The sequence below is a fragment of the Anabrus simplex genome, chromosome 1, assembly GCF_040414725.1.
Source record: "Anabrus simplex isolate iqAnaSimp1 chromosome 1, ASM4041472v1, whole genome shotgun sequence".
Classification (NCBI taxonomy): Eukaryota; Metazoa; Arthropoda; class Insecta; order Orthoptera; family Tettigoniidae; genus Anabrus; species Anabrus simplex.
Window position 1 is genome coordinate 1,271,164,691 of NC_090265.1, and position 576,716 is coordinate 1,271,741,406.

Below are 576,716 nucleotides of genomic sequence, written 5' to 3' on the forward strand. Positions count from 1 at the left end.
TTTTCCTTCGTTTTTGGTATTCCTTGGTTGAATAATGAATTTTATTTTTTTATTTTTTTACCATTAAGTTTGTTCAGAAGGATGGTTGCCAAGTAATTTTTCCTCCTAAAACAACAATCCCCTCTGCCACCACTACTCGTAATAACGTTCACCGCAGAGCTGCGAATCCCAACTGCCTCCACATCATTTTGGACTGCGGAAGATTTTTACCAGTATTGGTATCACTCACGTTGAAAGTGCCTGTAAACTACGCTTGAATTCTCATCTGAAGGATGTTCCTGTGTTGGTCCGTTATTGTTTGTACTTGCTTTGAGTTACTAGTGGCATGTGATGGTCATAATGACCCTTCAGCCACTTCCTGAGGCCAGAGGACAATATCCAGCATAGGAGACACTAAGCTGATACAGCACTCGAGGTCAAAATACACGCGAACCAGAGCACCGACATCGGGTTCTTGTTAGTGTTACTATAATGGTCTCAGAACTTTCATGAGTTACATGATAACACTCAATTAAAATATTTCAGAATTATCAGAACGTCAGAAGTTTTCTTATGAAGCGACAGGAAGAACTCGTTGTTAGTGCCATGTAAGCCCAGAGAATTATAATTTGAGCCAAGGCAAATCAAAACGTCACACATCGTTATGAGGAGAAATTTCTCCCTATAACAACATCGTCCAGTGAAGTATAATCTTTTCAATGAGACAATCTATGGACATTAAGAATGATTATCACTCATCAGACGGAAAATTAGTTGCACTAAAGCAGAGCTGTCCACATTTTGCGCGCCTGGCGCGTTATCTCGTCTGAACTACGGTCAAGTGGATTCCCTAGCACGCTGTTCCCTAACAAGCGACGGCTCATGTGGTGTCCCTCTTGTACGAGAGACAACATTCCAGCTTCTGTGGGTACTCTTTTTCCACGCAACCTTCATGTTCCCAGAATGGCAAACTTTTGAGAAAACTATGTTCGAACAAGTTAACACATTACCGGTTATGCTCCTGTGGGTGGGGGCGGTAGAATAACACCCATGGTATCCCCTGCCTATTGTAAGAAGCGACTCTTAGAGATCGTATGTTCTCTGAACTTTGGAACGTGGGTTGGCGACTACGAGGCCCTTAGCTGAGTCCTGGCATTGCTTCCACTTACTTGTGCCAGGCACCTTACTTTCATCTATCCTATCCGACCTCGCTCGGTCAACTATTGCTCTTTTACGACCCCGACGCTATTAGGTTTCCGAGGGCTAGGTAGTCCTTCATTCCCTTGTCTTTCTTTAGCCAATATATTCATTTTTCGAAGTGTCGGATCCCTTCCATATTTTCCCTTCTAATTAGTCTTATGCAGAGGATGGTTGCCTAGTTGTACTTCCTCTTTAAACAATAATCACGAACACCACCACCATTACCGATGACATGAATTTTGTGTGTCTAGAACAAGTACTTTCGACCCTGATATCCGAAGACAATGGCGCAGATTGTTGTCTCTCATATATCCCGGTAACCCGGATATTAAAATATTTAAGATCGAAAAGAATGTTTGACAAAAATATGCCGATCTGAGCACATATAACTGAGCAGCGTGTTTGTACAATTTTGAAAACGTCTGTTGAGGAAACTTGAAGCAACGTTCTTCCAAACTGTACGTTGAGCAGAACATATTGCTGAGCCTAGTTTTACCACATAGTTCAATTACCTCTGTTTACGAGGAACGTAGACAGTTTATAACTAAAACAGAACATGATTTGATAAACAAATTTAAGTTAGCATCGGGTCTGGCATGTCTAGGATCCGGTTCGAAAATTTAGCTAAAGACCTACTAATTGCGATACACTCTTTTAAGATTGCTGTTTCCTGAACTGATACAGGATATCAGAGATGAGTTGTATTTTCCCCTTTTCAATTGGCTTCCTCGCTGGTTCCGGTGCATTAACGGAGTGTAACCGCGTCGGCGTGCTCATTTGGGCAGCTCTGGACTAATGCGATGTAACCGATTACTATATCTGATAGCCTTGATTAATTATTCTATTCACTGTATAAGCAGGGGAGATGGTTGCCCAGTTTTATTTCCTCCTAATCACAAGCACTGCCACATTATAAATATTATTATAAGGAATCATTCGGTGAGTGTTCCTCGACCGTGGGTTAGTGGAAATGATAGTGGATACAGCGAACTCTGAAGGCAGCAACGGTAACAATTATTTCACATTTTCCAGAACCACACACACTGTGCCGAACTGAACTAAGTTCAGAGTGTATTTTTTATTAAATGGGTCAAACTGGGATTCATAGTTCAAGATTATACTTGTAAGAAACTAGAATATATTCAAGAGAAATACCATTGAGAAAGAGAAGATCGCTTAGAAGATTTTGTGCTTTGCTTTTCCTGGCTAGTGTTAAAGTTTTGTTCTTAAATCAGTCAACATATTTAGGAGTCACTATTAGTTTGGACAGGTGACAAAATTAAACAAAATGAATTCATTCGTGACACCAGACGAAACTGAAATATATAAACCTTATAACAACAAATATTAGAAAAATAAACAAAATCAGAAGAACGAAACTAACTGGAGAGGAAATGACTACTAATACTAGAACTGTTGATAAGTATCCGTAATAAGAAGCTATACTAGAATATGTACAGTTCAATCTTACGTTACAACAGACATCTGAAAATCAATGGAATGTATATTAATTCTTAAATAGTTTAAACTTCGTGCTGAAGTAAGGGCTCTGATTGGTAACCTCCTAGAAATAATGATAAAACAAGCTTTACGATTTTTACTATTATATTTTGCCTCACTGATAACGAAATCTGTCACACTTAAATGTATACAGCCTTAAATCGGTCTGAGAATTTATTGAAAATGCATGTAATAAATTTAGTCACATCCCTCATCCTTTTGCATTTTATCTCGGACTTCCTTCGTCTTCTTATCCGCCTCTTCACCTGTGTAAATTTTCATCTTATCGAAGTCAATCTTATGTGATAGCATATCTCCCACCTGTTCTTCAGCCTCCTCAGATAATTCTGTAGTTTCATTAGTTTGGATAAGCGGTACTTCAATAAACTTGAAGGTATCTGGACCTATATTGTCGATGACAGGAGGGCATTCTGTTTCATTATCAGAACTTGAAGAGGTGGTGGAATCAGGAGCATATGCTCCTATCTGAGGACCGATTCCCTTCTCACTATATTCAGCTCCGTGCTGTTCTTCGCTCTCTATGTTTTGTTTATTTGGTTCGGGAACAAATTCTTCCCTTCGTTTGGAATGACTGCTTGTGCACGACTGAGATTCGGCTGGGCGAGTGCCTTTGCAATTTGTAACCTCAGATATGACATCTTCTCCCTTTGGATCCGAATTTTCTTTGACGCAGTCCACTGTACGCTTCTGTTCTGAACCTGTACATGGGCCCCATGGACCAGCTCTCCACCTGCACAAGTATCAAAAGCATAATTAATTTACAACTGTATGAACATATATCTTATTTTATGTATGTAATGTAGACTACACAGGATGTAAGTGGATTTGCAATAGAGGAACAACGTTTCATGATTTAAAATGATGGCATAAGCATAAAGACCAATTCACAGTAAGCTACCGAGTAACCACTGATAATGTAAACTTCACGTTATCGTACAACCATAAAATATATCGACAAGCTAATATCTTCCAAGAGTCGCAACAAGGAAGTGCATTTCTATGAAAGTGGTGCACTAAAAATGGATGTTGTTATGGATTCCATAACTGACGATGAGCCGTGATTTTATATTTCTTAGAACTATATTAAGGTAATTTTGCACTTGAAGAGCCGGAAGTACCGACACGGACGGTAGTGGGTTCATTCCCTGAATCTGCGATTATATCAACAAGGTGGGGGACACGAGAGATACCTCCCAGTAGGGTGTATTTGCATGTGATATTGTTATACATCCGGGTGTCTCCCGGGCAACGGACTAGGACTCTTCCTAGACGGCTGATTCTCTCACACCAGAAGCAGAACTAATCAATTTTAAAATGTATTTTAAGAAACGGCTCTTTTCAGAGCCATCCATGACAATAATATCCATAAATATTTAATACTTGACAGATGCCAAAGAAGAACTCTTGCAAAAACTATGCCAAGATCAGAAATGTGACGCCTTGTGCATTCAGGAAACGCATAGGGATGAACACCAGAAACGTCCAAAGATTTCAGGAATGATTTTAGTTGCAGAAAGGCCACATGCGAAGTATGGCAGTGCTGTATTTGTTAAGCCAGACCTCCAGATCAGCAGTACTCATCATACTGAAGATAACGACATCGAAATAATCACCGTGGAGCTAAGCAACATGACAATTACATCTGTGTACAAGCCTCCAAATGAAAAGTTCTCTTTCTCACCACCTGCAAATTTTGGTAATCAAACAAAGTCAATAGTAATCGGTGACTTTAACAGCCGTAGTCACGTCTGGGGATATGCTCAAGTAGATGAGAATGGAGGTCGTTATTTCATGGGCTGAAACTCAGGAGCTTTCCCTTATTCATGGCAGTAAGCTTCCCTCCTCCTTCAACAATGGAAGATGACACCGAGGGTATAACCCAGATCTTCTCTTTGTGAGCAACTGCTTTGTGCAGCAATGTTCTAAAGAAATGGGTTCACCAATCCCAAGAACACAACACCGGCCACTATTATGTCACCTCTCTTCATCCATAAGACCACACCAAATACTTTAATATGATAATACCGGACAGCTTGCTGTTTTCAGTGAGAAAGTCGATAGTGCTGCTGCTACCTACATGGCTTGGTGTGACCAACTCTTCAATAACATATTGTCATCTGTATGATTCTTGGCGCACTGCCGTGTTGTTTATAATGTATCAGTGTTTGTCACTAAATAATCTTACATTGCAGTTATATTCCAAGAAAAGTGTTATGCGCTGAACAAATTACCCACAAGCTAATGGGCATGGGAACCGGTAAGGACAGCAAGTATTAAAAACGTTATGACCTCGCATCTGTGTTGAGGTTACATTCTATGACCCCTATATTAAGAAAATCAATCAAATACTCTACTGAAATGTTAGTGGGACGTAAAAACAATAATATTAACGTATATGGAACTCTAGTATACTCAAACTTGAGGGTCCACATTGTTAAACAGTACCATCAATTTCACAAATGAAAACTTGTGGGCCTGTAACGTAATGGTTATCGCGGTAGTCTTGAAATTGAAAATTGAAGGCCACGAGTTTCGAATCCAGTCATTTTTTACTGTAAAAATAAAATAATAATAATAATAATAATAATAATAATAATAATAATAATAATAATAATTTTCTTTAGTCCCACTAAGTACTTTTACGGTTTTCGGAGACGCCGAGGTGCCAGAATATAGCCCCCCAGGAATTCTTTATATGCCAGTAAATCTACCTACACGAGGCTAACGTATTTGAGCACCTTCAAATACCACCGGACTGAGCCAGGATCGAACCTTCTAAATTAGGATCAGAAGGCCATCGCATCAACCGTCTGAGCCACTCAGCTCGGCGTAAGAAAATTCTTCTTCTTCTTTATCTGTTTACCCTCCAGGGTCGGTTTTTCCCTCGGACTCAGCCATGGATCCCACCTCTACCACCTCAAGGGCAGTGTCCTGGAGCTTCAGAATCTGGGTCGGGGGATATAACTGGGGAGGATGGACAGTACCTCGCCCAGGCGGCCTCACCTGCTATGCTGAACAGGGGCCTTGCGGGGGCATAGGGAGATTGGAAGGGATAGACAAGGAAGAGGGAAGGAAACGGCCGTGGCCTTAAGTTAGGTACCATCCCGGCATTTGCCTGGAGAAGGATGGCCACTTCCAGGATGGCTGAGGTGGGAATCGAATCTACCACTATTCAGTTGACCTCCCGAGGCTGAGAGGACCCCGTTCCAGCCCTCGTACAACTTTTCATTTTCGTGGCAGAGCCTGGAATCGAACCCGGGCCTCCGGGGGTACTGTATTTGCTAATGACATGAACCACTACATCACAGAAGCGGGCAAGACAGTTATTTCAATGTATTACAGGCATAGGCTTGAGCACCAGTCCAACTAATTTAATACGTGTGCATGGTAATGCTTCATGCATAAATTTGTGAAAGAGACTTTAGGAAATTCTGAACACTTCTTCCTTGTCAAGAACATCCTAGTTCATTCACCGTAACCCCAATGTATTATACATATTATGTATTTCTGTCTTCAGAGGTAAAACAGAAAATTCAAAGTACAGCAAAAACGAGAGAACAGCGTGAGCTGAGTTCTCCTGTAGCATTCGGGAAGATCGGCCGTATCGAAGAAGAAGAAGAAGAAGAAGAAAAAGAAGAAGTCAAAATAATGGATCAGAACTCCTGTTCCTTAATTACAGCTTCTCTTTCCCAAAATTGTAATAAATCATGAATGTTGTTAAGTTATCTGCCCGCTCCGGCGCTTTGGCTGAATGGTTAGCGCTTCGTGCCCCTCGTTTTTATGATACCTTCATTCTTCGGAGTGTTGGATCTCTTCCATTTCCCTTCTGATTTGTGTTAATAGAGGATGGCTGGCCAGTTGTACTTCCTCTTAAAAAATAATCACCACCACGGGAAGGTCAGCGTACTGGCCTTCCGTTCAGAGGATCCTGGTACGATTCCCGACTGAGTCGGAGATTTTATTCGCGTCTGTTAATTCCTGTAGATCGGGGGCTACGGGTTTGTGTTCGTATTCATACGCATCTTCAAATATATACAACACATCACACGAGAAACAACCACAGAAACACGAGGTAGTGAATATATATCCCTCCACATACGATTGGTGGTAGGAAAGGCATTAGGCCGCAAAACTAGGCTAAGTCCATACAACGTCCTTCGCCAGGCTAGAAAAAACTGGAGAGGGTAGGTAATTGTTAAATATTTCCCCCAGAGGATGGTTGGATCCTCAAACAAATGCTGGTTTTAATTTTCAAGACATAGCGAAAGGCACGGCTAACCTCGTTTGGAGGTTTATGAAAGAGGCAGTTCATATTTTAAACTGTCATTCTTAATTATTATGATTATTCAATTTATTATTTTAACAGAAATATTTCCAATGAGTGTAGTGCATTCCTCTCAACTGTAGCATAGACGAGTATGCAGTTCACACCAACACGCTAGATGTCACAACCATCGCTGTTCGCACTCGACTCAATGCTGTTGAGATAGAGCTGTCCGGTATTGGTGTATTAAAGTATTTGACCACACGAAGTTCGGTTCAGACGGAGATATAACTTTCGAAAAAAAAAGGTGAAACGAGTATACGCTTACGCAAATACGGGGCGTGTTTACCAATGATTGTATAGTGAATAAGGCTCTCTCTGTTTCGTGCAATAAGTGGTTTCTGTATGTAAAGTGCGAGTTCTCAGTGGGATGTGCTAATGTTAGTAATTAGGAAAGCAAGAGATAATTTATAGAAAGAAACATAACCATCGTCCAATCCGTTAGCAGACGCCATATTGGCTGCAGAAAATTTCTCGTTATCGAATAATATCGCTGAATCTTTCAAAGAATAAATAATTCACTGGTTCTTGAAATCGAGCGTGACGATAGGAAACTTAGCAGAATAACTACACGGACACGTAGAATCGATCCTCGTTTAATACATATTCATTATTCCAGTCCAAGGAATAAAATATAGAATCAACCATGTCAGAGAAAAACAGTCAGCAGGCTCGGACAATTGGTGTGGCAGACACAAGGATTCATTTCTGCTCTGTATGCGACAAGAGGGTAGAAGAAAACGAAACAGCCATGACCTGCGATGGACCATGCCAAAGATGGTACCATCTATCATGTGCAGAATTACAACAAGGCCAATTTAACGCACTAAAATCAACTAGTAAGAAAAAATCAAAACTTCTATGGTTATGTTTCAACTGTGAACAGGACTTCACTCTATATAAAGCGGTGGTGGTGGTGGTGATTACTGTTTTAAGAGGAAGTACAACTAGGCAACCATCCTCTATATAACACTAACCAGAGGGAAAAATAGAAGGGATCCGACACTTCGAAAAATGAAGGTATCGGTCAAAGAAAGACAAGGGCCACGAAGGGCGTGAAAATGAAAGACTCCCTAGCCCTCGCAAACCTAATAGCGTCGGGATCTGAAAAGAACAAGAGTTGACCAAGTGAGGTCGGATAGGATAGATGAAAGTGAGAAGCCTGGCACAAGTAAGTGGAAGCAATGCCAGAACTCAGCTAAGGGCCCCGTGGTTGCCAACCCACGCTCCAAAGTTCAGAGCCCCTGGGGCCCCTTTTAGTCGCCTCTTACGACAGGCAGGGATACCGTGGGTGTTATTCTACCGCCCCACCCACAGGGGGATATATATAAAGCGGGAAGAAGCATGCAAAAAGAACTAGAAGAGATGCGTGCAGAAATGTGCTAGAAAATTGACGAAATGGCAAAAACTCTTTCTAAACTAAACTAACAAACCAACACCTTTCAAGGGACAATAGATCAGCGGACTCTACGAAACTGGAAGATAACCAACGAAAGAAAAACACATCCTCCGCAAAACAACCATGCGAAACGGCAACACAAGCAACTGTCGAAGACGCGGATGGTGCATGAGATCAGAATCTGAAATATATAAATCAAAGTTTGGAGTCTAACGACAAAGAAAGCATTGACATGCCGAAATATACAGAGGCAGTATATAAAAAATAACAAAGACGCTCTCAACAGGTAATCGTGGGAACTTCAACGTCAACGGACAACTTACTTCAAGCAGCAGAGAAAAACGCATGACTCTACATTGGTAAACTAGCCAAAGAAACCACAAGTGAAAATGTTATAAACTTCCTTAAAAAGAAGGGAATCAAAGACACTGTTGTTTGTGAGGATCTGAACACACAGGGAGCTCACAAATCATTCTAAGTAGGCTTCCCATTCAAACAACTAAAGGACACAGTAGATCCAAAGTTTTGGCCTAAATGAGTGGTAGTGAGACAATTTCGCTTTCCGAGACGTTTCACGGATAGCTCACCTCAAGGTATCAACCTGGAAGCATATCTATAAGGAAAGAACAACCACAGAAAACGTAATAGACACTCAAGAACCTTTAGGAATGAATGGTATTATGGAATAATGAAGGATTAAATAATGATCTTAGTTTAGTGCCAGAGAATGTGTTCCGAACTTACGACGCAGTAATATTAACCGAAACTTTCCACAAAAAAAAAAAAAAAAAAAAAAAAAAAAAAAAAAAAAAAAAAAAAAAAAAAATGGAGTTACGATGGATTTTACTGTATACATCTCTTTGCAACTCAATGTTTACGTGGAAGACCAAAAGGTGGCATCACGGTGCTCTTAAAAACAAGACTATACCCATTCACCGTCATACTAAAATCTGATACTACCCTAGTAGTAAGAACGAAGCTCTGTGTAATAACAGCGGTCTACTTTCAACCAGACTATATAGAAAATCATTGACGATCTGTCTGTATCTCTCAATGCAGTATCCCGCAAGAAATCATAATACTAGCAGGCGATCTAAACTGCAGGATTGCTATAAAACAGGACAGGTCAAAGACCGTAGTAAACTACTTGGAAAGGGAAGGCCTGAAACTTATAAATAAGAAAGACTCTCCAACATATGTGTGAAAGGCTGCAGCACAATCGACTTGGTGTTCAGCAATAGTCAATCATCACAACAAAAAGTACTAACAAACGTCGTAGCAAGGAAACACCTACCTGTGGACACCGCCATAAACCTACAATGCACACCAATAACTAAAAATGGAAGAGGAAATATACTTAAAGGAAGAAAATTGGACCTAGACATATTAAAGGACACAGATAGTGGAGATATTATAAGAGAAATACAAAAAATAGATATAGATAATGCAACAACCAATATAAAGACAATGGATTGCAACTGAATCAGAAGAAAACAGTGACAATGACTTTCAGGAAAGGTGGCAAGCCAGCAGCCAGTGATATAATATACTACAGACGAGAACCACTAACAGTTGTCTCACAGTTTAAGTATCTTGGATTAACAGTACAGACAAACGGAAACACGTTCAGCAACCACATCAAGGAAAAAGTGGCAATTGCCATATCTGCCATGAACAGCATTCAGAATATACAGAAAAGTTCATTGGAAACTGCGTTGAAAGTATTTAAGCGAAAGATCTCACCGATATTAACCTACAGCCCGATACTAATCTGGGAACAACTGCAAAAGAAAGACATCAAAGAAATTGAAAAGGTAAAAGCTAGATTTCTGAAAAAAGCTTTGTGAGTCTCTAATTTCACCCCATCACGCTTGGTCTACTTGCTTGCCAGAGAACCCTTCTATATTGAAGATCTAAGGCTTGAATTATAATTTCCCACGTCAGGAGCATACCAGAGCCTATTAAAGGAACTTCAGGACAAAAGGGAAGATTTATGGCTAGATTTCTTCTCCACAGACGCGATGATCAACAGGGAATGGATAACGGCTAACTATGAACTGAGGCACACCATGACTCGCTCTGCGGTCCATGGTTTCCGCGACAAAATCTGCAAGAGAGATACCTACCATGATCCAAGTTAACTGTGTCAGTGTAAACTCTGTGGCGACCAATGTGATAGATACCATGTGATAAAATGCAAAAGCAGACAAATCTCGCTGACAAAATTATCTAATAGTTAAGTGCTATATAAACTATAGAACTACACATTGACCACTATGGCTATAACTGTATTATTATATGGCCATTGGCTGCATTAAATATTATTATTAAAACTTTCGAAAGGCTGGCTGAAAGGCTGTTGGATGAGAGGATAGAAAATGTCTCTCCTATACTCCAAGATTATGACAAATTCAGTGATATCATGAAATTCTGTTCACGGACATCAATTCCCAGAGGCTGCAGGACACGCTACCTTCAAGGTATAACTCGTGAAACAACTGCTCTGCTGCACGATTACTGCACGAAGAAGACCCATTTAGTGAGCAAACGATTCAACCAGCACAAAGTGTTCTTTCCTCTATCACAGGCAAAGAAGGAGACGTGGATGTTGATGTCTGAAGTCAATATGGTAGGAGCAGTCAAGAAGCTTGGAGACTTTTAAAATGTCTCCAAGCTAACACACATGCCAATGTGAGTGCAGATCAAATAACACACCAACATTTGCTTAATGGAAAACCAAAAATTTCCGTGAAAGTAGGGAAGAATCCTACAGTCAGAGAACCAGACGAGAGCAATGAGTTATCTACGCATTTCAAACTAACTGAACTGGAATTAGCTCTCAGTAAGTGTAAGATTGGGAAGTCAGCAGGAGTCGATGACCTTCGAATAGAACAAATTAAGAACTTTGGTCCTACTGCGAAGTGCTGGTTGGTATAACTCATGAACAACTGCGTTCAGTCTTCCATGATACCTAAAATATGGAGGAAGGCTAGGGTCATAGCCATTCTAAAACCAGACAAAGATTAAAATGACCCTAGGAGTTACAGACCAATCTCCTTATTGTGCCATCTTTCTAAGATTCTGGAGAGACTAATCCTCAATAGGTTCACTGGTAAAATCGAGCCACTTCTGGTTTCACAGCAAGCTGGTTACAGGAGAGGGAAATGCTGCACATCGCAGGTGTTGAAATTAAGTCAACACATAGAAGATGGTTTTGAAAGCCGGAAAATCACAGGAGCTGCATTTATAGATCTCTCGGCAGCATATGATACTGTTAATCACCGAATTCTCCTAGGAAAGGTATATACCATGACAAAGGACTTTCATCTGACTTGTGCCATTAGAAACCTACTTCAAAATCGAAGTTTCTTCGTTGAGTTCCAGGGAAAAAGAAGCAAGTGGAGGATATAGAAGAACGGACTACCTCAGAGAAGTGTGTTGGCACCAATACTTTTCAATATTTACAATGATAAGCACCTTCCTGCCGGGACGAATATCTATGCTGATGATTGTGTCATCACTTCTCAGGGAGATAACTTCGAGGCGATTGAACAAACATTGTCCAAAGCTCTAGACACTCTTGCTGGCTATTACAAGAATAATCAACTAACACCAAACCCAACTAAGACGCAAAACTGTGTTTTCCATCTAAACAACAGAGAAGCTCCCGAACTCTGTAGGTCACTTGGCAAGGCATAGCATTACAACACAATCCTACCCCGAAGTACCTCGGAGTCACTCTGGATCGTGCCGTAACCTACAGAAAACATTGTTTGAACATCAAGCAGAAAGTGGCTGCTAGAAACAATATTGTGTGGAAGCTAACTGGAACATCTTGGGGAGCACAACCAGACACAGACATCCGCCCTTTCGCTCTCCTATTCCGCAGCTGAATACGCATGCCCGGTGTGGTACCAATCTTGCCATGCCAAAGCAGTTGATGTAGCACTCAACGAAACCTGCCGCATTATTATTGGATGTTTGAGACCTACACCTTTGGAAAAAGTGTACTGCCTTGCAGGGATAGCACCTCCCGATATCCGCCGTGAAGTGGCAGCCAAGAAAGAAAAGAGAAAGGTGTTGACATCGCAAGTCCAACCTTTGTTTGGATATGAGCCACCATGCCAGCGGCTTAAGTCTAGGAAAAGCTTCTTGAGAGTAACCGAAACACCTGCAGGAACAGCGCAGCAAGCAAAAATTAAAGAATGTTTTTTTTTTGCTAGTTGCTTTACGTCGCACCGACACAGATAGGTCTTACGGCGACGATGGGACAGGAAAGGGCTAGGAGTGAGAAGGAAGTGGCCGTGGCCTTAATTAAGGTATAGCCCCAGCATTTGCCTGGTGTGAAATTGGGAAACCACGGAAAACCATTTTCAGGGCTGCCGATAGTGGGGTTCGAACCTACTATCTCCCGAATACTGGATACTGGCCGCACTTAAGCGACTGCAGCTATCGAGCTCGGTTTAAAGAATGGTGCATCAGGAGTCAACATACGAGGATCAGTCAATGGATGACTCCAAAAGAGGAACTCAATCCTGGCCATGTCACAGATTGGGTGAATTGGAGAGCACTGAATAGACTGCGCTCCGGTGTTACGCGGTGCAGGGCAAACCAGAAGAAATGGGGTTTCGAAGTGGACAGTACCTTGTGTGTATGTGGAGAAGAGCAGACCACAGCCCATTTGCTGCAACGTAGTTCATGCCCATTCAGCTGCACAGAAGAAGACCTGGTTAAAGCGAAGCCAAATGCACTTGATGTTCCAAGGTTTTGGGCTCACATAGTTTAATGTGGCTCTTCGTTATTGAAGTATTTATATTATGTTTTATGTTTTTTCCTTATATATAATGTTAAACTTATGTATGGTTCTGGCAGGATATAAAGAAATAACAAGGTAATTCCCATAAGCTGCAAAACGAAATACGATCGAATGAACCACATCAATGTATGTAATACATTCGCATGAGTCCTGCTCTCTTTTCATTCATATTCAACATGGTTGCCCCATTCCTTGAAAAAGAGAAGTAACTGCCCGTGATGAGAGTATAGTCGGTTGGAAGCCCAGTACGGCTTAAAAAATTGTTCAACTGTAGAAATGTCGTAATAAAGGAATAGAATTAAGTAATTATATATACACATATATACACTAGATATTTTAAGTAGAACTAAATCATAGATGAGAAGTGATATTATGGCTATGGAAATGCTCTCACGAGAGATTTTATCGCAGAGACAGTATGGGAATGGTAGGGGGAAGGTTATTCATTCTGGTGAAGGAAGAATTTGTAAACTACGCAAAATTTAAGGATGAGAAACATGATCTTCTTTGTGTAAGGCTAATCTCAAAATATAACAGGCAACATGATGTTTTCAGGATGGAAAAATTTCGCTGATGCTGACGGGAATATAATCAGCTATGCGGTGAACGAGATACAAAAGAACATTATTGTAGCAGGTAACCTCAGTTTATCAAATTTTAACTGGGAAGGTAATACGAATGACAGAAAGCATGACCAACAAATGGTAAACAAGTTAATGTTGGAGGGACAGCTGAATCAGAAAGTTATGGACCAACTAGAGGGAAATTTTTAGACGTGGTGCTGATGAAACCTGATAATTTCTATAGAGAAACTGAAGTGATAGATGGTATAAGTGATCATGAAGCTGTTTTTGTCGTTGTTAAGTAAAGGCAATGGAAAGCAAGATTGTAAAAGGAGAATTATATAGAAATACCATATGTTTGAAAAGAGAGGCAGTGTGAGTTTTGATGATCAGTGGAGAATGGTGAATAAAACATATAAACAGGCTATGAGAGGGTTTTAAGGCAACTGTTGTGGAGTGTGAAAACAGATGTGTACCTTTAAAAGTGGTAAGGAATGGTAAAGACCAACCATATTAAATCAGAGAAATAAATAGATTAAGAAGGAGAAGCACGTTAGAATGAAAGAGAGTTGGGAATGTTGTGGAAGTAAAGAGAGATTAAAGGAACTTACTAGGAAAATGAGTTTAGCAGAAAAAATCAGGTAAGAATAACGTGAAGGCAAATGGATTTTACTCCACTTAAGGGTAACTAAAAAGGGGATGAAATTTTAAAATGAGCATTTCTACAGTATATCTCAAAAACTTAACATGTTACATAAGTGAAAAATGATATTTTTATTTCTGTTAAAATAAAGAAAGATGTATATTTTGCGGAAAAACCACTTGCGTGGGGAGGGGGTCAAATAGACTGTAAATGGGGTTGAATTCTTTTAATTAGGATACTGATATCTCAAAAACTGAAGATGTCCCAGACGTGTAATTTGGTGTTTCTTTAAAGATAAAGAAATGCGTATTTTTTGTTTTCGGAAATCCACTTAAGAGGGGGGAAAATTGAAAATGAGTTTAATTATTTGTATGAAGACACTATTATCTCAAAAACGAAAGATTTTGAAGACGTGAAAGATGGTATTTTGAATCTGTTTTAAAATTAAAGAAGCACGTACTCTCGGAAAATCCAATGAATGGTGGGGGGGGGGGGAGTGAATGAATTGTAGAATTAATTGAATTAATTGTATGAGGATACTTACATCCAGTAAAAACTAAAATTAGTTACATGCGTGAAAATTGGTATTTGGATCTACTTTAAAAACAAAGAAAAACGCGTTTTGGGGAAACATCTTTGGGGTGGGGGTGAAAAGGAGTTGAATTCCTTTTATGAGGACACACATACCAAAAACTCAAGATGTTAGAATCGTGATATATTTAGAAGATCCTTTACTATTAAATAAACAAGTATGCTTTGTTGGAAAATTCATTTAAGACGGGAAGGGGGGGGGTGAAAGGAACTGGAAAAAGTTCATTCCGTTTATGGGATACTTATATCTCAAAACCGAAGGTAACAGACGTGAACATTGGTATTTGGAATCTCCTTTAAAAATAAAGAAATACGCCTTCCTTTTTGAGGGGCGGGGGTAAATCAAATTTACGGCGGTGGTGTGAAAAAGGGGTTGAGACCAATTGATTTTACTCTTCATAATCCACTTCTTTTAATCATAAACCGATCATTTTTAATCTTTCCTGGGTTCGTTTTCAAGAGCCATCTTTTCCTTTGGAGAACCTAAAGTTAGACTACAGTAGATTCTCCTAGCATATAAATAAAAATTTAAACACATTAATAAAAGATAGGAATAAAGTTGACCGTGCAAGTGTTCACCTCTATAATAAGGTCAATAATGCACGGAAGTATATCATTCGTATCGCCAGAAATCCCTGCACTTGCCTACGCGCGAGAATATTGGTGGTCAAATTGTCAGCAATTACAATGGCATCAGATGTAATTAACCGCCAAGTAGCGGTCTTGCATCTTGATGTGGGGCCCAGAACATCAATAATAATAATAATAATAATAATAATAATAATAATAATAATAATAATAATAATAATAATAATATCCTTGACCGTCGTCGAAATGTGAGGACCGGGCTGGAAACCGGTCCTGGCCGGGTAATGATTAGGAATATAGTCCGGCCGCGGGTTCAGTACGGCCAAGGCACCCAAGACGACACCACACCGGATCTCCTCAAGGATTTGATCTATATTTAAAATGTTTATAGGAAAGGATGGCAAAGATTTAGGGACCTTACTGACCGGGTGGAATACGTGGAACTTGCCGGGCTGAGTGGCTCAGATGGCTGAGGCGCTGGCCTTCTGTCCCCAACTTGGCAGGTTCGATCCTAGCTCAATGCGGTGTTATTTGAAGGTGCTCAAATACGTCAGCCCCATGTCGGCAGATTTACTGGCACGTAAAAGAACTCCTGCGGGACAAAAATCAGGCACCTCGGCGCCTCCGAAAACTGAAAAAAGTAGTTAGTGGGATGTAAAGCCAATAACATTATTATTATTTAATACGTGGACCTAGCCTGGGAAGTACGAAATCGATTGCTGGAAAGAAAGTTTGAAAATGGGAGGAACTTTGCCGTAATCTCCCAGAAAACGAGTCAGACCGCGAATTTTGGCGGATTCTCTCCGAAAACGAGGCAGATCGCGAATTTCGGCGGATTATATGGAAAACGTTAAGCATTCAATTATAAATTTCAGTATAATACCGTAGCGAAGCACGGGTATCTTGCTAGTCTATATATATAAAATAACTTGCCCTGACTGACGGACTGATTCATCATCGTAGAGCCAAAACTACTGGACATAAAGAAATGAAACTTTGGGGACACATTAATATTAAGATGTAGGTGCTCGCCAAGAGACAATTTTTTGATATTCCGTCGCTAAGGGGGTGGAAAGGGGGGTGAAATTTTAAAATGAGTGTATCTATATCTCAAAATTTTAAAATTTTACAGATATAAAAATAAGGAAACGCGTATCTTTTTGTTTTCGTAAAATGCCAATAGGAGGAGTGAAATATGGTGAAAGAGGGATTGAATGCCTTTAATCAGGATACCGGTACTTATATCTCAGAAACTGAAGATATTACAGACCTGAAAATTGGTACTTTTGATCTCTTTTAAAAATAAACACGTATTTTATGTTTTTGGAAAATACAATTAAAGGGAGGGTCCTTTTATGTGGACACATATCTCAAAAACTGAAGATTTTAGAGTCGTGATAATTGTTATTTACTATTAAAGAAACATGTATTTTTAAGGGGAAATTCACTTAAGGGAGGGGGTGTGAAAGGAAATGAAAAAAGTGAATTCTTTTTATTAGGATACTTATATCTCAGAACTGAAGGTGACAGACGTGAGCATAGGTATTTGGAATCTCTTTTAACCCTTTATAAGGCGGTGGGAATTATTTTCCCACCTCGGTTTTTTGCCATTTCTGGGCGCTGGGAGTTTATTTCCCATGTATTGATGTGTGCTGCACTCTTGGGAATATCTGTGGAACTATTCTGATCTCCGCCTTGGAATCTTAATCCTTAACTTCTTTGGAAAACATCTGAAGAGCGATATTGTGCCAGCGCAACGCCTTATGTGAACAAGATTTATGAATTGAAAATAGGGTAAAAAATCAATATTTTATAAGTCTATATACTATTTACATGAATTTTCTTTGTTTATTGTGCATTTTTCTCATTTGGTCTGAGATTATTTACTTCCTTTTACCAACTGAAGAGTTCGGAGTTATAAGTTTCTTTCACACTGTATGTGGGAATATGCTTCCCATAACCCACATAGGTGTCCGAAATATTTTTGCTAAATAAAAAGTGAACTAACTGAACTGAAATTGTGTCCATAGGTGGGAAATATGTTCCCACTTCTAAATGGCAGACAGCAGGCGTGGGAAGTATGTTCCCATCTTATTACTGACCTTAGCACTGGATTGTTTTTTTTTCTGTCAAATTGTATTATTTAGCACTTATAGAGCCTGTAAATAAAGTTAGTTAGAAAGGAAAGTTTTATTGAGTACTGCCTTATAAAGGGTTAAACATAAGGAAACACGCCTTCTTTTGGGGGGGGAGAGGAGGGGTAAAACAACTTAATGGCAGTGGGGTGAAAAAGGAGTTGAGACCAATTGATGTTACTGTTCATAATGTACTTATTCTGTTCATAAACTGATCATTTTTTATCTTTCCTGGGTTCGTTTTCAAGAACAAATCAAATCAATCAATACTGATCTGCATTTAGGGCAGTCGCCCAGGTAGCAGATTCCCTATCTGTTGCTTTCCTAGCCTTTTCCGAAATGATTTCAAAGAAATTGGAAATTTATTGAACATCTCCCTTGGTAAGTTATTCCAATCCCTAACTCCCCTTCCTATAAATGAATATTTGCCCCAGTTTGTCCTCTTGAATTCCAACTTTATCTTCATATTGTGATCTTTCCTACTTTTATAGACGCCATTCAAACCTATTCGTCTACTAATGTCATTCCACGCCATCTCTCCGCTGACAGCTCGGAACATACCACTTAGTCGAGCAGCTCTTCTTCTTTCTCTCAATTCTTCCCAACCCAAACATTGCAACATTTTTGTAACGCTACTCTTTTGTCGGAAATCACCCAGAACAAATCGAGCTGCTTTTCTTGGGATTTTTTCCAGTTCTTGAATCAGGTAATCCTGGTGAGGGTTCCATACACTGGAACCATACTCTAGTTGGGGTCTTACCAGAGACTTATATGCACTCTCCTTTACATCCTTACTACAACCCTAAACACCCTCATAACCATGTGCAGAGATCGGTACCCTTTATTTACAATCCCATTTATGTGATTACCCCAGTGAAGATCTTTCCTTATATTAACACCTAGATACTTACAATGATCCCCAAAAGGAACTTTCACCCCATCAACGCAGTAATTAAAACTGAGAGGACTTTTCCTATTTGTAAAACTCACAACCTGACTTTTAGCCCCGTTTATCAACATACCATTGCCTGCTGTCCATCTCACAATATTTTCGAGGTCACGTTGCAGTTGCTCACAATCTTGTAACTTATTTATCACTCTATAGAGAATAACATCATCCGCAAAAAGCCTTACCTCAGATTCCACTCCTTTACTCATATCATTTATATATATATAAGAAAACATAAAGGTCCGATAACACTGCCCTGAGGAACTCCCCTCTCAACTATCTCAACCATCTTTTCCTTTGGAGTACATAAAGTTAGATTACAGTAGACTTTCTTGGCATACAAATAAAAATTTAAACACATTTGAAATTAACGATATGGATGATATTGACCGTACAATTGTTCACCTCTATAATAAGGTCAATAATTCACGGAAGTATATCATTCTTGTCGCCAGAAATCTCGCACACTTGCCTACTCACGACGATGGTGCTAGTCACATTGTCAGCAATGACAATGGTAGAGGATGTAATTTACCGCCAAGTAGCGGCCTTGCATCTTGCTGTGGGTTCCAAACCATTAATAATAATAATAATAATAATAATAATAATAATAATAATAAGTGTAATAACAATAATGTTCAGGACCGTCATCAAAATGTGCGGACCGCGCAGGAAACGGGTCCAGGCCGGGTAATGACTACGATTGCAGTGCAGCCGCGGGTTCAGTACCGCCAATGCTCCCAAGACGGCACCACGCCGGATCTCCTTAAGAATTTGATCCATATTAAAATGCTTATAGGAAAAGATGGCGAGAATTTAGGGACCCAACTGGCCGAGTGGAATACCGGGATCTAGCCAGGGAAGTACGGAATCAATTGCTGGAAAGAAAGATTGAAAAGTGGGAGGAACTTTGCCGATATCGCTCAGAAAACGTATCAGATCACGAATTTTGGCTGATTCTCTCAGAAAACGAGTTAGATAGCGAATTTCGGCGAATTATATATAAAACGTTAAGCATTCAATTATAAATGTCATTATAATACCGTATTGAAGCACGGGTATCTTGTTAGTCTTTATATATAAAATAACTTGACCTGACTGACGGACAGATTAATCATCGCCGAGCCAAAACTACTGGACATAAAGAAATGAAATTTTGGGGATACATTGATATTAAGATGTAGGTACTCGCTAAGAAAGGATTTTTGGATTGCTACGGGAGTGAAAACGGGGGTGAAATTTAAAATGAGTGTATCTATATCTCAAAACTTTAAAGGTTTACAGATGTAAAAATTGGTATTTGGAATCTTCTTTAAAAATAAGGAAACACGTATTTTTGTTGTCGGAAAATCCTAATAGGAGGGGTGATAGGGGTGAAAAGGTGATTGAATGCCTTTAATCAGGTTACCGGTACTTATAACTCACAAACTTAAGACATTACAGACCTGAAAATTGGTCATTTTGATCTATTTTAAAAATAAAGAAACACGTATTTTTTGTTTTCGGAAAATCCAATTAATGGGAGGGTGAATTTTTAAAATGAGTGTATCTATATCTCAAAACATTGAAAGTTTACATACGTAAAAATTGGTATTTAGAATCTTCATGGAAATAAATGCGCCCTGGTGGGGGTGTGATAAGCGTCATGCAATTGTAATTATTTATGGAGGAATATATATTTCATTTTCAGAAGCGAGAAGATCGTACTTTGTATATTATAAATACAGACCAGGTCGAGAGGGTGTTGTGAAACCTACACCAGACTATTGTTTCCACTGAGATTAACAAACACAATGAACGGCAGAATTAGAATTCTCAGAAATTGTGACGAAGGGGGAAAGAGAAAGGCACGAGTTGTTGACAAGTTTGTGGAAAGTTTTCATAGCCCCGGGCAGAATAGGTAGTGGCAACAGCGCAAAGAGCCGGGTGCAGATTTCGCAGAAATGATGGCAGGGTATCTCAGTGTACTAGCGGGAGTTGAACGCGGGGTTGGGACTGGAAGAAAAAATATGAGCCTTCCCGGTCCGGTGGTTTATGAGGACCAATAGAAAATGTCATCGACCAGTCGCAGGTACGCCAACTTCGTATTGTAACAAGCACTAGCGAGGCTAACTCCGCGGATTAAACTGATAGAAGGGAATGGGTTATCAATTCAGAATAAGGTGGAATTTAGGAGCCTTACTATATTATAAAACTTATAAAAAGTTAATAATTGCGGGAGATTGCATGGTGTAATTCTGAGAATTAATGAATGCTATCCGATGATTGGCTGGAGGCAAAGGACGCCACAATATAGCGCGAAATCCCGAGCCGGGATACGGCAGCTAAATTCGCAAATATATCCATTACCAGCGAACGATAATAGTTGAGAATTGGTATAGAGCATTTGAGAACATAACTACATCATTGGATCATATATTAAAGCCACGGGCCAAACCGAAAATTGTCGTACGAAGGGATCGGGACTGCGCGTCCCAAGATGACCTCCAGTGAACTCGGAAAAGAAGGGATACAAGTATAAATATGAGGTCGTGGACAAGGACTGACAACTACTTTTGACAAAGCGCTCGAGCGGATACCACGCCTGGGGTGCGTGACAACTTCTGATAATTTGTTCGAGCCGTGATTACGCCAGGGGTGCGTGTGTGTACTTACTCGTGGAATAGGGGTCGAAGTATTATATTGTTACATAGTACCGTGATTCATGACGTGATGTAGCTCATATTACAGTTTTGAGCAGTATACTAGTATGAAGTGTTTCAAATAGACAGGACTCAGTAAAGCATAACTTACGGAGTGTGAGATTCTACCAACAGATTAGGAAGTACGTTACGTGAGAACGGTCACGAGTGTTCGGTGTATTTCACCCTGTAATAGTCGATTATAAACTGATACCTGGTCAGCTGTGTGAACGGGTGACGGAAATTCAAGTGCGCGCACGGGCCGTTGTAAAGGGGATCCCGAGGTATCCCATGTTCCTAGTGTCCGGAAAAGGAATGAAGAATGTATATCTACATTATGTGGGCTAGATACAAGGCCGAGAGTGTAAAATTTGTGAGTAGAATTTAGGGTGGAAATTATTACAAAGTGCAACAGTTATTTTATTTGTTTTTATTCAAAATGTGTAAAGTTGAAAAGGGTCAAGGATTAATTCTTCAAGCTGGCATGAATACCAGTTGAATGCAGTGCTAAAAACCGGAGGGGCTAGGCTCCTTGTCCGGTTTTAGCAGAATACAACGGCAGAGATGAGTAACCTTTTGAGATATTTGTAGATTGCTATCGTTAGGGGGAGGAAATCATATTAATTTATCATGTAACTTAATTGTGAAACGAGCAGTTTCCGGCTCGTATAAATTCAAAGATAGATAGACAAAGGGACAAATTAATATGTACATAATTAGATCAAGCAGTCATCATAATTTTGATTATTAAATAGAGTAGAGTAGTGTTTATTTGTTCATTCAAGTGCTTGAGTTGTTTGATATGATATGGAGCACGTTTCACGGAAAGATAATGTTAATATTCATTTAGAAGTGCTTCCAAAAAGTTTTTCCGGTATCGGAAACTTTATAGATATTAAGGCATGTTGTTAAGATAATCCAGAGTTAGGGTTGCCAAGTGATTAAATTATTGTGGGACGGAATGAAGTCCATTGATTTGTTTGTAAATATATATCGAAGTTCGCCAGTGGACATAATAATAATAATAATAATAATAATAATAATAATAATAATAATAATAATAATAATAATAATCGGTAGAAGTGTCGGAGTAATAAATTAATATTGGGTAATGTGTAATGGCGTATTTAATAATAATCTTTGAGAATAAAGGCACGGGCCTAGTTGGATAGAATGATTGCAAATTAAAGTAATTTAAATGTGGAGATATTATGTGGCATGAATATTTTATTTTGGCAGCGAATCCGATTTTAACACTAATTGTTGATTTAACGTTTATGGACTCCATAATAATCATAAATAATTTTGGTAGAAACGAGATAGGCATTTTGATAATATGGTCACGCTATGTTTGAGGCCCAGAGTGATTTGAGCCAAAACTTGAGATTTGGAGTTTTGTGGGACAGAAATCCGGCCCGAAATGAAAGTGAATTGTACTGATGTTGATGAAGAAATAGATGGATCTTAAGGCCTACATAGTGGTTGTATTTCTATACCGGTGGTATGAGTGGCAGAAGAGAGTCCACACACCGAGGGTTAATTAATGAAAATGTTTTGAAGAGTTCCGATGGATAAATGGACTTCAAAATGGAAAAGGAAGGAATAATTTAACACTTGCAGAGAGTGGAGGTATTTGCCCAACTGCGAGGTGTTATGGGATTTGAGAATTGTCTTAGGAGCATATGGTCTCCATGAATTAACGACAGTACGAAAATAAGGTTGCGGGTTCGAACACTATTATGTCCCGACCGATGTGAATTCGGATCTTGGTGATTTCTGTTTGGGAGAGAACGTATGTGACTAAATTATAAAGATGGGGAATAAAAATAAAAATTCTCGAAAGCATAAGAATATTACTAATAATAATATTCCAAGTAAATCATGTCTGGATTGATTAGTGCCAAAATAAATCGGAATTGTAAAAAGGGGTTATGCGTTAAACATATTAAGAGTGGACTTCCGTGTAACAAGCGAAATTAATTATTAAAAATTAATAATAATAATAATAATAATAATAATAAAAATATTTGAAGGAGGAGAACAAGAAGAATTTCCTTTTTAAATTTTGGACATAATGCTGATGTTGGGAGTTGAAATGAAAAATTTGAGATTTTTAACTAATAATAATAATAATAATAATAATAATAATAATAATAATATTTTTTATTTTTTATTTTATTTTATTATTTCGTATGCTGATGATGAATGATACTAGGGAAGTCAGCTGGCGAATTAACGTAATAATGTCAAGTTGTTGTGAATAATGATTTAAGTTAATAGTTGTAAAATGAAGGCAAATCCCTACATCTGGACCATTAGGTTAGAGTCCCTTTGTCGTTTCCTTCAACTAACGATTAGCATATCTTGGTTAGGAACCTGGGGAGAGTTTGTAGTTTCCCGGGTTGGTCTCATCTCAATCAAAGTGGAGGCGATAACATAGTCCATGTGATCGCGCCCACTTAGCCAACAGGAATTGGTCCATGACCAATTATGGTCATGGTGTTAACGAAGGTAAATTTGATACCTTCAGATATCAACGGTTCCACCACCCAAATGGAAGGGTGGTCAAAAGTGATAAATATTATGTAATCATTTTTCAGGAATAATTTGCCAAATTACCGGCAAATCAAGGGTCAACAGATTTTGATTGTATGTAAAAATTATTTTGTTTACTTAAATAAAATGCTCCTTTAGCATTTGCAAGGAAACAGTTCCAGGTTCTTGTTCTTGTAGAATAGTAAACCCTTGGTGACCGTTTAAATATCCGTCCCCATTCCTAGGACGGTGCCTTCATAATTTCCCTTTGATCTGAATATATATATAATTTGTGTGTTTTATGATGAGCCTTAAAGTTAAAGATTAGAGTGTCCCGTTCAACCCTGTAGTACTGATTGGATGGCGCCCTTACATTTAGTGTGAGATCTTACATCTCAAAATATTTTTTTATTGTGTATTAGTTGCGATAGATTCGGACCGTAACACTCCCTGAGATAAATGCTGGTTGCGACTCAGGCTTAGAGCGGGTACATAAAGAAACACGTAATTATTTTGTTTTCGGAAAATCCCAACTGGAGGGGTGAAAAGGGGTGAAAAAGGGGTTGAATGCCTTTAATGATGATACTTATACCTCAGAAACAGAAGATATTACAGAACTGAAAATAGGTGTTTGGGGTATCCTTTAAAAATAAACATTTTGTTTTGTTTTTGGAAAATCCAATTAATGGGAGGTGAAAAGGGGGTGAATTTTTAAAATGAGTGTATCTATATATTTAAAAACGTTCGAAGTGTATAGATGTAAAAATTGGTATTTAGAGTCTCCTTCAAAAATAAAGAAACATGTATTTTTTTTGTTTTCAGAAAATCGCAATAGGAAGGGTGGAAAAGGGTGAAAAAGGAGTTGAATGCCTTTAATGAGGATACTTATATCTCAGAAACTGAAGATACACTGAGCAAATGTCATGGGATAGTCACCTAATAGCGTGTGGGGCCTCCTCTGGCACTGCGAACTGCAGGGAGACACCGTGGAAGTGAGTCGACAAGTCCCTAGTAGTCCTCTGGACGCAGCTGACACAAAATCGTTTGCAGAGCGGCCGCCAATGCTGGTGTGTTCGTGGGTGCATAATTCATGGCACGGAGCCTGCGTTCAAGGACATCCCAGATATTCTCGATAGGGTTCATATCGGGGCTCCTGGGTGGCCTTGGCAGTCGTTGGACCTCCACTGCATGTACCTGGAACCATTTCCGGGCGATATGGGCGCAATGTGGCGACGCGTTATAATCTTGAAACACCTCAGAACCGTCTAGGCGCTGGAAGGCCAAAAATGTGGAGATGGTCTCCGAGCAGCTCAACATACCGCGTATCATTCAAAGTCTTTTCCAGAACAACTAGGGGGCCCATCCCATACCAGGAAAATGCACCCCAGACACCAGCGCCCTGGACCACACCTTCGAGGCAGGTGGGATCCATCGCTCATGTGGTCTGCGCCATTACACAGTGCCTCCCATCGGCATGGTGCAGTTGAAATCGTGATTCGTCCGACCATATCACGTTACGCCATTGTTCCAGTGTTCAACCCTGGTGACTGGCGACAAATGCGCATCGTTGTGCCCGATAGCGTTGCGTTAACAGTGCAGCCGCGTTCGCCGGCTCTCATACCCCATAGAACCAATGTTCCTACGGATTGTCCATTCGGAGACGTGTCTAGCACAGCCTGTGTTGAATTGAGCCGTGATTTGTGGCACGGTCATCGATGGTGGCTGGACGGTCTGTCGTTCGTCTGTTGTTGACGGTGACACCCGCATTTAACCATTCACGATACACCCTGGACACGGTTGATCGTGTAAAGCCGAATTACCACACCACTTCTGAAATAGCACTTCCCATCCGTCGGGCACCGACCACCATACCCCATTCGAACGGTCTCAGCACACGACGACGTTCCATGTTACACCTGTCACATGCACAGCCACTGCTCACAAGGTCTACTATACAATTGCCGCTGGCACATGGGGCGTCTGGTGCGCTGACAACACACCTGCGCATCAGTGCTCCGCTCTCCCATGACTATTGCTCAGTCAGTGTATCACGGACCTGAAAATTGGTATTTTGGTTCTCCTTTGAAAATAAAGAAACATGTATTTTTTTTGTTTTTGGAAAATCTAATTAATTGGGGTTAAACTGGAGTAGCAAATTGGGGTGAATATTTAGACGGACTATATCTACAGTATATCTCAGACACGTAAAATGTTACAGACGTAAAAATTGGTATTTGGGCGTCTCCTTATAAAAATAAGTAAACCTATACTTTTTGGTTTTTGGAAAACCCTATTAATGGGCAGGGGAGGTTGGACAGGGGGGTGAACTTTTAAAATGAGTATATATATATCTCTTAAAGTGCACAGATGTAAAAATTGGTATTTAGAATCCCATTTAAAAAACACATATTTTTTGTTTTTGGAAAATCCCAATAGGAGGGGTAAAAAGGCAAGAAAAAGGGGTTGAATGCCTTAAATGAGGATACTTATATCTCAGAAACTGAAGATATTACACACCTGAAAATTGGTATTTGGGATCTCCTTTGAAAATAAACACCAATTTTTTTTGTTTTTGGAAAATCTAATCAATGGGGGTTAAATAGTAGTGGCAAATTAGGATGAATTTTTAGACAGACTGTATCTACAGCATATCTCAGAAACGTAAAATGTTACAGACGTAAAAATTTGTATTTGGAATCTCCTGTAAAAGTAAAGAAACGTATGTGATATTTTCTTGAAACTCCACTTAAAGGGAACCAGAAAGGGGGTTAAATTTTAAAATGAGCATTTTTACAGTATATCTCAAAACTTTACGTGTTACCGAAGTGAAAAACGGTATTTTTATCTCCATTGTAAATAAAGAAACATGTACTTTTTGTTTTCTGAAAAACCACTTGGGTGAAGGGGTAAAAGTGACTGAAAATGGGATTGAATTCTTTAAATTAGGGTACTGATATCTCAAAAGCTGAAGATTTTACAGACGTGAAATTTGGTATTTAGAAATTCCTTTAAAAATTAAGGAATACGTATATTTTTTCGGAAATCCACCTAACGGGAGGAGAGGAATTGGAATATTAGTTGAATTATTTGTAGGAGGATACTATTATCTCAAAAACGAAAGATTTTCCAGACGTGAAAATTGGTATTTGGAATCTTCTTTAAAATTAAACAAACGCGTATTCTAGGAAAATCCAATAAAAGGGGGGGAAAATTGAAAAATTAATTGAATTACTTGTCTGAGGATACTTACATCTAATGAAAACTAAAGTTGTTACAGACGTAAATATTGATATTTGGATCTTCTTTAAAAACAAGGAAAAAAGCGTTTTTGGGCGAGATCATTTTAGGGGGCGGGGATGGAAAGGAGTTGAATTCCTTTTATGTGGACACTTATCTCAAAACTGAAGATGTTAGAGTCGTGATAATTGGTATTTAGAAGATCTTTTATTATTAACGAGACAAGTGTTTTTAACGGAAAAATTCACTTAAGGGGGATGGGGGGAGTGTGAAAGAAAGTGAAAAAAGTGAATTCTTTTCATGGGGATACTTATATCTCAGAACTGAAGGTAACAGACGTGAACATTGGTATTTGGAATCTCCTTTAAATATAAGGAAACACGCCTTCTTTTTTTTGGTGGGGGGGGGGGATCAACTTAACGGCAGTGGGGTGAAAAAGGAGTTGAGACCAACTGATTTTACTGTTCATAATGTACTTATTCTGTTCATAAACTGATCATTTTTTATCTTTCCTGTGTTCGTTTTCAAGAACCATCTTTTCCTTTGGAGTACATAAAGTTAGATTACAGTAGATTCTCCTGGCATATAAATAAAAACTTAAACACATTTCAAATTAACGATATGAATGATATTGACCGTGTAATTGTTCACCTTTATAATAAGGTCAATAATTCATGGAAGTACATCATTCGTGTTGCCAGAAATCTCGCACACTTGCCTACGCACGACGATGGTGCTGGTAACATTTTCAGCAATGACAATGGCAGAGGATGTAATTTACCGCCAATTAGCGGTCTTGCATCTTGCTGTGGGTTCCAGAGCATCAATAATAATAATAATAATAATAATAATAATAATAATAATAATAATAATAATAATAATAATAATAATAATAATAATAATAATAATAATTGTACCGGGAGGTACACCTCTAAGCCGCACATTTAAATCTTGCGCCTAAAAGAACTCCTCTTCTGAAGAAATCGTGAACTTGAACCTAGACCTACTTCAACCTTCACTCAGAAGATGTCACTACAGAAATCTAATGTAATTCTGTTATTTTGAAGTTTCCTGTACTGTGTGAATTTCTACTTGTTTTGTTTGTCCTTCATCAAGAAGTTTGGACTTTTTCAACAGATGTCACTGCTAATAAACTATGATCATGCACCCTGGTGCGAAGTGGAAGAACTTTGGTTTGAAGAAGTTTTGTATTCATAAGTAATTTTTTTAAACTAAATTATGTTCATTAATTTTTGGGTTGGCAATGTTGATTTTTTCTTTCCGCCAGTTTTGAATTTGGCCAATCATGAATTTCTGTAATTAATTTTCCGCCTATCACAGGCTTCTTCCTCGATTCTGAGTGTCACTTTTAAATTTGACCAATAAAACCCTGTGGGTGTGCCTTGATTATTCATGAAAGCTCTCGAACCTTCCCCGAGGGTTTATAAACTGCGGATTTTCACGTCTGTTGGCCATTTGATCGTCATATAGCTAAGTGTGTGTGTGTCAAGCAAGAGGTGGGAGGCGCCTCTTTCATCAGGCAGCAGTTCTTCAGCAAGGTAATGGCCAATTAACATCTTTATTTCTTGCTAGCTCTGCAGTTTAAACCGAGGGTGGGGTCCGAAACTTTAACTATGTAACCTACGTTTCTGAAAATGTAATTTCTGTCAGCTTATGTAATAACTTCATAAAATCTTTAACTGTGAGTCGGGGATAGAGTGGTGTACCCTCTCGAGCTCCCCTTCATATTGGTTTGAGGTGACTACGTTTCGTAACTGGTTATCTTCCTTTCCGTAAAGTCTTAATTTATTCTTATACGAGTCACCTCCATAGTTTGGGAATAGCCCCTGTTTCATCGGACTAGTGCCCTTTAGGTTTTAAGGATGCATATTTAGGAGTGCAAGTACTCGCCTCCATTCAATTTATGTTTCGGGCCATTTACTTAACCTGTTTCTTTTCGCAACGGCCCAGTAGGTTGGGTACAAGATACCCCTGCTTCAAATTTGTAAATAGTGCCTTGTAAGGCCTGTAATTAGAAGATTCTCATGTAATGTTGCCTTGAGTAGACTTGGAAAATTGAGAACACGTCTGCTCTTTTCTAGTGTTGTAAAGTGCCCCTGGGAGGCTTGATATTGGGTGTTGGGAGCAAGCGCTCCATGTATTGAGGGATTTCTGCCCTGGTATAAAATTGTGCCTTGTGTAAACTTGGAGCTAGGAGCTCAGGAATTGTAAAGTGAGGGCTTGAAGGCCAAGATCTGTTTATACCACAAGTCTTGTCTTTCCGAAACTTGATTATTGCTACTGGTACCTGTTCCATTGTTATTTGTTGATTTTTGAAATTTTAAGGAAATATAACCTTTGTTAAAGTTTTTAATCAATTCGTGACATTGTAGTTAGACCCATTCACCCCGGCACCTTCTTTCCCCTCTGCTGGTCCACGGGTAACTCCGTAACAAGTGGTAGCAGATCGTGGTTGAATGGGTCTCAATTAAGCCCCTTTTGACGGCTAAACATAGGATTCGATTTGTACTCTAACAATTTTCTCATTCGCTGGAATTTTCTTTTCCTATTTTCTAAATTTGTAAACTTCTCTCATAATGCCCGGCCCTCGCGAAGTCCTCCATCCCGGCTACTAGCGCAAGGAGGAATTGATTTACGAATTATCTATTAGAAATATTCAATCTGTAGGCACGCTTGCGGCAGATACCACCAAGCTATGCCTAGAATTTCAAATCCTGCCCCCGTATTTTGTCTCCACCAATAGTTAACAATTCATTACACAATATTTGCCCATATACGCATACCTTCGCTCATCTTTCTCACTCCACTATTTGCAGTAAGCGTGGCATCCCATAAAGATTTTGGTAAATTTGCTTACGAATATATACAAATCTGCAATTCCATGATCTACTCCAAAAATTTCTTCCCCATACAATAACTTTGCTTTAACTAGTGCATTAAATACACTTTCTGCTCTTTGTACTCGATGTTTGGCATATTTATATCCATAGCTGAAGCACTTAGGCCTACTCCCTCTAGTTTCGTTTTTTAACTGTTCTCACAATCTGCCTTTACTGCTTATAATGTCCCTATGTACAGCTATTCAATTTCTTAAACAACGTCTAACTTTGCCCTACCTATCCACCACTGTTTACCCTTTGAAAGCTTTTCACCCGTCTACTAACCTAATCAAATCTTTCTATAAATCTATTGCTGCAATGTACATCTTGCCTCTTTTCTTCATGCGTTTGTCCATAACTACCATTGATTGATTGATTGATTGATTGATTGATTGATTGATCGATTGATCGATTGATGTGTATTGTCCTCATTCCCTTTCTGAATTCTGATTGGAGTCTCGACAGGATCGAGCTCAGTTCATTATTCGTTTTGCCAATATCCCTATATATATATATTCTGCTTAGTGAAACTAACTCGTGATGTTCCTTGGTCGAGTGCTTGGCTGAGAATTACCTACGGCTTTAACGTTATTCCTCTTAGCTAAAGCTGACGTGATTTTCACTAATCACTTATTTGCGCCAAGCTCCTACCTTTCATTCTTTTTATCCAAACTTTGTTAGTCAGTTCTTGTTTTCTTCCAATACAAATGGTGCGAGGTTTGTATGAAGGCCTTATTTTACGTCCTTTATGGCCTATATAAAGACTAAAATGGCAACGAGTAGGACACACATCTCGACAAGACTACAACAGGTGGACCTCTAGGATTATTCACTGGAGACCACGGGAACACAAGAGAGGCATTGGAAGACCCCACACCGAGCTCGATAGCTGCAGTCGCTTAAGTGCGGCCAGTATCCAGTAATCGGGAGATAGTGGGTTCGAGCCCCACTGTCGGCAGCCCTGAAGATGGTGTTCCGTGGTTTCCCATTTTCACACCAAGCAAATGCCGGGGCTGTACCTTAATTAAGGCCACGGTCGCTTCCTTCCACTTCCTAGGCCTCTCCTATCCCATTGTCGCCATAAGACCTATCTGTGTCGCGAAAAAAAAAAAAAAAAAAAAAAAAAAAAAAAAAAAAAGCAAAACGCCCCAGAAGACATGGCTCGATGACATAAAGCTGTTGGCTGGAACACGCTGGTTCCAAGTGGCTCAAGACCGAAGACGATGGAAGCATATGGAAGAGTCCTATATCCAGCAGTGGATTGAAATAGGCTAGAAAAGAATAATAATAATAATAAGAAGAAGAAGAAGAAGGAGAATAAGAAGAATGGCCTATACCTTTATTTTGCTGATAATTTCATTTTTTCGAATGAATCGAGCTCGGCTTATTCCTTTTGCGACTGGATTCAAGATTTCGTTATATTTACCCAAGAACACCACTGCTGAAAATTATACTGGTTAATAGTTGCTGCATAAATTTTGCAGTAACATGAACCGAGGAGGATTGTTATCCGCGAACATTTTGCTAGATGACAATTCTTGTTCATTTGCTAGTGTAGAATGCCAGACCGTTTACTCCGTGATGATCATTGTTTTTAAGGGAAATACAACGAGTCAGTCAGTCCATCTTTACATTAATCACAGGAGAGAGAGATTGAAGGTCCAAAATTTGAAGAGGTGTCGACAAGATGAAATAAAAGACCGTTAAGTTGCCTAGGTCTTCACAAACATACCCCCATCGGAATCGGAAGACAAGAAGAGTGTACAAAGAGACTTGCAATGAAAAATATGAATATGAGAAGTTCGACAGAAGCAAGAGGAAGCCATGCTAGTCTCAGCTATGTGCCCCATGTTCGTTATGTAAAGTTTCCAGACAATTTTTAAAACCTTTCCTTGGATAACTTAGTCTCCGTATGGGTACCGATCTGTAACGTATCGACAAGATCGTGAGGATATCACCAGTATACCAGAAGTAAGCAGTCAGTGATAGTTTTCTTCAAACACGGTATTTGATCGATTGTGATCCACTTCACCTCTTACGACCTTGCATAATAGGCTACTGCATCAGAAACAATGAAAATGAACTGCAAATGTTTTCGTGAGGACTGCATCATAAACATTTTATCAAGTTTCATTTCCTCAAGAAAACAATCACCATCACAACCACTATCACTGCTTGTGAGGACATTTTCATATCGTTCGGGTAATTCAACAAGCCTCTAAATATTCTACGTACGAGTCTAAGTTATATGTGCATACATATACGATATACAGCAACGTTTATTGTAACTTGAAAATCTCCAGATTGATTCATACTAGTTTGGTATATATATAGCCCTATAGAAATCCTTATATATATATTAAGATATCATTAGAGATTGTAATCACTAACAGAGCTGTCTTCAGACTTGGTATGAAAATGGGACATCGAACTGTGTCTATATGTAACTCTTTATTAGAAATATGTTAAATGTAAAGTGTATGAATGGTTAATAAATATTTGAGTTCTCAACCTGAAGTAAGTCATCAGTGAGGCCATTTGGAATATTTTTCTGAAGACTTTACGGTGGAGCGTTGCACTGTATAGAAACATGGACATTAAGTAGAACCATAAATAAAATAACGTTTGAAATATGGTATCACATATGAAGTTGAGAGGGGTACATCGGATCGCAAGTGATGAGATGTTGGTCAAGTCGTTGAGACCAGAATAGAATGATTAGTGTAAGAGGTAAAAATACAAAGACGATGCCATGATATAAATATGATAAACAGATTAGAGTAGGTGTAGGATGCAGTAAACACGTTGAAGTCAGTCGCAACTTGAAAAACCGTGAATGCCATTCAAGTGCAAAATGTTATATCCAGTCTAAACTGGTTTATAAGACAACATCTGTAGCAAAGATAATGGTCAAGAATTAATAGACTGGTACTCACTCATGTTCATCCGCAAAATGAATCACAGTGTGTTGAGGTTTCACACGACAACAATATAACATTGTTTCAGCGTTTTGCTGAAGAGGTTCATTTTTAATATAAATCATTGACAAAGCTTGATTGTGTGAAATTCCTAAGGGGCAAGAGTGTAGGACCTTGAAAATCTTCGGGATAGCAAGTAGGTATCAATCAACCCCAGCCTTTTCCTGCATCCATGGACAGCGCCTAATTTCATCAGCGTTTTACTGCTTTCAGTAACCTAATTACAAGCTCGATTGTGTAGTTTGTTCCATTTCAGATTACTTCAACCGTGGATAACTTGTAACGCCTTACCTCAAACTTCCTCCTAAGACTATGACGTAATACATATAGATTTTACGCCACATGTTCAGTTCAGTACGTGATTTCTAGAAAATATCACGAGCAACTTCCCTACATTTATATTCATGACGTACTGAAGAGATAATGAAAGAATTATACAGAATTTCTTCAAACGTATATTACACAGTATCCAAGGATACGTGAGTGCCAAACAGATAAAACGTACCGCTATTCTTAAGGGAAAATGAAAAGTAATGATCAGTTTCAAGAAATTAGCAGCCAGGATAATGGGGATTCACTGGAGGAATAAAGGAGAAAACAGATATGTAATGATCCCTTTTTAGGAAATAGCAGGTGGGCTAATGGGGATTCACTGGAGGAATAAAGGAGGAAACAGATATGTAATGATCACTTTTTAGAAAATAGCAGGCGGACTAATGTGGATGAGCAATAGGCTGATTTGAATTTATTGAGCTAGATTTAATTACATGATCAAGGAAGAAGTTCTAAAACGTTCGCCTGCATTTGGAGAGGTCATGTAGCAAAATTCATAGACCTCTGAAAACTAATGAAGGTGAGCTGAAGTTAGTCACATCATGCCATTTCGGAAGTTTAATGGAAAGAAACCAGCGTCCTGGGTTTCTAGCATCTTCCAGTAATTCGATCATTGCTCGTTATGTACAATATTTGAAAAAAATAAACCACGTAGCGATCGTTAGAGAACACGAATTGACAGAGGGAGGTTTACAATAAAATATGGAAAACAATAGCCTAGCACAGGTGTGCAGGCAATGCCAGTTTCGGCTGGGGTCCTGTAGTTACAAATCCTTGCTCTCAAATTGTAGGGTTCGTGATGTTTGACGTAAGCAATATTATATCTTACAGATAACCAGTATAAGCTCTTATTATACAATTAGAGACTCTATTGTAAATTATTGAGAATTTAGAATATATTCAATGGGATACTTACTTGAATTTGCATTCATGCATGTTACACTGTCTGGTCATAGGTTCAGGTTTAGTTTCATTATTACAGAAACTGTCGCTAACATGTCCATGTTGAGCCTCCACACAAGATGGTTTACTGGTCTGCAACAAGATAACGTTGGTCATAAAACTTTGACTATCAGCAAATTTTCATACATTTTATGTCCTTATCATGTTTATTTTAATGAACGTTAACCAGTTGCGTGCCTGAATGTGATGCACGTAGCTAATTTTCATAAGAATATGCTAACAGATATTTCACCTGGCCTTAGGCCTATGCATCAGCTGTGATGCAAAGACATTTAACTGTTGGGAGGATGGAATTAATCCGGTTCTTACGCAGACCATATTCGCCTCCACTTTTACTGTTACTCCCACTAGAATGTGAAACTATATATTATGGATCAGAATCACTGCACGATCCAGAAAACGAGTAACTGTTGCCAGAACTAGACTCCTCAAGCTGGTTGAGAAGTTCTTTTTCCATTTAAAACCATTATTTGCGTAAGAAAGAAATATCCACAGAAATATATGCGTGGCTCGCAGGCCTATTTTTAATAATAATATCACTTCTAAACAACAGGAACAACATTATCACTTGTAAATAACAGGTACAGTAAAACTAACCAAAATATCCACGGCTGCAGAGCAGGTGCACCCAAAGGAAGAAGACAAGGGTGACACGAATAGAGAGGGCTCGCGATTATAAGTGGCAAGGTTTAATGGATTGATTGTACTAGACTTTAGAAAATCCAATAAAAGGTTAAAAACATTCACTTACAATATTTAGCCTAATACTTCATAAAACGTCTCTTGTTCTGTATTTTATCTCTATGATTGTTTGTAATTTACCTGTAACAAGAAGTCTGCTGGATCAGATGTTTCTATTCAACCACTATTGTCTTGAGCTTTTATCATTCAGTTTCCCGAGGAAAAGTAATACGCGATTTTGTAAATGTCAACGCGATAAAATGAAGGATGCCGCCAGTTTTGAATATACAGGGTTATTCAGCTAAGAAATCTGCCTCAAATAACTCTATTACTACTAAAATGATTTAATTCCGTACCTTGATGGGGCAAGGCGGACCTTTTACTGTAGAGGGTGACGTCCTCTCTCAGAACAGATGTGTTGCGGTGATTTTGGGTCCGGAGAAGGTTACAGGGGAGCGGCCGTGACCCATAAAATGAACTGTCTCGGCATTTACCTTAGTGGAGAGAATGGAAAACCACAAGAAACCATTTTTAAGGGCAGCCGACGAAGGGCAAGCTCACCGCCTTCCGATTGGAGATCTGTAAAGCCACGGTAAAGCCACGGCCACTGTTAGCCGAAGCTACCCTGCTCAGTTCAAATAATTATTATGTTTAGCAAGCTTTCATTCCATACCCTCCAAGGGTACGGTAGTTCAACTCTCTTAGGAGCTAGGATATTTCTAGAGGTGAACGGAGGTGTTGAGGAAGTGAGGGTGTCGGAGCCGTGGGCTATACAAGGATTTGTTGTGGCATTTGCCTTAATGCAAGTTAATGTCAAACCACGGAAATCAGCATAAAACTGAAGATTCTTGTATCTCAGGGGCGTTAACGGCTCTTCGCCACTTGCTGTCGTGACTATCGGGTATCGGGTAGCTAATAATGAAGATGGTCATTATAAATTCAGCGCTGTGACAAGTAACAGCGATTCATAATGCAAAATGCGTAACATATATACGATATTTAGCTTAGTTTTAAGTGGTGTGTATATTTCTGAGGCTAAAATGAATACAATTTTGTTTATGTCGTTTTACTAACATGTCAGTTGGAACCTGTCCTCTGCTACTTGTCACTATTAAATATAGAAATACTTTGTTTAACATCGTATATTCTTTCTTCAAATTGAGGTCAGGAGCTTCACACTATTCCACAGTTTTCCATAATTCAGTTCCATGTGGCTGTTTGCCTGTATGTTGGTATAAGTTATTTGAAGTTATATTATTAGTTAAACGTTCCGTAAGTCCAACCCCTCGTCCACGTCATTGGAGATTAACAACTTCACGAAGCAAGGGATTATATGTAGGGGGAGGAGGGAGAAGCACAACGGGGACTTCAGGTGCCCGGAGACCACACTACGGTAGCAGTGAAGGCCTTGCAGGAAATCTGTGACGGTTAACGGAGATCTGGTTATATAATTGCTAGCCTATTGCAGCAGACCCTCCGCCGAGGCTGGGCGGCATCTGCTGTCTATGGGAAACTGCGCATAATTGTGGTGCTGTGCATTCTGTGTGGTGTATGAGTTGCAGGCATTTTTGGAATAGCACAAAAACCCAGTCCCCTTGCCGACAAAAGTAACCATTCAAGATTAAAACCCCTGTCCCAATCGGGAATCGAACCCAAGGCCCTCTGAATCGAATGCCTGACCATTCAGCCAAGGAGCCGGACGGGGCTCTGGCGAGGTCGCGTTAAGCGCAGCTGGCCAATGGAAGGGGCATTGTGTTTTCAAGATTAAAACCAGCTTTGGAATAGAGAATTAAAGACTACGATATCAGTTAGGTGCGAACAACGGCTTACCACCTAAAGTTACATTAACTCATAAAACCAAAACAAAGCCTTGCATCAGGATTGGGAATTTTAATATTCTAAAACTCAGAAACAAAACTGAAGGACAGTTTGGTCTAATGGAAAGAAGGAACATGCTCATTATGGGAATGAGTGAATCTAAACGAAATGAAAACTTGAATAACGGAGCTCCGATTATACCACAATGTATACTGGTCTGGAAATTAATTAGAACACAAAAACTGGATGGATTTCATACTCCATAAGTTATTAACGCCTGTTAGACTGAATTTGGGAGTGGCAGAATAATCAAATTATAAGCAATTTTTAATTGGAAGAAATAGTGTGCGATCCAAGTTTGTGCTCCACAAATAGGATGCTTGAAATAAGGAAAGGCATACATCCTCAGTAACTTAGTGAAACATCTTATCATAATGGGAACTTTAAGTGCACAGGTTGGATCACATAGGTTTCCTTATGAATCCGCATGAGGTCCTAATTTGTTTGGGTGACAGAAATCTAGGTAATCATCTAATAGACTACATCACCCCTCGGATTTCCACATCAGAAATACCCTGGTAGTAGGCAACACTTGGCTTAAGAAGAATGACTCTCGTACGATTACCAGATACAGTTGGGATGATAAAAGTTGAACATTAATTGAAAACATACTAACAAACCGGGAAGTGGGAGGAGTTGTCACTAAATTGACAGTCATTCCAAGAGAAAGCCTTATAGGCTGTTAGTTGCAGATCGTGTAGAAATAAAAAATAGCGAAGAAACAAAAACGTACTTCAAATAAATACCACACAAAAATCTGCTGAGAAAGATTCTGCAAAGTTGTTTTCTGAAGTTCTCGTATCTATCAACAGATTGTAATAATTTCACTACTCAGTTATTTTGTGTGTGTAATACATTATTATCACCAGCACCTATAATTTATTACAATTATTTACCTTACTCTTGCGAAAGCACAAATAGCTCAGTGCATTACTGTAAACGCCGTGAAACAAATTGGTCTAACAAACTATCTCCCGGCGCGTTGAAAGTGTACGTCATAAGACACTGACCAATCCTGGACACGTCCATTCCAACAATTCCTGCTCACTTTGAACTACAGAAAACATGTAACGAAATGAGATGTCGAATGAAAACATGAGTCTGTCTAGCTAAGAATTCCTCCACTACTGAATTATTTGGCACATCCACGCGCCTTTTACTAAGTTACGTTCTGTTACCCATCAGTAAACAACATTTTTCAAGGGATTGCCAATATTTCTTCATTAGCGCCTGATAAACACATACTATGAACATCAGTAATGCAATGCAGCTCGTAATTTTCAATTTCAGCTATGAGGAAGGCAGAAGACAAAAGAAAGCATGAAACAGCGGGGGAAATGGTTCAGGACAGAGCAAGGTGGGGGACGAATATGCGCATTAGCGACCCCACATAAGTGGGATTAATCATGCTGAAGAAAAAAAGAAGAAGAAGATGTTACGAGAATCATAATAATGGGAATAATGGAGTGAAGTCCGGGTATATCCCCGCTACAGACGAGAACTGAGATGAAGTCTACAGGGTAACGAGATGGCCATTAGTTCATTATGAGAGGGGAACCAAGACTCTTGTGCCTGACGGTAGACAGCGTATCCCTATTGAAATACCTGAATTAACTCGTCTAAAGTGTAGTTAAAATCTACATTTCTGAAGAATATACTCTTGCTTCTGTGCATATTGTAAGAAAAATATTTTAGTTAAATCTTCCTTCTTTTTTAAATACTTACTTGTGTTCCACCTGCACACTTGGCAGAACAAGGGCCCCATTCAATGAACTCCCACTCGTAGACTGGGTGGTAAGACGCATTGGCAGTGCGCTCAAAGAAGCTGTATTTAACACCAGGATTATTCGACCCAGTGAATAATGTCTGAAAGAGAGAAAATTACTTATGACTTTCCCTTCATAAACAAGAAAATTTATGTCTACGGAGAAAACACAAATATACATTGTGCACATGCTTTCATAATTAATCATTTATCAATTTACCAGTGATAAGTGAAGGGGTATTCAGTCACCACAATTAGATTTACCAGAAGATTGTAACGAAACGGCCTTTCATTCTGGGAGAAGCTGAGTCATGCAATTTAGATCATTTATAATACAGATTCAGTTAATGATTTTGTTTATTTTACTTTGTCGTTGTCATTCTTCCTCTATTTCAAAGCCAGTCGTAGATCAATCTGTTATCTAGTCATTGCTGGCCAATATTCTCAGCGAGGTTTTTGTATAATACAGATAAATTAATAGAAAGTGGAAACTGGTAATTTTTAACACCAGATAATGCCTTTCGTTCATTAAAGTCATCAAAGGTGATGGCACATCAGGGGTTATCGTTGGAGGACGTTACTTCTTCGTACTAGTAATGCCATTCTTATTTTTCTGATTTATTTGGGCCATGGACAAAACGGACTTTAAAGTATGTTGTTATAAATTTTGGATTTCAAGTAAGTACAATAAGTTTTGCAACAATATACATCTTATATATATAAAGCCACAAGGCTGACTGACTGACTGACTGACTGACTGACTGACTGACTGACTGACTGACATTAATATTTTCCCCTTTCCAGGTGAGCTAGGAACTTGAAATTCAGCATTCTGATAGCTATTAAGCTGCAACCCAAAGAAAAATTCCAAAAAGGTGAAATTTTTCATATTTAGCCCCCCTTCTGCCCAATCAAAATATCGGACTGAAATTTCGTGTTAGACCCTTCCAGATGTGTTACGAACTTGAAATTCGGCAGTCTGTCAGCTATTAGGCTGTAACCCAAGGAAAAATTCCAAAAAGTTCAAATTTTTCCTATTTAGCCCTCCACCGAATCAAAATATCGGAGTCAAATTTCGGGTTAGACCCTTCCGTTCCAGACAAGCTAGAAACTTGGAATTCGGCAATCCGATAGCTATTATTCTATAACCCAAGGAAAAATTCCAAAAAGTTCAATTTTTTTATATTAGCCCCCCCTCCCCACCGATTCAAAATATCGTACTCAAATTTCGTGTTACGCCCTTCTGCCCAATTAAATTATCGAACTCAAATTTCATAGACCCTTCCAGCCGGCAATCTGGTACCTATTAGGCTGTAACTCAAGGAAAAATTCAGGAAAGTTCAAGTTAGACCCTTCCAGCTGGCAGTCTGATACCTATTAGGCTGTATCCCAAGGAAATATTCCGGAAAGTACAAATTTTTCATAATTAGCCCTCCCCCGCTCAATCAAATTATCGGACTGAAATTTCGTGTTAGAACCTTCCAACCGGCAATCTGATACCTATTAGGATGTAACCCAAGGAAAAATTCCAAAAAGGTCACATTTTTCCTATTTAGCCCCCCTTCTGCCCAATCGGACTGAAATTTTGTGTTAGACCCTTTCAGATGAGCTAGGAACTTAACATTCAGCAATCTGATAGATATTGGGCTGTAACTCAAGGGAAAATTCCAAAAAGTTCAAAGTTTTCATTATATAGCCCCCCGTATCAAATTATCGGACTCAAATTTCGTGTTAGTCCCTTCCAGCCGGCAATCTGATACCTATTAGGCTGTAACCCAAGGGAAAATTAAAAAAAAAAAATCAAATTTTTCATATTTAGCCCCCCACCGAAACTGAATATCGGACTCAAATTTCGGGTTAGAACCTTCCGTTCCAGACGAGCTAGAAACTTGGAACTCGGCAATCTGATAGCTATTATTCTATAACCCAAGGAAAAATTCCAAGAGTTCAAATTTTTCATATTTAGCCCCCAACCGATCAAAATATCGGACTCAAATTTTGTGTTACACCCTTCCGCCCAATTAAATTATCGGACTCAAATTTTGTAGACTCTTTCAGCCGGCAATCTGATACCTATTAGGCTGTAACCCAAGGACAGACTCAGGAAAGTTCAAATTAGACCCTTCCAGCCGGCAATCTGATACCTATTAGGCTGTAACCCAAGGGAAAATTCCAAAAAAGTCAAATTTTTCTTATTTACAACCCCCACCGAATCAAAATATCGGACTGAAATTTCGTGTTAGACCCCCTTCCAGATGAGCTAGGAACTTGAAATTCGGCAATCTGATGTCTATTAGGTTGTAACACAAGGGAAAATTCCAAAAAGTTCAAATTTTTCATATTTAGCCCCTCACCGAATCAAAATATCGGACTCAAATTTCGTGTTACACCCTTCCACCCAATTAAATTATCGGACTCAAATTTCGTAGACCCTTCCAGCCGGCAATCTGATACCTATTAGGCTGTCACCCAAGGAAACATTCCCGGAAGTTCAAATTATTCAAATTTAGTCCCCCACGCTCTATCAAATTATCGGACTCAAATTTCGTGTTAGACCCTTCCAGCCGGCAATCCGATACCTATTAGGCTGTAACCCAAGGAAGAATTCTAAAAAGGTCAACTTTTTTCATATTTAGCCCCTCCCCCACCGAATCAAAATATCGGACACAAATTTCGGGTTAGACCCTTCCAGATGAGCTAGAAACTTGAATTTGGCAATATTATCGTAGGAGGACGTTACTTCTTCGTAAGAGTAATGCCATTCTTATTTTCCTGATTTATTTGGGCCATGGATAAAACGGACTTTAAAGTATGTTGTTATAAAACCGTTTGGTTCACTGGCTGACAAATGTTTACCCACTTCGGTATGACCTAGAAACTTGACAGTATGGTAGCTATTAGGCTGTATTGTGGAAAAGTTCAAAATGTTGATTTTTTTGTTATTTTTACTTCCCTTCCTTTAAACTAAATTTTGGACGATATGTTGCAGTGCGCCAGAAAATTAAAATTTTTCGCAGTTACAACTCTAGCCTGCAACCTACGGAGAAATTCGAAAAAGTCGTTTTTATCTCCAGAAAATATCGAAATCTGGAAGCAATTTTCATTATGGTGCTAACTAATGTTTCGGGGATTTTAATGGCTAAACTGTAAGTCGTACCGCCAAATGGACAAGACGTTCGGATCCCATCATGAAGAAATCTACAACTTCGGTCCCGGGAATTTTAGTCGTACCTTGCTCCCTTATGCCTTGGATAGAGCTGCATTTTTCATATTTAACGTCAATTTTTTATATTTTCCGTAATTAATTTTACTGTTTTACACACTTATAAGACGGATAGAGTCATGAAATTTGGCAGGCTCATTGCAACGTTCGTGGGTCACATGTGAGCAAAATGGATGATTCTAGCACCCTGTAAAAGTGGAAAAACCAAGGTAATATGTAAAGACTGTACTCCTAATCCAGGTTCTAAACCAATCCACGATGAATTCGATGCAGATACGAAATCAACATCAAATAACGGAAATATACAGTAGAGCGTTTCAGCCACGATAAACCTACCAAGTTTCAAGACTATAGCTCCCCGTTACGTTAGGAAAATAATTTCTTATCTTGTGAGAATCGTATGTAATTTTCTGCACGTCGAAACGTTTAACACGATCTTTTCTATAAATCGTGAATGTACGGTACGAAAAAATATCAGAGGACCAAATATGTACGCGAATATATGGGCCGTCTGGTGGAATCCGTTTTTCGTAGCGAAGTACTGGTTCGTCACAGTAATTTTCCATGTGACCACTTGTAGTGTAGAGGAATTGGGGGTTTGGGGGCGGAGCCCCCAACGAGCGAAAGAGAGTCTATGTATATAAAATAACTTGTCCTGACTGACTGACTGACTGACTGACTGACTGACTGACTGACTGACTGACTGACTGACTGACTGATTCATCATCGCCGAGCCAAAACTACTGGACATAAAGAAATGAAATTTTGGGGATACATTCATATTACAATGTAGGTGCTCACTAAGAGAGGATTTTTGGATATTCTGTCGCTAAGGGGGTGAAAATGGGGGTGACATTTTAAAATGAGTGTATCTATATCTAAAACTTTAAAAGTTTACAGATGTAAAAATTGGTATTTAGAAACTTCTTTAAAAATAAAGAAATACGTATTTTTTTCTTTTCGGAAAATCCCATTAAGGGGTGGGGGTGAAAATGGGGGAAAAGTGGTTGAACACCTTTTATGAGGAGACTTGTATCTCAAAAACTGAAAATGTTACACACATAAAAATTGCAATTTGGAATCTTCTTTGAAAATAAAGAAACACGTATTTTTTGAATTTAAAAAAGTCTATATCTGCAAATTATCTCACACACGTAACATATTACAGATTTGAAAACTGGTATTTGGAATTTCCTGTAAAATTAAAGAAACATAAATATATTTTTCGGAAAATCCACTTAAGGGGAACTGAAAAAGTGGCTGAATTTTTTAAAATTGGCGTATCTACACCATATCTCAAGAACTTAACCTGTTGCAGACGTGAAAATAGGTATTTGGAATCTCCTTTAAAAATAAGGAAACACGTATTCTTTGGTTTTCGGAAAAGACCCTTAACGGGAGGGGGGGGTAAAAGGATTGAAAAATTAGTTGAATTATTTATATGAGAATGTATATATACATACCAAAAATATAAAGATGTTTAAAACGTGAAAACTGGTATTTGGAATCTGCTTTAAAAATAAGGAAACACCGCATTTGCGGGGGGCAATCAAATTGGTAGAGGTGGGATGAAAACGGAGATGAGTTCCTTTTACGAGGTTACATATATCTCAAAAACTGAAGATGTTACAGAAGTGATAATTGGTATTTGGAAGCTCTTTTAAAGAAACGAGTACCGTTTGTTTTTTGAAAATTCACTTGAGTGGGGCGTGTGAAAGGAAATAAAAAAAATGAATACTTTTTCTGGAGAAACTTATATCTCAAAACAGAAGTTTACGGACGTGGAAATAGGAATTTGGAATCTCCTTTAAAAATAAAGAAACACGCATATCTTGGCTGGGGGAAAACCAACTTAACGGGAGGGGGTGGAGTCATAAAGGAGTTGAATTCTTTACATGAGGATACTTATATCTCAAAAACTGAAGATGTTACAAACGTGAAAATTTGCATTTGGAATTTTCTTTCAAACTAAAGAAACACGTAATCTTTTGTGTTTGAAATATTCACTTAAGGGAGGTGAATTAATTGAAAAAAATAGTTGAATATTTTGTATGAGGATACTTATATCTCAAAAACTAAATATGTTACAGGCGTGTTTAAAAATAAAGAAACACGCATTGGAGGGGGGGGAATCAACTTGGATCGGGGGTGGTGAAAAAGGAGTTTAATTCCTATTTATGAGGATACATATTCTTAAAACTGAAGATGTTAGATTCGTAATAATTATCATTTGGAAGCTCCTTTCTAAACAAAAAACAAGTTTTTAGTTTTTCGGAAAATTCACTTAAGGGGAAAGATGAAAGGAAGTGAAAAATTTAATTCTTTTTATGGAGAAACTTATATCTCAAAAACTTAAAGTTACACACGTGAACATTTTTACTTGGAATCACCTTAAAAAATAAAGTAACACGCATTTTTGGAGGGAGGAGGGGGGAATCAACTTAAAGGGCTGGGGTGAAAAAAAGTTGAATTCTTTTTATGAGGATACTTATATCTCAAAAACTGAACATTTGTATTTGGAATCTTCTTTCAAAGTATAGGATTACGTGTTCTTTACATATGGAAAATCCACTTAAGGGGTGAATGAATTGAAAAATTAGTTGAATTCTTTGTGTGAGGATACCTATATCTCAAAAAGTGAAAATTGTTGTCCGGCTCCATGGCTCCATGGTTAGCGTGCTGGTCGTTGGTCACAGGGGTCCCGGGTTCGATTCCCGTCAGGGTCGGCAGTTTTAACCATGGTAAAAGGAAATGAAAAATTACTTTTATGGGTATAATTATATCTCAGAAACTAAAGATGTTACAGACGTAAAAATTAGTATATGGAATCTCCCTTAAAAAAGAAATACGCCATTTTTTTTGTAAAATCGACGTAAGGGGTGTTGGGTTGAATATAAGTAAATAAAGAGTTGAAATACGTTTATGAGGATACTTTATCTCAAAAACTGAAGGCATACAGGCCTGAAAAATGGTATCAGGGGCTGAAAAGTATTGGAACAGTGGGTGAATTTTTAAAATGAGTACCGGTATATCTATATTATATGTCGTCCGGCTCCATGGATAAATGTTTAGCGTGCTGGCCTTTGGTCACAGGGATCCCGGGTTCGATTCCCTGCAGTGTCGGGAATTTTAACCGTCATTGGTTAATTTCCCTGGCACGGGGGCTGGGTGTATGTGTTGTCTTCATCATCAGGTCATCCTCATCACGACGCGCAGGTCGCCTACGGGTGCCAAATCAAAAGACCTGCACCTGGCAAGCCGAGCACGTCCTGGGATCTCCCGGCACTAAAAGCCATACTCCATTACATTTTACATTATTTGTCAAAAACTTAACATGCTAGAGACAAGAAACTCTTGTATTTGGAAAGTCCTTTAAAAATACAGGAACCTGTACCTTTTTGCTTTCGGAGAGTGCACTTAACAAGGGGTGAAAAGTAGTGAAAAATAGTTGAATTATTTTTTATGAGCATACTCATATATTAAAAACTAAAAATGTTACAGTCGTGAAAATTGATATTTGGAATCTCCTTTAAAAACAAGGAACATGTATTTCTGTGTTCGTAAAATACACTTAGATGGGGGTAGGGGGAGGACTGATCAGGGGGTTTGAATTCTTTCTATGGGGATACTAATGTATATCTCAAAAACTGAGTATGTTACAAATGTGGGAATAGGTATTTCGAATCTCCTTTAAAAATATGTGTTGTTGTCAGTCCATAGACTGGTTTGATGCAGCCCTCCATGCCACCCTATCCTGTGCTAACCTTTTCATTTCTACGTAACTATTGCATCCTACATCTGCTCTAATCTGTTTGTCATGTTCATACCTTGGTCTACCCCTACCGTTCTTGCCACCTACACTTCCTTCAAAAACCAACTGAACAAGTCCTGGGTGTCTTAAGATGTGTCCTATCATTCTATCTCTTCTTCTCGTCAAATGTAGCCAAATCGATCTCTTTTCACCAATTCGATTGAGTATCTCTTCATTTGTGATTCGATCTATCCATCTCACCTTCAGCATTCTTCTGTAACACCACATTTCAAAAGCTTCTATTCTCTTTCTTTCTGAGCTAGTTATCGTCCATGTTTCACTTCCATACAATGCCACGCTCCACACAAAAGTCTTCAAAAACATCTTTCTAATTCCGATATCAATGTTTGAAGTGAGCAAATTTCTTTTCTTAAGAAAGCTCTTCCTTGCTTGTGCTAGTCTGCATTTTATGTCCTCCTTACTTCTGCCATCGTTGGTTATTTTACTACCCAAGTAACAATATTCATCTACTTCCTTTAAGACTTCGTTTCCTAATCTAATATTTCCTACATCACCTGCCTTCGTTCGACTGCACTCCATTACTTTTGTTTTGGACTTATTTATTTTCATCTTGTACTCCTTACCTAAGAATTCATCCATACCATTCAGCAACTTCTCGAGATCTTCTGCAGTCTCAGATAAAATAACAATATCATCGGCAAATCTCAAGGTTTTGATTTCCTCTCCTTGGACTGTGATTCCCTTTCCAAATTTCTCTTTGATTTCCTTTACTGCCTGTTCTATGTAAACATTGAAAAGGAGAGGGGACAAACTGCAACCTTGCCTCACTCCTTTCTGAATTGCTGCTTCTTTTTCAAAGCCCTCGATTCTTATCACTGCAGACTGATTTTTATACAGGTTGTAGATAATTCTTCGTTCTCGGTATCTGATCCCTATCATCTTCAGAATCATAAATAGCCTGGTCCAATCAACATTATCGAATGCCTTTTCTAGATCTACGAATGCCATGCACGTGGGCTTGTCCTTCTTGATTCGATCCTCTAAGATCAGACGTAAAGTCAGGATTGCTTCGCGTGTTCCTACATTTCTTCTGAAGCCAAATTGATGTTCCCCCAACTCAGCTTCAACTTGTTTTTCCATTCTTCTGTAAATAATACGTGTTAAAATTTTGCAGGCATGAGATACTAAACTAATAGTGCGGTAGTTTTCACACCTGTCAGCACCGGCTTTCTTGGGAATAGGTATAACAACATTCTTCCGAAAATCGGATGGGACTTCTCCTGTCTCATACATCTTGCACACTAAATGAAATAACCTTACCATGCTGGTTTCTCCTAAGGCAGTCAGTAATTCAGAGGGAATATCATCAATTCCAGGTGCCTTGTCCCTATTTAGGTCACTCACAGCTCTGTCAAACTCTGACCTCCAAATTGGGTCTCCCATTTCATCAGCATCAACAACCTCTTCATGTTCCAGAACGAAATTATCTACATCTTTACCTTGATACAACTGTTGGATATGCTCCTGCCATCTTTCTGCTTTGTCTTCTTTCCCTAGAAGTGGCTTTCCATCTGAGCTCTTAATATTCATACACCTAGATTTCCTTTCTCCAAAGGTTTCCTTGATTTTCCTGTATGCAGCATCTACCTTTCCCAGGACCATACAGCCTTCGACATCCTTGCACTTCTCCTTCAGCCATTCTTCCTTAGCTACCTTGCACTTTCTATCCACTTGATTCCTTAATAGCCTGTATTCTTTTCTGCCCTCTTCATTTCTAGCATTCTTGTATTTTCGTCGTTCATCAATCAGGTCTAGTATCTCCTGAGTTATCCACTGATTCTTAGTTGATCTTTTCTTCCTTCCTAACATTTCTTCAGCAGCCCTACTGACTTCATTTTTCATGACTCTCCACTCTTCCTCTACTGTGTTTCCTTCGGCCTTTTCATTTAGTCCTTGTGCAACATGTTCCTTGAAACAATCCATCACACTCTTTTCTTTCAACTTGTCTAGATCCCATCTTTTTGCATTCTTTCCTTTCTTCAATTTCTTCAACTTCAGATGGCATTTCATGACCAACAAGTTGTGGTCAGAGTCCACGTCTGCTCCTGGGAAAGTTTTGCAATCCAACACCTGGTTTCTGAATCTCTGCCTAATCATAATGAAGTCTATTTGATACCTTCCAGTGTCTCCAGGTCTCGTCCACGTATACAGCCGTCGTTTGTGGTGTTTGACCCAAGTATTGGCGAGGACTAAATTATGGTCAGTGCAGAATTCAACCAGCCGACTTCCTCTTTCGTTCCTTTGTCCCAATCCAAATTCTCCTACTGTGCTACCTTCTCTTCCTTGGCCTACCACTGCGTTCCAGTCTCCCATCACAATTAGATTCTCGTCACCGAAACGTGTATTCATTTTTTGACTTGAGAGAAGACTGTTTCTCACATGTAGAGTTATATGTCGCATGGTCGTCTTAGCCCAAGTTCTGGGGTAAATGAAACTCAATTTTTGGGCGAGTTTTTATACTTTAGGAATTTTCAGATATTCTCTTAGCACAATGCCGAGGAGCGATTACTCTGATAAAATTACGAAATCCACATGAGCGAAGCAGCGGGTAATTGCTAGTAGTACATATATCTGGACTTGGTGTATGCGGAGACGGATTGCTGTATAGTAGACGTGACTTCAGGCCGGATGGACATTTGAACAGGCAAGGCTGCTTCGGATTACGAAATCTAAACGAGAGAGTCACAGAATCGTGCCGGCAATGATGAGAAAGGCTAGAGTGGGACGTGGGATTCCAACTGGAATTGACGATGAGCAATGAACATGTAAGGCAAGACCTTAAGACTATTACAGGTAAACTATCAAAGCGTGAAAAAGTGAAATTGAATTTTGGAATCTTATTGAATCATACTTAGTCAATATTGTCACTTGCATGGTGTCATGACTGAACGGGAATGTGAACAGTAAAGAAGTAAAGGAGAGACAGCGGAACCAGAGGTGGTGGAGTATTTATCTGTGTAAGACCATATGTTTAAACTGGGTCGATCAGGATCACGAAATACCGTGTGTGCAAATCATGGCAGCCTTAAAAATAGCAAATGATAGGGGTGGCTAGCCGCTGCTAGCCCTTTCCTGCGCGATCGTCAGTCTTCCTGGCAACATGTATAAGGATCTGGTCGGGTGCCCTGGCACAAGTTGTCAGGATTTGAATCGCGGTATCCATCATTGTGTCTGACTTGCGTGTAGGTCATGCGCATTTTTTTTGCTCAGATAACATGCCGCTTACGTTCGCCAGCCGAAGCAGAAACTCACAGTACTGCTTCCATTTGCTCTTACAACTTGGAGGAGACAACATGCGTACAAATAATTCATGATTTTTCATTCTCCCTTTTTTTAAACATGTAAGTATGTAGTATCTCGCGACATTCTTGTCCGTGTGTGTGTTTCGAGTAACATGTATCAGTGTTCTAGTCGTGTTGAAATTACTAAGCGAGTAAACGAGCGAGTTGGCTACGCAGTATGTTTTTTTACATAACGTATATTAGTGTTCTAGTGTATTTGCAATTACTAAGCATCTTAGCAGTGCGGTGAGCGAGTTAGCTACGCAGTATGTTTTTTATTTTCGCATTAGGCAAATCATTTGAAGTGTTGCTATATCGTTTACTGAGCAAGTTAGCTACGCAGTATGGTTTTTGATTTTCGCACAAGACAAGCGAAATCATTTTAAGTTTTGCTATATCGTTTACTGAGCGAGTTAGCTACGCAGTATGGTCTTTTTATTTTCGCACTAGGCAAATCATTTGAAGTGTTGCTATATCGTTCACTGAGCAAGTTAGCTACGCAGTATGGTTTTTTGATTTTCGCACTAGGTAAATCATTGAAGTGTTGCTATATCGTTTACTGAGCAAGTCAGATACGCAGTATGGTTTATTGATTTTCGCACTAGGCAAATCATTGAAGTGTTAATATACCGTTTACTGTTTTTTATTTTCGTACTAGGCAAATCATTGAAGTGTTGCTATATCGTTTACTAAGTGAGTTAGCTACGCAGTATGTGCACAGTGTGTTTTTTATTTTCCCACTAGGCAAATCATTGAAGTTATATATCGTTTACTGAGCGAGTTAAATACATGATATGCATAAGATCGCGTTGTATGTTCGATAAAGCTATGTCTTGACAGAGCAGGAAGAGGAAAATGAGGTTATAACAATCGCTATCTTACGCAAGCTGTTCAGAATTCTAGCCTTCTTTTTTTCTCTTAGAACAAAGACATACCCCAGACATGTTGTATCATGTTCTAAACACATCATTCGATGTTCTGTTCATATATTGTATCGAGTACAGTGTTCGATTCTAGTCTTGCTATGTTTCACTCTGATCATCTTAGAACAAAGGTATCCCCTGACATGTTCTAAACACATGTTGTATCGAGTACAGTTTTCGATTCTAGTCTTGATCACTTATTTAGTGTTTTGAACACATCAGTTAATGTTCAGATCACATGTTGAGGTTAACAACATGGAGTGCAGTGTTCGATTCTAGTCTTGTTACGTTTCAATCTGATTTAATGTCCTAATCACATGTTGAAGATTTTTTTGCTAGGGGCTTTACGTCGCACCGACACAGATAGGTCTTATGGCGACGATGGGATAGGAAAGGCCTAGGAGTTTGAAGGAAGCGGCCGTGGCCTTAATTAAGGTACAGCCCCAGCATTTGCCTAGTGTGAAAATGGGAAACCACGGAAAACCATCTTCAGGGCTGCCGATAGTGGGATTCGAACCTACTATCTCCCGGATGCAAGCTCACAGCCGCGCGCCTCTACGCGCACGGCCAACTCGCCGGTCATGTTGAAGTTAACGGCATCGATTCTCGTCTTGCTATGTTTCAATCTGATCTTAGAACAAAGGTATCCCCTGGCATGTTCTAAACACATGTTGTATCGAGTACCGTGTTCGATTCTAGTCTTGATCATTTGTTTAGTGATCTGAACACATCAATCAATGTTCTAATCACATGTTGTTAACGGCCTTGATTCTAGTCTTGTTATGTTTCATCTAATCTTCTTAGAGCAAATGTATCCCCTGACATGTTCTAAACACATGCTGTATCGAGTACTGTGTTCGATTCTAGTCTTGATCACTTATTTAGTGATCTGAACACATCAATCAATGTTCTGATCGCATGTTAAAGTTGGCGGCATCGATTCTAGTCTTGTTATGTTTTAATCTAATCTTCTTAGAACAAAGGTATCGCCTAACATGTTCTAAACACATTTTGTATCGAGTACCGTGTTCGATTCTAGTCTTGATCACTTGTTTAGTGATCTGAACACATCAATCAATGTTCTGATCACATGTTAAAGTTAACGGCATCGATTCTAGTCTTATTATGTTTTAATCTAATCTTCTTAGGACAAAGGTATCCCCTGGCATGTTCTAAACACACGTTGTATCGAGTACCGTGTTCGATTCTAGTCTTGATTACTTGTTTAGTGATCTGAACACATCAATCAATGTTCTGATCACATGTTGAAGTTAACAGCATCGATTCTAGTCTTGTTATGTTTTATTCTAATTTTCTTAGAACAAAGGTATCCCCTAACATGTTCTAAACACATGTTGTATCGAGTACCATGTCCGATTCTAGTTAGTGTTCTCAACACATCAATCAATGTTCTAATCACATGTTGAAGTTAACAACATCGAGTACCGAGTTCGATTTTAGTCTTGTTATGTTTCTTTTGTAATCCGCAAGTCTAATCTTGTACAATGATGTTATCACTGCACACTCACGCCTTGGCGATGCATGTTCGATAAAGCTATGCCTTGACAGAGGAGGAGGAGGCGGAGGAGGTAGGAGAGGAGGAGGTAGAGGTAGTAGGGGAGGTAGCCATAACATCCACCGTCATCTTCTGTAGTAACCTCTAAGTAGTAATTAGCGTCGGGAGGGGCATCTTGTTGTAAATTAAGAATAGACTCCTTCAAGATGGTAGATGAGAGGTTAGGTTCGCAAATGAATTAAAGTTGATGATAGCTAACGGGATTTTTTAAAAATTATCCGCCACCACAATTCAAAAGTACTAGTTAAAGATAGCACCACGGTACTCAGTAGATTAAATATGGCATCTAGATCGAATTTTAAATTGCCACCAGCACAATGTAGCTAAGGATAGCAGCACGGTGCTTTGTTAATTAAAGATGGCGGATGACAGCTGTTTAGAATTTTTCAAATTACCCGCTACTAAGTGCGTAAGGTAGTAACCGTAAAGATAGCAACACGGTGCTCTGTTGATTAAAGATGGCGGATGGCAGCTGACGGAATTTTTCAAATTATCCGCCACCACATTTCAAAGGTAAGTAGCTAAAGAGTACAGCACTGAGGTTTGCGATGCAAGATGGCGGATGACAGCTGACGTAATTTTTTAAATTATCCGCAGTGCCGCAAAGAGGGCAGCACTAAGGTAAGCGATGCAAGATGGCGGATGAGAGCTGTCACGTAAAAATTGCCCGCCACCACATTTCAAATGTAAGTAGCTAAAGAGGGCAGCACTAAGGTTAGCGATGCAAGATGGCGTATGACAGCTGTCAAAAAGCACGTGGATTTTAAATTACCCGCAGTACCGTAAAGATAGCAGCACTAAGGTTGTGTAATTTTTCAAATTGCCCGCCACCACATTTCAAAGGTATGTAGCTAAAGATTGCATCACGGTGCTCTGTTGATTAAAGATGGCAGCTTGTCAAATAGAATGTTTCAAATGGCGTTGTTGTCGATGATAGCTGTCAAATAGCACGTGGCTGTCAAAAAAGCACGTGGCTTTGTTTACCAATTCAAATCTCGCGCTAGTAAGGTTAAGTTGGCAGCACTGAGGTTTAGGCTCGTCAAGATGGTAGCAGTGAGGTTAGCGATGCGTTGTTTTCGATGACAACTGTCTAAAAAGCACGTGGCTTTGTTTACAAATTCAAATCTCGCGCCAAAATTCAAATTTCCCGCGAGAGGAGGAAGAGGCCCCTGGAAAGGCCCCCGGGAAGAGGAGGGGGCCCCTGGGAAGGCCCCCCGGGATGTGGTGGAGGAGGCGGAGCGAGCCCCTGAGAGCCGGAGGTTGAGGTGGCGCTAGAACTGTCCATTATATCTACTCCGGAAAAGTAATTCCAGGGTCGCTAAACGGGTAAGATATCTTCGAATCATACAACTAATCTTAAAATATTGAACAGGAAGGATAAGAGAGAAGATAAATGTAATTGGTGAAAACATAAATTTATTAAAATAAAAAGATAAACTCTTTGGCAAAGCAAAAAAATTAACTCCATATGCTCCTCTCAAAATCATCTTTCGTATAACTGAGCCCCCATTGGGTTATAATATCAATTATTCATTAGCATACAACGCTTCCAATACAAAACGTATATCACACGCTTCACATGTCCACTGGTTCAACTCTCACCAGGATTCATTGTAACTTATCGAGAAACAATTTACTTAATTTGCCGGCATTATATTCAAACATCTCGTTCCGTAATATCACTGGCTCGTTACCTTCTACTAGCGTTGAATGTTAAAGGTGCTATTCCAAGCTAAGCTTAACTAAATCACAAAATGAAGTATATAACAGAATATCTATTTCCTAAGAGCACATTCTCATTTACTTGACAGATATAGATTTCACTTATTGATGAAACAAACTCTAACTATCCACTGTAACGTCATAACTGGTCACTGGTTCATATCCGCTTCCTAGTATCAATGAACTCTCTCTTTCTCTCGACGATGAAGGTTATCCATGCACCATGCCACAAAGTATCACAACCATAACCCCAATAACTACAAGCACGTTCTGAATGCCATCTATTTAGTTAATATATTTGCACACACGAGCATCATTTTAGATCACACGTTCATATTTTTTCAAAGATCATAACTCAACACACGTTTCTTATTATTATAGAAGATCATATCTCAACACACGTTTCCAATTATACAAATACTCACTTCCCCCAGTGCATCAGTATTGAAATTAACTACCTGTATGTAGCTAACCCTTGCTACTTGAAAAGTAAAATATTGAACTTAACCATTTCATGCGAGAAAATTATTTTCAAATTTAACTGTAGCTGTTACATCCATATGTGAAATAATATAAATCAGGAGGTACTTATCGAAATCCGGCGCCACTCTATGGTCATCCATATAGCATTTGGGCCCTCAGGTCGTCCCCCATTATTTGGTTCACTCCATCATAACGGTAGCATTACCGTGTACCTATATGCCTTTCTTGATGTCCATTGTCTTGACTCATATTCTGTACGACATCGCACACGCTATCACTCACGCTTTTACACTAAAATACACAAAGAAATGTATACATAAATTATACACAATTACACATTACAATCCTGTCACAGTTTAGTAAATACTCTGTCTCTGCAAACTCCGCGATTTCCGACAAGTTGCACTGCAAAGCGTCCCGCAACTTCAGACCATTTTAGTTACTGCTCAGTTTATACACGTGATACTTTATATCTCAAACTTTTAGCAATTTACACTCCAAATTCTCTGATAATAATAAATCCAGCTGATTCAGTTATGCGTTAGCAATTTTGTAGGTATTAGGTTGAGAAAAGCCCAATCCACGTTCCGCGACGACGACCATGCCTCTACGTCCGAGCCGTTCCGAATCACATAGCAGAGTGCGTATCTCCTGGATCGCGTGGCTTCCTTCGTGCGCTTGCCTCATGGCGTAGATTCAGGAAATCCCCTGATCATTTGCATAACATTCTGCCTTTAATAGCTAAATTTTTAGATCACAATAATTTACCAGGATATTTCGTCTTAATTTATCCAACTACGTAGAGGTCTGTATCTTCTTCTACACTGTCTCCCTGCGGATTTCTACCAATGTAGTGGGTCTTTCATCTTGGTGTCCATTTTTTTCTTACTCAGCTTCTAGCGCGCTGTACTTTGATTCGCTGCTCAGAAGTCCTACCAACGTAATTTTTGAGTAGCTCTGTCGCAGACTTTCTAACGTGAAAGATTCCATTGCTTCTCTCTTGTGCAATATAATGACCCTGACACATGTACTATTGGACTACTAACTTCAGCAAGCGGGATTACAACATATATCCGGCTTCTAATGTAACTTTATTACATTATTCCCGTAACTTTATACGATTATTAACATAATATGCCAATGATATGGACCATTTGGATTCAATATATATTCACATCTTATACATTTATTGATCTACTTTCTTGGTTCTACCTTTATCAGAAATGATGGTATGGATTTTTAAAGTAAAGTTCTTAATTTAAAAAAATATATTTAAAAGATATTTGAGATCAAACTGTGTGTGGTATTTCTACCATTGAAGATACATAAAAACAATGCTGTTAATGAGAGGTAAACATTTCAGAGCTCTAGCTTAAGTAGTTTCTGAGAAAATGGGTAACATTTACAAATATACGTAGTTCTTCAGAACTCACACTTGAAAATGTATATGCCACTTTCAAAACATAGATGCTACCAGGTTGCTTACCACATATACACCAGATAGGAAGTGGTATCATAGCAGCCAATGTAGCCAAGTTGTGTAGCAGGATGTTTTCCATAAATCGAGATAAATTACTGCCTTCTAGAGAAAATAGTTCTCGAGATATATTGTCTTAACTGACCGAGTGCCCATGAAATCCCCAGAAACGGTTGGTGCAGTGTAATAGGTTTTTAAAATTTATAAATACTTGCAGTCATCCAAAATCAATGAAGCAATGAAGAAAATCCAAATAACAATTTCCAAAAATAATAATAATTTTTACCATCAACACTTTTTATACTCCCCTTAAGCGATCTATCGGCCTTCCATGGTTCCATCGACCAATACAATCATCAAGGCGTTCACGCTCTCGTCCTCGTGCTTTCATACATCTCCCTTCAATGAAATCAGTCTGTGAGTCTGCCGTTCTCTCGTTCTTTTGCACTCTACCATGGTTTCCAATTAAACATCGCGTCATTTCGTTAAGCTATTATCTCAAAAGAGGGAAGGCCTCCTGAGTGGGAAGTGCAATGATGTTTAACTGGCCTTTCTATGCAAATCTGTGTTCTATATTAACCGCTATTGAAGGAATTTTTCAGTTTTGGCACCATTATCAGTAATTTCGTGGAAAAGGTCAGGCAGCTTTAATCAATTAAAAAAAATGATTTAAACAATCGCTTGTAACGTTTGGATATCGCCCATTACCTCACTGATGTTACAAAATAAGAAGGTATATATTCAAACCTGAAGAATAAGCTCTTGCTTTGTAGGCCCTTTGATGATTAACTCTTCTTTCTGTGGCTCCACATGGGTATACACACCAATGACACCTTTCCCGAATGAGTACTGGCCATCAGGCTGTTCTTTCCTGAAACAGACGAAATTTTGACCGCAAAACGTTATATGACATTCAAGCATTTACTGAAATTATAACTTGAATTCTGTAATGCGATCAGTGGTGAGATGGGAATATCATTGGGTGCAAAGGCTATGGGAAAATGGTCCAGGTTTCTCCAGATTTTCTCCCAAGAAGAGCAGAGTGCGGAGTGTGAGGCACAAACCCCAGTCACCGACGTAAGTGTCGGTGGAAATGTAGCTTACTGGAATATATTCCTATTGAATTATCTGTATACAACTTAACATTTCACGAAGCTCAAATTATTCAAACGAAAGTAATTAGATTAGGAGCGGAATTCTACATAATAATATTATTGGCTTTACGTCACACTGACCAATTGTACGGTTTTCGGACACGCCGAGGTGCCGGAATTTAATCCCTCAGTAGTTCTTTGACGTGTCAATAAATCTACTGAAACGAGGCTGGCGTATTTGAGCACCTGCAAATATCACAGTAGATTTGCTGGCACGGAAAAACTCCTGTGAAGCAGAATTTCGGCACCTCGGCGTCTCAAAAAGTCGTCAAAGTAGTAACTGGAACATATAAAACATTATTATTATTATTTTTATTATTATTATTATTATTATTATTATTATTATTATTATTATTATTATCAGATACGGTTTAATTTTCCTTTCTTTATACGTTGAAAGAAAACTGACACTCTACAATGTACGGTCAATGAAGAAAAAACCGAATGCATGGTACTGGATGCTTTAACTCTTATAATATTTTATCAGACTTAATTTTAATTAGTATAGAAATATCATTCATCTCCCATGTAGATAAAATGCCTGTGGATATCTACAACTAATATTATATCTATAGTAGAAAAGTGTACCTGCGAGGAATTTATACAGCACCATGCGCTCTTTTCCTTTTTTTTCTTTCTTTTTTTCTTTTTCGTCTGTGCAGAGGTACAGGGTTGAACGGGCAAGTTACGAATTGCAACTTTTTGAATGGAAAGAGACAATTTCCACTAAGAAAATAAAAAAATCCTGTTATTCATTTGAGTAAAACGTAATGGAGAATTCAACAACTTTTATGGTTGATTTTGTACAGTGATGTATTATTTCAATTTTTATCTCAGCAACTGGAGTCAAAAATTCTACCGTACGGTGCCTGAGAGAAAGTACAGAAGGTAATTAGATAGCTGTCTTATAGTCAGAAATATCCGAAATTCTGACTGAGACAGCAAACTTTATTATATGTTACCACCGAAGTTTTATTAAAATAAAAATAAAAATAATAATAATAATAATAATCGTATGGCCTCAGCTACCGTGTGCAGACATTTTCAATTTGACGCCATCTGGCTGTCTGCTCGTCAATTTCGACGTTCCGTTTTACTCTAGGCCCCCACTAGATGGCAGACCGAGTAAACCGAAACTCTCTTGGGCGTCAATGGCTGAGATTTAATGAATTTTGTCGGGTAAACACCAAATGTGTCACCAGAGATCTTTAACATGCCGACATCGTAGGACATGGAGTGTCGAATGGACTTTCTTCCGCCCTTCAAAAATCCGACTACCTCTGCCGGGTTTGAACCCGCTATCTTGGGATTCGGAGGCCGACACTCTACCGCTGATAATAATAGTCATAATAATTTGAAGTCACCATCACAGGTGCTGAACACGTCAACATACTTCCCTGCTCTTTAAATTTATGCCTATGACATGAACGGGGATTAATGCCGCGTATTTGAGATCATATGTCCGACACTCTACCTCTGATACACTTGCTGAGACGGAATCCAACCTACGTTTCTCTAACTAGGTACTTACTTTCTGTCCTGCTAGGCATTCCAAGGTACCCATTATAAGTGTAATAAGCTAAACTACAGTTCAAAGGAAGACTTACTTGTCGCCATTAAGAAGGTGTTTTCCACTTGAATCGGTCACGGCGATGAGGTTACCTGACGCTTTAACCTCTAGGACATTTATCTTGGTACTTCCTTCTGGAATAGTGGCAATCTTCTGGTAACCTATGTAAAGAAAATTGCCTTATTATACATATCCATAAGTTTACAGTTCACTACAGAGAGATCGGAAGTGATGTCGTCACTTAATTGTTACCTTATGTAGAGAATGAGATAGTCGGTATCGAACTATATGGGTAAAGACACATACACAAGGAATGGTTAAAAGGCTTAGGTGACGATTGGTAATCCCGTGCACAACTGTTAAGGCAAGTGGACAAATACTTCAATAACCGCGATTTATTTTAGCGTTTTGTCATTATCCGTGCACACTCAACTGCACAAAAATTGATCTTCGCAGAAGAAGACTTTCTTTCAAGAACCTCTTGTTTGAAGCCGATATTTTAAAAGATGCTGGAAGTGGTGAAACTGTATTAATACTACGCAGTCGCGTAATTCCTTGCAATTATCCACTTCCAATTAACGCTACATCAGTTCCTCACAAGTGTCTCCTTTGGCACATCCATGAATAAGTCGCAAACGCTCACTATCACTGAGGTTGATTTCGGAAATTCAGGTTGTTTTTTACTGTTTTGCTATTTGTTTTATGTCACATCAACACAGATATCTTGTAGCGATGATACGGTAGGACGGAAGCGACTGCAGCCTTAACTGAAGTACTGCCCTAGCATAGGAGTCGTAGAACTGTTACTAAATTCTATGGCGCGCTCACTGAGACCAAAAAACACTGATTAAGAAACTAGGCAATTATGACACCGAAGATCTTCGATATTGGAGACGTAAGGATATTCTCTCTCAAATCACCCCTTTGAGGGGTGCAGGCTATATCCTGGTCAGTGCGATTTTGTAGTAACAGTCCACAAATTATCAACATCACTGCAATCTCTAGATATAAATATATTAAGCACTAGCACTCAAGGACCTAATTGTGTCGACAGGCCAAAAATTCCTCATATGTTACCGGGACCTCCCGGCACTGTTGAGAATCGTGGCTTGCATTTGCCTGCTGTGAAATGGGAAACCATAGAAAACCATGTTTTTTTACAGGGTCCATCGCACTTTGCTTACTTTCGAGTCCGGACATCTAATTCTCTTTTTATACTTACGCCAGGCGGTGAGACGTAATACAGTGTTTACCGTGGCTCTCCAGGAATACAACGAATATCTTGAAGTTACTCTGTAGTAGCCGTAACGTGTTTCACATCTTATGCACAAATGTCATTCTTATGCCCGAGTGCACCAACCTCGGTAAAGGGAATACCGCGGTAAACTTTATAATTTACAAGGATAAAGTCGTATTTCTGTTGCACCAAGCTCGGTTTCGAGTTTACCGACGTTTTATAGCGGTGTAATCTTTACCGTCCGTGAAGGAGCGGTTATCTAAGAAAACCGTGGTAAGGTTTTATTTATTTTTGTTCTGTGGTAAAGATTCCTAAATGGAGCTTAACAAGTACAGGTTATGTCTCCAGTATGTTAATCAGTGTGAAAGAGATGAAGGGAGAGTAAGAGAAGAGGCGGGATTTATTTGAAGAACTAAGCGATGGTTTGTTCCGGAGAATATTTCGATTATGAAAGAAAAGAGTGAGTTATATTTTAGATATAATTGGCGAAAAATTGGAATGCCCTACTAGGAGGATCTATCCGATATCGCCTAGAAATCGCCTTCTAATAGCACTGCGGTTCTATGCAACTGGAACATTTCAAGGAGTGATCGGTGACGCCTGTGATGTTAGCAGAACAACAGTATGCCGCATAATGCATAAGGTTTCCGATGTAGTTGCCTCATTATCGCCATAGTTCATTAAACTACAACTTACGCAACTGGGACAGAGAGAGGTTAAGGAAGGCTGTCAATCTTCTATTTAGCTCGTTGCCTTCCCAGAATAGCAGGGTTCCCTGGTGTATTGGGTGCGCTGGACAGTCTCCCGGAGGTAAAAATTCAGAGGTGTTTAGAAACAGGAAAGTTTATTCCTCTCTAAAGGAGCAAACTGTGAGCAATTCGAACCTCATGAGAGCACGATATTTCACGAATCTTGGCTGAGAGTGAGTCTCGAGGCGGGATAAATTGCTGATGTTTTCGTTTGGGTGATGGAGGTTTTCCATGTAAATCTCTCCTTTTCAAAATCCCACTTCCCCCAGCAGAACATTGTTACAGCAGAGCCAAGAAATGCAAAAGAGAGAAAAGTGACTGTTAAAACGATCACTGCCTTCTGGACGAACAAAAGACAAGTGGCTATCAAAATTATCTCTGCATTCTGAATACTACTTCCAATTTCTTCCTAGGAGAATAATAGTGATCAAATCAAGCGTCAAGAAACCGCGGTAACGAAACCAAGCGATAGTAATGGTGCACTGCTTTTACGACCATACCACGGTAAATGATTTACCACGGTTTCGTAACGGCTGAAAATTACCGAGCATGGTGCACTCAGGCATTAGGTTACAACTATTTACTTGCTAAGGAGCCTGTCTTTTAACAGACAGATCACCATATTCAAACTTTCATTGCGGCCACCTATATGGCCGAGCTATTGAAGACAGGTATGATCTTCTTCTCCTTGTATCATGTCCTCATTGGATGCCGGCTGTCATCAAGTTCTTGTTCTCAGCAAATCGGAAAAGACTGGAGGTACAGGACCTATACCACTCTCGTAGATTCACAGGTATGGTAGCAGGGATATAGGGAACAATTTTGCCTTATCCTGTCGTCTTTTGTTGGTGATTTAAACATCACCGATTTTTCTTCGAGGATGATGGTAATATTTATATTTTTAATGGTGGTGGTGATTACTTATTTTTCCTATTTGCTTTACGTCGCACTGACACAGATAGATCTTATGGCGACGATGGCATAGGAAAGGCCTAGGAATGGGAAGCAAGCGGCCGTGGCCTTCACTGAGGTAAGCCCCAGCATTTTCCAGGTGTGAAAATAGGAAACCACGGAAATCCATCATCAGGACTGCCGACAGTGGGGTTCGAACCTACTTTCTCCCGGATGCAAGCACACAGCTTGCCGCACGGCCAACTCGTCCGGTGTGATTACTGTTTTAAGAGGAAGTGCAGCTGGGTAACGATCCACTATTATCAATAATCAGAAGGAAACTGGAAGGGTCCGATACTTCGAAGAACGAAGGTATCAGAAAAATAAAGGGACGGGTCACCAAGGAGGTGAAGACTCCCTAGGACTCGCAAACGTAATACCATCGGGGTCGGAAAAGATCAAGTGTTGACAAACTAAGGGAGGCTGAATAGGAAGGATTAAGGCGAGTTGCGTTACACGACTAAGTGAAATGTGTGCCAGACTCAGCTAGAGGACCCATGGTTGCAACTCACGCTCCCAGGATGGAAAACCCTGGGTCCCCTTTTGGGCGGCTTTTACGACAGGCAGGTGTTATCGTGAACATATTCTACCGCCGACTCCCACAGGGAGAAGGAAGAACGGGGTGATGACGATGATGATGATGGAGATTGCTTTTAAACAAGTTCAAATGATGTTATCGACCTCTTCAGGGAAAAGAAGTTCGGTTAAGGTCAGAATAACTTTTCTCTGAAAACTGGAAAGAAAACGTGCATACTAAAACACAGAATCATACTTGCTCTACTCGTAACATTTTTCAATATACGATATGTGATCCCGTAACTTACCATCGCCCTTTGATTCAGTATATACACCCTCCACTAGCTTGCAGCCTGTTCCATCTCCTTTGCAGATACCGCACTCATCTTCTACTGCATCGGAGTCCAATATCCAGTCACATCCTACTTTCTGAAATGAGAAAGCCGTTCAATCAGTCAATCAATATTGATCTGCATTCAGGGCAGGTTTTCCTAGCCTTTTCTTAAATGATTTCAAAGGAATTGGAAATTTATTAAACATCACCCTTGGTAAGTAATTCCAGTCCCTAACTCCTTTCCTATAAATGAATATTTGCCTCAATTTGTTCTCTTGAATTCCAACTTTATCTTCATATTGTGATCCGTCCTACTCTTACAGACGCCACTCAAACTTACTCGTCTAATTATGCCATTCCACGCCATCTCTCCGCTGACAGCTCGGAAATACCACTTAGTCGAGCAGCTCGTCTTCTTTCTCCCAATTCTTCCTAGCCCAAACATTGCAACATTTTTGTAACGCTACTCTTTTGTCGGAAATCACCCAGAGCAAACCGAGCTGTTTTTCTTTGAATTTTTTTCGAGTTCTTGAATCAGGTAAACCTGGTGAGAATCGAGGATCCCATACACTGGAACCATACTCTAGTTGGGGTCTTACCAGAGACTTATATGCCCGCTCTTTACATCCTTACTATAACCCCTAAACACCCTCATAACCATGTGTAGAGATTTGTGTCCTTTATATATAATCCCATTTATGTGATTACCCCAATGAAGATCTTTCCTTATATTAACACCTAGATACTTACAATGATCCCCAAGAGGAACTTTCACCCCTATCAACGCAGTAATTAAAACTGAGAGGACTTTTCCTATTTGTGAAACTCACAACCTGACTTTTAACCCCGTTTATCAACATACCATTGCCTGCTGTCCATCTCACAACATTATCGAGGTCATTTTGCAGTTGCTCACAATCTTGTAACTGAATAACATCATCCGCAAAAAGCCTTACCTCTGATTCCACTTCTTTACTCATATCATTTTTATATATAAGAAAATATAAAGGTTCAATAACACTGCGTTGAGGAATTCCCCTCTTACTTATTACAGGGTCAGTTAAAGCTTCACCTACTCTAATTCTCTGAGATCTATTTTCTAGAAATATAGCAACCCATTCAGTCACTTATTTTGTCTATTATTTTGGAAAAATCGTGTACCAGAGTAAATGAAAAAATGTTGAGGCTATGCCACGTTATGGATGATAAAATCGTGCACCAGAGTTGAGAATGAACTCGAAAAAAATAGATGAACGCCCGATGAGTGAAGCTGGGAGATACCACTATGAGAATAATTTATCTACTGAATGAGAGGTATAATTTAAGTATATGTTAGATTGATTGCCCAAATTTTTGAATACTGGTTTGAGTGTTTTGACTGATCACTTTGATCGAGTGAACATTTAATTTCACATTTTATTAAATAATTGTTGAGATAATGTTGCATGACGAGTGTGATATGCTAGATAGGAGGATGTTGTGATGTTTATCGTCTGTATTCGTATTATACGTCGTGGAAGTCGTAGGCTCACTAATGACCCATCGTTTTCAGAATTGGCCCAAGGGCAGTTTCTACAAATATTTAAGGAATTATGTGAGAATAATAAATCTATCAACGATAACTTAGGTGAACATATTAGATCCATCAACGATAACTTAAGTGAGAGTATTAAATCTATCAGTGAAAATTTGGATAGTGCAGATGTAGAATTAAAATGCGTGAAGGAAGTCGTACAAAATGTTGACATTAAAGTACAGGACATGCAGGATAGTTGTAAGGAATATTAGGAAGGACAATCGTGACTTAAAAAATTAAATTAACCAGCAGTTCATAGAAACTCGCGAGCTACATCGTGTTCTTAGCGAGAATCAGGACATAATTAGGGGAGACCTCGATAGGCTCGTCAACGAAAGTAGGGAACTACATAAGCAGTTGATGTCAGATCAAGCTGAGCTTAGGGCCGATCTGAAGACAGAGGTAGAGAAGTTCAACATCCTGCGTAAAAACGACAAGTCAAAGGTCTTCACAGCGATGCATGAACATAATGATATGCTGTCCAAAGAGATAACCGTAGTTAATGCCTAAGTAGACTAGATAGCCGAAGACATCAAGGTGACGATAGACCAGCGCATTAAGGCATTTGACGAGGAATTACTCCTGAGAGCCCAGGAAGATATAGGGAAAATGCATAAATCTCAGAATCTACTGGCTGGAATGATCGAGGACGTCGAACTAGATATAAATGATCAGGCGAAGGAGATATTCGATATGAGTGAAGATTGGTCCTTCAAGTTTAAAGATACTCAAGAGAAAGTCGTTACTTTGAAGAATGAGATGACATCCGCTCATGAGGAGACCAACGAGAAGTTCGACTCACTTAACGGGGAAGTTAGTGCCCAGAAATTAGAACTGGATGGGTTACTGAGTAATCTCGTGGGAGTTCAAGCCAAGATAGAGGAGTTTGTTAGTAAAGCACGAAACACCTCCGACATGTCGTTCAGTTGTCCTAGTAATGCTAGTAGTCCCGTACATATTACTGGGAACGGACACACTGACAATTCTACCCATTCTCAGGGGCAAAACGTCACGAATGTCATAAATATGATCCGGCTTAAGGAAGATCAGCCTAAGAAATTCGATGACAGTGTTACCCAGACGCCAAAGGGTTTTCTTAGAAAGCTCAGAGAGTATATCCGAGACAATAGGATACCTGAAGGGAGGCAACTAAGGACTGTAGAACAACGGTACTTAGACGGAGTTGCGTTACGCTGGTTTCGGAGTTGCGTTACGCTGGTTTAAAGGGTTCCGATATAACTTAGAGAAATTTCAGACAGAATTTTGGGGAAAAGTTTGAAATTGTGAAATTCAACAAAACCTAAGCCTAGAGCTGTATTCTCGCAGGTATAATACTGCCGGACCTCCTAAATTTTCTCTCTACTTTACTGAACAATTGGTTAAGTTCAAGGACCTAGAATCAGCTTCGACTCAACAAGAACTGGTTCAGGCTATCCAGAAACAGTTCCCGCCCGATGTTCAGAGGGTATTAATTGCTGCGAAGGTCGAAACCCCTGTGCAGGCGGAATTGATATTGCGACAGTTGGACAATACTCATCCGCATCAATCAGCACCACGGATAGTCAGGCATTCGGAACATCAGGTGAACGTCGTGAGTCACAGCCAGGAGAATGCACTAGATAGGGAAGTTTCACAAGCACCTAGATACGAGAACGAAGGGCGACGATTTGAAACTAGACCAAACCGGGATAGAAAGATCTGGGAACAGCCTAGATACCATCACGAAGAGTGGTATAGACGCCGTGAACAGTGGAGAAGGAACCAGGGTCAATATCAGGGAAACTCTGATCAAGGACGCAGGTACCATCGCAGGAATGGAGGCAACAGAAGATGGAATAGTCATGAAAATTCCAGACGTTCTGACCGTTGGTACGGGCCTGAAGAGAGAAGAAGGGAAGGAGGTCAGTATCTGAGAGAGCTGAGATCAGGCACCGGACACAAGTGGAAGGACAGTATCCAACGAGGGGAAGCAAACACTGACTGTGTTGAAACGCAAGACATGTCCCATACTGGTGCTATACCAAGGACATACAAACAAGATAAAGATTTGGAACCTGAAGCATCGCATTTTGATGTGAATGCAAGTTCGTCAAGAAGTTGGAAGGACAAACCACCTAACTTCCAATAAGTCAACTACAATTCACTGGAGCTCGACCCCGTAACCGAGAACTCACCAAGTAACCAAGAACTACCAGGAAACTGAAGGCATCAGCCAACATACGTACACCAGGAGATGAGCAACTGTAGAAGAGATAAGAAAAGAATTAATGTTCAAAGGTCATGTTTCATCAGTAGTCGAAATTAGAAATTTCACCATCTGGATTGTTTAAATGGAATTCCTTGTCACTGCGCGAAAGGAACTCGTGTCTTGGGGGAAATATGAACCCATGACCTTTGTGCCCTAAGAATTTTAAGTATGAAAAGTTACTACATTTATGAATATTTCTTGACATTACGGGAGTGATACGTGACAAGAGGTAGCTACTTTCCGTCCCACGCTCTGAGATGTGACGTCATCCGCATGTGTCGGTAGTGGAAGGATACAGAAGAAAGTTTATGTTGAATAAATATAATTAAATGAAAGAATTAGTGGTGAATGCAATATAGTGATGGTCTTGTATTTATCTATACGACAATTGGTCTTTAGCCAGACAGATTTGAGACTGCAAAGCCATTTTGGTGGATTATTTCAGAAGGGCGTGCGTGTCTAGCGTCCCCACGTTAAGTCGACAGAAAATAGTGCCTATCAAATGAGGTCATTTAACCAGTTAAATTAATAAGCATAAATTTTAAATGTTCAGGACCACTACTCCTAGTGAGTTAACAAATATATGGTTGCATCCAAAACTCTTTTAAATACGGTTCATTTAAGTCGAAAATTGTACGCAAATTTTCTTGGCGGCAAAGGGAAAATGCCGGGAGAGAGGTGGTAATGGCTATAAATATAGAAGGGACACGATGTTGAAACCCCTGCATTGTGTTATTGAATCTTGAGCGAGTGAGTTGGACTGTTCTGTAAATCAAGCGACAAAAGTAGACTAAGTCCGACGAACAGATTTTGGCCGATGTGGCTGGTGGCTTAAATCCAAGTGGATTCATTTTGATAAAAAAAAAGGCGGTCAAGATACCGCAGAAGTATTAGAAAGTTGTAAAATATTTTTTGTGTTGTAAAAGTAATTCATGTGCGGGCAGTAACTACCATCAGTCGAATGCGATCAACGGAGACACGTGTGAAGGATATTTCTTTTCTTATGTTTTATTTCCAGGAAAAATAAATAAATAAATATTATGATGTACAGCCAGAAATGTAAAATGGCTAGATAAGCGACGGAAAGTCGCGGGTGAGCCAAAGGATGGAATCCGACGTAGATCTAAGCCTTGCCATCTTTACCACTTACTACATCTTGTTTTGTGATGACAAACTTATGTACATTTGAAATGGGTTTTTATGACGCAGTTGGTCACCCATATGTTTTTTGGCGAATGTCAGAAATATGATGAAAGGTCATAAGTTTTATTATCTGCTTGGATCATTTTTTAAAATATTGCGAGTGCCGTGTGGCATGTGAAAGTTATTAGTGAGGGTTTCGCATTGATATCACGTCCAGAGGAGATCGTCATTTCAGTGAATTTATTGCCTATACTTTTGTGATGTCAAATTAAGATAATTTCATCTGACGTAAAATTTCTCTGTTTGAATTTTGACGTAAATGATGTAAGAAATCCCTGGTTACCCATTTTCAATCGAGTGGAAGCGCGCTGTCTGGTTGATAAATGTAGAGCGGTGAATTTTGTCACGAAGCAAAACGTTATTCTACGTCCATTTAAACTGTGTCTGACTGATAATACAATATAGTAGAAATTTGACAGTCATTTTGTGAAAATCCAGGTTTGAAAATACCAGATCATTATGCGAAATGTTCAATAGTAATGTATTTGTGCGTATTATGCGTCGTAGATTCTAAGTATTTTTATTCCAGTTTTTTTTTTGTTCAGTGAGAGCCGTCGAGTTGAGGAAAGAGTTAGATTTGCCGGATGAGTTGAGATAGGATTTGTGAATCAGGTTATTGGAAGCCTGTAAATGGGCCGGGATATGTATAAGCCCGAGGGAGATTTTGTGTAATGTTTGGGATGGAATGTAGAACTAGAGAATCCACGCCGGTATTAATTAGCGACGTGTACAATTATTGTAGGGCATTTTGAAGTATATCTATGTGCATTTTGTTGGTCAGAAATATCGTATTTGTTTAATTATGTCGGCGAAGTTAAAGGTGTCATTCTTAGAAGCCAGTCAGGCAAGACGAAACAGAAGTTTCATATCACAGCGGAACGAGGGTCGTTTGTGTCTCGAGGCCGTCAGCTGATAGGAGTTCGCAGCTCGAGAATAACGGGATTTGGGTAGTGTGTTAGAATTGAGATCGCATTTCTTGGCAGTGGTTACATTTAACTGTTGGATCTAGTTGAAATTTTCATCCGGGAACAACGTCTAGGTTATTAGATACTGTAAATTTGTTTAATTGAGTTTGTAATATACATTTGAGACCATGAACTTAGAATATAATGAGTAAGGTTAGCCATTTTCAGAGTTGTGCAAAATATAGAGCGATGGTAATGATGGTTGTTTTGTTTGTGAGGGGTGCACAAAGCTTCACGGAAATGTTATGACAAGATATGACATCGTAATCGGTTTATATTGTACGGCGAGTTACTTTTGATTTTGTACTTAGTTATCAGGGTTATCCAAGTAGTAATAATGGTTATTAATAGATTAAATTAAAGTGTGATGTCACGAAACAAGATAATACTGGAGATAAATGATGTAAATTTTTCCAGCTACAGGAATAAACAACCGACGATATATATCCAACATGATTAAAAATGAATTACGCCAAGACTTGTGTAGGGACTTGTGAAAGAAACCATTCGTCCGCGGAGATAGAATTTATTGTTCATTAAGGTTTCATTAAATCATTTACATTTATTTCATTATTAAACCGTATTTTGAAATAACTTTAAATCAAGCGAATAACTTTAGATGCATTCTGGAAATCTTAGTTTATTTTTCTGGGAAATGTGTAAATGTTAACGTAACGATTAGGGACATATTCGAAGGTAATGCATTTTACTGCCACAAAGTATTGTGATCAGTGTTGTTGTTGCATTATTTGACCTTTGATTGATTGAGCAGTAAATGTGCTGGGGTTAGTAAAGTGAATACTTTGGTCATCAACCGATGTGGCTTAATTGTGTTTAGCCTTCAGCTTAGAAACTTGGATGGTCATGGGGTCATCAACCTCAGTGACTTAGAGTAGGGCCATATGCCACCGTAGCATCATTTTCCTTGCGTTCATCATCCACAATGACTTTAAAGTAACTTAGAAGTTTAGATGTCGGTCCATGACATAGACGCAGGTCACATCGATTCAATTAAAGGTGCATGCCGTATAACCACTGTGTGACACACACCGATTGGACTGCCTTAATTATACCCAGAGTCCAGAGTTCGTGTTACGAGGACTGGACCATAAAGAATCACTATGATGGTACATGTAGTCTCACATGGAAGCCGAATTTAAGGATTTCCAGACTTTCTTTTCTTTAATTAATAATTGAGACAATGGTTTCTAATAAGGATGCCCATCAGGCAGTTATGTCAAAGGCTCACACCAGTGTTCTGACCCTCTGTGTAAAATGATTGTGGTGTCCAGTGGACACTATTGGATCCCAATGATACCGGTGATAAATGATTAATTCTTCAGAGATTACTTGAATAAATTGGAATATTTTTTAAACAGACCTTTCATTTGAGTAGATAGATTAGAATTACTGAACCCTACCTTTAACTCAGCAAGTGACGAAGAACCCGATACCACCCAAGAGACAGATCTCATGATATTTTGCTGATAGGTAAGGAAGGTAGGTATCCTTCATAGTGGACCAAAGGGTTCAGTATGATATGTACAGTTCTCTTGTATTTCAGTCCTGGTTATACTGTGTCTTCACTCGTGATGAAACTTACTCGCCATTTAGGGAATATATAATATCATCGGACGTCTGATGATAAGTTTGAAATACTCTTTTCAAAAGCTCAATTAGCAGGGAAAGTCGCTTACCCAAACAACAGGGGGGGTAGAATCAAACTTACGGAGTTCCTTAATATTGTACATAAAGAAAAGTATAATAATAATAATAATAATAATAATAATCGTATGGCCTCAGCTACCGTTTGCAGACATTTCGATTTGACGCCATCTGGCTGTCTGCTCGTCAATTTCGACGTTCCGGTTTACTCTGTAACTATTTATAAGAAAAGTATCATGTAAAGGAACTGATGCCCCATGTCTGAGAGCATGTGGACGAATGACTGTATGGCAGATCGGTAGAGTGAAAAGAATAAGTGAATCAATGGCTGATTAGATAAATGTTGATGAAGAAAATGAATGGGCTTTGAGAAGATTTGCACAGTATTTTGTAAACCATGTAAATATAGGAAATAATATCTCATTTTGAGGAACATTTTAAATATACACGGAGTTAACATTGTTCACTAGATACTCCATATTTCTGTACAGAATTGCAGTAAACCTCGCACTTTGTACATTCTAACAGGAAAAGTGTAACGTGCCTGTTTTAATTGAGCTCACAATTGACAAGTACTTCCTCAGATGTGTTGCGGTGTGGTTACTGCAGTTACGTTCTACTTCTGGCCCTGTTAATCGGGATTCCGTTTCCTATGCAATAGGAGTGGGTATAGTCTGAACTATTACACTTCTTGCGCTCAGATGGTTAGGATTATACAACCCACCGATGGCTGATTCAGCAAACAGAACGCGTCTGAGTCAGTTTGGACTTAATGTTATTCGAGTAAGGGGAGGTAACGATGCAGAGACAATAGAATACAAAGTGTTCACAACAGGTGTTAAAAATTGAAATACAGACTGTGGGGTAGGACTATTCATCACGGATAATATTCAACGCAACGTAGTTTCTGTTAGGCACGTAAATGAGTGACGACGTAGGTAGACTTATCAGATGGAGGAATTACATCGAGACTTGGCTCAGTCTATTCACCATGTGAGGGTCCAAGTGAGGATCAAGTAATCAAGTCGTATGAAGAATTGAGTGAAAATGTAGTCAGAGTCAACAGTAAGGTTGAGATAGTGTAATGGGCGATTTTGATGCGAGAGTCGGAACTAGAACTGAAGAATTTGATAAGGTGCTGGACAAATGTGGGAGAGATACGGAAGTTAATAGGAATGGGGAGCGTTTACTGAACGTCTGCGATAGTACGGGATTAGCAATTGCGAATACTTTCTTCAAGTATAAGGCTATTTACGGTTACACATAGGAGGGTAGGGGAACCAGATCCGTGATACCTAACTGACTTTAAATTCATAAATTCTGTTAGAATGTACTGAGTATTCGGCAACTTTTTACTGTACAGACCACTATCAGATCTGCAGTAAATTAAGTACATCTAGGCGTAGGGTAGAGAAAGTGAAATCTGCCTGCAGACGAATAAGTGAAAATCCTCCTAGACGAGGAATCTAGATAGAAGTACATGTATGTAATTAGTCAAAAGATCCGAACACTAGACGGTAAGAAGGTTCAGAATATAGAAAATTGGTGGCATACAGGGATGCTGTCGTAGAAAAAGAAAAGGTATGCTTAGGAAGAACTCTGTGCAAAGATGGGGAAAAGCGAACATCTTGGCGGAATGATGAAGTGTGGACAACTTGTAAACATAAAAAGAAGGCGTATCAGAAATGGATCCAAACAAGGATTAATGCAGACAGGGAAATATACGTAGATGAAGGAAACAGAACGAAAGTAATAAACCAAGAAGTCATGGTAAGATTTCGGTAATAACCTGGGAAGGCTAATTCAAGCGGCAGGGAATCCTTTCTGGACAGTAATAAGGGAGGGGGAAAAGCAAATCTGTAATGCTTTGGGTAAATCGGTTGTAGTTATAGTACTTCCCAGGGAAGCACTGGGCGCGTGGTAGGAATATTTTGGAAATTTACCTAATTTAAAAGGAAACCTTTCTGGTGACGCCGTGGACAACCGAGCTCATAGGGAAGAGGGAAATAATGTTAGTGAAATTACGCTTAAGGAAACTGAAATGATGGTAATTAAATTCATTTGTCGTAAGAAAGCAGGAAGAGATGGATTTAGACCTGACATGGTGAAATATTGTGGGAAGGCAGGAATGAAATGGCTTCGTAGATTAGCATGGAATGTTATAAAGTTATCTGCTGATTGGACGATAGCAGTAATTGCACATACCTTGTAACCGTACAACAGGGTTACAGATTCCATTCAGTTTTTATTATTGTTATTGTTATTATTATTATTATTATTATTATTATTATTATTATTATTATTATTATTATTATTATTATTATTATGTCACGGATTTCGGATACATATTGTAGTGTACCTAGACACTTATCAAGTTACCTTTGAATCAAACTAATTAGCATGAATATTTCGACTCATCGAAACTGAACTGGAAGTATTTTATGCTGCGAGCTCATAATTGCACGGTCCGCCACTGTAGCGCTCGCATTCAGTAGGCATGCTGTCGAGATTGTACTGCCATCTAGCAGCATCGACGGAACTAAATACAACCTTTTCTCCATGCACGAACGACAATGGGTGACGGTTGTTGTTTTTTTTTTTGTGCGAGTCAGACTGGACAAAGCTACTTCTGCGATTGCTGATGGATTTTAACTTGAAATAAGGAAGAAAGAAGACAAAATGTGGATTGGTTTTGATTCTGGGTGATCATGTCGCCGAGGGCGATGACCTTATCGCCATAAAATTTCCTTTTTTCCAGTAATTTGAAAATAATCTGTGAGTAAGCATCCATTTCTTATTTACCCAGGAGATCTAACCGTGTGAGGAGCAAATCGGATAATTCCAGGTTACCGAGTGTATTATTTGAATTCGTCTGGCTTAGTTGAACTGCTTAAATCTATAATATTCTACTATCCAAATCATCTTCGTGCACGAGAGATTAAATTCATCTTTACCTGTAATAGACTGTAATCTTCGTCATTTAGAATTGTGAATTAACTACCATTTGTTGGGCCTTTTATGTAACTATTGGTAAAGTTATAGCGCGTGTTAAATCCTTGTAATCTGAAAATCCCTATCAGGGAAGTGATTAAGAGTCGAAAATTGCTTCTTATCACCTATTCTGCTGTGTATTTATCCTTTCTGGGTGGGTAGCTATTTTGTTGGAGTTGGACATGTGACCCCGTCGCTATGGCAGCAGTATTTACATGTGTGTGGGCGTTGCCGGTATTATTTTGGCATTTGCCGTCTCTGCCCTTTTGTTATGTGAGGACAGCTGACGTGCGCTGCGAGGGTGATTGTTCAATTTTTTGCTGTCGGGAAAAGATGTGATCCTGTTATGCATCTCCATTTCTCCGTATGCTTGGCGGTTGTGATCTACTGATACTTAATTCTGGATTATATTTGATTTGGCGACTAATTGTAATTGTTGGTCACTTTATATTTGATTGAACTTCTCTTTTCCTAGGATCGTTGGTATTGAACTTATGATCTGTGGGATTCACACGCAACTGCTCCCGTGCTGCAGTTGAAGTGGTTCTTAAGAAACATTTCTTACTCTCGAAAACGCTATTGTGTGAAAACCCGGTCTTAGGTTAAGTGTACATTAATTAAGCTGTTCTTTCTTTCATTTCGTAAGGTTGTTTTTCTAATTTATCCTCACTGAGGATTTCTCCAAGGATTTGGTTTGTGAGCACAGATTATTTTTTCTTTTCATTTTCTTTCACTGATTTTAATTTTTATGAACTTGAAATTTCTAAAATTAATTTAATACCTTTAATTTTGTGTAACTGAATTTGAACTTGATCTTTTAATTACAATTAATTTATTTAATTCCCTTAATTTTGCCTAATTGAATTTGCACTTGATCTTTTATTTACAATTAATTAATTTTTCTGTTATTAAAGTTATGTGTAACTTGAACATGAATTATTATTTTAGTCAGTAAGTATTATTTCTCGTTCAATCTACTCGACCTCTGTAAGCCTAGTAGTTTCCTTGCCTTGCTTCGATCTTCTCTTGGGAAAATCTTGGTAAGTGCTTTACTTTGTTATATTTCCCTGATTGTGCAACTGCTGTCTCGTAATACCTCTCTTGTAAGTTAGTGACAATTATTATTATTATTATTATTATTATTATTATTATTATTATTATTATTAACCCGATTCATTAAATTTTATATTCTGTTTCTCATCATTTAGACTGTAATAATTAGGTATCACGCATATTATTGTATTTAATCATAGGTTAAGTGAATTTTGTTTGTAATTATTCTGTATATTAATGGGATTTGTTGGTTTCAAATATTCATGCTGTGGCTTGTAACTCTGGCCAGATGAGCTGGCATAGTATTTTGCAATCGAGGCTATGTTTAACTGAGAATGTATTGAACAAGTAGGTTTTCCTCTCATACATGCAATATAGTCATCTGTAATCCGCTTGGGCACACTTAGACGACACATGACTGATGACATCAGTGCGTGGGCACGTGATTGCGACCAAGTGTCTGTATTCGCCAGCTACTGTATGTTGAGGTGGAAGGGATGACCCGAGAGTAGGGAGACGAGTGGTCATCACGAGGTTATAAAAGTCGATGCAACGGTGGTGAGAGGTATCATATCATATGTATCAAATGGATCAAATGGAAGAAGTGAAGGAAGAGTGATGGTCAGTGGCCTTAGAGTGGTGGTCATAGCTAATAGGTGTGTTTGAAGAGGTTTTGGAATCATCGAGGAGGTCTACAAGTGGTGGTTGTATCCGAGTAAAGACTGGTACTATGCTGATAGTGAAACATCATTTACTTTTGAGGATGGACTTCACAAGGTGTGTCAATAATATTTTCCAATTTCTTACGATCTATTGAGTGGCAGTAACTACATTGGAGCTTACTACACGCGTACATGGTATGTAGGTCAACTCCAGGTTACATAAGAAGATAACAGCAGACGGCTCCCGACTTCAGCTCATAGGTTTCTCCAGGAATTTCAAGTTCAACAGCGGTGTATGCAGACATCAGGTAATTAAAGCATCAGACATGTTATGCAGTAATAACATGAAGAAGAATGTAATCAGCGGCGATATCACATTTCACTTCAAGTTCATGCCAATAGCTTTTTTGTTTAGATTAAATTTTCTTTTTAAATGTTACAGCAAATCTCCTTTTATATATATTTTTATTAAATTAAACTACGTCAATGATTGTTCATTGTGACGTAAATTATAGTCATAAACTCAGTTTTATTTTAATTATAATAAGTGATTCTATTTCCAAGTACAATCCTCAATTGTGGAAATGCAACCGTAATCTACAATTCTCCTGATCCATATCCCTGTATATTGCCAGATGTGTGAGTTTATCACCTCTCGCCTTGAGATAATGGATATAAGAGGTATGCTCTACCGAGTTTTGTTGTATTTTCTTAAAAAGCAACTGGCGCTGAAACAAATGTTATGTATATTGTGTGAAAGAGATGAAGGTATAAGAAAAGTGGTAGGAGTAGCTACAACGTGTCACCTGCAACGTGGGACTCGAAAGGTTCAGAAAAAGTGATTCTGAATGGCAATATACATGGATCAGTTCTTTTAATGAGTACGCACATGTTAAATTCACCGAGTAATGTTAGGAAGATCATTTTGTTGAATTTTGCATTTAAGGGGTATTGTCAGAGGAAGTGCAAAGGGAAATAGCTTTGAGATCGCGAAAAATTAGTAGGAAACCGAAGATAGACAAGGATAGCAATATGCAGTTATGTGATGAGGCTGATGTTATTGTGTCCAAGGAAATCCAAAGTGGTAACATGAATAGGAAGTTGGTGACTAAGGTGGGACCTGCTGAAAGCCAGAAAATAGTAGAAACTGAGGAAAACGCTGTCACGCAAGATCAAAGTAAAGGGGATATTGACCTTGGTTTATTAATTTCCTGGTGTCCAAATTGACTGAGCAGAATAATGCCATTAGTGAGAAAATTGAATCTTAGAATAATATTATGAGTGAGAAAATTGAATCTCAGAATAATATCATTAGTGAGAAAATTGAATCTCAAAATAAGGTCATTAGTGAGATAATTGAATTTCAAAATGATGTCATGAGTGAGAAAATTGAAGCTCAGAGTAATGTCATAAATAGTATTAATGAGAAGATTGATGATGTTAGTAATAAGATAGATCATAAGATGTTAGATATAAGTAAGCAAATTAATAATTTAGAAAGTAAGGTAAATAGTTAGTGTAGTGACATCAGAGCTGAGATGGAATTGGGTCGGAGCAATCTCCATACGGAAATAGAGCAAATTAGTGAGACATGCATCAAACAGATTGATGCATTAGGCGCCAAGATCGAGTCTAATAAGGGGGAAATCAATGAGTTAGTGGAAGAAAGTTTTGAAAAGATAACCAATACAGTGGAGCAAGAAACTAGGAAATGTATTGGTAGGGAAGAACATGTGGAAAGGAAACTTGGAGAAGTAGGTGATCTAGGGAGTGAGCAAAAATCATTATCACAGAAGGTGAGAGAGTCGAAAAAAAGTTGGAGGAATTAAGAAAAATTCAAGAAAAGACTGAGGAAACAGTGGAAGAAAAATTTCTGAGTTGCCAGAGAGTACTCCAGAAAGAAGTGCGTGTTAGTAAGAATGTACGTGAGATAATTGTAAATAATGGTTTAATCACTAGAGGTCATGATATACCTAAGTTTTCTGGGAAAGAATTTAACCCGATGGAATTTATGAGAGTAGTAGAGAAGAAATTTGCTGTTCAATTATGGGACAATATTATTAGCTGGGAAACTGTATTGGAGATCTTATCTAATGCTTTCGTAGGAGAGACTAAGTCTTGGTTTCATGTATATAAAAGCTCGATGTCTTGTCTAACTGAATTTAAGGAAAAATTCATAGCTAAATTTTGGAGTGAAGGTGTTCAGAGTAGAGAGAGAGAGAGAGAGTAATGTTTGGCAGGTATAATTCTAACGAGGGTGTTAGAATGACAGAATACCTTTTGGCTCATGTTTTGGTGTGGAGAAATTTGGAATGTATTGGACCTGAGGCTGATATAGTTAGACTTATGGCTAAGCACTATCCCGATAAAATAAGAGAAGCTGTTTGTATGCAAAGAGTGGAGACTATTAAGGAAAAGGAAATTTTGTTGGAAAGTTTTGATGCTTTAAGTAATACCCTGAACAATAGTAGGACACAAAGTAGGAATGTTGAAGGAAGGGGTAACCAATCTAATAATCAGGACAGGCCTATGAATAATCGTAACTACAGAAGAGAATATCAGGAGGGACCTAATAATAATTTCCACAGGGAGAGAAGTTATCAAAATAGTTCGGAACATTTCAGGACTGGGAGGCGTGATTATGGAAATCAACCAGAAACTGGGAGGCGGGAGAATACAGGCCATAATAATAATAATAATAATAATAATAATAATAATAATAATAATAATAATAAAGCTAGAGGTAATAGACAACAGGGGAGGCCGACTGAGGTATGTAACCAACAAGTCGTAACCGAACCAAGTAATTTAAACGCGCAACGGGCTGTATAAACAGGTCACTGAGACAGTCCGTAAATGGTGAGTTCACGTATAAGGTAGATAAGTCAGTTAATGTCGACCAGCCTATAGTTGTAAGTGAACATGATTTTGACCTAAGTAGCAATAATTCAAATGCTTTATGTGACGCCTTAATCGTAGAAAATAAATTTTATAAGTGTAGTTTAAATTTAGATATAAGGCAAGATTTGTTAAGTGATCTAATATTATGTAATTAGGATAATTTAAGTAGTGTTACTGTTACACCGACGATTGAACTGCTGATATGAGGCAGGAAAGTTAAGATTTTGTTGGATTTTGGCAGTGAGAAGTCATGCGTAAATTGTAAGCTGTATGCGGAAGTTTTGAGAGAGAAGTATGATGTAGCGGAAATGCCAGTGAGGAATACGTTCATCGTAACAGCTGTTGGAAACAAGTCTCAAAGGGTGAATAAACAAATAGCTGTCCCCATTATATAAGTGGAGAATGTATTTTCCAACCATGCTTAGTTGTGCCTAATTTAGTTTATGCCGTTATTTTAGGTACAGACTGGTTAACGTGTCACAAGGCTAAATTAAATTTTGATCTGTGTAATGTCAATCTTATTTGGGGAAAGAGTAGCAGGGAAGTCAGGTTACCATATGATTTTTGTCAGAAATTAGTGCGAATAAAGTGTGTTCTAGTACGGAAGGGTCTTATGAAATTCCTAATATTAGGAGAAATATTGATGTCTGCCAAAAGAGAGATTCTAGAGATGAATTGTATGAGACAGTGGAGAAATGTAATTTAGCGGAAAGTCAGAAGGGCGAATTGTGGGAATTGTTGATATCACATTGTGATGTTTTTCGTAACCGGCCTGGTAGAACACATCTTTACGAACACAAATTTAATGTTCTTGATAACTCAACTCTTGTAGGACTATATTGGATGAATTTGAGCTTGGTGACAAGGTTTTACTCAGGGTGCCCCTGCCGTCATCAGCTGAAGCTGGTCAATTTTCTAAGTTTTTCTTGTCATATCAGGGATAATTCACCGTAGTGAAACGGATTGGGAAATGTGCTTATTCATTAAAAGACAAGGAAGGGAAGATCGTAGGCACATACAATATAAGAAATCTTCAGAAACATATCATGTGAGTTTGTTGATTAATTCTCATTACTATGTTAATTCACCATGTTTTATGAAGCTGGCATTGCGAACAGGTCTTCAGTGAAATTAGCGTGTGTTGTGATATTAAGTGAAGCACGGCAGTGCAATAAACTCCAGTGATTGAAGAAAGTGTATAGAATGAAATGTCTACGAGAATTACTTTCGGACACTACATGAACGTTTGAAACGACCGAAGTGAAAAAGAAATGCAATCTCTGTTTGTAAATAATACTGTATAATCAAAGTGAAAATGGTATTTGATCTATGTTTTATATGTGTACAATGAACATCCAGATGGATGATACTATGTATCCAATTTGTAAAGCGCATTTTTATACATGTATCTATAGTGTACTCGATTTCAGGTGATTATGTATATATTTCATGAATCAATCGATTCATTTAATCGATTATTTCATGAGGGGGGCGTTCTGTAACCGTACAACAGGGTTACAGATTCCAATCAGTATTTATTATTAATATTATTATTAATATTATTATTATTAATATTATAATTATTAACCCGATTCATTGAATTTTATATTCTGTTTCTCATCATTTAGACTGTAATAATTAGGTATAACGCATATCATTGTATTTAATAATATGTTAAGTGAATTTTGTTTGTAATTATTCTGTATATTAATGATTTGTTGGTTTCAAATAGTCATGCTGTGGCTTGTAACTCTGGCCAGATGAGCTGGCATAGTATTTTGCAATCGAGGCTATGTTTAAATTGAGCAAGTAGGTTTTCCTCTGACACATGCAATATAGTCATCTGTAATCCGCTTGGGCACGCTTAGACGACACATGACTGATGACATCAGTGCGTGGGCACGTGATTGCGACCAAGTGTCTGTATTCGCCAGCTACTGTATGTTGAGGTGGAAGGGATGACCCGAGAGTAGGGAGACGAGTGGTCATCACGAGGTTATAAAAGTCGATGCAACGGTGGTGAGAGGTATCATATCATATGTATCAAATGGATCAAATGGAAGAAGCGAAGAAAGAGTGATGGTCAGTGGCCTTAGAGTGGTGGTCAGAGCTAATAGGTGTGTTTGAAGAGGTTTTGGAATCATCGAGGAGGTCTACAAGTGGTGGTTGTATCCGAGTACAGACTGGTACTATGCTGATAGTGAAACATCATTTACTTGTGAGGATGGACTTCACAAGGTGCCCAATATATATTTTTTATTAAATTATAATACGTCAATGATTGTTCATTGTGACGTAAATTATAGTCAAAAACTCAGTTTCGACCGGGCGAGTTGGCCGTGCGCGTAGAGGCGCGCGGCTGTGAGCTTGCATCCGGGAGATAGTAGGTTCGAATCCCACTATCGGCAGCCCTGAAAATGGTTTTCCGTGGTTTCCCATTTTCACACCAGGCAAATGCTGGGGCTGTACCTTAATTAAGGCCACGGCCGCTTCCTTCCAACTCCTAGGCCTTTCCTATTCCATCGTCGCCATAAGACCTATCTGTGTCGGTGCGACGTAAAGCCGCTAGCAAAAAAAACCCTCAGTTTTATTTTAATTATAATGAGTGATTCTATTTCCAAGTACAATCCTCAATTGTGGAAATGCAACCGTAATCTAAAATTGTCCTGATCCATATCTCTGTATATTGCCAGATGTGTGAGTTTATCACCTCTCGCCTTGAGATAATTGATATAAGAGGTATGCTCTACCGAACTTTGTTGTTTTTCTTAAAAAGCAACTGGGGCTCAAACAAATGTTATGTATATTGTGTGAAAGAGATGAAGGTATAAGAAAAGTGGTAGGAGTAGCTACAACCTGTAAGCAAAGAAACAGGAAGGATTGCAACAACTATCGAGGTATATCATTGATCAGTATAGCAGGCGAGGTTTTTCATTATTATTTTGGAAGGGAGGGTGTTATCGGTTGTTGAGAGTAAGTTGGATGGAAATCAGTGTTCCTTCAGACCACGTAGGGCCTGTCAGGAGAAGATTTTCAGTATGTACGATGTGGTTGAAGAAAGAAAGTTATGCTTACGGTTCATAAATCTAGAGAAGCCATATCATAAGAGTACCGAGGGAAGCGCTGTCAGCCGTACTGAGGTATTATGGGATTAACATAAGATTATTAAAGGCAATTGAAGGCATATATGTTGACAATTGGGCTGCAGTGAGAATTGATGGTAGAATGAGTTCTAGGTACTTACAGGTGTTATACAAGGCTGTAAACCTTCTTCTTTGTTCTTCGTAATTTACGTTTCTTCTGAGTCTGTAGAAGATCTGACGAAAATACTTAATTTTATGGACACAGTCTTACAGAAAGATGAACATAATAGGCCCAATATATAATTGACCGAACGCAGTCGATCAAAGTTAAGTGATGCAGGAAATATTAGATTAGAAAATAAAGTCTTACAGGGTGTAAATGTATATTGTTACTTGGGTAGAAGGATAACTAACGATGGAAGATATCAAGTGGACTCAAAATGCAGATTATTACAATTAAGGAAGGAATGAAGGAAAATGAAATGACGTATGGCTTTTATTGCCGGGAGATCCCAGGACGGATTCGGCTCTCCAGGTGCAGGTTTTGAATTGACGCCGGTAGGCGACCTGCGCGTCGTGATGAGGATGAAATGATTATGAAGACAACACATACATCCAGCCCCCGTGCCAGGAAAATTAACCAATTATGGTTAAAATTCCCGACCCTGCTGGGAATCGAACCCAGGACACCTGAGGCCAAAGGCCAGCACGTTAACCATTTAGGCATGGAGCCCGACTGGAAGGAAGGAAGGAAGGAAGGCCTTTCTCAACAAAATACATTTCCTCACTTCTAACATTGATATACGAGGCGTGCTTTTAAGTAAGGGCCGTTTGAATATAACTACACAACGAAAGATCATTTTCATACACGATATTTATTTGCAAGTTCTACATACTTTACGCTTTTTTTCAACATAGCCGCCAAGTTTTCTTAAACACTTATCATACCTTACAGCTAAGTTTAGAATATCCTTTTCATAGACACTTATCGCCTGCTTCAATAACCAAGAAGTCTTGATCTTGATCATACGCTAGGACGGAGTCTGTTTGCCCTTCACCTTTACAGGCAAATGTGTGTGTCTCCACTCCATGCTCTGCTGCGTTGATTTGGGAATGATATGCGAAACCCATGTTTCGTCTCCCGTTAAGATCTGACTCAACATGTCGCCACCTTCTTCGGCACAACGAGTCAGAAACGTCATCGAGCACTCAATCCTTAGGAGACACACACATTCGCCTGTAAAGGTGAAGGCCACACAGACTCTGTCTCAGCGCAAGATCAAAATCAAGAACACTTGGTTATCGGAGCAGGCGGGAAGTATCTATAAAGAGGATATTCAAAACTTTATTGTGAGGTATGATAAGTGTTTAAAGAAACTTGGTGGCTATGTTGAAGAATAAAGTATGTAGAATCTGCTAATAAATGAGGTGTTTGAAAATCGTCTTTCGATGTGTAGTTATTTCCAAACGGTCCTTACTTAAAAACACGCCTCGTAGTAATTAGGAAGATGTTTTTGAAGACTTTCGCCTGGAGCGTGGAATGTATGGATGTGAATCATGGGCACTAGTTAACACAGAAAGAATGAGAATAGAAACTTTTGAAGTGTGTTACAGAAAATTCTGAAGGTGAGACGGGTAGATCGAATCACGGATGAAGGCATACAGAATTTAATCGGTGAGAGGAGAACGACTTTGTGAAATTTCACCAGAAGAATATATAGAATGATAGGACACGTCTTAAGACACCCAGGACTTTTTCAGTTGGTTTTTGGGGGAAGTATAGGTGATAAGGTCGTTTAGGGTAGACCAAGGCATGCTTAATATAGACGTATTAGAGTAGAAGTAGGCTGTGTAGTTACGTGGACATGAACAGATTAGCACAGGATAGAGTGGCTTGGAGGGCTGCATGGATAATCTACTAAAAGACACAGCATGGCATGGCGGGATTCAGGTAGGTGGAATATGTTGGCCTGTGACGACGACTTGGTCTTAAATTCAGACTGTACTGAAAGAATATCTTGGACATTGAAAATAGGTGTAATGAGCATAATATGAAAATTAGCCTTTTCCAACACTAAAGTGATGTCAGTGCGGAAAAACATAAGCGAACTCAATGACAGATCGGGAATACAAAATTGGAACAGGTAGATCATTTCGAGTATTTAGGATGTGTATTCTCCCAAGACGGTAGTGCACTATAGTAAGTGAGATTGTATCAAGGTGCAGTAAAGCTCTAATACAGTGAGCTATAATACAGTTCCGATCAATAATATTTTGTAAGAGAGAAGTCAGCTTCCGGACGAAACTCTCTCTTCAGAACAATTTTGATTTACGAGGGTGGAAGCTGGAAGGACTCAGGACATATTATTCATAAGTTAGAAGTAACGGTCATGAAAATAGTGAAAATGATTACTGTTACAAACAGGTGGGGACAATGATAGGAGGGTACTCGGATTGAGGAGGTAAAGGTTTAAGTTAGGAGTGAACTCGATTAATGAAGCTATACACATAGGCGGGCTTCAGCGGTAGAGTCATGTGAGGTGAATAACGGAGGACAGGTTACGTAGGGGAATAATGGATTCGGTCATGGAAGGTAAGAGAAATAGAGGGATACTAAGACGACAATTGTTTCTAATGGTTTCAAAATAAGTGGTATGGAACTATACGAGTTACATCACTAGTTACAAACAGAGTATTTTGGAGGTGTTCAGAAAATTCACGGAGGCTTGCGGACTGAATGCTAAAAGGCCCAATAATCTGTAATGAAGACGTACTTATGTACTTGTGCATGTCATTGTCTTAATTAAATTTAGATTAGAGACTTATATTCACACTCACAGACTAATGTAGAATGTTACAACTTAAAAGTAACTCTACGTCCATCTTCTCCGATTTCGTCCCAACACGCATCTTCAAACCACTGTCCATTTATTATGAGTCAGTTAATTACATGCAAATAAGGTTAGTTTGCCTTCACTAACTCAGTCAGTATTTCGTCCTTCATATAAGGAGATAAAGGGTAATTGAGACATAAAGATAACCACAGCACTCAAAGAAAAAACATTTCGTCCGTGAAACAAGAATATACGATAAGTTGTGAGATACGATAAGTTGCGAGTTAAAATAATGTTTTGGTACGGAACTCGGAGAAGCTCTGAACTTGACGTATAAAACCACAGTCAGAAGTGTTGGAACTCCACTACTTTGTTCATAAGCCAACGATATTTTATTTTCTCAGATGATGCAACTAATGCACGGAATCACTGTCAGTTCCGGAAATATGTGAATTGCAATGCCATGATACTGTTACCGAAATGTCAATGTGAAATTTACCACTGGCTCGCATATTCTTAAGATGAAATAATATTGTATTGGTAGGGATTGTTCTACTAAAAGACATAAGATATTTGTAGAAGATCCTTTGAAAGTTTAAAAAGGCGAGATAATATTAAAAATGAAGATTTCAGCTTAATTTCCAAGAAAGAAAGAAAGAAAGAAAGAAAGGAATGAATAAAATTCACATGTAAAAAGGACACTTATGTTACCTGGGTAAAGACCACCTTCAAATTTAGAGACTTTTAACCTCTCTCTTTCTTTCTCTTTCACTCTCTCTCTCCTAAAGTGACCAATGGACGTATAACTTATGCTTACGTTTAAGAGAGAGAGAGAGAGAGAGAGAGAGAGAGAGAGAATATTTTGTATCAAATAGTGGGTCATGGTATTCTCGGCTCCGAAGGTATAAACTGAGGAAGGAAGAACCCTTTCGTTTTTCCTTTAGAAGATACTAATAATTAGACCGTAAGTAACCTATATTTGATCTGTATAAATCACTATGGTGGTCATAAAGTGGTCTATCACACAACTTTTTTTCTCTTATCATGACTTCGGTGAGAGATCGATTAACTAGCCATTCTGTTTTCAGTATCATTAGGGTTACTCGGCCTCACATAAGTTAAGTTGATTTACCTAAAGGACAAATCTGGAATATAACGACACCATCCCCTCCGCAGACTCTTCCGTTAATTCGTTTCGCACCAATCCCATGATGCTTAGAAACCACAGTACTCCGTTAGGTTATTTCATGTTTATTCTGCACCAACGGATGTAGCGAGTGGTAAGGGTCGCTGCACACAAGAATGAGGAGTCCTTCATGCGTTTGTCCGAACCATAAAGCATTCAGACTAACTTTCGAAATGACGAATGCAATTTTCGATGAAACGTAGGGAGCATCAATTCTTACTGCATTAACTCACGGCATGCCCGGAAAACTTATATTATCAACGATATACTAGAAAAGAAATATTGAACTCTTATACTAATTAGAGATACGAACCCTACACACGCCTCCGACGCATGTGTGTCTAGTTCCTTTTTTGCACCTTGTTCCGTCCTTCACTCTCGGCTCCAGTGCCTCGGACTTCCCCTTCTCATTTACACACAGAAGCTTGCATGGATCATCTGGAAGTATGTTTAAATTCATGTTTCAGATCAAATTGACATTTGCAATAACAGAATTATTTTGTGAGAAAATGAAATATGAGACACAAACTATTCATATAGTCAAAATTGCAGGTGCATTGTTTCCTCCACTCATATAATTCCCAACGTGTACCACTACATCTTCAAGAATAGTTACTCCATACCAAAGAAGAGTCCGGTTGACAGCTAAGACGTTATTGAAGAAAAATGTTGCCAGTGATTGAATATGAAAATGATCGAGGAAATGAGAAAGAAGGGGGATGTCTGTTTTATGCTTAGATTCTGCCCACAGTTTCGCTTTATGAAAATTAATTTTGTGGCCATTTATATAACCTATGGCTATACAAAACTGTATGAAAATGCGTTTAATATATTTTTAGTAATTATGGTGCAAGTTGGATGACCAAAACAGCCTAAAGACTGAAAGAGCTCAAAAGTTTTAAGTTGGATGCTCTTGATGTTGGCAGAAGTTGAACATTTTCAGAAATAAGTAGAAATGAAGAGAAAAGATCAACCTACAGAAAGGTGGTGGTGGTGGTGATGATTTTTGTTTTAAGAGGAATGACAAGTGGGCTACCAGTCTGTCTTGACACTAATCAGAAGTGAAAAGAAAGAGAAGAATGAAGATATTGGTAAAAGAAAGGCGAGGGCGAGAGAATGGAAGTCACCGTAGACCTCGCAAGCCGAATATCGTCGTGGTCAGGAAAGAACAAGAGTTGACCAAGAGAGGTCATATAGGAAATATGAAAAGTGAGGAGACTGGCACAAGAGAACTGAAGCAACACTAGACTCAGCTGAAGGAGCCGTGGTTGCCATCCCACACTCCCTATTCGAGAGCCCTTCGTCTACCAGTTAGTAGCCTCCTACGATAAGCTGCAGGTACCGTAGAAGTATTCTACCGCACCCAAGCCTGAGAGAGTTGTAAGGGAATGAGAATAACATGTATTACATACACGTATTTTTCTTATCTACAAGACACACATGTTCTAAGAATAAATATATTAAACAGCGAAAAATTGAGGAAATAACTCTTTCATGTCAATTATTCGAAGCATACAAACATTTTTTTCTTTCAGAATTAACAAAAATAGTACTGGCTAGAATTTGCATCCTCCTAATGCCGTCGCCGCTGCACACACATACCTGGTGGCCTAATGTTATAAAGCCGCCCCAATACAGACTGTATGGGCCGGGTTCTTTTCCACAGGAATATACCTGATACATCGAATGACATATTTTTATTTATTTATTTATTTATTTATTTATTTATTTATTTATTTATCTATTTATATATTTATTTATTTATTGAAAATATGGATGTTGGACTTATGGTGACAGTAATATATAACAAAATATGTATGTTGGTATTAAAGTTGGCCCAAAATAATATGCCATGTAGAAGAGACAAACTTCCGAGTAACTCGACATCTGCGGAATACTTCCCCTGTGGTTGGGGCGGTAGAATAACACCCACGGTATCCCCTGCCTATCATAAGAGGATAATAATAGGGGCCCCAAGGGCTCTCAACTTGGGAGCGGGATTTGCCGACCAAGAGACTCTCAGTTGTATCCAGGCATTGCTTCCACTTGCTTGTGCCAAGATCCCCATTTTCAACTATCATATCGATTAGTTCCCTTTGTCTTTCTTTGGCTGATACCTTCATTTTTCGAAGTTTGGGATCTTTTTCATTTTTCTCTCTGATTAGTGATATATAAATGATAGTTACCTAGCTGTACTTCCTCTTATAACAACAATCACAACCATCACCACCAACACCACCTCAGAAGCGAATCACGACTGTAGGCTACTAATAAAGTAGAAAGTTCAGAATTCAATCGATCGTTGCTCCGTTGTTGAAATGATTAGCTCATAGGTCACCAGGGAGCTCACTTTTTCTTCTTATTCTCTTTCTTTCCCTTCCCTTTATAACCCGTTATCTCGGGTGGGCACTAATTAGGGTTAAGCCCAGTTTTATATGTCTTTCCGATGCCAATCCAATCTGAAGGGATGAATTCTCTATCGCGTCTTTCTATGGTGGTTGGTTGTGTGATGAATTGTATTTAAACGATGATGCATATTAAGAAGAATATATACACCCAGCTCCCGTGGTAGAGGAATTTACCAGGAATCCCCAGCCGGGCCGTGAATCGAACCCGCGGACCTCTCAACCGATGGCCACTACGTTGTCCATTCAGTCAAGGAGCCGCACACCAGGTAACTCACTATGTGTTATTACATTTCAGGATTTAGTTTACGTCGTCAATTTTTCATACGATTCGGATATATTCTCGGCTATGTGGAAGGAAATAGAAAGTGCGAGGGCAGATCAGAAAATAAGTTGCACTTCCCAATTATGGCCATTTATTACACCTCCTATACAACAGCAACACGATTATAACGACATACACTATAACGTCACATTTACACATAGTTTCCAAGAGACTCCAAACATTTCTGTGAACGCACAACCAACTTGTCGATGCCGGATGCATAGACATTTCCTCCAGCGTTCCGCAACCACTCGGAGACAGCAGCCTTCACTTCCTCATCGATCTGGAAACTTCGACAACCGAGCTCCGTTTTGAGCTTACCGAACAGATGACAGGCACATGGCGCTAGGTCGGCACTTTAGGGTGGATGTTGCCAGACCTCCCACTTGAAACGCTGCAGCAGTTGTCTCGTTTGCCGGGACTTGTGAGATGTTGCGTTATCGTGCAACAAAATCACACCGGCACTCAATTTCCCCCGGCGCTTCTCTTTAATCGCTTTACGCAACTGGTGCAACGTTTGACAATACGACGCCGCGTTGATCGTCGTTCATTTCGGCATGAATTCCACGTGCAGCAAACCCTCCATGTCAAAGAACACTGTCGCCATAACCTTACCGGCTGAAGGTTGAACCTTGGCCTTCTTTCGTTGTGGTGATGAGGGGTGCACCCATTCCATTGATGCTCGATTCGTTTCGGGGTGAAGTGGTGGACCCACGTTTCGTCGCCTGTGACGATTCGCCGCAGAAACCCGTTGCCGTCTGTGGCATAACGTTGCAAAAATGCCAAGGAGGACTGGAAACGTTGTCCCTTGTGCTCATCGGTGAGAAGACGTGGGACCCATGTTTGACACAGCTTAAGATATCCAAGGTCCACGTGAACAATGGCGAACACACTGCCATACGACATGTTTAGCTACGTCGTGAATTATCTCACTTTAATGCACCGGATCTGTCTAATGATCGCATTCACACTGTTGATCTTTGCACGGGTCCTGGACGTTGCGGGTCTGCCTTCGCGATGCTTAACCGTGATATCCGTGCGTCCGGCTTCGAATTGCTGAAACAACTTTATGATACCTTGATGGGAAATGGCCCGCTCCCCATACACAGCACTAATTTCACGATGAATGTCCGTGCAATTCTTCCTTTTGGCCCGTAGGAATCGGAACGTCGCACGCACCTCATATTTGGGGTGAACGTCCAGTTGACCCGCCATTGCATTTGGCCGCTATTCACACAATACTAAAACAGACACCACAGCGACCTGCCTAACCGACGTGTGGGCAGTGTCTGTCCCTTTCTCCGCTGTGCCCACGTTTGCGACACACAACGCGCTGTTGCGGCGCGTTAGTGCAACTAACCTTTTGATCCACCTGAGTAACAAGATATCTAATCTACGAAAAGAAGAGGGAAAGTTTCATGGACTTTTTTACAAAAACTTTGGGAATTTTAGCGACATATCTCAGTGAGTTTGTCCAGCCCTTGTCCTGTTTCTCTACGGAATTGGGTATTGTGCAATATAGACTAAAATACTCATCAAGTGAAGGCTGAGAATGTACCGGAAGTACGACAGTAACGAGAAATACCTACCTGCGTGGGTCGCTAAGTATAGGCACATCTTACCATATATTCCTGTCCTCTTCTGCCCCTGACTGCACGCCGGTGAGCGTGCGTGGTTGGTTCGGTGACAAATTAAATGAAGTTGAATCTTTAACCTCTATTAGGAAAAGACACGCTGTTGTGTGAGTGAACGAAGGATCACACACTATACTGTTCCCATACATATGGGAAATATACAGGGCTAAACGGCAGGACCGCAGGTTCCCTCCAAAAGTAAGAAAAAAAATTGAACAAACTGAAGTTAAATGATCACGCACAGATCAGATGTGAACTCGTGACCTTCCTTCGCACACATGCGACACCTCTACTGCGACCAAAAGCAAAGGACAAGTACAACAAGACATCAATCCACAACACACACTAAGTACATCTGCCTTCATCAGGACTTGAAATGTCCGGCTCCAAGGCTAAATGGTTAGCGTGCTGGCTTTTGATCACAGGGGTCCCGGGTTCGATTCCCGGCAGGGTCGGGAATTTTAACCATCATTGGTTAATTTCACTGGCACTGGGGCTGGGTGTATGTGTCGTCTTCATCATCATTTCATCCTCATCACGACGCGCAGGTCACCTACGGGTGTCAAATCGAAAGACCTGCACCTGGCGAGCCGAACCTGTCCTCGGACACTCCCGGCACTAAAAGCCATACGCCATTTCATTTCAGGACTTGAAATAAATGTACAAATAATCGTGGTCATCTTGCAGCTTTGGGGAGCAACCCTTCTCTTGGAGACTGGGAATTAGTTACGATTACGACCTTGCCGGGAGGGGAGGATGTCAAGGCCGTCTCACCCGCCAGGACAAACAAATATTACGTAATCGGAGCCCCCCTTTACAGTCAAGTTCTCAAGCATATGTCATCTGTCTGTCGCTGTAGCTATCCTCATCAGCTGAACGAAAATTTCTTTCATAAATACAGACAACTAACAGTCTCGTCCTCAGCCATTTCATATCAAAACATTATTTCACTTATTTCCTTACATTCTCGTGCTAACAATTGGGTTCCAATGCCGGTCCACGTATAAGGCCATTGAAATATAACGGAGTCATGCCTTATGAGTCTTATCTCTTGACTCTTCAGTCCAGAGTTCATGCAATACCTATGCCCAGGATAAAACTCGACGTAAATACATAGATGATCCCCAATACCACAACGCTGAGTACATCTGCCCCTATCAGAACTGCATCTGAAATCCATGTAATAAAAATAAAATACAAACATATACCTATGCCACCAATATTCCATTAAATGTCTCCCCTTCGATGTTATAGGGCCGTTCCGGTCTCTTCCTTGTAATTACTGCAAGCCACTACACTGATTCCCCGAGAAATGACATGATCTAGCAAACACTGACAAGTACCATGTCTAAACGTACTCCGGCATAACAAAAACAGAAAAAATCTAATGTAAAAATTACACCATTCCTAAAAATGCAAAGTCTAGAGTAAAAATTCATACTCGCCTTAAGCATTAATAACTACTATATACAAGCAAAAGCGAAGCTAATCCTGCCCCAATCCATGCAATAATACAGTCTGCCCAAACTTATCTTGTTACGTTGACCTCACCGATCCTCCATTGTGGACACCCTGGTGTGTTCAGCCAGCCATCACACCTCCATCATCACTAGCAAACAGTCCTTTGTCCTGCTTCTGGAGTCGTTGCATCGTTCTACTTCTGGACTCGTTCCATCGTTCTACTTCTGCTTGACGGTGTTGAGTCCGTAGATCTGCTTCTGCTGGCCGCACCTGTTGTCTTCACTGCCTATTAACCGCACCTGGATACGCAGTTAACATCTGCTTGCTTCCGTCGATAACTCCTATGCGGATATCGCACTAACTGTTAGGAGATAAATAATTAAACGTCTGTCCTCGTCTGTAACATTCTCTGCTCCCTTAAACACAGCGTTCGGGTTCCTAAACTTCCTAACAATGGAAAGTTATGTAGCAAAGTTGAATGCTCAACCGCACACGATCTCCTAGTGACCACCTATATACTGTTCTAGTCTTAGTTCAAATGAGCTATCCTCTTCGGTTATGCTTACAAATACATGTATTAACTACCAAACACAGTCCCAGCTATCGTCAAATTTCATAGCCCAGATTCGGCATGCTGATTCCTATCCTACACAAGATAGAATGACAAATGAGGGTTATTACTAGTACTGCTTTCTCCCTTAATGGACACAGTTCTTAGTAATCATGAAGTTCGCAATCTAGCTTCAACGCGATAGATTCTTCACAGCACGCGACTTCGACCAAATAGAGAATGAGTTTCATATATCAGACACTATTCTGTAGTACTAATCACTTCGCGCTGCAGCCTTTCCGTCGATGACGTGCGTCTCGCACCTTCAAAAGAGTAGAATGAATCTCGTATATCAAACACTTTTCTATAGTTACTGATCATTTTGCGCTCCAGCCTCTCTGTGGCTGACGTGCGTCTCGCACCTTCAAAAGAGTGGAATGCCTACTCTTCACTAGGTGCTCACTATTTATTAGGCCATCCAGCCAAGCCACGCCAAGAAAACCCCCGAGATACACACTTGAAGTCCAATTAACTACTTTGTGTGGAGCTGAGTTAGTTCCCACTGCCTTGCAGCGAATATTGTATTATTGAATGCAATGATAACTAGAGTTAAAAATCATATCACGACATTCAGAAATTTATGCTCGAATTTTCTATCGTTTTATATTTACTGAATTTTGTCTTTAGGCAAATTATTGTTCATGTTTGCTATCCGGTCAACTCTGCATTCTCCCGCCTTTCATTTTAGTGAATTTGTACAGGTGATTCCCTTGACAGCATCCGTATAGCTTCATCTCCCTTTGGATCCCCTGACTCTCTCTTACCGAGCGCCACGCCATGTCTGACGCTCCCAAACTCCCTCGCACGCCTTGACTACATTTGGCGCTTTTTTCCTATTGGCTCCCATATTTTATATTTGATGCATTAAATGTTGTGTTTCTCTGACCACGAACAGTACGGTTCATAGCCCTCATATGAAGTAAGAAAATAAAATGCGAATTGCATTTTTTTAAAGACCAACAAGGTTACTTAACGCTCTCTTTCTCATTTCTCGCTCTTCTCTTCACTGCTTTCAGATGTCCCCCTTTCAATAGCTCCTCTTTTTCTTTCCTCTGGTAGTAGTACACATCTAACAGAGCAAGGAATATACGCTGGTTCCCATGGCATTCGAAATAATCCTTCTCCTTTTTGCCTCCTTTGTCTTCTTTCATGACCTTGCCAGGAGTTAACATGTTTACAGATTCTTCATTGCCGTTTCCTTCTTCATTCTCAGCTCCCCTTTCGTTATCTATGAGAGGCTCTTTACTTGCACCATTCCTTCTTCTACTTCCACGTCATCATCACCTTCCACATCCATCGCTTTTTCTGAAGGGTTTCCTTCAGCTTAAAACTGACCTGGTGAGTGGTATGCTTTCAAGTTCGACGCGTTAAATGTCTTCTCTATCGTACAATCCAGGCTTTGTGCCTTGCATGAGTTGTTTGATCCCATTGTCGCAATGTTTCTTTCACCTCCACAGCGGTCTTATATTAGCAGCAATAAGCGTTCTTTGCACGTCGATGGGTAATTGTTTCATTATTGTCGTAATTACCTCATCCTCAGTGGACGGATGGTCCAGTTCCCTCAACTTGATTAATTGACCGGTAAAATACTCTGCTAATCTAGTAGGCAACTTCGTCGCATACCAGCGTGAATAGAGTTTCATTCTTAGATTCTACTGAGTTGATTGAACCCAGTATTTCTTTAAGAGTGCCCTCTTGAACTCTTCATATGTTTCAAATGTGTATCTGAATGCAGGCATGTAATATATATCTATAAGTTCCAATTTAACTCGTATTCGCTCCACCTCATTTTCTAACCCCATCATCTTAGTCTCCATTGTCTCCTGTGTCCGTTCTCTTTGATTCTCCAATCCGGTTATCTCGGCCTTCATTTCCTTCCGTGTCTGCTCGATACGAATTTCCATACCAGCATGCTTAACCTTGGTTTTCTCGCTTATTTCTTCCATCTTATCTGCCATGTCCTCAGAGATACTTCGTATCTTCAGTTCAATCTTCCATTCTAACGACTCCATGTCCTCGCTATTTCTTTCTATTTCTTGCATTACTCCTAGCAGCTCATTGTGAGGAGTCTCTAGCTTCTTGTCTGTATTCAGCTCGCTTGATTCCACTTTCTTCTCAAAAATGACCATTTCTTCCTTGAGCTCTACAATTTGGTTTTGAGTTCCCTTCTGAACTTCAGTTAACTCTTACTTGAGTTCGTCTGGGCTCGCGATACAATACATTCTCAGATTCTCTACATTTTGGTCTAATTCTAGGTGTGTTTTCTGTGTGGCCTGATTATCTACCACTAATTGATCTAATTGCGTGCTAGTATGCTCCCTCAATTCAGATAATTGTTCGGTCATACGCTTTTCACCACTGGATAAATGTTCGGTCATGCGCTGTTCACTACTGGTTAATTGTTCGGTCATACTACTGGATAATTGTTCAGTGATACGCTCTGTGCTATCTGCGTCTTTTCCCGTCACGCCTTACAACTCCTCTATCATACCCCCTAATTGTTGCTCTATATGCTCCATAAACTCCTCCATCGCCATCGGCATATTAATTAATTTATTGCATTACGTGTCCTCCTGGAGGAACATGTGGCCTGTGTTTATGAAATTCACGGCTCCGCTATGTAACAAGTGTTTATCAACCCTTGCACCTCCTATCACTTACTTTACTCCTAAGAAACAAAAAAACTCGGGCCTTAAATCGACCTTTCAATGCTGCATACATAGAAAAATATCTTCGTCTTTTTTTTCAACTCACACCAATAAGATACAACAACACGAACACGTTAATTTAGAAGATTGGAAATAATAATCCCTTGAATATCAATTAATGCAATTGAAAGGTCTCATTCTACTAATGGGCTAGAGTTTTACTGTAAAATGTCCAGTACCTGTCAAGTATTACACTCATTACTCTCTATCCGGGCCACCTGATCCGAGCAGCGTTCAGCCAGCCACGTATCGCGAATACTGGTTGTAATCCTAACCATTCACTGTTTATCGAGACTGAGGTTATCTCGATTTATCCGATAACTAATCTACACCCACGCAATTATCCATCATAGCTTCGTTCATGATTATAACTTCTGACGAAAGTATACTCACTACCTCATTAACAGGAAGACATTCCACTGTTCCTGACATCTATAGGATGCACTCAATAACTAAAAAAGCCTGATATCGCTAAAACGGAACAGATCCATTGCCAACTACTGCCTCCTCTATTCAAAGATACTCTTTCACACCGTAACACACAAAAATAGTCAAAGGATTGACTCACGTTCGTGGCGCATTTTTATACCTTTCAGAAAATATAATTTATGCTCAATAAAGTCACAACAGCCCCACAGCTAGGGTCTTCAATTATATGTGCCCTACTGACTCCAATACTCATCAAGAGAATGCTGAGAATGTATCGGAAGTACTGCAGTAACGAGAAATACCTACCTACGTGGGTCGCTATGTATAGGCACATCTTAAGAACTATTCCTGTCCTCTTCTGCCCCTGGCTGCACATCAGTGAGCGTGTGTGGTTGGTTCGGTGACAAATTAAATAAAGTTGAATCTTTAACCTGTAATGGACAGGACTCGCTGTTGTGTGAGAGAAAGAAGGATCTCGTGTTACAAAACATTTAATCACGAAAACATAAGGTTGGGCAATAAACAATCAAACCCTGAATCAAAAAGACGAATTAAAGAAATACAAATCATACAGGCATGAAGTGGCAATATCTATCTTAAGTGCGGAAGCCGCATGAGGTTCCAAATGCACTTGAGGTGGTAACTAAGTATGAGCAGGCTCGCTTCTAATCTTGTTAACTAAAATGTCCAACGGACGAATACATGAAATTAGGGAGGGAATACTTCGCACATAAAACTTACACTATACTGTTCCCATACATATGGGAAATAAATATACACTGGTACACTGCAGGACCTAGGTTTCCACCAAAAGAAAGAAAAAATAGAACAAACTGAAGTTAAATGATCACGCACAGATCAGATGTGAACTCATGACCTTCCTTCGCACACATGCGACACCTCTACTGCGACTAAAAGCGACTAAAAGGACAAGTACAACAATACATCAATCCACAACACACACTAAGTACATCTGCCGTCATCAGGACCTGAAATAAATGTACAAATAAACGTGGTCATCTTGCAGCTTTGGGGAGCAACCCTTCTCTTGGAGACTGAGAATTGGTTACGATTACGACCTTGCCGGAATGGGAGACTGTCAAGTCCGTCTCACCCACCACGACAAACAAACATTACATAATCAGAGCCCCCTTTACAGCCGAGATCTCAAGCATTTGGCATCTGTCACTCGCTCTAGCTCTCCTCATCAACTGAGCGAAACTTTCCTTCATAAATACAGACAACTAACAGTCTCGTCCTCGGCCATTTCAAATCACAAACAATATTTCACTTATTCCCTTACATTCTCGTGCTAACAATTGGCTCCAATGCCAGTCCACCTATAAGGCCATTGAAATATAACGGAGTCATGCCTTATGAGTCTTATCTCTTGACTCTTAAGCCCAGAGTTAATGCCATACCTAGTGTATGCCCAGGAGAAGATCGATGTAAATACATAGATGATCCTCAATACCACAACGCTGAAGACATCTGCCCCAATCAGAACTGCATCTGAAATCAACGCATTAAAAATAAAATGCAAGCCTATACCTATGCCCCCCACTCTTCCATTCGATGTGAAAGGGCCGTTACGGTCCCTTCCTTTGTAAGATCATATTACTTCAAGCTACTACACTGATTCCCCGAGAAATAACATGATCTAGGCAACACTGACAAATACCATGTCTAACCTTACTTCGGCATAACCATAAATAGAAAAAATCTAATGTAAAAATTATACCCTTCCTAAATATGCCAAGTCTTGAGTGAAAATTCATACTCGCTTTAAAGGTTAATAACTATTATATACAAACAAATGCGAAGCTTAACCCTGTCCCCAATCCATGCAATAATAAATTCTGTCCAAACTTATCTTGTTACGTTGACCTCACCGATCCTACATTGTGGACACCCTGGTGCGTTCAGCCAGGCATCACACCACCGTCGTCACTAGCAAACAGTCCTTTGTCCTGCTTCTGAACTCGTTCCATCGTTCTGCTTCTGCTTGACCTGTTGAGTCCGTAGATCGGCTGCTTCTGGCCGCACCTGTTGTCTTCTCGGCCTATTAATTGCACCTAGATACGCAGTTAACTTCTGATTGTTTCCGTCGATAACTCCTACGCGCATATCGCACTAACTGTTAGGAGATGCATAATTAAACGTCTGTCCTCGTCTGTAACTTTCTCTCCTCACACTTACACACAGCGTTAGGGTTCCTAAACTTCCTAACCATGGAGAGTTATGTAGCAAAGTTGAATGCTCAACCGCACACGATCTCCTAGTGACCACCTATATACTGTTCTAGCCTTAGTTCAAATGAGCTAATCTCTTCGGCTATGCTTACAAATACTTGTATTATCTACCAGTCACAATCCCAGCTATCGTCAAATTTCATAGCCCGGATTCGGCATGCTGATTCCTATCCTACACAAGATAGAATGACGAATGAGGGTTATTACTAGTATTGCTTTCTCCCTTAATGAACACAGTTGTTAATAATCATAAAGTTCTCGATCTAGTTTCAACGCGAATGATTTTTCACAGCACGCGACTTTTACCAAATAGAGAATGAGTTTCATATATCAAACACTCTTTTGTAATTACTGATCACTTCGCACTCCAGCTTCTCCACGGCTGACGTGCGTCCCGCACCTTCAAAAGAGTAGAATGCCTCCACTTCACTCGGAGCTCACTATTTATTAGGCCATCCAGCCAAGCCACGCCAAGGAAATCCCCGAGATACACACTTGAAATCCACTTGACTAATTTGCGTGGGGCAGAGTTAGTTCCAACTGCCTTGCCGCAAATATTGTGTTATTGAAGGCATTAATAACTAGAGTTGAAAATCGTATCACGATATTCAGAAATGTATGCTTGATTTTTCTATCATTTCATATTTACTGAATTTTGTCTGTAGGCGAAAATATGGTATATGTTTCCAATCCAGTCAACCCTGCGTTCTCTCGCCTCTCATTTCAGTGAACTGGTACAGGCGATTCCCCTGTCAGCATCCGAGTAGCTTCATCTCTCTTTGGATTTCTTGACTCTCTCTTACCCAGCACCACTCCATGTCTGAAGCTCTCAAACTCCCTCGCGCACTTTAACTACATTTGGCGCCTTTTTCCTATCGACTGCCGGATTTTATATTTTACGCAATAGGTGTTGTGTTTCTCTGACCATGAACGATACGGTACAGTAAGAAACGAGATGAATCTATGAAGCGAATTGTTAAGACCAGATGCTCTTCCTGACGTCAATATCATCACAGGAGTCAATGAGATAAAAGGAATGAGGCGAAATGGTAGGAAGGAGAGGATGAAACCCGGTGCCGAAACATAGCCTATTTCTTACAGTATCACGAAGGCTGAACGTCACCATCCGACGGACAAATCACCATCAACAGGGCATATTTGTTCACTTCATATGCAGAGTGCGGAGAGGTATCACCTACCTGCTGTAAGATATGACTAAAACAGGGATTTAGGGCTTTCACCTTGAAAGCATTGATTGGCGAACAGGGGGTCTTTAACTAAGTATGGCACTGCTTCGACTTACACCAGGGTTCTCACTTGCATCGTTCCTTTCTGGTCGGGCGAGTGGTTACGTGGTTTCGGTCACGTTGTTGCCAGCTTGAATTCGGGAGATAGTGGATTCGAACCCCACTGTCGGCAGGCTGAAGATGTTTTTCCGTGGTCTCCCATTTTCACACTAGGAATATGCTGGAGATATATCTTAATTATGGCCACGATCACGTCCTTCCTACTCCTAGCCCTTTCCCATCCCATTGTCGCTAAGATCTATCTGTGTCGGTGTGACGTAAAACAAACAGGAAAGGAAGAAATGTTTTCTGACTTCCTTGTTCATATCTTCCCTTTCGACGTGATGGTATAAATTTTGTGAAGCCTAGGGCCTTTTCAGTTCCCAATGTCGGACCTCTTACTTTTTCCCTTCTAATTAGGATTAAGAAAGAATGGTTGACTAATTGAAAGTTACCCCAGAATAACGATGTAACTAATACACCTTTGAAAATTTAGATATCCATAGAAATAGGGTTATCATCACGCCTCTGTATTGTGGTGCCATCTTACGTCTTACATATGAACTTCAAGCTGGTTTACAGCCAGCAGAACTTTTTCCTCCATGGTGTAAGGATGGAATATCAGTCATGATGATGGAGAGTGTTTGTGTTGATTCATTCAGGTGTAATAAATAGATCATTTAAAGGCCTCAGACGGAATCGCGTCTATATTTTGAAATATTTTCTTTAATTTTTTCTTGTTGTTATTTTTTATTACACTAACCTTCTTCTTCTTCTTTATTCTTCGCGAATGGGTCACTTAGGACCACGCGGAATCAGCATTTTTCGGCCTTTTTCTTGTTCAGTAATTCATCTTCAATGATTGTGAACGTCTTCGGTCCTCCATCCATGCCGATCGTGTGGGTTTCTTTTCTTGTTCCTCAAATCCCCGTGTTTGAATGATGTTTTGTATTTCCTGTTGATCTTGTAGATTTAGTGACCCTAATTCAGTGAGGTCTTTCTGTAATAATTTGTACCACTTTGGTCTAGTGGCCTTGTTTTGTAGAACTTTGTAAATTTGATGTGAAAATCGGTTAGAGTTCATTCGTTCCAAATGCCCTGCAAATAGGATTCATGGCATTTGAATTGTATCTGTAATTTTGGAAATGTGCTAAATATTATTTGCTATAATTTTTATTCCAGGGGCATGTTCTGTTATGTACAAATGTAATATATAATTGCAGATTATTTTATATTGTATCACTTCCAATTCATACATTAATTTCTGCTCGACGATGCCGAAATCTAAGTATTATATGCCAGAAAAATGTATCTTAATGAGGCTCATTATAGTTCAAGTTTCATTACGATACAGGTTCTCCACCAATCAGAGTTCATATTTTCATTATGACACAGGTTCTCTTCCAATCAAAGTTCATATTTTCATTATGATACAACTGTTTGACCATTTAGGTAAGGATAGCAAAATCAAATGTATCGAACACATATATTAACATCAATGCACATTCTACTTCCAATATTCCACAACCACACGGCAAATTCCCGCATATTCACTTCACCAACTGTACAATAAACAATTTGTAATTGAAATAAAGCTAGATTATGATAACCTTCTATCAAGGCTTTGAAAACATATGACACTGTCAAGGTCTCTGATTCACTCTCGCATGCGCTCTACTCTCTGTTCAGTAAACTCAACTGGCAAGCGACATCTCGACAGAAATTTATGAACAATCAGAAATAGAGTTATAATTATCGTCGAGCATTGACAGTCGTATGCAACTCGTCTATAACTGTAATTAAGACACTCGTACGGAAATTATAAAACTCGCTTCGCTCGTTTTATAAACATACCCGTGTCTTAATTATTGTCATTATAGGCTTGCTGCATGATGTACTATTTCATACTTTAAGTTATAATAATAAAATATTATTAATGGATGAACTCATTTGTACATTTGTATATGCATTTGGTTCAGCCAGTGAATACCAATTTTACTCTCTCCTGAAAATTATTGATTTGTTGGTTATGTCCTTATTCCGGGGAAGTGTTCAATTGTACTTTCTCTTAACACAAACACTACCACTAACCGGTAAGGGATAATCCCGTCTGGTGGCCATGATTATTAGAGGGTCAAGTCCATATGGTCTGACACCGTAGGTAACTGGTTCGAGCCCTATGGGCTGAAAAAGATCACAATCAGAATTTTGGTCAGCGGGGTAGGAGAGGTAGTGGTAAAGAATTTCTAAGCACTAGATTGCGTGCCAAAACCCTGACTTAAATTCTAAACCTCTCTGCAGTGATCATATGGAGCGAGAGCATAATGAAGCTGTTGATGATGATTCGTCCGTTGGATGGAGACGTAAAGAGCAGACCCCCGTGGTTCTAATAGACTGGAGTAGGTTATGTGCCGGCATCCTGTTTCAACCTCTCCGTTCATTCACGTCGTTTATTTCATCTGAAAAACTCATCTGATGAGGTTGACGCCAGGAAGAGCATCCGGTCGTAAAACTCTCTACGGAGATTCATCTCACTTCACACCCGACCCCGTAGAGAAAAGAGACAACTGTTGGACATATATACCTTTATAGTTACGAATAGAACAGTATAATAGGAAAGTATACCATTTAATCATATCTACCGGATATTCTTAGTAATCGCCGTCTCTTGATGGTAAAAACAATAAGTGCATACAACTGGCACGCGCCAATGTAAAAAAAAAATCAGAGTTATACATTTCGTGAACTGTAGCAAATAAGACTATGTCTTTTGAAGAGAAGTCTTCTTTTGCAGATGGTCAAGTAGGTATAATAGAGTTGCACTTCAAAAGAAAATGTACTTCAACCAAATGCAGCTGTAAGTGGTCATGCCACATAATTCGAAGTGCCATGAAAGCATGTCGTGTTCAAGTAAAGCTTAGATTTTTGCGAATATTTTAAGATATCATGTAAACTAAATGACAAAAGTGATTAAGTTTTAAATAATTTCTGCATATCCCAAATTATTGTTTGCTCTTTGAAGAATGATCCATGCATTTATATACACTGACTGACAGTGACAATGCAACACCAAGGAGGAGTGGTTCGAAAGGGATGAAAGTTGGGGAAAAAACAGAGACGGCACGGATGAATAATTGATGTTTATTTCAAACCGATATGCAGGTTACACAATGCGCAGGGCATCGACTCAGTAGGATGTAGGACCACCGCGAGCGGCGATGCACGCAGAAACACGTCGAGGTACGGAGTCAATAAGAGTGCGGATGGTGTCCTGAGGGATGGTTCTCCATTCTCTGTCAACCATTTGCCACAGTTGGTCGTCCGTACGAGGCTGGGGCAGAGTTTGCAAACGGCGTCCAATGAGATCCCACACGTGTTCGATTGGTGAGAGATCCGGAGAGTACGCTGGCCACGGAAGCATCTGTACACCTCGTAGAGCCTGTTGGGAGATGCGAGCAGTGTGTGGGCGGGCATTATCCTGCTGAAACAGAGCATTGGGCAGCCACTGAAGGTACGGGAGTGCCACCGGCCGCAGCACATGCTGTACGTAGCGGTGGGCATTTAACGTGCCTTGAATACGCACTAGAGGTGACGTGGAATCATACGCAATAGCGCCCCAAACCATGATGCCGCGTTGTCTAGCGGTAGGGTGCTCCACAGTTACTGCCGGATTTGACCTTTCTCCACGCCGACGCCACACTCGTCTGCGGTGACTATCACTGACAGAACAGAAGCGTGACTCATCGGAGAACACGACGTTCCGCCATTCCCTCATCCAAGTCGCTCTAGCCCGGCACCATGCCAGGCGTGCACGTCTATGCTGTGGAGTCAATGGTAGTCTTCTGAGCGGACACCGGGAGTGCAGGCCTCCTTCAACCAATCGACGGGAAATTGTTCTGGTCGATATTGGAACAGCCAGGGTGTCTTGCACATGCTGAAGAATGGCGGTTGACGTGGCGTGCGGGGCTGCCACCGCTTGGCGGCGGATGCGCCGATCCTCGCGTGCTGACGTCACTCGGGCTGCGCCTGGACCCCTCGCACGTGCCACATGTCCCTGCGCCAACCATCTTCGCCACAGGCGCTGCACCGTGGACACATCCCTATGGGTATCGGCTGCGATTTGACGAAGCGACCAACCTGCCCTTCTCAGCCCGATCACCATACCCCTCGTAAAGTCGTCTGTCTGCTGGAAATGCCTCCGTTGACGGCGGCCTGGCATTCTTAGCTATACACGTGTCCTGTGGCACACGACAACACGTTCTACAATGACTGTCGGCTGAGAAATCACGGTACGAAGTGGGCCATTCGCCAACGCCGTGTCCCATTTATCGTTCGCTACGTGCGCAGCACAGCGGCGCATTTCACATCATGAGCATACCTCAGTGACGTCAGTCTACCCTGCAATTGGCATAAAGTTCTGACCACTCCTTCTTGATGTTGCATTTGCTCTGTCAGTCAGTGTATTCCAAGTGTTCATTAAATTCGAGACTTAAAATTCAACGTTCGAACATACCGATACTCCTTGATATCTTAGATTTAAAGCCCTCATGGTCTGTTAAATTACCATGAAGGTTTTCCGGGTTGAATGTTGTCTTTATGTACCTTATTCTTCCACTTTGATAGAACAAGTATATTCCATTTGGTTCGACAGTTATATTTTTCACTTATTTTCTTCAAGTCCTGCAAAAGTGAAGCTTTAAAATAAAAACTTATATTCGAAATATTCAAAAAAATCGGAAGGTTAGATGTCTGTCACATATTTTAATGATCTCTGTAATGTAACTGTCCTTATTTTTCCCAATTCCGAAAAGCCATTTTTAAAATAAATAAATAAATACATGTTGAAGAAAGGGCATGTTACCTGGGAGAAGAATGGGAGTATGTTAATGCCATGATAAGAGAAGCAGAGAGAGACCAGAATGATGCTTGAGCTCGACGTTTAATAATTTCTGGCTAAGAGACTATGAGGGAATGAGATCGCATTACTATTTACAAAAATAGGTATTGTAAACTCATAACTCATTCACTGGCTCTGGCAAACTGAACAGCATAACAGAACATACTATGTGCGTCTCACAACAAGTCATGGCAGATTGTAGGTACGGCAGGTGTAACAGATGCAAACATTAGTCATGACAGACAATGGGAGTTCCGGCATATTCCTCATTAAACTGTTCGTTACGCAGTATTTATCTATTATAGAAAATGTGTAACTAAAGCACAATTGCACTACCACTTTGAAACTCCACAACAGCACCTCATTTCTCCAGAGTCATCGTGGACGCAACCGATGTTTATTGTCAGGCCTTGAGACTTGAGGTAGGCACATGCGCCGTAGCCATGCTTACCCCTCGCACCTCTTACCACGCATCCACGTGACATCCCGTCAGGCGACTATGGTAGTTGTAATGTGTGCATGTGCATAGGTCCATTCCCTCGGCTATTCAATGACGAACACAACACTTCTTTCAAAGTCGGTAACTTCATGTTAAAACGTTTCAGATAAGAGAAACAAGTGTAGAGGTATACCTAGGTATAATGGAGTATTTACCTTTCAAGATTAAGATGGATTACAATACAACTCGTTTACTCACCGTCTGCGTTAGGTGAGGGCTTCCATGTTTGTCCATCATTTTTACCGTTGAATTCTGAGCACTGGACCTCCCTGAACGACGGTACACCGAATTCACAAGGCTGCATATGAAAGAAAAACGTTAGTTAGCTCACATTGCTCACTAAATACAAGTTCATCTCAGCAAAACTTGCATTCAGGACCTTATTAAGATGTAACTAAAAAAAGTAATCACTATAATATCGGGTGAACCACCCACTCCTATATGTTCAGTCTTACCCCATCCGCAATTTATAACCTAACGTGAAAATGTCTGGTAATACGCTCTTGAGAACGTACACATATTCATGGTTGACAAATTGACAATTGAGAGGTAATATTGAATGATCACAGAATCACGCTACGCGAAAAAGAGGAGCGCTCCATGTACATCAGAAACTGCCACAATAAAGGACACCTATACTAGATTTCTCCGTAGCCGTGGGGGTTAATTTTAACGCTGAATTTTGTGTTCGGTGGTTTAAACCCGGCGTTGGTGGAAAATATTTGTATTAATTTATTTCAGTCCCATGTGAATTTTAGTAACATGGACCAATAATAATTACATTGGGGATAAAAACAAAAACTGGTCGGTGTCTGGAATTTTAAAGCTCATTCTAGGTATATTTGCGCTGGTGATTCCAAATTACAAAACTCCTATCCATTTTTTCTAGAAGTTCTAAAATTTTTAGATATTGTTAATTTTGTGATAATTTATCAATTTATTTCCCACCGACGTTCGTTTATTTTTGTACACATTATACGTCTGAATGTTTAAATTACATGTCTGTAATGTTTTATTTGTTTGTAGATATATAAATGGCTTAATTACGAAGAAAATTTATTAACAACCCTGATATTTTTGTTACATTCGTGCGGAGTAGTGTTCTTTCAGTGGAGACAAGTTATAACGGGTTTTGTGAAAAGAACATATTTTCCTCTTCAAACTGAAACTGGGGCAACAAGATAAATCATTGCCACCGCATTTCATGTATTAAATGTGTACACAGCACCTGCGACAGTGTACAAGTAAGCAAGTAAAGAGTATGAAATTTGGTATTCTGATGGTATGGCGCGAACACAGCAACCACACTAATAAATGTTAATTTTGGTTAATAAATATATAGGGCATCAACGGGAAAAACAGTAATCAGTTGTAGGCTTAATTTAATAACGTAATATGTCCTAAAATACTTAGTATATTAATGAAGTGCTGGTGTTTCTTTGTTGACGTTGCAGGCTTAATTTAATAACCTAATAGGTCCCCAAAAAACTTGTTATAAAATGAAGTACTGTTGTTTCTTCTACGTTGTAGGCTTAATTTACGTAAGCGAGTCAATAAGTATCTGCAATATCGCTCTAATTGTCTTTAGGATCCCACTATGGCGTTGTGTGCTAACCAGCCGTCAGATGGCACTATTGTTTACGTTTATGATAGGTTTTAGCGTTATCAGATCAGTACATCTTGCGCTGTTGCGACGTAAAAACGGCTGCGCCACTCTCTGTTTGCACCAAGGGAGAAAAGCGTTCAGTAATCTTTTTTTATTGTGGTCTAAGGGTGCACCGGGAGCTGAAATTCATTGAAGACTTTCAGCACAGTACGGGGAAAATATGTTTCCACAGCAAAGTGTTTACCAGTGGATGCTAATATTGAACAAGTGCGTGATTTGATCCTGAATAACAGACGGATTATCATTTGTTTGGTCCACTTAAATAAGCCTATGCTCTAAGAGGCCATCGATTCAGCTCCGATCAACAGGCGAAGGAAGCGGTGCATATGTGGCTTGCTGCGCAACCAAAAACATTTTTTTCAGAGGGTATCGGAAACCTTGTAAAACGGTGCACCATGGGCATTGAAAAGCAGGGTGATTACATTGAAAAATGATATAAATAAAAAGTGTGCACACTTTTTGTAATAACAAAAATTGATTGATGATACTTATTGACTTGCCCTCGTAATAACCTAGTATGCTATAACGTGAGAAGGAGAGCTGATTGCAAAAACGAATACCATTCTCAGAATCTATGACCGAAGAACACTCCAAGAAGGGACTAATATCTTGGACACTAAAAATCGTGTTCCTCTGTGTTATCATCAAATATAATGTCCGACTCGTTGGCTGAATGGAGAGCGTACTGGCCTTCAGTTCAGAGGGTCCCGGGTTCGATTCGGACCGGGGATTTTAACCTTCATTGGTTAATTCCATTTTCCCGGGGAATGGGTGTTTGTGCTCTCCCCAGCATCCCTGTAACTCACACACCACACATAACACTATCCTCCACGACAATAACACGCAGTTACCTACACATGGCAGATGCCGCCCACCCTCATCGGAGGGACTGCCTTACAAGGGCTGCACTCGGCTAGGAATAGCCACACGAAATTAAAAATCACATATGATATTCGACGCAATCGACTATATTTGCATGTTAGACAGCTATTTAAAGCGCTGTTTATAGTGGAACCAGTATAATAGTCGGAGGGACAATAGCATTGTGGATGAATATTCCAATCCCTTACTGAAAATGAGCGGATTAACAATCAAGTGGTGTTGTTACATTTTATGTATCTCAAATCGTGTTCTACCACTTTGATATTGCCACGAATCTTCAGCAAGTGAAAGGCCTACATTTTACAAAGAATTAAGTCGCTACACAGACAGATGCAAATGCACCTACATTTTTTCTTCTTGCACAATTAATAGGTAAGTAAACTCGTGAACTCATCCGCGGTGTTGCAACTCTTTTCAGACCCCCCCCCCCCCTCCCACCCATCTGGAGGTGAGTTGCATGTACCATTTTAACCACATACCAGCCCTCCAGTCATTCTTTAATTTCTGGCAGTACCGAGAACGATCCCTGCGAGGGGCGGCAGCTAATAGTGCTAACCGTTACGCTACGGAAGCGGACAAATTAGTAGACTACTTAGGTATGAATTATCTACTTATTACATGCCGAATTGAAATCACTTCAGAAATGTTACGAGAACAACAGTGAACCACATGAAATAAAATGCATCGAAGGATGTTCTTCACTATCAAAAGGTGGCGTAACTGTTAGCGCTATTTGTCGCCGTCCTCTGAGGTCCGGGCTCGATTCCCGGCACTGCCAGTGATATAACCGCATGAAAATCAAGAATGTCACTCCCGTTAACTCTCGTCGTTCTATCTCATGTGCTGTTAAACAACGTGTGTTGCCGTTCCGAAGTTGTGTAGCACTTTCCAGGTACACCTCCAATGGAGGTGAAGTGCTAATATTATTGAAAACAGATTATCATACACCGCAAAGAGTGTGGACCGTACAACACTTTAGCACATTTACCAAAACTTGAAACCCATTGTGAGTGGAGGTGCTAGATTTACATCCACTGTATCACCTACGTGTCGTAAGAGGCTATAAAAAGGGACCCAATGATGCTCTTAACCTGGGAAGGTGGTTTGGCTGTGACCTGGCATTGATTCCACCTACTTGTGCCAGTATACTCACATTGAACTGTTCTATCCAACCTCCCTTGGTCAAATCTTGTTCTTTTCGACCCTGACTATATTAAGTTTCGAATCTTTCATTTTAGCGCTCTTCGTAGCCCTTGTTTTCCTTTTGCCAACATATTCATTCTTCCAAACGTTGAAACTTTTCAATTTTCCCTTTGGATTTCGTTAATGGTGGATAGTTGTCCAGTTGTACTTCCTCTTGAAACAATAATTACCACACCACCACACTACAACCACCACTACCACTTTAATGATGCTCGCGTCTAGAATATCTCATTTGGAGATTTTTTCATGGCTCTTTCATATTACTCAGAAGATACTTGAGGCGAAGCAGTCGCTTCGAAAATTGCTGGAATTCTTCGTACTGAACTCATGACCTTCGAGACATAAGGAGCCATAGTCCTAAATTCCTTACATGAGGCACCATGTAATTCCAGCACGCCAGATAATGAAGAGCCCTAGCTGCATTTTTGTTTCCGACCAGAGGCGGCAAGCGGAGAACATTCTCAATCTCATTCTCACGCAACAGAAATTAAGTCACACACACACGTGTAGAGTATGCAGGGATACAAATTAATTTGGCACGGTACTATTTTAGATGATATTTCGTTTAAGGGAAAATTGGTGACGAAACCACAGTGGTAAATGTCAGGAGAGCGTAAAAAAGTGAAACAATTTGGTTGTCAGTGGTAAAGGCTTTGGGCCATTAAGTGCTCCAAAAACAAAATCTGCCGAAAAGACGCCCTGGTTTGTTTAAACTCTATTATATCGACCACAATATAGTACCTAGATTATGAGTCCATTTAAGGACACAAATTTGTTAGGAGAACTATGTAATTCTTATCATCACCACCGCTATTAAAGTAAACAATTATATGCTATGTTAGTATAAGCCCTGATTATATTTTCTGTGAGGTAAATCTGTGTCAATTAGCTTTTGTCGGTAGATGCAAACAGAATGGGAGTGGGATAAACATTTATAAAATAACGCCGCGCCGTTTGTGTTTGCCCGTTGTGTCCGGTGAATTTGAGGAGACTCCACGCATTTCAGAGTAACATTGCAAAAGATAGGTTATGCCGAAGGTGGCTGTGACATCATCACCAAGTTAAAAGATAAATTAACGGTATTCCAAAAGCGGAATTAGCATTCAAATACAGGGTCAGGCATTCTAATGCCGAAATCCTGCACTTGAGGTAGCAAATATAGTTGTTGAATTATAAAATATTGCGTGTGCGGGTCCTTGGTTCGACAAACGTGTTCGGTCCGTGCAAGGAAGAAACGTGTGAAGGGCGTTTATTTTCTGTATGTCGTTAATTTCAGATAAATTACATAAAATAAACAATCTTAAACATTAACCCAGGATAGGAATCCTGATGAAAGGAAAAGTGTGTTTTGTAAAGCCACTACTGGTGGAGATGGTTGAATAAAAGATTGAGAGAGGCTGGTGAACCTGTAACGATGCAAGGCCACGTACGACTTCCAGGTGTGTAAGCTAACCTTTGTAAAGTGCATTTGTTTATTTCATTATGTCACCATTACATTTGTGTATCTGTGACACACTTTGGTCACACTTCTTAATACGTAGTAATGTCAGAAGTGTGCTACGAAAGGTCATTTTATGTTTCTTGGATAATCGGTAGAGCCGCGAAACTAGCGCGTGAAATGTTGTACAATAGTGGATTTGATGGTAGTAAAACGAATGTAATCTGTAGAGTGGGGTATCATGCCGTACGTTCATTCCAATATTTGTTGTTTGCCCAAGTTCAGATATTAATTTATTACGAAATTTTGTTCAGTGTGAAGTTGGAGTTTACGTACGTGTAATCCGTGGTTTACCATTTAAAGCGATCCTGTAGTAATAATAGAACGCCAATTGTTGCGGTGTGAGCTGTGGAATTTTTCGAGGAATATACGAGGTGAAACTGGAGTGTGATTTGTGGAAGGGAAGTGTTATTCCAAATATCTCAGTACAACTTGAGCAACCGATCAGAGTGGATGTGTGGTAAGGTGAGTGCGGTATAACATGATTGGCATTGAGCAATATCGTGCGGCGATCGGTAGCTGGGGCGTGGAGATGAATCCAGGCCCTGACATGAGCTGGGAGGACTGGGAGAGAATCACGGGGGTGATAGGAGACGCTGTAAAAACATATACTGGAGATGCACTGGTAAAGGAAATGAGAAACGAAGAAGCCAAGGGATTTGAAGATATGAAGGCGTGGTTCAAGGAACAGTGGGGAGTAACGGAAAAAAGAATAAAGGAGGATGAGAGAGCAATGAGAGTGCTAAAAGAACAGGTAAATCTGGAAAAGGAAGTGGCGTCTCTGAAGAATGAGCTCGGTTTCCTCAGCCAAGAAAGGATGAAGAAATGTATATATACCTATGGATTACAGGAAGAGCAGAGTGAAGATAAAGTGAAGCTTATATATAAAGTGGTGGACCTCGTCAATAACAAGCTGAAACTTAACTTCAGTGAAGTGGATATGGACGATGTCGAAAGAGTAGGAAAAGTGAAATGTAGGAGACCAGTGAAAGTGAAGTTGATGTCAACCATAATGGCGGATTTAGTGTTAAAAACGCAAGGAACTTACAAGGTGAAAGGATTTGAATAAACAAAGACTAGGGAAGAGAAGGGATTGAGAATACGAAAATCTTACGAAAACATTTAGGCAGAGCCAGACACCAAGGCCTCAAAGTATATATTAAGGATCAAAGGTTGGTGGTAACAAATGGTATCTGGTGGCGTGTTTGGTCTGTAACAAAACTAAAAATTATGAAGGAAGAGCTGAAACAGGAAGAGAACGATCGAAGCGGCCAAGAGATAGACAGCAGTACGCCCAAGAGGAGGGAGGAAACGTGGTATCGATTTCTGAAGCCCCGAGACAAGGAAACAGTGCAGTGCAAGAATGTGTGAGGTAAATATCAAATGCGCAGGTTCAGGAAGTGTTAACAGATAATGTTCCGAATGTTAAAGAGGATACATTGATTGCCGAGCTAGGGGGACATGAAATAGAGATACCTTATGACCAAGGGGAGAAGCAGGAACCTGAAGGACCTGTGGAGGAAAAAATAAAGGTTCAGAAGATAAAGAGAGGAAGGATGAAAATAAAGCGTCAAAGAATGATGGAAGGGAGGTAGAAGCTGAGAGCGAGAGGGTGATGACAAGTAAGAATGAAGATGGTGTTTGTAAATTAGGGAAAAAAGCTGTGACTAGGCAGGAAGATAGGCTTTGTTAATATTGAAGGTGTATTGAGTAAAATAGGCAATATAAAAGTGAAAAATTTAAAAGAAAGTTTTGGTATTGTAGCGCTTTTGGAAACATGGCTAGAAGTAGGCAGGGAGATAACTTGGGGGATTCACGGTGCGGAACAATTCAAGGAAGAGATTAAGTAAAATCGGCCGCGCACCCGGAGGAATAGCGGTGCTAGTCAAAGAAGATTTGAACGAATGTATAGAGCATATAGAGAGAGACATTGAAGGGGTTATGTGGATAAGATTTAACATGGTGAGGGAGCCAGGGAGAGAGAAACATGCGTGATTGGCTTTTGCCTACTGTCACCCCAAGGAATTTCCATATGCAAATGATAAGTCCTTTGAGGAATTATTATTAGAAACTAGTATCATTAGAGGGAGGTATGAGGAGGACGGAATATTGTTACTTGGAGACTGGAATGCCAGAATAGACGAGCGAAGTCCGAGGTAAAGAAGAAAAGTTGATAGTGGGATCAGGAAGAAGTAGTAATGATAAGGTAATTAATAACTACGGTTGAAAACTTTCAGAATTATGCTAAGTCGGGAATTTCTGCATTCCGAACGGCTATTAGGAGGGGGATAGAGAAGGTAAAAGTACCTATATTACTGAACAAGTGGGGAGCGTTATTGATTTATTAATGAGTTCAGAGGACTTGCTAGATTACATCAAAAGCATAACGGTGGAGGACTGGACCGAATCACACCACGCTCCGATATGGGTTAGTTAGGAAAGGAGAGAGGAAAGCAAAGAGGGAAAGAGATAAAGTACGATAGAGTGGAGTAGTGGTTATTTTAAATATATTTGAACTAGGGAACTGGATGGGCAAGGAGGGACTAGGTGGGCTGTACCGGCGATGGGTAATATGAAGATCCCAGGCCTGATTTTCGCTGATGATATTCTGCTAATGACGCTGACTAGGGGTGGAGTGAAGAAAGTTTGGATTAATTACTGAAAATTAACTATAGGAAATCGGAGGTGATGATCGTAAGTAAGAGAAGGAGGGCAATAAGGGAATGGAGAGTACAGGGGGAAAGAATAGAGGAAGTAGATAGATTAGAATATCCAGGATTGATACTAAATAGAAAAGGAGGATGGGATGACCACATCAAGAGATGCAAACTGAGAGGGGTTGCAGCCCCCGCAGCAATAACATTTCTAGTCGTCAAGTACCCAGGTGTAAGCTAAAAATACTGAGGCTATTACTAAAAACTCTGGTCCTAAGCAGATCTTTATATGGGGTTGAATTGTGGGGATTAGAAAAGGAAAGTGCTAGCCTGAATCAAATAATATGTAAATTCAGTAAGGCTGTTATGAGACTACCGCAATGTACAGCCAATGTGCGGAGAGTTTATCGAATTAGACTGTGTTAAAAGGGTATTAAATTATTGGTCTATATTAAGACGGGGTGGCGGTGGTATTCTGCTGCAGGAAGTATATAGATATGAATTGGAAGGAATGTATGATGAGTGTTGGCTATTAAAACTCAAAAGTTATGTTGAGGATTTGGGTATGGGATATATTTGGCGGGAGGGATGGAAGGGGGATAACAGCAGAATGCAAAGGGCCCTGACAATGAGAATTAAGGATATCCAGATGCAGAATTGTTTGGAAGAATGTAGAGAAAGACCTTCGCTCAGCCTATTCTATAAGGTCTATCAGATCTCTAACTTAAGTATAAGATTCGGAGATGGAAGATTAAATGGTGGGTTAATATGGTGGCTGATGGGGATGCAAAGAAATAAAGGATGGATCAGGAGCAAAGAGAGCTCTCAATGCATACTATGTGAGGCTAAGTATGATGATCTACATTTACTTTGTGATTGTATAGGGACAGAGAAACTAAGGGCAAAATTTCTAAATGTTAAGCAGCAAAAATGCGTAGACAAAAAGATGAGCAAAAAATTACTGTATGGATAGCGAAACAGTGGAAAAGACAGCGTCCTGAATAAGTTCTTATTCGGAGTGGAAAACAATGTCTGAGAGAAGTGCGAGTTAGTATATGATGTAATAACCTGGAATGAAAATAGTGGAGTAGCCAGCATGAATAGGTCAGTAGGAGAATGGCACTTAGCATTTTAAATGTCAGCGTGTAGTACTAATTCCACGAGACATGCTGACAGGGTAGGATGCAGAAGTAGGTTTTACATGGTTGTTCCATCTAGCTCTTTTATTATCTTTCGTTCCAACTTTACTCTAACACTTATACGGATTGTTACGTAGCCTCAGCAGATTACGAGGATTATAACTTTATTATTATTCGTAGTAAGCTAGCAGCATGGTACTCAGTTCTATATATTTGGACATGTGCTGTTTTCTCACTATTTACGCATAGTTGGAGATGGTAAGGAGTGACGAGCAAGGTAGAGCAGGACATACCCATAAGAGGACGGGGTTGGACGGGCCTACCCCAAATATGTAATAAGGGAGACATGAGAGAGGAGGGATTCGAGAGTAGAGCGGCTCCAGCTTCACGTTGCCGGCCGCAATGGAATGGTGAGTTAACCGCACTGTCATCTGGTAAGGTTGCTGGGGTCTTCTTTAGGGCTCCACGGATAGGGCCGGTCGTGTCATCATCGGGAGTTAGGGTTTTTTCTCACCAGGGGTGATGACACGGCCGAACAGTAGCAGTAGATTGTTAACTCATCCTTCTTTGATAGTCATTATGATTTCTTGTTTTTATTTTATTTGCTTTTATTTTTCATTTTATTTTGTTTCTTAATTTTAAGTGGAGACGATCGACGTGGCCTATAGGGACTGAGGATGACTGCTGCGGTGACCCTTCCTTGGGAGTGTCACGTTTCCGGGCTATCGAATGGACCTCATAGCATGCCCAAGGAATCTCGTATTTCTCATCTTTTCTCTTGTTGTTAGTTGTTCATACATGGAAAGGGGCTTTGTGAGCATGTATCGGGGCTAACCACCTGTTATATTCAATAAATAAATACTAATACTAATATTCCAAATATATATTCAAACATGTGTGGAATTGGTGATGAGAAAATAACGGTAAAATTTAGTAAGTCTAGTTGTGAGTTTCGGTTTTGAAATATTTTGTTGTCAGACTCAGATATGCGAGGGGAGATGGTTAGTTTTTTTTAACAGATTGTTTTATGTAACAGCACATTGGATCGCATAAGGAGATATGAAGTATTATTGTTGTGTAGAGAGTTTGATATAGCAAGTGGTTCAAGTCTTGCATAGTTAGGAGGAAATGTGGTTTAGGTTATTTTATATCTTGTAGTGTTGAAGTGATGTTTGTGCCGGGATTTCCATGATAGGGAACCCGAGGATTTATTTGAGTATTTAATGGTATGGAAATAGCGTCATTCCATAGTTAGGATCCCACGTGAAACCGTACGACGTGGTGGCTAGGAACATTTCAAGTGACGTTTTAAATGAAATCTTTTCGCATATTCTGTATTGGTTAAGTAATGTATTTTGTATGCGAGTTGTCAACGAGACGGGATTTCATTTTGATAGAGTTAGAAAAGATAACGTGTTTACTTTCACAGAGATAACGAGAGGGGTCTTCCTTCCAGGTAGAGCGACCACCTGTTCAGCGAGCAGCCAGGTCATTTGTCCGGAAAGAATTGTAACTAAGATTGTTTCATTTATAATAAATGTTTGGAAATAGATTTCGTTACTTAATAAGAGAATCGTTTGGTAGAGAACTTTAGATTCATTATAGGTGCGACGGAAATGATACGATGTTGTTTTATGTTGTAAATAAGCATTTGTAGGGGTCTCAAATTTTGAGAATCTACAGTAATGTTGATTTGTGTTTGTTGAGGATTGTCCAAGGTCTTGAAATTATTTTATCTGAATGTCTCGATGGCTTGTCAATCCGTAGAGTTCGTGATGAATGAGGTGTTGTTGTTACTGGTTTCCAAGGCACAAGTGTAGGTTCGTATGGTATAATATTATGCCTGTGGAGCACATTGTGATGCAGTAGTCCATCCTCCCTACCGTTCGGGTGAGGTGTTTTTCGACGCTCGAGTTTCATTAGTATGGGATCACATCGAAAGGAGGTGCGGAAATTAGTCAAAAGATAAGCGTAGACGTTGTTTTATTTTACGTTTCGTGTAATTTATCTAAATTATAGGATTTAAGGTTAGGATTATCTACGCTAGTGTCTCAATAATAATTAGTGTCACAACGTAAACCTGTTGAGTAACATCATGAAATAAACAAATTGTACCGGTAGTTATGATAATGATTGCGTATCACAGTTGCGAAACAAGAAAGCTGTGAGAATGAAGAGATAAATATTTTCCTTTAAAGTAATGCTTCTGGTAAACATGTACAAGTGATAACGTAAATTAAATTGAGAAATTAGGGAATTTAAAGAAACCACTTCGTCCAGGATAGATAAATTTGTTGTTAATTAGGATTATTGGATTACTTCATTTATTAATAATTTATTAAATTTAGTGAGACCGTATTTTGAGAATTAGCTTAAAACCAAGCGACTAACTTGAAATTGTAGTCTGGAACTTTTAGTGTTATTTGCTGGGGAAGTTCAACAAGTGTTGCGAGCGTTTGCTGTGGTTTTATTTATTATTTTCATTTTTTGAGCACCAGATGTGCTGGGGATTAAATAACGTGGACACCTTGGTCATGAACTGCTTTAAATTAATCGTGTTTAGCCTTCAGCCTAGAAATTTGCATGGTCATGGGGCCATCAACCTCATTGACATAGATTGGGGCTATCTCTCATTATAGCGTCATTCTTCTTGCTGTCATCATCCACAATGGCTTTAACGTAAATCACAGGAGTTAGATGTCGGTCCATGACAGAGTTGCAGGTCACATCGTTTGATTTAAGGGCCTATGCCGTACATCCACTGTTTGACACATACCGATTGGACACCCTTAATTATACCAAGAGTCCAGAGCTCCTGTTAGGGGGGCTGCATTATTACAAATCATTATGGTGGTACATGCAGTCTAACATGAAAGCCGATCTTAGGGATCTCCAGGCTTTCTTTATTTTATTCTTAAATTATGACGGTGGTTTCTAGTAAGGATGCCCTTCAGGCAACTGATTTAAGGTATCAAAAGCCGGCGTCTCTCATCATCGTTTTTACAATTCGTTTGTTTCCAATGGACAGGTATGAGTTCGTTTGTCAGCTGTTGTGAAAAGTCCACTTAACTTTTAAGTTAAACAGTCGTCGAGTTTACTCATTGTAGACATTAGTTTTAAATTACTGAAACCCACCTCTTACAAAAGGAAGTGACGAAGAACACGTAAACGACCCAAGAGAAAGATGTCATGCCGATTGCTGATAGGTAAGGAGGGTAGGTATCCTTCGAAGGAATCAGTTTGCATTCTGGAGGTAGTGGGTTCGAACACCGTTGTCGGTAGGCCTGATGATGGTTTTTCGTGATTTCCCATTTTCACACCAGGCAAGTGCCGAGCATGTAGCTTAAATAATGCCACAGTCGCTTCCTTCCCACTCGTAGGCCTTTCCTATCACATGGTCGCCGTAAGACCTATCTGTGTCGGTGCGGCGTAAAGCTAATTATAATCATGCTTCTTCCTGGCATTTTGTCCTATTTATTCGGGTCGACACTTGGTGTGGATTTTGCGATGATTTACGGCCGGATTCCAATCCCTGACGTCGCCAATCCTATGTGAAGGAATGCATTCACAACTGTGTGTTCCTGCGGTGGTTGTTAGTGTGGTATATTATACGTAGATGAAGTTAATTTCATGAAGACTAACACAAACATCCAGTCCCGAAGTCAGAGGAATTAACCACACTCAGTTATAATCGTCGTCTGGCTGGGAAACGAACCAAGGGCCCTGTGACCGACGGCAAACACGCAGACCATTCTGCGTAGGAGCCGGTATGTTCCTTGTGAAGTGAGCACTACAAAATCTTGATGTGGGCATTGGCTGCCAAAATGAACCATCAGGAATGAAAATGCAAACATTCATACTAATACTAGTACCCTTTTAAAGTAAACCTTGAAATGTCCTCATATTTAAACCTTAACAAGTAGAGGGTAATAACGGAATCCTGTTCGACTCAACATTATAAAGAACACAAACATATATGGAACTGATTTTCTTTTAGACGTAACCATAAGCAAATGAACACAACAAAAATTGTTCTGATGGACTGCATATCCATATGTTGCTAGGAGGCTTGAACTTTCTTAAGGACCATAATGGATAGAAAGAGTATTGTGAGATACGAGGTATTGCTTCTTACGACGAAATATCCTATACATTAACCAATCACTATGAAATTAACTTTTCAGAATTAGTTTAAACATTTTTCTTGTTTTACAGTATATTTTGTCCTCAGGGGACAATCCCCAGTTGAGAAAAGTCGAAATTAATTAAATCCCCTGTCTACTTCTTCGTGGTTATTTGTTGTGGTCAGAACCTTGATCGAGAATTACTCTTTGAATTATGCAAACTGGCTGAATATGTTCACTTACTTCCACGTGGCACATCCGGTACCGCTTGCGTTCACCCAAACAGTAACGACCGCGATGTTGTGGCTTGGGATTGTCGCACTCGCGTTCTTGAACCTCAATTCCTCCTCCACACGTACGAGAGCATTCACCCCAGGATCCCCATGGACTCCACTGGCCATTTATTGCTTCGGGACGCTTTCCAGCATCAACACACTTTGCAGCGAAACACCACTAGAACATTCAATATTAGTAGTCCATTAATAATTATTTGTTACTATAGCTTTTGCTTTATTTGTGACTTAAAAATAGGTAAGAAGATTTAACAGTTCTTGTTGAAAATCGATTTTATATTAATTTATGCAACCTTACAATGACTGGTTATTTACCTGTTCTCTGGTTTTGAGAATCCTGTGAGGATTATCGTAGAAATACTAATTGTAGATGTAAAATAATTAATCTGCTTGAATATGAGTTTAAACTACACTGAAAGATAACTGAATTGCAACTGTCTTCCAAAATAGCTGAAAACCGTCCAACATCAACTGTACGAAGCGGTCGAGTTGATGATCTAGATCAGGGCCGCTCAGGGTGCATGCACCGTGAACGGTGCAAAAGACGACTTCGCTTGGTGACCAGAGTGCAGACCCCCACTCCTCGATTTGGAGCAATAGTGCTGTCTCTCTCTTTCCCCACGCCTGTCTCGCTCACTCCCCCTGTCTCCCTCTTCCTCACTTGCTCCGTAGCGCTCCAAATCTGAGCCGAATTGAGCCAAGTTGAGCCGAGCTTAGCCGAGTAGCCCAGAGATGAAGCGTTGGTCCGAGCCGAGCCGAGCGGGACCGATGCACAGTGCACGGAGCTCTTACGCCTCTATTTGCACGCGTGAGATTTTGGACGTTTGAGAGACCCTGATCTAGATGTTAAAACCCTCTGACTTAACAATGGAAATTTCACATAATAGATAAGGAAACTGAAAGATGAAAGTATTAATATGACTTATAGAAAGCGCTGAAGTATGGTGCTTCAATACCATGCTTGAGATCTTCCACGAGCCAAGATCAGTTCCGAAATGAGTAGATCATCGTCAGAAACGGAACAGAGCAGCGTAAGATCGATGTTATAAAACATCGAACCTGTAGATTAACAAATTGTGTTTAACACTTTTCAGTGATTACACAGTACATTCCGGACCAAGTACCTAGAAACCGAATGACTTCCATTTCCTCCATTTTCTGCTATATAGAAAAGAAGTCTAACTGATGTTAAGAGTACAAAATGTCTTTAATCTCAACATCATCCGCTACAGAAATTACATTTTGTGCTTTGCTCCAGAGGAGCGGCCTCATTATCACCTCACTGGATCACATCCAGAGTTGTAATTCGGGACCTAGTCCCACACAGGTGACACCTTGACAGTCAACCATGGAAGGTCTTTTAAGGAATACTCCACCGGCTGAACCAAGAGTTCAGAGAAGGCAGCATTCGGATACGGTGGGCTGCCACCTGAAAGATACCGTGAAGTCGGAGGCACGGAAATACCCCAGTACTACATACACGAATGAGACAAAATCAAGAATCAAACCAAAGCAGATAACATACTTCTCTACACACAACATAAACTCACTCATGCAAACCGGTAAACTAAAAGTGATCACCGACATAATGGACCAACACAAAATTCTTATCATGGGATTACAGGAAATTAGAAACACTGACCAGGATGCCTTGGAATCTCAAGGGTACAGACTTTATGAAGGTATACCCGGGAAGAGAGTGATGAAGAATGTCCCACAATTTGGAACAGGATTTTTGGTCAGCCTTAAAATAATAAACTCAGTTCAAGAATTCAGATCACAGTCTCCACGACTCTCAACGCTCACCTTAAAGGCATCTAATAAAATCTATACTATAATAAATGCCCATGCTCCCACTAATGATAAAAACAACTCCTCAAAAGACCAGGAGGAAACAGGAGAATTTTGGGACCTATTGGACCAGACCATAGATAACATCCCCAAACACCATATAAAATTATTAATAGGCGACTTCAACGCTCAACTAGGCAGAGAAAGAAAATACCGTGACATCATCGGAAAATGGCCAGCACACAAGAAAACAAATAAAAATGGAGAGAGACTAGTTGACCTGTGTAGAAACCATAATTTAATCTCAAAATCTACATGTTTTAAGAGGAAACCTCAAAAACTCAAAACATGGAAACACCCTGACTACACTAAAGGAGAATGGCAACTGGACCACGTCTGCATGGACAAATACCACCACAAAGAGATCTATAACGTCAAAGTCCTCCGAGGAATAGACACAGGTTCAGATCACTACGTAGTTAAAATTAAAATTAAACTCACTCCCCAGAGGAGACAACAAAAGCAAGCCCTTAAAACTAAAAGAAAAATAGATCCTACCCAGCTAATCAACAACAAAAATTACCAGAAAGCAACTGAAAAAATAAAAATCACAGACAAACTTGAAGACTTAGTACACAACCTTAAACAAATTGCAGAAGACCTAGCTCCAATTAAACCACGTAAAAAACACCAATGGTGGAACAGTGAATGTGATGAAACAGTGGAGAAAAGACATCAGGCATGGCTATTACATCAGTCCCAAAAGACAGAAATATCCTATCAAAAGCTAGTAAAACAGAGAAAAGAAACTACCCAAGTCTTAAGAAGAATAAAAAGACAACATCATAAGGACACCCTGCAGTTAATTGAAGAACAGTTCAGTAAAACTAAATCAAGGGACTACTACAAAACCTTCAGAAAGCAGCTCCAAAAATATGAACCCCCGACCCTACTGATGAAGGATGAAGATGGTAAGCTGGCCCATAACAATAAAGACAATGCAGAAATTTTGGCTAAACATTTCAACAAGCTTTTAAATTGTGAGGAACCTACAGAACTCCTTCATTTGGACACCAACACCCCGATAAAAACATCACCAGAAAACATCAATCCCCCCACAATAAAGGAAGTCTACCAAGCTCTGAATAAATTAAAAAACTACAAAGCGCCAGGAGAAGATCAGACCTTTGCGGAAATCTGGAAATATGCAGGAACCTCAGCAAAAGTTGCCCTCCATCAACAACTTGTCTCTATCTGGATTAAAGAAGAACTACCAGAACACTGGACAACAGCCCTCATTCATCCTCTGCACAAAAAAGGGGACAAAACCGACCCTAATAACTACAGGGGAATCTCTCTCCTAGACATAACATACAAAATATTCTCAATAATCATCCTTAATAGGATAAGTTTACAACTTGAGAAAGAACTAGGAGAATATCAAGGAGGTTTCAGACCCTGGAGGAGCTGTCCTGATCAGATCATGAGTCTTAAGTTGATAATGGACTATAACAGGAGAAGAAACAGAGATATGGTGATAACATTTGTAGATTTCAAGAAAGCTTATGATTGCATCCATAGAGAATCTCTGTTTAAAATTTTAAGGCACCTTGGACTACACCCCAAATTAATAAACATGATAAAATTGACTCTCACCAATACCAAGTCAAAAGTGAAGTTTAGGGGGGAAACATCAGAGACATTTGAAATTAAAACTGGACTACGGCAGGGAGATGGGCTCTCACCACTATTATTTAACTGTGCTCTAGAAATGGTAATGAGGGAATGGTTTAGAAAATGTCCCCCCAAAATAAAGATTGGCCGAAAAATCAAAACAAATTGCCTGAGTTTTGCTGACGATTTAGCATTATTAGCAGTGGACATAAAAGAAGCAAAAACCCAGATATCAGAACTTCAAAACATTGCAAATAAAATTGGCCTCAAAATATCATTTGAAAAAACAGAAATTATGCCCCAAAAACCAACACAGCTAAAAGAAGTCACCATAAATGGCAATAAAATCAAAATAGTAACTCAGTTTAAATATCTTGGAGAAGTAATAACACATAACTTAAATGAAAAAATCTCAATCCAAGTAAGAACAAATAGATTAGCTAAAGCACAAAAATTAACATGGGATATCTACAAAAAGAAATGTCTATCAATAAATACAAAAATAAAACACTACAACACAGTTATAAAACCGGAAGCTACATATGCAGCAGAAACACTCTTTTACCTGAATAAACAATCAAAGACTGACAGACTTCAGAAAATTGAAAGGAGGATTGGAAGAACCTGTATCAACAAAAAATATCAGAAAGATGGACAGTGGCGGTTAATACCTAACAAAGTCGTGTACAAAGAGCTAGAACCCATTGCAGATACTATGCGTAAGAGGAGACTGGGATTCTTTGGACATATCATGAGGATGCAGGACTCGAGACTTCTGAAACAACTAGTACAACACAATCTCGTCTCAAAAAATACCACAACAGGATGTAAATGGATCAGAGAAGTAAGAGAGGATCTGAAGGAAATAGGCCTTACAACAGAAGACACCAAAAATAAGATAAAATTGAATACAAAACTCAAGAATACAAACCTCCGCTTTACCCTTACACAAAACAAACCAACAACACGCACACTTTCAACTGAGGAAAGGGCACGAAGATCGGAGCGTCTGAAGAAGTACTGGGAGGACCGCAAAGCCCGAACAATCCCTTCAAAGAGACCTGAACGACGGACTGACTAAAGTGATCCTATGTGGTCATAAAAGAAGAAGAAGAAGAAGAAGAAGAAGAAGAAGAAGAAGAAGAAGTTAATTGGAAAGAACGCCAGAAATTACAGCACTGTATGTCGCAAAATAAAACACAGTTTATACTCGCTTTAAATATTCGAGGATGTTTATTACAGTGTCCAATTCTCTTATATAAACAAAGTTATCAACATTTGGCAGTAAAGGTTTATCGTCTCTCTTGATAGGATTCAAGAAGTGTTAAAACGTTCTCCTGCAGAATTATTTCAGAAATGAAGCACAGGAAGTTTTGTTTCTTGAATTGTTCTTTGAAGGGTAATCAATAATTATGAAGAGTATGGAAATTATAAGCCTAGGAACTGTACTTGAACCGTCTCTAAACTTCACGGTAAGACTCATTTGACATCGGTATTTCTAACAAAAAATTCCCTCCTCACAATGTTAGATGTGTTTTACGAAACCCATTTAATATCTGAAATAGTGTCTTCAGTTCCCTCGTTTCCTCTCACTGCACATGTCTTATTTTTAATCTCTGTGCCTATTTCCATAATGGTTATGAAGTCGAAAATTCTGTTCACATGTTAGTCTTAAATTATATCTATAATTAACAGTTTAATCGAGAGTCTCTATTAGATATTTATTACGTTATTTTTCTATCGGACCTCAGACACTCGTCTGAACAAACATTTAGTTTAACATAAAAAGGCGTCCCTACACGAAAACAATTATATGTTCAACTAACAAATGTACCCGTTCTTCGCTACGGTATTCTACATTGTATACATATATCGAAGTAAATTGATGATGATGATGATGATGACGATGATGATGATGATGATGATGATGATGATGATGATGATGCTTGTTGTTTAAAGAGGCCTAACATCGTGGGTCATCGGCCCTCGAAGTAAATTACTGTATATGCAGTGATAAGATTTTTTTTTAAATTGCATGTCTCTTAGCGTTAATCAGAAACATCAGCGGGAGGTCCCCATACGTTATTTCCAATGTAAAGTGCGAGCTGTGATGATAACAGCAGTCTCACTTGCCTACTGCCATTCGCAAGAGAGTACGGACGGTTTCATTATAATGGTAGGCCCAATTACCTACTGTGTGGTCACAATACATTTGGGGAGTTTTCATTTCAATGGCAGGCCCCCTTTCTTACTTCCAGACAGATTACAATTGAGGAGCTGTTATTAAAATGGCAGGCACCTTTCCTACTGCCAGTTTTGCTGTTGTCATTATAATGACAGGCCCCTTTTCTTAATGTCAGTCACACCGAGCTGGCGAGTTTCCATTATAATAGTAGGCCGCTATGCCTAATGCCAGTCATATTTTAGATGGGTACATTTGTTCATAACGGCGGGCACACTTGCCTATTTCCAAACACAATCGGTTAGAGGAGTTTGAACAAAATTGGATGCTTCTTGATTTCTGCCAGTCAAATCGAGAAGGGAATTATGCATTAACTGGTACTTCCACCTTACTAATGCCAGTTACACAGGAGTTGGAGAAGTATCCCATTCCTACTGCCAGTCAAAGTCGTTGTGGAGATTAATGATTAGGCCTACAATAGCAGACGCCCTCCTGCTGAGAGTCACTGTCGATTTGTAAAATATTAATTATAACGGCAGACACGCTCTTTCTACATTGCTACAAATCGACTTCAATAAATATATATATCGACATACAACGTATATTCATTTTTTAAATATTTCAAACTTTCATTTACAGTTTAACTGCTGCTAAACGATACGTCATATCGACAAACGGATTGTAACATAACACGCCTCATTTAGCGGTCTAAATGGCTAGTCTTATGATACTTTATCCTAACCTAACCCCATCGCACTACACCCCTGAAGGACCTTGGCCTACCAAGCGACCGCTGCTCAGTCCGAAGGCCTGCAGATTACGAGGTGTCGTGTGGTCAGCACGACGAATCCTCTCGAACTTGACTTTCTAGATCAGGAGTACTTTCTCCTAAATCAAATAGTTATGGGGAAGATTGAGTTAGGGTGAAATTTGACTAAGGTTTCGGATACTTATCTGACAGCTACTATCATAGAATTTGGCTTACATATGGATGCTGGGTTAGCCAATGTTCGTGTAGAATTAGATGATTCTATCTTTCGTATAAGTGATTCAAAGTATGAATTATACGTGTACAAAGAGCAAACTGAGCGTACAATCGAGAAATAGAGACAAATCTAACGTGTAAACGGCAACACGTCATAGGACCGAAGTTGTACATCACGTATGGATACTGGTTGGCCCAATGTTCGTGTAGAATTGAACGGTGATTGGGCCATCCGTTTTATGATACAACTTACGGTTTAGGCACGAAATACCTCGAAACGAAATTCTGCACCGACATACCGTTACCTCAATATTTCGATATTTTTGGGGGATATAAAGTGAAATATTCAAAGATTTTGCAAGCTTTACATCGGTTACAGGCTAAGGCATATAATTTTGCCAAATTTCAATATTCTAGCTCGTTTGGCAGATTGTGCCGCAATCTTGCTTTGCGGGTAGGGGGGGAGGATGAGGACTTTCAGGGAACTAAAGCTAACATATATGCAAATGGTCATTATTACACCTGAAAGGGATTACGAAAATTTCGGCAAAATGCTCAATGTACAGACACACGGTCGTTACGATTTTTTTATATAGGTAAGGAATCTGCTCTACGTACAACACCTCTTTGGGAAATATCCGCAGGACAACCTGATAATGGACCATTATTAATCCTCCTAACGAAAAAAGGCACTTGAGGAAAAATTTTAGAAATGGTTTTCCATTCAGGTAGGTCGATTTTCAGTCAGGTTAGTCTTGTATATATTGGGAGAGGGTAAAATTACTGTTTCGGTTCCCTATAAACCCCCAGTCCATTCCGGGAATTTGACATGGCATGGATCTGAAACCTCCCCTTGGACGGGGGATGCTAAATATGGATTTTGGTTGAAATATCTCCAGTAGTTTTCAAGTTACAGGAAATATGCTTTACACGCATCCGCTCTAGAGTTAAGTCCAGTGGGACTTGTACAGAAAAACTGAAAAACGGTCCGTTAATGATATCTCCCTTATTAATCCACATATCGAAATGATGCACATGCGGAAATAGGTTAAGAAATTGATTTTCATTAAGACAAGTAGATGTATATTAAGTTTGGTTGTGTATATTTTGCGGGAGTGCAAAATCACGGTTTCGTTTTCGTATACACCCTCAGCCAGTTCAGGAATTTAGAAATAATATTGGCCCTAAAACCTACACAAGGACAGGTGGATTCTAAACATAAAGTTTGGTAGAAATATATCCCGTAGATTTCAAGTTATAAGAACTAAGACAGACACCAAATCTACAAAATATGCAGATGATCAGTATTACACCGGAAACGGATAACTGAATGAAAATTTCGTCAAAATAGTGAACGTACAGGCACACGGTCATTACGATGTTATTTATATAGATTTATCAGCATATCGAGGGCCCATTTTTTAAACAACACTTGCAGTAATGGCAGGTGTTGATTGAATGCAGTGTTGACTGATGCTTTTCTTCGATAATCTTAGAACACTTCACTGAAGTATGCTTCATCTACTACTACTACCACTAAACGTTTTCATTCCTCCCTTGAAGGGGGAGGCGGGCCTCCTACGCGGTGACGTCGTCTCTCAGGCCAGGAGATTTGTATCGGAGAACGAGATGTGCGGAGGAGGTGAGTGGGTTAGCGGCCGTGGCCTATTCTAGGAGCTGTCCTGGCATTCACCTTGGTACAGGAGAATGAAAAACCACGGACAGCCGACGCTGGGGACCAGCGCCTCTCCGTCTACCGAATACAGAAGCGTAGAGCCACGGTAGAGCCGTAGCCACCCATCTTCTGCTCGGGTGGCCGGTGGAGTACGGAGCTGTCGGACCACGGACCAGCCAGGCCACTTGTGGCCCGAGACCCACTCTGCATTCGCCGACGATGCTTCACCAGTGATTTGAAAGAAAATAATTTACTATTGCCTACAGTGAAGGGATATACATATAGATTGAGAAATCTCTACGTAGAATTAATGAGGAGGCAGTAAAAATTTTTATTATCCGATTTATAATATCCGTGCAGTTGTTTGGAGGACCACATCAGAATTTCGATATTTTCTAAACTTACCATATCTGCTCCGCATTTAGTGCCGTCTGCTGGTGCATTCCCGGTACTAAGGCAACGGTCTCCCACCTTGCAATATAGCGACCTGCACATTCTGTCCTGGAACATTAACATATATTTTATTAATACTGATTGGCAGAATTATATTAAAGGAGTACTTCTTTCACAGTCATGATGAAGCCCATTAATAAATACAGTATAACCTCTTCCAGCCTCATTACAACAGTCATGTACCCCTGATCATTTACTGCGTCGGAGTAGTCATGGACTCTTCTCACACCATTTCCCCAAATCACTATTCGATGAACAACCAGTATTGTGTCCATTCTTGTAGATTCGTCAGTTCCCTGTGCTGTCCCTCATCACACCATCCTTGACAATTACAGACAATAAAAATGGACATTTTAATAGCTTCAAAACAATGTAATTCGTAGACTATAGCTTTCAGTATTGATTTAAAGTGAGAAATTAATTTGTTTACACGTACATTATAGATTAAATTAAATTACACCGTCATTGACCTTGCCATTTACAACCATATGATGTTTAACGTCGATAAAATTGGATATCTTCATTAAAGTAGAAAAGTGCAATGTGCCAAATTGAAACATTATTTGAGATAACGTAAAAAAAAATTCTGACATAATTTTTTCACACCGACTGAGTTCATTCTTATGTGTTACTGTTATACAACAGCACCTGTACACGAGTTATACATTAATAACACAGATCTGTCGAGTTCCCCTTTTTTTGTACCATTTATGCGACACGATTTTTAAAAAGAAAGTCACGGGGAGTCACCAGTTGTGCTTCTCTTTCTAAAGATTTCATCTCCTGCGAACCAGATGACCTTGCCGCGGTGGGAAAGCTTGTGTTCCAATGAAGCAGACAGCCAAGCCGCAGGTGCAACTATATTGGATGGGTATCTGTCGAGAGACCAGACTAACGAATGTTTCATCAAAAGGAGACTTTCGGACTTAGCAAGGGCGGCAATCTAGATTATTTACTCATATGGCCAACATGGCTTAGCTGTGTTGATACTGCTACACGGCTGAAAGCAACAGGAAACTACAGCCGTAACTAAATCCCGAGAAAATGCAGCTCTCTCTGTATGAATGATGTACTGACGATGGCTTCCTCCCGGCTAAAATATTCCGGAGGTAAAATAGTCTCCCATTAGGATCTCCGGGTAGGGACAACACGACAGGGGAAATCATCAGGAAGATGGATAATGACATTCTGCGACTAGGAGCGTGGAATGTCAGAAGTTTGAATCGCTGTGGTAGGTTACAGAATCTGAAAGGGGAAATGGAAAGATTAAAGTTAGATGTTGTTGGTATAAGTGAAGTAGGTTGACAGGAAGAGCAGGATTTTTGGTCAGGCGACTACAGAATTATCAACTTCAAATCAAACAGGGGAAATGCAGGAGCTGGTTTAATAATGAATAAGAAAATAGGGCAGCGGGTCAGTTACTACGACCAGCATAATGAAAGGATTATTGTCGTCAAGTTAGACACCAAACCAATGCCCACCTCAATAGTGCAGGTCTACTGTATATGCCTACTAGAGCAGTTGATGAAGAAATCGAAAGAATAAATGAAGAGATAAAAATGTAATACATTATGTAAAAGATGACGAGAATTTAATTATGGTGGGTGACTGGAACGCAGTGGAAGACCAAGGAAGCGAAGGGAGTACAGTAGAAGAATTCGGACAAGGACAAAGGAATGAAAGAAGAAGTCCGCTGGTTGAATAAGGAACATGCATGTTCCGGGGTTGTATTTTGAAATGTGCTAATCTGATTCAAAATTTCATGCAGAATTCAAAAATGTTCTCAGAATATAGACGTAACTCCAAACATGATAAAAGTACAAATTAAAGTACGAAAATGTCACGTGTCGCATGTACGCGATCTCATTGGTCTGACGTCATTGTCCACATTGACTGTATTAGCAGACGAAATAACACGTAGTGTGCTCTGAGAAACACAATACAATACACGTACTTCTCCTTTATGTTAATGTCTGGTAAAGTTGGGTACAATTTTTATATTGTGTAATAATCTGAGTGTCATTTTTTGGACTTAAAATGTATCTTGCGCAGACAGTGAGGCAGAAAATAGTTACAAATGGTGTATAGTTCCGTTGTGCACAAATACACCGCATACCACTGAAAAAAATTATTAATGAGCCAAAGGACCGTAAAAGTACGAGGAAATGGATTTTCGCGAGCCGGAGAAATGCCAGTTATATATCGAAAAGTCTACAGTTTATTGCTGTGAAGATCAATTTCATGACAGTAGAATTCGCTTGAACTTTTAATCACTTTTCCATGCCTGCTATTCTGGTGGTAAAACTTCAATTATGGATCTATGATGCTTTAAATAAATGCTTCAATTACATCTTGGAATATGAAAGTAATAAGCGGTGAGTAAGTTAATGCTGATTATTAAAGAATTCTCCAAACTTAACGCAAGTTTTGGGTGACTCATATCAAATTAATAAACCAAAGTGTTTACGAACCAAACTGATTATTCTAATTATACGAATTTACTTATCCTGGCATGTGACATTTATTTATATATTTATTTACGTATTTATTTATTTATTTATTTATCTATTTATTTAATTTATTTGTTTATTTAGGATATCATATTCATAAGTTAGAAGTAACAGACATGAAAATAGCAAGAATGATGGCTGGAACAACCAGATGGGAACAATGGCAGGAGGGTACTCGGAATGAGGAGATGAAGGCTAATTTAGGAATGAACTCGATGGATGAAGCTGTACGCATAAATCGGCTTCGGTGGTGGGGTCATGTGAGGAGGATGGATTACTTAGGAGAATAATGGACTCTGCTATGGAGGGTAAGAGAAGTAGAGGTAGAACAAGACGACGATGGTTAGACTCAGTTTCTAACGATTGAAAGATAAGAGGTATAGTACTAAATGAGGCCACAACACTAGTTGCAAATCGAGGATTGTGGCGACGTTTAGTAAATTCACAGAGGCTTGCAGACTGAACGCTGAAAGGCATAACAGTCTATAATGATAATGCATGTATGTATGTATGCTATTTATTTATTTATTTATTTTCTGGTCCCGTGGTGTACGAGTAGCGTGACTGCACTTACCCGGAGGCCCAGGGTTCGATTTCCGGCGGGGTCAGGGACTTTTACTTGGATCTGAGGGGTGATTCGAGTTCCACTTAGTCTACGTGGGTACAATTAAGGAGCTATCTGACGCTGGAATAGCGGCCCTGGTCTAGAAAGCCAAGAATAACGACCGAGAGAATTCGTCGTGCTGACCACGGGACTCCTCGTATTCTGCAGGCCTTCGGCCTGAGCAGCAGTCGCTAGGTAGTCTAAGGTCTTCGGGGCTGTTGCGGCATGGGGTTTGGTTTATTTATTTATTTATTTATTTATTTATTTATTTATTTATTTATTTATTTATTTATTTATTTATTTATTTATTTATTTATTTATTTATTTATTTATTTATTTATTTATTTATTTATTTATTTATTTATTTATTTATTTATTTATTTATTTATTTATTTATTTGATATGGAGGGTAAGAAGAGTAGAAGACCAAGATGACGATGGTTAGACTCAGTTTCTAACGACTGAAGATACGAGAACTAAGCAAGGCCACAGAACTGGTTACAAATAGAGGATTGTGGCGGCGATTGGTAAATTCACAGAGGTTTTCAGATTGAATGCAAAAAGGTATAACAGTCTAGAATGAAGATGAATTTATTTATTTATTTATTTATTTATTTATCCCCATTTTCACACCAGGCAATTGCTGGGGCTGTACCTCAATGAAGGCCACGGACTCATCCTTCCCACTCCTAGCCCTGTCGTATCCCATCGTGGCCATAAGACCTAACTGTGTCTGCGCGACTTAATGCAAATAATAATAATAATGAAAAATAACACCATTGCGCACGCTGGAGTCAAAATACATTACTACAAATAATAGTGACGTTGGTGTTTAAAATATTATCCAAATTTAGCCTACTTCTTATATTATACATGCCAAATAAATAAACCAAAGGAAAAGTCATAGCACCCAAATATATATTTCTGTATTTATTGAACAAAATGTCACCAAAACCCTGTTCCTGCTTGATACGCTCAACTTGTGAAAAATTAGAGAAAATGAACTTCTTCTTCTATGTGCCCTGCCCAGTCTCCCAGACGTTGGCGATCAATGCGGAGAGTGTTTTTCTGCCTTCAGCAACACGGTACAGTTATTCAGTACTTTTTATGCCTGTCAAGTCTTTAATATTCTTAAGGCATGTTGTTCTCCTTCCGCCTACTCCTCGGCGCCCTTCAATTTTGTATATTTTTCCCTTGCTTTACCCCTTCCGTTCGTTGGTCGTGAGAGGTGCAGCAGCTAACATCCACCGTGACTGCCAGCCTGGAGTAGTCTCCACAGTCACGTCACCGGGTCATCAGAGTATGCCTGAGACTCGTCTAGATGTGACATACAGGCAGAGGAAAGCCCTTCCTAACTCAACTCCCAAGAAGAGACTCCGGTCTCACGACAAGTCTACACCGGTGACACCAGTACGCCAGCAGACTCGTTGCACCCAGAGTACAGACAGCACCGACAAGATTACTACCACTTGGAGCAGATACGCTCAGAAGAAGACATGTCACAGGCATATATTAATGTTCTCACAACAGCCAGCCAAGCTCTCACTGATCGCTTCAAGGGAGTGGAAACTGAAGTGGATTCTTTTTAGAAGAAGACCAGTCAGAATACGACGGCGGTACGGGCGAGCAGGACCACGTGGACGAACGCGCCAATAAACGTATTCTGTGGCGCAGTCTACAGTCGCCCTCATACGACAAAGGGCTTCCTCTATCATTCGAGCAGAAAGTCTTCTAGATCAGCCTAGTGCTCAAGGATCTTCTGGCAGTGACACCAGTGGGGCGCGACCACCACGACGCCGCAACAACACTATCGGCCCTCAGCGCTTGGCCCCACCTGGACCCGGCGCAACGCAAATACTTCTTCAACAGAGAGAATTTGCTCAACCTTGCCATGTGTAGCAGTCTTGCCGGAAGGCTTCCAATATTAAATTAAATTAAACAATAAAGCACGGAGGGGGTGGCACCCTTCTGGGTGAGAGGTGCTGCACCTCTCACGACCAACTGACCCGGAGCTGCCTCATCCACCCGCTTTTATAGCCAAGCGGGCTTATGCGAGTAGATGAAACAGCACGGGCATGCGCCACGAGAGGCCAGCGAGAGGGGCCCGGAAGGGTGCCACCCCCTCCGTTACTTATTATTTAATACATTTTATAGACCTAATGTGCCAAATTCTGGGCAAAAAACAATACAAAACTATTCCTTGCAACCGAAGATACGAACATAAACGAGAGTAACAAACTGTACAGTCAAATACAAAACAAGGAAATCTGACATCTTACACATCCAACGGCGGCAGTCCCGTCAAGGTACGCTGGACTGTAGAAAGAGTTGTCTACCTCTAGAGCTGATGGGGAGAGGTCCTCCGATGTCCGGAGGCAGGAGAACGCATTATGTCTTGTCCTGTTTGCGCCTCGCCCCGCGTGTTCCGCGTCATCTACTCGGCCGGACGGAGTGTATTGGAAGCCTTCCGGCAAGACTGCTACTAGGTCGCCGGTGACTCGTTCTACCTGGACCGCGACGTCTCAACCATGGCAAGGTAGAGCAAGTTCGCTCTATTGAAGAAGTATTTGCATTGTGCCGGGTCCAGGTGGGGCCAAGCGCTGAGGGCCGATAGTGTTGTTGCGGCGTCGTGGTGGTCGCGCCCCGCTGGTGTCACTGCCAGATGATCCTTGAGGGCTAGGCTGATCTAGTAGACTTTCTGGTCGGATGATAGAAGAAGCCCTTCGTCGTATGAGGGCGACTGTAGACTGCGCCACAGAATACGGTTGTTGGCGCGTTCGTCCACGTGGTCCTGCTCGCCCTACCGCCGTCGTATGCTCACTGGTCTTCATCTAAAGAGGAATCCACCTTGGTTTCCACTCCCTTGAAGCGATCAGCGAGAGCTTGGCTGGCTACTGTGAGAACATCAATATTGGCCTGCGACATGTCTTCTTCTGAGCGTATCTGCTCCAAGATGGTAGTAATAGTGTCGGTGCTGTCTGTACTCTGGGTGCTACGAGTCTGCTCGAGTACTGGTGTCACGGGTGTGGACTTGTCGTGAGACTGAACATCTTCTTGGGAGTTGAGTTAGGAAGAGCTTTTTTCTGCCGGTATGTCAGATCTAGACGAGTCTGAGGCATACTCTGATGACCCGGTAATGTGGCTGTGGAGACTACTCCAGACTAGTAGTCATGGTATGAATATGACAAGCAGATTAGTGCGGATGTAGAATGCAGCAGTTACATAGGAATGAAAAGTTTAGCACAGGATAGGCTTGCATGGAGGGCTGCATAAATCCAGTCAATGGACTGATGACTCAAAGAACAACAACAACAACTCATAGATCTGCACATAGAACTGCCTGGGCTCATTATTTAGTAGGAAAGGAGTCAGTGTCAGTAGATCCCTCGTATTTTCTGTACTGATCTCTGTATGTGTGTTTGAGCTTCCAACAAAGCAGATCACACATCATTCATTGTTCGATCAATCTTCAGCACCATAATGATATTCCCTACTTCACTTTATACGCGTGTTTCTCAGTAACACTGCCTACATTTATTAATACCATAGTGAATGCAAGGTTTTAATGATACGGAAATCAGTCAGTCGGCAACTTCTTGTATGTTAAAGAAACGTGATGCATTCATTGAAACTACGGTACCTTGAATGGCTTCCAGATGTTGGCTTCATCTACGATGTTAAACAGATCACTGGGAATGAAAGCTTTTGACGCCTGTTTCCCTTCCTCGATCACAACTACCAACTGGAATAGCTCGTGTTTCGCGCATTTAATAGAGCCGTTCTTACATCGTTCTCCTAGGCACCACCTACAGCAACTTTCCATGTAAAAACAGAGTGAATTTGGCACTTTGTACTTTTTTTACTTTAAGTATTCCATCTAATCTATTCTAATTATCATTCAGTATATCATTGTTAATCATTAGATATGCGTGACTTTTCTTAAATCATACTTACGCCAGTGACCGGGCAAACTTCAGTATGTTTCCCGAATCTTTCTTCACACTGGAACTTCGCATCGTACAAGGCTCCTGGTGGCATATCCGGTATCTTAATGTTCGATTCCACTGGTTCATTCAACAAACAGTCTCCTAGGCCGGTGCTAGAAATGGCATGTTAAAGTTTTAGACAAAGATCGAATTAGACAAAAATTCGGTGAAATATTTGCAGCATTCACAGATCGAACTAAACATAAATTCAGTGAATTATTTGCAGTAAAAGTTTCCTAAATTTGGTGCATTACTTGTAAGAGACATTTCCTTTCCGAATTCATGTGGGGGTTTTGCTCATGTGTCCCAGTACGAAATAAGTTTTATGTTTTAGGAATATTATAAAGCAACATTAGATACAGATCCAGATCCATTTATGGTTAGACTTAGTTGGACAGTACACTCTGTATTCGGGTATGCTATAGACTGGAATAAATTTGTTACTTTTACCGACTTGTCTCACTGTCAGTCTTTTCCTTGGCTTTGACAATGTGGGGAGTGAATGAGGTATGAGCATTCCTCAAGCAGCCAGACACAGTAATAAATAGTGTAAAAGTGTTGTCCGTGGGATTAGTTGGTATGTGGATTTTAGTCGACTTGGTAGTCTAATGTGAAATAGTTGCTCAGTGAGGAAAGCAACGGGAAACTACATTGCACTTAATTACACGAGTATGCCTCTTTAATGCCTACGACAACCGATGGTAGAACTGTTGGGGTTTCATCCAACCTTCTGACTGACGACTCAGCATACAAGTATACAGTAAAAATAATTCACAGGAGATGATATACTACTAAAAATATTATTGTTATCGTTGATTCTATGGTTTTTCTGACGTTCTAATACAGCTTCAGTCGAGCATTCATACCTGAATAATCCTCACAGCCTCTTAAATTCTCGGCCGTGTAGGTTAGTACCGGTGGAAATTAAGCTTTGTGAAAGGTTTCCTTGAAATAATGTGGATATGTCTCCTTTCCATGCCATACCTTTGGGTCTTTGGTAAAGATCGCTTGCTTCTTCTGTTCTCCAACATATTTTCTTTTGATCGAGGTGAGCGGATGCAGAGTAGGTCTCGGCCCACAAGCGGCCACGGCTGGTCGGTGGTACGACAGCTCTGCACTCTGACCGACCAACCAACCAGCGAGGAGGAATGGCCACGCATCTACCGTGGCTCTACGCCTCTGTATTCGGGAGACGGAGAGGGGTTGGTTCACACCGTCGGCTGTCGCGAAAATGGTTTTACGTAGTTTTCCATTATCCTGCACTAACGCGAATGCCGGGACAGTTCCTAGCATAGGTTACGGCCGCCAAGCCTCTCACATTCTCCTCACATCTTCTCCGATACAAATATCCTGGCCTGAGACACGGCATCATTGTCTAAGGGGCCCGCCTCCCCCTTTAGGGGAGGAATGAAAACATTTTAGTACCGTAATAGTTTTTATTGTACCTTCATTCATTACTTCTCAAAGGTAGTTTTTATTGTACCTTAATTCATTACTTCTCAAAGGTAGTTGTTATTGAACCTTAATTCATTACTTCTCAAAGGTAGTTTTTATTGTACCTTAATTCATTACTTCTCTAAGGTAGTTGTTATTGTACCTTCATTCATTACTTCTCTAAAGTAGCATTAGTTTAACATTCGGAAGTACATATCGTGGCTTATGTTAAATTGATGTTTATATTCATTACTAAAAACTTGACCTTCACAAGATCCTGGAGCGTATTTAATATGTGCATGCAATTTCACCTACAAATTTGCTGAGGCGTGTTGGGCGTGCAATCACTCTCAGTCGCATGATCAAATACGTAAAACACGTAAATAAAGCTAAGTTTTCCTGAAATTCATTAGAGTTGATACGATTAAAGAATAGAGCCCACCAAGTTTACTTAGAATTCATGTTTCTACAAAAAATCTCATGCATTTTCGAACAGTTCGGTTTGTCAGGGAGTGTTTAAAGTTTAAACTTGCCCTTCTTCTATGGCAGATTCAGCGCGCTTGCGTTCTGCTAAACAGAGAAAGTAGATTTCACCATTCTAATTGCGTGATTAGGGAGGTAACGAATGGGGGAGGCAATCCATCATATACGGTCTGGTCTTCTCTCAGGTGTATGCTCGATGAACTGTCAGGCTTCTCATTTCTGCCACCTACACTTGCCCCACCGCCGATTCAATCCTACATATTGTACCAGTACAAGATAGTCCATACTAACTTGTTACTTGAAAAAAGCATGGATTAAAGTTCTCAAGGCGGTTCCTATGCAAAAGCAGCTACGGCTTGGCACAGGAGGATAGGTTCTATCTACAATAAGTGAAAATGTACTTCGAACTCTTGGTTTATTCAAAATTTTGGCAAGTTTGGAATTCATATCATTTTGGTACACTGAACCACCATCTCCCGAAGCGTCTTCTGGAACGGTTCTCCAGGCAACTCGTACTACAGGATCCTCTCGTCACCATGGAATTGGACTCGTGCTCGCAAGTCCACTCGCCACTATGGAATCGAACCCGTACCTCATACCTTAAGGTCTCAAATTTATCGGAGGTCTACGGCGATCATGATGCGGGGTAATCACTCGCGGATTAGCTTTATACGAGCGTCCACAGTCGTACAACCCCCGACATGTTCACAATCACTTGTCACCAAAAAGCATTTACATAGACAGCAAACACGTTGTTTGGAATATGCCAATAAACTTCACTTGGCACTTTCAGATAGAAATTAATGAATGTAACTTCAAAACGTTAAAGTTGAAAATGCGGATCGCATTGATTTAAGATTCGAAAATATTACGATAGAGAATAAAATAATGACGGAACCCATTTTATGGTTATTTACCACTGAAGAACGAACGATGGAACTAAATACAGTTCACTTGCTATACACTGTCTGTGGCTACTTGCCACAACGTAAAAATAATACTGTAGCACTTGACGCATATAAAACAGCTATTAAAAAGTTTATGTGCACGACACTGCTAATGACGATGAAATATATAATAATTAGTCACTCTTACCACAGTGAGTCTCATAAAATAACAAAGTCACTGAAGAATATTTAGAAACAATTATATACTATTATGTGCAGAAATTAATTCGAATCCAGTTAAGATTATCACCTTAATGGATTATCAGTTTAAGTTTAAGATTCACTGCAGAGGAATGTAACAGATAATCTCACAGATAAGCCACTCAGCGAACCTATTACTTTGGCCTAGAAAAAGAGGACTCAACTACGCAGTATCTCCTAATAGGATACCGGTAGAAGAAATGATTAGCAAAGTTCAAATTGCAATCCGACACCTCCCTACCGAATCTGCAGAAGAGATCAGACAGGATATATCAAGTCTACAGAAAACTGCAAAGCCGGCGCCATCCAATTTGACCAAGGAAGAAATCCATACCCTAAAAACACTACGTCAAGATACGAAAACAATAATCCTACCCGCAAATAAAGGCAACGCTACGGTGACAATCACACGCGACGACTACAAACTGAAAATAGAACAATTACTCAACGATTCACATACAGGAAAATAAGAACCCCTACCAACCGCATTAAGAACAAACAAGCTAGTGAAAATTCCAGTATTCCAGTCTAAATACGTAAGAAACAGATTTCCTCAGACGTGATACCTCCTAAATTGTATGGGCTCCCAAAAATCCATAAAGGAGGCATACCACTGCGACTTATCGTGAGTGCTATAGGATCTCCGACGCACGATATCGCCCGTTACCTAGCAGGACTACTTAAGCCACATACAGGACAGGACACACTGAAACGAAAAGGAAAGGGTAGCGCTGACACGGATTCAGAATTATTTGATAAGATGATCAGCTATGTGGGAAGCGACAATGAAAGGAATATCATTGTAGCGGAAGATCTGAATTTACCAAATGTCAATTGGGGAGGATTTGCGAACGACAGGAAGCATGACGAACAAATGACAAATAAGATAATATGGGAAGGACAGCTAATTAAAAAAGTGATGGAACCAACGAGACGGAAAAATATCCTGGATGGGGTGCTGGTAAAACCAGATGAGCTCTATAGAGAAACTGAAGTAATAGATGGTATTAGTGATCATGAAGCTGTTTTTGTCATAGTTAAAAATAAATGTGATAGAAAAAAGATCTTTAAAGTAGGTGGGACTATTAGGCAGTACCATATATCTGATAAAGCAGGCACGAGGCAGTTTCTAAAAAGTAACTATGATCGGTGGAAAACGGTAAATGAAAATGTTAACAGACTCTGGGATAGGTTTAAAGAAATTGTTGAGGAATGTGAAAACAGGTTTGTACCTTAAAAGGTGGTAAGGAATGGTAAAGGCCCACCTTATTATAATAGAGAAATTAAGAGGCTAGGAAGGAGGTGCAGACTGGAAAGAAATAGTTAGAAATGGCTGTGGAAGTAAGGGGAAATTGAAGGAACTTACTAGGAAATTGAATCTAGCAAAGAAGGCAACTAAGGATAACATGATAGCAAGCATAATTGGCATTCATACAAATTTTAGATAACAATGGAAGGGTATGTATAGGTATTTTAAGGCAGTAACAGGTTCCAAGAAGGACATTCCAGGAATAATTAATGAACAAGGGGAGTGTGTATGTGAGGATTTTCAAAAGGCATAAGTATTCAGTCAGCAGTATGTAAAGATTGTTGGTTACAAGGATAATGTCCAAATAGAGGAGGAGACTAATGCTAAAGAAGTATTAAAATTTACATATGATAACAATGATATTTACAATAAGATACAAACGTTGCAAACTAGAAAAGCGGCTGGAATTGATAAGATTTCTGGGGATATACTAAAGACAATGGGCTGGAATATAGTACCATATCTGAAGTACTTATTTGATTATTGTTTGGTCGAAGGAGCTATACCAGATGAATGGAGAGTTGCTGTAGTAGCCGAAGCAAAGGGTGACATGAAGACATGAATCTGAAAATTACAGGCCAGTAAGTTTGACATGCATTGTATGTAAGCTTTGGAAAAGCATTCTTTCTGATTTTATTAGACATGTTTGTGAAATTAATAACTGGTTCGATAGAAGGCAGTTCGGTTTTAGGAAAGGTTATTCCACTGAAGCTTAACTTGTAAGATTCCAGCAAGATATGGCAGATATCTTGGATTCAGGAGGTCAAATGGACTGTATCGCGATTGACCTGTCTAAAGCATTTGATAGGGTGGATCATGGGAGACTACTGGCAAAAATGAGTGCAATTGGACTAGAATAAAGAGTGATTGAATAGATTGCTATATTTCTAGAAAATAGATCTCAGAGAATTAGAGTAGGCGAAGCTTTATCTGACCCTGTAATAATTAAGAGGGGAATTCCTCAAAGCAGTATTATTGGACATTTATGTTGTCTTATATATATAAATGATATGAGTAAACAAGTGGAATCACAGGTAAGGCTTTTTGCGGATAATGTTACTCTTTTACAAGATTGTGAGCAACTGCAAAATGACCTTGATAATGTTGTGACATGGACAGCAGGCAATGGTATGATAATAAACGGGGTTGAAAGTCAGGTTGTGGGTTTCACAAATATGAAAAGTCCCGTCAGTTTTAAGTACTGCGTTGAGGGGGTTAAAGTTCCTTTTGGGGATTATTGTTAAGTATCTAGGTGTTAATATAAGGAAAGATCCCCATTGGGGTAATCACATAAATGGGATTGTAAATAAAGGGTGCAGATCTCTGCACATGGTTATGAGGGTGTTTAGGGGTTGTAGTAAGGATGTAAAGGAGAGGGCATATAAATCTCTTGTAAGACCCCAACTAGAGTATGGTTCCAATGTATGGGACCCTCACCCGGATTTCCTGATTCATGAACTAGAAAAATCCAAAGAAAAGCAGCTCGATTTGTTCTGGGTGATTTTCGACAAAAGAGTAGCGTTAAAGATGTTGCAAAGTTGGGCTGGAAAGAATTGGGAGAAAGAATACGAGCTGCTCGAGTAAGTGGTATGTTCCGAGCTGTCAGCGGAGAGACGGTATGGAATGACATTAGTAGACGAATAAGTTTGAGTGGCGTTTATAAAAAAAAGGGAAGATCACCATATGAAGTTAAAGTTGGAATTCAAGAGGACAAACTGGGGCAAATATTCATTTATAGGAAGGGGAGTTAGGGATTGGAATAACTTACCAATAGAGATGTTCAATAAATTTCCAATTTCCTCGAAATAATTTTCTAAAAGGCTAGGAAAACAACAGATAGGGAGTCTAGCACCTGGGCGACTGCCCTAAATGCAGATCAGTATTGACTGATTGATTGATTGAAACCTATGTGAAGAACTCCCGACATTTCATCCAGCTTCTTAAGGGCCAATCAATCGAAAGTACGGACTTATTCGTAAGTTTTGACGTCAAGTTCCTTTTCATCAAAGTACCGCTTAAATAAGTATCTCCGCTATTAGACCAGAAACTTCCAGAAAACCTGTCAACAATAACTAAAGGGTGCCTTAACGCCACCTTTTCATTCTTCAACGTGGATTTCTACGGACAGACAGAAGTGGCCGCGATGGGGTCGCCACTCTCTCCAATAATAGCAAACATGTATATGGAACACTTCGAACAGAAAGCCTTATCCACATCTACCCTGAAACCGAAATGTACACTCCGTTATATGGATGATACGTTAGTGATCTGGCCTCACGGGAGCAATAACCCGCAGCTATTTCTCAACCACCTCAACTCTACTCACGTAAATATTCAGTTCGGCATGGAAATAGAAGTAAACGGAACCGTTCTTGGATGTCCTAGTAAGACGCAACGTCAATGGGACTCTGTGTCACGCATTATACAGGAAATCCACCCACTCTTGACAGGTACCTACATGCCTCGTCTCATCATCACCCATCACAAAAGCAGGCTGTCCTAACATCACTGGTGAACAGGGCCATAGCGATATCAAACGCAGAACACCTTGAAGAACAAAAAGAACGCCTCACGTGAACCCTCAGGAGAAATGGCTACTCACTCAATAACATGCGAAAAGTCTTTAGAAAATCAGAAGAAAACAAAGAAAAGCCCGCCGTGGAAGAAAACAACAACGAAGAAGAACTGATCCGCCCGAAAAGAGCGATACTTCCATACATTAGAAACACTACAGACAGGATCGGCAAGCTACTGGATAAATACGACATCAATACCATCTATAAACCACACCCGAATTTAGCTCGTTATCTACCACCAGTAAAAGACACAGTAGAACTACATGCTCCTGCAGTATACCACATTGAGTGTACTCGAGTTAAGTTTCTGTAGTTTGGATTACTACACGGTCATAAGTTCGACGGTCGGTGCGCAGTACTGACTGGTAGAGAAAGAAGTTACAAGTTTTGACAATGTTTTATTCTACTAATCTAATGTTGTGAGCCCCGATACATTTGTGGAGCTTGCTTTTATACCATGATATATTTTACTTATCATTAATCGGAAACAACAAGTATGACAAAATATCACATGAGCGGATGTTGGTCAGCAGTATCGCTGGCGATAAGAGATAAACAGTCAATAAGAAGAAGTTGCCACCAGCGATTAGTTGGTGGCAGCTTCCTTTGCAAACATGATAACAATGAGTAACTATGTACAATCTTAGAATTGGGACAAACACATTATCACATTCGTTAGCGACAGCCTTCTTTGGGTCTTGGGACATGATAACATAAATCAGCTATTTACAGTCTTAGGTCAGAACAAACACATTCCTAGTGTTTTGTGACACTATAGTATTAATCATCTATTTCCGTTTAAAATTGATATCTGGTTTCCTCGAGGGGTCTTGGGTGAATATGACTTCCCGTCTCGGAAACTGCAGGCAGGGAACATAACTACTCCCCACTTAGATTATCGTTACTGTCCTCAGTAACTTGTAACTTTCCTGTTTTACTTTTTACATACAATTTTTCACATATTTGATGCAATCTTTTTCTACATACTAATATTATAATACCCAGTATAATACAAATAATTATTCCATTAATTGGAGTAAATTCCTTTACATCATCATATTTTGGAGTAATTGGCTTTCAATCTAGTTTTAGTTCATTTGCATCGAGATGCGAATATATGTTTACTTCATGTTTTATATAGACTTCTTTTTGTACATACAAAAGAGGAAATTGCTTAAAGTAATTCGTTGGTTTTGGTTCTAAAGTAATTCCCATAGTGGAAATTGAACATGAGTCATTTGAATACACAACATTTGGTCCTGTAACTCGTACAGATTTTTGGTTACTAGCACACGTTTGTAACAGTGTCTCTTCTTTAGCACTAAAGAAAAGGAGGCGCTCATTATTTAGCGCTTGAAATATTTGTACATTCTTTTTAACACTAGCAAATTCACATCCAGTAGTTTTAGTTAAATTACAAGGTGTTACTCTTATTGTATAATGGATACACACATAAGTTTGTGTTCCTTTAATACACGGTATGGTGGACCATTTTGATGTTGGTCCCTGTAAATAATATTTTTTCAGAGGGAATAAGTACAATATTGTCAATAGTAGGTACAGGGTAAATCTGATACAACTGATCATTATTTTCATCCGTAATAGGTACAGAAAGGATTGCAATTAACTCTGTATCCAACATTATTGTTTGGGTTTTGGTGAATTTTAAATTTTCATACAGGTGGTAAGGATCAGCATGTATTAGGGATTTTGAAGGATGAATACAAATGTTTTACAATATTTCGTACAGCTTCTTGAGAAAACAGTTCTACATTGGTTATGTCATTGAAGGAAAGGCTGATGGTGTCTTCCATAGTCTTGATGATTCTTCTTAATTTGTTCACACTAATTAACACGGAATGATGATGTTCCAATGTGCTTATTTTGAAATCTGCCTTCTCTAACTTATCTTTAATTATACCCAGATTGAGGATGACATGGTTCATTTCTTTATAAAATTTATTAGCACTAGAGTTACCAAAGGATACAAGGCTATTAACGTGTTGCATTTCTTTAATATTGCCTTGTCTTAGTGATTTAATTTGTTTTGAAAATTGTCTAAATCATCTTGATTTAAGTTACCTGAAATAAATTTAATTACCTTACCTAGGCAGTTAATGAGTCCACGTTTACTTCTGTGTTTTATAGGTAGAAGTTTATTTATCTCATCCTGCGAATCTTTTAGTGTGTTAATTAGTTCTTGAGATAGATATGAGAAAGTATTATTAGAATACGTTATAAGAGATGAAACTGAATTTTGAGTATTGATGTAAGATTGGCATAAATTAGTTAGGTTGAAATGATACATGAATTTGTGATAGTTGTTGATTATTACCGCAGGTTCAAGTGAATCTGCGTAGAATCCCTGGTTTTTTTCTGATGTTAATCGAACCATATCCTGAGCGGAATCTGGAAGAGAATAGATTTTCTTCTCAGGTTTTATGTCTCTAAAATTTCTGACATGCACTTTGCCAATTTTCATTGTACAGTGTACTTTATTATCTTCTATTTTCCTTATGATACCTTCACTCTACAAATTCTTTGACTTTTTATTTCTGGTCAATGGATTTGCTACGTAAACAGTTTCTACGATCTTGTAGGAGTGTTTAAAAGTGGGATTGTTTGGTCTAGGATTCTTTCCATTTAGGATTCGAAATTGGTCACTTTGTCTCTGAATGTATTCATTAATTTTTGGCGTGGGAGAGAAAACGTGATCTAATACGTCATAGTAGGGTCCATAGATTATATTAAAAGGTGTTTTTTTTGGTAGTCGAGTGTACTGTAGAGTTGTAATTTATGATGATATTGACTAAGAGCTGGAGTATAGGAGAGAACTTGTCATTGTCTCTTGAGCTGCGTAGTTTTTCGTGCAGTGTAGAATTGAACCTCTCTACGGGAGAGTTAGATGAAGAGTTCAGTGGAGTGGTTACGTGATACTTGATGTTTGAGGCTTTACAATATTCTTTCATAATGTTGTTTTCAAATTCTCCGCCTTGATCGTGTGTGATCTTTTTGGGTAGGCCATGGTGTGAGACGTAAAGTTGTGGCTTATTTAATACGGCAACGGCTGTGCCATCTGACAATATGTAGTCTTGTCCGTATTTGGAGAATACATCTAGTATTGCCAAAATCCGCATTTGCTCAAAATGAAATGTATCTGTGTGGACCTGAGCGAAAGGGTGGGCTGCTGTTATCGGACCTTGGTTCTCAACCCGGTTGGGATGTCTTTCATACTTATTTCGCTGACATAGATTGCACTGATTAAACAAGTTTCGAACTTCTTCTCTTAAGTGAGGCCAATAGTACTTGGTTTGCAAGTGTTCTATGGTCTCTGATGTTCTATTATGATTAATTGAATGGTACTGCAAGATTAAATGCTTTTGTCTTTCGGAGTTTTCGACATCATCCAATAGTTTTGATGCTCTGAGTTCAGAAGTGAACAGTTTCTGGCAAGTTCTAATGAAGGGAATTTCTAAGGTTGTGTCGTCAAAGAAAACAGCATATTTGTTTGAAGTTATTATTACCTTTAGTAGGAGATCTTTCAAGTCTTGGTAAAGGTTTGTTTTTGTGACTATCATGAAGTGTCGTGTGTTTTTTCTGAATAGTATCTGTTTAATTAATTTGGGAGTGTTTCCAAATTTTACAATAATTTGATTGCGGTTTGATTTAAATTCCTTTCAGAATCTTTAAAATGAAAATGGGGCCTTCCTGGTTAGAGTGGATAGTTTGGTTATCAATGTCGTCCTGATATCCGTCATTCTCAGCTATGGCTACGTTAGAGTCCGTTTCTTCGTTTGCGTTTATCTCAATGCGAGACAAGGCATCCGCGACATAGTTTGTTTTTCCTTTCACATAATTGATATCGAAATAAAATACTTCTAGTTTAATTTTCCAGCGATACAGTCTCGAACTCGGGTCTTTGAAAGTGAAGAGCCACTGTAGGGTCTGTGATCAATTTCTACTTGGATATAAGTAGGGCTTGATATGTTTGCAACTATCTACTATGGCGAGTAGTTCTCTTTCGGTAGTTGAATATTTTCGTTCGGTTGGCTTTAGTGTCCGTGAATAGTAAGCAACAGGATGCCCCTTTTGTGAGAGAACACTTCCAATTGCGAAGTCTGAACTATAAGTTGTCAGAGTGAAAGATTCGTTAAAGCTGGGTAGCTTATGACAGGGGCGTTTATTAGAAGTGTCTTGAGTGTTTCAAATGCATTTTTATATTCAGAGTTCTCTTTATCAATCTTGGCTCCCTTCATTAAAAAGCGTGTGATTGGTTGTGCAATTTTCGCAAAGTTCTGAATAAATCTCCTATATAAACCGGCCAATCCGAGAAATTGCTTAATCTCTTTTGTGGTTTTTGGGATGGGATATTCTTTGACTGCTTTAATATTGTCTGTATTCGGTTTAATTCCAGTTTATGTCACAACGTGACCCAAAAAAAGGCAACATCCTTGTGAATTATTTCCTTCAAATGGGATGAATATCGATAGTTTCTTTGGTATACTGGTTCTTCGTCATTAGTCCGTATGTAATGTTTTGCTACATTGGTAAACGATAAATTGCAATAAAATATATCAGATTATTCTGAACAAAGACTGTGAATAGCGTCTCTTTCTAGATCATTTATGTGTTGTGTTATGAGGTATTCCTTTAAGTCTCTATCTGTTATGGAATTGATTTCTAGTGGTTGAATGTCCATGTTTTCAATTGGTTCGACCAATATAGGCTCTTTGAAACTCAGCTTTACGTGTGTTTTACTTGGGTAAAGTACTTGATAATCCTTCGCATTCAGGACTGCGTCAGGAAAGTGAAATCCATCATGCTCAAACTGGGGAATATATACATCTCCCTGCTTGATATTAACTGGAACTGAGATGAAGTGCGGGTCTTCTGCAGGCTGTGTGAGTTTCTGCTTGGTAAGCGAGTGTAAATGGAGTGGTATTTCTTGTCCTGATAGAGTAAATTTTTAGTGCTATAGTCTATCTTTGCGCCTAGTCTGGCGAAATCTGCGGTACCAATTAAAGCATCGAAATATTTATGCCATTTCATTACTCTAAATTTCACAGGAAAGTCAATATTGTATTCAGAAAACATTGGAAATCTTACATTATCATTGCCTACTGTTTGGGCATCAACTGACTGAATACAAAATGGTTCTTTAAATAAATGATCAACAAAGCATGTGTATGCTACGTTTGGATTCATTATAGAATTACACGCTCCACCATCAACTAATATTTTGATTCCGTACAGACTAATGAATGGTAGTTGAGGTGCATTATAGATATTGTTTACGTCTTCGATCGTGACGGCTGGACCAAGCGAAAACCCTGATTCTGTGTTTCAGTCTCTGATTTGAATTGTTCTACTGGCTCTAAATACGAGTCGTAGCAGTATTGGAAATCTTGTTCCAATTCTTCGGCATATGGGATTTCAGGCTGACAGTTTTCGAATTCTGTGTGCTGATAAGGTTCTCTGTTAATTCCGCGTGAGAATTTAAGTTACCTCTGATTGTTGAGACACCTGACATCTGTCTTGGAAGGTTTCGATCTGACGGAGCGAAACGTCTCCCGATATTATTCGGAGTAGGTAAGGGCGATTTGTCGGCTGTGGTGGTCTCATGGGTATTGTGTTTCTTTGTTGTGAATTTTGTGGTTGTGTATTGGACCATCCTTATCTATTCTTATTGTTGGGTTGATTTTGTGTGTTCTATGGTAGAGGGTTATGCGCATTATGCGTGAATTGTGGAACTGACCTCGGTAAGAAACTCTGAGGTGTGAATGGATTGTGGTTCGTGTTATTGAAGTTGTTAGGCAAGTGTTTAGGAATAGGTTTGTGGAAAAATTGCTTATGTCCTCCTCTTAATTGATCCGTATTGCTCTCATATACTTTATCATTATCGTAAGATCTGCAAATTCTAAGTGCATGACTTAAATCTGGGACATGAGCGTAACGTAAGTATGCTCTGTATGGTTCTAATATTCCGGGTTTAAATGTGCTCGGACCTAATTCTTCTATTTCTCTCAATTTTAAGTCTAGAACCTGATCTCTGTAAATGAGCTTACAAAGGCTCTTATATCTGAGAATTAACGCTTCTAAACGCTCGTGGTAGTTGGTATAAGATTCATTATGCTTTGGGAAACAGAAATTTCTTGGAGCGTAAGTCGCTTGTTTCTATCATCTCCGTATTTTGTGACAAGCTTATCCTTGAATCTGCCATAGTTAGTGTTAGCGTCTAAGTCTAGTATACTTCGCGCTTCTCTTTTTAGTTTTGATTTCACCACAATGAATAGGAAATCGTTAATTAAGTCCGCATGAGGGACTGTTGCTACTCTTCTGAAATTATTCAGAAATGAGTCGCACCTAGCAATAAAATAATCTAAGCTACAAGAAGATTTGCCATCAAATTCTGGCAAAAATTGTATGTGGGCATATTCAAATTTAGAGAGTAATTCTCCTTCCATTTCTAAAAAAATGTTGTTTTGCCATAAATACAATAATTTAATTAATTACCTAATGTAACTGATGGTGAAAAGTAACGTATCTGTTCGATCCTACTAATTCACATTCAGTTAAAAATACACTAACAAGTTAGTAATTCATTGGTTTAATTCGATTGACTTTGAAAAGTAACGAATCTATTCGATCTTAGTAGTTCACGTTCAATTGAAAGGAAAATATGCTTATTTATTATGTTACTGGGGTTGAATTCAATTGATATTTGAAAAAGCAACGCATCTATTCGATCTCACTAATTCTCATTTCAATTGAAAGGAAACATGCTTATTTATTCTTTATAGTAAAGTTTAATTCAATATGATATTTAAAAAACGACGCATCTATTCGATCCCACTAATTCTCCATCTAACTGAAGAGAAAATATGCATATTTAGTGGTTAGTTAAGTATTAATTCAATTTGATATTGAAAAGCGACGCATCTATTCGATGCCACTAATTCGCAATCTAATTGAAGGGAAAATATGCTTATTCAGTGATTAGTAACGTTAAATTCACATTCGATTGAATAATTGTATTATTCTTATTACTTAATTGAATTTAATTTAATTTTAAAATGAACTTAAAAATGAACCAGGCTATTCTGAACTTGGGTTCACAGAATAATATTTATAAAATGTGAAGGCGGCAGTTTACCGTTGGCACGTATTTAGAAATAGCACATTGTAAAACTTGTTGATATTCACTTACAGATTTGAAAAGATGAACAGCAATTTCAGCATCCTCGGTCTGCAGTGGATAGTTGGGTGGTTTCCCCTCTGATTGTCAGTTGCGGCGGTTTGGACGGATAGGCAGCTAGAGGATCGGCAGGCGGGCAGCAGCAAGTCCAACTAGTGTGGTCTCAGCCGATAGCTCCTTGTAGAAGTTGTCGCTCACCTCCAATCTACTCTGTAGTCGATCTGGCTAGGATAGACGGCTTGTCTATATCGGACGGGCCCCCAGTAAAGTTTTTGTAGTTTGGATTACTACACGGTCACAAGTTCGACCGTCGGTGCGCAGTAATGACTGGTAGAGAAAGAAGTCACAAGTTTGGACAATGTTTTATTCTCAAGACAGATATGACCTGGTGGTCCACACACTAAGACTTAATCTAATGTTGTGAGCCCCGATACATTTGTGGAGCTTCTTTTATAGCATGATATCTTTTACTTATCATTAATGGGAGAACAACAAGTACGAGGTTTGTCCGGAAAATACGTATAAAAGTTGAATAATAACTTTATTTGACAATTATTCAGGTATTACAACATGGTCTCCTTCAATGTACTCTTCCTGAGACAAGATGCACTTCTGCCAACGCCGTTTCCACTGTTGATAACATTAAAATCACAGCAATAGGACGATGTTGATAACATTGTTTAAAGTCTTCAGTTGTGATGCTGTTCAGTTGCCGTGTCGTTTCTCCCTTGATGGCTTCCACATCGCCCAAGTGCCGCCCCCGAAGCACCATTTTGCATTTCGGGAACAGGAAGAAGTCACAAGGGGCTAAATCGGGTGAATAAGGCGGGTGGTCTGTCACGGTGATAGAGCTTCGGGCCAAAAACTCACGCACAACGAACGACGTGTGAGCGGGCGCATTGTCTCCGAAAACTTGTTGCAAACACTCAAAAAGCTCACAGCATTTCTTACCTAGCTTGGCAAGAAACTTGATGTTGATGCGCTGTTCCTCAATCAGAGAGAGCTCCATACCGACGGCAGGTGAAAACGGGTAACTTTCAACAAGCAGCTGCACACTGCTACTGACACGCAGAGCTCTCCGACTCGAACTGAGCGTTGAGAAGATTGGCGACAACAGCAGTGCCACCTGGCGGCGCCTCCACGATACGTGATACGTCACCCCGACGGATTTATACATATTTTCCGGACAAACCTCGTATGACAAAATATCACATGAGCGGATGTTGGACGGCAGTGCCGCTGGCGATAAGAAATAAACAGTCAATAAGAGGAAGTTGCCTCAAGCGATTAGTTGGCGGCAGCTTCCCTTGGAAACATGATAACAATGAGTAACTATTTACAATCTTAGAATTGGCACAAACACAGTATCACATTAGTTGGCGACAGCCTTCTTTGGGTCTTGGGACATGATAACATAAATCAGCTATTTACAGTCTTAAGGTCGGAACAAACACATTCCTTGTGTCTTGTGAAACGATAGTATTAATCATCTATTTCCGTTTAAAATTGATATCTGGTTTCCTCGAGGGGTCTTGAGTGAATATGCCTTCCCATATCGGAAACTGTAGGTAGGCAACATAACTCTCGTAGCTGCGGAACGTACTATGTTGGTGAAACAAAACGTCTGATCTTTACCCGCCTAAAAGAACACATCCGTCCCACCATGAACAAAGAAACAGATATTTCAGCTGTAGCCAAGCATCCCTACGAAACAAGACACGGAATATAATTTGGCAAGACCAAAATCCTAGCAGCTATCCCTTGGAATCTGGAAAGGAATATTCGTAAGGCTATCGAAATCATGAAATACCCGAACAATATGAATTTAAAAGAATGGTATAAAATCAGAAATTCTTGGTTGCCTATCATACATAGATTAAGACATTCAGAGCACAACATAAACATGCAGGACGAACCTCCAGTTACATAACAGCGTGGGCAAGCCCCACTACCTGGCTGTGACACATACGTTTCAGAATTCTCACTAGAAAGCAGCCATTCACCATCACCACCATTTGGTACATTCATACCCTCAGCCAAGCGTTCATAGCGAACACATCAAGGAGAGACGCGGCACCGAGCTAGCTACCTGTCAACCGCCAGCTCGCCAGCATCGCCCGTTGTCGTAGGACAGCTATCCTAATCATGATAAAACCTTCAATAATCATATTTTGTATAATAGAAAAATATTATCACCGAACGTATATGAGTAGGTCCAGTGGAAAAGATTTGCTCTGAAGACTTGTAACATAGCAACAGACACTCAGACGTCCGATATAGCGGCGAAAACATCACCATTAGGTCTCTGATGTGAAACATGTATATTTTCTTTGTAGATTGTTTTGAGAGGAGTGATTGTTTTTTAGGTTTTCTGACAGGAATAAACAAGTGGGAAGAGTGTTTTTGTTTAAAAAGGAGAATTTGACGAGACTAGGATAAGTTTCGTAGTGATAATAAAGTTGTTTAGAAATACGTAAACGTGTTCTCGTGTGATATTTTTCCTCCGTAAAATAAAAATCGCATATAGAGAACGATACCCTCAAGCATCCTGCGTACCCGCTGCCAGCCCTTGAGCCAGCACTATATAGACTACCTGCCAAGCATCTCCAGGCCAGCCAGCCTGCCATTGTGCGGGCACACTACGGAGACTAAGGAAGAAGAAAGAAATTTGTCTAGCGCTCAGTGCGTATCTGCTCGTGTCTTGTCTCGGCGCGACCCGATAAATCTACACATGACACGACTGGTACCCACTGAGTGCGCCTTTTCAGACGCTGGTCCTCCTCGGAGTTTGACCTTTTCTAGCGCTCCCGTACCCTACCAAGCACCCTCATCTTCCCACCCCCCCCCCCCACACTGCAATACGGATAACCCTGGTGGACTGAGTAGCTGGGGCCCATATTGAAATTTCAACCTCCCTCTAACAATCACCTTCAGTCAACACAGCCCCCTCCATGACGAAAACTTTATACTTGTTTATAACCCAACCCCAAAACCCAATCTTCTCTACGTCACCTCCGACATAGAATTGTCACAACCCTCCAACCAGTAACTCACCTTATCCACAAGATAGTAGAAGATCCCGACAACCTTGCATACATCTTCCCCAATGACCCCTCCGACTGTTTCACATTGTCAGATCTCCTCTCTAACAATGATATCCCTGTCTCCCCATACACCAAAATACAAGAAGAAGAAGAAGAACAAGAAGAAGAAGAAGAAAATGAGAAACTGAAGAAACCGAAGAAGAACATTCCTTCGAGCAGCCTTATCACTACACCAGCAAAGACACTCCATTCCCTATCGCCTCAAAGTGTAACTTCCTCATCATTCCTCTTACCAACCCAGGACCCATCCCTGTCACCCGCCAAACCGTCATTCAAGCCATAGAGCCAATCATAACTAAACACATAGCCGTCATCAAGGAGACTCACAATAACCACCTCCTGATCACTCCCATCCGCAACAAGTCATTAACCGCCATCCTCAGCAAACTTGAACATTCCGGTGTCCCAACCCCAATTACTGTCAATCCCGTTAATAACTCCGTAATCGAAAGCAATCCCTCCCTCACACACCCAACCACCTGCACCAGCAATCGAACCAGGTCCTCTGGAACTCCAACCAAAATCATCAACACTCGCCATTCCGAAGCTCAAACTAATCCGCTCCCCCCCTCCGCCACCCTCACCGCTCACAGCACCACCCACCCACACTAACGAAGTTCAAACCAACCCCACACCTACACTAACATATACTGATTCTGGGCCTGAACACCCAGTTCCCAGCTCACATAACACCACCACACAGACCAAGGGCAGACGTAAACAACCTGCTCCTAAGTCTACTCCACTCGCCAACACTGTTTCTCGCCCCCGTCCACCCACACAACCACACTCCTCACTAGTCACTATGTGCTATAATTGCCTAAAACTAAACCACACCAATGCTACCTGCACGGAAGCTACCCGCTGCAATAGGTGTGGTGGTCCTCACCGCCACACAGATTGCAAGGTACCAAGGGACCAGACGAAGTGTGCCAACAGCCAAGGCAGTCATGCCGCTTCGGTTCCCTGGCTGCCCGTTTACCAAGCGGGCAATTAGAGCACACTATAAACTCACCTACACACCAACAAGAAACCTCCCTCACTCCTAAGCCTCAAAATCCCGCCCCACAACTCGCCCCGCTCACCATCCCTCCCAACCCCCAGCCCCGCCAAGACAATGCCACCCTCCTCCTATCACTGCTAAACCTTCTATCTCCTCACCTCGCACTCCATGTACCCGCCATGCCTATCAATCAAATCATCCTGCATTAACCTGCCTGCCAAGAAACACAACTCCTCATCTCACAGTAAGCCCTAATCAGATCCCCCATCCCAGCATTTGCACTGACAACTCCCCCTCATCGACCTTTACCTACCTCGCCCTGTGCACCGTAATAACACTAAGCGTCAAGATAGTTAAGCAATATCGGGCGTGGTCACTATCTGGATGGATGACCAACAATAATCCTCCCTCACTCCTAAGCCTCAAAATCCCGCCCCCCAACTGGCCCCGCTCACCATCCCATCACTCTTCACCCCACATCAAGATGACGTTGGACTCTGACTTCGGAGATTCAACGATATTTTCTCAACCGCCCCGCAATGGGCGCAGGTCATATCCTGACCAGTGAAGAGAGAACAACAGCAAAACTATCCAGCACCAAAAAAGTTATGCTGCAGAAGAAGACCATCATCATAAAATAGCACTTAAGGCCCTAAAGGGGTCGATGGGCTAATACTCATGATAAAGGCCCTGCCTGCGCCAATGAGAAGGCTGCTACTACTAGAAAGCCAGAGGGCTTACGTCAACCACGAAGGCTAGGATATATAAGACCAAGGTCAGGAATCACTCTTGTAGTGTGATTGCTGTCTGGGAGCCTGATTACCTCGGATCGGGTATGGGTATTTCAGTCGCCTTGACAAAGAATACTGCAATGTATTCGAAACGCGTCAAACTGTACACAATGTACAGAAAGCAACAACACGGTTCAACCCGAAAAAAGAACTAAATATTTCTACATGCCGTGGAAGCTTCAATTCCAAGAGAGGAGCGCCACCTTGTTGTAGGTAAAACCTTTTAGTTCCAAACACCTCTCTGATGGTAGGCAAAATCGATGTTAGCAGCATATGAAGATACACCTCATCATTTACGGTACCTTCAAAGAAGAATGGTCCAATCAAATTGCGCGATAACGGACCACACCATACATTAACACCGGGCACATTAGCGTGTTTGTCCACGTGAACGTGAAGATTTTCAGGAGATCAGTACACGCAGTTGTGGCGATTTACAGTACCATTCAGTTTGAGTTTGCTCCTCGTCAGACCAGAAAACCATCCAGCAAACCGTTCATGCTTGCGAAGCAGGATCAAATTACTCGGAGTACTCTATCCTTCGATCCGGGTCGTCCTTGTTTGTAGCGTGCAGCGATCTTGGAATGTACACTTTCCACTTTGCAGGTTTCAGAAATCGTCTTGCGGTTGATCGGCTTATCCCGCTTTCACGTGCACCCTGATTCACAGGTTTTTGAGGTGACCTAGTCAAATGTTGCAACACAGCAGCTCTGGAAGCTAGAGTTATTGATGTTTTTGGTCGGACAGATCTTTTCTTAGGCACATCCTAAACAGTACCGTCAGATTCAAATTTATCCCCAATACGATAAATTGTTGTACGTGTTGGTGGCTGAGTTCCGTACACATTACGCCATTGCCGTTGTAACTCCATCATGTTTTCGCATTTCGAATACCACTTTAATACGGCCATGCGTTGTTCAAACGACAATTTTTATTTCATTCATTGCTGCACACTCATCTGCTGGAAAAGGCACACCACGATTGTCGCACCATTCACGTGACATTTATCATCTGTTGGGAACACAATGTACTACGCTACCGCGTAAGAATTGCAACGATATGTCATGTTGTTCCAAAGATATTAACTATCAAATATTGCGTACGTTTTTCTGCGCCCCTCTGTATAATACGAATGAATTTGTAAATGTTTTGCCAAGCGCAATACTCGAGAACAGCTGGAACAATTCGGCTAATTACATTACTCAAATATTTTCCTCGTTCAAACTGTTCCTAGCTGCCAATTCAAACATTTAATTCATCGGGAATGTTTATAGTTGAAGACCTTTACTATTCCTAATTGTTAAAAACCTGTGTTTTCCATATACAGATACAAGTCGAAATATATAACCGAACAGGTTCAAAACAAACTGTGTGATCGAGGATCTAATGTGCACTAATAGGAGAATTTATACTAGAATGGGTGGGCCAACATGCAAGACGTTTCAAGCACCAACATTTGATGAAGTTGCCATTGTTATAGTTGTAGACCTTTGCCCAACCTGATTGTTTTTAAATCTTCGCTTCTCAACTGACAAACAAGGTTGTGTGTTCGGATCCCACTGGTGTCTGGTTGGCCATTTTTGTTCTGTACTTAATATCTCTTCAACACGTACTAAATGTACGTAGCACGCCCTACTAGGTTGAGAGTCAGTTTCGATTACAATGCGGTCGTGAAAATTCAATATTCCTTGATATATGTTTGGTTAATTGGTTTATGTTGTGTGTGTTTCCATATGTACTCATTTCAAGACTCATGCTTCCTACAAGACGCAGGCGGAGCAATTTCGCCCGAAGAACTCTAAATGCTACAAACCAAGCTAATTTTCAATCTAATAGGACTGCAGAGCAATGTCAAGTGCGAAATGGAACTAAAAGGATTCGGATATCACAAAACCATGCAGCGCGTCATTCAGCTAATCATCTTCCAAGTGTGAATCGATCTGCTTTAAGTTACGATGTTTCAATTTACTACAGTGGATCTATGGACTCAGTTTGCACACATTGTAAGGCACTGAAATCAAAACTAAAGCTGCTCATTTGTGTCGCGCAAATGGCAAAGTGAAAATAGTGCCATTGGTTTCACCACCAGATCCAATGGTTTCAGGAACAGGAACGTGTTTCACACATTTCCTCACAAATATCCAAATATATAACAACTGCTTAAAAATGACTTCATTTGGGGTAACAAATTGATCAACATCTTTACATATCGACGATTATTTCATCAATATGCTGTCGGCATGTATGTCAAAATTAAAACAGAGCGATTGACATTCATCACATTGAACCAGAGCAAACTCCGTTCTGAAGAGTATATTCACCTTGGATATGCGATTAATACTAATTGAAATGCATAGTTCGGGACAATTCCATGTCGACTTTTAAGGTAACATATAACAAACAGACATATCCCCCATATTGCTTTGTTTATTTAATAGTTTTTAGACCAGTAATAAACCTACCTTTTTAATTTTCAGATAAAAGACCAAATATATCATCGAGCAGAATCACTGTTGTCGGTGTGAGATGGCGATTACAAATACCTGCAAATTTATTTCATGGGAAATTCTACACAAGAAACTGATCTGCGTTGTGCACATAACAGTTCAGTGAAGAGGTATATTGTAGAACAATTACAAACTATCTTTCATCAACACAATCGGCTGTTTACATTGTTGAAAACTGCACTGGATCTCATGCCATCTGATAATTACAAAATTGTAATCAGAGCTGATAAAACTGTCGATCAACATGCAAGACGTTTCAATGCACCTATAATTGATGAAGTTGTCATTGTTATAGTTGGAGAAAATTTGGAAACCCGTGATATTATTTTACATTGCTGGAATGATCAGTTACAGCGTGTGTATGAAACACGCCGCTTATATGATGCACTGCAATATCGCATCAAATTTTGGCAAAGTGAAGAGGGTTATCACTTCTCGATCATCATGAAAAATCCCGTTATTGGTACTTAAAAAATTGCTTTAGTAATGGAGATTTTGTATCAGCTCCTATATGTATTATATGCAAGTTCAATCAATGTCAATTAAACAATAATTTATTTACAGGTTCCGAAAACAACAGAAAGTCAGTTCATTGAAGCATTATTCATACCTCCTTATGGTCCCTGAAAATGAAAACAATCACATTTTCACACATCGACGATTATTTCATCAATATGCTGTCGGCATGTATGTCGAAATTAAAACAGAGCGATTAACATTCATCACATTGAACCAGAGCAAACTCCGTTCTGAAGAGTATATTCACCTTGGATATGCGATTAATACTAATTGTAATGCAACGAATTTCGGACGGATGACAATTCTTAAAGCAACATACATCGGAAGTCCTAGACATATGCACCGATATGCTCATGGCATCTCAGTAGATTTATTTAGCACATCAGATAAGACCACATGAAGGTGATGACATGATTTCAGCTGAAATTCCTGATGTACAAGTAGATCCAGGCTTGCATGAGGTAGTTATTAGAAACATGATTCATGGTCCCTGTGAAACACTTAATCAATGTTCACCGTGTATGCTGGATACGAAATGTTCGATGCTTTATCCACGCGCATTTGTGCTAAAAAACAGTTAATGAAAATTATGGTTATCCACTGTATCTCCACCGATCGACTGCAGACAGCGGAAGATCAACAATTTTCAAAGTGAATCAACAAGATATTGAAACTGGTAATCGCTGGATTGTTCCATGTTTACCGATCCTATCAACGATTTACAAGGCGCACATCAATGTTGAGTCTTGCCATTCCGTTCAATCTAACAAATAGATTTGTAAATATGAAACGAAAGGAAGTGACATGGCTGTGATTGGAGTTAGTGCTGATAATTCCAATGATTAAGGTACCCAATAACAAATGGGCCTCTATGTTAGCAGTAATGAAGCAATTTCGCGCATTTTTTCTTTTCCCATTCATGAAAGGCACCTCACTGTTGTTCACTTAGCCATACACTTGTAAAATTGTCAAAGAATATATTTTATGACTCAAAACGCATTACAACGAGCGTTGAACCACCATACAATTTTGACCACTTTTTTAATGTGTCCGAATGATGATTTCACCCGAATACTGCTATTCTCCGAAATGTAAAAGTAATATACTTGGAACCAATCCTCAAAGATATTTGAACGACGGAAACAAAGAAAACCAGTTCCAGGTTACCCAAATGTATATTCCACCGATGCAATAGGTCGAATTTATTCAGTCCATCCAAGCAACGATGAGTGTGTTTTTGTTTTTGAGATTGCTATTAGTGAATGTTCGAGGCCCAACATCATTCTAAAATTTACGAACTGTTATAGTGAATTGTGTGGCTCTTACAGAGATGTCTGTCTACGTTTGCAGTTGTTAGAAAATGACGCTTATTGGGATCAAACTCTCAATGATGCTGTGATTTCTTCACAAGCTCACGAAATAGAAATAATATTGCTTTGTATAATTATATCAAAATGCTGCCCATCACAACCAATTGCTTTATAGATCAAACACAAAGATCATATGTGTAACGATATCTTGCATAAAATGCGCATTGCAACACGAAATTAAAATTTACACATCAGTGAGGAAATGTACAACGAGGCCTTGATATCAATTGAGAACAAGTGCTTGATGATGTCAAACAAAGAATTCTGTCAATTATGCATGGCCGCGCCCAATCGTCCAATGCACAACGCTTTTAATCAAGAGTTGCAACGCGAAAAAATGTACGATTTCGATGCTTTAAGAGAATCAGTACAAATAACTCTTCCGCTGTTGAGCCAACTACAAAAGTACAGTATGTATTTGATACTGCTATGAAAGTTTAAATGATGTATCTGGAGGGATTTACTTCTTTGACGGCCCCGGGGGTCAAGGTTAATTTAATTGATGTTTGCAATAATTCGCACACACAGTGAAATTGTTTCATCAGGCATTGCAGCTATATATCAATCAATCAACCAATACTGATCTGCATTTAGGGCAGTCGCCCAGGTGGCAGATTTCCTATCTGTTGTTTTCCTAGCCTTTTCCTAAATTATTTTAAAGAAATTGGAAATTTATTAAACGTCTCCCTTGGTAAGTTATTCCAATCCCTAACTCCCCTTCCTATAAATGAATATTTGCCCCAGTTTGTCCTCTAGAATTCCAACTTTATCTTCATATTGTGATCGTTCCTACTTTTATAAACGCCACTCAAACTTATTCGTCTACTAATGTCATTCCACGCCATGTCTCCGCTGACAGCTCGGAACAGATAGGTAGTGAAATCAAGTTAGAAGAGATACCTGAAGTGAATAACTTGTCACTAAATAACCTATTAAATCACATTGACGGCTTAAAATGGGCTACCCATAAGACACAGGAAGTAGAAGATATGGTGAAAAAAGGAAGAAGAAATGCAAAGACAAATGATTTATGAACATATTAATGTGTACAAATATATTGTGTGGATATTTATTGGTATCGTAAGTTTAATTTTAGGATGTCATTGTTGTAATTGTTGCTGTCCGAAACTAGGGTTTCCAGCAAAGAAAAGGTTCGAAGATGCACGGGCTCATTGCCCTAGTCTATGTATAAAGCAAACAGTTATTACGAAGGATGATAAGGTTAAGACTTCAGATGGAGATTTAACTATATTCCAACATCCCAGGCTGATCCGGCGACGCTCGGAGATGTCTGAGGAGATCATGGAATTACACTCCAGGCCTGCTGGGGTTGCATCCATTTCTTCCCTAAAGGGGGAGATGTCGTGTACCGACCTCCCCATGGACTCGAACCGGCGGACTTCCAGATGGACTGCAGCCGGGTTTCGCAGCCGAGACTCGATCTCAAGGTGTCAAGGGAAACAAACTAGTATTGGAATAATAATCATCGATATGAGACACCTTGTAGTATCACAGTAATTGTATAATAATTATAGTCAGAATTAACATTTAGAAGGAAGAAGTAACTTTTCAAGAAGTTACATGTATTGGAGAGCAGTTTGTGAAACGCGCTTACGAAAGCTCGTTGACTAGTGTGGAAGCTTGTTTATTTGATGTGGACAAACAGAGTTGGTATGTGAGCCGGGCGGCCGACGTCCGACAAAGGGACAAGGCAGAGAATGTGGCCAGACAAGGCCAGTACAGTTGCACTTTAGAGAGAGACAAGGAAGGATGAGTGCAAAGTGAGACAGAGACAGAAGTGCCTTAGTGGCAGCACGTACTGTAATAATTATTGGAGAATGACTGATTGAGGGCGCCACCGACTAGGTGAGTAGCTTAGCAACGCCCATCAAATCCAACCCCTAAGGTAGCGGGAAGGGATCGACCTTTGAGTCCAGGAGTAGAGATATAACCCTAAACCATGATGGCGCGGGGCTCTCTCCCAACCAGTAATTCGTACTTTCAGAACGAGGCTCTTTCGAGCAGTTGTTCGTGTAAGGGAGTTATACGTGCCGCAGGGCAAAATACAGATGTACGCGTAGTCTTAGAGTAGGCACGTGGAGCAAGCTCTCTTCTTTTTCAGAACGACATATCCAACTTGTAGATAGTTGTATATAGTAGACTTAGTCGTCTTAGGAAATAAAAGACAGTGGAGATTATCAATTCTTTCATTTCGTGAGATGCGGGACAGAGTCACACCTACAATTACCTCCCTACTTTCCGCTTGGCAGGACAGGTAATACTTCAACATCCTACTGCCTGGTGACCAACCTACAAGAACGTCTCTCAGGACAGCTAGGTCACGACAGTGTTACAGACGTAGAAATTGGTATTAATAGTCTCCTTAATAAAAGATATAAACATATTTTATCGACTTGAGAGAGAGCTGTTTCTCACATGGACAGTTCTGTGTCGCATGCTCCTGAGCTCTGCCAATAGCCTGAATACGTTGGCCCCAAAAGGCAAGACCACATCCGTGGTTTTCTAAGAGGTACAGGGATAAATGGAAATCATTTTTCGGTGAGTTTTTATACCTTTCGAATTTTCGGAAAATGATTTAGTGCTGCTGCGATGAACGATTACTTTTATCAAATTACGAAATCCACGCGAGCAAAGCCGCGGTTAACAGCCGGTAACATATATATACAAATATACATATATATCTATACAAACATACATCTTCACATATCTTCTACAGACTATTCACATAATTCATATAATTTACAAAATTATCACGTTCCACCCTCAGAAGAGCTTTCCGTATTGCAATGCAAAGGTGATGAAAAATGTCGAGTGACCCTTCTGATTTATGTTCTTAAGGGCTTGCATGAACCAAGAATTTTCGTGTGCAACCACCCTTCATTTGGACAGGTGAATTGTGCATTTCTGCTTTGTTTGCCTGCTTGGAACATGTATAGCCTGACTGTCCACTTTACTCTTCAAGCATTTTGTTGCTAACATTATTGCGTTCGCACATTTTCGGCGCGTTGCCAGCGTATTAATTCTAAGATATTTCACACATTTTTCATACATGTTTGAAGAGAGTGGCATAAAGATTTAAAGCTGAATGTGGCTCTCCAGCTAACAGAGATGATTGCAACAGTGGTTGTTGATGAAATGGCTATTAACCCTCTACTGCCCAATGTGACTTTGAAGTCACACATCATTCTGTACACATTTTCTACTGTTAGAATGCAATTGAGCCACTACTTCCCAGTGTAACATTCAAGTTACAGTATGGCTGTGTGATTTTCAACTGTTTATAGTTTAATAGTTATATGCATAAGCCACCAGGAAGCGCCAAATGTATGGTTGGGAGCATTTCCCAGGCACATGGCGGATAGCTAGTTTTACAATTACGTTTTGTGTTATTACTAACAAATTATATGCATAAAAAATATAGAAACCAAAGGTAAGCATCTTGAATATTTTATGAGACTGTTATTTTATAAATTAGTCAATTTTCACATATCAGAACATTACTGCCCAGTGTGACATGGAAGTCACAAACCTAATTTTTGAAAATCAAAAATGAAAATTCAATAAAAACTGCATTTATGTGTAGTTTACAACATATTTACTTAGTATATGGCAGAGAAACTTTTTTAAAACACAACAAAATAATTTGGGCAGTAGAGGGTTAAGGAATGATTCCTTTACGACTGAACTAGTGACAAGTTCTTAGGCGTGATCAGTGGTGAAGGTGTATACGGCACAGATATTGAAAAATCTCCTGCCTTCGCGAATACACGTCAATTTTGTGCGATCCAATTCCTCATAACTCAGCCTCATTTAAACATATTATTAAAAAATATGTCAGTTTTTAAAACTGTAGACCTACTACAATGTGTTGAAACTTTAATTTATTGTGTTTAATAGTTTTAGAAAAAATGAACACAATTCAGAGAAAACAGGATTTAAAAGCTGTTGCGTATATTTAGCACATCTCTGCACCATAAAACTGTTCGAATTCCCCCTCCAAGTATTTTCTGGCCCTCTTCAGATTCTTAGACTTTTTCCTATCCACCTTCGAGAAATTCTGTTTTTCTGGGCCAGCCTTCAACACTCCAAATTCGTCCATTTGGGTACAATCTGTATATTATTTTTTTATTTTTATTTTTTTAATGAGAACTGAAATCAGTCCATCCAGCCATTCTATCCGGTCGATGTCCTTCATTGTTTTAAAATGAAAGGTATTCATGCAAAGATTTGTCATCAAGAATTACAAATCACTTAACTTCCGCCTTCCTTATATTATTTGATTTTTCAACATTTTTTTCTCATTGAAGCAATTATGTCTTTGGTTCTAATTGGGGTACGCAGTTCGTTTTAGTCTACGAACACTCAGATCTTTATAACCTATTTGGTATTATTAAAAAAATGAACTGCCGCCATTGGATATTCAAAGAGCAAACAGCTCAACGCATGGCCTTGTTCCAATGAACGTTTACTCAGCCGCCTTGGATAGTGCGAAAGTTTGTTGTTACAGGGAGCTCCTTATCAGCCATCTCCAGCGAACATGGTTTTTGCATTGTAACTTGCAGATTCTTGTATTTCGTCAACACTCAACGCCTTTTCTTACGTAATGCTAGTTTTTCTTCACACCTACTTGCTCACTGCATTTACGGAACTAGAAGATATGCTTTGTTCTACGAAAGTTTCTGATAAGACACGGTTTTGCTTGAAGACGTACACATTCGATTTTGGCAAGTAGATTCACTTCTTTTAATTATTGTTGGTGGTGGCAAGACAAAGAAAGCCGAGGTATGAAAAACGGAAGTTGGAAAATACAGAGTCCAATTTGATGACGTGTGGTCATTCTTCAACAACAAAACAGATGACTCCTCGAGCATGATAAATTTTCAGTGACGTGACGTGACAATTTTGAAGTGATTCTTATTATTGGTGATGGAAATTCTTTATTCCGCGCAATTTCTTATTGTTTATATGGTACTGAAAATAGACATACTGATATACGCTCATTGTCTTTGACAATATTACGAAAAGTGGCTTGCATATCTCAGTTATTATTGGTGACGAGTCCTATGCACAAACTATCAGTAAGGTTACTGATTATAAATGTGTAATGCTTGGTAATGGACAGAAAGGTGGACATGCTGAACTTGACAGTGCGGATGCGTTCTTTTCCGAGCTGCTCTTCAGAGTTCACAGGGAAAAATAGTGATTTAATAACGGATTAAGTTTTTGGTCACATGAATCATCACTTATTATTTATGGGAATTTGTACAATGGAGATTAAAATATATTGAAAAAAATAACTATTTCTTCAGTAGGCGGCAGAGAACACCAACCCATCAATACAGTTTTTACTTCTCAAGTTCAGGTTCCTAAACTTAAAGTCACTTTAACAGGTCTTCGTGAGTCAACTGCTAGGACTGTAAGACAGCGTAATCACAAAAACGACGGTCAGAAATTTAAGATTGCTTAAAAGTGTGCTATTTTGGATGTTATTCCAAATGTGGGACCTTTTTCTGTTGGTGATTTTCAAGAGGTTTGTCAATATTGCTCTGCGCTGTATTTTAAACCTGAAAAGAATACAGCAGGATGCTTCATTTTCTGTTATTATGATGGAAAAATAAAACTCCCACCTTTTACAATTCTTGACAAACCGGAACAGCTGTTCGCTGGTGGTGATGGGAAATACAAAAATTTTAGACAGAATATTCGGCAGAACAATAATTCAATGGCATTTGTTTCGTTTGGTGCTAAAGTTGACTTACACTTGCACTTTCAGAATAAAGTGTGTGGTTCATTAACGAATTTCAAAATTATACCCTAAAGACAGGCAAAGTGCTTCATATGGCCAGTTATATATTCTTGACTTCGCCAAAGCTAATGATATAGGAATATCCCATGATGCTAACCTACATTTGACCAAAGGGACACTTACAGATTTGAATGATTTGTTTAATAAATTTAATCCTTATGTTCGTTCATTCAAGAACATGAATTAAAAGGTCGAGGAGAAAGAAGTTCTTGCTAAAAAAAATCGTCTTTGACACAGTTTTTTTATGCGGTTCTACCATGAACCTTCTGCAGATAAGCGACGTTTTAGTGATCCAAAAAAATTTGAAATAGCTGCTGAGTGTGAAACAGATAGATATTCCTATCGAGGGTGTGCGTCAGGCAAAAATAAGGAAGAATGCGGGATTATATTTTGTACAGCATTTCAGTGAGAGGAGGTGGTCCTGCTGGTGCCTTAGAACCTGTGATAAATTTTGGAAAACTTACTCAACACCTTTTTGGGGATTATTACTGTCGTATTGGAGGGGATAGACTAAAGTACATTCCGAGGGAAAAAAATTGCGTGTAGATGCATATGTAGGTTAGCAGATGCTGTACGTGTGGGAGCTGAACAATAAAATTTGACAGTAGGTAGGATGGTAGTTCTGCCTTCATTGTTCACTGGAAGGCCAAGGAATACGATGCAGAATTACCAGGACGGTATGACAGTAGTCAGAAAATTTGGGAAACTCGATCTATTTATCACATTCACCTGTAACCCTGCATAGCCCGAAATAATAAATAGTTTTCATCCTTGGGAGACAACAAATAATCGACCGGACATTGTGGTACGGGTTTTCCATGCAAAGGTGCAAGAATACGACTCATTTAAGAAGTGGAAATCTTTGCAATAGTTAAAGCGTTTTTGTACACTGTGGAATTTCAAAAAACGTGGGCTGCCTCACATTCATATCACTAACCTAAGAAGATACTTCGAAATTTAGGAAAACAGAGGACATAGGTCAAGTTGTATCGGCTGAAATTCCCGATCTTTGTAGTGAAGAACTCTATTAAACGTTGACATCTCATATGGTACATGGACCATGTGGTCATCTTAATCCTTTCTGTGTATGTATGCAAGAGGTAAATGTTAAAAGGACTTTTCTAAAGCGTTGAATGAGGAAACAAAAGAAAATATCAATGCCTATCCAATTTACCGACGGACAGATAATGGTAGAATCAAGAACTAAACGTATTCATGGAGAGTTTGTTGAAGCAACGAATCATTTCATTCTTCTACACAATCCCTTCCTTTTGTGTAATAGCGTGCTCATTTCAATGTAGAGATCTTTTCAAGTGGGCGTTCGATCAAATATGTGCATAAGTATGTCTATAAAGGTCATGATTGCTGTAATAAAAAAGTAGTGTCGAAGATGGTACCCTCGCTCATGATGCTCGATATGTTGGACCAAGTGAAGCTATTTGGTGAATATTTGCATAGCATATGCACGATCAGTCGAATACTGTAGTTCGGTTGCCAGTTAATTTGCCCGAATCTCAGAATGTTTACTTGAAGCATGATGCTCCTGAGGAAGCATTGATCCAGACTGACTTACGTACTGCACATTGTTGCATGGTTCAAACTGAACTGCAATCCTACGGCAAGAAGTCCTTAAATTTACTCTGAAACTCCAGTTCACTATGTATGGAGTAGCAATGAATGGCATAAACTTAAAATGCATACTAAAGGTATAGGCCGACTGTACAATGTTTCACCTTCTGATTCGGACCGATATCATTTAAGTCTATTATTGCCAAATGTGGTAGGAGCCACCTGTTTTTAAGATTTGAGGACTTATAGAACCGTAATGTACCATACTTTCAAAGCAGCCACCCGAGACACACGTCGTAACCTGCTTGCCTTGTTTTCATATTCTTCATTTACCGTATTTTATGCGATGTCTTATGTCAGTTTCTCGTGGCTGCTTGGCATCGTATATGCCGTGCCCGATGTGTAATTTATCTCCATTTAGACAGATCTCAGTTCATGCTATGAAGATCGTTAAAACATTTCTTTATAATCTGCATGTTGTGTGATCTTTGGCAGTCGGACAGTGAGAAAGAAATATAAGATGGAGACGATGTTTTTTGATGTGGCTTTCGTATCTTACAGAAGGTATTATAAACGTTTTAAAACGTTATCCTATACGATTCTCAGAGCTTGGAGACAGAGCTATGACTACTTCTTCCCGGGGTAAAGTTTGTTCATTTTATTCGCGGTTTGAAATGTTTGTTCCTATCATTCCCGGTTAGCCGTTGGTAGTAAGCCTGTTTATAAAGAGGTCGCTCGTTTTGTGTGTTATTTCCTTTATATCTCGTTGCAGACTCATTTTCCGTTTCCTCCCTTATTTACATGTCAGCCTATGTGTACTCATTTTGGCCTAGAGCGAAAGGTGGTATCAGTCCGATTGTTCATGTGCGTGGTGGGTTTGCTTACTGTGTTTGATGGGAGACATTTAATCTTTCTTTATCGAGATCGTGTTCTACATTATGTTTTGTCGCTGATACTCTATGTTCATGTTCGTCTTTCTGCACGATATGAATACGTGTCATGCAGCGATAAGTTGCTTACGTTGTGTGTTTGGACTGGTTGTGCCATGCCCGTGTTGCGGCAATCCAGGTTTCTGATCTGTACTTTCAGATCGAACTCATGAGCCGTTGACCGAAGCATTATATGCTGCACGATTTTTGTCGTTTTGTGTCGTGCCATTGTACTGTAGTACTTTATATTTCGTACGTTGGTCTCTGAGTGTGGGCGAGAGTGGAGTGTGATTACCGGGCCCATGCTAATTTTCAGTATCTAGTTATTATTTATTATTATCATTGTTCCCATTTTCTCTTATTTTCATTTCTGGCCTTCTAACCAATTTATGTTTGGTATTTCCACCTAATTTTTACACCTTTCTGCTGCGTGTTTATTTATTTCTTGTTGCTATGGCAACCCTTTAATTTACTCTTTCATGTTCCGTGATTGTTATTTTCAACCGGTCCTGATTTCGCTGGCATCCTTGATTTTATTGAGGATTTAATCTCCGTGGGTATTGTAATATAAAAAAGAGAGTATAGATTCTGATGGTATATATCGGGATGATTATTTTTCCTATTTCTAGAAATTAATACTTTGGAATATTATCTTAAGCACTGTGCTCACTGTGTGGTGAGATAAATATTATTTGACAAAACAGATTCCTCTACTGTGCTCTCTAGAGGTATACGAAAGAATTTATGCCATTGTGTAACACTCCCTTTGGATGGACCGTTGTTGAACGTCATGTATGTAACTAACTGACTTACCATATCGCTATGTATTTGTTCCTTTATGCCAGTCTTGGACTGATTTCTCCTCTGTTTGTGATAATAAATGTGTTTCATTTAAATAAACCCTAGATTTGCGTTGTTTTATTATTATTTTGGGGACGTGCCTCTTTCACTCTGTAAGTCTGAGGCTCGGATTCAGCTCCAGGCGATTTTCTTAGCCAGTTTTGACCAATCCAGTGAAATAAGCAGTAGTAAGTTTGTTGACACCGCAATACGAGGGTTAATTTTGAAGATAATGAATGGCAATGTGGCCAAAAGGATGTAACGGCCTCTCACCTAATTACGGCTGCTGTCATCACGAACTCCACTTGTCTTGCTCTACTCGCCGCTATCAACACTCATGTAATCGGCCTTGTAGATTCGCTGCGGTCTCGCCTTGCGCCCGTCCTGCTGAACAGCTCACTGCATAATGACCCACCAATGGATTACGTCATCCGCTGCGTTACTGTCTGATGTTTCTCGATGTTGTATGTGTTTCCTTCACGAACTTTCTGTGGTGGTATAAATTCGTCCCCCAATCACTCGGTCTTCAGTCCAGCGCTGATACCGAGTGAGATAGGAGTGCCATCCAAGGGGCTACCAGTATTTTGCTGGGAAACTCCGTTTATTTTCTACTGCATTGGGTGAGCAACAGAGTGCTTTGTTTATTAGTATCATCATTCTTTATCTAATGGATTTTGGCAGCCAGGGCCTAAAATTACCTTCGTTTTTATGACCGTTTTTTTAGTTTTACATGAGTGTTTTTTTTCCAACAAAGTATAACCTCCAATTAATCAATAGACTCATTTTGGAATGATTGAACACGAGGCTTGGACTCAACAACCTTTAATATGAACTGATTTGTACTCTGCATCTCAAAGTGTTTAGCCGACTGCCACTGTTGTGATCCCGTACTCGTTCCTTCCTACTGCCTTCTCTTTTGGTTCATGTTGGAAACTGTATTCATTTATTCTATTACGCCGAAGCTTGCAGTTTGCTGTCCTTTTGAATTGCCTTATTTAAAACGTTTTGTAAATTGTCTAGGGATTTCCTGTAAATACATTATTCAGAGTGATTGTTTCATTAATGTATCATGTTATGGAATGCTAAGTTGTGATTTGGGTTATCTTTCACGTAGAAAGGATACATAGTCTTGATTACACTTTGTTATTCTTCTTATCCCTTCCAATGACCTCCCATTGGTCCAAGCTTTTTTCTCTTTGGATAACCTGTCAATGAACCTTTATTAATTACTACGTCATATGAATTGCTGTTTTTCATGAAATGCCGCACATTAAAACATGTTTGAATCCATCTACACACCAAGACGTAACAAGGAAGCCTCTCCCTTTTAAATGCCATATCAGCTTCGGCAGTTATATGCCTGCATATATATATATTTCAGTCACCGCCAAATGCTTCGAATTTATGGAATGTCTTGAAAGAGGCTATGCCTGTAGATTTCCTTCATTCACATACTCCCGAAATAGTTTACCAATTAGCTGTGCAAGACATTTCCAGTACTCTAAAATTACATGTTTTTTCTCTTTGATCTTTCCTTTTACTTATCAATGAGTGTCCCCCTCAAACTTGGGAGGAAATCCAGGTCGGGGTACTAATACACTTGAGTTCTACAGCTAATAAAGAACAAGAGGTTGTTATTGTCGAAATTATACGGTTACTCCTGAATAATTATGCGTCTACAAGTGACTGCATGGCAAACTTTTGGGGTGGACCAGGCGGTGCTGGAAAAACTTTTGTGTATCGGTGTTTAATCCAAAGTTGCATTAATTTAGGAATAAAAGTCATTTCTGTAGCGTGGACCGCAATTGCTGCTATGTTGCTTCCTCATGGTCGTACATGTCATATTTAAATTGCCTCTAAATTTGCATGAACATTCTGTATCAGGTTTTAATGTGAACGGTAAAGAGGCTTATATTATTCGTTCTGCTAAGTTCGTCCTTTGGTATGAAGCACCCATGGCAAATAAACATTCCTTAATGTGTATACCGGTTACTGAAAAATATAATGGGTAATGAGTCAAGATGGGGATTTGCCTACTTTATTCCTGTGTTCAGAAACGTAGGCTTTTGAGATAAAATTACATTTTAGGGTATTCTTAGCTAGATTTAGTTGGTTTATTTGTTCCCATAAATGACATCAGGGGTTTGTGCCTATTTGGGGTATAATTGCCTATTTGATGCCTTTTGACTATGTTTTAAAGAAGCCAGTGTTCTTCCAATGCATTGTATTGTAGCTGTTGCTGGTGTGCTCGACAGTATTATCTTCTCCATTCTCAGTATCCCTTTACCCCACGTACAAAAACAGAAATTCTCGGAAGTCACCCGAAATAGTGCTTGGGAAATTTCCATCAGGAGAAACAATGAACAATTTGAGCTCTAAGCATTTAACACCACGTACCACCTACTGTATGTGATAACCAATCAACGGCGAACTATTTTGCACAACCTATATCCCCCAACTCCCTCTCGATGCGAACTGTTGTACTCGTAGGCTACATCTTCAGAACGTGTTGTGATTTATTTGAAGAAGAAGAAAATGAAGAAGAAGAAGTGTGTCTCTGCATCAACGCCCAAAGAAAAATCGTCGAACTCCTACTGGCTGAAGCAGTGGATCACATGGGATCCCTATTTTACTAAGGATGAAAGGTTAGTCTTATGCCAAGCTTGCTGTAAGGAGGTAAGTTCGTTTGCTCCTTTTATCTCCTTTCCGTGATTGAGAACTATGATCGCATTTCACTGTAGCATATATAGACCTACTAATTTATGTATTGTGGCAAGTTGTTTTGTTGCAATGCTGTATGAGTCGTGAACTTTCAAAATGTTCGTTGTTAAAATGTAAATGATAATTGAATTACTGGAACGCTGGTGGTCTCTTGTCACAGAGTGGATGAAAATGAAAAATTGGTATTTTGAAGTGTGATTCATTTCCTGTTAAAATCGAGATTTACAACTAAAATGTAATTTTTAAAACTCTTTTTTTTTTAAATCGTGACTTTCACCAGACTTATTTGTAGACTCTATTGAAATATATTACGCTTCCGCTAAGCCTCCGCGAAAAATAGGTTGTAGGTCCAATGTGGTGCAGCTAGGATGATGTCTCAGAGGCTAGAGATACAACATGGCACGGCTCGGACCATGTCACAGCGTGTTTTACAAGGCTGCCAAGACTATCATTACAAGACCAGGCCAGTGAAAAAAATTGTGGTTCCGTTTAGTTACCGTTATGCTGGGAGCAAGCAAAGCGAGTCTGGGAGGCATAAGCTCCCAGGTTAAGGCCACGAAGCGGCCAACAAGCTTCAATCATCCCCTAGAGTCTTACTAAATTGTGACAAAGAATAAAGTAATGGGCGCATGCCATGACAATTTGAAATTACGTGGTATTCTAATTTTCTACGATGGTGACAGACTTGTGGGCACAGATGATGCAGGATCTATTGCAGGCAAGAGGAAATAGTCTTCATGGCAGCTCAACCGGCTGACAAAAAACGGCGAATAGCAACAAATAAAACGTTTTCAAATGTGAGATTTAGAGTGCCTCCCCTTTAATTCCTTTACATGAGTAGTAATACGGCTATGGGCATTTTGGTGGGACCCTGACAAGCATAAAGGAAGGATCTATCCTCTTCGCTACTCAAGTATCGCATCACGTCATTTTTGTTATTAGTTTTTCACCCGGTGAACTCGACACGACACTACCTAATTATAACTAAAAAATCTTCGAGGACATATTTCCATGTAAATTACGAATTCCCTTGTTTCTACTAAGTATTATTTCCAATTAGCCCAAGTGTAATTTAAGACAACTGTGTTACTTTTCGGATAAAATGTGAACATCAAGATCAACATAAAAACACTGCGATGAATTTGACAGGAGTACAGAAAGCTGTATCAACGCAGCCTTTGTACCAGTCCACTGTGAACAGTGCCCAACAAGAATTTGCTTCAGCCTTTTTCACTGCACTGGTAGGAACTAATAACCCCTTCCATTAACTGGAACATCCAACATTCAAAGAATTTTAAAGAAAATACACAGATTCAACCTATGTTTCAATTTTCCCTGTGAATGAGGAGTGGGTACACTACTACTGTTCAAATTTTGAGGATTTTATTTCACTGCCCTCACAGTTGCCCAGTGCCTGGAGCTCATTCAGGCATAGGAGAAGCTAAGAAAAGCTTGTTCTGCTATTGGATTTCATCCGTTTTGGCATTCCTGACTGCAAACTTCAACAAGCTGTCAGGAGGAATCACCGAGTTGGAGAAGAGTGGCATGCCCCTGATGGAGTCATTTTGGATTGTGGAAGAAGTCAGGGGAAGTTTTGACTGAATCTCTGGGAAGGCAGCCACTGTCAGCGAAAAGTTAGATAGGGTTCTGCAGCGGAATCCAGGATGGAAAGCGATGGTAAAAGTAGCCAGGGTCATACGAGGTGAGGTAGATGAAACAATGAAACTAAGACCAGATAAAGTGGCTTCATTGGAGTTTTGTCCCTTTACTTCATGTGATATTGGGAGATCTTTCTTTCAGTACAAAAAACATTCTTCATGACAGGAGAACAAGACTGTTGCCGGAAAACACTGAAAAGTTGCTTGTTGCAAATTTCTTTTATAGTTATTGAGTGTAAAACTTACTAGTGATTAACTAATCGAATGAGAACAATTTACCTGTTAAATATATTTATGATCCATGGGAATATGTGAGTAATCCTAATTACTTAAATTTTTCATGCCTATTTTGTAGCTGAATACTTGTTCGGATAAGTAGGGTAGACTACACACTTTTTCAAGTGTTTGTCCCTGCGCTTTATTAACGTTCTTATAGAAGGCTAATCGACTTGATACCTTACCGTGCGTGCGTGCGTAGATTGTTTTTCCTCTTAGCAGCATGTAAGTTATTAGGGACGTTCTGCCATCTGTTGAGTATATATTAACAATCTGGGGAAGGTCAGAGAATCAAAGAGTATCTAGCAGAGAATAGTATTCTTCTATCAACAGAAGAGGTGTATACTCTCTGGCTTCTTAGTAAACAAACATGGCTGCATACAATGACATTACTAAGGATGAAAATCACTATATCAGAATATGAATGAAAGTGTTAGTCGCGTAGCAACCTGCTAAGTACAGAATGTATTGCGGGCTAGGGTAACCCATCGCCTTCAATTATTGGAGTAAGCATTTAATGATTTGATTTTATGATTACTCAAAGTTGGCTAAACTGAGAGACCTATACATGTCTTATGATTCACCGGAAGGTAATTCCGGAGGGAATAAAACAGAAATGAAGCAAATCGTTACAGTAGAACGGAAGGACGGATTTTCCAAAGATGTTTTTAGTAAACTCTTTAATATATAGGTATTAGAACAATTCAATCAAATTTAATTTTCGGAAGTATAGAAATTTCAGTTTTCTTTATTAATGAATGTGACCTTTTCGGTTAATCATTAAGAGTTTCTACGCCTGTAGAATTAATATTTGTGTGAATAATCCTATTTAGTTATGAAAAATAGTATGAGGTCAGAATAGCTTGATTCATTGTACGTTCGTTGACAAATAGATTAAAGGATGCAGCTCAAACTACAACGTCTTTCGAGCTACAGAGCAGTGTTGTGTTCATATGCCACTCCCACTATCCTGACCGGTGCTTGTTTTTTCAATAAAATGTAAATACCTAATGAGAGCACTGGAGATTTTTACATGAAAATTGGTTCAGTGGCGAAGAGAAATTTAATCTATCAGATGACCTTAATGCCACTATTGCTTTTAAGTCATACGTGTCGGGAAACTGCGTTTGACGTGGGATCCAAACTACTTGGATCTGACTGAACATTTCGGAATCCTCACTTGCAGTGAACAGGATTCGAACCATGGCCGCTTTTGTGAGAAGCTAGTAATGAAATCACCCAGCTTTCACATCCACTCATTAATAAGTTCAGTTGCTACGTAAAAATATTTGTAACAGAGTGTAAAACTTACTAGTGACTAACTAATCGAATGGGAACAATTTACCTGTTAAATATATTTATAATCCATGGGAATATGTGAGTAATCCTAACTGCCAGCGAATGCTAGAATCGAAGCGTGGAAGCTACTTACTCGAAGAAGGTAGTCATGTACTTCCTACTGCACTCAGACCAACTGTTGATGTTCATCATTGTGGACGGAGACATCACGGTGAAAGATTTATCTTTTAACTGAGGCTGGCAACCAGTTTTCTCTGGGATGTCATGAGTGCAGCCCAGACTGGAATGAAGCAAAATAAATACATGGGTTATGGTGTGCGTATAAGGATATTATTTTCTTAAGATTTGTTCTGTATTTACCAAAATTCTCGCAGATAAATTTCTCTTCAGAGCGTTTAGCAGAGGCCATTACTGCACATATGGAACTGATCCTTCTCATTAATACAATCAACAACAATGTATTGTACTAGTACTGGTTGTCAAATCTGGACATTAGTATATAATGGAGTATTTGTTGCTTACCGTTATACCAGTCGTTCTTATGTATATTTTATGTGTACTTGTCAACCCATACGTCGATAATAGTTGTAAGAGAATAATAATAATAATAATAATAATAATAATAATAATAATAATAATAATAATAATAATTTGAAAATGGACTTGGGTTATGTCTAGAAACTTACACTATAGGTACTGCACAACATAAACTACATCAAAACGATAGCATACTGCCGAAACAGAGTCTGCAGATAATCACCCTTCACCCTCACGGACATATCCCAATGCTGAGCAAGTATCTCAGTATGTTCTACAATGAAGGACGTTGCTTTAAAAACTGTTCAACATCATCAGGAATGGTTTGATCGGTGGTGAAACGCATCCTCTTGAGGACATTCATTAGGAGATCGAAGACGTGTCTGTCACAAGGGGTGCGATCTCGGCTATAACGCTGGCAGTCCATAAGACCCCAGCGAAAACAGCGCCGGCTCTCCAATGTTGAGTTGGCAGAGTGTTGACGCGTGTTACCGTGGTGGTGGTGGTGGTGGTGATTATTGTTTTAAGAGGCGTGTTACCGTGGAGCACAAGCACATTTTATGAGAGTTTTCCGGTCAAGGAATATGTATGGTACAAAATTTAAAATCATGCCACGTTATATTCTTTGAACGTAACCATTAGACATGAATGTTGCTTCAGTTGTCTTCCTCTACTTGGAGTACGCGTATCTCAGACTGACCACGTTGTGAGCTGTTACTACAATCACCAAACCATGCAGTACTGCCACCTCTTGGCTGTCCAGTCAGTCATTTTCAGTGTTGTAATCTCTGTCTGTTGAACAAATTTTTCCTGAACGTTCTTTCAGTCAACCTGAAAGTAATCCTCGTTCATGGACAAGAAATGATTGTTATCATGTGATGGAGGAAGGAAGGGGGGGGGTGAGGAAGGAATTGATTATCCGTTAAAGAATCAAAATCACTCGGGATTATCTACTTATTTGAAAGATGTGTTAATTTAACACGGATAGGATGTTAATAGTGGTAACTACATTATTACGTGGAAGACAAAGTTAGTAAATTTCTCCAAATAACGATGGAATTACAAATAAATACAGCAAGCAGTGGAGTGAGAATGATGGAAGAAGCTATGAATATACGAGCAGGTATTGCTAAACGAATAGTTACGTATTGGTTGAAACTAAAACAAACATCATTATGAGGGCAATTGGGTGGAAGGTGACATAGGAAATATATACAGCTGGAAGGGAAATTAATCGAGGGATGAAAGGAGATTTTTTAAGAAGGTGATCCAAAGAGTGAAAGACACCGAAAGAGAGGTGTGCCGTATCTTTTCATTGTATGAAACGTATTTTTTCAAATTGTTCGTAATTCAAAAGACATGCCATATGAGATATGGCAATTTGGTGTGAAATCTCTCTAAATGTTTTGGAAAATCGGAAATGTGTACAATGTGCACTATAAAAATTAAATTTTTCTCTGTGTAAATATCATATAAGGGCTTACAGTAAAATGTTGCCATTACCTTATCATCTACTTACCAGTGTCCCAGTTCATGTGTTACGGTATTCCCCAATAACAGCCCAGTGTCTTCGTTGATACAACAGGCTCGATTCTTTCGGCAAGCGTTAGCAGTAGGAGCTAAGCCTATGACACTGCATTTCTTCATTGCATTGGTGCAAATATCATATCTGTAAGGAACCACATCAGATATTATATACATAATTTGCAAAACAAATTCCAGTGATGTGAGATGGGATAAAACAGCTGACCAGATTTCAAGCTGGCCTGCCATTTTAAGCCTACAATCTGAAGGTGTTTTAGTACATAATTTTCTTATATTCTTCAAGTTGTTCCATACTTCGCAAACACGTAATTTACCCTGCGAGTCCGTTATCCACGTTTTTCTTATACTGTAATACCCGTATACCTGCTTAAAAAATTTACAGTGATAAGAAAGGACATTGATCTTAAAAACGTCATAAGATTGTATAGGGTAAAATTAGTACTTAGAGAAAAGTAATAATAATAATTTTAAGTGGATTATACTGTAGGATTGCGTAAATATTTCATGCAAATGTATACTCCTACAGCATGGTAGAATAAGGCTCATTTTCCTAAACTAAATGGCAGGGGAAAGTGAACGCAGCAGACGTTGTTCTGATGTACGGCATATCCATGTGTGGCTGGAAGGCGTGACGAGTCCTAAGGAAAATAATGGATAGGAAGAACTGTGCCCCACTTAGTGTCTTAATATTTTATTCTTCAAATGGTCTTCCCTGATATCGATTTCATATGTCTATTATTTGAATATGGTAAATGTTCTCTGACTTGATATCTACTTCCTTCCGGTTATGACAGATGGTGCCTCATGCTATTATGAATTTCCAAAGCATTTCTTTCTATCCAAGTTTTGCTTTGTATGATGTCTATGGAAATAGAATGGAACCCTTGGTTAAAAAGATGGAGAGGCAGAGCTATGAAATGTGTTTCGTATCGTTTAAATGGTAGTTTAAACGTACAGGATCTGTTAATATGTGCGGATTCTTATTCCAGCTATTAATTTTTTTACTACTTCCCTTTGCTTGCCACAGCTAGGCTAGGCTAGTGTTGCTTGTGATTCCGTTTATATTCTTTGTTTTTCATTTTGATTGTGTCGGATTAATTTTCACTTTTCCCTTTACTTTACAATTTATTGATATATATACGTTCCTACGTAGGGATCCGTTTTGATAGAGGTGTGTGTGAAGTTGTTTAATTATGGAGGTTTTTCATTTGAGACCTGTTTTTTTTAACCTACTGCGAAGTATTACTTGAATTCATGTTGTAATGTGTATTTAAAACGCTAATTCCGTAAAATTTATGTTCGCTACCAGGAGTGATATGAATATGTTCCATAGCGCAATTGTGGTTTGATTATTGTAATGACTAGGTGAGCCTTGCCCTGTATTGCGGCCACCCTGATTATTTGATCTGTATTCTCAGATCGAGCTCATGAGTTTTGACACACATTTCTCATGTTACTGCGGTTTTTTCGCGGTGTGTCTTGATTCTGAATTTTATGTTGCCTTGCGCATCTGGTCTCTACGTATGCATGTGTGGATGTGTTGTATGAATGTCGGGTCTGTGTTATTTATTTTTTGGTGCCTTATAGATGTAACCTTCAGTTTTTCTGTTAAGGTTGTCTATTTGATTACCACATTTCATCTCCTGGCTGATTTAGCCGTTCTATTTTTATATTTCGGGATCTTATTCTATGTTTTTCATATCATCTTTGACTATGTGTATTTCATTTCTGTAGCTATGGCAACGCCCCTTTTTCTTTCGTCTTCCCTATAACCTCTTTCTGTGATGATTATTCTGTTTGGCTGAAATGCTTCCATATTTCGTTTAAATTCTGTGCGAGGCTACTCTTCGGAGATTGTTGATGTCTTGAGGATTGAAGTTTGTCCTCGTTTTGTTCTGGAGTTGTTACAATTACTTTTCAGGTTTAAATGCCGATATATATTATTAATCATATATTTTTGATTGAGGTTCCATATTCACGAAAGAAATGTTTGTGACAAATTATGAGTACCATTGTTTGGTATTGTCTGAATCTATTGATATTATCCTTGCCTATGTACCTATAAAAATGAAATAAGCAAAGAAGTTGATGAGATTATTCCTGAGGAAGTAAAAGACTCCTATGCATTTTAACAGAAAATAGCCTCCAAGATATGTATGTGGATAACATTTCTCCTTGTGTATCCTTTTGTTTGTTACGTGCCCATCTCATATCTGCTTCAGCCATTTTTATGATAATAAACCGTAATCTATTTTAACCTATTTCTTTCTTGGGTTCTTGCCTTTTGTGCTTTATTCATTGGTGTAAGAAGCCTGGGTTCATTTCCTGGCTGTCTTTTGCCAGTTTCGACCAGTCTACAATTAATATCCTCGTTAGCAAAGGGTAGACTATTGGGTGGAGTTGGTAAGCAGAGCGTGGCTTGGTCGAAATGTTTCACCAAATGGTCGAATTTTGGTGAAGCATAGCTGGATTCATTGTAACCCAGACTCTTCTCCTTTTGTATTTGCGCATCGTCGCCTGAAATTCTAATATTTTCTACGTATATAGTTTCTTTGTGAGTATTTTATACGTCCTGCACGTAATCTTCGCAACTTTACTTTTAAGTTCCTTTATGATTGTGCCATACATCCTGTGTGTTACCACACTCATTCGAACTGTAAATCATGGAGAAAGTGAAATACTCCCCCAGAGTTGAATTACACGAGAGTAATGCTATGTCCAACGAATGAACTTCTCCTCAATCCTGTACAAACCGCAGTGATGATGATAGTAGGATTACCTATGAAGGTAAACGCTCTCGTCCCTAATCCAGATAATAAGGTATTGGACCAGATTTCCCATTCGGTGGCGGCTAGTTCGTCTCATTTGAGTTATCCCCTTGACTTTGTTCGTAAGTGGAATTTGAAATTATCTGGCGAAGAAAAAGGTCTTTCTGTCATTGAGTTTCTAGGAAAAGTAGATGATGTTGCTGCATGCACGTTGTTGCCTTTGAATTTGTTTGTACGTTTTATTCCCAGAATGCTGGAAGGTTGTGCCAGTAAGTGTATTGGATTGTGCAAACATAACATTCAGTGTTGGTCTGATTTTTCCAAGGAACTTAAAGTAAGGTTCGGCTTGTCCCAAATGGACTTTATACTCAAGCAGAAAACTCTTAGAAGGACTCAAGGCAGAGGAGAGTCTATCGATGAATATGCCATGGGTATAATAACCTTGTTCAATCGCCTCCATATCATAGAACATGGGTCCCAAATTTTTGACACATTCTATCGGAATCTAGCCCCTCAATAAAAATTATCTATCAACAGTTCTGAAATAAACTGTGCTGATGACATTATAAGTCTCGGCTGTGAATTTGAATCAACATCACAATTAAACAATTTGTACCAATACCCATCTCCTCCCAATGAATATTCCTTTCACGATGCGGTTTGTCGCTTTTGTCCCAAAGCTGTCTCTTTCCCTAGATCGCCCAGTCGTGGCCAGTATCCTAGAAAACCAGTTGACTATTTAGAATCACCCCATTCCTCTGATCGTGTAGCCGGCAAAGTCATGATGTGTCTCGTCATAAGGCAACGACTTCTGTAAAGTGTTGGAATCGTGGAAAAGAGGGACATGTTCTAGAAATCGTAGATCTAGGTCTTCTGTAATTAGTTTTTAGTGTGGTCTAAAAGGTGTGCACCGTATCTGTCCAAGATGTAACGAAAATCGGGGAAACTAGTTTCGCACCAACATGGTGGGCCGTCGTTAGTGCCTGCCTATAACTCCAATCGCAAAATTTGCGGACTCCCTTCGTCTTCACTCTGTCCCAAATGTTCTTTTGTTCGCGCGTCATGTACGCCCTTTTAGATATCGGATCATGTAGCTCTTTTGTCGACCAGTCTTTTGTTGAGGGGATGGAATTAAAAGATCTCCGCAATTATTCTTGCCCTGAAACTTATATGTCTGCCAATGGTCACCGTGTACTTCCGGTAACACGTACCGGAACTCATTTAAAGATTTACAATTTCTCTTGGGACTGGAAATTTGATGTTGTTCCAGGCTTAACCGTTCCACTCATCTTCGGCTCCGATTTCACGTTAGCCACTGGGTTGCCTATTGACTTCATTAGTCGATCCTTCGATTTCCGTTTCAAATCCAATGAAAATTTCCCTTTTGAGTATTCGTTCAAAAATGCCATTGTGTGTCATATTATAGTGCAGCTCCCTTGTCATTCAATGTGATTTGTCTGAAATTCAAGCTCTCATACTGAATAATCTTGTTGAAGAATTTCTTGAGGTACTTACGGCAAATCTTGGGTGCACTAAAGAATTCTCCTATTGTATTGAACTGAAATATCACACGCCTGTCAGACACCCTCCCTTCAGTTGCTCTGCTCCCAACTCACCGCCATGAGTAAGTATGATAACGAATTGTTAGAAAAGGGTGTGATTAGTCTATCTAAATCATCTTTTAGCATCCCCGGATTTCTAATTCCCAAAAAGACGGTCAATTTCGTCTTGTGGTTGATTACAGATCTCAGAAGGCCATTTTATATTTGACAGTTTCCCTCACCCCAATATTGAGTCCGCCCTGCAGTCCTTTGTAAAGGCAAAAAATGATTCAGTTTTCGATTTTAACTCTGCTTATGTTCAAATTCCCCTTGATCATTGTTGCCGGGAATTCACTGCTGTTGCTACCCATTTTTGCCTACCTATATCATTTTAGTAAGGTTCCCATGGGACTACTGGTGGTCCGGCACTAAGTCGCATCCTTGATTCGGTCTTTGGGGTTCTTAAGTTCACATAGCTGTTTTCGTACCTAGACGACGTCGTTTTGTTCTCTGACACCTTCGAAGAACACGTAGCCAATCTTCGCAAGTTCCTCTCTAAACTAAGGAAACATGGGTTCACGGTCAACCCCGACAAAGTGTACCTGTGTGCCAGGCGAATCAAATTCTTTGGGCATGTCGTCTCCAGCTCTGGCATCTCAGTAAATCAGAGAGAGTAATGCGTATCTTGAGTTTCCCAGACATAAGAATCTCCGTGATGTCCACAGGTTCCTTGGCATGGTTGGGTTTTATAACAGATTCATCCACAATATATCTGATATTTCAGCTCTGTTGAATTCTTTAAAAAAGAAAAATACTCGTTTGCATTGGGGTGAGACTCAAGAACAGGCCTTTTGCAAACTTAAAGCCGATCTTTGCCAAGTTCCGTGCTACAAAGTCCTGATTTCAATCGCGATTTTGTTCTTCAGTTCGATGCCAGCGACATTGCTGTTTCAGTGGTGCTGAACCAGATATTAGAGAATGACACTTTGGCTCATAATGCATATTTTAGCAAGATTTTTCCCGGATCTGAAATCAACTACTTAACTTATGAGAAGGAATGTCTAGCCATTGTCCTTGGCGTTGAGGAATGTCATTCTTACCTCGAACACCGTAATTTCTGGGTACACACTGACAATCAAGCGGTATCCTGGATGAACGCAAATGTGAAGAAGTTAGGAAGAACAGCTCGTTATATTCTTGGTCCGTCTTCTTATAAATTTACTATTGTACATGTAAGGGGAAAAGACAGTTTCGTGGCTGACTGTCTGTCGCGTATGTTTGAGAGTATGGAGAAACCCGACCCTAGTCCTGAGTGTAGTCTTCCAGTTAACGTTCCTCAAAAGTACCCTCTAAGCTTTTCCGATCTAACGGAATTTCAAAACAACGACCGTGAATGTGTCCAGATAATTGATGGAGTTGCCAAAAATGATCAAAAAATGGATATCCTAAAAGATAAAAAAGTTCTTTTGTGTTACAAGTTCCTACGGATTAAGTCTTCTAAGATATTTGATCCCCGTGGTTTGGTCCGGCTCCATGGTTAAATGTTTAGCGCGCTGGACTTTGGTCACAGGGGTCTCCGGGTTCGATTCCCGACAGGGTCGGGAATTTTAACCATCATTGGTTAATTTCCCTGGCACGGGGGCTGGGTGTGTGTGTTGTCTTCATCATCATTTCATCCTCATCACGACGCGCAGGTCGCCTACAGGTGTCAAATCGAAAGACCTGCACCTGGCGAGCCGAACATGTTCTCGGACACTCCCGGCACTAAAAGCCATACGCCATTTCATTTCATTTTTTTCCCGTGGTTTGAGAGCCATGATCTTAAATTGTTATCATGATTCGTGTCCAAGTGCACACCTTGGGCAACTGAAAACCTTCCACAAGATTTCTCGAAACTATTACTGGCATAACCTTAAAAGGGATGTCTTCGAGTATGTTGGAAGTTGTGACGTATGCGAAAAATGCAAACCTGTCCAAAACAACCAAGTTGGATTCCACTACGCTGACATTTCGAACTCTCCTGGGGAGAAATTATTCGTTGATTTCTTCGGTCCTCTTGTAAAATCCAAAAATGGAACATTCCATCTGTCACTGACGGTTTTTCTAAGTTTGTCTGGCTGTTCCCTGTTCGTAAAATTAATTCTACTGTCGCGGTAAAATTTCTATCGAATCTTTGCTACTTTGGCCCTCGCATGGCCTTGGTGTCGGACAATTTCTCTGTTTTTACCTGTGCCCATTTTCAGAACATGTGTTTCTCGTGAGGTGTGAAAGATGTCCGCCTTAGTCCACACCACCCTAAGCTGTCTCATATCGGGAGATTCCACCTTAATCTTAAGACGTGTCTATCTGCCTTTCAGCATAACAACCAAACTCCTTGGGATTCCTGCTTAGCCTTTTTAGCTCAGGTTTCAACACTGCCGTCCATGAATCCTCCCGTTTTACTTCTGCCGAACTATATTTGAGCAGATGATCCGCTTATGTTACAATGGAATATATAATATTTATCTGCTCCTTCTGACCACATGACTGTCCAGAAAATGGAAAATTGCTCCTGAACATCTAATCAAGGCAAAAAACAAGGTGGCCCAGAGATACAACAAGGGAAGATCGTTCCTTTACGAGTTGGAGACCCTATTTTGGTTAAAAGATTACCTGTCAGTTCTGCGGTTGACCACGTCAGCGGGAAACAGTCTCAAAAGTGGTCAGAACCAAAGGCGATTACCGAATTTTTGGGACCAGTGACCGTTATGCTGGAAGCCGTCACTAATCACGTAATATCTAAGACTCTTTTTTCACTATTTTAAAAAACACTATCCAACAAGCCGGTGTTTTTCATCAAATTTTTAATGTAGTATTTTCTCTTTTTCCTATTCCTACTTATAAACCAGCAATTAGAGGACCGTATTCTCAATATATTTTTGTTTCAGGATAAAAAGAAAGGAGTCCTTTTTCAAAGAAGGGGTCTGTTAAAACGACACTGGATCTAAAGTGTATCCTAAAATCCGTAAAGAAAGATGGTAAAGAGGACAAGAAAACTGGAATAAGACAAGACTTGACGCATTCAAATTTCATGATTTACTAAATCACCATACTGTGTTTAACTGAAGACACAACCAAACTTTAAGTCTGTATGTGAGCCTATGTGGGTGGATACTTGTACCTACATATCCCTCTCTAGCACAAGTGCATTTTTAATTACTTTAAAGTATCCATATTCCTACATGTCTAGGTTATCCTCTATTATAAGACTAGTGACAGTTACGCGCGCGCTTTTAGTCCTAAGTTATAAGTCTAAACGAAAATGAGTCATCCTCGCTTGATCACCGAGAATAGGACTCATTTTCCAAAGGGTGGTGAGAATATTTGTGCCACACCTAGTGGTCTTAATATTTTATTCCTCAAATGGTCTTGTTACTCTATTCCCTGATATCGATATCCTATGTCTGTTATTTCAATATGGTGACTGTTCTCTGACTTGACATCTACTACCTCCCCGTTATGACAGATGGCGCCTCATGGCATTATGAATTTCCAAAGCTTTTCTTTCTACACAAACCTTGCTTTGTATGATCTCTACGGAAAAGAATGGAAGCCTTGGTTAAAAAGATGGAGAGGCAGAGCTATGAAATGTGTTTCGTATCATTTAAATGGTACTTTAAAAAGATTTATACATTTCCATACGTGGCTCTCTGTTTTGAGTCAACTCACAGGATCTCTGTTAATATGTGAGGATTCATATTCCAGGTATTTAATTTTGTTACTACTTCCCTTGGCTTGCCACAGCTATGCTAGGCTAGTATAGCTTGTGATTCCGTTCATGTTCTTTGTTCTTCATTTATATTTTGGCGGATTAATTTTCACTTTTCCCTTTACTTTATAATTTTTGATATACATAGTGGTGTGACTAGCAGTGATTTTACACTCATAGGTCAAACTGTGATTGCTATTTTGAAGTAGCAGTGATTTTTAACTGTGATTCAGCCAACGCCAACTAGGTTACAAGGCCGCTACACTCGAAATATGACATCATCACTCTGCGGCCTACAGGAGTACCGAGGAGTACGATGTGTTGTAGCATTCAGGACACGGGCGAAATCGTGCTAACAGTGAAAACAAATACTCATTTTTAAAATTATATTTTTAAATGTTATATACATTACCTTTTCTCAAATACATCACGAGTCACAACATTCAACACGCTACCGTACGAGTCAACAAGGACTATTTTATCATAATTACAAGTTGATGCACACGTGCTTCGCTACGGGATTCTCAGAAAGACAGACTTTGTGTTTTTCCTTACAGAAGTCAACATAGGACATTACAAAAACGTCAGTAGGAATGTCGCGATTAACAGAAAATTTATCATATAAAATACTCGATCAAATTAAAAACTATACATTTTCTCACTTTTAACGAACAGTACTACGGTGCCGATCTAACAATCCAAAGTTCCAGAGCTGGAATGATCAGGCCGCAGACAGCCGTGAACACTCGTCTGCCATTATTCCGTTAAATATACAAACTGCTCATTCCAATCAGTGCCTTAGAGTAGGGATTGAATAGCTCGAATGCTATGATGAACCAGTGTGTTTTGTACCAGCAGCATCAGAAAAATTATGAACCAGCGGAATAGCATGCTAACGAGGAAAGTTATCAAACTCCCCGACAACTTCCCGCCAATATTCGGGCAGGCAGTTACACTCGGTGCGACCGGGCCAGTTGGCCGTGTGGGTAGGGGTGCACAACTGTAAGCTTGCATCCCGGAGATAGTGGATTCGAACCTCACTGTCGGTAGCGCTGAAGATGGTATTCCGTGCTTTCCCATTTTCACACCAGACAAATGATGGGGCGGTACCATAATTAAGGCCAAGGCCGCTTCCATCACACTCCTAGCCTTTTCATATCCCATCGTCGCCATAAGACTTATCTGTTTCGGTGCGACGTGAAGCAAATTTGCTGAAGAATACTCGGTACACAGCAGTAATCCTATCTATCGGAGATGGAAGGCAACAGAAGGCACGAAGCTCATCACAACAAACAATGGTCAATGTAATGTTATTGTTGATCACTTTTATGAGCTTTCTATATTGTAGCCATTCACATTTAGTTTTCTTTCGGCTCTGCTATATTAGGGCCTATTATAAAATTATTTATACCGTAGACTATAGTTCGTTATTCTCCGACTTTACATACCGATTTTTATTAAATTCTTTTACCTATTTTCTCTTGACTCGGCGCTGATATTGACTTAGTAATAAAAATCCAAATTCATGAATATATCTGTGATCATAGCCGGTACGGTAACAATATATAAGACAAAAATGATCGGAAATTTAACACTATATAACTTTAGTTATGTAGTATTTATCGATATGACCACTGCTAACATAAACATTTTAGAATTAAATTGTAGGCTTTCCCCTAAACTACCATTTCACTCAGCGTGAATAAAATTATTTATGGCCTAGATTATAGCGACTTACAGTATTCCCCGATATCACATACCGATTTTAATTAAGATAGGACCACTAATAACAAATATTTGAGAACTGATTTTTAGGCCTTCCACTAAACTGCCATTTTTCTCAGCGTGAATACATTTATTTATATCCTAGATTGAAGCGACTTATTCTCTGAATTTTCTTACCGATTACCATTAAGACACGACCACTAATAACATAAATATTTGAGAATTAACTCTTAGGCCTTCCCTTAAACTACCATTTCACTCATACATAAATACATACACATACATTATCATTATGGACTGTTATGCCTTTCAGCGTTCAGTCTGCAAGCCTCTGTGAATTTACTAAACGTCGCCACAATCCTCGATTTGCAACTAGTGTTGTGGCCTCAGTTAGTTCTATACCTCTTATCTTTAAATCGTTAGAAACCGAGTCTAACCATCGTCGTCTTGGTCTACCTCTACTTCTCTTACCCTCCATAGCAGAGTCCATTATTCTCCTAGGTAACCTATCCTCCTCCATTCGCCTCACATGACCCCAACACCCAAGCCGGTTTATGCGTACAGCTTCATCCATCGAGTTCATTCCTAAATTAGCCTTTATCTCCTCATTCCGAGTACCTTCCTGCCATTGTTCCCACCTGTTTGTACCGGCAATCATTCTTGCTACTTTCATGTCTGTTACTTCTAACTTATGAATAAGATATCCTGAGTCCACCCAGCTTTCGCTCCCGTAAACCAAAGTTGGTCTGAAAACAGACCAATGTAAAGATTTCACTCAGCGTGAATAAAATCATTTATGGCCTATGTAGATTGTAGCGACTTATTCCTCGACTTTGCATACGATTTTCATTTAATTCTCTTCAGCTGTTTTCTCGTGAGATGTGTACATACATACATACTTACATACATACATACAGACAGACAGACAGACAGACAGACATTACGGAAAATTAAAAAGTGCTTTTCCTTGATACTATGGACACGACTGATACAGAAATGCCATCCTTTTAAAATTCTGAACAATGTAGAAACCAAACTCTTACTTTATATATACATAGATTTGAGGGTTAACCAGTGGTCATTTTATCAAAATCATTGGTATAATTATATTGGAATTATAGAGCTGCTCATTAAGGAAGAAATAGAATCAGGGAGTGAGAAGAAGGAAATGACTATTCTGATAAAATGTGTAAATAAAGTCCAAAACTCATTCCGAGTTCGCTTGCTGCCACTTCTCTTGTTAGCAATTTTAGTACAGACAACTTATACTACCGTACAATAGTGTAAACACAAAAACAGTGGGCTAAATATTATGCCTACAATGTCACAAATCACTGATTAAAATACTTAATCAACTCAACTGCTACCATCACCCTTTTCATTTTTAGACCACAACCCAATAAAGAGAATGAGATAGTGAGAAGACTGAAATAAATCACAGGTTAGGAGGTTATAAATCCCACAACACGACAATAGCTCCTTTCAAAAATGGGAAAAATGGCTTTCACGGCCGCAGATTCTATTCCCTTTCCATTCCTGTGATTGTACGACAATAGCTGTTTACAATCACAGCGCAGCCGCAACTGCGACTGTGGTGTGGGTCACAGACTTGTTAGCGTGATGCTGTGATTACTGATCAGATTAGCTGCTACTGCTTTCTTAACTGCTAGTTACTACTGGCTGCTACTATTGGCCGTGCTGCGCGTTCCACGCTGGTTAATCACGTTAGTTTAACGATTTCCCGCAGCGCAGCGCTGCCGCCTGCAAACATCACAATCGCAGTTAAGACCTTCTAGTCTGGCCAACCCGCTAGAAGTTTGAGTTTCACACTAGCATTGATTTATTAGCAGCTTTGCAAATCGCTTCCCATCACTTGATATATATATATATATTTGTTCCTATGTAGGGACGAAAAAAGTTAACACTGACCCGTTTTGACACAGGTGTGTGTGATGTTATTTGATTATGAAGATTTTTCATTTGAAACCTGTTTCTTTCTCTCGTACTGCGACGTCGTACTTGAGCTCATCTTGTGATGTTTATTTAAAACGCTAATTCCGTACACTTCATGTTCGTTACCAGGAGTGATATGAATATGTTCCATAGCGTATTTGTAGTTTGATTATTGTAATGACTAGGCGAGCCTTGCCCTGTATTGCGGCCACCCTGATTATTTGATCTGGACTCTCAGTTCGAGCTCATGAGTCTTTGATACACTTTTCTCATGCTACTGCGGTTTTTATCGCGATCTGTCTTGATTCTGCATTTTATGTCGCCTTGCGCATCTGGTCTCTACGTGGTCATAAGTGGATGTGTTGTGTGAATGTCGGGTTTGTGTTATTTATTTTTTGGTACCTTACGGATGTAATCTTCTGTTTTATGTTAAGGTTGTTTATTTGATTACCCCGTTTCATCTCCTGGCTGGTTTAGCCGTTTCATTTTTTATATTTCGGGAACTTATTCTATGTTTTACATATCATCTTGACTACGTAAATTTCATTTCTATAGCTATGGCAACGCCCATTTTTCTCCCTCCCTATAACCTCTTTGTGTTCTGTGATGATCATTCTTTTTGGCTGAAGTGCTTCTATTTCATACCAAATTCTGAGAGAGGCTACCCTTTGGAGATTGCTGATGTCTTGGGGTATTGACGTTTGGCCTCGTTTTATTCTTAAGAAGTTTCAATTACTTTTCTGTTTTAAATGCCGATAAATATATTATTAATCATATATTCTTTGATTGAGGTTCTACATTCACGAAGGAAATGTTTTTGACAAATTCAGAGTACCATTGTTTGGTATTGTCTGAATTTATTGATATTACCCTTCCCTACGTACTGTACATATAAAAATGAGATAAGCGAAGAAATTTGATGAGATTATTCCTGAGGAAGTAAACGATTCCTATACATTTTAAAAGAAAACAGCTTCCAAGATTATGCATGTGACTAACATTTTCCCTTGTGTATCCTTATGTGTGTTTCGTGCCCATCTCATACCTGCTTCAGCCAATTTTATGATAATAAACCGTTATCTATTTTAACCTACTTCCGACTTGGGTTCTCGCCTTTTATGCTTTATTCATTGCTATAAGAAGCCCGAGATCTGTGCCTGGCAGTCTTTCGCCAGTTTTGACCAGTCCACAATTAATGTCCTCGTTAGCAAAGGGTAGTGGGTGGAGAACATTGTGGGTTTCGATGTATTGCTCGCGCACCTCTGATATAAGAACGTTTTTCACCATCACCCATTCAGACTCTAATTTAGTGTTTGCTTGAAGTACGTTTAGGTTACTAAACGAAACATTTTATTGCATTCTTCCTAATAAATAAGGCTTTCCTTGATGCTCGACTTCATAAATGTTCTTTCTAGTCGCTCTCCGCGGTTCTTACAATCTTCCCTTGAAGTTGAGTCTTGACCCATGCTTACATGGCATGTTCACGAATGTGATGTTTCTCATATGCAAATGGCTTCCTACGGCCTCTATTCCAATAACTTACGTATTTCTGGTAATGTACTAGAGATGGCAGCACCCTGGGTTGTAGACCCAGAAGATCGTTCATTTTACGAGAGGAGTTGTATTATCTCTTTGGAGGGATTCTTTGCCTTGTTTATGTGAGAGGTAATAACAATGAAGGCCGCGGAGACTGGAGTAGCCTTTCTATGTTTCAAATGGGTTTTCAAGGTATTCAAACTCAGCCCATTCATCCATGTTTCCTTTTGTTTTGACCATTTATATTACAGGTATGTTGATCTTTGTTTTCATTTTTGGTATTGTGATGATTCATAACTTTCCATTCATATCAGATTGACATGCATCTTTTCTGCTCCGCTGCATAGAACTGCCGTGTGTGCGTGGTTGTTATTGTGATCATGAAATGTTGGTAACTGGGTCTCAGATTGATTCTATTTGTGTGCATTGTGTTCTATGGTACTTCACCATCAGATATGTTTATGCCCTCCGTCTCGACTTAGAGTTACATTCTTGTCGTACGAAGCGCGAGACCTGCTGGATTAGAGCACGGGTGACTTTCAATCCCGTTGTACAATTGTTTGCGTGGTGCACGCTGCTGCTTGGTATATGCGAGACCTGTTGTGTGTGGCCATGTGAGTCACACTATGTAAATTTATTTTGACATTAGTAACTGGAACGGCCGTTCATATTGCTTCCGATACCTACATATGTGTGAATGCTTGGATGTGTGTTGCTGAGCGAGGGGAGAGTAAAGATGGTATGTCGATCGGTCCAATTTGCATTTTTAATCTGGTGTCTGTACCATATGTTTGTTCTCGGTACAGTTTGGTTTATTCTTGCCATGTCTCTGTATTGGGCGTTTGCTAGCCCGGGAGGCCGCCATGTTTTCTTTCATATATTTAGGCTATGGGCATGCCTGTGATACTCTTTGATTTTGTTAGTGTTCGCTTGGTGCTGAGATGTTTCTCTCTGTCCCATCCCGATTTTTGCTTTTCATTTTTAACTCCTCGTTTTTATTCCCTGTGACGCGTGGGTCTTTGATTAGCTATGGGTATTTTTGAGTGGATAACGGAGTTAGAAGAGTCGTGTTAGGAATGAGACGTATCTCGTAAAAAGGACGACGTAAATTGGGCCGTGATAATGATAATAAAATTGGCACATGATGTAAGGATGGTATTTCTGGGACTGTGAGCTTGTAATCTTATATCTATTTCAGACTTGAAATAATAGTAATGCTGCGCTCACGCGTCGATGTGATGACATTCATTCGGGACGGTACGTTTAAGTAAATATCCACTTGGTATTTTTCTGAATAATTGGCTTTCCTTTTTCTTGTTTAATGTTTTTTAAAATGTTATCTTATCAATAAACCCTGATTTAATTTATTCTGCATTTCATTGATAGAAGTATTTGATTCATATCCTTGTTCATCAATAATGAGGGTCATTTCCAGCTCAAGGCTGTGTTCTCTTGGCCTTTCCTAGTCGCGGTCCACGCCTCATTTCTCCCTTTGTGTGTGTTAGGTTGGTGTTTATATTTATATACATTATCTCCGAGGGAGTCAGGGTTCGGTTCAGGCTCTTAAAATGATATGAGGGATATCCAGGCAGCAGTGTTTTATGTACAGCACTTTGGCCTACGACAGTATGAATTCTGCCATTATCATAGTTATTCAACTATAATAAGGTATACAGTAGAATACATAACCCGCCTTTCGTGAGCTGAGGTTTGCCTATGATTGCTGTCTCATCCTATGGTCATTTAATGCACTTATATATTAACAACAGGGAGTAAAACAATTCAAATAACATTCAGGAAATTAAATTGAAAAGCTTTAACTCACCACAGATTGCTTAGAAGGCACAGATTCAACCTGGAGGATTCATTCATTCCATTCTTGCCCGGGTCGAAGGGCTGGAAACATGCTGTGGATTTTCATTTCCATGTGCTCTTTTATGTGAGGGACTTTAAGAAATGTGGGGCCTTCTTAATCGTTAGACACAGCGAAGCCAGGGTGGGCATAGTAATACATTAGTTAATACCTATTGAAATTTAGTTAGATTTGCGTGTATGTGATGCATTAAGTGAAATCATTATTGGTGATTAAGTGTTTATTGGTAGGAATCGAGATTAGTGATATTTATTTAAATTTTACATCGCGAAGCTCCGCTGGTGTTGTGTTGATGAAGTGTTGGTACGTAGGTTAGGTTTAGCCTACTTGGTTTCGATTTTGGGTTGAGGAAAATATTTTCATTTTTATTTAAATATATGTACAGTAGGTTTCTGGTATAATACTTTTAAAGGCAGATCATTATACGGATTTGTACGTACCTTCCGCAGCTGTTACATTCGTGTAAGCAATAGAAACGGTATTTCATATCATTCCAAGATCTGTTCTAACTACCGCGAAGGTAATTGTTCCTTTAAATAAAAAACATGGTACCCTTTTAACTTTCTTGTAGAGAAAGAAGTTAGAAATTATACGATATTTCACTGGCGAATTAGTTCAAAACTACAGGTAATTTAATGAAATAAATCATATATATCAGAGGAAATACACTGTAAACAATACAAAAGATTTCACGATGATGAAGTAAGCATAATTATAATAAAATAATTACACTACAAATCTAGTATAGAAATGTGTAGTTACACTAAATCAATTTATTACATAGATTATTATTATTATTAGCTGATGTACCCGTGCTTCGCTACGGAATTCTACATTGTATACAGAATTATAGGTTATGCAGTGTACACGTTGTAAGATTATAATGAGCTGCATAGCTCCATCTGTCTTTTTACATCCTCGGAAAGACTGCCTTAGTGGTTTTCCCAACTGAAATCAGCATAGGTCAATTCAATGACGCCAGTAAGAATTTCGTGATTAAAGGCAAATGCTATCATACGAAATACTCGATTAAATGAAAAATCACGCATTTTCCCACCTTAAACATTACCCTAGAAACGCGACGGGGAAGTCACCAAACGTTCTTTTTTAAATGTCAAGATTGAGTTAGGGAATTTTCATTGTAATGGAAGGCCTCCTTGCCTACGATCAGTCACAATCAAGTTGGGGAATTTTCGTCATAAAGGCAGACTCTCCCTCTCCACCCGCCATTCTGCATGCTCAAAAAGACTGCCTTAGTGGTTTTCCCAACTGAAATCAACATAGGACATTACAAAGACGCCAGTAGGAATGTCGCAATTAAAATCCAATGCTATCATATGCAATACTCGATGAAATAAAAAACAACACATTTTCTCATTTTCAACGAACAGTAGTACGCTGCCGATCTAACGTTCCAAAGTTCCACAGCTGGAAAGACCAGGCCGCAGAGAGCCGTGAGCCGTGAGCACTCTTTTATTTTCGTGGTGGGGGAGGGGAGTGAAGAGTGGAGAGTCCCATGGTGAAAACTATGCCCTTTTGCTCTCTGTTTCCTAGGATTACCCGATGAGTTGGGAAATCTCAATTCACTACACTGGCGGGGGAAAATCTATCTGATTTGGAGGCAAATTGTTCCTCCAAGCCATACTAGAAACTCACTCTTGGCTGCTAATTTGGAATAAAATGAATGTAGAATTTAATACAAGGGAACAGGATGCATTCAGGGTTCAATCTTTGAGTTATTAAGTGAATTGTAGTGCTACAATTTGGAATAGGCCAAAATGGTAATTTAAGACCTGATCATAAGTGAGCCTCTGCCACTATTACGTTAATTGTGTACACCGATCAATCCAATCAGCGCATCAGAGTAGGGATCGAATAGCTGGAATACTATGATGAAGCAGCGTGTTACGTACCAGCAGTATCAGAAAATGTATGAACCAGAGGAATGGTATGCTAGAGACGAAAGTTATCTAACTCCCCTGTTGTTTCCCGCCAGTATTCAGGCATACTATTATACTCGGTACGCGGCAGAAATCCCATCTATAAGAGATGAGTGGCAGCATAAGAGACAAAGAACATCGCAACAAACATTGGTCAACGTAATGTTATTGTTGATCAATGTTATTAGCTTTAGATATTGTAGGCCTTCACATTTGCTTTTCTTAAAACTGTATAAAACATGAATGATCGGAAATTGTATTCTCTACAAAATCTCTTACGTGGTACTTTTCAATAGAACCAATAATAATAATTTCGTGTGGCTATTCGTAGCCGAGTGCAGCCCTTGTAAGGCAGACGCTCCGATGAGGGTGGGCGGCATCTGCCTTTTGTAGGTAACTGCGTGTTATTGTGGTGGAGGATAGTGTTATGTGTGGTGTGTGAGTTGCAGGGATTTTGGGGACAGCACAAACACCCAGCCCCCGGGCCATTGGAATTAACCAATGAAAGTTAAAATCCCCGACCCGGCCGGGAATCGAACCCGGGACCCTCTGAACCGAAGGCCAGTACGCTGACCATTCAGCCAACGAGTCGGACAATAGAACCAATAACATAGGTATATAAGAATTAAATTTTAGGCGTCTTCCCCTTAACTACCATTTTTTTATCGAGGGTGAATAATTATAGCTTAGGCTAGTAGTATAATAAGCGGGTTCGGCGGCCACCTCCACCTCGGGCTCTCGGAAGAGGCCTCCACCTCCCGCGGGAAATTTGAATTTTGGCGGGAAATTTGAATTTTGGCGGGAGATTTGAATTTGTAAACAAAGCCACGTGCTTTTTGACAGCTGTCATCGACAACAACGCAACGCTAACCTCACTGCTGCCATCTTGACGGGCCTAAACCTCACTAGTGCCAACTTAACCTAACTAGCGTGAGGTAAACAAACCCACGTGTTTTTGACAGCCACGTGCTTTTTGACGGACAACAACGCATCGCTAACCTCAGTACTGCCATCTTGACGGGCCTAAACCTTAATAGTACCAACTTAACCTAACTAGCATGAGGTAAACAAAGCCACGTGCTTTTTGACAGCCACATGCTTTTCAACAGATTTGTAAACAAAGCCACGTGCTTTTTGACAGACAACAACGCATCGCTAACCTCAGTACTGCCATCTTGACGGACCTAAACCTTAGTGGTACCAACTTAACCTAACTAGCGCGAGGTAAACAAAGCCACGTGCTTTTTGACAGCCACGTGTTTTTTGACAGCCACGTGCTTTTTTGACAGCTGTCATCCGCCATCTTAGAGCACGGTGCTGCCCTCTTTCGTCACCTATCATCGGCAGTGCTGCCATCTTGACGGGTCTAAACCTTAGTGCTACCAACTTAACCTCACTAGCGTGAGATAAACAAAGCCACGTGCAGCTGTCATCCGCCATCTTTGAGCATCGTGCTGCCCTCTTTAGCTACTTACCTTTGAAATGTGGTACGTTATCCGCCATCTTGCATCCGAAACCTCAGTGCTGCGCTCTATGTAGTGGCGGCAAATTCCATGTGCTCTTGTTTGGAAACAAAGCCATGTGCAGCTGTCATCCACCATCTTTAATCACCGTGCTGCCCTCTTTAGCTACTTACCTTTGACAGTTGTCATCCGCCATCTTGCATCGCCAACCTCAGTGCCGCACTCTATGTAGTGGCGGCAAATTCCACGTGCTCTTGTTTGGAAACAAATTCACGTGCTATTTTTCTGACAGCTGTAATCCGCCATCTTTGAGCACCGTGCTGCCCTCTTTAGCTACTTACCTTTGAAATGTGGTACGTCACAGCTGTCATCCGCCATCTTTAATCCAGAGAGAACAGTGCTGCAATCTATGTGGTGGCGGCAAATTCCACGTGCTTTACAAATCAACATGCTTTTTTGACAGCTGTCAACCGCCATCTTTAATCACCGTGCTGCCATCTATGTGGTGGCGGTAAATTCCACATGCTTTACAAACCTATATGCTTTTCTGACAGCTGTCATCCGCCATCTTTAATCCAGAGAGAACAGTGCTGCCCTCTATGTGGTGGCGGCAAATTCCACGTGCTCTTGTTTGGAAACAAAGCCATGTGCAGCTGTCATCCGCCATCTTTGAGCACCGTGCTGCGAGCAATTTCGTCAGTTGTCATCCGCCATCTTTAATCTACAGAACACCGTGCTGCCCTCTTTATGGCTACTACCTTAAGCACGTAGTAGCGGGCAATTTGAAAAGTTCTGTTAGCTATCATCCGCCATCTTTAATCACCGTGCTGCCATCTTTAGCTAGATACCTTTGAAATGTGGCGGCGGATAATTTGAAAAATGCTTTTTGACAGCAGCTATCTTTGAGCACCGTGCTACCCTCTATGTGGTGGCGGCAAATTCTACATACTTTACAAACCCACGCGCTTTTTTTTTTGACAGCCATCTTTAAGCAACAGAGTACAGTGCTGCCCTCTTTGTTGTGGCGGCAAATTCCACGTGCTCTTGTTTGGAAACAAAGCCAGATGCTCTTTTGACAGCTGTCACCCGCCATCTTTAACCAATGACTACTACCTTAAGCACGTAGTAGCGGGCAATTTCGTTAGCTGTCATCCGCTATCTTTGAGCACCGTGCTGCTCTCTGTAGTAGCAGGTAATTTGAAAAGTTCTGTTAGCTGTCATCCGCCATCTTTGAGCACCGTGCTGCCATCTATGTGGTGGCGGCAAATTCCACATGCTTTACAAACTCACGCGCAGCTGTCATCCACCATCTTACATCGCAAACCTCAGTGCTACACTCTATGTGGTAGCGGATAATTTTAAAAAGAAAAATTCTACAGCAGCCATCTCTCGACGCTAATTGCACAAGATGGTAGCTATACATGACTCCTTAAAGGTGCTCATGCAAGATGATCGCTATACATAGACGCCCTTGGGATGCTTGCGCAAGATGGCGGTTATACAAGGCTCCTTATGAGGGATGCTTGCGCGAGATGGTGGTTGCTCTTATGAGGCGGCTCAAGGATCCATGGCTAGAGACGCCCTAAGGATGCTTGCGCAAGATGGCGGATGCAAGATGGCGGCTATACATAGCTCCTTATGAGACAGCCAGTACAACATGTGATCAGAACATTGATTGATGTGTTCAGAACACAAAATAAGTAGAATCGAACACTGTACTCGATACAACATGTGATTAAAACATTGTGTGGTGTGTTCAGAACACTAATCGAACGCTGTATTAGGGGATACCTTTGTTTAGATTGAAACATAACAAGACTAGAATTGAACACTGCACATTGATTGATGTGTTCAGAACACAAAATAAGTAGAATCGAACACTGTACTCGATGTCGTTAACTTCAACATGTGATTAAAACATTGGCTGGTGTGTTCAGAACACTACATAAGTAGAATCGAACGCTGTATTAGGGGATACCTTTGTTTAGATTGAAACATAACAAGACTAGAATTGAACACTGCACTCGATGTCGGAAGATCAGATTGAAACATAACAAGACTAGAATTGAACACTGTACATTGATTGATGTGTTCAGAACACAAAATAAGTAGAATCGAACACTGTACTCGATGTCGTTAACTTCAACATGTGATTAAAACATTGTCTGGTGTGTTCAGAACACTACATAAGTAGAATCGAACGCTGTATTAGGGGATACCTTTGTTCTAAGAAGATCAGATTGAAACATAACAAGACTAGAATTGAACACTGCACTCGATGTCGTTACATGTGATCAGAACAATGATTGATGTGTTCAGATCACTAAACAAGTAGAACCGAACACTGTACAACATGTTAGGGGGATACCTTTGTTTAGATTGAAACATAACAAGACTAGAATTGAACACTGCACTCGATGTCGTTACATGTGATCAGAACAATGATTGATGTGTTCAGATCACGAAACAAGTAGAACCGAACACTGTACAACATGTTAGGGGATACCTTTGTTTAGATTGAAACTAACAAGACTAGAATCGAACACTGCACTCGATGTCGTTACATGTGACCCGATACAACATGTTAGGGGATACCTTTATCCTAAGAACCGAACACTGTACAACATGTTAGGGGATACCTTTGTTTAGATTGAAACTAACAAGACTAGAATCGAACACTGCACTCGATGTCGTTACATGTGATCCGATACAACATGTTAGGGGATACCTTTGTTTAGATTGAAACATAGCAAGCCTAGAATCGAACATTGTTTGATGTGTTCAGTACAACTTCAATGATTAACATACACACTGTGCACATATCGCATAGCTAAAAACACACTGTGCACATATCGCATACCTAACACTTCAAATGATTTCCTTAGTACGAAAATAAAAATAAAAAATCTATACCGCGTAGCTAACTCGTTCATCACACTGCTAAGACGCTTAGTAATTGTGAATACACTCATACGAAAATCAAGAAAGCACACTGCGTAGCCAACTCGCTCGGCTCACTCGCTTAGTAATTGCAACACACACGGATAAGAATGTTCCGAGATACTTACATGTTTTTTAAGGGGGGTGAAAGATCATAAATTATATGTACACACATGTTGTCTCCTCCAAGTTGTAAGATGAAATAGACGCAGTACTGCGAGTTTCCACTCTAGCTGGCGAACGGAAGTAGCATGATATCTCAGCAAAAAATAAAAATACGCGTGAGCTTGCAAGTCAGACACAATGATGGATACCGCGATTCAAATCCTGGCAACTTATGCCGTCGGGAAGGGTATCCGGTGAGCATCTAGCTGTAAATCCCCGATTCTGGACAGATTCTTAATCCCAGTTCTTTGACGTCAGGAAGGGCAACCGGTCGAATACAATAGTGTATGAAGTAAGAGGTTAGATACTACCAGCTTTGTGTCAGGAAGGACAACTAGTCTTAAAACAAAACAGATTCTTAATCCGAGTTCTTTGACGTCAGGAAGGGCAACCGGACGAAAACTATAGTGTAAGAGGCTAGATACTGTCAGTTTTGCGTCAGGAAGGGCAACTCAACAAATTCTTGCGATTTAAATCTTAGTCAGGAAGGGCATCCGGCTGTAGTGATACTGCGATTTAAAATCTAGCTGTAAATCCCCCGATTCTCGACAGATTCTTAATCCGAGTTCTTTGACGTCAGGAAGGGCAATCGGTTGAAAACAATAGTGTAAGAGGCTAGATACTGCCAGTTTTATGTCAGGAAGGGCAACTCAACAAATTCTTGCGATTTAAAACCTTAGTCAGGAAGGGCATCCAGCAGTAAAACAATACTTCGTGATTTAAAATCTAAGAAGTGCATCTAGCTGTAAATCCCCCGATTCTCGACAGATTCTTAATCCGAGTTCTTTGACGTCAGGAAGGGCAACCGGTTGAAAACAATTATCGAACACGCATCGCGAAGGCAAGAGTGTGCAGCGATATGCTTGTTTAGACTTGCAGATTACGAAAGAAACATAACAAGACTTGAGTCATAAAACAAATTCTTGCGATTTAAAATCTTAGTCAGGAAGGGCATCTGGTAGTAAAACAATAGTTCGTGATACCGCGATTTAAAATCTAGCTGTATATCCCCCGATTCTCGACAGATTCTTAATCCGAGTTCTTTGACGTCAGGAAGGGCAACTAGTTGAAAACAATTATCGAACACGCATCGTGAAGGCAAGAGTGTGCAGCGATATGCTTGTTTAGACTTGCAGATTACGAAAGAAACATAACAAGACTTGAGTCTTAAAACAAATTCTTGCGATTTAAAATCTTAGTCAGGAAGGGCATCCAGCAGTAAAACAATAGTTCGTGATTTAAAATCTAAGAAGTGCATCTAGCTGAAAATCCCCCGATTCTCGACAGATTCTTAATCCCAGTTCTTTGACGTCAGGAAGGGCAACCGGTTGAAAACAATTATCGAACACGCATCGCGAAGGCAAGAGTGTGCAGCGATATGCTTGTTTAGACTTGCAGATTACGAAAGAAACATAACAAGACTTGAGTCTTAAAACAAATTCTTGCGATTTAAAATCTTAGTCAGGAAGGGCATCTAGTAGTAAAACAATAGTTCGTGATACCGCGATTTAAAATCTAGCTGTATATCCCCCGATTCTCGACAGATTCTTAATCCGAGTTCTTTGACGTCAGGAAGGGCAGCTGGTTGAAAACAATTATCGAGCACGCACCGTGAAGGCAAGAGTGTGCAGCGATATGCTTGTTTAGACTTGCAGATTACGAAAGAAACATAACAAGACTTGAGTCTTAAAACAAATTCTTGCGATTTAAAATCTTAGTCAGGAAGGGCATCCAGCAGTAAAACAATAGTTCGTGATTTAAAATCTAAGAAGTGCATCTAGCTGAAAATCCCCTGATTCTCGACAGATTCTTAATCCGAGTTCTTTGGCGTCAGGAAGGGCAACCGGTCGAAAACAATTATCGAACACGCATCGCTAAGGCAAGAGTGTGCAGCGATATGCTTGTTTAGACTTGCAGATTACGAAAGAAACATAACAAGACTTGAGTCTTAAAACAAATTCTTGCGATTTAAAATCTTAGTCAGGAAGGGCATCCAGCAGTAAAACAATAGTTCGTGATACTGCGATTTAACATCTAGCTGTAGAACCCCCGATTCTCGACAGATTCTAAATCCGAGTTGTCAGGAAGGGCAACCGGCCGAAAACCATAGCGTATGATGTAAGAGCTTAGATACTGCCAATTTTGCATCAGGAAGGACAACTAGTCTTAAAACAAAACAGATTCTTAATCCGAGTTGTCAGGAAGGGCAACCGGTCGTAAAACTATGGTGTATGAGGTTAGATACTGCTAGTTTTGCATCAGGAAGGACAACTCAACACATTAATGTGATTTAAACACATTTTTATCCCCAAGAGAATCGAACCCGAGACTACCGGGTGAGAGGCATGCATACTGTAGGCTATAGGTTTGTTCTACTGTCCATGAAGTCGTATCAGCGCAGAGCGAGCAGCGGAATGCGTGTGTTACCTGAAATTGTACACGTATCTTCCGGCTCGGCCTTGAACGAGGACACTACATGCTGATAAGCGGCTTGTAACTCGCGAAGGTCTTCTTAGCTGAATACCATTCAAGCTCTTAAAACACAGTACCAATTAAGGTTGTAAAATATTCTGAAATAGTCCTCCTCTGTGGTGTAGTAGTTAGTGTGATTAGCCGCTACCCTCGGAGGTCCGAGTTCGATTCCCGGCTCTGCCACGGAATGTGTAGCATTTAGCCTATGTAAGTTCCTAACGTAAACTATCATGATTGTACGGAGAGGTTAAAACACACACAGTGCCTACTCCTATCGAAAGAACCTGCACGGTACCGGCATGTAGGCTTCTCCTGGTGAAGGAGCTTGCACATGGTTTAACGCCTCCTATCAACAGCCCTTACTTAATGCTGGCTTTTTTGCACACCCCGCCTCACACCATAGTTTTATACGACCGGCTGCCCTTCCTGACTAGGATTTTAAATCGCAGTATACGCGATAAATTTGTTGTAGCGGGTTTTATAACTAGATATCCCGGTACCGATACATAGCCTACTCCACTGAAGAAGCCTGCACAAGGCTTATTGCCTCCATCCGACAAATGAATCAGCATCAACACTCTTGTACTCAAAAAATAATTTTCGACCGAGTTCGATTCCCGGCTCTGCCACGGAATGTGTAGCATTTAGCCTGGGTAAGTTCCTAACGTAAACTATCATGATTGTACGGAGAGGTTAAAACACACACAGTGCCTACTCCTATCGAAAGAACCTGCACGGTACCGGCATGTAGGCTTCTCCTGGTGAAGGAGCTTGCACATGGTTTAACGCCTCCTATCAACAGCCCTTACTTAATGCTGGCTTTTTTGCACACCCCGCCTCACACCATAGTTTTATACGACCGGCTGCCCTTCCTGACTAGGATTTCAAAATCGCAGTATACGCGATACATTTGTTGTAGCGGGTTTTATAACTAGATATCCCGGTACCGATACATAGCCTACTCCACTGAAGAAGCCTGCACAAGGCTTATTGCCTCCATCCGACAAATGAATCAGCATCAACACACTTGTACTCAAAAAATAATTTTCGAAGGAGTCTGCACAAGGTTTAACGTCCCCATCAACAGCCCTTACTTATTGCTAGCTTTTTTGCACACCCCGCCTCACACCATAGTTTTACGACCGGCTGCCCTTCCTGACTAGGATTTTAAATCGATATCCCGACATAGCCTACTCCTACCGAAGAAGGCAGCTTAACGCCTCCATCCAACAAATGAATCACACTAAAACACTCTTCAATCATTCTCGCTACTTCGGATGATAGCGGGTTCGAACTGGAAGCTGTAAATGCTAGGCGTGGGACCTGTGCGATCATCATTACATGATCTAGCCGGATGCCCTTCCCGACGGCATAAGTTACCAGGATTTGAATCGCGGTATCCATCATTGTGTCTGACTTGCAAGCTCACGCGTATTTTTATTTTTTGCTGAGATATCATGCTACTTCCGTTCGCCAGCTAGAGTGGAAACTCGCAGTACTGCGTCTATTTCATCTTACAACTTGGAGGAGACAACATGTGTGTACATATAATTTATGATCTTTCACCCCCCTTAAAAAACATGTAAGTATCTCGGAACATTCTTATCCGTGTGTGTTGCAATTACTAAGCGAGTGAGCCGAGCGAGTTGGCTACGCAGTGTGCTTTCTTGATTTTCGTATGAGTGTATTCACAATTACTAAGCGTCTTAGCAGTGTGATGAACGAGTTAGCTACGCGGTATAGATTTTTTATTTTTATTTTCGTACTAAGCAAATCATTTGAAGTGTTAGGTATGCGATATGTGCACAGTGTGTTTTTAGCTATGCGATATGTGCACAGTGTGTATGTTAATCATTGAAGTTGTACTGAACACATCAAACAATGTTCGATTCTAGGCTTGCTATGTTTCAATCTAAACAAAGGTATCCCCTAACATGTTGTATCGGATCATATGTAACGACATCGAGTGCAGTGTTCGATTCTAGTCTTGTTAGTTTCAATCTAAACAAAGGTATCCCCTAACATGTTGTACAGTGTTCGGTTCTTAGGATAAAGGTATCCCCTAACATGTTGTATCGGGTCACATGTAACGACATCGAGTGCAGTGTTCGATTCTAGTCTTGTTAGTTTCAATCTAAACAAAGGTATCCCCTAACATGTTGTACAGTGTTCGGTTCTACTTGTTTCGTGATCTGAACACATCAATCATTGTTCTGATCACATGTAACGACATCGAGTGCAGTGTTCAATTCTAGTCTTGTTATGTTTCAATCTAAACAAAGGTATCCCCCTAACATGTTGTACAGTGTTCGGTTCTACTTGTTTAGTGATCTGAACACATCAATCATTGTTCTGATCACATGTAACGACATCGAGTGCAGTGTTCAATTCTAGTCTTGTTATGTTTCAATCTGATCTTCTTAGAACAAAGGTATCCCCTAATACAGCGTTCGATTCTACTTATGTAGTGTTCTGAACACACCAGACAATGTTTTAATCACATGTTGAAGTTAACGACATCGAGTACAGTGTTCGATTCTACTTATTTTGTGTTCTGAACACATCAATCAATGTACAGTGTTCAATTCTAGTCTTGTTATGTTTCAATCTGATCTTCCGACATCGACTGCAGTGTTCAATTCTAGTCTTGTTATGTTTCAATCTAAACAAAGGTATCCCCTAATACAGCGTTCGATTCTACTTATGTAGTGTTCTGAACACACCAGCCAATGTTTTAATCACATGTTGAAGTTAACGACATCGAGTACAGTGTTCGATTCTACTTATTTTGTGTTCTGAACACATCAATCAATGTGCAGTGTTCAATTCTAGTCTTGTTATGTTTCAATCTAAACAAAGGTATCCCCTAATACAGCGTTCGATTAGTGTTCTGAACACACCACACAATGTTTTAATCACATGTTGTATCGAGTACAGTGTTCGATTCTACTTATTTTGTGTTCTGAACACATCAATCAATGTTCTGATCACATGTTGTACTGGCTGTCTCATAAGGAGCTATGTATAGCCGCCATCTTGCATCCGCCATCTTGCGCAAGCATCCTTAGGGCGTCTCTAGCCATGGATCCTTGAGCCGCCTCATAAGAGCAACCACCATCTCGCGCAAGCATCCCTCATAAGGAGCCTTGTATAACCGCCATCTTGCGCAAGCAAGGGTGTCTATGTATAGCGATCATCTTGCATGAGCACCTTTAAGGAGTCATGTATAGCTACCATCTTGTGCAATTAGCGTCGAGAGATGGCTGCTGTAGAATTTTTCTTTTTAAAATTATCCGCTACCACATAGAGTGTAGCACTGAGGTTTGCGATGTAAGATGGTGGATGACAGCTGCGCGTGAGTTTGTAAAGCATGTGGAATTTGCCGCCACCACATAGATGGCAGCACGGTGCTCAAAGATGGCGGATGACAGCTAACAGAACTTTTCAAATTACCCGCTACTACAGAGAGCAGCACGGTGCTCAAAGATAGCGGATGACAGCTAACGAAATTGCCCGCTACTACGTGCTTAAGGTAGTAGTCATTGGTTAAAGATGGCGGGTGACAGCTGTCAAAAGAGCATCTGGCTTTGTTTCCAAACAAGAGCACGTGGAATTTGCCGCCACAACAAAGAGGGCAGCACTGTACTCTGTTGCTTAAAGATGGCTGTCAAAAAAAAAAGCGCGTGGGTTTGTAAAGTATGTAGAATTTGCCGCCACCACATAGAGGGTAGCACGGTGCTCAAAGATAGCTGCTGTCAAAAAGCATTTTTCAAATTATCCGCCGCCACATTTCAAAGGTATCTAGCTAAAGATGGCAGCACGGTGATTAAAGATGGCGGATGATAGCTAACAGAACTTTTCAAATTGCCCGCTACTACGTGCTTAAGGTAGTAGCCATAAAGAGGGCAGCACGGTGTTCTGTAGATTAAAGATGGCGGATGACAACTGACGAAATTGCTCGCAGCACGGTGCTCAAAGATGGCGGATGACAGCTGCACATGGCTTTGTTTCCAAACAAGAGCACGTGGAATTTGCCGCCACCACATAGAGGGCAGCACTGTTCTCTCTGGATTAAAGATGGCGGATGACAGCTGTCAGAAAAGCATATAGGTTTGTAAAGCATGTGGAATTTACCGCCACCACATAGATGGCAGCACGGTGATTAAAGATGGCGGTTGACAGCTGTCAAAAAAGCATGTTGATTTGTAAAGCACGTGGAATTTGCCGCCACCACATAGATTGCAGCACTGTTCTCTCTGGATTAAAGATGGCGGATGACAGCTGTGACGTACCACATTTCAAAGGTAAGTAGCTAAAGAGGGCAGCACGGTGCTCAAAGATGGCGGATTACAGCTGTCAGAAAAATAGCACGTGAATTTGTTTCCAAACAAGAGCACGTGGAATTTGCCGCCACTACATAGAGTGCGGCACTGAGGTTGGCGATGCAAGATGGCGGATGACAACTGTCAAAGGTAAGTAGCTAAAGAGGGCAGCACGGTGATTAAAGATGGTGGATGACAGCTGCACATGGCTTTGTTTCCAAACAAGAGCACATGGAATTTGCCGCCACTACATAGAGCGCAGCACTGAGGTTTCGGATGCAAGATGGCGGATAACGTACCACATTTCAAAGGTAAGTAGCTAAAGAGGGCAGCACGATGCTCAAAGATGGCGGATGACAGCTGCACGTGGCTTTGTTTATCTCACGCTAGTGAGGTTAAGTTGGTAGCACTAAGGTTTAGACCCGTCAAGATGGCAGCACTGCCGATGATAGGTGACGAAAGACGGCAGCACCGTGCTCAAAGATGGCGGATGACAGCTGTCAAAAAAGCACGTGACTGTCAAAAAACACGTGGCTGTCAAAAAGCACGTGGCTTTGTTTACCTCGCGCTAGTTAGGTTAAGTTGGTACCACTAAGGTTTAGGTCCGTCAAGATGGCAGTACTGAGGTTAGCGATGCGTTGTTGTCTGTCAAAAAGCACGTGGCTTTGTTTACAAATCTGTTGAAAAGCATGTGGCTGTCAAAAAGCACGTGGCTTTGTTTACCTCATGCTAGTTAGGTTAAGTTGGTACTATTAAGGTTTAGGCCCGTCAAGATGGCAGTACTGAGGTTAGCGATGCGTTGTTGTCCGTCAAAAAGCACGTGGCTGTCAAAAAACACGTGGGTTTGTTTACCTCACGCTAGTTAGGTTAAGTTGGCACTAGTGAGGTTTAGGCCCGTCAAGATGGCAGCAGTGAGGTTAGCGTTGCGTTGTTGTCGATGACAGCTGTCAAAAAGCACGTGGCTTTGTTTACAAATTCAAATCTCCCGCCAAAATTCAAATTTCCCGCCAAAATTCAAATTTCCCGCGGGAGGTGGAGGCCTCTTCCGAGAGCCCGAGGTGGAGGTGGCCGCCGAACCCGCTTATTATACTACTTAGGCTGTAGTTTCTTATTCCCGGACTCGGTATACTGATTATAATTAAATTCTGTTCACCCATTTTCTCGTGGCTCAGGGTGATGGGGAGGGCCCACGTAAAATAAACGGTGGTTGGTTCGCGTGGATGTTGAATTGAATTGAATTGAATTGAATTTATTGATCATGATTTACATGCCACTGAGACTGAAAAGTCCCTTTATGCAGCGTCTTCTTATAATACAATGCAGATTTATGAAAACAGTAACTACATTTTTATAATATTAAAGTATTAAACTAAACAAGAAACTTAAAAAAAATGAAAATACAGATACCAAAACCAGTAGGGTTAAGACATATATTAAATAATAAGTAAGAAAGTAAATCATTAAGCCCTTCTGTTATTTTGGACTACATGGGTTTAAAGAATATAAAGCTAAAGCAGAGAAACAATTCTCTTCGAAATATACATATTCCTGATTGTTCGACACAAGAATGCCTGATCTCAGCCTCTTGCGTACTCCTCCAGAAAGATAGATGTTAAGAACTGCTTTAGTTGGGTACAGTTAGTGTTGCTTGCGAAACGGTGAATATTAAAGACGTTAAAGACGTTAAAGATACGGGGTGGAAGGTGTACCTTTGGTTGTAGGGCTGTTTTGTCTTATGTTATGTAAAAAAAAAACAAGGCATCACTGGGATATGTGTTTAATTGATTGTACAGTTGAAGGTGTGCCGTAAAACTACCTCTGTCTACAATATTTATCCATTTATACAGGTGAAAAGTTATTTGTTGCCTTAGGGCAACAGTATGCAGTAGAGGGTTAATTAAGCAAACAAGATACTGTCTGAAATAAAACAACCACACTACAACACGAAACTGCACTAAACTTATCCTACGTACAAGAATTTAACTGAAACTGTAGAAATGTTGTTAGAACTAAATTCCTAGAGAGATTATTTCCCTTCTCCACAAGGATTAACTGATAATAATGGAAGCAAAATAGTATCTAATAAAATAACTACACTACAAATTTAATCTCTGCTTGGGCATGTTCTAATTACAATCCGTTAACTGAAACAAGGGAAATGTAGTCGAAGCTAAATACATAAAATAAACTTTTAATGATTCTTATTCTTAAAGCTAACGGAAATTAAAACTGCCCTTAAATACTGACAGATCCGAAGTAAAAAGTACAAAGTATGCCACGAACTTGAACCATGCAGAACTGCAAATATCGGAACAGACGAGTAAGTGATTAATTTGAGGTTGATCTTCAATCCATCACTAGTCAAATTGTCTACCAGTTTAATGAATATTCAATTTTCACGACCGCATTGTAATCGAAACCGACTTTCAACCTATTAGGTCGTGTTACGTACATTTAGTACGTGTTGAAGAGATGTTAAATACAGAACAAAAATAGCCAACCAGATACCAGTGGGATCCGAACCCACAACCTCAAACCCACAAACATGAATGATCGGAAATTGTATTCTCTACAAAATCTCTTACGTGGTACTTTTCAATAGAACCAATAACATAGGTATTTAAGAATTAAATTTTAGGCGCCTTCCCCTTAACAACCATTTTATCGAGGGTGAATAATTATAGCTTAGGCCACTGGCGTAGCCAAGGGGGGGGGCAGTGGGGCCGCCCCCCCCCCAAAAAAAAATATTTCCTGAAACTAGAGTGAGGATCAGCCGTTGTTTTACGTACGATACGAACAAATTAAAACTTACGCCGAAATGGCGAATTAACGTAGCGACAAAGAATCTACTAGCAGGGCTCAATACGGCCATTCATAATTCTCCATATTTGTACTGCTTGAATGAAAGGAAGACACTTAGGATTGTGACGCGCGGGAATATTTCACTGTAGAGGCCTCAGTATTGGGAATGTGTTGACAAATGCCAAAAGATGAGGAAAGGGGCAATTAGCCAGGGATTACTCAGTAGGGGACCGAAACGTGACCACCGAGATAACGGAGTCCACAGCCAGAAACAGTTGAACAACATCGTGTCAGCTTTTGCAAATCAGTTCCGGGAAACTGGGGTTGTACCATGGTTGAAAGATGTGCTGTGTTTAAGTTGCAGCGTTCGGAAGACTGTGACAGGATTGTGAGCTGCACGTTAGTTTCTCATTTTGTGCCATATAATAACTTTATTTGTCACTAAGGGCAAAATAATGTACATCCTCGGTAAGTTACGATTTTTTTTAAATTCTAATAGCAAGACAGATCGCAGATGCGTACCTTAGTTCTATAGGTAGGTCTATATATTTTGTCAAATGCCCGGGGACTGATTGGAACTTCAAATGGCACCATCAAAGGTGCATGTAACTATCTTGTAATTAGCGGACGTGATAACTCAGTTCCAGTGGTTCTATCTTCTCATCAAGACGGCCGAGGCTTGAGTCGCAGTCGATGCATGAAACATTTTTAAAATGGGAAGTCACGTTCTATTGATACAGATTCTACTTAAAACACTAGGTCGCGTGCCTTACCTTTCTTTAGTACTTTTGAATAATAACCGCATCATTTATGATGGTGTATTTTGAGTATCAACCATTCTTCGGGCTTACCTTGTACCTTAAATGGTGAGAGGATGCAGTGGCGTACCCACGAAATAATTTCAGTGGCCAAGTCTAGGCCAGTAGCGTGGATATAACTTTTCCATGGAAGGGGTTGTGAAAAGATGTTTTATTTTGTATTTAGAATTTGCTTTACGTCGCACCGTAGGTCTTATGGCAACGATGGGAAAGTAAAGGGTTAGGAGTGGGAAGGAAGTGGCCGTAGCCTTAATTGTATGTTGTATGTTCAGTCTTCAGCCCTAACGCTGGTTGGATCCGCAACAGCTCCGCCAGCAGCTGTCATTAAGGTGTGAAAATGGGAAACCACGGAAAACCATCTTTAGGACTGCCGACAGTGGGGTTCGAAGCGGATGCAAGCACACAGCTGTGCGCCCTTAACCGCACGTCCAACTCGCCCGGTGGATATGAAAAGAAAGCCGGTCCTACCGAGTGCGGTGACGGATCTTCTGTAGATATTGATGGTTTTGATTGTTGCCATATAATTATATCCAACAATCGAAATCATAGCTTCTGTACTCTAAACCGGCTGCATTATTGAAACTGTTCGTTAAATTGATATCGTTCTTCGTTTGTGAGGAAGTAGAATCTTCATTTAATTTTTTTTTCTAAAAAAAAAGAACCACTTTGGTACGACGCCCCGTGAAGGTGACTACCTGCCAGGTCGCAGATATTTCGATCACGGGAGACTCATGGCCAACTCTATTGCACCCACAAACAAGGCTGTATCTTCCCGATCCCATGCCTTTCTTAACTCTGTCAGTGGCGGGGATCGAATGCAGGATGCCTTAAGTCTAATTCTAAAATAAGGTGACCTGAAAGTAACAAGCCGACCCCGCGGTGTAGGGGTAGCTTGCCTGCCTCTTACCGCAGGCCCTGGGTTCGATTCCCGGCCAGGTCAGGGTTTTTACCTGGATCTGTGGACTGGTTCGAGGTACACTCAGCCCACGAGCTTATAATTGAGGAGCTATCTGACGGTGAGATATCGGCCCCGGTCTAGAAAGCCTAGAATAACGGCGGAGAGGATTCGTCGTGCTGACCACAGGACACCTCATAATTTACAGGACTTCGGGCTGAACAGCGGTCGCTTGGTTGGCGATGGCCCTTCGGGGCCATTACGCCATGGAGTTTGGTTTGAAAAAGTGTACAGGGAAGGAAGCGACACCCCTGCAAGGCTCTTTAGCTTCCAGCTAGTTCTTCCGTCCGGTCTCGTGCATTTAGGACAGTTGGAAAACGTACGCCTTAATAAATGCTCTTCATAAAACCTGTGTAAACATACTAACTGAATCTATTTATAACAATAATCACAAACGCCTCCTTTTCATGTGGTTCAGTTGGTTGAGTCGCTGTCCTTCTGAGTCCGAGTTCGCAGGTTCAAATCCCGACTTTGGTCGGTGGCTCTCAAAACGGTGTTCAAATTGCAACAGCTCCATGTCGTTGGTTTCTGGCACGTTAATAAAAATTATACGTACGAATATTAGCGTCATAAAACTGTAACTTAATGCTACTATATTTTGCACCCCAGGCTTGCGAGGGAAACGAATTAACAATTTGCTTTACGTCGCAACGACACTGATAGGCCTTACGGTGACGGTGGGATAGGAAAAGGCGTAGGAGTGGGATGGAAGCGGCCGTTCCCTTAATTAAGGTACTGGCCCAGCATTTGCCTGGTGTGAAAATGGGAAACCACGAGAAACCATTTTCAGGGCTGCCGAGAGAAGGGTTCGAATCCACTGGCTCCCGGATGCAAGCTCACAACTGCGCTAGGGAAACTAATAGGACAAGGTAAACACTCCCTAGCATATGTTGTGACATATATTTTTCTCTACCAACTAACAAAATATCTATACTCATACCCCTTACATTCTATATTTACTTATTTATTTATTAGTGCCTTTTTTACAGTGGCGAAGTTAGGGCTCGATACCCTCTCGTATACTTAACCACATACTAATCAAAATCTTAAATAAAATACTGAGATACGTAAAACAGTTAAAACTACATAAATTAATAGTTTTAAAAATAAATTTAAATACATTACTAACTAAATTAATATTAAAACTAATTAATATTGAAAAGTGCGGCTGCATGGCTAAATGGTTAGCGAGTTGGCCTTTGGTCACAGGGGTCCTGGATTCGATTCCCAGCAGGGTCGGGAATTTTAACCATCATTGGTTAATTTCGCTGGCACGGGGGCTGGCTGTATGTGTCGTCTTCATCATCATTGCATTCTCATCCCGACGCGCAGGTCACCTACAGGTGTCAAATAAAAATACCTGCACCTGGCGAGCCTAACATGTCCTCGGACACTCCTGGCACTAAAAGCCATACGCCATTTCATTTCAATATTAAAAACTCTTAAAAATGACATCCTCAGGCACGCACACATTCACACTTCAACCATTCAGTCAGCTGTCCTCAGCAGGTAGTCTCGGCAGGTTTAATTTAATTTCGTGTGGCTATTTCTAGCCGAGTGCAGCCCTTGTAAGGCAGACCCTCCGATGAGGGTGGGCGGCATCTGCCATGTGTAGGTAACTGCGTGTTATTGTGGTGGAGGATAGTGTTATGTGTGGTGTGCGAGTTGCAGGGATGTGAGGGACAGCACAAACACCCAGCCCCCGGGCCACTGGAATTAACCAATGAAGGTTAAAATCCCAGACCCGGCCGGGAATCGAACCCGGGACCCTCTGAACCGAAGGCCAGTACGCTGACCATTCAGACAACGAGTCGGACGTCTCGGCAGGTGACCTTAAATCTTAATAAAGAACTAGTTACTCTGACCTGAGCTGACAGGGAATTCCATAATGTGAAGCTGATCACCACAAATAATCTATTAATTGTATTTATGCGGTGCAGTGGAATAGAAAGATAGGATCTAGAACGTGTATTTAAGTTGTGAAATGATGATAAAAAAGTGACTTTAGAAATATACAGTGGCTGACTTTCAGCTAACACTCCTAAACACCATCGTTAAAGTGTGTAGCTGCCGACGTTTATCAGGCTTCAGCCATGAGTCAGCCTGATAGTATGGGGTGGTATGAACATCGTACCCGATGTTGTAAATAAATCTCAGGCAGGAATTCAGTGCTCGTTGAAGTTTAAGTGTTTCTTCTCTCGTCATATCAACTAATACAACGTAACAGTAATCAAGAATAGGGGGAATGAGTGTCTGTATTAGTTTTGCCTTTAGCTCAAATGAAAATATATCCCTCTGCCGTTTAAGAGGGTGAAGCACTCCAAAAGTCTTTCTTTACGCATTTCTTTCGTGTGACCAGAACAATCAAGTGTTTCATTCATAATTAAGCCAAGATTTTTAACCCGTTTACTGTGGGGAATAATGTTCCCATTCAGTAGGATAGGCGGGATTGCGACATTGTTTGAACAGCTCAGTAATTTTCGTGGTCCAATTATGATTGCCTGAGATTTTGTGGAGTTTAGTATAAGATAATTTCGTTGTGCATATATACTGAGTCATCAGAGGTCATTGTTATATCTTGTCTTGCGGTGTCGATATGTTATTTCCTGTTACGGATGGTATGTGATTGATATAAATACAGAAAAGTAAGGGCCCTGGAATACTGCCCTGCGGGGCACCACTAAGTTTCATTTTCCATTTAGAGGCCTTGTCGTTTACTGTTACACGCTGTTGATGGTTACTCAAATAATAACTAAGAAACTTAAGCGCAGCCAGGTCGAAATTTAGCAGTTCCATTTACTTTATCATAGTCGGAATTTCTGTAGTGTCAAAGGTGCTACTGAAGTCAAGAATGATAAGTTTAGTGAGCAGTCGTTTGTCTATAGCGTTTCTTCTTACCTTCAAAAGTGCTGTCGCGGTACTGTGACCCTTCTTAAATCCAGATTGCAAAGGGTCCAAAGGAGCATTTTTATTTAGGTATTCCAGAACTTGCTCATATACTAAACGTTCAAAGGCTTTAGAAAGCGCAGGGAGTATGAACACAGGACGAATGTCAGAGAGAGATTGTGGGTCTAAACTCTTAGGTACCAGTATAATATTCAATATTGTCTGTTTTCCAGACAGTAGGGAAAATTCCGTTTAGTAAACAGTAGTTCAGTATGTGCGACAGTATAGGCAGGACAGCACCAATAATGTTATGTATAAAAGTAATAGGATTATCATCTACACGCGTGGCCTTTGATTTAATCGAGTACAAAGCCTTTTTAATCTGATTTTCTGTGACACTGTGAAATGTGAATGGTGGATTGGCTGGAGGGGAGGGCGGTGATTCGGTGCAGTTAATTGGGGTAGGTTGAATATTTATTCTACTAGAGTAATCGTTCAGTTCGTCAAGTAGAATGTCAGGAGTTGTCTGGCTCTGTTGATGTTTTCCTATTCCCAGAGCTCTAAATTGGTCCCATGCGCGATTGGAATTAAAGTTGTTAGCTAAATTCCGGAAATATGCACATTTTTTAAAATTTCTGATTAACTGCTTTGTGCGATTTCTTAAGATGCGGTAAGATTCGAAGTCTGTGTCATCTAAGGTTTGTTTTTAATGTCGAAATAACGAGTCACGGTGGGCCATCATTCTCTTGGTTTCTAGCCATGGAGAAGGGCGAGAAACCTTTATTCGACGTGTATGTGTGTGTTTCTTTGCCGCATTAATCGTATAAATGTCACTTCTTTATACCTTATCACATGACCATTATTATAATAAAATTACCGTATTTATATTCTGGCTTGGGGACTTGGTATTTGTCCCAACATTTTCCTCTTCATATTCAGACAACATACTACACTACCAGGCACCAAAGAAACACACAACAGTGATTACATCCCTCCATATAGGGTTGCATCGGGAAGAGCATCCGGCCGTGAAACAGGACCAAATTCACATGTGCTACACAGTTCGCACCCGTGACCCCACAGATGTAGGAAAAACGGAAGAAGAAGAAGAAGAAGAAGAAGAAGATGATGATGATGATGATGATGATGATGATGATGATGATGATGATGATGATGATTATGATGATGATGATTACTATTAGCTTCCAGAATCCGCACGAATCCACCACTCTTACTTGGATTCAAGGGTACTAATTTCCTTTTTAGGTATTCTATACCACCTAAACTCTGGAAGTTTGGTCATCTATCAAAATAAATGCCCCCCCCCCCCAAACTGAAATCCTGGCTACGCTACTGGCTTAGGCTGTAGTTTCTTATTCCCGGACTCGGTACACCGATTATAATTAAATTCTGTTCACCCATTTTCTCGTGGCTCAGGGTTGATATGGACTTGGCAACAAAGGTACGAATTCATAAATATCTCTGTTATCACGGTAAAAATGTATAAGACATAAATGATAGGAAATTTAATTCTGTATAACTTTGGTTATGCAGGATTTATGGATAGGACCACTAATAACATACATATTTGAGAATTAAATTTTAGGCCTTCCCCTAAACTACGATTTTTTTCAGCGTGAATAAAATGATTTATAGCATAGGTTGTAGCGGTTTATTTCCCGACTTTACACACCGATTTTTATTACATTCACTTCAGCCGTTTTCTCATGATGCGTGTACATATATACAAACATGCATACAGACAGACAGGCAGACAGACAGATATTATGGAAAAGTAAAAAGTGCATTTCCTTGTTACGGTGGACACGCCAGATACAGAAATACCATTATCTTTAAATTCTGAGCCATGTACAGACAAAACCCTTATTTTATATATAGATTATTATTATTATTATTATTATTATTATTATTATTATTATTATTATTATTATTATTATTATTATTATTATTTATATTACGCTTAGACAAATGAAAAGTACCGTGTTAAACGTCGAATTATTAGAAGGATTTTACAATGTTAATTAAGCAAACAAGATACTGTCTGAAATAAAACAACCACACTACAACACAAAACTGCACTAAACTTATCCTACGTACAAGTATTTAACTGAAACTGTAGAAATGTTGTTAGAACTAAATTCCTAGAGAGATTATTTCCCTTCTCCACAAGGATTAACTGATAATAATGGAAGCAAAATAGTATCTAATAAAATAACTACACTACAAATTTAATCTCTGCTTGGGCATGTTCTAATTACAATCCGTTAACTGAAACAAGGGAAATGTAGTCGAAGCTAAATACTTAAAATAAACGTTTAATGATTCTTATTCTTAAAGCTAACGGAAATTAAAACTGCCCTTAAATACTGACAGATCCGAAGTAAAAAGTACAAAGTATGCCACGAACGTGAACCATGCAGAACTGCAAATATCGGAACAGACGAGTAAGTGATTAATTTGAGGTTGATCTTCAATCCATCACTAGTCAAATTGTCTACCAGTTTAATGAATATTCAATTTTCACGACCGCATTGTAATCGAAACCGACTTTCAACCTATTAGGTCGTGTTACGTACATTTAGTACGTGTTGAAGAGATGTTAAATACAGAACAAAAATAGCCAACCAGACACCAGTGGGATCCGAACCCACAACCTCCCGATTTCGCGTCGGTTGCTCTACCAATTGAGCTATGGTGGCCTAGGCCATCTTCGTTCTGTTGGAAAGGATCTAAGCTACAGGTCTGGTACTACTACCATCACATTGTAGAATGCGTTTAAGTTGCCCGTTGAGGGCCAAGTCGGGAGATTGTGGGTTCGGATTCCACTGGTGTCTGGTTGGCCATTTTTGTTCTGTACTTAACATCTCTTCAACACGTACTAAATGTACGTAACACGACCTTATAGGTTGAAAGTCGGTTTCGATTACAATGCGGTCGTGAAAATTGAATATTCATTGACTTGGCCCTCAACGGGCAACTTAAACGCACTCTGCAGTGTGATGGTAGTAGTACCAGAACTGTAGCTTAGATCCTTTCCAACAGAGCAAGGATGGCCTAGGCCACCATATCTCAATTGGTAGAGCAACCGACGCGAAATCGGGAGGTTGTGGGTTCGGATCCCACTGGTGTCTGGTTGGCCATTTTTGTTGTGTATTTAACATCTCTTCAACACGTACTAAATGTATGTGACACGACCCAGTAGGTTTAAAGTCGGTTTCGATTACAATGCTGTCGTAAAAATTGAATACTCATTGACTTGGCTCTAAACGGGCAACTACCGAGCTCGATAGCTGCAGTCGCTTAAGTGCGGCCAGTATCCAGTATTCGGGAGATAGTAGGTTCAAACCCCACTGTCGGCAGCCCTGAAAATGGTTTTCCGTGGTTTCCCATTTTCACACCAGGCAAATGCTGGGGCTGTACCTTAATTAAGGCCACGGCCGATTCCTTCCCACTCCTAGCCCTTTCCTGTCCCATCGTCGCCATAAGACCTATCTGTGTCGGTGCGACGTAAAGCAAGTAGCATACATACAAACGGGCAACTTAAACGCACTCTACAGTGTGATGGTAGTAGTACCAGACCCGTAGCTTAGATCCTTTCCAACAGAACAAAGATGACCTAGGCCACCATAGCTCAATTGGTAGAGCAACTGATGCGAAATCGAAAGGTTGTGGGTTCAGATCCCACTGGTATCTGGTTGCCCATTTTTGTTCTGTACTTAACATCTCTTCAACACGTACTAAATGTACGTAACACGACCTAATATGTTGAAAGTCGTTTTCGATCTCTACCAGTTTATCTAATTTCATCAAATGTTCTTCAAAAGCTTCGGAAGCTATGGCCAGAATATCAACAAATCTTGTGAAACTTTTCACTTTCTGAGTCAGACATCTGTCAAGAGTTCTTATCAAACCGCCCCTGTATTCCTAATTCCAAACGGCAAAATTACAAGAATGTGTGCTGACCATAAAATAATCCGATGAATAACCGGGATTTTTCTCTAGAACAATGGGGTAATAGGAGGAAGGTACATCTCTTATAGTTAGGTATTTCATGCCAGTAAATTTTCTTATCAAGTCTTTAATATTGGGCCCTTGATCAAATTCTAGGATAAGCTTTCCGTTAATTACCCTTGCATCCAAACAAATTCTCAACGAACCATTAGGCTTTGTAATTACGACTAAAGAATGGTTGTAAGATGTCCTGGCCTTCAATTATTCCATATTTCTCCATTTCTTTATGACGTTTCCTATTGTGTGTACCGTTTCCTAGTAAGGTAGCCAGTCGCTCGTAAGCAGAGTGTACTTGATGTCGGGGATTACACCAGGCTTATCATCGAATACCATCTTATACTTCATTAGTAGGTTTTACACCTCTTATTTTTATACTTTGGAACCAACAATTTCCTGTGCCTTCTACTTAATTAGTTTAAAAGAATGAATTTCCCCGTATTGGCCTCGCAGTATATAGTTCACATCCTGCAATATTGGTTCCATTCAATATCGTCTTCTTCATCCCACGATGACAATTGGGCAGAACCAAGTTTTGTTTTCCAACCTTACCTTCAGTATCAAAATATGTTGCCTCAGAATAATCTGGTCGTCTTCTAATTTAATTACAGCTTGATAGTAGCTTAGAAAATAAACTCCCAGACTTATGTTATAAATAATAAATCATAAAAATATGGCGAAATTCTGATTCACCAAGTTGAAAATCAAGGAATGTCAGCCTTTTTTCTTAATTTGATAGATTTCTATGGGATGATCCCTTTAATTTTAGTGACATACAGGATTATTGGAATATCTCCCGTCTCTCTTAACTCCTCCAGTAATTTATTGGAGATTATGACGATGCTGGCTCCCGTATAAATTCAGAAAGTCACAAAAGAAATTCGGGCTCTTATAACATGTAATTTAATGTTCCCATGAACAATGAGTTGATCCTTTCCTTCAAGTAATTCTTGGTGTTGGATCATCCAAGAATCTGCATGAATTACCTCAAATTCATTCACCAATGTACATTTCCGCTTTTTATCAGTCTCATTTGCAGTTAATAATTTGACGGGATTTTATCGCCCTCATTGTATTATCTCTGTTGTTCATACGGGCATTTTATCCTCTGTGACGTCCTTTTTCTTGCTGTTACTGCAAAGTCTCAGCTCCAGTCATGTCAGTATCGGTGATTTGTCCCAACATTGCTCATTCCATTTCTCTTCTTCCCCCATTTTCTTCTTGAGATAATCCAAGAATTTTTGATTTTTCTCCTTCGCCTTACCTTTCGTTTCCCTAGGCTGACTAGGTCGATAGTTACCTACCCAGCTTTCGCTTCGGAATCTATATCATGCCTTCCTGGAACTATTTCCTTCATAAAGCAAATTCCTTCTTCTTGCTCTCTTACAGTACGGCTCAAACCCTCACAAATTCCTCCGGGTACTGCGTCTTTCTTCTTCCTCTTCTGAAGTTCCCAAGCTGTATATATGAGTTTGAACTCTCTTTTCCTTCACTGTGGAATTTGCCTTTGATATCTCAGCCTGCATCGCATGGATTTCGTTGTCGAAAGCTCCAGAACTGCGGGGTTGTTCCTTGGATCTGATGTCCAAACGTATCAACAAATTTTCGAACTCAGTCGCAGTTTCTGTATGGGCCGCCACTGGTATCCTCTGGATGTCCGGTGGTAACTGGCGTATTATTACTCCATCCAGTTTCTGTTCTGAGGGTAGAGAATAAAATTTCCACATTTTGCAAAGCTGATTGGTAAAAAATCCGAATACTTCGTTGGTAACGACGAAGCACATTTCCGGGCATACAGTTCGGTTTTTAGATTCGCCTGGTCATCCGTGTTCCTTGATACTAGGACAAAGAGATGAGTTATTTATGAGGTTCAACCTATTCAATACTAATTACGTGTTGTATAGATGTCATTTACAACATTTATTTAACATGGGACCGGTTTCGACATTTAAATGTAATCATCAGCCATAAACAAATGAGCAAGGACATAATAATTAATACTGGTGTAGTGACACATTAAAATACGTACATTCTAAGATTAAGAGAAGGCCTTGAAATGTTATCAAATCACAAAAGTCCCCATGCGCCCATTCATACCTTATACTTACACGAGGTCAGTGAATCATTGAGACATGTACACGGTCCTCTTACTAATCAAAGGCTATTACAAGGTTCCGACATAATATCAGAGTACAAAAGTCTTTACACACCTATTCACACCATGTGTCAAACAAACCGTCAAAACAAATGAACAACGGCATAATGATTAAAATTGGCGCAATGACACATTGAAGTATGTACATAGCCACTCACTATTCAAAGGTTAAAAGAAGGTTCCTTGATGTGTTATCAAAGCACAAAAGTCTTTATACGCCCATTCACATCCTATGTTAATAAAACAAAAATAATCATAACCGGCGTACTGACACGCTGTGATATGTACATGGTCCTCACACCAGTCTAAGTCAACAGAAGGCTCCGACACATTTCCAAAGTTAAAGGTCGTTAAAACCCCCAAACACACCATTTGTCAAACAAAACGTCAAGAACTTATTGGAATCACTTGGTATACAGCTCTGACTGGTCCGTCCATGTGCCAATGCACGACTAGACATATTAACGTTGTATTTGCATCTCTGAACAACAATCTAGCAGTCCGCTAAGACACTGTTGATTCGAATGCTGTCAAAGTGCGAATGTAAATTAGTAGACACACTTTCATCATGTAATGCACTTGTAAACTTTTCAATACACATTGATTCTAAAGGCTTAATTCTTACCTGTTAAAATTTACACTGATGTGTTTTGATACAACACATTAAGGAACCTTCTTTTAACCTTTGAATAGTGAGTGGCTATGTACATACTTCAGTGTGCCACTGCACCAGTTTTAATTATTATGCCGTTGCTCATTTGTTTTGACGGTTTCTTTGACACATGGTGTGAATGGGCGTGTAAAGACTTTTGTACTCTGATATTATGTCGGAACCTTGTAATAGTCTTTGATTAGTAACAGGACCGTGTACATGTCTCAATGTGTCACTGGACCAGTGTTAACATAAGGTATAAAATGGAGCTTGGACACTTTCGTGATTTGATAACATTTCAAAGCATTCTCAAATCTTAGAATGTACATATTTCAATGTGTCACTACACCAGTTTTAATTATTATGTTCTTGTTCATTTGTTTGTGATTTGTTTATGGCTGAAGATGACATTTAAATGTCGAAACCGGTCCCATGTTAAATAAATGTTATAAATGACATCTATACAACACGTAATTAGTATTGAATAGGTTGAACCTTATAAATAACTCATCTCTGTGATTTCAGTTCAATACATAAACAACAATGAAACTCATATCTTTGAACTAGGACAAAGTATACTTCATTTTCCTATATAAAATTTATCATCACTGCTTAACAGGTTACAAAGATTACTATCTAATAAATCATATTAGTATGGAATATGAAAACATCTTTCGCATAAATTACAAAAAGGGAACTAAGGAGCGAGTAGTGCGCAACACACGATACTATTGGCTGTATAAATGATTTATCACAATATTGGACCGCGGATTGCAGCTACCGCTATGTTTTTCAATAGATATATTTTATGCCAAACGAAGTCAGAATTTGGGATAAAAATTGAGAAATATTCCATGGGCTCTCACCATTAACCCTCTTAATTATATATTTTTCATTCCAAATATTTCTCTATAACATGGAACTGTACGTTCACAAATGCTAAAGTGCACTTGTTCCGGTCGACCAGAGTAGTATTCAAATCGCACGGTTCGGTCAAATTAACATTCCGTTCTTGCTTTCCGGTTCTTGCTTCCATTTAACGCCAGTCTATAGACTGTAACCTCGTTCTTTAAGGACACCAGCCATCACGTGTCGAATCTTGAAGTGGCGATTATTTCTTAAAACTTCCCCGAACGAACCAGCACCCTGGACATGGGCAAATGTTTCGTGTTCTCCGTGGTAAATCTGACAGATGGGGCTGTGCTTGGTCCTCCCCGGTAAGGAGCGATGGAACTGCATCTGAAATATCAATAACACTGTTTTATGTACAGCACTTTGACCTACGATAATACATATTCTTGTATTATCATAGTTATTTAACTATAACCACGTATACTGTAGAATATATAACCCACCTTTCTTGAGTCGATGTTTTTCTAGGAATGCTGTTAATAACCTTCTATTCTTAAGCCCATGCATTTAAGTACTGTAGTTCTTTCGAATACAAGTGACCAGGAAATATAATTCCCAGACCTGAAAAGCAGGGAAAATTTCTATATTATGCGCATAATATTTGCAAAATATCATATTAAAAAATCAAGTAACTTAAGATAATACATCTTATAATAACCTATTTATAACTTTAAATCGGTGAGGTTAGGAACTGTACTTAGTTCTATATCTCATCCTATGGCCACGTCATGTATGACAGCAGGGAGTAGAACAGTTCAAATAACACTCAGAAAATTAAAATATAAAATCTTTAACTCACCACGGATTGTTCGGAAGACCAATTTCATGCCGGGGGCTTCATTAATTTCATTTATGCCCTGGTCGAATGACTGGAAACAGGCTGTGGATTTTAATTTTCATGTGCTGTTTTAAAAGGTGAGGGACTTGAAAAATTTGGAGCCTTTTTAATTGATAGACCGAGAGAAGCCGGAACGGGCAGCTATTCATATTAATAAAGTAGTTAATACCTATTGGAATTTCGTTAGATTTGTTCGTATGTGATCGATTTAATACAATAATAATTGGTGATGAATTGTTTACTCGTAGTGATAAAAATTAGTGATGTTTATTTACATTTTACATTGCGAAGTTCCGTTGGTGTTCTGTAGATTGGGCCTACGTGTTTTGGCGTATCGGTCGGTAGTTGAAGGATCTCGTTCAGGGTGATTTTTATTATGTTATCTGTATTGGATACAAACCTTTGTGGAAGTTTGTGTACAAGTTTTGCCTGGAATGGATATATGAATGATTGGGTGACTGAGCACTTTAGAATTTAGACCCATATTCTTATAAACCAGAACACCTTGAAAGACTAGAAATAGAAATACCACATTCACAGGGCATGTACATTAGCGTGTTCTGCAGAAATGGTTAACATTTGAACCACGTCAGCCCTCAGGTTCAAGGCCCACATAGATATCTCGGCGCATCACCACCGACTGGTAAAATGTGCCTGCGGTTCTCGTTGTTGCTATAAGTCCGAAGGTAATGGATCAGTGTGACGTAAGCAGACGTGCAGGATGCCTCGCAGCGTATGCAAGAACCTTGCCATCAAATGAGTGAGTTTGAATGAGCGCGCATTATTGTCAGGAGAGAACGTGATACATCCATCCGGGAAACTGCTGTTCGTGTGGGACGAAGTGTGTCGTCAGTAAAACTGTGTGTACAGAATGGTTCACAGAAGGCCGTAGAACACGACGAGATAGGTCTGGTCGCACAACCAGACCAACCCCCGAGGAGATCGACACCTCAACCGAATGGTATTGCAGGACAAATCTGCACCCTCAGTGGAAGAGTGTAACTCATCGTACACTATCAGGAGTGACAGCCCGACGACGTTTATTACGGCCTGGGTTACCAGCGCGTCGTCCACTTCACCGCCTACCTTTGACTAATGTGCATAAACATGCTAGACTGCAATGGTGTATGGAACAACGTCACTGTGGGCAGGAATGGCAGCAGATACTGTTTTCGGACGAATCAAGGTTCTGTTTGTTTGAAAATGATGGCCGTATTTTGGTTCGCCAAAGACAGGTGGAGAGGCATCACATTGACTGCATTCGCACAAGACATACGGCGCCAAATCAAGGCCTTATGGTGTGGGGTACTTTTGGGTACAACCACAATCACAACTGGTGCGTGTCTAGGGCACTGTGAGCAGTATGGCCTAGGTGAATGGCATCCTGCGACCCTTAGCCATACCATTTCTGCACGACACACCATACGCCATATTTCAGCAGGACATTGCGCGATCACATGTTGCTGCACGAACACGTGCTTTCTTGTTGCCACAGGATGCCAGACTGTTGCTCTGGTCCTCCCGATCACCGGGCTTGTCGCCAATCGAAAATGTGTGGAATATGTTGAAACGATGGGTGCGGCGCTGTGACCCAATGCCAACCACCAAAGGCGAACTGTTGAAACAGGTGAATGCAGCGTGGATTGCTAAACGCCAGGACACCAATCGTGCCTTATACGAGTCGATGCCATCACTCATGGAACAAATTATCAGTGCTCACGGAGTACCCAGTGCCTACTAGGCAACAGGACAGTTGCTGCATCTAGATGACTGATATGCCAACCATTTCTGGAGAACATACCGATGCACATGTCGTGTGAATATGAACTTCCTACCTCTTAGCTTTCAAGGTGTTCTGTTTTTGTGAATATGATTGTAGAATTTCTGGTATGCTTCCAGCAAAGGTGAGTTAACAAGAATTTCTATAGAGCATTCCAGCATTCCAACCTTAAAGTGCAGTACAGCAGTAATGGGATAAATCCTTCTCTATCCGTCTCTCATGTTTTGCGGCTAGCGCTGTCCTAATCTAATGCAGCGGATTTGCCAAATATCCGTAAATCAGTATGTTATCGGTTAAAATGGGCGAGTATCGTGTTATGTACAGAATTTCAAGGCGCATTTGATGCTGTTATCAAAAATGTAAATAAATAATTTAGTGTAAAAATTGTAATATAATGTAAAGTTACGCCAAATGAAAAATCTTCACTGCATAGAACTTATAATATCATAACTCCTATGTTACACCTAATTTTTTCACTGCTGGTAAAGAAACATTTCAGCTCGATGTAGATAAGTTCATTTTTAAATTTAAATGATAACAAAATGCAGTATATGCCTTAATTTTCAGTCATGTTCAGGGATTTTCATGTGCAGACACGAAAAAGCCAGTCATGGGCCAGCGTCTTTTCTATTGAATTTGCATGGGGGTTCAAAGCAAGGCAAATGGACTTCCGATATGGAAGTTATTAAAACAATCCCGAAGTGCTTATCTTACTTAGCTTTTAATTTGTGACAGGAAAAATTTCTCCTTCAATTTTGGTTTCGCGCGTGACTCGGCTGGCTGGCTGGCTGGCTCGCAGAAGTACCGGTGTGTGCAGTGGTGTTCATTTAATCTGTATTATAAGATTGATTAAATACAGATCAGTGATAAATGTATAGTTCTTGAGGACAAGTGGATTGTGTTTGTTGTGTGTATGTAGTCTGTGTAGTTGTGAGTTCATGCTCGTGCTCCTGCGGGGGGTTCTTAGTTCGAAGAAAAAGTGCAGAGGGATGTACTATGGATCGACAAATTAAAAAGAAACGTTCCGTAGGTTAACTCAGGGGAAAAGAACACAATATGACGATTGTCCTGGATTATTTTTTGAAGATTCTGAATGTGAGTAGAGCAGTCAATGAAACAGATAAAGCTACAGGTTGTTCCGAAAGAACAACCTATGCTATAAGGAAGGAACACACATGGTCCTTTGCGAACTCCCGCTAAAAAACCAAAAAGAGAAGGACGGCAGAAACATGCAAGGAAAGTTAAATATGTTGAAATGGTTCAAAGTGGAGTGCGTCGAGTGGTTCCCTCTCTTTGATTTGCTAACATACCACCGATATTGAACGCGATTTTGAGTCGGATAAATGGAGAAGATTCTTTGCCACGATTTTCCAAAACTGCGTTGTATCGCTTCTTATATGATACAGGACTCTGTTATTTAAAACGGGGTAATAAAATAGCTTTCACTGAAACCGATGAAATGATTAAGTGGAGGCACAGATATCTCAAGGAGATAAAACGTTGGAGGGCACAAAATACAGCTTTAATTTACACAGATTAATCGTGAGTAAATATTGGGCAGACAGTGACAAAAGAACGGAAGGATACGACAGTGAAAATTGCACGGATGGCCGCCATTGAAGGGCTGAATTCGGGACTTAGGCCACCGAAAGGCCGAGGTCCGCGATTCGCCTTAGCCCACGCAGATAATAAACATGGGTTTGTTCCAAATGCTGAATTAACACTTTTATGCCATATAAACACGGTGGACTGCCACGAGGAAATGACTGGTGAAATTTATGAGACGTGGTTTTCGGAACAACTGTTGCTGAACACTTCCGAAGGTGCCGTGATCGTGCTGGATAATGCAGCTTATCATTCCCGTAAGTTGTAACCTTTGCCGGTGGCGTCTTGGCGAAAAGATGACATCGTACAGTGGTTACGTAAAAAACAAATATCTTTTGAGGACGGGATGCTCAATCGAGAATTGTTGCACATCGCTTCACAATATAGTGCCTTGTATGATAAGCAGAGAATAGATTAAATTTCAAAACCGGCAGGTCGGCAGATTTTACGTCTCCTGCCTTATCACTGCGAGTTAAACCCTATTGAGATGGTGTGGTCAAAGTGAAAAACTATATCCCGTATCATAACGTATCATTCAAGAAAAATAATGTGGAAAATGTAATAACCGCTGCGTATAAGAACATTACGGTGGACAATTGGGCAAATTACGTGAAGGAAGTAATGAAACATGAAAGAGATTTGTCGAAAGCAGACGAATTATACGACGATGTCGACGTTGAAAAACTTTTAATAAGACTTTCTTCATCGTCCGGATCATCCTTAAGTTCATCTCCCAATCCCGGTTCATCCAAAGCAGGAACATCATCCCAGAGTCCTTCAGAGAGGCCCAGCCCATGAGCTGCTTCGGCAGTAGACTGCAATGGGCTCTGAAAGGCTCGATAATACGAAGCCGGTGACGTCATCGCACGGGCCGGTCTGGGCATCCCTCTGTCATTCGTACGCGGTGAGCCAAGGACTGCGCTGTGGTAGTTCTATGGGCTGAGTGCTTCAATGTGTACAGTGTACTGCGTGTCAGCGGAGTGCGTTGCATTACGGTCGAATGCAGCCGATCAAATTTGCTGTGGTTTTCAGTTTGACTTCTCCGTCTATCCTGAATTCGGAAACGAATGTGGACTATAGTTCCAAAAGAGAAGAAACAGTGGCAAAAATTGTGAAGTAAAAAAAGAAGCAACAAATGAATTAAAAACCACACAATACAAGACTTCTGAACCGGATCCTGAACTTCAAAGTCGTATTTGGTTGATATTCAAGCCTTACCCTATTATTTTTATATTGCTCCGTCGCCCCCATCTCGAATTGTTTTGAAAATAAAATACAGTCCATGTCCCTCAGGGATAATGTATATTTACATTAGTAAAGGAATTTTGAGAATCGGTCTAGTAGTTCCTGAAATTACACTCCAGATATACACAAACTAACAAAATTCGCGCTCTCTCTTTATTATGTTAGTATAGATTAAAGGAGTTGGATGGATTTTGTCTTTTTATGATTAGATAAAAATCTTACGATGAACGAGGTATGCTTGAATGAAGAGCATTGTAATGTTTCCGTGTCATCAGACTCCACGACTATGCCACACCCTGCCAAAGTAATGAAGTTTTCTTCGTGGATTGACGTTCATGATGCTCCTATTCCAAGAGATGAGATGGAAACATATTTAAAGCAAAATCGTGGAATGGAAGAAGATAGATACAGCGTCCTATTGGAGAACAAATGGACAAAACTATCCAAAATTTCACCTGATCGCTAAGAAAATAATATGTATGCAAGCATCAAGTTCAGCTTCAGAGAGAAATTTCAGTTCAGCGGGCTTCATTCTCAACGTACGACGGTCTATTCTACAACCAGACAATGCTGATGCTCTTCTTTTCATTCACAGTAATTCCATTCCACCACATTAACAATGACCAATAAACTGCGCACACTAAGTAAAAGCTATGTTAAGGGTTGTTTTTGTTGTTGGCATATTACACGTCATTTCTGTTTGTATTTTATTTTGAGGCAAACTCGAATGAAGTCCCATGAATATGCTCCGTGTTATTTGGATTCATTTTCAGTTAACTTGATGTCAGTTGCAAACGAATATTAGTTTACAATAAAGTTTCTGTTTCTTTTCAACTATTATTATTATAACAGTGCAGGAGAAATCTCTACCGTTTAATTTCAAAATGCGATTAGCCTACTTTAAAATATGTTATTAGCGTACGGGAATTCGTGGAGTGAATGATCCGAATAGTAGTGTGACGTGCATATTTCGTTGTGCACGCCGCACATGTTATTGTGGAGAAGTACTCAAGGTTATTCTACTGAGCCCGCCCAGTGCGGTGGACTGCGCTGGACTCTATGAGACCAGTGCTGTGGGCCAGTACACTGCCGCATCAGAAGGGAACGGCACTGCACGGCTGGGTTGCCGGGGCCCGTGGGTTTGAAGAGCTGCGCGGTGGGCCTGGCTGCAGGACTCTGCATCAGGTCTTGCAAAAGTGATAGAATGTCACGTCCAATGACTAAGAACAACGACAGTGATTAAGTTAATTTGTATTTATTTTACCATCCTACAAATATCAATTTATGAATGAACTCAAAATTACAAAATTACGAAACATATGGAACTGTGACGTCCCGTTTGAGTCGACGAGCGTGATCTTCACGAGTCAATTTCGCAACAGCGCGCTCCATCTACGCTGTACTGCAATTTAAGGTCGGAACGCTCTTATATACAGTGTCGTAGTAACTTAAGGGCGGTTTGAGGATCAAATATAGTTTCATCGGAGACGTTTATGCCTAGGTAACTTGTTGATTCACCACGGGCTTGTGTTCTTATTTCTTATTGATTTATACTGTGGCTTTCATCTTTCCCTTCTGACACGCATAGCTACAGATTTAGAAACACTGATGTCGAAGCCTAGTTCAGGAAAACTTTGTAGGGAAATTTTTGTCACTTCAGCATCTGTCCAAACTGTTACCCATGATTACCTTGCCATCTGCGAAACTCATAATTGTCAGTCTCCTTTGGAACAGTACTGGCTATGGATTATTCAAATAACATAGATGTTGATTTTCATAGGGAATCTGAAATATTTGTCCTGAATGAGTTAATTTATATTGGTATTATAAATTTATATTGGTATTATAAATTTACTCATTCAGGACAAATATTTCAGATTCCCTATGGAAATCAACATCTATGTCATCTGATGGCCAAGCAGGCATCAATTTTTGATAATGAGACAAAGTCTCTTAGTGCATTGGCACTGCCGGTGGCTCCAGTTAGCCTACGCAGTGGCCTCCACGGTATGCACTAGCCAGCGTATTGGTAGGTGTGCTAGGTACCAACTGATGAGCCCACCCTAGCACACGAGGGCGAAACGCTGGCAACCAAGAATGAGTTAGCTGGAAAATTTATAATGTCCAATTCTGCAAGAATGTACTCTGTTGCTAAATTTTACGCAGTGGAAGATAGTGGAGAACATTGCAATACACCTCGTTTAAATTAGGCGGGATCATTATTCTGGTTTCGTGTTTCGGTTGTAAAGTCATAATGAGATTCGTCTGTTTATCGGGAATGCTTGTTGATTCGAGATTCTTCCTTATATAGAGCTGCCCCACATTGTCAAAAGGTTTTCTCTGATACCTAAGAGCACCACGCAAGCGTCATGTTTGCTCACTTTTGCCGAACGCAGAACCACCACTGATATAGACGTCTTTAGATGTGTACCTGGGGATTTATTGAATCCCCTCTGGTTCCGATTAAAACTATTGTCATATACTGACGAATCCTTTGGTCGAGCACTCTTTCAATTACCCTCCGAATTTCGTTACAGATGGTTTTTAGACACCAGTTACCCGGACAATTAGTGTCCTCTGCTTTGTGAATGGGAACTGCCCCGGTCCTTTTCAGAGTGAATTGTTCAAAGCCGGTTTGGAGCATTCAAAGTAATAATTCCATAGGCAGTTCCGTTCGTAATTGTCCGTATCATGATGTGATCGGGAACGCTGGCCCTGGCTACTGAAATTCTCTTCATTGCAGCATTTATTTCTTCTTTATAAATAACGTCATTATAAATGTTGTTTTGCTCAATAAGTTAAGTTTCGTTAACTTTCGAAGGGTATTCTAGTTTCACGTTGTCACTCTGCTTTGAAATGAGATTGCCTGGCGCCCCGGATTAGATCATCATCAGATGCTTTGATTAAGTCGTTTCTAAAGCTCACTCCTTTACAGGAGTTCAGGGGCTTATGCTTTTTCACCTAAACAGGCACTGGTCCGAAAATCGTAGCAGCCAGTCACCTCCTTTGTCCGACCGTAGTGGTCTTGATAAGTACGGATCCGTCATGGAGCTTCCATATATCATCAACCTCATCGCCAAGAATATCCTTTACGGCATTACCAATTAGAAATGGACGTTCCGTAAGGAAGCTCAGTCCATTGATCCTGGAGGCAAAGTACACTCACCCGCTTCTTGAGCAGAGGGATCAACAGCACGGTTGAAACGTTCACGTTTATTAGGACCACCTTTAAAAGGCGCCGTTTGAAGGCCGGCAGCCTTAGTTGAAATAAAATTAAAATTGCCTGGTTGCTTTTTGGTCCTATGAGTAGCTAATGAAATATTCAGTTAAACCTCAACAGAGCCTGCATGTAGGAATAAGGCGTTATAGGCTACTCCAGAGGTCGCCCGATTATCTGAAGGTGGACCGCTAGTGACTACTCTCCCAGTGGCCACACATCACCCCGCCACGACGCGAAAATTGTGATTAGGGGAGGATGACCCCCCTCCCCTACACATACACACACATACACACACATACACACACACGTACGCACTCTGAAGACAAACATTGTAGCCAAGGCTGGAAGGCTGGCAAGAGTCAGAGAAATGAAAATTAAGAAGGTTGGACCAGGAATCCTATTATTATTATTATTATTATTATTATTATTATTATTATTATTATTATTATTATTATTATTACTATTAGTAATTTAGATGTTTTCGGCCATTAGAAACTACAATAAGCAACATTTACAGATTTTAGAAGCTTTGTTTCCAGCCCAGTACCGTTACATTCTCTCTCTCTGGCAGCCTGTCTCTTTTCTGCTGTCCACCCGCTGTTCTGCTGTTATTCACGAAAAGCCCTTGAAGTTATTGATCTGGTGTCGGTAAGGCCTTCACGATTTAGTCCATTTTTTTAAGATCCTTCCTAACCTCCCCGAACCAGATTATCACATGCGTTCGGTCTACTATCGTGTATAGTAAAAATCTTCTTAGTCAATGGCTTGCCATCCATTCTAAATAGGTGGTCATAGAACTTGAGTCATCTCATCTTGATGGATTCCATCAGTCCTTCGATTTTCTGATATAGTTCCCTTCGTCCTCGCCACCTGTATTGTCCAGCCACAATCTTTGGGCCCATTACCTTTCGGAGGAACTTTCACTCAAACTTCTCTTAAACCAAACTTATTATTATTATTATTATTATTATTTATGTTGGACGACCTCTTCACAGGCTTGCTCGGGGCCGAACATTTATTCGGAAAATGGCCGGTTAAAATAAAGGCCCTGTCTAGGACTGTTGGACTATCCTTTCATTCATATTTCGCAATGTCTTGAACAATACTTCGAAATATATTAGACTTTAAAAAAGTGTCTCATTACAAGAAATATGAAAAAGTAATGTAAGAGCTTAGTACATAGATACCAACCTGATTGGCTGCCATGATACGAAATTTTAGATACGGCTCCTGGTCCATCAGCTGTAATTTTCACTTGACAACCAAATCAGATATACGCTAAAGTAAACATCTGATATATTTAGATTCTATCAATTTATTAAAAGTGTAATGACATGAACTTAACACATGAAATTGAATCTGTAGAGGCTACTTGCCTAATTGTGGAAGAGGAACTGCAACTAGCAAGCAACAGCCAGACTACCAGTATATAACAGCTCAATCAAATCAAAAATCAAATCAAAATCAAATCAGTCTCTACTGATCAGCATTTAGGGCAGTCGCCCAGGTGGCAGATTCCCTATATGTCGTTTTCCAAGCCTTTTCCCTATAGAGCTCATCTTGTTTTACTAGCACCACATCCGGAATATTCTTCCTTTTATTTGGTTCTATCACGTTCTGAATAAGCTGTCCTTTCCACATTAACATATTTGCCATTTGTTGATCATGTTTCCTGACATTCGAATTACCTCACCAATTGACATTTCCTAAATGGGATCACCAGCCACAATCACGTTCCTTTCCTTATCGTTTCCCATATAGCTGATTATCTTATCAAGAAATTCTGAAGCAGCGTCTGCGCTACCCTTTCTCGGTCCGTACACTCCAAAAACATCAAGTTGCCTATTATCTTTCGAGATGAGCCTTACACATAGAATTGCATGTTTGTCATCTTTAACTTTTTCGTAGCTTACAAAATTTTCCTTCACCAGAATGAATACTCCCTCTCCTAGCATTCCTATCCCATCACTACGGTACACACTCTAGTTCCGTGAAAAAAATTATGTAACCATTATATCGTTTCTCAGCCATGATTCAACCCCTATTACATTATCTGGTGAGTATATCTATTCCTTTCTTTACAATACTTCTACAGTTGAGCACTAACATTTTTATGTCATCGCTACTTGATTTGCAGTTCCTTGTTCCCTTATCACCGCTCCCTTGGCAACGCCGTTTCCCTGAATGTACCTCCCTATAAACCTTCTAAACAAATATCCAAACTTATATTGCACCCGACAGGGGCATGATCCAAGGACCTTTGGTTAAGACTGGTCATTTAAATTGCAGACGCAATTCTATTTGAGGAAAAAAGCTCGAAATTAATTAATGTCAATATCATTGATACAGATGAAATAAGTCTTTAAAATTTATTCCATAAATTTCATTATTTGCGATCTATTGCGCAATCGTTTTCCTTTGTCCAGCCGTGAGCCCGCAGAAGAGTGAAGCCCGTGAAGTTATGGGTGGGGCTGCAATCGGTGGTTCACCGTGACGTAACTTGAGAAAAGTTACCCCTACCTCACGTTCAAGAAAGCGGGGGGAGGCAAGCTTTTTCGAAGCGACATTGGGAGCCATCTTTAAATCACCTTGACCAACTTGATTGTCTAGGATGTGAAAATTAATAAAATCTGAATTCTGGTGTCGCGTTTTGATTTAGAAGAGATAATTATAATTGGGGCATTCATTTAGAGTGTATAATGTCCTCTTGGTTGATAACTTACGGATGGAGAAAGAATACTTCGTTATATCTGCGTGTAAAATTATCAGGGGCCATCTGGTTAGTGTGAAGACACCTCATTGATGCGGCAGTTTACCCCAGAGTAAAGGGCGTAACAGGAAAATCTTTAATTAATTACAGGAGATCCTACGAAAAATAATCGCACGGATGTGTCTCATTCACATCAGGTGAATACTGGTCACCTACTGGTCGCACTATTTGACCTTAAGTGGGCCGTGGATAGGCCATATGCATATATTAACTGCCTTCTTGTAAAAAGCACTGCCAAGGGTGCAGCTTCTCATTCGCGACTCTCAGCTCACGGAGGGCGAGGCTATATTTAGCTGAGCTGGTAGTAATTCTTTCTTTAGTGATTTGAAACCTAAAATTTAAACGCAGGAGACTAATTCGTGTGAACACTACATACAGTTGACGTACGTGACGATATTAATTAAACATTTAAACCGCGTCGAGTCGCGAACGCTTTGTTCGACTCGTAAAATTATCATTATTATTACTACACCATGACCGGTTCGGGTAGTAATAAGCGAATAGTGGTTGAGAGGTACAAGATAATTCGATATTGAACCGCGGACTATAAGATACTAAACCGAAATCGTGGCCGGACACACGCGCTGAACGCAATCGAACGTATTGTGGAAATAAAATAGTGACGTGTGCTGTGCTTAGGAAAGTGCAAGTGACATCATCAATCGAGTACCATGGATTTCCGTCTTGATGGTGAAATGGAGCTACCAGTGATCGCTTTGGTGCAATGGATTAGTACTAAAACCCGACATGGACAACCCCATCTGACCAAGGTGTCAGCAGAGGATAGAGGATCAGTACCTTTCAAACTAAATGGCATGGCTAGAAGGGACGGGAATTCTTTGTCATAAACTGTGGCTATAACGTTAGGGATGTAACCTTATTTGTATGTGGAAGTGCCAAAGATGAGCACGTAGTATTATTTTTCTTCTTTTTCTTTATTAATAACAGGTCTGAGAGATTTTAATTGTAAATAGGGGAAATATTTATTCTGAGAGATTTGTATGCGGGAGAAGGTTAATTTATTTTCTTCATTTGGGAAACTCGTAGTTAGTTAACGTGTCATAAGACCAGTAGTTTAGTAGTTTCAGGGATTGATAATTTAAGTCAGGTTTAGTTAATCCAGTATTGATAATTGCATGAGTTGTAAGTATTTTAAGTTAAACTACGTGAGATGTTCCAGAATTCCGAGAGATATCCACAGGACTGATACCCCAACACCTCCATTGAAATATTTAGTTAGGGAGTGTTTCAATTTAAGTTGGGTCGTTTTGATGAGTTTAATTATAAATTAATTACAATTTAATCATGAGTTGATTACCGTGTGACAACTGAATTATGGTTTAATTATGAGTTAATTACCGTGTGAATATTTAATCATGAGTTGATTACCGTGTGACATTTGAATTATGGTTTAACTATGAGGTGATTACTGTGTGAATATTTAATTATGAGTTGATTACCGTGTGACAATTGAATTATGGTTTAAGTATGAGTTGATTACCGTGTGACAATCTAACTAAAATTAGTTGAGTTAATTATGGTGTGAATACTTTATTACGTTGTAATTATGAGGAATTTACCGTGTGATGGTTTGATATCATTTAATTACCAGGTAAATCACGTAAGAAATTCAGTGGACAGCTGAAACCAATAATAATAATAATAATAATAATAATAATAATAATAATAATAATAATAATAATAATAATAATAATAATAATCATGGTTTCGGCCATGATAAAATTACGTGTTGAATTTAAGTTCCTTTATTTACGGAACGAGGTGTCTTTAACGAGATGGTTTGCTTGTCCGTGCAAGGCGAAGCTAATGACCGACCGTAGAAAGGGTAGGGGGAATGCCCGACCTTGCGAAAGATGTGTTTTTGTGCGTGTTCGCCTCTAAAGGTAGGGAATTCTGGGCTGTGAAGTAAAGCCTGACTAAATATCGCTACTAGTTGGAAATATTCAACACGGCAGAATAATATATTTGCTAATAAGCGACACGGTAATGGGTACTGATATTTGTCATATTATTATTATTATTATTATTATTATTCATTTGTGTATAAATTACCTAGGGTTTTCAATGCCACATGTTCATCTCTGGGGTCATCAGATCAGTCCTGGACTTGGGCATTGGTATTCCACAATGGTGGGATGATGGATGTATGCCACACGTGATTCTTGTACATAATATGTGACTATTTATGATGCTTCGTGTAATATGTAACGAATGTAATTAGCGTCGGCGGTGGCTTTATCCCATCGGCACGGCGAATTATGTATTCCAGTGAGGGTTCGGTTCAAACCTGGGTGTTCGACCCATGTCAGTATTCTGTTGGGGAAATAACTCGTGTGCTTTTGAAGTAGGCATCACTCAGACTTGCTGTGTGAGTGTCAATGTCATTTGTCCAATAATATGGGATAGATTCAGTGTTTATGATAAATGTTTCCATTCACGTTACGTCAAGGCATCTCGCATCACGATAGATAGTACTCGAACCTATCACACAAGACTAAAAGTCAATAAATAATCCACAACAGATGTAAAATCGATTATGTACTTTATTTGTGTATATATGTTTCATTTCCATATAATCATCAGGATTTTAATAAACCGAATGAATTAATAGAAACTGCATAGGAATGTTTTCTCATTATGGTTAAGTATGCCCCGTTTCTCATACCTTGTATGCCGCTAAGATAATTTAAGTTGAGCGCTTATTCGTTTTTTATGCTTTAACGCCCTGTATATTTCTCGCCGGAGCAATTTAGGGTTGGGGCGGGTACAATATGTACCACTGCGGTTAAAGTGAAGGCCATCTGAGCGCAGATCCCTATCTCCTATCCACCCATTAGGATTTAGAAATTTCACACACAGTTTCCCACGTGGCCACTCCATAGTCTAATTTAAATCCCCAATCACCTTCCAGCTCGCACCAATTCACGGACCTAAACACAGATCAAAAACATTTCACATCGAAAACAGAAATAAATATCTAAACATAAAAGTGGAATTAGAAGTACACACCCTAATGACAAGCAACCATACCAACCTTTACGACCACATACATCTGGAAAGTATTCCCCCTCTTCGCGCAACTAAATTAATTCAAATATTGAAATAACATTTCCGGCGCTAAATACCAATACGTCTAGAATGTGGGTCAGGTTACTATTATCTGTACTAAATTCTGTGAATTTAGGCAGCGACTCGAGGAACAACACCGTTAAGTAGGTTGTTATTAATTACTGAAGAGAAATTCATACAGGTAACTCTTTAATTCATAGCTACACATGTATTACTCACAAAGTCTTTAAATGTATTGTAATATTTCAATGTATGCTAATACAAATAAACCACAGCCAATTAGCATTCTCCCTGTCTTAACTGAGCAAAGAGGTACCCATTTACCCTCACCCGTTCCCCTCTCCCACAGACAAGTAAACAGACTCAGTCCGACAGATGGCGCGGCAGGTGCTGGTTAAGGTAAATGCATACAGACAACTTTCTTTAAGTTACAAAAGTGCCAATTATAAATTAAAATTACAAATTACAATTATTAATTGTCTCACTTGCTTCAATATCACCATTTCACAATCACTGACAAGTTTATACAATATAAATTTATTTGTACATAGTATATGTGGATCGAATAAAGGGGATCTGATAGAATCTGAAGGTGATCTTCTAGAATGAAATTCATATAAATGTTATTGTTTACAGCTATAGTACACTGTACTAAGTATTTCAATTCCTGCATAAAAATATTTTGTCAGCGATAATAAAATCTGTAGCAAAGAATAAATGCTTAGAAAAAGATAGGATGGCACGGAGCAGTGGTCGTGGTGGTGGTGATTGTTGTTTTAAGAGGAATTACAACAAGGTAATCTTCCTCTATGAAAAAATTAGTGGAAAAGAAACTTACAATCAAAGAAGATTATAAATTCAACAAAGAAATTTGGAAACGCAGTACAAAATAAAACAAAAATTATTGAATTAGGCCTAAAAATTACTATACAAGCAAAAGGGAACGTGCGTTCCCTCAGTAGCAGTACACTTGTAATTTGCACACCCTTGATTGATCCACTGTCGCACGTAAAGCTGATGACGAAATCAGCAATAGTCGCGTCATCGGCTAGTATTCGTTCAAGTATTTCTTGCAGGCCAAGGCTCCGTGTTAGGCCAGAGAGATCGGCGCACTCTGTGAGGATGTGGGCCACGGTGAAGTCGGCGCCACAAGAACACAATGGGGTGTCTTCAGTCTTTTGAAGATGAGTGCGTGACCTATCCTCAGCCTACACAATACCATGGCCTCCCTCCGTGAAGGCCGGAAAGAGGACCGCCACACGTTAGTTGTCTTCCTAACTGCTCTCAGCTTCATGGGAGTTCGGATAGGTAGCCACTCCGATTCCCAGGACGCGCAGAGAGTTCGACGTAGCTGAGAACAAATATCTTTAGCAGGTACATTTATAGGTCTTGGAGATAAAAGTACCGCTTCCTTTGCAGATTCATACACAAGTTCGTTTCGCTCAATCCCAACGTGGCTTGGAAGCCACGCGAAAGTAATTCTAGTGCCAGCATCACTTAACCTGCCTAGAAGGTCATGAATCTGCAGGACCAGTGGTTGCTGCGAAAAACAGGTTTCAGTGGACTGCGGAGAACTTAACGAGTTAGTGCATATAAGAAAGTGGTTTCTTCCGTCAACCAGTGCAAACTGCAGAGCTTGTAAGGTGGCGTACAGCTCCGCAGTATACACGCTACATACACTAGAAAGCGTGATCCTCGTGCTCACATCCTATTTTAAACAGTGAAGGTACGTTTTGCGGCCGGATATTTGTGAACGAAGTCCTTGAAATACTTCCGATAAACGGAGAAATACGTGTTCACCTTGAGTCCACGAAGATCTAGACATATATCCGGTCGTGGAACTACCTCGGTGGTATTGGGTACCAAATATGCATTAATAGCTTGGATATACGGCATTTCACGAATTTTGGTAGTATACATGAGGAGTAACTGCTGCCTCCTTATTCGTAAAGATGGAACTCCCGCTTCAGCGAGCAGGCTGGGAATGGGGTTATTACGGAAACCTCGCGTTGCCAGCCTAACTCCACAATGGTGAATACTGTCTAAAAGACACAGCTTAGATTTTGATGCTGAGCCATAAGCCGCACTTCCATAGTCAACTCGGGAGAGGACCGTTGCTGTGTAAAAACATAGCAGCACCGCATGGTCAGTCTCCCCCCACCCCCACCCGAAGTTCAGCTGAGAAACTTAATCATGTTAAGTCTCTTCATGCAAGCAAACTTTAACTGAGGGATGTGAGGCTGCCACGTCTCTTATCAACCTGGAGACCCAGGAATCTGTAGGTGTCTATCACTAATAAAACACTTTTTCTCAAGTGGAGCTCTGGCTCAGGATGCACAATCCGACGTCGACAGAAGTGTACAACTGAGGTTTTCACCGCTGAAAATCGAAAACCATGTTGCAAGACTTATGTCGACTCGGATAATAGCTTGCTGTAGCTGTCTCTCTGCAAATGCCACCCTTCCGGATCTGTGTGTAGAGCTAAATCGTCTACATACAGCAATTGAACGATTACGGGCAACTATGCCGTTGATGGCGATTGCGAACAGCGTGACACTCAGACCGATCCCTGAGGGACTCCATTTTCCTGTATGTAATATTGAGATAAAGCAATCCCTACTCGGAATCGAATGAGCCGGAGGGACATGAAGTTCTCAATAATCGTTGGCAAATTTCCCCGAAATCCCCACTGGTGTAGTGTGGAGAGAATTCCATATCACCAGGTAGTATCGTAAGCTTTCTCCAGGTCGAAAAACACGGCGACTAGGTGTTCATTCCGGAGAAAGGCCTTCTGAATGACACTTTCCAGTCTGACCAGATGGTCAGTGGCAGACCGATGAGAGCAGAAACCACTCTGATGGTTACACAAGAAACCTTCCTTTTCCATGGCCCACACAAGACGTCGATTAACCATCCTTTCAAATATCTTACAAAGGCCATTTGTAAGCCGTATTGGCCTATAACTATCCTGTAGTTTTGGATCCTTACATGGCTTGGGAATTGGTATCAAAATTCCCTCACGCCATTGAGATGAAAATGCTCCCTCACTCCATATTCTGTTGAATAGGGTGAGTATATATTTGAGACATCTGCCACTCAAACGCTTAAGCATTTGATTGTGGATATTTTCTGGTCCAGGGGCAGTGTCTCTGCATAGCGCGCTCCGAAACTCCCACTCCTTGAAAAGCACGTTGTAGGGATGCGAAGCTCTAGAGGCAAAAGAGAAGTGGTATGCCTCTGCTTCGCGCAAAATTTGTAGAAATGTAGGGTCGTGTCTCCCAGAGCTGGACATATCTGCGAAATGTGACACGATGTGGTCGTCAATGACTATATCTCCATTAAAGGAGATGCCGGGGACTGAGGGCACATTCTGTACTCCGACAATACGGCGGAGTTTTGTCCACATTTTTGATGACGGAATATGTGCAGTCATGGAAGACACATATTTTGCCCATGTAGCTTTCTTACTTTCCCGAATCAAAGATACTCGCGCAGTCGCTGAAATTTGATGATTGGCCAAAAAGCATGTAAACTGGACTCAGTCCGACAGTTGGCGCGGCAGGACCCGGTTAAGGTAATTACATACAAAAAACTTTCTTTAAGTTACAAAAGTACCAACAATGGGCTTACAATTATAAATTTTCTCACTTACTTCAATATCACCATTTCAAAATCATTGGGAAGTTTATACAATGTAAACTTATTTTTAAATAGTATATTTGGATCGATTAGAGGGGATTTGATAGAATCTGAAGGTGTTCTTCTAGAACGAAATTCATATAGCTGTCATTGTGTAGAGCTATTGTACTTTGTACTAAGTATTTCAATTCCTACTGTATATAAAAAAATATATTTTATTGGCGATGGTAAAAATTGTAGCAGAGATGAAAATCTTAGCTGAGGATAGGATGGCACGGAGCACTGCAAACTTTATTTACATTAAAAATTACTTACGGTACATTAATAAACATGGAGTTCACAATACATTTTTGAATCTTTCTTACGGGTAGTGAAATGAGTTATTTGTTCGTTTCCGTGACATTTCGGTCTGTGTTTTATTTGTAGTATATGTATTTTGTTGTTGTTACTTCATATATGTCGTTTGGGACACCCTAAAATGCTTGCAGGACTTGGATGATTTCTGACAGCGGGTATGTTTGTTGTGTTAATAGAAGAAACGAGACTACAAACTGGACAAAGATGGCGTGAAGTCTCATATTTAAATTTTCCGTCCCGGAATTACTAGATGCTTTTGCAGATAACATATTTCAATAGTATATGAAGTTGATGGAGTACGTGTATGGAGAAGATGTAATCTCTCCTTGTTGTCGATTACCATGTAGCTCGCACAAGAAGCAAGAATAAGAACCTATTATATATTACTGGATAAGACATTGGACTCAACAGAGGCTCCTTTATTTGCCGAAAACGAATATAGTGGCAATTGTATATTTGTGTACCGTCCGAAGAAATTATTTTTAATGACAAAAACTGCTGAATGAAACATAAATATTCAAAGATTATTAAGCTATGAAGAAGATGGCATTCGTGTTCTTACCTTGTTAAAAGAACACCAATATCAAAATGGTGTGGATGCTTTTCTTCTTTTGGTTTTATCTTCTCACACCATTCGCAGAAAGTAGAAAGCGTTTTCGGTGCATCACCGCTGATCTGCAAATCTAACTGAAATATTAAAATTTCAGGTTTAATTACTATTCATCACCACAATCATAAACAGTACATCTAATTGGGATGAGAAACATACGGTTATTCTCCATTTAAGAGCTACCGTATAGTTTATGAACGCTAAACACCAGGAGAATCCGATTTTATTATTATTATTCAGTCATTAATAATAATAATAACAATAATAATAATAATAAAAATAATAAACATATTAATGGAAACTGCATTTAGATTATGTCAGAATACCTACAAATCTAAGTGACTCTCCTACTAGGCCAAATTCAAGCACTACAGCACGATAGTCAAATCTGAATGTTTATATGCAGCTGAGACAATAGTCACGAAGGGACTCTCAGATTTGGAAAAGATAGGAGGTTCCTTAGAAAGATTCTTGGACCCAGAAATTCATCAGACAAGTTTACGTTTCGCATGAGACCAAACCGAGAACTATACCCACAATTTGAAAACATCACCATCACAGTGAAAAAGAGGAGATTGACGTTCTACGGACATATTAGATGGATGAGATCAGAAAGATTCGCCAACAGGATCCTCACCTTTCAGGAGAACAGCAAGACACAAGTCCCATGGTAAAAGAAGTCCACCGAGATTTAGAAAAATGTGGGATCACTGCAGAAGTTATAACAAACAGAAAAATCTTCAGGCAGAGAATTGCGAAGGTGAAGGACCTAGCTGACGAGAAAACGAGGAAGAATAGAGTATTCTTGGCAGAAGAACGAGCACGAGCACGCCAACGGATGAAGGCATACTGGCGAAAAAGGAAGGAGAAAGAACTTGAGGTAGCAATGGAAGTTGCGTAATCGCAGCCCATAGATAACTGAAACGATTACGTGAGAAAAACGCTAGAGAGAAGAAAACTAGTAATAACAATATCGCCGAGATCATCATCCATATTTTCCTCAGAGCCACTTTTACTCCATCATATTTCAGGCTTGGATCCGTTATATTCGCTGTCCTTAACTATGATCACCGCAGTCTAGATCTTCCTACTTGCATTCCACTCTTTCTTCATCGTTTGCTTTCTCCTTTCATTTCTAAGATTCTCTAGTCTGTCCAAACACTAAATATAACAGAACATATGTACATATCTGTTAAATAAACCTGTTATTAATCAAATGAAATGTTTCGTTCTACAAAGACACCCTCAGATTCTATTAAATCACTTTTAACGCTGCGTGCATATGTACAATAGTTTATGTTGAGTAAAGTTGTCAATGATTGTAAATTGGTGAAATTATGAACATCTTTGACAAATTATTATGAATACAGAAGTCCGTTATTTGATAGAATCCTAAGGATCCTAAGTTAATCACATAGAAGGAGAGGTTGAATATGAATTAAACTACATATGCTGAAAGACCATGCACCTTTATTGAACTGTTTGCAATATGGGTTGAAAGAGACAATGCAATTACAATTTACAGGGGGAATTTTGGCGCCAGGTTAGCAGGGTATCGGACTCCCATGGCAGCAGTGCATGCCCTTATGCGGCTCGGAATGGTGTCAAACACCCTTTGGATCCTCTTCTGAGGCATGTTCGTCCACACTTGTTGCAGCTGTCCCTCCAGATCCCGCAGGTTGGTACTGAGACGGAGTCCCCTTCCAGTGTCATCCCACACGTGTTCACTGGAGTACCTCAACATTCTCTAGGCAATCCATAGACACATGTACTTTGTGTGGACGTGTATTATCTTTGGAACACTGCCCCAGAGTGCTGTGCCATAAGGAGTAAGACGTGAAGGCGCAAAGTGTCTTTGACGTATCGCTGTTTCGTCAAAGTCTCCCCAAGCAATATTAGAGGTGACCTGAACGCATATCCTATAACTCCCCACACCATGATGCCAGGAATTTCACCTGTGTGTCATTCCATCATACGGGTAGGATCTTCCCTCTGCCCTCGACGCCGTCAAACCCGCACACTATGGTCATCGGAGATTGTGGAGAAGCGGGACTCATCACTGAACATGATGCGACGCTAGTCGTCCTTTGTCCATGCCTTCCGAGCAAGGCACCATTCCAAACGCAGGCGTTGGTATTCTGGTGTCAATGGCAAGCGACGCATGGGGCGGTAGGACCCCAATCCGATGGATGCGAGTCGTCGAGACACTGTGGGGGGAACTCACAGGATGTTGTAGAATCTTCAGTACATGTTCGTGAATGGCGGGTGGCGAAGTTAATTGATCCTTCAAAGCTTGGAGCACCATACGATGGTTCTCCCTCGGGGTGGTGTTTCTTGGTCGACTTGAACCGGCGCGACGTGATTGTGTGTCTTTATGTACCCAGTGAGTCCAACATCGGACCACTGTGACATCTAAATGGCCCACATGCCACGCAATTGCACGATACGACTAACCAGCCTCATGCAGTCCCTCAACGCGGCCTCTGGCACATGCCCTCAGTTGGTGAATAGACTGTCCATGTGCCTGCGAGGCATCTCAGGTGCTTCGTACTGTACGTAGTCCTCTCTGCACGTCTTGCTTAACTGTCTGACTCACAGCAGTTGACTGGTAACCACTTATCAACAACAGGACGGTGCCATCACGAATGCACCCTGGTGGGCGTTCTACACATTACAGATAGTTGTAAATCTAATAATTTACCCACACATCAATGGTATACATGTATACCTAAGTGGGATAATATTGGGCCACTCCTTCTGGGTGCTTAATATTTTCTGCCAGGCAGTGTAAATTCTCTGTTATTTTCTCTAATTTTAGTGTTCAGGATTAGTGTAATGAGTGTTATCAGTGAGTGATGCAATGATAGTTCTGGTGTACAAAGGAAAAGGTGACAAGAAAGCGGATAATTACAGGTCAGTCAGATTCACGCTTCGAGTGAAGTTGAACTTACAGAAATTCAGCAAGATGTAGCGGATATTGTAGATTAAGGAGGTAAAATGGACTATATTGGTATTGACCAATCTAAGGCTTTTGATAGGGTAGATCGTGGGAGAATACTGACGAAAATTGTGGCTATTAGACTAGACTAAAAAAATGATTCAATGGGTGGCTAAATTTCAAAAAACAGAACTCACAGAATAAGAGAAGTTGAAAAATTACTTCAGTACGCTCTCCTGACCAATCTTCCACTCATTAAGGTTATTTGTCAAAACCTGTTACATATTTCTGTGCTATATATTCATCCTTTCTGTACTTAGCATCTTCAAACCTGCGTATAACAACTCCATTAATCTCTATGTAGTTGGGTATCCTTTGTCTGCATTTGACTCTTACCAGGTAATGATCACTATCTCCATCCGCGCCTCAACAACTATCCACTTCCAGGACACCTGAAGCATGCCGTCTATCTATAAGCACATGATCAATTTGGTTTTGCATAGGCATATACCATTATCATTCGAAACCTCATTCAAAATCTCCTTACCAGGTGTTTTCCTGTAAGCAATTTTTCTTCCTACTTGGGCGTCGAAGTCCTCATCCCATAACCACTTTAACATCATGCTTTGCCAATAGTGCTAATTCTTGTTCCAGTTGTTAATAATGTTAAGGTTTTATCCGTGGTAGTCCGAGGTGAAAGAAGGTGCGGGCTTGAATAGGTCTCAACTACAAAATTAAAGTTAATTTAAAACCTTAACAAAGGTTATATTTTCTTTTCAAAATCAACAAATAACATATAACAACATTTAACAATTTCCACTAGGTGAAATAACAACGAAAGGCAGGTACCAAATAATTTTACCCGTTCAGGGATTTTTACAAGGTTTTGGGCTTCGAGCCCCACAGTCACAATCCTTGAGCTATTAGCCCAACTTTACCAAGTTACAAAATTGAACAAAGGGTTAGAAAACCCCGTCATGCCAAGGAGCACTTGCTCCTAATTACAGTATTAAGCCTCCTAGAGGCACACAGAGATCAAATTTAGGAAAGAGCACACCTGCTCTCAATAGTTCAAGCCTATCAGGAGGCCATAAGCAGACCTTACACTCAACTGCACTTAAGGCATACTTATAAACAGGGGCAACTTGTACCCATTCTACTGGGCTTAAAAGGAAAAAAATAATAGATTGATTTAAACGGCCCTAAATACAAGGGGAATGGAGGCGAGAACTTGCACTCCAAAATACACTTATTAAAACCTAAGAGGCACTAGGCCGATAATACAGGGGCTAATCCCAATCTATGGAGGTGACTCGTATGATGAAACTTAACACATTAAGGAAGCGTAGAAACGGTTATGAAAACGTAGTCACCTCAATTTCAAGATGAAGGGGAGCTCGAGAGGGTAAAGCACTCTCTATCCCCGCTTTACAGTAAAAGAGATTTCTAGTTTTTACATAGACTGAAAAAGAATTTACATTTTAAAGTGGTAGGTTACATATTAAAGGTTTCGAACTCTCCTCGAGAGTTAAACTGCTGAGCTAGCACGAAATAAAGATGTTAAAAGGCCATTACCTTGTTGAAGATCTGCTGTCTGAAGAACGAGGCGCTTCCCGCCCCCTGCTACATATTCACACACTGAGTTAGATGTTATACTAGTGGCCCTGAGACAAGAAAATCAGCAGTTTTTATACCCTCGTGGAAAATTCGAGACCTTTGCAGAATGAGTAGACACACCCCCTCAACTTTATTGGATAGCTTAGGGCTGTACCTCCGTATCCTCTGTTTCCACAGCCATAGAACAAGTTGTGTGCCCCAGTTTCAAGTATTACACGTCCATTCGATTTTACCTCTTGTATTGCTACCACCATATCGAAGAAGATATACATGATTGGCTGAGAATTAATTAAAGAAATTCGGGATTGGCTAAGTTCAAACCTGGTGGAAGGAAGAATTAATATTGCCAACCCGAGAATCAAAGAACAAAATTTAATAAAGACAACCACTTTTGAATACAAAATTTCTTCAAGAATTTTCATTCCTTTGAACCAGAGTGCATGATCATAGTATTTTGTAGAGACATCTGTTAGAGAATGTCCACACTTCTTGATTAATGAAACAAAAGCAAATGGAAAACACACAGAGACTTCTTCTAATAAACAGTAGAGTTAGTTCGGTTTTTAAAGTTCAGGGTTTCTCCTGTAGATTAAATTGGCGCAAGATTTGAACTTGCGTCGTAGAGGTGTACCGCCCGGTACAAATAAAATAAATTTCTTCCTTCTATTCTGGATCTTTGGTGGTGCATATGCACATATGAAAGATAGATTGAAGATGCGGGATTTTTCTCGTAGAATATAAATTGTGTCATTAACGGGCTTAAAGTTCAGTACGGCATTATTATATGCTTTATCAAGAGCCCTGTACCTCCGTATCCTCTGTTTCCACAGCCATAGAACAAGTTGTGTGCCCCAGTTTCAAGTATTACACGTCCATTCGATTTTACCTCTTGTATTGCTACCACCATCACATTATGTTTCTTCATTTCGTTCTTCAGAATCAGTAATCCTCCAGGTTTACCCACTGTTCCTACATTCCGTGTCACGAAATACCGATTCATGTCCCGTTTACGTTGCCAGGGTCATTTATCCGTTACGTCCGTCCGATTTCCTTTATCCTTTGGTTCCTAACAAGTGCTTTTTCCGGGTTAGAGGTGTTGACCCCTACGTTCAACCCCCAACCTGGAGGACTACACAACTCTTGGTTTCGTCATAAAATCCTTGTAATCGTGCTATGATGTCATCAGGCAACAACCATGTCTCAGAAATTCTCATACATGCCTGCGTGGTACATGATTATACTCCAGAAGAATAAGGATAGAAAATCTCCAGAATGAGTAAATTAGACGTAAGTACATGGATATGATTAATGGAAAGTTCCAAACACTACACAATAAAAAGGTTCAGGAAATATAAAGAGAATGGGTGTCATGTAGGTATGCTGTACTAGAAACATCAAGGGAATGCCTTGGGCACAATTGGGTGTAAAGATGGGGGGAAAGTGAACACCTTGGTTGAATGATGAAGCTTGTAAACGTAAAAGGAGGGCGTATCACAAATGGATCTACAGAAGAACTATTCCGGACAGGGAGTTGTATGTAGATGAAAGAAAAGGAGCCAAAAATATACCTGTTGACAGTAACGAGGAATCTGAGAAATAGTGGGTAAAAGGGAATGGATAGTGTTTTGGGTATACCAGGCGAACCAATAATAGACCCAGGGAATGGCTGGACAGGAGGAAGAATATTTATACGTTCTTCTCAATGTAAAATGAAATAATTGTTGACGTCGCGAACAACAACCGAGATCGTGGGGAGGACAATGATGTTAGGGAAATAATTACGCTTGGGAAATGTAAATGATGGTAAATAAACTCCATTGTCATAAAGCAGCGGGGATAGATTAAATTAGGGCTGTAATGGTGAAATATAGTGGGAAGGCAGGGGTGAAATTACTTCATGGAATAATGAGATTAGCATGGAATGTTAGTAAGGTACCTTCTGATTGGACAAAAATAGTAATTGCACCTATCTATAAGCAAGAAAACAGCAAGGATTACAACAAATATCGGGGTATTTCTTCGACTAGTGTACCAGGCAAGGTCTTCACTGGCAGTTTGGAAGTAATAGTGCGATCTGTGGTTGAGAATACGTAGGAAGAAATCCAGTGTGTTTTCAGACCACAGAAGGGTTGTCGGGATCAGATTTTCAGTATGCGCCAGGTAATTGAAAAATGTTACGAGCGGAATATACAGTAATGTTTTATGTTTCGTAGATCTAGAGAAGTCATATGCCAGAGCAGCGAGGGACTATGGGATTAAGGACAGATTATTAAAATCAGTCAAAGACATACAGTTGAGTTGTGGTGCGAACTGATGCTTGAATGAGCTCTTGGTCATGGTACTTCCAAGGGTAAGACAAGGCTGTAATATTTCAAAGTTGTTGTTCATAGTTTACTCGCATTACATACTGAAAGATAAAAAATGGCAAGGTGGGATTCAGTTAGGTGGAAATGTAGTAAGCAGTTCGACGTACAAAGATGACTTGGTTTTAATGACATATTATGCTGAAAGGCTGCTCCAAAGAAAGACTGTTGCACACAGGGAGTTGTACCTATATAAAAGAAAAAAAGAGCGAAATGAAACCAAAAAGTCTGGGAAGATCGGCATGGAAAACGTTCTGGACAGTTGAAAACTCTGAGAAAAAGAGGCGAAAAAGGAAATTAATAGTGTTTCGTGCATATCAGGTGGACTTAGTGTGGTATTGAAAATAGGTGTAATGAGTATGAGATGAAAATTAGCCTTTCCAAGACTAAAGTGATATCAGTAGGTAAGAAAACTAAGAGAATTGAATGTCAGGTTAGGAATAAAAATCTAGAAGAGGTAAGTTATTTCAAGTATTTAGGATTTGTGTTCTCTCCGGCTAGTAGTACAGTGATATTGAATCAAGGTGCAGTAAAGCTAAGGCAGTATTCTGTAAGGTGGAAGTCAGCTCCCGTACGAAACTACTTTTATACCGGTCAGTTTTTAGACCAACTTTGATTTATGGGAGTGAAATCTGGGTGTACTCAGAATATCTTGTTCATAAATTAGAAATAACAGACATTAAATTAGCGAGAATGATTGCTGGTACAAACAGGTGGGAACAATTGGAAGAGGATACACTGAATGAGCAGTTAAAGGCTGAATTGAGATTCCAGTTGTCAAAACTCAGCTTGTACAGTGCAATAGCTTATTGAAAGGAGGTTTGTTATTTTTCAAATTCATAATTATAACTTAATAGTAAATGTTAAAGATGCTAAATTGGCTATTAAAGCAGACTATAAATTAATACAACCCAAATAATGCGTTGAGAGAATTAAGCAGTATAGCGAAACTTTCTCATTGCCAGTAACCTCCTTTCTCGGGAGCTTCATGTACTGAGGCAAGAATCTGTCGATGGCAACTGAGACATCATATACAATTCAGCTGAACGTGGTCTAAATCCGTAAAAATCTGCATTTTCTTATTGGATATTTTATATTCCGTAATAAATCAGGGCAATGACAATTTTGTTCTCTGCAGATATTGGCAACCATATATTAGAACCATGCTCGTGTAGGTTAGGATGCACAAGTAGTTCTAATAGTTCTCATGTAGCATGTATGAATGCGGTATGAATTCTTGAAATTAATATCGCCGTAATTCAAAAAGGTAATCGGTCTTTTTTCATACTTTCTATATATCTTCTCATCTCTCGTATTTTGCCTACTAATACAACATCATCCACGTTTTCTATGTTAATGAAGATAGCCCTCAGCTAAACGACCTCTAGAGCGGGGCTAAATTTAGTCCGGCTCATACTCGAACTAATTCAAAAAGCCGGTGGTAGTGGTGGTGGCGATTTTTGTTTTAAGAGGAAGTACAACTAGGTAATCATCCTCACTGAACAAATTAGTGGAAAAGGAAAAAATATTCAACGAAGGACCATCTGTGAATAAGAAAGGCGTTCATTTGCTCTTGGTACATAGTTGATACCACCTTTGCTCGACTGTCCACAACTATAAATGTCATACCTAGGAACTAGCCCCAGAACATTCACTAGTAAGTCCTTCTTCTTCTTCTTCTTCCTCTTCTCAAAAGTTCCGTACCAGGTCGCTGTGATGTTGGAAATCAGTCTGTTCTGCTGTTAGAATTTACTGTCCAGCGTTAACTCTTATTATCACTTCATTTGTCCTTTTAGCCTTCCGTAGAATAAAAGTAATTATCTTGTAATCACATTCCTAATGTTTCCATAATGGCCTGGTGCTGGTGTTTCGAGTTGACACCTTATATGCGACATACTATGACCGTTCATCACATCACTGGAAGCATATTAGGACATTGTACAGTTCAAACATGCCTTTTCCGCGCTCTTATGCTTTAATTAGTGCCCAAGTTAGCGCACGTTCACCCTTCCCGGGATACGAGTCGCGCGCTGTCCGTTCCATGGGCCAGACTCTATTTACGCGCACTTGCTCTAACGAGTCATTCTTTCGCCTGCGGGAAAAGCGCTCTCAGGCAGGCGTGACAGAGGAGAGAATACCCACGCTGCTAAGTAGGTCACAAACATTGCTTTCAACCCTGGAAAATGTCACTTCTTCGCTCTTTCTCCCGCGAAAACACCACTACCAATCCACAAGACATCAACTGTTTCAAAAGGATTAATTGCAGAAATCAGGTAATACTTGACGGATTTCCAAGAATAAAGGCTCGTAATAACCGGCTAGATTAATGCAGATTCATCACGCCAAGAAGTGTTGTATATAATGGAAATGTAACCAAGTACGCAGTAAACAAGCATCCTAACCGGTGTTTGTCAGATGGTGAAAAGACATTGCGGGAGCAAAATCAGAAGCTCCGCAAGTTCAGCCCCTCCCACACGAAGCCACCAAAGGGGAGATTACGTCAAAATGCACGACGCGACGGTAATGAGAATCGATCAGTGGAAACTGGAGTGAAAGGGCTTCAATTTGATATCTCAACCAATGATGTAAATTGCCGATTAGTGGAGTGAATTTTCATAAGGTATAACACGGTTTCCCTATTTAAGAAGACCGATTCAGAACAGTAAGGCACTTCAATATTTCCAGTCGCAGTGTGAAGTTGCGTAAGTCGTGAGTGATTCTTCAACAAGTCTTTGCTATAAAATGTTTGATAATTCAGCAGAGATTCGTTGGTGTCTACAAGTTTTGTAATAATAATAATAATAATAATAATAATAATAATAATAGTAACAATGATACAATTTTACGTAAATGTGTGGAGGTATTCGTATCCTCTGAGGACGTGACGATGAATATTTATGTAAGGTGTGAAACCATAGAATAAAATTATACGGGAGCAATTCGAGTGTGACTTAAACGCTAGTAGGCGACGCCTCAGTAGAAATCTGTATCTTCTTCTTCTTCTTCTTCTTCTTCATAGTACCGTATCAGGTCCCCCTGACGTTGGCGATCACTGTGGCGAATGCAGAACGATCTCTTGCTAGGTGGAAAAGTCTTTCAGCACTGTGAATTCCAGTCCATTCTTTGATGTTTCCAAGCCATGATGTTCGCCTCCTCCCGACACCTCTTCGACCCTGTATTTTGCCTTGTACAATCCGCTGTAAGATGAGGTAACTGTCATTCCTAAGGATGTGGCCAAGGTAAGAGATCTTCCGGAATTTTACTGTTTGAACGAGTTCCCGACTTGCTCTTACCCTTCTGAGTACTTCTTGGTTCGTTAGTCGTGCAACCCACGAAATCCTCAGCATCCTACGGTGGATCCACATTTCAAAGGCTTCCAAGCGTTTCACTGATATGTTCTTGAGAGTCCATGTTTCCACACCATATAGCAAGGCTGACCATATATAGCATTTGACCATCCTCTGTCTAAGTTTTAAATTTAAGTAGTCATTGCAAAAGAAAGATTTAATTTTTGTAAATATTTTTCGTGCTATTGTTATCCTCTGTTTCACTTCTTTCTCGGGATCAAGTTGTTCAGTGACAATGGCACCCAGAAATTTAAAAGTGGTTACTCTCTCAATCTGTCGGTTGTTTAGTTGTAAGATTGCCTCAGCATTGGCACGTCTGCTGAAGATCATGAACTTGGTCTTGTTTACATTTATTTTTAGTCCCATGCCCTCACTTACTGCACTGATATTATTGAGCAGGAGTTGGAGACCTTCAAAATTGTCACACAGGATGACTGTATCATCCGCATATCTTATGTTGTTAATTATGCCGCCATTTACTTTTATTCCATATTGTTGATTTTCTAAAGCTGTTTTGAAAATTTTATCCGAGTAAAGGTTGAATAACAATGGAGACAAAACACAACCTTGTCTAACTCCTCTTTGGATGGCTATCTCGTTTGTAGTTTGATTTCCGATTCGGACAACGGCCTTTTGTCTCCATTAAAGGTTTTAAATAATGCGGATATCTTTGCTGTCAACTCCTATATCTTTTAGGAGTTCTACAAGTTTTGGATGTTGAACTCTGTCAAATGCCTTTTCAAAATCAATGAAACAAGCAAACACTTCTTGCTGTTGATCTAGACTGTTCTGAATTAGGATATTTAGCGCAAACAATGCTTCCCTTGTACCAAACGAATTTCTGAACCCAAACTGTGTTTCGTCGAGATCTTGTTCACACTTAGTCTTGATTCTGTTATGTATTACACGAAGGAATACTTTAAGTGTGCGGCTCACGAGGCTTATTAGCCTATAATCATTACACTTACATGCCTTTTGCTTCTTTGGCAACGTGATGAATGTAGATAACAGCCATTCAGATGGGATGTCTCCAGTATTATATATAGTATTGAACAACTTTACCAAGAATTGGATATTGTCTTCGTCAATCATTTTAAGAAGTTCTGCAGGGATGTTATCTGGACCTGGTGATTTCTTGCTTTTTGAAACTTTCACAGCATATAACACTTCTGATTTAAGAATGTCAGGGCCTTCACAATTAGCTCGTTGGTTAGTTTCCTCACCCCTCTGATCACAGAAAATTTCCATCAGATAATTTTCCCAAGTATTTAAAACTTCTTCATTAATAATAGGCCTGTTTGTAGCATCAACCAGTACAGAAAGGTTACGTTTTCTGCACATACCAGCTATTTCCTTTAATTTTCGATGTATATTGAACAGATCATGATTAGACTGAAAGATTTCCATTTCCACACATTGTTCTTTCATCCAGTTCTCTTTCGCAGCACGTATTTCTTTCCTTATGTGGCGTTGTAATTTTTTGTATTCCTCTGCTTCATTTTTTACTAATCTTCGTTGTTCCTTTAGTTCAAGAATATCATCTGTCATCCATTTCTTTTTCTTCATTGGATGTATCTTTTGATCTTTGTTTTGAAGAAGTATCTCTACCCGACTTTTAAACTGATTCCATAAATCATTTGCTGTTTCACAGTTATTGGTATTGATGCCTATTCAAATCCTGAGCAATTTTCTGCCGAGCTTCACAATTTTGCAGATTAGGTGTATTTAGTACCTTTCTTCTAGGCTTATTCTTCATGATTTTCGGACGAACTCTTACGTTAGCTATCAATGGATTATGATCCGAGGAAATATCTGCACCTGGATATGCTGCGACTCTTTTGATGGAATTTCTGAAACGCTTATTTATCAGAATGTAATCAATTTGGTTCCTTGTTGAGTCAGGATTCTGAGGATCATCTTTAGGAGCTTTCCATGTGTATAAACGACGTTTTGGAAGTTTGAACCATGTATTGGTGAGAACCATTTGATGTTCTACACAAAATTCGTACAGCTTTTCTCCCCGGTCATTGCATTTACCAAGCCCAAATTCGCCTACCAAGTCGGAACGACGCCCTTGACCAATTTTTGCGTTGAAATCACCCATTATGACAGTTATTTCATCCTTCTTCAAGTCTTTAAGAACAGTTCCAAGTTGTTCATAGAATGTTTCTACTTCGTCATCGTACTTTTTGTCCGCTGTTGGTGCATATATCTGCAAGATGTTTACGTTAAAAGGTGAGCATGAAAGCTGTAATAACATGATTCGATCAGAGACTGGTACAAAGTTGTTGACATACTTCGTAAGTTCAGAATTTATAAAGATTCCGACTCCATTTCTATGATCTTTATCATTATCTTCGCTACCAGAGTAATAGAATGTACCATCATCACGATGACATTTACCTGCACCCGGCCAGCGAACTTCACTAATTCCCATTAATGGTGTTCTTAATCTAACCATTTCCTTGATAAGATTGTCAAGCTTGCCAGCTGCATAGAGACTTCTGACGTTCCAAGTCCCCATTCTTATTGCGGAATTCACTAATTTGAGCCGGGAGATACTTAGCACCCCTCGCCCATTTAAGGGCTGCCCGGGACTAGGGGCCGTTTCTTTCTGATTCCTCGCCATAGTGATTTCCTGGGAATTTATACCAGTGTGGTTTCCCCTTGCCTTCACTGGTGTAGACTCAGCCGCCCCTAACATGGAGAACAGACGCTGTTGGTAGCCGCTCCTAACATGAAGTACAGACGCTACCTGATGGATTCTAGTGGCATTTCCTCCACTAAGGGACCATCACCCTCCTAAGGGAGCTCCTCCGCCATAAGCCGTTGGCTCCTTTAGGGTGTCAGGTTATTTCCCGCCGCCCAACACTCGGCGTTGAGTCGCTGGCTGTACGGTCTACTCCATACCGTAGCAGGATAACCTGGCCAGACAGGAAGAAATCAGTATACGAGTGTAATAATGTCGATGAAATCGTGGAGGAGCTTTGTTAGCTGTTGTAATATTAAATGATAAACTGGGAGACGAACAAGCGGCTCACTGGTAGTGAATTTGGAAAGGGCGGTATCAGCTAAGAAAACCCTAGTGCAGTAATTAACTCTGTATTCCATAGAGACTTGTGTAAAATAGGCCGAGTTGAAATCGTACTTGTCAGGACATTATCAAGGAGCCAGTGAAGTGAAAGTCAGAACGTCTGTAACTTGGGCCTAATTGCTGATAGTGAATTCGAAAGACGAATGAGGGAGAGTGATGGGCGACATGAACAATACCATTGGTTGATCAGTGAACTTGAGTCTATGAGATTCTCTGATCGTAAGGTAGCATAATGTGTCACAAATTAACACAGTTTCACTAAGTAAAATCCCCTCATTTGTGTTGTGTACCAGCGACGACGTCATCCTTGGGAGCAGATCGACGTGCACGAGGTGTGCACATATTCGCCGCATCGCGGAACTTCAAGACCTTCTCAACACGAACGTGAATCGAGTCATCATGGGAGCAGCCTATATGCGATCGAACTTCGGACTCGATGCTGTTGACGCAGCCGTGATGCTCAGCTAAGGACCCCATGGAATGCCTGCCGAGGGAGAGATGTTGGAGTGAACCAGACAAGTGATGAGTACTATTTTTGAAGTATTAGAGAGTCGCAGTTTCTATTAAAATGTAAAATGTTAATTGCATGCAAATGATGTAGACTGTAGATTAGGATTTTGCAATTTGAAAGGGATTAAATAGTTACTTATTAGGAGTATATTTATATTCTTCACGGTCGTATCGCCGTATTTTATTTCATTTTCACGGGATAGACTGCATGTTATGTTTAAGGCCCCTCATTTAAATAAAATGTGAAGCACGGTCATTATGTAAAGGAATTTAAGATTCATGTAAACTCACTCCAGTTTACCATCAATTATATTCAGTATGAGTCTTCAGAAACATTCTGAAATTTCTATTTTCGCTTCACATCAGTGTTCGATACCCCACCTATGTAAATTAAGGGGAATGATGAACATCAAGATGACGAGATGACAGTGGGTGTGATTATAAATGTGTTATGCTTAAATCAAGAGTATCGGTGTGTATTTTGTTCCCAATCGATAGAACAAGTTCTTCTGTAGCTTGCACGTATGGCTGAGTCGAGAGAGAAAGGGGCAAAGCTCTGAGTAGATGATTGTAATAAGTCTGTGGTTTAAGAAAATGTGAATATTCCCCAGTGGTTTGAATAGTATACGCGAGGGGTAATTCCGCGTGGTGAATATAAAGAGGGCTAGATTATAACCGATTCGCGTTAATGATATTAGTGGCACATTGGAAGGAGAATGGGAATGAATGAGGCAGCGAAGTTATTAATCGCAAGACGGACCTGAATGTCCTGTTAAATACAAAATGAAAGTGCATTGTAGCAGGCAGGTCAATGGCCTTCAGAGAAAGAGAAAGAAATAAAACACTGCCGCCGCATTTAGAGAAGTCGTTTCAATGATCGCATTCTTTCTCAGAGACAGCTCTTACTCGCAATAACTTGTAGAATAACATCGTTCGGTAGATCTGCAGCTATCATAGATGAGGGAATGCCCACCACTCCTTTGAATAAATCTTACCGTTCAGGGATTCCAGATGAGATGTTACACACCCACACGGTCAAAGGAACCTGGATCACTTCCAGGTAATGGGGCTAGCAGTGAAAGTCGTACCCGCTGCTACCGACTGCGGATGGATGATATTGTCCATCAGCTGTTATATGAATGTGAAGTGTTTTATTTACTTGTCGTTTATTTTTCAGGAGTAACATTTATCATTCAATATAAGGGTCTTTGGTTCATCAATATGCATCATTACAGGGAAAAACGTCGTGTGGATGTCAATTGTACAGGAGTGTTAAGTAACATCCCGATGGAATTTGCGTCATGTAAATATGTATTCACTCATGAGATAGCTGAATAGGGTTTTAAAAATGAATGGTACGAAGCGATTTTCGTATACTTTAAAATGTACTCACAAGTAACTAGACAAAACCTCACTTAACTTGACAGCGTAACGATATGATTTGTCATTTGATCATGTAAATTAATAGCTTGAACTACGCAAAATACACGTGATATGCCACCGTTTAATTATTTGTGTATATAGGGATTCGTGTGAAGTGATAAGGGATTAAATGATTAGTTAGTCCGAGAAGGGACGCCTTCTCAATTTCTGGCATATTTTCTGAGATAATGCGATTATGCGATTATAGTAATAAGACTATATAGACACCCTAAGAAATATTATTGTTTGTTATGTATGTGTTTATGTTGTGGCATATCTGTGAAAAAGATTTAAAGATGTGCTTTATTAGTAATTAAATTGGCATTGTAAAAAAAATCATTCATTCTTCTTATTGCTTAGTTTGACAGTATTCCTCTCATTATTAAGATTCTCCTACTATAGATTATTAGATCATTGCCCAGTATGTTCTATCGACTTAGCTAGCGCCATATTATACTAGTAGAGGAGGTGAGTCTTCGGGCTTTGTCGGAGGTCTCACAAGGGGTGTTCCATTTTAATGTCATGTTACAGGACTATTCTAACCTATTGATGTACTGATACCACGAAAAGTGTACACTTCGTGTCCGTGAGGACAGCACCCTACCTACAATGAATTCTAGCAGTGCGCGTAGAGGCGCGCGGCTTTGAGCTTGCAACCGGGAGATAGTAGGTTCGAATCCCACTATCGGCAGCCCTGAAGATGTTTTCCGTGGTTTCCCATTTTCACACCAGGCAAATGCTGGGGCTGTACCTTAATTCAGGCCACGGCCGCTTCCTTCCAACTTCTAGGCCTTTCCTAGCCCGTCGTCGCCATAAGACCTATCTGTGTCGGTGCGACGTAAAGCCCCTAACAAAAAATGAATTCTAACACTGAATACGACACACACACACAGCCCCCAATCCATCGGAATTAATCAATGAAGGTTATAAATCCGACTCGGCCGAGAATCGAAACCAGGACCTCTTGGACCAAAAGGCAGCACTCTAACCATTTAGCCATGGATCCGGACTTCAATTATTCCTTTGAAATGCAGAGATAAACTGCTCTTAATACACTGAACTTCGTGTGTCCTGGAGCAAAGAAAATGAACATTTTACGGAGCTCAGGAAAGCTTTACACTTCTTTTTCTATTAGCTTGCGTCCTTCTCCTCTAAATAATAATTATTGGTCCTCATGTAGTTATCTGCATTATGTCATGCTATCGCATATACAAAGAAAATTAACATTTCACCATACCTCTTCTTCTTCTTTATCCAGGTACATAATACGCATCAGTATTACGTCAATGGTATTCCCAACCGTGTAGTCATGGTACAAAGAAGCCACCTGCAAAGTAAAATACTTAAATTTAGTTTACTGATCTTTAATTCTTAATTCCTTAACGTGTAGGATTTGTTAAGAAACATGAAGTTATTTCTTGTCCCAAAACACTATGTATTGACATGATATAGGCTGTTTGGGTTTATACCGTGTCAAGAAAATAAGGTGAAATTCTTACGACTACTTGACACGGCATAAGCCCAAAAAACCAATGTCATGTCTATAGGATTGCATTGTTGAATGCGCTTGTGAATGGTCGGCTGTTGAGAGTGCCCTCGCATTATCGTAGTGCTAAAGTACATAAAACCTTTTGAAATTATTTAATTTTGTGTGTGTGTGATCCGTTCAGTGCTACTTATATATTGGTGTTTAGTGTTTCTTGGTAAAAATTGGGAGTAGTGATATTTACTTGAATTTTAAAATAAGTAGTTCAAATGGTTTTCAGTGTATTACGTTTTCTAGGTTAAGTAGGCTAGCTAGGTGTACTTTGTTTCGAATTTAAGTTCAGAAAATAATTAACTTTTTAAATTAGTTTTAAATATCTGTAGATTCGTTGGTATAATACTTACAAAGGCAGATTATCATAAGGAGTTGTATTTTCCGCGGCTTCTTCCAGTATTTTATATAGATATCCGTTCAAACTTTCACGGTGGTGGTGGTGGTGTTTAACATTTTAAGAGGAAGTATAACTAGGCAACCATCCTCTATATAACACTAATCAGAGAGGAAAAATGGAAGGGGTCCGACACTTCGAAAAATGAAGGTATCGGCCAAAGAAGACAAGGGAATGAAAATGAAAGACTCCCTAGCCTTCGCAAACCTAATAGCGTCGGGGTCGGAAAAGAACAAGAGTTGACCAAGGGAGATCGGATAGGATAGATGAAGGTGAGGAGCCTGGCACAAGTAAGTGGAAGCAATGCTAGGACTTAGCTGAGGGCCCCGTGGTCGCCAACCCACGCTCCAAAGTTCAGAGTCCTTGGGGCCCCTTTTAGTCGCCACTTACGACAGGCAGGGAATACCATGGGTGTTATTCTACCGCCCCCACCCACAGGAGGTAATAATTTATTCAATTAAATAACACGGTACGCCTGTAAACTTCGATTTAAAAGTTGGAGAGAATAGACAGTATTTCACTGGATAATTATTCAACTGTCTTTGGATTGTTGACGATTCTTTGCTGTATGCCGACGAGATCAAAGAGTATATGGAACTTGAGTAAACAAGTACAAGAATCAGTTGATTACTGTATTCCGACAATTTGTAGTTCCCGGCATACTTTGTACTTTGCACCTTCATTTACTCAACGAGTAAAAGTTCATAATCAAATTCATATATCCCAATAATATTACAGTTGAAGCCCCCGGCGTAGTTTTGATAGAAATTATTGTGGACAATCTCTTTTTTCAGCATTTAAAGACACGTTTATCCTCCGTCCCGCGTAGTGGGAAAAATAACAATAATCCACCAGCCGTAAAAATCATATAACCACATTTCATTTGAGAATTGTAGTGTAGGTACGGTATATTTTTTGTCTGCTATATTCGAGTGTATCTTTCGTGTGTATCTATTAGGGCATAGCAGGATAAAACAGTACTAATAATAATCTGTCTACGCATTTAGCTTTGTTGGTTACCTTTGAGTAGTTCGTGCGAATTTCAAACTTCCAATTTTAACTTCTGTTTGTGCTTAGTAGTAACATATTGTAATTAGGATACGTCTGAACGGAGTATAAAATTATTGTAGTGAACAGGATTGTAGTATCTTATTATAAATTAGGTTGCTTAATCTGTTATTGCAAAATATTTGTGTAGTGGGTCTATAGCAGAATTATCTGTAGGAACTCTCTTACTACACTTCTGTTGTTAAACCGCAGTTTAGAATTGTGTAATTCTTGTGTATTACTTTCGGTATTCAGTAACTAACAGCACTTTTTATCCTGTTAGGGTGTTGTAAGAAAAAAAATTTGTACTAATTACAAGTATTGTAGTGTAGCAGTATATTACTTATTTTATATTCGTGTGATCCTTGTGTACTATCCTAGAAAATATTTCTTTCCTTTAATTTTCTGCACATGTAATAAGTTATTTTATATTTCTTTCAGTTTTCAGTAAAGAATGGCTAAGGAGTGTAGGAACAGTGGGTGTGACAAGGCATTAAGGAGTATGAGGGAGATAAATACGATTCTCTCAGGAGACAGGAAAGGAAGATAAGCCTCCCTCAAACAATGTACAGGATACAGTAGGTGTAAAAGAGGGATGGAAAGGAAAGGGGAGTATTGTAGAAGACAGGAGGTCTAACGTTCTAAGGAGAAGAAGAATGCAGGCTAAGGGCTATGTTCAGTATCAGAATTCACGACAGGTGCCCGTAAGAAATATGTACGAGTCACTGCAGGTAGAACAAACGAGGGAAGATGAGGAACAGGGAACTCTTGCTGAAGTGTGGAAATAGGAGGAAGGGAAATGTAGAGTAGAGGAGAGGAAAAGGCAGGTAGAAGGGGGTCATGGTAGGGGGGAGAAAAGTGGGAAGGAAGTAACTTCTGCAGCTGTCAAGAAAGATAGGGCTGACCAGTAGGGGAGGGCATCAAATGAGGTGGGTAGTGTTAAGGCTCTGGCCATGCGGGGTTCCATTCTTAGACATGTGGGGAAAGTGTGTGAAGGAAAAGGAAGCAGGTTAGAGTGTTTATCCAGGAATTAGGTCGAGGCAGATGTTGAGGAAAGTAGAGGAGAATGAGGAGAGAAAGTAGAAGTAGGTAGTGTTTCACGTTGGCAGCAACAATGTAAGGCAAGCAGGTACAAGTACCAACATAGTTGGGGATGTGTGGGATATGGTAAATGCAGCACGGGTGTAGTTTAAGGAAGCGGAGATCGTTATCAGCGGGGTACAGTGTAGGAGGGATACTGACTGGAAGGTGTTTGGGGACTGAAATGAGGCTATGAAGTGGTTATGTGGGAAACTGGGAGTGAGATTTCTATATCCTACTGGGTGGGAAGGAGATAGGGATCTGCGCTCAGGTGGCCTTCACTTAAACCGCAGTAGTTCATATAAGTTAGGAAATTTGTTTAGAAGGGTCGCAGGCAGGTACAATCAGAGAAACGAGGTGGTCTAGGAAGCGTTGATAAGGGTACAGGGATCTGGAAGTCAAGTAGGGATGACATAAAAATGTTAGGGATAGAATTAAGTAATTTAATAGATATACTCTTAAAGTCGACAAACATGACCATATCGGTCCTTAATTGGTCCGTATTGACTCGCAATAACAGTAATGTACAACGGGTGATTGTTTGGTCCGCCCTGTCAATATATTATTAATATTTGAATAATTTATACGTACATGTTTCGGGAGCCTTAACTCCCTTCGTCGGCGTATTTACATCAAAATCTACCTTATCCAAGTCTCGAGATACAACATCTTATCATATTAACATTAAGCATTTTCCTGTATAACCTCAACTCTAGACCACTGTATGTTACACTTTGCTTTTTGTATAATAATGCCTGTTGTAACCTAACACGTAAGACATGGACCATTTTGAAAAACACTCTTGAATAGTCCACTCATGCCTCCTATCCTTTACACTCTAACAACGTGTATCATCACCCTGGATGGATCCATCAGCTGAGTCAGCCACTGATAAAATATTACTTGCCATTGGTTGTATTGTTGCTGCCACTAGGAATCTACCATCTTAACGTCCAATTTGACATCCTTTGAAGTTAATATCCTTATAGGTTGCATTGATATGTTCATCGTTGTATACATATTAAAAATCAGGGCAGATGACGTTTGCTCGATTGTTGCAGGACAGGACTTTTTAAATCAGAGCAGAACAAACCTCCCGTTATGTTTCTGCAAATGCTCCTCTAGTACTATAAAAAAGAATAACGAAAGAAAATCTATTTTACCTAGCTAAAATGTATATTAAAATACTTTATGATATGAAATATTAGGACTTACATAAATTAATCAAGCGGAGGAAACAAAGAGGATCACACTAACTAAAGATAACTCCATTCATAGCTTTGACATTATAGATATGCATTCCAACATACCAATAATGGAAACAATTAATATCATAAGAAAGAATGCATTTCAACACAGTAGGTTAAATAAAGTAGAAATCGAAGAATTTATACGAATTCTAACCTTTACATTGGAGAGTAACTTTTTCTAATTTGAGGCGCCTAGTTCCAAAAGTCGACATCTGACATTTTTTTACGAAAAATAGATTTTGCCGAGTTCTTATCCCTGTTCGAGAAACGCATCAAATGAATGGCGTAAGACGTTCCAGAACTCGACATTTGTGGTTAAAATTCGGTATTGATATTTGAATTTATTTCCAAAACTCGACATCTGCTTCGTCAAGTTATTTCCATAATCCGACATTTGCAATTCGTTCCGAAATCCGACATTTTCTATAAGGAAGTTCATGTAACTTCCAAAATGTGTTCCAAAACTCGAAATGTATGATGCTTTATTTATATAGTGTATTCCCGCGCACTTTTGACGATTGTAGAAATTAACAATGTTCGCGTTAATTAACTTCATTCTAAGTGTTCCCGCCAAGCTTGTTCTAATGTGACAACGCGCTGCTTTTACGAAGTATTCGTTATCTCGATAGTTGAGTCGCCTGCTGACCTCTGATTTATTCATTGCTGCTCTCGAAGACAATGGAAAATTCATTAAGAGTATCACCTGCTGTACCTGGTCGTGGGAGGAAACATTCCCGTGACCCCGAAAACTTGACAAAGAACAAGAAAAAAAGGGAAAGTTGAGAATCTTCTTATTTGTTTAGCAATAATTCGTACATAATCGTTACAGTAAAATGTGTTCGTGGAGGAAAATATAGAGAGATGTTCCCTTTTCAGATACGCTGCTTCACAGCCCCCAAAAGTACCAGTATGCAGTCACAAGAAGAGGGCATTTCAGTGCCAGACACTGACAACAAGGGACATTAAACATTTTTATATCATATTTTACAGCACGCCGAAGACGCTTATCCAGGACGCATTTATGATCAAGTATACAGCAGCAGCACTTCCAAGGAGAACTGTGAGTAATGGCACTAATAAGAATAAGAACATTTCAAAAAAGTATTTTGTGAAGAGGGCAACAAAACAACCCGGTAAGCAACCTGCTGTACCTGTCTGCAGGGCGACTTTTCTAGGAAACTGGCAGATATCAAAATACAGGGTAGACTTGGCTTGTAAGCGTCACTTTGAAACCGGTCTTCCACCTATAGACAAACGAGGAGGGATACTCGTAGCAAACACAGTGAAAATAAAAGGCTAGCAATGAAAATGTTCATTCAGAAATTAACTGTTGTTAGTGAATTACATTATTGTAGAGGACAAGTGAAAGGTCGTCAGTCTTGTCAAGTGAGCTGAACATTAGAAAATTGTGGAGAAGTTACAACCAGTCAGTATCAGCCGAGCTACGAGTTAAGACAACTTTCTTTAGACATTATTTCTGTCGGACATATAATATTGGATTTGGCACTCCAGCCAGTGATGCTTGCTCGAAAAGCTTGTTGCTGAAGGCTAAGATTACTAACTGTAACTTTCCTCATGAAAAGAATAATATCATAACCGAGTTAAGAGTACATAAATTAAGGGCACAAGCATATTATGATGTTCTGCGTAATCAAAGAAATAATGAACTGATACTAAGTTTTGACTGCCAAAAAAATTGAACTTTACCAAAATTACCAGAACAAGCCACATATTATTCCATACAATTGTATATGTACAATCTTACAATCTGTGTAGGAACATCGCATGAGCGTCAAACTATACAAAACACTTTTATATACCAGTGGCTGGGACCATGTCGTCCGAAAGGATCTAACGAAATAGCTTCCTGTGTTTATGACACACTTAATCATCTTGATCTTACAGATATCACAAAAGTTTATCTGGATTCTGATGGCTGCGGAGGTCAAAATAAAAATAGTATCATGATAGGAATGGTTTCCTATTGGCTTTTTAACGATTTCCCCGCACAAGTTAAAGAAGTGGAAATAGTATTTCCCGTTGTAGGCCACTCCTTCATACCGCCAGACAGAATCTTTGGGAGAATTGAAAAGGAGATTAGAATGAGGGACACTATTGTACAACCAGAGACCTACACTGATATCTTCATGCAGTTTGGCACGGTGAAAACGTTAGGTGTTGATTGTCTGGTGTATGAGTGGAAAAGCAGCGTGCAATCATCCTTTAAAGCACCAGGGTCATGGCATTTTAAAATTCAATCTTGCAAGAGATTTGTATTTAGGAGAGGAAAATCCTCTACTCTTCTTCGTGGAGAGCAAAATTATAGGAGTGACTTAACTGACTTCAAAGGGATTACTAGAAAGGGAAAGACAGTAAATTTCGATAAAATTTAGTTGCCTTTTGGTGTAGCCGCCAAAGAAGAAAATATGAATGACGTGAACAAATTGCTGACACTTCACTACGAAGAAGGGTGGAAAAACAATGCAGAACTTCAATATTACAAGGAGTGCATGGATCAAGAAAACGTGGTGGAAGGTGACGTGACAGACGACCTCGTTTGTGAACCCAGGGAAGTGGATAATGACTTAGGAATCTAATCCATATGACGAACTGCTGATTGTATTTCATTATGTTACAGCATACTATTTCTCATGTAATTTGCTAGAAATTGTGTTCACTGTAAATTTTGTGTGTTTATTAAATTACAAGTGTTTAAAAACATTATGTGGCTAAAATAATCCTTATTTAGCAAAGTCCAGTGTTTTGTTCCAAAACTCGACGTATGCAAGAAGTTCGTTCCAAAATATGACTTTCCATTTCTGTACTTCCAAAAGTCGACATTTGCAATTTTTAATGCTAAATATCTCCTAAACAAATAGCTGAACTGACCTTCGGCCCTATTTTATGTTTATATAAAAGTTTGTAACAAACATCAGATAAAATATATTTAATTTTTATGTTACGATGAGCTTTAACAGTTTTTCGTTTTTACCAAAAACTTGAAAAATGCAGATGTCGACTTTCGGAACTAGGCGCCTCATTTGATAATAAAATTTACAAACAGGAAAAGGGAGTAGCAATGTGCTCACCAGCGTCAGGTATTTTAGCAAACATTTATTTGGATCACCTGGAGGCCAATAAGATAATAGATAAAATACAAGGGTTGGAGCTGTGGCTGAGAAGTGTAGACGATGTTTTGGTGATTATTAATGAATAAATACTAAAACCAGAGAAACTATTTGACATTTTTAATAACATGGACAAGCATATTAAATTCACAATAGAACCAGAATAGAAGAAATCCTTGAATTGGATATAACATTCTCTAGGCAAAATAACCATTTTGAATACCAAATATGTAGAAAGCCAACACATACCAATACTATAATTAGAAACGATTCCAATCATCCAAGACAGCACAAAAAGGACACATTCTATAGCTTAATCAACAGGGCGATAAATACATCACTTTCAGAAATAGAACGTAAAAAAGAAATGATCTTAATTTATGATATAGCAAAAAGCAATGGTTACACAAGAAACTATGTCAATAAAATAAAGAATAGTGCCAGCAACAAACTAAAAACACATCTCGAAACACAGAAAGAAAAGGAAAAACCTGTAGTATTCACGTATAGGAACAGGCATTTGTACGATCTGGCTAACACATTTAAGAAATGCAATATTCAAGTAGCATACCGTACTACTACTAATAATAAGATGTTCGCAAATTCAAGCAAGATTAACACAGACAAACAATTTGATAAATCAGGGATATACACACTGACATGTCAAAACTGTAACCAAAAATACACCGAACAATCAGGAAGAAATATAGCCATTAGATATAAAGAACATATAAAAGTCAAAAAGTAAGGAAAATATTCAGCTATGCCCGAACACATGCACGAAAATAATCATTCATTCACCCACATTGAACAAGACATGAAAATGCATTCAATAAACAAAGGGAAATATACGGACGTCCTGGAGAAATTAGAAATTTACATAGATCAGGAACAAAATACTGACAAAAATTTAAATGAATTCATTAAGGAAGGAAAATCCGTTATTTAAGTTGGCTAACCAATATGTGAAGAGAAAGAAAAAGGACAAGAGATAGCATCAATTATAACTGTCCGGTCCACTCCAAACCTCTACCCCTCCCCTTCCCGCCTCTTAAATGGTCAGGTTACATGGGTAGAATACTCTCCCTTAGTGGCTGGCCGGCGAGCGGATAGGTTTCCCCCGCTTTTTCAATTTGTGTAAGTCCTAATATTTTATATCATAAAGTATTTCAAAATACATTTTGACTAGGTTAAATAGCTCTTCTTCTCTATCCTTTTTTATAGTACTAGAGGAGCATTTGCAGAAACATAACGAGAGGTTTGTTCCGCTCTGATTTAAAAAGTCCCGTCCTACAACAATCAAGCAAACGTCATCTGCCCTGACGGCACACACATAGCTATTTTTTTTATATGTATACAACGGTGAACACATCAGTTCGACCTATTGTGCCCTACAGCACCCTTCGGTTCCGGCCAGGCGAATGCCGGTCTCGAGCCAAGAACATTGTAGTGACAAACTCCCGCAAGCGCGAGCTCCTGCACATAGTCTTACCTGCGTACATACCCTCGCACAGCAACACTCAAATAAAGCATGTCTCAGGGTTAAGTGGGAAAAAAACATAGGGCAACACACCATAAGACAACAGGATATGTGAACTAGCAGGTAAGAATAATCAACAATAAAATAAAAAATGGGGAAAACGCTGCATTCACAGTGAATAGGACATAATTTATTACAATAAAAAGACCAAATCTCTCACATAAATTACAAGGAATTAACATCGCATTTAATTGTCACGCGATATTCGTCGTTGATTTCCTGGTCTCAATTCATTCGCACAGCCAAGCTGGAACAGTCACGGAATCACGGAATAAGTCAAAGTAAAGAGTGAGACAAACAAACTGTGCACAACAACTCAAAGGAGCCATCTCCTATGCGTGAAAAGTGTGGTGTCACAGAACCTCGAACCCATGATCTACTTACAACAAACCTACTCTGTACAAGGTCTGGACTGGATGAAAGCTCACAGTCCAGCGTAACTAAGATACATAAACTCATAAATAACACCATCAAAATTACAGTTCCAACATTTGGTTACAAAAGAACAAGTGGCAAATCTATGAAGAACATGGCCATACAAACAGAATGCGGTCTTAGCAGGCAGCCATTCACACGGCTAAGGCCAGGGCGACTCCCCCTTCAGACCACTTAAGAAAAAAAACGCAGACACAGCGAGATACAAAATTCTTGCCTGTGACGTCAAACTTGACGTCCTTGACACACATAAATCACCTAGGAGAGTGTTAGCCATGCCACCCTACCTGATGCACACAGCTGTTCGACTACAGGGAATTCCTGCCCCGTACATCAAGTATCCGTCTACTCTTACGTACATGTCACATCCATAGTGCCGAAATTACATAATCATCATCTCATATCTGCCTTCATATGGCTAAGACGTAAATATCATTCACTCAGATCTGCCTCCACAGGGCTTCTCCATCATTACATAAGGGTACACTCCTCTGGCACTACAATTTCCTGGCTACAATGAGGCGTAATGAACATACCTTAATTATACATCATTCAACAGCGCGAAGTCACATAATGTCAATGCGTGCAATAAGCTATATATTTGGCGCATCTACATCTCCAGAGCGATGGCTCACACACCCAGCCACGCTAACCCATGCAAGTCAAGGAGTAAGTCTCCAGTTTGTAAAAATTACGTACGACCACCAATGAAAATCTACACTGCTGTCGAAACGGCCGTAACTGACTAAGAGATCTAGCTAATATGACCAAGACGTAAAAGATGCCACTAAAAAGGAACAGAAATTTATACAAGTGGGAAAATATACAATCTACTACCTATCCTACTGCCCTGAGTTCGAGGTCTGTGCATATGTACATTATACAAATTATTATATACATTGGAGAGCTACTGTCGTGGCTGACGGCCATATTGAGTTCTAATTTTGATCTATCCCATGCTTAGAGTAAATTGGATCTGTCTGACCAGGAAGTACCGAAGACATTGCGAGGCAGCTCTCTATGGACCCCTGGAGTTTATTTCATGTTGACGGTTGTCACTGCTAGCCGCAAAGTTAGACGGATTACTGGAGTCATGCTGGCTGGTAAAGGCTTCTTCGGCAGCTTCCGTGAAGGTTGTCAGGTGTCTTCTTCGGTGTCGTGGTGAGCTTGCCTTCCTGATGTCCCCGCGTCGATGCTCGATGTCTTGACGGCTGCTCCGTTTCTACAGCTTGCCGTCCTCCTTTCTCGTTCTCTGCGACGTTGCTCTCGCTGGATCGGTGGAGGGGAATTTCATTCCCCAATAGATTGTGCTGGATGATAGCTGCGCGCTGCTCAGCTCTTAATCTCGATGTCCGCCAGGAGTTGTATCACGCCGTCGCAACAGCTCGACAGTCAGAGAGTGGATCTCCAGGGCTCTTCAGCCGCCTATTTATAATACGGCTCGCGTACCCAAGCTAATGATTTACCCGCGAGCTTTTACCGCCCGCGGTTGATATGCATAGCGCGCGCCTATTACATATCTCCAATATGCACTTGTAACTAGGCTCATGTCGCGTATCAAAATTTTGTGCCAATTATGGAGGCTGCAAATTTCTTCTCAGATTAAATGCATCTATTCCGTACTCTAAAATATAAATTAATTTCCTTTTCGCTCCAAATCCTTTGTTGGCACGCCATCTTTGTGAAGTGTGTAGCGTCCTGTGTCTAAATTAAAGCGCTTGGCTGGGGTAATAACTTTATCTTATGAGTTTCCAGAAATTTCCTAATTATTCAGCTGCTCCTTTCCCACGAGAACTGCACACACTCAACCTCTCCCAGGCAATAAATTAGTAAACAAGTATCTTCCAGGTGGTCTTGAATGTACTCAATCTCTCCGGCTAAAATCATGACTCTTGGACAATGACCAATATGGTTCATTTGCCCTCCATGACACCAAAATAAAATTTCGTAAGGAATTTTATTTTCCTTATATGAAAGACCACCTGCTCGCTCAAGTCATCCAGGCTGCAAGTCCTCCATTTTTCCAGGATTATACTAGATTTTGTCCGCGGTCACTACGGCATCCCTTTCTTTCCTGACTTGATAGTACGCATCTAGCAAAGCTAGAAATTTCCTCTGGTTGCTGCCACAGTCTGGGCAATCCTTATCTTCTCGCTGCGCAGATGGTTGTAACTGGCTGTCTTCAGAGATAATCACGTTCATTCCTTCTTCTTCTTCTTCTTCTTCTTCTTCTTCTCCTTCTTCCGGGCCCTCAGGTTGTATACCGTCGTCATCCTGGCCATTCCCTTCTGCCATGATAACTCCATCTCCAGCCCTTTCCTCGTCTTCCTCTTCTCCAAGTTCTTCTTCTTCTTCATTCTCCCCTTCTTCTCCGTTGTTTAACTGGTACTGGCCTGGGGCTAAATAAGATTGGCGGAATTAAAAACCTTCGTCACGGTGCCATCCAAGCTACTTACTTTGGGAGTTATTCTCGTAGCTACGGATGACTCGATATGGTCCCGTGTATAATTCTGCAAATTTATGATAGTATCTCTCAGTAGGGCAAGATACCGTCGGTGTCTTAATTAAGACCAACTCTCCCACTTGTAGCGGCCTGTGGAACCTCTTATTCCGGGTTCTACGCAGTCGTTTTTCAGCTTGCGTTTTCAAGTATTCTGCCACATTTCTAATGCAAATCTCCCTAGCCAGTTGAGGGTCTTTAGGGCAGGGAATTACATTCTCCCAAGGACGTTTGAGCAGCACATTGTTGTGAAGCCATGACGGAACCATACCGGTGGATTCATGTCTGGTTGAGTTAATACACTCAGTTATTATGGGCTCTACAGCATTCCACTTATAATGCTCTCTAGGGCAGTATATCCTAAAGTATTTGGATATCTCCCTCATGACACGCTCACTCGGGTTAGCTTGAGGGTGTCTGATACTGGATAAGACATGCTTAATTCCTAATCTGTCTAACTCACGCTTAAACCCTGCAGCAGTGAATTGGCTCCCATGATCACTTAAGATGCTCTCTGGCTTGCCCATAATGGGTATTATCTTCTTCTTGATCTGCGAGAGTGCCGAGCGAGTATTGGCCTTCTGAATAGGGCATAATGTTACAAATTTACTAAACACGTCCATACAGACAAGGATGTACTTTAGGCCCCTTGTAGCAGAGGGTAACGGGCCAAAAAAGTCTATTGCGTATAGCTTTCGTGGTTCAGTTGGTATTAGTGGTCTGGGTGGCTGCTTCAGAAGGTAAGGATTTGGTTTTACCCTCTGACAGATGTCACAGGTACGCAGTATTTTCTGTACCATAGTTCGCATTTTAGGCCATACGAATGTTTCCTGTAATACCGCCACCACTTTATCAATACCAGAATGTCCAGTGGAGTGATGCGCTACCCACACGAGGTCGATCTGTAATCGAGGGGGTACAACAATCCTAAATTTCGTGTGGTTCTCATCCACGAATTTGTGTAAGATATTATTGAAGTAGTGATAGTTTGCCGCTTTGCTCTCGGCCTCAGCGTACTGTGGAGTCCCGGGTTGTAGTTCCTTACGAAAATACTGGATCAGCCGTCCGGTTTCTGGGTAATTTGACTGTTCCTCTTGAATGTTCCGAAGTCTCTCCAGTATATTCTGATCTTCTTGGTTAAACATGGTTAAGTGTATTGTGAGCTCCACCGGATTTGGATTCCTGCTTAATGCATCGGTAAGTACATTTAATTTCCCTGGACAATGTTCCACCGTAAGGTCGAACTGCTGGACGTAAAGTGCCCATCTACTAACCCGTGCATTAGCCATGTCAGTTTTGAGAATAAAAGTGAGAGCTTTGTGATCTGTTCTAATCACCACTGGAAATCCGTACACATATTTTCTCCAGTGAGCCAATGCAGTGACTATAGCTAGCATTTTCAATTCAGTAGTGGTGTACTTCAGCTCGTGTACGCGCAATTTTCTACTCATGAAAGCCAAATGTGAGATCTTGTGCTCCCTCTCGGGTGTATCCTGGTACACTACCGCTCCTACTCCTACTGCAGAAGCATCAGTCTGAATTATGAATTTTCTGTCGAAACTAGGGTACCCTAATTTTACCGAATTTTCTAGCAGTACTTTAGTGTTTACAAAGGCTTTTTCTTGTTCTTCTCCCCATATTCCATATTCCATTTTGGAACTTTGGTCCAAATATTTTCCTAAGTATTTGCAATTCCATTTTCTCGATGCCATTGATATTGATGGTCAGTGTTGATGTTTCAATCGCGTAGAGTGCTTCAGGAAGGACTTCTGTATGGTAGTGACGCAGCTTGCCTTGGATGGAAAGGGATTTCTTATTGTAGATATTCCAGGTGACTGTGAAGGCTTTACGTAATTTTTCGGCACGAGTTTTGTTGGCTATCCTGTCGTTACCAGTGCTTCCAATAATTTCACCTAAGTACTTGAAATGTTTAACTCGTGTGATATTGCCATATTTGGTCCCAAGTAATTCAACACTGGTGTTCTTGGAGTCCATGTATTGTGTTTTCTCATATGATATTTGGAGGCCAGTCTTAATAGCAATCTCATGCAGATTCTCAAGAGCGGTTCTGGCTTCCTCGGGAGTGCGGGTGATTATTGCTAGGTCGTCAGCAAAGGCAAGACACTTAATATTGATTCGCTTATCTCTCGTTCCCATATTTATCCCGTGTACTTCTTTCTCCCATGTTCTAACGATCTTATCTAGTACAAGATTGAACAGCAGTGGAGATAATCCATCACCCTGCCTCACGCCTGTTCTTATCTCAAATGATTCGGAGATTTCGCCCATGAATTTCACTTTAGAAGTTGTGTTAGTTAAAGTCTGTTGGATTAACTTCGTTGTTTTGTTGTCAACACCATGTTCATGAAGTACATCTAATAGGGTGGCACGGTCAATCAAGTCGTAAGCTTTTTTAAAGTCAACAAAAGTGACCACTGTTCGAATTGATTGGCGATGTTGGAGAATCATCTTGAGGTTCCAGATCTGTTCTGCACACGATCGGTGAGGTCTGAATCCCGCCTGGTATTCTCCAATCTTCCATTTTATCTGTTGTTCTAATCTGGTACGGAGAGCACGAGAGAATACTTTGTAAGCAATTGAGAGGAGAGAGATACCTCAGTAATTGTTCGGATCTGTCTTGTCACCCTTTTTGTGTAGAGGATGAATCAAAGCAGCTGTCCACTCCGCAGGTATGATTTCGCTCTCCCATATATCCGCAATGATGGCTTGTAATCGGTCAATAATGACCTCACCTCCGATCCTGAGCATCTCGGCAGTTACACCATCTTCCCCTGGTGCTTTGTTGTTTTTCAGATTTAATACAATATTCTGTATCTCGTCATGTGTTGGTGGAAGTGAGTCATGGTTTGTGGTGGATATGCTGAATTGCAGTTTTTCGGCAGGAGGTTCACAGTTACGTAAAGCCTCAAAGTACTGCTTTAAGATGTCACAGTTGGCTTTTGTATTCGGCTCAAGTGTTCCATCGATGCGACGAAAACAAACACTAGGGAGTTTGTAGTTAGTCAGTTCTTCTCTAAAAGTTCTATAGAAATTTCGAGTGTTGCTCCTTTTGAAATCGTAATCGATTTCCGACAATCTATTGAGGTAGTAGGTACGTTTAACTTGTCTAATAGTTTTGGCTGTTCGCTTCTGTATTTCTATGAAGTTACTCCAATTTTCTGGTGTTTGGTGACTAAGCCAATTCTTCCAGGCTTGCATGCGGGATTCCAGAGCTCTATCGCAATCGGCAGTCCACCACCTGTGTTTACGTTTTCGTGGAGGTTGGCCACGTTTCTTCGCTGAGTCTTGAATGGTTGCAAGAAGGGTGTCCCATGTTTCTGTGTTAGTCTGCATTGATTCCATGAATTCCTGTGCGTGATCTTTTAAGTATTCTGGATCAATGCGTGGTATTTTAGGTTTCTGATAACTTTTCCGGTTAGGTCTGAAGCGGACTTTGATTTGTGAAAGATGGTGGTCGGACTCTACGTAACCCTTGCGAACTCGCACATTCATGACTTCAGGAGAGTTTTTTCTTGTGATGGCTACGTGATCAATCTGGTATTCACCTATGTAATTGATTTGTGATTTCCAAATGGTCATTTTCCACGGAGGTTTCTTAAAGTGTGTGGACATTACTTGGAGGTTAGCCATTCTACATATGTTGATTAGGCGATGTCCATTGGCATTAGTCTTCTTGTGTGCTGAAAAGCACCTAATGATGCTTCTGTATTCTCGTTCCCTGCCGATTTGTGCATTGAAGTCCCCAAGGAGAATTTTAACGTGATGCTGAGGTATCTTGGCGAGTGCTCATTCGAGTTGCAACCAGAACTTCTCAATTTTGCTTTTGTCAGTTTCACTGTTCACCGGAGCGTGTGCATTAACCAGTGTGGAGGCTTTGTTAGCACATTTAACCGTGAGTAGAGAGAGACGTTCCGAAGGTGATGTAAAATTTATCACCGAGTTCTGTATGCTGTTATGTACTAGGAATACAGTGCCCAAAATATGTAAATTACTATTTGCGAGTTTAGTTGCAGGCCTCCCCTTATATATTCAATATACACCTGAATCAAAGTGTTCGTAATCACGAAATCGCGTTTCTTGAACTGCAAGAAAAAGAATTCTAAACTTGTCACAGGTATCAGTCACAATCTTAAGTTTGCCTGTTTTAGCCAGAGTCTGTACGTTGAGTGTGCCAATGAACTGCATTCTCTTGGGTTTCAGAAGTTTTGGGAAGCTCCGACTCTTCCCTGCGTGATGTCCTGGTCCCCCAGAATCCGAATGACCAGGTTCGCCTTTACTGTTAGCAGTGCAGGCCTGAGGTAGTTGCTCTGTCACTTGTGTTTCCATCATGCTAAGTTCGTGGTTGATGTTAGCTGGTGGGCGTGAGCCCGGGACGGATGAATCATTCATTTTGATTCACCCTCATCGTAAGTGTTATTAGTCCATACGGGTAGCTGATGTTCTGCTAAGATGTTTATTATTATATTATCACAGACCACCAAGATGGCTCCCAGCAGTAGGCTAAGATCTGTTGCCTTAGAAACGTCTCAATGGAAGAGTGGAATTATATATCTAGTTGGTAGTATCTATGGAGACCAAGAAAATTTAGCGAGTGGGTGGTTGTTAGGGCAAGGTTAGTAACCAACATACACTCTTGGTAAGTTATCTATGAAGCAATTGTAGTTAAATCCAACATGGAGGCATTTAGGGCAATAAAATGAAACAAAACTATGCCCTCAAATCAATCAAAACAAGCTCCAGACTCCCAAGACAACACGTTCACATAACCACCACACCAATCAAATGCTCAAATACTCCCTGATACCCACCGACACTACACAGAACGCGAGAAAAGATGTCAAGATCGCGGAGCTCCACTTCATTACTCCAGCTTGGCGGCCATGTTGATTATTATTATTATTATTATTATTATTATTATTATTATTATTATTATTGTTAAAATTATTTTTTGTGCTACGATCCTTACTAATGATACGAACTTTGCTTCATTCTGTCATTGTGTGTTATGTTGAATAAGCCACGAGAATAATTGGTTATGGTCGTGGTTAAGGCTTGTTTCATTGAATTAATATTATTTGGACACTGAAATGAACCAATAATTACAGGAAATAAATTGTGTTAACCTGAGGTAATACAATATTTTTCTTGGTAGAATTTATGGTGGATATCGATGTTTAAAGTACATTTTGTATATAATTAATGCTAGTTTACGTGTTAGGCTATTACCTTTGGCTGTGTCTTTCGTTTGGTGTAAATAGTATGATAATTTAGGAGCTATTTTCTAAAGTGGGAGAGTATATTCTCCTTGGTGTAATGTAGAATAAGATAGGGTAAGACTCGCGCAAAATATAAAGAAACGTTTTAGATTCTGTTGCAACAACAACAACACCCACAAATTTAATACGTTACTGAATTAGATGATTTGAATCAACATTCATGTATTTTAAAAAGGAGTATGTTATGGAACACGAATTATACTTGGAAAGTTCAGTAACTATTTGATAATTAAATTATTATTATTATTATTATTATTATTATTATTATTATTATTATTATTATTATTATTATTATTATTTTGGAAAAACATGTTTTAGGCGGTTGATGTCTTTTTTTCTTTACATAGTGAGCAAGTTTATTTCTTTTGAGTTGTAACATGTCCTCGAAAATATGTTTTTAAACAAAGAAATTCAATAAATTGTATAAATGAGAGTAAGAGTAATCACCAGTGGTGCGATTTATTGGAAAGTGAGTGTTCTGAGTTATAAATTACATGTACACAGTGGTAACTAATTATGGTGGACACCAGTGGCTAATTTTGTTAGGATGACAATGATTATTATTATTATTATTATTATTATTGTTATTTTAATATGTCATCACTAGGCCTTCCCAAAATAATATGTAAACCTGATATAATGAGGAGGCATGTTATCAATCTTTCAAAGCAATTAATTATGCATTTTAAAATTAATTATAATTTAGTTAATTAGAATAGTAAAATATTTATTTATTTATTTATTTATTTATGTAACTTCTGAAATATTTTATTATAGTCTTTTATTGAGTTTGGTGGATGATTATTAGTATTTTTGATGATTGATTTTGGTTAGCCACTGTAACTTCATTTACATAAAATTATTATTATTATTATTATTATTATTACTGTTATTATTATTATTATTATTATTATTATTATTATTATTATTATTATTATTATTATTACATTTTTACATGATCACTATTACCCTGTTGGTGTGTACATTTACACAGGTATTTTTGGTTTTTTAAGGAACAAATCTGGTAATTAATTATACATAAATTTGTTAATTAACAAATTAATTATTCCAAAAATTAATCAATGATGTGGTAACACATTTTATTTTGATAAATAACACTTTTGAACATTGTAATAATGTAACACCATTGGTATCAGTTTAAAATTTACATTACATTCATTAATATTTAATTGATTACATTCTTCATTTTTCTAATTTTGAGTAATAAAATATTTATACACAATTTTTTAAAAAAGATCAGTCTGTGTCATGATTTATGTAGTTAGACTATCCTTAGTTAACTATCCCTATGCATCCCTATTCGACGACGGGGACTGATCGCGCCTGAGAGAGATCTCACATCTTCGGTAAGTATATTCTTTTCAGGGGCAGCCGTGGCAATACTGGACATCTAGTCAACACCGAAGAAGCTCAAGAAGGGTGCAGTGTGTTCTAGTAAGACGGTAGAGCAAGAACAATGAAAACTTATAACAGTCGCTGACTACTGAAACATTTTAACTTTTGTATGCAACCCTATTGTTTTAGCAGTTTAGAACCACAGAATTACATGAAATATCCGTATTCATGCGAGTCTGATCATGATCAGTATTCGAATGGGGCGAAGTGCTGTTTGCTATTCTACACCGACAAAAATTGTTTACAAAAGCAGTTTTGTCCAGGCCGTCTGTCCGTTCTACTGGACGGATTTGCTTCAGTTTTGTTTTATCCTCTCTCGAATCAACCTGCTGGTGAATCATCAGGCATTGATAGGTCTCTTAATATCAGTTAACATTGATTAATCCTAAAATCAAATAGTAAATGACCACTCCAATTATAGCAGGCTAAGCTTACCTTAAAGCGCAATACACTGTGTACTTAGAGGGTTGCACACAGTTAAGGACCAATATCTTCGCGTAATGATATCGGTGAAATTAAACGATTAAAAATGACTAAGACTAAATGCGAACAAGCTAACTTGGTACAAAATATGACTTAAAGCTGGAGAAAAGTACTGTCAGAGTAAGACAAGCCTAGCACCCATAGGGATGGACTGGGGAGAGAGCGATATGTAAAGATAATCGAAAACGACCTATATGAGTGTTGTATACATAGTTGTATGGGTGGATAAATTGAACAGTGGCATTGCGGATGACATTTAACCCTTAAATGCGCAATTTACTATTTCTTTAAAGTATGATGGATTTTTTATTCTAAAAGTAATACATTATTATCAGAAAAATATTTCAAAAATTTATTTGTGAAAATTAATAAGTTTATTTATTTGGATCGGACAAAATGTTAAGATTTTTTTAATGTTTTACCTACCCGTATATGCAAACTTGTACGATTACTGTCGCTACTGCCACACTTCATTCTTAGGGATGTTCTTGCTCACGAATTCTTTGAGATAAACAACATTTTATTTGTTTCACCTTAACTGTTTACACTTCACTCAAGATGATTAGCGAGAAATATCGTAAAACAAAGAATTATTAATTTTTAATACACTAGTCACCCCTAGCGAGTTCGTTGCAAAGTGGAAGTAAATGCAGACTTGCAAAATTTTAAACCAGATATAACAAGCTAAAAAATTCAGCTTTGCATATACGCAATGCTGTGCATTTAGGGGTTAAGTCCGTGTTCAACCACCATCGTCATGGGGGTGGGGTGTGGAGGGGGTGAAAAATAAAATGCTCAAAATAATCGAGTTCATGTATGTATGCATGTATTGAACCTATGGCCTTTGTGCCCTAAGAATTTTAAGTATTCAAGTTACTACATTCGGCCCCATGTCAGTTGTGATGAGGAGCTTGAACTTTTCTTGACATCACGGAAGCGACACGTGGCAAGGAGGTGGCTACCTTCATTCCCACGCTATGAGATGTGACGTCATCCGCACGTGTCGAAAGTGGAAGGATACAGAAGAAAGTTTAGGTTGAATAAGTATATTTAAATGAAAGAATTAGTGGTGAACGCAGTATAATAAGGGCATGTATTTATCTATAAGACAACTGGTCTTTAGTAAGACAGATTTGAGACTGCTGTGGATATTTCAATGAGGGACGCGCGTGTCTATTTTACCCACGCTAACTCGACAGAAAATAGTGCCTATCAAATGAGGCCATCTAACCGGTTAATTTAATACGAATAAATGTTAAATGTTCATGAACACTACCGCTAGCAAGTTAACAAGTACGCGGTTACAGCAATAACTCTTTTTAATATAGTTCTACTAAGTCGGAAAAGTTGCGCAAATGTCCTTGGCGGCAAACGGAAAATGCCTGGAGAGAGGGGGTAGCACCTATGAAATAAGAAGGGACGCCATGTTGAATCCCCTGCATTTGTATCATTGAGGCTTGAGAGAGAGAGGACCGAACTGTTCTGTAAATCGGTGGACAAGAAGTAGACTAAGTCCAACAAACAGATTTTGGCCGATGGGGCTGGAGTCTTGAATAGATGTGGAGCATGGATCATAAGTGATTTGATAAAAATGAAGGTTAAGATACCGAAGAACTATTTATAAAGTTGAAAAAATTTTGTGTTGTAAAGAAAGTAATTCGTGTGCGGGAAATAAATACCATCAGTCGAGTGCGATCAACGAAGACGCCGAGTGAAGGGCATTTCTTTTGTTTATGCTTTATTTCCAGGAAACATGAAGAAAATCCTATGTACAGCCAGAAATGTAAAAATGGCTAAATAAATGACAGAGGGTCATAGGTGAGCCCAAAGATGGAAGCTGGCTTAAAAATAAGGTAATGGGTATTTATGACGCAGTTGGTCACCCATATGTTTTTGGTGAATATCAGAAACTTTTAAACTGGTTCTATGTGACTATAAATAACAGTAAAATTTCAGTCATTCTTGTGAAATCCAAGTTTTAAAATACGAGATCATTTTATGCGAAGTTGTTCATTATTAAAGTATTGGTGCGTGATTATGCGTCGTAGATTCTAAGGATTTTTATTCCAGTTGTTTTTTCAGTGAGAGTCGTCGAGTTTGAGACAAGAGGTTAGATTTGTTGTGTGAGTTGTGATAGGATTTATGAATCAGGTGATTGAAAGCCCGTAGTGAACCCGAGACTTTTATGCGAGCCCGAGGAATATTTTGTATAATGTTTGGGATGGAAAGGAGCGAGAAAATCCACGCCGGTATTAATTGGTGACGTTTTCAATTACAGTAGGACATTTAAAAGTAAAATCTATGTGCATATTGTTTGGTCAGGAATATCGCATTGTAATTATATTTGCGAAGTCGAACATTTCATTCTTGTGGAACCAGTTAAGCGTGAAAGACAGATATTTCATATCGAAGCTGAGCGAGGGACGTTCGTGTCCCATGCCACCAGCTGATCGGAGTTCGCAGCTCGAAGATAACGGAGGTTGTGCGCTTGCTACATGTTAAAAATGAAACTGCATTCTTTGGAACAGATACCATTATTTGAGAGATTTAGTTGAATTTTCATCCGGGAATAACGTGTAGGTTATTAGATACCGTGAATTTGTTTAATTGAGATTGTAATGCATATCTGAAACCATAAAGTTAGAGTATAATGAGTGAGGTTAGCCAATTTCAGGGTTGTCCAAAATATAAAGATGGTAGTGGTGATTGATTTATTTTTTAGGGATGCACAAAGCTTCACGGAAATGTTATGATGAGATATGACATCGTAATCGGCTTACATTGTATGGTGAGTTACTTATGCAGATTTTTGTTTGTGCTTAAATATTAGGGTTATCCAAGTATTAATAATGGCTAGTATTAGATTAGATTTAAAGGGTGATGTCATGAAACAAAATATAATAATGTAGATAAATGATGTAAATTTTTTCCAGCTGCACGATTACAACAGATGATAAACATCAAACGAATTAAAATTAATAACGTCAGAATTTGAGTAAGGACTTGTGAAAGAAACCATTCGTCCGCGCAGATAGAATTTATTGTGTATTAGGATTTATTAAATCTTAATTTTTAAAATCTGTGGAAACCGTATTTGTGAAATAACTTTAAACCATGTGAATAACTTGAAGATGCATTCTGGAAATCTTAGTTTATTTTCTCGGAATATTCAAATGTTAACGTAACGATTAAGGGGACATATCCGAAGATAATGGATTTTATTGCCACAAAGTATTGTGAGCGTTGTTGTTATTGTATTATTTGACTTTGATTGATTGAGCATTAAATGTGCTGAGGTTAGTAAAGTGGAAACTTTAGTCATCAACCGATGTAACTTAATTGTGTTTAGCCTTCAGGTTAGAAATTATGATGGTCATGAGGTCATCAAGCTCAGTGACTTAGATTAGGGCCATATGCCACTGTAGCATCATTTCCTTGCGGTCATCATCCACAATGACTCTAAAGTAACTTAGAAGTTTAGATGTCGGTCCATGACATAGTCGCAGGTCACATCGATTCAATTAAGGGTCCATGCCGTACAACCACTGATTGGACTGCCTTAATTATACCCAGAGTCCAGAGTTCGTGTTACGAGAGCTGGACCATCAAGAATCATTACGATGGTGCAAGCAGTCTTACATGGAAGCCGGATTTAAGGATCTCCAGACATTCTTTCATGTATTTAATAATTAAGACAATGGTTTCTAGTAAGGAAGCCCATGAGGCAGTTAAGTCAAAGGCTCAAACGAGCGTTCTGCTCATCTGTGTTTAATGATTGTGGTGTCAAGTGGACAAGATTGAGTCCAAATTATATTGTTTATAAATTATTATTCCTTCAGAAACTACATGAATAAATAGGAATATTATTAAACAGACCTTTCATTTGAGTCGATAGATTAGAATTACTGAATCCTACCTTTTACCTCAGCAAGTGACGAAGAACCCGAAATTATTCAAAAGACAGATCCCATGAAATTTCCTGATAGGTAAGAAAGGTAGGTATACTACCTAGTGCCCAAGGGCTATGTATGTATGTATGTATGTATGTATGTTCTGGCTTAGCTCCCAACCAAACTTGATGAAAAATGAAAATCCACAACCTATTTCCAATCATTCGATGGCGTCTGGAATGGAATTAATGAAGGCACCATCCAGTGGCGAGGATAGGAATTGTGACGGCTGCCGAAGATGAAATGATAAAATATTGGAGAGTCAGTCTTGAATAAGCAAGTGAACGGAACGGATGTGCTGAGTGAGTGCTTCAGAATGGGGAACACCGTGCAACAATATAGAGCTACGATAGGAAGTTGGCAGAGCAGATGGAAGAATAATGACACTAAAGGATAAGAAGGCGAAGGATACGAAAGAGGGACTAATGGCAGATGTGCTAGTAGCAGTGGTGGTGGCAGTGTTGCTAATGATAGGGTGTGCAGAGATGAACCCAGGGCCAGGTCCAGGCAATGTGGGCACTCTTGGATGGGAAGAAATTGAGGCAATAAAGGAGTTGGTGAAGCAGGCGTGTCAGGAAGACCAAGTACGGGACCTGATAATGAACCAGGCGGAGGATATCAAACAATGTATCAAGGAGGAGTTGAAAGATATAAACGGGAAGGTGGAGAGGAGAACAACAGATAAGAGGTAGAAATACTGCGGAAGAAGATCAAAAACTTGGAGGAGGAGCTGGTAAAGTGGAAAGACTGAATGGGAATCAAGAAAGAAGGAAAAATATTTTTATTATGGTACTCAAGAAGGGTCCAGACAGAATAAAGTGGACTTGGTGTATAAGGTGGTGGATGTGGTACAAAACAAAAATGAAGATCAACTTGAGTGAGGTTGACATTGATGATGTTTACAGAGTGGGGAGAAGGAAGGACAATAGGCCCATGAAAGTGTCGCTATTACCCACTCTGATAGCGGATACTATGCTAAGGAACGCAGGAAATTTAAAAGGGGAGGAAGTAAGGTTGAAAAGTGATATGGGCAGTGAAGCAATTAAAGAGCTGAGAATTCTGAGGAAACATCTTTGGGTATCGAGAAAACAAGGTTTGAAAGCACATACTAGAGATCGACAGTTGGTAGTTGGAAACAGCCGGTGGTCACGCGTGTGGGGAGTAAGCAGGATCGAGGAAATGGACGACAGACATCAGCAGGTTAGCGAACAAGTGGCGGGTGAAGATGAAGGGAAAGTCGAAGCAAGTGCCGAGTGTGCTGACGCAGTAGTGAATAACAGTGACGAAGTGACCGAAGCCCAGTGCCCAGAGGAGGAAGGAGCATCGGGTAGATCACCGAGTGAAGAGGGGTTGGTGCTGTCACACGCAAGTGGAGCTGTGGAAGGAGAAGAAAGAAGACGCCGAGAATGTTTGGCTAGGGGAAGGAGTCTAAGATTAAAAGACTTGTGGGGTGAGAAAAACAAAGTGGAGGATGACAAGGCTAGTGAGGAGAGTGCCAAAATTAATAAAAAGGGAGAAGGGGTAGATCAAAGAGAAGGAACGAGGGTAACGAGAAATAGAGTGGCCAATGCAACAGAAGGAAATAAATTTAAGGGAGGAAGGATAGAAGATTGAGAGGGGAATAAATAGCTATATTGAAAAATAGGTTTTGTAAATATTGAGGGGTACTACGAAAACTGGGCAACGCGGGAGTGATAAAAGTAGTGGAGTGCTTTGACATTCTGGCCCTTTTGGATACATGGTTAGGAGAAGGAAGGAGTTTGACCTGGAAAAACGGGGAAGGAGGGGAAGAAATCCAGGTGGAATAGCATTACTAATAAAGGAAGAAATATGCGACATGATCGAAGTTTTTGAAAATCAGATGGAAGGGGTGATTGGGTGAGGGTTAACCTAGGTGGGGCGAGCCGAAAGAGGTATGACTGAACTTTTTATACAACCACGCCAGTGGTTCTGTATATGCAAATGATAGTTTCTTTGAAGAGCTGATAGTAGAAATTAGTGGGATAAAGGAGAAGTACGAAGAAGCGGGGATGTTATTGATGGGTGACTTGAAGGCGAGAATAGCGAACTTAAGCTCCTGATACAATAAAGAGGCGAAAGGAATCAGGGGGAGTGAAAGAAGGAGTAAAGATAATGGAATAAATCGGTATGGGCAGAAACTGCTTGAATTATGTTCTGCAGGTAATTTATACATTCTGAATGGATGGCGGCCTGGAGCGGGAGCTGACATATATTACAAAACAAGGAGGGAGTGTTAAAGACCTGGTAATCAGCTCGAAGGATATGTTGGCGAGCATATATAAAATGGAAGTGATTGACTAGGTGAATCTCATCATGCGTCGATATCTATAAAACTGTGGAGAGGGGAATACGGGGATAGGTTTGGAAAAGGAACGAGTGATAGAGAAAAGGGCAAGACTCTCATGAAATATGAATGGACAGAGGAAACTACAACGAGACTTGATGAGTATTTAGAATATGAATTCCAAATTATTAATGTAGGGTGAGAAGTAGCACTGAGGTGTAATAATGTGGATAGGGCGTTAGAACTAGTACAATACCCCATTAAGAGGGTAGTAGAGGTGATACGTCATAGGGGGAAAAGTGTAGAAGAGACAGAGGGGTGGTTCGACAGTGAGTGCATAGGATGATGAGAGTAGTTCTAAAGGCGCTGAAAGACTTCAGGAAGCACGGAGGGTGAGAAGAGAGGGAAAGGTCTTTTAGACTGAGGAGGGAATACAAGGGCAAGATAATAGAAAGGAAAAAGTTATGGAAAAAAGGAACAAGTGGAAGCGATCAATAGGGATTGCAAACGGTGAAAAGGTATGGGAGAGAATTAACAAAATTAATAGGGGACAGAGGAGGGATAGTAAACATAAAATTGACTGCGAAATATGGATGGAATATTTCCGTAAACTGTTAGGAGGGAAGGATAGATTGAAGGGGGATAGAGGGATGGAGGCGGTTGGGAGGAGGATGGCAGTAGGGAATTATGAGTTGGTCAAAGAAATATCAGGGACGAGGTAATGGAAATGATAGGCAAAGCCTAAAATAGGACAGATCGGGGTGGGAACGGAATAACAAATGCTTTTTGGAAAGAAGCGATAAAGAATAATATGAAGAGGGAGTGTATAGTTAAGTTATTTAATAAGTTGTCCGAAGGTACCAATTTCCCGAAAGAATGGCAAAAATGTATCATATGCACTACCAATAAAAAGGGAGCGAGGAGCAACCCCAGTAATTATAGGGGCATAATTCTATTAGATGCATTGAGTAACGTGTACAAGGGTGTATTAGCGAATAGGTTGAAAAAATTGGTGGAAGAGTGTTCTATTTTATCGATCTACCAGAGTGGGTTCAGGAAGGGACGTAGAACAATGGATAACGTGGCGATAGTGAAGACCATAACTGATAAGTATGCGAGGAAGGAAGGAAGCAAGGTGTATATAGCAGCGGTTGATTTTGAAAAGGCCTTCGACACAGTGAGTAGGAAGGCACTGCTTGAGAGACTGGGTAGGGTGGGAACTTCCAAAAAGATGAGACGTGCTAGAGAGGCTATAATGAGGAAGTGTACTGTAGTATAAGATTAGATGAATGGGTTGTAAGTCGTCTAATCGAATCAAATGTAGGTCTAAAACAGGGCTGCAAATTATCTCCCATTCTTTTTTTCTTTTTATCAATGATATATTAGAAGGGCATGGGAAGGAGTGGGCGAGCCCTGTATTAGGTTATATAGAGATCCATGGTCAGATATTTGCAGACGATGTATTATTGATGACGCTGACAGGGGGAGAATTACAGAGAAGTTTAAATAAGGTTTCAGAGTACGCCAGCAAGTGGTCGTTGAGAGTAAATAGTACTAAGACAAAGGTTATGGTATGTACGAAGAGCAGGAATTGGAAGACGAAGAAGCATTGGGTAATAAATGGGGAGGTAATAGAGGAGACAAATAAGCTAGAGTATCTGGGCGTTTTTATAAGTAGGAATGGTAAATGGTCCGAACAAATTAATCTAGCCAAGTGGAAGGGACTAGCAGCACTTTCAGTCATAAGAATATTGGAAAATAAATTCCCAGGGGTCGATTACAAAATTCAGAAAATGGTATTTAAAACAGTGGTTCTAAGTAGGGTCTTATATGGAGCAGAAATTTGGGGGGTTGAAAAGGATTGTATTATATTAAATCAGATTGTTAGTAGATTTGGCAAAATTGTAATGGACTTCCAAATTGTACGGCTAACGCAGCGGTCAGAGTTAAGTGTGATGTGTGCTTAGAGGTTGATATCATGAAGAGAGTGTTGGGGTACTGGAGAAGATTAATAACGGGAGGGGGCGGCCTACTCCTACAAACGGCCTACCAGCACCAAATGAAGAGCTCTTTTGGAGACTATTGGATTGAAAAGGTGAAAAATATAATTGAGAGGTTGGGTTTAGAAATTGCTGGGGGAGGGATTGGGAAAGAAGAAATGCAGTTTGTTGGAGGAACACGTTAAAAAGGATTATATTCACTTACAGGAGCTGGAGGCTGAGTGCGGGAAGAGGGCGTCCCTAAACATGTTTATTAGAATCAAACAAATAGTAAGTGTAAGAATAGATAATGTGAATACATTAGAGAGAAGAGCAATAATTTGGTGGATGATGGGTAATCACAGAAATAAAGGGTGGACAAGAATAAATAACAACTCATTTATTGTGTGGAGAGACAAGGGAGGAGTTCCACTTGCTAATAGCATGTAAGGGAACTCGTGCGGAGAGAAATTCATGAGTCAGGGACACTTGGAAGCCATGAAATCGTCGTACAATGACTGGAAGGTTATTAACTGGATAGCGAGAGAATGGAAAGAACCTGGGGACTTGAACAAGTTTTTAGAGACTATCAAAAAACCCTGCATTAGGAGGCTAAAAGAAGCTTAAGTTAGAAGAGTTGAGTGAGGTAGATGTATATATTATTCCTCCTGTCGTAGCGAGTGTGTTGCTGAGGAGATAGGTTAGCAGGGAGTGATGAGAGAGACAGCAGAGAATTAAGATCCTCACACTGCTGGTGAGCAGAGTGGAGGGAGATAACGGGTGTACATGAGCGGCTTCCAGGTCACGGCTCAGCTGCCTGACTCTGCTGGAAGACTCGGACAGCTGACCAAGGGTACACCCGCTCGGGCACACGCCTATTGTAGTGGACTGCTATTGGAGAGTGTTGCTGGAATGAAATAAGACAGGGAAAACCGAAGTACCTCCGCTATTTCCAGCACAGATCTCACAGGTAGTGACAGGGATTTGAACAACGGAACCCAGTGGTGAGAGGCCGGTGCGCTGCCGCCTGGGCCACGGAGGCTCTTCAACCAAACTTGATACACATTTAAATTACTATCTGGCGAAAGATACTTTGGAAGTAAGCCAGCTCAAGGTTGGGGTTTTGGAGGGAGTGACATGAAGAAATAATCGAGAAAGACCAATATTAGTAACGAATTCATAGTTTTCGGGGTTGCTGAAATGAACAGTGACACTCCGCATGACATTCAATTAAAAGTATAGGGTTAGAAGGAGTGAAAAAAATTATCCCAAATTATTGAGAGTAGTATAAGTTTGGGGGTTCGGCGGCCTCCATCTCCACACCCTTCGCAGAGGCCTTCTCCTCACTGACTGCGCTTCGGACGCCTCCGCTTCCACGCGCTCTCGGGAGGGGCCTCCTCCACATTGACTAAGCTGGCTAAGACTGCATGCTTAACTTCACAGACACTATCTTGGATGGGCTTAACCTTACTTTTACGCGCAAGACAGCAAGCCTAACGTCAGAGCCGCTATCTTGAAGGGACCAAATCTCAGTTTTACGTCCGGATGCACTTCCCGACGCCATCTTGTGTAGTAGGGCATTGGGTATTCTCGAAACGTGATTTTGAGTAGTAGGGCAATGGAGATTAGCATAAGAGAGCACACCTAACCGCATGGAGGAGCCTAATCTCAGTTTTACGGCCAGATGCCCTTCTCGAAGCCAATTGCAAAAGAAGACACACAGGTCCTTGTGAGACGGCTTAAGAGCGCTTGCGCAAGATGACTGCTGCGCTTAGGAGATGGTCTAGGGGCACTTGCACAAGATGGCTGCTATACATAGGCTCTTCTGAGACCCCCTAGGGATGCTTGCGCAAGATGGCGGCTATCTAATTCTACAAGATTGGGCTGTACCCAGCTCCTTATGAGACGACTTAAGGGCACTGGCGCAAGATGGTGGCTATCTAATTGCGCAAGATGGCTGCTATACATACGCTCTTATGAGACTCCCTAGCGACGCTTGCTCAAGATGGCAGCTATCTAATTCTACAAGATGGGGGCTATACACAGCTCCTTATGAGACAGCTTAAGGGCGCTTGCGCAAGATGGCGGCTATCTAATTGCACAAGATGGCTGCTATACATAGGCTCAGGGCATCATGCCGCCATCTTTACAACACTAAACCTCACGGCTACTACCTTTGGCATGTGGTGGCACGCAATTTGAAATTCCACGTGTTCTTCTTTGTACACAAAGCCACATGCTTTTTGAAAGCTGACAAGCTGACAGCAGCCATCTTTAATCAACAGAGCACCGTGCTGCCATCTTTAGAAAACTAAACCTCACGGCTACTACCCATGACATGTGGTGGCTGGCAATTTGAAATTTCCACGTGTTCTTGTTTGTAAACAAAATCGCATGCTTTTTGACAGCTGACAAGCTGACAGCGGCCATCTTTAATCAACAGAAGCACCGTGCTGCCATCTTTAAAACATTAAACCTGACGCTACTACTGAGCCCAATTGGCTCATAGCATTGTCTTTAGAATATTATAAATTTAAATATGGCATCTAAGGGAATGAATACAGTTACATTATAGGCCGGATGTGTGGCGCCATTTCGCTTGCCCTGGTTCAAAGATAAGTTCCACGTGTCAGGGTCATTTGATGATGAAATGGGAAGTACTGGAAGATTCCGTGAGATGTGTGATCAAGGTCACCAATTTTAAGTTGGCAACACTTTCAGGCAGCGAATAGCAGCACAGCAAGTTTTGGAATGATGGGGGTAAATTAAAGATGGGTGCCGTACAAATGACCTCCAAAAATAATTAAATCCGCCAAGGGATACTGTAAAAACAATATTAGACTATTTTGAGAACAATAAATAAAGACGGCATATTTGCAACAATTTATTGGAACAAATAATCGCGGGCATATGTGACGGGATGTTACATCATCGTCGATGGGGTTCCCCGAGCTCCCTATCCAGGATCTGGCGTGCATGGAGAGGACGCGTGCCGCTCAGAAGAGTCACTCTGCTACGGAAATTTGAACGGGCCGGACGTAACGTGTGTGTGGTTCACGAGGAACCATAATCTGGAGCATTTCCTAGTCCACTAACTAGTTGTCGATAGCATCATACGGGTCCGATAGACTATGTATTCAATTCAATAACGACCAACATCTGGTTAATCTCAAGAAGGCAATTTTTACAATATTAACTGAAAATAGGATCGGAGCGAGATCGATGCAAGGACGCTTTGCAGTGCCACGTGCTAAACTCGCGGAATAGAGCAGAGACAAAGTGTTTACTATCATTGTGAATAAGTGTTTATGTGCTAGAATAATTTAATTATATCTGTGTTTTATATGTGTTTTTAGTGTATTAAGAAGTGAAGTCGTGTGAATTCATTAAAGCCACAAGAATGAAGACCATGGGTATGAAGAATGGTTTTGGTTCAGGTCCTGAGGCCGCCAGTATGATGGCTTAAGTACATCATGGGGCCGACCTGAAACCATGAGGCCGTGGAGCTGAGTATGGAGCGTCGCCGAATCGATAAGTACCCTGATTCATTATATCTGGCATGTGCATGATTAGCTGTTAACTTGTAAATAAATTAATGCATGATTATTCGTTTATTTTTCCTTTTTAGTACTGTAGCAAGGATAGTTAGATTTTTAGGTAATTTTATACTGATGCCTAGGGGGAGTAGATATTGTGATATTATAGCGTGTGTTAAAAATGGTCTTCGCGAACGAGGAAATAATGTGTGTAAATAATGATCTTCTATTACGTGTGTGAAATATGGGTTTCTTTAGTGCGCGATCTTCTAATAAGTACTAGCGTGTGTGTGTGTGTAAATATTTAATGTGATTTAGGAGGCATCAGTAAGGTATTAGTCAGAGGGAGTAGATAGATTGGCATGTCGCATGAAAAGTTCGTCAAGAAAATTTTCACTGACCAGAGATTCGAACCTTGGTCTTTCCGGCACATTACAGTGGGATTTGGATATATATGTCATCAGTAAGTAACGTGTATTGTTAACCAATGAATAGAAATTGTGCTGTAGGGAATAAGTGTCATCCTAAAATTTATCCGAGATATAGTTAACTAGTGTTGAAGTAGGGGCCTCTAAGACACAAATGCCAACCGCAGGGGTCGAACCAATGAGATTGTGTAGCGCCATATATGTATAAATACCGGCATAGTGATATATGTGTTCCTGATAAATGATGAGTGAGAAATGTAAAATGATATACGTGAAATATGGAACAAATAAAGATGCATTGAGAGTGTTATATATAATTAGTTACTGTTCGCACAGAAAGCAAGAATACGCATGGTATTGTGGAGGAACATATGGCTTCATTTAGAGCGGAGAGCGAGAATATTAATTGGGTGCGGACAAGTTAAAATGCCGTGTTAATGAAATGAGTCGGGGCGTGAGATAAGGCTGCAGACCGGGTCGGCGCGTTGTGTATTAGAGAAGCCATAGCAGCCGTGGTAGGGTCTTATAAGTAACAAAATATTGCAGTCATTCGTAAGATAATTCTGTTTTGTGGAATTTAGGACAGCACAATTAAATCAAATAATAATAGGTAGACTTCGTGACAGATCATTGTGGCGAGTGTAATGATAGGTCACTGTAATGATGCCATGCTGAGGGTCGGAGTTCGATGTCCGGCCGAGTCAGTGAGTAATGATTTTCCCTGTGACTATATGATTGAATTATGTTGTGTTTGTTCATGTTACATGTTCTTCAGTGTGTGAGCAATGCAAATTCTGTTTTGCAGTTGCAATATTTCTTGCGATGTTGAATTCAGTTCACGTTGGTTGTATGTACTTGTGACAATGAGGTTTTATCCCATTGTTGGTAGAATCAGTGTAGGTTAAGGTGCATTCATCATTGTAGTGTAGGGTTCTTGCTACAGGGTAGGCAATGTTTTGTGTATGATAAACAGCTAATTAAGCATATGCGGGGTATTTATAATTTTGTATGAATCGGTGAAATTAATTTAAGTTATTTATGTCAGGGCTACTATCGATTTCGTGCGTGCGTTGCATATTATCGGCATTTATATGAGTGGAGGATGGTATTGAGAAAGAATAAGTAAAATAGTTTTCGGACTCAAATAATAATAGGGATTATTTTATATAAATTTTTTTGAGATGAATAATTTAATGATATATCAAAATTTTGGTTAAATTACCAGATCTTACCAAACGTAACTGGATAAATTTATGATCTTAGAGGTAACAATTATAATACATGATAACCACGAATTTAGTGAATTAGGATTAAATTAATGAATTTTATTAATTAAAATGATGAGTTCATGAATTACACGGCGGATGTTGTGCTTAATGAATTTACATAGCCTCATACATTTCATAGGGAAGGTTGTAATCAAGTAAATAATTTGATAATTAGTAATTGCAATTACAAGGTTTATAATAATGATGATGTGTTGCAGGTCTAGAGAGTAAATACGAATTTTTTTTATTCAAAGAATGAATGGAAGAAGTTTGGTTGTATATTAACATTTCAAAGGTCACTCTCACGAATTAACGAAAGGTATGATGGTAAATTATTATAATATTTTTTTTATTATGGAAATTTTGAAATATGGTGATAACCAAATATGAGCTGAATGGAATTGAGTTAAATTTGGAGGTATTGGAGTAGAGTTGGTAAATGAGATGAAAGGAAATAGAAATCAAAATTTGAATAATTTCTTGGAAGAAGATTTGAATTTATGAGTCATGATGTTGGTATTATTAGTCGGAGTTGACAAAGGTTATAAACAATATTTGGTCCGAAGAGTTTATTGATTGTACAGAAATATTTGCTTTGCCAAAGTTTAGTTTTTCAATAAATTTGTATTCGTAAAGGTTCTCATTCAGATTTTATTTAATTATTTTATTTTCTTCTCTTTTATCCTTCCTGTATAATTAATATAAGGTTAGTTTATAATATTCGAAGATGTCTCTGTGGGTAGTACCCAGTCAGCGACCCTGTGATGTCTCAAGCCGGTGCCACATTTCAAAGGCAGGAAGGGTAGAGGGTTGACTACCTTAGGCACGTGGTGGCGGGCAATTTGAAATTCCACGTGCTCTTGTTTGTAAACAAAGCCACGGGCTTTTTCGCATGTGACAAGATGACAGCGGCCATCTTTAATCAAGAGAGCACCGTGCTGCTATCTTTGACGGCACTAACCGTCACGGCCAATACCTTAGGCACGTGGTGGCGGGCAATTTGAAATTCCACGTGCTTTTATTTGTAAGCTGTCAGCGACCATCTTTAAACAACAAAACTTCAGTGCTGGTAGGCGTTAAATCCATATGCCTGCAACCTTAGGCGTGTAGTGAAAAATTCCACGTGCATTTTGACAGCTGTCAGGCGCTATCTTTAACTACATGCACATGGATTACTGCTATCTTGACGGAAGTAAACTCTATAGCGCGGAATTTTAAATTGATCTTAACGGGAATTAGCCACGCCACAAGCTTAAACAAGAGAGCATCGTGCTGCCATCATGACGGGGCTAAATTCTGATGGATGCCACCTTAGGCACGTGGTGGCGGGCAATTTGAAATTCCACAAGGTCTTTAAAGCCACGTGCTTACGAAGAAAGCAAGCTTAGAGGCTACTGTACAAGGTGGCGGTTAGACATAGGCTGTTATGACCTCCTCCTCCTTTTCCTCCACCTCCTCTGTCAAGGCATAGCTTCATGTCTCTATTGAACAAGTTTAAACATGCATTCTACTGCGCAAGATGGCAGCTATACACAGGCTCTTATGAAGAAAGCTATCTTAGAGGCTACTGCACATGATGGCGGCTATACGTAGGCTGTTAAGGCCTCCTCATCCTCCTCCCAGGAAAAGGTCAAAAAGAAAACCTTCTCATCTGTAGGGCAAAAGGGCTACTCTTCCTGGCAAAAGGGCAAAAGGGATCCTCCTCCTAGCAAAAGGGCAAATGGGCTGCTCCTCCTCCCGGCAAAAGGACTTCTCCTTACAGTTACTGAGGTCAGCCCTATCCTTCCTCTTACAGACATATGCTTTCCTCAATTAAACGTTACATTACAAACAAATATACTTACGTTATGTAGCGTTATCCTTGTCGCATAAGTTTTTCGATTGAAGAGAAAGCGGTAGGAGGAGGAGGTGGTAGGGAGAAGGTAGCACTTTTTCCAGCATGCAAAAATATTGTAGGAGAAGCAAATGCTGTATATGACAAGACAAAACAGGTTCAATCTAGTTACAGAATGCAACTGTAAAAATAGAGAATTGACATGCTGTATGTCTTTGTCCGACAAGACAGAACATGTTGACTATTGAACAGAGAACTTTTATAGCTACTGTGCTTCGTCAAGACAAGTTATAATTAGCACGCACTAGAATTGATTGTAGAACAAGACGAAAGATGTTGGCTATCGGTGTTCAGAACAGAGAAACTTATAACGCAAAACATTACAAGATTATTCTCTCTGTTGATACAATCGCACTCTTATGCAATCAGCGCGCACACGTAGAATTGCATAAGTTGTATATCACCATCCGACATACTTCTTCTTAATCGCTGCAGATAAAATTATTTTACTACTTTGCAGAGGATATCTTTGTCCTAAGGAGATAAATTTTGCGGGATTCGAACACATGCAACAGAAAAAGATCTGTATAGATTTCGAACTCTGATTTAGTTACAATAGAAAAAACATAGATTCAAACCCTGTTCTGTTATCGCAAACACGGAAAGTAAAATTTAAAAAACGCCTAGTGCTATAAGAAATACATTGGTTACATTTAAGCCCCTAGCAGTCGAACAAATTATAGGATAAACATGTAACTTGAAATATCAGTTCGAAAACATATTATTTCAATCTGTTGTCATGGGTTACAAGCATGCAGCTTGTGCAGGAGAGACCTACTATGCAAGATGATTGTACAATGCTGAACCGAAAAAATAATTGTGCTACACACATGATAGGAAATGGAACCCAGGCGTCACGTCTTATCAGAAGGGCAAAAGGTTGAAAGGAATCTTTCTCCTCCTCCTCCTCCTCCTAAGGCTAAAGGGCTGATGGCCTAATGGTCTCCTCCTCTTCTTACCACACCCTCTTCCTCCTCCTCCTCCTAAAGCTTTTTTTGTTTGCTATTTGCTTTACGTCGCACCGACACAGATATGTGTTATGACGACGATGGGATAAGAAAGACCTAGGAATGGGAAGGAAGCGGCCGTGGCCTTAATTAAGGTACAGCCCAGCATTTGCCTGGTGTGAAAATGGGAAACCACGGAAAACCATCCTCAGGGCTGCCGACAGTGGGGCTCGAACCCACGATCTTCCGATTACTGGATACTGGCCGCACTTAAGCGACTACAGCTATCGAGCTCGGTCCTCCTAAAGCTAAGTAGCTAAAGGGCTAATGGGCTAAAGGGCTAATGACCTAAAGTGCTCCTCCTCCTCCTCCTCTACCTTTCCGCGACCTCCTCCTCCCAGAAGGAGTTAGGTGAAGTTTTTACATTTTTTGACAGCAGCAACACGCTCATCGATTGTTATCTGCAAGAACGCTTTTACTTTGTTAGATGTTGAAAATTAATCTCTATTGGTAAATGGTTTATCTCTTCTAACTTCATACTGGCGACGGTGTGTAACTTCTATTGTTCATGATCAATTTCTGTTTACAATGTATCTTACAGTAATATATCTATTCGTGTTGTGTATATCTGTGGTTATTCTTCAATAAACAACTGCATTGAATGATCTACCTGACTTATGGTTTTGTTATAGTCCTTTTACTATGAGTAGTTACAACCTAAACTGCTTAACATTTGTATTAATCTTACTACAAGTACACGGAAAAAACTGATAACTGCCTCATACTAAAACGAAAATGTTACCGTGCTAATGATTATGATTTAAAACTTTGTGTTCAGAACCGAACAAATTCATGCTACACATAACAGGGAATGGAACCCACGGGTCACGTCTTATTAGAATTACATAATAAAGAATAAAATCCCCGACCTATTAGTGGTGCACTGAGTTGCGCTTTTCTAACAGAAATCAGTATCTGCATGATAGTTTTTTAGTGTTTAGAACACTGAAATTTTCAAGATGGCCGCAGTGAGGTTAGCGATGTTCTGTTGTTGGATTTTAAATTCCGCGCCACGACGTGTATATGAGGTTTAGCGCCGTGAAGATGGCAGCAGTGAGGTTAGCGATGCTCTATTGTCCTTAAAAGTGAGGTTAGGGTCTGTCAAGATGACAGCTATCAAAAGAGCACGTGGCTTTATTTACAAACAAGAGCACGTGGTTGTAACGTCACGGTTACGTGGTATACTGCGTCAGCACCCGTAGTTCAAAATCCGCGCCCACGTGGTTAGAACTCATCAAAAAACACGTAGACTTTAAATTTCGCGCCTACGTCGTTAAAAGCAGCATTTAGGCAATAGAAGCTTTCCGTAGGGAAGGCTTTCCCGCTTCTGTTGCTAGGCGATGGACAAAGCTTTATTAGGAACATGCCCGAGAACAAAGACGTATTCTACAGGCAGCCGACCTATATCTGTCGGAGAGAAAGATAAAACCCTCCTGGCAGCACTAGAGAATTTTTCTTTTTACAAGCTGCTGTCCGTTGCACAGACACAGATAGGTCTCATGGCGACGATGGGATAGGAAAGGGCTAAGAGTTGGAAGGAATCGGGCGTGGCCTAATGAAGGTACAGCGCCAAAATTTGCAAGTGTGAAAATGGGAAACCACGGAAAACCACCTTCATGGCTGCCGACAGGGGGGTTCGAACCCACTATCTCCCGGATGCAATGATACGGCTGTGTGCCCTTAACCGCATGGCCAACTCACCCGGTACACTAGAGAACAACCCTCTCGGCTGTTTCACTGAGGACTGTTTTCTTTTCTGTGCGATACAGAACGCGCGTAACCTAATTGGGAATAAAGGACTCCGAAATTATGTCGCAACTAGGAAGGTCCGTTAGACCGTGTATGAAGTAATAATTGGTCACCTCGTACAGGATGCGGTAATGCTGAATTTCGCGTGGAAAGTTTTCAGCGATAAGTTTCGGGGAAGAGATCGGCGTATATCATGAGCCCAGTACCAGGTATGATGGTAAATACGTTGCCATCTCTGTCGTTTTAGACTTTATTGCTGAAGGCTGTTTACATCACACTGTGCCGGGATACTATTGAGGATTCCAGGAACACTCAACGGTGAGATTTACGAACAGATTTTGAGTCCCACATTGACTTCAGAATTGGATATAATTTATTCCGAAGGACAGCGTGTTACCTTCCAGCGGGAAATCTTCCCACTTCGTACCTCAAAGGCAGTTAGTTCAGCGATGGTTTGATTCACAGGGATCAACCTTTTTTTTTCCTATGTGCTTTACGTCGCACCCACACAGATAGGTCTTATGGCGACGATGGGATAGGAAAGGACTAGGAGTGAGAAGGCAGTGGTCGTGGCCTTCATAACGGTACAGCCCCAGCATTTGCCTGGTGTGAAAATGAGAAACCACGGAAAACCATCTTCAGGGCTGCCGACAGTGGGATTCGAACCCACTATCTCCCGGATGCAAGCTCACAGCTGCGCGAAACTAACCGCACGGCCAACTCGCCCGGTAGGGATCTATCGAGGTAGTACCTTGACGTTCGAGCCTGGGGTCTAGTAACGAGGACTCTGCGGGTACACCATCGTCGCCCGAGCTCAAAGGAAAAATTGTGAACCCAAGTTTCGGAAATAACTGCCCTTTAAGGAGGGATTCTTTCAGCGCTTCGCTGCTTCTCTGTCCAATCGATTTCAAGTGATATAGTGCTCGAAGGCCGGCAGACCCGACACTGATTTGTATTTGTTTCTGGTATAATTTATTCGTAGAGTCTCTTGAGCGAAATGACGAAACTACGGGGAATGAGCAAGAAAATACCAAACCAAACCCCACCGGCACTTAACGCCCTTGAAAGGGCCTTGGCCTGCCCAGGGACCGCTGCTCAGTCCGAGATCCTACAGATTACGAGGGCTCGTGTGGTCAGCATGGCGCATCCTCTCGGCCGTTATTCTGGGCTTTCGAGACCGGGGCCGCCATCTCACCGACAGTTAGCTCCTCAATTCTAATCACGTAGGCTGAGTGGACCAGCCCTTAGGTCGAAAGAAAAATCCCTGACCTGGCCGGGAATCGACCCCGAGAGGCAGGCACGCTACCCCTACACCACGGGGCCGGCTGAGTAAGAAAATACTCGTAATAATTATGGTACTTGTGCAGCAAAATAACTAATGATGGCAGAAGTAAGAAAGACATAAAATGCAGACTAGCACAAGCAAGGAAGGCCTTTCTTAAGAAATTTGTTCACCTCGAACAATGATATAAGTATTAGAAAGATGTTTTTGAAGGCTTTCTTCCGGAGCGTGGCATTGTATGGAAGTGAAACATGGACGATAACTAGCTCAAAAAGGAAGAGAATAGAAGCTTTTGTAATGTGGTGTTACAGAAGAATGCTGAAGGTGAGATGGATAGATAGAATCACGAATGAAGAGATCTTTGATCGAATTGGTGAGAGGAGATCAATATGGCTAAATTTGACCAGAAGAAGAGTTGGTTTTGCCAGGCTGAGTGGCTCAGACGGTTGAGGCGCTGGCCTTCTGACCCCAACGTGGCAGGTTCGATCCTGGCTCAGTCTGGTGGCATTTGAAGGTGCTCAAATACGCCAGCCTCGTGTCAATCAATCAATCAATACTGATCTGCATTTAGGGCAGTCGCCCAGGTGGCAGATTCCCTATCTGTTGCTTTCCTAGGCTTTTCCTAAATGATTTCAAAGAAATTGGAAATTTATTGAACGTCTCCCTTGGTAAGTTATTCCAATCCCTAACTCCCCTTCCTATAAATGAATATTTGCCCCAGTTTGTCCTCTTGAATTCCAACGGATTTACTGGCACATAAGAGAACTCCTGCGGGACTAAATTCCGGCACCTCGGCGTCTTCGAAAACCGTAAAAGAGTAGTTAGTGGGACGTAAAACAAACATTATTATTATTATTATTATTATTATTATTATTATTATTATTATTATTATTATTACAGTTGGTTTTGATTGAATTGTAGGTGGTAAGAACGGTAGGGGTAGACCAAGGTACGAATATGACATGCAGATTAGAGCAGATATAGGATGTAGTAGCTATGTACAAATGAAAAGGTTAGCACATGATAGGGTGGCATGGAGACTTGTATCAAACCGGTCTATGGACTGATGACTCAAATAATAACAACAACAACAACAACAACAACAGCATCCGTGTATGGTAGCGTCTACATCAATCCTAGCAACAAGGAATCAGTATAATAGGAAACATGCATAATTTTCAAAAATATTTCTTTTTTGAGAAGTACACCAATGAAATAGTATGTAAAAGTATTACAATGTGGTAAGTTGCCTTGTTTTCTACCATTAAAAAAAATGTTCACCGAGCTCGATAGCTGCAGTCGCGTAAGTACGGCCAGTATCCAGTAATCGGGAGAAAGTGGGTTCGAGCCCCACTGTCGGCAGCCCTGAAGATGGTTTTCCGTGATTTCCCATTTTCACACCAGGCAAATGCCGGGGCTGTACCTTAATTAAGGCCACGGCCGTTTCCTTCCACTTCCTAGGCCTTTCCTATCCCATCGTCGCCAAAAGACCTATCTGTGTTGGTGCGACGTAAAAGTAAATAGAAAAAAAAAGTTCAAAAGTGCCTTTCCGCAAGGCGAGTGAAACGGCCTCTGACGTAAGCGGCGCGCTGTGAAGCTGCAAAAGAAGCGGTACTTTTCCTCCAAGACCTGTCAATGTAACTGCTAAAGAAATTTGTTCTCGGCTACGTCGAACCATCTTGGCGCCTTGGGAATCGGAGTGGCTAGCTAACCGAACCCCCAACAAGCCGAGAGCAATTAAGAAGACAACTACCGTGTGTCGGTCCTATTTGGCGGCCTTCACGGAGAGAGGCCATGGTATTGTGTAGGCTGAGGAAAGGTCACTTACGATCCACGCACTCTTATCTCCTAAAGATGGAATAGCCCCCAGTGTACTTGTGGGGCCGACTTCACCGAGGCCCACATCCTCACAAAATGCGTCGGTCTCACTGGCCTAAGATAGAACCTCGTCCCACTGGAAACACTCTAGTAAGACGATAAAGTAAAAGCAATGAAAACTTATAACAGTCACCGACTACTGAAGCATTTTAACGTCCGTATGCAACTGTATTGTTTTAGCAGTTCGGAAGCACTGAATTACATGAAATATCCGAATTCATGCGAGCCTGCTCATGATCAGTATTAGAATGGGTGAGGTGCTGTATGCTATTCTGTATTGCCGAAAATACATTACACGTCCATAAGTTATTCATAGGGGAAAACATGCTAAGTAGGCCAGTCTTTTCCTTTCTTTTGTTTTCACGAACTGCCATGTGGTATAAAAATATCCTTTCTTATTATTATCATCATTTGTTTCTACCTTTATAAAGCCCTTAAATTTTAAATAACTGCTGAGTTAATTTCCCAAAGAATGTATTATTATTAGTATTATGATTATTAATAATCATAAAAAGCAATAATATCATCTTTTATCCTCAACAACCAAAGTAAAAATAACCTGACATTAAATAATTATGATCATCAGAAACGTAAGAGTGAGAAAACGTTCCCAGGAGTTACTGTCAGCGCTGATCAAACGCTTAAATGCCATACGTATTGGGGCGGTATTACATCGTGCACATTCCTTCACAATTGAATTACAGTTAATTAATTTATTGTTTTCTTTGATTAGGAAATGCCAGTATAGCCAGAAAGTTTAACCATAGATAACTCTTAAACAGTTCCCGAGAAAATAGTTTTGGGAGTGACCGTTGAGTGCGTAACATGACAGGCTACACCTCCTGGAAGACGAACACATGTGACGTTACCTCGCTTACTTCCCCGTCATCCTCAGGTTTGGCCGAAATCTTCATCTAAACGTTACCTGTTTTCCTTTCTACCCGGAATTCTTGTGATCACAAGTGTAAACAAGGCAACCATCCCTGATGAACAATGCCTTAGGCGTGAGGGTACATACATGCTGTATTAAAGCAAACAGATACGTTTAGAATGTACGCGTGCCTCGCTACGGCATTCTACATTGTATACAGAATTCTAGGCCAGGTAGTGTACACCTTGTCAGTAAAATTGTACGTGTATTAAATGGCATAGCTCTTAACGTTACCTTAGAAACGCGAAGGGAAAGTCACGAAACGTCTCTCGCATGTGAAGACTGGGTTAGTGAATTTTCATTGTAACGGTAGGCCTTCCTGTTTAACGTACCCGCTCTTGCACCTCAGATGGACAACAATATGTGACGTGCCGTGTCACGTTAATTTTAATATAAATAAATACTTATTTCCCTCCCTATAAACAATATCCCTTGGGCGCCAGCCTTCAAACTTATAGCATGAAGACAATAATTGATAATAATAATACGTAATGAAACTCTAAATACTATCAGAGGTGGGGTGACAGGACACTAACCATTAGGTACACACTAACTAGGAAACAAAGGATCATTAATAAGTATGAAAGTACCAATTAAAATAATTTATTAATATGATAAACGTGATGGCATATTTACAAACACTGAACTTACGGAAACAAAAGATAATTGAATGAAATAAAATGTAAGAAAATGAACTGTTACGCGGAGACTTTCAATAATTTATACCATTAGCTCACCATTTGTAGATTCAGGTATCTGGACACGTTCGATGATGTAGGAGCTGTTGGATGATGCTCTGTTTCTGATGTTGTCATCTCTCGTAGTAAGTGCCAATCCGATTTCCTATTCGTGTATTGCCCACTAATTGGAAAACGAATTTCCTGACTTTAACACTTCCTATAATACTCATTACATAATATGGTAATGAGCCCTAATTTCAATATCAAAACCACCTGAGGTTACTTTCATGGAGATAATACGCTTGTAATCTTTCCTATTACAGAACTGTAGAGTAACTAATTACATAACAAAAATATCTCCTGTTCTAGACAAGTCAAAATCTGTCTTTCATTAACTTTGTCTCTCATCATTGAGATAACCAATTCCCAGTGAGAGTAACTTTGAGCAGTGCTCTACTCAGATGCGATGTGAACTTGTGAAATAAAAGGAGAACCTCTTCTTGTTATCTGCCATGTCTTCTCTCATATTAGGACCTGCCGACGTAAAGACGCTATCGATGTTAAGATATTAAAACACTAAGACCTTAAGCCGTTAAGACGTTCAGACCTCATCCCATGTAAAATATTCTCGAGCTCACCAAAATCTCCCTCAATCTACCATATCACATGGTCTAGTAAGATCTGATGTTATATCACTTCTCCTATCCATCGCTGTATATCCATCATCTTGCTTCGTAACGTTCATTCACATAGGTTGACATTTCGTGGACTATCAAAGCGTCATGTAACAAAATACGAAAAGTAGGAGTTAACAAGTTCTGTCTCTTCAGAATATGGAGGGGCTGAGCAATCTTGTAATCTCGATGATGTCCTTTTCCTGGTAAAGGGCTAAAATTAGCATGGCGTGTCAGGTCGCCTGACCTCGGACTACTGAAAATTTATTGCAAGCTATTAATATGGGTGATGTTGTAATACCTTACTCAAGAATCAGCTCGTTCAGAATTCGTTATTGCCGTAATACAAAGAAAAGAGGTGGTAATGTGATATGGATGACTAAAAATCTTATAGATAACAATAATATTTTAGAATGACCTACCACAAATTAAATATATACATCTTTTCAAATACTTCCACAGTTTGATAATTTTATGTACATGCTGTGATGTTCAAAATGTCACATAAACACCACCATTCACAATCAAGTTCGCGAGTTTTCACTATAGCAGACATTCATTCTCCACCTGCCTTTTGTATCCTCGGAAAGACTGTCTTAGTGGTTTTTAAAACTGAAATCAATATAGTTCATTACAATGACACCAGTGGGAATGTCGCGATTAAAAGCAATGCTATATGAAATACTCGATCAAATAAAAACACATTTTGTTACTTTTAACGAACAGTACTACGCTGCCGATCTATCAGTCCTAAGTTCCAGAGCTGGAAACACTCTTTAAATACGGGAACGGTGGCATGGGGCGAAGAGCGTAAGAGTCCCCGGGCAAAAACTATCCCTTTTTACCCATCTGTATAATAGGAGTACCCCATGAGTCGGAAAATCTCAATTCACTACATTGGTGGGGGGAGGAGGGTTATCTGAATTGGAGGCAATTTTTTCCTCTAAGCCGGAGGAGAAACCACATCTTCGCTAACAATTTGGAATAAAATTAATGTATATTTTATTAGAAGTGAAGAGGAAGAAGCTTTTCTTAAACACGGCTCCTTTCAGGGTTGAATTTTGAGTTCTTTAGTGAATTGCGGTGCTATATTTTGGAATAGACCAAGTCATAAGTGAGCCTCTGCCATTACCGGTATTCCGTTAAGTGTGCACACTGATTATTTCAATCAGAGCGTCAGAGTAAGGATAGAATAGCTGGAATACTGTACTATGATGAACCAGTGTGTTACATACCAGCAGTATCAGAAAATGTATGAACGAGAGAAACTGGATGCTAGAGAAGAACGTTATCTATCTCTGCAACTATTCACGCCAATATGCAGGTAGGCTGTTATACTTGGCACGCAGCAGTAATCCCATATATCGGAGATGCTTACACAAGTTGCTTTACGTCGCTCCGACACAGACAGGTCTTATGGCGACGATGGGACAGGAAAGGTCTAGGAGTGGGAAGGAATTGTCCGTGGCCTTAATTAAGGTACAGCCCCAGCATTCGCCTGGCGTGAAAATAGGAAACCACGGAAAACCATCTTCAGGGCTGCCGACAGTGGGATTCGAACCCACTATCTCCCGAATAGTGGATATTGGCCGCACTTACGCGACTGCAGCTATCGAGCTCGGTATTGCAGATGAGTGGCAGCATAAGAGACAAAGAATATCACAAAAACAATGGTCAATTGCATGTTATTGTTGATCAATTTTATGAGCTTTCGATATTGTAGGCCTTCAAATTTAGTTTTCTTCCAACTCTGAGTTGTCACCCTTACCATAGACGGTACGGTAAAACTGAATATTCATAAATGTTCGGTCGGAGATTGTACTCTCTCTAACTTTGGTTATGTAGTACCTTTCGATAGGACCAATAGCATAGGTATTTAAAAATTAAATTTTAGGCGCCATCCCTTAAACTACCATTTCATCCATAGTGAATAAAATTGTTTATAGCTTACACTAATTTCTTATTCCCCGACTCTATATAGAGATTTTCATTAAATTCGGTTTACCCATTTTCTCGTGGCACGGCGTTGAAATGGACTGAAGAACAAAAATACAAATACATGAATATCTCCTGTTATCATAGCCGGTACAATAAAAATGTATAATACACAAATGATCGGAAATATAATGGTATATAACTTAAGTTACATAGTATTTATCGATAGGACCACTAATAACATAAATACATGAGAAATACATTATAGCCCTTCCCCTATACTACCATTTCACTCAGAATGAATAAAATGATTTATCGCCTAGGTTATAGTTGCTCATTCTCCGACTTCACATACCGATTTTCGTTAAATTGTCTTCAGCCGTTTTCCCGTGATCCGCGTACGTACATGCAGACAGATAGACAGACATAAATTACGGAAAAGTAAAACGTGCATTTCCTTGTTACTGTGGACATGACTGATCCAAAAATACCATTCTTTTTTAAATTCTGAGCAATGTACAGACAAAACTGTTATTATATATATATTGATATCCTGTGGTTCACGGTGTGGGTTACTCTAGTCACGTCCTAGTTCGTGAACCATGGGCAACGGCTGAGTGGCCTAGTAGGGTGGTCTTGAGTGTCGGGATGCCAGTTGCTACGGAATGGGAGTGGGAATCTGGGACATATTCTGAGTCGTGGCCCTCCTTGTGCTCAGGCGGCGAGAACTATACAATCCACCAGTGGTCCCCAACCCGTTAGGGGAAAGATACTCACTTGGACTACGTGCAAGCAGTTTAGCATCCTGCTTCATGTATTTACCGAGCTCAGAACATTTTAAGCAAGCCTCGGACTTATGGAAGTAATGGGGTCCCGCTCTCATTTGACAGACGAGGGCCTCCTTGGTAACAACTTGGCGAACCAAATGGAATTCGATGGGGAGCTATCAATATTCATGAGGCTTATGGAAGAAAAAAAGTAGAACTAGCAGTGCCAGCAAAGAGGATGCATCTGGATGTACTAGGAACAAGTGATATTCGGATAAGAGGAGATAACAAAGAAGAGGTAGGAGATTATAAAGTGTACTTGACGGGTGTTAGAAAGGGAATGGCAGAGTATGGGGTGGGAATATTTATCAGGAATACTATTGCACGCAAAATAGTTTCTGTTAGACACATAAATGAGCGAATGATGTGGATAGATTTGGCAGTTGGAGGAATTAGGACGAGAATTGTTTCAGTGTAATCACATTGTGAGGGTGCACATGAGGATGAATTTGACAAGTTTTATAATGCTTTGCGTGACATCGTAGTCAGGGTTAACAGCAAGGATGGGATAGTGCTAATGGGCGATTTCAATGCGAGAGTTGGAAATAGAACTGAAGGATACGACAGGGTGATTGGTAAATGTGGGGAAGACCTGGAAGCTAATGGGAATATGGTAAGCGTATACTGGACTTCTGTGCTAGTATGGGTTTAGGACTTACGAATACATTCTTCAAGCATAAGGCTATTCACCACTACACATGGGAGGCTAGGGGTTCTAGATCTGTAATAGACTAAATCTTAAATGACTTCCGATTCAGGAAATCTGTTACGGATGTGCGGGTTTATCGGAGATTTTTGGATGAAACAGACCACTATCTGATCTGTGGTGAACTAAGTATCTCTAGGCCTCGTGCAGAGAAAGTGAAATGTGTCTAAAAGTGAATAAGTGTAGAGAATCTCCAGGACGAGGACATTAGAGAGAAGTGCATGAATATGATTAGTGAGTAGTTTCGAACAGTGGACAGTAAGCAGGTTTAGGATTTAGAGAGAGAATGGGTGGCATACAAGGATGCTGTAGTAGAAACAGCAAGGGAATGCCTAGGAACGAATGTGTGTAAAGAAGGGAAAAGGCGAACATCTTGGTGGAATGATGAAGTGAGAGCAGCTTGTAAACGTAAAAACTAGGCTTATCAGAAATTGCTCCAAAACAAGGGCGTAGAGGAAACAAACAGAGCGAAACAAATATTTGTTGAATCCAAAAATAAGTCATGGAAAGGTTAGGTCAAGCAGTAGGGAAACCTTTCTGGACAGTAAAAAAAACCTTAGGAAGGGAGGGGAAAAAGGAAATGAACAGTGTTTCGAGTAATTCAGGTGAACTCGTATAGGATCCATGGGAATCACTGGACAAGTGGAGGGATTACTTTGAAAATCTTCTCAATGTAAAAGAAAATCTCCCTGGTGTTGTCGCGAACAACCAAACTCATGGGAAGGAAGAAAATGATGTTGGTGAAATTACGCTTGAGAAAGTGGAAAGGATGGTAAATAACATCCATTGTCATAAAGCAGTAGGAATAGACGTAATTAGACCTGAAATGGTGAAGTATACTGGGAAGGCAGGGATGAAACGGCTTCATAGAGTATTAAGATTAACAGGGAGTGTGTCAAGGCAGTATTATTGGACCTTTATGTTTTCTTATATATATATCAATGATATGTGGAGAGATGTGGAATCAGAGATAAGGCTTTTCGCAGATGATGTTATTCTGTACAGAGATATAAATAAGTTACAAGATTGTGAGCAACTGCAAAATGACCTCGATAATGTTGTGAGATGGACAGTAGGCAATGGTATGATGATTAATGGGGATAAAAGTCAGGTTGTGAGTTTCACAAATAGGAAAAGTCCTCTCACTTTTAATTACTGCGTTCATGGGGTGAAGGTTCCGTTTGGGGATCATTGTAAATACCTAGGTATAAATATAAGGAAATATCTTCATTGGGGTAATCACATAAATATGATTGTAAATGAAGCGTACAGATCTCTGCACATGGTTATGAGAGTATTTAGGGATTGTAGTAAGGATGTAAAGGAGAGAGCATATTTGTCTCTGGTGAGACCTCAACTTGAGTATGGTTCCAGTGTATGGGACCCTTACCAGGATTACTTGATTCAGGAACTGGAAAAAATCTAAAGAAAAGCAGCTCGATTTGTTCTGGGCGATTTCCGACAAAAGAGTAGCGTTACAAAAATGTTGCAAAGTTTTGGCTGGGAAGACTTGGTAGAAAGGAGACGAACTTCTCGACTAAGTGGTATATTCCGAGCTGTCAGTGGAGAGATGGCGTGGGAGGACATCAGTAGACGAATAAGTTTGGATGGTGTCCTTAAAAGTAGGAGAGATCACAATAGGAAGATAAAGTTGGAATTCAAGAGGACAAATTGGGGAAAATATTCGTTTATAGGAAGGGGAGTTAGGGATTGGAATAACTTACCAAGGGAGATGTTCAATAAAGTTCCAATTTCTTTGCAATAATTTAAGACAAGGCTAGGAAAACAACACATAGGGAATCTGCCACCTGGGCGACTGCCCTAAATGCAGATCAGTAGTGACTGATTAATTGGTCAGGTACCTTCAGATTGGACAAAAACAGTAATTCTACCTATCTATAAGCAAGGGAATAGGAAGTATTGCAACAATTGGGAACATGCATCATTTTCAAAAATGTTTATTTTGTAAAGTACACCAATGAAATAGTATGTAAACGTATTACATTGTGGTATGTTGCCTTGTTTTCTACCATTAAAAAATATATTTAATAGTGCCTTTCCGCAAGGTGAATGAAACGGCCTCTGACGTAAGCGGCGCGGTGTGACGTCACAATCCAGTACCGCATGGAGCTCTACCAGCCGTTGTGCATCAGCCGTTGCTAAAAGCCGACTGTTTATTATTCATGATCGCGAATAACTTCAAAATGACAGAAGAAAGGTTCAAAACAGCACAATCAGACAATCTATCATGTGTAAATGTCATCATTCTTGAAAAATAGTGACTTTTGTGGCCGCAGAAATTCGCGGATAACAAGCAAGTTTGTAAGTGGCGTCTTTTACATACGTGCAATGTACTGTAACCCATAGTATTAGGATAACAACGAACCTGGATAGATATCACATCACTTTCAACATTTCCTTCTAGACTGATTCCCCTATTAAAGAATAACATTACATTTTCGGGCTTTCAGCATTAGTAAAGTAAGAAATCAGATTTCAGCACTAACATAAACATATAGGTAGCATTATAGTACTAGTCCGCTTCTGTGGTGTAGTGGTTAATGCGTGCCACTCCCGGAAGCCCGGTTTCGATTCCCGGCTCGGCCATGAAAGTCGAAAATAAATAGTACGAGGGCTGGAACGGGGTCTACTCAGCCTCGGGAGGTCAACTGAGTAGAAGGGTTTCGAATCCCACCTCAGCCATCCTTGAAGTGGTTTTTCGTATTTTCCTACTTCTCCTCCAGGCACCTAAGGCCACGGCCGTCTCCTTCCCTCTTCCTTGTCTATCCCTTCCGATCCTCCCATCCTCCAACAAGGCCCCTGTTGAGCATAACAGGTGAGGCCGCCTGGGAGAGGTAATGGCCCTCCTCACCAGTTGCATCACCATACTCAAAGTCTCACGTTCCAGGACACTGTCCTTGAAGTGGTAGAGGTGAAATCCCTCGCTGAGTCCGAGAGAAAACCAACCCTGAAGGATAAACTGATTAAGAAAGAAAGAAAGAAAGAAAGAAAGAAGGAAAGAAAGAAAGATCATAGTACTATAGGGCTATAATCTATCATTCCCCAAAAAATATATATTTATGGTTGGGACAACTGGCCTACCCACTTCCGGGGCCCATGAAAGAGAATTAAATATCTTTGTGGAGAGAAAAAGTTAAACATGATAAAGATAAATATGACTACATCTAGTTTTCACAAGTCGGGCTGAGTGGTTCAGACTGTTGAGGTGCTGGCCTTCTGACCCCAACTTGGCAGGTTCGATCCTGGTTCAGTCCGGTGGTAGTTGAAGGTGCTCAAATACGTCAGCCTCGCGTCGATAGATTTACTGGCACGTAAAATAACTCCTGCAGGACTAAATTCCTGCACATCGGCGTCTCCGAAAATCGTAGAAGTAGTTAGCGGGGCGTGAAGCCTATAACATTAATTACATTTGGCTTTTAACAAGCTGAGCATATCAGGAAAGAAAAGTGTCCTGGTGACATTTTAGTCGCTCAATACAGGAATGTCTTTGGGTGCTGTGACTTTTACTATTTTTATTTATTATTTTTTCTGTTTGCTTTACGTCACACCGTCACATATAGGTCTTATGGCGACGATGGGACAGGAAAGGCCTAGGAATGGGAACAAAACGGCCGTGGCCTTAGGTACAGCCTCAGCATTTGCCTGGTGTGAAAATGGGAAACCACGGAAAACCATCTTCAGGGCTGCCGGCAGTGGGGTTCAAAACCCACTATCTCCCGGATGCGAACTCACAGCTGCGCGCTCCTCACCGCACGGCCAACTCGCGCGGTATTTTCACCCTTCGGTTTATTGACTTGGCTTGTATAACCTAAAACTTAGGCTAAGTTGGATAATTTTTTTAATTTTTTTTTGCTAGGGGCTTTACGTCGCACCGACACAGATAGGTCTTATGGCGACTATGGGATAGGTAAGGCCTAGGAGTTAGAAGGAAGCGGCCGTGGCCTTAATTAAGGTGCAGCCCCAGCATTTGCCTGGTGTGAAAATGGGAAACCACGGAAAACCATTTTCAGGGCTGCCGATAGTGGGATTCGAACCTACTATCTCCCGGATGCAAGCTCACAGACGCGCGCCTCTACACGCACGGCCAACTCGCCCGGTGGATAATATTTTAAACACCTACATCACTATTTTCACCTTGTGCAATTATGTTATTTATTTCATTAATATTATGATAATTATTATAATTGAGCATTGTTAACTTATAAGACCCCAACAGACAAGCATTGGTTTTGTGTAGAGTTATACATTTGTTAAATTCACGTTGTTTCCTTTCATGATGTACACGCCTATTCTTTGTTACATTATAGAGTATTTAGATATAGCCTAAATTTCTTTACCAATTAAGCTCTTCAATAAAGACATACATAACTGTCCCATGCCAAGATATATTGGTAGAATTAGAGCTGTCAAAATGGTTCATAACCCCTTTGATTTATTATCTTGACATGGATCACCCAAAACATAGGTTAGGTTTGGAGAATACTTTAATAATCAGCATTATTTAATGCACTGTTTATTACTTTCATATTCCAAGATGTAATTGAAGCATTTAAATAAAGCATCATACATTAAAATTTAAAGTTTTACCACTAGAACAGCTGACATGGAAAAGTGATTTGAAAATTCAAACAAATTCATCTTGCGCTAAAATCTTCAAAAAAAATAAACTGTAGACTTTTCCGATATATCACCAGCATTTCTCCAGCTCGCCAAAATCCATTTCTCCCAAGTTTTAGCGTCTTTGGAACGTTTATAAACAATTTGTTTGGTATGGTATGCGATGTGCTACACCATTTATAAGTTTTCTGCCTCACTGTCTGCGCAGGATTCATTTTAAGTCTAAAATATACCACTCAGATTATTATCCAATGTATAGACCTCGAATTTAACCATACTAGACACTAACGTAAAGTAGAAATACGCGAAGTGTATCCTGCTTCTCACAGCACACTATATGTTATTTCGTCTGCTAATTCACTCAACCTGTACGATGACGTCAGGCCAATGAGATCGCGTACTTGCGTGACGTGATATTTTCGTAGATTTTTATCATGTTTGGAGTTATTATTTGTACTTTCTGATCACATTTTTGAATTCTGCATGCAATTTTGAATCAGATTAGCATATTTTTAATTAAAACCCCGGATCATGCATGTTGCCTATTATCGAGGTACCTCATGGATTAATATACCAGGCAAAGTATTCACTGGCATCTTGGAAGGAAGGGTACTATGACCTTTCAATGACCTGTAGCAATATGTCGGCCGGTCATTGAAAGTCATAAGTGAAATGAAATGTGTATCAATGACTTGGAAAAAGGTGTAACGTGTCAATGTGCGGCTTACGCGCATATTTATAAAAGAACCGATACAACTCGTAAGTGTAGAATAGACATAATGGGTGAGAGCCGGTGGATCGAACTCAAGACCCCGTGGTATATGTCGAATTACGTCAAGATCAGCTTTATCTACAAGCAAGAGCTCAGTACAATGTCAGCATCAGCTGAGAAGAATGTGGCTAGACATGATATCTAGTTTGAAGTTGTAAAGGGGGCCATGGATTAGCATGAAACTTCATATGGCAAATCATCTAATGGGCCCGTGCTGACGTGTTTCATAGTAAGAAGAAGAACAATAGTGTGTGTTTTCCTTTAGCAACTTCTATGATGAAGGTTAGAGTTGTTATTCAGTTCCTCAAATGTCAAAAACACATGTATAGCTAGCATAGGATTTCTCTGCTTATGGAAAGCAACTTATTATTATTGTAAATAATAACGGAAGGAGTTCGTGTTTTACTTACTTATTACTGTATGAAGGAAGATAATTGAAGCAAGCTTAAAGATCTGGTTCTGTAATTGATTAACATAAAGAATAAGCCCAGATATAAGTTATATAATAGCCAAAATCATTTGCAAACCTCGAATTATATGTTTCCTCAGGCCAGTATCAAACTGGAATAGTGAAGATACAATTAGTGTGAAATTGTATTCCTAATTATATTGTACAAGTTTCAGGTGGCGGCCGGAGATGTTAAATCACTATCTGACCAGGGAATGTAAATGAACAACATGAAGTGCTAAACCAATATAGTGCCCTGGCGGACTCAGGCCTCTGCCGGAATGGACGGAATTACAAAAATGATGATTAAACCGCTGCGGAATTACCATGAAGAAGCCAGATAAGTTATTTTACTTGTCTATCTTTTGCTTTCCTAGAATGCTTTAGTAGCGTTAGTCCTTTTGTCAATGTCACGTAGGTGACAAGGGGGTGTTAACTTGAACGATCTAACAGATTTTCGGTTGTATTTGTCGGGTTGCGATTGATCATACGTGGGTAAATATTGTATGCCGTCAATTACCGTGGATGAGACGTTTTACTGCGTTGTGTCCGTATTATTTATCGCTGTGAAACAAAAATAATATCATTTACTACAGGTAAGTTGCAGTGTGACAGTGTGTGTGAAATATTGGTGCGTGATCTTGGTATAATTCCATGATGTGATATGGATGTTCATTAAGGTGTATTAGGTAATGTTCATGTATAATGTTAATAAGACTCTTCCTTAATATTGCTTGTGCAGTTAGGATGTGATGATTTTGTGCGGTATACAATGAGATGACGAGCGTAGGGTCGTCATAAAGCGTGGCGGACACGAGATAATTTAGGTTGATTTTTATGGTTTGCGTGTCGAATTATATTGAGTTTCGAGACGTGTTAAGTTGTTAATGGTGTTGTTAATAGAATTTCCGCCGCATATTTTGTGAGATGATTGACAAGCTAGTCCAGCGTTAGGCATTGGTATTGAAGAGAGTCATCAAGTACATGAATTAATAAATTAAGATTCGTAGTTGCAAGTAATGAAATGTTGGAATATGCGCACGATTAGGGTCTTAAAATGCAATTCAGTGATAGTTATGTTTAAGATCAGAGTCACCTATTGCGATCGATGTACATGTAGTAGATGCTTATAGTAGATTCATGCTGTAGTAGCATTTCAGCTGATGGTGAAGGCAGACCTCGACGCAGTCCAGACGGCACCAACTTATATTTTCATGCCAGTAGATAAAGATTCATTTCAGGTGCAGCCCAGCAGCTCGATGGGTGGAAACGACGTGCATTTTACTCATTTATGTGTATTGTGTTGCCATGTGTGATCATTTATAAATGCTGAAATCTGTTGGGGGGTTCAAGTTAACCGATATTTAGTTAGTCAGATAGGAACAATTATAACTATGAAAGGCAAGGCGGAGTAGACAGGTACAATTAACATTTGCGACGGCGAGTGAATGATATAATATGACCCGATAGACTTTGGTATATCCATAAGATTTTACATTTCTGTGAATTTGTGTTAAATAATTATTTCCGGTTTATGATGGACAATGCAAGATGGACTCGGTCCTTATTTAATGTTAATGAATGCATATGATTTATTTTACGTTGTTCATTTCAGTTGTTCATATTCAATCAATTGATTTTTTTTTATTAAAATGTGATCCTTCCAATTTCTGTTGCGATTTATTTGAAAACTTTGCCTTAGTGTAGAATTTACATTTTATGATTGGCAGTATCTATAGCTCAGTCGTCGTTATCTGAATGTGACCGAATACTCTTCGAAGGGCCATGCCCTGAGTGGAGTATCATGCGAACCTTCTGAATACTAGTCGGCAAATAATTTGATAGTTCATGGTTATCTACAAACCACGGCGTCCACGAACGGTCACATAATGAATTAGTGTTTTTGGTCGCCCACCGTTGGGCTGAGTATTGACGAGTGAGCAGGTTAATATATTATATTTTGATTGTCAATCGCGAGGCATTGAACGAAAATAATGATGTATTTTGTCCGCTCGATGATGATGCGTATAGTAGGCAACGGAGCGATGATGGTAAAGACTTAGTTTGGCAATGGGAAGTTGGAAGGATAAATTAATCAGGGTCAGATTATTCGTTCATTCATGTGAGTATGGTAATTATTCGGTCATTTCGGTATGAGCTTGGGTTCGTCAGGGCTTAATCAGTGAATTTTGTGGCTGCTAAAGCAATAGTGATAGGTTAGGTGATATTTGAGGAACGTAGGATAAAGACATTTACTGCTTGAATATCAGTGTTATTAGTAATGGCGTCATTAGCGCAAGTAAAGTTACTGCTAGAAGAGTTAGCGGGTAGATTGACGAAAGTGCAGGAATCCCAGGAAACGACCGTTAATGAAATGCGGAAAGAAATTAGAGAGTCGCAGGGAGTCGCATTAAAAGAAATTAGAGAATCGCAGGAAATGTCGGCGAGCGAAATGCGAAAAGAAATTAGAGAGTCATAGGAAATTGCAGCTATTGAAATGCGAAAGGAGGTTAGAGAGTCACAGGAAGCAGTGGCAAATGAGATGCGAAGAGAAATACGAGAAAGGCAGGAGGAGACCAGTAGAGAGATTAAAGAGAATCAGCGTGTTGTTTCAGAATTAGTCATGCAGAACTCAAGGGTGATGCAGGAAGAAATATCAGCACTAGGGTCGCGAATAGCCGAAATACAGGCGGACATACAGGAGGACATGAAAAGCTTGAGAAGTGAGGTGACAGTAGCAATAAATGAGAATAGAAAAGAGATTAACGAGAGGTTCACCGAACTTCAAGCTGAATTGAAGGTCAACGTGAACGATATTCAAACACAAGTTGACCGTGATATTAATGAATTAAAAGAAGAAGTAATTATTATGCAAGGGAAAATTATCGAATCGGATACTAGTTGGGACGATAAGTTTAGGAAAGTGACTGAAAATATTGAAGAAATCAATAGAGGAGTTCATGAGGAGATGGATACGGCGAAAGAACACATTAATAGTAAATTTCAGTCCATTATTGATGAGACAGATAGAAACAGGACCCAAACGGATCAGCAGATAAAGAAATTAAGTGACGAGTTGGAAAATGTACAGAAGAACATCCAGAATATGAGGATTGATTCTGAAACAACCAAGAAACTTGTGTTGACGACTTTGGAGAAACAGTCATCGGTCGATAATGAAAGGAAAACTGAGCTAGACTATCAGTTTGAAATACCGGTATATAACACTGACAGTAGTGAGAATAGTGTTGCGCATACGGCGAACGGAACCCAAATAATAAATATAATACGCACAAACGAAGATAGACCAAAAAAGTTCACCGGAAATATAAAGTCGGGGATGACTCCTCGAGGGTTCATTCGAGAAATCGAAGAGTATTTCCGCGAGGCAAAAATAATGCCGGAGAGGCAATTAAAGGCAGTGGAACGACATTTGGACGGAGCACCACTGATATGGTACAAAGCGTTCAGGTACATTTTTGAAGACTACGCCGGATTTAAGAGCGCGTTCTTAGAACGTTTTTGGGGAATTGACGTTCAACAAAATGTCAGATTGGAGCTGTATTCAAAAAAATATTCTCTCAGCGGACCGAGTTGTTTCTCGGACTATTTTACCATGCAGTTTCACCGTTTGAAAGAGCTTGACTCACCCCCAACGGAACTCGAAATGGTGCGAGCCATAATTAAACAGTTTCCATCTGATGTTCAACGGTTGATGACAACAGCGAACGTACAGTCCGCGGTGCAAGCAGAGGCAATTTTGAGGCAGCTTGACAGCACAAACACGCAAGTCGGAAATAGAATAATAAGGCATGTAGATCCAGTGGTAAACGTCGCAACAACAGTGGAACAGGAAAATGAATGTCGGGGGAATAATCAATGCTACTGCATGAGGAGAGAGAAGCAGGAGAGACATGATAATTCAGAAGACAACCAACGCGACCGGAGATGGACATCATGTCAGAATGGTAATGGAAGATATCCACGGTTTAGAAGAGGAACACGTTGGGGTTACCAACGAGATAGATGGCCGTACCGGAGGAATAGAAGTCAAGGAAGGATAGGATATAGAAGTGAAAATCGAGAAGGAGACGTTGACCAAGAAAAGAAGAAATATGTAGAAGAATTAAAACGCCAACAAGAGACTAAACGTTGGGAAGAAGCGATAAGGAGTCAAGAGATGAACGCAGATTGCATTGGTGCGTCGAGTCTCGAGTATCAGCGGCAACAAAGAAAGGATGCTGCAGACCGGATGCTCAATCCTAATGCAACCTCATTTGATGATAACTCCCACGAGAGGAATGGGGTGAAAAAAAACGCCAAATTAGAATTTAAGGAGAATAAGATAGATTTCAAGCAGCAACTGAATGAGCAACGTAAAGGGGTGATTGGAAACATAGAATCTTGGGAATTTGAACCCGAAGAGTTGTTGGAAGACCGCCAATTGGGCGAATCTGAAATTAAAAGAGGACTTCCGGTCATATGGGTCACAATATTAGGTATTAAAATTTACTCGTTGTTGGATACAGGCGCCAGTATTAGTATTATTTCAAAGGTATTATTAACAGAACTCCAACGCAGAGCACGAGTCCCCATAATGCCAGTAGCCAACATAAAGATAAGAGGGATTATTCCAGATAAGGTTGCCAATTGTAAGATGCAGACGTTCCTTCCAGTTGAGATTGGCAAAGTTACATTCGAACATCCATTTTTGGTAATGGATAGGATTCAACATAATGTAATAATTGGATCAGATTTCATTAGGGAAAATAATATTATTATTGATTTAAATAGAGAAGAAATCCGTATCAGATCTAACGATGGAGAACAAGTACATGTTTCTTCTAGAATCGAGAATAAGAGTGTAGGTGAACTGCACAAAACTATGAACGTCTCGGTAGAGGAAGCCATGCGGATAGCAGATGAAATTATGGAGAAGTACGACCCGGAGGATCTGCAAGAATCGACCTTAGATGATGGAATTGGAGGCACAGCTGAACAGAAGAAAATGATTGTTGATCTGTTGAGGAAGTACGATAGGGCTTTCAAGAAGCAACCTGGAGTAATTAAGAATTTCGAATACAAGATTCTGGTGAACAATTGGGAACCTTTTAAGATGAAACCATATCCAGTACCTGATAAATACATGCCGGAAGCAAGGAAGGTCATCCAGGAAATGGTTGAAAACGGAATCATCTCTAAGACACACTCTCCTTATTGTAGCCCATTAGTGGTGGTAAGAAAAAGCAACGGATCGATACGTTTGTGCTTGGACGCGCGACAATTGAACCTGAGGGTAGTCCCTGAATATGATAAGGCTCCGTTGATTAAGGAAATTATCAAGAAATTTAAAGGAATGAGGTATTTTACAATATTAGACCTGACATCTTCGTATTACCACATTGTTCTGGAGGCGAAATCAAAATTGTTTACCGGTTTCTTATTCGACAATCAGGCTTATGTGTTCGAAAGGCTTCCATTCGGTGTCCGGAATTCAGGGGCCGCTTTGATCAGAGCTCTAGACAGGAATTTGGACCCTGCAATTAAAGAATTTATTACTATGTATGTAGATGACATCGTTCTTGCAACCGCAACCTTTAAGGAGCATGTCTGGAAGTTAGAACGGTTATTGGTTAACCTGAATAAGGCAGGCTTCAAAATCAACAGGAATAAATCAAAATTTTGTCAGCCGGAGATCCTATTCGTAGGACACGTGATCGATGGGACTGGTGTAAAACCGAATCCAGTGAAAATTCAAACCATCCGTGACTTTCCTATGCCAAGAAGGATCAAACATGTCAGGCAGTTCCTAGGAATGACAAATTTCTTCGCCAATCATTGCCCAGGGTATACAGATATCGTAGCACCGCTTCAGGACTTGTTAAAGATCAATAATCGGTGGCACTGGGGCGAACGACACAATGACGCGTTTATTAAAACGAAAGAATTGATGATTAACAGCATCAAACTTGGGTATCCTAATTTCAATTTAAAATTTATCATCCAGTCGGATGCATCGCTTGTTGGTGTAGGAGCAGCTTTATTCCAGGAGGATGAAGGCGAGAATGGTGCAAAAACATACTTGGCATTTGTGAGTCGGAAGCTGCGCTCCCACGAAACGAAGTACACAACGACAGAGTTGGAGATGTTGGCAATTATTTATGCTTTACAGACCTGGAAAAAGATCATTTATGGGTACCCTATAGTTGTTAGAACTGACCATAAGGCTTTAACATTTGTGTTGAAATCGTCGTTATCCAGCGAAAGGGTCTCTAGATGGGCATTATACGCTCAACAGTTTGATATGCAAATGGAGTATTGTCCGGGGAAATCAAACATTTTAGCTGACAGTTTGAGTAGAAATCCTCCGGAAGACGCACGAGAAGTGAACGCGATAGAGATGACAACTGAGGACGAAGAGTGCCTGCAAGAATTGAAACACCTATCTGAACTGCAGATGGATGACAGATGTTTAAGATTATTGATCGAACAGTGTCAAAGGGTCGACAACACGCCAGACAATCAGGGAGCAAATACACCAATGGATGAGTATGTTTATGCTGATAACTTGCTGTATAAATTTATAGATAAAGAAAAGAAGAAGTTAAGAGTGGTCGTTCCACGGAAATTAAGATGCAAGTTAATATGGTATATCCACCGCATGATTGCCCATGGAGGAGTCGATAAATTAACAGCAACAATTAGTGAGACGTTCACGTGGGTTGGTTTGAGAAGATCGGTTAGAAAGATCATTAAAACATGCGACATTTGTCAACGCGTGAAACATAGTTCGACCTTGCTCTACCAACAGCCAATTCCCATAATACCTGAAAGTCCCCGGGAAATTTTCGCAATGGATTTGTATGGAATGTTACCTGTTAGTATGCGAGGAAATCGGTTCATTTTGGTAACTTTAGATCTGATGTCAAAGTTCGTATCGTTGCAACCAATTAGGAAGGCTAATTCGAAGACTATCATCAGGGCTTTAGAAAGGCAGATTATACCCGATATGGGAAAACCAAGGTGCATAATTACTGATCACGGAACCCAATTTACTTCAAAGGAGTTTTCCGAAGCCATTGAAAGATTGAATATACAGCACAGATTTAGCTCAATCAGGCATCCGGAATCGAATGCCGCCGAGAGGATTATGCGCGAGATTGCAAAGTACTGCCGAATTTTCTGTCCGGAACGTCATTGGGCATGGGCGACGTTTCTACCAACAATCGCGGAATGTATTAATGACACTTGGCATGAATCGATTGATAATATCCCCAGCGTTTTGCATCTGAACCGTTATCCTCAACGTCCTTGGAATGAGATTATTAAGAGACCCATGGATGAATTACCCCAGGCTGGAGAAAATGTTCGACGAGCGCGGCTATGCATGGTGAAACAGGCGGAGAAGAGAACGAAGAAAATGAGATACAGAAACTTCCGGAAACCGCTAGAAGTTGGGACTTATGTGTTGATTAAGAAACCTGTTTCTTCTGACCCTAAAGCAAGGTTCTTTTCAAAGTTCGCTCCATTGTATATTGGTCCGTTTAAGGTTATAGAGGATCTGGGCAATAATGCTTATAAGATTCAGAGCTTGAATTCTAGAAATATGTCAATATTCAATTCAGCAAATTTAAGACAATATTATTTCCCTGTTACTGATGATGATGAAGAAGCCAATCTCGTTTTTGAGGACGATATAACAGACGATACCTTGAGTGGAAACGATCTCACGAGCGAGGAAGTAGATGTTCATAAAGCTGATACCAATGCATACTTCTGAAGATGAATGATGAGACGTAGCAAATAAATACACGGGTTTTGATCTGAGTGATAAGCACGAGTTGTTCGGAAATGAGGCTTGGAAGTATTGATATTTTAAGAAAGGAAGGATTTAGCCAGTCAAAGACTGATATAATAAGAAATTTCTCCCCATGTTCGAAATTTCTTCTCCAAGTAGAGGGGGAATATGACCTTTCAATGACCTGTAGCAATATGTCGGCCGGTCATTGAAAGTCATAAGTGAAATGAAATGTGTATCAATGACTTGGAAAAAGGTGTAACGTGTCAATGTGCGGCTTACGCGCATATTTATAAAAGAACCGATACAACTCGTAAGTGTAGAATAGACATAATGGATGAGAGCCGGTGGATCGAACTCAAGACCCCGTGGTATATGTCGAATTACGTCAAGATCAGCTTTATCTACAAGCAAGAGCTCAGTACAATGTCAGCATCAGCTGAGAAGAATGTGGCTAGACATGATATCTAGTTTGAAGTTGTAAAGGGGGCCATGGATTAGCATGAAACTTCATATGGCAAATCATCTAATGGGCCCGTGCTGACGTGTTTCATAGTAAGAAGAAGAACAATAGTGTGTGTTTTCCTTTAGCAACTTCTATGATGAAGGTTAGAGTTGTTATTCAGTTCCTCAAATGTCAAAAACACATGTATAGCTAGCATAGGATTTCTCTGCTTATGGAAAGCAACTTATTATTATTGTAAATAATAATGGAAGGAGTTCGTGTTTTACTTACTTATTACTGTATGAAGGAAGATAATTGAAGCAAGCTTAAAGATCTGGTTCTGTAATTGATAAACATAAAGAATAAGCCCAGATATAAGTTATATAATAGCCAAAATCATTTGCAAACCTCGAATTATATGTTTCCTCAGGCCAGTATCAAACTGGAATAGTGAAGATACAATTAGTGTGAAATTGTATTCCTAATTATATTGTACAAGTTTCAGGTGGCGGCCGGAGATGTTAAATCACTATCTGACCAGGGAATGTAAATGAACAACATGAAGTGCTAAACCAATATAGTGCCCTGGCGGACTCAGGCCTCTGCCGGAATGGACGGAATTACAAAAATGATGATTAAACCGCTGCGGAATTACCATGAAGAAGCCAGATAAGTTATTGTACTTGTCTATCTTTTGCTTTCCTAGAATGCTTTAGTAGCGTTAGTCCTTTTGTCAATGTCACGTAGGTGACAAGGGGGTGTTAACTTGAACGATCTAACAGATTTTCGGTTGTATTTGTCGGGTTGCGATTGATCATACGTGGGTACATATTGTATGCCGTCAATTACCGTGGATGAGACGTTTTACTGCGTTGTGTCCGTATTATTTATCGCTGTGAAACAAAAATAATATCATTTACTACAGGTAAGTTGCAGTGTGACAGTGTGTGTGAAATATTGGTGCGTGATCTTGGTATAATTCCATGATGTGATATGGATGTTCATTAAGGTGTATTAGGTAATGTTCATGTATAATGTTAATAAGACTCTTCCTTAATATTGCTTGTGCAGTTAGGATGTGATGATTTTGTGCGGTATACAATGAGATGACGAGCGTAGGGTCGTCATAAAGCGTGGCGGACACGAGATAATTTAGGTTGATTTTTATGGTTTGCGTGTCGAATTATATTGAGTTTCGAGACGTGTTAAGTTGTTAATGGTGTTGTTAATAGAATTTCCGCCGCATATTTTGTGAGATGATTGACAAGCTAGTCCAGCGTTAGGCATTGGTATTGAAGAGAGTCATCAAGTACATGAATTAATAAATTAAGATTCGTAGTTGCAAGTAATGAAATGTTGGAATATGCGCACGATTAGGGTCTTAAAATGCAATTCAGTGATAGTTATGTTTAAGATCAGAGTCACCTATTGCGATCGATGTACATGTAGTAGATGCTTATAGTAGATTCATGCTGTAGTAGCATTTCAGCTGATGGTGAAGGCAGACCTCGACGCAGTCCAGACGGCACCAACTTATATTTTCATGCCAGTAGATAAAGATTCATTTCAGGTGCAGCCCAGCAGCTCGATGGGTGGAAACGACGTGCATTTTACTCATTTATGTGTATTGTGTTGCCATGTGTGATCATTTATAAATGCTGAAATCTGTTGGGGGGTTCAAGTTAACCGATATTTAGTTAGTCAGATAGGAACAATTATAACTATGAAAGGCAAGGCGGAGTAGACGGGTACAATTAACATTTGCGACGGCGAGTGAATGATATAATATGACCCGATAGACTTTGGTATATCCATAAGATTTTACATTTCTGTGAATTTGTGTTAAATAATTATTTCCGGTTTATGATGGACAATGCAAGATGGACTCGGTCCTTATTTAATGTTAATGAATGCATATGATTTATTTTACGTTGTTCATTTCAGTTGTTCATATACAATCAATTGATTTTTTTTTATTAAAATGTGATCCTTCCAATTTCTGTTGCGATTTATTTGAAAACTTTGCCTTAGTGTAGAATTTACATTTTATGATTGGCAGTATCTATAGCTCAGTCGTCGTTATCTGAATGTGACCGAATACTCTTCGAAGGGCCATGCCCTGAGTGGAGTATCATGCGAACCTTCTGAATACTAGTCGGCAAATAATTTGATAGTTCATGGTTATCTACAAACCACGGCGTCCACGAACGGTCACAGTACGATCAGTAGTTGAGAGGAAGTTGGATGAAAACCAGTGTGGTTTCAGACCAGTATGCGCCAGGTAATTGAAAAATGCTACGATAGGAATAGACAGTTGTGTTTATGTTTCGTAGATCTAGAAAAATGTATGACAGGGTACGGGAGGACTATGCAATTAAGGGTAGATTATTAAAATCAATCAAAGGCATTTACATTGACAATTGGGCTGCAGTGAGAATTGATGGTAGAATGAGTTCTTGGTTCAGGGTACTTACAGTGGTTAGACAAGGCTGTAATCTTTCACCTCTGTTGTTCGTAGTTTACATGGACCATCTGATGAAAGATATAAAGTGGCAGGGGTGGATTCAGTTAGGTGGAAATGTAGTAAGCAGTCTGGACTATGGTGACGACCTCAGTCTAACTCAAACTACCCAACGAAGCGGTTATGCTGAGTGGAGTGTGCAGAACAATGGTTGGTGTGGAGCAATACCGAGCAGCGGTAGGAAAGAGGTTACGGAGAATGAAATGGAAAAAACTGAGAAGAGAGTGCATAACAGTGACTTATGGAAGATAGGACAGATGGTGCTGGTGGCTGTGGTGGTTACAACGCTGTTAGTTATTGGGGGCGTGGAACTTAATGCCGGCCCGAATGCTAACGGCAATATGATTTGGGACGATATGGAGGTAATCAAAGGAATAGTCAGAGAAGAGGTGAAGGATATCTGTACAACAGAACAACTAAAGCAGATGTTCCAGAACCAGTCAAGTAAATTCGAAGAGCTGGAGAGATGTATAAAGGACAAAACTGAAGAGGTAGCTGTAAAGACGGGAAATAATGAAGAAATCAGGAAACTGAAGGAAAAATCAAAAACATGGAAGAAGTAACGAAATTGAAGAAAGTAGAGGCGAATAGTGGACAGGAACGAGTAAGGAAATGTATTTTTATATACGGAGTGAAGGAAGAGGTAAAAGAAGCTAAAGTTGAACTCATATGCAAAGTGGTCGATGTAATTCAGACTAAGATGAAGATCAGCGAAGTGGATATTGACGATGTGGAAAGGGTTGGAAAAGTGAGGAGGAGCAGGACTATCAGAGTGAAATTGATATCAAATATCATGGCCGAAATTATCGTAAAAAATGCGAACAATCTTCAAGGCGAGAAATTATGGGTAAGAATTGACATGGGAAGTGAAGGCAGTAAGTGCTTAAATACTTTAATAGCCCATCTATTTAGAGCAAGAAGTCAAGAGCTCAGAGCACATATCAGGGGACAGCAGTTGATACACTTAAGAAAATGGAAATTGCAACACCATGAAGGCACTGGTCGTTTGTGTTGGTTTTCAAGATACAGAACGATGCCATGTAGGTATGTAAACGATCAAAGATTCAGACCCATTGGATTGTTGCTACAGGTCTCCCCACGTGATTGGTCGCGGAGGAAGCAACTCCAGTATACGGGCTCTGGTGTAGTGTAGTTGACTTGCAGTCTGTGCAGTGAAGTGTTCCCCGTCAAACATGCTTAGACGACAGAGAAGAGCACGCTATCAACAACTGTCGCCGTTTGAGAGGGCTCGGATAATTGGGCTGTGTGAGGCTGGATTATCGCTAAGGACTGTCGCTGCACGTGTTGGCCGACAGGCATCTACGGTACAACGTGTATGGCAGCAGTGGTCAAATGAAGGTACCCACACTCATAGACCTGGCACAGGCCCAGCGCGACAGACAACTGAGAGAGAGGATCGCCGCATCATTCGGATGGCCCGGATGAAACCCCATGCAACAGCAGCGCAAATTCGTGCAACTGTGACATCCCACGTTACACAACAAACAGTTGGTAATCGCCTGCGTGCAGCTGGCTTACGAGCCCGTGTCCCTGCAGAAGGTGTCCCATTGACCCCACAACAGCGCCGTGTAAGGCTGGCTTGGTGTCGAGAAAGATTGACGTGGGTCGACGAATGGCACCGGGTCGTCTTTAGTGATGAATCGTTCTTCTGTCTTGCCCGCAGTGATCGCCGGAATCGTGTGCTCCGACGTAACGGGGAGAGGGGCCACCCAGATCTTATTGTCGAGAGGCACACAGGGCCAACACCAAGCATTATGGTCTGGGGAGCAATTGGCTTTAATGTGAAATCACAAATAGTGCTTGTTGAGGGCTCTATGGCTGTTCGTCAGTACGTTGATAGGGTACTCAGTCCAGTGGATGTCTCTATGATGGCGAACATTGCTAATGGGATGTTTCAGCAGGACAATGCCCGGTTTCACACTGCACGCATCTCCAGAGAAGCTCTCCACGACATCACAACCTTACAATGGCCCGCCAGATCCCCGGACCTCAGTCCTATTGATCTTGTGTGGGACATAACGTGTCGACAGCTGGCCAACCGTCCTCAGCCACCCACAACTCTGGAACAAGTGACCCGTGCAGTGCAGCAAGCATGGTCCACAATTCCTCAGGAAGCGATCCAGGGCCTTATTGACTCCATGCCTCGACGAATTCACCAGTGTATTGCAGCTCGTGGTGGGCACATCCTGTATGGATTGTTGTCCAAACTTGCGTTCAGAGGGACCTGAAAGTGTAATCATCGAATCACAACCGAACACTCGTCCTGCATGTTCAATTGCAGCAATGTAGCGCCACTCCTTCTGGTTGTTGCAATTTCCATTTTCTTCAGTGTAGTTTCAAACGGAAAGTGCGTAAGGCGATGGACGGTGGAGAAGCTGCAGATGACTGACGAAAACCTAAAACGAGAAGAAAACAGGCTAGCATACAGGAAGGCAGAAGAGGAAACAGCGCGGGACAGCGAAGCAAGTAAGGAACGCACGTCAGGGGTCAGTGTACCGAGCAGTCCAGTAAGCAGTGCGGAAGCCGAAACGGGGAGTCAGCAAGCGGTGGCAGAAGTTGACTCGCAAGATCCAGGTAGTTTAATGTAAGTAGTTAAGTGTCCAATAAAGAACAAGGAGCACGCGAGGAATCAAAAGGTCGAGATGCCCTGAATAATGGGAGAGGTTTAAGTCTAAAAGACTTATGGGGTAAGAAAAGTAGGCTTGCGGAAGAAAAGGATGACAGACTGCGCTTCAAAGGGCAAAAGAAAGGTGAAATGGGAATAGAAGAGGAAAGGGCCATATTTAACAAGAAGCAAAAATAAGGGGGATAACCGGGAGACGGGAGGGAAAGTCATAGCTAGACTGGAGGATAAAGTTTATACATATTGAAGGGCTACTAAATAAAGTAGGCAGTTATTAAAACTATAGAAAGCTCTGACATTGTGGCACTACTAGAGACTTGGCTTGAATTTGGGAAAGAGATAAAATGGAAAGGGTATGATTAAAGTATAAATCTAGGAGAAAAAAGAGCGGAAAAGGGATAGTTCCAGGAGGAATAGCGCTATTGATAAAAGAAGAGATTAGTGAGCTAGTAGAAGTGATTGACAACCGGATGGAAGAAGTAATTTGGGCCAGGTTAAGTAGGGGGAGGTAAAAAGGGAGGGAAAGGAAGATATATTTGGCCTTTACTTATTGCCACCCACAGAACTCTGTCTACGCGAACAAAAATTTCTATGAGGAATTAGTTACAGAAGCGAGTACCATAAGAGGGAAATTTGATGAAGATGGATTGTTGTTATTCGGGGAATGGAATGCCAGAATAGGAGAATTGTGCCCTGTTTACAGTAAAGAAGACGAGATGACGATGAGGGTAAGAAGGCGAAGTGCAGATAAAAAAGGAATGGGTATGGATCAAAACTGTTGGAGCTATGTGCTACAGGCCAATTTCATATTTTGAATGGATGGTGGGGAGGAGATACGGGGGTAAGCTAACTTTCATTACGGAACAGAGGGGGAGTGTGATTGATTTAATATTGTGTACAGAGGATGTGCTAGAGCATATCAAAAAGATGCAGGTTGGAGACTGGGCTCAGTCCCATCATGCACCGGTATGGGTAATGTTAGAAAGAAGCGAGCGGAAAATAGAGGGGATGGAGGTAAAAGGATGCATGGGGAAGGGCACTAGTTACACTAAGTACAGATGGACTGGAAAGACATCACAGGAGCTAAATGCCCTTTTAGAGAAGAAGCTGGATGTAATTAGGTGTGGATGGTAAGAGGCCTTGAGAGAAGGTAAGACTGATAGAGCATTGAGTTAATCGAATACCCAATTAAAAGGGTGGCAAAGGCTAATAGAGTCCCTACCAGGTCGAAGAAGAATGAAGAGTGCTGGTACAACAATGAATGTAAAGAAAACAGAGAATTAGTGATGGTGGCGCTAAAAGAGTTTAGGAAGAAGGGAGGGTGCCAAGAAATAATAGCGCTCTGTAACCTAAGAAAAGAATACAAATTAAAAATCGCAGACAGAAAGAGAATATGGATGAAAGAGCAAACAAAGCTAATAAACAAGGAGTGCAAAATGGAACAAGTGGATAGAGTATGGGACAGAATTAACAAAAATTAATAAGGGAGGGAAAAGGGTTGGCAAACCGAATATAGCGGACGATCATTTGTTTGATTATTTTCGGGAGCTCTTAGGAAGTGAAGACAAATGGAAAAAGGTGGAAATGACAGGAGGTAAAAATTTAGAGGTTCACATTCAGGAACTGAATAAAGAGATCTCGTGGGATGAAGTGATGAGGATGCTGAGCAATCTTAAGAGTAAATCCGCGGGAGGATGTAATGGTATATGTACGTTTTTGGAATGAAATGGGTAAACACGATCAGATAGTAGAAGGTATAGTTATTTTCAACAGGATTTTCGAAGGAGGAAACTACCCAAAAGAATGGAAAGTTGGTGTAGTATGTCCTATTTACAAAACCAAAGGCCACAGAAATCTACCAAAGAATTATAGAGGAATAACACTGCTAAACTCGCTGAGTAAGGTTTACACAGGGGTTCTGGAGAACAGGCTAGGTGACTGGGCTGAGAGACAGTCGATATGGTCAGTCTATCAAGGGGGGTTCAGGAGACGACGCAGAACAACAGATAGCATAATGACCGTCAAAAAATATCTGGATAGGAAAGGGTGTAAAGTGTGCCTAGCTGCAATAGAGTTTGAGAAAGCATTTGACACGGTTAGTAGAAGAGCTTTATTAGAAAAATTAGGGAAAGTGGGGGTATCTAGGAAAATGATCAAAGCGATTGAAGCTATGTATAGGAAGTGATAGGGTTAGAATGTAGGATAATCGGATGAGCGGCCAAATAGAATGTAATGTAGGTCTGAAACAGGGCTGTAAGTGATCGCCCATATTATTTCTCCTGTTCATTGATGACATCCCCCAGGGCTACGGTAGAGATAGGTGGGCGGTGCCAGCGGTAAATGCGTTAGAGGTACCAGGCTTAATACTTGCCGATGATGCGATCCTACTAGCCCTGACAGGAGGATGTTTAAAAGTCGAAGGTGATGGTAGTAAGTAAAACTAAGAGAAGGAAGAATGAAAGGATATGGGTGGTACAGGGAGTGAAGACTGAAGAGGTGAGCAAACTAGAAAATCTAGGGGTAATTATAAACAGGAGAGGACACTGGAATGACCAAGTGAGGACAGCAAAATGGCAGGGGGCCGCAGCACTTTCGGTGGTCAACATCCTAGAATCAAAATTCCCTGGTAGAAATTACAGTCTGCAGAAACTGGTTTTTAAAACGCTGGTGCTAGGCAGAGTACTGTACGGAGCGGAACTATGGGGTTTAGAGTACAAAAAAGACATGTTGAAACAAATTATATCCAGATTCAGTAAAATAATAATGCAATTAACACAATGCACGGCTAATGCCGGGGCATTGCTAATGTGTGGGGAGTGTATCGAAGCTGATTGTGTCAAAAGAGTACTAAAATATTGGATGAGACTTAAAATCAAAGAAGGGGGTGTTGCTTTGCAAGCAGCGTATCTCCAACAGTCGAAGCTTATGCATAAAGGGTGTTGGCTTACGAAAGTTAAAAGAGTATTTGAATAGGATTGTATGGGGTATATCTGGAAGACAGTGTGGTACGGGAAAGAGAGCTGTAGACTGAGAGAGACAGTAGGGAGAGTTAAAGACATTCAAAGGCAGCGTCTGATAGAGGAAGGTAGGGAGAAGTGTTCCCTTAGCCTGTATAATGAAATCACCAAAGAAGCAAAAATAAGCATTACCAATGTAAACAGAGCAGAGAGAAGAGGTATGTTATGGGGGTTAATGGGGATGCATAAAAATAAGGGATGGACCAGAAGGGCTGATAAGTCACGGTGTTTATTATGCGAGAAAGTGTCCAATGACCTGCACTTGGTGAAAGAATGTGTTACTTTAGAAAAAGTGAGAAATAAATTGTTGAATCCAGAGGAGCAAGCCTTACTTAAGCATGGGGATGAACGGAAAATTACTAAATGGGTAGTGAATGAATGGACCAGGACTGGTAACTTAAATAAATACTTATGTGCTGCAAAAAAATGTGTGGGCAAAATAGAAGAAGGAATTGGTCAAATATCCTAAAAAAACAATGTTAAAAAACAAAGACTTGGTGAGTGTGATTTAAATGCTGCTATTAAATAATGAGTCAGGGTTTAGGAGACTTCGAGTTGGAAGTAGTTAGTGTATAACTCAACAGACTATAGAAGTTATGTGTGTGCAGCGAAATGGAACAACAGAGGATGTCTAAGAGCAAGCAGACAGGTCCAATTATATTGAACAGGGTTCAAGGACAGTGCCTGCTTGCTAAGATGTATGAGTGTGAGGAGGAAGTGAATGGACAAGTGTTGCTGACACTAAGGATGGGGGCAGGTCATGTACCCCCTAGAGTGCCGATATGTTTTATATATTTTAATGTTTTTCTCCTTTTATCGCCGAAAGGCTTTATTATTTTTTTATATGTTCGATGTTACCGTTCTGCCAATGTCTCCGATAAGGAGCGAATCATTTCTGTTTTATCAGTTCTATATACTTTATATTAGGTTAGATGTAAATTAGTAATCACATTTAGTCGGAGGTGGTAAGAGGAATAGTATATTTGTTTTTTTTGTATGGGTATGGTGAACATGTATCTGGGCGAAAGCCTGCTATGTTCTAAGGTCAATCTATATATATAAAATAAGAGTTTTGTCTGTACATTGCTCAGAATTTGAAAATAATGGTATTTCTGTATCGGTCATGTCCATAGTAACAAGAAAATGCACTTTTTACTTTTCCGTAATTTCTGTCTGTCTTTCTGTCTGTCTGTCTGTCTGTCTGTCTGTATGTATATATGTATGTATGTATGTATACGCATCACGAGAAAACGGTTGAAGAGAATTTAATGAAAATCGGTATGTGAAGTCGGGGGATGAGCCTCTACCATCTAGGCTATAAATCATTTTGCTCACGCTGAGTGAAATGGTAGTTTAGGGGAAGGCCTAAAATTGAATTCTCAACTATTTATGTTATTAGTGGTCTAATGAAAATCGGTATGTGAAGTCGGGGGATGAGCCTCTACAATCTAGGCTATAAATCATTTTACTCACGCTGAGTGAATGGTAGTTTAGGGGAAGGCCTAAAATGTAATTCTGAAATATTTGTTATTAGAGGTGTAATCGATGAATGCTACATAACTAAGGTTATATAGTATCAAATTTCCTATTATTCATGTCTTATACATTGTTACCGTACTGGCTATGATCACAAAGATATTCATGAATTTGAATTTTTGTTACTAAGTCCACATCAGCGCCGACTAACGAGAAAATGGGTAAATAGCATTTAATGAAAATCGGTATGTAAAGTCGGAGAATAAGAAACTACAATTTATGGTTTACAAATCACAGAGTCGAAAGAAAACTAAATGTGAAGGCCTACAATATAGAAAGCTCATAACATTGATCAACAATAACATTACATTGACCATTGTTTGTCGTTATGTGCTTTGTGTCTTCTGTTGCCCCTCACCTCCGGTAGATAGGATTACTGCGGCGTACAGAGTATTTTTATTTGATTTACGTTACACCGACATAGATAGGTTTTATGGCGACGATGGGATAGGAAAGGGCTAGCAGTGTCTTAGGCCTTAATTAAGGTACAGGCCCAGCATTTGACTGGTGTGAAAGTGGGAAACTACGGAATACCATCTTCAGCGCTGCCGACAATGGGGTTCGAATCCACTATCTCTCGGATGCAAGCTCACAGCTGCGCACCGCTAACCACACGGTCAACTCGCCCAGTCGTACAGAGTGTAACAGCCTGTCTGAATATTGATGGGAAGTAGCTGGGGAGTTAGATAACTTTCTTCTTTAGCATGCCATTCCCCTGGTTTATAAATTTTCTGATACAACTGGTACGTAACACACTGGATCATCATAGCATTCGGGCTATTCAATCCCTACTCTGAGGCACTGATTGGAATGAACAGTGTGCATATTTAGCGGAATAATGGCAGATGAGTGTTCATGGCAATCTGCGGCCTGGTCATCCCAGCTCTGGAACTTTGGACTATTAGATTGGCACCGCAATCTAACCGCAGCTCTGTTCGTTAAAAGTGATCAAACGTGCGGCTTTCCATTTGATCGAGTATTTTATATGATAGCATTCATACTACATTCATACTTACGTTTTTGTAATGACCTATGTTGATTTCAGGTTAGGAAAACCACAAAGTCAGTCTTTCTGAGAATCCCGTAGCGAAGCACGGGTACATCAGCTAGTAAATAAATAAATATGGTGACGACTTGTTCTTAATGGCAGATTGTGCCGAAAGCCTACAGTCTAATATATTGGAACACGAAAATAGGTGTAATGAGTATGGTATGAAAATTAGACTCTGGAAAACTAAATTGATGTCAGTAGGTAAGAAATTCAACAGAACTGAATGTCATATTGGTGATACAAGACTGAAACAGGTAGAACACGTAGGTTGTGTGTCATACCAGGATGGTAACATAGTTATTGAGATTGAATCAAGGCGTAGAAACGCTAATGTAGTGAGCTCGCAGTTGCGATCAACATTGTTCTGTAAAGGCCCTCTCACACTTACCGGAAGGAAGACGCGGAGAGAGGAACTTCCGAGAAGAATTTCTCTTGTGTGCTCTCATACCTATCGGAAGCGCGGACAGCTGATCGTCAAGACTTGTCTCGCAGTTGTGTTAGGAATTTTGGTCCAGCCGAACGCAACTAATGAATCACGTGTTAGCTCTTAGCTCTCTCTGTAATGAAATGGCGTATGTCTTTTAGTGCCGGGATGTGGCAGAAGGCTTCGGCTCGCCAAGAGCAGGTCTTTTGATATTACTCCCGTAGGTGACTTGCACGTCGTGATGAGGATGAAATGATGATGAGGACAACACATACACCCAGCCCCTGTGCCAGCGAAATTAACCAATGATGGTTAAAATTCAAGACACTGCCGGGAATCGAACCCTGGACCCATGTGACCAAAGGCCAACACGCTAACCATTTAGCCATGGAGCCGAACACTCTCTTAGTTGAAGACGCTGAAAGGGAATAACAAAGGACGGCATTAATTTATCTAGAAATTGAAATGGTGAATTGTCTAATTTGTTTCAACCGTTGTTACGCTCTCAAGATAAATTCAAAGTGTATTTTCGAATGAGCATAGTGACATTTCAACTGCAAATTCAATGGTATTGCTATATAACTTATGACATTTGTCATGTAGAAAAGTGTACTTTTCAAATAAATGAATATCATCTCCGCAGACCATTTTCAACACAGCCCATGGGAAGCAAACACTATGTACGGTATCGAATCAACGCGATTGCGAAACACCCGAATACTGTACGAACGTTACCGAAATGAAATTCCGGCAAGAGAAGCGGAAGAAATATTCTCGCTAAGCAACTTCCTCGTCTTCGGCGCGGCGCGTTTCTCTCCAGTAGGTGTAAGTGTGAGCCATAACATCTATTACGCAGCGAAATAATATTATTTGCTTTACGGGAGCGAAAGCTGGTCCCCCTGTGGGGGGGGGAGCAGTAGAATAACACCCACGGTATCTTCTGCCTGTCGTAAGAGGCGACTAAAAGGGGCCTCAGGGGCTCTGAACTTTGGAGCGTAGGTTGGCGACCACGGGACCCTTAGCTGCGTCCTGGCATTGCTTCCACTTACTTGTGCCAGGCTCCTCACTTTCATCTATTTTACCTGACCTCCCTTGGTCAACTCTTGTCCTTTTCCTACCCCGACGCTATTAGGTTTGCGAGGGCTAGGGAGTCTTTCATTTTCACGCCCTTCGTGGCCCTTGTCTTTCTTTGGCCGATGCCTTCATTTTTCGAAGTGTCGGACCCCTTCCATTTTTTCTCTCTGATTAGTGTTACATAGAGGATGGTTGCCTAGTTGTACTTCCTCTTAAAACAATAATCACCACCACCACCAGCGAAAGCTGGGTGGACTCAGGATACCTTATTCATAAGTTAGAAGTAACAAACGTTAAAGTAGCAAGAATGATTGCTGGTACACACAGGTGGAAACAGTGGCAGGAGGGTACTCGGTTCGAGGAAAGGTAAGGGTGTATTCTGCCCGAAGACAGGTCCGAACCCCCGCAGAGGTGCGCTTGAGCCGGAGTTTACGTGCGGTAGGGTGGCCAGTTCCTTTCCGCTCCTCCATTCCCTTATCCCCCACAAATAGCGCGTGGCAACTCATCCAAATATTGACCACGCCCAATGTAGCTTAATTTCGGAGATCTCACAGGATCCGGTGTTTCAATACGGCTACGGCCGTTGGCCGGTTCGAGGAGGTAAAGGTTAAATTAGGAATGTACAAGATGGATTAAGCTGTACACATAAACCGGCTTCGGGGGTGGGGTCATGTGAGACGAATGGAGGAGTATAGGTTACCTAGGAGGATAATGGACTCTATTATGGAGGGAAAGAGGAGTAGAGGGAGACCAAGACGACGATGGTTAGACTCAGTTTCTAAAGATTTAAAGATATGAGGTATAGAACTATGAGGCCACAGCACTATTTGTAAGTAGAGGGTTATGGCGACGTTTAGTAAATTCACAGAGGCGTGCAGACTGAACGCTGAAAGGCATAACGGTCTATAATTATGATGCATGTACGTATGTAGATAGATATCGTGATGTTCATATCATGTTTGCAATTTCAGTTTTGTTTGTTTTCCCCAATACAGTACATACCTGAAAAAAGTAAAGTCAGCAGTTGAAGCACAATGAGGATCGAACGTGTCATACTGCACAAAGAAAAGTTCCCCAAATATTTTCAGGATTATTAAGGTAATGGACACGGAAGTTTAATACTCAAATTACTTTTTCATTCATTGATTCTGTCATTCATAAGCAGTGACAAGTGGAGTTATAAATCTATTTGACATTAGATCAATTCCGTAGAGTAAAAATCCACAATGCAAACAATGTTTAAAATCACATACAAATAAGTAATTTCACCGGTTATGCAGATTTTCTTATGGAACCAAATAGGTGATTCAATTATTAATAAAATATTTTATTTTCATCTCAGGTATATACTAGAGCTTTGTAAATTTGTAAATTCGTATCCTGTGTTGGACAGACTGAAAACCTCACAGGCTATTTTTACATCAGAATCAGGGATAAGCTCCCAAGAAAACGAGGACGAGAATCTATAGGGAATATCCACTGATATAATGGTAATAATTTCTTGGTCATTTCTTAATTAATGATTTTCATCTCAGATGAATACGTACGTACTACTTACATCACGAAAGAACATTTTTCCTGTGCAACAGGACCCAGATAATCGTGAATTATCCCACAAACAAAGTCAGATATAGGAAATCGGAAGAGTGGAGACTGGAAGTCATAAAGAGCCACAAAAGCAAAAATACTCTTCTTCGCATTGTTTGTCAGGGTAACAATCGTTCGATTTAATAACCTACCAGCCATTTTGAACAAGTAAATAATATTTTACGAACATACAGTAGAAACACACTATATTTATATTCGTATTTATATTCGTGATGATAGTGCGGAAAAATATCAAGATATAACGAAGTACATTAACAGAGGCTAGAAGTGAAGTGGAGTAAAGGAAATATTTGTACCTCAAAGTTACTTTTTTGTTCAGCAAGAGCCGATTTTGCTTTCTGAAATCTACGCATAGTCACTCAAAGAAGAATGAGTGCATGGAATTGTATGTTCCTCGCATTTAATATTTTATCAGGCTTATATTCAGGTATTATCAAAATGTAATTCGTCTACCGTGTAGAAGCAAACCCTGCGGATACACACAGAAACAATTTATCTATAGGTTTAATTGTTTCTGAGAAATGTCTACCTGCGGGGAGCGTATGCAATACCATGTTCTCATTTTTTTTTTATTTTTTTTTTTTTAGCTACTGTACACACGTACACCCTCCTCGACAAAATCAGAAGTTAGGAACCCAGTGTCAGCCCAAGGGATTTTTTTCTCGGAGGCCAGGAAATAAACCATGTAAACCATGTACACAAAATTTATGCCTGTTTAAAGAAGGTTTAGATTAAGTTTGACCTTAGTTTTGCTTACCATATTGAAGAGCGTGAGAATATAGTTTTCAATATCTCGCTCTTTGTGATACGTAATAAACTTCTTGTCGGCAACCACGCATGTTTCAACGAAGCGGTGTTTACTTTCGCTTCTTCTGTGTACCGAATGTGTGAAGAAATCTGGATCGTTGTGAACTTCCCATTGTAAGCGTTCTCTCCAGTCCTTTTCCCAATCATCTGTTTTTTAAGAAAACAAAAGAAAAAATTAATTATATTGCTGAAGTGATGAAGTCAGTCTCTTATAATATAAAATACTAGATGAAGATCGGATTACATTCCTTTCGTATTCAATAGTCGACTATTTATTCCTATGCCTATGTCCGTCCCTACCAGCAATGACTGTCTTAATCTTTAGTGAAATATAGGCCCTGGAATATTTACACAAAAGTCACGGTTCATTTGTTGAAAAACTTCAGGCTTATCTAAATATACTAATACGACAGGAAAACAGGCACTGAGTTCGTGTTGAACCATATCGTTTCATGGTGACAGAGATGTTTTTTAACGCATTAAGAACGTGATACCGGGAGTCGAAACTGGAAAGGCGCGGAAAGTAGCTTGGGGCTCGAAGGTGGGCAAGGCTAGCTAAACTGGGCGTGGCAAGATGTGTGAGAGAGGGAAGAAGCCAGGGAAAAGGATAGAACGACCCGAATACTGTCTGGGGATACAGATACCACACTTATAAGAAGAAACGCGGCCTGAAGCAGGCCTGGCAATTTATGAAAAATTACGATAATTACTCCTGTGGACAAATTTCGGCAAAGTTAAATCAGTAGGATATTTTGTACTAATTTACTGTGTGATTCGAGCTGATCCGAAGTTCTAAGTGTAATTGCCTTTCTTAGAATGATTTGAGCGGGATGAACGTCGGAACCAAACTTAAGTTTGCGCAAAGGAGAAGCGTTTGTATCATAGGGTTTCCCCGTGTGTGGTTTCTCTGCCACGAACATATAAAGGAGCATTGAGAGAAGATGGCATTCACTGGAAAACAGACGAGGAGTCAGGGTGCGTCGTGAGCTTGTAGCAATCACATAAAGCTATTGTTAGAAAATTTAGTGTTGGTCGCTTTTTATCATTCGTAGCCTGGAGAAGAAGCAATTACACGGAGCTAGGAAGTAATATTTTAATAAATTTTCATCCAGAAATCAGTGCCACAATTTTTTAGGAATACTTTCTACTGACGATTAGTAGCTCTCCGGAACGAACTATAAGCCCGGATGAGTGACATGTTCCATAGTTTATTCAGTCCTAACCCATGATATGCTGAACTAAAAGTGACGGAAGTAAGCAAACAGGTATCTTAATTGTGTGCGTAAAGTTGGAGTTATTGGCGGTGGGGAATCTACCACAAGAGCTGATTAAGCATAAGACCTTCCTACAATCCAGCGCTCAAGCAAACGACAGCACGATGGACCATACCATGGAACTGAACCGAGGACCAGCATTCCAAGACGACGCTAGTGAAATGTTGGGCTAAATCCATACACAGTCCATCATGGAGGAGCCGTGAGGTCGCAATGTAACAGATAAGTTTGAACAAAGTTTTCTCTTAGCATGGGAGAGGGACAATGCAGCTTCGCATATTTCTCCTTGTAAATACAGTAAATGTTCATTATGCCTTAATGGCGATCATTTAAATATGTTTGGGACTAATGCATGTGTTCTCTGTGTTATCATTTGTGTACGGTTACGAGGTCGTTAGGATTAAATTAGTTGTGTTCTACAGTCATGTAAAGTAGTGTTCTTCTTATTGGGGATTAATTTATGGAAGCTGGTGGAGATGGGATCTTTGAAAATTAAAGGACGGAGGTACCTTATAAGAAGTATCGAATGGGGAGACTCTTACTGGAGTGCCAGGTGGTGGTGATTATTGTTTTAAGAGGAAGTACAACTAGGCAACCATCCTCTATTTAACACTAATCAGAGGGAAAAAATGGAAGGGATCCGACACTTCGAAAAATGAAGATATCGGCCAGAGGAAGACAAGGGCCACGAAGGGCATGAAAATGAAAGACTCCCTAGCCCTCGCAAACCTAATAGCGCCGGGGTCGGAAAAGAACAAGAGTTGACCAAGGGAGGTCGGATAGGATAGATGAAAGTGAGGAGCCTGGCACAAGTAAGTGGAAGCAATGGCAGGACTCAGCTCAGGGCCCCATGGTCGCCAACCCACGCTCCAAAGTTCAGAGCCCCTGGGGCCCCTTTTAGTCGCCTCTTACGACAGGCAGGGGATACCGTGGGTGTTATTCTACCGCCCCCACCCACAGGGGGATGGAGTGCCAGGCGACCCAAGGAATAAGATTTGGATGCTATGTTAATGTGCGTGAGTTTTAATAGATATGAAGAAAAAGCCGAGGACAGCAAATCCCAACGTTGCACTTGTAAGGTTTTTCGAAAAATAATCCAGCAAAGTAACACATGGTAGTGCACGTGGCATGAACCAGGGTCCGTTGCATGAAGAAAAGAGATTTACTGAGTATATTCCGGATATTCTGAATGGCCTGAAACGAGGTCAAGCATGTAGGCCTGTGAGTTACGAGTCTGAGGAAAATGTTTCCAGACCAGAGAGATGTGCTATTATGTTTTAGTGAGAGGCCATATGAGCACGCAATCTGTCCCTAGTGAAGGGATGAGATTTGCCTCAGCTGAGTGCTGTCTTGTACTGTCGGACGGGAAGGGAACTCATTATCCATGTGACCATAAGCAGATGTGAAAGAGGTTTTGCCGTGTAGCTATGTGCATATGCAGACAGATGAATGTTATTGTTTGAAAGAGTGAGGGGAGATGGCCTTGCCATTCCCGCAGTAAAGGTAAGGTCAATTAACGTCGCTCCAGAAGATGACCCAGAGATGAGATTACATCACCAATCACTCAAGACCAGTGTGTATTTTTTGTTTCAGATTCAGTGGAATATTTGTGATTAGTTTTTGTTGTGGTTTTTGTGTCTTAAAATTCGTGTTTGTCATTTTATTGTCAATTGCTAAAGGGGAAAGCTCGTATACATTTGGCTCATATTATCTTCAGTGTGTTTTTGGGGTGTCAGAATATCCTAAACGAAGCAGTCTTGTGGATTACGTATTCCAAATTAAATAGGAATAATTTTAATCTTAGTTTTCTTCTATATGCGAAGTTTTCTGTTGCTTAACTCAAGACGTTTAAGTACCACGCAGATAGTCGAGTCTCTTCAAACTGATCTAAATATACAATGTAATGTAACGGTCACAGGGATTCTAAGATTAATGATTTTAAACTTGTTTAGACAGGCACGGTCCTGATGCCACTTGATGGCAACAACACTAATGTATCAGAAATTATAATTAATTTAAGGGAATTTATTTTACTATCCAATTTTTATGCCTTAGTGTAATAAACTGTTTCATACAAATTTTATTTCACTGGAGTCCTCATTCAGTCACACAAATGCAATTCCTGTCCTACTTACATCTTTAAAAGATCTTATTGGTGGTTCTTAGAGACCAAATTACGGATGTTCAGCGTGCGATGTCATTGAACTAGCCAGGTCAAAAAAGGACAGGAAATATGGTAAACTGTGGCTTTTGAAGTGTAGTATTACAGAAGAATGTTGAAGGTGAGATGGAGAGATCGAATCACAAATGAAGAGATACTGAATCGAATTGGCGAGAGGAGATCGATTTGACTAAATTTGACGAGAAGAAGAGATAGAATGATAGGACACGTCTTAAGACACCCAGAATTTATTCAGTTGGTTTTTGAAGGATGTGTAGGTGGTAAGAACGGTCGGGGTAGACCAAGGTATGAATATGAGAAGCAGATTAGAGCAGATGTAGGATGCAGTAGTTACGTAGAAATGAAAAGGTTAGCACAGGATAGGGTGGCTTGGAAAGCTGCATCAAACCAGTCTATGGACTGATGACTCAAACAACGACAACGTGGCTTATTACGTGATGACCCACTTTTTTAGTGATTTATTTGTTTATAGACCCAGTACGGCACAGTATATACGGAATGGGTTATCTCAGAAACTACCGGACAGATTTTATTTCTTTCACCATTTAAAAGATAATTCGGGGTCCCATAGCTACGTATAATCCAAGAATAAGAGTTCCCATGGGTACCGTGATGTGGGCCCTTTGGCACTTTGGGATAGGCTAAAGCAGGCGAAATATCGAATTTGTCGTACAAGGATAAGACAAAGCTCATTTTAATTCTCACATCGCTAAGAACACAACCAGGAAACCAAGTTGTATGGCCCTAAAACTATTTTCTAGATATTGACACCACATTTCCCCACTGTAGCAATCAAATGAAGAAATGATGGGTCGAACCCTAGCAAGGGTTCTAGAATACAGGCCTGGTGTTCGAAGAAAGCACGTGCGTGATTGTAGCTAAGGCTAAGGAGAGATCCTGTGTAAACATTTTAAACTCATAGCTAGCGTTGATCTGCGAGATACTTATTGTTTCTGGGTCCTCATCTCCATACTTTTTATTAGCATAATAATGGTCAATACACTACCAAGTGCTGTCGCTATTTACAAGGTCGATTTATACCTAGCGTTACTCTGTCGAGATATTTATGTGTACAGGAGAAATATTTCCATACTCTTATCAACATAAGGAATTTGAATAGCGCCAAAGTGTTGTTTCACTAATTATAAAAGATTCTGCCTAAATATTTTTAAACTCATAGACAAACCTAATCTTCCGAAGTATTGTTATGGTTACTGGATCCACATTTCCATATTCTTACCACGATAACGATTGTGAATAACACCAAAGTGTTGCGTTAGCTATTTGCAGGACCAAGAAAAAGAAGGAATATCCTCCACAGAACCTGGCCACAGTCAAGACCATGGCCATCTTCATGTAATATCAAATAGCACGGTATATCAAACATCATCAGGTGCAAAAAACTTAAGTAACATTTATAAATTCCTTCTGTAGAAGTAAATGCACATTAAGTTAATGTAGACGTGATATAGGCTTTTGTGCTTATGCCGTGTCAAGTATTTCACATTCTATAAGTACGGGCCGTGAAAGCATCAATTGCTACATTAATGTATCTATCTATTATATAAAGCAAGATGTCCTGACTGACCGATAATCAACGCACAGCAAAACCTACTGGAGATAATTGCATGAAAATTTGAGGACATGTTCATACCGTAGCTTAAATGCGCACTAAGAAAGGATTTTTTTAAATTTCTATTTTAAAGGGGTGAAATGTGACTTTACATTTTTGTTTTAAATTCTTCGTTTCTGAGAAAAATATTGTTCTTATATTCATTCAGATATTTATTTTTATATATCATAAATACTATTTTAAAAGAAATTTTCTGATTTTAAATGGGTGAAAGAGGGTGATATGTGGTTTTACATTTGTATTCAATATCTCCGTTATTTGAACAATAGTGTACATATATATTCATTCAGTCTTCCAAATAATCTCAATAGTAAAGCAAAAATCTTGCATTTCTTGAAAAGTCAACGGAAATATATTTATTTTCTAGATTTTTCAGATGAAATACTTCCCTTGCGCGCATGAATCTTTGGCTTTTGCCAATTAAAATGGCCGCGGCATTTTCCAACATATAAGTGTACGCGCCAATTCACTCCGCTTCCGTGTATGTTAGGACGGTAATAAATCAAATCCTTAAAAAAAGAAAATACAATTAACAGTATATTGGCTTACATGTAGGAATGTTTGTGAGTGAATTCATGAGAAGTTGTTTTACGCTGCACTGATAGCGCAAAGGTTAATTCAACGGACTGCAAGAATGCAGGTTCGAATTTGCCTGTTGGCGGCCTTTTTTAACACAGGAATATTGTTGTATCAAGGAGATTTATTACAGTTTTATATTTTGTTAGTGAGTTATGCAGCCGCTTGCAGTTTAAATGAATTGTTTAATCCGTACAACTGGTAAAACAAGCCTGGCGAAAGCTGTACCAGTTCGGCGGCGCATGCGTCTATTGTCGAAGATATGTCACTCATGTTGACGAAGGAGGCAACTTGCATAATACTGTCGACCAGTAATGAAGTGAGTGTAATAGAACTCTTGAGCAATAAGGGTTTGAACCTTGGCAATCCTTGCTAACAACTACTTCTCCACAGAAGAGTACAAACATTTCATATCAGAAGATTCAACGTACTGGTGTGTGATATTTCAAGGAGACAGCTAAATAACAAGACTGCAGCGCGATAACTTCTTTTTCACGCACACAGCATAATGGCAGTAACTTATCTAAACATTAATGGTGAAGTGTTGCCACATTAACATTGTTTCTATTGTAGGTGACGGTGCGTGTCTATTTAGATCTCTTTCTTACATTTTATATTCTACTCAGTTACGGCATAAATAAGTTCATGAAGCTATTGTTTCGTAAGTTGTCTCCATTTTGTCCGAAAATCATCTTGGTAATAACTATTCCTCCTCAGAAGAGTGCCGACTTTTCGTGTCAGAAGATTCAACTTACGGTGGAACATGTGAGTTGATGGCAGCAGGCAAAATATGCCCATTCACCTTTGAAGTTTATCGTGATCAAAAGTTATACTGGACATTTAGTGCTGAAGCTAATGCCTTAAAATGATTGCGATTTACTGGTAATCTCTCTAACGGACATTTTGAAGTACTGTATATGAACGTCTGTGCGAAGAAACAAGTGCTTCATTCGTTGTTACAGAAGTTTCTGAAAAACGTCGTACTCGATACTCAAATGCTACGAGACAAATACAATTTTAAAAAGCAGCAGCCACATTTTTACAGAATAATCCTTCCGCACATACCATTGCTGCAAGTAAATACCAAAAGAAAAATCCCCAAGTCCACAGAGCAGCAGCGGACACGTACCAGAAGAAGAATCTCAAGGTTCATAGAGCAGCGGCAGTCACGAACCAGAAGAATAACCCCAAGGTTCATAGAGCAGCGGCACTGACATACCAGAAAAATAATCACGAGGTTCATAGAGCAGCGGCAGCTACACACCAGCAAAATAATCGCAAATATCACAGGACAATTCAAAGGCGATATGACCAACATCACCCTGGGGTCCGAAAATAAAGGCGATTGCGTTCAGGTAAAATTAAGTTTCGTTCCGGGATGTCTTACGATCTTGAAATGAATTAGGAAGATAACAGCTTGATAACCATTGGTACAATGATCCATAAATGCCAATTCTGCAATGCTCTTAAGTGGAGAGATGAAACACCAGGCATGTGTTGCGATTCTGGCAAGGTTCAGCTGCCACCACTCTAATCTCCACCTGAACCATTGTACAATTACTAATGGGCGCCCATCCAGATCACGGTAATTTTTTGATCGAATTAGAAAATATAGCAGCTGTTTTCAAATATCATCTTTAGGTGCTAAGCAAGTCATCCAACCCGGCTTTATGTCAACTTTCAAAGTACAAGGTCAAATTTAGCATTCCATAAGCAGACTGTTGCCAAATGCTCATCAAGATCCTTGATTTTTCCAGATTTACTTCAATGAGACGGCTAATGTAATAAATGAAGCATTGCTTACATATTTTGATCCAGAAGAAATAGATTATAAATCGGTCGACACGGTATTACAAACGGACGATGCTGTCAATTATCCAGTAGAATTCCTATATACTCTTAATCTCCAGGATTCCCATCTCACTAACTTCGTTTGAAAGTAGGATCACCTGTAATGTTGTTATGTAACCTCAAACCACCTAAGTTGTGCAATGGCACTAGATTACGTGTGAGGGGGTTAAAGAAATAATAGAAGCTACTGTTAATGCAGGGTGTTCTCCAGGAGAATTTAATTTAACAGCGAACTAGGAATACACGTGAAACTTTTCAATTCCGGCCGAAGCCGAGACGGGAAAACACATCATTTACGTTCATTTCTTACATTTCTTACCAAAGTCGATGAACGCATAAGGTTGGTTCGGTCGACTTCAAAAGAAAATGGGAAATAAAATAATATAATGGGACATAACTATGACGGGAGCGAAGCCGCGGGCAAAGCGCTCTAGTACATATATAAAATAACTTGTCCTGACTGACTGACTGACTGACTGACTGATTCATGATCGCCCAGCCAAAACTATTGGACATAAAGAAATGTTGGGAATACATTCATATTATAATGTAAGTTCTCGCTAATGGAGGATTCTTGGATATTCCGTCACTAAGGGGATGAAAAGGGGGGGGTGAAGTTTTAAAATGAGTGTATCTATATCTCGAAAACTGAACAGTCAAAAGACATGAGCATTGGTATTTGGAATTCCCTTTAAAAATAAAGATGTATTTTGTATCGGAAAATTCTGTTAACTTGGGTGAAAAAAAGGTGAAACAGGGGTGAATACCTTTCATCTGGATACTTATATCTCAAAAACTGAATATGTTACAGTCATGAAAATTGGTATTTGGAATCTCCTTCAAAAACAAAGTAACATGCATTTTTTGTTTTTTGGAAAATCTACTTATGGGGTGGTGAACAGGAGTGACAAACGGGGTGAATTCTTAAACCGATTGTATCTCAAAAACATAACATGTTAGAGACGTGAAAATTGATATTTGGAATCTCCTGTAAAAGTAAAGGAACACACATAATTTGTTTCCTGAAAATCCACTTAAGGGGAAGCGTAAAAGGAGGAAAATTTTTAAAATTACCATATATCCATACTAATATTATAAAGAGGAAAAATGTGTATGTTTGTTTGTAACAGACTCAAAAACTACTGAACCTATTTTAGAAATTACTCCACCTACAGAAGGCTACATTGCCAGTAACATGGGCTATATTTTATTTTCAAAATAATTCTAGGGGGGGGGGGCGATGGGGTGTGATATAATAATATAAAAATAATAGGCTAATATAGGCGAAATCGAATTTGTCATACAAAGACGAGACAAAGCTCATTTTAAGCCCCTTGACACAAAGAATAAAACTCGGTAAGCTCTACGGGACTGAAACCCATGTTATAAGGCCCTAAAACCAACCATTTAGGAGATACTGGCACCACACTACCCCTGCTCTAAGAATCGGATGAAGAAATGAACTGCCGTAACTATGGCAACGTCAGCTTCATTATTCTTACAGCAGCGAGATTATCTACACTATATAACAAAAACCTAACATGTTACAGACATGAAAATTGGTATTTGGAGTTTCTTTCAAAAATGAAACAACATAAATGTTTAGTTTCCAGAAAATCCACTTAAGTGGTGAGGAGTAGGGGACGGTCTGAAAGAAGTGAGGAAGGAGTGAATTCTTTATGTGAGGATACATACAGTGTATCTCAGAAACTGAAGATGTTACAGACGTTAAAACTGGCACTTGGTATTCCTTTAAAAATAAATGAACACACTTTTTTTGAAAATCCACTTAAGGGGGTGATAATATTTTTTTTAAAGCTGTGAATTATTAGAATGGGTATCTTCTTGTTCTACCGCTTTGCCCACACCTGTCGGGTTGCGGGTGCGAACTGTGTCGCACATGTGGATTGGGCTCTGTTTTACGGTTGATGCCCTTCCTGACGCAACCCTATGTGTATTGATGTAATTACTATTTTGTGTTCCTGTTGTGGTTGGTAATTTGGTGTTGAGTGAATATGAAAAGGAGAGTTTTGGGACAAATAAAAACATCCTGCTCCCAAGCCAGAAGAATTAATCACACGCGATTAAAATCCCCGAACCAGCCCGGAATCGAACCCGGAACTCTGTGAACCGAAGGCCTCAACACTGATCACCCAGTCAAGGAGTGAGGCAGTTTTTAAAATGAGTCTATCTACAGTATCTCTCATAAACGTAACATGTTACAGGCGTAAAATTGTTATTCGTAATTCCCTTTAAAAATAACGAAACACGTACTTTTTGTTTTCGGTAAATCAACTTAAGCTAGAGATCTAAAAATAAGTGAAGAAGGAGCTGAATTACCTTTATGAGGATACTTATATCTCAAGAACTAAGATGTTACAGATATGAAAATTCGTATTTAGAATCTCCTTTAGAAAACTTTTTTTCTCGACTTAAAAGACGACTGTTTTTCACATGTAGAGTTCCATGTCGCATGCTCCGGATTTAGCTCTGCCAGTAGCCTGGTCATCTTAGCCCCAAAAGGCAATGCTACAAACGTGGTTTACAAAGAGATTCTGGAGTAAATAAAATGCAATTTTTCGATGAGTTTTTATACTTTAGGGATTTTTAGATAATGTCTTATTGCGGTACCGAGGGACAATTAATTTTTATCAAATTACGAAATCCTAACGAGTGAAGCCGTGGGTAATAGCTAGTACAATATACATATCCAAAACTTAACTTGTTACAGATGTGAAAATTGGTATTCTTAATCTCTTGTATTTGTTTGTTTCCGGAAAAGACAATTCAGCGGGGGGGGTATAAAAAGGACTGAAAAAGGGGTGAATTCTTCCTCGGCTCTACGCCTCTGCATTCGGGAGACGGTACAGGGCTGGACTTCATGGCTATCCTCAACCATCGGTTGTCCTGAGAATGATTTTCCGCAGATTTCCATTCTTCTGCACTAAGGCGAATGCCGGAACAATTCCTAGTATAGGCCATGGCTGCCAACCCCCTCACCTTCTCCGAGCATGTCATTCACCGTAACGAATCTCCAGCCTGCGAGACAGACTCACCCTTCAGGAGAGGAATGAAACCATTTTAGTAGTAGAGAAAGCGAATGACGGGATATCTAATATGAAGCAAACACATGCAGAATGGACGGTACTTGTTTACTCACCTACATGCTACAAATGAAGGGAGGAACCATACGGGCTAGTATGCAAAATTCTTCTATTTCATTATAATTCTTTTTTACAGAGGCTAGTTGAAATGTTAGCGCACTTGACCATGACCTTATTGTCAAATGGCATCGCGCCCGATCATTGTAAGAAGGGATGACCCCTATTTTCGTCAATATAGACCCTATTAAATAACTATACATTAATACATTGAAAGCACTGTCAAAAAAAGAAGCGATATATTTTGCACTAATATATGCAGGAATATCAAATTTGGACGCAAGAAATTCACTAAGAACTTAGTAAGACAATTCGCGTTTCATTTAAAGACATATCTTTTACTGAAATATTATACCATTCTTTTTCTTAATATAACTATGGAAATGGGAGAGATATTAAATGGGATATGAGACAGAGATAATGCTTACGTATAAAATACTTGTAAGTGAAGATTATTCTTCACAATCAAAAAAATGTAATGGTGGTGAGTTGTAATGAATAAAAATCATAATATCATATTAAAATGAAATAAATAAAGGAGTGCATTTTGTAAGAAAACAGTGAACAAATAAAATGAACGTTTCCAGCACACGAAAATAATTGTAATTGTATAAACTGAAAAGTATGCAGTAATCTTAAACAATGCACTAGTTTTACACAAAAATAAGAATTTTGTAGCCATTCAAATAATTGGAGGAATCTAATCAAGGAAAAACAGAAACTGAATAGTTCTTCATTACTGTTAATAGGAAGGGATTTTCATTTCTGGCTTCTCAAATAGCTGTCTGGCCTCCTAGTTGCCTTCTTAGGCTGCCCTGATTTTCTGCGAGTTTTAATTCCCTCCGTGCCCTCTTCCTAAACTCTTATCTAAAACCAAATTGTGTCTTCTGAGTGATCGACCGCTGCAGGAATATTTGATATCGGACGACCACATACCCACCTTGGTCACCTCTGATGTATGAGGCATGGCGGATGACGTGTGGGAATCGGTAGGTGTAACGCATTTTTTACTCCATCCACTTGAAGGAGTAGGGAGCGTTATTTCAAACTTCCATTCACTGCGGAGTTATGACTTGTTCATGCACGTTCCATACGGTCGATTGAGTCCGAGTCTTCAAACACTCCCCAGCGCACAGACTGTGAAGAAAGATGGCAGTAAGACGGTAGAGTAGAAACAGTGGAAACTTGTAACAGTCACCGACTACCGAATCATTTTAACGTCTGTATGCAACTCCGTTCTTTTGGCTTTTTGGAAACACTGAATTACATCAGATATCCGTATTGGTGCGAGACTGATCATGATTACTATTCGAATGGGTCGAGGTGCTGCGTGTTATTCTATATTGCCAAAAATACACCACAGGCCAGATGTCATTCACAGGGGAAAATGTGCTAGGTAGGTCAGTCTTTTCTTACCTGACTGCTTACCATATGAACTTCGATATGTGACTCCCATAGATAAGAAATTGGTTTTCGTCTATTACAGATCGAAACTGAAACCTGGTTCTATTTCAAAAAATTTCGATGGATGCCTTTCCATCTTCGGAATAAATTGCCATTAAAAGGAAATAACCAGATGATCGAGTACTAAAAACTTAAGAAAAGTTAAAAACTGCTGAGGTAGTAGTATTGGAAATGGCTGTTTTGAACAACGTCGAAAAATTTGAAGAACGTGTGTGTGAAATTGGTGGTATTTTGACGGATATTCAAACTGAAAATATGGCACTTCATTTTAAATTTTTCGATGAAAATGTAGTATTCTCTGTTGTATAATGTTCATTTTTATGTAAATATAAATAGACATATGAAAAAATGAAATGGCGTATGGATTTTAGTTCCGGGAGTGCCCGAGGACGTGTTTGGCTCGCCAGGTGCAGGTCTTTTGACTTGATACCCGTAGGAGACCTGCGCGTCATTATGAAGATGGTGATGGTGGTGATTTTTGTTTTAAGAGGAAGTACAACGAGGTAATCATCCTCTCATGATGAAGATGAAATGATGAAGACGACATATACACCTATCCCCCGAGCCAGCGAAATTTACCGATTTACCGATTCTCGACCCTGCCGGAAATCGAGCCCGGGGCTAATCATTTAGCCATGGAGTCAGTGAGAAACATGAAAGTTTCTTATCATTTAACTAGCTGATGTACCCGTGCTTCGCTATGGAATTCTACATTGTATACAGAATTCTAGGAGGCTGGTTGGCCGAGGCGGTAAAGGCAAGCTCAGTTCGCCCGGAAGGCCGTGGGTTCGAATCCCCGTCAGGAAGTCGTAAAATTTAAGAAATGAGATTTCCACTTCACTCAGCCTACACCAAAAATGAGTACCAAGTTAATTCATGGGGGCAAAGGCAGCTGGGCGTAGAGCTAACCACTCTACCCCATCAAGTGCCGAGGTTACGGATAGTAGAAACCTTTACCTTCCACCCCTCCAAGGGTCTTCATGGCCTGTACGGAGAAGACTGCTTTAAACATAATTCTAGGTTAGGTAGTGTACACGTTGTGAGCAAGAATGTATTAAATTGAAAAGCTCTTAATGTTACTCTAGAAACGCGACGGCGATATCACCAAACATCTTTTCTCATATGAAGACCGAGTTAGGGAATTTTCACTGTAATGCATACCGCTTGCATACCATCAGTCACAATCAGGTTGGGAAGCTTTCATTTTAATGGTAGACACTCACTCTCCACCTGCCTTTTAACATCCTCAGAAAGAGTGTCTTACTGGTTTTCCCAACTGAAATAAACAAACATTACAATGACGTCAGTAGGAATGGCGCAGTTAAAAGCAATGCTTTCATATGAAATACTCGATCAAATCACAAACCACACATTTTCTCACTTTTAACGAACAGGTCTAAGCTCCAGATATTACAGTCCAAAGTTCCAGAGCTGGGATGACCGAGCCGCAGACAGCCATGATCCGTGAACACACTTCGTCTTTTTTTCGGCGGGGAAGAGGTCGAATAGTAGAGACTCCCAGGGCAAAAACCATGCCCTTTTACTGATCTGTTTCCTAGGACTACACGATGAGTCGGTAAATATCAATTTAATGCACTGTCGGCGAAAAAATCTATCTGACTTGGAGGCAAATTTCTCCTTCAAGCCAGAGGAGAAACCTCTTCACTGCTAATTTGGAATAAAATGAATGTAGAATTTAATAAAAGTCAAGAGGAAGAAGCTTAAGGAACGGCTCTTTTCAGGGTTGAATTTTGAGTCATTTAGTGAATTGTGGTGCTATAATTTGAAATAGGCCTAAATTGTTTTTCTAGACCAGGCCATACTACTACTACTACTACTACTACTACTACTATTACTAAAGTGAACCTCTGCCGTAAGTATGCACACTACTCATTCAAAAACAGCGCGTCAGAGTGGGGATCGAACAGCTGGAATACTATGATGAACCGGTGTGTTACGTACCAGCTGTATCAGAAAATGTATGAACCAGAGGAATGGCATGCTAAAGAAGAAAGTTTTCGAACTCCCCGGCTCTTTTCCGCCAGTAATCAGTCAGGCTATTATACTCGGTACGCAGCAGTAATCCCATCTGTCGGAGTTGAGAGGCAGCATAAGAGACAAAGAACACCGCCACAAACAATGGTCAATGTAATGTTATTGCTCGCCAATGTTATGCGGTTTCGATATTGTAGGCCTTCACATTTACTTTTCTTCCGACTCTGAAATACCACTCGTATCATAGTCGGTACGGTAAAACTGAATAAAATATACATGATCGGAAACTGTATTCTCTGTAACTTTGATTATGTAGTACTTTTCGATAGCACCAATAACACAGGTATTTAAGAATTAAATTTTAGGCGCTTTCCCCTTAACTACATTTTAATCCAGTTTGAATAAAATTGTTTATAGCTTAGACTGTAGTTTCTAATTCCCCATCTCTATATAACGATTTTCAATAAATTCTGTTAATCCATTTTCTCGTGGCTCGGAGTTGATATGGACTTAGCTACAAAAGTACAAATTCATGAACATCTGTGTTGTCAAATCCGGTACGGTAAAAATGTATAAGACGTAATTAGTCGGAAACTTATTTCTATATAACTTTTTATGTAGTATTTTTCGATACGACCACTAATAATATAAATATTTGAGAATTAAATTTTAGGCCTTCCCCAAACTACCATTTCACTGAGCGTGAATAAAATTTTGTATAGCCTAGATTTTAGTGGCTCATTGTGCGACTTTGCATACAAATTTTCAATGAGATTTGACCATTAATAACGTGAATATTTAAGAATTAAATTTTTGGCCTTCCCTAAACTACTATTTTACTCAGCGTGAACAAAATTATTCATAGCCTAGATTGTAGCGACTTATTACGCAACTTTGCATACTAATTTTCATTAAGATAGAACCACTAAGAACATAAATATTTGAAAATTAAATATTAGACCTTCCCCTAAACTACCATTTCAATCAGCGTGAATAAAATTATTTATGACCTAGATTGTAGCTACTTATTTCCCGACTTTGCATACCGATTTTTATTAAATTATCTTCAGCCGTTTTCTAGTGATGCGTGTACATACATACATACAGACAGACAGACAGACAGACAGACAGACAGACAGACAGACAGACAGACAGACAGACAGACAGACAGACAGACAGAAATTAAGGAAAAGTAAAAATTGCATTTCCTTGTTACTGTGGACATGACCGATAAAGAAATAACATTCTTTTCAAATTCTGAGCAATGCACAGACAAAACTCTTATTTTATATATAGAGATAGATGAAAACGAGATGAGATATCCATAGCTAAGCGAAACTTTAGGGCCACAGATATTGTTGCATAATAATTCAGTTGTGTTGAAAATCGCAGTCCTCCGACTGTAAATATGTATATTATTAAAAACAGTGAAATGTAACCTTCAAAACCTAAAATACGGTTTTTGAAACAATAACAGTGAAATTCAAGTTGACTTCTTATCAAAATACTTTTCCTAAATTTTCACTTCTAAAAAATGATATCCCCCAAGAATGATTTTGAGATTGTTCATTATTTATCTACACTGTCAAAAAAATTTAGTGCCAAGAAAATATCATACTACCACACCCCACATCAAAAATGTCACAAACAACCAAGAAAGTGACCTATTCTCAGCCTACATAAAACTACGGCCTCATTCCGTAAAGTTCTTTACATAATTATTTCACCAAGTCAGAAGAATGAACATGTCCATTTCTGAAAACTGTCGGTAAAATATTACGTGGCATAGAAAGGCGGGTTATTGTGCAATTGTATGAAATATATGTGAGAAAATGATTAGAATGCAGACGTTGAAAAATTACAGGTTTGGCAGAAACGCACGATCAATTTGTAGAGACAAAAGCTTTCTTGTTTATCTAATATCCTTAGCATTTTCTTCATTCAAACATATAGTGCTCTTTGCATCCCCTAAAGACGATCCTAAAGGTCACAAATAACCAAGAAAGTGACTTATCCTCAGTCTACAAAAGACTACTGCCCCATTCCGTGAAGGGCGGAAGGAGGACACGGCAGCTGTCTTTTTAACTGTTCTCACGAAGGGAACCCACCAAGTGTAACAATAAAATTTTCCAGAAAATTCGCTCAGTGGAACAGGGGACGAAATAAGCGAACACATATTTTAACTTATCCGTAGACAATTCGATCGTTTCCATGAAAATGACGGTCGAAGTTTCCAACGTGCTGTATGTGCCTTTTAGCGCGTAAGAAGTTCAATTACAATAATGTGGTAGCGCAGCGGCTGTTACTGCTGCTTCACACTTTTGCGCCCCGTGTTCATATCCCATTTCAGTATCCAGTAATCGGGATGTAGTGGGTTCGAACCCCACTGTCGGCAGCCCTAAAGATAGTTTTCCGTGGTTTCTCATTTCACACCAGAAAAATACTGGGGCTGTACCTTAATTAACTCAACGGCCGCTTCTTTTCCATTCCTAGGCCTTTTCTATCTCATCGTCGCCATAAGACCTAAAGTGGTTTCTATGGTGGTTGACTCACAAAAACATGACTATTGGTTCTGCTCCTTTCCCATACACTTTCATCACCACCGTCTTGGTCTTGCTGATGTTTAAACCATATTTCTTAAACTCCTCATTCCAGCTTTGTATTCTCTCTCCCAATTCCTCTTCTGAGTCACTCCAGATCGCAACATCATCTGCAAATGTGAAGGCTTTGATATCTCCATGTTCTTTCCTTTTAATAGATTTCATTACTACATCCATTACAATAATAAATATAAGTGGTGACAATGAGCTGCCCTGCTGCACTCCTCTCTTTGTTTCAAACCAGTCCGACAAACCACATCCTACTTGAATACAGCTTCTGTTCCCACTACACAACATTTTCACTTTGTCTATGAGGCTGTCTCGCACTCGAAGTTCTTTCATGCATTGCCAAATTCTTTCCCTTGGTACACTATCGTATGCTTTCTCAATGTCCAAAAATATTAGAAATAAAGGCTCGTTCTTCTCCCAGTATTTTTCCATTAGCATCCTAACTGCAAATATAAGGTCTGTAGTTTACCTTCCTGGTCTGAAACTACCTAGGACATAAAAATAGACCCTTCTCATAAAATTACACCAATGTACGTCAAACGGTTTTGGAGGAATGAATAATTTCCTATTTCACACCTAGGATTTAAAATATATACCTCTACTTGGAATTTTCTCTTCGTACGTTAAACCGTTTCGGAGGAAGGAAGGAATATATTTTTATCAGATCTTAACCGCCATTTAACTCTCTGAGCGGTTAAATTTGTTTCAAACCTTCTGCTATTTATTACGTAGGATATCATTTGAAATTTTAACTTCATAATTCAAACGGTTTCATCATCACCATCATCCTAAACCATCTCCCGTTTGTCGGGTGTAGTATATGAGCCTCTCCATCTCATCCTGTCCTTGTACCATTCTTCCTCCACCAACTTGTCCCAATCATGACCTCTCAGCATTACATCGCTCTTAACTAAATCTATCCATTTCCTTCGTGGCCTTCCCACGGGTCGTTTTCCTTCTACCTTTCTGTAAAATTCCTTCCTTGCAGTTCTGTTTACTGGCATCCTCTTCATGTGACCAAACCACTTCAGTCTTGATATCTGAATCTTATTGAGGAGAGAATCATCTCTTCCTACTTCTTCTCTAATTTTCTCATTCCTAATCTTGTCTTTCCTGGTTTTCTGGATCATAGTGCGTAGGAATTTCATTTCAGCTGCCTGAAGTTTGGAATTATCTCTATTGGTCAGTGTTGTGGTTTCGAGACTGTATGTAAGAATTGGTGTATAATAGGACTTGTACAATGTCATTTTTGTTTTCATGGGCATTTGCTCATCCCACAGCAGGTGTCTTACCTGGTGGTAAAATTGTGTTGCCTTATTGATTCGATTGTTCACCTCATGTTTTGCTAGGTTGTCATTTGATATAACGCTACCCAAGTATTTGAAACCTGGAACGCTGTCCAGTTGAGCTTCATTTAACATGGCGATTGGTTCTGCTCCTTCCCCATACACTTTCATCACCACCGTCTTGGTCTTGCTGGTGTTTAAACCATATTTCTTAAACTCCTCATTCCAGCTTTGTATTCTCTCTTCCAATTCCTCTTCTGAGTCACTCCAGATCGCAACATCATCTGCAAATGTGAAGGCTTTGATATCTCCATGTTCTTTCCTTTTAATAGATTTCATTACTACATCCATTACAATAATAAATATAAGTGATGACAATGAGCTGCCCTGCTGCACTCCTCTCTTTGTTTCAAACCAGTCCGACAAACCACATCCTACTTGTATACAGCTTTTGTTCCCACTATACAACATTTTCAATTTGTCAATGAGGCTGTCTCGCACTTGAAGTTTTTTCATGCATTGCCAAATTCTTTCCCTTGGTACACTATCGTATTAGAAATAAAGGCTTGTTCTTCTCCCAGTATTTTTCCATTAGCATCCTAATTGCAAATATAAGGTCTGTAGTTGACCTTCCTGGTCTGAAACCATACTGCTCTTCTTCCAAAATTGGTTCAAGAATATCTCTGATTCTGGTCTCTATTATTTTGTCCAATATTTTCAGGACATGAGACAGTAGTGTGATACCACGGTAATTAGTACATTTTCGTCGGCTTCCTTTCTTGAACAGAGGTACAATAATGCCCATTTTCCAGTCCTCAGGAATAGTATTTTCCTCCCATATCTTGTTGAACAGTCTGTAGAGCCATTGGATTCCTGGAATTCCCGCTGCTTTCAGCATATCTGTACTTAGTTCATCTATGCCCACTGCCTATCCTTTCTTCATGCTCTTGAGCGCATTTTCAACCTCAAGCCATGTAATTGGTGGTTCAGTTGTGGTTCCTCGACTTGGCTCTCCTCTATCCGTTGTTATGTTTTCTGTATCTCCATTCAGCAGCTTTTCGAAATAGATCTTGAGTTCTTGTTTAATTTCTCTCTCTTCTTGTGCCAGAGTTCCATCATCACGTTCTATTGCTTTTATGGTCTCTTGATCCCTTCGCTTGTTTTTCACTACTCTGTATAGCAATTTCACATTTCCTCTACTGTCCTCTTCCAGTTTGTCTGCAAACTCATTCCATTTCTTCTCTTTTTCTTACCTTACAATGTTCTTTGCAGCAAGTTTCTTGTTCTTGTATACTCCTTGAAGTCTTTGTATTTCTTGTTCATTTCGTTCTTGTCCCTGTTTTTGTTTTTCCTTGTCCAGTGCCTTCTTTATTTGGTTTCTTTCTTTCACCGCTGTTTTCACTCTATCATTCCACCATGGTGTCTCCTTTTTTCTTTTGATAGAACTTGTAACTCCACATAGGTTTTTGGCTTCTCCCATAAAGGTGTCTTTGAAGGCCTTCCATTCTTCATTAACGCTGGTTACTTCACACTTCGGCAAACTCTGTTGAATCCTTAGTTTGTATTCTTCCTTTATTTGGACTTCTTGCAACTTCCAAGTTTTAACCCTTGGTTTTTTCGTAATAAGTTTCTGCGTTTCATTTGCCTTATGTTTGAAGTCTACTACCAACAATCTGTGGTCACTGTCCATGCTTTCACTAGGGATGACTTTTACATCTGTGATGTACCTGCCAACATCTTTATTTGTGATTACGTAGTCAATCAATGTTCTATACTGGCCATCCCAACTGTACCTTGTTATTCTGTGACTGTTTCTTTTTTTGAAGAATGTATTTTTGATTATAAGATCATTTCTTCTGCACAGATCTAATAGTTGTTCTCCTTCTGGGTTCCTTTGTCCAAATCCATGTGGACCAATGATGTTCTCGTACCCAAGTCTGTCTACCCCAACTTGCGCATTTAGATCTACAATAATAATAACAACATTTTCCTCATTAACTGTATCTTCCAGGTCTTGCCGAAATTTCTCTTTGTCTTCCTCACTGCAGCCTGTCTGTGGGGCATACACTTGTATGATGGTGTACTTAGTGTTCTCCAGTTTCATGAACATTTTAATGATTCTATCACTTTTGCAGATAACTTCAGCTGTAGCATCAGTCCTTTCTTTAATTAAGAATCCAACACCATTTTTCGCTACATTCTCCTGTCCTCTCCAGTATAATTTATAACCTCCACGAAGTGTCTTACTTCCAATCCCTTTCCATTTGGTCTCACTTAATCCCAATATTGATATTTTTCTTCTATCCATCATGTCTAGGAGTTCTTCTAACTTTCCAGTTAATGATAGAATATTCATAGTTCCAATTCGGTATTTGGGTCTCTTTTTTATTTGGGGTTTCCTTTCGGAACATTGTATATCATCAGCCTTGCGGTCATCATACTTTACAATTGTCTGAGAGGACGTGTCAGTCCGGTCTATAATATTTTTTCCGAGGCTCTTTTTCTTATTGAAAGCAACTGTACTCAATACTCTCCTGCTGACTTGCTAGGCCTAACGCATAAGAGGATTTTCTTTCAGGGTTTACTCCCTTAGCCTTTGAGGATGCCTTCCTCGTCCTGCAAGGCAGTAGGTTCCATCTGTACACCCCAGAAGTATGGGTTGCCTCTTCCACCATCTCCACCGTACCGAAGTCCATCTTCTCCGCCGTAGATGCCGTTGAGGTCTTCACCCTTAACCCAGGGCAAGGGCCCTCCATATTTATGACCCCTGGAGAGAGGGTGTCCCAGTATTTTAAAACCCCCAGGAATTGGGCTACCTGTTGGTCCGCGGGTTGTACTGGTTATTTCAACCAGCCCTACATACTCTAGGGGCCCCCTATCCGCCACCTGGGGACGCGCTCTGTAGGGGTCAGGTTCCCCTGGTTACTTATTGGAAGTTAACCCCATCCCCCAGTCCAAATCACCTTACAGGTGTATTGGTTTAATCCACTTCTTATTTGTATCCTCATAAAGAGAATTCAACTCCTTTTACTCCACCCTTAAGTTGATTTCATCCCCCCCCCCTCCCACAAAATACGCGTGTCTTTATTTTTAAAGGAGATTCCAAATACCAATTTTCTCATCCGTAACATCCTCCGTTTTCGAGACAAAAGTACCCTCAAACAAAGAATTCAACTCATTTTTCAATTAATTAACCCCCTTTAATTAGATTTTCTGAAAACAAAAGAATACGTGTTTCATTATGTGTAAGTATCCTCATAAAATCCTTTCTACAACATACCCCTTCAGTTTTCCGAAACAGAAATGCGTGCTACTTTATTTTTTTAAAGATTAAAATACTCATTTTCACGTTTTTTATACGTTAAGTTTTGGAGATATACTGTAGATATGCTAATTTTAAAAATTCACCCCCTTGAAGACTTCCCCCTAATATGATTTTCAGAAAAAATATGCGTATTCTTTTACTTTTACAGAATATTCCAAATACTAATTTTCATATCTGTAACATCTTCGGTTTTTATATATAAGTATCCTCATAAGAAGAATTCAACCACTTTTTCAGTCCTTTTTACAACCCCACTAAAGTGAATTTTCCGAAAATAAAACAAAAGTGTTCTTTATGTTTAAAGGAATTTCCAAATACCAATTCTCACGTCTGTAATATCTTCAGTTTTTGAGACACCAGTCTCCTAATTAAAATAATTAAACCCCCTTTTCCAGTCACTTTTATCCCATGTTAAGTTTCTCCGAACACAAAAAATACGTGTTTCCAAATACAAATTTTAAAAATTTCATGTCTGTACATCTCCAGTTTTTGAGATATAAGTATCCTCATAAAAAGAATTCAACTCCTTTTTCAGTCATTTTTACAATAACAATTCTCACGTCTGTAATATGTTAACACTTCCCCCTTAAGAGGGTTTTCAGAAAATAAATTATGCCCGTTCCTGTTCATTTGCACGAGATTCCAAATACCAATTCTCACGTCCGTAAACTGTTAAGTGTTTGAGATACAGGTACACCCATTTTAAAAATTCACTTCCTTTTTCAACCTCTTAGCGAAGAAATATCCAAAAATCCTCCGTTAGCGAGCACCTACATGTACTATAAATATATCCTCAAAATTTTATTTCTTTATGTCCAGTAGTTTAGGCTCCGCGATGATGAATCTGTCAGCCAGTCAGTCAGGACATTTTATTTTATATATATACTCGCAAGATAACCCGTGCCTCGCTACGGCTTTAAAATGAAAGTTATCATTCAAAGTTGTATTTTTGGAGAGTCCACGGTCAGCTGAGCCTGTAAAATACGTCCGCAGTTCATACGTCAAACGCTTTTGGGAGAACGATTATTTATTTTATAATCTACCACTCACTTGAACCCCGTATGGGAGAATTTGATTGTTTTAAACCATATCTTAATTAACATCTAGGACGTAAAAGCGACCAACCTATGAAATTTTGATTTTGTACTTCGAACAGTAATGGAGGAATGATTTTTTTAGGGGCAAATGTTTTGAAATATTTATTAACATCTAGGATATAGAAGACCACCCTTCTTGAAGAACGTTATATTCGTGCCCGTAACGATTTCGCAAGAATGGATATTGTGTCTTTGAGAGTCAACTACCATCAAAATCCCTTAAGGGATAAATGTTTTGAAGTATACGGTATTTTATACCAAGGACATAAAACACTACAAGTTACAACTTTGTACAATACGCCAAACGGATTTTTTGGGATGAATAATTTAGTTTAGGGAGCTAACCTCATTTAATACTTTAGCGGTGGAACGTTCAAAAATATTTCCTATTTCACACCTAGGATTTGAAATAAAGTATATACCACTATTTGAAATTTTGCCTTCGTACGTTAAACCGTTTCGGAGGAAGGAATTCATATATTTGTTTTCGGATCTTAACCCCCATTTAACTATCTGAGCGGTTAGATTTGTTTCAAACCTTCTGTTATTTAACACCTAGGATATCATTTGACATTTTAATTTCGTAATCGTAAGTATTCTCGAAGAAAATATTCCAAAACCCATTTTCAGTCCTTTTTACACCTCATTAAAGGGATTTTATGAAAACAAAACAATACGTGTTTCTTTCAAGGAGATTCCAAATACCAATTTTCACGTCTGTAACATATTCAGTATTCGATGCATAAGAATCCTCATAAAAAGAATTTAACTCTCTGATGGGTTAGATTTGTTTCAAACCTTCTATTATTTAACACCTAGGATACCATTTGACATTCTAACTTCATAATCCAAACGGTTTCATATAAACGTATATTTCTGTCATAATTCCTCATCCCCCAGTCATAACTCCTTAGGGGTGTATTGTTTTAAGTTCAATTCTTACTTGTATCTTCATACAAATAATTCAATTCCTCTTACATCCCGCTTAAGTAGATTCCCTCTCCCACCAAAAAAATCCCGTTTACCTTTCTTGAAAGAAGATTTCAAATACCTGTTTTGACGTCCTTAACATCCTTCGTTTTTGAGATATAAGTATCCTGATACAAAGAATTCAACTCATTTTTCAATTCATTTATCCACCTTAATCGGATTTTCCAAAAACAAAAGTATACGTGTTTCTTGATTTTTAAGAATTTACAAATACAAATTTTCATGTCTGTAACATCTTCAGTTTTTGAGATATTATCGAAAAAATATTTCAACCCCATTTCAGTCCTTTTTACACCCCATTAAATGGATTTTACGAAAACAATACGTTTTTATTTATTTTTATACCAATTCCCCCGTTTGTAACATCTCCAGATTTTGATATACCAGTATCCTAATAAAAATAATTCAACCCCTTATGGAGGCAGTTTTACCCACCACCTTAAGTTATTTTTCCTAAAACAAAAAGTATGTGTTACTTTATTTTTAAAAGAGATTAAGAATACAATTTTTCACTTCTGTAACATAATACGTTTTTGAGATATACTCTAGATATACTCAGTTTAAAAATTCATCCCCTTTGTCAGGCCTGTTCACCCCCCCTTTTAACTAGGTATTCAAAAACAAAAGAATACGTGTTTCTTTATTTTTAAAAGGAGATTCCAAATACCAATTTTCGCGTCTGTAACATCTTCAGTATTTGATGCATAAGTATCCTCATAAAAAGAATTCAACTATTTCTTCATCTCTCTCCACCCACCCCACTCCCTTAAGTGAATATTTCGAAAACAACAAATATGTGTTTCTTTATTAAGATTCCAAATACAAATGTTCATGTCTGTAACATCTTCAGCTTTTGAGATACAAATATTCACATAAAATGAATTGAACCTCTCTGTTAGTCCTTTTTACACCCCCCCCCCCTGAAGTGCTTCTTTTTCGAAAAAACTAACACGTGTTAACTTCATTTTAAAAATAGATTAAAAATTCCAATTTACACGTCTGAATGATGTTACATTTTTTATATATTCTGTATTATGCCCATTTTAAAATTTAACCCCAGTTTAACACTTCACCTTAAGATGAATTTCAGAAAACAAATTATGCATGTTCCTTTACTTTTACGAAAGATGCCAAATACCAGTTTTCACGTCTGTAACATGTTACGTTTTTGAGATATACTGTAGGTATTCTCCATTTTTAATTCACCCTTGTTTTCACACCTATTCACCATCCCATAAGTAGAATTTCGAAAAACAAAAAATACGTGTTTCCTTGTTTTTAAAGGCGATTCCAAATGTCAATTTTCATGATTATAACATCATCACATTTTGAGATATAAGTATCCACGTGAAAGGTATTCAACCACGTTTTCACTTTTTTCACCCCCTTTAACAGGATTTCCGAAAACAAAAAAATTCGGGTTTCATTATTTTTGAAGGAGATTCCAAATACCAATTTTCACTTCTTTAAACATCAGTTTTCGAGATATAGATACACTTGTTTTAAAAAATCATCCCCCTTTCCACCGCCTTTGCGACGGAATATGCAAAAATATTCCCTTAGTGAGCACCTACATTGTAAAATGAATGTATCCCCAAAATATGATTTCTTTATGTCCAGTAGTTTTGGCTCGGCGATGATGAATCAGCCAGTCAGTCAGGACAATATTGCACCCGACAGGGGCGTGATCCAAGTACTTTTGGGCAAGACTGGTCATCTAAATTGCAGGCATAGTGCTATTTTGAGAAGAAAAATTTTGAAATCAATAAATATCAACATCATTGCAAGAGATAAAACAAACCTTTAAATGTTATTCTGATATCTTTCTGCATTTACGATACGCTGCGCAACCTTTTCTTTGTCTAGCGGTAAGTCAGCAGAAGATTGAAGCTTGTGACGTCACGGGTGGGGCTGAGACGGTGAACCACCAGGATGAAAGTTAGGGGAAGTCATCCCCACCTCATGCTTAAACTAAACGGGAGAGTTAAACTTTCTCGAATCGAAATATGGGAGCCATCTTTAAATCAGCATTCCAACTTGATTATCTACGCCGAGAGAATTAATAAAATGTATATTCCGGCATTGCATTTTGATCCAGAAGAGCTGGTTATAGGTGGAGCATTTATTTAGATTGCGTGGTGTCCTTTCTGTTAATAACTTACTGATAGAGAAAGATTACTTGGTTATATAACCACGGAAAAATACCAGTAGCCATCTGGTTTGTGCCTCCACACCTCATTGACACGGGGATTCACCCCAAGGAGGGGAGAGATCGAGGAGAGACAGTTATTAATTACGAGAGATACCACGATCGCTTTTCGCACGGATGTGTCTCATTTACATCAGGTGGATACTGGTCACCTAATTATCGCACTATTTACCTCTATTGGGCCGTGGATAGGTCATATGCGTATATTGAGTGGGGTAAGCCTCTTAGTTGTTAACATACTGCAGAAGCGGCACCCTTTTCATTCGAATCTTCCTGCTCCCGGAGGGCGAACCTATGTCAGTCGTGCTCCCAGTGTTCCTTTGTTGAGTGAACTGTGATGTAAAAATCGCAAAGATATTAAGTAGAGTGAATTATGCATTGTATTAACGCATGCGACTTTATTAGTTGAATGATTAAACTATGTTGACTTCGAAACACTTGGTTTAACTCGTAAACTTACTATTATTATTACACAAAGATTTCGACGGGTAGTGATAAATGAACTATTGCAGTAAGATACAATGTTGATTGTGTTGATTCACGGATTCTAGTGTGCGCCCATATCGTAATGCCCAGTACCAATACTCTTTCATTCGGGACTTAATAATCAAGATCGCGACGGATTGTGCGCGGTGGAGCTGACGAACGAAAGTGGATATAAATTGCATATTCTGAGCCCAGGTAACTGGAGAGTCGTCAGCAACCACGGACCATGGAGTTTCAACTCAGCAGTGAACAGGTGCTATGAGCGATCGTCTCAGTGCTGATGGGTCAGCACTAAACCTCAACATGGACTACCAAAGCTGACGAAGGTGTATCAAAGGAATGAGGCTAAGTACAATCAAATCTTATTATGCATTTAGCGGACGGAAATTATTTTTCTTAAAATTGTAGCTATAATTTTAGGGATTTAAACCTTATTTAAATGTAGATGTGCCAAAGCTGAGCACAATGTTTTTCCTTTGTAACAAGTCTGACTGGCTTTATTTGTAAATATGGGAAATTTATTTGTGGGAAAGAAATTTTATTTTCCATGTAACTTGGAGAGTTCACCGTTTATTATTGTTTTGTGAGACCAGTAGTTTGATAGATTCAAGGGTTGATAATGTAGGATAAGCTGGAATTGGTCCGGCGTAGTTAGTTATCCATGCGTAGTGATATTACTGCAGTATAACTTACGTGAGGAGTGACGGAACTACAAAAGACGCCCAGAGGACTGAATCCCCAGCCCGCCAATGATATACTTAGCTAGGGACTGTTCCAATTTAATTTGTGTCGCTTTAATCGGTGCGTGTGTTGCTTTATTAACACGTGTGATGGTTTAATTACCGTGTGATGATCGAATTATGGTGTGATGATTTAATTACCGTGTGATGATTTAATTGCTGTGCATGTCGCTTTATTATTGTGTGCGTGAGAGGTAAATTACGCAAGCAAGTCAGCAAGTCAGAGGGCATGTAGACCCATTGTATAGGATCAATAATAATAATAATGAAAATTGAGATCAATAATAATAATAATAATAATAATAATGACAATTGAGAACATTAATAATATTAATGACAGCTGAGATCATTAATAATAATAATAATAGTAACGATAATAAGGATCATTAATAACGGCAATAATAATAAAAAGAAAAATATTAATATTAGAAGCCGGTGTCTTGATGTTTAGAGGAATGCGTGACATTAACCGAAATTACGTGCAGAAATGAGGGTTTTTTGAAGTCGGAATGATTCGGAGTTTGAACTCACGGTGTGAGATATTGTAATTGCCCATGTAGAGAGTTATGAATGAGGAAATGACCTCATTATTATAGTGTGTGCTGCGGTAATGTGAAGTATAGTTTAAAGGAACGATTTGTTCTGCCTTTAACGACTAGTCAAGGTTATAGACCAGCCTGCTGCATGGGGTTGTCCGGGCTTGATCCAGATATTTTGTGAAATCTTTGTGTGTGGGGACTTCGCGCCAACGAGTTTTTTTGCCTGACTGTATGTTTGTTCGCGTGAAGCACGTTGATGAATTGATTGGCGCAGCTGTTTAATTTTATTCCGGTAATAAGCGACCCGGTAACTTATATCTAATATTTTGTTTTATTATTGTTTCTTGAAATTAAATGGAAGTAGGTCTTTCAGAGTCACCGGCGACATTGGGGTCATTAGATCATTCCTGGGCGCGTATACAGTTATTCCACAGTGGTGGGATAAACGATGTGTATCTCACCTGATTCATGTATATAAAATGTGTGATTATCTTGTGATATTTTTGTGTACCATGTATTGATTGTATTTAGCGTCGACAATGGTCCTGATCATTGGTGCGGCGAATCGTGTGTTCAAGTGAGGGTTCTGTTCGAACCCAAGTTGTTTGATCCTTGTACAGATTGTATAATATTATGCTCAGTTATTCCGTTGGGAAACAAATTTTGTTCTGTAGTAGGCATCACTCAGACTTGTCGCATTGAGTGTAGAATTGATTTGCCCAGTAATATGGGGATAGCTTCAGTGATTTATGATAAATGTTTAACGTACAAGTTAAGTCATGGCATACTGCATTGCGATGGGTTAGTACTCGGCCTTATCACTCAACACCAGATTATTTAAAATAATTCCCAGCAAATGTAGAATCGATTTATGTACATCATTTGTATATATGTTTCATTCATTAAATAAACTCATTCGACTTAATTTAAAATTATATGAATGTGTTATCATTCAAGCTAAGTCTCTTTCCTACCCTTATGCCACTAAGTTATTTCATGCTTTACGCCCACTTGATTATAACCCGTTAGTGACCCTGTAGACCTTTCGCCGGAGCCCATAAGGTAGGGGTCGGGTGCAATATATAGTATATATATACTGTATATGTGTGTGTGTGTATGTGTGTGTGTGTGTTTACAGGGATTACAATGTGTTGTAATTTCATTTTTATATTGATTGTTCAGGGAGATACAGTGTATTCCCTCGGATGACACCGATCGGAGAAACATTCAAAACATAGAAATTTCGTACAACACGAGCATTGCACGGTGGCTGGATTACCACAGCAATATGTCTGCCTGGGAATATCATTCGGGAAAGAAACGTTGTTAATATTACTGAAGATTTCACCTGTTGGCAATATATTTGCGACAAAGCACACATAACGGATCATTTTTCCAAAAACAATTTCAAATAAGTTGTTTCATTCATTTATTCTTTCTTCTTTCTTTCTAATCCGTTTACTGTTCAGGTTTGGTTTTTCCCTCAGATTCAGCGAGGGATCCTGCCTCTTCCACCTCAAGGGCAGTGTCCTGAAGCGTGAGACTTAGGGTCGGGGGTTACAACTGGGGAGGAGGACCAGTACCACGCCCAGGTGGCCTCGCCTACTATGTTGAACAGGAGCCTTGTGGGGAACCACGGAAAAACCACTTCAAGGATGTCTCAGGTGGGAATCTCTCCCCCCACTGAGTCAACCTCCCGAGGCTTAATAGACCACGTTCCAGCCCTCGTACCACTTTTCAAATGTCGTGGCAGAACCAAGAATTGAACGCGGGCCTCCGGGGGTGGTAACTAATCACACCCACCACTACACCACAGATGAGGGCCTCATTCATTTCTTGATGTTCTAACATTCATTTACCAGACAGAACATAGGCGAATAAGGACAACGATATTTAATACACTGAACAAAACCATTCGTGTAGTAATCGTCAAAGGTAAAAAGTAAATTAATGAAACAGAAATATCATCGGGATTTGAACACGGGGCGCAAAATTGCGAAGCCGCGGCGAAAGTCACTGCACCACCGCGTCTGTTGAACTTACAATGCGCTGGCACCTAAAGTGCGTCGGAAACTTCGGCGGTCATTTCCCCGGAAACGGGCGAGTGTCCGCGGATAAGCCGAAACATGCGTTCGCTTATTTCGACCCCTCTTTCGCTGACCAAAAGGTTACAGTACACAAGCCGACCATCGTCAGCTCACTTGTAGGGGCCGTCAAATGTTATTAGATTATTCAATAGGGTACAGGAAAGGAGTAGAGGTGCGAAAGTACTGGGTTTTTATACTATTACCTGACATATACAACATTGAAGAGTACACTATAGGCTATAATACTAGGAGAGCACATGGCGGCCATGTTTACTTGGTGACTGAGGGGTGATTACGTCATACCTGACGTTACAGGGTGTTAGAGAGAGACGGGCAATTCATATCCAAAAATTAAGTCCGAACTATCGCTACTGCGCATGGGCGACAGATTCAACTATTTAACATTTCACCGTGGACAGGAAAAATGATCGTGACGTCGTAATTATGACGGCACATTATCCCTTTTCCTTCTATAGACAGCACATGAGGTGCACCAGCGAGAATGTGACGTAAGCCAGAGCTGCCAACCCTTCCTCACAGAAGGAAGGAGGCGTAACACCCGCGTTCCCTATATGGAAATGGGTTATTCTAAATATGCACATATCCGCTGCAAGTAATTTATTATCAAATGTGCATACCATGACGTATAAAAGTAGTGTAATCAAGTATTTAATATGATCTATTTTCTACGTCACTGGATAGTAAGTAGTTTTGCTAGGGGTTGACAGGAGGTGATTTCTGAGCAGTACCCTAAATAAGGTGAATAAGCTGCTTTACATTGAATGATTTTGTTGTGTTCTGCTTCCATGCTATTGAAACAGGCCGCCGTTCCACAATCCGTGACTCTACGTCCCCTAGACCCAAGTGGTAACCATATTCAAGGTTGTTACTGCTGAAGAAAGTCTCGAGCGCATGCGTAGGTCGAGGAAGGAGGAGTGGTTCGCCATTTCCATGTGCTCGTGATCGCGCTACCATCACTGTCAACTCAAGATTCGATATTTATTTTGTTAATGGCTCGTGTATGCACATTGTGCTGTTTTGTGTATTTAACTAATTAACAAATGATTCGTACATATTCCAAGTGAATTTATGTACATGCAAGCACAGAAATGGTGCCCCGACGTAAACAATCAACACTGCCCCACTCCAGTACTGGAAAGGAGGAGAGTGAGTGAAGGGGTAGTATTGAAGGCCACTTCAGTACCGAAAAGAAGGGGGTGCTGAAGGCACAGTGTCTGTATTGCTATACATCCTCCACAGTGCCCATTTCAATCACAACAGCCTTGTAGCGGGCTGTCTCCCTGTAGCAATCCGTTAAGCGAGGAGGTGGGGGGGGATATCATGCTTTATTCATATCGGGACAACATTTCTGTGCGCGCATGTACATCGTGTTAAGTGGAGTTCAATTGCGTATGACAGTGCGATGAAACTAACACCGCGAGTGATCTGAAATTCAAGTATTCTGGCCCTGCAGACGTTTTTGGCAGGACGTGCAGTGGATATCATACTAACCTTCTATAAATCAGTGAGTACCATTTGAACACACTAATAACTAATCTTGCTACCGTGTGAATTTGCAATGTAATGTCTTCGTTTCAATTTGCCTGTAGAAGTAATAAAATTTCTTGCTGTGGGTCGGTAGGTCCTTAGCAGGCATAAAGGAAGGATCTCTTCTCATTGCTGCTTCACGTATCGTTTCATAGCGTTCGTACATGTTTTTCGCATTCCTAAACATTCATCGGGTTTCCGTTCGTAAATTGCTCCACAATGATCGGGAGCTCAAGTGGTCTCGAAGCGATCTCTCATATTTTCTTGCTTTGTGGTTAATTTCCAGTATTTTAACGGTTCATTGTAATTTCTATGGTGAATTTATACCATCAGTATGCGCGATGTTGCGTAAAATTATCATTTTCTACTGAAAGCCATGGTGTGCTTAGTGTGAGTTTTTATGGAAATTTAAATGTCAGCTGTTGGCTCGTGACATCATAGTTTCATAATAGTTGATATTCAAAAAGATGAAGGGATGTACTGACTCTAAACTATGACGTCATAAACATGGCTACCATGGCAAAAGAGTCGTAGCGCTTGGTAAATTTTCTCATTTAATAGTTTTCGCCTCTAAGATCTTTTTTTTTTTTTTGACACGGAAGAATTTGCCTTTTATGTTAAAACAATTCTAAGGTCCGAATTGGCGATGGTCGGCTTGTGTACCGAACCCGAAACATTTCCGCTTATAACAGAGTACACTGTGCCCTATGGCATGATTTTGAAAGGAGCGATGAAAATAGAAGCTAGAGAAATATAGAATGAAGACCTCAAGTAAGTAGAAAGGGGCTCTATAATGTGACATCAATTATGTCGATAAAGTTGATGAGAATTGCTGTTTCTTAATGGGACAGACATCATGTTCATCAGCCAGCAAGGTTCTCATTTATTAAAATACCCATCCGAGGTGTCAGAATTAGACTATAAGGACAGTGATGACCAGCTGCGCCATGAATTAATTCATCAACATCATCAGTTTTCCACTCCAGTTGCCCGGGTGTGGTTTACGAGCTCTCTCCACTTCTGCCTGTCCATGTACCACTCTTCTCTCAAGACGACATCCCAGCTGACTCCTCTTGTTCCTATGTCATCTTTCACTTGGTCCAGCCATCTCTTCCTAGGTCTTCCTACTGGTCGTTTTCCGGCCACGACTGTGTGTAGCCATTGTTTTGCTGTCCTTCCATCGTCCAAACCATTTCAAACGGGCTCTTGTCACTTTTTCATTCAGGGATGGGTATTCACCAGCTTCCTCCCTTATTATTTCATTCCTTACCCTGTCCCTTTTTGTCTTCTGTACCATAGTTCGTAGGAACTTCATTTCTGCGGCTTGTAGTTTGCTAACCACTTGTTGGGTTGTTGTGCAGGTGAAGTATGATTGTAATAGAATCCGCTTTGAACTTAAGGGAACTTGTTCGTTCCAGAGGAGGTTCCGAACTTGATGGTAAAACTGAGCTGATTTTTGAATGCGGTTGTTAATCTCATGCTGTATTCTATTATCACTTGAAATGATGCACCCAAGATATTTATATTGGTCTACTGTTTCCAGCTGTGTGCCTTCCAGAATTATTTTTTCTGTCTTCTTCTGCCTGCTGACAGACATAGTAACAGTTTTTGATTTATTTATTGTTAATCCGTGTGCTTTCAAATGTTCATTCCAGCTGTTCAGCCTCTCTTGAACTTCCTTCTTTGTATTTTCCCAAATGACTACATCATCTGCAAATGCAAATGCATTGATGTCCATATTGATCTGCTTAATTTCTTTCATGACTTCATCCACGACAGTGATAAAAAGTAAGGGTGAAAGGGTACTGCCTTGTTGCACTCCATTAGTGGTTTGGAACCGATCAGAATTACCGTTTCCTATCTGTACGCAACTGCAGCAGTTTTCGTAAAGCATTTTAACTAATTATTATTTATAATTATAGCTGTTTTCATTGATAATTGAATGACCCACAGACATCGTTGGTCATCAAACTCTTAAACTTATGGTTGAAAACACTGTAATTACTTCCGTGGACGGAATCTTTGATAAATAACAAAGGAGCGTATTCAACCACCCATCTAAGAACATTCCTGCACACTTAAAGGTTCATGTTTGTTACTCTTTCTATGGAATATGAAAAATCTAAGAGTGAGCTATTATTAAATAATGTTGAAGTTCAAATTTTATGATTAGAGTTACGGTACTTTGTTGTAATGAATAACTATAACGGTTCAAATCCCGTTACAAGGTGATATCTGTATTTTTATTTTTATTATTATTATTATTACTATTATTATTATTATTACTATTATTATTATTATTATATCCATACTATTATTATTTTATCTGTGAGATTACTATTATTGTATTATAATTATTATTCAATTCAATTCAATGCTTGTCGCTTGCGTAATTGTAGTTATATGTATGCATATATACGTGTGTGTAGATTAACACTAATGACATGTACAGTGGGAGTTGCTATATATCAGATGTGGATGTGACATTGTTACATTGTGCAATACTGCTGGCGTTACTACCATGTCATTGCTACGTCATCGTGAGCATTTAGCGATGAGCTCACTTTCTTTGAGTAACCCAGGGAGCCCCGGGCGATTTCGCCATAGTGTGTAATATTTGTCGCGAGGTGAGAGTGTATCATAGTTATTTTTGTAGATTACGTAGGTGCGTCAACCAACCTATATAAAGTGGCTCCATATTATAGCGTCAGTCATTATTCAATTGGAAGCAGAGGCCACAGTTGGTCGGAGTGTGAACGAGATGGAGAGGCTTCAGTTGGTCACTTAGTTGAAGATACGGAAGGTGAAGAGAAAAGAAGTAAAGTGGGTGGTGAACAGTGATGGAGTCATAGAAGGATACACTTGCAATGAAGTCATACCGTGCAGACTTACCAAGAAGTCACATGATATGGAGAAGAAGCAGTCACATGGATACATCACCAAATTAGGCGTGACACATCTACAGTAAACACCAGATCTAAGGAATACGTCGTAATTACACTCAAAGTGTTGAAGGTACAGTCAAGTGAAACAGTGAGGGGTTAATGTAAAATTGTTAAATGTCCGGTCAAGAAGAATTCAAATTCATGCCTAGTTTCTTTCAGTTGCAATGTCATAATTTCATATTCTCATCTGTTTTAATCGCAGCAGTTCTCACTATTTTTACTGAAATTTTTTCAAGAATATATTTTGTTCTATCAAATTAATTTAGCGTTTCATTTCCAGAATAGAATAACATAACCTCAAATTTAATGGGAAACCGAATGCCAATCTCCTTTTCCCAGAATGTATATGGTATGTTGTCAAAAGTAAGCTTATTACCGCACACCCTAGAGATAGTCAAGATTCTCCTTCTATTATTGCTGCACTGATTGGTAGCTGGCGCCCATCAACTAACAAATGTGTAAGTAAGCAGGTAAGAACTAAGTGTGAGTACAAGGTCCGAGGATTGTGTATTTTATTTAATGAATATTAATTTGCATATTTTTCAATGTAAATGCAGATTCATACTGTTAAAGCAAGTAAGAGAGTTAGGAACTCATTCTCATAACAGATTCATGAAATTTTCATTATGATATTTTTAATATGAAGTCCATACGTGTAAGATCCTTTCTCGTCAGTCTTAAACTCACAATTCCTTCCTTTATAGATAATTAATGCAATTATTATGAAATGATCACCCTTTTCGTGCAAATCTCTGTTCGTCCTGAAATATATCAATTTTATTGATAAACTAGATATTATAATGGGCGTAACTATCACTCAACATGTGCACGATTACATTTCTGTCGACCCCTCATGTTTTGGCTGAGATTCTGAGGGAGGGAGGTGAACAGCTAATCTCTTTCAGCAGCTTGTCGTGACGTACTCGTTTCCCAGATCTCTCGCCCTGTGCAGTTTCATTAATTTCATTTATATTGGGTCTATTCCTTCTGGTACAAAATACAAGTATCAGTTTAATATTTGAAAGGTATAGAGAGATGTACAAAACATTTAAATGTTGCCGACATGATCTCCAAAGCACCTCTCCATAGAGTTAGCTATCGGCTCTTCGACTTAAACTTTCAGCCAACCACTATTAATGTTTGTCATTTTCCATTCTATTCAGAAGTTAGAACAAAAAGTTTCGTAAGTAATATTCTAAATAAATTTTATCGTAAACAATTTTCTTGTAAAAACATCCGTAAGAGAGATACATAAGTTTTATGTTTAAGGCCCCCACCTCTGGTTCTGATGTTCTTTGAACAATTTGTAGCTAATATCTCACTCGCCCTCATCCTAAAGTTAAATACCAATTGTCATGAAAATACTTGAATCCGTTTCCCGTGGTAATACAACACACATACAGACAGACAGACAAATAGATAACTATTATATCGAAACCATTCGAGATCAGAACAAGGTTACACGAGAGAGATGGACTCTCTCCTTACAGTTTAACGACACTCTAGAAATTCTGATGAGAGAAAGGTTTAATAAATGCCCCCATAAATAAATATATGCAGGAAAATCAAAACCAACTGCATTGGTTCGCCGGCGATTTAGCATTACTAGCAACTGGCTTTGACGAAGTTAAAAACACATATATCAGAACTTCGCAATATTGCCACTAAAACTGGCCTTAAAATATCGTTAGAAAAGACAGATATTATGTTCCAATAAACCAACACCATTAAAAGATATAAGTATGAATGGTAATAAAGTCAAAATTGTCACCCAGTTCAAATACCTAGGGGAAGTAATAACAAACAACCTAAACGAAAAATCTTGATCCAGATAAGAACAAACAAGCTCGTTAAAGCACAAATATCTACAAAAAGAAGTTACTATCCATAAACAAAGAACAAAAACACTACAACACAGTTATAAAACTGGATGCAACATACGCAGCAGAGACACTGTTTCACCTGAACAATCAAAGACCGGTAGATTCCAGAAAATCGGAAGAAAGTTGGAAGAATCTGCATCAAAAAGAATACTAGAAAAATGGACAACAATGTCGTGTACAAAGAGTTGGAAATCATTACTGATACTATGCGTAAGAGGAGACTGGGATTCTTTGGACACATAATGAGAATGCAGAATTTGAGACTTCTGAAACAACTGGTACAGTGTAATCTCGACTAAGAAGGTACCACAACAGGCTCCACGTAGGTCAGAGAAGTAAGAAGTGATCTGAAGGCAATTGACCTTACATCAGAAGACACCACAAATAATATAAAATTAAACAAAAAATACAGGACACAAACATAGCTTCATAGTCACAAGAAAGAAACTCAACACACGAATATTTCCACCACCAGAAAGGGCACGAAGTTCGGAATGCATGAATAAATACTAAATGTGTTTCGACATACTGAATAGTCTCACAGTACTTAAAAATATATAATTTTCGAGTATCGTGTGAAAAGTACTTTTGTGAAACTCGGGATATATTTGATGCTAGGGCAATTGGCATTACGGATATTCAAGGGAGGAATGGGGCTAACAGGTGGGCTGAAATTTCTCTCTGAGGGTGCGGGTGATAAAATAACATCCACGGTATGGCCTGCCTATGGAAAGAGGCGGTTAAAAAGGGCCCCAGGTGCTTTAACTTGGAAGCGTGCGTAGACCACCACGGGGCCCTTAGCTGAAACCTGCACTGCTTTCACATACTTGTGCCAGGCTCTTCACTTTCATCTATCTTGGTCAACTCTTGTTCTTTTCAGACAACGACGGTGTTAGGGAGTCCTTAATTTTCAAGCCCTTGTCCTTCTTTGGCCGACACTTTAATTTTTAGAAGTGTCGGATCTCTTCAATTTTTCCTCTCGATTAGTGTTGATAGAGGATGGTTGCCTAGTTGTAGTTCCCCTTAAAACAATGCTCGCCGGGCTGAGTGGCTCAGACGGTTGAGGCGCTGGCTTTCTGACACCAACTTGGCAGGTTCTATCCTGGCTCAGTCCGGTGGTATTTGAAGGTGCTCAATTACGTCAGCCTCGTGTCGGAAGATTTACTGGCACTCAAAAGAACTCCTGCGGGACTAAATTCCGGCACCTCGACTTGTCCGAAAACCGTAAAAGTAGTTAGTAGGACATAAAGCCAATAACATTATTATTATTATTATTATTATTATTATTATTATTATTATTATTATTATTATTATTATTAAAACAGTGTTAGTGAAAAATTTACACATTATCTACTTTCCTGTGCATTTTTTTAAATATTTTAGGTGATCGGCTGATGATGACCCGGAACAGTGGTTGAAACCGGTACCAATTATAATCAACTAGTAATGTAACATTAAATCTCTAATTTTTCACAATGCTCGCCGGGCTGAGTGGCTCAGACGGTTGAGGCGCTGGTCTTCTGACCCCAACTTGGCAGGTTCTATCCTGGCTCAGTCCCGTGGTATTTGAAGGTGCTCAAATGCGTCAGCTTCGTGTCGGTAGATTTACTAGCACGTAAAAAAACTCCTGCGGGACTAAATTCCGGCACCTCGACTTCTCCGAAAACCGTAAAAGTAGTTATTGGGACATTAAGCCAATAACATTATTATTATTATTATTATTATTATTATTATTATTATTATTATTATTATTATTAAAACAGTGCTCACCACCACCACCACCATCACCACCTCCACCACCGCCACCACCACCAGGTGGTTGAAATGGTCTCTCACTAATAGGCCTATTTTAAAATGGTCCCCTTCATTTTAAACTGTTCCAAAAACATACATATAGCCTACTGTGGATATTATTGTTCGAGTATCATGTGAAATCAGCAGGGCGTACTTTTATGAAACGTGGCATATACAGTAGTTTACAATTGTGTTAGCTCCCATAAGTATGATCCTTTTTCGCTCATTCCTCGAACGTTCATTCTTTCACGTGTTTTCTCTCATTCCTGGTCCCGCTCCATGGCTAAACGGTTAGCGTGCTGGCCTTTGGTCACAGGGGTCCCGGGTTCGATTCCCGTCAGGGTCGGGAATTTTAACCTTAAGTGGTTAATTTCGTTAGCACGGGGACTGGGTGCATGTGTCGTCTTCATCATCATTTCATCCTCATCACGACGCGCAGGTCGCCTCCGGGAGTCAAATCAAAAAGCCTGCATCTGGCGAGCCGAACTTGTCCTCGGACACTCCCGGCACTAAAACCCATACGAAATTTCATTTTTTTTTTTCCTCATACCTGTATTTTTTACTATTACTTTCTTTTTATTTCGTACTGGAAGGACTTATGGCGACGATGAGATAGGACTGGGAAGTAAGCGGCCGTGGTCCTAACTGAGATACAGCCCCAACATCTGCTTGGTGTGAGAATTTTAAACCAAAGGAATCCATCTTCTAGGCTGTCGATGATGGGGTTTGAGCTCACCATCTCTGGAAAGAAGCAATTACGTGACCCAAACAGTGCAGCCAAGTCGTCCCTTCACTGTATACAAACTTATTAGTATTGCCAAATGAGAATGCTAAAAGTTATAATTTTGAATGCTCTTCCAGCTCTACGAATTTTGCAATTTACAGCAACTAACAAAGCTAAAGTTGTAAAGTGTATAAATCTTTGCTGGCTTACAAATTCTTATAATTATGATGAGACTGCATAGAAGACCTGCTTTTCAGTGTTAAATTGTTAACAGTGAGAGAGTGGAAAAGAAATCCATTCAGTACAACAAAAAGCCGAAGAAAAGTACGTTATTTTTTTCTCTACATAATATTGCACAAAGGTTTTTATTTAGGATTCCTACAATTAAAATATATTGCGTTATTTTCTTCCGAGTCTGAATTTTTTCTAGAAGATTTAACATCATGTGAATACTAAGCTTTATATTCTCATCCAATACCAGAAGTAAGCAATCACTACTCTAGGTAGGCTTACAGATGTAAGGTTGTGCGGAGTGATGTTAAGAACAGAACAGAAATAGCCAAACGGACACTCTTGGAGCCGTTTGATTTTTGCTCCCGATGCTCTACCTGTTCAGCTACGGTGACTTAGGAATTTCTGCTCAGTCGGCTAAGATCTTAAGTACAAGTCTGACATTACAGCCAACATAGCTGCAGAACGCGCCAGTCACACAACGCGGGCTTTATTGCTTGAATATTTAGCTTTGACTACCGCATTATACTACAGATAGGCGTATATACAATCTTGAAAGTTAAATATCAGAAGTAATCGGATATCTGAGGTTTGGGAAACCCATTTGCTCTCCATAGTGTGCCCGTGGCTATACACTTCAATAGTAAGGATTTTACTGGTTCCTTTAACATAGGTACATGGGTCTTACCATCAGATTGAAACAACAGTATCTAAGAAATGCCGAACTGAATTTTCCCTTACGTAGCTCTTTAAAAATAAGATTATACGACAGTGACACTTACCTCCCGTACCACAGTTGCTCGATCTAGCTGTAGGGTGTGAGGTATGTGAATCATGGTCGGTGGCACGATACACGAGATGCATATGCTGCCCATCTTCTGCAGGCTTCGAAGTCTTCGTTGGTTCTATGTAGTACATATTTCTCCGCACTCGAACATATCCAGCCTGATGAACAGGATTAAGAGAAACATTTCATATACTCGACAACGAATCCAATACCTCACTAAAGGCAATGGGTTGGGATAGAGTTTCATACCTGAAATATTTATTTGATTACTTTTTGCGTGAAAGAGCTATACCAAATGAATGAAGAGTTGCAATTATAGCCCCAGTATACAAAGGAAAGTGTGTTAGATATAAAGCGGCTAAAGGCCAGTCAGGTTGACGTGTATTATATGTATGCTTCGGAAAAGCATTCCTTGTGATTATATTAGACACGTTTGCTGGTTTGATAGAACGCAATTCGGGTTTCCTGTTAGGCTCAACTTGTAGAATGTCAGCAATATATAGCAGATATTTTAGATTCAGGAGGTCAAATTGATTGTATCGCTATTGACTTATCCAAGCCCTTTGACGGGGTATATAAGGGAAGATTATTTTTTTAATGAGGATTATTGGAATAGACAAAGATGTGAATGGGTGGCTAAATTTCTTGAAAATAGAACTCAGAGAATTAGAGAAGGTGAAGTGTTATCTGATCCTCTAATTATTAAAACGGGAGTCCCGCAGGGCATTTTTATTGTACCTCTGTGATTTCTTACATATATAAAAGATATGAGTACGTAACTGACGTCTTCAAGGGTGATATTATACTCTATGGAGTAATAAATATGTTGCAGGATTGTGAGCAAATTAAAAAAAAAAAAAAGATCTCGACGGAGTTGGGAGCTGGGTGGCAGGGAATGATATGATAGTTAAGGGGGTGAAAAGTCAGGTTGTAAGTTTCACAAAGGGGATAAATCCTCTCAGTTTTAATTACTGTATTGATGGGATGAAAGTAACTCATGGGGATCACTCCAAGTACCTAGATGTTAAAGTAGGAAAAGATCTTCATTGACTAATCACAAAAATGGATTGCATACAAGGGTTACAGGTATCCTCATATGGTAATGAAGGTATTTAGTAGATGTAGTAAGGATGTAAAGGAAGAGAATGATTGTCGCCGTAAGACCTATCTGTGTCGGCGTGACGTAAAACAAATAGCAAATCAAAAGGAAGAGGATGTATAACTCACTGGTAACATCCCAATTAGCGTATGGCTCTAGCACATGGGGACCCTCACCAGGATTACTTGATACAAGCACCGAAAAAGATTCAAAGGAAAGCGGCACGATTTGTTCTGGATGGTTTCAGACAAAAGAGTAGAGTTCGGGCTCGAAACGTTCCGCTTAAACTAGCAGCTCGTCTCGTTACTTCCAAGTCTTCCCAGTCCAACGTTTGTAACATTTACATAACGCCTGGGTAACAGCACTAAATGCAAATCATTGGTGACTGATTGATACCACGATGAAGTCTCTAAATTACTCTTCAGAACATCTGAACACAAACAAGATCCTACTACTGGATATTTATACCATGAGGCACAATAATGAAGACTGATCGCACTACAGCAGAGGTATTCATTCTTTTTGGGCTTGATAATAATAATGTTATTTGTTTTACGTCCCACTAACTACTTTTTAAGGTCTTCGGAGACGCCGAGGTGCCGGAATTTAGTCCCGCAGGAGTTCTTTTACGTGCCAGTAAATCTACCGACACGGGGCTGTCGTATTTGAGCACCTTCAAATACCACCGGACTGAGCCAGGATCGAACCTGCCAAGTTGGGATTAGAAGGCCAGCGCCTTAACCGTCTGAGCCACTCAGCCCGGCCTTTTTGGGCTTGCTTGTATTTACTCTTTATATTTGTGATCCCACAGTCTTCTAGGTGATAGGGGTGGTGGTGATAATTGTTCTAAGAGGAATTACAACTGAGCAACCCTCCTCACTAATCAGGGGGGAAATTAGAAGAGGTACAAGTACAACACTTCGAATAATTGAGATATCGGCAAAAGAAAGCCAAGGGCCACGAAGGATTTAAAAAATGTAACACTTCTTAGGCCTCGAAAACCTAATATCCTTGGGTTCGCAGAAAAACAGTAGTTGAACAAGGAAGATCTGATAGGAAAGATGAAGGCGACGAGCCTGGCATAAATAAGTGGAAGCAGTGCCAGACTCAGTTATGGGAACCGTGGTCGCCAAACCATGCTGCGAAGTTCATATCATCTGGTCCATTTCATTCGCCTCTTACGACGGGCAGGAGATACCGTGGATGCTATTCTACCGACCCCACCCACAGAAGGTCTTTCTTCGATGCATAATATAACTTCAGCTGGTATGCAAATACCAACTTGTCAATCTAATCCGGATTTTCAATAATGACAAGAAACGGGGTTCAGCTTTTTGAGCCCTGCAACAAACTGTAGCATTCTCGTCTTAGTGAAAACGTGCATTTTATAACACTGAATCAAATCGTAAGTCACTTCGTTTATTAAAATATTACTTTTAATAACAGACATGTTCTGATTTGATTGAGTGGTTTGTACATGTTGGCTTTTCCTTGCCTCCAATCTGGATACGCTTGGGATTGCTTGAATTAAATAAAGAAGACAAATAACGTGTTTATAGTAATTAATTTAACGGAAAAAACAGAACATTTCTCAAAACAACACATGTGTAGAAAATGCCAACAATCAATTTGCAGCAAAACATACGGTGTTACACTGAAAAGTAATTAACATAATATTCATCTTGTCATTGTCCGACACCATGGATAAATGATTAGCGTGCAGTTCTTTAGCCCAGGGGTTCTCGGGTTCATTTCCCGGCTGGGTTGGGGATTTTAACCTTTGTGATTAATTTCAACGGCTCGGGGGTGGCTGTGTGTATGTGTGCCGTCTTCAGCATTAGAATTCATCATAGGCAGGGCCCCATCCTCACAGACGCTCACGTCGACTATATGGCGTCATCTCGAAAGACCTGCACCAAGCTTCTTTGGAGGCCACACGCTATCATCATCATCATCGTCGTCGTCGTCGTCGTCGTCGTCGTCGTCGTCGTCGTATCGTGTTTTGTCCTTTTCCGAAATTTCGAAGATGTAAGCAATCACCTTCCAGGCAGTCACAGTCCTCTCCTGCTATGCCCTAGTTATTAACTGTTACTAAATCAGTAGGGTTTTAATTAATTTCACTATACCACTGTAGTGTGTTCTCTCCAATGTGCATCAGCGATGGTACGAAGTAGCCCAGGGACGTCCTCCTTCATAGCCTCTGGTATGGGAGGTAGCCTTACTGCCCACTAAACTCCAGGTGAAGCACTGGTCATGGAACGAGGCTCGGTGCAACGCAAATGCCGACTAATAATGCTGAGGTTTTTTTTCTTTTCAAATTAATATCTGAACGCTCTCATTAAATTTTATACCCAACAGTTTACTAAAATGTTAGCTTCTGTGAACAGTTCAGATAAGCTCCCATTACCCAACAAAGGTAAATTTCGGGCGTGGTCAGTACTTAAATGGGTAACCATGCCAACACTACCACATATCTGAAACACTAAATTCTGTGTGAGCCATCCACTCAAGCGAACTGTTGGACTTGTTCCATTTATCTGCATTTATCAATACTTTTGAATTAATAATAAAAATTCACTTATCAACAGTTAAGCAACATTGGGCGTGGTCACCCACTGGATGGGTGACAAATGTCCGCACTTTCACTGATCACAAATCTTACAAATCCATTAATAACTATCACAACTAATCTGAAATAACACACTATTCTGTTATACTTTTCCAACCAAATACAAATTTTCACTAAACGGCTGGATGAGGAGCATTAAATTGCACCGGTACCAGCAACTGTAACCAAACCCCTCTTCCCGCGGGAGAGGGCTTTTGATTTTCTAATGGACATGGTATGGGATGTCGTAATTCCGCGTCTAGTAGTTCAGAGATATTTTTCTCAAGTCCATCCAATTTTCAACAGTATGATGTGCTTTTCAGCTGGCCCCGTGGTGTAAGGGTAGCCTGCCTGCCTCTTCCCCGGAGGCCCCGGGTTCGATTCCCGGCCATGTCAGGGATTTTACCTGGACCTGCGGGCTGGACGTGATTGGAATTGAGGAGCTATCTGACAGTGAGATAGCGGCCCCGGTCGAGAAAGCCAAGGTTAACGGCCGAGAGGATTCGTCGTGCTGACCACATGACACCTCATAATCTGCAGGCTTTCGGGCTGAGTACCGGTCGCTTGGCAGGCCAAGGCCCTTCAAGGGCTGTAGTGCCATGGGGTTTGGTTTGGTTTTTTATGATGTGCTTTTCATCTCCATGTTCAAAAACTTAGTACACAGTAGGCCTACTTTTCACTCGAACATTCGTCTGAACTAAAACAGTCCATTTTTTCACGTATATTATCTTTATCACTAATGTGTTCTACATTCCGTACTCACTCAGATAAAGATTTTGTATTCTTTAAAGTCCAGTGTATTCCAAGATTCCTGAGTTGGGTAACTTGATCGTAAATCTCGTAATACATTCCTTTTGTAGAAATCGATAGGTCTTTCCACAGTAATCATTCCACCCTGCCAAAAACTCTATCTGCATGCAGAGAACTATGATCCCAAAGAGGAACGGTATTAACAATTTCCTTAATGGTGCCTTCATATCTTAAAAGAAAGTGGATTATTTGTGAAACATAATGCCATTTTTATTCTACCAACCACACCCATCACAAAAAAGTCTCAACACCATTTCTCCATGTTAGTTGGTATTTTCTAAGAATTGTAGTAAGCTGATGAAACTTCTGTCGACACACGGCCATCTCTTTCTTCACTCCAAGTGTACAATATAGGACTTTTTCACTTCACATTAGTAATGTATACATAGTAAAAACTGATGTGACTTGCGTAGAATGTTTCTTGGATGGGGCTTTTCGGTAACGATTGGACTTGCTGCACATCAAAGCAGAAAGTTGGTCATTCTTCACACTTCGCGTTTTGTAAGTTCATGAAGCGTATTGGCACGTTTCTTGTGAATTATATTCTATAACATAAAATTTACCCGAACATGTCCAACAATTTTCTTTAAATGATTTTTAATGTTCTTACAGAAGCTGCAAATATCCGATGGTGAACTTATAAGGGCACTGTCGTAATCTTCTCTTAATAATCATTGAAACATTGAAGAAGACACTTTCAGACTACCGGTATTATGCCGAACAATTGTTTCATTGTAGAGTTTGTGGAGTTTTAAAATTGTTATATCACTTTATAAGCACAGTCTTTTCGGTTTCCCTCGAGTATTATGGCTATTAGCTGCCTGAAGATTACCTATAAACATTCTAGCAGAATTTATCTTCGCAGCAGATTTCTAGCTTGCGTGGTCTCCTCCTCTGTATTCCTCATGTAATTTCTTAGTAATATTATTCAGATGTGTATGCTTGACTAAGGGTACTGAACCATTCTGTTCATTCATTAATAAGCGATATTTAACGCAGATGAAATATTGCTCAATATGACATCAAATATAAGGGCGTGATGCCGTATAGAACACGGGAACATGGAGGTGGTTCCCTAGGCAGAGTGTGACCATGCATGAATGAAACGGAAGATATGTGAAAGAAGGAAAGAGAGATAAGAATTCTTTTTGGGAAGTACCATGCCATCCTAACAATATTTTAAGCGGGATTAGTCAGGTTTACCATGTCACGAGAATTGAGTGATATCTCCTCTACCTAAGGGTTTACCAGGATAATAAAATGATGGAAATTATCTCCAGAGTTTTAGGAAGCTAATGGCATGTTTAACATCATTAATAAATAAAGGGATTGATAATTTTGCATTAATCCGACAACCGTGGGAAGCTGTTTAGTGGCTGCATACCAAACTCAAGAGTGTTTGAAGGGAGTTTCCCTGGCGTGCTCCCTGTAAGAGATGAGACATGTGGAGGGAGGCTGTTCTTTCGACGGTAAGACTGCTGCTAGTGCGTGTCGCGCGTCTGTCTATATTTTGCGCCATAAACCTTTGACTGAACAAAGACTGTAATTACTTCAGTGCGGTCACGCTAATTTTATTCATCGGAGAAGTGATTTTTAAGTCTGTTCAATAACTATTTTAACATGTGACTATATTAAGATTCTTCCTTTTATTCTTCCTTTGTGCGGTCGCAAATTTGCGAGCATTCAACTAGATACATTGCCATATGTATAGACTTCTTCGCAGAAGTGGCAAGGGCGAACATAGCAATAGACGATCTTCGGCAATAGGATCAGAGCCGCTAATTAAAATTATCCAGATTTTGTGTACGGGACACACATGTGTGGTGAAGTTGAGCTAATTGAAATGACTTAAGTGCGGCCAGTATCCAGTATTCGGGACTGTCGGCAGCCCTGAAAATGGTTTTCCGTGGTTTCCCATTTTCACACCAGGCAAATGCTGGGGCTGTACCTTAACTAAGGCCACGGCCGCTTTCTTCCCACTCCTAGCCCTTCCCTGTCCCATCGTCGCCATAAGACCTATCTGTGTCGGTGCAACGTAAAGCAACTAACAAAAAACAAAAAAAACAATTGAAATTACAATATACTTCAGCGGATAAGGCTACTAGTTTTGCATTTCAGTAAAGTAGGCCTATACACCTGTTAAGACGTAATTTCGTCTATTGACAGGATAATAATGTTAACGTCATGATATACCAGTCATTTGTCTTACACCCATGAAATTCAGTAGGAGCTAAACATCTCCTTCCAGTAAGTGCCGTAACGAGTTCAAGACCGAACGTACGAAGTCTTCAAGCTGGTCTTCGGGAGGAAAACTCCAGAATGGAGCCACCTACGCGGCTGGGAACAAGAGGATCGACCTAGGACCACATCGTTACTATGATGGGCTACGAAGGCAGAGCTAAGCCCGGAAGGAATGATGAGAGGGTCACCAAATACGAGATAAGTGAACCAACCTTTTAAGCAAGTGGTAGGATTAGCGACAGTTACGCAGAAATTTAGTAATTAAGTATGTAAATATTAGTAGCCGATCCCTTTTGGCAATTGGAATACGACTCGATCATAGCCCAACAGGCTATTTACCATGATGGCTTTAAAATCATTAATGTTTTAATGTACAGATTTTCTTATGTAGGAAACATAAATATTATTTTATTGGGGGATGAGAACTAGAAGTTACTTAAGGTTGTTTATTTTAAGAGAAGATCAGAATATTCCTTAGTGTTTCGTCGCCAGGTTAAAATTTTGTTGTGTGTAAGGATAATTTCAGTAAGCTTATTACTCTCTCTTATTTGGTAGGGTGGAAAGATATGCGTAACATAGCATTTGCACGTTGCTTGGGCATGGGTATTTGCATGTTTTCATTTGATTAAATTCTGCTTAGATATAAAACCTACGTTGTAAGCAGTGTTATCTAAATCACTGACTAAGTTTCACACCGCCAAAGGTATGGACTCGAACCATGGGTCTGGAGGATGTTAGATCACGCCATATGTACAGAGTGTCGTGATTTTATGAGAAATAGTACGGTAAAGTACTGTGAAGGAAATGAATTAGGCCCGAGGTGGTCTGTTATTAGAGCCAGATATATAATGAGAATTGGCTCCTTACGTGTTATAAGAAGTTATGTTATGGCTTATAGGTTTGTCAAGAGAAGAGGAAACTGAAAGCCCTCTTGTGATGTTCAGGCCAGAACGCAGTAAAACCAGGTCAATGTCAGCCTTGTTTACAATGTTTTGTGCGATATGGGAAACTTTACTGGCTTGATAACCAGGTCAATGGCCCAACACTGCACTCCAGGAAGTCGCGGCCATTTTTAAAAGCCGAGGGTTCTAAGGGATTCTTTCTTTCAGGCCGAGAGTTATTTGTGACTACGATCTTCTTTTGTTTTCTCTTTTTTTTCCATTTACTGGTCCATATTGGAGTATATTTGTATATATGATATCTGTGTGTACTCGAGGATACGGTCGTAATTATTAGATTATCTAGCAAGTATGTAATTCACCCAGAGGATATGAGTTCACATCCCTGTGATTTTTATGAGAAGGCGGGCAACAAGTAGCTTCTGGGTTTGGTTTTATTTTAGTTGTCTTTTATAGTGTTTTTGTTGCTGTTTATATGTAAATATTTCCCGAATGTGAGGGAACCTTAGTAGTAAATATATTTCTACGAAGCGTCCCTAATCCTAGCACCATGCTTTATCTTGTAGGTCCAATGGTGTTGTTCACCAAAAGACGTCATATTTGGTTCATTCATCCGCCAGGCAGCATACTATCGTCTCATTTCATCTTTGGAAATTATAAATGTAAGCCTGTATGGCATTTATCTTTGCACTACGAGTGCGATCTATTATTAAAAAGTTTTTGTGACAACAGAAATTTATGCTTTGTCAATTAAGTAGTTAAATATAACAAATGAGTTTCTCATTTCCGCTTAAAATTAAGAGTCTAATATCTCTGTCCAATTATATTCTCGTCACAAGAACCCAATCGCCCATCTGACGGCTGCAGCTAGGCTGGTGCAGTTTATTATGGACAGGTAAGCAGGTAAGTCATGTAACCCACTACTGTTTCATGAACTTTGCACGTTCTATAGACTGGTATATTTTTACCGGTATCTAGTTCCACAAAGTAAGAGACCTGAAACTGCTTCTGTTAATGTGTTTCCACTCTCGGACGAGATCTTCTGCGTTTGATATCCTTCAATATCATGAAACAGGAAATCATTCATTCTTCTGCAGGCTTTTCTGGAATGCTGTGTATGAGTTCTATGAGTTTTAATGCACCTCGGGGATGGGTTGAATTACATTACAATGATTGTGTGTTATGAAGACACGGCCCGAACATTCTTGCATTTTTTATTTACAATAAAACTCCTTGTATTAGTATTTCGCTTGATGTCAATACTTTTAAGTCTCTTCTAACTTCCTCTATTGCCATCTTTCTCTAACTTGCTTTCACTAACTGCATCCATTTGTAGCACAACTTGCAGTTTAGGACTGACGGTCATAAAAATCAAACTAGTTTAGGCACATAAAAATAATCTACAATCGTTCAAAAGTAGCGAGGCACTCAAAAAATGACAATGTATATTTTTTTCACTCCAGCTGAAACACAACGATTACTCATTTATAATGTTAATATAGCCTCTATTCAGCAGTGAGTTAACGAAAATAACTCTCCTACGAACTGGTTTTCTGGTTACTGGGTCAGCATAATGTAAACAAATGTGATTATGTGACAGACATTGTTTGCTCCCATTGTTCAGTTGGACAGGTTTTCATTTGCTTGCCACAGGCTTGTGGACCTGTTCTTATTTGTTTGAAACTGTTACCTTCAAATAAAAAACACGATGAGGTATATTTAAGTTTGCTTGAAATTAATTGTTTAATTCAATGCAGATGAACTTGCCTGTTCAATATTAGTACAAACTTCCATTTTTTGTGGTGGACAAGCTCGCGTTTTCATGCCAGCTCCTCACTTTTCTTTCTATATCTAAAATTCTTTGATTTCCGTTTACAACAACAATACAGTTGTTCTAAATCCTGAAAGAAGTTCACTCACAGTAGTTTGAAATGACGGAAGAATAACGTTGGACATTAAATATATGCAAAACCAGAGTTTGAAGATGCAAATCAATGGACAGCTGCACGATGATAAAATTAGAAAATGAGTAAGGTTGTTCCCTATCACCATATTTCTTTACCCTCGTTGAAAAACAATTAAAATATCCGACTCAGAATTACATGGAAGCAATTTAAATTCAATTGACATCCATTATAAATGTGATATGCTGACTATATTACACTAATGCATGACGGTGAAGAAACTACTACAAATAAATTCTCATTAAAAAAACCTTTGAGTCAAACATCAGTATCAGTTAAATTAAAATATTAGCATATCACAACAAAAACAAAACAGAACACCCAACAAAGAAAGGAAGGAATACAAGTTGAGAAATTTGTTATTTAGGAAGCTTAGTAACAAAATACAATGTATGTTGTATGGAAGAACAAAAGCTAAAATACTGAAACGTGCCTCAGACGGAGGTAGCAAATAACTCCCAGTATGGAAAGAATGAAACAATCTGTGAAGACATTTTAAAGTACTGTTATATGGCCATGGTGTGATAATCATCGAAGAGAGAAGCAAGACTATGGGGATATCAAGAGAAGCAACTACAAAAAAGGCATTGCGAAAATCGGTGATCAAAACATGGAACAGTTTCAAATACCTAGTGAGTGAATTAGTGCAGAATACAAGGCTGGATATGGAGGTTAGCAAAAAGGTACTCTACCAGAGTGTAAGAAACCTTGTCTGGAATAAGGAAGTACCAAGGAATTGTAAAGAGATAATATACAGAATGTATTATGCACCCATATTGACTTATGCGGCTGAGACCTGAACAGTGACAAGTAGAGAAGAGAGTGGAATTCAAGCCAGCGAAATGAAATGCCTAAGAAGTATGGTAGGAAAGACGGAATCAGAAACGAAGATATGAGAAAGGAAGACTGAATATTAGAAAAATGAGAGAATTGATAGGAATGAGGATTATTTGGACATGTAAATAAGATGGAGGAGAAAAGAATAGAAGATGGAGATTACGTTCGAGGGAATGAGATCGAGAAGGACACCTAGAACAAGGTGGATCGAGTCAATACAGAGGAGAGCTAGAAGAAGAAACCTGGACTGGAATAAAATGATCGAATGCAAACTTTGCGCCGGGAAGACTTGGGAGTAAGGCGACGAGATGTTCGACTATGTGGTATGTTTAGAGCTGTCAGTGGGGGAGATGGCGTGGAATGAAATTAGTAGACGAATACGCTCGAGCTGAGCTTTTAAAAATAGGAAAGATAATAGCATGAAGATAAAATTTGAAAGCAAGATGACAAATTGGGGCAAATATGCATTTATAAGACGATTAAAGGACTGGAATGTATTATCAGAGGAAATATTCAATACATTTCCAATTTCATTGAAAACGTTTAACGAAAAGCTAGGTAAACAATTGATAGGGAATCTGCCCCCTCGGAGACAGTCCTAAATGCAGATCATTGATGATTGTTTAATGGTGAAAGGAAACATGTCAAAAATGCTCCGACTCGGCAGGAGCTGGGTAAGGGGTAAGGAAGATGATATATATGTTTTAGGTTAGGGATGTCCTCAGTATCACCGCTGGATACCATGGTTCAAATCACAGTCACTCCATGTGAGATTTTTGCTGGACAAAGCGGAGGCAGGACAGTTTTCTCTCCGGATACTCCGGATTTTCCTGCCATCTTTGATTCCTGCAACATTCTCCATTAACACTTCATCTGTCAGCCATTAATCATTGCTTCAGAGGAGTGCAACAGGCTTCGGCAGCTGGCACATTTCCTACACTCGCCGCTAGATGGGGCTTCATTCATTCCATTCCTGACCCGGTCGAATGACTGAAAACCGGCTGTGGATTTTCATATTCATTTTCATGTCCTCAGTAAATGAGAGTAATCCAATAGTAAGGCAGATGGAAGTATCTCGTCCTTACAAGATACAGTAAATATTAGGAGAGAAATTTGTGTTCATTTTGTGTAGTGTAAGTGTTTATAACGTGAATGCATTGATATGTTATGTTGTTGTGAGATGAAGCACGGTAGGAGAAGGTTTATTCGTATACTTGTTGTGTTCTTGCTACAAGGTGGTTGGTAAAGGGGATCTGTACTGCTCAGTAAATTCTATAGTTTAAATTATGACAACTTTTATTGGTAGAATTAAAACCTGGCATGCTACCCAGATTCATCATCAGGATTTAAATAGCGCCAGGCAAGTTCATCTGCAAATTTGGAGACTCGACAGTACATGATATTCACTGTACCGGGCGGTACACCTCCACGCCGCTAATTTAAAATTTGCGCCAGTTGAAACTCCTCTGCTGGAGGAAGTCTGAACTTTATCTACGCTATTAATTCTCTACTTTCTCAGAAGATGTCACCACGTGGAAAATTTTGAGTTTTTGAACTGTGTCATTTTTGATGTGTTTTTGTTTCGCTTGAAGTAAGAAGTGTGAACTTTCTCTTCTAGAGGACACTACTGAAGATCAACAATAGTGCACCCTAGTGCGAAGTCAAAGAACTATTTTGTTGGAGAAATTTTTATTTCAAATGTTTGTTCTTTGCTAAAAAAAATTTCAGTCATTGGTTAAGTTGGCAATATTAACCCCTTCTTTCCCCTTGTTTTAAATCTAGCCTATCCCGAATTTCTTAAATTAATTTTCCACCAATTATGTGTTTCTTCTTAGTATTGTGTAGGGGGTTTATTGATGAACCAATAAAATCCTCGTGGGAGGGTGTTCTCATTCCTAACGCCTAGAACCTTCCGCGAGAGTATTTAAACTGCTGATTTCAGGGTCTCCGGGCCACTTCTGTTCCATCTTTCAGTGTATTAAGTACATAGCAGGAGGCGGGAAGCGCCTCTTTCCTCGGCAGCGGTCAACAACAAGGTAATGGCCAATTAATAACTTCTTTCTTGGCTAGCTCAGCAGTTTAACTCTCGGGGCGGGTTCTAAGCGTTCCACCATGTAACCTTTTCCTAAATGTAACTACTCTTTTCATATATTCTCTTTTAAAGCTACATACTGGGATAGAGAGTGCTAACCCTCTCGAGCTCCCACTCATATTGTTTTGAGGTGAACTTATTTTTCTCAACCTATTTAACGTAAAACAAATTGTTCTCTTCTTAAGTCACCTCTTTAGTATGGGATTAGCCCTTGTATTAACGGCCTAGTGCCAAGTAGGTCTTAATCAAAGTGTATTAGGAGTGCAAGTTCGCCTCCTCTCAAATTGTTATTTTAGAGGTCATTTAATTAACCTCCTTTTCATTTAATAGACCTCAGTAGATTGGGTATTTTACCCCTGTGTTTACGTCCGTTGAGGACAACTTGAAGGTGGAGTTTGGTGTGGCCTGGGAGAGGCTTAAATTTGAGAGCGAGTGGCTCTTTTGAAAATTGAGTGTTGTACGCCTCGTGGAGGCTTTTCAGTGTAATTTGGAGCAAGGGCTCCTAGGCATGAATGGGGTTTTCTGCCCCTCTGTTAAAACTTGTGTTTGGGGGTAAAACTGAGCTGATTGCCCTAGCATTGTGAAATCAGGGCTCGAAGCCCAAAACCTGTAAATATTGTAACTACCCTTTGGACTTGCTACTTTGTACCTGCCATGCTTGTTATTTCTTTATTTTGAAAAGAAAATATAACCTTGTTAAAATTTAAATTAACTTTACTTTAGTAGCTTGAGACCCGTTCACCACCCCGCACCTTCTTTCACGCATAACTACCACAAAAACTCGGTAACAAGTGGTAGCAGAGCGTGGTTGAATGGGTCTCAATTTAGCCCCTTTTGACGGCTAAATATTGTTTTGTTCCGAACTCTAACTATTTTCCCAGTTGCTGGAATTTTTTTTGAGTTTTTCAAAATTGTTCTGTCACCATGCCCGGCCCCCGCGATGTTCTCCATCTTAACTATTTGCGCAAGGAGGAGTTGATCTATGAATTGACTATTAGAAATGTAGAATCTGGAGGCACGGTTGCAGTAGACACAAACAAGCTTAGAGAGTCCCTAGATTTGCCCATTTCCATCCCCAATTTGGGAGAGAAAGAAATTGACGACTCTCTTCCCACGATCACGGAGAATATTACTGGACTAGCTTCTGTAGTTAGTTTTTCTGATGAAAATGATCCTTCTCCTAATCAAATTAAGCGTGTGCAAGCTAGGCTGTTTCATTTTTCAAATAGAGTTAACGATCTGTTGTCTCTAAAGTTGAATGACGTTCAGAAGAAGGAAGCTAGTACGCTGCTTGAAAATATGTCTGAATTATCTAGCAAGGTCACTCAATTGTTAACAGGGGAGGTTCCTCCCAAAAGCGATCTACCCACCACAGTGAATGTAGGTAGCGAGGAAGAGCCTCATAAGGGAGAAGTCAATAGGATAACCGTTGCTGCTCAAACTATCTCTGCCCCATTGGACAACGAATCTGAACGCCGTGCATCGTTGAGTAACATCCGTTCGGAATTAACTTCCTTGCCATTGAAACCTTTACCTACTATGTTACCCGGGTTTAGCAGCTTGCCTCATCCATTGGCAATGTTGCTCAGAGGCATCTCTAAGTTTTCGGTTAATACCACCAGTGAAGTAATTTCATTTTTAAGATTTCTTGTTGAATTTCAAGATCATGCCCTTGTGTTTTCTCTTTCTCCATGTCAAATTTTGCAAATCATCTATCCTTATGCAATTGGTATTCTTTCTGACAAAATAGTAAGAGCCATTGCCGAGCAATCATCTATTGAGGATTTCCATGCCCACTTGCTAGCTAACTTCATCCCGGCTAGGGCCAGGTCCTCCCTTATTCAGAAGTACTATTATCGGGTACAGCGCTTGGATGAAAACTTGGCAGACTTCATCCAAGATATTAAGTTTTATACTAGGGTGTTTGCTCTTCACTTCCCTGAGGATCAAATTGTACAAGCTATTGTGAAAGGTATTTCACCATCCTATAGGTCATATTTGTGTTTCGCGGCATGCCCGCAAACTTTCTCGGAACTTGAAGCATTGGCCGTCTCAGCAGAAGGAGTTAGATACGCCGATTCTTTGCGTGTAGCAAAAGAACCCCCGCCTTCCTTTAGTAATACTCGGCCTCCACCTCGCCGATCAGTCACCCCTCGTAAATGTTATGCTTGTGGGTCGCCTGACCACCTGCGCAATAAGTGTCCACTGATTAAGTCGAGTGGGACAAGGAATGGGGCTGGTTCAGCACAAGGCTGTTTTAAATGTGGGGCTTTCTCACATATCGCCAAGAATTGCCCAAACTCGAATAGCACCCCCTCCTGCTCAACTTCTGGTGCAAATTCTACCTAATCCAATAATAAAAAGTGACTAGTGGCATCGGCTGAGTCGACTAATCCATCTTCCCGAGACTCAGCCCCTGGTAAACAGGTTGTAAATTCAGGGAATGAGCAATTTTCAAATTTATCTTTTGAAGGTCCCAAAGAGTGTCTTAGGATTGCGGCGGATTTCCCCGCACCTGTTCCTTTTCTTAAGATTGAGTTAAATAACGAGCCTATAACAGCTCTCTTAGATTCAGGCAGTGTTTGTTCGATTATTTCGGCTGAATGGTATTCTAAATTGAAATCTGTTTGTAAACTACCTGACTATGTCTCATCTCCTGTTCAATAGGTTTCGGCTAATTCATCCCCATTAGAAATTCTAGGTTCCTTATTGGACAAAATTCGTATTTTTAAATTCACATGGAAAGTTAAATTGTTTGTGGCCAAGCTCTTGTCTTGCCCCATTATATTGGGAGCGGACTTTATTTTTCACACTGGTCTTGTGCTCGATCTTCAGAGTAGGTCTTGCACTTTCAAATTTGCCTCTAATTGTAACATCCCTTTATTAAAGTGTAATTCTGCATCATGTTCTTCTATTTCGCCTACCCAGGATGAGATGTTGTTAGATCTTAGACATCTACCTGAGGAGCAGGCTGATAGTATTCGTAAGCTGTGTCAGTCGTTTCCAGAGGTGTTTTCTGATACCCTTGGTGTTACTGACCTGATCGAATACAAAATTGAGGTCACGGATTCGATTCCTGTCCGTTTTCCACCGTATAGCCTATCTCCACCTAAAATGAAGGCTCTGAAAGAAATTATCGATCAGATGTTGAAGGATGGTATTATTAGGCCCTCTAAGTCGGCGTATTCTTCGCCTATTTTTTTAGTTCCGAAACCCCAAGGGGGCTTCAGGCCTGTCATTGATTACAGGGCTCTCAATCGGAAGGTGGTGTTGCAATCTGTGCCCCTTCCTGACCTTCATTCTTGTTTTTCATGGTTTCGTAAGGCCAAGTTCTTTACTATCTTGGACTTGAATCAGGCTTATAATCAAATTCCCCTTGCCGAAGAGTCTAAACACCTTACAGCGTTTGCCACGGACTGGAATTTATATGAATACAACCGCGTGCCTTTCGTGCTCCCCACGGGAGCAGCTGTACTCACTAGGCTGCTAGATAGGGTCTTCTCCGACATCAAATTTGAATACTTGTACCACTACTTGGTTGATGTCGTCGTATTTTCGGAAACCTTCGAAGAACATCTAGATCATCTGCGAGAAGTTCTCAATCGCCTTCGTAAGGCTGGGTTAACTGTCAAGTTGTCCAAGGTTGCCTTTGCTAAGCCCTCTATGTCATTCCTAGGGCATATTGTGTCACCTGATGGTGTAGCCGTCGATCATTCTAGAACACAGGCCATCCGTGATTTTAATCCTCCCAAGGACATTAAAGGTATCGCCAGGTTCATTGGTATGGTGAATTTCTTCAGGAAGTTTATTCCTAACTTCGCTAATAGAGCGGCGCCCTTAAACCTTCTTCGTAGGAAAGGCATCAAATTCGAGTGGGGACCTTCTCAACAAGCCGCTTTTGAAGATCTTAAATTGGCTCTCTGTAATGCCCCTGTACTTGCTATGCCTGATTTCTCGAAGAAATTCATCGTCCAAACTGACGCGTCGTCGTCAGCAGTAGCTGCAGTCCTTCTTCAAGAGACTGATCTAGGGAGGCGACCCATCGCCTATGCATCTAGGACCTTGTCGGCTTAAGAAGCCAAGTATTCCATCTATGAGCTCGAAGGTTTGGCACTCTTATTCGCCTTAGAGAAGTTCCGTCTCTATCTGGAACATGTTAAATTCGACCTGGAGACAGATAATCAAGCCTTAAGCTGGGTCTTAGGTAGGCCGCGTCGTACTGGTCGTATAGCCCGCTGGGCCATTCGTATTTCTGCCTTCCAGTTTGATGTTAGACATATCAGAGGTACCGAAAATATTGTCGCTGATGGACTCAGCCGGATGTTTTCAAACGACGTTGAGATCCATGAACCGGTCGACAGTTCATCACCTTCCGAGTCCACACTATCTGATGTTAATACCATCTTAACTGATGCTCCCATGCTCTTTAGGGATATCGAGAAATACCAACGTGAAGATCCGACGCTGGCTCCGATAATGGAAACCCTTTCTTCTGGAGAACATGTTGTCCTTTATGTTCTGAGGAATGGCGTTTTATGTTGCCCATCGAGGCATGACAAGATGATGAAGGTTGTCGTTCCAGCTGTTCTCGTGCCTATGATCGTCAAATATTATCATGAGACACCATTAGGAGGGCATCTTGGAATCTTTAAAACCCGTGAAAAAATTCGTGAAATGTTCATCTGGAAAGGTATGGACGGTGAAATCCGTGAACTAGTAAAGGCTTGTAAATCCTGTTTGATTAGTAAACCAACCATGTCCACCAAGGTAGGCCTTTTGTCTTCCCATCAAGCGTCACGCCCCATGGAACGCCTGTACATTGATTATGTAGGACCCTTCCCCCAGTCAAAGGGTAATGCTAACAAGTTCATCTTCGTAGGCGTAGATGGTTTTACCAGATTTTCTTGGTTATTTCCGACTAAGCTGGCTACCGCTCAGTCCACCATTACTTGCCTAAATTCTATTTTTGCTTCTTTTGGTCCGTGCCAATATATTGTGTCCGATAATGCTAAGGCTTTTACATCTAATTTATTTCGTAAATTCTGTTTTGACTTATCCATCTCTCATGTAACTACTTCTGCTTATTACCCTCAACCATCTCTGGCTGAACGGGTTAATCGTAATCTCAGGTCCGCACTTATTGCCTATCATCATGAAGATCATTCCAGGTGGGACACGTCCCTGCATTGGTTAGCTTTTGCTTTGAATTCGGCGGTTCATGAATCACATAAATTTACTCCAGCTTCTTTGATGTTCAAATTTGTTCCCAACACGCCGCTCTCTAACCTCTGGTCTCTGAGTGACATTCTACCCGAGACAATAGATCCGGATAATATTAAAGATCTTTGGAAGAAGGCTAAAGCCAATCTTAAGGTATCTCATGAAAAGGTTAGGGAAAGGTATGATCGTGGACGGAGACCCACCACTTTGAAGGTAGGTGACCAGGTGATGGTCAAGAACTTTGTTCCCGCGGGCAAGCTTGCCCCCAGATTCCATGGGCCATGCATTATTCTGGATTTCCTTACGCCGGTTACCTTATTGTTAAGTAATCCAGCCACCGAGAGGATATTTAGAGTTCACCTGTCCCAGGTGAAACCGGTGTAATTTCTGTGTTAACTTGCTTCATATTATTTTGAAAGGAATATGAAGGTTATATATATTTTTTTTTGAGTTTTCAATTTCTAGGCATTCTGCCCCTTCTATAATATTTTGTTTTATATGTAAGCATTTGTGTGAAACCTCCCCCGATTTGTTAAACTGCCATCCTGTCCTTGCCTCGGCCATTACCACGCTCCCGTCTCCTGCTCCAATACACACTGTGGCTGGATTATATTAAATGCCATGGACATCTGCACGCCGCTGACCCCTCAACCTCTTCACCAAGCCTGTGCCCTCAAAAAGATGATGGTCCAACACAATTCTGCCGCCTAGCTTTAATGTTTCAGTGCCCCCGCAGCCGCGCGGCGCCGTGCAGCAACTGGGGCAGAGGACGGGCCCCCTCTTCTCCAGCGAGTACGTCAGGTGCACGGCGAGCCGGAGCTCTCCACCCGGCCAAGGCTGATGCGCGGCGCACGACCTGCTACTTGGCCGCAGCCTGTATATGTTCACCGCGGGCGCGGCGTGTTTCAACACCTCTGCTCCCCTCATAGTGCGGGCGAGCGGTATCTCAGGGTACTTGAGGGGTCCGAGCGGCCTCCCTTTGGACGCAAGCTGCTACGGCCGGTCTGGCCATTCAACTTAATCAACATCAACTACATGGACAGTTACGATAAGCAATGACTACACTTGGGAATTCTACAGCAATATTTGGCGGCAATTGCAAAATTTTTCTTCACCTCTAAGTATTAAAAGTTTATCTTCAGAAATTCAACTTCTACAAATATAAAGACTTTACTTCACCTGCAACAACAAAATTTTGAAACTAAATCAAACCAAATTAAGAAAATCTTATAAATGCTTCTGCAATCAATCTTCATATCCACAGCATAACTTGGACCTTGTTTCAAACAGATTTCATGTGTCACCCCTGGAGGTACTTTTGGGGGGGGGGGAGGTCTGTACCGGGCGGTACACCTCCACGCCGCTAATTTAAAATTTGCGCCAGTTGAAACTCCTCTGCTGGAGGAAGTCTGAACTTTATCTACGCTATTAATTCTCTACTTTCTCAGAAGATGTCACCACGTGGAAAATTTTGAGTTTTTGAACTGTGTCATTTTTGATGTGTTTTTGTTTCGCTTGAAGTAAGAAGTGTGAACTTTCTCTTCTAGAGGACACTACTGAAGATCAACAATAGTGCACCCTAGTGCGAAGTCAAAGAACTATTTTGTTGGAGAAATTTTTATTTCAAATGTTTGTTCTTTGCTAAAAAAAATTTCAGTCATTGGTTAAGTTGGCAATATTAACCCCTTCTTTCCCTTTGTTTTAAATCTAGCCTATCCCGAATTTCTTAAATTAATTTTCCACCAATTATGTGTTTCTTCTTAGTATTGTGTAGGGGGTTTATTGATGAACCAATAAAATCCTCGTGGGAGGGTGTTCTCATTCCCCTAACGCCTAGAACCTTCCGCAAGAGTATTTAAACTGCTGATTTCAGGGTCTCCGGGCCACTTCTGTTCCATCTTTCAGTGTATTAAGTACATAGCAGGAGGCGGGAAGCGCCTCTTTCCTCGGCAGCGGTCAACAACAAGGTAATGGCCAATTAATAACTTCTTTCTTGGCTAGCTCAGCAGTTTAACTCTCGGGGCGGGTTCTAAGCCTTCCACCATGTAACCTTTTCCTAAATGTAACTACTCTTTTCATATATTCTCTTTTAAAGCTACATACTGGGATAGAGAGTGCTAACCCTCTCGAGCTCCCACTCATATTGTTTTGAGGTGAACTTATTTCTCTCAACCTATTTAACGTAAAACAAATTGTTCTCTTCTTAAGTCACCTCTTTAGTATGGGATTAGCCCTTGTATTAACGGCCTAGTGCCAAGTAGGTCTTAATCAAAGTGTATTAGGAGTGCAAGTTCGCCTCCTCTCAAATTGTTATTTTAGAGGTCATTTAATTAACCTCCTTTTCATTTAATAGACCTCAGTAGATTGGGTATTTTACCCCTGTGTTTACGTCCGTTGAGGACAGCTTGAAGGTGGAGTTTGGTGTGGCCTGGGAGAGGCTTAAATTTGAGAGCGAGTGGCTCTTTTGAAAATTGAGTGTTGTACGCCTCGTGGAGGCTTTTCAGTGTAATTTGGAGCAAGGGCTCCTAGGCATGAATGGGGTTTTCTGCCCCTCTGTTGAAACTTGTGTTTGGGGGTAAAACTGAGCTGATTGCCCTAGCATTGTGAAATCAGGGCTCGAAGCCCAAAACCTGTAAATATTGTAACTACCCTTTGGACTTGCTACTTTGTACCTGCCATGCTTGTTATTTCTTTGTTTTGAAAAGAAAATATAACCTTGTTAAATTTTAAATTAACTTTACTTTAGTAGCTTGAGACCCTTTCACCACCCCGCACCTTCTTTCACGCATAACTACCACAAAAACTCGGTAACATTCACCATGGGAGAAGAAGAGTACTCATGGTAAGAAAAACTCCGTTATTCGTTTTTTCCCCTGTAGTAACATATTATACTGGCCCCCAATTTTAATACACGTTTAGGCGACTCATTTGTTGAATTAGTTTTACTTGCGGCCCTGTAAATACTAGTACATTTCATTTTCTTATAATTATTGCCCTTCAGGTGAGCAGATGTTAACAGTTTTTTCAGGCGAATTAAAATTAGCTTTAAAAATAGTCAATATTGAAAAGTTACTGATTTTTTTATGTCTTAATTACATAAACATATTAGGGTGTGTGATAAACAGAAGTAAATACAGCAACTCGATGAACTCACATTTTTAAGATTGTTCTTGGGACAGTTAAACAATAAAATGAATTCTTACCATGCCATCGCATACTGAAAGAGTTGCTCGTGAGCCCCTATGCCCTCGCACACGTCCAATGTAGTGGCACTGCTGATCCGGCACCATCGTAGCTACCACTTCTGATATGTTGGGCGATCTGCGTTCTACCAGCAGATTCGGAGACATGAAGCCGTGGTTAGGCCATAGCTCTACGTGGTGCGGGACTCCCTCGATCTGTATGACGTAGTGCGCCTTTGCCCCTCCGGGTGGTGCCTGCCTCTTCTCGCGAGTGATTGCCCGCTCATAAAACTGAGGTAAGGAGTATGAGAGGAAGGTGCCATCCTTGTTTGCTCGATGAGGAATTATTAGATCATACTTGTTGATCCCTCGAGTGAATCTACCTGTAAAAGATAAATGTAGCATTAAATTAACAATAATACTTCCTCAGGACACATGAACTCCAACACTGCTTTCGTACGACTAAGACAAAGTTCCAAATACATTAATATTGTATAGCAAAACAGGATTATGAATAAGTGCACACAAGATGACAAGCACAGTGACTGATCAGCATCAGATTAGGGAGCAATAAAAGGTGGAGTGAATTAATGCAGAATACAAGACTGAGCAAAGAGATTTTCAAGAGGGTGCAACAGGCTAAGAAACCTTGTCTGGAAGAAGGAAGTACCAAGGAAGTGTAAAGGGATAATGTACAAAATGCACTATGCACCCATATTGACTTATCCAGCTGAGACTGGACAATCACAAGTAAAGAGGAGAGTAGAATTCATGCCAGCGAAATGAAACACCTAAGAAGTATGGCAATAAAAACAAGGAAGGACAGACTGATAAACGAAAAGTCTCTGGGATGGGTTTAAAGCAATTGTTGAGGAATGTGAAAATAGGTTTGTACCCTTAAAGGTGTTAAGGAATGTTAAATATTCACTATATTGCAATAAAAAGTAAAGACACTAAGAAGGAGATGCAGGTTGGAAAGAAATAGAAATCTCTGCGGAAATAAGGAGAAATAGAAGGAACTTGCTAGGAAATTGAATCTATCAAAGAAGTCAGCTAAGGATAACAAGATGGCAAGTAAAATGGGCGGTCATACAAATTCTAGTGAAAAGTGGAAGAGTATGTACTTTAAGGCAGAAACAGATTCCAAGAAGGACATTCCAGGAATCATTAATGAACAAGAGGAGTGTGTATGCGAGGATCATCAAAAGGCAGAAGTATTCAGTCAGCAGTATGTAAAGATTGTTGGTTACAAGTATAACGTCCAGATAGAGGAGGTGACTAATAGTAAAGAATTATTAAAATTTACCTATGATAACAATGGCATTTACAGTAAGATACAAATTTGAAAACTAGAAAATCTGCTGGAATTTCTGGGGATATACTAAAGACAATGGGTTGGGATATTGAGCCATCCTCAAGATGCCTCAATTAATAATTTATAACACTGTGCAAACATATATTTGATGCATATGCCAGGAGCTGGGCATGAAGGCAGGGAGTCCGTTAAACGCCGATGTAAGCGTGGCGCACCCAGTACATTTCCAACAAGCAGCGACCTTTTCAGATTCAAATCGAGCCGTTGGCTTGGTATCTAGGTACGCCGACCCCACTCCACCTTTCAAATCCAAATGATACGAGCTAGGGGGAGGTAATATTTGAACTTCAGGAACTCCGAGACAAGCAATCCAGGTTGACCAACTTCATCTTCGCAGTACTGGGATCTCTGAATTTTATAAAAATATTCGTCACCAAGCTCAAATTCCACACGTCCGAATTAATGAAAACTTGAAAGTAGATTTATCATTCACTTTTGTGTGAAAATGGATACTTGAACGCTCTGCTATTAACATTTATTTGAACGTAAAATCCTTGGCTGAGGGAGAGCGGTTACGAGCTATCGCTTCTATTACTTGGGGATTCACTAGGGGTCACAAAAGGACTGCGTGTTTATTTAAACGCCCTTGATGGGGGAGGTGGCCACACCACAAGTATTTTCAGTGAACTTCGCGTTGTGTGTGAGAGGTGATTTTTCTTTGTATAGATCAAAAACAGTTACACGCTATGTGCGCGTTTGGAGTTAACATTTTGCTTATCTCTAGCAGTACTTCAAAGGATAGTTACTTCTATGCCAGTCTGATTACAAATACTTTGAAATATCGAGTGTGGTTTGGTACTGTGCGGATCTAATAACTTCATTAATCTGTGATTAATAAGAACTCGAGGCCTGCGAGTGAAGTAGAACTATAAGTCAAACAGTATCCAGTATCTCAAGTCGATACGCGATGTGAGTTATGAGTCTAACGTGTGCGATTCGCTTATTCGGAGCCGCTAAGACTACTGTTGATTGTGCTCAGACCCTTAATTTAGTGACGCATGAGTCGGGACTAATTACTTGAGCGTAGCCCAAGCCAATTGCGGCCTAGCATTAGATTCAACATTGTGCACTCGTGCATGTAAAGCGGTGAAGAAGGAGGTCCTAATCCATAGCATTTCTACAGAGTTCCAGGAACGTGAAGAAGACACCATGGCTGTACATGGAGTCGACGCGAAGACCATTCAATCTTCGCTCACTACTGTTTTCCCATTTTCACACCAGGCAAATGCTGGGGCTGTACCTTAATTAAGGTCACGGCCGCTTCCCTCCAACTCCTAGGCCTTTCCCATCCCATCGTCGCCATAAGACCTATCTGTGTCGGTGCCCCTAGCAAAAAAAACTACTGTCACGATGAGCTAAGCAGTGGTGACGCAGCGGATATGTAATCCGTGGCGAAGGACGACTAGCTGCAAAGGATGTGTACGATTTCCAGTTTAAGCATGTTTCCGGAAAGACTAATACTTTAGGATCGGGAAATTTTCAATATATTTGGTTTAATTAAAATTGTCAGCCAGATGGCGTGAGTTTTGTTTCAGTATATTTAACGCTAAATGCTAGGCCAGGGCTGGAGTGCATGACATAGCCCAGGTGATGTGTCAATATATTGTAGATAAATAGGGTAGAGGGAAAATGTTAGGATTATTAGTGTTGGATTTATTTGCTTGTTTAGTGTACTTTCTGTTTTACTTCATGTCATTTTCATTGACGTATCTGGAAATGTGACGCTATGTGGTCGGCATGACTGAAGGAATCGTAAATATATCTCCATCAATGGAGATTCCGGGTACTGAGGGCACATTCTGTACTCCGACAATACGGCGGAGTTTTGTCCACACCTGTGATAACGGAATATGTGCCGTGATGGATGACAGATACTTCTCCCAGGTAGCTTTCTTACTTTCTCGAATCATAAAACGGGTTTTCGCGCGCAGACGCTTAGATGTGATATGATTGGCCATCCTACGATTCCCACGATAATGCTTAAAAGCCTGTCGGCGATCACGTATGGCTGCTGCAATTTCATCCGTCCACCATGGGAACTGTTTCCGGCGACGATAACCGGACGAGCAACCAAAATTCCAGTAGTAATGGAAAAAACGTGGTCGTCAACAGACTCCAGCATACCACCAGCCATCACTGCGCGCCTCGTAAATTCTGGCCAATTTGCCTGCCGAATTAACCAGTGCTTGGGTACTTCGGACTGTCTTTGATTCAAGAGAGAGATAATTATCGGGACTATCACAGAGGTCGTCGTGTACTTGCCACCGTAGCAGGCGAACTAGCGCACGGCTGCACAAAGTGTCATCCAGGTGTGAGAATGTGCCATGTGCGCTGCTGAAATGTGTTGGTTCCCCTGTATTAAGCACGCAAAGACCAAACAGGTTGATCATTCGCTCGAGCATCCTCCCCCTAGCACAGGAAGACGGAGTACCCCATAGTATGTTACGGGCGTTCACGTCTCCCAGCATGAGGAAAGGAGGAGGCAACTGAGTGATAAAATCTTTTAGTGCACGAATTTCAAGGTCGTAATCCGGTGGAATGCACACGTTGCAAACCGTTGTCATTACTGGCAACGGAGTGCGAACTTCAACTGCATCTAGCTGAGTACAGAGCCGTACTTCTTCGCTGAAGATGTCGGAGCGAACTAGGGTACAAACGCCCCCAGTTGCCGCGCCATCCACAGCGACTCTGTCTTTGGAATAAAGACGATATCATCTCATAGTCGTGTCGTGTCCAGGTCTCAAACGAGATTTCTGCAGACAGACTATGGAGGCCGCATAGACGGATATCAATTGACGTAACTCAGCTAGGCGACAGTTCCACTGCAACAGTGCCATTGTGTGGATAGGTAAAACCTCGAATTCAGAGCAATTTCTTGCCCTTCGTTCGGTTCTTTACGTGCCAGGTTCCGCCGTCTTTGCGGAATCGATTTTGTCACAATCACCATCCACGATTATGAGTGGCTCAGTCTCCATTGTCTCCTCAGAAGAAGGAGGCGCGGTGACTGGACACTCTGCGAACGGTGATCTCATTCATCGGAAACAGTGGGCCTTCTTCCTGGGAGAACTAGGTTCTCCAGAAAGTGATCGAACAAGAGGGCGTCGGGGCCTCACGTTCTTGCCCACCGTTTCTGTCCTTTTTGGAGGAGAGCCGGCAGATGGCTTTCGGGACTTCTTCGGGGATTCTGTGACCCCCGATTGAGTTGGAGAAGGCTTCTTCTCCAGTTTCTTAAGGGAGCTATGTGGCTTCACCTTCTCCTCCTTTCTGATCTGGACATTGGAAGGAGGGGTGGAGTTTCCAACCTTATTTGGGGAACTCTTTCTCCTCGCCCCGTTGGGAGAGGACTTCCCAGCCGAACGTTCCTGGGAAGGACCCTTCCCAGGCAACGTCGACAGTAACGCTCTTTTCGATGCTTGATATATTGAATCTCCAGTTCCTTTAGTTGTTGAATTTTGTTGCTGGCTTTGATTTTTGGTTCCCTTTCAGTACTGGTGTTCTGTACAAAACTCTGTGGAGTGATCTGCACGTTTGTGACCTCTTCAGCGAAGGAGATGGAGAATTCCGGAGCAGCCATGGACTTGAATTGAAAATAGCTTATCCAGCATTTTTACCTCCTGGATCTTCTTCTCCCGTTTGAATGTGGGACATTCCTTGGAGATTGGAGCATGTTGTACCCGGGCAGTTGACGCACACAGGTGGTGGTGTGATTGATTGATTGATTGATTGATTGATTGATTGATTGATTGATTGATTGATTGATTGATTGATTGATTGATTGATTGATTGATTGATTGATTGATTGATTGATTGATTGATTGATTGATTGGACCAATAGTCTGAACGATTGCTTGTTATGATTTAAAGTCAAAAAGTTTACCAGTTTTGAGGTTGTCGTCAACTACGAAGTGGCTCTTCCTAAAGCCAATCGATGTGTTATACCTAGGTACAGAGCTATGCATTTCAACCCGAACTAATTCAATAATAATTAATAATCGTATGGCCTCAGTTACCGTGTGCAGACATTTCAATTTGACGCCATCTGGCTGTCTGCTCGTCAATTTCGACGTTCCGTTTTACTCTAAGCCCACAAGATGGCAGAAAGAGTAAACCGGATTTCTCTTGGGCGTCTGTGGCTGACATTTTAATGAATTTTGTCGGGTAAACACCAAATGTGTCACCAGAGATCTTTTACATGCCGACATCGTACGACATGGAGTGTCGAATGGACTTTTTTCCGCCCTTCAAAAATCCGACTACCTCTGCCGGGTTTGAACCCGCTATCTTGGGATCCGGAGGCCGACACTCTACCACTGATCCACAGAGGCAATTAGTCGTAACTTTTGAATCAATAACAGGACACAAGCGAAACTTTGGGAGATGATAATACGTTGCTCCATTTTGTTGGAAATAACCCTCTGTCAGTTCAACATCATCCAGCTGCTCCACAAATGTATTGAAGATTCCCATATAAACTGAAATGTGTACAATCCTGGGAGCTGACACAGCACACTACCCTTCAACCCTGCAGTGGTGTTTCGTGGATGAAATGGGAGGTTTACAGCAGCACAAAATCTGCTGTTTTGTGTGTTGATGTAACCTGACAGACGAAACCGTGCATCATGGAGAGAATGACTGGACGTTGAATAATAAACCCCTGAAACCGTCGACAATAACGCATTCGCTTGTCATGATCTACTTCATTCAATGCTCCCATCATATGCACTCTGCATGGTCGCAACTCCTATTTCTTCGCAGCTCTCTGACATGTGTCATATGTAAAATATCACATCTTTATTCATTAGACTGGAATTTCATGCAGATAATTTGCTACGGCATTGTGTTTATTGAATTGTAATGAAACGAATCACTGCACTGCGTTGTTATAGTCACGGTGTGAATCTCATTCCGTATATAATAATGCGCAGATCACATTTACGGGTTATGGCAATGTCGTTCAACACGCAAATCATGTAACACTACTGTTGGCAAGGCAGCTCAGCTCGACTAGGAAAGGTCTAGGAGTGGGAAGGACGAGACCGTAGCCTTAACTAACGTACAGTCCCAGCATTTGGCTGGTGTGAAAATTGGAAACCGCGGAAAGCCATCTTCATGGCTGCCGATAGTGGGGTGAGCCGAATGCAAGCTCACAGCTGTGCCCCCTTAACTGCACGCGCTCGGTCAAAGGATATTTGTCCATATAGACAAGTCCTGGGGTCAAGACCACGAGTTTGATTAGAAAACATGCACATCAATAGACGACAATGTGGTTACAACAAAAGCACAATCTTATTATGCCATTTTAATAACAATAACACACTACAATCAATTAACTTTCATTCAGTTTTCGCTTATCATTGCGCGATATTTTTATTTTGTTCTTCACTTGGATTACACCTTAAAAAGGAGTTCTATCGTAGTCCTTTTAACATTTGAGCTTCATTACATCTAAATAATGCGGTTCGGTGGGTGGCAAAAGTGATGAAAGCAGTCGCAAAAATAGTGGTGAATCATTCGGTCAGCCTCAGATACCCCAAACGTAGAGTATGATATTCTTACTTTTATACAGTCTATAGGTATACAAAATGCAGCGTACAAAATATATGGTTTTACGTTTAAAAATTCTCATAATCAAAGAAGATAGATTATTTTACATAATTTTGAACTTGAAATCTCGACTCTTTTATATATGTGTGGATGATTTAACCTAAAATGACAATGAAATACAAGTTTTAAAGCTGAAACAGGCAATTTACTAAGCAAAACTCCTTTAAGTATTATTATTAAAGACAAAAATACAAAGGACTACCAGGCCTACTAATGGTTCAAATAGTTTTAACAGTGTTCAATATTTGGGCAAGTCAGATTTTTCTGAAAGTGTAATAGTGTAACTTATTACGAACTGTAGCAAGAGAATTATGACAGTGCGTAAAAACGGGGCGTAGTAGCGATTTAAATGCCCGTGCAATGCCATCAATAAATGGCTGTAGCTCGGTTGAACACGAACATACCGGTACCGATATAAAACAACTTTTGTTGAGTGAAGGAAGCGTCGAAGTGTTACTTTATAAGAAACTTGATAACTTATTTGGAAATTCCATTAAATGTTGCGACAAAGAATGACCCAGGGCTGTTTCTTATTAAACTGACCCCGAAATCGTCAAATCGTTTGCTCTGCGTTTAGTAAATCAAAAGTTAGGCGCCTTGTTTACTCTGTCGTTTACAGCCTTCTTCATCATCTTACACTTCTTTATTCCGCTGGATGAAACCTGGATCGAACACCACTTCTCTGTGCCATAATTAGTTTTCTTCCAATCACTCACTGTGCTCTTTACTAAGACCATCTCAATTTTTATCTTCTTTGTTGATTCTATCACATTTAAACGCATTTCTGCATGAAGCTTAGCATAAAATCCACTGCCGAAATAAAAATATTGCAAAATATATGGTTATAATCTATCATCTGGAATGGTTGCTTTACGTCGCACCGACACAGATAGGTCTTATGGTGACGATGGGACAGGAACGGCCTAGGAATGAGAAGGAAGCGGCCGTGGCCTTAATTAAGGTACAGCCCCAGCATTTGCCTGGTGTGAAAACCATCTTCAGCGCTGCCGACAGTGGGATTCGAACCCACTATCTCCCGGATGCGAGCTCACAGCTGCACGCCCCTAACCGAATGGTCAACTCACCCGGTGCTTCTGGAATGGAAACTCCTTTCCTGAAAACTGCTTTTTCCGTCATTTTTACCATTTTTGTATCTTGACGTTTAACGATAATTAGTTTCCAGCGCAATTTGAAAGAAATGGTGTACGTAGATCTGTTTACAGATGGGCGAAATGAATATTTCTATCACCAATTTAACTGAAGAGGAATCGTTATTTGAGTACAGAATATCACTTCTTTGTATTGTTCACTTTCGTGATATGCTATATTTTCATAAATCGTCTTTATTCTGTAAGCTGGAATATAAATGTACGCTACTCCCAACACCTTCCATGTAAGCATTATCTATATATATAAAACTAGCAAGATACCCGTGCTTCGCTACGGTATTATACTAAAATTTATAATTGAATGCTTATTGTTTTATATATAATCCGTCTAAATTCGCGATCTGACTGGTTATCTGAGAGAATCCGCCAAAATTCGCGATCTGACTCGTTTTCTAATAGATTACGGCAAGTTTCCTCCCATTTTTCAATCTTTCTTTCCAGCAATCGATTTCGTACTTCCCGGGCTAGGTCCAGGTATTCCACCCAGTCAGTTGGGTCCCTAAATCTTTGCCATCTTTTCCTATAAGAATTTTTAATATGGATCAAATCCTTGAGGAGATCCGGCGTGGTGTCCTCTTGGGTGCCTTGGCGGTACTGAACCCGCGGCTGGACTGCATTATTAGTCATTACCCGTCCAGGACCCGTTTCCATTATTATTATTATTATTATTATTATTATTATTATTATTATTATTATTATAGATGTCCTGGACCCAACAGCAAGATGCAAGACCGCTACTTGGCGGTAAATTACATCTGCTGCCACTGTCATTGTTAACAATGTGCCCAGCACCATTGTCGCGCGTAGCCAAGTGTGCGGGATTTCTGGTGATACGAATGACATATTCCGTGCATTGTTGACCTTATTATAGAGGTGAACAATTGGACGGTCAATCTCATTCCTATCGTTTATTTCAAAGGTGTTTAAATTTTTATTTATATGCCAGGAGAATGTACTGTAATCTAAGAACGTTCTCCGAAGAAAAAGGTGGCTCTTGAAAACGAACCCAGGAAAGATAAAAAATGATCGGTTTATGATCAGAATAAGTACATCGGAAATCTACAGCCTGTTTCCAGTCATTCGACAGGGTCAGGAATGGAATGAATAAAGCCCCCATCTGGCGGCGGCAATAGGAATTGTGCCGGCTGCCGAAGCCTGTCGCATTCCCCTGGGGCAATGGATAATGAATGACAAATGAAATGAAATGATATTGGACAGTGCTGCTGGAATGAATGATGACAGGGAAAACCGGAGTATCCGGAGAAAACCCTGTCCCGACTCCGTTTTGTCCAGCACGAATGTCTCATGGAGTGACCGGGATTTGAACCACATAACCCAGCCGTGAGAGGCAGGCGCGCTGCCACCTGAGCAACAGAGGCTCCTTATAAGTACATTATGAACAGTAAAATCAACTATTCTCATCTCCTTTTACACCCCACCGCCGTTAAGTTTATCCCCCCCCCCCCCCCCACAAAAATAACAGAAAGGCATGTTTCTTTATTTTAAAAGGAGATTCCAAACACCAATGTTCACGTCTATTACCTTCAGTTTTGAGATATAAGTATCCCCATAAAAATAATTCACTTTTTCACTTCCTTTCACACTCCTATCCCCCCCCCCCTCGAATTGAATTTTCCGGCAAAAACCTTGTTTCTTTAATAGTAAAGGATCTTCTAAATACCAATTATCACGACTCTAACTTCCTCAGTTTTTGATTTGTGTGACCTCATGAAAGGAACTCAACTCCTTTTCAAACCCGCCCACCAAGATGATTCCCCTCCCCCCGCCAAAAAAAAACGCGTTTTCTTTGTTTCTAAAGGAGATCCAAATACCAATTTTCACGTCTGTAACAACTTTAATTTTTATTAGACGTAAGTATTCTCATACTAAGTCAATTAATTTTTCAATTCTTTCACCCCCCCCCCCCCTTCATTGGATGTTTCGAGAATGCGTGTTTCTTTACTTTAAAGCAGAATCCAAATATCAAATTTCACGTCTGTAACATCTTCATTTTTGAGATATCAGTAGCTTAATTAAAATAATGGCATTCAACCCATTATTCCCCCTTTTACACCCCTCCTATTGGGATTTTCCGAAAACAAAAATACCTGTTTCTTTATTTTTAAAGTACATCCCAAATACCAAATTTCAGGTCTGTAATATCTTCAGGTTCTGAAATGTAAGTAGCCTCATTAAAGGCATTCAGCCCATTTTTCACACTTTTCCACCCTTCCTATTGGGTTTTTTCGAAAACAAAAAATATGTGTTTCTTTATTTTTAAAGCGGATTCTAAATACCAATTTTTACATCTATAAAGTTCGAAAGTTTTGAGATATAGATACACTCATTTTAACAATTCACCCCCTTTCACTCCCCATTAATTGGATTTTCCAAAAACAAAAAATACGTGTTTCTTTATTTTTAAAGGAGATCCAAAACACCAATTTTCAGGTCTGTAACACCTTCAGTTTCTGAGATATAAATATCCTCATGAAATGCATTCAACCCATTTTTCACCCCTTTCCACCTTTCCTATTGGGATTTTCTGAAAACCAAAAAATACGTGTTTCTTTATTTTTAATGAAGATTATAAATACCAATTTTTACATCTGTAAACTTTCAAAGTTTTGAGTTATAGATACACTGATTTTAAAAATTCACCCCCCTTTTCACACTCCCATTAATTGGATTTTCCAAAAACAAAAAATACGTGTTTATTTATTTTTAAAAGAGATCAAAAGTACCAATTTTCAGGTCTGTAATACCTTCAGTTTCTGAGATATAAGTAGCGGTATCCTGATTAAAGGCATTCAACCCCTTTTTCACCCTTTTTCACCCCTCCTATCGGGATTTTCTGAAAACAAAAAAACGTATTTCCTTATTTTTAAATAAGATTCTAAATACCAATTTTTACATTTGTAAACTTTTAAAGTTTTGAGATATAGATTCACACATTTTAAAATTTTACCCCCCTTTTCACCCCCTTAGCGACGGAATATCCAAAAATCCTCTCTTAGCGAGCACCTACATCTTAATATGAATGTATCCCCAAAATTTCATTTCATTATGTCCAGTAGTTTTGGCTCGGCGATGATGAATCAGTCAGTCAGTCAGTCAGTCAGGACAAGCTATTTTATATATACAGTGGTGGTCAAAATAATAGAGCCACCTGGCAAAGGTTTAGAATAAAGTGCAAATTTATTACTAGACAAGTTTGTACTATGATGGAAACAAAATTTTACGTTGTACAGGAACCATTACAACAGAGTCACATTGTACCACAGTCAGTTATATAGATAACACAACTGAAACTAATCAATAATATTCAAAATAATACCAGGCCACCGGGTCAAAAAAATAGAGCCAATTGACACAAATATTTTGTACTTGATCTAAGTCTTATGAAATTTACAGGAACAGTCGTTTTTGCATAGGAGTGCATTAGTGCTTCGTGGTGTAACCCTTATTTTTGAGGATTTCCCTGCACCTCTTACCCACAGAGTCGACTAAACGCCTGCATTCGTCGCTGCTGATCGCATACAAGGCTCTCTGGATTTCTTCCCAAAGTTTATCTAAAGACGTAGCTTTTGAGCGGTCAATTCTCTTGTCTACGATCTTCCATAAGTTCTCGATGGATGAAGCGTCAGGGAATTGAGGTGGCCACTCTAATACTTCGATATGGTGATATTGAAAAAACTGCCTTATGATCCTTGCAGTATACTTTGGATCGTTATCGTGCTGAAATTTCCATTTCAGCGGCATTCCCTCTTCAGCATAAGGCAGCATCACATTTACTAAGATGTCGTTGTACATTTCTGCGTTCATTATGCCGTTGATACGGTGTATTGGACCAAGGCCATACCATGAAAAACATCCCCATAACGTAACACTTCCGCCACCGTATTTCACAGTTTTTAAAGTGTACTTGGGATTAAATTCCTGGTTTGGTGGGCGGCGCACATAGACTTTTCCGTCTGAGGCAAACCTATTATACTTGGATTCATCGGACCAAAGGATGTTCCTCCATCAAATATTGGGTTTGTGTTCATTTCTCCGGGCGAAGGCCAACCTTTTCCGAACATTAGCTTTTAAAACATGTGGCTCCTGTCTCGCAATGCGCCCATTCAATTTTGCGGATCTCAGTCGTCTTTGAATCGTTGAAGTTGATGGTTGAACATCATTTTTGTCGCTAAACAAAATGGCTTTCAGTCGTGGTGGTGACAAAAATGGGTTTCTTTACTTCCCTAGTGATGAGTCTGTCTACGCGAGGAGTAGTTACACGAGGTCGCCCCCTGTTCCCCACCTGCGGCTTTGTTTGTTTTGCTAGTCTAATGGCGTTCTGGACTAGTTTTCGCGAAACGTGTAAATCTTTGGCTATTTGATTCATGGATATCCCACTTTTGAACATCCGGAACATTACTATACGACCATCATCACTTGTATGCTCTGCTCTGCCCATCTAGAAGAATGTAAACAAAACCAAACGTCAGTTTACATACAAAATAATATCGAGTGGAGGTTTGTGGACAAATAATATCACTAGCCCCCAAAACAACTGCAAAAAATCAATTTGAACGGGACTTCTGTAAAACGGCTCTATTATTTTGACCCATAAGATTCTTACCTTTATGCCTCTTTTCGAACGTCTAGCTCAAACGCTTCCTTTCGCACGACTACAGACAGCAGCGACGTCTTCCCTGATATTGTCTAAAAGGGACTAACAACACGGCACTCGTGGAGATTTTGCGAACTAATAGATATCCTAGTTCTTAATCTCGTCAATTGAGGTGGCTCTATTATTTTGACCGCCACTGTATATAGATAACTTGTCCTGACTGACTGACTGACTGACTGACTGATTCATCATCGCAGAGCCAAAACTACTGGACGTAAAGAAATGAAATTTTGGGGATATATTCATATTAAGATGTAGGTGCTCGCTAAGAGAGGATTTTTGGATATTCCTTCGCTAAGGGGGTGAAAAGAGGGGTGAAATTTTAAAATGAGTGTGTCTATATCTCGAAACTTTAAAAGTTTACAGATGTAAAAATTGGTATTTAGAATCTTCTTTAAAAATAAGGAAACACGTATTTTTTTTGTTTTCAGAAAATCCCAATAGGAGGGGTGAAAAGGGGTGAAAATGGGGAAAATGGGTTGAATGCCCTTAATCAGGATACCAGTACTTATATCTCAGAAACTGAAGATATTACAGACCTGAAAATTTTTACTTTTGATCTCTTTTAAAAATAAAGAAACACTTATTTTTTTTTGTTTTTGGAAAATCCAATTAATGGGAGGGTGAAAAAGGGGTGAATTTTTAAAATGAGAGAATCTATATCTCCAAACTTTTAAAGTTTGCAGATGTAAAAATTGGTATTTAGAATCTTCATTAAACATAAAGGAACACGTATTTTTTTGTTTTCGGAAAATCGCAATAAGAGGGGTGAAAAGGGGTGAAAAAGGGGTTGAATGCCTTTGATGAGGCTACTTATATTTCAGAAACTGAAGATATTACAGACCTGAAATTTGGTGTTTGGGATCTCCTTTAAAAATAAAGAAACACGTATTTTTTTTGTTTTTGGAAAATCCAATTAATGGGGGAGTGAAAAGGGTTTTTTTTAAATGAGTGTATCTATATCTCAAAACTGTTACAGTTTATAGATGTAAAAATTGGTATTTAGAATCTCCTTTAAAAATAAAGAAACACGTATTCTTTTGTTTTCGGAAAATCCCAATAGGAAGGGTGTAAAAGGGTGAATAATGGGTTGAATGCCTTTAATGAGGCTACTTATATTTCAGAACCTGAAGATATTACAGACCTGAAAATTGGTATTTGGGATCTACTTTAAATGTAAAGAAACGCGTATTTTTTCGTTTTTGGAAAATCCAAATATTGAGGGGTGAAAAGGGGGGTGAATTTTTTAAAATGAATGTGTCTACATCTTAAAACTTTAAAATTTACAGATGTAAAAATTGGTGGTTAGAATCTCCTCTAAAAATAAAGGAACACGTATTTTTTGTTTCCTGTAAATCCCAATAGGAGGGGTGTAAAAGGGTGAAAAATGGGTTGAATGCCTTTAATGAGGATACATATATCTCAGAAACGGAAGATATTACAGAACAGAAAATTTGTATATGGGATCTCCTTTAAAAATAAAGAAGCACGTATTTTTTTAGTTTTTGGAAAATCCTATTAATGGCGGTTAAACAGAAGTGACAAATTGGGGTGAATTTTTTGAAAGATTATCCTGGAAACGTAAAATGTTACAGACGTAAAAAGTGGGTGTTTGGAATCTCCTGTAAATGTAAAGAAACATAGGTGATTTGTTTTTGGAAACTCCACTTGAGGGGAACCAAAAAGGGGTGAAATTTTAAAATGAGAATTTTTACAGTACCGTGTATCTAAAAAAACTTAACATGTTACAGAAGTGAAAAATGATATTTTAATCTCTATTAAACATAAAGAAACGTGTATTTTTATTTTTCGGAAATATCACTTGGGTGGAGGGGGGGTGAAAGTGACTGAAAATGGTGTTGAATTCTTTTAATTAGGCTATTGATATCTTAAAAATGAAGATGTTACAGACGTGAAATTTGATATTTGCAATCTGTTTTAAAAGTAAAGAAACACGTATTCTCGGAAAATCCAATGAAGCGGTGGGAGGGGGTTGAAAGAATTGAAAAATTAATTGACTTTAATTGTATGAGAATATATACATCTAATAAAAACTAAAGTTGTTACAGACGTGAAAATTCGTATTTGGATCTCCTTTAAAAACAAAGAAAAACGCGTTTTGGGGGGGAAACCATCTTGGGGGAGGGAGTGTAAAGGAGTTGAATTCCTTTCATGAGGACACATAAATCAAAAACTGAAGAAGTTAGAGTCGTGATAATTGGTATTTAGAAGATCCTTCACTATTAAAGAAACAAGTATTTTTTGCGGGAAAATTCACTTGGGGGGGGGGGGAAGTAGTTTGAAATGAAGTGACAAAAGTAAATTATATTTATGGGGATCCTTATATCTCAAAACTGAAGGTAATAGACGTGAACATTGGTTTTTGGAATCTCCCTTAAACATAAAGAAACACGCCTTCTTTTAATTTTTGGGGGGGGGGGGGAGTTGGCAGTGAAACTAACGGCGGTGGGGTGTAAAAGGAGGTGAGACCAATTGATTTTACTGTTCTTAATGTACTTATAAGGATCCTCCGTTGCTCAGGCGGCAGCGCGCCGGCCTCTCACAGCTGGGTTCCGTGGTTCAAATCCCGGTCACTCCATGTGACATTCGTGCTGGACAAAACGAAGGCGGGACAGGTTTTTCTCCGGATACTCCGGTTTTCCCTGTCATCATTCATCCCAGCAACACATAATAATAATAATAATAATAATAATAATGCTCCGGACCGTCGTCAAATGTGCGGACCGCGCTGGAAACGGCTCCTGAACGGGTAATGACTAAGAATGCAGTCCGGCCGCGGGTTCAGTGCCGCCAAGGCACACAATATGACACCACGCCGGATCTCCTGAAGGATTTTATCCAGATTAAAAATGATTATAGGAAAATACGGTATGGCAAAGATTTACGGACCCAACTGACCGGGAAGAATACCTGAGCCTAGCCCGGGAAGTACGAAATCGATTGCTGGAAAGGAAGATTGAAAAATGGGAGGAAACGTGCCGTAATCTAATAGAAAACGAGTCAGATCGGAAATTTTGGTGGATTCTCGCTGAAAACGTGTCAGATCGCGAATTTCGGCGGATTATATATGTAAAACAATAAGCATTCAATTATAAATTTCAGTATAATACCGTAGCGAAGCACGGGTACCTTGCTAGTAATTTATATTTAAGTTATAATGTTATGTTGTGTTTCCCTTTTAAAGGAATATGCAGGCTGAATTATTTATAAATTTAAATATCGGCATCTTCTAAATTTGGCTCTCGTATGCGGCCTCTCAATACTAGCGAGAACTCTAGGTGCCTCATTTAGATTGCTGCGAGCTTGCTGCCTGCAGACAAATGGGCTTTGACTTGTATATCGGGTTGGAAGGTAGGACGTTAATAAGCATTAGTCATCTATATCTCTTAACTTTTCTTCTTCAAAGAACCAACATTTCCTTTATTTACTAATAATTAAGGAATTTTTCGAGGTAACTAAGTTTACCTTGACCCAATTATCAGTTGTTTTATGCCCAGAGACTTCTTCAGCCCCCTCTTAAAAGTAACGCGTAGCAGATCATGATGGCATCTGTAAAGAAGTGCCATTGGCTCTATATCTACTGACCCTGTAATACAAATATCGTGTATGGGTAGCGTGCCTGCCTCTTACCCGGAGGCCCGGGTTCGATTCCCGGCCATGTCAGGCAATTTTTACCTAGATCTGAGGGCTGGTTCGAGGTCCACTCAGCTTACGTGACTAGGAGCTTTCTGACGGTGAGATGGCGGCTGCGGTCTAGGAAGCCAAAAACAACGGCTGAGAGGATTCGTCATGCTGACCACACGACACCTCATAATCTGCAGGCCTTCGGGCAGAGCAGCGGTCGCATGGTAGGCCATGGCCCTTCGGGGCTGTTGCACCATGGAGTTTGGTTTTTGGTTAAGTAATACAAATCTTGATGGATAAATCATTATTTACATCCCCTTTAAGGGGCCGATGAAACCAGCGAATATTGGAAGGAATCTTCTACAGAAATTACGCGGCAAATTACAGGAATAGATTCCTCATAAGTAGGAAAGACAAATTAGTCACTTAGTGTCTAATTTACATTCATATGCTGGAGATACTGATGTAATAAGTATATATCTTTACTGAACTGAACAACACTAGATTAGTCATCCGAAAATGAAATTTGAAGCCTGTAAGACAATACGGACTCCGTGAGAAATGTAGAAGCTTCTTCAGAAGTTGATATGGCGACGAACCGAGACCTGCATACAGCCAAATGGTACAAAGGATATTGATTAAAGAATGGCAACAAAGTGCACCATACTTCCAGAGAATAACCATATTTGATAAAATGATGGAGACGACACATACATCTAGCCCCTGTGCCAGCGGAATTAAGCGATGATAGTTAATTCGTAATAAGTTGTAAGTCAGATCTATGTAATTTTAGGAAAAGTAGGTTTGAAGTGTGATCTACGTGGTCAAAGCTTAAGGGTTTTACTCGTCAATGTAACCAACAAATTAGTATTATGTATTAATACAAATATGATGGTTAATTGAGCTGACACAAGGACTGGGTGTATGTGTCGTCTCCATCATTTTATCCTCATCACGACGCACAGGCCACCCACGGGTGTATCCGAAAATATACCTGTTACGAAGAATAAAGCATATGTTTCACTCATTTTCCCGAGCAGATGATGAGTTCTGCTGTTGAATTTCTAGTTACACAGATTTACAGCAGGTGTTTTATTATTGATACAGAACAAGCATAAAAATAGGTGCATTTTCGGTTGGTATTTTCATTTTTCATAAAGGTATCCTGCCCTCATACGAAGAAAATGAAAATATTACTGTATATTTACTTGTATAGTTGTATTTTCGCCGTGGTCCTCACAAGTTCTCAGCATTGTGGCAACTTCGAACTTTCATACATTACATTTAAATTCGCAACACATTATATTTCCACAAAAACGTGCTATACGATAAAAAATTAATCAATAAATTCCACGAGTATTACATCCCTTGAATTTATATTACTCATCACGTGAAGATATCATACCTCACCTAAACTATGAGGTTTCGTTGTCTTAATAACAGTTGTTCACGTAAATCCTGATGTGATAAATTTAAAGAATAAACATGTAATATACTTAAGTATAAAGTTATGACTTTCAACAGTCACAATTATCCACAGAATGCTCCTAATCCTTATGAATTACGTTCAAAAGTACAAGTTGTAACATTCGCTTAGCTCGCCTCAACTGATCAGCTGATTGGCTTGGCGCACTTTCTACAGTACAGCCTGTACATTACGAAGGCAGTGATGAAACAATAGTAATGTGTAACCGAATGTGTTGTACGAGCCATATAGATGTAGCTTGCATTCTGGAGATCATAGGTTCGAAACGCATCATCGGCAGCCCTGAAGATTGTTTTCCGTAGTTCCCTATTTCTACACCAGGCAAATACTAGGGCTGTTATTATGACCACGGCTCTTCTTCCCCAATCCTCCTCTTTAAACAATAATCACCACCATCACCACTTGCCTTTTTCTATCTCATAGTTGCCGAAAACTTTTTCTGAATTAGCACGACGATTATAAATATACCACACAAACGTACTTTTTAATTTTCACTATTATGTCTGCTTACTTGGCTGTAAATGTAAGTGAATCCCTCCCAGTTATATCTGTGCTGGCAGGACCTAGTGTTTACAGTGCACTATGTCTTCTGTTACTTCCGTTACTTTCATTGTTCAGTCTCTGTCTTAGCCTTGGCTTTTTGACAATATGAAAGTGGCTGAGGTATGAGCGATGCTAGTAATGCCATTCCTTATGCAGCCAGTCCCTGCTATGAATAGTGTGAAAATGTTACTCACAGGGTCAGATGGAGCATGCATTTCAGTGTGCTTGGCAGACTGATATGTAATCGCAACTCCTGGTTCGATGAGGAACGCAACGGGAAACTATCTCACTCTCATTACTCTAGTACGTTTTTTTCAGTGATGCCTAGGCCATCTATGGCAACTGATGGTGAAGCTGTTGAAGATACAACCAGCTTTAGGGCTCAGGACTGACCATATATACCCTCTCGGTTGATGTATGTGACAGCCCTCTGACGATTAGGACAAGTAATTCTGAGATGTATGTAGTCGAAGTGACCTATAATTCCATGGAAATTACCCCATGTATAATAAAATATATGGGTTACCAAGAATTGTATTCAAGTTGACAGTTATTGGACTGCCCCTTTGTCAGTCTCAAGAAACAAGCGAAATCTTATTTTAAGCACTACCTCCCCACACATTTCTAATGAATTGCTGCGATTTCGCAGCGGGCGACACACAGGGAGTCCAACGGACTAACCTTTCTTCCCGGAATCGTCTCAACATCATAATACAAATTACATATTTGATGGTACATAACCTCTGAATGTGATTCACTCCTCTCATTTGAGGTTTAATAGTGCTCTCGGCAGGGTTAAAACATGGCCGGTTGAACATCGGTTTTAGACTGTGTCTAAGTGATAAACAACGTCTCTACCACGCGGCAGCCATACTTAGTCATTGTTTAACCGTAGGCATCGTCTAAACACCGTTTCTGCAATCAGCCCTAGATATTCTGGATCCAAATTCATATAATCTGTTTTTATCCTGCAAAAAAGGAATCCATTCATGATAATTGGCCCCATAGGCCTATATTTTTGTTACACCTTATATATGAGCGAGCCATTAATTCGTCGGATGGGATAATGGAATTTTCAATCATCATATACGGGCTGAAGCTTGTCAACCGGTATCTGGCTAGATAATAATTATGAGCTTTGACAGAAGGTGGTGGTAGTGATTATTGTTTTAAGAGCAAGTACAACTAGACAAACATCCTCTATATAACACTAATCGGAGGGAAAATTTGTAAGAAATCCAACACTTCGAAAAATGAGGGTATCGGGCAAAGAAAGACAAAGGCCACGAAGGGCGTGAAAATGAAACGCTCCCTAGACCTCGAATGTTCTAATACCTTCGGGGTCGGAAAAGAACCAGAGTTGACCAAGGAAGGTTGGCTAGGATAGATGTAAGTGAGGAGCCTGGCACAAGTAAGTGAAAGCAATTCATGTAATAAAGTCTCCTGGCTCCGCGAGGAAAGCAACAGGAAGTTAACCGTACTTTTTCCTAGAACGTCTCCTTGGTGATCCCTGACTTTTCTTTATAATAGCTGATGGTGGAACCATCGGGATCCGACCAGACGTCAGGCTGCGATCTTACCATAGACATACTAAGAAATTAAATATAAGCCATGCCCACTTCACATGGTCTTTGGTTTGAGATCTTGTTCAGCTATGTGTAACTGATGAATCAGTTTAAAGATATACGTATATACACGTCGAGATTCTTAGCATAGGAAACAAACGAGAAAGCATGCAATTTTGCACGGCTAATCAGCCACAGAACGTCCAGTCTTTCATGGAATCCGAACCACAAGGACATAGCGTTTCATTTCAAAATTCCACATACATTGGTGGAGACTTAAATTACGGCCACCTATGAGCGAGATGTCATCATCCGTATGGTGAAAAATGACGATAATTATTGTTTCAAGAAGAAATGCAGACAGATTGTAGGTTTCATGTTACATTATTGGAAGGAGAAATGCATCTTAGGTAAAGAGATGATAAAGATAAATATCATGGAGGGTAAAGGAAAGAGCTCCTTGAAGTACGAAACCAAATATACGATATTATTTCCACTTGAAGTTTTTTGAACGAATTCTTTGAAGAACTGAAAATTATATAGTAACTAATTAAAGAAATAACGAAAATTAGAGGAAAGAATGGCGGGGGACACGAGTGCATATAGGCCTAGTCACTAATCAATACAGTAAATATAACCATTACGCCAAACGTTACGACGTATGTTCAGAATGGAAGTAGATGTCAACTATCGCAAACTGTAGGGTTACAATCTATTATCTGTAATGGAAACTCCTTTCCTGAAAAACTGATATTTCCGTCATTTTTACCATTTTATATCTTTAGGTTTTACGATAATTAGATTCCAGCGCGATTTGAAAGAAATGTTGTACGTAGATCTGTTTATAGATGGGCGAAATTAATATTGCTATCACCAATTTAACTGAAGAGGAATCGTTATTTGAGTACAGAATATCACTACCATTTACAGATGAAGTCATGATCCGCTACGCGTTACTCTTAATATGGGGCTGAAGGTGTCTCCGGGCATAAAACAACTGATAATTGTGTCATGGTAATAACATAGTTACCTCAGAAAATTCCTTAATTATTAGTAAATAAAGAAACTGTTCGTTCTTTGAAGAAGAGATATAGATGACCAATGCTTATTAACGTTGAATAGTGATAATAGTGGTCACCAATACGTTTATGGCATTCGGTATAGAATGAATCATGTGTTATCATTCAAAGCACGACTCTAATCTTAATGTAAATAGTAAACTCGTGTCCTCATCCCGGGGTGGTGCAGCTCTTTTTAGGTACACACCCGATGGAGATGAGCAGCGCGTACCACTTCAATCACATACCAGTCCTCCTGTCAATTTTAAATTTCTGGCACTATTGGAAATCGAACCCGGACTCCCGAGGACGGCAGTTAATAACACTAACCGTTACGCTACGGAGGCGCACATTGGTACACATAGGTCTATACCTATGTTTGTAAAAGACGAAAGATAAATGAATAGGGTATTGAGAATGTGTTCAATATACCCAAACTCGGTTCAAACCGACATGTTACCATGCACGTCCCTCTGCTAACCCATAAAGTCTTTCCCGTCCACTGCAATATTCTTGTCGTGATAGTTTGTTTACATAAAAATTCATTTCTGAGTGGAACTTAATATTCTAAAGATACATGCATGGAAATACAGTATAAATTTAGAACTAATATAGAATACAATATTTGTTGAACTATCACGGCATGATGCAGGTGTGGGCACAACTGCCTAGCCTACTTACGAGGAATAAGTTATTTGTCCTAGAAAAGTTAGAAATTTTCCTCGCAAGTTTTCCTATACAGTACCAAAAACTGTGACTTATTCTCAGATAATTATAACTTTAAAATCAGAAACAGCCTAAATAAAAATTATCCCTGAGATACGGTATTTAAGAATATACAGATTAATTTAAACCTAGAAACAAACCGCAGAAGTCTCATAGAACTCCTATGTTTCAATTTGATCACAGTATCGTTTAATTTGAGCACGAATTAATAATACATAATTAATTAAACATGTTATGCATAAAATGTTGATTGTAATGGGTGATGAAGTAACGAAGTACGATCTAGAGGATGTTTGGACCTAAAAATAATGTTGACATAGATTTCTAATGTAACAAAATGTACCCTCGGCAGTTAGTTCATATGGCCAATCACCGAGTGAACTCGAAATTACTTCGTGAGCAAGGAAGGTGCTTTCAATTCAGTGAATATTTAAATTGTTCGGGATAGCTTACGGCATTCAGAACTTTCATTTATAAATGACAGGTTAAAGATGTTAACATTATGTGATTCTGTAGCATTTACCTTCATAGCATTGTCCGCTATTCCGTGATGAACTAATTACGGCATTTCTTGGAGTCACTAACCACACCAATATGATTCCAAGGATGGAGAGCAGGGAGAAGGATTTACACCACATTGTAAAGATGTGAATTTGTAAAAGGTCCCGTTATGTAAAAGTCGTCTAAATATTTAAAATCACGATATATTATAAACATTTTATATGAAATTATGTAGGCATTATATGAGCATAATCATAAGAATGCTGAAGATCATGGCCTACTGATGTAAATGGGAAATCGTTGCCAGTGAGATCATAGTAAATTACGAAGTAAAGTAATATGACACGTTCCTTTGGATTGCCATCGCCTCCTTAGCGTGACGTCACTGCGCAGTTGTGAGGCCTTATGATCTAGGAGGTGTTGATATATGGGAGGTCTAAGATTCACCACCATCTAGCACCACGCTGACGTCAGGCACAACCGAACCAAGGCCGACTTTATGCGTCGCTCTAGCTAGCTCCTTATATATTGGTGTTCTGTGCTTACACGTTTGAATCAATGCAGACCAGCACTTGGCCGGCTTCACGTTCTTGAGGGGAGGGGTTACTGTTCGGCAAAGTTTGGTTATTGGTTGGGGGGAGGAAGGGGAGTTGTTATTGAAGGCGGGAAGGATCAAGGCTGTCTTGAGTGGACTCACTTTACGCTTATATTATTATTTTAAGCTTGACCTACCGCGTGCTGTGTTGTTAGTTTAGCCGAATATTTTAATACACCAATATCGGACAGCTCAATCTCAACAGCATTGAGTTGAGTGCGAACAGCGATGGTGGTGACATCTAGCGTGTTGGTGTGAACTGCATACTTGTCAATGCTACAGTTGAGAGGAATGTATCTACACTCATTCGAAATATTTTTGTTAAAATAATTGAACAATCATAATAATTAAGGATTAATTTTTAAAATATGAAATGCCTCCTTTTATAAACCTCCAAATGAGCATTATGTTAGCTGTGCCGTTCTCTAAGCCTTAAAAATCAAAAGCAGATTGTTTGAAGATCCACCCAGCCTCTGGGAAGAATATTTAACAACTACTCTCTTCTCTCCTTTCTAGCCTTTTCCCAATTACCTGACGCAGGACTTTATATGGACTTTTCTTTTTATCTATTGGCTTTACGTCGCACCGACACAGATAGGTCTTATGGCGACGATAGGTCAGGAAAGAGCAAGGACTGGGAAGGAAGCGGTCGTGGCCTTAATTAAGGTACAGTCCAAGCATTTGCCTGGTGTGAAAATAAGAAACCACGGGAAACCATCTTCAGTGCTGCCGACAGTGGGGTTCGAACCCACTATCTCTCGAATACTGGATACAGGCTGCACTTAAGCGACTGCAGCTATCGAGCTCGGTTGTATGGACTTAGCCTAGTTTTGCAGCCGGATGCCTTTTCAAACACCAATCATATGTGGAGGATATATATTCACTGTTGCGTGTTTCTGTGGTTGTTTCTCGTGTGATTTGTTGAATATCTTTGAAGATGCGTATGAATACGAACACACACCCGTAGCCCCGATCTACAGGAATTAACGGATGTGATTAAAATCTCCGACTCAGTCGGTGATCGTACCAGGGCCCTCTGAACCGAAGGCCAGTACTCTGACCATTTCGTGGTGGTGATTGTTGTTTTAAGAGGAAATACAACGGGGCAACCGTCCTCTATTAACACCAATCAGAAGGGAAATGGAAGAGGTCCAACACTCCGAAGAATGAAAGTATCATCAAAAGAAAGAGAAGGGCCACGAAGCCAAAGTGCCGGAGGGGGGCTGATAACTTAACAACTTCCATGATTTATTAATATTTGGGGAAAGAAAAGCTACAATTAAGGAGCCTGAGTTTTGGTCCATTATTTTGACTTCTTCTTCTTTTCTTAGGTACGGTCGATCTTCCCGAGCTCTATAGGGGAACTTACCTCACGCTGCTATCTCGCTTTTGCTATAGGCCTACTTTGAATTTTCTGTTTTACCTCCGAAGACAGAAATGCGTAATCGATTTATATATAATACATGTTGGGCTTACGTGAGTGAACTGCGATGTTCCTGACAAGGAAGAAGCTACAGAATTTCCTAAAGTCTCTTTCACAAATTTATGCATGAAGAATTACCATACATACGTATTCAATCAATTGGACTGGTGTTCAAGCCTATGCCAATGATACACTGAAATTATTTTCTTATGCCGGGCTGAGTGGTTCAGACGGTTGAGGCGCCAGCCTTCTGATCCGAATTTGGCAGGTTCGATCCTGGCTCAGTCCGGTGGTATTTGAAGGTGCTCAAATACATCAGCCTCGTGCAGGTAGATTTACTGGCATATAAAAGAATTCCTGTGGGACCAAATTCCGGCAGCTCGGGGTCTCCGTAAAAGTAGTTAGCGGGACGTAAAGAAAAATATTATTTTCTTACAGTAAAAAAAATCTGACCGGATTCGAAACTCCTGGCTTTCAATTTCAAGACTACCGCGATAACCATTACGCTACAGGCCCACAAGTTTTCGTTGGGGAAATTTATGGCACTATTTAACTATGTGGACACTCAAGTTTGAGTGTACTAGAGTTCCATATTTGTTAATGTTATCGGTTTTACGTCCCACTAACATTTCAGTAGAGTATTTGATCGATTTCTTAATATAAGGGGCATAGAATGTAACCTCAACACAGATACGAGATTATTCCATTTTATTCCATTTTTTAAATACTTGCGGTCCTTATCAGTTCCTATGCCATTATGTTGCTGGGTAATTTGTTCAGCGCATAACACTTTTCTTGATATATAACTGTAATGTAAGATTATTCAGTGACAAACACTTGTTTATTATAAACAACACACCAGTGCGCTAGGAATCATACAGATGGCAATATGTTATTGGAGAGTTGGTCACACCAAGCCATGTATTATCTGCGCACGTTTTAGTGATAGATTTTTGTACTCGTTGGAGAAGTAAGAAGGGTTCCGTTAATACTGCCAACTGAATGGAAATGAAATCTGAATTGAATCGATAATATGATCGATCGATATGAATTTTATAAACCTTTATTATTTTAAGCAAACAACTGTGTCACACACACAATATCTATATATATAAAATAGCTTGTCCTGACTGACTGACTGACTGACTGACTGATTCATCATCGCCGAGCCAAAACTACTGGACATAAAGAAATGAAATTTTGGGGATATATTCACATTATGATTTAGGTGCTCGCTAAGAGAGGATTTTTGGATATTCCTTCGGTAAGGGGGTGAAAAGGGGGGTGAAATTTTAAAATGAGTGTATCTATATCTCAAAACTTTAAACGTTTATAGATGTGAAAATTGGTATTTAGAATCTTCTTTAAAAATAAGGAAACACGTATTTTTTGTTTTCAGAAAATCCCAAATGGAGGGGTGAAAAAGGGGGAAAATGGGGGAAAATGGGTTGAATGCCCTTAATCAGGATACCGGTACTTATATATCAGAAACTGAAGATATTACAGACCTCAAAATTGGTACTTTTGATCTCTTTTAAAAATAAAGAAACACGTATTTTTTTGTTTTTGGAAAATCCAATTAATGGGAGGGTGAAAAGGGGGTGAATTTTTAAAATGAGTGTATCTATATCTCAAAACTTTTAAAGTTTATAGATGTAAAAATTGGTATTTAGAATCTCCTTTAAAAATAAAGAAACACGTATTCTTTTGTTTTCGGAAAATCGCAATAGGAGGAGTGAAAAGGGGTGAAAATGGGTTGAATGCCTTTAATGAGGCTACTTATATCTCAGAAACTGAAGATATTACAGACCTGAAAATTGGTGTTTGGGATCTCCTTTAAAAATAAAGGAGCACTAATTTTTTTTTTGTTTCTGGAAAACCCAATTAAGGGGGGTGGTGAAAAGGGGGGGTAATATTTTAAAATGAGTGTATCTATATCTCAAAACTTTTAAAGGTTATAGATGTAGAAATTGGTATTTAGAATCTCCTTTAAGAATAAAGAAACACGTATTTTTTTGTTTTCGGAAAATCGCAATAGGAGGAGTGGAAAGGGGTGAAAAATGGGTTGAATGCCTTTAATGAGGCTACTTATATTTCAGAACCTGAAGATATTACAGACCTGAAAATTGGTGTTTGGGATCTCCTTTAAAAATAAAGAAACACGTATTTTTTTGTTTGTGGAAAATCCAATTAATGGGGGGGTGAAAAGGGGGTGATTTTTTAAAATGAGTGTATCTATATCTCAAAACTTTTAAAGTTTATATATGTAAAAATTGGTATTTAGAATCTCCTTTAAAAATAAAGAAACACGCATTCTTTTGTTTTCGGAAAATCCCAATAGGAAGGGTGTAAAAGGGTGAAAAATGGGTTGAATGCCTTTAATGAGGCTACTTATATCTCAGAAACTGAAGATATTACAGACCTGAAAATTGGTGTTTGGGATCTCCTTTAAAAATAAAGAAACACGTATTTTTTTGTTTGTGGAAAATCCAATTAATGGGGGGGTGAAAAGGGGGTGATTTTTTAAAATGAGTGTATCTATATCTCAAAACTTTTAAAGTTTATATATGTAAAAATTGGTATTTAGAATCTCCTTTAAAAATAAAGAAACACGCATTCTTTTGTTTTCGGAAAATCCCAATAGGAAGGGTGTAAAAGGGTGAAAAATGGGTTGAATGCCTTTAATGAGGCTACTTATATTTCAGAACCTGAAGATATTACAGACCTGAAAATTGGTATTTTGGATCTACTTTAAAAGTAAAGAAACACGTATATTTTTGTTTGTGGAAAATCCAATTAATGGGGGGGGGGGTGAAAAGGGGGTGATTTTTTAAAATGAGTGTATCTATATCTCAAAACTTTAAAATTTACAGATGTAAAAATTGGTAGTTAGAATCTCCTCTAAAAATAAAGGAACACGTATTTTTTTGTTTCCTGTAAATCCTAATAGGAGGGGTGTAAAAGGGGTGAAAAATGGGTTGAATGCCTTTAATGGGGATACATATATATCAGAAACGAATGATATTGCAGAACTGAAGATTTGTATATGGGATCTCCTTTAAAAATCGAGAAACACGTAATTCTTAGTTTTGGGGAAATCCAATTAATGGCGGTTAAACAGGAGTGACAAATTGGTGTGAATTTTTTTGAAAGACTATATCTACAGAATATCTTGGAAACGTAAAATGTTACAGACGTAAAAAGTGGGTGCTTGGAATCTCCTGTAAATGTAAATAAACATAGGTGATTTGTTTTTGGAAACTCCACTTAAGGGGAACTCAAAAGGGGTGAAATTATAAAATGAGAATTTTTACAGTATATCTAAAAAAACTTAACATGTTACAGAAGTGAAGGTATTTTTTTATCTCTATTAAACATAAAGAAACGTGTGTTTTTAGTTTTCGGAAATACCTCTTGGGTGGAGGGGGGTGGTAAAAGTGACTGAAAATGGTGTTGAATTCTTTTAATTAGGCTACTGATATCACAAAAATGAAGACGTTACAGACGTGAAATTTGATATTTGCAATCTGCTTTAAAAGTAAAGAAACACGTATTCTGGGAAAATCCAATGAAGTAGGGGGGGGGGGGGGGAAGAATTGAAAAATTAATTGGCTTAATTGTATGAGAATACATACATCTAATAAAAGCTAAAGTTGTTACAGACGTGAACATTCGTATTTGGATCTCCTTTAAAAACAAAGAAAAACGCATTTGGTGGGGAAACCATCTTGGAGGGCGGGAGTGTAAAGGAGTTGAATTCCTTTCATGAGGACACATAAATCAAAAACTCTGAAGAAGTTAGAGTCGTGATAATTGGTATTTAGAAGATCCTTTACTATTAAAGAAACAAGTATTTTTTGAGGGGAAAATTCACTTCGGGGGGGGGGGGAGTATTGTGAAATGAAGTTAAAAAAGTAAATTATATTTATGGGGATACTTATATCTCAAAACTGAAGGTAATAGACGTGAACATTGGTGTTTGGAATCTCCCTTAAACATAAAGAAACAAGCATTATTTTAATATTTTTTTTGGGGGGGGGGGTGGCGGTAAATGAACTTAACGGCGGTGGGGTGTAGAAGGAGGTGTATCCAATTGATTTTACTGTTATTAATGTACTTTTAAGTATCCTCCGCTGCTCAGGCGGCAGCGCGCCGGCCTCTCACAGCTGGGTGCCGTGGTTCAAATCCCGGTCACTCCATGTGACATTCGTGCTGGACAGAACGGAGGCGGGACAGGTTTTTCTCCGGATACTCCGGTTTTCCCTGTCATCAGCCATTCCAGCAACACATAATAGTAATAATAAAAATAATAATAATAATATTCCGGACCGTCGTCAAATGTGCGGACCGCGCTGGTAACGGCTCCTGGAAAAATGACTAAGAATGCAGTTCGGCCGCGGGTTCAGTGCCGCCAAGGCACCCAATATGACACCACGCCGGATTTCCTGAAGGATTTTATCCATATTAAAAATGATTATAGGAAAATATGGCAAAGATTTACGGACCCAACTGACCGGGAGGAATACCTGAGCCTAGCCCGGGAAGTACGAAATCGATTGCTGGAAAGGAAGATTGAAAAATGGGAGGAAACGTGCCGTGAAATAATAGAAAACCAGTCAGAACGGGATTTTGGTGGATTCTCGCAGAAAACGAGTCAGTTCGCGAATTTCGGCGGATTATATAACTAAAACAATAAGCATTCAATTATAAATTTCAGTATAATACCGTAGCGAAGCACGGGTATCTTGCTAGTATCTATATATATAAAGTAGCTTGTCCTGACTGACTGACTGACTGACTGACTGATTCATCATCGCCGAGCCAAAACTACTGGACATAAAGAAATGAAATTTTGGGGATATATTCATATTAAGATGTAGGTGCTCGCTAAGAGAGGATTTTTGGATATTCCGTCGCTAAGGGGGTGAAAAGGGGGGTGAAATTTTAAAATGAGTGTGTCTATATCTCAAAACTTTAAAAGTTTACAGATGTGAAAATTGGTATTTAGAATCTTCTTTAAAAATAAGGAAACACGTATTTTTTTGTTTTGAGACAATCCCAATAGGAGGGGCAGAAAAGGGTGAAAAAGGGGTTGAATGCCTTTAATCGGGATACCGGTATTTATATCTCAGAAACTGAAGATATTACAGACATGAAAATTGGTACTTTTGATCTCTTTTAAAAATAAAGAAACACGTATTTTTTTGTTTGGGGGAAATCCAATTAATGGGAGGGTGAAAAGGGGGTGAATTTTTAAAATGGGTGCATCTATATCTCAAAACTCTTAAAGTTTACAGATGTAAAAATTGGTACTTAGAATCTTCATTAAAAACAAAGAAACACGTATTTTTTTGTTTTCGGAAAATCCCAATAGGAGGGGTGAAAAGGGGTGAAAACGTGGTTGAATGACTTTCATGAGGATACTTATATCTCCGAAACTGAAGATATTACAGACCTGAAAATTGGTGTTTAGGATCTCCTTTAAAAATAAAGAAATGCATACTTTTTGTTTTTGGAAAATCCAATTAATGGGGGGTGTGAAAAGGGGGTGAATTTTTAAAATGAGTCTATCTATATCTCAAAACTTTTAAAGTTTAAAGATGTAAAAATTGGCATTTAGAATCTCCTTTAAAAATAAAGAAACACGTATTTTTTTGTTTTCGGAAAATCCCAATTGGAAGGGTGGAAAAGGGTGAAAAAGCGGTTGAATGCCTTTAATGAGGCTACTTATATTTCAGAACCTGAAGATATTACAGAGCTGAAAATTGGTATTTGGGATTTACTTTAAAAATAAAGAAACAGGTATTTTTTTTATTTTGGAAAATCCAAATAATGGAGGGTGAAAAGGGGGGTGAATTTTTAAAATGAGTGTGTCTACATCTTAAAACTTTAAAAGTTTACAGATGTAAAAAAATGGTATTTAGAATCTTCTTTAAAAATACAAGAACACGTATTTTTTGCTTTCTTTAAATCCCAATAGGAGGGGTGTAAATGGGTGAATAATGGGATGAATGCCTTTAATGAGGATACATATATCTCAGAAACTGAAAATATTACGGAACTGAAAATTTGTATATGGGAGCTCCTTTAAAAATAAGGAAACACGTATTTTTTTGTTTTTGGAAAATCCAATTAATGGGGGTTAAACAGGAGTGACAAACTGGGGTGAATTTTTTGAAAGACTATATCTACAGAATATCTGAGAAACGTAAAATGTTATAGACGTAAAAAGTGGGTATTTGGAATCTCCTGTAAATGTAAAGAAAGATAGGTGATTTGTTTTCGGAAACTCCACGTAAGGGGAAATAAAAAGGGGTGAAATTTTAAAAAGCGAATTTCTACAGTATATCTCAAAAACTTAACATGTTACAGAAGTGAAAAATGGTATTTTTATCTCTATTAAAAATAAAGAAACGTGTATTTTCAGCTTTCGGAAATACCACTTGGGTGGAAGGGGGGGTAAAAGTGACTGAAAATGGTGTTGAATTCTTTTAATTAGGCTACTGATATCTCATACAGACGTGAAATCTGCTTTGGAATCTGCTTTAAAAGTAAGGAAACACGTATTCTCGGAAAATCCAATGAAGGGGGGGTGGAGGGGTGAAAGAATTGAAAAATTAATTGAATTAATTGTATGAGAATACATACATCTAATAGAAACTAAAGTTGTTACGGACGTGAAAATTGGTATTTGAATCTCCTTAAACAAAGAAAAACGCGTTGGGGGGGGGGGCGGGAGTGAAAAGGAGTTGAATTCCTTTCATGAAGACACATAAATCAAAAACTGAAGAAGTTAGAGTCGTTATAATTACTATTTAGAAGATCCTTTACTATTAAGGAAACAAGTATATTTTGCCGGAAAATTCACTTACGGGGTGGGGGGGAGGGGAGTGTGAAAGGAAGTGAAAATAAAGTGAATTATTTTTATGGGGATACTTATATCTCAAAACTGAATGTAACAGATGTGAACATTGGTGTTTGGAATATCTTTGAAACATAAAGAAACACGTCTTCTATTTTTTTGGGGGGGGGGGTGTAAATAAACTTAACGGCGGTGGGGTGTAGAAGGAGGTGAGATCAATTGATTTTACTGTTCATAATGTACGTAAGGAGCCTCCGTTGCTCAGGCGGTAGCGCGCCGGCCTCTCGCAGCTGGGTTCCGTAGTTCAAATCCCGGTCACTCCATGTGACATTCGTGCTGGACAAAACGGAGGCGGGACAGGTTTTTCTCCGGATACTTCGATTTTCTCTCTCATCATTCATTCCAGCAACACTGTCCAATATTTCATTTCATTTTTCATTCAACGATCATTGCCCCAGAGGTGTGCTTCGGCAGCCGGCACAATTCCTATTGTCGCTGCTAGATGGGACTTTATTCATTCCATTCCTGACCCTGTCGAATGACTGGAAACAGGCTATATAGTTTCTATGTACTTATTCTGATCATAAACCGATCATTTTTAATCTTTCCTGGGCTGGTTTTCAACAGCCATCTTTTCCTTCGGAGAACGTTCTTAGATTACAGTAGATCCTCCTGGCATGTAAATAAAAATTTAAACACATTTGAAATAAACGATAGGAATGAGATGGACCGTCAAATTGTTCACCTCTATAATAAGGTCAACAATGCACGGAAGTATGTCATTGGTATCGCCAGAAATCCCGCACACTTGCCTACGCGCGACGATGGTGCTGGTCACATTGTAACAATGACACTGGCAGCAGATGTAATTTACCGCCAAGTAGCGATCTTGCAGCTTGCTGTGGGGTTCAGAACATCTTTTAATAATAATAATAATAATAATAATAATAATAATAATAATAATAATAATAATAATGTTCTGGACCGTTGTCAAATGTGCGGACCCCCCTGGAAATTGGTCCTGGACGGGTAATGACTAAGAATGCAGTCCGGCCGCGGGTTCAGTACCGCCAAGGCACCTAAGACGACACCACGCCGGTTCTCCTGAAGGATTTGATCCATATTAAAAACGCTTATAGGAAAAGATGTCAAAGATTTAGGGACCCAACTGACGTCGTGGAATATCTGGACCTAGCCCGGGAAGTACGAAATCGATTGCTGGAAAGAAAGATTGAAAAATGTGAGGAAACATACCGTAATCTATTAGAAAACGAGTCAGATCGCGAATTTTGGCGGATTCTCGCAGAAAACGTGTCAGATCGCGAATTTCGGCGGATTATATATCTAAAACAATTAGCATTCAATTATAAATTTCAGTATAATACCGTAGCGAAGCACGGGTATCTTGCTAGTCTATATATATAAAGTAACTTGTCCTGACTGACTGACTGATTCATCATCGCCGAGCCAAAACTACTGGACATAAATGAATGAAATTTTGAGGATATATTCATATTAAGATGTAGGTGCTCGCTAAGAGAGGATTTTTGGATATTCCGTCGCTAAGGGGGTGAAAAGGGGGTGTGAAATTTTAAAATGAGTGTATCTATATCTCAAAACTTTAAACGTTTACACATGTGAAAATTGGTATTTAGAATCTTGTTTAAAAATAAGGAAACCCGTATTTTTTTATTTTTAGAAAATCCCAATAGGATGGGTGAAAGAGGGTAAAAAAGGGGTTGAATGCCATTTAATCAGGATACCGGTACTTATATCTCAAAAACCGCAGACATTACAGACCTGAAAATTGGAACTTTTGTTCGCTTTTAAAAATTAAGAAACACGTATTTTTTTGTTTTTGGAAAATCCAATTAATAGGAGGGTGAAAAGGGTGGTGAATTTTTTAAATGAGTGCATCTATATCTCAAAACTTTTAAAGTTTACAGATGTAAAAATTGGTATTTAGAATGTTCATTAAAAATAAAGAAACACGTATTTCTTTGTTTTCGGAAAATCCCATTAGGAGGGGTAAAAAGAGGTGAAAAAGGGGTTGAATGCCTTTAAAGAGAATGCTTATATCTCAGAAACTGAAGATATTACAGACCTGAAAATTGGTGTTTGGGGTCTCCTTTAAAAATAAAGAAACACGTATTTTTTGTTTTTGGAAAATACAATTCATGGTGGGGCTGAAAAGGGGGTGAAATTTTAAAATGAGTGTATCTATATCTCAAAACTTTTAAAGCTTATAGATGTAAAATTTGGTATTTAGAATCTCCTTTAAAAATAAAGAAATACATATTTTTTTGTTTTCGGAAAATCCCAATAGGAAGGGTGGAAAAGGGTGAAAAACGGGTTGAATGCCTTTAATGTAGCTACTTATATTTCAGAACCTAAAGATATTACAGACCTGAAAACTGGTGTTTGGAATCTCCTTTAAAAATAAAGAAACACGTATTTTTTTTTAGTTTCGGAAAATCCAATTAATGGGGGGGTGAAAAGAGGGCGAATTTTTAAAATGAGTGTATCTATATCTCAAAACGTTTAAAGTTTATAGATGTAAAAATTGGTATTTAGAATCTCCTTTAAAAATAAAGAAACATGTAATTTTTGTTTTCGGAAAATCCCAATAGGAAGGGTGGAAAAGGGTGAAAAAAAGGTTGAATGCCTTTAATGAGGCTAATTATATTTCAGAACCTGGAGATATTACAGACCTGAAAATTGGTATTTGGGATCTCCTTGAAAACTAAAGAAGCAGGAATTTTTTCGTTTTTGGAAAATCCAAATATGGGGGGTGAAAAGGGGGGGGTGAATTTTTAAAATAAGTGTGTCTACATATTAAAACTTTAAAAGTTTACAGATGTAAAAATTGGTACTTAGAATCTCCCTTAAAAATGAAGGAAAACGTATTTTTTTCTTTTCTGTAAATCCCAATAGGATGGGTTTAAAAGGGTGAATAATAGGTTGAATGCCTTTAATGAGGATACATATATCTCAGAAACTGAAGATATTACAGAACTGAAAATTTGTATATGGGATCTCCTTTAAAAACAAAGACACGCATTTTTTTGCTTTTGGTAAATCCAATTAATGGCGGTTGAACAGGAGTGACAAACTGGAGTGAATTTTTTGAAAGACTATATCTACAGAATATCTGAGAAACGTAAATTGTTGCAGACGTAAAAAGTGTGTATTTTGAATCTCCTGTAAATGTAAAGAAACATAGGTGATTTGTATTTGGAAACTCCACTTAAGGGGAACTAAAAGTGGTGAAATTTTAAAATGAGAATTTCTACAGTATATCTCAAAAAAGTTAACATGTTACAGAATTGAAAAATTGTATTTTTTATCTTATTAAAAATAAAGAAACATGTATTTTTAGTTTTCGGAAATACCACTTGGGTGGAGGGGGGGGTAAAGTTGACTGAAGATAGTGTTGATTTATTTTAATTAGGCTACTGATATCTCAAAAATGAAGATGTTACAGACGTGAAATTTGATGTTTTGAATCTACTTTAAAAAGTAAAGAAACGCGTAATTTCCGAAAATCCAATGAGGGGGTGGGGTGAAATTATTGAAAAATTAATAGACTTAATTGTATGAGAATACTTACATCTTTTTAAAACTATATTTGTTACAGGCGTGAAAATTTGTATTTGGATCTCCTTTAAAATCAAAGAAAAACGCGTTTGGGGGGGAATAATCTTGGAGGGGGCGGGAGTGAAAAGGAGTTGAGTTCCTTTCATGAGGACACATAAATCAAAAACTGAAGAAGTTAGAGTCGTGATAATTGGTATTTAGAAGATACTTTACAATTAAAGAAACGAGTTTGTTGCAGGAAAATTCACTTAGGGGGGGGGGAGTGTGAAAGATGTGAAAATAGTGAATTATTTTTATGGGGATACTTATATCTCAAAACTGAAGGTTATAGACGTGAACATTGGAGTTTGGAATCTCTTTTAAACATAAAGAAACACGCCTTCTTTTCTTTTTTGCGGGGGGGGGGAATGAAACTAACGACGGTGGGGTGTAAAAGGAGGTTAGGCCAATTGATTTTACTGTATATTCATTCCATTCCTGACCCTGTCGAATGACTGGAAACAGGCTGTGGATTTTCGATGTACTTATTCTGAGCATAAACCGATCATTTTTAATCTTTCCTGGGTTCGTTTTCAAGAGCCATCTTTTCCTTCGGAGAACGTTCTTTGATTACAGTAGATTCTCCTGGCATATAAATAAAAATTAAAAACATTTGAAATAAACGATAGGAATGAGATTGACTGTCCAATTGTTCACCTCTATAATAAGGTCAATAATGCACGGAAGTATGTCATTCGTATCGCCAGAAATTCCGCGTACTTGCCTACGCGCGATAATGGTGCTGGTCACAATGTCAAAAATGACAATGGCAGCAGATGGAATTTACCGCCAATTAGCGGTCTTGCATCTTGCTGTGGGGTCCAGAACATCTATAATAATAATAATAATAATAATAATAATAATAATAATAATAATAATAATAATAATAATAATATTCTGGACCGTCGTCAAATGTGCGGACCGCGCTGGAAACGGGTCTGGACGGGTAATGACTACAAATGCAGTCCGGCCGCGGGTTCAGTACTGCCAAGGCACCCAACAAGACACCACGCCGAATCTCCTCAAGAATTTGATCCATATTAAAAATGCTTATAGGGAAAGATGGCAAACTTTTAGGGACCGAACTGACCGGGTGGAATACATGGTCCTAGCCAGGGAAGTACGAAATCGATTGCTGGAAAGAAAGATTGAAAAATGGGAGGGAACTTGCCGTAATCTCTCAGAAAACGAGTCAGATCTCGAATTTTGACGGATTATATATAAATCGATATCCATTCAATTATAAATTTCAGTATAATACCGTAGCGAAGCACGGGTATCTTGCTAGTAATACTATATAACATTTTCCATTGCGAAACGTGTTCCTAGCATGAATTCTATAGTTTGGCTTTGCTGTGTAAACAACAGTACGAGTACTTAAAGTGTACGCCAGATGTCGCACAGCGATGATAAGCGATTCTTAGTTTGTGTTTGAAAGGTTGCCAATACGAATCTCGAAGATAACCGAAGTCGACCACTTCAGCACTAGGGTGTAAATCTATCACTAAAAAGTGCGCAGATAATAGGTAGCAGCACTATCGACTTTCTTGCTGAAAACAGCAAGCTGTCCGGTATTGGTGTATTAAAGTATTTGGTTTAGCGGATTCGTAATCATTTCTCTGTGTTGCATTCTCGATGTTAGGGCGGAATATTAATTGAGAGGAATTTTGTATGGAATGAACAATGGCTGCTGAAAACGTTGATTATGAATGCGGAAGTACAATCTGTGAGTATTGTGGTAAAACATTTTTAGCAAAGAGAAATCTCGTGACACTTGTCCGAAATATTCATAGTGGAGAAAATACCCCAACGTTGTATTTGTTGTAAGTTTGTGGTAAGCAGCTCTGCTAAATCATCTCTTGATGGCCACTTGAAGGTTATTCACGGCGGGGCCAACAACTGCAAAAGTTTCGGAACCACTAAATTGAGGCAATTCGTGTCCTTTTAAGACAGTTGTTAGCAGTGGGGGGGGGGGTGACAGTCGCATAGATCCTACGCTTCCGAGGGCCCGCCCAGACTGAGTACTTTACCCTACGACCGTCGTGCGCCGCTGTTGTACCTCACGTCACTTCACCTTCTTCTTCTTCTTTTCTAGCCTATTTCAATCCACTGCTGGATATAGGCCTCTTCCATGTGCTTCCATCGTCTTCGGTCTTGAGCCACTTGGAACCAGCGTGTTCCAGCCAACAGCTTTATGTCGTCGAGCCATCTCTTCAGGGGTCTTCCAATGCCTCTCTTGTGTCCCCATGGTCTCCAGTGAACAATCCTAGAGGTCCACCTGTTGTAGTCTTGTCGAGCTACGTGTCCTACCCATTGCCATTTTAGTTTTGCTACTATCTCTAGGATGTCTGTTACATTAGTTCTTCTCCTGATGTCCTCTGAACGGATCTTATCCCTAAGGCTGATCCCTAGCATCTGTCGCTCCATGGCTCGTTGTGTTCGCTGAAGCTTGCGAGCACTTTCCTTCGTCAGAGTCATTGTTTCCAGACCGTAAGTTGTAACTGGCAGCACGCACGTATTATAAACCTTGGTCTTCAGGTTAATTGGAACATCCTTGTTAGTGAGGATGAATCTTAGTTTTCGGAATGCAGTCCAACTCATACCTATTCTGCGAGGACAAATACGGGAACTCCTATTGGTAGAAACATCTTGCGATTGCTATTGGTCGATTTCGAGTTACGAATTCCCGGTCGATCGGGCCGTTTATCGCTGTCATAGTTTGTAATTATGTGTTTTGAACTTGCCAACCCGTTTTTAATTTCAATTTCACTATATGCGAGTATGTTATTAATAACAATAGCATGTGTAACATACATATTTATGTCACGTTATGGCCTTTCGGCTGAAATAAATTCGTAATTATTGCTTTGATGACCACGTGTGAGACCTGTCTACTTTGTCATCATTGTTTATCTTCTTGTTTATTTTCGCTTTCATGATCTGCGGGTGTTTTTTAGTGAAAATCTCAGTGGATTTTTTTGTTTGAAGTAGAATATATTTGCGGTAAGAATTCCTTATTATTCTTATTTTATTAACCTCCTGAGGCCGTAATATGAAATGCATATCACACCAATGTAAATGAAATTCCAATAAATATAACACCAACTTTTCGGCCTAGGTACTGAATGTTATATTTAGTTTATTGTTTAAAATATTTTTGCGGGATATTTCATTCTGTTTTTAAACAGTGTCCTCTTAAAAGAACACTAGGCCACAGGAGGTTATGTAAGTTATTAAGCTGATGATTGATAGCTGTTTCTGTTCCCAAAAATATCTATTTTAAAAGTTTTTTTGCGTGGTGGTTGTTATTAATAACAATAACATGTGTATCATATTTATTTATGTCACGTTATGGCCTTTTGGCTGAAATAAATTCTTAATTAATTTATTAAATTCAGTTGATGTAGGCCTAATATATTATTTCTAATAAGCCACTATCGTTTTGATGGTATTGAATTTAGCGTAAAAATATAAACCGTTGACAGTGTTCAAATTATTTTCTTCTATTTCCTTTTATTCCTTAGACCATGCATGGAAAGTGACAAATTTGTGGGATATACACCAATAGCGAAGAGTTCCGGCAGCAAGGAGTTTTATCCTATTTCAACATTTCCCTGTTCCTAGACGTGATATTTGCAAAGAGTGGCTGGACATTGTGGGAATCCGAAAGTTGCGGTAGCTTTCTTCAAAGCACCTGAAGAATCAAACTATGTGTTGAGACATTTTCACCGCTCCAGCAATCCAGGACCTCTATCAAAGATACCGTACTGTCCCAGATAGAAGTACCGCCGGGCTGAGTGGCTCAGACGGTTGAGGCGCTGGCCTTCTGACTCCAACTTGGCAGGTTCGATCCTGGCTCAGTCCGGTGGTATTTGAATGTGCTCAAATACGTCAGCCTCGTGTCGGTAGATTTACTGGAACGTAAAAGAACTCCTGCGGGACAAAATTCCGGGCACCTCGGCGTCTCCGAAAACCATAAAAGTAGTTAGTGGGACGTAAAGCAAATAACATTATTATTAGAAGTAATTATTATCATTAATGTTATTAATGGTCACAGTACTGTGACCTATCAAATTTTTCTGTTGTTCATTTCAAATTGCTCTCTGGCTAATTATGGTAAATTTAACAGTGGCAGACGAGGTTGAACCTCGCTTCTCGTAATGAAAGTTACTGTAATGCCCGTCAATTTTTGTCCATGTTCCTCTCAGCATGTAGGGATCTACTTTTGGAGTCAGTGAATATCAAATTTGCAATAATAGTAAGATTTTCTTCATTAATTTTAACCAAACATGAACAGAGCAAAATCAGTCCTTTAATATCCCTCAATACAGTCAAGTACTTAACGAATTTAGGTGACAACGTGCTCAATGTAATTTTATTCCTGTTATTCCTACCTTAAGAACTGCAGTAGGGGAGAAAAAAATTCATATCTTAGTGAATCCCCCCCCATATAGATGTGCCTCGACATAAGTCTGGACGTCGGTCAGGTACTTCAGCTGCCAGAAGTTCTGCTGCTGCTGCTCCCACTGCCTCCACTGCTGCTACTTCTACCACTGTTATTATCACTTGTAGTATTGCTGTTTCTACTACTACAGCCAATAGTGATACTGTTGAACCCTTACCAAAATGCTTAATTCCTTTTCGTTTCCTACTGGCATTGGCACGGCTTTCTTCAAAGTGTTAGAATCTCGAGTCAGAACCGTGAGTAGACTAGTGATCAAAAAGTTAGGTCCCTCATTTTTAATGAAGGTTCTTTGTCTGCTAGACTTCATTATAATGTGACTTTGGATTAAATTGGTGGGTACAAAGACTATGGACACCTAGGATGTACCAACAGAGTTGCTGTCATGCCACCGGGCAAGTTGGCCGTGCGGTTAGGAGCGCGGAGAATATGAGCTCGCGTCCGGGAGATAGTGGGTTCGAATCCCACTGTCGGCAGCCCTGAAGATGGTTTTCCACGGTTTCCCATTTTCACACCCGGCAAATGCTGGGGCTGTACCTTAAGGCTACGGCCGCTTCCTTCCCATTCCTAGGCCTTTGCTGTCCCATCGTCGCAATAAGACCTATCTGTGTTGGTGCAATGTAAAGCAACTAGCAAAAAGCTAATCATGCCATGGTGTTCATGGTTAGAGGTCTCCTCAGAAAATGGAAGCAACCTGTTGCTTACTTTTTCTGCAGAGCCACTGTACCCACTAAGAAACTTGGAAGTTTTGATAAAGTATGTCATTTGTGCTTTGCAGAAAACTGGCTTGGAAATGGTGGCAAGTGTGTTCTACCAGGGTCCCACAAATAGCAGGAATGAGTAGCCAGGGGATTCTATGTAAAAAATAAATATGATAAAATTTCAACTTATTCCCCTCCGGCTACTAACAATAATATTAGGCAGGTAAACATTGACTGCAAAAATAGTTTTATCACGAAGAAGACGTAACAAAGTAGTTTGAAGTTCTAGTGTTCTACTGCTCGTTCATAATCACTCGGTTGCTGAGAAGAGCCAGACAGGTTTGTTACGTCCAGCGGAATCGACTGCTTGCATGCTATTCCACGCTAATCCAGACACTCCTCGCGCACGACATTACCGATGTAACTGGTGCAATTATGCTGATAATAATGAAGATTTTTCATTTAAACAGTTTTACAGTGTTTACATTTTAATTTGGAACACATAATGACTGAAATATGTGTAGCCTCTGTAGCTCAGGTGGCAGCGCGGTGGCCTCTCACCGCTGGGTTCCGTGGTTCAAATCCTGGTCACTCCATGTTAGATTTGTGCTGGACAAAGCGGAGACAGGACAGGTTTTTCTCCGGGTACTCTGGTTTTCCCTGTTATCTTTCATTCCAGCAACACTCTCCACTATCGTTTAATCTGTCAGTCATTAATCATTGCCCCAGAGGAGTGCGACAGGCTTTGACAGCCGGCACAATTCCTATCCTCGCCGCAAGATGGGGCCTTATTCATTCCATCCCTGCCCCGGTCACTGACTGGAAAACAGGTTTTAGGTTTTCAGTTACTGAAATATGTATTAATATTATGTAAACCAAGTGAGTTAGGAGCACGCAGCTGTGAGCCTGTATTCGGGAAACAGTAGGTTCGAACCCCACTGTACCGGGCAAGTTGGCCGTGTGGTCAGGGACACGTGGCTGTAAGATTGCATCCCGAATCCGACTGTCAACAGCCATGAAGTTTTTCCGTGGTTTCCCATGTGTCGGTGCGACGTAAAGCACAAAAAAAAAGGAACCCCACTGTCAGCAGCACTGAAGATGGTTTCCATGGTTTTCCATTTTCACACCAGGTAAATGCTGGGGCTGTACTTTAATTAATGGCTGCTTTCTTTTTCCACTCCTAGCACTTTCCTATCCCATCGCCGCCGTAAGACCTATCTGTGTCGGTGCGATGTAAAGCAACTTGAAATATTATGTAACTGGCAGATGTCTAGGTTATGATAGCCGGGCGGTCAGTGAAAGGTCCTAGGGAGAACAGTGTGCATGGGTTAAATATTGTTGAAGACTTGAAATTAAAAAATTTCAATTTGCAAAATCCTAATGATTGGGTATTAAAGATTTTAATTTTGTATTACAAAACACCCAGCATGTAGGCTATACAGTGTGGTCACATATCTGAGAGATCGCGCTCGGGCATTGGTGTGTTCGAGTCCCACTGGCGGCAACATTGAAGATGGTTTCCCTTTTTTCGCAATAGGTCGGCAGATATACTAAGGCCGTACCTTAATTAAGGCCACAGTTGCTTCCTTCTGAGACCCATTCCATCGTTGCCATGAATCGGTGCTATATAAAACTCATCACTAAAAAAAATGAGACATCATTATGAAGCCCATAACATGATTATAATTGTTCATAAAGGTGGAAAACAAGTGTGTTCATGTTCAGTGTTCTAATTCAAAATATGCCAAACATCTGCATGTTTTAGACTCCATTTGTCTTAATTGCATTCATAATGGCTTTTATAAATTCCTGCCATAGAGTTGTATAATCGAACAATTTATTTAAACTTCATGGGACATTTATTATTATTATCAGTAATATTATTATTACTATTAATATTATAAGGAGCATTACGCATATCTGCTGAATGGGAACTGAAAAACTGTGGCGTTATTTTTCAGAACAATGAACGTTTCAAACATGTGGTTTACAGTCCTCATAGTCTGTTCCTTTATATGAACTCATAGTTTCTGTAGAATTGTGTGATAATGATCAAATACTGAAGTGGAAGTGTCATGTAATATTGTCTGGATGAATTTTATAAAAAAGTCAGTTTTGGTTTAAGCATCCATTTCTACCAAACGTATTTTCACTGAAAATTTTGTATTTTGGAAACAATTTCTCACAGAACACAGGGAATATGTTATGCTCTCTCCTCTCTTATTTGCAATTTGTATGCACATCTTCCTCTACAGAAATATGTACTGGTATGTATTCAGTATGCAGGTAACTAAATTAGAATTTGTGAATTTTGTGATGTTGGTAACTCATTTGATGTGATGGTAATAATTGTACAAACTTTCCTTATCACAGTTGTCCCCCTGTGAGTGGGAGCAATAGAATAACACCCATGGCATCCCCTGCCTGATGTAAGAGGCGACTATAAAGGGTCCCATGGGGGCTCCGAGCTTGGGTAGGTGGTCCGTGGAGCCCTTAGTTGAATCCTGGCATTGCTTCCATTTACTTGTGCCAGGCCCCTCACTTTCATCTATCAAAATCCCATCTACCTTGGTCACCACCTGTTATTTTCTGACCCTGACTGTATTACGTATGGAAGCCTAGAGAGTCTTATTTTCACGCCCTTCATGGCCGTGGTCTTTCTTAGGCCAATATCTTCATTTTTTCGTAGTGTTGGCCCCCTTCGATTTCTTCTCTCCGGTTACTAATACATAGAGGATGGTTGCCTAGTTGTACTTCCTCTTGAGATAATAATCACCGCCACCACTCTTATCGTAGTCGGTGCGATAAAACTGAATAAGACATAAATGATCGGAAATTGCATTCTTTATAACTTTTGTTATGTAGTTCTTTTCGATAGGACTGATCATCCAGGGTGAATAAAATTATTTATAGCCTATTTATAGCTTACATTGTAGTGGCATATTCCCCGACATAACATACCAATTTTCATTGAATTCTGTTCAGCCATTTTCTCGTGACAGAAATGACGAAAAATTTACACCACCGGATAGTACGAGTCCCTGCGATTAGTACACCTAGTTGAGAAACGCCATAGGTTTGCATTGCCTGTAAATGGCACCGCAATGTGAGAAACGCCATAGGTGTGTGTTACATGTGCGCATTACATTACCTGTGAGTAGTACCATCCGCGAGTCTACGCTACTTTTGATTGGCATCGCAACATGACAAATACCATGGTTCTACTTTCCTAGCGATAAGTACCATTATGAGGGGCTGATGACCTGGTTTTTGGACCCCTTTAGACTACAAGCATCATCAATTCAGGATTGTGCTTTAGAAGCAGTCCCTTGGTCACTACTGCGTAACGCTAGTTTCTAGGAATGTGGGGCATTACAGTTCGGATCCATTGATTGTTCTAAATTCATATCCATCCATTCATTCTTCATCATGGTGTTTTGAATCCTGGTCAGTAGATGATTTTGGATTTTTAAATTGATATTATATTTTGTCTCATTCTATACCATTAGGGGCCAATGACCTAAATGTTAGGCCCCTTTAAACAACAAGCATCATCATCTTAGGCAATTAGATTTGTGGTGAAGGCGAGACATTTGGTGGACGTGACATATACTAGGAACTGTCCCATCATTCGCCTTACTGCAGGCGAAAGGAAAACCATTCTCAGAACAGCCAGTGGTAGGGAAACAGCCCCTTTCTGTGTCCCAAATGCAGAGGTGTAGAGCCACGGTAGAGCCATGGCGACCCCTCCTCTATTCGGTTGGCTGGTCAGAGTGCAGTGTTGTCAAACCACGGATTAGCCTACTCTGCAACCATTGACACAGATTTCTGCCTTCGATATACAGTAAGTACAAATGGCACTGTATTTGAAGTGAGTTTCCACTGCCTTTGACTGGCATTTTGACTAGGTCACAGCAAAGCCCCTTGCACATGGTAATGTCGCGGAAGGTAGCAGCATATTGTTCATAATACTGTACATAAATTAGCAACCAATTTCTTGGATGTAGATCTTAATAGGTTGAGCTATCTTGTGACGTGGCATGGGAGCATGGGATTGTTTTGTGCTGGATCAGCTGCCATATTATTGTACGTAGATCCTGATGCTACATATTTCTTTCAATTTATTGGAACTCCTCCCCTGCAGATGGACTGAAAGGAAGCATTATTTGTACTTCCTGCATGTTGTAAGAGGGGAACAACCACAGAATCTGTAATCGCTTTCTTGTCTTTTAAGCCCATAAACATATTCATGATACTATCCTTTTCCGTGTAGCAGAGAAATTTACATATATCTTACCGTCACATGAAATAAAACATTTTTAAGTACTGTAAATACAAGGGATGCATACAATTTTGTAGCTTGACATTGTTTATTATCTAAATGCAGATGATTGATTGAATGATAAGTTGTGTTTTGATGCAATATGTAGGAACAGAATACGTGCTATCATGTCTTGGTTTCTTTAAACACTACTCTGCCAGAGACTCGCCATCCTCTAGCAGATACAAAAGAAGTACAAATCTCAATATTCCACAGTGTGTGGCCCTACGTGCCTTATTTGACAGACTGAAAGATGTATCATATAGTAAGTTTCTTGAGATAATACAATGGTGTTGCCATAAGATTTTGACGTGTCAGTGCAACGTTAGACTGCAAAAAGAGAGAAAAGTATTTATTATGTTGTAACTTGACAGTTCCAGTCTTTCTTTCATAAATCAAATGATTTTGTGTTGTATTGTATTGTTTCCTGGCTAATGAATATAAATTCATGATTAAAACTACTGAATGTAACTTAATGAAATTATGATATACTATGATCACAAAAAATTGTGGAAATTTTACACAATTTTTATACCTGTAATACTGTGGATAGTAAGTAGAATATAGCTCCATAAATCAAAAGATCATGTTTAATTTCAATTTACCTTTGAATCCTACAAACTCCCTCCTTAGCATGTGAGTTACCTTTAATCATTTTGGTTCCTGTGTATGGCTTTCTTTCTTACATTGTATTATATTTCCTGCGTAAGTGGCATATCTTGATACTGTTGACTGTTGAGGTTGGCTCTGAGTGCGTTAAAGGGGACCGAGGTACGAGGTGATGTTAGTGTCTATTTCTATCGTAGTTCTTTATCAGAAATAAGGATTGCCAATCCCACTCACCTTCTGGTTACTTCCTTCCTTCCTCCCTCCCTTTGCAAGTTGGCTTATTTTTTCCTCAGCAGAAAACAGCAGCACCGGCCAGTCCAGTTAGTCCCTTCCTTCATGGCTTTGTGAATTAGTAAAAATAAAATTATAATAAGCAGCACAGGCTGGTAAGCTTCTTTTCTCCAGCAAGAAAAAAAAATAATAAATAAATAAATAAATAAATAAATAAATAAATAAATAAATAATAATAATAATAATAATAATAATAATAATAATAATAATAATAATAATAATAATAATAATAATAATAAAAGAGTTAAGATAAAGAAAACTAGCAAATTTGATACAGAAAAGCTGAAAACCAGCAAAAAATTCACTCAGAAACTTCAGTCTTTGGACACAGAAAACTGGGAACAACTGAAAAATGCCATTGTTGAAACGACTGAGGAGACAGTATTGCTAAAGAAACCAAAGAAGCATCCGTGGTGGACTCAAGAATGTGATGAAGCCATAACACAAAGACAAATCGCTTGGCAAAGATGGAATTCCCTGAAGAATCCAGAAAGATATGAAGACTTTCTGGAGGCTAGGAAACATGCAGCAAAAGTGATCCGCCAAGTAAAGCGCACATTTGACAAAAACCAACTGACACAGATCGAGCAGGACTTCAATAAGAATAATACTAGGGATTTCTATAGAACCTTCAAACACAACCTCACCAAGTACACCCCACCAAGTCTACACTTCCGAGATCAAAATGGAGAAGTTGCCTACAACGACAAGGATAACTGCCAAATCTTGGCTAAATATTTTGAATCTCTTCTTAACTGCGAAGAACCAGAATCAGAATTCACCTTTGAAGAATCCAGACATCCCAACCCAGACTCTTCTCCCCCCACAAAAGAGGAAATCAAACAGATAATTACATCATTAAAGAACAACAAAGCACCTGGAGAAGATGCGATAATTGCTGAACTCTGGAAGGCTGCAGGTGAAAAGGCGATCGATAAACTAACTGAGATCATTCACGAGATCTGGGAAACAGAGAAGATCCCAAATGATGGGACAGCAGCCCTGATTCATCCCCTACATAAGAAAGGTGACAAAACAGATGTAAACAACTATCGCGGCATCTCCCTTCTCGCAGTAACATACAAAATTCTCTCCAAAGCCCTTCAAACTCGGGCAGAAGAGCAACTTGATTCACAGTTGGGTGAATACCAAGGAGGCTTTAGAAAAGGACGATCTTGTGCAGAGCAGATCATGAACCTTAAGTCTGTCCTGTCATACCTAAAATCCAGGAATAAGAATATTGTAGTTACTTTTGTTGACTTCCAAAAAGCCTACGACTCCATAGACCGACACACACTCCTCCGCATTCTGAAGGAAATGGGCTTAGACAACAAAACGAGAGCTATCATTCAACAGACCTTAACCAGCACTACGTCCAGGGTGAAATTCAGGGGAGAAATTTCGAACGTCTTTGAAATCAAGACTGGTGTTAGGCAAGGGGATGGACTATCACTGCTTCTCTTCAACTGCGCTCTGGAGAAAATCATTCGGGAATGGCGCAAGGAAGAGGTTGAGAATGGCCTTAGAATAGGATATAAGAAAGATGATCTTATCATAGACTGCCTAGCTTTTGCAGATGACCTAGCGATCTTTTCTGATTCCCTAGATACTGCTGAAAAACAAATTAACCAACTGAGAATCCAAGCAGCAAAAGCTGGCCTCCAAATCTCTTTCCAAAAAACAGAGTTTATAACCAACATCAAGCCAGCCCCCAGAGAGCTCATTGTGGAACAGGGAAAAATCAAGCAGGTGGAAAAGTTTAAGTACTTAGGCGAGTGGATAGTACCTAACAACTCTGAGAAAGAAGCAATCATGTGCAGAATCAACAAGATGGAGGTGGCATATCAGCTGTCTAGGAATGTCTACAACAAAAGATCAGTGTCCATCAACGCCAAGCTTAGGCATTATTGTTCGGTTGTACGCCCGGAAGCACTGTACGCAGCAGAATGCCTTGCAATGAACAGAAAAGGTCTGATGGAGAAGCTAGAAGCTAAAGAAAGAAAAATCCTGAGAAAGATTCTTGGACCAATCAAAGAAAATGGTGAGTACAGGAGACGACACAACAGCGATCTGTACCAGCATATGGAGAGGATAATGGACACGATTCAGAAAAGGAGGATTAATTTTTATGGCCGTATAGCACGCATGAGCACACAGAGACAAACCAAAAGGATCTTTTCCTACTTTCTTAACAAGAAAACCAAGGGACCCTGGTTTATCGAAGTTGAAAAAGACCTTCAAGAAATAGGAATCACACTCGAAGACATCCAGAAACGTCCTCCTCTCCAGAAAAAGCTCCAGGGATACAAAAGGTTCCAAGAAAGGCCAAAGTTAACAGGCAAGAAGTGGACTGATGAAAGGAAGGAGGCTCACAGAACGAGAATGCGTGAGTACTGGGGAAGAATTAAAGCTCAAGGATGCAAACGGTTGAAATAACGTGGTCCACAGCAGGCCGAAACGAAGAAAGAATAATAATAATAATAATAATAATAATAATAATAATAATAATAATAATAATAATAAAGCACAGGCCAACCTTCAAGTGTATCACTGTTCAGAATGAAGTATTTCAAAAAAGGTAAGAGAAAGAGAGGGGAAAAAAATGAATTTATTTAAGAGTGGAGGGAGGACGAGAACCTGGGTACCCGACGTGCTAAACGAATTAAATCGCCCGCCCAGTAATTTTAGTTTACCCTACGACCGCCAGAGGCACTAACATGCAATTCCCAGCAGTCTTTGCGGCAGCCGTTGTGTACAGAAGTTAAAAATAACGTTGAGTGTCAACTCTTGTTATAATTGTCACTATATAATGTATTCAACATTGAAGAATCACAATATGATGTAATGCCAGTAACCAAAAATTGTCTCAAATATTTAATTCCCATTTGAAAGAAATTTGGATCCATTACCAATATTCATTTTTCATGAGTTCTTAAGAAATGTATCATCTAATCAGATGATAAAATGTAATAAAATATTTCCTAATGTGGAGACATGTAAAGTAAGTTGCAATGTTCCTGATACGCAGTACAAATGTAAGTTAGCCTACCGTACTTCATTATGTCATTATTTATATTATTGTAGAGCACATCTTTAAAATATTTTCAATGCTTCAGTTTGCTTTTTGCTTCTCACTATTATTTTCTTTATATTATAGGCTAGTGTTCCAAAGGACTTTTTTGTGGTTTGACAATTAGTAGTCTGATATTGATGTTGATTCCCATGGGGAACCTGAACTAGTAGTCTTGCGCTGTGTTTGGATCTCATTTGTAATCAGTCTACTTTTGAGTCTGTAGGCTGTGGATGATCATGTGTGTACAGTATAGTGTTCTACTTTTAATGCTTGCTTTTAAATGGTGGTGTTTTGAATTAAAACAGTTTATTGTTAATGGAAATGGTGGGTAAGTTTTTGTAGAGGTCAATGTAGAAGCAGTTAGCTTGCAAAGTTGACTATGAGCTTTTAAGCTGTGCATAATATTTATATTTTTTAAAGTTAAGAACAGCTAATTTTGAGTTCATGTTGATAATTTTTATTGTTATTTGTACATATAGTTAATTAGAAGAAATTGCGCTTAAGTTGAGCGTAGTACTGTCGCCAGTTACTCTTCTCAGAGTTTACAGTTTTTCTGGCTTACAATTCTTGTTTTTATTATCCACTCAATTCAATACATAAAATGCTTATTGTGTCTAAAGGGACATTACAATACAACCGTTAATTGGGACATGTTTCGCTCGCTATATCGAGCATCTTCAGCCATCTTTTATACGATTTTCTCAAGGTTGAGTCATACATTAAACCTTCGAGCAGCTTTAGTCGACCTTTTTGTGCCTGTGGCGCTAGGCCTAAGTGTTGGACTCCAGCTGTCGTTGGCATTAGTATATTTCATGCCACATCTTAGGGAATGGGAGTATGATTTCATCTGATCAATCTTCCATGATTTTGAATGGTCATAGTCGATTACTATTACCGGCTTCTTCTTGGTCTGCTCTAGTTTGAACTTCCTTTTCTTCATCACCTTGAACAGTCCTTAGCATCAGTACATCCTGTTTATACTGTCGGGTTTGAAACTACTGGTGGTACTTCCTACTTCTCATTTATTTTCACTTGTAGATTCACGAGGTAAATACTCAACTGAAACATCACTAAATAATGACACATCCTTTTCACTCATATCAATATATTTATTGAGATCTTTTTGATATAATTTTGTTCCTCTGACATGAATCATTCTTACCAGTCTGCTGGAAGGGAAAAATCATGGGGAAGAAAGGAGAGGGTGACCTATAATTTTGTTCCTCCAGCTTGAATCTTTCTCACCAATCTACTGGAAGGGAAAATCACGGGGAAGAAAGTCAGAGGACGACCAAGGAAAGAATTCCTTCAAGACTTGGCACAGTCTTCATTATGGTTCTTGTTATAAAATGAAACGAGAAGCTGAGGACAGAGAAGAATGGTTGCATAGACAAGGCATTTCCTTTAGACACGGATGACGTGAACTGCATACAACTCGCGTGGCGTGCTTAATAAGTAGGCCTATTGTTTCTGGGGCTGCGCGAGTTGTGTATGGTTCACACAGAATATCAGGAACCTGATACCACACTTCACTTCTGTCCTGCTTAACAAGGATACTAAAGACAATATAAAGATGAAACTATGAAGGACTTACAGGCTGCATCTCTTTTTCTAACATGGGTAAAAATTGACACCTAGTCACAACATGTTTCTAATGTTATAAGGAGGTATAAATTAATGAAATCATACTTGGAAAGAGTGTCAGATGAGAGATGTGTTCATTGCAATGCCCAGGAACCCACCATCCCACCCCCAGAAGTGCATTTACTTTTATAACCTAATGAAGAGCATTACATGCCATTTTCTATTGCTGCAGTAGCTACTTGCATTCCTATTGGCCAGTGTAAAGTGGTACGTGGCTTCATTCCCGTCTATCATGATAATTAGATTCTTTTACCAACTCCGGTACAATTAAAGCAGACCTGACCAATAGTCTTGTCCAGCCCTTACCGTAACCAATCCAGACCAGTGGTGTTTGTGCAAAAAAGTAGAGGCTTAAGGCCGCTTTGCGGCTCTTAAACTGCATGATTATGCCCCAGACCTCCTTTGCTTGTCCCCATATCACTGATCCAGACCAATGGCACGTCCACACAGCAAGAAAAAACAATGTATGGCAAAGTGTGTAACAAAGCGTCTCAACTCTTGACCTGCTCCTTGCCAGTCTTTGTAGATCATTGCATCCGTGGAGGAAAATTCACTCCATGTGTCTCTTCTTTGTCCTTAATTTCTTTATAAAATGTACATAACTCGATGTACATGGTAGCATCAAGTGATAACGAAGATCTGCTACGTAGAATGGTTCACAAGTTAACTCATATACAAGCCTTGAAGGTGTGTGTTTTGAGACACATAGTGAATTTTTTCAGAAACATTGTCTTCACTTTCTCCAGTTGCATTAGTTGTTTCATTTTCAATGTGGCCAGACAATTTCCAGACCATATGTGACAATGGGTGAGACTTTCAAGTCTATAATAGTTTTAATGCTGTTTTGATAGAAAGTTTATACAGATTCTTTTGTCATTTGTGGCTTTAATTGCTATATTTATCCTGTCATTGATGTGGGCAGAGAAGACATTACCCCTAGATTTTAGCATGATGCCCAAATATTTGAAACTCGATACATTCTTCAGAGGTTTTCCGTGAATGTAAAACTCTGAAGCTTTTACACCCATTCCAAAGGTCTTTGAAAATGTATTTTCTTATCCTCATTTAAGTGAAGTTTTCTTCTGACCACTTCACCAGCACATTAACAGACACATTTTTTTGCAGGCCTCGCCTTTGGGCCAGATCTGACAGGCCACCTGCCAGGCGTGACCTTCAGAGATCCGGCGTGCTGCTCACCATCAACTGTGACACCAAGTCTGTTGTGTTGTGCAACATAATCTGTCAACATTCCAGACCCTCCCGTTATTGGTATGATCCCTTTGTTCTCGACAGGCCAAGCCTCATCTGCTGGCCTTTCAAACTAGTTTGAAATCCTTGCCGGTCGGGTCTGCCGTAATTAGAACTGTGCAATGGACATCAAAGCAGACATTGTCCAGAGGGAAAAAAAATGCTGTTGCGGCAGTTGGAATGTGTATTTTGCTATATGTTGAATCATGCAAACAGAAAAATCGATCGAAGTGAATGAAATCATGGATAGGAGAGTGAGACAGCTTTAGTCACATGAGTCTGATGCAGCACCTGAGGTAAAATGAACCGGACGATTACAAGAATTATTTGCGAATGGACCACAGCGATTATGATATGCTGTAGGTAAGCATGTACCCGGCGAGTTGGCCATGCGGTCAGGGGCACGCAGCTGTGAGCTTGCAACCGGGAGATAGTGGGCTTGAATCCCACTGTCGGCAGCCCTGAAGATGTTTTTCCGTGGTTTCCCATTTTCACACCAGGTAAATGCTGGGCCTGTACCTTAATTAAGCCCATGGCCACTTCCTTCCAACTCCTAGGCCTTTCCTATCCTATCGTCACCATAAGACCTATCTGTGTTGGTGTGACGTAAAGCCACTAATAAAAAAATGACTTGTTTTGCATACCTATTACTGGAGAACAGTCTAGTTGAAAGCATATTTACTGTGGATATTGTAGCTTCTAAGCTGAAGAAGGAGGAAAGGAGGATACTGAAGAACGCTTGATTGCGACACTGCGACACCTCACGTTTTAATTGTCAAAGACACGGCCGTGCCTTTATATACTCCATGCTTTCCTTACAAGAAGCTTGATCTGTGAGGCGAGGTCTTTCTGTTGAGGCGCTGACAACAGGTCTCGTCTGTAGCAGATAACGCTTCAAACTGATCTCGCTCACTTACGAGCAGTCCCAGCCTGTCGGAACCCATCACAAAAGGCCTCGTCTATCACAATTCCTTTCCATGTATGGCCAGCTATTGTCTGTTGTAGTTCCGTGCTGGATCTTGGGGTGAGAATTATATTGTCTGCATAAAAAATCTCATGATTTGTATGATATCAGCCAATTGGCCGTGCGGTTAGGAGCGCGCAGCTGTGAGCTTGCATCCAGGAGATAGTGGGTTCCAGCCCCACTGTTGGCAGCCCTGAAGATGGTTTTCTGTGGTTTCCCATTTTTACATCAGGCAAATGCTGAGGCTGTGCCTTAATTAAAGCCACTTCCTTCTCACTCCTGGCCTCTTCCTGTGCCATAAGACCTGTCTGTGTGGGTGCGACGTAAAGTAATTTGTAAAAAATTAGCTTCATAATTCTATATATCCATCTCACCTTCAGCATTCTTCTGTAACACTACATTTTAAAATCTTTTATTCTCTTTCTTTCTGAACTAGTTATCATCCATTTTTCATTTCCATACAGTGCCACTCCAGACGAAAGTCTTCAAAACTATCTTTGTTTCCTATATCAGTGTTCGAAGGGAGCAAATTTCTTAAGAAAGGCTGTCCTTGCTTGTGCTAGTCTGCATTTTATGTCCTTACTTCTGCCATCATTAGTTATTCTACTACCCAAGTAACAGTATTTACCTACTTTAAGACTTCATTTCCTAATCCAATTTTCCTGCATCGCCAGACTTCATTCGATTGCACTCCATTACTTTTGTTTTGGACTCCTCCAATACTGTGTCCATACCATTCAGCAGTTTCTCTAGATCTTTTACAGACTCAGATAAAATAACAATATCCTTAGCAAATCTCAGAGTTTTATTTCCTGTCCTTGGATTGTGATTCCATTTCCAAATTCCTCTTTGATTTACTTTAGTGCATTTTCTATATATGGTAGTAGTTGATCTTTTCAAACAATAAAAGTAAGTTTAAGTGTTCAACTTACTTTTATTATACTGTATGTTTGGGAAGGATCAACTACTTCTCACACAATCTTGAGTGTGACAAGGAAACAGTGTAAGGCAAAACTAAAGCCTGTTGTAAACGGTCAGTGTTTTGTCAAATTTAAGACTTCACAAGAAATTTCAATACTTCAAAAGTTTACTTGTCACATCGCTTGCAGTGACTGACAAATCTTGTGAGGTCTTCAAAAGTCTTGAAAGCGAATTAGAACATGTTCTGTTTGATCAAATAATTGTAAAATTTAGTATGTGCAATGTAAGTTTTATAACATTATAATGGACTTGAAATGTCACAAATCTTATGTGGAATACCTTGTAGAGGGGAGAGTGGAATCAGAGGTAAGGCTTTTTGCGGATGATGTTATTCTCTATAGAGTGATAAATAAGTTACAAGATTGTGAGCAACTGCAACGTGACCTCGAAAATGTTGTGAGATGGACAGCAGGCAATGGTATGTTGATGTTCCGAGCTGTCAGCGGAGAGATGGCGTGGAATGACATTAGTAGACGAATAGGTTTGAATGGCGTTTATAAAAGTAGAAAAGATCACAATATGAAGATAAAGTTGGAATTCAAGAGGACAAACTGGGGCAAATATTCATTTATAGGAAGGGGAGTTAGGGATTGGAATAACTTACCAAGGGAGATGTTCAATAAATTTCCAATTTCTTTGAAATCATTCAGGAAAAGGCTAGGAAAGCAACAGATAGGGAATCTGCCACCTGGGCGACTGCCCTAAATGCAGATCAGTATTGATTGGATTGATTGGATATAACTGGTTAGACGATCGCTCACTGTATGTACGTGTAAAACTTCGTCCCGTTTCTTGATGCGGGATCGGGGATAAGGTGAGATAAATTTATATAGTATGTCTTTATGACCGGATGCCCTTCCTGATGCCAACATCATGTGAGGAGTTAATGAAGATGAAATTAATGATGATGATGTGAAAAAAATGATATGTTCACTGCGACAGCCAGGGACCCACCTGCTAGGCTACAGAAGAATGTTTACTACATACATACATACATTATCATTATAGACTGTTATGCCTTTCAGCGTTCAGTCTGCAAGCCTCTGAGAATTTACTAAACGTCACCACAATCCTCAATTTGCAACTAGTGTTGTGGCCTCATTTAGTTCTATACCTCTTATCTTTAAATCGTTAGAAACAGAGTCTAACCATCGTCGTCTTGGTCTCCCTCTACTTCTCTTACCCTCCATAACAGAGTCCATTATTCTCCTAGGTAACCTGTCCTCCTCCATTCGCCTCACATGACCCCACCACCGAAGCCGGTTTATGCGTACAGCTTCATCCATTGAGTTAATTCCTAAATTAACATTTACATCCGAGTTCCGAGTTCCCTCCTGCCATTGTTCCCACCTGTTTGTACCAGCAATCATTCTTGTTACTTCTAACTTATGAATAAGATATCCTGAGTCCACCCAGCTTTCGCTCCCGTAAAGCAAAGTTGGTCTGAAAACAGACCGATGTAAAGATAGTTTCATCTGGGAGCTGACTTCCTTCTTACAGAATACTGCTGATCACAACTGCAAGCTCACTGCATTAGCTTTACTACACCTTGATTTAATTTCACGTACTATATTACCATCCTGGGATAACACACAACCTAAATACTTGAAATTATCGACCTGTTCTAGCTTTGTATCACCAATCTGACATTCAATTCTGTTGAATTTCTTACCTACTGACATCAATTTAGTCTTCGAGAGGCTAATTTCCATACCATACTCATTGCACCTATTTTCAAGTTCCAAGATGTTAGACTGCAGGCTTTCGGCACAGTCTGCCATTAAGACCAAGTCGTCAGCATAGGCCAAACTGCTTACTACATTTCCACCTAACTGAATCCCTCCCTGCCATTTTATACCTTTCAGCATATGATCCATGTAAACTACAAACAGCAAAGGTGAAAGATTACAGCCTTGTCTAACTCCTGTAAGTACCCTGAACCAAGAACTAATTCAACCGTCAATTCTCACTGAAGCCCAATTGTCAACATAAATGCCTTTGATTGATTTTAATAATCTATCTTTAATTCCATAGTCCCCCAGTATAGCGAACATCGTTTTCCTTGGTACCCTGTCATATGCTTTCACTAGATCTACGAAACACAAACACAACTGCCTATTCCTCTCGTAGCATTTTTCAATTACCTGGCGCATACTGAAAATCTGATCCTGACAGCCTCTCTGTGGTCTGAAACCACACTGGTTTTCATCCAATTTCCTCTCAACGACTGATCGCACCCTCCCTTCCAAGATGCCAGTGAATACTTTGCCTGGTATACTAATCAATGAGATACCTCGATAGTTATTGCAATCCTTCCTGTTCCCTTGCTTATAAATAGGTGCAATTACTGCTTTTGTCCAATCAGAAGGTACCTTACCAACACTCCACGCTAATTTTACTACTCTATGAAGCCATTTCATCCCTGCCTTCCCACTATACTTCACCATTTCAGGTCTAATTTCATCTATTCCTGCTGCTTTATGATAATGGAGTTTATTGACCATCCTTTCCACTTTCTCTAGCATAATTTCACCAACATCATTTTCCTCCTCCTCATGAGCTTGGCTGTTCGCAACACCACAAGTATGATTTCCTTTTACATTGAGAAGGTGTTCAAAATATTCCCTCCACCTCTCCAGTGATTCCCTGGGATCTATTATGAGTTCACCTGAATTACTCAAAACACTGTTCATTTCCTTTTTCCCTCCCTTACTAAGATTCTTTATTACTGTCCAGAAAGGTTTCCCTGCTGCTTGACCTAGCCTTTCCAGGTTATTACCAAAATCTTCCCATGACTTCTTTTTGGATTCAACAACTATTTGTTTCGCTCTGTTTCTTTCATCTACGTACCAATCCCTGTCTGCTTCGGCCCTTGTTTGGAGCCATTTCTGATAAGCCTTCTTTTTACGTTTACAGGCTGCTCTCACTTCATCATTCCACCAAGATGTTCGCCTTTTCCCATCTTTACACACAGTTGTTCCTAGGCATTCCCTTGCTGTTGCTACTACAGCATCCCTGTATGCCACCCATTCACTTTCTATATCCTGAACCTGCTTACTGTCTACTGTTCGAAATTTCTCACTAATCATATCCATGTACTTCTGTCTAATTTCCTCGTCCTGGAGATTTTCTACCCGTATTCGTTTGCAGACAGATTTCACTTTCTCTACCCTAGGCCTAGAGATACTTAGTTCACTACAGATCAGATAGTGGTCTGTATCATCGAAAAATTCCCAAAAAACTCGTACATTTCTAAAAGATTTCCTGAATTCAAAGTCTGTTAAGATATAGTCTATTATGGATCTGGTACCCCTAGCCTCCCATGCGTAGCTGTGAATAGCCTTATGCTTGAAGAATGTATTCGTAACAGCTAAACCCATACTAGCACAGAAATCCAGCAAACGCTTCCCATTCCCATTAGCTTCCATATCTTCCCCACATTTACCGATCACCCTTTCGTATCCTTCAGTTCTATTCCCAACTCTCGCATTGAAATCGCCCATTAGCACTATTCTATCCTTGCTGTTGACCCTGACCACGATGTCACTCAATGCTTCATAAAACTTGTCAACTTCATCCTCATCTGCACCCTCACATGGTGAATACACGGACACAGTTCTTGTCCTAATTCCTCCCACTGACAAATCTACCCACATCATTTGCTCATTTACGTGCCTAACCGAAACTATGTTGCTTGCAATGGTATTCCTGATAAAGAGCCCTACCCCAGACTCTGCCCTTCCCTTTCTAACACCCGTCAAGTACACTTTATAATCTCCTATCTCTTCCTCCTTATCTCCCCTTACCCGAATATCACTTACTCCTAGCACATCCAGATGCATCCTCTTTGCTGACTCAGCCAGTTCTACCTTCTTTCTTCCATAAGCCCCATTAATATTGATAGCTCCCCATCGAATTCCTTTTCGCTCGCCAAGTTGTTTCCAAGGAGTCCCTCGCCTGTCAAATGGGAGTGGGACTCCATTACTCCCATAGGTCCGAGGCTTGCTTAAAGTGTTCTGAGCTCAGTAAATTCATGAAGCAGGATGCTGCCCTACTTGCACATAGTCCAAGTGAGGATCTCTCCTCTAACGGGTTATGGACCACCGGTGAATTGTATAGTCCTAGCCGCCTGAGTACAAGGAGGGCCACGACTCAGAATATGTCCGAGATGCCCACTCCCATTCCATAGCAACTGGTATCCTGACTGTCAGGACCACTTACTAGGCCACTCAGCCATTGCCCATGGTTCACGAACTAGGACGTGACTACAGTAACCCACAAACATGAACCATGAACGTTTACTTTTATAACCAAATAAATATAATTTCTCATCCGCCATTCTTCATTGCTAAAGCACACAGTAACATCAACGTGACAAAGGACTCTACCACGGGACAACCAACGTACCTCCCTGTGCAATAGAAGCGAATTGTGTAGATCCCATCTTGCAAAAAACAAAATAATTGTTTAAAGCTCTTGCTTTCACAAGATTTACAACACTGACTGCATCATTTAGCAATTTATTGACTTCTGGTTGTAATACTTTTGAAGTCAATGCCTTCCTATCTATCATGCAGTGTGTAAATTTTACACAATTAGTAACGGCACTCATTCTTGCTCTGAACTCCTTTAAGTTCCAGTAAATGCCGCCACCCCATCGGTACATATTCCAACACAATTTGTTTATGACAGATTGTTGTCAGTGAAAAAGGAATTCACAAGAAAAAATTATCTTCCCCTGTAGTCCTCCCTTCCTGAGCTCTACAAAATAGAAAATCGTCATGCATTTCATGTTCATGACAGTAGCGTACGAAAACAAGGAGCTATATGATTTTTCACGAGAGTTTAATCCTGATGTAAACAAATAGGCGGAGCTCCTTGGCTTTGCACGTGGACATAGACGTAGTTGATTGGAGAAGCAACCGTCGCACTCACTCGACTGTATGCGAGCTCAAAGAAAATTAGTACGTCGCATTAATTTAATTTTATCTTAGTTTATTACATTTAGATAGTCTGAAAGAGTACGTAATCAAATTAAAATATGGTTGTCATATATACCGGTATATATCTATATGTTTTTTTTAAATAAGACAGTGATTAAATAACAAGATATGAAGGCAGAAGGCGTGGTGTAATGCAGGAAGTCTTCTCATAGTGAGGGAAAGTCCCAAGCTGTACAGCGTGGAGATAAGGTGTTGCATCTTGCAGCAGTTGTCAGTGTCATAGCGAGAGAAATGGAGCAAGAGGTAGGACCATCCCGTGTAGTGAAGCACAAAAGGGGAAAACCACTCAGAAGTGACCATAGGCAGTGTGCTGTGTTTTTTTTTAATAAAATAAGTGAACAGAATCCAGGTTTAGCCGTAAAAGAGGTAGAGAAACTTAGTGCAGAGTTGTGTGGTGTGTCGGCTAGTTCGGTTCATATCATGCGGACAGAGTTTAGAAAGACAGAGAAATTAACAATGCCAGGAAAGGAACGTAAACGACCTCAAAGAATCGAGAAGTATGACGATATCGTCAAAAGTGGTATTAGAAGGAAAATTCATGATTTTTTTTTTTTTTTTTTTCGGAATGAACCACCTACTTTACGCAAAGTATTAGACAGTGTGAATAAAGATAAAACTTTACCCACCTTCAGTTTAACTACATTGTACAGACTTTTAAAGGACATAGGGTTCCAGTTTGTTGAAAGAGAACGTAAACCTGTGTTAATGGATAGGGAGGATATTGTATTGTCTTTTTGAGTTGTTTCTTTTCGATAGATGTTGTTACAGATTTATCAACAGTTCCGTCTGACATGTCCAATCATGCTGTATGCTCTATCATGATAGGAACTCTACAAGATAAGAGATATACATTTCAATTCGAAAGTTGGTATTCTATTAGGTTACAGTCTACCGGGCGGACATTTCAAACGACTGTCCTCAGATAAACCTTCCTACGCGTGTAATTTTGTGTTCTAGCCTACGATAGCGTTCTTTAATATTCAGAAATGAATAAATAAATAACGTAGGCCCTAATCTTCAGCAGTAGATGTCCCTTCAAACCCCTCCGTTTAGTTTCACACAGTTCAAAAACTATTCCTCGTCTATTTTGGGTCATATGCGCAGCACTGTATGTCCGAACACGAGACATTGACAGGGCGGAGGTCGATACTACACGCTCAGCGAATCACAACTCTTTCTTTGGCTGAGGCGTGGACATGCCTTGTTTACATCAGGATTAAACTCTCGTGAAAAATCATATAGGCACTGTGACGTGATAGCAATACTGATGTTTTATGTCAGTATGGCGAGCCACTGTATCTGAGAGCAGTATTGACTTCAGACACTCGCCGGACTTTTCTTCATGTATGATCGCGTACATTTTCACAGTTAAGAAGTAATTTCTCGCCAATGACCCATGGCGATTTGTATTTTCCAATTCAATAGGATGCTCTTAGCACTTTCTTTTAGGAATTGTTGCACGCTTCTCAAGGAAATCTGACATTACCTTTTAGTTGTTGCTCATGATGCTTAAAAATTTATGTAGGTTTACTTACATAGTCTGGATGTTTTGTCTGCAAGAGTCTCTTAAGTTTCACAGGCTTCAAACTGTCGTTAGCTAAAATCTCCAAAAAAAGAAGGTTTTGAGGTTGTTCCTGATTATTCAAAAGAATGCTGGTAAAGCCTAACATCAGTCATCTTGATATTTACACTTTGTGTTTGGGTGTAGAATTAATGTTGCTGGTGGGAGTAGAAGTAGAATAACAATGTACTTTGATTAAATTCGAATCTTGTTCTTCATTAGGACTGAATATTTTCAAAGGAGGGAAAGCACTTGATAAATCATTTCTATGGTGTCTCTTTCTACCCCGTATCCACAGTTATCCACAGGTATGGCAATATCTTTATTTGTTTATCGTAAATCTGGCAAACCACTTCCACAATACACGTACTAGAATTCACCTGTTCACTCACTGTCTTTGAACTGACTATAAACGCCTGGCTGAAATAGTAGACAATGGCAGAAATAGAAGAATCCACTCTTGTAAAGAAGCAGCGGTCACATTGCCAAGCAGCTTATTGTCATTAGTGGTTGTTAAATGTTTGGTAAGGTGATCCCGCTGTGGGTGGTGGGTGAAAGGATGCTGTGCTGGAAATTTTACTCGCATCTTTTCTTAGAATACATGCTGACAGGATTTACTGGTCAGTTTTTGTGAAATAAGATGGCAAAAGTACGAGTTTGTTAGACTTGAATGGCGGTGGAAGAGCTTCTTGCATAGGTTCATGGATGCTAGAATCTGAGGATAGTTATTTTTGTTACAGAATATAAAATATAAATATTTCAATCATAGCCAGTGGAAAGTGTAGGCCTATTTTTAATGATATGATTTGCAGTTGCCTTGATTTGATTATTATAAATTTCTTTACACTGACTGACAGAGCAAATGCAACACCAAAAAGGAGTGGTTCGAAAGGGATGAAAGTTGGGGAAAAAACAGAGACGGCACGGACGAATAACTGATGTTTATTTCAAACCGATATGCAAGTTACACAATGCGCACGGCATCGACTCAGTAGGATGTAGGACCACCGCGAGCGGCGATGCACACAGAAACACGTCGAGGTACAGAGTCAATAAGAGTGCGGATGGTGTCCTGAGGGATGGTTCTCCATTCTCTGTCAACCATTTGCCACAGTTGGTCATCCGTACGAGGCTGGGGCAGAGTTTGCAAACGGCGTCCAATGAGATCCCACATGTGTTCGATTGGTGAGAGATCCGGAGAGTACGCTGGCCACGGAAGCATCTGTACACCTCGTAGAGCCTGTTGGGAGATGCGAGCAGTGTGTGGGCGGGCATTATCCTGCTGAAACAGAGCATTGGGCAGCCCCTGAAGGTACGGGAGTGCCACCGGCCGCAGCACATGCTGCACGTAGCGGTGGGCATTTAACGTGCCTTGAATACGCACTAGAGGTGACGTGGAATCATATGCAATAGCGCCCCAAACCATGATGCCGCGTTGTCTAGCGGTAGGGCGCTCCACAGTTACTGCCGGATTTGACCTTTCTCCACGCCGAGGCCACACTCGTCTGCGGTGACTATCACTGACAGAACAGAAGCGTGACTCATCGGAGAACACGACGTTCCGCCATTCCCTCATCCAAGTCGCTCTAGCCCGGCACCATGCCAGGCATGCACGTCTATGCTGTGGAGTCAATGGTAGTCTTCTGAGCGGACGCCGGGAGTGCAGGCCTCCTTCAACCAATCGACGGGAAATTGTTCTGGTCGATATTGGAACAGCCAGGGTGTCTTGCACATGCTGAAGAATGGCGGTTGACGTGGCGTGCGGGGCTGCCACCGCTTGGCGGCGGATGCGCCGATCCTCGCGTGCTGACGTCACTCGGGCTGCGCCTGGACCCCTCGCACGTGCCACATGTCCCTGCGCCAACCATCTTCGCCACAGGCGCTGCACTGTGGACACATCCCTATGGGTATCGGCTGCGATTTGACGAAGCAACCAACCTGCCCTTCTCAGCCCGATCACCATACCCCTCGTAAAGTCGTCTGTCTGCTGGAAATGCCTCCGTTGACGGTGGCCTGGCATTCTTAGCTATACACATGTCCTGTGGCACACGACAACACGTTCTGCAATGACTGTCGGCTGAGAAATCACGGTACGAAGTGGGCCGTGTCCCATTTATCGTTCGCTATGTGCGCAGCACAGCGGCGCATTTCACATCATGAGCATACCTGAGTGACGTCAGTCTACCCTGCAATTGGCATAAAGTTCTGACCACTCCTTCTTGGTGTTGCATTTGCTCTGTCAGTCAGTGTATTATTCCTCTTCGGTAATTTATATTCCAATTTGTTTCTTTTCTGGACCTGACGCTGTCCATTGCATTATTGTGGGATGTTGCATTTGCTTGCTGATAAGATCATGTCTTCTTCAATGTTGTATTGTTGCCATTGGGCAAACAATAATGGTGATTACCGGTACTTAATGTTATCACCTGCATTTGGGTGTGTTTAATGTACCAACATAAATGGTCCATTATTGGACATTATAAATTTTCCAGCTAACTCATTCCTGGTTGCCAGCATTTCACCCCCGTGTGTTAAGTTGGACTCATCAGTTGGTACTTAGCACACCCACCAAGATGCATGGCTAGTGCATACTGTGGAGGCCACTGCGTAGGCTACTTGAAGCCACTGGCAGTAATAGTGCACTAGACAGACTTCCTCATTACCAAAAATTGATGCCTGCTTGGCCATCAAATGATATAGATGTTGATTCCCACTCTTGTAAAGAAGCGGCGGTCACATTGCCAAGCGGCTTATTGTCATTAGTAGTTAAGCGTTTTATTCGGTTTATTTTTGCTCATTTTGATGGTGTTGATACTTGTTTATCTGGATTTGTTTATTGTTCGTTTGATTTATTTATGCTGGCACTTTCCTTTGCAAGAGTTATTCTTTATTTTCATTAAAACCCTTCACTATTCTCGAAGATCCCTTTCTTTTAAAACTGAGATGATGTAATTTGTGGTCGGTTAAGCCTGGAGGATATGTTGATAAAAATTTAATTTGGTAAAGGCGATGGGTGTGGAAAGGTTATGATCTGTTAAGATAAATAATTTCGGTAGGTTTATGAAAATTTAATTTGGTAATACCCAGGGATTGACGTACCCATAAGTTGCACCATTTATTGTACACATAAACCCCTAATTTTAAAAGTTTAGTATTGAGCTTGGAATGTACCATAATTTATAATGGTTTGGTTTAATTGCCATTCCAGCTTTTTTTATTTTTCTAAAATTCTAATTTTTAACTTAAGTGTCCCAAGGCATGTAAATTCTTGCAGTCTCTTTCTTTTTATAATTCTTTTTATTTTCTCCTACATTTTTACATATTTTTATCTTTAAACTATGAAATGAGTGTTGTGTTATTTTGATTGATGTGGTCTATTCTTTGTATTATGATCCACTCCTCTGTCGAAACTTATGTCCCTGGTTTGTCCAGAGACCATTGCTTCCTTACTTCTGTTCTTGTGCTTCGGGACCTTCCCTCCGTAGTTGGTGTGTTTTTGCACTGGATTGTCTCTTAACTTTCATTTGGTTGTACCTGATAATCGACACTGTGTGCTTGCGGTGTGGTTCTGTTATTTGTTTTGCTGTCCTAGTGTTTGATTGTTATATACGCCACATAATGAAGATGTATGTATCCTATATCGTGTAATTAGGGGCCTATGACCTAGATGTTAGGCCACTCTAAACAGCATCAAATTTTTTCATGTTAAAATAGGAACATCTAAAGGAACACATAATGGGATTTGCACTGTCAGCTGCTTTCCATCATTCTTTCATATTTAGAACAACCTGGCTGACAGGCATTGTTGATATTTTACTCGCAATTCAGTTCAGAGAATCGAGAAGCCTGCAATCCTGAGGTAAACCTGAACTTCAAACCGAGTTGTTTAAACAGATATAATCAGTGCTGACTTCTAAGTCATAGCATGTTTTTTGAAATGGGACAAATCCATTGTAAGAGTCAAACATCCTTCAGTCTCTGAGAATTCTGTAATTTTCCTTGTAGACTTAAATCTAAGTACTGTATTTATTTGTGTCATGAAAAATTGCAACTGGATATTTTGATGTTCTTTCAGTTCTTACACCTCCAAGTGATGATTCCAGCACTGAAGACAATAGCCCAGATAATAAGGCCAAACGTCTGTGCTCATACTGTGGGAAAATATATTGTAGGGCCTATTCGCTCAAACAGCATGTCACCAAAGTGCATGGTATTGAAGAGTAGAAAGTCCCAACCTCCATCTGCTCCGTATGTGATGCTTATGTCAGATATGCCTGGAAAAGAAGGGAATACAAAAAGCTAATAAGGGAAACTAAAGTGAGATACTATGAAGAGACAGCACTAAGACAGATAGAAGAGGCAGAAAACAACCCTTACGTGGTTATCAAGCCGAAACAACCAACATTTCCTTGGTATATTCTCATGAGCACGTTGACGGCTCATTACACACAGGTTTTGATATTTAAGGACACGAGACCACGCATAATCAACGACAGCACCGAAATTGACGGACCAATAGATATGTTCAGCGCACAGGAGATACAGGAGATACTCTTAAATTTGAAAAATAACAAACCTCACGGGCCAGACATGATCTATAATGAACATTTGAAGAGTTTGGCTCCTGTTCTCTTTGAACCCCTTACTAGCCTATTCAACAAATGTGTTAAACAGGGAAGAATACCAGATCGATGGCGGACTTCAACGATAAAGACCCTTTATAAAGGGAGGGGAGACTTAAGCGACCCTAACTCTTATTGAGGAGTAGCACTAGAATGCACATTACTGAAGATATTGACTAAACTGTTAACGCAAAGGCTGAATGCTTTTAATAGATCAGTATCTCCCAGAAGAGCAATTTGGATTTAGGAAAAACCGGTCCACAATACAGGCTATAGAATGCCTTCAGAATGATATTCATGAAGCCTTTAGATTAAAGAAGGGAAAGCTACACGTTATATTCATGGATTATTCAAAAGCCTTTGATACAATTAGTCGAACACAAGTCATATCAAAGATTGAGGATCTCATAGGAAAAAATAATCCATTATTGCAATTAGTAAAAAACATCCTGGCAAAGAATGAGGTGCAAACAGACGATTCGATCACAATATCCGATCCAATAGACCAGACTACAGGTGTACTACAAGGTGATCCTTTAAGCCCTCTCCTTTTTAACATCGCAACATATGATGTCATTCAGGCAATGAAGACAGAAGGCACGAACATTTATATGTACGCAGATGACATGGTCTTAGTGTCCAGATCAATACCTGCTCTGCAGTTGGCATTTGATCGACTCGTAGAGTGGGCTAAAACAAATGACCTTCATGTTAACAGAAGTAAAACCATGATTATGACCTTTAGGAAAGGAGGCAGATATGCAGCAAATGATGTGATATATTTGGATGGAGAACCATTAACCAGTGTGAATAAATTTAAATACCTCAGAATAACACTGCATATACAAGGAACCAATTTCACAGCGCATATCAAACAAAGATTAACAGCAGCAGTGGTAGCTATTAATGACATCAAATATTTGTATAAAACATCCCTTCAGACTGCATTGAAGTTATTCAGAGTGAAAATAGCACCTGTAATAACCTACGGCATCTCCAGTATCTGGCAGCATCTGTCGGTAAGAAGCTTAAAGGATGTGGAGAAGATAAAAGCAACATTTTTAAAGAGAGCCCTATGTTTATCGAAATTCACCTCTTCGAGATTGGTGTATGAGCTAACTAGGGAAATGATGTTTCTGGAGGAAATATGGGACAAATTCTCTCTCTCATCAACTCCAGCATACCAAAGTTTATTTCGCGAACATCAGAGAAAGAAATCGGAAATCTGGTTGGACTTCTACAGTACGGAAGCGATGATGAATGACAAATGGAAGGAAGCCAACTACGAGTTACGGCATGTATCAACAAGGCTTGCTGTGCATGGTTTTCACTTCAAACGATGCTCCACGACGAAGTATCACTCGCCAAATGAGGGATGCATGTTTGCTTTGTGCGGGAAGCAGTGTGATCTCTATCACGTACTAAGGTGTGAAGGAAGGAAAATTCCTCTAAGTTCTGCGTTGAATGATTTTGTTTATTCTTTGTATATGGCAATTAGCTGCAATAAATATATTATTATGTCAGGTATGGTAGTGATTTCAGCAAACACCTGAAGTCAGAACATGACATTGAAGAAGATACTGAGAAACTATCTTTCAATTCTATGGCAGGTTATTATTTCCACAACGTACACTGTTATTTATTAAATTTCATTGAGGTAATAATGAATTCTTCAGATAGAATACCTTTGACCAGCTGAATATGTTCTAGTAATAGCCTATTCTGATTGGAAAATTCTATCTTCTTTCTCTTTGTAGATTTCTATCAATGGAAGGAGAAAATGGAAAAAGAACTTTGTCTTCATATTCCGAAACCATGGGCATGAGAGGTAGCCAGCAGCCATGAGGACGTTATTTTGCATGTCATCATTCAGGTGGGCGCCGTACTCGTGGGAAAGGTAAACGAATCTTTAACACTGAAAATGTCATTAAAATCTTGACTCATCATGCCGGAAAGTGGTAATGGTGTTTTGGTAATATTCCATAAATCACACATAGGGCATACAAAATGTCTCAAGTATCTGCGTTTGTTGAGAAGAAACGTGTTTGGCACTCCATACTTCTCTTGTTGTAGGTGCATCCAAGTGGGAAGAATTGCTCTCACAGTCCCTCAAGGCTTCATGCACCATAGTCTTGAGTCTTTCAGCACTTCTGATGATACGCGGCAAGTGTGGATTGTCTACACTTTGTGTAGCACCAATGCAAATTTCAAGGAACCTGTTAACTTTCCTCTTGTCGTCTACAACTTCACCTACTTTCTCGCCAAGGGCAGGCAGACACATCACCATTTCCTCCATCTCCCCACATAACGCACCAGCTTTAACCTCTTCTGTACTAGGCCCATTATGTACTGAATCAACCAAATTGGCATAACGTAGACAGAAGTGAATATGTTTGCAAATGTTACCACGAATGAGGTGATCCACACATGTACATGTAAACTGATGTGTGCAGGTTCAAGGGCAACCATCGCAAGCAGCTGTTTTATTGAAATTTACCCAGTATGGACCTAGAGACTGCCTTTGAGGACTGAACTCTCCATGAACCTTCTCCCACATTTTCAATAACTTCATCCTTCACAAGGACACTCTTTTTGTGGCTTTCAGAGATCATTGCCATATGCATTGTGTTTCCCTTTCACCAGTCGTATGAATCTCTCATACATCATGTCTTTGGAGAACTGAAGCAAAATGGGCAAGCTTCCAAGTACATATTCGTATTTAAACCCAAGCCTTTCCTATAACAAAAGGCCCATATTTCGTATGAATGGGGATACTTGGACGAAAAGTACTCATGAAAAGACTGAAGCTCTTCATCGTTAGAATGTATATCTTAACACTCTCAGTGCCGTGCATATTTGTTAGGTACTAGCCAAGAGTGCCACGCACATTTTGTCTGATTTGCAACTCTCTGGAGAAAAAGTCATCACTCTCTCAATTTACACCCATTCTCAGTGAAACTTTTTTCTATTATATGAAAGAAATGTTCCTTTGAATTAATGGCACTTTATAACTAAAATTAAAATAAATCATGAATTCCAACATTTAAAATACAGTTCATGAAAATTCACATTTGAAGGCAAATATGTAGTTTTAAAAATCAGTATGACACACTAACTGATGGTATTTTTTATAGCACAGACTCTTGACTGTCGTTTTGGATAGAAATGATGTTTTTGAGTGATAATATGTCTTAAAATCAAAATATAAGGTACAGATACAGCATCATGAGGAGGGGCATGTTTCGGTCCAGGTAACTCGAGGAAAGTGTGAGGTGTTGGTAAGGTAAACCACTATCACGGGTAACTTCACTGAATAATGGCAATGTGCGATATTGTTAATACCAATATTACTGTGGAAATCTTCGTTACATTCTGAATTATTTCTAACCTCGGCAATTGGCGGTGTTTACAAAATCCATTTCAGAATCACACTCACTGACTATAACCTCACTAGAAGTATTTTCAACACTATTATGAAGTCCAGTTCACTTTCTGACTCGGCATAATCCTAGTCATTCCCTAAACTATGTATGTAGTCAGCTAGATCTTCATTATTCATAAATACGTCGTCCCGTAAGTCCGCCATCACTGTTAACATGTGCACAAGATGTGCGGACACAGCCTTCACATTTTTAAATGTTCATCACATGAAAACAAATAATTTTAAATGGCTCCTAGTGGTAAATATGTAGACTAGACACCTTCCTTGATAAGAATATACTGATATGTGCTACCATCTAATGGAAAAGGAAGAACTACGACGGTTTCTAAACGAGTCTGTATGAGAGATGAAATATCATTCCTGGCACTTTTGGCGAGTTCTCCAAGGAATGATAAATCAAACCTTGGCGCTCAAAGAATTAAAAGGCTTCAAGAAGCTGGTGGAAGATTTCTTCATCCAGTTCTACTAGGATGACAATGAATGCCTACCAAACTTACACTCGTTTTTCATCATTTCTTATTTTCTTCAAGTTGTTCTTCCACGATCTTAGGATATGCTAAGAGCACAGGAGTTGGTGATCGGGAACAGACATGACTTGAGACCATGAATTGTAATATGCTGGATAATCATCAGACATAAAAACCTGACACACCACATGATGTGCAACAGCATCTCTAACAGCAAGCAAGAACCTCTTCATTGCAGACTGATCAGTTTTATTAATAATACAAAATGCAATGGGCACTCCAGTACCAAACTCATCCACTATTATTATTGTAGTTAACTGAAAGTCATAGGCATTTGTTCCATGGGTGCTATCCATCAGTACTTTGACGTTTGTGAATATTGAGAGTGTTGTATGTCCGGCGCTCCCGTCTCGCTCCGCCTGCCAGCTGCACGCGCGCCTGTGTATCATTCTGCTAGCTTCGACGCGCAGCCCTCAGTGCGCGTGCCTGACCATCGAGTGTACTATAAATAGGAGCTCCCTGCCTGCTCAATTGCCCACTTCCCCGGTGTCCAGCTCCAGAATACACCCTACGTCGAGCACGGAGGCTACTCCTCTTGAAAATGTGCTTCGACCAGGTGGACTGAATTTCTGGCAGTACGAGGTTTCACCTCTGGTCACCGCTCCCTTTCCTGTTTCCGCTGCCTATGTTCCGTAATTCTTTTACAAGCCATTTTCATTCCCTAATTTATGCAAGCTCCCTTAGTTTCGCTAGGTGGAATTTCTTCAATCAATTGAACTTGCTTTTTAGGAATGCAGGCACTTCAACAAACAAGGACTCTCAAAGACATTCATGTTAGTGTGCCAGATAGTTCTCGACTATCAACGTGTCAATTCACAAAGACTATCTTTTCAAGATAGAAGTGTACATAAAGACTGTAAACCTGTACATATTGTATAAAGACAGACTTTTCTCAAGATTCAATATTCCTTTTTTGCTTCAAAATAAATTTCAGTTATTTGTGTAAATATCATAAAGTGAAGCAATAAAAGTTGTGTTTTGTAAACTTCAACCTTGGTTACAACACAACTCTATGGCGACGAGGTAAAACAGCACACCACTACCATTCTTCGACACCAGTTGCCAACTCTATAGCGACGAGGTCAAAAGCAACAAACTACACGTCATCAGCCCCAATCGCCAACTCTATAGCAACGAGGTACACACGACACTACAATTCAACAGGCCCAGTTGTCAACTCTACGGCGAAGTGCTAAACAACAACGACACTCCAACCAGTTCTGACACACAGCTTACCTTACTCTTTCTTGCACGCATCTCGCAATGGCTACTGCGGAACAACTCGCTACGGTCTTCCAAGCCTTACAGCAGCAACAACAACAGTTTATGCAACAACAACAGGCAGCATTACTTCAGGCTATTCAAGCTATTTCTGTCTCTACACAGCCATCAGCTATTCCTCCGTTCCCTGCTTTTGATCCGGCTAAGGAAGAATGGTCAGTTTATTTAGCCCGTTTACAACAGCATTTCATCTGCCATTCTGTCACAGATGATCAACGCCGCCGCGCACTATTTCTTAGTTCGGTTGGCAATGCTACGTGTGAATTACTACGTAAATTAAGTCCGGAAGAACACTTATCTGAGGTACCCTTCACGCAGCTCTTGGCCCGTCTCACGGAACACTATGCCCAAGCTCCTCACATAGTGGCTGCTCGCTATAAATTTTTTCAGAGCAGAAAGCAACCCCATCAGACACATACTGAATGGATAACTGAATTGCGTGGTCTAGCTAAACCCTGCCAGTTCATCTGCTCCAAGGACGGTTGTGGTTCATCCTACACTGATTCTCTCATTCGGGACATGATACTTTTACATACTCCTGAAGACAAAATACGTTTTGACGCTGTCAAGCAGAGTAACCCTTCTTTAGAAGACGTCCAGCGTATTGCTACGGTTTATGAGCTTACTACCAAGACTGCCGCAGCCATAGCTTCTCCACACGCAGTTGCACAAGTCTCGCCTCAGGCCCGCAAGTCCTCTGCTACAGTGCACCGTACGGATAAGGCGCTCTCCACCAAGCATTCTCGCCAGGTTCCCTCTCGTAATGCTACACGGAAGCCCAATTCTAAAAACACCTCGAAACTCCTGCCTTCCTGCCGAGGTTGTTTCAAGCATCATGAACGTCGTGACTGTCGTTTTTTCAAAGCTACTTGTGAACGATGTAATAAACTTGGACACATTAAGACTGTCTGTCAAAGTTCGCTCCGCCCTGCTAAGACTACTGCAGCACGCCGGAAGCATATACAGCCCCGCCAAGACATGGAAGTTGATCAAATCAATCTTATTCTTCCCACAAAGGATTCTCACAAAATCATCATTCCTCTCTCATTCTCTGATCGATCTGTCGATTTTCAATTAGATACTGGATCACCTGTCTCTATTATTAACCTGACTACCTACCACGACTTAGGTTCACCTTCATGCTCTCCAGCTGACATCCAGCTCGTGACATTTAACAAGAAGAAAATTGACATCAAAGGTCAAATTAAGCTTCAGGCTAGTTATAAAGGAATTCAGAAAGCCATTCCTCTTCTCGTAGTTAACAACTACACTGCATCAAACATTATGGGCATGGATCTATTTAACTTATTTGGTTTCCAGATACATGACAACATTAACGTCGTATCTACATTGCATCCTACTTCTGATGTTACCGCTCTCCTAGCGCAGTTTCCTGAAGTCTTCGACTCTCAGCTCGGCACAGCAAAAGACTATACAGCTCACATACAGCTGAAATCCGGAGCTAAGCCTCGCTTCCTCAAATCACGTCCAGTACCCCTAGCACTTCAAGACCAGGTCACGAAAGAATTAGAACGATGGATACAAACTGGAATTGTTGTACCAGTTACTTCTAGTCAATGGGCTACTCCACTCGTGGTAATCAAGAAACCTGATGGTAATGTTCGACTTTGTGGCGATTTTCGATCTACAGTCAACGCACAACTCGACACAGATATCTTTCCTATTCCACGTCCAGAAGACTTATTCCGTCGTCTCTCTGGTGACAATTCTTCTCTCGAGTTGATCTTAAAGAAGCATATCTCCAGCTACTTTTAGATGAAGAATCTAAGAAATTTCTCACACTCAACACTCCTCTCGGACTGCTACAGCTCCAGCGGCTCCCATTCGGTGTTTCATCCTCCGCGGCTATTTTTCAGCGCTATTTGGCTCAACTCACCGCCTCCATTCCCGGTTGTGCTAACTACCTGGATGATATTATTGTTACTGGAAAAGATCATCAGGAACATCTAACCAATCTACGCCTCCTTCTCCAGAAATTGAAAGACAATGGCCTACGAGCGAATCTCGCTAAATGTACCTTCTTTCAACCTCAAGTTCACTACCTAGGACATATACTTGATAAGAATGGAATTCGTCCTAGTACACAGAATGTCTCAGCGATAGTAAACATGCCAGCACCTCAGAACCTCAAGCAGCTTCAGTCCTTCATAGGCAAAGCGAACTATTATAATAAGTTCATTCCACGCTTCGCTACAGTGGCAGCTCCCTTAAACGCTCTACGTAAAAAAGGTGCTAAGTTTCAGTGGACTCCGCAATGCCAACAGGCATGGAAAACAATCAACAACGCCTTAATTCAAGCTATACAACTTACTCATTTTCAGCCCGACAAGATCATCACGCTAGCTACTGACGCTTCAGACTACGGTGTCGGTGCCGTTCTCTCCCAGAAGGATCGTCATGGACAAGAACGCCCCATCGCCTTCGCTTCGAAAACACTTAATGACCATCAACGTCGATACTCACAGATAGAGAAAGAAGCTTTAGCCATCATCTTTGGTATTCGCCGTTTCAATGAATATCTCTATGGCAACCATTTCCTGATCATTACCGATCATAAGCCTCTCGTACACTTATTCCATCCTGGTAATAAGATCCCAGAGAATTCCCTCAGAAAGCTTCAAAGATGGTCCATGTTCCTTTCTGATTATTCCTATCAGATAGTATATCGAGCCACATCCCAGCATTGTAATGCTGATGCCCTCTCCCGCTTACCCGTTGGTCCTGATACTGCCTTCGATTCTCAAGAATCTGAATGTCTTCAGTTGGACATAGAACTTGAAGATACTGTATCCAGTTTTCCTATTGATGCTACCTGCATAGCTAAAGCTACGGATAAGGACAGTACACTTGCTACTGTACGTACTTACATCCGCAACGGTTGGCCTCTTCAGAGCACACTTCCTGCCCACCTGGCACCTTATCATCGTATGCAGCATCGTCTCACGACTCGTGCCGGAGTTGTATTACTAGAAGCAGGCACCATCTTCCGAGTGGTTATCCCACTTAGCCTACAGAAACAAGTTCTCGAATTATTACACCAAAGCCATTGGGGTATCTCCAGAACAAAGCAACTCGCCCGTCAACACTGCTACTGGCCCGGTATTGATGCCGCCATCGAAAAGCTAATACGTCATTGTGAGCAATGTCAAACGAATCAGAACGCCCCGTCTTCTGATCTTGCTTCATGGCCTCCTGCTACTACTCCATGGGAACGAGTTCACATCGATTTCGCAGGTCCTTTCCTCAATTCCATGTGGTTAATAGTCATCGATTCATTGTCAAACTTTCCATATGTTGTGGATATGCATTCGACTACTACAACCGAAGCTACCATTCGTGCTCTTCAGAAAATCTTTACTACAGAAGGTTTACCGCAAGTACTCATTTCAGACAACGGACCTCAATTTACAGCTACTGCTTTTCAGAACTTTTGTACACATAATGGCATTCGTCATATCCTAGCACCACCTTTTCACCCTCAATCTAATGGTGAAGCTGAACGCTTCGTCCAAACATTTAAAAGAAGTATGAAGAAAGCTGTCTCTTCAGGCTTAACTAAAGACCAAGCCTTGCTCCAACTCTTAAACAACTACAGAACTCTACCTGGCGCTGATAATATCACTCCTGCACAGAAGCTCCATGGACGACCTCACAGAACTTTACTTTCTCTGTTACAGCCTCTTCCGGCCCAGCATAAGACATCACCAACGAAGTTCTCCCTCAACGACAAGGTCTACACCAGGACATTCAAATCCAACCCACTCTGGATACCTGGAGTCATCTGCAGATCTTTGGGTCATCGTCTATATGAGATACAGACTACGGAGAAACGTATCTGCCGCCATCAAGATCAGATACGTCTGCGCTACCGCCCCTGTCCAGCTATTGATGCTATTGCTAAACCAGATAAATCTATTGCTGAACGAGCTTTAGATCATTTAATAACAATGGGTTCCTTTCAGGACGAGACAGCGCCACTCCGCCCAGTTCCAGCTCCGGACAATACAACAGAGAACTCAGCAGCTCCGCCCCAGCATCGCAGTCGCCGCCAGCGCCGCCGCCGTTTCACGCCGTACCGGCGTATTTAGGAGGGGAGGGTGTTGTATGTCCGGCGCTCCCGTCTCGCTCCGCCTGCCAGCTGCACGCGCGCCTGTGTATCATTCTGCTAGCTTCGACGCGCAGCCCTCAGTGCGCGTGCCTGACCATCGAGTGTACTATAAATAGGAGCTCCCTGCCTGCTCAATTGCCCACTTCCCCGGTGTCCAGCTCCAGAATACACCCTACGTCGAGCACGGAGGCTACTCCTCTTGAAAATGTGCTTCGACCAGGTGGACTGAATTTCTGGCAGTACGAGGTTTCACCTCTGGTCACCGCTCCCTTTCCTGTTTCCGCTGCCTATGTTCCGTAATTCTTTTACAAGCCATTTTCATTCCCTAATTTATGCAAGCTCCCTTAGTTTCGCTAGGTGGAATTTCTTCAATCAATTGAACTTGCTTTTTAGGAATGCAGGCACTTCAACAAACAAGGACTCTCAAAGACATTCATGTTAGTGTGCCAGATAGTTCTCGACTATCAACGTGTCAATTCACAAAGACTATCTTTTCAAGATAGAAGTGTACATAAAGACTGTAAACCTGTACATATTGTATAAAGACAGACTTTTCTCAAGATTCAATATTCCTTTTTTGCTTCAAAATAAATTTCAGTTATTTGTGTAAATATCATAAAGTGAAGCAATAAAAGTTGTGTTTTGTAAACTTCAACCTTGGTTACAACAGAGAGCATCGTCTTCTGGTATGGTGTCATAATCACAACCATGAAGTCTTCAGTGTTAAGTTCACCGGTCCCATCCTCTTCCCCTTGTTTCTTATAACAAATGATGAGACAGTCAGAACTCAAAACCTGTTGCTGGCTTACCCACATGCCCAAACTAACGAAGTAATTTGGATGTGCTCTATCACTGTCAATATAATCTCTAATGACATTATACATGTCCACCACATCAATAGCATGTATGTGCTCACTTGGAGCACCACTCCTAATCTCTTTTAGAATCTGTTTCTTAAGAGTTCCATTCCTAAGTTTCCCACCAATCAACTCCTTAACGTAAACCCACATTTAACGGAAGAAAATTCAAGTCCCGAAAATGATGCCATAAGAACAATGCAATTGAAGGTGCTCAAATACGTCCGCCTTGTGTCGGTAGATTTACTGGCACATAGAACTCCTGCGGGACAAAATTCTGGCACCTCAGCTTCTCCAAAAACCACAAAAGTAGTTAGTGGGACGTAAAGCAAATAACATTATCAAGGAATTTAGAGCGCGGACGAAAGTGAAATGTCAGACTCTTATACACATCCGACCGCTGCCGCTGCAGTACAGTAGAAGTAATGACTGTATATTATGCCCATCAAAAATTCCTATATTAATGTGTGCAATATCCTCGGTTACAATAAGAACCCTTTCACTGATTCATCCGTTGTTGCGGGCAAATTTGGGTGCGTTAGTTTCTCTGTTATCAATATTCATACTCTCGACCCCAGTGTTTATATAAAGTGATCAATCATCTTCCGGAAGCCATTGAGATCTCAGAATGTTTGCAGATCCATGTATAGGGGTCGTAACAACTGTGCTGTAACTGCTGTTCGTAGGCAGCTCAAACATTTTGCAGAATTCCATGAACAAGGCAGGTATGGTGCCACAAGCCCCAGCAGTCTGTTATCGTCACTTTAAGTTGCTTCTTCTTCCCTCTCTGACCGGAAGTACCAAGACATAATTTTCCATTAATCAGTAGTAAAATGAATTAAATGTAAGGAGTATTATTAAACTTTACTAATAATGAGTGTTTAGACTTTTTTTTAAATTATAGCATCACTATAAATTTTTTGGAATTTTGTGTAGGCTGTTATGTACCGTTGCCAGAGTATTTTAACCCTTTCATGACCAAAATAATTCTAATACGAAAATTTGAGAACCCTTTGTGTAGTAGTGCAGTAGGGTGTTCTAAAATGGAAAGTGACACTTTTTTTTTCCTATCATGTACCAATTTTGCAAAACTTGAAGTGGGACCTAGTGTTCCCAATTGTCTCTCGGAACCGTACCTAGGATAGAAGGAGAAATTATGTTGAAGTAGGCAGAAACGATACACAGCTACTCAAAGGTAATTACTCCATTATTTAGTCATCATTTATTTACATGGGTTAGACAAAGAATACTTTGCAAAATAAAAGCATGAAAATGAGACATATTATGCTTACTTGTCATTCTACAAACATATTTGCATAGTATGGGAAAGCAATAATGTAGGTGCATAAATAAAATACACTCACTGTCCAAAACATGGGGTACCATACAATGGAACTTGACAAGAAGAGCAGATGACCTTCTTACGCTTTTCAAGCAACTTGTGCTGCAGTTTCGGCATCGTCGTTTTGAGCTGATTTCCTGTAGCATAGGTTTCCCTAAATACTGCATTCGAACTTCATCTGGAATTCCCACTACTCCACATTTACTTCTTTGGAACTGCTGAGGCCCTCTACGTTTACGGGATGAGTACCCATCAATCAATTGTCGAGCTAGGCGAACGCGAAAACCAAGTTGATCAGCTTGCTTGTGATTTCAGAGTGTTGGAAAGAATTCACAATGGCTAAATCAAGTAGGAAGTAAAACAACCTGTGCCTCGCCTTCTGACTTGATAACTTTCCTTCGGTTGATTGAATCGGTCACCAAAATTCATATCCATCCATTCATTCTTCATCCTCACGTTTTGAATTGTGATCAGCGGATGTTTTTGGGCTTTAAATTTGTCATTTCATTTTGTACCATTAGGGGCCAATGACCTAGATGTTAGGCCCCTTTAAACAACCACCACCATCGTCATCAGAATGCTAGATTCCCGGCCACTGATTCACCCACAGAAACGGCATCTTCCATAGGAAGATTTAGCTGCTCGAGATTTGCAGAATCAAAATTTCTCTCTTCATCTGAAAGTTCATAACCAGTAAAGGAAGGGGCAGGTGTTGTGGCACTGGACGTAGCAGATATATCAAGCACTTCTAGCTCTTCTGCTGCACCCTCATTAGCCTCAGCTTCCGAATCCCCTTCATCCTCAGGCAGTCCATGTAATACTTCATTTATGTCATTCTCAATCAAAAACTAGAATAAAAGGTATGTATTAGAGGTATGAAAAAACTGTGTGTGCATATAACATTACACATACAATTATCTTAGGGAGCACAGTTCACCTACGTTGTTTTCCACAAATGGTCGTAATGGTGTGTATTTATGCATATGTGAAAATGCATATTAATGAATTTGTAAATATCTGTTATAAATATTATGAATGATTCTCACACGTGAACAATACTGAAATAGTATTAGCTTCGCAAAATGTGTTAGTAAATATGGCAAAGTAAGAGGGTATGTGGGTACTGTATTTTTATAAGTACATTTAGACATTTTCCAACATAAATATTCATTCAAAAATAAGACACTATAGTAATAAAGAAAAACACCCAAGAAATGTGCACGATGTGGTCTGGTAAACACCAACCTCATGACACCTACAATTCACTGGGTAAAATACATCCCACTAAGTGAAACGCATATTGCAGTTTACATTTCGTGGTAAAATCCATAAATTACACACCACAATATTCAGAATTAATCACGCCTTCATAATATACACAATAGACCTACCTTCGGCATCTTGTCGCACCATATGAGTAAATTCAGACATTGTCATTACCATGCAGACTACACTTACTGTTGTCACAGGTCCATAGATGTGTACATTGTGTAGTGTTAGAATGTTCGTTCTCCGTGCAGTTCTTAATAATTCCACCAGGTGCAGCACTATCCTTAAGTGGGTAAGGTAAATCCCATTTCTTATCCTTTTTCGCTTTACGTCGCACTGACATCCCACTGAGCCAATGGGTTAAAACACTGGATTATGTAATTATGTAGGGTATTTCTTTCAAACTCTTCAGAATTGAATGAGGAATAGTATTTTGTGTGAATCTATTTACAATTTCTTTTTTAGTGGGGCATGGTATCTGGATAACATTACTGTTGGTTTGTCACCAAGGAGGTCATGATTTAAATTCCAAGCAATGCATGTTAATTTTTGTAATGAAAAGTGGTTTTCTCAAGAAAGAAGAATTTTCACAGCTTATGGAACATGATGTGTTATGCTTTCTGCAATTAACTTGTAAGTTCTTGGTTGTTCTTTGACATGAGATTATGCAAGTTTGTGCTAATCTTAGTTCATTTTGTATTTTAGTGATGTCATCAGTAGAATTTCTCTTCTGTTTCTTTTATATGTTTCAAATTTATGGTAATAAAGATGAATTGAAAGAGTGTTATTGTCTAAATCACAAACAGTATGGGGTATTCTCCTTTCTCAGTCCTAGCCAAAGCCTCTTTGCTTTTCAGATCAACATCTGTGATTTTTCATACTTCTGCACTGATATTGCTGGTGATCAACACTATCATATTCCTTTAGAGCAGGGGTTTCCAATTTGTAAGGGCTCGAGGGCCATTTTTTAAACTTTAGTCATGTTCACGGGCCGCACTTGAATAGGCCAATTTTTGTAAAATTCTGCAAATAGTACAGAAGCACCATTATGAAATAATATGCATAGTTCAGTTGAAATGAGGGTTTCATCATTTTAATTGCTTAAAACATTGTTTTAAAATTGCATAAAAGAGTGAAATTTGGAGCCAGGCTGAGTGGCTCCGAAGGTTGAGGCACTGGCCTTCTTGGCAGGTTCGATTCTGGCTCAGTCCGATGGTATTTGAAGGTGCTCAAATACGTCAGCCTCGTGTCGGTAGATTTACTGGCACATAAAAGAACTCCTGTGGGACAAAATTTCGACACCTCGGCATCTCTGAAAACCATCAAAAGTAGTCAGTGGGACGCATTAATAATAACATTATTAGTTTTAAAATAAAAAATAATCTGTCGAGAAGAAGTGAATATTTGAAAAGAGGAACTAGTATTAAAGAACAATTAGTTCTGACTTAGGACTATAAGGTGTATAAAAATTAATACGTTATTGAACGAGCTAATAAATATTTTTGTGACTTTTCTTCACGTTATTTCTTACAGTGATCTCGTGGGCCGCAAAAATGGCTTCGCGGACTGCCATTTGGAAACTCCTGCTTTAGAGGAATGTGGCCTTTGTGGTGTGTTGTGTTGAAATGGTCTTAATATTGCTAATATGTTCTGGGGATGCCACAAATGTCTACCTTCTCATGAAACAGCTGTTACTCTCCAGCATGAACTAAAAGTCTTGATATTCCAAATGCTGGATCCAGTCACCAATAGCACATCTGAGGCACATCTAGACCTTGGTGAACTCCAAGTGAAACGTTTGCAAAATGCAAACTTTCGATAACTCACCTGCACTTCTAGCCCTATTCATCCAAGACCAATAGCTTTCTAATCTGCACAGGGGAGTGTCCCGTCACAAGCCAATAAACGTGAAGATTGTCAAACAGTGAACAAAGGTCAGTGCTCACCCAGCTCTCCTGGGAGACGTTTCCCTTAAGCCAGTATTGAATAGCTCTAGTTCCATGCTTTGTCACTGCGCACTACGGAAGGGGAAACAACAGGGCATCTCTCAAGAATCGCAAGAACTTCTCAATGCTTTTCTCACAAAAGCATGCCTCATTGGACTCTCGAACATAAGCACGCTTCTTACAACAGTTACGTGGACACGCTGAGAACAACAGGCTTTGACATCTTGCCCAAAGGGACAATAGGTTGTGTCATGTACAGAAGTTTGGCCTTCTGTTCACAGGAAATGATACACGAACAAGCTATAAGTAAGTTTGCAACATCACACTCAACCCACAAGCAAAAATCAGTTGCTTTAATTCAGCCTAATCATTGGACTGGCATGAATGTGATACAGTACTCAGAGTGCATAACATAATGTAAAATAGTGTTCAAGTATTTCACAACCCAAGAACCCATTAGGAGGGTTAGGAATGAACCGTTTGATTTTTGTGTTCATCTTTTAAGACCATCTAAACTAAGTCTTTTCTATGTCATTCCTTTCTGTAAATAAGCAGCTGTGATCATATGACTTATATAGAAGGTCAAAAGAAATATTCGAAGTGTTCCAAGGCAGATCAACTAAAAAGGCAGTCATTTAAAATAACCCGAATACTGCACTTTGAACAAGAAATTCTAACACCAGCATTTTGTTGTAATTCGCAAAGGCGCTCAAGAGAATGTGGCACTATTCACTTTCTCTCAAGATCCTTTGAAATTCTCCAGATTTTGGCCATTTCTCTCGAGCAAGAGAAATTCCCATCCCTACTGTGGACAACTTGGCAATACTGAGGTATGTGCCGGCAGGAATGGTGCCTAATTAGCTGTGCTGTCGGCTTTTGTAAACCGAGTGTTGAACTATCTTGTGCAAGATTTTTGCTGATGCTGTTGATTGAATATATTGTATTCTATTGGAAGTGTATTGTCTCCATATGGTGGGTAATGGCAAGTGCTAAAACAAAGTTGTTCATCATCATTTCTTCGCTCTAGCAAGCCGGGTGCAGTTGTGTACGAGCCTCCTCCAGTTTGTTCTATCCATCCACAGATGCTGCTCATATATGCGACACCAGTTCGCATCTCTAATTTCAAGGTCCTTCATTATCTGTTTTTCCCAAATATCACAAGGTCTTCCTCTTGGTCTGTTCCCAGGAACATTGTGGTCAAAGTATGTTCGAGGAGTCCTGTGAGGGTTCATTCTTTTCATGTGACCACACCATTGCAACCTCTTCACTTCTAGAGTCTCCAACAAGCTTCTTTCCAATCCAAGCTGTTGGATATCTACATTCCTTATTTTATCCATTTTTGTTTTTTGTAGACAAAAACGGAGAAACTTCATTTCTGTTGCCTGAAGACGACTCTTTTATGGTCCAGTAAGTGTTGCTGCTTCCAGGCCCTACGTCAGTATAGGTACTAGATATATTTTGTACAAGCTGATCTTGGAAACTAATGGAAATGGTTCATCCCAAAGTATTTGACGTACAGCGTGATAGAATTTGGAAGCTTTCTGTATTCTGTTACTAATTTCTTGATGTATGGTATTGTCTGATGACAGAACACTACCTAAATACTGGAAGTTGTCTACAATATTCATCTCCTCATCATAGATGAACAGTTGGAGAGTTTCTACTCATCGCTAAGCCAACTGTCTTCGTTTTGCTGATTTTGAGACCAAAGGTTGAAAAGCTTCATGCCAGAGATCTAGTCTAGTTTGTACTTCTGCTTCTGTCTCACCCCATACCATTACATCATCAGCAAAAACAGCAAAAACCAGGGCATTAGTTGTTGGATCCTTTCTCTTAACCGCTTTTAAAACTTCATCCATTATGATTATGAAGAGAAGTGGTGAAAGACAACTTCCTTGCTGGACTCCACTCTTGGTTTCAAACCAACCTGACCTTCCATCCTGGACCTGGACACAACACTTGGTTTCATCATATAATCGTTGTACTCGTGCTATGATGTCATCGGGAACTTTCTTATGTCTCAAACATTCCCATATATGTCTGCATGGTACATGGTCATTTGCTTTCTCAATGTCCAGAAAAACAGTTATAAGTGTTTTACCTTTCTCCCAATACTTCTCATAGAGCATTCTGATGGCAAAAATGAGGTCTATAGTTGATCTATGAGGTCTGAATCCATGTTGTACCTCCCCAAGTGTAGGTTCAACATATTTTCTAATCCTGCTCTCAAGGATGGATTCGTAGATTTTGAGGCCATGTGACAGCAGAGTTATACCTCTGTAGTTGGTACATTTCTTTCTATCACCTTTTTTCAACAATGAGATGATGACTCCTTGCTTCCACTCATTGGGTATTACATTCTCTTTCCAGATTCTATTTAGTACCCTGTACATCCACTGTTGTCCTACCTCTCCTAGTGCTTTGATCATCTCAACACTTAATTCAACTGATCCAGTTGATGTGTTGTTTTTCAGCTTAGATATTGCTGTCTCTACTTCCAACCATGTCAGATTAGTGGTATTTGCGCTGCCAAAATCATAAGGTTCGTCGTGTAATGGGGTGACATTTTCATAACAGTTCAGCAAAATTTCAAAGTCCCTTTGGAACTCCTGTAATATTTTGGTCTTATCCCTAGCCGCCTCACCATTAGGAAGTTCTACAGATTGGATAGATTCATTTTGAGTTCTTCTATTCTTAACAATACTGTATAACAGTTTTTTATTTCCATCCTGTGTTATTTTGGTAGCCAGATTTTCCATGCATTTCTGCTTTTCAGCTACAACCGTTTGATGTGTAATTTTTTCTTTCTGTAAAGTGACAGCTTCTCTTCTATTTCGTGTTGATCTCCCCGCGTTCTTGTTTGATATAATGATCTTCTTGCACGGTTTCTGTCGTTGATAGCCTTTTTAATATCATCATTCCACCAGGCAGTTTTTTTAGGTTTTCTTATTTGACTCTGTCATCCACATACTTTTTCTGCTGTACCAACCACAACCTTCTTTAGAGTATCCCAGTCTTCATCTAACAATTTCAGTTCTTCTCTTGGCAACAACCTGCGGACACCTTCCCTGAATTTTTCCTTTACACTTGGCTCGGTCAGTCGCCAAGTTTTTATTTTTGGTACTCTTTTGCTAGACTTTGGGAGGTATTTTCTCTGCAATAACTGCAACCAACAGTCTATGGTTTCCACCAAGGTCTTCACTTGGAATGACCTTGACATCATTGACATTTTTCCATACATTTTGATCTGTCAGAATGTAATCTATTGCTGTACCTATTTTATCATTCCAACTATATCTTTCGATTTTATGGGAGTTGTTCATAGGGAATGAAATTCCTTTTTGTAATTCGGAAAAGGGTGCAATTTCCTTTAGCTTGCCTTTCTTTCAAGCAAGTAAATGAGCTTCAGTGGTAAGGAAAATTCAGACATTTATTAAGAAAATCAGAAGGGAGGTGATGATGGGATGAAGTTATCCACTCTGGGTAAAAACGTAGTAGTAAATAAGGAAATTGTACTAGATGATACAGGTAAGTGCATCGTCGGATAGAACAAGGTGATCTGCAGTTTATAAATCTCATATTTGCTGTTCTGTATTGCCACCAATACCCATTGGTATGGAATAAGGTGGATCCAGAATCATTTCCTTTCAAGGTTGCTGTATTACAAGACGAGTCGCAAACACCTTAGGTAAGTATTGTATTCAGTAGGCTTTAAATTTAAGTTTTTTATGAAACTTGTATCCGCCCATCATATACTTTAATGTTTTGGGAGGACAATGCCGTAGGTTTTCTGTCTTTGGACAGCGCAGGTCGGAGAGAGATCTATATGCAGGTAGTGAGAAAAGGTTTGGATTGTGTGTGTTGAAATTAAAAACTAAATGAAGGTCTATAACTTCGACTTAAAAACAGCTTGTACCAAACATGTCAGATGTGTCATAGTGATGGACAATGTGTTGTACTACACCCAGGAGATTAATGAAGTACCTTCAACATCTGGCAGGAAATACAAATTGAAAGAACTGGCTAATGACAGATAGAGTACTGTGAAGCACCTAATTGCTCACAAAAATATGTACCAGTTACCGGAGGATAAAGAGCGCATCACCGCACACTCTTGCAACCGTTACAAGTGAGGAATGGAATGAGTATGAACTTTACAAGTTGAGACTTGAGTGCTGGAAGAGGAATGGATAGCTTGAATAACTCCTCATACCTGTTGGTAGCGACAGTTGTAGCAATTCAAACTCTGAACGTGACAGTTATTAGAGGACTACTATACTGCACTGAGATCACACCTGAACAGGATATTCATTACTTCATGTGGTAAGTTAGAATCTCGTTTTTTTTATTTAAGTGTATTTGTACAGTAAATTGTCCTAGTGTTAACAGCCGGCTATGGCTGTTGCACTTCTCTATATCGGTAGCGGCATTCCCTTTCATACTTGCCCTGGTGTCACACCAGCCGATGGTACTGGCACTTACATCGATCTCTTGCCTTCATGGATATACTGGGCGAGTTGGCTGTGCGGTTAGGAGCGCGCATCCGGGAGAGAGTGGATTCGAACCCCACTGTTGGCAGCCCTGAAAATGATTTTCCCTGGTTCCCCATTTTCACACCAGGCAAATGCTGAGGCTGTACCTTAATGAAGGCCACGGCCGATTCCTTCCCATTCCTATGCTTTTCCTGTCCCATTGTCGCTATAAGATCTATCTGTGTCAATGCGACATAAAGAAACTACCTTCAAGGATATTCCTTCAAATACCCGACACTCGGCGTAGAGTTGCTGGCAGTATTGTCTATTTCATTACCATAGGGAGATACCCATCTCATCCTGTGCATATGAAATGGTTAAGAAATTTTAAATATTCTTCTACCGCTTTTTCCCCACACCTCTGGGGTCGCAGGTGCAAACGATGTCGCACATGATAATCTGGCCCTGTTTTACGGCCGGATGTTCTTCCTGATGCCAACCCTATATGGAGGGATGTAATCACTATTGCATGTTTTCTGTGGTGGTTGGTAGTGTAGTATGTTATATGAAGATGAAAGTGTTGGGATAAACACCCACTCTCTGAGCCAGAAGAATTAATCAGACACGATTAAAATCCCCGATCCGGGTGGGAATCGAACCTGGGACCCTCTGAACCGAAGGCCAGTACGCTGACCGTTCAGCCGAGTCGGACGCTGTTTTGAATGAACAGTGGGCATACTTAAGGCAGAGGCACACTTAGTAGAGTTGTAGCAGCCCTGGTCTAGAATAACAATTATGGCTATTCCAAATTATAGCACCACAATTCACTAAATAACTCAAAATTCGATCCTGAAAAAAGCCGTTTCTTAAGAAAAGCTTCTTCCTCTTCATTTTTATTAAATTCTACATTCATTTAATTCCAAATTAACAGTGAAGAGGGGGTTTCTCCTCTGGCTTGAGGGAAAATTTGCCTCCAAGTCAGATAGATTTTTCCGCCGCCAGTGTAGCGAATTGATACTATCCGACTCATCGGGTACTCCTAGGAAACAGAGTAGTAAAAGGGCATAGTTTTTGCCCTGGGAGTCTCCACTATTCGACTCCCTCCCCGCCGAAAATGGATGATGAGTGTTCACGGCTCACGGCAGTCTGCGGTTTGGTCATTCCAGCTCTGGAACTTTGGACTGTTAGATCGACAGCTTAGTCCTATACGTTAAAAGTGATAAAATGTGTAGTTTTTCATTTAATCGAGTATTTCATATGAAAGTATTGCTTTTAATCGCACCATTCCTACTGACATCATTATAATGTATGTTCATTTCAGTTGGAAAAACCACTAAGACAGTATTTTTGAGGGAGTAAAAAAGCAGATGGAGAGCGAGTGTCTACCATTACAGCGAAAATTTCCTAACCCAGTCTTCATATGAGAAAAGATGTTTGGTGACTTCCCCGTCATGTTTATAGAGTAACATTAAGATTTATACAATTTCATACAATCTTGCTCACAACGTGTACACTACCTAACCTAGAATTCTGTATACAATGTAGAATTCTGTAGCAAAGCACGGATACATCAGCTAGTATATACATAATTCTATTCAACCATGAATGGCCACACTCACTAATTGCTGTCTATTTACAAGTATCTCACAGTGGGACTCCGGCTGGACAGTCTTTACGTACCTGAAGGCTCTCTACTCCTTATTGACAGGCCTTCCACTTGTGCTCGCAAGTCGGTCATCTCACACAACAGTTGCATGCCGATGGCTAGGTTTCAACGCAGGGCTATGGGCCACACAACACATGATGATCAGTCTGTTTTGAACGTAAATCACTCACTTGATTAAATAAATTTATTACACTTACGACACATGTATAACACATTATAAATACATAATACTGGGTATTGATGGGCAGATACCCTCGATAACAGTCAGTCACATGTCCCCGTCTCCTCACCCTCGAGGCACCCAAGCTCTCATCCCCCTTCCATCCACACCACTTCTGGCTGGGGGCCCTTCAAAATAAATATACACTGAAGGGTGCTGCTATCTGTCCTAATGTGGTAGCGAGCAACTAGGTGGTCTAGCCATAGCTAGGCCAGAACATGCTCCCCACCGTTGAATAACCACGATTCAACCAAAATTAAATTGCCTGATATGCCCTAATGAGAGTTCAATTCAATTCAAGCATCACACAGGCACTGACATAGTTCATGTTCAGTAACCAAAATGAATTGAACATTCAACAAAATATACATATAAACATAAGCAAAACAGAAACACAAACAACAAAATATTTACACTCTTAACAGAAGTTACTAAGTAGTTTGACTGTGTCCTCATCCATTATGCAGTATGAAATTAAGAAATTCACACTATAGAGTTCTCAGTTCAAATCACACACACAACACCATAATTACACTCTAAAATGAACAAAGGAAACAAATATTCACATGAAACATATGTTTTAGTCATAATGATCCTGTTTAGTGTTCAGTAGGTAATGGAATTAACTTCTTAACAGGTCGTTTTAAAAGACCACTGGTTGTTCTGATGGTAGCCACTCGTGCAAGGCCATCTGTCCCAGGGTGAACAGTCTCCACCACAGCCAAGTTCCAACAGAGATGAGGAAGGTTGTCCTCCTTCAGAAGAACACCTGTTTCAGTAGCTAGGTTCTCCTTGGGACAGGTCCATTTCTTCCTCTACTGCAGCGAGTTCAGGTAATCGGCAGACCACCCCTTCCACAACTGCTGCTGCATTGCCTGGATACGCTGCCAACGAGACAATCTGTTGATGGGCAGGTCAGTAATGTCAGGCTGAGGAATGGTTGTAAGGGGGCACCAATTAGGAAGTGAGCAGGTGATAAATAATTAAGGTCACTGGGGTCATTGAATAAGGCAGATAGGGGGCGAGAATTAAGACAGGCTTCTGTCTGTGCAGTAAGAGTACATAGCTCCTCAAATGTCAGTAGCGCATTACCCGCAACTCTTCTCAAGCGGTACTTCATGAACTTGACAGCTGCTTCCCACATTCCGCCAAAGTGTGGAGAGCTGGGAGGTATAAAATGCCACGTGATGCCTTCCATCGCTAATAAATTCCTTATCTCTTCACAAAAGCTGGTTGAAAGGAATAGTTTTTGGAGATCCTGCATCCTTCTGTTGGCACCAATGAAGTTAGTCCCATTATCACTATAGATGATGGAGCATTTCCCACCTCGAACTATGAATCTCTTCAGGGCTGCCATAAAGGCATCAGTAGAGAGGTCACTTACCACCTCCAGGTGAAGAGCCTTGGTAGCCAGACAGATGAACAATGCAATGTAGCTCTTTGTTGTCTGTTTGCTTCTTACATTTCTCCTCTTGATGAAGAAAGGACCAGCATAATCAGTTCCTACATTAAGAAATGGGCAACTCTGTTGCACTCTGGTCACAAGGAGCTGTCCCATCAGCTGTTGACACCTTGAATTTAAAACAGGTCAGGCACTTGTGGATGACTCTTCGAAAAACTGCCCTAGCTGTGGGAATCCAGAATCTTTCTATTAATGATGCAATTACTAACTGAGCACCTGCATGTAAAAGCCTAATGTGTTCTGCCATCACAACAAGGTTTGTGAGAGCATGCTGGGGAGGAAGGATAAGCTGGTGCTTAGTGTCATAAGGTAGTTTTGAATTTACTAGTCTTCCTCCTTCCCTTAGCATTCCTTTATCATCTAAGAATGGATGTAAATCTGCAATTTTACTCTTCCTTAAAATGCAGCATTTAGAGGGACAATAGGTTGTGTCATGTACAGAAGTTTGGCCTGCAACATCACACTCAACCCACAAGCAAAAATCAGTTGCTTTATTTCAGCCTAATCATTGGACTGGCGTGAATGTGATACAGTACTCAGAGTGCAAAACATAATGTAAAATAGTGTTCAAGTATTTCACAATCCAAGAACCCATTAAGAGGGTTAGGAATGAACCGTTTGATTTTTGTGTTCATTTTTTAAGACCATCTAAACTAAGTTCTTTTCTATGTCATTCCTTTCTGTAAATAAGCAGCTGTGTTCATGTGAACCTAAATAAAAGGTCAAAAGAAATATTTGAAGTGTTCTAAGGCAGATCAACTAAAAAGGCAATCATTTAAAATAACCCAAATACTGCACTTTGAACAAGAAATTCTAACACCAGCATTTTGTTGTAATTCGCAAAGGTGCTCAAGAGAATGTGGCACTATTCACTTTCTCTCGAGATCCTCTGAAATTCTCCAGATTTTGGCCATTTCTCTCGAGCAAGAGAAATTCCCATCCCTACTGTGGACAACTTGGCAATACTGAGGTATGTGCCGGCAGAAATGGTGCCCAATTAGCTGTGCTGTCAGCTTTTGTACACCGAGTGTTGAACTGTCTTGTGCAAGATTTTTGCTGATGCTGTTGATTGAATATATTGTATTCTATTGGAAGTGTATTGTCTCCATATGGTGGGTAATGGCAAGTGCTAAAACAAAGTTGTTCATAGGGAATGTAATTCCTTTTTGTGATTTAGAAAAAGTTGCAATTTCCTTTAGCTTGCCTTTCTTTCAAGTAAGTAAATGAGCTTCAGTGGTAAGGAAAATTCAGACATTTATTAAGAAAATCAGAAGGGAGGTGATGATGGGATGAAGTTACCCACTCTGGGTAAAAACGTAGTAGTAAATAAGGAAATTGTACTAGATGATACAGGTAAGTGCATCGTCGGATAGAACAAGGTGATCTGCAGTTTATAAATCTCATATTTGCTGTTCTGTATTGCCACCAATACCCATCGGTATTGAATAAGGTGGATCCAGAATCATTTCCTTTCAAGGTTGCTGTATTACAAGACGAGTCGCAAACACCTTAGGTAAGTATTGTATTCAGTAGGCTTTAAATTTAAGAAGATGAAAGAAACTATATTGTGATTGAGAGATTGGTGTACCTGAGAGCAGAGAATGACTAGATCTGTCCTGTTTTTTTTTGTTTTTTTATGAAACTTGTATCCGCCCATCATATACTTTAATGAAGTTTTGGGAGGACAATGCCGTAGGTTTCCTGTCTTTGGACAGCGCAAGTCGGAGAGAGATCTATATGCAGGTAGTGAGAAAAGGTTTGGACTATGTGTGTTGAAATTAAAAACTAAATGAAGGTCTATAACTTCATCACTTGACTTACAAACAGGCTTGTATCAAACATGTCAAATGTGTCATAGTGTGTTGAAATTAAAAACTAAATGAAGGTCTATAACTTCATCACTTGACTTACAAACAGGCTTGTATCAAACATGTCAAATGTGTCCTAGTGATGGAGTGTTGTGCTACACCCATGAGATTCATGAAGTACCTTCAACATCTGGCAGGAAATAGAAATTAAAAGAACTGGCTAATGACAGAGTACTGTGAAGCACCTAATTGCTCACAAAAATATGTACCAGTTACTAGAGGATAAAGAGCACATCACTGCAGACTCTTGCAACCGTTACAAGTGAGGAGTGGAATGATTACGAACTTTACAAGTTAAGGTTACTGGGGTCATTGGATAAGGCAGATAGGTGGTGAGAATTAAGACAGGCTTCTATCTGTGCAGTAAGGGTACATAGCTTTTCAAATGTCAGTACTAGTCTTCCTCCTACCCTTAGCATTCCTTTATCATCTAAGAAAGGATTTAAATCTGCAATTTTACTCTTCCTTGAAATGCAGCATTTAGAGCTGAGACTGGTTATCTCTTGAGCATAACACACTTGGGCAATTTTGATACAGGAGTGCAAGGCCATCTGCAGCTCTTGTGCACTTAATATCCCTGACTTCTTGTCTTGAGGAGTGGCACTATTGTAAATAAATCACCAACAATATGCAATAACTCGAGTCAGTCAGGACAGTGACGAGTACTTCAGCATAAGTTCATCCAATTTGTACCTATCAACATGACTACAGGAAGTGTGCTTCGTGACTCAGGTATTTCCTCTTCTGCATGGGCCGAGATTGTGCCTGGCCATGATTCAGTGGGCTCAGTTAACCAGGATGGTCCGTGCCACCACAGGTTCATACCTCGTAGTTGTCCTGGAGCAACACCTCTGGATATTAAATCTGCGGGATTGCAACTGGTAGGAACATGTCTTCATTCTGCCTTGTGAGAGTATTCTTGAACTGAAGAGACTCGGTTGGCCACAAATGTTTTCCAGCGAGTAGCAGGAGATGTGATCCAGGCTAAGACAATGGTGGAGTCCGTCCACAGGTACAGCTTGCTGACTGGCAGAGACAAAGCTGGAAGGGTCTTGTGGAGTAGTCGGGCAAGTAGTAGCGCTCCACACAGTTTTCAAGTCTTGGTAGTGTCAGTTTCTTCACCGGTGCTCTGGATTTAGAACATAATAATCTGACACAGGTCTGTCCCCCCTTGTTGACAGACCGTACATAAAGACAAGCTCCATAAGCTTGTTCTTAAGTATCAGAAAAACCATGAATTTGTATATCAACAGGGGATCCCTTACATGTGACTAACCGCTCAATATAAAATTCTCTTACCACCTGTGGCTTAAAGTGAAGTTCTTCCCATTCTCTGACTAGTTGAGATGGTAGTCTGTCATCCCAGTTCAGACTGACTAGCCAAAGTTTCTGCATAAAAATCTTTTAAGAAATTACCAAAGGACTGACCAACCCAAGCAGGTCAAATATTGATGCAGTAACAGATAAGACCTTTTGTTTAGTTACATGAGTATCAGCATGATAGGGACTGTCTGAATACAGATTGCCACAAATGAGAAAATGATCAGTAACTGGATCCCATATAGGCCTAAAGATTTCACGCTAGTGCCTTCAAGACTTAAAAGCAGCCGGGTTTCCCTGTCCTCTTCTGAAACTGCTTCCAGTAATGCTGGGTGGTTTGAACACCATTTCCTGAGGTGAAATCCTCCACCCTCTAGTAAATTAATAATTTCAGACTGCAACTGAAGAGCATCCTCAATATCGTCACAGCCGCTGAATAGATCATCAACATAAAAATCTCTGTAAACAACTTGTGCTGCTCTGGGGCACCTCGATTCTTCATCTTCAGCAAGTTGCTGCAGGCATCTGGTAGCTAGGAAGGGTGCTTATGCTGTACCATACGTTACAGTTGTCAGTTCATAGTGAGAGGGTGGGTCTCTATGTGATTCCCTCCAGATAATCCGCTGAAGTTTCCTATCATCTGCATGAACCATGACGTGCCAATACATTTTAGCAAAATCTGCGGTGAAGGCAAAGGTATGCATTCTAAATCTTAGAATGATAGAGTAAAGATTCTGTTGTATTGTCGTTCCAAACATCAATATATCATTCAATGAAATATTGTTAGAAGTTTTAGAAGATTCATCAAATGCAACCCTAGTTTAGGTAGTCGAGCTACTAAGCTTAAAAACTGGATGATGGGGTAGATAATAGCTTCTACCTTCATTCCCTGACTGAGTAGATGTATCCACCTTAACCATATGCCCCATCGCCTCATACTCGTGAAGAAAGTTAGAGTACTCGTGCTTAAGTAAGGGCTGCCTACTGAAACGCCATTCTAATTGAGTTAGTCTTGACATGGCATGATTGAAGGAGTTTCCCAGAACCTCAGGTTTCTGCTTCAGGGGTAAGCAAACTATCTGTAGCATCCCTAGTAGTATTCTCTGTAAAGTGTTTTTCTGTGGTTCTCTCTTCTCTTGTCCTGACTGGTAACCTAAGCTCTTCTATTTCCCAGAACCGTTGTAGTTGGGTGTCTAACCTGTCCTCTGACTTCAAGAAACATGTAGTTAGAGTAAGAGGTTTCTCTTCCCTACGATGGTAGTGTCCAGCAATAATCCATCCTAGTTCAGTCTTGAAGAATAGGATAACCTGGTGATCGAGTTCTGCGCCCAGGTTTCAGTTATGAAAAGAAATATTCTGCACCTATTAACAATTCAATGTCACCTGGCTGGAAGAACTTGGGGTCATCGAGCTTCAAGTCAGTGGGCAAGTTCCAATGCTCATGCTGAATGTAGTAACTACTGGGCATGTTGCCTGTGATACGTGGAAAGACAGAGCAAGTCATACTCACAGTGAAGTTACTTACAGTGGATTGCAATTATAACTGAACACTGTACTTTGATTGAGAAATGGAATCATTTATGCCGCTGATTGGTATGGGATTCTTCATTTTGTTAAGATCTAATTGCTGTGCTAGACTTTCAGTCCAAAGATTAACCTGCCTGCCACTGTCAAGAAGTGCCTGGTGGACCTGCATTTGCCCCCTAGAATCTAGTACCTAGACCATGGAAGTGGACAGCAGAACCCCTACAGGGTCTCTTGTATTACAGTATGTGTGAGAGGAGTTGGATGCAGTTTGATGGGCTGTACCTCCCTGTCCACCTGATGGATTGTATAATGAGGTATGATACTTCCTACTACATAATTTACAGCCACGTGATTTGCACTGTTTGGCAGAATGCTCTGTACGCAAACAGCTAAAACATAAGTCTATTTCCTTAACCCTTCTTTGTCTATTTTCCACACTAAGAGCTGCGAACCCTTCACATTTAAATATCGGGTGATTACCATGACAACAGGGACACTTTATGAGACTGGTAGTGGTGTAAGTGTAGCGTGGTTGAGTATCCCCTTGAGGTTTAGGCTTATTTCTGTCAGCTTGTTGCCTGTGTGATGGTGCAGTGTGCTGTGAGCTAAGGAAGTTCTCCAGAGCTTGCCGTTTGTGCTCAACAAATGACAAGTCATCAAGTGATGGAACCCGAGTGTCTGCCTGTGATAATTCCCAGTCTCGTCTAGTACAAACATCCATACAGTTGAGTCAAAATAACTTCATGCAGTGGAATGTTAAGTTCTAGGACCTTGAGCGCATTCAAATGACTGTTAAAAGTGTTAGAGTACCTTAACAGTTCTGTAGCTGTTTCACTGGAGACTGATTTTAAAGTTAAGATTGCTTTAACATGAGTATCTGCTATTAGTTTCTTGTTCTCAAATCTGTCCTTCAACATATTCCACGCTACCTCGTAATTCGCCCCTGTGATGGGTACATTTTCAATTAATTGGCTGGCTGGGCCCTTGAGTACAGATGCCAAGTAGCGAAATTTCTGGACACCTGGCAGATTATTGTTGTTATGGATCATAACTTGAAAACTGTCCGCGAATGAGAGCCCGTTTTCGTATTTTCCATCGAAATGTGGAATGTTAATAGCCGGCAACTTTAAACTAGCGACGCTGCTGACCTGCGTACTTCCTGAATCTAGCGTGTAGCGTGATTCCTCTTCAAGGTTCGCTATTATTTTACTCATTTCGCCCTTTACCTTGTAGTATTTGGTTTCGAATTCGGCACGCGCCTAATCATAAGCTTGTTCGTTTTCAACGTCTGCTAATTCTAATTTTGACTGCACGTCATCAAACTTCGACAATAATGCACTCATGTCTTCGTATCGTAGTTTAACTTCATGCGAATTCGAATGTTGTTGAGCGATGAAATTCTCAACGAAAGTTTCCGAGCGGGTAAGTTGCGCTTTAAATCGCGACCTCTACTTAAGAAGCTTTTACCTTGTTGATGATTCCATGGTGGAGGAGGTAAGACAAGAACAAGGAGAGCCTTAAATGAATAGTAATGACCTGTCTTCTCAGTTTAGTTTACCTCTGGTGCTGAAACATCGAACTCGGGACTGCCAGATGATGTCATCAAAGTGAACTTCCAACTATTTCCACGTGACTGTTGAAACTAGTCGTCCATACTACACGCCACGTTGCTTTCTCGAGGTCCTCGTGGTGTAAATGATCCGACTCGGTATTTGGACCATGTTTTGAACGTAAATCACTCACTTGATTAAATAACAACATTTATTACACTTACGACACATATATAACACATTATAAATACATAATACTGGGTATTGATGGGCAGATGCCCTCGATACCGTAACAGTCAGTCACATGTTCCCATCTCCTCACGCTAGAGCTGGGACCGGAGCAGTTGCTCCTATGATTGTAATCGGTAGTGCGAGTGCAGCGCTCCCTCCGGTATTCTCCGGTAGTAAACTGTTGTTCAAGGGTCATGTAAGAGATATCTATGATAATAGTGGAAACTCCTGCGAGAAACTGGCGACACCGCTTCTGCGTGCCATCTAGCGGTTTGAGAGACTAGCTACTCTTGCTACTGCTGTCAGCTGCCAGCTGCATGCCAGAAGTGTTTTATTCGTATTTCAGATAGTTTTGTGCTTGTTATGTATCATGATTTTGGAAATGGCAGGAAGAGGAGTTATTTGTGCTATGTATGGGTGTTTTAATTACAGAAGACAAAGTGATCGCAAGTCATTTTACAGATTTCCTAACAACAAAGTGCTGTGAGTATAGGCCTATGTTTTTACGTGTCTGTTTTTTTTTTTTTTTCTATTTATGAGAACATACTTTCTTTAAAGTATTGTTATGATTAAACCTATGCATTTAATAGATTTTTAGGTGTACTCAGTGGGTTCTGAAGAGCAGAAGAGCAGATTTAGATGAAATTCTGAGGACAAAAGGACCAGAACATTTAAATAAAAGCTATGTAGTGTGCTCAGACCACTTCTCAGAAAAGGATTTCAGAAACAAAAATCTCTTAAGCCAAGGGTAGGTACCTATATAATATATTTTCTTCTAGTTTTGCATATGAACTTGCTTGAAGTACAAACATTGCATTTTTCCATCATTATAACTTGTATCACTAGTGAATGCCTGATTATTAAATCTTTATGTTTGTTACAGAATCTGACCTGGTGCAGTGCCATCACTGTTATGCCATAATGTCAAACAGACAAACTTGAGGAGTAGCCCGAAGAAAAGGAAACAAGACCATGATTCTAGCCCAGAAATTTCAGATGAGTTACCGGTACCAACAGAAAGTGCAGTCCAGGAAGATGATAAAGTGCCTGCAGAAGAGAGACTGAGTAAATGCTGTTCAAACTTAATGTTGAAATATAGGAATTCTCAGAAGTTGCTATCCAAGTACAGATCAGTGAACAAAAGTTTGAGAAGAAAATTGTGTGTATTGCAGAAAAATCAGTCAAAGTGTAACTGTGAGAAAAGTGTTGTGGATAACAGTGTTGCTCAGAACTTTATAAATTTTCAACTAAATCAAGGGAACGGTAAAGCTCAGGGTCGAAGATATTCAAGTACTGACAAAAGTTTTGCCTTAGCTTTGCATTATTGTTCATCAAAGTCATACAAGTTCATGCAAAAGCATTTTTCTTTGCCAAGTACCAGTTCATTAAGAAGCTGGTTACAAGATGCTCAAGTGGAACCTGGAGTAAATAAAATGGTTCTAAGCTTGCTGGAAATAAAAACTAAGAAAATGAGGAGAGGGTTATTTCACTGGTATTCGATGAAATTTCCATCAAGTCATCACTGTCATATGATCCTCAGAAGGATCAGCTGGAGGCCTATGAAGATTTTGGTGTTGATACTCCTGTACAACCAATCACTGCTCCCATGTCCCAACAATGTAACCAGGCTATGGTATTCATGATTAAAGATTTGTACCTCAATTACAAACAAATAATTGGGTACTTCCTAACAAACAATGCTATGTCAGGACACTACATCAAAGAGCTGGTGCTATTTATTGTCAGTCAACTTCAGGCAATAGGGTTAGTCCCTAAAGCAGTTGTGTGTGATCAAGGGAGTAATAATATGAATGTGAGGAAACTGTTAGGTGTTACTGCAGAGAAGCCATTCATTGAGGTAAATGATGAGAAAATTTATTTTTTTCATGATCCACCTCATTTAATCAAGTCAGTGAGAAACAATCTGAAAAAGTATGACTTTGTTTCTAGTGGTAAAATATGTAGTTGGTCTCACATAAGAGATTTTTACAACAAGGACTCAAAAATGATTCCAAGGTTAGCCCCAAAGTTAACAAAGAAATGTATCACACTTCCTCCCTTTTCAAATATGGGGGTATGTTTAGCTACCAGGGTCCTCAGCCATTCTGTAGCTTCTGGAATGCTAGTTCATGCGTCATTCAATTCTTTGCAATCAAGTGCTGCAAACACTGCAGAGTTTATAGAAATGTGTGATGCTTTGTATAATATTTTTAATTCTTCAAGTCTCAGTAGCCCTAAAGAGTACAGAAGACCCGTAAGCAATGACTCAGGGCATATGTAAAAGCTGGATGAAATTTGTGATTGTCTAAAACAACTCAAAGTTTTAAATAACCGCAAAGGCAACCCTCTCTGTATTCAGGGTTGGATAGACAATATTTCTGCACTGAAACTATTGTGGTCTGAATTATATAGTGATTATGGTTTTCATTATTTGCTAACAAGGAGGCTCACACAGGACTGCATTGAAAACATTTTTTCCATTATCAGAGCAAGAGGAGGTAACAATGTAACCCCAGATGCAACAAAATTTTGCAGTGCCATAAGGAGTGCTATGATAAATCAATTGCTCTGTGCTTCTGATGAGAGCAATTGTGAATCTTATGTTGCAGACTTTCTACTGACTCATAATGATGTGATGAAGTGCAATTTTGATTCTAATGTCACTCAACAGTGTGAGTTAAGTGATCAGGTAACTGATTATGATCATGATGTAATACAGGAAAATACAGACCATTATGTCATGGGCTGGGCATGTAGCAAATTTCCCCATGCTGAGTGTAGGGATGTATTGTCATCTTATGATAATGATTATAGTATGGGAAACTTGCACATAGAAATGAAAAAGTATGACAATTCTACAATGATGTTTCCAAATATTTGTTGGGGAAAGTTAGGTGCTAAAATATCAAGAACATTTGAAGATAGTTTTTGTAAGTTTCTGTTAGAATGCACAGATGGGATTAGAAGAAAATTGACTGACGGGTTTTTGTCATTGAATGAATGTAGTGTAGGCATATGTAACAGCTGTGAAAAATTACTGACTGACAAATACTTCAAAGTCCTTATAAAGGCATATGTGAATAGAACCAATGACTCAACAGTGAAAAATATTGCCTGTAAAAATACCAAGTTTAAAAAGATTTTGCATATGTGATTTGCTCTTGAAGACTGTAGGCCCTAGTCATAACATGACGATCTAATGTTTTAATTTGATAATATATTCGTTTTATTCTTATCACTGGTTTATTCAGATCAACATCAACCTTTTTCCTTCCCTATATTATGTTACAAGAACGACGCAAACGTCTTAAAATCTGAATTTTGTTGGGTTGGAAGTCGAAATGTGTAGTGTTTGAATAGCGCGTTAGGGTACGGCCATAGTGCACCGCTTCCCGCTTCCTGCTTTATCGCGGCGGGCGAGCGGGAAAGAAAAGATAGTGAAAACTGATTGGGGCGGCCATAGTGCGCCCGCCTACCTGCGTTAACCAGCTCAAACCGCTTCTACCCGCTTTAACAGAATATAAATATTATTTCTTTTCCCCGCTTGAACCGCTTACCGCCCAACACGCCCGGTCAGTCTGCTGTTTATCTTCCGACTGCGCACGTTGTTCTCACTCTTGCTTTTATACAGTAAAATGGAAGCGGATAAAGACATTGTAATCCCCAAAGTATTTATGAAGAGTGTAATTTGGGACAAATGGTTGCAAGCCCATGCCAACGTTGTTGACAAAGCATGGAAGGAAATAGCTGCTGAAATGGGCGTTGAAGACGGTAAGTGAGAAATAGACAGTACTTTTTATTATTAAGTTATTATTATTATTATTATTATTATTATTATTATTATTATTATTAGGCCTATTATTATTATTATTATCAACACAAATTAAGTCGTCATTATTATATCAAACAACTACATTAGTAGTTACTAAACATTACTGCATTTCCCAGTAATGTGTTTCCAGATTTTCCTAATGGTGGAATAGTTTTGAACGGGACTTCAGATGATCAGCGAGTTATTAAAAGTATAAAACTAAGTAAATAATCAATCGATAAACTAATAATTCTGTTTGTTTTCTTAGATGGGGTTCTGCGGAAAAAATGTAAGTATCTGAGAGATCAATTCGCCATAGAAATGAGAAAGTTCCCTCCCTGTCGTTCAGGTGATGCTGGCGGTCATCCAGAATCCAAATGGCCATATTCCAAATCACTGATGTTTTTAGTGGTCATCGTCAATCCAAGAACTACATCGAGCAACTTGAAAAACAGTAAAACTCCAGCTCATCCGGAAAATGAGCATTCTGAAATGGTTGCTCATACTGCTGCTGGATGTGGAATTGGCCTTACGGAGGGTGTTCAGGAAGTGGAAAAACAACACACAGCTCAGGAAGCGCAGCAGGATGAAACCATAGGCTTCCCAAGAAAAAGGAAGCGAGACGAACCAAGTTTGAAGTATAACTAGAACATGATACTGATTGAAGAAAAAAAAGGCTTCTTTGTCGGAACGCGTCATACAAGAACGCAGATGTGACCGATGTGACGACAAATGATCATGCATTGTTCTTTCGAAGCCTTTTGGCTTATGTAAGCAAAATACCGCAACATTTGAAACTGCGCCTCAGAAATAGAGTTCAGCAATTAGTTGACGAGTTCGTTTACCCGATTTCCCAGGATATTCCACACATTCCCAGCCCTAATTCCAGTCATGGTGGTACTTCATACTCAAATGAACAAACCGTTTAGACCGCACTGCATGGTGATGCATTTGAGACATTGCGCACTGCGTCAAACGAAACTGTTAGGTGAATTTGTGTTACGTTGAAAAGTGTAATGCTAGACATTTTCATTAATATTTACTTCGTATTCATTCTCTAATAAAATTAGTTTTGAAAAGTTTACGTTTAACGCTTCCACCATTCATTTATCGTTGAAATTAAATGTTTTTTATTTTATAAGACGATTTACGTCGCACCGGCACAGATAGGTCTTATGGCGACGATGGGACAGGAAAGGTCAAGGAGTGGGAAGGAAGCGGCCGTGGCCTTAATTAAGGTACAGCCCAGCATTTGCCTGGTGTGAATGGGAAACCACGGAAAACCATGTTCAGGGCTGCCGACAGTGGGGTTCGAACCCACTATCTCCCGAATACTGGATACTGCCCGCACTTAAGCGACTGCAGCTATCGAGCTCGGTAATTAAATGTTTATAACTATTGTTATAAAATTCTGTTCAAAATTACAACACCATCTCATTTTCCCTTTCGTATAAATAAAACAATCAAAAATATAATTCAAAACTACTTTCCTCAAAATTACCATAATACGTTCTTCTGGAAGAATTGTCTGTTGATGAAAGTTACACCATCCCTTTCTTATCCGGTATTCGATTTTGTTCAAGATGTAGTCTGTTCATCCATTCGGAAATATTCGTAAAATTTCTAGGTGTGAGCTTCCAGTTGAGGTAACAAAGTATGGTATTCCCCTACTTTAAGGCGAGTTCTGTTCACTTCGTACCGGGCGAGTTGGCCGTGCAGTTGTGAGCTTGCATCCGGGAGATAGTGGCTTCGAATCCCACTGTCGGCAGCCCTGAAGATGGTTTTCCATGGTTTCCTATTTTCACACCAGGCAAATGCTGGGACTGTACCTTAATTAAGTCCACAGCCGCTTCCTTCCAACTCCTAGGCCTTTCCTATCCTATCGTCGCCATAAGACCTATTTGTGTCGGTGTAATGTGAAGCCACTAGCAATAAAATGTTCATTTCGTGGACGTGTGTAATTCTTCCTTGTTTAATTTTATGATAAATATTATCTGTTGTCAACAACATACATATTAGATCCTCGCGTGACACCTCTATCTTGCCTACTGACAGATGCTTCCGGCCTTTCGCGAGCGGTGCAAACCATCACCAGCTAGAATCGTGCGGGTTCACCTCGCTGCTTGCAACTGGCGCGGTTTACGCGACAAAGCGAGAAGCGGGAAGCGGTGCACTATGGACGTACCCTTATGTTAGTGTTCCCTGCGGGCCGCTAGATAGCAGCACTACGTGCTGTCGCCGCTGCTCTGCGTGCTAAGTGAGGAGAGTTTCCACTATGATTGCAATCGGTAGTGCGAGTGCAGCGCTCCCTCCGGTATTCTCCGGTAGTAAACTGTTGTTCAAGGGTCATGTAAGAGAAATCTGTTGCTTGGAAACCAATCGGTGTTTTCGGTAGGCGAGCGGAGGACGGAGCAACAGTACTGAATGTGTACTGCTTTGCATTTCCAGTAGTGGAGCGCAACGGATGTGGTAGCGACGTAGTAAATACTGCTTTGTTAGTGTGAAGGAGGCGAATATTTGGAATATATACATTCTCACTAACTTGTCGTTAGTGCTTAATAATATATATATATATGTCTGATAAAAGTCCATGCAAATAGAATACACCTTTTTCATTATATTTCCTTCGAGCGGTATTGTCCGGTCCTGCGGTGTAGGGGGCAACGCGTCCGCCTGTCACCCGGCGGCGCCGGGTTCGATTCACAGCTGGGTCGGGGATTTTTTAATTGTAATTGTACCGGGCGGTACACCTCCGCGCCGCTAATTCAAACATTGCGCCAGTTGAAACTCCTCTACTGGAGGAAGCCTGAACTTTAACAACCATGTTAATTCTAAAGTTTCTCAGAAGATGTCTCTATTGTAAATTTTGAAGAGTTCTGAACTGTGTCTTTTTCGATTTATATTTGTTTTCTCTGTAGTAAGAAGTGTGAACATTCTCTTCTAGATGGCACTACTGAAGAACTACAATTGTCCACCCTAGTGCGAAGTGAAGGAACTGTTTTTCGAGAAATTTTGTGTTCATAAGTTTGTTCTTTGTTAAATTTCTTTCAGTCACTTTTTGGGTTGGGAGTATAACCCTTCTCTTTCACCTTGTTTTGAATTTAGCCAATCCCGAATTTCTCTAATTGATTTTTGACCAATAACGTATGTCTTCTCCGATATGGATATGTTGCTTGATCCTAGCCAATAAAATTGAGGGGGGTGTGGGTTCTCATTCTTGAAAGGTCTCGAATGTTCCACGAGGGTATTTAAACTGCTGATTTTCTGGTCTCGGGGCCACTTTAGAAACATCTTTCCTAGTGTTATTATGTAGCAGAGGGCGGGAAGCGCCTCTTCCTTCGGGCAGCAGTTCTTCCATAAGGTAATGGCTTTTTAATAACTTCATTTCTTGTTAGCTCAGCAGTTTAACCCTCGGTGCAGGTTCGAAACTTTTATCATGTAACCTTCCTTTAAAATGTAAAAGACACTTGGTATAAATTCCGTCCCTTTAACTACAAATCGGGATAGAGAGTGCCTAACCCTCTCGAGCTCCCTCTCATATTGTTTTTGAGGTGACTACGTTTTCATAACCGTTTATCTTCGCTTCATAATGTAATAAATTTTCCTATCGTGTCACCTCCGTAGTATGGGATTAGCCCTTGCATAAGCGGCCTAAGAGCCAAATAGGTTTTAAAAAGGTGTGTTAGGAGTTCAAGTTACGCCTCCATTCAAGTTGGTATTTTGGGGCCACGTAATTGTCCTGTTTCTTTAGTGAATAGGCCTCAGTAGGTTGGGTATTTTTACCCCTGTTCTTGTGTGCCTGGAGGGCAACTTGAAGGTGGAGTTTGGTGTGGCCTTTGAATTGGCTTGAACTTTGAGAGCGGCTTGCTCTTTCTTAAATTTGGTTTCTGTGTGCCTCGAGCAGGCTTTACTGGGTAATTGGGAGCTAGTGCTCCTTGGCATGGTTTGGGTTTTCTGCCCCTTTGTTGAACGTTGTTCATATGTAAAGTTGGGCTCATTGCTCAAGGATTGCGTGTCTGGGGGCTCGAAGCCCAAATCCATTAACAAATTGCAATTTTACTTCTTAATTTGTTGATATGCTACTGAGTACCTGTCATACTTGTTATTTCTTGATCTTGAAAATAAAATATAGCCTTTGGTAAATTTTAAATTAACTTTAATTTCGTAAGTTGAGACCTATTAATCCCAGCACTTCTTTCACCTCTGCTGTTCCACAGATAACCTCGGAACAAGTGGTAGCAGAGCGTGGTTAAATGGGTCTCAATTTAGCCCCTTTTGACGGCTGAACATTGTTTTTGATTCGAACTCTAACAATTTTCTCAGTTGCTAGAATTTTTTGATTAAAAAAAAAATTCTGTCATCATATCCGGCCCTCGCGAGGTACTCCATACCTTCTATTTGCGTAAAGAGGAATTAATTTATGAACTATCTCTCAGAAACGTTCAATCTGGAGGCACGGTTGCAGTCGACTCCAATAAGCTAAAAGATTCCCTTGATTTGCCTATTACCATCCCGACTTTGGGAGAAAAAGAGATTGACGACGCTCTCTCCACGATCAATGATAATACTACTGAGCTAGCATCTGTAGTTAGTTTTTCTGAAGTAAGTGATCCATCTCCTAATCAACTCAAAAGGGTACAGGCTAGGTTGTACCATTTTTATAATAGGGTGTGTGATCTATTGTCTCTGAAGTTAAATGACCTTCAGGGTAAGGAAGCTAGTGCCCTTGCCGAAAACTTGTCTAAAATGTCTAGCAAAGTTAGCCATTTGTTATCTGGATCTGCTATTCCCAAAGTCGACCAACCTATGGTCGTCAATATCGTAAATGTGGAGGATTCCTCTAAAGAGGAAGGAAGTAGTACTGAGGCGACTACACAACGAACATCTGCCCCATTAGGTACCGAGTCCGATCGTCGCAAGTCCATTCCACCCTTTGTGTTAAATAGGGCACCTTCGGAATCTGCTTCTCCGCCACTTAGGCCCCTTTCTACTGTGTCACCTGGTTTCAGCAGTTTACCCCATCCATTAGCTATGTTACTTAGAGGTATTTCCAAGTTTTCTGTTAACTCCACTACTGATGTTATTGCTTTCTTAAGGTTTTTAGTTGAATTCCAAGATCATGCCCTTGTTTTTTCTCTGTCTCCGTGTCAAACCCTTCAGATAATTTACCCTTATTCCACTGGTGTCCTCTCAGACAAAATAGTTAGGACAACTGCGGAACAGTCATCCGTAGAAGAATTCCATGCCCATCTGTTGGCAAATTTTATCCCCGCTCGAGCTAGATCATCGCTCATTCAAAAGTACTACTACCGCGTGCAACGGTTGGATGAGAATTTGGCAGACTTCATCCAAGATATTAAGATTTACACTAGGGTATTTGCCCTTCATTTTCCCGAAGATCAAATTGTTCAGGCCATAGTAGAAGGTATTTCTCCATCATACCGCTCATACTTGTGTTTTGCGTCGCGTCCGCAAAAGTTTGCCGAGTTAGAGGCTATGGCCGTCTCAGCCAAAGGAGTTAGATACGCCGATACACTGCGTGTCGCGAAAGAACCACCTCCATCCTCTAATAGTTTTCGGTCTCCTCCTCGCCGAACCGTCACTGCCCGTAAATGTTATGCTTGCGGGTCGCCTGACCATCTTCGCAATAAGTGCCCATTGATCAAATCTAGTAGGACTAATAATGGAGCAGGTTCATCCCAAGGCTGCTTTAAATGCGGCGCGTTCTCCCATATTGCCAAGAACTGCCCTAATGCTAGCAGCACCCCCTCCTGCTCAACTTCTGGTGCAACTTCCACCAAGGCCAACAATAATAAGTGACTAGGGGCTTCGGCTGAGTCGGCGAACCCTTCTCCTCGAGGCTCAGCCCCAAGTAATCATGCCGAAATTTCAGGGAAAATCTGTCTTCACATTTATCTTTTGAAGGTCCCAAAGAATGTCTTAGGATTACGGCGGATACTCCCGCACATGTTCCTTTTCTCAAAATTGAATTAAATAATGAACCGGTAATAGCTTTATTAGATTCAGGCAGTGTGTGTTCCATTATTTCGGCTGAATGGCACTCCAAATTGAAAACTGTTTGTAAACTTCCTGACTATTGCTCATCCTCAGTTCAATATGTTTCGGCTAATTCTTCTCCATTAGAAATTTTAGGTTTTTTATATGCCAAAATTCGGATTTCTAAATTTACTTGGAAAGTTAAATTGTTTGTGGCAAAGCACTTATCTTGCCCCATTATATTGGGAGCCGACTTCATGTCCCATACTGGGCTAGTGCTCGATCTTCAAAGTAAGTCGTGCACATTCAAATTTGCTTTTAATTGTAGAATCCCCTTATTGAAATGTAATTCTGTATCATGTTCATCTATTTCGCCTACAAAGGATGAGATGTTAGATCTTAGACATCTAACTGAGGAGCAGGCTGGTAGTATTCGTAAGCTGTGTCAGTCGTTTCCAGAGGTGTTCTCGGATACGCTTGGTGTTACTGACCTTATTGAATACAAGATTGAGGTTACGGATTCGATTCCTGTCCGTTTTCCACCTTATAGGCTATCTCCACCTAAAATTAAGGCGCTGCAAGAAATCATTGATCAGATGCTGAAGGACGGCATTATTCGGCCCTCTAAGTCGGCGTATTCTTCGCCTATTTTTCTAGTCCCGAAACCCCAAGGTGGCTTCAGGCCTGTGATTGATTATAGGGCTCTCAATCGGAAGGTGGTGTTACAATCCGTGCCCCTTCCAGACCTTCACTCTTGTTTTTCTTGGTTTCATAAAGCTAAGTTCTTCACCATCTTAGATCTTAACCAGGCGTATAATCAGATACCGTTAGCAGAGGAATCCAAGCACCTGACAGCGTTTGCCACGGATTGGAATTTGTATGAATACAACCGCGTGCCTTTTGCGCTCCCCACGGGAGCAGCTGTACTCACTAGACTGCTAGACAGGGTCTTCTCTGACATCAAGTTTGAGTACTTGTACCACTATCTTGATGATGTCGTCGTATTTTCGGAGACCTTCGAAGAACACCTAGATCATCTGCGAGAAGTCCTCAATCGCCTCCGTAAGGCTGGGTTAACTGTGAAGTTGTCCAAGGTTGCCTCCGCTAAGCCCTCCATGTCATTCCTAGGGCATATTGTGTCGCCTGATGGTGTTGCAGTCGATCACTCTAGAACACAGGCCATCCGTGATTTCAAGCCTCCCAAGGACATCAAAGGTATTGCTAGGTTCATTGGTATGGTGAATTTCTTCAGGAAATTTATTCCAAATTTCGCCAATAGAGCGGCGCACTTGAACTTACTTCGTAGGAAAGGCGTCAAATTTGAGTGGGAACCTTCTCAACAAGCCGCTTTTGAAGATCTCAAATTAGCTCTGTGTAATGCCCCTGTTCTGGCTATGCCTGATTTCTCCAAGAAATTCATCGTCCAAACAGACGCGTCGTCGTCGGCGGTAGCAGCAGTCCTTCTTCAAGAGACTGAACTAGGGAGGCGTCCCATCGCCTATGCATCTAGGACTCTATCGGCTCAAGAAGCCAAATATTCCATCTATGAGCTCGAAGGTTTGCAGTCTTATTTGCTTTAGAAAAGTTCCGTCTCTATCTGGAACATGTCAAATTTGACTTGGAGACCGATAACCAAGCCTTAAGTTGGGTCTTAGGTAGGCCGCGTCGTACTGGTTGTATAGCCCGGTGGGCCATCCGAATTTCGGCCTTCCAATTTGATGTTAGGCATATCAGAGGTTCTGAAAACGTGGTTGCTGACGGACTAAGCCGTATGTTTTCTAATGATGTAGAGACTCCTGATCTGGATGATAGTTCTTCACCTCCCGTGTCCATGCCATCTGAGGTTAATGCCATCTTAACAGATGCTCCCATGCTCTGTGGGGATATTGAGAAATATCAACGTGAAGATCCGACGCTGGCTCCGATAATTGAAACCCTTTCTTCTGGGGAACATGTCGTCCCTTATGTATTGAGGATTGGTGTTTCATGTTGCCCGTCGAGGCATGATCAAAAAATGAAAGTTGTAGTTCCAGCTGTTCTTGTACCAATGATCTTCAAGTACTATCATGAGACCCTATTAGGGGGGGCATTTAGGCATCTTTAAAACCCGTGAAAATATTCGTGAAATGTTCATCTGGAAGGGTATGGACGGAGAAATCCGTGAACTGGTAAAATCTTGTAAATCATGTTGGCTTAATAAACCCACCATGTCCACTAAACAAGGGCTTTTGTCTTCTCATCAAGCGTCGCGCCCCATGGAACGTCTCTACATCGATTACGTAGGACCCTTCCCCCAGTCAAAAGGGAATGCCAACAAGTTCATCCTTGTATGTGTAGATGGTTTTACTAGATTTTCTTGGTTATTCCCGACTAAACTGGCTACCGCTCAGTCCACCATTACTTGTTTAAATTCCATTTTTGCTTCTTTCGGTCCGTGTCAATATATTGTGTCTGATAATGCTAAAGCTTTCACATCCAATTTCTTTCGTAAATTCTGTTTTGATCTGTCCATATCTCATGTGACTACTTCGGCTTATTATCCTCAACCATCTCTAGCTGGACGGGTCAATCGTAATCTGAGGTCGGCCCTTATTGCCTATCATCACGACGATCATTCTAGGTGGGACACGTTCTTGCATTGGTTAGCTTTTGCTTTGAATTCGGCGGTTCATGAATCTCATAAGTTTACTCCAGCTTCCTTGATGTTCAAATTTGTTCCCAACACGCCGCTCTCTAACCTTTGGTCTCTTAGTGACATTCTACCTGAGACAATAGGTCCAGATAATATTAAAGATCTTTGGAAGAAGGCTAAAGCCAATCTTAAAGTGTCTCATGAAAAGGTTAGGGAAAGATATGATCGTGGACGGAGACCCACCCATTTGAAGGTAGGTTACCAGGTGATGGTCAGGAATTTTGTTCCCGCGGGCAAGCTTGACCCCAAATTTCATGGGCCGTGCATAATTGTAAATTTTCTTACGCCGGTCACGTTGTTATTAAGCAATCCAGCCACCGAGAGGATATTTAGGGTTCACCTGTCCCAGGTGAAACCTGTGTAATTCCGCACTAACTTAGCTCGTTTTTATTTTTTGTTACATTTTGAAAGAAATATGAAGGTTATATTTTTTTGGTTTCATTTTGAGGCCTTCTGCCCTTGGAATTATGTTCTTTGTTTCCTAATGTTCATTGTACAACCTCCCCCGACCAGTTAAACTGCTATCCTGTCCTTGTCATGGCCATTACCACGCTCCCGTCTCCTGCTCAACCACACCAGTGGCTAATTAAAATGAAATAAATAATTCCACGCCGCTGGCCCCTCAGCTCCACCACAAGTATTGTGCCCGAAAATCATTATGGTCCAACAAATTCTGCCGCCGAGATCGTAATGTTTCAGTGTCCCCGCAGCCGCGCGGCGCCGTGCCGCTACTGGAGTAGAGCACGGGCCCGATCTACTTCAGTGAGGTCAACCAGTGTACGGCGAGCCGGAGCCCTCCTCGCGGCCAAGGCTGATGTGCGGCGCACCACCTGCAACTTGCCCGCGGTCTGTAAACGTTCGCCGCGTGTGCGGCGTGCTTCAGCACCACTACCCCTCTCATGGTGCGGGAGAGCGGTATCTCAGGGTACTTGAGGGGTCCGAGCGGCCTCCTCTGGACACAAGCAGCGGCGGCTGGTCTGGCCGTCAAACTTAATCAACATTTAATGGACTTAATCAGCTACATGGACTTTTCATATCAACAAATACTACATTTTTGGATTCAACTGCAATATTTGGTGGACTTAGAAAATTTTTTTTTCCTTTCAAGAATTAAAAGTTTTTCCTTCTGAATCCAACTACTACAAGCATAAAGACATTACATCAAAAGTTACTACAAAGAATTTGAAACTGCATCCAACCAATTTAAGAAAACTTGTTTGTAAATACTTCTGCAATTAATTTCTGTATCAACATCATAGCTTGGACCTTGTTTTAACACAAAATTTGGTGTTCTTCTGTGTTACTCCTTGGAGGGACTTTTTTGCGGGGGGGGGGGAGGCCTGTACCGGGCGGTACACCTCCGCGCCGCTAATTCAAACATTGCGCCAGTTGAAACTCCTCTACTGGAGGAAGCCTGAACTTTAACAACCATGTTAATTCTAAAGTTTCTCAGAAGATGTCGCTATTGTTTAATTTTGAAGAGTTCTGAACTGTGTCTTTTTCGATTTATATTTGTTTTCTCTGTAGTAAGAAGTGTGAACATTCTCTTCTAGATGGCACTACTGAAGAACTACAATTGTGCACCCTAGTGCGAAGTGAAGGAACTGTTTTTTGAGAAATTATGTGTTCATAAGTTTGTTCTTTGTTAAATTTCTTTCAGTCATTTTTTGGGTTGGCAGTATAACCCTTCTCTTTCCGCTTGTTTTGAATTTAGCCAATCCCGAATTTCTCTAATTAATTTTTGACCAATAACGTATGTCTTCTCCGATATGGATATGTTGCTTGATCCTAGCCAATAAAATTGAGGGGGGTGTGTGTTCTCATTCTTGAAAGGTCTCGAATGTTCCACGAGGGTATTTAAACTGCTGATTTTCTGGTCTCGGGGCCACTTCAGTAACATCTTTCCTAGTGTGATTATGTAGCAGGGGGCGGGAAGCGCCTTTTCCTTCGGGCAGCAGTTCTTCCATAAGGTAATGGCCTTTTAATAACTTCATTTCTCGTTAGCTCAGCAGTTTAACCCTCGGGGCAGGTTCGAAACTTTTATCATGTAACCTTCCTTTAAAATGTAAAAGACACTTGGTATAAATTCCGTCCCTTTAACTACAAATCGGGATAGAGAGTGCCTAACCCTCTCGAGCTCCCTCTCATATTGTTTTTGAGGTGACTACGTTTTCATAACCGTTTATCTTCGCTTCATAATGTAATAAATTTTCCTATCGTGTCACCTCCGTAGTATGGGATTAGCCCTTGCATAAGCGGCCTAAGAGCCAAATAGGTTTATAAAGGTGTGTTAGGAGTGCAAGTTACGCCTCCATTCAAGTTGGTATTTTGGGGCCACGTAATTATCCTGTTTCTTTAGTGAATAGGCCTCAGTAGGTTGGGTATTTTTACCCCTGTTCTTGTGTGCCTGGAGGGCAACTTGAAGGTGGAGTTTGGTGTGGCCTTTGAATTGGCTTGAACTTTGAGAGCGGCTTGCTCTTTCTTAAATTTGGTTTCTGTGTGCCTCGAGCAGGCTTTACTGGGTAATTGGGAGCTAGTGCTCCTTGGCATGGTTGGGGTTTTCTGCCCCTTTGTTGAACGTTATTTATATGTAAAGTTGGGCTCATTGCTCAAGGATTGCGTGTCTGGGGGCTCGAAGCCCAAATCCATTAACAAATTGCAATTTTACATTCTTAATTTGTTGATATGCTACTGAGTACCTGTCATACTTGTTATTTCTTGATCTTGAAAATAAAATATAACCTTTGTTAAATTTTAAATTAATTTCGTAAATTGAGACCTATTCATCCAAGCACTTCTTTCACCTCTGCTGTTCCACAGATAACCTCAGAACAGTAATGATTAATATCCCTGGCCTGGGGACTGGGTGATTTTGACGTCCTTAATCTTCCTTTCCTCACACACAACATTCCACACTACCGCCATTCCAATTACACGCAGGTTCATATAATATGGTGCCAGTAGGGGCAAAAGATCCACATGGATCGACGCCCCGAACAAGTAGCATTTTAAAGAAAATGACCAGTGTTGAAAAACAAAGCGAGAAGCGGGACTCGAACCAGCGATTACGGAGCTTGAACGTTAACCACTCGATCACCGCCGTTTCGTGTTCGTGACCCGAACGCACCGGTACATATTCGATGCGAAAATTTCTCTTGCGATTTTCTCGAGAACTCCTTAGTAGTACGCCTTACTACTTACACATTATGTTGTCCTAATGGACTACTAAATGTGTACAAAGTTTGAAAGTAGTCCGTGATCCGAACGTCGTGGCCTCTCTTTGTAAGTGGATTGTACCTGTATTCAGTCTGTGCTTATTAAATTTGCGTCTATATTTCCTCTGCTTGTTGTGTTTTGTAGATAATGCAAAGTATATTAGACAATAATTTGGTATTAGTTTGATATTTAATCCCATTTTTAGATGGTATTCATGTTTTAGAATATTTAAAGGAATTTAATAAATTTTTACAGAAATTTGTGCCATAAATGCCACGAAGACCGTCTGATGCATGGCATTTCTTTGAAATTACTGACGATAAACGTCAGCAAAATGCAAATTTTGCGGCCGCATTTACGCGACGGGTGGTAGTGCATCAAATTTGTGGTATCATATCAAGAGGCATCACAAGGATAAAATTAGCAGGTCGGCTTCAGCAGCAGAAAACAACATTACTGTATTAAGCGAGACAGTGATGTTGTGAGAAAAGGGCATTGAATAGATGGGTGAAATACCTTTACGTGGTCATACCACTAACGTGTTTAAACGTGCCGGTACAGAACATTCACTCAGTAATTTACTCGGTACAATCGGGTGATGATGTCACAACAACTGCTCCGCACCGCTCCGTCCCAACCACTAGCCAGCGCTCTACCGTCTGAACTACACAGCCCGGTACAGCATATAAACAATTCCAATCAGTTCTTTCTCTTCAGTAATAAATGAGCTACGAGTATAATTTATGTACGAGCATCGTATATAGCACCTGTTCACATGCAATGGAATATAATTATTACTTAAACATTTTAACTATTATAATATTGTAAATGCATTTTCAAGGGCATAATATATGGCAATATTCAGTCTAGATTATTCTATCCAACTGCACATATTGCAAACTGAATTTATTATTATTCTTTTCATTCTTCTTCTTTTACCTGTTTACCCTCCACAGTCGGTTTTTCCCTCGGACTCAGCGATGGATCCCACCTCTACCGCCTCAAGGGCAGTGCCTGGAGCTTCAGACTCTGGGTCGGGGATACGACTGGGGAGGATGCTCAGTACCTCAGCAGGCGGCCTCACCTGCTATGCTGAACAGGGGCCTTGCGGGGAGATGGGAAGATTGGAAGGGATAGGCAAAGAAGAGGGAAGGAAGCGGCCGTGGCCTTAAGTTAGGTGCCATCCGGGCATTTGCCTGGAGGAGAACTGGAAAACCACTGAAAACCACGTCCAGGATGGCTGATGGGGGAATCGAACCCACCTCTACTCAGTTGACCTCCCGAGGCTGAGTGGACCTCGTTCCAGCTCTCGTACCACTTTTCAAATTTATTGGCAGAGCCAGGAATCGAACCCGGGCCTCCGGGGGTGGCAGCTAATGACACTAACCACTACATCACAGGGGCGGACACAAACTGAATTTCAACAGATCAAAATCTGTTATTCATAGCGTAATAAATAATGAGGCCATCTTGACACGACTGCAGCATTTGAATGACAAACGTTGAAAACTCATGCACCTGTGGTTTTAGTACTGAAACCTAAATTGTAATTCCACCCAAGATCACCGTTACTACATTGCCTACATTAAAGCATTTGAATTTTCCGCCAGTGAATTCAATCGGAGAATTACGGAGGCCTCCAGAGGAAGAGCGAAAACAATTGCTCCGCTCCGCTCCTACTGTTCTCAGCTCTAGCCAGTCTGTAACTTCGTCTTAGCTATGTCACGTTCCACAGTTTCATCTGAGATTACATTGGTTCGTCATTGGACGTAGAGCTGGGAAACGGAGCAGTTGCTCCCATGATTGCAATCGGTAGTGCGAGTGCAGCGCTCCCTCCGGTATTCTCTGGTAGCAAGCTGTTACTTGGAAACCAATCGGTGTTTTCGGTGGGCGAGCGGAGGACGGAGCAACAGTACTGAATGTGTGCTAGCTTGCAGTTCCAGTAGTGGTGCGCAACGGATGTGCTAGCGACATAGTAAATACTGCTTTATAAGTATGATGAAGGCGAATATATGAAATATACACATTCTCATTTATCGTTCGTGTTTCATTTGTCGATTACTTTTGTAACAATTTGCTTTACGTCATGCTGTCTTATGGCGACAATGTGATAGGAACGGCTAAGGAGAGCAATTTCTAGGCGTGTAAATGGAAAATGACGTAAAACCATCTTCAGGGCTGCCGACAGTGGGGTTCGAACCCACTTTCATCCGGGAGATAGTGGGTTCGAATCCCACTGTCGGCAATTCTGAAGATGGTTTTCCGTGGTTTCCAACTTCTCCTCCAGGCAAATGCCGGGATGGTATCTAAGTGAAGGCCACGGCTGCTTCCTTCCCACTCCCAAGCCTTCCCTATCCCATCGTCGTCGTAAGACCTATCTGTGGCGGTGCGACGTAATTAGTTGCTTCTGCCTCCTGTCCCCGCTTGACGACAGCTCCGGAGCCTTTTTTTTTTACGGGGTGCCCCCGTAGCCCGCTCCCCCGCCGTGACCATCGACTCAATCTACATGGCCTCCGACATGCTATTAATTTCTAAGAAGAAAAGAGATAGCTGGGTAGAGTGGGAAGTGATACAAGGAGTATCTGCCGGTTTCCGAGTCAGACTCGCTACCACGGCAAAGTTTGTGTTGGTTGGATAGTGTTAAGGTGTGGTATTGAAGGGTCACGGAAAAACCACATAGGCAGAAGAAGAAAGAGCCTACATGTAAAACCTGACATCTTGTGAAGCACATGCAAGGATGTGGGCTGGAAAAAGACCAGAGGTTGTATTAGTTAGGAACAGGTAACATGCACAAAACATTAACCCATTCCTCGCCGTTCCATCGCCTGGGGATCAGTCCGTCTGGGCACTGCTGGGACTAGCGCGGTCCTTGCCGGCTGCGGAGCCATGCGTCGAGTACCACTAGGGCCTGTCGCACGGCTCCACCTCCTTGGGGTACCTCGTACCCAGTCTCCGATCCCGGAGAATGAGGCCAAGCCCGCCGAGGCGGGGGCCTCCTGGAAGAGGGTGGGTCATGGCGCCGGGCCTCCTTCCTCTCTGCCCGCGCCATGGCCCGGTAGACTGGGCAACTGCGGTGGGAGGCCGTGTGGCCCCCCGCGCAATTGGCGCACACCGGCGCCTCCTTAAGTGTTGCGCAGGCCGTGTAGTGGTGATCACCACCACAGCGGTTGCACTTCACTTGGAGTCCACAGCTAACTTGACGCTGGCCCCACCTCAGACAGCGGAAACACTGCAAGAGCTGCTGAGGGGGACGTTTTACTCTCACCTGACTGCCGCTACCCGCTGAGGTCCTCTCCTGGTTGGTTCCTCGGTCGGCTGCTGTCCTGGGAGCAGTCTTGGGTTGCGGCTGGGCGGTCCTCTCCTGTTCAGCCAGCGTCGCCTTCTGCTTCCTGGTGCGACGTCATCTTCTTCTTCTTCCCTGGGGCTGCTTCTCGGCTGGGGAGGAGGCCCCGTCCTGGTGGCCCTCCTCCCGACCTGGTGACCCCGGGGTGGCTGGTGGTTCCGATGCGTTGCTATCTGCTTCTTCCTCCTGGCTGGCGGCGGCGGCGTCGGTCAGTGCTAACACTCGACTGAGTTCCCTGTCCTGTGGGGCGCACATCGAGGTCTGCATCTCGAACGACATGTTGACTGGCAGGGCCTGGACGGCGGCCTCAGCACGCCAAGGGGCGTCCTTGTCCACTGCCGTGCTGCATTCCACCATCACGGGCGCCCTCCAGGTTTGCGCCCGGGTTACAGGCCCCTCCTGGTAGGCCTGCGTCTGCGACCACTTCGTCTTGGTAGGTGGTCGACGATCCTGGTTGGCGGCCTTGTTGGTCTGCGTGTACTTCGTAAAGTACTGCTTTCCAACTGGGGTCGCGCCGTCGCGGCGCTCGGGATCGCCGCCGTAGTCCTCGGTCCTTTGCTCCGTCTGCGTGGCTGCCTCCTGGTAGCCCGAGTCGTCCAGGTGCTCCCTGAGTCCTGGTAGCCGGGCAACCTGGAACTGCTGGGACGCCTGCTCCTCGAAGATCCGGAAGCAGGCTGCGTCCCTGGGGCGGAGGATGACCGCCCAGCCAGGTATTACATCGCTGATGGTCTCGTAGAACTCCTCTCCGATGGACGAAGCGATGCGCTCGATGGTAAGGGTCAGGTAAACCGTCTCCTGGTAGGTGGGCTCCCCCCACCGGTTGAACACCACCAGCGCCGGAAGTCTGACGTCGGGGGCAGTCGCTGATCTGATCGCCGCTTGTCCTGCCTCTACAGCTCCCTTGTAGTCGAAGTTGTCCGGTATCGCTATGCCGATTAGTTCCTCCATCCTGGTCCTCCTGAAAGTAAACTCTTGAAAGAGAACAAGCGAGCACTTAGAAGTGCTCAGCTCGGACGAAAGCTCTTTCGAAGATGTACTTCTAAGTACAAGTGCCTGGCTGTTACTTAAAAAGTACAGAGCGTCTGGCAAGGAGAGAGAAAGCGCAGCGAGAGACACGTACGTCCTTTCACTACGACTGTCAGCTCGTCCTTTTTTTCTTCTTTTTCTTTCTTTTTTTTCCTTCTTTACGGGGGGCCCCCGTTGCCCCCTCCCCCGCCGTGACCATCGACTCAATCTACATGGCCTCCGACATGCTATTAATTTCTAAGAAGAAAAGAGATAGCTGGGTAGAGTGGGAAGTGATACAAGGAGTATCTGCCGGTTTCCGAGTCAGACTCGCTACCACGGCAAAGTTTGTGTTGGTTGGATAGTGTTAAGGTGTGGTATTGAAGGGTCACGGAAAAACCACATAGGCAGAAAGAAGAAAGAGCCTACATGTAAAACCTGACATCTTTTGATAGCACATGCAAGGATGTGGGCTGGAAAAAGACCAGAGGTTGTATTAGTTAGGAGCAGGTAACATGCAAAATACATAAGCCCTTTCCTCGCCATTCCATCGTCTGGGGATCAGTCCGTCTGGGCACTGCTGTGACTAGCACGGTCCTTGCTGGCTGCGGAGCCATGCGTCGAGTACCACTAGGGCCTGTCGCACGGCTCCACCTCCTTGGGGTACCTCGTACCCAGTCTCCGATCCCGGAGAATGAGGCCAAGCCCGCCGAGGCGGGGGCCTCCTGGAAGAGGGTGAGTCATGGCGCCGGGCCTCCTTCCTCTCTGCCCGCGCCATGGCCCGGTAGACTGGGCAACTGCGGTGGGCGGCCGTGTGGCCCCCCGCGCAATTGGCGCACACCGGCGCCTCCTTAAGTGTTGTGCAGGCCGTGTAGTGGTGATCACCACCACAGCGGTTGCACTTCACTTGGAGTCCACAGCTAACTTGACGCTGGCCCCACCTCAGACAGCGGAAACACTGCAAGAGCTGCTGAGGGGGACGTTTTACTCTCACCTGACTGCCGCTACCCGCTGAGGTCCTCTCCTGATTGGCTCCTCGGTTGACTGCTGTCTTGGGAGAAGTCTTGGATTGCGGCTGGGCGGCCCTCTCCTGGTGGGCCGGCGGCTACTTCTGCTTCGTGGTCCGGCGTCGTCTTCTTTCTGTTCTTCCCGGGCGTGCCTTCTCGGCAGGGGAAGAGGCCTCGTCCTGGTGACCCTTCTCCCGGCCTGGTGACACCGGGGTGGCTGGTGGCTCCGCTGCGTCGCCTTCTTCCTTCTCCTGGCTGGCAGCGGCGGCGGCGTCGGTCGGTGCTAACACTTGACTGCGTTCCCTGTCCTGTGAGGCGCACATCGAAGTCTGCAGCTCGATAGACGTGCTGGCAGGCTGGGCCTGGACAGCAGCCTCAGAACACCAGGGGGCGTCCTCCTCCACTGAAGTCGCACAGTCGCGGCGCCAGAGGGAGTCATGCCCCACCTCCGTGGTGGCATCCCTGGTCGCCGGCTGGGTGGCCAGAACTTGGTCGGTGTTAACCGCCCTATTCCTTAGCCTCCTCGGCGTCTCCCTGGTCTCCGTCGCGGCCCTGACTGCGCCGGTGTTCATCCCTGGCACTCCGTCCCTCCCTGGTAGACGGATGACCTGGAACAGAGAAGAAAGCTCTCTCTATGCGTCGCGCATCCGCTCCTGGTCGTGATGCCGAATAATGAGGCCTCCTGGTAGGAAGCTCTCGACGGCCATGGTTGTCGAGATGATCCTGCCTCCTTGGCGAGGGCGCCGCATTCTGTCCAGGACGAGGCCCCGTTCAGAAGTTACAGGGCGCCCTGGCCTGTAGTACACGAGCAGCGCTTCGTGCGCCTGGTCGGTGTAGCCTTCGGAGAAGAAGAAGCCGTTAGGGGGGTCACACCCGTCCCTGTACAGCTCCGTCTCCACCTCGATCTCCGGCTCCTCCTGCGGCAGCTCCGGCTCGGGTGCCGGGGTCTCAGGCACAGGTTCCAGCGTCTGCGGCTCCGTGTTACTCTCCGGTGTCGGTGTCATGCCTGTGAAGAGATCTCGGAGCAGGAGCCCGATCGCCACCGCCCGTTCCTCGGTCGTCATCGTATCCGCCTGGTTGCCCATCCTGGTCCTCCTGTAATAAACTCTGAAAGAGAAAGAGTGAGCACTGAGAAGTGCTCAGTTCAGACAAATGCTCTTCCGAAGTCGTACTAATAAGTACAGCTGCCTGGGTAGCACTTGAGAAGTACTCAGCGCCTGGCAAGGAGAGAGAGAGCGCAGCGAGAGGCACGTACGTCCTTTCACTTCGGCAGTCAGCTCGTCCTTGTCAGCTCGTCTTTTTTTTTACGGGGGGCCCCCGTAGCCCGTTTCCCCGCCGTGACCATTGAGTCAATCTACATGGTCTCCGACATGCTATTAATTTCTAAGTAGAAAGAGATAGCAGGGAAGAGTGGCTAGTGATACAAGGAGGATCTGCCGGTTTCCGAGTTAGACTCGCTACCACGGCAAGAGTTTTGTGTTTGGTAAGGTGGTGTTGAAGTATGGTATTGAAGGGTCAGGGAAAAACCACATAGGCAGAAAGAGAAAGAGCCTACGTGTAAAACCTGACAACTTTTGATAGCACATGCAAGGATGTGGGCTGGAAAGTCCAGAGGTTGTGTTAGTTAGGAAGATGTGTCATGCAATCATAACCATTTCCTTGCCATTGTTTGTTATTATGGGGATCAGTCTATCTTGTCACTGCCGGGACGGCTCGGGTCCACTAGCGTCTGGGCTCTGGGCCACAGGATCGTCCCTTTGCCTAGCAGCCAGTGGTCCCTGGTGCCAAGTCTTCGTTTGGAGAGGGCAATTAAGAGCCAAGCCTTACTTGGTGCAAGGGTCTGTCTTCTTCTTCCGCTTGGCGATATCCCTCTGTGCGGTATTGTTGGAACACACTTGTCACTGATCTGCAACTATGCTAGGGTTATTAGAACAATATACACTGACTGACAGAGCAAATGCAACACCAAGAAGGAGTGGTTCGAAAGGGATGAAAGTTGGGGAAAAAACAGAGACGGCACGGACGAATAATTGATGTTTATTTCAAACCGATATGCAGGTTACACAATGCGCACGGCATCGACTCAGTAGGATGTAGGACCACCGCGAGCGGCGATGCACGCAGAAACACGTCGAGGTACAGAGTCAATAAGAGTGCGGATGGTGTCCTGAGGGATGGTTCTCCATTCTCTGTCAACCATTTGCCACAGTTGGTCGTCCGTACGAGGCTGGGGCAGAGTTTGCAAACGGCGTCCAATGAGATCCCACACGTGTTCGATTGGTGAGAGATCCGGAGAGTACGCTGGCCACGGAAGCATCTGTACACCTCGTAGAGCCTGTTGGGAGATGCTAGCAGTGTGTGGGCGGGCATTATCCTGCTGAAACAGAGCATTGGGCAGCCCCTGAAGGTACGGGAGTACCACCGGCCGCAGCACATGCTGCACGTAGCGGTGGGCATTTAACGTGCCTTGAATACGCACAGGAGGTGACGTGGAATCATACGCAATAGCGCCCCAAACCATGATGCAGCGTTGTCTAGCGGTAGGGCGCTCCACACTTACTGCCGGATTTGACCTTTCTCCACGCCGACGCCACACTCGTCTGCGGTGACTATCACTGACAGAACAGAAGCGTGACTCATCGGAGAACACGACGTTCCGCCATTCCCTCATCCAAGTCGCTCTAGCCCGGCACCATGCCAGGCGTGCACGTCTATGCTGTGGAGTCAATGGTAGTCTTCTGAGCGGACGCCGGGAGTGCAGGCCTCCTTCAACCAATCGACGGGAAATTGTTCTGGTCGATATTGGAACAGCCAGGGTGTCTTGCACATGCTGAAGAATGGCGGTTGACGTGGCGTGCGGGGCTGCCACCGCTTGGCGGCGGATGCGCCGATTCTCGCGTGCTGACGTCACTCGGGCTGCGCCTGGACCCCTCGCACGTGCCACATGTCCCTGCGCCAACCATCTTCGCCACAGGCGCTGCACCGTGGACACATCACTATGGGTATCGGCTGCGATTTGACGAAGCGACCAACCTGCCCTTTTCAGCCCGATCACCATACCCCTCGTAAAGTCGTCTGTCTGCTGGAAATGCCTCCGTTGACGGCGGCCTGGCATTCTTAGCTATACACGTGTCCTGTGGCACACGATAACACGTTCTACAATGACTGTCGGCTGAGAAATCACGGTACGAAGTGGGCCATTCGCCAACGCCGTGTCCCATTTATCATTCGCTACGTGCGCAGCACAGCGGCGCATTTCACATCATGAGCATACCTCAGTGACGTCAGTCTACCCTGCAATTGGCATAAAGTTCTGACCACTCCTTCTTGGTGTTGCATTTGCTCTGTCAGTCAGTGTATATATATATATATATATATATATATATATATATACAGGTGCTCCTTGGAGTGCCGGCTTGCTTGCCTGCGCTCACGTCCAGTGCTCTACCTAAGTAATAGAAGAATGACACGAAATAGTAACTATATTAGTACTGATGTCTTCGTTATAGGGCGCGGGCTGATGTTCCACTCCCGGGCCTCTTTTTGGGGGGGCGGAGGTGGTTGATTCGTCCTTGGCCGTCTGGCTGAGTTGCCATCGTCTTCTTCTAGTGTTGTGTTGCTTATCAGTCTTTCCTCGCCTGGTCCCTGGGTTAAAGACAGCTGTAATCATGGGAGCATATTTACATATTTACATAGGTACATGTTGTCTGCAGTGTGTGGGTTTAAGTGGTGTCTAGGTGTCAGCTTGGGGAGGAGCGAGCTATCGGCCCCTCGTCCGCTGTGGCTGAACAGAATGTGTTTCGGTGTGGAGTACTTTTTGTAAAGATCGACGTCGTAGCGTCCGATCCCGCTTATTAACGGGTTGATCTTATTACCCCATGACTTTGTGTACATTCTTAGTGTTTGTTTTCGTATGTAGCGCCTAATCGAGCTAACTTTAGCAATATCGCGTAGTTGGCGCATTGGTGTGTCGAAAGGGACTCTGTCCGCTGCTCGAATGCATTTATTTTGTATTCGTTCTAGCGTATCCAGGTTCGTCTTTGCAGTGAACCCCCATGCTGGGGCTGCGTACATGAATATTTGCCTAATTAAGGCCTTATACATATTTATGGCTACGTTTGTGTTTATACTGGACTTTTTGTTCAGTATAGGGTATAGCTGGCCGAGTCTAATCTGAGCTTTCCTTTGGATATCTTTGATGTGGTATAGCATGGTTAGCTTTCGGTCTAGGACTACTTCTAGGTATTTGGTTTTATCATGCCATGTTATATCCTGATTGTAAAGCTTTAGCGGTTTAATTGTTGGCTGGTCTGCGTGTGCGTCTGTTCTTCCTAGTGAACAGCACAACTTGGCACTTGTCAACATTGACCTTGATACGCCATTTCGTTAGCCATGGCTCGAGAGTTCTTAGCGCTACTTGGAGCCTCTTCCGAGCGCACGCTAGTTGTGGGTGTTGGACTGTGATAGCAGTGTCATCAGCGTAGAGGCATGTGGTAGTGAGTTCCGTAGTGGGCATGTCATTTGTATATAGGACGAAGAGGATTGGGCTAATAAGTGACCCTTGGGCTACGCCCGCTCTAATCCTTCGCGTGCTTGACAGCGTGTTGTGTACGTCTACTTGGAACTCTCGGCCCTCCAGATAGGATTTTATTAGCCTTATATAGCCTGGGTGGAATTCGAGGTCAATTAGCTTCGCTAGTAGGCCTTCGTGCCAGACTTTGTCAAATGCTTTCTGGATATCAAGGAAAACCGAACCTGTGTCCCTTCGTTTATTGAAACCTATGGTCGCTTTTTCTATGAATCGCGTGAGCAGTTGTGGGGCTGAATGCCCGTTCCTGAAGCCAAATTGCTCGTTGCGAATTATTCCTCTTTCCTTGCGCCCTATTAACCTTTTTAGTAGTACTTTCTCAAATACTTTACTGAGGGCGTCTAGGAGGCCGGTAGGCCTATAATTATTTGGGTCTGACTTGTCTTTGCCTGGTTTTCCGAATACGAGTATTCTATCCCTTTTCCATTGTTCAGGGTAGTATTGGAGTCTGAACATTGCATTGAAGATGCTGGTAAGTAGTGTTAGGGCTTTCTGTGTTAATTTCTTAATTATAATATTCTGTGTCTCGTCTGGGCCAGGCGCCTTCTTGGGGTTAAGATGACTTATAATCCATTTAATTTCGTGTATATTTGTCCTCTTAACCACCGGCTTAGGTGCATTTTCGAGGAACTCGGCTACCTTTGCCTCGGTTTGCCTGATGAAGGCAGGGTCAGATGGTATTTCGTTCGGAGTGAATGCCGCTTCGATCGAGTCCGCTATGACTTCAGCTTTATCACGGTTCTCATATACCGGGCCGTTTGGTCCCTTAATAGTAGGGATGCTGTGTGTTCCACGAGTGAAGTGTCTCGCTAGGTTCCACACAGGCCTGGTGTTTGTGTCGAATAGACGGAGTTTATTGTTCCATTCTCGCGACCTACATTCCTGTAGTTTGGTTTGTATTTCGGTATTGAGTTCATTTTTCATAATTGGGAACATGCATCATTTTCAAAAATATTTTTTTTGAAAAGTACACCAATGAAATAGTACGTAAACGTATTACATTGTGGTATGTTGCCTTGTTCTCTACCATTAAAAAAATATTTAATAGTGCCTTTCCGCAAGGCGAGTGAAACGGCCTCTGACGTAAGCGGCGCGCTGTGACGTCACGATCCAGTACCGCATGGAGCTCTACCAGCCGTTGTGCATCAGCCGTTGCTAAAAGCCGATTGTTTATTATTCATGATCGCGAATAACTTCAAAACGACAGAAGAAAGGTTCAAAACAGCATAATCAGACAATCTATCATGTGTAAATGTCATCATTCTTGAAAAATAGTGACTTTTGTGGCCGCAGAAATTCGCGGATAACAAGCAAGTTTGTAAGTGTCGTCTTTTATATACGTGCAATGTACTGTAAACCATAGTATTAGGATAACAACGAACCTGGATAGATATCACATCACTTTCAACATTTCCTTCTAGACTGATTCCCCTATTAAAGAATAACATTACATTTTCGGGCTTTCAGCATTAGTAAAGTAAGAAATCGGATTTCAGCACTAACATAAACATATAGGTAGCATTATAGTACTAGTCCGCTTCTGTGGTGTAGTGGTTAATGTGTGCCACTCCCGGAGGCCCGGTTTCGATTCCCGGCTCTGCCATGAAAGTTGAAAACAAATAGTACGAGGGCTGGAACGGGGTCTACTCAGCCTCGGGAGGTCAACTGAGTAGAAGGGTTTCGAATCCCACCTCAGCCATCCTCGAAGTGGTTTTTCGTATTTTCCTACTTCTCCTCCAGGCACCTAAGGCCACGGCCGTTTCCTTCCCTCTTCCTTGTCTATCCCTTCCGATCCTCCCATCCTCCAACAAGGCCCCTGTTGAGCATAACAGGTGAGGCCGCCTGGGCGAGGTAATGGCCCTCCTCACCAGTTGCATCACCATACTCAAAGTCTCACGTTCCAGGACACTGCCCTTGAAGTGGTAGAGGTGAAATCCCTCGCTGAGCCCGAGAGAAAACCAACCCTGAAGGATAAACTGATTAAGAAAGAAAGAAAGAAAGAAGGAAAGAAAGAAAGAAAGATCATAGTACTATCATTCCCCCCCAAAAATATATTTATGGTTGGGACAACTGGCCTACCTACTTTCGGGGCCCATGAAAGAGAATTAAATATCTTTGTGGAGGGAAAAAGGTAAACATGATAAAGATAAATATGACTTCATCTAGTTTTCACAAGTCGGGCTGAGTGGTTCAGACTGTTGAGGTGCTGGCCTTCTGACCCCAACTTGGCAGGTTCGATCCTGGTTCAGTCCGGTGGTAGTTGAAGGTGCTCAAATACGTCAGCCTCGTGTCCGGTAGATTTACTGGCACGTAAAATAACTCCTGCAGGACTAAATTCCTGCACATCGGCGTCTCCGAAAATCGTAGAAGTAGTTAGCGGGGCGTGAAGCCAGTAACATTAATTACATTTGGCTTTTAACAAGCTGAGCATATCAGGAAAGAAAAGTGTCCTGGTGACATTTTAGTCACTCAATACAGGAATGTCTTTGGGTGCTGTGACTTTCACTTTTTTTTTTGTTTGCTTTACGTCACACCGTCACATATAGGTCTTATGGCGACGATGGGACAGGAAAGGCCTAGTAATGGGAACAAAGCGGCCGTGGCCTCAGGTACAGCCTCAACATTTGCCTGGTGTGAAAATGGGAAACCAAGGAAAACCATCTTCAGGGCTGCCGGCAGTGGGGTTCAAAACCCACTATCTCCCGGATGCGAGCTCACAGCTGCGTGCTCCTAACCGCACGGCCAACTAGCGCGGTATTTTTAACCTTCGGTTTATTGACTTGGCTTGTATAACCTAAAACTTAGACTAAGTTGGATAATATTTTAAACACCTACATCACTATTTTCACCTGTGTGCAATTATGTTATTTATTTCATTAATATTATGATAATTATTATAATTGAGCATTGTTAACATAAGACCCCCAACAGACAAGCATTGGTTTTGTGTAGAGTTATACATTTGTTAAATTCACGTTGTTTCCTTTCATGATGTACACGCCTATTCTTTGTTACATTATAGAGTATTTAGATATAGCCTAAATTTCTTTACCAATTAAGCTCTTCAATAAAGACATACATAACTGTCCCATGCCAAGATATATTGGTAGAATTAGAGCTGTCAAAATGGTTCATAACCCCTTTGATTTATTATCTTGACATGGATCACCCAAAACATAGGTTAGGTTTGGAGAATACTTTAATAATCAGCATTATTTAATGCACTGTTTATTACTTTCATATTCCAAGATGTAATTGAAGCATTTAAATAAAGCATCATACATTAAAATTTAAAGTTTTACCACTAGAACAGCTGACATGGAAAAGTGATTTGAAAATTCAAACAAATTCATCTTACGTTAAAATCTTCAAAAAAAAATGAACTGTAGACTTTTCCGATATATCACCAGCATTTCTCCAGCTCGCCAAAATCCATTTCTCCCTACTTTTAGCGTCTTTGGAACGTTTATAAACAATTTGTTTGGTATGGTATGCGATGTGCTATTGCACATCGGAACTCTACACCATTTATAAGTTTTCTGCCTCACTGTCTGCGCAGGATTCATTTTAAGTCTAAAATATACCACTCAGATAAGTATCCAATGTATAGACCTCGAATTTAACCATACTAGACACTAACGTAAAGTAGAAATACACGAAGTGTATCCTGCTTCTCACAGCACACTATGTGTTATTTCGTCTGCTAATTCAGTCAACCTGTACGATGACGTCAGGCCAATGAGATCGCGTACTTGCGTGACGTGACATTTTCGTAGATTTTTATCATATTTGGAGTTATTATTTGTACATTCTGATCACAGTTTTGAATTCTGCATGCAATTTTGAATCAGATTAGCATATTTTTAATTAAAACCCCGGATCATGCATGTTCCCTATTCTGTCGTAGCCTCTATGGTGTCGTGCCCAGTTGCGTCTGTGGCTGTTGCGCTTGCGTATTAATTCCTTAATGTGGGCTGGAATTTCGAATTGTGGGTATTCTATGTGTTTGCTTTCTGGTATGCTCGTTGCTGCGGCTGCCTGGATTGCTTCTACTAGGGTTTTGACTGCTTCGTCAATTTGGGCTGTGCTGTCTAATAGCATACCCTCACTTCCCTGTAGGAGTGTGTCTAGTTTGTGTTCGAATTTGCCCCACTTGGCTGCTTTATAGTTAAGCCTACGCTTGGGGTTGTTTTCATATTCCTCTGGGTTCGCATCTAGTGTAAATATCACTGGTTGGTGCCTCGACCCAAGGTCGTTCACTACCGTTATGCTATGCCTTTGAGGAATATGTCGCAGTAGGGCTATGTCTAGTATATCGTCGACCTGATCGTTTGGCGCTAGGAACGTGGGTTCGCTGGGGGCTGTTACCACATAGTCCTGGGATAGCATGTGGTTGTACAGCTTTGTGCCTTCTGAGTTAGGTTTCAGGCAGCCCCAGTTGGTGTGTTTCGAATTTAGGTCGTCACATAAGATCGTGTTTCGTTTTAGCCTTAGTACTGCGTCTATGTCTTGTGTGTTCAGGCTTTTCGGTCTGGAGTATGCTGCTATGACATTTATGAGTGTTCCTCGGACTGGCATGGCAATTCCACATGCCTCCAGTTCGACCAGCTCTGGTATGTCTACCTCCATATGTTTGATGTCCTTTCTTACCAGAACTGCCACCCCTCCAACTCCGTTGGCCTTACCGCTTCTGTGTATTTTGCAGCCTCTTATGTTGAACTTCTTCCCCGGTGGGAGGAACGTTTCTGTTAAGAGTGCTACGTGAATAGTGTTCGCGACTAGGAAGGGTTCGAGTTCGTGTTTCCTAGACCTAACGCCCTGGCAGTTCCATATTAGTACTCGAAGCCCTTGCGTGTTATTGTTATCGTTGTTATTCTTCTTCTTCTCCTTCTTCTTCTTATTGTTGTTCCGAGGTATCTGTGGAACAGCAGAGGTGAAAGAAGGTGCGGGCTAGAATAGGTCTCAACTACCGAATTAAAGTTAATTTAAAACTTTAACAAAGCTTATATTTTCTTTTCAAAATCAACAAATAACAGATAACGACGTTCAACAATTTCCACTAGGTAAAATAACAACAAAAGGCAGGTACAAAATAATTTCTCCCGTTCAGGGGCTTTATTACCAGGTTTTGGGCTTCGAGCCCCACACTCACAGTCTTGAGCGATTAGCTCACTTTACCAAGTTACCAAATGAACAAAGGGGCAGAAAACCCCATCGTGCCAAGGAGCACTAGCTCCTAATTACAATGTTAAGGAAAAGAGCATACCCGCTCTCAATTTTACAAGCCTTTCAAAGGCCACAACAAACTTCACTTCTATTTGCCCTCAAGGCACACAAGGAAACAGGGGTAATTAATACCCAACCTACGGGGCCTTCGCATGAAGAAAACAAAACATCAGGTTAAGTTACTGGCCCAAAGCAAAGGGGATGGAGGCGAAATTTTGCACTCCTACACAAAGTTTTTGTCTAAAACCTATGTGGCGCTAGGCCGATAATACAGGGGCTAATCCCAAGCTAGGGAGGTGACCCGTATGAGAAAACTTTACTACATTAAAGGAAAGAAGAACGGTTATGAAAACGTAATCACCTCCATTTCAAAATGAAGAGGAGTTCAAGAGGGTGAAGCACTCTCTATCGCCGCTTTACAGTGAAAGAAATAGGTAGTTTTTACATAGACTGAAAGGAAATTTACATTTTAAAAAGGTGGGTTACATATTAACGGTTTCGAACCTTCACCGAGAGTTAAACTGCTGAGCTAGCAAGAAATAGAGATGTTAAAAGGCCATTACCTTGTAGAAGAACTGCTGCTTGAAGAAAGAGGCGCTTCCCGCCCCCTGCTACATATCCACACACTAAGTTAGATGTTACTGAAGTGGCACCGCGACAAGAAAATTAGCAGTTTTATACCCTCGTGGAAAATTCGACACCTTTCAGGAATGAGTAGACACAACCCCTCAATGTTATTGGATTGCTAAAAGTTACACATCAACATCGAAAAAGAAAGACACTATTGGTCAGAAATTAATTACAAAATTAGTGATAGGTTAAATTCAAAACAGGCGGAAAGAAAGGATAACTCTTGCCAACCCACAAAACACAGAGCAAAATTTAGTAAAAACAAAACTTAGGAATACAATATTTCTTCAGGAGAGTATATTCCTTTACACCAGAGTGCGTTATCATAGTTTTTGGTAGAGGCATCTGTTAGAGAATGTCCAAACTTCTTGATACGGAGCAAACAAACACAAATCGAAATAGACACAGTTCAGAACACTTCAAAATTACCAAATTTACAGTAGTGACATCTTACGAGAAACCGTAGAGTTAATACCGTTTGTTAAAGTTCAGGCTTTCTCCTGTAGAGGAGTTTCAACTGGCGCAATATTTGAACTGGCGGCGTGGAGGTGTACCGCCCGGTACAGACCTCTCCCTCCCCCCAAAAAAAGTCCTTCCAATGGGTGACACCGAAGAAAACCAAATTTTGTTTTAAAACAAAGTCCAAGTTTTTTTTTTCCGATTCGTTGTTGAATTTAGAAGAGAAAAATATAACTTTTCAGCAGTTGGAGGTCTCAGAAGTTGTTTGATATAAGTGGGGTTAAATTAAATCCAGTCTTAGAATTTCTTTGTAGTAGATCTCTATGTTTGTAGTAGTTGAATTCAGAAAACAAAATGCCGAATAGAGAGTCCATGTAGCAGAAGGAGTACATTAGTTGCCGATTACTTTTGACGGCAAGACCTGCCGCCGCTGCCTATGTCCAGAGGAGGCCGCTCGGACCCCTCAAGTATCCTGAGATACCTCTCTCCCGCTACTATGAGAGGGGTAGTCGTGGTGAAGCATGCCGCAGGCGCGACGATTGTTTACAGTCCTCGAGCAGTTTGCGGGTGGTATGCCGCACATCAGCCTTGGCCGGAAGGAGGGCTCTGGCTCGCCGTACACTGGTTGTCCTCACTGGAGTGGAGTGGGCCCGTACCCCACCTCAGTGGCGGTACGGCGCCGCACGGCTGCGGGGGCACTGAAACAGTAAGATCTCGGCGCCAGAATTTTTGTAGCAATATAATGTTTTAGGGTACTGTCTTGGAGTTGAGGCTGAGGGGCCAGCGGCGTGGAAACTTTTATTATTTTGCCACAGGTGTGGTTTAGCAGGAGACGGGAGCGTGGTAATGGCCATATTGACGGGACAGCAGAGCAACCCTGGAGAGGGTTTTACAAAATAGTACAAGGTAGACGGACACACATAGTGCAGAAGGCCATAAAAATAAAACCCAAAAATATAACCTTTGGGGTTCTTACTAGATGTTAAAGATCCAATGAGCAATTAATTTACACCGGTTTCACCTGAGACAGGTGAACCCTAAATATTCTCTCGGTGGCTGGGTTGCTCACTAACAATGTCACCGGCGTTAAAAAATCCAAGACGGTACACGGCCCATGAAATCTGGGGGCAAGCTTGCCCGCGGGAACAAAATTCTTGACCATAACTTGGGTTCCTACCTTTAAATTGGTGGACCTCCGTCCACGATCATATCTTCCCCTAACCTTTTCATGAGAGATTTTAAGGTTGGCCTTCGCCTTCTTCCAAAGATCTCTAATATTATCTGTATCTATTGTCTCTGGTAGAATATCACTAAGAGACCAAAGGTTAGCGAGCGGCGTGTTGGGTACGAACTTGAACATCAAGGAAGCTGGAGTAAACTTATGAGATTCATGAACCGCCGAATTCAAAGCAAAAGCTAACCAATGCAGGGACGTGTCCCACCTAGAATGATCTTCATGATGATAGGCAATAAGAGCCGACCTCAGATTACGATTAACCCGTTCAGCTAGAGATGGTTGAGGATAGTAAGCAGAAGTAGTCACATGAGAGATGGACAGATCAAAACAGAATTTACGAAAGAGATTGGATGTGAAAGCTTTAGCATTATCTGAAACAATATATTGACACGGATCAAAAGAAGCGAATATGGAATTTAAACAAGAAATGGTGGACTGAGCGATAGCGCTTAGTTGGAAATAACCAAGAAAATCTAGTGAAACCATCAACACACACAGAAATGAATTTGTTGGCGTTCCCCTTTGACTGGGGGAAGGGTCCTACGTAGTCGATATAAAGACGTTCCATGGGGCGCGACGCCTGATGAGAAGACAAGAGCCCGTGCTTAGTTGACATGGAGGGTTTACTAAGCCTACAAGTTTTACAAGATTTTACCATTTCACGAATTTATCCGTCCATACCCTTCCAGATGAACATTTCACGAATCTTTTCTCTAGTTTTGAAGATACCTAAATGCCCCCCCAATGGGGTCTTATGATAGTACTTGAAGATCATGGGCACGAGAACAGCTGGGACTACAACTTTCATCATCTTATCATGCCTCGACGGGCAACATAAAACACCATTCCTCAGTACATAAGGGACGACGTGTTCCCCAGAAGAAAGGGTTTCAATTATCGGAGCCAGCGTCGGATCTTCACGTTGATATTTTTCAATATCCCTAAAGAGCATGAGAGCATCTGTTAGAATGGTATTAACCTCAGGTAGTATGGACTCGGGATGTGAAGAACTAACCACCTGTTTAGGGGTCTCTTCCTCATTAGAAAACATACGGCTTAGTCCGTCTGGCACAACATTTTCAGTACCTCTTATATGCCTAACATCAAATTGGAAGGCCGAAATTCTTATGGCCCAGCAGGCTTTGCGACCAGTACGACGCGGCCTACCTAAGACCCAACTTAAGGCTTGGTTATCTGTCTCCAAGTCGAACTTGACATGTTCCAGATAGAGGCGGAACTTTTCTAGAGCAAACAAAACTGCTAAACATTCAAGTTCGTAGATGGAATACTTGGGTTCTTGGGCCGATAATGTCCTAGATGCATAGGCAATGGGTCGCCTCCCTAGTTCAGTTTCTTGAAGAAGGACGGCAGCTACCGCCGACGACGACGCGTCGGTTTGAACGATGAATTTCTTAGAGAAATCAGGCATGGCAAGAACAGGGGCATTACACAGAGCTAATTTGAGATCTTCAAAAGCGGCTTGTTGAGAAGGCCCCCACTCAAATTTGACGCCTTTCCTACGAAGTAAGTTCAAGGGCGCCGCTCTATTGGCGAAATTTGGAATAAATTTCCTGAAGAAATTCACCATACCAATGAACCTGGCAATACCTTTGATGTCCTTGGGAGGCTTGAAATCACGGATGGCCTGTGTTCTAGAATGATCGACTGCGACACAATGGGGCGACACAATATGCCCTAGAAATGACAGAGAGGGCTTAGCGAATGCAACCTTGAACAACTTCACCGTTAACCCTGCCTTACGAAGGCGATTTAGGAACTCTTTCAGATGATCAAGATGTTCTTCAAAGGTCTCAGAAAACACGACGACATCATCAAGATAATGATACAAGTATTCAAATTTTGATGTCGGAGAAAACCCTGTCTAGCAGTCTCGTAAGTACGGCTGCCCCCGTGGGGAGCCCGAAAGGCACGCGGTTGTACTCGTACAAGTTCCATTCCGTGGCAAAGGCTGTCAGGTGTTTAGATTCCTCTGCTAGCGGTATCTGATTATAAGCCTGATTAAGGTCTAAGATGGTGAAGAATTTAGCCTTTCGAAACCATGAAAAACAAGAGTGAAGGTCTGGAAGGGGCACAGATTGTAACACCACCTTCCGATTGAGAGCCCTATAATCAATCACAGGCCTGAAGCCACCTTGGGGTTTCGGGACTAGAAAAATAGGCGAAGAATATGCCGACGTGGAGGGTCGAATAATACCATCTTTCAGCATTTGATCTATGATCTCCTTCAGGGCCTTCATTTTAGGTGGAGACAGCCTATAAGGCGGAAACCGGACTGGAATCGAACCCGTAACCTCAATCTTGTATTCAATAAGGTCAGTAACACCAAGAGTATCAGAGAACACCTCTGGAAACGGCTGACACAACTTACGAATACTATCAGCCTGCTCCTCAGGTCGATGTCTAAGATGTAACGACATCTCATCCTGGGTAGGCGAAATAGATGAACATGACACAGAACTACATTTTAGCAAAGGGATTTTGGAATTACTATCAAATTGAAAGTGCACGACTTGCTCTGAAGGTCGAGCACTAGACCGGTATGAGACATGAAATCAGCTCCCAATATAATGGGGCAAGACAAGTGCTTGGCCACAAACAGTTTAAATTTCCAAGTACATTTAGATATACGAATTTTGGCATACAGAAAACCTAAAATATCTAATGGGGATGTTTTTGCCGAAACATAATAAACCGAAGTCGAACAAAAATCAGGAAGTTTACAAACAGTTTTCAATTTGGAGTACCATTCAGCCGAAATAATAGAACAAACACTGCCAGAATCTAATAGAGCTGTTACAGGTTCATTATTCAATTCAATTTTGAGGAAGGGAACGGGTGCGGGTGAATCCGCCGCGATCCTAAGACATTCTCTGGGACATTCAAACGGGAATGTAGAATCGTTCTGACTTTTTCCTGCATTTTCGTCGGATTTAACTTGTACTGAGCCTTGAAAGGATGAATCTACCGACTCAGCCGGAGCCACTAGTCACTTTTGATTGTTGGTGGAAGTTGCACCCGAAGTTGAGTAGGAGGGAGTGCTGTTAGCATTAGGGCAGTTCTTGGCAATATGTGAAAACGCGCCGCATTTAAAACAGCCTTGGGATGACCCTGCTCCATTCCTTGTCCCACTAGATTTAATTAATGGACACTTGTTCCGAAGATGGTTAGGCGACACACTAGCATAACATTTACGGGCAGTGAAGGTTCGGCGAGGAGGAGGTCGAAAATTACTAGAGGATGGAGGGGGTTCTTTCGCGACACGCAAGGTATCGGCGTATCTAACACCTTCCGCTGAGACAGCCATAGCCTCTAACTCGGCAAAAGTTTGCGGACGCGACGCAAAGCACAAGTATGACCTGTATGATGGAGAAATGCCTTCCACAATGGCCTGCACAATCTGATCTTCAGGGAAGTGAAGAGCAAACACCCTGGTATAGAATATAATATCTTGGATGAAGTCGGCAAGATTTTCATCCAGACGCTGTACACGGTAATAGTACTTCTGAATTTGTGATGACCTAGCCCTAGCTGGAATGAAGTTTGCTAATAAATGGGCGTGGAAGTCTTCTATAGATGATTGATCAGCAATAGCTCTTACAATTTTGTCAGATAGAACACCGATTGAATAGGGATAAATAATCTGCAGAGTTTGACAGGGAGAAATAGAAAACACAAGAGCATGATCCAAACTCAACGAAAAATCTTAGAAAAGCAATAACATCACTGGTGGAATTAACATAAAACTTAGAAATACCCTTGAGCAGCATTGCTAACGGATGAGGCAAACTACTGAACCCGGGTGACGTAGTAGGAAGGGGCCTAAGCGGCGGAGAAGCAGATTCAGAAGGTGCATTATTCAAGACAAAGGGTGGAATGGATGTGCGACTGGAATAGAAATTTGTCGGGCTTCTACAGATTTTGTAGTTTCTTCCCCGTGGGAAAATGCTACTCGCTGACAACGTTTACCAGAGTGGGATTGTCGGTTTTGGAGGGACTGCCCCAGTTAACAAAAGGCTAACCTTACTAGACAATTCAGAAAGGTTTTCAAGAACAGCACTAGCTTCCTTCCTTTGAATGTCATTCAATTTAAGAGACAATAGATCAGTGACCCTATTGTAAAAATGAAACAATCTAGCTTGCACACATTTAAGTTGATTTGGAGAGGGTTCGTTTTCTTCAAAAAAAAACTACAGATGCTAGCTCAGTAGTATTATCAGTGATCCTGGATAGAGCGTCGTCAATCTCTTTCTCTCCCAAAGTGGGGATGGAAATAGGCATATCAAGGGACGCTTTAAGGTTATTGGTATCTACTGCAACCGTGCCTCCAGACTGCACATTTCTAATTGTTAATTCATAGATCAATTCCTCCTTGCGCAAATAGCCGGGATGGAGGACGTCGCGAGGGCCGGACATGTCGACAGAAAAATTTTAGAAAAATAAAAAAGTTCCAGCAACTGAGAAAATTGTTAGAGTTCGAATCGGAAACAATGTTTAGCCATTAAAAGGGGCTAAATTGAGACCCATTCAACCACGCTCTGCTACCACTTGTTCCGAGGTATCTGTGGAACAGCAGAGGTGAAAGAATGTGCGGGCTGGAATAGGTCCCAACTACCGAATTAAAGTTAATTTAAAACTTTAACAAAGCTTATATTTTCTTTTCAAAATCAACAAATAACAGGTAACAACATTCAACAATTTCCACTAGGTGAAATAACAACAAAAGGCAGGTACAAAATAATTTTTCCCGTTCAGGGGTTTTTTACCAGGTTTTGGGCTTCGAGCCCCACACTCACAATCTTGAGCGATTAGCTCACTTTACCAAGTTACTAAATGAACAAAGGGGCAGAAAACCCCATCGTGCCAAGGAGCACTAGCTCCTAATTACAATGTTAAGGAAAAGAGCATACCCGCTCTCAATTTTACAAGCCTCTCAAAGGCCACAACAAACTTCACTTCTATCTGCCCTCAAGGCACACAAGGAAACAGGGGTAATTAATACCCAACCTACGGGGCCTTCGCATGAAGAAAACAAAACATCAGGTTAAGTTACTGGCCCAAAGCAAAGGGGATGGAGGCGAAATTGTGCACTCCTACACAAAGTTTTTGTCTAAAACCTATGTGGCGCTAGGCCGATAATACAGGGGCTAATCCCAAGCTAGGGAGGTGACCCGTATGAGAAAACTCCACTACATTAAAGGAAAGAAGAACGGTTATGAAAACGTAATCACCTCCATTTCAAAATGAAGAGGAGTTCGAGAGGGTGAAGCACTCTCTATCCCCGCTTTACAGTGAAAGAAATAGGTAGTTTTTACATAGACTGAAAGGAAATTTACATTTTAAAAAGGTGGGTTACATATTAACGGTTTCGAACCTTCACCGAGAGTTAAACTGCTGAGCTAGCAAGAAATAGAGATGTTAAAAGGCCATTACCTTGTAGAAGAACTGCTGCTTGAAGAAAGAGGCGCTTCCCGCCCCCTGCTACATATCCACACACTAAGTTAGATGTTACTGAAGTGGCACCGCGACAAGAAAATTAGCAGTTTTTATACCCTCGTGGAAAATTCGACACCTTTCAGGAATGAGTAGACACAACCCCTCAATTTTATTGGATAGCTAAAAGTTACACATCAACATCGAAAAAGAAAGACACTATTGGTCAGAAATTAATTACAAAATTAGTGATAGGTTAAATTCGAAGCAAAACACAGAACAAAATTTAGTAAAAACAAAACTTAGGAATACAATATTTCTTCAGGAGAGTACATTCCTTTACACCAGAGTGCGTTATCATAGTTTTTGGTAGAGACATCTGTTAGAGAATGTCCAAACTTCTTGATACGGAGCAAACAAACACAAATCGAAATAGACACAGTTCAGAACACTTCAAAATTACCAAATTTACAGTAGTGACATCTTACGAGAAACCGTAGAGTTAATTCCGTTTGTTAAAGTTCAGGCTTTCTCCTGTAGAGGAGTTTCAACTGGCGCAATATTTGAACTGGTGGCGTGGAGGTGTACCGCCCGGTAGGCCTACAATTATTGTTATTATTCTCGTTGAGTTGTTCAGCCATCTTGGGTTAGGAGTTCGTATACTGCATTCGCCAGGTCCCTCAACCAGGGGAAAGGCAGCAGGTTGGCTATCATAACTGCAGTGGTTATGATTGCAGTGAGGTTCAAGTTCGGGAAGATGGTTTTCATAATTTCCTCTATCCTTTCCTTGAATGTTCTCCCTGCCGTGTCCCCTTCGGCTGTTGTGCCTGGCTTAGTGATTTGTGTGTATGTGGTGAGATGGGTCTGTTTGTTGTGGTGTTGGGGGCGGGCAATGGGGGCGGTGCCTCGTATGCTAGTTTTTTGTCGGCAGGTTGTCTGCTGGGGGTGGAGCTGGCTCGGGGGGTCCCTGGGGCAGCTCGGGGGCAGCGTCCGTGGGCTTAACCTTCCTTGTAGTTATTGGGGGTAGGGCCTTCTTCTTTGAGTAGTTCCTGGAGGTCTTACTTTGGACGGAGGTGGGGGGTGCTTTGGCTGAGGGCCCAGGGTTGTGTGTACCCTCCGTCCTTGGAGGTTGCAAGTTAATTTTGCCTCCACCTGAAGGGTCTAATTTGCGTGAGTGGCCTTGTTTACGGCCCTTTGAGCCTGAAGGGCCTGGAGGACCTGAAGGTTCCTTTTTACCTGAGGGGCCTATTTTCTGCTTGCGTGAAGCGCCTGTGCCTGACGGGCCTGCTTGGGCTTTAGGATTGCCACGCTTGTCTCCCTTGGTTAGCGGCTTCGTAGTCCCTGCGGCTGGGACATTCTCTATAGTTAGCCGCGTGTTTCCCCCCGCAGTTTGCGCACTGAGAGTACGCGGGGTCGCTGCCGTGGGGGCAGTCGCGAGACAGGTGGGAGGCGGCGCATCTGCGGCATCTGGGATCTAGCCGGCAGGCCGCTCCTGAGTGCCCATGCCTCTGACACACTCCACATTGGGGGCCAGTGGCTGGGGGGCGGTACGGCTCGACTGTCACCAGCATATTCGCCAGCATCCGCATTCTCCTCAGACTGTCTGCTCCTGGGGTGTTCGCCACGGCAACTAGGAGGAGACAGCCTTTCGCTGGTCTGTTTCCTGTTCGCATCCGGTGCACTGTAAGAGCGTTGATACCCTGGGCTTGCATGGCTAGCCCGATATCTCCCGGCTCGTATGTGTTGTTGGGCGTTCTCACTACGAATCGCTTTACTATAGCGTTGGGCAATATCTTTACAAATGTGATATTAAGCCTTCTCAGCACCTGTATAGCGATTTCATAGCTTTCGAAGCTAGACATGTGTAGGCGGACTGCTTCGTGTGCATTAAATCTCGGCTTAGAGAAATAGTAGTTTCTCTGCTCATGTTTCAGCTCTTTGAGAAGCTCCATTTCAATCTGCTTGATGTTGTTTGTGTAGACCGTAAGGGGTGGGGGTTTAGACCCCTTGCGGGTGGCTGGTTGAGGTGATTTCTGATATGTCTGCCTCGTGTTTGTGTTTGGTGGTGGCATAGACGTGTCGTTTGTAGTGTCCGTGGAGCTCAATCAATAATCAATCAATACTGATCTGCATTTAGGGCAGTCGCCCAGGTGGCAGATTCCCTATCTGTTGCTTTCCTAGCCTTTTCCGAAATGATTTCAAAGAAAATGGAAATTTATTGAACATCTCCCTTGGTAAGTTATTCCAATCCCTAACTCCCCTTCCTATAAATGAATATTTGCCCCAGTTTGTCCTCTTGAATTCCAACTTTATCTTCATATTGTGATCTTTCCTACTTTTATAGACGCCATTCAAACCTATTCGTCTACTAATGTCATTTCACGCCATCTCTCCGCTGACAGCTCGGAACATACCACTTAGTCGAGCAGCTCTTCTTCTTTCTCTCAATTCTTCCCAACCCAAACATTGCAACATTTTTGTAACGCTACTCTTTTGTCGGAAATCACCCAGAACAAATCGAGCTGCTTTTCTTTGGATTTTTTCCAGTTCTTGAATCAGGTAATCCTGGTGAGGGTCCCATACACTGGAACCATACTCTAGTTGGGGTCTTACCAGAGACTTATATGCACTCTCCTTTACATCCTTACTACAACCCCTAAACACCCTCATAACCATGTGCAGAGATCGGTACCCTTTATTTACAATCCCATTTATGTGATTACCCCAGTGAAGATCTTTCCTTATATTAACACCTAGATACTTACAATGATCCCCAAAAGGAACTTTCACCCCATCAACGCAGTAATTAAAACTGAGAGGACTTTTCCTATTTGTAAAACTCACAACCTGACTTTTAGCCCCGTTTATCAACATACCATTGCCTGCTGTCCATCTCACAATATTTTCGAGGTCACGTTGCAGTTGCTCACAATCTTGTAACTTATTTATCACTCTATAGAGAATAACATCATCCGCAAAAAGCCTTACCTCCGATTCCACTCCTTTACTCATATCATTTATATATATAAGAAAACATAAAGGTCCGATAACACTGCCCTGAGGAACTCCCCTCTCAACTATTACAGGGTCAGACAAAGCTTCACCTACTCTAACTCTCTGAGATCTATTTTCTAGAAATATAGCAACCCATTCAGTCACTCTTTTGTCTAGTCCAATTGCACTCATTTTTGCCAGTAGTCTCCCATGATCCACCCTATCAAATGCTTTAGACATCTCAATCGCGATACAGTCCATTTGACCTCCAGAATCCAAGATATCTGCTATATCTTGCTGGAATCCTACAAGTTGAGCTTCAGTGGAATAACCTTTCCTAAAACCGAATTGCCTTCTATCGAACCAGTTATTAATTTCACAAACATGACTAATATAATCAGAAAGAATGCCTTCCCAAAGCTTACATACAATGCATGTCAAACTTACTGGCCTGTAATTTTCAGCTTTATGTCTATCACCCTTTCCTTTATACACAGGGGCTACTATAGCAACTCTCCATTCATCTGGTATAGCTCCTTCGGCCAAACAATAATCAAATAAGTACTTCAGATATGGTACTATATCCCAACCCATTGTCTTTAGTATATCCCCAGAAATCTGATCAATTCCAGCCGCTTTTCTAGTTTTCAACTTTTGTATCTTATTGTAAATGTCATTGTTATCATACGTAAATTTTATTACTTCTTTGGCCTTAGTATCTTCCTCTATCTCGACATTATCCTTGTAACCAACAATCTTTACATACTGCTGACTGAATACTTCTGCCTTTTGAAGATCCTCACATACACACTCCCCTTGTTCATTAATTATTCCTGGAATGTCCTTCTTGGAACCTGTTTCTGCCTTAAAATACCTGTACATACCCTTCCATTTTTCACTTGCGGCTGTTATGTGATAGGACTTCCCGTTTATCCCACGAAATACCTCGAAACGAAGGTCTGCACCATAATTAAAATTGCTTCCATATTTCGATATTCTTCGGGGATAAAAAATGAAAAAAATTGAAGATCTGTGAAGTTTTTCGTTCGTTACAGACTGAAACGTATAATTTTGCGAAATTTCAATTTTCTTGCTTGTCTGGCAGATTATGTTGCAATCTGGATTTTGGGTGAGGGGGCATAAATTATGTCTTTCAGGAAATTAAACCAAAAAATATGCAGACGATCATTATTACCCCTCAAACGGGTATCTGTACGAAAATTTCACCAAAATAGTCAATGTACAGGCACACACAGTCGTTACGATTTTATTTATATAGATAGATAAGGAATCTGCTCCACGTACAACACATTTTGGCTACGTCCGCTAGACTTAGCCTGAAAACCGAACTTTCATGTTATCTCCATTATTAATCCTCCAGTTGAAAAATGCATATGAGAAAAACAAATTAGAATTGGATTTCCAAAGAGTTTGATCGATTTCCAGTCAGGTTGGTCTTGTACTTTATATATTGTGGGAGAGTAAAAATCACCATTTCGGACCCCTATAAAACCCCAGTCCATTCCGGGAATTTGAAATGGTATAAACCTTAAAACCTACCCTTGGAGTGGTGGATGCTAAATATAAAGTTTGGTTCAAATATCTCAGTAGTTTTCAAGTTGTAAGAATACGATTTACGCGCACCCGCTCTTGCGTTAAGTCCGGTGAGACTTGTACCGAAAAACGGTCCGTTAATGATATCTCCGTTATTAATCCTGGTATCGAAATGAAGCACGTGAGAAAAAATGTTTAGAAATTAATTTCTATTAAGGCAGGTAGATTTCCATTAAGTTTGGTTGTGTATATTTTGAGGGAGTGCAAAATCACGGTTTCGGTTTCGTATAAACCCCCAATTAGTTCAGGGATTTAGAAACAATATTTGCCCTAAAACCTACCCAAGGACAGGTAGATTCTAAATATGAAGTTTGGTGGAAATATATCCAGTAGTTTTCAAGTTATAGAAAGACAAACAGACCAACAGACAAACTAACTAACTAACTAACTAACTAACTAACTAACTAACTAACTAACTAACTAACTAACTAACTAACTAACTAACTAACTAACTCCGTTAATGATATCTCCCTTATTAAATCCTGTTATCGAAATGATGCTCATGAGGAATAAAGGTTTAGAAATTAATTTTCATTAAGGCAGGTAGATTTCCATTAAGTTCGGTTGTGTATACTTTGAGGGAGTGCAAAATCACGGCTCCGGTTTCGTAAAAATCCCCACTCAGTTCAGAGATTTAGAAACGATATTTGCGCTAAAAGTTACCCAAGGGCAGGTGGATTCTAAATATGAAGTTTGGTGGAAATATATCCAGTAGTTTTCAAGTTATAGAAGGACAGACAAACAGACAAACAAACAAACAGACACCAAAGCTAAAAATGATGCAGATGGTCATTATTACACCTGAAACGGATAACTGTACGGAAATTTCGCCAAAATAATCAATGTACAGACACACGGTCGTTACGATTTTATTTATGTAGAAGATTACTAATATTACTGCTTAAAAGTGTTAATTCTGTATCCTGATGGGGCACGGCGGATCCCCTACACGGTAATGCCATCCTTCAGACCGGACAGATTTGTATCGGTGATGTGATTTGCGAAGTGGGTGAGGCCGTGGCTTATAAAACATTTTCCCCGGCATTCGCCTTACTACTGGAGAATGGCAAACCACGGAAAACCATTCTCAGAACAGCCAGCGGTGGGGACCAGGCCTTTTGCCTCTCGAATGTAGGGCTGCAAGGCTGGTAAAACTGGCCGCTATTAAGCCAAAGCCTACCCTGGTCGGTGTATTTAATTGATTCTCTACTACAATTGAATGTTGTCGTCATTTATACTGCCTGAATGGTACAATAAGATATATTTGAATATGACAAAACGTCTATAAAGCCGCACAGGGCGCTGATGATATATCCTCTAGTCGTTTAGTATTTCAAATCGTAACATTTCAGAGACATTTTCAATAACATCTCGTCCAAGCGGCCGTAGTACAAGTCCCAACTAACGCATGTGAGATACAGTAGGATGCCGGCGGTGGTGGTGGTGATTATTGTTTGAAGAGGAAGTACTACTAGGAAACCATCCTCTATATCATTAATCAGAGGGAAGAAATGGAAGGGATTCGACGCTTAGAAAAATGAAGTTGTCGGTCGAAGAAAGACAAGGGCCACGAGGGCATGAAAAATTAAAAACTCTATAGCCCTCGGCAACCTAATAGGTTGGGGTCGGAAAAGAACAAGAGTTGACCAAGGAAGGTCAAATAGGACAGATGAAAATGAAGAGCCTGGCACAAGTAAGTGGAAGCAGTGCCAGGATTCAGCTAATGGCCCCGTAGTCGACAACCCACGATCCAAAGTTGAGAGTTCGTGGGGCCCCTTTTAGTCGCCTCTTACGACAGGTAGGGGATACCGTGGGTGTTGATCTACTGTCCCCACTAAAAGGGGGACCACGGAAACATCACAATAATACCAGACCTTATGACGTTACTACAGTTACTCAGTTTCTGACTGGAAAAGGAAAGTTCATCCTGCCTTACAGCCCTGTCCTGGCCCCGTGTGACTTCTTCTTCTTTACCCGACTGTCAAAAAACGACCTTAAAGGACGTCAGTTCAACAGTGAAATCCAGGCAGGGAAGGCTTTGGAGGCAGTTCTGAAGAAGGTGTCGAAGAACGGCATCCTGTACGTCTTCCAGGAATGGCAAAGGTGTTGGGACAGGTGTATAGCATTGAGTTGGGGACTGTTTTGAAGGGTACAAAGGGTTAAATATATTGTCTTTTGAAGGTGGTGGTGGTAGTGAGTATTGTTTTAAGAGGAAGTACAACTAGGCAACCGTCCTCTGTATAACACTGATTGAAGGGATTCGACAATTCGAAAAATGAAGGTATCGGCCAAAGAAAGTCAAGGGCCACGGAGGCATTGAAAATGAAAAACCTGCTAGGCCTCAAATGCTCTAATACAGTCGGGGTCGGAAAAGAGCAAGAGTTGACCAAAGGAGGTCGGATAGGTTGGATGAAAGTGGGGAGCCTGGCACAAGCGAGTGGAATCAATGCCAAGACTCAGAAGAGCGCCCCGTGTTCGCCAATCCGCGCTCCCAAGTTAAGAGTCCCTTGGCCCCATATTTAGTCACCTCTTACCGTAGGTGTTATTCTACTGCTCCTACCCACAGGTCGTTTATCCTTTAAAATTAAGAATTGAGAGTAATAGTGCCAGTCTTAATTTGAAGGGCTCTATCTGAAATGGAAATTTTACATGGTTCGTATTCAACACAACGCATTAGGCCTGTAACATGTTTCCAATATAAAACGTCACAAACACTTCAATCTAGTTTATTTTCGTTTCTAGTTTTAATTCGGTACCACAGGTATAATCCAAAAAATTATGCTAAATTTATGTAACAAGTTATTGTTTGTTACGAATTATAATATAATTTATTCATTTATTAGTAGCAGGTAATGTTAGCGATGACCTAGAACAAAACTGAAATAAACCTACTTTCCACTTTCGTATACCTAATCAGAACAAGTATTGGACAAATCTTTGAAGTTACAGACAAAATTACTATGTAATTTATACAGAAACAGCTGTGGAAACTAAGTAAATCTTCCTGCGTGACCTGCGAAGATTGTAAAGGTAAAGAGAGAGGGATTTCAAGTCAGTGGAAGAAAGATGACTCCGTTCAGGTGGGATCCATTGTTACTATTCACGTCTCGCTAATTGAGAGCCACATCTAGTCAGATTTAGATCTAGAAAAATAGAACATCCATTGTGTTTTTTGAACGACCAGACACAACTGTCTACAACTGTGGCACCGATCTTATCTCAGAACCAATGTATACGTCTAAGAGAGGTCAAAAAAAAGTAAATGTGGGTTTCTCCTACATATGCAAAACAGGTCGTGCTATTTTGGATCTTGTTTCGTTTGAGAATATCCATCCACGATTCTGATGGAGCTGATAAGTTAATTAATGTCGTTCGAGTGTAAAGCCGTTGCTACTGGTGTTCTCAGAATGCTCAACACACTGGACCCACTCATCTCGCCTCGCCTTGCCTTCCATGAAGCTCATGTGATAACACTCTCCTCTCTAATCACTCAGTGTTTCGTGAAGAAGCCAACACGGCGAGCTTTTAGATTCCCGGCGCCATTCACTTGGCTCCGAGATGAATGACCACACTCAAGAACTCAGAAGTGCATTAGAATATTCCCTCAAGTGTAACAAGAGTTGTCTCATCTTTGTGCGAGTATCTGTATCGTTATTCTGTATTCATCTATACAATCCTAAATGGCAACACAGGTTCGAGATTTGGTACTTAAAAGAATTTTATTGTTGATTCTCGGAAACTTGCTAACAAGCGAGTAAACTTGTAGTTGTAGGTAATGTCATGATCATAGCACCGGTTTATACAGTTGTATGTGGAATTCAAACTACAGAGATGTAACATTTCAAAAATCCCGCAGTCACTGATCGGGATTCAAACAGCAGCCGTCTTTGTGAGGAGCCAGTGACATTGTCACGCAGTTAGCAGTTAACAGGCACGTATGCTGAGTGTCTGTTGAATGACTCTGATAACCTGTGTCATTTAGTACCTGCACTGGTGTGTGTGCTTGGGTGTGTTGTAATTGATTAGAATTATGACTGCGAAGGAATGGCCATAGTCTATTCGTTAGGTACCACTATAGCATTCGCCTACACTATAAGTTAGGAAGTCGTGGAAGCATGTGAACCTTACTGTACCGTACTGCAGGAATGTATGTTTGCATGACATATTTACTCACTCCTAGAGTATGACGCATTTAAGGTTCATTTTCCATTACACGTGCCCATAGCAAAATGAAGTCAACGAAAATTGATCTGATGGACTGCATATCAATATGTGGCTCGGAGACGGGACCATTCTTAAGAGAAATAATGGTCTGGAAGAGCATTGTCACAGTCGTGGTTTTGGCATTGGAGCGACGATGTGCCTTCACATTTTCCAGGAAGATCTTTAACAGATCTTTGTCTTTCACCCAATATTTGCCCATTAATATATGGACACTGAATACTAGCCCTGTTGTAGACTTATTCGGTCTGAAGCCTCACTGTTCCTCTTCAAAATGTGTCTTCAGATGACTCGCAATCTGCTCGCCAAGATCTTCTCTAGAATTTGATGCCCACGAGAAAAAAGCGGTAGTTGGGTCATTTTCTGCGATTTTCTTTCTTATACAGCGGGAAAGTGACACTCTAGCTCCAATCTGCAACTATCTAATCATCCTTTCACTCTGCACTGAGCATTCTGTGTAGCCTCTCTGAGCCCTACACTCCAGCTGTCCTAATCATGTTCGTATTGAATTAACCGATTCCTGGGGATTTTCCTTGTGGTACCGAGCTTGATAGCTGCAGTCGCTTAAGTGCGGCCAGTATCCAGTAATGGGAAGATAGTGGGTTCGAGCCACACTGTCGGCAGTCCTGAATATAGTTTTCCGTGGTTTCCCACTTTCACACCAGGCAAATGCCGGGGCTGTACCTTAATTAAGACCACGGCCGCTTCCTTCCACTTCCTAGGCCTTTCCTATCCCATCGTCGCAATAAGACCTATCTGTGTCGGTGCGACGTAAAACAAATAGCAACGTACATACATACATACATACATACATACATACATACATACATACATACATACATTATCATTATAGACTGTTATGCCTTTCAGCGTTCAGTCTGCAAGCCTCTGTGAATTTACTACACGTCCCCACAATCCTCGATTTGCAACTAGTGTTATTCTCCTAGGTAACCTATCCTCCTCAATTCGCCTCACATGACCCCACCACCGAAGCCTGTTTATGCGTACAGCTTCATCCATCGAGTTCATTCCTAAATTAGCATTTATCTCCTCATTCCGAGTAACCCTCCTGCCATTGTTGCCACCTGTTTGTACCAGCAATCATTCTTGCTACTTTCATGTCTGTTACTTCTAACTTATGAATAAGATATCCTGAGTCCACCCAGCTTTCGCTCCCGTAAAGCAAAGTTGGTCTGAAAACAGACCGATGTAACGATAGTTTCGTCTGGGAGCTGACTTCCTTCTTACAGAATACTGTTGATCGCAACTGCGAGCTCACTGCATTAGCTTTACGACACCTTGATTCAATCTCACTTACTATATTACCATCCTGGGAGAATACACAACCTAAATACTTGAAATTATCGACCTGTTCTAGCTTTGTATCACCAATCTGACATTCAATTCTGTTGAATTTCTTACCTACTGACATCAATTTAGTCTTCGAGAGGCTAATTTTCATACCATACTCATTGCACCTATTTTCAAGTTCCAAGATATTACACTGCAGGTTTTCGGCACAATCTGCTATTAAGACCAAGTCGTCAGCATAGGCCAGACTGCTTATTACATTTCCACCTAACTGAATCCCTCCCTGCCATTTTATACCTTTCAGCAGATGATCCATGTAAACTACGAACAGCAAAGGTGAAAGATTACAGACTTGTCTAACCCCTGTAAGTACCCTGAACCAAGAACTCATTCTACCATCAATTCTCACTGAAGCCCAATTGTCAACATAAATACTTTTGATTGATTTTAATAATCTAGCTTTAATTCCATAGTCTCCCAGTATAGCGAACATCTTCTCCCTCGGTACCCTGTCGTATGCTTTCTCTAGATCTACGAAACATAAACACAACTGCTTATTCCTCTCGTAGCATTTTTCAATTACCTGGCGCATAGTGAAAATCTGATCCTGACAGCCTCTCTGTTTTCTGAAACCACACTGGGTTTCATCCAACTTCCTCTCAAGGACTGATCGCACCCTCCCTTCCAAGATGCCAGTGAATACTTTGCCTGGTATACTAATCAATGAGATACCTCGATAGTTGTTGCAATCCTTTCTGTTCCCTTGCTTATAGATAGGTGCAATTACTGCTTTTGTCCAGTCTGAAGGTACCTTACCAACACTCCATGCTAATTTTACTACTCTATGAAGCCATTTCATCCCTGCCTTCCCACTATACTTCACCATTTCAGGTCTAATTTCATCTATTCCTGCTGCTTTATGATAATGGAGTTTATTGACCATCCTTTCCACTTTCTCTAGCATAATTTCACCAACATCATTTTCCTCCTCCTCCTCATGAGCTTGGCTGTTCGCAACACCACAAGTATGATTTCCTTTTACATTGAGAAGGTGTTCAAAATATTCCCTCCACCTCCCCAGTGATTCCCTGGGATCTATTATGAGTTCACCTGAATTACTCAAAACACTGTTCATTTCCTTTTTCCCTCCCTTCCTAAGATTCTTTATTACTGTCCAGAAAGGTTTCCCTGCTGCTTGACCTAGCCTTTCCAGGTTGTTACCAAAATCTTCCCATGACTTCTTTTTGGATTCAACAACTATTTGTTTCGTTCTGTTTCTTTCATCTACGTACAAATCCCTGTCTGCCTCGGCCCTTGTTTGGAGCCATTTCTGATAAGCCTTCTTTTTACGTTTACAAGCTGCTCTCACTTCATCATTCCACCAAGATGTTCGCCTTTTCCCATCTTTACACACAGTTGTTCCTAGGCATTCCCTTGATTTTTCTACTACAGCATCCCTGTATGCCACCCATTCACTTTCTATATTCTGAACCTGTCTACTGTTTGAAACTTCTCACTAATCATATCCATGTACTTCTGTCTAACTTCCTCGTCCTGGAGATTTTCTACCCTTATTCGTTTGCAGACAGATTTCACTTTCTCTGTCCTAGGCCTAGACATACTTAGTTCACTACAGATCAGATAGTGGTCTGTATCATCGAAATATCCGCGGAAAACTCGTACATTCCTAAAAGATTTCCTGAATTCGAAGTCGGTGAAGATATAGTCTATTACTAGCTGATGTACCCGTCCTTCGCTACGGAATTCTACATTGTATACAGAATTCTAGGTTAGGTAGTGTACACGTTGTGAGCAAGATTGTATGAAATTGCATAGTAACGTTACTCTAGAAACGTGACGGGGAAGTCACCAAACGTCTTTTCTCATAAGAAGACTGGGTTAGGGAATTTCCATTGTGATGGTAGGTCTGCTTGCCTACTTTTTTTGCTATTTGTTTTACGTCGCACCGACACAGATAGGTCTTATGGCGACGATGAGATAGGAAAGGCCTAGCAAGTGGAAGGAAGCGGCCGCAGCCTTAATTAAGGTACAGCCCCGGCATTTGCCTGGTGTGAAAATGGGAAACCACTGAAAACTATCTTCAAGGGCTGCCGACAGTGGAGCTCGAACCCACTTTCTCCCGATTACTGGATACTGGCCTCACTTAAGCGACTGCAGCTATTGAGCTCGGTTGCTTGCCTACTATCAGTCACAATCAGGATGGGGAGTTTTCATTATAATGGCAGACACTCACTCTCCACCTGCTTTTTTACATTCTCAGAAAGACTGCCCTAGTGGTTTTCCCACGTGAAATGAACATGGGTTATTACAATGACGTCAGTAGGAATGGCGCGATTAAAAGCAACATGAAATACTCGATCAAATGAAAAACCAAGCATTTTCTCATTTTTAACGAACAGTACTACCCTGCCGATCTAACAGTCCAAAGTTCCAGAGCTGGAATGGCCAAGCCGCACAGCCTTGATCCGTGAACACCCTTCGTCTTTTCTCGTCGGGGGGGAGGGGGGCGAATAGCGGAGAGTCCCAGGAGGACAAATCTATGCCCTTTCACTAATATCTTTCCTAGGAGTACCCGTTGAGTCGGAAAATCTCATTTCACTAAAATGGTGGCGGAAAAATCTGACTTAGAGGCAAATTTTCCCTCCAAACCAGAGGAAAAAACCCCTCTTTACTCCCAATTTGGAGCAAAATGAATGTAGAATATATTAAAAGTGAAGAGGAAGACGCTTTTCTTAAGTAACGTCTCTTTTCAGGGTTGAATTTTGAATTATTTAGTGAATTGTAGTGCTATAATTCGGAATAGGCCTAAATTGTAATTCTAGACCAGGTCATACTACTATTACTAAGTGAGCCTCTGCCAAATCTGCACACAGCTCATTCCAAACAGCGCGTCAGAGTAGGGAACGAATAGCTGGAATACTGATGAACCAGTGTGTTACGTACCAGCAGTATCAGACAATGTATGAACCAGAGGAATGGTATGCTAAAGAAAAAAGTTTTCTAACTCCCCAGCTCTTTCCCGCCAATATTGAGTCAGGCTGTTATACTCGGTACGCAACAGTAATTCCATCTATCGGAGTTGAGGGCACGATAAGAGGCAAAGAACATCGCAACAAACAATGGTCAATGTAATGTTATTGTTGATCAATGTTATGCGCTCTCAATATTGTAGGCCTTCGCATTTAGTTTTCTTCCGACTGTGAAATACCACTCTTATCATAGTCGGTACTGTAAAACTGAATAAAACATAAATGATCGGAAGTTGTATTCTCTATAACTTTTGTTATGTAGTACTTTTCTATAGGAGCCATAAAGAAGGTATTTACAAATTCAATTTTAGGCGCCTACCCCTAAATTTGACCCAGGTTCAGTAAAATTGTTTATAGCTTAGATTACAGTTTTTTCTTCTCCGACTCTATATACCGATTTTCATTAAATTCTGTTTACCCATTTTCTCGTGGCTCGGCGTTGATGTGGACTTAGCAACAAAAATCGAAATTCATGAATATCAGTGTTATCATAGCCGGTACGGTAAAATTGTATAAGACATAAATGATCGGAAATTTAATTCTATGTATCTTTAACTATGTAGTATTTATCGATAGGACCACTTAAAATATAAATATTTGAGAATTACATTTTAGGCCTTCCCCTAAACTACCATTTCACTCAGCGTGAATAAAATGATTTATAGCCTAGATTGTAGTGGCTCATCCCCCGACTTTACATACCGATTTTCATTAAATTCTCTTCAGCCGTTTTCAAGTGATGAGTGTACAGACAGACAGACAGACAGACAGACAGACAGACAGACAGACAGACAGACAGACAGACAGACAGACAGACAGACAGACAGACAGACAGACAGACAGACAGACAGACAGACAGACAGACAGACAGACAGACAGACATTATGGAAAAGGAAAAAGTACATTTCCTTGTTACTGTGGACATGAACGATACAGAAATACATTTTTTTTCAAATTCTGAGCAATGTACAGGCAAAACTCTTATTATATATATGTATAGATGGATCTGGTACCCCTAGCCTCCCATGTGTAGCGGTGAATAGCCTTATGCTTGAAGAATGTATTCGTAACAGCTAAACCCATACTAGCACAGAAGTCCAGCAAACGCTTCCCATTCCCATTACCTTCCATATCTTCCCCACATTTACCAATCACCCTTTCGTATCCTTCAGTTCTATTCTCAACTCTCGCATTGAAATCGCCCATTAGCACTATTCTATCCTTGCTGTGGACCCTGACCACGATGTCACTCAATGCTTCATAAAACTTGTCCACTTCATCCTCATCTGCACCCTCACATGGTGAATACACGGACACAATTCTAGTCCTAATTCCCGCAACTGACAAATCTACCCACATCATTCGCTCATTTACGTGCCTAACCGAAACTATGTTGCGTGCAATGGTATTCCTGATAAAGAGCCCTACCCCAGACTCTGCCCTTCCCTTTCTAACACCCGTCAAGTACACTTTATAATCGCCTCTCTCTTCTTCGTTATCTCCCCTTACCCGAATATCACTTACTCCTAGCACATCCAAATGCATCCTCTTTGCTGACTCAGCCAGTTCTACTTTCTTTCTTCCATAAGCCCCATTAATATTGATAGCTCCCCATCGAATTCCATTTCGTTCGCCAAGTTGTTTCCAAGGAGACCCTCGCCTGTCAAATGGGAGTGGGACTCCGATACTCCCATAGGTCCGAGGCTTGCTTAAAGTGTTCTGAGCTCGGTAAATTCATGAAGCAGGATGCTACCCTACTTGCACATAGTCCAAGTGAGGATCTCTCCTGTAACGGGTTATGGACCACCGGTGAATTTTATAGTCCTAGCCGCCTGAGCACAAGGGGGGCCACGACTCAGAATATGTCCGAGATGCCCACTCCCATTCCATAGCAACTGGTATCCCGACTCTCAGGACCACTTACTAGGCCACTCAGCCGTTGCCCATGGTTCAAGAACTAGGACGTGACTACAGTAATCCACAAACATGAACCTTGTGGTACTTGTTTCTACCCATATAATGGGAGGCTGCTCTGTGTAGGTTTCAACAATTGTTCTCTGATTTCTCTGATCTGTTCAATTGGGATCAAAATGTTTTCTCAAAACCTCTCCGATATCCTCTTCTATTTTGGCCAGATTTCCGTTACGATCCTCAATTGCTTAAATGGTTCCGACTTCATTAATTTCGTTTTTAATCAATATAAACAATAGTTTGATATTTCCTCTGCAATCTTCCTCCTGTTCTTTAGTAAAATTTTCCAAACACTTGATCTTTTCCTCCCCGACTAGTCTTTTAACTCGCAGTTTCTTGTCTGGTAAACTTGCTTGAGGTCTCTGATCGTCTCCTCGTCCCTTATGTGTTCTGGCTTGGATTCCCTCGTTCTTTTTGTACCGTGTTACTTACTGAGTCTATCGCTCTTCCATTCCACTAGGGCATCTCTTTTTTCCCTTACTCTTGCACTTGTCTTCCCGCAAATCTCAATTGCTTCCTTTACCAAGGTGTTTTTAAATCAGCTCCACTCCTCCTCACCTCTCTCCATTTCCAATATATTGATTTCATAAAATCATTCTTAAATGTTTAAGTTACCATTCCTTGTGATCATTAGCAGTTGATTTAGTCTCGTATCGAATTATTCACTTCTAATCTCCAAGCTCCACTTCAAAACCAGTCATCGCTGGACTTATGTTGCATACAATAAAATATATATTTTCCCCATGGGTACAGTCTATCCACCATTTTGTGGGGTCTCTTGTCAGATCAATTTGGAATATGATTCTCTTTAGGTTGATACTTTCCCAGTCCAGAATAATAGATATATTGTAATGTAAATTCGAGTCTTCTTCCTGAGGTGGTGCAGATTTTTCGGGCGCATCCCAAAATACATGTAACGTTTTAATCACATACCTCCCCACTACCAACCTTACGTTTCTGGCAGCACATAGAATCAAAGCCGGGTCCCCGAGGCCGGAAGCTGATTGCGCAAACTGTTGCGGTGTAGAGGTGGAGAGAATTATATATATGACCAGCTGATGTACCCGTGCTTCGCTACGGGATTCTCAGAAAGACTGACTTGATGGTTTTCTTAACTGAATTCAACACAGGTCATTACAAAAACGTCAGTAGGATTGTAGCGATGGAAATTAAAGTTATATAAAATACTAGATCAAATGAAAAACCGCACACTTTCTCACTTTCAACGATCAGTACTGAGCCGTATCCTGCCGCCCCATAATAATAATTAGAGTATTACTTGACCTAATATGTAAAATTTAATCATAAAAGTTACAGTCTAACATGTTAAAGTATCGTATCCCAAGATAGTTGATAACGGATGTTGAGCAAGACAGTAAGTCGCTGGACATTGCTTCACATTTCCATATGACCGTGAGAAACGGTGGCGTAATCAAGCGTTGGCAAGGATCGACACGTGTATTAGATGTTGACCAAGCAAGATATTTCAGCCAATGGGAACTTAAGGATTTGCAAACATGGAGGCCACACCGCGCCAAATCTTAATTCCAGAATGACCAACGTGCTCAGTTGCTAAAGTCAGTTTCTGTCGGTAATCGGTTTTCCACAGTTTCAGAAGTCAGATATATTTGAAAATGTAATATAAAAATTGGTGGAAGCGATTTGATAGTGTTTGAGCTGTGTTTTGTAAATATATCACAATAAATATTGTGTCATTATATACGACGAATTTTCTGATTGGTGGTTGGTTCAGACACCCGGGAACCCCAGTATTGAAATAGCGTCACCGAAGCCTCCACAGTAACCCAAGCTCTGGAGAGCGTCACTCTGTGTTAAATGCTTGGATAGTGCGGAAGCACAAACTCTGATTGGTGATCGTGATTAACTGGTTCTGAATGATACTTAAAATTGTGCAGTTGGAAGATTTTACTGTTCTTGAGTAAATGGAAGAGTATATTTTGGAAGAGTTTACTTTCAATATACACTGACTGACAGAGCAAATGCAACACCAAGAAGGAGTGGTCAGAACTTTATGCCAATTGCAGGGTAGACCGACGTCACTGAGGTATGCTCATGATGTGAAATGCGCCGCTGTGCTGCGTACGTAGCGAACGATAAATGGGACACGGCGTTGGCGAATGGCCCACTTCGTACCGTGATTTCTCAGCCGACAGTCATTGTAGAACGTGTCGTCGTGTGCCAAAGGACACGTGTATAGCTAAGAATGCCAGGCCGCCGTCAACGGAGGCATTTCCAGCAGACAGACGACTTTACGAGGGGTATGGTGATCGGGCTGAGAAGGGCAGGTTGGTCGCTTCGTCAAATCGCAGCCGATACCCATAGGGATGTGTCCACGGTGCAGCGCCTGTGGCGAAGATGGTTGGCGGAGGGACATGTGGCACGTGCGAGGGGTCCAGGCGCAGCCCGAGTGACGTCAGCACGCGAGGATCGGCGCATCCGCCGCCAAGCGGTGGCAGCCCCGCACGCCACGTCAACCGCCATTCTTCAGCATGTGCAAGACACCCTGGCTGTTCCAATATCGACCAGAACAATTTCCCGTCGATTGGTTGAAGGAGGCCTGCACTCCCGGCGTCCGCTCAGAAGACTACCATTGACTCCACAGCATAGACGTGCACGCCTGGCATGGTGCCGGGCTAGAGCGACTTGGATGAGGGAATGGCGGAACGTCGTGTTCTCCGATGAGTCACGCTTCTGTTCTGTCAGTGATAGTCACCGCAGAAGAGTGTGGCGTCGGCGTGGAGAAAGGTCAAATCCGGCAGTAAGTGTGGAGCGCCCTACCGCTAGACAACGCGGCATCATGGTTTGGGGCGCTATTGCGTATGATTCCACGTCACCTCTAGTGCGTATTCAAGGCACGTTAAATGCCCACCGCTACGTGCAGCATGTGCTGCGGCCGGTGGCACTCCCGTACCTTCAGGGGCTGCCCAATGCTCTGTTTCAGCAGGATAATGCCCGCCCACACACTGCTCGCATCTCCCAACAGGCTCTACGAGGTGTACAGATGCTTCCGTGGCCAGCGTACTCTCCGGATCTCTCACCAATCGAACACGTGTGGGATCTCATTGGACGCCGTTTGCAAACTCTGCCCCAGCCTCGTACGGACGACCAACTGTGGCAAATGGTTGACAGAGAATGGAGAACCATCCCTCAGGACACCATCCGCACTCTTATTGACTCTGTACCTCGACGTGTTTCTGCGTGCATCGCCGCTCGCTGTGGTCCTACATCCTACTGAGTCGATGCCGTGCGCATTGTGTAACCTGCATATCGGTTTGAAATAAACATCAATTATTCGTCCGTGCCGTCTCTGTTTTTTCCCCAACTTTCATCCCTTTCGAACCACTCCTTCTTGGTGTTGCATTTGCTCTGTCAGTCAGTGTATAAAGACGGTGTTTAGTGACCGCTGTGTAGCAAGTGTAGAGGAGACGTGCTATTGTTTCACTACTTCGCGACGGACGCGTTTCGCGAGGAACTTCCGTAGCGAACCGTGTGCTGCTTTTCAAACTGTATTCTCACCCTTTATGTGAAGTGTGTATTATAAATGTATCAGTGTGTTTAGCTGCTCTTGTAAAGAGAAAGGGTATTTCGGCTCGTAGCATTAAGCAGCGAAGATATTGTCAACCAAAGTCTTCTGTGTCCCAGTGAATTATTTTCCAGCAAGATGATGACTATGCATGCAGAAGAAGGAAGTGCATTCCCACATGTTAATGCTGTGATTAACATGGAGTAAATCCCTCAATCAGCGGGGATGTAAGCTGCTATCCTGGATCTCGAGAGTCGTCGGATGAAATTCAGTTAAGACGCATGTGTTATTTATGGCATGATATGTAAATTATGTTAAGGTACTAGGGCAGTGTAGATAGGATTTTTAATTTTATGTAAAATAAGCCTGACGGTATGTGTTTGTTTAATTTTGTTACTATGATAGATTCGGATACGAGAATAATGCATGTTTATTTTATTTTTATTTTGCTTTATGATTAGATGATTGGGAAATGAGGGATTGATAGGATTAGTTGTTGTTTAATTATGCATGTTACTTAGTGTAGGATATTCCGAGTTTTCCTTATATATATGCTAGAAGGGCTAGATTGACAAGTTCATCTTAATACAACGTTAAATACGTATTATTTCATTTTATTTCGGTTATTCAGAGAGACAGGTATAGCTATTCTGCACGATGCATGATTTTACGGAAGCTGACTGAAGGAGCTGCAGAACGTCGTTGTTAGAATAAGATCTTTGAAGTGAAGTTGGATTCTGTTTTGCCTGATGGTCTGCAAAAAGGACACGAACTGAGTTTCATAATGTGGAAGGCCAATGGGATTTATCAGAAATAAGAGATAAAGATTGCATGCTGAATTATAATGTATTGGTGCAGGCTGATTGTATGCCTGACAAGAGAAAGAGTATTGTGCAGATGTGTGTGCCTGCCAAGTTTCTTCTGAGTGTATATTGTGATCAGAATGGACAGTATTAATTCCAGACTATTGAGTTTGATGTTGTTAAATTGCACAAGCATGCTAAGAAGGAATGAATATACGTGAGTTTCCGTGTAGTCGGCGAAAGACGTTATCTCATGGCAAGCTGATTTCTGGCCTGTGTTTATCTGTGGGCGAGAATGAGACGATATTTCCTTGTGACAGCCTCGGGAGACAGAATCCAAACTTTAGCGTAGTGTTGAGTTCAACATTTCTTTTCAGCTCGTAATCTACCCGGAAGTACATGACGGATGACCGCGCTGTTGAGCGCTCAAATGCAGCAGAAGGAGGCAGTGTTGCCCATTGCTTTCTTCATGATATCAAGGGTTATTTATATGTTTTTCCCTTACAAGATGATGTTTGAATTTGTTATTTGTGGTTGTATACCGTGTCTCGTTGTTTTAAAGGGAACGGCCCGAGTGCTGAAGTATTGGTGGTTTATCTAGTTCTGTCTAGATCTTTTGCAGTGAACCGGGATTCACATTAGAATCTGTGTAGCATTTAAGATTTTTTTGCTAGGGGCTTAACGTCGCACCGGCACAGATAGGTCTTATGGCGACGATGGGATAGGAAAGGGCTAGGTGTTGGAAGGAAGCGGCCGTGGCCTTAATTAAGGTACAGCCTCAGCATTTGCCTGGTGTGAAAATGGGAAATCACGGAAAACCATTTTCAGGGCTGCCGATAGTGGGATTCGAACCTACTATCTCCCGGATGCAAGCTCACAGCCGCGCACCTCTACGCGCACGGCCAACTCGCCCAGTCATTTAAGATTTTACTCGATATCTGATGTATATATATGTGTGTTTAGTTTGATTATTTGAATTGTTGTAAATATAGTATAGGATATGCCCCTAGTATTTTGCATAACTTACATAGCGTCCATTGCGCCTTAATTATTTTTCTTTTCGTTGTAACTTTTCTTTATAATGTAACTTTTATTTAACGGTAACATTTCGGCGGCTCTCGGATTTAACTTAACTTTGGAAACCGTATCGTGGTTATGCGATAGTGTGTAACTCCATACGGAAATACCACATGTCAGTGTTTGCATACACTTGTTGCCATACAATATAAACAATGGACTATAAGAAGAAGCTCAGTCTTGATGTATATGACTGTTCTTTGTTGAACTTGATTTTGATTTCAAATTTTGTATTATCATTCAAGTAACGTTTTGATTTCCATTTATTTACTATATTTTGAGTTCATTTTGACACATTATTATTTATTGATTTAATTGTTTTCTCGTAATATGATCGGGGATATTTATCAATAAATCTATCTTAGCCCCTATGTTTGTTTCTCATTCGTGTTATACCTCCATTTCCTATCCTTGACTGATATTTTAGTGTAGAACTTCGATTTTTTATCCTGACCCAACCGACAACCAACCCACACTCTGCCCAACCCTGAGTTAGTCGGATGTTCATACAGGAATGGAGGCATCGTCCTAGAGGGTATTTACCCTTGGGTACGGTACAGTACTACGGTGCCGATCTAAGAGTCCAAAGTTCCAGAGCTGGAATAACCAGGTCGCAGACTGCCGTGAACACTCCTCTGTCATTATTCCGTTAAATATGCACACTATTAATTCCAATCAGTGGCTCAGAGTAGGGATTGTATAGCTCGAACACTGTGATGAACCAGTGTGTTACGTACCAGATACATCAGAAAATGTATGAACCAGAGGAATGGCATTATAAAGAAGAAAGTTATCTTACACCCCATCTACTTCCCGCCAATATACAGGCAGGCTGTTAAAGTCGGTACGACCAGGCGAGTTGGCCGTGTGGTTAGGGGCGCGCAGCTGTGAGCTTGCATCCGGGAGATAGTGGACTCGAACCCCACTGCCGGCAACCCTGAAGATGGTATTCGGGAGATAGTGTGTTCGAGCCCCACTGTCGGCAGCCCTGACGATGTTTTTCCGTGGTTTCCCATTTTCACACCAAGCAAATACCGGGACTGTACCTTAATTAAAGCCACGGCCGCTTCCTTCCACTTCCTAGACATTTCCTATCCCATTGTTGCCATATGACATATCTGTGTCGGTGCGACATTAAGCAAAAAAATGGTATTCCGTGGTTTCCCATTTTCACACCAGTCATACCAGGCTGTACCTTAAAGTCAAGGCCGCTTCCTTCACACCACTGTTCATTTCCTATCCCATCGTCGCCATAAGACCTACCTGTGTCGGTGCGACGTCAAGCAAATTTAAAAATCCTCGGTACGCTGCAGTAATCCTATCTGTCGGGGATGAGAGGAAACAGAAGACAAAAAGCACTTCACAACAAACAGTGGTCAATGTAATGTTATTGTTGTTAAAGTTTATGAGCTTTCTATATTGCAGGCCTTCACATTAGTTTTCTTTCGACTCTGTGATATTAGGATGTCTTACAAAGTTATATGTATCGTAGACTGTAGTTCCTTATTCTCAGACTTTACATACCGATTTTCACTACATTCTGTTTACCCATTTTCTCGCCACTCGGCGCTGATATGGACTTAGTAACAGAAATCCAAATTCAGGAATATCTCTGTTATTATATGCGGTACGGCAACAATGTATAAGACATAAGTGATCGGAAATTTAATAACTTCTTACATAACTACTGCTAACTTACGACATAACTAAAGTTATGTTAGTTATGTAGTATTTATCGATACGATCACTAATAACATAAATAACTTATTTGAGAATTACATTTCAGACCCTCCCCTAAACTACCATTTCGCTCAGTGTGAATGAAATAATTTGTGGCCTAGATTACAGCCTACATTACATACCGATTTTCATTCAATTCTCTTCAGCTGTTTTATCGTGATGCGTAGACAGACAGACAGACAGACAGACAGACAGACAGACAGACAGACAGACAGACAGACATTACGGAAAAGTAAAAAATGCATTTTCTTGTTACGGTGGACATGACCGATGCAGAAATACCATTCTTTTCAAATTCTGAGCAATGTACAGACAAAACTCTTATTTTATATATATAAGATATATTTTTTATTTCCCTAAGTGGGTGAATTTGAGTGTTCGTTGGAAAGTTTGTTTTCGAAAGTGAATAATAGTTTTAGGATTGAGAATTCACCTATGTGTACTACAAGAAATGAAACACGTTTCTATATGAAATATACATATGAAAGTAATTTAAGATGGAGATTCTTTCTGACGGTCCAGTGTGACAGGATAGAGATAATGGAACCAAAACTTTTTATGTACATGTGTCAGTAGCTATTTTTAGGTCCCTTTTCGTGACGATGCTTTGAATTTTGCAAATAAAAGTGTTTGCTTCATTTCAATTGTGGAATGTATATTAAAAATGAATAGGCATAAACATAAATCTCCGCGTCTTATTCGGCAGTGTTCGTGTTTTCGAAGCACCTTCATTTCCAGTACCTGTTTTACGTAAAGTCGCTTTGTGAATCCATACTCTCGCAGAATCAACAACGAATGTTCAAATGACCAGATCATATTCTCGGGAAAGAAAATAAACTCTTTTATCTACAGGAAGTACTACCATCACTGTATGTTTAAGTTAATGGGACCACTGCTACCGTTTTCTATTTTTTGATATTTTTCTCAGATTTTGTTATTCTACTCATTACACGTAAAGTTTACACCAATAAATCAGTATAACAAAGTCCACTTCGTACTTCTTACTTCCCATTCCAATTTTCCTTCCATTAAATTCATACGGCATGCAGCAATACAAACGTCACTGAAATGTTTGCTTACCTGCCGCTCTCGTTTTCCAGCGAATTATTTCTGTATTGCACATAATAGTTCCATTTATTGTGAATTCAGTATTGTTTGATTTCTGCAATTAAGGTGCTCACAACATAGAAGAAGGTACTTAGCGTGGAACATCACAATATTTTCGGTTGTATGAAGTGAGGCGTCAGAATGGACCGAGTTCGCTTCACCTTAACGAGCAGCGATTTACTAAGGGGGCACTAAATGACAGAACAATGCTATTTAGCTGACAATTGTTTTTCATGTGACGTCAGTCTTATGCCAACCAAAGGGGACAACATGGCTCCCAAGAACCGTCACTACAAACGAGAATCAGGAACGAGTTCTTCAACAGGTGTTACAGTCACCAAAGCGTACTCTATGACGAAGGTCTGTTCGGCTCATATTTAAAGAGAATGACCGCATCCAAGTTGTTCAGCGTCTCACAGAAAGGGATGAGCTAGTCTGATTACAGTACTGCAGCAGAGTGTTGTCCATGACGTATGAAGGTCCAGATATCTTCTGCAACATACGGTTTTTAGATGAAATCCACATTTACCTTGATTGCTGTATCAGCGGACAAACAACATGCATTTCTTAAGGTTACGGTGTTAGTGCACCGTGTCCGGTTATGGAATATTGGGCTCTTATCTCTTCGAGGATACTGCACAGAATCCAAAAACCGTGGACAATGTAGTCTACAGAGACCTCATTCTTACTCTATTCGTGTGGGATTTGTGCCATTTTTTGTAGCGTCCGACATTTACCCCTCTAACGACAATCGATGTAGTAAGACGTAGCTACAACCCACACCACGGGAGTCAAGGTTATCCTTTAACAGCGACGCTTGAGGTTCACCTATTTTTTCGTCAACCTCCATCCTCATATCTTTCTAGCTCCCCAGACCTCACGGCCACAGATGCCTACATATGGAGCATGTTGAAAGAATCAATTTTCAAGGCAGATGGCCCACCTAAAATATTCCTGAATTACGTGAGAAGATAGTCATGTTTTGTCTCCTGGCAGCAATCTTTGTTCATCAACATGTTTTATAACCTTCAGAAATGTTATAAACAATGTGTGGCAGGTAATGGTTCACATCTTGAACACTTCCTGTACCAAAGCGATTAAATAACATTTCAGTGTCGTTCGTTTTGCCTCGCAAGGTACATAATATAACCAGATAAGATAATTTTTAACGCCATTAAAAAGTAACTACAGAGTGACTAAAACAATTTAAACGATAATTTTGATTACGGTTCTATAGGCAAAGGATTCTTTAATCAGAATATGTCCTTAGTTCCATTCAAACATTGTTGAAAATTCAGAATAAAAGGAGGATCAAATAAAGATTGAAACCCAAAGGCTTTTAACTTGGGAGCATGGGTTGGCGACCACGGGGCCCTTAGCTGAGTCCTGACCTCCTTCCACTTGTGCCAGGCTCCTTACTTTCATCTATCCTATCCGACCTCCCATGGTCCACTTTTGTTCTTTTCCGACCCCAACGGTATTAGGTTTGCGAATCCTAGGGCGTTTTCATTTTAAGGCCCTTCGTGGCAGTTGTACATAGAGTCGGTTGTCAACTGTAGCATGATACGCTAAATAATACCTTCATTTTTCGAAGTGTCAGACCCCTTTCACTTTTTACCTCTGATTCGTGGTAATGGAGGATGGTTGCCTAGTCGTATTTCCTCTTAAAACAATAATCACCACCACCACCACAACCAAAGATTGACATACACCAAAGTGATAAATTTTGGAGGGGTGGAAATTTTAGAATTATTTTAAAATGTCTAGGCTTAATTTTGTAAATACAGGTAGTTTAGTTGTCATTTAACTGTAGAGTGCCTATATATTTACTTACCTCATCTTCATTCTCTTACAGACGGATAAGACGAACAAGAACCAAATTTAGCAATATCCCGAACGTTGCGTCGGGGAATATGTCATGAGCCGGAAATATTGAAACGTGCTTGTGAATCATGTAAATCATTTATATACTGATAATGCGAATCAAGAAACATATACATATATACTGCGCCGTTACCGCGTCCAGGTTGAGTCGCGCAAGATCCAGGCTAGCTCGAATACAATATCAGTTTCTCAGTTCACCTAGAGCCACCGGCGAGTGCAGACGTACGGAGTGGAGGGTCCCTGGAGTGGGAGAAGGTAGTGTAAGTGCGGAGTGTTGGAAGTCAGCGAGGTGCTTACAGGCAATGATTGGCACAGAGCAGTACAGGGCGAGCATAGGTGGTTGGGAGGGAAGGAAGAAGAAAGAAGAAGTGAAGACAAGAAGATGCAGAATAGAACTGGATAAAATAGGATACTTTATACTTTCTGCAGCGGTGATTTTGATATTGCTTTGGATTGGGGGAGTAGAACTGAACCCAGGTCCGACTTCCAGAGGAAATATGAGCTGGGAGGACATGGAAACAATCAGAAAAATCGTAAAAGAGGTGGTAGCAGAGACATGTCCCTTCGAACAAATCAAGAACATGATCAAGGAACAAACGAGGGAGTTTGAAAAAATGAAGGGGTGGTTTCAGGAAAAGATAGAAGACACAGCTTCACAGGTGAGAAGAAATGGTGAAGAAGTTTCAGCATTAAGAGAGGAGATAGGGAGATTGGAAGAGGAGATATCGAAACTGAAAGCCGACGTAGTTGTTAACACCCGAAGTCGCAGAAATAAATGCTTATTTATATATGGAGTGCAAGAGGGTAAGAAGGAAGATAAGACGAGTATAGTTTATAAAGTAGTGGACATAATTCAGGGTAAAATGAAAATAAATTTCAGTGAAGTGGACATTGATGATGTGACAAGAGTGGGAAGATTTAGAGGTAATAGGCCTATCAAAGTGCAATTATTTTCTACACTGATGGCTGATACAGTGGTGCGTAATGCAGGTAACGTGCAAGGAGAAAAAATATGGATAAGGAGGGACATAGGAGCTGAAGAGTGGAGGAATGAAAAAACTCTTAAAAAACACATGATACGAGCTAGGCAGCAAGGGTTGAATGCAGTCATCAGAGGGCAGGAATTAGTGGTGACAGGCAACAGATGGAGGAGAGTATGGTCGGTGAATAGACTGATGGACCTAGAACGGAGGATGAAACAAGATGAGGAGGCTAAGAGAAGTGTAGTGAATAACGGGGATGACAAACGAGTGGAAGATAATAGGCAAGTGAAAGATAACGAGGGTAGAAGTGTAATTAGAGGAAGTAGTACTGAAAAGTGTCAAGAGAGACAGAGCGAGGTGCTAAGTGGAAGTATGAACAACGGTAAGGAAAGAGCAGTGGACGGGAAATGCAGGAGAGAGGCTGAAGATCAAAGGGGTGATGGGGGAAAGGAGAGTGAGCAACAAGAAGCTGAGAGAGCTGAGTGTAGTGGTGTAGTTAGACAAGGTCAGGGTATAAAAGTAAGGCCAGTGTTAACCCGTGAGTACCTCGCACAGAATATGAGTTTGAGCGCAGGGAGAGATAGAAGATATACGGACATGATGAGAGCAATGAAAAGTAGTGAGGGTTTTGTTACAAGAAGTAAAAAACAATAATATAGCGAGTAAGTAAGTAATTAAGGGCGTGGAGGCTGAAATGTTGTGAAGGAGATGTGGTATATAAGTTATGATATGTTATAGGGTTGAAATGTGGTGTTGGAGAAGTGGTGGTATAAGATGGTGGATGGCAGTTTGTTGATATTTGGAGCTGGAGGAGTGATGGTAAATGTGGTGTTGGATAAGTGTTGTAATTTGGCTATTTGTAAATTTTGGTTTGGGGGAAGTTGGAGTTTTCGGTAGGTAATTATGATGGGTATTAGGATGAGTATGAGTGTATGGCAAATTGAGCAAATTATGATATGTTATAGGGTTGAAATGTGGTGTTGGAGAAGTGGTGGTATAAGATGGTGGATGGCAGAAGGTGAGTGTATTTGTAGAAGAAGTAGAGGTGGTGGTACTGAGATTGTATTGGTGTCTGGTATAAATGCTGAGTGATGGCAGATGAGTGTGTGTTAGGGCTGAATTGTGGTGTTGGAAGTAGAGGTGGTATATGTTGAAATGTGGTGTTGGAAAGGTATGGAGGTGTAGTTATGATATGTTATAGGGTTGAAATGTGGTGTTGGAGAAGTGGTGGTATAAGATGGTGGATGGCAGAAGGTAAGTGTATTTGTGGAAGGAGTAGAGCTGGTATGCTGAAGTGTGGTGTTGGAAGTATTGAAGGCTTAGTATGTTATAGGGTTGAAATGTGGTGTTGATGGCTATTTAATTTTTGGAGCTGGAAACAGGTGAGTTTATTATCATTTTGTATTGTATTGGTGACTGGTATAAATGCTGAGTGATGGCAGACGAGTGCGTGTTAGGGCTGAAATGTGGTGTTGGAAGTAGAGGTGGTATATGTTGAAATGTGGTGTTGGAAAGGTATGGAGATGTAGTAATGTAACTCGGCTATTTGTAAATTTTGGTTTGGTAGAAGATGGAGTCTTCAGTAGGTAATTATGACGGGTAGGATGAGTATGAGTGTATGGTAAATGCAAGTTATGATATGATATAGGGTGGAAATGTGGTGTGGGAGAAGTGGTGGTATAAGATGGTGGATGGCAGAAGGTGAGTGTATTTGTGGAAGGAGTAGAGCGGGTATGCTGAAGTGTGGTGTTGGAAGTATTAAATTATGATATGTTATAGGGTTGAAATGTGGTGTTGGAGAAGTGGTGGTATAAGATGGTGGATGGCAGAAGGTGAGTGTATTTGTAGTAGAAGTAGAGGTGGTATATGAGGTAGGGTTGGTGTGGTATTGCCGAAATGTGGTGTTGGAGTATTGCTGGCCAAAATTTTTGGAGGCGTGATTGGCATTTGTTATTCATTGCCGAAATTTCTGGAGATGAGAGGTAATTTTATTATGGAGTGTTATGACGGAATGAAATGAAATGAAGCAATGTTAACGCAGATTGGTAAAAGTTGCGGTATGGTTGATTGGAACGTAATGACGGAATAAGATGGCCGGTTTGGTATGCAATCATGTAATGGCTGGTTTGGAATGCAACCTGGTAATGCTGCTGTTGCAGCTTATGCTGTAGTAGGTCAGGGAACAATAGAGGTGATGAAAATGCTGAAGTAAGAAGGTTGCGTACGTGAGAGTGATAACAAGCATGGAGTTGTAACACCAGCAGTAGAATGTAAACATTGACCAGGCTGTTGTGAATTGATGTAGATGGAGTTGGTTCTGGTATAAAACCGGGACGGTATTGTTTATTTCATTTTAAGTTATTTAGTATATAGTGGAGAGGGGTGGCTCAGGTTGGACTATTCTTATTAATCTTATTTGTTATTTATTATTATTATTATTGTGAACATGTATTCGGGGCTGAACGCCTGTTTTGTTCACTAATAAATACAATACAATACAATATCAGTTTCTAAGTAAATTGGATTTCTGGGCAATGGGCTCTGCATCGAGAGATCACCGGGGTATGCTGTCAGATAAACTTAACCTACGCGGACGTCTCCTGTTCGTAATCTGGTTAGTTTCTGCATAACCTTACTATAATTCTTAACTAAAAATCACTAAAAACTAAATACTTATCCTAGGAAGTCATTGAAAGAATAGTTAAGTTTTATATAATAATATTTATTAAAAATAAAGAAAAATCTCAGAAAGTGGTTTAAATATTTTGAATGTTATGTTGAAGAAATAAGTAGAAAACCTGACTTCGTGTTTCATCTTAAAATGTTTTCTAATTAGAGGCCACCAACTAAATAAAAGAATAAATATGTTTACAATATTTTACAATTCTGATTGGGAGCTATAAAATGTGACTGAGCAATTTTTTTGTGTTGAATAAGTTAAGAATAAAAATTAAAATCACATTATCATCTTTCCTCAAAAGTTACATGAAATGCTTCCCAAACTCTTACTTGATTTTACTTAAATATTCCCTGATCAAGTCACAGTGCGATAGATTCATTTGACCGTAGCTGTTCATACTCAATTATCAGCGATGTTATTTGTCATAAGGAAATGTTTTCTCAATTATTACTAATATTTTAAATATTTCACACACTGTATTTCAAATATCTCAAGCATTTCAATCACTTCAAAACTCTTGGTATTATGTTTCACCTCGTATGGAGATAAAGATAATTCATTAAGTCATTACTCCCTTTAAAAATAACATGATCGATACGTCATGACCTATATTTACTGTAATTGTTCATTCAAAATAATTATTAATCTCAAAAAAGTTAATTTAAGTGCCCACATGGTAATTAAATGTGATCTGTTGCTGTGCTATCATTCATATCTGACAAATTATTTAACTAGATTCTGCTGGATATCAAGTGATCTAGCTTGTAAGAAGACTCTACCAATTACTATTAGTCTTCAAAATCATAGAGGAAAGTTACCATTGATGTCGATTAATGCAGTTAAATAAGCTTCCTTTCCTTATCTGAATAAGTGTGGTTAGAAAAATCGTATAGATATAGGCTACATTTGTGCTACTCTTCCTATCCGGAATTATTTGATGATCCAATAGGTAGGTGTCAACATAGGAACGTAATCTAGATCGTAACTAGTACTAAATATGGCTTGTTGAAGAATTAACAGACATTTGAGAACCAATTATAACCATTCTCTATCTCAAATTACGTAAATTGAACTAATATCGTCGCTAAAATAATCTACAGCTTCATTTACGACGAAACAATAATCATCACCAACACTATTCATCATAACCTTCTACTATTCTTCACATATAAATAATTCATTTCACATTACACATCTCATGTTCCACTGTACATCACAATAAACATTCATTCATCTCAACTTGACACTTGTTATTCTCCATATATCTTGCTACACGTTATTATATCCTATGTACGATCTCATTTCATCTCAGCTTAACAGCACATGCCCTAACGTAAGCCTAATGTTCACCACAATGTCGCATTATATTTGCATTGAAACTAAATTAACATCTTCTCATTCAACATTGACAGCATTGCGAACGAAAAATTAGATTATCACTGGCTAACCACCTCCTACATCAATGGATTCATAGTAGATGATTACCTAATAACCTCTAACGTATTTACTTTTCACGTAACATCACTTCTTTGGAAAGATTTTAGATAGCACTTCGTATTATCTTTCAATAAAGAAACATACATACATACATACATACATACATACATACATACATACATACATGCATACATTTACTCACCTAAGGAATAACTGTAATGACATATCTTTCCTCCGGCTTCCATCTTTGTTGTCACGTGTCCAGCTGGCTAGGACATGCTGTGTTTGGGTTCACGGCATCCTGTCATCCTTTCGGAAACATCTGGGATGGTCTTAGGTCATCGCCGGTCGTCATGGGCTAGATTTGTCAGCTCGTATCGCCACAGCCCAGGTAGCTCCTGCCTCTGCTTCTTTATCACATGATGTCTCTGGTTTCTTGAGCAGTTGGAACAGAAAAGTACGCCAACATGGTCATTTTCGTCATCTTACGGACACACAGCCTGCTATGATCTATTGATAATTTGTGACTAACGCTTCTTAAAATGATCTCTTATGATGTTTTAGAGTCTTTCAGTATGTCTAGTAAGGCTTCAGTCTGACTGTAATATACCGTTTTCTTTGTCTTGCGCGACCTTTGTTATTATTATCTAGCTTCTTAAGATTAAACTTTATCGTTTGATACGTCGCCTTGCTGGGATCTCGTGACGTAGCAATACGGGAATTTTCCGATCCGACTGGACAGTTTCTATCTACGGAGTTGATTAAATCCTTTATCGCCGATGTCTCGCGATGTTCCCGTGGACAATTATTATTTAATCTTTAATGTTGGTCTTCTTTCTTTAGGACTAGCCTTCTTCTCAAATTGATTTGAGTAGCGTTGTGCTAGTACGTCTCCAGTGGAATCTAACAATATTATGACCTGTTTCTTTCTCATCGCCTTCTATATTTCTTTCCCCTCAAGCACCTGATGAAAGCACCATTCTTTTAACATTTATGAATACTTTGACGTTTTATTACTGACGTTATCACGACCTAGATACCATTTTCGTTCCAAATAAACTTCACTGCAAAGAGTGAAATGGCACAATACATACATACATACATACATACATACATACATACATACATACATACATACATACATACATACATACATACATACATACTGCACCCGCTCACGTTCTGAGTCCCAGACTAGTTTTAATCTAAGGGGTGATCAGTTCGTAATAGAAATAAAAAAATTAATTCATTGGAAATAGAAAATACGGGCGCACAAATAAACACAGGGATGAACGGAGCATGCAAATGAAGGTAGGGGACGGCTCATTCATAGCTACTAATTACAGGACTCCACAATAGGACTGGTAAGAGACAACTTAAATACCATGGGCACACCGGACTAACTACAATAAAAAGATATGAAAACTGTTTTCCTATTGAATTTGCAATAAGGAGCAATTTATTAACTTAATTCGCAAACTGCAAGTAATGACAATTATTACACTTAGAAATTTCAATCCTAAAAAAGAATACATAAATTTGGGTTCACCTCACTACGCTGGTAGTGTGAATATTATTTGGTGAATTCGCCCCATTGGTCACTGGGGATCGAATCCATGTCCATATGAGTGGACATTTCACCGCTGGAAATCTTCTTTCGGAGACGTGGGCATGGGAGTAAACTATTTACCGCCATCTCCACGTTCCGTTGGATATGAGTGACTACCGGGTATTTACAATCTAGTAGGCCGGATTCCCACTCTGGAAATGTTATCGTATCTAAAACGGGAACTAATTGTAAGGACGAACTCTAGCCTATATAACCACATTTACAAACATGCCAGAGGTAGCTCGTCAACTCATAGCTTATCTCAATATTTACATTATTTACACTTACAAGTATACAGCCATAAATCGGTCTGACAATTTATGAATTTATTGAAAATTAGCTGATGTACTCGTGCTTCGCTACGGGATTCTCAGAAAGACTGACTTGGTGGTTTTCCTAACTGAATTCAACATAGGTCATTACAAAAACGTCAGTAGGAATGTAGCGATTGAAAGCAATGTTATCATATAAAATACTCGATCAAATGAAAAACCGCACACTTTCTCACTTTCAACGAACAGTACTACGGTGCCGATCTAAGAGTCCAAAGTTCCAGAGCTGGAATAACCAGGTCGCAGACTGCCGTGAACACTCCTCTGTCATTATTCCGTTAAATATGCACACTACTCGTTCCAATCAGTGGCTCAGAGTAGGGATTGTATAGCTCGAATACTGTGATGAACCAGTGTGTTACGTACCAGATATATCAGAAAATGTATGAACCAGAGAAATGGCATGCTAAAGAAGAAAGTTATCTTACACCCCAGCTACTTCCCACCAATATACAGGCAGGCTGTTAAAGTCGGTACGACCAAGCGAGTTGGCCGTGTGGTTAGGGGCGCGCAGCTGTGAGATTGCATCCGGGAGATTGTGGATTCGAACCCCACTGCTGGCAACCCTGAAGATTAAAGTTAAAAACTTATTTTATAACCACCTATTCAATACAAAGATAATGCACTCAATTATTTATAAAATATTCATGAGGTACATTGGTTAATAGGACATGTTTCGTTCGTCTTTGCGAACATCATCAGCTATAAATAACAAAGCCTAAGGTCAGGGCCCTGAGTTTATTTAAATGGTTAAAATGTCGTTATATTAAAAGGATGGTAAAATTGTGATAAAAGTATTTGTATGGTATTAAAATTAGACTGTAACATAGTATAACGATTAGCATCAAGAATTTTTCATAAAGTACAATGAATATTGATAATCTGAAAAGTACAAACAATCATAAGTGTTATCAAATTAGAAAAGATATAATAGTAGACATTAAAAAGACTTCGATGTTTGAAGCGTGGATTAATTGTAGAGTTGTTGGGTATAAACTTGAAGTTTGAAATCTGAAAGGAAAGAAAAATGGAAGAGTGAAGTAGTGTTTAAAACGAGAATAAAAAGGGGGATGGAAATAGTAAAAGGGGAAAGCTTACCCATTAGACCGGTGAAGATATTTGCTAGCGGTAACAGCGTGAATAGGACAAGGCAGGCCACTTGTTATTGCCTCTAGTGAATTGTGTTGGGTTGAGACTGATAATATTGTAGGCACTAAAATATGTCCATATGTGACGCGTGGATAATGTTGAAAGCATGAACTTTAAATTATTTAAATCTGAAAAGAAGAAGAAAAAAGGAGGAATTTAGACCATGTTAAGACGAAAATTAAATGGTGAAGAAAGAGGAAATTGAAGAAGGAATCTTACCTGCTGTGATAGAAAGGGAGTGTCCGCTGACGTTAGCTGCGTGAGGCAAACTGGCAAGCGGCTTTGTTATTGCTTCTCGTGTTATATGTGTGTATACGTAGAGGCGGGGAGTGAGTCATGTGAGGAGGGGAAGTAGCTGATTCTTTAGACGCGCTAGATGTTCGTGGAGGGGGTATCAGATGGGGGTGATGGAGTAGTAACTGTTGTTACTGAGAAAATGTTCTTAGCGGTTGGATAATTAAAAATGTTCATAAAGTTGTTGTTATTTATATTTAAAAAAGAGAGTAATTCTGGGATTTTCTCAATTAATGGGCTTTTGATTTCTGAAATTTCGTTTAAGTTTTGATTTCCATTGAAATGTTGGTCGAAGGATATGTAAATGTTCTCGAACTCTGTCATTAGTTTGCTTTTATTGACGTATTTTAGGATTTGAAGATCTTTTTCAATCGTCGTAAAACTGTGGCCGGTTTCTTCCATGTGAATACTCATGGCGGAATATTTTTTGTGTTTTGAGGCGTTGTAATGTTCAAGATACCTAGTCAAGAAACTGCGCCCGGTTTGTCCGATATATGAAAAATCACAATGAGTACATTTAAGTCTATAGACACCAGAGTTCGAGAATTTAGTGTGATTACTGTTAACTACGTTTGAATTGAGAAAAATATTACGGTTCGTGTATCGTGTTTTAATGGCGATGTTGATGTCGTATTTCTTTAGGGGGTTGGTGATTTGAAATAGGCCTGGTTTTGTGCAGGTGAAAGCGGCATATTTCGATTTTTTAGGTTTGTCCGGAATTAACATAGTCGCAGTTTTTAATTGTACCTTATTGATGATTTTGTTAATCATCAAGGGGTTATAGCCGTTAATTCCGGCCAAATCTTTGATGTAATTTAATTCTTTTTTACAATTTACGGTTGTGAGCGGGGTTTTTAATATTCTATGAACGAGACTGAAAAATGCAGCAAGTTTATGAGATTGCGGGTGTAAATAATCGTTTCTTATAGTGACGGAGGCGCAGGAAGGCTTTCTATATATTTGGAAATTAAACTTGTTATTCTCTCTTGAGATGTTTAAGTCCAAGAAGTTTAAGGAACCGTTATTTTCATTCTCCTTAGTGAATTTGACATCGTTGTCAAGTTCATTAAGGGAAGTTAAAATACTATGACTATCATTTTTTTGAGTATCAATAATAGCAAAAGTGTCATCGACATATCTTAGCCATAATTGGAGGCCGTTGATGTTATTAATTATTTTGTTGTTTTCCAAATCATCCTGAAAATATTGGCTAGAATGCCCGAGATCGGATCTCCCATTGCTAAACCCTTTTGGTGATATATTTTATTATTAAAGTGAAATAATTGTTATTAAGGACAAATTTTAATAGACTAATGACATTTTCTATTTCACATTTGATCAAGTTGCTGTGTTTTAAAAGGTTTGTTTCAATAATTTTAACTGTTTTATTTACAGGAATGTTTGAGTACATGTTAGTAATGTCATAGGAAACCATTATGTGGTTGTTCTCAAGGTTGAATTTCGCCAATTTATCACAGAACTCAACAGAATTTTTTATACAAGCCGTGTTGTTGAACTTAAAATGTTTATTAAGGAAATTATGCGAAAATTTTGAGACTTTATAAGAGGGGCTATTCATACAGTTAATAATAGGGCGTATAGGTAAATCTTTTTTATGGATTTTTGATAAGGCTTTTGCAGTTGGGAGTTTTGGGTTCATTGTTATAAGTTTTTGATACTCGTGTTCTTGTAATAAGAAAGGTAGGTTTTTCAATAGGTTCTTCAAACTTCGTTGGATTTTTGGGTAGGATCTTTATTGATAATAGTGTAACTGCTATTAGCAAAGAAATTTTCGGTTTTATTAATATAGTCGTCTTTAGGTAATAAAACTATTGTGGAACCTTTATCGGCTTTAGTGACGATGATATTGTTATTACTAGTTTTATTTCTCACGTCATATATTTGCTTGCTAAGGGTCGGATTTGAGGTGGTTTTCAATTCCTTCGCCAGAGAAGGTAGTTTCTTCTTAATCTCGTATCTGATGTCATTGTGTGATTCTACTGGGAGTTTTTTGATGTTGGATTCAATTTCTGCAACTGTAGTAATCAAATCGTCTGTTTTTTCGGGTTAGGCCAATTAAATTTCAGTCCTTTATCAAGAAGAGATAGTTCGTTGTCTGAAAAGTTCGTGTTAGATAAATTTACAGTTGTAGGAAATTGATTTGAATTAGTGGAGGGGGGTTAGTTTTACTGTTGACATTATTCGCGCAATTTTTGGTGTTTTGCAGTTGTATCACTTTATTGTTTAAAGTTGTCTGTTTCCTATTCACGATGTCATGTACTTTCTCGTTGACAAAGTTAGAGTATGAATTCCATTCTAATGGGGACATGCTAGAGGATACTTCAAGATGCGTCCTGTAAAGCTGTAAGTTTAGGAACGATTTCTTTTTATAATGCTCCTTGATTTCGTTTTTTAACCAAAATTCATTGACTTTTTTCTGAGTTCTCGAAGAATTAAGGTTCAAACAGTTTTCCTTTGGAGATGTTTAAGAAATTTAGGAATAAATAAAATAATAATAATAATAATAATAATAATAATCGTATGGCCTCAGCTACCGTTTGCAGACATTTCGATTTGACGCCATCTGGCTGTCTGCTCGTCAATTTCGACGTTCCGGTTTACTCTGTCTGCCATCTGGCGGACCTAGAGTAAACCGGATCTCTCTTGGGCGTCTATGGCTGAGATTTAATTAATTTTGTCGGGTAAATACCAAATGTATCACCAGAGATCTTTTACATGCCGACATCGTACGACATGGAGTGTCGAATGGACTTTTTTCCGCCCTTCAAAAATCCGACTACCTCTGCCGGGTTTGAACCCGCTATCTTGGGATCCGGAGGCCGACACTCTACCACGGCTCCACAGAGGCAGCTAATTTAGGAATTAGTCCATGCTTCATATATTCTTTTAAGAAATGAATATCCCTAGATATTTTGCTGACCTTGACTTTGAGATTAAGATATCTATTACCTTTATTAGCCTGGTAGGCTGCTAAATTACATGTAATAAATCTCATAATTAGACCGTATTGAAGATAATGTATTAAGGTTAAAAACTTTTATTTTATAACCACCTATTCAATACATGCTTTGAACATTATCCACGCGTCACATATGGACATATTTTAGTGCCTACAATATTATCAGTCTCAACCCAACACAATTCACTAGAGGCAATAACAAGTGACCTGCCTTGTCCTATTCACGCTGTTACCGCTAGCAAATATCTTCACCGGTCTAATGGGTAAGCTTTCCCCTTTTACTATTTCCATCCCCCTTTTTATTCTCGTTTTAAACACTACTTCACTCTTCCATTTTTCTTTCTTTTCAGATTTCAAACTTCAAGTTTATACCCAACAACTCTACAATCAATCCACGCTTCAAACATCGAAGTCTTTTTAATGTCTACAATTACATCTTTTCTAATTTGATAACACTTATGATTGTTTTTACTTTTCAGATTATAAATATTCATAGTACTTTATGAAAAATTCTTGATGCTAATCGTTATACTATGTTACAGTCTAATTTTAATACCATACAAATACTTTTATCACAATTTTACCATTCTTTTAATATAACGACTTTTTAACCATTTAAATAAACTCAGGGCCCTGACCTTAGGCTTTGCTATTTATAGCTGATGATGTTCGCAAAGACGAACGAAACATGTCCTATTAACCAATGTACCTCATGAATATTTTATAAATAATTGAGTGCATTATCTTTGTATTGAATAGGTGGTTATAAAATAAAAGTTTTTAACGTTAATACATTATCTTCAATACGGTCTAATAATGAGATTTATCACATGTAACCCTGAAGATGGTATTCGGGAGATGGTGGGTTCGAGCCTCACTGTCGGCAGCCCTGACGATGGTTCTCCCTGGTTTCCCATTTTCACACCAGGCAAATGCCGGGACTGTACCTTAATTAAAGCCACGGCCGCTTCCGTCTACTTCCTAGACCTTTCCTATCCCATCGTCGCGTAAGACATATCTGTGTCGGTGCGACGTTCAGCAAAAAAATGATGGTATTCCGTGGTTTCCCACTTTCACACCAGGCTGTACCTTAAAGCCAAGGCCACTTTCTTCACACCAATATTCATTTCCTATCCCATCGTCGCCACAAGACCTCCCTGTGTCGTTGCGACGTCAAGTAAATTAAAAAACTCGGTACGCTGCAGTAATCCTACTTATCGGGGATGAGGGGAAACAGAAGACAAAAAGCACATCTCAACAAGAAATGGTCAATGTAGTGTTATTGTTGATAAAATTTATGAGCTTTCTATATTGCAGGCCTTCACATTAGTTTAATTCGACTCTGTGATTTTAGGGTGTCTTACAAAATTATTTATATTGTAGACTCTAGTTCCTTAATCTCAGACTTTACATACCAATTTTCACTAAATTCTGTTTACCCATTTTCTCGTGACTCGGCGCTGATATGGACTTAGTAACAACAATCCAAATTCATGAATATCTCCGAATATATGCGGTACGGTAACAATATATAAGACATAAGTGATCGGAAATTTAATAATTTCTTACATACATACATACATACATACATACATACATACATACATACATACATACATACATCTATTGAACATAACAGGCGACTTCGCCCCTAAACATGTTCACATGCAGAGTAAAATAAATAATAATAATAATAATAATAATCATAATAATAATAATAATAATAATAATAATAATAATAATAATAATAATAATAAGGATAATAATAAGAATAATATAGTATTCTTCTAGCAGTCATTAGCTGTAGCAGTCACTCACTCAATGTTCAAACATATTCATCCAGTGTCCTTATTGTGCTCTGTACTTGCGTCACATTATTGTTCCTGACCTACACCTAATCAATAAATCAAACAACAACACTCAGCATTTCAGCACTTGCATTCCAGCTAACTTTAAAACAAACAGACCATGCAATCCTGTATCATTACCCAACTCCACATAACTAAGTACTCGGTCCCTATATTCCCTAATCCATTAGAATTTTATCATACTATCCCCTTCCCTTATATACATAACTATTCCACCCCCTATTCCCCTGCCCACCCTCTAACTCACTCTCCTTCATTTTACCCTCGGAGGCCTTTTTTGTCGCACATAAATACCTGTTAAATTCACCCCCTTTTTCCCATTGTTTAATAATCCATCTCAGGATTGCGTTCTCATCCCCTCTCCCCAATATTTCCCGATGCTCGGCACTCAATAATCCATGTCTTAACCCCCTCGTTACCTCACAGTCTCTTAGCAAGTTAAAATCATCATTCACATCTCCGCAAAGTACACACCTTGTCTTATCCCTCCCCTGTATCCACCCTGTATTCCTTTGCAAACCTAAAAGCCACCACATCATCCCATACCGTTTTGACCTATCGACGTATCTAATATTCAACCCTGCTATCTCCTCTATTTTCGTCAAAACAGTCAGCGAGTTTCTTAGTCTGCTTTCCCACAATAATTTCTGCCTATGGATATCTCTAATTCTCCTTTCCAGTATATTCATCCCTCTCACTTCTGTCTTCGACCAAACCTCCCCCCACACGTGTCCTAATCCTCTCCTCTCCAAATATCCCTTTATTTTTTCTAACCATCCACCCTTATACATGCTCTTACATTGCTGTGCATACGCTGCCTGTAATACCCTCCCAACTTCCTGTCTTTTTAAATTCATCCAGTATCTAACTATTCTTTTCACACCCTCTGATTCCAAATCCTCCCCACACATTAATTCCGCCCCCTACTTTTGCTGTACACCTCGGTAAGCCCATTACTAACTTAGCAAAACTACTAACAATCCTTCTTAGTTCCTCTCTTTTCTCATCCAGCCCCCAAACTTCTGCACCGTATAATACCCTCCCAAAGATTACCGACCTGAACACTAGCCTCAGTGTTTTATAACTGATCCCCGGGTATTTGACTAGCAAATTTCTGACTGAGGCTAAGGCTGCCAATCCTCTATATTTCACCCTTTTGATCTGGTCATTCCAAGTTCCTTTATCATTAAAAATAACTCCTAGATATTCCAAACTTCTTACATAACTACTACTAACTTACGACATAACTAAAGTTATGTTAGTTATGTAGTATTTATCGATACGACCACTAATAACATAAATAACTTATTTGAGAATTACATTTCAGGCCTTCCCTAAACTACCATTTCACTCAGCGTGAATAAAATAATTTATAGCCGAGCTTGTAGTGGTTCATCACCCGACATTACATACCGATTTTCATTAAATTCTCTTCAGCCGTTTTCTCGTGATGTGTGTACAATCAGACAGACAGACAGACAGACAGACAGACAGACAGACAGACAGACAGACAGACAGACAGATAGACAGACAGACAGACAGACAGACAGACAGACAGACAGACAGACAGACAGACAGACAGAAATTACGGAAAAGTAAAAAAATGCATTTTCTTGTTACTGTGGACATGACCGATACAGAAATACCATTCTTTTCAAATTCTGAGCAATGTACAGACAAAACTCTTATTATATATATATATATATATATATATATATATATAGGTAGATAGATTACATTTCAGGCCTTCCCCTAAACTACCATTTCACTCAGCGTGATTAAAATAATGTATAGCCTAGATTGTAGCGGTTCATCACCCGACTTTACATTCCGATTTTCGTAAAATTCTCTTCAGCCGTTTTCTCGTGATGCGTTTACAGACAGACAGACAGACAGACAGACAGACAGACAGACAGACAGACAGACAGACAGACAGACAGACAGACAGACAGACAGACAGACAGACAGACAGACAGAAATTACGGAAAAGTATAAAATGCATTTTCTTGTTACTGTTATTTTCAAATTCTGAGCAAAATACAGACAAAACTCTTATTTTATATATATATAGATGCATGTAGTAAATTTAGTCACATCCATCATCCTTTTGCATTTTATCTCGGACTTCCTTCGTCTTCTTATCCGCCTCTTCACCTGTGTAAATTTTCATCTTATCGAAGTCAATCTTATACGATAGCATATCTCCCACCTGTTCTTCAGCCTCTTCAGATAATTCTCTAGTTTCATTAGTTTGGATAAGCGGTACTTCAATAAACTTGAAGGTATCTGGACCTATATTGTTGATGACAGGAGGGCATTCTGTTTCATTATCAGAACTTGAAGAGGTGGTGGAATCAGGAGCATATGCTCCTATCTGAGGACCTATTCCCTTCTCGCTATATTCAGCTCCGTGCCGTTCTTCGCTCCATGTTTTATTTATTTTGTTTAGGGACAAATTCTTCTCTTCGTTTGGAGTGACTGGTTGTGCACTGCTGAGATTCGGCTGGGCGAGTGCCTTTGTAGTTTGTAACATCAGATATGACATCTTCTCCCTTTGGATCCGAATTTTCTTTGACACAGTCCACTGTGCGCTCCTGTTCTGAACATGTACATGGGCCCCATGGACCAGCTCTCCACCTGCACAAGTATAAAAAGCTTATATATTTACAACTTTATGTACATGTATCTTATTTTATATATGTAATGTAGATTACATAGGATGTAAGTGGATTTGCAATAGAGGAACAACGTTTTATGATTTAAAATCATGGCATAAAGACCAATTCACAGTAAGCTGATTGATAATGTAAACTTCACGTTATCGTACAACCATAAAATATATCGACAAGCTAATATCTTCCAAGAGTCGGCAACAAGGAAGTACATTTCGATTAAAGTGATGCACTACACTAAAAGCGGATGTTGTTATGGATTTCATAACTGACGATGAGCCGTAATTTTATATTTCTTAGAACTATATTTAGGAAATTTTGCACTTGAAGATTCGGAAGTACCGACACGGACGGTAGTGGGTTCATTCACTGAATCTGCGATGATATCAACAAGATAATCCCCATAAGCTGCTAAACGAAAAACGATCGAATGAACCACATCAATTTATGCAATACATGCGCATGAGTCCTGCTCTCTTTACATTCATATTCAACACAGTTGCCCCATTCCTTGAAAAAGAGTAGTAACTGCCCATGATGAGAGTACAGACCGTTGGAAGCCCAGTAAGGCTTAAAAATTAATTCAGCTGTAGACATGTCGTAAAAAAGGAATATAATTAATTATATACACACATATATACAGTAGATATTTTAAGCGGAACTGAATCTTAGCTGAGAAGTGATATTGTGGCTATGGGAATGACCACACGAGAGATATTATCGCTGAGGTAGTATGGGAATGGTAGGAGGAGGGTTATTCATTCTGGTGAAGGAAGAACTTGTAAACTTCGAAAAATTTAAGGATGGGAAACATGATCTTCTTTGTGTAAGGCTCATCTCAAAACATAACACGCAACTTGATGTTTACAGGATGGAAAAGTTTCGCTGACGCTGACGCGAATATAATCAGCTATGCGGTGAACGAGACCCAAAGGAATATTATTGTAGCAGGTAATCTCCGTTTATCAAATTTTAACTGGGAAGGTAATGCGAATGACAGAAAGCATGACCAACAAATTGTAAAAAAGGTAATGTTGGAGGGACAGCTGAATCAGAAAGTTATGGACCAACTAGAGGGAACTTTTTTAGACGTGGTGCTGATAAAACCTGATCATTTCTATAGAGAAACTAAAGTGATAGATTGTATAAGTGATCATGAAGCTATTTTTGCCGTTCTTAAGTAAAGGCAATGGAAAAGAAGATTGTAAAAGGAGGACTATATGGAAATACCATATGTTTGAAAAGAGAGGCAGTGTGAGTTTTGATGATCAGTGGAGAACGGTGAATAAAAAATACACTGACTTACAGGGCAAATGCAACACCAAGAAGGAGTGGTCAGAACTTTATGCCAATTGCAGGGTAGACCGACGTCACTGAGGTATGCTCATGATGTGAAATGCGCCGCTGTGCTGCGCACGTAGCGAACGATAAATGGGACACGGCGTTGGCGAATGGCCCACTTCGTACCGTGATTTCTCAGCCGACAGTCATTGTAGAACGTGTTGTCGTGTGCCACAGGACACGTGTATAGCTAAGAATGCCAGGCCGCCGTCAACGGAGGCATTTCCAGCAGACAGACGACTTTACGAGGGGTATGGTGATCGGGCTGAGAAGGGCAGGTTGGTCGCTTCGTCAAATCGCAGCCGATACCCATAGGGATGTGTCCACGGTGCAGCGCCTGTGGCGAAGATGGTTGGCGGAGGGACATGTGGCACGTGCGAGGGGTTCAGGCGCAGCCCGAGTGACGTCAGCACGCGAGGATCGGCGCATCCGCCGCCAAGCGGTGGCAGCCCCGCACGCCACGTCAACCGCCATTCTTCAGCATGTGCAAGACACCCTGGCTGTTCCAATATCGACCAGAACAATTTCCCGTCGATTGGTTGAAGGAGGCCTGCACTCCCGGCGTCCGCTCAGAAGACTACCATTGACTCCACAGCATAGACGTGCACGCCTGGCATGGTGCCGGGCTAGAGCGACTTGGATGAGGGAATGGCGGAACGTCGTGTTCTCCGATGAGTCACGCTTCTGTTCTGTCAGTGATAGTCACCGCAGACGAGTCTGGCGTCGGCGTGGAGAAAGGTCAAATCCGGCAGTAACTGTGGAGCGCCCTACCGCTAGACAACGCGGCATCATGGTTTCATGGTTTGGGGCGCTATTGCGTATGATTCCACGTCACCTCTAGTGCGTATTCAAGGCACGTTAAATGCCCACCGCTACGTGCAGCATGTGCTGCGGCCGGTGGCACTCCCGTACCTTCAGGGCCTGCCCAATGCTCTGTTTCAGCAGGATAATGCCCGCCCACACACTGCTCGCATCTCCCAACAGGCTCTACGAGTTGTACAGATGCTTCCGTGGCCAGCGTACTCTCCGGATATCTCACCAATCGAACACGTGAGGGATCTCATTGGACGCCGTTTGCAAACTCTGCTCCAGCCTCGTGCGGACGACCAACTGTGGCAAATGGTTGACAGAGAATGGAGAACCATCCCTCAGGACACCATCCGCACTCTTATTGACTCTGTACCTCGACGTGTTTCTGCGTGCATCGCCGCTCGCGGTGGTCCTACATCCTACTGAGTCGATGCCGTGCGCATTGTGTAACCTGCATATCGGTTTGAAATAAACATCAATTATTCGTCCGTGCCGTCTCTGTTTTTTCCCCAACTTTCATCCCTTTCGAACCACTCCTTCTTGGTGTTGCATTTGCTCTGTCAGTCAGTGTATAAACAGGCTATGACAGGGCTTAAGGCAATCGTTGTGGAGTATGAAAACAGATATGTACCTTTAAATGTGGTCAGGAATGGTAAAGACCAACTATATTAAATCAGAGAAATGAATAAAGAAGGAGAAGCACGTTATAAAGAAAGAGAGTTGGGAATATTGTGCAAGTAAAGAGAGATGAAGGAAGTTATTAGGAAAATGAGTTTAGCAGAAAAAATCAGGTAAGGATAACGTGAAGGCGAATGGATTTTAGGGGAAAATGGATGTATGTGTGTCGGTATTTCAGGGCACAAGAAAGTTCCACGAAGGGCAATATAGGATCATTGATGAACAACTGGAGTGCATATCTGAGGACTAACAAAAGGCAAAAGTATTCAGTCAGCAGCATATAAGGATAGTTTGATATACTTATAATGTCCAGGTAGAGGACGTTACTAATACGGGCGAAGTACTGAAAATTTCCTATGATAAAGATACGTATGTAAAGATTTCTGATGATATACTAAAGGCAAAGGGTTGGAATATAGTGACATATCTGAAATGTTTGACTACTGTTTGCATGAAGGAGCTATACCTTTTTTTGTTGCTATGTTGCTTTACGTCGCACCGACATAGGTATTATGGCGACGATGGGACGGGAAAGGCCTAGGAATGGGAAGGAAGCGGCCGTGGCCTTAATTAAGATACAGCCCCAGCGTTTGCCTGGTGTGAAAAATGGGAAACCACGGAAAACCATCTTCAGGGCTTCCGACAGCGGGTTTCGGACCCACTATCTCCCAGATGCCAGCTCACAGCTGCGCGCTCCTAACCGCACGGCCAACTCGCCTGGTGAGCTATATCAAATGAATGGACATATTCTATAGTAGTTCCAGTGTACAAGCAAATGGCGATAAATATAAATCAGATAATTACAGGCCAGTCAGCTTGACATGTGTTGCATGTAATGTCTGGGAACTCATTCATTTTAATGATACTAGACGTGATTGCGAAATTTCTAACTGGCTTAATAGGAGGCAGTAAAGCTCAAATTGTAGGATTCTAGCAAGATATATGTATGTTCAGTCCGTCAGCGATTCCGCTGGTGGGATCCTCAATAGCTCTGCCATCAGCTGTCATAGATGGCCTAGGCATCACTGAAGAGGCATACTAGGGAAATGAGGAGTGAGGTAGTTTCCCGTTGCTTTCCTCACCGAGCCAGAGTTGCTATTACATATCAGTGCCAAGCCCACTGAAATGCATACACCAACTGACCCTATGAGCAACATTTTCACACCATTCATAGCAGGGACTGGCTGCATAAGGATTGGCATTACTAGCATCGCTCATACCTCAGTCACTTTCATATTGTCAAAGCCAAGGATAAGACAGAGACAGATCTATGAAAGTAACAAAATTGCTCTAGCCTATACCAGAAGACATAGTGCACTGTAAACACTAGGTCCTGCCAGCAAAGGCATAGCAAGATATAGCGAATATTTTAGATTCAGGGGATCAAATGGGCGATATCGCTTTTGACCTATTCAAGGCTTGTGATAGGGTATGTTATGGGAGAATGCTGACGAAAATGAGGGCTATTGGACTAGAAAAGGGAGAGGCTGGATAGGTGGCTAAATTTCTAGAAAATAGAACTCACATAATTAGAGTAGGTGAAGCATTATTTGAACCTCTAGCGATTAAGTCGGGAGTCTAGCAGGGCAGTATTATTGGACCTTCATGTTTTCTTATTTATATAAATGGTATGAGTAAAAGTCAGGATTTTTGTAGGTGATGTTATATTGAATAGAGTTGCAAGTGAGTTACTGAATTTTGGGCGACAGCAAAAGGACCTCGACAATGTTGTGAGGTGGACAGCAGACAACGGTATGACGGTAAACGGGGGGAAAAGTTGGGCTGTAAATTTCACCACGAAGAAAAAACCTATGTTTTAATTACTGTATTGATGTGGTGAAAGTACCTTACATAGTTCACTTAGGTACTTAGGTGTCAAAATAAGAAATTATCTCAATTGGGGTAACCACATGGATCAGGTTGTAAATCAAGGTTTACAGATCTCCCCATGTAGTTATGACGGTATTTAGGGGTTGCATCGAGGGTGTAAAGGAGAGGGCGTATACGTTTCTGGTATCATTCCAGTTAGAGTAGGTATCGTTCCAGTGTATAGGACTCACACCAGGCGCCAAAGTCGGTTGAGGAGCTAATGAAAATAAAATGAATGATGAATGAAATTGCTCAAGTAAGTGGATGGAATCAGTTGTGGCCTCTGAATATTAACTGTTCCAACCAAGTGGAAGTTAAATTGGGAAACCACTGAAAAACCATTCTCAGGGCAGCTGACGGTGGGGTTCGAGCCTCGTCTCCCTATTACAGAGCTTGGTTCCATAGTCGTACCGCGTTAACACGCGCTTTGACTACTCCACTCGGTGACGAAAGACTTGGTGAAGAATTGATAGTGAATCTGCCACCTGAATGACAACCCTAAATGCAGGTCAATGATGATTGATTGGTTGATTAAATGATGTATCGACTCGTAGTTGTTAGATGTTGAATGTCAGTAATCCTTTAAAAGAAAATTATGCCTTTATATTTTATTACAGCCGTACTATTATTATTTACTATTATTATTACCACCGGCTGCCCTGTTTGTGTCGATGTATGCGTAGTGTGTGTGAACCTGTTCTCCCGTGTGCGGAAGTGATATTGCTATGATATGGGAGCGCTCCCACTCACCGTCCCGCAGTGTAGTTGCGGTTGGGAATTCTCTCATTACTCCCGTGAAGGGAAGCGGTCACCTTCCACATTATGACCATTGGGGTTATTGCTTTAATGTTACAAATCCGATACGTAGTGATTTTCGCATTAACATTTGGAAATTGGATAAGTTGCAGCGGCGTCGGTTGTCTTTTAATTCCAGGGCATCGCAATGAGACTGGTTACCAATCGCACGGCCAGTGTCGTCGTGTCCTGTTGTGAAGGTTTTGTGTGTGGTGTTAAGTGCTGACCCAGTAAACCGGACATGTCGTACCTGTTCCCTTTATTTGTAGTGTTTTGTTTGTTTCTACCGAGCTAGCGGCCGCGTAGTTTGGGGCACGTACCTGTCACCTTGCATTCGGGAGATAGTGAGTTCGAATCCCACTGTCGGTAGCCCTAAAGATGGTTTCCCATTTTCACACTAGGCAAATGCTGGGGCTGTAGCTTAATTAACCCTACAACTGCCAAACGTCGTTCCGCTGCGACGCATTAAGTCGATTAATCAGCTATAACATTATTTAATTTCCACATTCGCTGTTATAACAAGAGAAAAAATATGAAATGGCGTATGTCTTTTTGTGCCGGGAGTGTCCGAGGACACCAGTAGGCGACCTGCGCGTCGTGATGGGAATGAAATGATGATGAAGACGACACACACACCCATCCCCGTGTCAGTGAAATTAACCAATGATGGTTAAAATTCCCGACCCTGCCAGTAATCGAACCCGGGACCCCTGTGACCAAAGACCAGCACGCTAACCATTTAGCCATGGAGCCGGACGTTATAACAAGTAAGACATTTTAGACAAAGCTTCAAATCTTTTGTCACACATTTCTCATTAGCCGGAAATGACTCAGTCAAGATAGGTATTGTGTTTATTTTTATATTGTTTCTTTTGAAGTGTAATTGTGGGCTGCGCACTTCTGTAGTCCTATTAGACCTGACGAGGAAAGGAAACTCTTCGGGATGACTCCTAGTAGTGATCGGTGGCTGACGGAATTGTATGCAGCTCGGAACTTTATTTCCTTTGTGTTTTTGTTTCGGTGTTTACCTTTGAGAAAATAATTTTTAAACTATAAGAAATTTTGCATGTTTTGTATTGCGCCCGTATTTGCCTTTACTTCATCTGTAAGGTTCCTGTTCAGGCTCTAATCAATGCTGATCATGAGGTCTTAATCCTGAACGGAAGTCTTATAAAATATAGGTTTGCTGGTCAAATAAAAAACCCAGTTAACAGTTGCGACTTATCATCCAGCACTATGTGATGATACGATGAGACTATATCCACACCAGTAAGATACGAGTTAACTTTAAACCTTCTGATTAGATTTTTAAGAGGTGTGACTTGGTTATACTCAGGAATAATGCGTTCGTTTAATTGTCTCACATTCAAACAGAATCTCAGTGACCCATTCGGTTTACGAACCACGGCTAAGGAATTTATGAATTGTGTTGTTGCTTTCTTGATTATTCCTTGGGCTTCCATCTCCTGAATAATTTTTTCACTTCGGCGAAATGAAAAATGAAATGTCATGTGGCTTTTAGTGCCGGGATATCCCAGGACGGGTTCGGCTCGCCAGGTGCAAGTCTTTCTATTTGACTCCCGTAGGCGACCTGCGCGTCGTGATGAGGATTAAATGATGATGAAGACAACACATACACCCAGCCCCCGTGCCATTGGAATTAACCAATTACGGTTAAAATCCCCGACCCGGCCGGGAATCGAACCCGGGACCCTCTGAACCGAAGGCCAGTACGCTGACCATTCAGCCAATGTTTCTCTGCTATCGGATATGGTTTGCGTTTGTAAGGTGTTCAGTCGTTAACCAGTAGTGCGTACTTGAAGTTTGGGATTTTTCCAGGCTTATTGTCGAATACATTCTCATATTTCATTAATAGGTGTACTAATTTCTTATTTTCTTCCGAATATTTGGCTTCGTGGACTTTCTTTCTCACGAGACTTGTGATATCTTCCCTCGTTTCGTTCTCTACCATTTTCTTCAGCGAAGCAAAAAATTCTGCTTCCAGGTCGATCTCTTCTTCATCAATTACCTCCCATGGACATATTTTTTCTTCATCCAAGTGTCTCACATCTTCGTCTTCGTCAGCCTCTATCTCCCTAGATTCCAGCACGTTAGGATGGTCAGGCATGAGTAACATCCGTTCGACTATTTCTGCCTTACGAAAATAAATTTCGTTGTTAGGCAGGTTGATTATGGCATTATATTCTTTCATAAAATCTGCCCCTAGGATAATATTGAAGTTCACCTTGTTCATGACAACGAAAAGGTGCGAGAATATGATGTTACCCAGCTTGATATCAATATAAGCCTATTCTTTACATACTGTGGTTTTATCTGGAATTATCCCTTTCACTTTTACATTAGAAACCGGTATAGTGGGTATCGGGTGTTTACTTTTTAGTTCTTCAGATAGTGCTTTTGAAATGACGCTGATGGACGCCCCTGTATCCACGAGAGACTAAACTTTAAACCATATAATCGGGCAATTAAAATCGGTAGTCCTCTGGAATTTTTCGTTTGATACTGCTGTTCCTCCTCGATAAGATCTTCAGGTTTCACGAACCACGAGTCAATTTGAGCTACTGTCCATTCCTTCATAAATGACAAATCGTTAGTGGAGAGTGGAATAGTTAATTTTAAATCGAAGTTTTTTTTACTCTGATCCTCCGGCATGTACTCTGGTGCCGATGGATTTATTCCTCTCGTCTCTTGTTGCTGCTTCCGATGCCTCCTTCCATTTTCCACCTTCTCCGTTTCTTTCCTCAATTCATCGAGATACCTCATGCTCTTTCGATGTCTACTTTCCATATCATCTCTGAAGATTTTATAACTCTGATCAGAGTGATATCTTGGTCGTTCGTATGGTCTATTTCGTCTATAGTTTCGGGGTCTGTCTTGGGGCCGATAATTTCCTCGCCGTCTGACGTTCCTCTGGTCATCTTTCCCGTCATCTCTGGGTCTCATTCTTCTTTCATCCCATCGACGGTAGTACGTTTTCCGATAATTATTGTACTCTTTCGGTTGATTGAGACCTCCTTTCTCAGGTGACGAAGTTGAATTTTGATTTTTAGTAGTCTCTATCACGTTTATCTGACGAGTGTTGCTCCTGTGATTTTTAGGATTGCCGAGATATTCGTAGTATGGTCCAGCTGTTTTAGAATAGCCTCAGCCTGTACAGCCGTTTGTACATTAGCAGCAATGAGTAAGCGCTGCACCTCAGTAGGAAACTGTTTTGCTATTGCATGAATGAGTTCAGTTTCAGTTGGAGGCGTATTTCAGTCTTTCATGCGTCGTACCTGATTGCAGAAATAATTCGCATATTGAGTTTGTCCAGAATTTGCATATTTCCTTGAGTATAAGTCAAGACGTAAGGCTTGCTGTAAATCTGGGCCCCAGTACCTCTGTAGGAACAAGCGTTTGAAACTCTTTAAGTCCTCAAACGTATACCTAAAAGCACGGTACCAATTGATAACATCCCCTTCTAAAAATTTCTCCACTGTTCGGAGATGTTTTTTCGGGTGGAATCTTATTCTCATGTACATATTCCTCAAGATCTCGTATGAAACTTTTAGGTGTTACCTCATTATGATTATTGAACTTTCTAGACCTGTCCTCGTTCATTCTAATAAGATTGACAATTTGAGGTACGTTATTCAGCTGTGGATTGCCTGTATTTGACCCTAAATGTTCTATATTTATGATGTTCGGTGACGATTCGCCTATCTGTGGTGGCATCCTGTCTGTTGCAACGACTTTACTTTGAGCGGCCTCTTCCACGTGACTCTGTCTATCCAGCAATGAAGTCACTAAGACTCTGGTACTCCTATCCTGTAACTTTAGAAAACTGGCCTCCTTTTCTAATTTCTGAATAGCGTCAACGTTTTCTTCAATTTTCTGCATTCCAGATTTAACATTCTCGGCCAGATTTATTATTCGCTCTAAGATTTCAGTCTTCTCCCTATCTATCATGCCTTTCACGTCGTCAATTTGAAGTGTCAGGTCTTGAATTTCCATTTGATTGTCTGTAATGCTATCCTTTACGGATTTGAGATCGTCGTCCACCTTCTTCTTCATCTTCTTCAGATCTTCTGTTATATCTCCTGTAAGACTATTCATCTTCTGAGATATTTCTTCCTGAGCTGTGGAAATCTCTAGTCTCACCGCGTCTATTTCCTTAACAGATTCGATATTATTCTTCACCAGGACCACGTCACTCTGAAGTGCAGTAACCTTGCCAATTATGACCTTATTATCTTCTCCTATTTGACTCGTTAAACTAACGACTTGCTCCAAGGTTTTCTTTTGATTTTCCCGGCATTCCAGGACAATATTATCTTTTCGGCAACTTATCTCTTCCATTTTAGCGTATAGTTCGTCTCTACCCTTTTAGCATCTTTCTGTATCGCTCTACCCATGATATTCATTTTTTGGTTTAATTGCTCGGTTGACACAACATGAGCTTCCTGGATATTTCTGAATTCCTCCTTATTCCCTTCCTGTATTCTCCTGAATTCCCGTTCTTGAGCTTTTCTATTTTCTTCCAGCTATTTTCTCCGTGTGCCTTTCTATTTTCTTCCTGCGCTTTTCTATTTTTTTCCTGAGCCTCTCTGTTCTCTACTTTCATTGCCCCAAGCAACCTCCTAATTTCGTCCATATCCATATTATAGATAGCAATTTGACCTATGCCAACAGACGTCGAAATGCAAGAATTTCCACCCAGACATGTCAGTTGTACTAAAGCACCTTCAAGTTACTTAGAAAATATTCCTAAGCCTCATTTCTCATTTAAACCGCATCAATGCAAATAAATGTCACACAATTTCAGCGCACTCCATTAGAATTCTACCTAACTAGGATTGCGTAAAATATGTAATTTAACCTGCCGAACCTTCAATAATTAAGCGAATCGAACCAAGTCAAGTCAAATAATTCCTGCAAGTCTTGTAACTCTGGCCCCACTTATGGTAAGCCAATTAAATGCGCTTTATTAGTCAAGTCGGAGAACAAGAGACACCCCAGGGGTGCTCAGTTAGACAAGATATTACAGATTGATTCTATACAAATGGCAGGATTAAATATTAGGTTCGGAAATGAGAATATTCCATATTCATTTAGTATTATAAACATTGTTTATTCAAAATAAAAGAAATACACTGACTGACAGAGCAAATGCAACACCAAGAAGGAGTGGTTCGAAAGGGATGAAAGTTGGGGAAAAAACAGAGACGGCACGGACGAATAATTGATGTTTATTTCAAACCGATATGCAGGTTACACATTGCGCACGGCATCGACTCACTAGGATGTAGGACCACCGCGAGCGGCGATGCACGCAGAAACACGTCGAGGTAGAGTCAATAAGAGTGCGGATGGTGTCCTGAGGGATGGTTCTCCATTCTCTGTCAACCATTTGCCACAGTTGGTCGTCCGTACGAGGCTGGGGCAGAGTTTGCAAACGGCGTCCAATGAGATCCCACACGTGTTCGATTGGTGAGAGATCCGGAGAGTACGCTGGCCACGGAAGCATCTGTACACCTCGTAGAGCCTGTTGGGAGATGCGAGCAGTGTGTGGGCGGGCATTATCCTGCTGAAACAGAGCATTGGGCAGGCCCTGAAGGTACGGGAGTGCCACCGGCCGCAGCACATGCTGCACGTAGCGGTGGGCATTTAACGTGCCTTGAATACGCACTAGAGGTGACGTGGAATCATACGCAATAGCGCCCCAAACCATGATGTCGCGTTGTCTAGCGGTAGGGCGCTCCACAGTTACTGCCGGATTTGACCTTTCTCCACGCTGACGCCACACTCGTCTGCGGCGACTATCACTGACAGAACAGAAGCGTGACTCATCGGAGAACACGACGTTCCGCCATTCCCTCATCCAAGTCGCTCTAGCCCGGCACCAGGCCAGGCGTGCACGTCTATGCTGTGGAGTCAATGGTAGTCTTCTGAGCGGACGCCGGGAGTGCAGGCCTCCTTCAACCAATCGACGGGAAATTGTTCTGGTCGATATTGAAACAGCCAGGGTGTCTTGCACATGCTGAAGAATGGCAGTTGACGTGGCGTGCGGGGCTGCCACCGCTTGGCGGCGGATGCACCGATCCTCGCGTGCTGACGTCACTCGGGCTGCGCCTGGACCCCTCGCACGTGCCACATGTCCCTGCGCCAACCATCTTCGCCACAGGCGCTGCACCGTGGACACATCCCTATGGGTATCGGCTGCGATTTGACGAAGCGACCAACCTGCCCTTCTCAGCCCGATCACCATACCCCTCGTAAAGTCGTCTGTCTGCTGGAAATGCCTCCGTTGACGGCGGCCGGGCATTCTTAGCTATACACGTGTCCTGTGGCACACGACAACACGTTCTACAATGACTGTCGGCTGAGAAATCACGGTACGAAGTGGGCCATTCGCCAACGCCGTGTCCCATTTATCGTTCGCTACGTGCGCAGCACAGCGGCGCATTTCACATCATGAGCATACCTCAGTGACGTCAGTCTACCCTGCAATTGGCATAAAGTTCTGACCACTCCTTCTTGGTGTTGCATTTGCTCTGTCAGTCAGTGTACTTTGGCATCCTAATTATCTTTGATTATGGGAAATGAACGCTACGTTAAGTTAAATTAATGATGATTCTTGACGTTACATAAATATAATTCAAACAAATGGGATGGTACACGTGACTTATTTGCCCTGCAATTCTAACAGAGTTAATTTCTGTAATAACATGTTTCATTTGTTGATAGTATGATTTAATAATATTAAATTTTTGTATCTTGAAAAATGAGGATGATATATCAAATTCCTCGAACAATCTGAAAAATACATTAAATTTTAATGCAGTGTATGAAATATCAAATATTCAAAATTACAAAGTCTACATCTTTTCATATCGAAATGTTAGTGAAGTTACGATCATTAAATATTCATTATCTTTAAATGTATCCTGAAAGTACTTTTGCAATGAAGTAAAAATTAACTCGAGACGTCGAGTATATCTACTCAAAGTTATTCTCACTTATCTCCTCGTGAGAACTAAGATCTAACGTTATCGTTAAGTGGTCATCTATAAGGAATCGAAATTATTAATCCTCAAAATCCGTTAAAATCAAAGTAATTTATAGGCGTTGGAATGCTGTCAAAATTATAAATCAAATTAACTAAACTGTCACAGGTTATTCCCTCTGTTAACACAACACATATATCTGAAATATACAAGACATAACTTATAACTAGAAAATCTGACTATTCCTACCAACTACTAAGGAAAAATTCTAAAGAAGAAATATTTACAATATTTACATCACGTCCACGCACAAATTAACATTATCACTCTCCAATAGATTCATTCAGAGGTATCATTGAAAATTTGAAGTCTCCACGTGGGTACGAATTCGAGTGAGAAAAGTGAGCTCGCCTGGTATCGAACTACAGTCTGATCTGGATATTTATTTGAGAATCTACTTCCAAATTTAATCCCTTTCCAGTAAGATTCACACAAACATTCAAGACTTTGAATTAATGATTTCCATAAGTTACAAGAGGATAAGCTTATTCCTAAATATCAAGACAGAATTCTGGAGTACACCTATCGACATATACTTGTTATTATCATCATCACAAGACTTTATCACAGTGACTACAATTTATATATTCTCGAAGAACCATTATCTATTTACTTCCACGATCAGTATAATTTATTAAAAATATCGTCGCACAAGCGTGTCACAATTCATTACCAGACGACTCATATCACATGTACTAATTCACCATAAATTCATAGTACAATTACAAACTTATAACGACGACTAATATTCTCCACAACTGTATATCACAAACATATAGTCAGAAAATGACGTAAGAACATGTTATCGTCCAAGAAACAAGTCTTACTTCCATTAACTTCGTCTTGATGATTAAATATACCATTAAGAATTATGTGCCTCTACTCACGTACTCCTAATAAATCCATGATCTCATTCCGGAATTAACATCCTGATGACATACTACAGTTACCACGAGGTACGAATGTAAGTCTAAATATCACCGAAATCTGTGGAATTAGGTCGAAAAATCACTTTTTGAGTTTTGTGTTTAAAAAATAGCTCCATCTTTTCTCTATCAGAAAATGTTATAAATTTCCTTCCAGCGCTATTTTAAACCTTCCAGTGGCTATTTAAAGGGAGAGCGCGTGGGATTTAATGTCCGGTCCACGCCCTCTTTCTACTGAGACGCCACAGTCTTCGTTGTTGTTGAGTTGTTTCTTCGGAGTTTTGAATATTGCCCGAAACATTGCCTTCTGAGGACGACAGACACTCAGCTACGCAGTCTCCTTTCATTTGTTTACTACGTAGTCAAAATAAATACTAAAATAAGAGAAATAATTTACTAGTCCGACGAAGGAAACTAAAATGTGTTGCAAAACAAGAGTAGATTTATTTTAGCCACATAAGTGTATTTTCAAGGTTGCATATTTTCTCTTCTATCTTTGTTTACATTTTTACTTAGTATTTATTTACGTCACGTTGTGGAAGCATGTTCCTGTTTTAATTTATATACATTTTGTACGAGAAATCTTATTCCTGAGTGATAACATTATTTATCCAGTGAAAAGCAGTACACTAAGTTCATTTTACTGTTTATATATAGTGTGAATATTTTAAATTCAGTGTATATAGCGGGATAGTGCTTTGTTTCGAGTATATTGGTAGTTATATACTTTGTTAGGTTAGGCAAACATCCTGTGTTATGATGGATAAAGGGCCCAGAACTTCTTATAGGTCAGGAAAGAAACGCCCTTCTAGGAGATGTCTGGCTGCAAAATTGAGATATTCAGCCAGGAAATGTCAGGAGGTAAAGCCAGGTACAGCTCCATTTAGGCCTAGTGAGGAGGTTCCTGTAACTAGTACCTTACCACCTCCAGTTATTACTGTTTCAGAAAGAAAATCGACTCATTTTCTGATTCTTACCCTACCTCTAAATGTTCTGATCTTGCGCTTGAAAAATTACACCTTAGTACATAGTGATGTGTGGAGTGAACATGTGAAAGAACTACTATGTGGTGAGTCTCGAACCAAATCAATTTTCATTCAATTTAGAGGAAGCCATGGTTTTTCCCCTAAAATTATTGTTAAATGCAGAACTTGTGATTATGTATCCGCAAATGTATACAGTTCTCCAAGAGTGAAAAATAATAATTCACAGAGGCCTGCTTTCCATGTCAACAATGCTATGGTTGAGACATTTAGCACTCTAGGTAAGGCTCAACGAGGGTTGGAAAAATTCTCAGTTGGTATGGGCATGAACACTTTAGGACCTAGGCCTTTTTCAGCCCATCTGAAACTTTTGATTGATGAGGGAAAATTAATGAGGAAAGAAGTACTAGATATGGCTGCACAAGTTGTACGCAGTGTTCATGGAGCTAATAACAATGAAATATTAGTTATGTATGTATCATATGATGCCAGCTGGCATAAACGTGGTCACACATTCAACTATGGAGTACGGTTTGCTATTGACATTCAGACGGGTATTGTGCTAGATTACCATGTGCTGTCAAAGTACTGTCAGAAGTGTGTGGTAGCTGAAAGGGACTTGGGGAAACATAGTTCAGAATTTGATATACGGTATGAAGGTCATAACAATTCTAGTGAGTGTGAAAAAATTATTGTGGGTCCTCCAATGCTATGGAAAAAGATATTGGAGAGATTCTATGGAGGGGGTCACCTGGCAATGAGTGCCGCTGCACTACCATGTTGTCAGATGGGGATGCCAAGACTCATGCTCATTTAAATCAGATCCAAGTATATGGACCAGGTATCACCATAGTAAAGGAAGAGAGCGTTAATCATGTATCGAAACGCCTTGGCACTGCTCTTCGCAACACAGTTAGAGATTGGAAGGCAAAGGGTGAAACACTAGGTGGGCGCAAAGAGGGCAGCTTGACGGAAACCACCATGATCAAGCTTGGGCATTATTTCAGACATGCCATATTCAGCAACATCCCAGATGTGGCTAAAATGAAGAGGGCAATTTATTCTACCCTTAGACATTGCATGTCAACAGATCACAACCCTCAGCATATAACTTGCCCCAAAGGTGTCGATTCCTGGTGCTTCTTTAATAGACAGCAGGCAGAGGGGAAGCCAGTTGACAGTCATAGTCGAATGACTTGCAAGCTTAGGCCATCTGTTGTAACCAAGATTGCACCAGTATATCAGCGACTGGTTTCAGATGAAATGTTGCGACGTTGTTGTGCTGGTAAGACCCAGAATGCCAACGAGTCACTTCACAGTATGGTTTGGTCTAAGTGTCCGAAGGAAGTATTCATTTCCAAGTCAAAATTTGAACTAGGTGTACTCACGGCAGTCTCAAAGTTCAACATGGGACACTACAAGACAGCTGAGACACTTCATGCCATCAGGAATTCACTTCTTTCTTCAACCATCCAGTCATTGTGTAAATCACAAGACAACCGTCGCGTGGCTCGGAGCAGGAAGAGGAGCAGTGAACAACACAAAAAGGAGAGAAAACACCACAAACTGATAAAAATATCAACAGAAGAAAGATTAAGGAGGTCAGAATGTGCAACATATGCTGCAGGACAGTTCTAAAGTGAGTTGATTTTCTTATGCATTTTTCTCACATTTGTTTTTCCTCATGTATGTGTGTCTTAAAATGCTCCTTGCGACACAATTGTGACCTGGAATGAATTAAACTTGGTGACTCTACTCTTATATGTGCCAGAATAGGAAGTTATCATAGGTTTTTACATGGACTGTTTTATCTATTGATTTCATGATGTAGAATTTGGGTCACGCTGTGAATTTAAAAACATTAATGAAGATTTCAGAATTTCTGGAAAGGAAAACTATAACTC

The 576,716-nt window shown here is 40.3% G+C and overlaps 1 protein-coding gene across 1 annotated transcript; it reads right to left on the bottom strand.

The window, feature by feature from the left end:
- Positions 1-2,853: 2,853 nt before the first annotated feature.
- LOC136858689 (A disintegrin and metalloproteinase with thrombospondin motifs 12) lies at positions 2,854-480,435 on the bottom strand. The gene is made up of 20 exons (XM_068225727.1): positions 480,139-480,435; positions 472,198-472,299; positions 386,931-387,292; positions 365,953-366,115; positions 326,492-326,688; positions 251,857-251,946; positions 235,281-235,405; positions 172,494-172,643; positions 170,571-170,717; positions 131,848-131,992; positions 124,732-124,827; positions 115,970-116,179; positions 102,759-102,858; positions 84,368-84,492; positions 61,662-61,782; positions 57,938-58,061; positions 55,924-56,047; positions 38,620-38,760; positions 34,289-34,407; positions 2,854-3,430 (listed from the first exon to the last, which is right to left on the bottom strand). The coding sequence occupies exons 2-20, from the start codon at positions 472,271-472,273 to the stop codon at positions 2,878-2,880; spliced, it is 3,168 nt and encodes a 1,055-aa protein (XP_068081828.1). The 5' UTR covers positions 472,274-472,299; positions 480,139-480,435; the 3' UTR covers positions 2,854-2,877.
- Between the last annotated feature and the right edge of the window lie 96,281 nt (positions 480,436-576,716).

Bases quoted from the DNA above. Each gene is read 5' to 3' on its own strand.
- LOC136858689 (XM_068225727.1), bottom strand. From the start codon at position 472,273: ATGCAACTGTTGTGTGAGATGACCGACTTGCGAGCACAAGTGGAAGGC. The intron at 366,116-386,930 runs GTAAGAATTCAT...CCTGTTCATCAG, and splicing joins TTTCAGTATGCGATGGCATG to GCTGGATATGTTCGAGTGCG. The intron at 34,408-38,619 runs GTAAGTATTTAA...ATCTTGTTGCAG, and splicing joins AGTGTGCAGGTGGAACACAA to ACCAGTAAACCATCTTGTGT.